We start from the raw sequence: 438,846 nt of genomic DNA on the forward strand, positions 1-438,846 counted from the left end.
AAATTCATTCGCATTACTATATTTTCTGTAACTATATTTCTAGACGGTCCAAGTGATTCCTTTGAGAATTCTGGAGTGTTCATATCATCATAAAGATTATAAAAGGTCTCATCTTCTGTATCTTGAATAGAGATTGCACTCGGAATATCATCGAGATTTCTTTTTGGAAATTTGGCTTTAGGCAATAATAAGCGTTTGGGTGGTTTTTCAGATAATTCTTTCGGTTTTTCGGTAGGTTTTTCGAAATCTCTAGATTCTACTTTTTCAATTATCTGTATATTGTCAGTACTGCTCTTTACGTTCTCTTTAGATTCACTTTCTATTTCACTCTTCATATTCTCGATGTTAATTTTAGAATCACTCTCTATCTCGCTCGCAATATTTTCTTTAGATTTTATGCTTTTTTCACTATCAAGGTTTTCTTCAAAATCAGTAATTATAGTTTCATTAGCTTCACTATATTCAACGACGTTTGTAACGGGCTCAACTTTTGACAAAGTACGTGAAATATTTTCCGTTTTTACTGGATCCCAATTTTTATATTGTTGATTCAAATTCATTTGCATCACAATGTTTTCTGTAACTATATTTCTCGACGGTCCAAGTGATTCTTTTGAGAATTCTGGAGTGTTCGTATCATTATAAAGATTACAAAACGCCTCATCTTCTGTATCAATGGATACTGAACTTGAAACACTATCAAGATTCCTTTTTGGAAATTTTGCTCTTGGTAATAATGAGCGTTTTGATGGTTTTCCAGATTCCATTTTTGTAACAACAGGTTTTTCAAGTTCTTTAGTTGCACTCTCTTTATTATCAGTATTGCTCTTTACACTATCTTTGGATTCTTGGTCTATCTTACTCTTCATACTCTCTTTATCAATTTCAATGCTTACTTTAGATTCACTTTTTTTATCGCTCTCCGCATTTTCTTCAGATTTTCTGCTATTCTCACTATCGAGATTGTATTCAAAATCAGTGATTAATGCTTCATTGGAATCAGTAATTGGTTCAACTATAGGATAAGTACGTGTAATATTTGCCGTTTTCAATGGATCCCAATTCTTATATTGTTGATTCAAATTCATTTGCATCACAATGTTTTCTGTAACTATATTTCTCGACGGTCCAAGTGATTCTTTTGAGAATTCTGGAGTGTTCATATCATTATACAAATTATAAAACGCCGAATCTTCTGTATCAACGGATACTAAACTTGAAATACTATCAAGATTCCTTTTTGGAAATTTCGCTTTAGGTAATAATGAGCGTTTAGGTGATTTTTCAGATAGTTCTTTTTCAACAACTGCTTCTTCCAAATCTTTACAATTACTCTCGTCAATGATCTGTATATCCTCTGTATTTAGCTGTTCACTCTCTTTATCACTCTCCACATTTTCTTCAGATTCTTTTTCATCTTTACTATCGACGTTTGTAGTTTCATTAGCATCATTATATTCAACAACGTTTGTAACGGGCTCAATTTTTGACAAAGTACGTGAAATATTTTTCGTTTTTACTGGATCCCAATTTTTATATTGTTGATTCAAATTCATTTGCATCACAATATTGTCTGTAACTACATTTCCCGACGGTCCAAGTGATTCTTTTGAGAATTCTGGAGTGTTCATTTCATCATAAAAATGATAAAAGGCCTCATCTTCTGAATCTTGATTAGAAGCAGTCTCTTTTTCAAGTTTCCTCTTAGGAAATTTTACTTTCGGTAAACGCGAAGCTTTGGGTGATTTTTCAGATGGTTGTTCTTCTCTAGTACCTGCAAGCTATTTTTTTTATAAATATTTTTTTATTAAGAAAAACCTCATAAATATTTATGTATACCTTTTCTGCATTTTCTTGTTCAATTTTAGCCCAAGCGGCATCTGATTGTACGCAGTTATACAAATATAACAATTCCTTTATCTCCAATTCTTCGATGATCTTTTGCATTTGTGCAGTTTGATTTTCTCTAAAATTTTTCAACGAGCAGACGAGACATGGATTCTATACAATAAAACACATTCTCTTTGAATAATATATTTATTAAAAGCTATGAGCATGTATTAAGAATATTAATTACCTGATTTAATGTTTCCATACTTTCCTTTAGATAGTTTAAGTGTCTTTCTAAAATTTTTACCCTCATTAAGAGTTCAAGAGTTTTGCTTACATCGCCCATTGTGATGAAATATAGTAAAGAAAATTGTCAGCGAAATGTAATATGCAATCACTGATTCAGTCTTTTAGGAAAATTTTAATAGCACACAACAAAAAACAGTAATAAAAAAGAAACAGTTGAAAATAAAAATTATTATAATGTTGTTTTTTATAATAATAATAGTCATAATATTTAAAATACATATAAGGTCACCAAGAAATTGTTATTTCATCGTGTCTATATTAAAATCATTTTAAAATGCATGTGTCAGTTTGTATTTTAGTAATATGGATTCATTTACAATAACAAGGTTTTATTATGATTTAACTTGAATTAAATATAAAAAATATGCTTATCAAAGTAATTTTTGTAAGAATTCAAAATGGGCGGTAAAGTAACAAAATTGCTCGTTTGTTGCGGATACTAAAAGATGATCCAACTCCTGCTTCCGAACTTTAAAACAAACACACACAAATTTAAGGATATCTTCAGATTTTTTTTAATCAAACATTTGATGTATTTTAGTAATTATATAATCTAACACCCAATCTGCTTAAACTCTTCGTTTTCATAGATAATTGACTGCGCTTCCTCGGCCCTGATTCTGAAAGTTCTGTTTTGCAGGTAGGAAACCAGAAGTTGCCACATCGACTGTGGGATGCGGCTATTTTGTAGTTTATGCAACAGGCCGGCGTGCCATACATTCGCTACGTCCAGGATTATGGCCCCTGTAGAGAGTTTCATCTGAATCCTCGGTTGATTTTTACTACTACTCTTATCAGTTGGTGGACTGAAAAATGTTTAGGGAGTAAGCCGGGGTGATGTTCTTTTTGTCTACACAGTTGCATAGTCTGGATTCAACGACCCGTTCGCAGATCTTTCATACTACGGAAAGAAAGCTTATAGGTCTGTAGTTGGTCGTTTTGGTGCCCCCTGTCATTGTTTTGGGAATAGGACCACTCGTTCCTCATTCTATTTCTGTGGAAAATGTTTTAATTTTAGTATGGCATTAATGATTGACGAGAGTACCTGATCGAGCCGAGGCTTTGTTGTCTTTTGTTTTTAGTTTTAGTTTAGTAATTGATGGTAGTCTGTGCTAAAGATATCATATTTACGGTGTTACATATTTCATCTTTTATTTTTTTATTATAAAACGGGGTAATATGGAACATATAAGTTTAATATAATTTGAATATTAAAAAAATGTGTATGTCAATTGTAAGAAAGCAACACAATATTTGGTTGATAATTAAATTATTGATGAGAAGGATTTGATGTCATAAATAAAAATAAATTGTCGCCTTTGTTCGTTGAAAAAGGTGTTTTGTGGTGTGGCAACACCGGCCGCGACTGTCAGCGGTCGTCGGGCTGTCGGTGGCGGTGGCTCTTCAGGTGCGGGCGGTGCGGTGGCGGTTCAGCCGGCGGGCGGGGGAGGGGGCGTTCGGCGGGGGCGGGGGCGGCGGCCCCGATGGGCTCGATCGCGTCGGTGCTGCAGTGGGCGTGCCACAGCCCCGACTGCCGCCGACTCAACCCCACCGAGGCCGCCGCCTGCCACCGCTGCGGGGCGACCAGGCCGTCTACAGCCGGGGGCGGACCTCCTACGAGCACCAGGTCTATACGCCTACTTCCTCCTATATACCTTCATGCAATTTTTCATTCAAGACTAATGCACGCAACATTTACACCTGCCTGATTATTTAGGCCAGTCAGCAATGTGCTTATTGCACAAAGCTGTTCATAAATGCTCCCGATATCATAAATTTTATCTCTATTGCACCTAACGTCATTTATAACAAATTATTAATACACCAATTTGATTTTGACCAATTATTATCTGTATTTCACCGTTCAGTTACCTGTGAAAGTAGACTATACGATTGAGATTTGCTCGCCCGCCTTTCCGCCTTACCGCCTTACACTCGAGAGCATAACATATGCTGTGTTGCTAGAGAATATCCGCTCCATATTTAATAAAATATTAAGGGCTTCTTAGTAATTGCACTCGATTAATATGAATTACACATTGTATTGGGCCTAATTTTTTTTACCCTTCTAATTGTTGAAAGACTTGACTCTCTTGAACAATACATGAAACTTAAATTTACATCATCAAGAGAGCTCTGCAAAGTTATGAACAAATTATAGTCTGAACTAGATTGTAGATACCCTAAAAAATAATTCTCTTTAAAACATGCATTGTCACGCTGTATTCCTGTCGTTTGCAGCAGCTAGTAGTATATACCTTCCAATTATGGTTTGCAATACCAATAAAAAAAATATAAGTGAAGAAATAAATTGGGCAAAAGATTTTGTACACAGTCGTCCTATTGATTTTTATTGGTACTCAAAGATGACAATAGAGGATTGGCATATAAAGTATTTTTTAAAGTACCTGAATGTAAGGAAGATTGTTTAAACTCTTTTTATTGTTTGAAACACGAAATATACATAAATAGTCAGGAAAAATTGGTCACAAATGTTAGAAACTTCGAAGTCGAAATTTGACCTGCTTGTTTATTTTGTTTCAAAAAGAATAATCTTCATTTAATATCTTGAAAGAAAATTTTCCGACTCTTTTCAAGCAAAATTCGCAGGCACAATATATTACAGCATAAACTTAATAATAAAGCATTCAGTTTGACATTGAACGAATGGACATCTATCAGATAAGCCGTCTTAGCAACATTTAAATACATCAATAAGTCACAAATTTCTACAAAACATAATTACCCATGCTGGAAGTATACATTGTAAACATTAAAAGTGATAATGATATAATTAATATATTTAATATATCGAAACAATAATTGCTGGGGTATTCGAATGTTACATCAACAGTTGAGAGAAACAAGACAATATAGTGTAATGGATATATTGTGTAATGCACAAAAGTCATCGTTTGTGGGTGGATCTCATCCTGAAAACTTACGTTAATGACTGAGACCACACAAAGCCCTCGTTAGGACTAGAAAAAAGGGCTTCCCATAAATAACCTCAGGGTCAGAAACTCGAAAATTCAATAAAAATAACAGTGAAGATATAATTAAAATAAATTTATTTTTTACAAGTTTATTAATTGTTATTCATTTTGGAATAAATCCTAAAAGTAGAGGAAGTCCTCATAAGGATATAAAATAAATAAAATAATAAAAAATATTAACGTATAAATTATAATATAAATAATTATTATTATTTCAGAACAACTTTCCGCAGCAATTATTCAACCTAAGTGATTAATTGATAAAAATCTTATTTTTTTTTAAAGAAATTGATTTAATTCTTATATTCTAGAAATACTATTTATTGTAATTACAATAATTATAATTAAAAAATTTCAGTTATATATTAAACATATTTTTCATATAATAATAATAGAAATTTTAATATACTATTAGTGAAACGGGGCTCTTCCTATAATATTTTAATTAATAAAGTGTACTGAAAATCAGAAATCTGACACTATTTTTTTTTAGTTTTTTACACAGTATTATAAAATAAATTGAAATAATTTCATTTTAACAGATGCGAGTCTGAGCCAGATTTGAGTCGTCGGTGGCGCTGTGACAACTGCACTCTGATCAACCAATCGGCTGGTTGGCGCTGCTTGATCTGCGAATCCTTCGCTCCACACGCCCGCGTCTATCGCCACAAGCCTTCTTCGCCCGAGGACGACGACATGACACCTGTAGAACGTGCGGCATCTCGCTCCGGTGAGTTTCCTATCGAAATTATTTCATAAATGTAAGTCATGTGTTTAATATGCTTTTTTTTTACAGTCGTCCCGAGAAGTTGTCGAGTCGACGGTGTCACTGTGCCGCGGTGCAACACCATTACAGTGATGAGTTCCAAAGAGAACAGCTGCCAGGAAGCACCCAAGATGCAGTCGCACAGTGGTGATGAACGATCGTCCATCAATGGCAGGATGTCCGCAGGCGTCACCAGATCTCATTCGCACGGATCAGTACCTCACACTCGATCGAGTTACGGCAGATCGTCGGCCAAAGATCGTTTGGTCGGATCGGACGCTTCGACGTCGTCTGCCTGCGCTTATTATGACGCTAGTTTGAAACGCTTCTCTCGAGTGCGACGCGAAAGCGGAACCTACGGTCGAAAGAGTCCCAAGAGTCGTAGCGAGCCATCCGAATCAAGATCCGAATGGGAGCTCGATCGTCCCGAAGAATATGATCATCCGCCGAAATGGACGTGCATTAGATGCACACTTGAAAATTCGGGATCGAGACCCACTTGCGAAGTTTGTTTGTTTCCGAGAAGTATGGCCCTGCAAACGACTGGCAGATGCGAGAACATCAGAAGAAAGAACGGAACCCTTCCGGCTTCTGTAAATAGGGGTGTTTTTATATCTGTGCCGGACTGGCCGAAAGAAGACTCGTCGATCGATGCGGACAATTCGACTGAACCGAGACCCGCATATCGACGGTCGTTTTCGGAACAGACTGACTCGATCAAGAGTGGTGCGCTTCAAACGGGCAAGGTTGTCTCCAGCAGGCGGAGCCTTCACGAAAGCTACGATCTGTCGTCGACGTCTTACGTCAATTCGGACGTCAAACTGTCGAACTTCAGCCAACACGGTAGCAATTTAGATAGGCCTACTAGTTATAGCAATTTTTCTAATAGACTCAGCGTCGCTGGCGTAGATACGCAGTGTAAGCTGATTCACGACAAGAATACAGATAGGGACGACTATTGGGATGAATGCGAGGGGGTCATATACGCTCTACCGAACAAGGGAAAGTATAAAGATCTGCATCTTCGATTGCAAGTGAGCGATTCGGGGGCACTCTATTCTTACGTAGCCGCCTCCGACGACGCGACCAAGAGTTCCAATGAATATTCGAACGTTGAGCCTTGTTTGGACCGTCTATCTGATAGTGTCGCCGTTTCCGAAGTGACGGCTGTGACTGATAGTAGTAATATTCGTACATCTCATATAGGAGCTCGCTCGAGGGACGGAATCAAAGGAGTCGATAATGCTTCATCCTCGGACTCGGATTCGGCCAATAAGTGAAAAGTCGTTTCAGTATGAGTTAAGAATTACATCTTTGAGTATTTTAAATGTATATTTTTCGCAGAGGGGGCCGAATGTGGTCTTGCGGAGCGTGTTCTTATGCTTATAATCGGGCATGGGTCAACAGGTGTGACGTGTGCGCTGCTCGACGCCGAGCTCCGAGTTTGACGAGGCCAGCGCTTACGACTCTCGCACCGAGGTAAATATGATACATATAATTTAAACGATTCTTGTAGAAAGACGGAAGTATACATATACGATAATTTTAGGACGGAGCCAGAGTTGAATAGTTCAGATACGTTACGAGCCAGCGAGTCTAGTCAACAGATCAAAAAGAAAGACGCTCCATTAGTACCTATTGCTTCATTGGATCATGATCTATGCAATGACGAGATGCTCTTCGCCGCCTGTATGTTAACTCGCATTACTATAATTTATAACTTATTTATATATATTTTGACCATAATAGTGGGGCACCCTTTAAAATTATGCATATGATTTTTTAATATTTTATGTATTTCTCTGAACAAGAAATAAAAAAAATGGTTCCGAATAAAATTTGGTTAGAACACTAAGGGACACCTCTGAATTATGTAAATTATCATATATAAAATTATATTTCAGTCTTCCATAGGTTAAATTTTTTATATTTATAGCTTTGTCATGTGTTAAGAATAATTTTCGATGAAGGGTTATTTCTAAATGAAGGGTTAAATAAATTGAATAATTTTAGAAAAATAGAAAAACGTTTTCAATCGAGATTTGAGTCGTCCGTGCAATAGAAAGCAACTGAAATGTATAATATAATAATCGTACAACCACCGAATGTTTTTTATTACTGCTAAAAATAAATCACAAGGTCAGAAACTCTGAACCTTATTAAGCAAGAAAGAAAGAGCTAGCAAACAAAATTCCGTTCCACGCATACATAAAGTATGGCACTGCTAGCACCCATAATAAAGTATGTAAATAAATAATACATAATTTTTTTTCAAATATAATTATCAATGTTAGCATTTCTCGCTAGTATTTTGTAAAACATCATAGCAGCTAAAGGGTTAATATGTTCATAAATAGCTTAGGGGCATTGTTAGTAAATATATCTGTGTAACTATTTATTTCATCACTTTGAGGCAATTTAATAACTAATTTTATCCAGTGCTCAATGCAGTGATTTATTTTGTATTGATTCATATTTTTCCCACTATTTTTGTCAATGCTTTGTTATATTATTACTATTATTAAACATTTATCAGTTATTTAGAAAATAAATATTGTCATTAATGGTTACAGCTGATGGATGGACTTGTAAGAAGTGCACTTTATTGAACGCCAGCAATGTAGCGATTTGTGTCGCTTGTGGCGGTTCTCGCCTCCGATCCACTCAATCAAAGCAGGATCCCACTCTTCGCAAAGGAGAATTTTGGTAATATTAAAACACTCGAATAGTGTACGCTGTGTATAGATATGAAATTTTGATTTTATGCATACCTTGTGTTCGATTAAGGTCTTGCAGTTCTTGCACGTTGAGAAACCCGTTGTCCATCACATTGTGTTTAGCTTGTAAGACGCCGCCAGTCCCTAGACACGCACCAAATTCACTACTTCCAACTCTCAGTTCCACTGAAGAAGGTAACGAGGCTTTATTTCAAATATCTCATATTTATCATTCATATATTATATTAAACATTGTTCTTTTGTATTAGTTATAGTTGAAAGACATTCTCGAGTATCAGAAGGACGTCGGAGTCCTTCACCAGCACCTCCCGTACCCAAAAGAGCCGTGAGTTCTAGTACTAAATCTCATCAATCCGAACATAAAAGGTGAGCGAATAATATATTTTATTAAAACTGTAAATACATCTGATACTAATATTTATTTATAATTGATAGCACTCGCCATTCATCGAGTCCCAATAGTGCAATCGTTGAACAGATTGAATGGCACTGTTCTATTTGTACTTACACAAACCCTCCACTCGTTTTACAATGCGAAATGTGTCAAACAGCCAAAGCGCAGGGTCAGATGCTAGTAGTGTCCAAGACGGAGGAGGCAGCGTCGGTTGCATCAGGTAGTGAATCCGTTCAAGTCACAGATGAAGGTATTTAACGCGACAGTGTTTGTTATTAACTTTCATTTAAATGTATCACAATATTGAGATTAAAATTGAATGTTTACAGCGTCTCATGAGCCCGGCCGTCAAGAGAGCACCCAAATGGAGACGTTGAGGTTGAAAGAGGAGAACTTGGCCTGGTCTCAATGGCAAGAGATTCTTAATCAATGCATTCAGGTATTGTATTTTTGCATAGGTCTAAATTAATCTAGCACTGGATATAATTTTCTGCTGTTACATTAGAGAGGCTGTCAGTTTGTCGATGAAAGCTTTCCGGCCGCCCCACGCTCTTTATATTATAGTGGAGGATCAGGGAATGGTATCGAACAACCTGCCGCCCGGTGGTTGAGGCCACGGCAAATACACGTGGACGCCGAAGACTCTCACTTGACGTGGGCCGTATTTCGCCATCCTCGTCCCAGCGACATATCTCAAGGCGTGCTGGGTAACTGCTGGTTGCTGAGTGCGCTTGCCGTTTTAGCCGAGCGCGACTGGTTGGTGCGTGGAATTGTGCTGAGGGGCGAGAGCGTATCGCCACAAGGAGCCTATCAGCTGCGACTTTGCAAAGATGGACACTGGACCACCGTTTTGGTGGACGATCTGCTACCTTGCGATAAGCGGGGTAATTTGGTATATTCGCAAGTGAGTATTGTCTATTTATATTATCGATAAATGTAGATTTTTTAATCTACTGTTTTTAATTTATTCTGTCCTAATGGTTGTGCTGTATTTATCGCCAGTTTTTAATTGAATTTTAACTTATTTATTGCTGGTTGCCTTGATTGTATATTCCATAGTTATTAAGGGTTTAATATCTTTGACCCCAGCTATAAAGATCAGTGGTGGTTTTTGTTTGTCTCTGGTACAAGTTTTAATATTTGTTCCTTTGTCTTCTACGAGTCCATTGTATCTGTTTTTTGTTTGTACTTCCCGAGACATTATTTTTATTTTTGTCTGGACTTCTTGGTCTCATTCTATTGTTTGTTGGCACTGTTTGCCATTCTAAGTTATTGTTGTCCATTTTCGTTGCCAGCGGCGCGATTCGGTAATTTTTTTATACACATACTCACTAATTTTAGCGTTTGCTATTTGAATGACCGTTTCGATTGAGTATCGATTTGTAATGGTCCGACCAGGAATCATAGAAAGAAAAATTAAAAGATGGACATATTGTAAGAAAATATCTCCAACATTTTACAAAAAAGCAACTCACTGTTTTACGTCGATCTGGAACCAAAAAATAATAAAGATATATATGTAGCGACCACACGCAGATGCCCACGTTTGAAAGGGTCTTATTATCAAAACTTGCGTTAATTTACTGTGACCAAAATGATCATCCATCAACAAGGAAACAAGACAATTGCGTAAAAAATGGATCACACAAAAGCTCTCGTTACGACCAGAAAAAATAACATGCAAGTGTTCTTACTTACACAAATAACTATTGTAATAATTAACCAAGATGTGTCAAGTGTGCAGGGTAATAATGTAAAATGTGCAAATTGCAATGGAAACCACCAAGAAAATTATAAATTGTCTGGTATATTAGCAACTCCAACAAAAAACGCATCTGTAATTTCGAACAAAACAAATAGAACCAACTAACGCCAATATAACAGAGTCAACCGAGAACAAACCAACGTATGCACAAAAAGCTAGAAATGACAGTATGCAACCGCAAAAATAAAAAATATAATAAAAACTAATGCAACAAATGAGTACTATGCTCAACCTACTAACAGTAGTTGTCTCTAAAATTGAAAAATTATTGTCTTATTACATATTGTCATATGGAACGCCAACGGTCTATCGCAACACACACAAGAAATAATTTTTTTTGAAACTCATTTTATGGAAAAAACTTGCTTCAAAATTCAGGGATACTGCGTTTATACCGCGACACATCCAAACTGAACTGCACACGAAGGCACAGTAATAATTAAAAACAATATTCAACATTATGAAGAAGAAAAATTTCAAAAATAATTTTTTCAAGCGACTAATGTTAAAATTCAAGATCGTTACTTATCATTAATACTTTTTGCTGTGTATTGTCCCTCAAAGTTTAATATTAAAAAATAAAACTATAAATCCATATTCAGCAAACTGGGAAATAAGTTTATGCTGGAGGGGATTATAATGCCAAAAATCCTCTATTGGGATCAAGACTAAAAAACAGTAAAAGAAAAGAATTGTACGAAGCGGCATTGGAAAATAGCTTGAGGTGGATCTCCACAGGATAACCAACATACTGGCTAATTGATCGGAAAAAAAAACTACTTGACTTGATTGACTTGCATTGTCAAAGGCATAGATGTAAAACGAATTCTAGCTGAATTATGTTTCGATCATTTGTCGATACTAGTAAAAAACCCTGACCTTATATAATCATAAAACTGATTGGAATTTGTTCAGAGAAAAATTTTATCAAATTATCGAATTGACATTTCCTTGAAAAGCAAATGATAAAATAGTAAATTAGTATTATATAAAATAAATTAAATTTTGTATAAATAAATATGGAGAGCATCCGATGGGATATTTTCTTTACATGCCCCAATATCATAATAAAAAAAAAGATTTATTGCTACATGTAATAAACAGATTGTAAATAAATAAATAAAAATTAATATTATCAATGACTGATGTTTATAGGCCAAGAGAAAACAGCTTTGGGTGCCTTTGATTGAAAAAGCAGTTGCAAAATTGCACGGATGTTACGAAGCGCTGGTTTCAGGAAGAGCAATTGAAGGTTTGTGTTTTTTACGGTAGGCTATGAAGGTATTGTTTCATATTCCTAATAATCTTCTCTGTGTTAGGCTTGTGTACATTGACTGGCGCACCATGTGAATCGGTTCCGCTTCAAGGTGGAGCGTGCGCGGGTGAGGAAGAATTGGATAGAGACCTTGTTTGGGCTCAGTTGTTATCTTCTCGACAAGCTCGATTTTTAATGGGAGCTTCTTGCGGCGGTGGGAATATGAAGGTATATTCCATAAATTATATGATAGTTTTATTAGCATGGCAATATACTTCATTATAATTTGTACAGGTGGATGAAGAAGAATATCAACGCTTAGGCTTGCGACCCAGACATGCCTATTCAGTCCTGGATGTTAAAGACGCGCCTGGATCTTTGCGACTGCTACAGCTGCGAAATCCTTGGGGACATTACAGCTGGCGGGGTGCTTACAGTCATTCCTGCCCCCGCTGGACGGAACCGTTGAGAAGAGCATTGCACATAACGTGTGAAACCGAAGACGATCAAGGAGTCTTTTGGATATCGTTTGACGATGTACTCAAGTATTTTGATTGTATCGATATCTGTAAAGTACGTGTGGGGTGGCACGAAGTCAGATTGACTGGCATACTTCCGCCATTCGCCTCCACTCGACATTTGTCTTGCTTGCTGCTGACGGTGCTGCAGCCCACAGAAGCGGATTTTACACTTTTTCAGGAAGGACAGAGGTATATTAATTGATTGGAAACATAATGAAAGAACATTAGTATTAGATTATATTTTATTTCTTTCGAACAGGAGCTCAGCTAAAGCTCAAAGATCGCAATTGGATTTGTGTGTTGTGGTTTTTCGTGCGAGAGCTGGCGCCGCTCCACATCCTGGTCGTTTAGTCGCACATAGTAAAAGACAAGTGAGTTGATCGCATATAAATTAATGGTTATATCAGTCTTTTATTTTAATATTTTATATGTTTAGGTACGAGGGTTTGTTGGGTGTCACAAAATGTTGGAGCGAGACCTTTATGTCGTAGTTTGCCTGGCGTTTAATCACTGGCACACCGGATTAGAAGATCCGACTAGTTTTCCACGTCACGTGTTGGCCGTGCATTCATCAAAGAGATTGCTTTTGCAAAGAGTACCTCCGCCACCGCACGTCCTCGCCGACGCCATTATAGGACTTACTCTAGCGCGAGGACAGAGGCACGAAGGGCGGCAAGGAATGACAGCTTACTACCTCACTAAAGTAAATCTTGATTCGCAGAAGAGATTCGTATGTTAGTTATACTTTTAATTAAAACTATGGACGATTTAGGGTTGGGCTGGTCTTGTGGTCATGGTTGAAAATAGGCACTCAAACAAGTGGATACACGTGAAGTGCGATTGTCAAGAGAGTTACAATGTGGTGTCTACGAGAGGAGAACTGAAGACAATTGACTCCGTTCCACCTTTACATAGGTATGTTGTTGTTATATCTCTTATAATTCCCTTTATTTATAGATTTAAGACTGCATTTCAGGTAATTTGTTTGTTAGACGCTGATTAGTTGGATTGTGTAGCAACCTTCGGATTTTTTTTATTAATCGAACATTTGATTTTTAAAAAAGTTTGGAAATTGAAGATGAATCATCCTTTATTTGAGCCTTTTTTTGAGTTATCAGATTAGGCGATATTTTTTCAGTTTTCAAAGATTGTTTCTCTTTTATATTCCAAGTTGGAAGCGAAGTGGAGTTTCGTAAGTTCCCAATGCTTGTAGGCCATTGATGAAGAGGAGTTGTCAAACGTGTCTTCTAGTCCACGATTCTTTGATCAATGCAGATGAATTGCAGTAGAACTAAAATCTTTGTACACTATTTATATAATACAGTTGACCCCCCTATAGCGTAGAGAATGGGGCTTCGTTATAGGGGACTGGGCACCCATACAAAATTTGAGGTTAGATTCTTTCAACTTGTGAATTTAACGAAATCAGTAGATCAAACTTTTTTATAAACAAGAGCACATGCCATATGTTCTTATTGAGACACGAGCGCGAAGATGGTCCTTGATTTTGCCAGTGCCAGGGAAGTCAAACGCAACAGTTTTTTGAGTTATTTTTTTAAAATGCGTAAGCCTACAATGAATAAATAATATAAAGTAAATATGAATTATCAAACTTTTTCTGCAGTTTGTTTTATTTCAGGATATTAATAAAAACCTATTAATTATATTAAAAACAAACAATAATGGTAGAAATGAAAAAAGTTTAATACTGTGCTTGACATTTTTCTAATGCTTTTTTAATTCAACAGATTGCTCTGTGGAACAATCGTATTGAATAAATTATTATATTTACATGGGTTTTGCATTTAAATTTTGAAATAAAATATTAGCTAAGTTATGAAAGATTATGTATTATTTTAAATGCACTAAAATTTGAATGTTGGATATAAAGTGTCTTCATCATATATACAAATATATTTTATGATTCATTAATAGTTTTTTAGATTTGTAATAGATATGTATTACATAATTAAATAATTTTATTATAAACAAATAGAATGGTTGAAACCCCCTGAAAAGTGTATACGTAATGTATTTAAAAAACGTGTACATTGATTTGCTTGATCATAATTTTTTTCATAGCTATACAAAAATAAATATTTTATTACTGTATTGTGATGAATATCCCTGGAGTGTTATAGCGCGGCGGTGTTTCGCTTGTCACAGAATACGTCTAGCGAAATCAAGGGACAAACAGTAACTAAAACTACTCTTTACGGAGGAACACTATAGGAGAGACCGCCGCATACGCTATAGGGGGGAATGCTATAGGGGGATTTACTGTACTTCGAATACACATATTATTTATGACCAATGTTCCCTGTAAGGTGTGCGCGTGTGCGCGCGCACACCTACTGAAATGTCTCCGCACACATGTTTTACCCTCCGCACAGTCAATATTATAAAAGAAAGTTTCCTTTGCCAGATTTTAGTTTTGTTCGAATGCATGAAACAATACAGGCACAATTCTTTCGCACGCTTTCGGAGAAATGAGTCGAATCATTTCTCAGAAGGATTGCGAGGGTCAAGCAAAATTTTAAGTCGAGCGGGATCACTATTCCATCCCGTTCTATCGCATGCCAAAGTATAGGAAAAGAAGATCGTATTTTAGTGTTTAGGTCCTCTACATTTCATAGTCTTTGACATGCTTCAACTTGCAAGAAACATTACACTCGGTAATGAGTTCAGTCTCATAGCAGTCCTTATTGTGAAAACAACGCAATTCTTTTAATATTTTTTTAATTAAACGGTAAAAGTGTCCGTGCTAAAAAGTAGTGATTTTTTTACTTAAATTATAAATAATACAAAACTAATAATCAACTTTTGTAATAAACAACAACAGGTGTGTTCAGTTTACGTAACAAACAATTCAAGTGAAAAATTAGTTACAGTACAATTTTACCTATTAATTATATAAAACTTATCCCCTTAAAATGTCGAAAAGGAGTGGATGTGATATTTCTAATACGACCATTAAGAAGAAATCCTACGATAAATTTAAACTGGAATGGCTCTCTGAAATCGTCGAAACAAAAATGCCATTTTCAATGCATTTACAAAAAGTAAGAATTGGTGAAATATTTGTTTATTCCGAGACGTATGATTGTGTCAAATGCATCATATGTTCCGAAGCCAATATGCCAGGAGAATTCACGTCTGGAAAGAAGTGGACTGAATGGAGGCTGTTTCTTGTAAAAAGACATCTAAGTCATAAAGCACACCGGGATGCTATTACAAAATTGAACAATTTGAAAACAGGTGGACTTTTGAAAATAATGACTGAAACACCTGAAGAACGGAAGAATAGGATTGAGATCACTGAGCGCAAAAAATCTAGTTGCTATCTAGTCAAAGTTTTAATCGATAATGTTCTTTTGGCAATAAAAATAAACGCTTCTATGTGCTCTGTACAAGACATTCATAATCATGTATCTAAATACACAGATATTCCCGAAAGCTGGCGAAGTAAAAATTATGGGTTTGAATTTGTCGAATGCATTAATGCAGTCATTAAAAAGGAATATTTTGACAAATTTCGAAAGTCTCGGTTTCATACATTAATTGTTGATGAAAGTACGGATATATCTGTACAAAAAATACTAATTTTGTACGTCAAATATCGATATGGGATGAATTACAAGACTATTTTTGCGGGAATAATAAAATTGTGTTCTTGTGATAGCAATAGCATTTTTTCAGCCCTAAAGAAATTTTATAGTGACAATGAAATAAATATACAAAATATGGTTATGTTTACATCAGACGGAGCTGCAGTAATGCTTGGAAAAAAGAATGGAGTAGCAGCTATGTTGAAGCGGGAAATAAACCACTTAACAGAACAGCATTGCGTAGCTCACAGAGAGGATTTAGGAATCGATGATGCCTGGAAACAAGTTTCAATAATGCAGGATATTGAAACTTTATTAAAAACAACCTATACAATGTTCAGCAGGTCATCTGTTAAAAAAGGCCAATTTGAAGAATTATCTAAATTTATGGAAAGTAATGTTGTTTCATTTCGACCAATTAATGAAGTTAGGTGGCTATCGAGGCATTTCGCAGTTAGCGCTTTTGTGCGTAATTATAATGTCTTAATAGATTATTGCACAGAACAAGTGGACAAGTATAATGACCCAATCAACAAATATTGCTTGAAAATGCTGAAAGATCCTCAAATTCACGTCTCGATAATGATTTTGAACGATGTTTTGGGTGAACTATCATCAATGTGCAAATATTTTCAAAGGAGCAATATAACAAGTATAGAGGCCAATTTGCAAAAGCTAAAATTAATCAACTAAGAGCTCAATATTTAAGTGAAGTAGTTCATTGGAGCAAAGATGTGAAAAATATATTATCATTAAATAGCAGCGATATAAATTTAACCGCGATTTTGAGATTCATCCAATTGCTCTGTGATCATCTAGAAATGCGATTTCCAGAAGAAGAATTATTGGAGTGGCGTGCTTTCGATCAGGCCGCAATAGGAAGAGCTAAAGAGTTTGAATACGGAAAGGATCAATTAGACAGACTTATATTTAAATATACTCAATTATTACAAATTACTGACAAAGATACAATCGAAAATATGCATAAACAATATTGTAATCTTAAATTTATAGTTGCCGAGAAAGTGAAGACTGGTTCGATTCAAACATTTGCCGATTTATTAACCTTTGCAACATAGTGATTCAGATCAATTTGATTGTATATCAGTTTTACTAGATATTTGTGGAACCTTTCTGGCATCAAGCGCTGAATGTGAACGAGGATTTAGTTTAATGAATGCAATTAAATCAAGATCAAGAAACAGAATGGAAGTAGAACATTTAGAATGTTTACTACGAATAAAGTCATACATTTCATCCGGGGAAAATGTTGATTTAAATGTGGTTTATAAATATTGGGTCGATAGAACGGACAGAAGAGAGAAAAAATAATTATTGAAAAAAAATAATAAATAATTTATATGTTCATTGTATAATAATATAATATTTTCAATACACTAATAATAATATTAATAATAAACACTTGTAATAATAATATAATCTTTTCAATACACTAATTCATAAAATATATATTGTGTTCTAAATTGTGCAACAAATTGGTTGACTGGCTGAACCCCAATGTGATATAGTGCCAAGCGATTGGGTCAGAATATTATGCAATTTTCATAAAATTAATTACCTACTTTCTAGTGTTTTTGCTTTGGAGCATTGAATCTCCTAGGGTCGGTCCATTAGTATATTTATTCCGTTTAAAAAAGTAGGTACAATAGAAATCGACAAAATTCGGAGAAAGATTTTTTTACGTAGTTGAAAATTTAATAAGAATAATTTTGAATAAAAGTGAAAAAACTACATTTTTATAAATCTTTATTTTGAAAAAAAAACACAACATACATATATATAGATTCAATATAAATAAAAAGAAAATTCTAAAAGTTTAGTATTTATTATATTATATCAACGAATATTTTTTTTTCTTTTTTATTTATTTCAAAAATTATCTTTGTTAGTGTTGTTATTATATAAAATCACTGTGACTAATAAATATACATTTTAATGAAAAATTGTATGTATTTATGGGGGGGGGGGGGGTGTAAATTTATCGCACCACCACTGCACAGATGCATCGATGATCCGCACACACAATAGAAAAATTAGAGGGAACGTTGTTTATGACTTCCATATTTATTATGACGTTTCTCTCTTTAGGATGAATTTATTTTTAATTTTTTTCTGGATCTTATTCGGTACATTTTTTATTTCATCTATCGACTTTTCATATAATTTTTTAATGCTTTAACTGCCATTGATATGTTTTCCATTTTTCATTAAAAACTTTATATTCAATCGTTTTGTTTTTATTATTTACAATGTTTTATATGATTCATCTCCTCTCTTTAAAACATTTATAACATTATAATTAAATTCTGTTCTAAAATTATAATGATTTCTTATATTACTGTCCACAATATTCTTATACATATTTTTTCATATCATATTAACATCCATGCTTACTACATTCGTCACAATTTCGTAATTCTATTCTTAATTTGTTAAAATCTTTTTTTTTTTTATAAATTTATACAATAGTTTTTTTATATAAATTTATACAATAAAATGATCAGTAATTCTTTCAGTTATTTTTACTTTACATTGTACTCTTTTACTCTTGGTAAAAAAAATTAATATATTTGCCCATTTTTATATTTTTGAAGTATAAAAATCCTCACATTTGTTCCAATTGAAATTCCAGTCTCCAATACAAATAGTATTCATAATTTTATCAGAACTCCCTTCTGAAATATTATTTATGAATTCCAAAGAAATAGTACCTACTGGAGATGGTCTCATGATTGTCTCACTTCGCATTTTTGACGATTCAATAACTGCTATAGTTTTAATCAGGTTTCTATAAAACTTTTCTAATAAATATCTTAGTTAAGTTCGTTAATCAGCCGGATCCGCCATCTTGATTAAAAATGGCGGATATTCAAAATAAAAAAATTAACGCTTTATGAAAAAAACAATGTTTTACAAGGACATAAATATATTTTTTAAGAGTTCACCAATGAACAGTTCTTCTTAAAACAGGTACCTCTGTGGAGTAGAACGACACAGGATGCACCAATTTATTAGGTATTGCTGCGTTTTTTATGTGCCGGCAGGTGATCCGTATATAACAAATTTGAGATACATATTTTCTATTAAATATTTTTGTACCATATTTGCTCTTACAAATTTCATGATGCATAGACTAAAAATTTAGATAATTTCTGCAACCTGAAAGAATTTTTTGATTGATAATTTTCTGGTGATGAATATTAATTATACTTAAAACGATTAAATTACTGCTCTTAACCTTAAACGCATGGTCTAATAGTAGAATGAGACATTTGCTATAAGTGTTTTCATCATATTCGGAAATTAAACACATCATTACTCACAATCCCTAAAGAGAATGGGATTAAAGATCTGCTTATCGTTTTTACTCCGGTGTTAATTGACACTTTTGATTGTATACTCGTTTATTTGTATGTTTGCGTTTTTATTTTTCGAAATTAAATTTTATTTTTGAATTTTTCAGGCAAGTCATAATAGTTTTAACACAATTAGAAGGTAGCGGCGGATTCTCAATTGCACATAGATTGACGCACCGTCTGGCTACGACGGGGACTCTGCACGACTGGGCCACGCCCCCCGGCAGCGGAGCGCCCAGCTCGTCCTCCGTCGGCTCTTCTTCGGCGGACTCTTCAGCCGAGGAGGACGACACGTACCGCCACCACCAGCCGCCCCTAGATTACCAAGTGCATGGTCTCCATGCCCCGCGCCTGATTACATGAGTAACTGTGTCGTCGTGTTGCATTTCTCTGCCTATTCACACTGTGATCATATACTTGCACATTAGCGTAGTATTTTTTAAGACGGAAATGTTGCCACGCAGATAGTGAAGAGTTAATAATTAAAAGTGATTATAAAAAAAAGTGATAACTGTGCAATTCAGCATTGCATCTATTGATATATAATATACACACGTAAATAAATAAATAAAAAGATATATTGTAAAATGTATGATATTCTTCAGAGAATCACAATGACGGACTGTGTAATTATCGGTAATAATTTGTGCAATATAATATTATAAAATATTTTATATGAAAATGGTAGTCTGTCGTTTCCCGGTTTATTCTTTTCCGTACGAGGTGTTAATGCACAATTGATAACGGTAGTATACGCTTACTATTACTGAGTTGTTTAGTCGTTAATGTTTCACTAAGATTTGTGCCAACAGCTTATTGATTTAAATCGTGAAGGTGTAAGAGATTAGTCGTAATAACCGGATGGTGACAATTGGATCGGTTTGTTGACGCATTTTTGTTTAGAATACTCATAGATTTTTAACGGATAGACGTGAGAGTTACATTTGCGACTGATTGTTTAAAGCACACGAGCACCGTCTTCATTTGAAAACTAGTCATTTACGGTCAGGCCATAAGCGAACGGCTCAAATTTGCACAAAAGTCGGGGATTATGTTGTAGTAGTGTGCATTCTTTCAATGTGTCGTAAAAATGTGTATAGCGAAAACATAGTTTATGGCTTGCACTGTTTCTTATTATTAATTTTGATCGAAGATATAGTTGAATCGGATATGTCGAGACAGTGCTGGTTTATGTTATTATTTTTTGTTGTTATTTTTGATATTTTTTACAATCTAATACTGCCAGTGGAATAACATTTTTTTTTATTATTTAATTTTATATTATAAGAGGTCTGACTTTTTAGTAATTATGATGTAACTATCAATAATTGATAGAAAGTCTTATAATTTTAAGCTTTAATGATATTTAAAAATATCTCATATTAAATCGTAGATTGTTGCTCTGATATTTTATGAAGACCTCCAATATTTAAGTCACTCGTACTCGAATTTATGCATACTATTTTTTTAGATTCATACATTAGACATATGAGAGTTATTATGAGGGTGAGTCAAATTAAAACCGTGGATATGTTTTATCTCGTAGTTTATTGAACGAAATGATATAAAAATTACATTTTATAAAAACATTCTTTCAAAAAGTTCAAGTGAAGTTGTATAATATTTCTTGCTGATATATGGATTTTTAGTATAAATTATAGTATCAATATGTTTTCTTTATTCAATATTTTCATTTGACTAACCCTCGTATTTTATTATAATATCATATCTTGATGCATCATTCCGAAAATATAACTTATTTTACCTCATGATTTTATTATGTATTTATTTAAGTATCCAACGAAAAGACCCATAACGAGTGATTTTTAATTTATAGAAACTAAGGTGTTACTGTGATTGTTTAACTCATGACAATTGTACCGTATTGCTCATTTTATGATCTTATTTTTGATTAATTTATATTTCTCTTAATTTAATCGTATTGCGACTGATTAAAGTTATTGTTGATGATTTCTCGTGCCATTATGTTTCGTCGTCCATTTATCCACCGAACCAGACTGATCTGCTATGAAAACGTACCGTAATTTGTTTTAGGAATTGAAATTTTAGAATTTTGAACAATCTTGAGCGAATTTTTTGCTTGACTTGATTTTTAATTATCTTTATTATGTATATTGGCTGTATTTTAAATAAGATGTTAACGGTTTATGATTTTATTTCATAATATATTTTATGAGTGAACTGCAAAGCTTTTTTATTGCATCATTCCCAATCCAAGTTTTTGTTTCAGGCCTCGGAAAAAAATGCGTTTTTGTATATACAGTAAAAAGCATGAGAACTAAAGATTTGCGACGTTTTCTCATGCAGCATTTTATTTAAATATATATATATACGTAATATTTGTACACAATAAAATTTACAATATATCCATGAAATGTTTTACATGTTTCAAAATATACGTTTATTTATATGGCATTTAAATTTTAAACTTTTTTAACAATATACATAAATGGTTCTGTGAAAATAACTCGCACGAAGAGCTTAAGAAAAATAATTTATATTTAATTATTACTTTAACAGTTTAGTATGAGTGACATTTAGAAGTGATAGTTCATATAAATAAATCAGAAATTGCGATCACTAAAATATATTTTGATTATCAGATCAATATCAATAAGCCTTATCTAACATATTTTATATGTACTTCAAATCATAAATATGGCAACTAAATAAACGATAAATCTATGGAGTCATTTGCAATTAACTGTGAGAGTTACATAAATAAATAAAATTATTTTTCTTGCATTTCTCATTATTCTATGAGGAATTCTCGTGCGGGGTTATTTCTGGCCATAAAATAATCTAATTAAAAATTATTTTAATAGCGTAAAAAATTATATTCACTGAGAAGCGAATAATATACATTGGGAATAAATATTATTAATGTGTATTATATATAAATGTAACACTAAAAAATGACATGTGGAATTTAATATGATTTTTGTATCCCAATCTGAATGATCAAGAGGGATAAAATAAAAAATCATACATATGATCAAGTTTCAGCCATATATTTTATACATGTATATTCTTAAAATAACATTTTGCAAACACATTTAACAATGAACATTACATTTATATAATAATAGAACTTTTTTAGAAACAGTATTTTTTTTTAAGTATATTTTTTTTCATTTATATATAATTTAATTGACTAAATTTTACAATATTGATTTTAATTGATATATCGCTTGTCCCTGTGTATGTATGTATATGTATGATCTTGATTTTGTTATGTTTTTCTTAGGTAATCTGTTTTATTTTGTGTTTTAATTTGAAACATCTCCGTCAGCGTTTTCGTCTTTTTCGCCGAAAATTAAGTCTAGGTCGTCGGTGGGTGCGCTCCTCTTTCCTAGGCCAAAGTTGAATCTGTTCAAGTCTCGCTGTCTTCTGCCTAATGCGTAGTCGTATTGTCTATATCTGCCGGTCAGTCGCTTTCCTGGAGTGCCCGACTTTTTCCCCAGGCCGAATTCGTACGCTGCCCTCTTTCCCAGGCCGAATTCGTACGGAGACCGCTTGCCGAGTCCGAACTCGTACGGGGATCTCTTGCCGAGTCCGAATTCGTACGGCGATCTTTTGCCGAGGCCAAACTCGTAGGGCGATCTTTTGCCGAGACCGAATTCGTAAGCCGCTCGCTTACCCAGTCCGAATTCGTACGATCTTCTGCCAAGACCAAATTCGTAGGGTGAACGTTTTCCTAAGCCGAACTCATATGGTGACCGTTTTCCTAAGCCAAATTCATACGAAGCCTTCTTGCCTAAGCCGAATGCGTATTCTGACATTCTTTTATTAGCATCTGAGGAAGAGTCTGAAGAAAGTCGTTTTCCTAAGCCGAAGCTGTACGGTCTTGCTCTTTTGGGGTCAACATCTGGAAAAAAAAGAAGCATGGTAAGTTGATATAATTTTACACTGAACGTAAGAAATATAAGATTGGGTTAAAGATGTGAGCTAAAGAAAGATTTTAAAAGTAAGTAATAGTATAAATTTCCAGGACCATCCGTAAGACTAGTTGCAAAAGACTTACTAAAAGGGTTTCATAAAACTAATTGATATATTTGTATACTTTTGATCTTCTAAAAAACGTTTTATAGATAACAATAATAAAGTCTTGTAGGGACGAGCACTAGAAGGGTAGGGACATTACATTTAGGGGGGGGGGCAGGTGAAGGCATTTGCCCCCATTGAATTTGGCCAGAAAATGCATGCCATTTAATGAAGTACTATGAATCTTAATGAAATCAAAATATTTAAAAAGCGATCACTGACTGGTGAATTTTTGCCCCCCCTTTAAAAAAAGCTCAAACCAGAAATTATCAAGTTATCCTTCAAATAAAATATTTGTTAAAATATGTTACTTCAGTGACTACATTTTATCAAATAGATATGTATGCTATTAACATGATATGATTTCAACTTTTCCATAAGTAGTAATATTCACATTTACATACTGATCATTATTTATTTACATGCAATGTCTACTTTTCAGTGAAGTTATATTTCTACTAGTTAAGTCCAAGTACATCTTCACCAGTAAATATATATTTCTATTAGCGTAAAATATAATTTAACTGATAGGCGCTAGTGAAATTATATGCTGCTTTAAGATGTCTATGATACTCAATTTGACAGTTGCGAAACGTCCGTTTGTTGTTCAAACCCAAACCTAACCTAATGAAAGTTCTAAAATTAATTATAGTTTTAGAACTTACATTAGGTCTAGTCCAAAACACAAATGAAGCCAACTCATCTCCCAGAGAAAAATGAGTGAAAGAAGAAATACAGACACGTCACATCTCGCATATTGTTCCATAAATATTTAGAAAAGTATATTCAAAACACTTCAGATGTGAGTAAAACCGAATTTTGGTCAATAGGAGGGCGTAAAAACAAATATCACTTCTCAGAAGTCAAAAATTCACGTCAAAAGCAATAAAATCGTGTCGGTGCCGTCGCAGTGGGAACGCTAGAAATGTATGTCATTTAATAAAATACCATGAATTTTAATGGAATAGAAATATTAAAAAACTAACTACTGACAGGCCATATTTTGCCCCCCTCAAAAGAAAAGCTTTCATCCAGAATTAAACCTCATTGTTGGCATTGTTCAAAATATCGAGGTTTGAGAGATACGTTGGACTTCTCTCATTCTTCAAGGGTATATATGCCAGAAGACTGCCGTTCTCAATCACTTACTTGATTTAAATTTTGCCATAGAACTACCACTTAACTTCGACTTGGAACAACGAGAGTTCAGCGAAACTCGCACTAAGCAGATATACGCCGAATCAACTGAGATAACCTTTAGAAATAAAAAACATTCGTTTTTACTTTGACGTGCGATCTGGTCAAGCTAAGCAATCTTGAACCTAATATTCAATGATTTTTCCTTGGTGATAATGTAATCTGGTGTAATATTATGTAATTCGAAATAGTTTTGTAGAGACGAAACGAATTTAAGCATTTAATTAGTTTTTTAATTTTAACTTATTGTTAATGTATATTCCATACTAGCAGTGAAAGTATATTTTCACTGGCGTTTTAGGGAATCCATATTCTGGATATACTTTCACCAGTGGATGTATATTATTATAGACAAAATACAATTTCAGTGGTATATAACCATTTTATATTTATTATGACCCTGAATAATATAAATATTAATATTCATTATTTTAATTTTGATCGTAACATATTTTTATTCTGATCGTATGCTATTTTTATTATTTATTCTAACCCTGCATAATATAATGATGAGCAGACTGTTAATAAAATTTGAGATTTAATTTTTATTCTGATCCAAAGTTGATTTAAGTTAATAAGTAATTAAGGATCATCTGTTTGGTTCACAAAATATAGATTCACTGACCTCGAGCAGTGAATTTATAAATCTATTGTTTGATATGCTTTCACCGACTTATTTGGCGAAAGTATATTTTTACTAGTCAAAGTATAATTTCACTGGGGAATACAGATTCACTATAACATATGCTTTGACGTTATTTAACATATATATTTTTATAAAATAAAAATATATTTAAATGAAATATAATTGATATTAGGGTAAAATATAAAAGGCATGATTGTTATTGCTACATCTATCATTTTTATCTTTCCGCCGTTGAATGTAAAACAATGAAAGTCTAAATGATTTTAAAATTTAAACGGCTTTTAGCGTTTATGGTCCTTTTTTTATGTTTTATTACCGTATCTGTTACTTTTACGCATGCTATTCAAACTTTTATGATTTAATGTAAAGTGCTTATTTGAATCTCTGGTAAAATAAAATAAAATTAAAATTAATACCAAACTATTTATCTGAAATAATAATAATATTATTAATATACTACAATATTTAAATTAAGAGCAAAAAATGGTACTTTTATTTATATAAATGGGATTTGTACGTTTATGCTAAGATTCATTTACATACGATTACTAATTTACTGTGTTTTATCTCGTTAACCCATATCAACAGTAATTTACTTTGGGATCAGGTCAGGATTTTTTTAACCCATTATAAATTTTGAATTCTTTCGAATTTCATATAAAATTAAATACCATTGCTTGCATTTCAAGTCTATGTATGTAAATATTAGTTTATGCCGATGGCATGTACATCATCATCACGCTCCATTGGAGTGGTCTTACGAAATAACAGTATTTCTTACAGAAAATTATTTAAGGTGCTCTATTTTTTAAATATTAATAATTAATATTGGTATAATTTGTGCTCTATAAATGTTTTAAAATTATACTTGAGTGAATAACGAATGTATTGTTAGCATTAAAATGAAATCACTGAGAAATTAAGAAAAAAAAGTCGATGTTTTGAATTGTTTTCAATGAAAGCGTTACAAGTCGGAGTTGTACTGTAAAAAAATCGTTTAATTGACGGATAAAGAAAAAAAATAATACTTTTCACTAAAGTTAAAAAACGCAAAACTTAAACTGATTTAAATTCTTGTGCCTTAAAATAATAAACATGGAAAACCACTTTCGTTTTAAAGAATAGTATTTTATTATGAAATGCATGAAATAATTGGCAATTAGTCGCAACACAGTAAAAAAATAATTTTAGCTATGGACGAAAATACTTTTCCAAAGAATTTGTCTTTTTAGATTAAAATATCAATTATTGATAGATTTTGCCTTTAATTAAAATTGCTATTTTTGCAATTAAAAACCATTACATTTAATTGAGCTTTTAATTCGATTCTTCTTCTTTTACGATTAATTTAGTTTAACGCCATATATAAAAATGTTTATAATAATAATAATAATAATAAAAATAATTGAAAAGTATGATTAAAAGGTGATTTTTGTAATTACAAACTTTCACCAAAAATAAATAAGCAGGTAAGAGCGATAGTCTAAGAACTGCAAAACATATTAGATACTATAAATTACTATCATATTGGCGATTATGGTTTAATTTAACATTTCGTGTGTATCGTTAATAATATGTCTGTTATAAAGTGTGTATGGACAGGGCCGGATAAAGACCTTTAAAGGCCCTAAACATTTAAAATATATTGGTGCTCCTAAAGCATATATATTTAAAAATATATATATTTATTTATATATTTAAATTTAATTAAGACCATCGTAACCAAATAGGTTACCCAGTGGCGTAGCTATGGTGGGGCGGAGAAGGCGGCCCCGGGCGGAACTTGCTTGGGGGCGGCATATTCGCGATGGGATTGTCTAGTGTGGTTCTTTACCCTGAATGCACTAAAACATATATAAATCCACGAATAACAAGATCTTCATAATAACCAATTTATTATTTTAAGAAATGCTGATTTTATGACCCTGCAAAAAATGTATGGGGGGGGGCGGCAATTTTAAGGATCGCCCTGGGTGACACATACCCTAGCTACGCCACTGAGGTTACCTCAATGCGCCACGATGGTCGAAATCAATTAGTGTCGTATTTCAATACGTAAATATATATATAATTAAAATAAAATACAATAAAATATCAAAATTAAATGATACGAAGCGGACCAGCTCCTCGTATCCGACATTAAACAGGTCAATATGCAATGCCAGAATATTAAGGAGCCGGATGGCCACAGGAAATTTCACCAACATCCTTTTATAAAATAAAGCAACACTATCTGCAAAACTTTTAAATGCACACCATATTGCGAATTGAACAATATTCAATGTTAAGGATTGTGTTTTGATATGGTAATATAAAAGTTACATATTAAAAAGTATCACCATTTAAGAATAGCTGCTCAGTTTAATTATATAAAACGATAGCCATAATAAATATTTTAATTTAGCGTTTCTTACTTTTCCTTGGCGAGCAGTAAATAAACAACAGCTGTTATATCAAAATAAGGGCTTAACGTCAATGAGAGTTGCCAGATCACTTTTATTTTACAGCATTGAACTAGGTCAAAATACGAATTGGTTTTAATTTGAATTTACACCGTTGACTCGTGGGCTAAAAATATAAATGACCCTGCAAGAAGTTTTTCCCGTAATTAAATTTCGGCATCGCAGCGCCGCAAACTCAATTATTGTCCGACTATCTCGTGTTTTGGTATTTTTCCCGCAATAAAGATGAAATGTTTTGGTCTCATAATTCAAGCCAGGAATGCGAAGAAAAAAAAATAACAACAGAGATATACGATGTTGCTGAGGTTTAGAAGCGCGTTTTATTTTAGTAAGTAATTAAATGTTTTATTTTACATAAAAAAAAAACACTTTATGCAAAAGATTTTTTATTTATTTAATAAATAACGAATAGTTATTGCTTATAATATTTAATTATTCGCTATAGTGCAAAAATTAAAATTAATTTATAAATATATAACATATTGATTAAGAGATTAAATCTCGCAATATTATTATTAAGTTGAGTAAATAATGGATAAGCTTTAAGCGCTTTAATAAAAAAATGTCAATAAGAAGCCATTTTGAATGTAAAAATAAGTAAATAATTTAATCATTGAATTACAAAGAAATTAAATCGACGCGGAAAGCAAGATTAAAATAATTAATATTAAATGTAAGAGAAAATTTTGTATTAAATTAAAACAATGGATCTGTAGAGAACTTTTAAGCAAACAAAGAAGACGCAAAAAAATGAAAACATTGCAAGTAATTAATCTGATTAAAGAACCATCCCGGGAGCTTATTTCTCATCCTTAGCATAATTATAGACCATGTGAGGTTCAAAAGAATATTATTATCGAGAGTTACATGAATTATTTACATGTATGGATGATTAATTATGCATGTGTTTGTAAATATCCTACATAAATTATTTTATACAAACGAAAATGTAAAATTTGGGGCGTTTTCGACGACCTTCTTTCTCTGAGAAGATTTAATGAAATTGAAGAAATGTATCATAATTAATCAAAAATAATATTACAATAGAAAATAAAATAATTGTACGTCATATTTAGTTGCCTTTAGATTATAATTCGTTTAAGTTTAATTCTATATCGTATTTCACTGATGTATCAGGAAAAATATATAAAATATAGCAAGCAACTTGAGAATTATTATTGAATATTATTTTGTTAAAAATTAAATATTTTTAAATGATTTACAAACGCTAAAGTTTTTGAAACAAGTAGTGGTTTAAACGACATATTTTCTGAAATCATTTTTAATTAATTTTATTTTATTGCTTTTGACGTGAATTTTTGACTTCTGAGAAGTGATAATTATTTTTGCGCCCTCCTATTGACCAAAATTTGGTTTAAATATATTTATATCAACCCTCTCATATTAGAAATCCATAGTAATATTGCTAACGATAGCTAGCATATTTTTAAAACATAGTGTAATATCGAAATGCAGATAAAATATGGAGCAATATGTGAAATGCGATGTCTATCTGTACTTATTCTTCCGCTTTTTTCTCCTGAGAGATGAGTTGGCTTAGTTTGTATTTAGGACATGCCTTAATATAAGTTCTTAAACTATAATTGTGTTTCACGGACCTTTTAGAGTAGCATATTAGCGCCTATCATTTAAATCATATTTTCGCTAGTAAAAATATGTATCTACTGCTGAAAATATATATGGATTTAACTAGTGAAAATATAACTTTACCAAAAAAATACACATTTGTACATCGGATGTAAATAAATAATGATAAGTATGTAAATATATGTATGAAATCATTTAATTTTACTTGCACCTGCTAGATAATTTATATTTTCACTGGTAAAAATATACATCTACTAGTGAAAATGTATTCAGATATGATTTTACTGAAATGGCATTTTAAAAAATATTTTCGGGATAGATTCAAGAATGTTTTTTTCTAGATTTTCTTTCATGAATAACCACATGAAACTGAATGTATTTTTTAATTTTTTTTGGCGGCATTAAATCCAATTGTCAAATTATCGATAATACTGTTGCTGATTTTTCGTTATTTATTTGATTTTTTTTTAGGAATTTGATCTGAATATTCAGAGAAATGGAAAATTTAAAAAAGTAAGAAGCACTGAGCGCATTGTTATGTATTTCAGAGAAGGTCTTACTAGCAATTTAGGCAACGACTAATACTTTATAGCTATTTGAATACATTTTGTCTCATTTTATTTGTAATTAACATACAGTAAAAATTTGCAGTCTTTTTTATGAGTGCTATTATTATATAGCATTCCGTACCATACGGTCCGTCAGAAAACTGATAATATCGATATCTAGCCATATTTTTAATAATTACTTAATGTTTTTGTAAAATAATAATAATAAATTTATCAATAAACCTGGAAGTAAGAGTTACCAAAAACTCAATTAAAAGCGAATATATTCGTTAAGTTAATTTACACATAAATATCTGTGGTTAAATATAAAAATACTCAATTGTATGTTTTTGATAATATGAGCTTTTATTATTTTTTTTTATAATAGTATCACTTGAACACAATATAAAGTATTTTATACTCCACTCTTCCAGTGAGAATAATGTTACTATATTTTATGTTAATTAAAAATTACTATATAAAAGGATAAGCATTAAAAAATATATTTAGCTCTTAAAACATGCAAAATATATTTAGCTCTTAAATCAAAAGATTTCAGTAAATTTCATACATTTTATTTTAATAAAACACCATATTAGATAAACTAATGAAATGTAACAAAATTCGTTCATTAACTCTTATTGTGTTTTAAAACAACAGTTTAATTACAGAAAAGTGAAACATTAAAGCGATTTAGTGGCTTAGGTGGTGGTCATGCCATACAAACTAAATGAACAAATATTTTACCATCTTTTAACACATAATAAAAATTTAATGTTCAGGTATATAAAAGGTTGACTGACTAATATAAAATAAAAATAAAATTATAGATGTATACAATAGGTGAATGACTAATAGAAAAAATAAATAAAAGTTTAGGTCTTTTATTTGAGGAAATATTAAGTCACATCTTAACAAATTTCAACTACTTAAAATTAAATAAAATATTTAATGATCAACATATTTTAATAAAAAAATATATATCTAATCATCGTCTATTATTAAATAAATATTTTTTAGAAAAATATATTCCTTTCATCTATTTATAATTTTTATCTTTACGTTTTCAATTTTAATCTCATGAATCAGTCCTTTATAATAATAAAATTACATTTAAATAATATACTAAGCCTAAATATAACAACTAAATTAATACCATATGTTAATTTATTATAAAAAATAATATATTTCTTGGGCGTTCTTTGAAAAATATTTAACAAATTGTTAAATTGCTACAAACTGGAATCTTCATGGTTCATTATGTACGTTGGAATTTGTTCTGCACGAACAATCTTCAAGTAGGTAAAGATATTCTTTGATCTTACTAAAGCGTTTTTATAATAAAATCAATCCAAACTTGAAATTAAGTATTTATATACATTCGATTGAGTGTAATGTAAGGATAAGGCAAAGATTAGCAGCAATAAAAATAACTTTAATGCAATAATTAAGTGTGTAATTTAATGGCAGTTTAAATAGAAAAACTAATTTATTTGTTTAATTTACTACAATAAAGCTTAAACTCTTTGCAATTATTTATATTAATTTATTTTACATTTTGAAACTGTAATTGAATCGTCACGAATGACGATAAATCCTAGAACGAAACCAATATATAAAATAGCCACAAAGGAGAATCGTAAAAGCCACAGTCGTTTCCGATTGAAAATAAATAGATTAATATGAAAACAAACAATTTTATCGACTATTGTTGTCAATATAGAATGATGGATAGGAGTTCATGCAAATTCAATTATTTCAGCATGTCACAAGTAGTTTAGGTTTGGAACGAATGAGATAATGTGTTTCCTAGAGTTTTATATATAGTATAATATTATCAGTGGGCGTATAAGGCACGTGCCGAAAAATTTACTATATTGCAGATTTTTGATTGATCTTAGTTTAAATAATTTATCTAATAAATATGAAAGACGTATTATGCTAAAACTGATTTTTCGATTGCCAAAAGAAAGTATCAATAATACGCCTTTCATTTAACAGCTGTTGTCAACGTTTGATGTTTAGATTTCAACGTTTTGTTTTTGTTTCTAAGAGACGATGTAAATGACAACAAAGCCTTTTCACAGGACAGAAGAGTATACAAGGCGTTTAAACCGTCACTTTTGAATAATATTATTTGTTTATTTTAGGTTCAATGTACTTAAAAAAAGGTTATTCAATATTTGACGATTTGAGAGCAATAACCGTGAAATATTAAATATCACCGAATTTTACACGTCTCCTTTGATCTCTGTTCTAATTTTAAATTGCTGTTATAAAGTATCTATAATATATCTTATTCAGCTCTTTGCAAAAGCCATTTACCGATTTAATTTTTTATTTTTTAGGTGAAAAATATTTAAAAATACGATCACTAGTAATTTATTATTTTAATTCATTCATAATGTTTTATATTTTATTATTCTTTAAATTTTCGGAAGAGGTTTCTATTTTAAAATTTCAGCATAAGAGTTGCGGAAAAACCATGGAGCATTTTAAGAAAATTCTCAGTAAAATATATGTGTAGTTTTAAAAGTATTAATTATATATTCCCAGACTTAATTTAGTACTAAATAAAAAAACACATAAGCGATAAATCTAAGTATGCATAAAATAAGCGGACTTTGAGGACAACGCTGCTGCGACTGACGTTACGTTACGTTGCCCCTAGCAAAACAGTGGTGTTTTCAGCCAAGTTTTACGTTAATTGTATTATGTTTTTTTTAAATACAAAAAATTAAATTTATTAAAATTAAAATGATTAGATTATTAAAAAAATATTGCAATTTTTAATAAATTTTTTTTTGATGTTTGTTATTGTTTAATTTTTGAGCAAAAATTCAGATCGTCACGTATATGTGATTATACATAAAGTTTTTCGTATGTGCGTTAGACCAAAGAATGCGAAGAGAGAAGCGGCGGATTCTGCGATACTTAACGGTCTAAAATTGGGTCAGACTTTTTTTGTTAGTAAGTGCAAGTTGTAAAGGTCTTAAAGTTCGGATCCCTTGAAGTGTAAATGTCAGAGAAAGTCTCCATAGAATATTTAATTTTTCACGATCACAATCGTAATAATATTTGTAACATCGAATTAGATTTTATTAATTGAACTATTGAATTAAAAATGAAAAATAAGATCAGCAGAAACTATTTGTATACTGCACAGTGCTTTTGGCGTGGTTACTGGTAAGGATAGTAATGTAGAATGAGGTTCTAAAAAGTTATGAGAGCATTGAAGATGAAAAAGTTTATCGCTTATTTTAAGCAACATAAACAATCTATTTTTCGCTAATATTGTAACGTACAACAAAAAATGCATACTTAACGACATAAAAGCTTGGCCAGCAAAACGTTTTTAAATTTGACAAAAATAACCCCTAATCATGTTGCACAAAAAAATAAAAGCAAAATAAAATTGAAGACCTTATGAAAAATGCCAATGTACGATTTTTACAAAATTTGTTTATTGTCAAAATTAGCATTCTCTACAAACTCCGTTAAGAAAAAAAATCACTTTTGTCAAAAAAGGCAAAAATATAACTACTTTTGGAAAAATAGCTAATGTCTAAACATTTTGTATGAAGAATATGCATGTCTTTTTCTTGTAAATTTAAAATAGTTAAAATAATCGTGTAAATATAAATAATTTCGAATAAAAGGTTTTATATTCATTATTTTTGTTAATAGACATAAGAGTGGAATTAAAAATAAAATAAAATTTGATAATAAATGTATGTTTAATTTTAGAAACTGTTGATTCTTAGCGACCCTTTTTTACGCAGGAAGATTGAGCAGCTCATATTAAAAACACGCCGCAAAAACGCAAGAGCGTACATATAATGTTTTTGTTGCGTTAAAATTTTTTTGTTTTCCTAATGTCGAGGGAATACTAATTTATTACAATACTCAAAAAATGTGCAACATGAACAAATATTCTCTGCTCATGTGTATTTAAAATTTTAAAAATACATCTATTGCAGATCGTCATTTAGGTGATTCGGTTGTGATTTTTTACACCTTACATTTTATGTTGCAAAGTTCTTTGAGTAATATAACTGATAAGCAAAAAAACGTGTTTTTATTAAAAGTAAATAAGAGTTAATTAAAAAAGCAAAGGTGAATGAAAGTAATATTTAAATCTAAACAGTGAAAATCGTTTAATATGAAATATGGAACAATCAAGTTGGAAATGTTTTTTTTATGCTATTATTTAAAATGCTTAGATAAAACGTTTAAGCTATTTAATATTATTTTTCTGATAAGAAATTAATTAATTAAAACAATAATTGATTTTATAAAAAAAATCACGTCCACAAAAATTTACATATGTAGAAATTATATGGGAAAAAATAAAAAGTAAATTTTTTTTATCTACAAATAATATTGTCTCTGTTGGTTCGTTTAACCGTTAATATTTACATTTTGTCGAGTTTTAGGTAGCAAAATACACAATGGATCGCTTTTTGTTTCATGTTAAAATAAAATAAATAAATAAAATCATATATGATTTATCCAAAATATTTTTTATTTCATATTAATCGTTATTCACTGTAAATGTAAAATATTTTTTATCAAATAATTAAATATTATTATATATTTTACAGATGTTTAGAAAATAAAAAAATCACTCGAATGAGTTTATTTAAACATTTTTTTAATATAAAGTCAAAGAACCTATAAGATAAGTATATATCAAGAATGATTCTGGTGAAACCATTAGCTAGAAAACGAATCAATAACTTCTGTGCATTAAAATATAATGTACGTATTTAAATTTTTGCATGTTCTTTCTAATATAACTTTTTAATATTATCATTAATTTTAGAATCGACTTGACGTAGATAGAATATTAAACATTTATATTAAAGCATTTTTTTCAATATTAGACAGTGAAGGTGGCTAGAATGATGAAGATTAATGCTATACACTTATTATTTTTTTATTTTATTATTTTCTACTAATTTTCTGCTAATTTTAATATATATTTTTTTAGTATTTGTAATATATGCATACATGTATATATTCAATAATGTTAAGCTTAAGCGGTAAATATGAGTAAATTGTAAGTAAATTTATTATGAGAAGAACAGGTAATGTAAAAAATGCCCGAAAATGTCCAAGTTGGTTTTTATTTTTTATATGTATTATTTTATTGCTAAGATAAATTTATTATGTTTTAATATATTTAATTTTTATATTTATATCGTATTTTCTTGTAATCAAAGAAGAAAATCGGCTCAGTAAAAAAATCATACTATTTTCCACAACAGAGCGCGACTATAAAATTAAATGAGTTGGGCTATAAAATTTTGCTATATACACTATATATTGCGCTTCTTCAAGCATTTTGACATATTATTATATGGTAAGCTGATAATAATGTATTTGGACTTGAAGTCATAAACCGCACTTATTTTCATAGCATTCTAAAATATAATATATAAAAATACATACCGTAAGTGTCATCTTCGACGTCATCTTCCTTCGACGATTCGTCCACTTCGTCATTCCACGCTGGTTCTTCGTCGCCATCCTCTTCCAAGCCTTCCAAGAAGTGCTTATATTTATCGTAGTCGTTTACAGTACTCCTCTTGCCCAGTCCGAAGTTGTAAACTGGCAGCCTTTTGTACTCAGACACGTATGTGTAGCCTCTCTTTTTCCCCAAGCCAAAGTCATACGAAGAAGGCGCCCTTTTGTGCATCACCCTGATGTTACTTAAGTCTTCTTCGGCTGCATCAGAGTTCGTCGAAAGTTCTTCATGGTTTTGTCCTTCGTGGTTGGTGGCGGATTGGGCTTCCGGAGAGCACAGGACTTGAACTCCCAGAACCAGCACCAGAACGCCTAACGTAAGCGGAGACATTCTGAAATTAAAAATAAATACCTGTGTTATAAATTTATTATATTACTATTTAAAACAAAAAATAAAAGTATATCTTATGAAACCCAGATTCCAAAAATCACACTTCCAACACAAGATTAAGAGGTTCGAGAAAAATTCGCAAACGTAATGAAAATTTTATTTTTGTGGGAAACTCTATACTTTTCCAATTAAATTACTATTAAACGACTGCTGTATTTTAAAATAAACAAATTTATAGACGAGAGAATAAAAAGGTCGCGATTTTAATATAAATCATTGGAGACGTTGAAAGTGTCGCAAATCTTGACTTGCTTTTGTATTTTGACGGCGAAGAGAACTTAAGTTTAAGATAGGAGCTTATGATATGCAAATAAACGTGTTTTTAATTAGAAATATATTCTTAAAAGATTACTATATTTAGGTCATTATGACGTCGTTGCTTATTGTTATTAATTTATTTTTTAAGTATTTATGCAAGATCCACACTTTCATGTACTAAAATAAAATTATAAAAAAGTGCTTTTAAGAGAATACACGTCGATGCATTTCTAGGGATTCGTATCCCAACACACCTTGCAGAAGCAATTAATAATGAACCAGACAAAAATTAATAACCAAAAACAGATTGTAGCAGCTTGCAATCTTTACTGCCTTCTATAATTATACTGTCATATAACAATCAGCTTCTAGCCCGTTGCTTTATGAATTCTTTCGCTATATTTTTTTATACAGAATTTAGCCAACAACTTGTATTTTAGTTTTAAGTTTTAAGCGTTAAATGTACGTAATAAAATAAATTAGATATACATCTTTAAATGCGGCACAGTGGTCGTTCAAATGCAAATGATTTTATAATATACAATTTATTATAGAGCAGCATATTGGAATGCGATATGGCAAGTTGCATGGTTGCCAAATCCAAAAAAATCCAAATAAACCCTAAAATCTTCGTAATTAGCCTTGGCGGTGAAAAGTAAGCGAGTAAAACACGTTTCTCATACACACAGAGCATAAAACGACACTTTAATTTAAAAAAATGTTTGGCAGAAATTACACATGCTATTCCCGACACAAGAAAGTTCATCTAAACTCTCATAAAGTAGAGCTACGCCAACCATTAACATACTCTTAAAAAGCAGCTGCTTCCCCCTTCATTTTAAACCTATAGAATCTAGAGTTTAATTTTAATTAATTAAATTCTTTAGCCGTAAAAATAATTAGATAAACCGTACAAGAACGTGACTTAGAATTTTTGTAAGATAATAATTTATAAATAAATAACTTTGAATTCTATAAAAAAAAAAAAACACCCAGACTCTTCTAAATACATAATTTTGATTATTTTTATCTTTGATTTATTTTTGCCTAAGTAAGTCAATCAGACAAAATGAATACCTGCAAGTAAGTATTAACCGATTTCAAGAATTATAAATGAGTAATATATGTATAAATAATTAATAAATATTATTTGTATCATAATTTATAATCAATAGCTGGCATTTTGAAGTTGGGGCTAGAATTTTTAATAATAGTACATTAAAATCTGCTGTCGTAGCTCAAACATGCAGTCTTTTGGTTAATAATCTAAACTTTAAAAAAAAATTTTGAGCAAAATTAAAAAAAAAATGTTATGCTACTTATGTATAATTTAGTTTTTATTACACATTATATATATAATTAATACTTTTTTTACTAATACGCCATGCATTTATCTGTAAGATAATTACGGATTTTTTGCCGGTCACCGGTGAGCACCATGGCACAATACTACACTTTTGCTGGGCATTAGTGAACCTGCTCATTTTCAACTTACATTGATTTTTTTATGACAATAAATAATTAATAAGGACAGTCACTCAATGTAATTATTAAAAGTTAACCGCTTTGGACAAATGTCTGGTCAACAAAAGGCACTGTATTCTTAATATAATTATAATTAACTTTAAGTCCCAAGTCTTATAATCTGACTATTGATATTTTGTAACAGTTTATTAAGCATTGATACATCGTTTCGATATAAAGTGAAAAATATTGAAAATGTATTTAATTTTTATAGTCAAAGTACCATTACTCACGAGATAAATAATGAAATTTATTTCATAAACAATATTATAAATTGTTTTAAAAAACAATATAACATCGTGATAAACAAAATATGTAAATATGTTGTGTACTGCGTTGAGAACTTTAGAATCTTTTGAAGACGTAATTAGGTTTCGTGTATATTATTAAAGTCGAAAACAAAATTCTCACCACTTTCGCGGTGGCGAAAATGCATAATTTCCTCTTATTCCCTGAACCTCTTCAAAATTGCATAAAAGCTCTACTTTGACACGACTCTGAAAGATTAATTTGATTGCTCTATATAGCTATTGAATTATCTTAAATATATGCAACATTTTAATTATTTTTTGTGATTTCATTATTTATGACAATCCTGGAATCTAAATCAGTGATATTTGATATTTTTTGCCGTTTTAAAATAAGATAGGTACAAAAAATGGTACAAGTAGAAAAATAATATAAAACGCGTCAAGAATATCTTTATATATTGCTTTAAAAATCTTTAACATTGCTATCATCGTCATATTGATTATTCTTATTACATTAACCTCATAACCATCATAGTGAGTGATTAATGAGACTAGATGTGCGAATTATAGACAGTCATGTTAACATGTTTTTGTAACATCAGTCAAACGTATTCTCGTCGTTCCTATTATTCGTTGTATCTAAAATGTATAATTAATCAAGTTCATATAAACAAACGATAACTTCGTTTTACATAATATTGTTTTACATTTGAGAGTATCGAATGTAAATATTTATCTTTAATTCTATCGCACAGTTATCGATATTAATTTAAAATAATGATAATTATTGTAAAACGTGTGAGGGCTTCAAAAGATTGTGAGGCAGTGAAAACTTATCGTCGGTCTAAGGTCTAAACTGTTCGCCGCGAGCGGTTTTGTCTGGGTCGTTTATAAAGATGGTCTCTTTGTTATTGTGTGAAAAACCGTAAGTACTGCTTAAACGTTGATGCTGGAAACGGTTTTTATAGGTCGCTCAACGACCGATACTGTACCAGGTTTACATGTTTAGATTGAATTGCAAAAGGTACATGTGTGTTTATTAAAGGATACGCTTATACCTTTCAAATGCGAAAAAAGCGCATGTAAAACTATTATGTTGGTTATTAACCTTAAAATTTGGTAATAAAAACTTATTTCTTTTATAACTAGATAGTAGAAAAACATTTTCTAACATAAAAATACCAGTTTTGATAAGAAAATAAGAGTTAAGAAGAGAAAAGTTTTAAAAATTCTCTAAAAACTATAACTTTAAATTGTCAACGTTCGCCAAAATTTAAGTACACCTTTTTAGGTATAGAGAAGCTAATGCAAATATATTTATATTATACTTTAAATCCCGTATAAGCTAAACATATTTTAAAAAATATTTTTTTTACAATTTAATGATTTTTATACATATTTTGATATGTGTTTTACAATTTGAATCGAAAAAATCAATTGCGTGGTTCGTTTTCAAGCGCGTCAATACCCGGGATTCCCCATCGTCAGACACTTTCGTCATCTGTCAAGCGCGCGCCGGGATACAGCTTAGTGCGATTAAATAAACAGTGAAATATGTTATAATCACAGCATTTTTTTTACAAGTGGTAGTTAAAGATGATTCAAAATAGTGTATGTAGCATTGTAATTATAATCAAAACTATAAATTATGAGTGTGCCATAAAGTGTTTGGTTATTCTAACAAAATTACTATTGACTTTCTAGGATCTAATATTAAAAGACAAACAGCAGTGATTTGGCAATAAAAGATATACACGCCAAAGTGAATTAAACATATTACAATGGTAGTAATAATGAAAAATCAACAAAAATTTACATTTTACCCACTATATAGATCGTTTATAGTTAATTTTCAGAAGCAATGAGAGATCTAATAAAATTTACGTATGGCAAACAATTAAAATACGACGTACAACTTAGAGTCAGTTCAAAAAGTGATGCCAATCTACGTGTCTAATCCTCTACGCTAACTTCCGTCTATTTTGTCCTTCGGTTGTGGTTTAAATTTAATTTATGGATTATATTAGTAGTAATAATTTGTTCAATGTTTAACTCTTGATAAGGTCTAATTGTTTTTTAATTATTTTTCAGAAGCAATGATGGAACAATTTGATGACCTTTATGGCTACAGCGTAGACTTGGAATATATTATATATAAACAAAGAGTGAATCTTCTCATTTTGAAGTCACTGTCAGCAAGTATTATCTTATATAAAGAACATACTACTAAAGTTTGATGTAACTGAATATCTTGAATGTGGCTATTTCTAAAGAGGAATGATGGCACGGAACAAAAATTGATTAAAAACCTTGACGTATACATACATATTTTGCCACATCGGAATTAAAAATAAGCCACTCTTAGATATTTTGGTTATCAATTATTCCAGGTATGCAATCACATATTTATAATTATTGTAAATTGTCTATTAGATAACATCCAAGAAACTACACATATGTATATTGCGAGTCGTCACTCGGAACGGAACGATGTAAGTGAATTTTTTTGCTGTAGTAATGGTTTTAATTTATTTTACTGTAACCAAGCTTCTTCAGCTAAATAACCGACTGCGTCACAATCATTGTCACACGATCGTCGTAAAAGATAGTATCCCTAAATATCAATTGATAAAAAATGCGTTTTATTAGCATTTATACGGTTTGATCGACATTAACATCAATCTTCATACGTACTAAGTTTATATTACATGTTCACATTTAAAACGTACCTAGATACGTTTAAAACGTTCAGTCAAATCTAACGTATATGTGCATTAAATCAGAGGCAATGATAATGCTTATGTAATATAAAAGAAAAAACTCACTTTTTGGCCTCGGAGCCCGTCGCCGGGAATTCAAAATTTGAAGATTTCATTACGAAGATTGTTTATCTAGTTTAATCAATGTATTCTTCTAATCCTCAACACATTATGTATATATTTAAGTTAACTTAGTTATAACACACCTAGTTAATTTGCAATCCGATTATTTATATTCAGTCAAATGACGAATTAATGAAAATTATTGTCGCGTAACAAAATTTTATTTATAAATAATAATTATTTAAAACTGTCGTCACGGTACTGTCGGCCATCTTGTTTTATATTTGAATGCTTATTTTTCATTGGTCTAAACAATAGAATGCATTACCGGCGGCACGAAAATCAATCGGAGCAAATTCAAATTTTATTTTTATTATTATATTTAAATATATTTCCTTTGTTTACGTGTATTATTATACACCGTTCATACAAAGCGATATGGTTTACAGAGTAGAGAATTAAATGGAGAATTTTTTATTTACAGTTATACGGGTCCGGAAGCGACGGCTTAGAACAATTATATTATAGAAAATATATCAGAAATTAGTAAACACATTAATAGTTGACGACACATTGTCCAAAATGCTTTGAAATGGTTAAGCGAATATGGTTCTTACAAATCAAAGCAAAAAATTGAAGGAAAACGAAAGGCAACTACCCAGGTTGATCGAATATTGGTTCGGATTCCCTGAACAATCATCGAAAAGCGTCTTCAAAGCTGACTGCTGAAGTCGCTGCAAGCAGAGGGCCATCTATTTTTTTGGATCAACTTTGGAAGGACCAACGATATGGGAATAAGAAGAAAAGCCTGATACAAACCTTGGCATTCAGAAATAAATAAAACTCAATGGTTAGAGTGGTCCGGAAAGTACCGAGATTAGACAACTGAAGATTAGGTGAAATTCATTTGGTCCGATGAATCCAACTTGGTTAATATAAAAACATATTAAAAACTTAATTTATTCTAAAATTTCTAAAGCAATATTTTTTAAAATAATCATACTTTTTTAAACATTTTTTAAAGATTTTGTGACCCCTGACACGTGCGTCGAAGAGTCGGAGAATCTAGCTGATTGCGTAGTACCCAAAATCAAAATTGTGGTGGAAGCGTTATGGGTTGCATGGCAGCAGCAAGGGTGGTAAACATGAACACTTGCAAGGGTAGTATGAATAGTATCATTTATTGTATATTTCAATGTTGGAATCCACTTTAATGGATTTTTACTGGAAAATAGTTTTAAGCGCAGACCAGCAAGAAAACGCTCAATGCTATACGTAAGGTTGTTTTGCGTCAAAGGGTTTGACGCTTTTAGAATGGCCTACACAGTCACCAGACCTAAATCTTATAGAGCATTTATGGGCAAAATTAAAAGGAAATGTACTCAACACAACTGCAAGTCCTGCGAGAAAAATTGCAAATGGAATAGAGAAAATTGTCTCCGTCCACCTGCAAGTCATTACTTGACAGTATGCCAAAAAGGGTTGCAGCTGCAACTAAAGCTAAGGGTGAGCCAACTAAATAATAAAAATAAGCTTAAAATAAACACTTTAAACAACATTAATCAGTTTTTTGTTTATATTTTCAGGATTTTTTAAATATAACACATTTATTAAGGTAACTCATTATTATGTTCAAGACTATATTTTAAAAAAGTAGGTTGCTCAACCAGCTGTTAATCCAAAAAGCTAATCCCTAATAAAATATGTCATTTTTAATAAACTGATTTTACTGATATGTCTCATTTGTAGTAGTTGATTGTGTACCTGTTGTAACGCATTGGGCATGTTACAACGAAAGATGTACAATAAATACATGTATATAGTAAATAGAATTTTTTCAGTATATTTCTAGATCAAATATATTGATAGTATGCAAAAAGGATTGTGGTTGTAATTTAAGTTAAGATTGATTCCAAATTTAAACATATGCTGTGAATAAGTTATGTACAATGATTTAATTATGTATTCATAATATATGTATAAATAGCAAAAAAATTAAGCCATAGCTCTATATTTTGTCAAAGTCGAGTTTTATTTTAAGCCTAAAAGGGCTAATATGCAATAAAAAGACAATTGCGCCGGAAGGAGTGAAAAAGCTTGTATTTATAAACAGCGTAAGAAAATAAAACCTGAAGGTGTTTCGGTCTGCGTTTTCAGGGCTTATATATATTACTTTTATTATTTTAAATTTTTCAGACGAAACTGTTATACATACAAAATAGAATTATGTATTAAACTTTCATAACATTTTAACACTAATGCCTATTGACTTGAAAATTTGTCATAATTATTAATTTAAATACCCTTCTGTTTAGCAATTAAATCAGATAATCAAGGGATTTAATTAGAAGGTCTTAAAACGGTCAAAAAGTTTTTAGCAAAATTTACTTGCGCGAGAATCCAAATATTATTGGCTCTACAGCCCTATTTTTTACGCCTATTTCTTAATCCTATTTTTATGAACAAGTAATTAACTTGTCCTCATTATTAAATCATAAACGCATGTAATAGATCATAATATGGGTTTCAAATATTAAATTGGTGCAGATCAAAGTAATCGCGATGAGTCGAAAATATTTAAAGTGTCACTCACAAATTTATAAGAAAGGATAACATGTTCATTTGGTACTGCCATTTAAACGGCCATTTTTTAATCTGCTCTAAGATCTAAAATGGCAATCCATTTGTAATTGACAGAAACAAAAAAAATCACATATCACTGATATCTATTGGTCAAGTGATTTGAGAATAGGTTTATAAGACCTTCAGAAAACCCGAAATTAGATATTTTTTTACGAGTAAAGCATGATTAACTTCATCAAATGCCTTTTCGAAATCTGTGTATATAACGTACACTTGTACACCAGAATCAAATGATCTTGTAACAAAGTTAGAAAAAAACATAAGATTAGTGACAATGGATCGAGATTGACGGAAACCATGTTGCTGCTACAATTTCAAATAATTTTGCAGGTGCTGAATGCAACGCTATTGCCCTTTTTATAAAGCGGGTCCTTAGAGCATTTCCACAACTCTGGAAAACAGGAGACCTCATAATTAAATTAAATATAAATCAAAGCAGGTTTCAAGACCAGACTTGCATTCTTTCATAATGTAGTCTGATTTTTAAGTTTAATTTATTTTAATGATTTATAAAAAAAAATAGAATATTAAATTCTCTTAAATAAAAACTTGTTTTTTTTTACGTACGTTATTCCGAGAAAAAATCCACCACCTTTCGTTGTGGGTAGGGTTAAATCGTTACGAGTGTGACTTTTACCATTTGAGCTTTTATTGTCGAGTAGAATTGGATATTTCTGCGACGCGGAGGTTTTGTGCATTTTTTATTCTCCAAGCCTGTGAAAATATTTAATTTTGCCTAAGCCGCGTTTTTACACGATTGTATAATATATGACAAATTTAATATATGAAATATTTAACATTAAGAGCACGTTTACACCGAAAATAAAACGGCGTAGGTTTGAAATATACCTTTTTGTGTAAAAAGGCGTTCTAATTGAATGGCCAACGACCTAAGGGCCAAATCTACATCACTTTTTTTTCTCCCCTTTTTTTCGTTCCCAAATATAGAGTGGTATATGTGAGAATAGATGTGTAATAATTCGATTATGTTTTTTTTCTTTTGTACTTTTTTATCTTATTTTTAGCTCGGATTTGTTCGAGTTGAAGGAAAATAATTTATCAATGTGGGACAGATCAGTAGCAGAGGTGACATTGAAGTAATCCAGCGTTATACATTATGCGTAAACTTTCAATTTTTCATACGTGAATGTTATGACGGTGGGCGATTATATCTTGACGGTAGAAGATAAAAGAGTAAAGTAATGTGATCCGTGAGACGCTCAACAGATAATCCGTAGGCGTGGGTTCGATTACATTAACAAAGTCAAATTTTTATTTTTAATAAGAACTGGCAATAATATTATTATAACAGTTAACGATTTCCAATTTATATGTATGTGACATAAGTGCTTCTTAAATATTTTTAAAATAAATAAATAGGTGTTTGTTTTTCTTGCTTCGTCTGTATTCATACGCATGTAGGAAAAATTATGGTGCAAAAGTGCCATATCAGTGTGGGAGTGTGCAGTATTTTTCGGTTTACTACTGTATTTTCAGCACGTCTCATTTTTTCGAGGCTTGTAAAAAACCATTTTCTTTATTTTTCCCACCGCAATCTCAGCAGAAAAATTAGAAAGTTTTATATTTGGCTGTGTTATTATACATTTATCTTTCTCTATTTTAGATAGTAATTGGGCTCGTCAGAGTAGTGACAGTTTTTAATGTAATATATGTTGTAATAATGTTGCAAAAACCATCCATACAACATAAATTTAATCAAAGATTTACATTGTAATGCAATTTATATAATTTATCATATAAATAAATATATCTTTTTTTAAATGGATTTTTATCAACGTTTCACTAGATATATTTTATAGCATCATCAAGAGAATTAATTCTAGTGTTGTGACATTGCAGTCAAAATAGACGCTGCTAATAGTTTATTATTTTATTATTAAAAATTACCACAGATAAATATTGCCGAGTGCCGGTAGAGAAACCGGCGGATAAGTGGTGTCATTTGGACACTTGATAGTTTAATATTGAATCGTACGAGCATCTGCAGTTCTGGCGAATCACATATGCGGATGTTGGTGCGCTAATTGCATCGCATGATTATTCAACCATTGAAATATGTAACTTTTAATTCAAGATATATATATAAAAAGCGGTTTTTACACCAGTAGATGCATACGTTCGAGTCCTTTTTTATTACTTACATCCCAAATCATCAATTTCAAACTAATCTTTATTGTGTTCTAAAGTTTTGTCGCTAATATTTTGCCTTGTAATGGCTTTAACCTGTATATAGTAGGTCAATCTTAACTATTTTTCATTTTATTAATACTTTGTCCACAGTTTGACGTTTACTGATCTTATCATTGCAAATTAAAAAAATCGTCGAAAAGTCGATTTAAAAAGTTTTTATTCCAATTATTATTAAAAAGTCATGTTTAAATATAAATATAAAACAATATAGTAATCCAATGTTACTAATTTAAAAACTATGCCATACTGCACAAACACGCATAAGAACATTGCATTGTTTTAATAAATTATATGGGACAAAGCTTTGAGGTTTTTTGTCGTTGCCCTCTTGAACAACATAACGACCCAGCTTTGTTTCATTTTATATAATAATTCTATATGTTTCTTTTTGCGAGAGACAATTTCTATTTAACCTTTGCTATGTAAAAAAAATATATGTTATACACTAAAAGTAAGGACTTTATTGTAGTTTTTTAACCCGTTTCTTGCTAGTTGATAATCTCGATCATTGTCGAATGTAAAAGTAGAACCGGAAATGACTAATAAACTTAACGGGTTGATATAATTAGGGAGCGAGCTGTGATTAAAGCCTGAGCTCGATTGTTTGCCACGTTTTGTGTAAGTCTGCACCGTGGGCGGAAACGCTGCCCTAATAATATGCGACCGTCCTCTAATTACTTGTTTATGTGCCGAGACAAATTCGCCATTGTGCCGGTGGCGACCGAAAGTGCGGTCACCGCAGCAAATGCGGACGAGATTGCAAGTACGAGCTCTGATACTATGTAACATTATAAAAGATATCGTTTTCTCTACTTTTTGCCTTAAATTTCAATTAAAGGAATATACCAAATATATGTTTCGGATTTTGAAACCATGTGGTGTTACTTTTGAAGAGCTGTTTGATATATACAATAATTTTATTGCAGAAATACCGATATCCAAATATAATTTTGGCGTTAGTTTTAAGTGGTGGTCCAGGTTGATTTAAAAATAGATTTAAAAGGTAGTTAGGATTAAGTATAGATCGATGTAGAGTTAATGATGTGTAGGGACGTAATTTAACGGGAAGAGGTAGGTCATTTGCTCCCCCTAGAATTTGCTTAGAAAAATGCATGTCATTTAATAAAATACTATATATCTTAATAAATTCAAAATAATAAAAAAATGATTGGCGAACTTTTGCCCCCACCCCCGGAAAAAGTTGTAATGACGTCCTTGATTCTAAGCCAGAAAAAGCGGGTTATCCATCAAAGAAAATTAGAAAAAAACAATCTCGAATCTATACCGAAAATATATTTTAAAATATGTCTATTCGGTATAATCATATTGGAATACAATTTTACCGGTAGATATATATTTTTATCAGTGAAAATATAATTTATCTGACAAATGCTAGTAAAATTATATTAGTAGTAATATATACATTACATTCTCATCCTTATTTATTACAGTGAATGTGTATTTTTAAGTGAAGTTATATTTACACTAGTGAAGTTAAAATACATTTTCAATAGTAGATTTATATTTTTACCGGTAAAAATATAATTTATATGGCAGCTGCCAGTACAACTTTTTCATACGTTGTAATATATACATTTTCATATTTATTATTATTTATTTTCATGCGATGTATAAATGTTACAGAAAATGTGAATTTTTCAGAGAAATTATATATTCACTAGGGAAGTTCCAATACATTTTTACCAGTAGATATATATTTCTATTAGCGAAAATATAATTCAACTGATAGACGCTAATACAATTATATGCTTCACTAAAATGTCTATTAAACTCAATTTGACAGTTGCGATACGTCATTTTGCTGTTCAAACCCAAACCTATCCTAATAAAAGTTCAAAAAATACTTATAGTTTTAGAACTTTTATTTGATAAAGTTTTAAATAAAATAAGCGGGGAAAAAGTACAGACAGACATCGCACTCGCATATTGCTTCATAGAATGTCTGCACTTTGATATTACACTATGTTTTAAAAATATAATAGCTATCCTCAATAATAATACTACAGACTTCTGATATGTGAGTATTAGTCAAAGTGTTTTCAAATCAAATTTTGGTCAATAGGAGGGCGCAAAAACAATTATCACTTCTCAGTAGTAAAAATTCACAACAAAATCAATAAAATCGTGTTGGCGCATTATCTGGGAGGTGCTTCTTATATTCCGGAATGGAAAGTATCCACTTCATCGACGGAAAAGTTGAGGCGTTAGATTAGAATTAAATTTGTAACGAAGTTTGTCCACATATGAAACTGTTTTGACAAATAGCAAAAACGCGGGAACGGATAAAAATGTGCTGTAAAAATGAATGAAAATTTACAGTTGCGGAGAATTCGGATTTTGTTTGTAAGTAATCGCCTAAGCGCCCATTATATATTTATGTTTTATAATATTTCTGAATAACATTTATTTTATTGAAAAAATAAAAAAATATATTAATAATGATTTATAAATGTTATAAAATTTGACTTAGCTTCGATATTTATACACTTGTAAAGTTATTAAAAAAAGTATATATGTTAATAACAATTTAGATATGTAGTGTACGAATAAGTACAAATTAAAAAAAATTAAGAACCCTAAAAGTTAATCGTCCGGTTTACGCACATTTGCTAGCTGTGGTACTATACGACAGTGAAAGACCGACAGCTAATATGTCTCTTTATTCTTAGTATTTATTTATCGATTTTCGATAAATTCTTTGAACCCATTTAGATACGTAAATATTTACAACAAATTGTAAAGGCTAAATGTCTTTATCGTCTGATTCACATCCGATGCGTAAAAAATAAGTGATTGATCATTTTTAATCAAATTATAAAATATCAATAATATCTTATATAAAAATAATCAACATGTTTGGACCGGTGGCTTACATGGTATGATATAGACGTATTTTATTATTTTTATTTTGTAAACACTACTGTAATAATCTTAACATGATCTATTGTTTCTTTGTGAATATGATAGTCTACACAACCTGCCTTAAGATATATTTTCAACAATGAAAATACAATTAAATAATAAAAATTGTGTTTTAGGGAGAATAGGGTTTTTATTATTAATTAATAGGTTATATCAATGATAACTATGTATCTAACAATTTGATAATATCAAATAATTTAGAATCTTAACATAAATGCTTAGAATTTGGACCAATCAGATGTTTACATCTACATGTAAAAGGTTTTTGCTATTGCGGTCACATATTATATATTATCATACATCTAATCGTAAAACTATAAAAGCATCGTCTAGCTATGATGCTCAGTGTCAAAATTTTGGTAATTGTAATACCTCTCGTATACTCTATCGGTGAAAGGTAAGTATTTGAAGGCATGAGTATACGGTAAAAGGTGCACAAAAGCTTATTTATGTACTAAATTATGCAAATGTGTCCTACGAGAGACAACGAATAGGTTTTGCCGGTAGCTTCAAAAAGGTTGTTATGTGTGAGAGGAAACAATACAGCATATTGTTATATTTATTGCACAACGTTTTCATATAAAATAATAGTTCTCAAGACTTTTTATAGCTTGAAAATTTAATATGCCATCAAAGCTTTGTGAGACTCAAAGTGATATTGCTCTAAATTATATAATTGCAATATTTATATGTAGTTTTTGTACCTCTTACAACTACAACGAACGACAAGATTTTTATCTTTAAGATAAAAATTGATAAGAATTATACACTGTTTTTAAATATGTATTTAGTTTTATGAATATGAAAAATCTTTTATATTAATAATTTAACGCTAAGTATGACTTTAATTTGAAGTATAAAATTATGTTTTTTTTTTCATCTTCATAATGCTATTAATAATATACAGATATCAGCTTAAAAATACTGGTTTTGTCATATATTTAATTAAAACTACTTTATATGTTGTATACAAATATTAATAATATTTTTTAATACATAACTTCTTCATTGAATATATACCTCTGCGTCTTTGTACAATTGCTTAATTAATATTTGGAATATATTTATATTTATTCAAAGAAAAGGCGATGCAGCTGTATACAACTAAAAATTCAATTAATGCACACTGGATATATTATAGGTAAACAGCTGCGCGAAAGCATTTTAGGATCAGGATTTTATCACCAGTTCATAATGGTGTTAAATGCCTCTCTACTATTTGTTAGTACAAAATGGTATAATACAATAGTTAAAAACATACCTAAAATAAGTCGTAAAACATAAATAAAAATATATAATTATATCAATAAAATTAAAATGACTAAATGAAACTAGTGCCATATTTAAAATATAAATATTTGTAAGAAGAAAGTATAAAAAAACTTATTTAAAATTTATATCTTTGTAGTTAATATGAGAATATTTTATTTCTATTTTTCACGTTGCGCTTACAGCATAAAACTACTACACTCGGAGGTTAACCTGTCTAATGAGATAATCTTATTATATTCTAGCGTGCTAGTTTATTATACGTAGTTCTAGTTTATTTACGAAATGAAGAGTTATTCACTATGTTTTGCATTTTAAATTATATAACACTTAAATAATATTAGGGATAGATTTAATAAAATGTCGAAACGTAACGTTTAATCTCACATACGCAAATAATATATATTTGATAAATATTCTGAAACCTTGAATCTCTAAGAGTTCAACTCGTTCTTCGAAACGAATTAAAGATTAAAACGAGGAACATCACGAATATATTTTTAAAATTTATTAGAATCTCAAAAACTTCCCACACAGGTTACATTGTTCAATATATACTATTAGGTGTTTTAAATTGGCTTTAGACAAAATGTAGTTGCAATGGTAAAATTCGATTCTGCCTCTGGGAATCGAACACATTTCCTCGTGAACTAAATCGATTACGCTATTCCGGACAATGAATATTTAATATCGATGGACAAAAGTTAAGCAATGAAATAAAATATTCTCTATCGGCTCGGATGGTCGTAAAGGTAAAGTTGTAAATTGTAAAGTCTCGCAACACAACCCTTCAGTAGCTATCGGCCTTTGAAATTTGAGTTTCAGCATCAAACGAGTATATCCACGTCTAATATTGAATTTTTAATTTATATATCATTAATTCAGAGTACTAAATTTCATGTATATTACGTAAAAGAGTACAAGCTTTCAATGTACTCTTTTTGTTTAGGGCTCTGTGTAGTAGGTGTGGGATTACCTGTCTGTTTGTCAGCGTCATTTTTTCTCGTCATCCGTCCAAACATACACACATTTCACACCTGTCTAACCCTCATCTCATCGTCATATCACTTTTCAATGATTTTCGGTTGAATAATTTAACCATTTGTCAAAGTATATATAAAAATGATCATTCAAACAGTCTTAAAAAGACATCTTTATAATTTGATTCAACTTGAAATTATTCAGATTTTTTACACTCGATTGTTAATATGAATAATTATTTACAAACTAAGTCTCTATTTAAGATTTTTTGCTAAAATTTGTTGTTTGTAATATTCTTGATCGATCAAAATTTTCATGATCGATTACAAGCAATGATATATATTTTTACTTCAAAACTTAGTTTTTTACTTATTTTTAAAAAAAAAGTGAGATTTTTGGAATATTGATTTGTGATGCTGAAGCATTTTATATAGCCATTTCTTATTATTATTTGTGACTTTTATTTGTAATCAATTATCAAATATTAAAATAAATTTGACTATAAATATTAAATTATTTAATTTAAAAATAAAATAAAAACAGTTCAATAGTCAAAGTTTATATTCAATATTTATGATAAAAATTAATTCAAGTGAAATAAAAATATAACTACATGTCACACTTTGCCGTAAAAAATATTAAAACGACTATAATAAAGTAGTTGCATATGTTAAATTAAAATTAAATTTGTAGACTAAAATAGCAAAAAACATACTATTGTAAAGCTAATATTATTTTACATTATTCATAAAAAAAAACTTTTTTTTATAAATGTAATATATTAACTAAAACATAGATTTCAATAAGTTAAATTGTGCTTTGGATCATAGTTTATTATATAAAATTAAAAACATGCAATTAAAAAATTTAAAAAGTATTTTGTCAAAGAAAAAAAGTTGAGAAACCATATATTTTAAAAAAATTCGAACATATCTAAAAAATGATACCTTTTTGCAAGAATAATAAAAAAACACAAAATGAGCATAGAATCGTATCTTAGTGGCAAAATATAATTACATAGTTTAATTAAAGTATGGCGAAAAACGTAAAGTGAGGAATCAAATAGAATCAAATAGAACCAAAATAAATAAAATAGTTTTTATCACTCTTTGCGCGGCATGCGATCCTAATAATATAATGGTAAATAGGCATTTTTTCAAACAACCATATATATTATTATTATTATTTTAATATTAATATGTTAAACTTATTATATGTACTAATTTATTTTGCATTTAATTTGAATTAATAAAGAATAATGATATTTGAGTTTCAAAAATATAGAAATTTATGAAATCTTGAATAGAGAAAAAGTAATGTAATATAATGAAAATAGTGATCATGATAGTGATTTTAAAAGTTAACCAAGTTCTTATATATTTGAAGATACATCGCCTTTATGAAAATAAATCTTTATTACAAAAGTGGAAGAATATGTTTTATGAATTTAATAATAAAACATATTTTGTGTTGGCAAAAGAGTAAAGGTGCAATAGAACACTAGAAAAACAGAGAGCAATTAACGCTTAATCTAAATCCATAAAAATTTACACTCAAAATACAGTCTCCGAACGAGCAGGTAGAAAAGCCAATTGCTAAAGAAAGCATCAGCTTTAGCTGCTGTTCTAGTCTATTAAGATTTTAATCAGACACAAAAATATATTTCACTTTCTTTTCAAATCCAGATTGAGGGAAAGTATTCTCGATCGTTTATAAGCTAAAACGCTACTTTGGTTCGATCAAGCAGTCTCTTTGAACCTCTGAGAGTTCAACTTTATCTTCGAGACAACTTAAAGACTATAAAAATGGAGCAGCACTATAACTAACGACACAATACGTATCTGTATCATAAAGAATATTTATTGAACAAATTTCAGCTGTTATATTTAAATTTTTAGCTTAAGTAATGCTTTGAGAAGTTTTAAAAAAAGTTGCTGAATTTTAGTAACTATCATACAATTAAAAATTATACATAAAACTTGATTTTGAAAGTATAAAAGTAAGTAAAATAAGTTAAAAAAATGCTGATAATCTAGTTGGATTTTTATTTAAAGGTGAAATCTAAGCTTGATTTTAATAGCATAAGTCGTAATTCAGTAGTAGTATTGTGTATCAGTTTAGTGGTAAAGGTTAGCTAGCTTAATTGAAGTTCATGACCTATTGGTTATATTATAGATATCTACATACATATGCAGATATTCGACTAGAAACGACTAATTCATAATTATTTGAGGTGAATTCAAAATGGTCCTCGATATCGCAAACATCTGTTAGAACTTTGTGTAAATATTAATCCGTGTAATCTTAAAGTTATATTTGATTTCATTCAACTTATTGATAAGAAATATATATAATACGATTAGTATCAATGTCTTAAGCAAAGTTCATTTAAATTCCTCAGAATTCTAAGCATTTTAAATCCCTTGATAGAAACATTGCCAATGCAAAGGTTGAATTCATATTACCGTTTTAAACTGGCCTATATAATAGAAGTTTATCTTTTGAAGAGAATTCTCTTGAGATCATGGGGGAAATTTCGAAGGAATTATAATCTTTTTCCAAGTAAAGACACGACATGACGTTTATCAATGCTGAACGGTAAACAATTTATTACAGTCACAATGAAAAGGATTCATGAAATGAAATTATTATTTCTTCTGAATGTATGTTTGTCCTTTGTGTCGGGATTATTCGGCACGAGTGAGATACACAACTCAATCATCCCTTATTCTCATCTCTATTCCTGCAGCAACCAACAGCCAGTGAAATATGTCACTGTGTGTATTATGCCAATTTCGCCTCATTAAGCAGTATTCAGCGGTTGGGTAATTGTCCAATTGGGTTCTATAAAACGTTATTTCGCAGTGATAATATTTGCATAAGCGTAATTAGGTAATCGTGCGAATCGTAATGTGTCGTTGTGTAATATAGCTCGAAAACAGCTGTCTAATTTGTCAGCTTTATTAAAATAATTATCCTTATCGAATTTAATTAATTTAACCTTTAAAATTTTATCATAATAAAGAAATTTTATTACTTTATTTTCATAAGAGAATATATTAGAATTTTTATATTACATAATATAAACTAGTATAGTGCCCTTTGAAAAATTCACGTAGTTTGAATAAATCAAGTTTAAAGCCATGAAAGATATAATTAATTCAGAATACAAAATTTGGTTAAAATATTAGTTTAATTTAATCCTAAATATTTATGAACCAGTCAAAAATATTGTCGTATATTATAATAAAAAAAGACTGACATGTTATAAAATTGCTATTGTATATATTGTAGTATATTTATTAGCAGCGTTAAAATTTATTTAAATAAGTTTTCTGTTTTTTTAGTGTTTCAAGTGATCATGTTATTTATGTTTACACACATAATTTTATTTAAAATATAATATACAAATATAAGTCTAATGTAAGCGGTGGGTTAATATACTGGCAACGTCACAAATGAGCGCGGACAAATAAGCGTGTGTCAAAAGAGCTGGATCATAAGAGCGTTAACCAAAGTAGCGCTATAACAAAATAGCGTACGTCAAATGCGCAGACAGTCATAAGAGCGCTTGTCAAAAAAGAGCGCGTCATAAGAGCGCAACAATACTTGGTAAAAATCAAGTAATGAATATTTAAGGAATTAGGTATAAAAAATATTATATAAGTAAATTGTAAGAAATTTACAAAGAATAAAAATTTACGAGATATAGACGGAAAAAGTAATATTTTATTAGCCCGAGCGTCAATGAAAATATTATTATTTATTAATTATTAAGTAAATACGAAAGTATGGCTAAATTAGAGATAAATATTTGAAAAATAGACAAATTGTCAACCTTTGATAAAAAATATTTTTATTGTAATCTGAGATGCACGACATTTTAATCGTTTGAAGTTGTTTATGCATCTCGAAATATTTAAAAAAAAATCAGTAGCTATATGACAATGGTCATTAACGGTCGTGTTACATTTTTGTCGAATAAATGTTTTCGTTTATAATAATATCCCTTTCGATGTGTTTAATTATAAAGTGATAGTGTAATTTAGTGTATGTGTTAGTGTTAGTTGCACCGGCGCGGGGTGGGGTGGCGCTTCGTCCTTACCGACGCGCCCGCACGACCCGTCACGTCAAGGTAATGTCTTTTTATTCATTTTCTGCGTGTCTTTCGAATATAGTTAACCCCTTGTGCTCGTAACAACGTGTCGACATCCGAGTGTATTCTAATTTACGTAGACAAAACTTTCGATGCATTTATTGGCTTTGTGTTAGAGCTAATTTTGACAATTTCAATTTATTAATGATAAAAAAACTTGTGGTAAACGCATTTTAATAATATTCAATTTTTAACTTATGCAAATAACTCAACAATGTTCAATTTACGAGTGTAAGTTTATTGTAAAATTTTTCATCGGAACATGGTCGTACACTCGTGGTGTTAAGACCGATATACAGTTTGACCGATTGACAGTTGTACGGTGTTAAACTGATTTTTTCCTTCAAAGGGTATCTATATTTTTATGATATGGGATTATATGCTCTAATTGTGCATAATTGTTAAAATACTTAATATTGTGTGTCTGTTATGAAATAAAAACGATTAGAAAAAAAGAGCGAGATGCAAGCAGAGCTCGCTATCTCGCTCGCACTATTCAAATCAGCGATTGACAACTATCGACATTTTTAGCGGCAACTCAAATAATAATTACTAAGTTATGTAAAACAGAATTAGTAATCTGTGTTTTAATTATTTATAAATACATATATTGATTTACTTTTAGAAATTATCCATATAATTACGAATGATGATATAATATTGTTATTACTGTGACAGTAATAGTATTATAGTAGGAATGATATCTAACCACTTAAAACAAGATGGATTATGCCATTATTTTATGCAAATAATGAATACGAATCTTATTATAATCTTAAATATTATGACAATTAATTGAAATATTGTTAACCTAATATAATACCTCTGCACCAAGAGATCCGTTTACTGTCCAGATACCCAGAGACCCGAAACTATACAATAATATATCGGTTTATAAATACACTAATCAATTTACTAACAGAGATTAGCATAATAGTTTATTATTATTATTTATAAGCTAATAAAAATATTGTTTCTAAAACAAGTTTATATATGGCCTCCTTTTAAAATTGTGAATTCTACAATTTTTAATTTGATTTATTTTATACACTTTCTGGATTGATAGTGCAGCAAGGGCATTTAGTATGCTAAGACTATTTCTACCAATTTAAATCTTGTACAAGTTTCAAGTTTTAGAATAATCTTTTAATGTAATCATTTTTTATGATCAATTTAATTATTTTTTTAAAAACTTTTAATAAATTCCTAAATATTTTGGTATGTCCAAATATGGTTTTAATTTCAAATATCATTAGTGAATAACAGTATTTTTCATATTTCCAAGGTATCGGGTTTTGTAATAAGAAATATTAAATGGATATTTTTCACATATCCATTTAATTATTTATTTATATCTCCAAATTAACAATTAAAATATTAAAATATTGTAATAGTAACACTTATTATTTAATAATATGCGATTAATAATAATAATGTTGGTTAACATAATAAATGATTTTCAAGTAATCTTGTTACATTTTTTTTAACGTATCTATTTTATTTCGTAATTTTATTAATTAATTAAAAATGGTAAATATAATAAATATTGTTCATTAAGAGCTAACGAGTTATTATTTATTATTTAATTAACCACAATAATTTTTTTGCCATAGTTACAATTTAATTTTAAATTTATTTAAATTATGCTAGAAATTCAGCTGTGAATCAGTGATTTATGTAGACTATATTTTTTAATAGCTGTGAACATTTTACCAATAATTTAACTTTCGAATGACCGCTACAAGATTTATATCAACATTTTGATATGGGTTCAATTTCAATGTATCATTACATTACTGAGATTTATGAAGACAGCTGATAAAATAAGCCTAAAAATATTAGAACGTAAGTATATATCGAAGAGTAGCAAATCACACAGTTTATTACGAGTACAATAGAAAATGGTTATATAACACAGACCGTCTCAACAAGTGCCAGCATATCCAAAGGTTTTATGAGATGCTATATATATATTATATATTGGAACATCCTTTAATAATAGCATGTCCAAAGATTGTGGGATAGTAGAAAGCATAATCGTCGCAACAAAAGGAAGTTTCCTCCGGAAAACCACTGGAACGTCGTCCTTTATTAACTATAATCTCTAAACGGCGTCTCGGTATCCTTTTTTATCATTTTTTACATTTCCGTTGAGGTGGACTGTATGCACAACGGGATTCTACTTCGCAATAAAGATTTTCTTCAAAAAAAGATACAAAAAAATCGGAAATGAACAATCGGGCTAGGAATGTTCGAACTCTTTTCGTTTAATGCATTTTATCCCTTAATAATAAAGTGAAGAAAGAATAATAATGCAAGGAGATAAAAACGGATAGGAGAGGATATTGAATGTGCTTCTGATTCCGTTCCAAGTATATTTTTTTCTGTAGCGCTCACAAAAAACATCAAGATTAAAAAACGTTGCGAGAAAAATATATGACGCCCTAGACGGATATTGTATTAAAAATATTTAATGAAATACGGAATAACGGAGTGATTTTTCTGGTGAAGTTACAGTTTAAATTAAAATCTATTTCTATAGTCTATTATAATATTTTTTTATGATATGTAATAGTGGGGCTAATATATTTTTTTCTTACAATTAAATATGTTAAACAATCGCCTTTGATACATTAAAATATTTAAAATGCTTATATTATTACAAATGTTTTATGAATTAAAGTGTATAATTTTATATGACTATGACTTGACAGGATTACATTTAAAATATACATTTTCCTTAGCTATTTTATATTTTTGTGTCTTTAAAAATTTATTTTATCCAATTTCAATTGCGTACTTTTTCAGAGTTGTATTTTTCCAATTTAACCTTTCATTTAATATATTGTATTATTTGATTGCTTAAGAAGTTATAAAATATTTTTCTTTATGGCAAAATAATACGCTGTTGTAAATTATCAATTAAATTTGAAACAACACCAATCGAACGTTTTGAAATATTCCATCTGGAATATAATAACAATCGAGCTTTTCTTATCATCACACCGGGATTAATGAAAATGGGAAGCAAAGTTAGACCCGTTTAAGGAAATTCCTTCTATCGTTGTCTCTCAAAATCGTCTCGAAACGTTTTCGACAAATTATAATACGTAATTTTGTTAAGCTATGCCATCCATAGAATAAATAAATTGGCATTCAGGTCAATTTGCAACAATGGCCATGGAAGGCTCGCTAGACCATTACATTACAACGAGGGTGCTTTAAAATCAACGAGACCAGAAAATAAGAACATTAGAAGCTAAGAGCCAATCTTGTTTTTAATACTGAGGGATGAAACTTTGGCAAAAAGTGTATTAAATGAGCATAAAATTGAGGCAATTATGTATTGTGAATATTTGAACTAAATTGCTTTATTATTTATTTATTAAAACAATTAGTAGTTGATAAAAACATAGTACAAAAATAAAAATATGAATATAAATAACTTAGATTAAAAATAAAATATACATTTTAAAATAATAAATATACAAAATATAATAATATCTTAAGCAGAATTAATAAATATGATTATCTCTCATGCAGAAAAATTTATCATTGCTTATTACAATATCCAGTGCTATAACTAATTACTATTGTTAAGAAATTTATGTTAAATGAGTTGTTAAGAAAAATAAAAATAAATTTATGATCTACCCTTTTAAAATAGGGTTTATTCAGTTTGTTTTCTAATGCGCTACAAAATTTATTTGTGAACGAAAAAACCTGAGGTGCGAATTATTTATAGAGTTGAGTGTTAGGGGTGGTTTGACACGGTAGGATTTAGGGGTTGATTTTGGGATTGTCGTGGATTTATATTTGAACGGTGTGTTACACTCGAGAGAAATATATTTGAAAGTAGGGCGATATGTTAAAAGCTATGCTTAATATTTATTTGACAACTAGCCGTCTTACCCGGCTTCGCCCGGAACTAACTTAAAATGCAAATTATTTAATAAATATAAAATCACATTACTTGCTCGTATATCAGATAAATAGAATATTAGTGAACCTAGTTTTTTTTTTTAAAAGAATTATTTGTTTAAGAAAAAAATTAGGACTAAAAGCACCTAACAAATCTTTAAACCAGCAACACGGAATACGTTATCATTGTTTCATGGTTTATGCAGACTTTTAAAAATAAAATCAACAAATTTCTTCATTTTAAACTAAGTTGCCTTTGTATTTCACATGTTCTGGAGTACCACAGAGATCCACTTTGAGTCCTCTGATAATTATTCTCGCCATGTTATAAACAACACACACGCGGAAACAGAAAATATTTTTCACATACTGTTGAGCTAGACGTGATTCAGAGCATTTGTACAAATGCGGATTCACTGTCTTTTTAAAAAGACCTGAAGTCATTGTAAAAGTGTCACATTGTTACATTTTCCATATTGCTTTATAGTTTAAGCATAAGTTTATAAACTTAAATAGCTGTGATTCAATTTTGGGATGCGTATCACAAAAGATGCTTCACTTCTTTATGTGTACATTAGTTCGTAGCATGAAATTTTTTTTTTTGTTAAAAATGATTTTATAATTTTTTGCTGTTTTAATGTATGGGGTTATGAATATATTTATAGTTTACTAGAGAGTTGCGATTACATCCCTTATTCTTGACAATCAGTGCCAGGATTTTTCAATGAGCTTGTCAATCAAAATTATGTTTTTTTTTGTGATATCTATGAGCTACAACTATTTTTGCGAAATTGCATAAAATCATTTTTGTTAACATTTCTTATAATAATCAATTTTGTATGAAATTTTTCGTGAGAAAAAATATGTGAAGCAAATATTTTTTTCTTTGTTTTTTAAAGGGATTAAAAAAAATGAATAGATATATCAACAACATTTTTATTAAAAATGTTGAGTTTCAATTTAATAAAGTCTCGAATTATTATTTATAAATAAAATCTGGGGGTAGTGTAGACAATCCATAGAACCTTGGCGATTTGTGTCTTTTACGATAAGTTAAATATGACTATTGTTCTGAATCTTAGTAAAATACTATTTTTTTTAGAATTAATGCAGAAAAAATTTTTCTGATATATTTAATTATTGACTTAGCTTGTATTTAAATTACTATAGGCTAATATCAAAAATCCAGGTATATTCGCGATTTTTAGTGTCATAGAAAGCCGTGATTATGCCCTTCAATATTGGCCAATGCGTCCAGAATGTAAACCCTTAAGAACGCTCTTCTCACTCGAGTCATCCAGCTCCTCAATAAGCTTACCATAAATAATTAGGTCAAAACCACAATTACGCACAAATAGATACATTAACAAATTAAGAAAATTCTAAAACTTTAATTCTTTTCTAGCAATTTTTTTAATAAACAAAGCGTTAGATTTTAATAAGCAAAGCAGCGTTAAAAGCAGCATAAAAGTACACAGCAAATTTAAAACAAAACAAGTCTCAAAGCATATCTTACGTACAATGGAGGGATTATGTGACTGGTTAGTAGTCAGAAATCTCTTCAAATAACAGAGAGTTAAATCTGAGATTGCCGCCTCAAATTTTAGTATCTATAATGCATAAGTGCAACCTGGTTAAACTTCAACATAGCAAAGATAAATAAAATATGAATAAAAAAAATATATAAATAATTAATAATATCCAATTACACCCATAAAATTCGTAGTTGGTCGTGACAGCGCAGAGTGGACGAGCACTAAACCTCCCTCAGGATAATTATTTATATATGGGAACGTCCCGCAGTTACATTAGGCTTGGGAGTTTCAGCCCATGGGCAACTGGGATCCAGGATTTCGCTCTGGAGTACTGCGCACTACGGCGCTAAGCCAGACCTCCTTCCTTGTTCGTCGCGATTGACGACCGTGGTCGGGTCTACTAATACTCCGGCATCACAAACCGATTGGAGACGGGACTATGTGTATAAAAACAGATACACAGCATCAATAAATTTAGTTCAACTTCGACATATTGAGTTCATACGAACACTAAACCAAAATAAGCTACTGCCATCGGCAAATAGAGAAAATCGAAAAAGCAGCCGCTTCCCACTTCTGTTCAACCCGTTTTGGAGACGACTGGATTAACATAAATATACAACTTTACTCGAACTTGACCCAAATTGTTGCGTTATGAACTAAATAATTTGTCTTGTATTATAAACACCCTGACATTTTTGTGCAGTAAATAGCATTATTATTATAAAAAACAGAATTAACTTTAAATTACAATTTCTGCTATTTATAAATAAATATGTATGTACTACTAAAATAAAAAATATATAGTTTGGGTTATTTTTATTTTTTGATTAATTGCTCCCCATTAATTAATTAATCCATATAATTGATATTTTACTGTATTGCTCTTAATTTATATGTTAGAATATACATTTTTATTAATATATGTTAAGAACAATTTCATTTTAATTAGTATATAAAAATGGATAAAAATGATTTTGATTATGCGGTATTATTCATATTAGGCGTATTTTTTATATTCATTACCTTTAATTTAAAGTTGTATATTATTTATTAATAAAATTTATAAATCAAATCAGTCAGTTTAAAAAAAAACAAATATAACTTTCATTAGTCTTTAAATACAATTGATATATTTATAATTTATATCTTAATGTTAATTCAATAGTTAAAGTATTAATCCTTTTACGCGTCTAAAAAAAATGTTTTTGAAGGTTTGTCTTTTCTATAAATACGTAGATATATAACCTCTGAAGTTAGAAGGTTAAAAATAAGCATTTGAATGCGTATATGCGTATTAGACTGTTCCTACATAAATTAACTTTTTCAGAATAAATTAATTATACAAACATAATGAAACGTACTTGAAAGAATGACGTATCTATTCCTAAAATAATTACAATCCAAATATACCCGTACTAATATTATAAAAAATCTCAATTACAATAATTTATTATTAAATTAATCTGTTTCGAGTTCGATTTTTTATATTATGCCCCACTTAAACTAGATCGTTCTTTATTGAATCGCACGATTCATTGGGCATTCACAAATGATTTATTGTCTGGAATTCACATAGATGAAGCACCGGCAGAATGCAGATGGAGATCTGTCCTAATGGCTAGCAATAATTCGAGCGGATTATATCTCGTTTTCTAGGTACACGTTTCGCGTTCAAGTTAACTTGGAGTTTAACTCGACGATCATAATGCAATTTTGCGCCTGAAAGTTAATAATATTTCGGATGAATTCAGCGAATTTTAAATAAAGTGGCTGTGTAAAATTTTTTTATAATTTATTTAAATACAATAATTTAATGAGGATAGTGTTCTTATATATAAGTAGATTTACTAATTATCATTTTCAATTTTGATAGTTGATCTGTATATGATTACATACAATTTATTTTTATAGTGAAGTTCAGTACTCAACAAACTTTTTTGTAAAGAGACAAATCGGAAATAATTTAGGCTCTCTGTAATTATAATTTTCTCTAAAATTTACAATTTAATTTCAGCATTTATTTAAATATTTTATCTATACGAATCTGTAATGAATTTTGTCATCTATTGTAAATTTTTTAAAATAAGGTTTGTTTATAAGAACAATTTCATTGCTTCTTTTGAAAAAAGATAATACTATAATTAAACTTAATTAAACATACTATAATTTTATGTTAATTATTTAAAGAAAATCTCCAGTGAGAGACTCGCCATTAACTTTTTATTTTTTTGCCTTCCCAAGAGCCTAGTTTCCAGGAGAAATGATAATGAAAGAAATATACACACACATATATATATATATATATATATATATATATTTATATGTATATTACAAAAATTGCTAAGCTTTATTTTAATACGCTATTATGATTTTCTAATCTAATTTTAAGAGTCTATGTAAACATTTATGTAAAAATATTCAATATATATACATATATAATATTTAAAATGTTTACATAAATCACAAGAAGTAAAAAATGAAAACACCTTTCATTAATAAGAGTTGCGTATATTTTTATCCATCTCAATATTACAAATTTGTTAATTTTGTACGTATATTTTTAATTTCTATTGCATTCATAAACCACCTCTATTGTGTTTTTTTTAACTGCTTAAATACAAATACCAGGAAGTAAACACTTTTCAATTCACGTGAAAATTAATTAAAAAATATCCAAAGTTGCGTAATAGTTACCAAAATATTTTTAAAATGCTCTAAATATAAACGTAAATAGTATTGGTATTTATTTGTAATGCGGCTCGGGTTTTTCGTCTTTATAAAATTGCTTTATGCGGCTTATGAATGACTATTATTATTATATTATAATATATACATGAAAGAAACATAAAAAATGTTTTTCAAAGAAACTTTAAGATAAAGCGTGAACGTATATTTTTCCAAAGATTTTTTACGATTGCGTTTTCGAATAAACATAATATAAAACTGGAGGGCAATATCCGAACGAATAAATTTTCCCCGAGAATGCAATATAAACTTTTCACATTGAGGTTTTGTCACAGCTCTTTACATGTACTCAGAGTTCATAGATAAATTGTGAATAATCAGAAAATAGCATCAGAAAAATCAAAATGTCGCGAAGACCCTCGAGGATTTCTAAGAAGTGAAACTTTTTTATTCTCTTATCGTCTAATGTGATGTGAGTGTTCTTGAAAGTTTTTCACAGTACCTGAACAACTTGAAAATCTGAGCACAATCTAATAATAAAGCCAGATTGCACTAGAATGCTTATTTGGAGTACACCCTAGAGATTTAATTAGCGCTTTAAGTGATATGTATAGAGCTTTGCTGAAAATAAATGCGACCCACACACCCACTACAACCATATTTGATTCGATATATATATATTTTTCTGTTTAATAAAATCATACATATTTTTATGATACTGGAAATTAAAAATATACATTTTAAAGTGTTTTTTTTTTTATAATTAATAAATCGACATTCATTTCGGGATTTTTAATACCATGTTTTAAAATTATTATAATTAAATAATTAATATCAAAGTGCAAGACAATCAGTAATAAAATAAGTCAATATTCCGATTGTTACGTTTCTAAAATTATTTGAGTGAAAAATGAACTATTATGAAGGGTAAGCGTAAATTTGTTAAACGCAAAGGTTATATATATATTTAGATTGAGTATTTACTTTGCAGACTGTCAATTAAAAAAGGGTTTATATTTCAACAGATCGGGGAGTTTTTGATTTTTCATAAACCATTCAATAACTTTGTGATTTACATGTAAAATAATATTTGTCGTATATTCAGTGTCAAGTATTCTTGATATAATAATTATATTTTATAAATTAATTTGTTCTATAAACTAAGCTTATAATTAAAATACTATTTCAACGATTTTCAATTATTATGAATATCATACTTTAATATTATAATAAATGTATAATGAGTTTTATATAAAGTTTACATTGCTCCATTTCACTGGATGACGTATGCTTTAACTAGGGAAAGTATGAACTTTCTGACGTGAGCTAGTAACATCAGATTTTTAACCAACCTAATCATAGAGCTAGTAATAATAAAAAATAGCGTTGTTCAGAACAGTGAACACCACATGAATAACTCTCTGTAACGAATCTACTTAAAAAGAAGATTATATAAATTAGTTACAAGAGTTACCTCATTTTAATGACTTAAAATAGCTATTTAATATATAAATTGTTAAATTTTGCATACCTTAACATTGTTCATAAATTATTTTATGTGTACTGTAACTGAAGTGATTTGACAGTGCATACATTGACTAGTTAATGTATGCATTTTCGAAATTCTTATTTTACCTGTAATATATACTTATATTTATATATTTATATTAAGTACAAAAAAGCATTTTTATAATATAAACATTACTGACATGCTTTTCCCATAAAATGAATCTAATGATTAATTTTATTTTTTATTTTATTTGCACGTTGAAATTTATTCAGAAGAATAAATCCGTTACCGATAACGATTCACTAAAAAAATCGTACTATATACGAATACCGCGTAGAATCTCGGCATGACCTTTGACGGGAAATTGTGATGGAGCAAATACGTTAAAACTAATTACCGCTTTGGTAAATTGTGCTTCTTGGAAGACTCCGAATTGGCAATATATTTCAGGTTTTGTGGCGTGACTTTATAAATAAAAACATATTGTATTTATTATCGCATAAGTATACAGATGTAGTTTGGGTGTCAATATCGGATGGCAATGCTGAATGCAAAAAATTAAAGGTCAATCAAAAAGTTTGTATTGAGTTAAAAGTGTTTCTAAAATGCTTAAGTGTATTTAAAATTGAGTATATTTTAAGCCTTTTATATTTATTTAATGATTTAAATATAAAAAAATAGATACTAATAAAAAATATTTACAAAAACAATAATATAATATTCGCATAAAGAAAATTTGTATCATAGTGCCTCTTTGCTGAGAGCGTTGGGCATAGCATTTATTCAATAAAGTGTATATTTAAGTTGTTAAGGGGCAGTGTTGACAATCCGTTAATGCTCGGCCACTTTTAGCTGCGAGCTTTAGAGTGAATTAGAGATTTGCGATCGCGCCCCTTATTCTTACCATCGCGACCAGAACGCTAGCGCTTAAAACCGTTCCTCTAGTCAAGTTATAATGGTCAAATTGATAATAAAAAAAAAATACATATGATATACAAGCAAAAAATATGCTGAATCTGAAAAATATCTACTGAAACTGACTTGAAAATGAAGAGATCATATTCACAGATTCATTTTTATATGATTGTTCAAATTTTTGAACTGACTTTGCCTGAAACGTCGAGCTGCTGCCTAACGTATATGGGTTGTCTAATGTATTCTAATACAAGAAGCGCTCCACAGGTGAAAAGCAACTCGAGTCTAATAAATGAGGTAGCGCCTCTGGCGGCCGCAATTAGTATCTCTCTCAGCCCTTTGTGGCACTTAAGGGATTAACAACGCCTTACTAGTTATATTTCTATGCACTTGAGCCATTTTAAACTGCGTTTTCAAACGCTACAATTATTTTCTATTTAATTTTTCAGAGCATTAGATTAACATTTTTAGAAGCTAAAGTTTTATTAATAAAATATTAACTTAAGCTTATATAATATTTGTGTATCAAATAAACGATAATAGAATTTTAATTAAATTAGGGACGACTGCAAATAAGAATTCCTCAAGGTGACGAGTAAAAAACTTATTACGCGTACGAGTGAGTACTTTGGAAAGAATGTTTTTTTTCTTTGACACAATTTTAGGTATCGTGCCAAGAGAGTGAACATATTAAATTTGCTTAAAACCATCTTATATTTTCGGCTGTAAAATTACAAAAAGCCATTTTTCATTACGAAGCCGTGCGTTACGTTACGTGTTGCGCATTTTTCAAAGCTCGCAAAGAAAGCCAATAAGGGAAGGGTTTGATTTTCACTTTTTTTACTGGACATTGTTATAAAATTTGGGCGCAAAAATAATTGAAAAACGATCTTACATAAGTTTTGATAGAATAAAAAAAAATGTATTTATGCTAGATTTTAATTTGATTAACCGTGCTTACTTTCAGTATTAATTGAATTTTCCAGATGCTAATTTAATTATTTTAAGTTTACATAAAAATATTTTCACTACAAGCTCATAAAATTTGTAATAAATAACCTTTATACAATAGAATGTACATTTCTGTGTATGAAAAAATATTTTACGTTTTTTATTTACTTATTTTATGGCGAACATCATTATAAGTCGACGGATATTAATTATTCACAAACAGAAACTTATATTATTATGTAAAGTTATGCAAGATAGGCCCGCCAACGCGGGTTTAAATAACCCGTATATCATAAAACTTACTTAATTAACGCTTTAAAACGTATAAAAAAGCATATAAGCCATTCGACGTAAATTGTCAATAGCAAAGGAATTCCGCTGGGACTGATTCTGACGTTTCATTTTACCCAAAACTTTGCAGTGTTTATAAAACATTTGCTATGTTATAACAGCACATTTTGTAGTAAAAAAAATATATGCATGTTATTAATTTGAATACACGAGTTGTTAAAAAAATTGTTTGAAAATTATTTTCAACATGAAAATTTCAGAATTCATAGAACATGACAATACAGTTGACAAATCTTTGTATGTGTTTATGATAACGAAATAGAGATCCAATCGGCGCAATAGAAAGCCCTAAGAGTCAATATCAAAAATGTTAAGTCCAAATAAATATCAATGTTTTTGTCAGTTAATAAATAAATAGTGCTTATATCGCGCAATTAAAAAAATACTAAAATAGTGGTTAAACATCTATTGAGGTAATTTTTTGGTCAAAACCAACACCGTCGTGATGCATTATTTTCTGTTCTTACAGATAAAAAGGACATTGAAAATACAGCTTTTTGCGAGTTTAAGAAGTTTATTGATGTCGTTATTTTTTTATTATACTTCGTATATAAACTACCGCACAATATTTGTAAGGCCAAAATAACAATTTTAATATTAATTAATTTTAAGTATAAAAAAGTATTTCTCAAATATTTATTGCAACTTTATTAATATGTTTAATAAATGAATACAAACTTGAAACGCTTTGCCTTGTTTGACTTTATTAAAAGACAAACTAGAAACTGAATAAAATCGATGTATCTCAATAATAAAACAGACTTTCGTTCAACATAATACAAATACAAATATTTATTTTTGACGGATAAAATCATTTGGGGGCTGTAATTATTAATCGTCCCTTTCAAGACGAAACCTTATATATAAGTTCAACGCACCCTATGAAATAAGATAAATCTACATATTGAATAGAGCTTATTATACAAAATGTAATATCACCAGCGTGTGTGATATCAGGAAAAAGTTTTAAAGCAAAATAAACATTTCATTCACGGGAGTGACGCGAGGAAAAAATCTTTTGATGGATTAGCATCGAAAAAAATTATATGGAACGTTACTCTAACTAAATCCTAAATATTCTAGGTAATGTCATATTTTTTATAAGTTAATTTGGATTATCTTGAGACGGTCGGTTTCTTGTTACCGTTAATTAATAGTGTTTTCGGTCAAGTAGAGACTGGAGCATACTACGTTTGTCTAATGAGCTGAAACAGGAGATTGGAATTTTTATTGCTAATTAAAGTAACCGCTTATTTTTAATATATATTTATATTTAGATTGAGTGTTACGCAAATATATATATTTTTAACAAAGTTCTGTTTTTACATACGAGATGATTCTTTGATTTATTATATGAATATAATTATATATTACACATTTGTATTATAAACAAGCCTTTGATGATTTCCCATTGTACTATATGCCTTTTTGTTGGCTATACTAAAAATAAACACTGTTTTGAAAGTCAACTGATTTTTCAGTAATGACTTTATTATTACTTATATATAGCTTTTCAATTAACTTTCTTTATAAACTAAAAAATACTATTATATTGTATCCATTAAAAAATAAAATTTTTGTTTTTTTATTTTTAGAAGACAAATAAAAATAAAAATTAATACATAAAATATAATAAATGTAAATTAAAATAAACAATACCTAAAATGTGTGCAGTAAAAATATAAAAATAAAGTAATATGTACATCTTCATTACAATGCTATTTATATTATATACAGTCTAGACATACAAAAGACTAAATATAAATGATGTATTCTTATTAAATGATTTTAGATTGAATATTTAAGGCTTTCTAAGTATAGTTTTTATTAAAAAAAAAACAATGAACTAATATATTAACATTAATTATCATCCGATAATTAATTGTATTAATATAAAAGAATTTGAGGTGATTATAAACCCTATTTTAAAACATATTCAATTGTGTCGGTGAGTGAAATATATTTTTAGAAGCTTGTTAAAATAATAATATATTTACTGTCAAAAAGTAAAGCACATGTCAAAATATATTTTTTATTATTTAATATTGCAATAATTTTTGTAATACCAATGCGTTCATTAAAGTATAAATTATTTATCAGTTAAATTGATATTCTCAAATACAAATTTGTATAGTAAATTGATATTTATTGTTGTTAAAAATACGCAATTGATTTACGTCATCAAGTCGCCTTGAAAATTGAGTCAATTCCTGGCGACTTATAGTGAAAACTGGTTTTGCCCAAATCTGACGATCGAAGTGGAAAGATTACTTTAAGTCGTTTATGTCAATTTAGCGTGAAATTTTCCACTTCTGAGAAATGATTGTTTTTGCGCCCTCATATTGACTAAAATTCGGTTCGAATACATTTTGCCCAATACTCTCATATAGACATTCTGATTTATCGTTTCTCAAAAAATAAGAATTCACGACTTCACTTCCCAAATCTTCCGAGAAAGTATACATATTTTAAAACACCTGGTACAAGCGCTTTCGGAAAGGTTTCTTATCTGAGTGTCTTCTTTTATTACTTAAGCAAAAATAAAGCGAGTTGGAGTATTAAAAATTTGTAAACATTTTTTTATCATTCTCAGACCCCTATTAAAACTTTCTAAGAAGCATGCACATTAGGCATGAACCAGCGTTACAAAAAAAGGCAGTGATTGTAAACCTTTTAAAAATAATCGTACAAATTAAATTTTATATAATAAAAAATGCATTGTAAAATTCGCTATTTTTCTCGAGAAATTCTTGGGAAGAAGCACTAAATTGTCAAGATCGTCCGATTATTTTCAACACTGCTAACTTGCCAAGCAAGTGTATTAGTAACGCCGACGTACGAGACAATTGGATATTAAAACGCATTATTTAAATAAATCTTACAAATAAAACATATATAAAGACTTGTAGGTGTCTTTAAAAATACAAAGGAGTGCTTTATCTTATTGTTAAGTAAGCGTAAAGCAAAAGCAATATTATAAAAAACGCAACAGACAATAACAGTCTATTCTCACCCTCAAATTTTCACATTACCACAAAACTTGACAGTAGGAAAATCAGGAGCACTATATTTTATATATGCGCGTTAATTTTGTACATAAGACACTTTTATCAGGAATTTACAATAGAATATTTAGAAGCATGAACACCTCGCCTAAATATACATAATACACTTTGTCAAAAACCTTAACAAATACATACTTAGGCATAAGCGAAGCTACGCCGAGCAACGACTTACGCCAAGCACGCAAGGTGAAAAAAAATCTTAATGTATTAAAATATGTTTTTTTTCAGGTTGAGTAAAAATCCAATTGTGATTACTGTTTCCTTGACAGTACATATTTGGTCATAAACTTACAATTTACGGTCACGTATTCTATCTAATAATTAATATATTTATTAATTAGAGTTTATAAATCAATTATGATACAGCCACACGCAATAAATTATCGAGCCGCAAATTTATGACATTACGCCACTCGTTTTTTGTTTACCCGCTATCTCTGGCAGTCGATGTTGTTTTGTATATAATTTATTTCCCTTCCGCAGTTTTTTCGCTCACATTGGCACCACTGTGCGTAATTGAATCGAGGAGCGCATTCGCAAATTCGCTTCACGAACGATTCATTTTATGCGTGTTTGCTTTATAAATTTATCAATAATGAGTTTTTAATCTGCATATGGTTCCGCGTGGTCATTACTCAGTTTGAAGTGCAATTTATTAAATGGAGATCCATATCAAACAATGTATTTGAGGACATACATATAGTAAAACATGAAAAACGGGAATATATTTCATGTTTAAAAAAAAAATTTAAAGGTAATGTGGCATATAGTCTTAATTAATAATTTATAAAAAAGACAAAAAAAAATATGTTTCTACCCTCAAATCGTCACATTGACCCATACATAAAATATAGGAAAAAGTGAGGAACTTTTGTTATAAAAAATGTATATAGGCGCGTTTACATTAGAAAACAGAAACTTTTGTCGGGAACTTCCATTAGAAACTTCCATCAAATACTTTTGAATTGGGACACAAGCGGAGCTATGCAGAGAAACGATCGATATTTTAAAAATTGATGAAGCAGCCGCTTTCCATTTTACGTCAATCGTAGTCTAGCTACGAGTCTAAATTACTACATTTTACATGCAGATGACAATTGTTTAAAAATCACTAACAAAATATCTGTCATAATTTTATCGACAAAACGACCACAATTTTTATCGCGTAAAATCATTTTAGAGTAGATATTTATTTTGAAAAAAAATTACTAAATCGATTATTTTGAATTAGTAAAGCAGATTCTTACTCAAGAACCAGTAGGCTTAGCTCAAATTACAAAATTTGAAAATCGTAGTACAAAAAAGTTTTGTCTTCATCTCCCGCTTTTAACAGATAAACTCCGCGAAACATACATTCTCTTCTCGCATAGAAAATGTTAAATGATTATGAGAAAATATAATTAATACTAAATAAAATATTTATAAAAAAATGTTTAAATAAAGAGTATATATATCACATGTAAACAAATAAAAAATAGAGCAGTTTTTAACCCTTTGAGTAGTGATTAATTTAACGTATTTTTTCATAATTATTTCTGTTGTTATTTATAATTTATTATTTTACTATAAAAAAAATCACTGATTCTCAATTTTGATTTATTTTACTACTTGTTTATATTGATATTTTTTCATACCTTATTTTAACACTTTTCTATTACTAAATTCCAGTAATTTATTTCACATATTTAATTAAATAATTAAATACAGAGGCTCTCAGTATTTTTTATAAATTATTATTTATTATGGTAATTTATTTAGTACTCTTCATTGGTATTATTATCTATATAAAATATATACACTAAATCAAATTTTAAAAAATATGTATATAAATGTGATGTTTTATCTATCTGGGGTACTTCAAAACAGTAAAAGATCGACCGCCGACGTTATAATTTGGAAAACAAAGAAAACTACAATTTAGAAAATAGACTAAAAAACAATTTAACTTATGTTAAAAAAATATTCGCATTGTAACCGAAACATATTGTTTATTCTTCATCAATCAAAAGCAAATATTTCACTCTTGCCTAATAATTATTACCGTTATATGGTAATTATAAAGCAGAACACGATTTGTAATTTAATATTTTTTATTAAAATTTCAAGCGTAAAATCTTCGTTGAAAATCAACACCTTTTCTTTGAAATTTGAGTAAAATTCTAACAAAATCACCCATGTAATGGCTGAGAATAGCCTTGTTTGTGTAACCTTTTACTCGCTTACATTTACGCGTATGTTCTTGTAAGAAATGGGGTCAGAAAATTAAAAGGCTGCTTTTGTCAAAAGCAACAAATCGCGTGGGGAAAAATAAGAAAATTACAGATTCGGAAAAAACGCGCGCTACATGCGAAATCAATTAGAGGAAGATTTGTAACACATTTGTGGCAAAACGACAAAACAAATTGACGATGACGCAAATTGGCATCTACGTAGAATTATATTTATAAGGAGCGACAAAGCCACACAAAAGACTGAGCCCTTCGGTAATTTGACAATAAATGTGTATATTATTGGGTTGCTATATATTAGTGTACATACATACATATATTATATATAAAACCATATACACATAATTAATTTTAGGACTGTTAAAAAAACAAGGTTTCTAACATAATTAAAATAATATAAATCTAAGCCAAATATCTTTCTAAATCATTCCTTAAATTTTGGTTAGCTATTGTCTAACACGTCAATAAATTTTTTTTTAAATTAATTAGTTTAAAATGAAAAATTTTCATATTGGCAATACATATTTATATTTTAATTGTAATTTTAAAGTTAGATTTTTTTGTATCATATTAGGTTTTATAGTCATTAGACCATAATACTTATGATTTTTTTTCACATGATAAGAACTACATATACGTCTGTTCTTTAGCACTGGATAGTGTTGCTTGTCATCAAGTGTCAAAAACTAAGCTTTAAGCTCTCCTTCTATTGTATATAAAGCACACACACTGCGTTAAATTTTCTGCTGAAATAAAAATAACAGCAACGTCTTTTGGAAGTAAACTGAGAAATAAATGAACAATTACATTTATAACCAATATAAATTCCAGGAACATACGTAACAAAATGAATTTGAATTTCGTAACAAAAAACTTGGTAAACGTGGTAATGTAGAAATTAAATATATTAATGTAACAAAATCGAAAAAATCTTTGTTATGTAAAACAAAGCAAAATGCCCCTCAAAAGATTTTAAAAATTATTTCCTGAATATTTTTTTTTGTTTATTTCTAATTGTGATAGACATTTGCATAATAATTAATTCCAGCTCTATTTTTACACCTTATAAGAAAATCGCGACAACTTAGTTCTCAACCTATTAGATTATTATCTTAACACTAACGTGGATATATTTAATATGATTTTTTCCTTATCTATCAACTTTGATTGTCACCGCCAATTTATATAAAGTGCGATAAGCCACGACGTGTGCTGGAGGCTAAAATTCAACGAATAATCGTTCACCATTGAATATAACGATAAAAATGATATTTGTATACCACTTCACGTATGCGATAGTTTTTTGTATCGTTTTTACGCTCTATTCCTGCTGCAATAACAAATCTATGGGTGTGCAAATATTAAGATTGCTTATTTTATATCAATTGCAAATTAAATATAATACATAGCTGAAATCAGGACTAGCTTATTATTAAATAACTCGAGTGGTAAAATTTCAATTACAATAAATTATTATTATATGTATAGAGACTTGTGAATATTATTTTATTATTTACATATAATTTATAAACACGAGAATCGTTTAATATATATCATAATGTTTCAAAGAGCTTCATTGTAATGGAAAATATGTAGAGATCCTTTTTATACAATTTATTCCAAGAATATTTTTTTAAGGTATGGTTCTCTAGCTATAGGAACAATTTAGAAATAAATATATGTTAACGTTATATTATACAAAACTACTATATTGATCAATACTAAAAATGAGGATTCATTATCAACGCAATTATCTGATTGTGGGCAAAGCATACGAACACATCATTGAACCAATTTCTGTATATTATGGCGTATTAGTAACACTAACGGAACTAATTCACACGAAATATTGCTTCACAACCATCAAACTTGATGACTAATGTTAATTATACTTAGTGATTAATTGGGATTTTTAATTATTTATATCGAGTAGAAAATTATGTATTACTTATGTTTTATTGTATAACAAAACTTTAATTAAAAAAGGTAAGGCTTTGATTTGATTTTAAATTTTTATCATAAGTATATTGTAGTACTCACTATATTTAAAACTTAGTTTTGAACTAGATTTTTTACGTAATATAAGTAGTTTTCAATATAAAAATAGACGAAATAATATTTATTAAAATATTAATTCGCTTAATGCTTTAAAATTATATGCTGCAAATATTAAATTTAGTTAATATTAGCGTTTTTAACAAAATATACCTAATTTATTTTATTATATACTAACAGTATATTTTTTAGATTAACGACTAATTTTCTTAATCAAAAGCTATAATTTTTAATATAAATTTAACTACAAATAGTCAATACATATTTAAAATAATATTATGAATGACTGTAGAAAATAAAGTTAATTTAATTACAGTAGTAAATTTTATACCAATATCAATACAAATATAGCAAATTTAAATTAGTTAAATCTGTACTGTAATTTTTATAAAATCGATTTTAAAAATTCATTGTAAAAATTAAATAAATGCAAAAGATTGCATATTATTGTAAAAAAATTTTTTTTTATTTCATTATCCATAACTATAATATAATAAAATAATATAAAATAAATACATATTACACAATTACTTGAGAAATATTAAATTTTTTTTTCAATAACTAAAAAATAAAAACTATTGCTATTTAAATTAAAAATCTTGAAAAAAACACTATTTTTTTTAAAAATATATAAAATACATACATCTTACTAAAAATTTAATTAAAAAATATATCTATATTATTAAAAAATATTTATTAATAAATTTTATTAGCTTTTTTTTAATAAATTCATAATTCAATGTTATTTATTAGAGTTACAATAAAACAAAAACACGTAAATCAATAAATTATCAATTTCTAAATAAAATAGTTTTTATTATAAAAAAATAGGGGGTGACTGGAAAATATCTATTATCTTATTCTTGTGACGAATTACTTAAAAAATATTAAAATAAACTATAAAAGGATAAAAACTTAAAATGTAAAAACATAAATATGTAGATTGTCTATTAATAAAAAATCTGAACCATAATATATTTAATAATATTTTTAGTAGCTTTTTATTAAATTTATAATTATAAAATTCAATATACATTTTGACCTTGAATAAACTAAATATTTAAACGCATGTTCTTACAGTATTAAATTACTAACTTTTAAGAGAGAAATCAATGTTAATAAAAAAATGGGTTACTGAAAAAAATAATATCAGTAATTACACTTTATATTATATATCTAATAATCGATTATATAAATTTATAGAAAATTGACGTTTAAAATTATAGAATCGATTATAAGACAATAAAATATAAAATGTAATTAAATAAATAAATTATAGAATATTAGTATAATACTTTTAGTATATTTTTTATTTAACATCAAAATTTTAACTAAAAATTAATTAAATATTTAAATCAATATTTGTGAAGTAATAAATTATCATTTATTAGAAGCAGTGATTTTTTAGAAAAATTACCGTTAAAAATACTAAAAGACTTTAAGAAAATGAATTTTTAATAACACAGAATTAGATTCTGTATTATTAAAAATGTTCTGATAAGTATTATATGCTATAATCATTTTTAATAGCTTTTTTATTAACTGAATTTATATTTATAATAATATTTTACTATTATTTCTTGTTGTAGCAATATGAATATGTTTTTTATATCTTTAATATACTAAAATTCTCTTATCCTGTGGCAAACTAATATAATTGATTACATATAAAACAATTTTTAGATTAAATATTTAACTATTTTTTTAAATTTAAAGGCTGTATAAATTATACTGTAAATTGAATTTTTTAATGTAATATTTAAAATTAATAAATTAATAAGAAGTATATGTATATTAATATTTTAGGAAAGTTTTTAATTTAATTTTCATTATTTTATTTATATCTATGACCTTATATTGCGTTTTTAAACTAAGTCAATACATATATTTAGAAAATTAAGTTTGACAAAAATCTTGACATTGAAATAAATATTTATTTTTAATTTTAATTTATATTACAATAAAACATTTTTTTAAAAAGAGTTACGAATTGCTTTTTTTTTTAATCTGGCTAATGAATTTAGCTGAGAAGTCACGTTATAAGATCATTTTTATCAAAATTACCTAATAATATTTCTAGTAAAATAATATGTCTATCGAAAAATACCTATACTATTTTGTTGTAAAAATGCACAAAAACATTTTTACCATAGGTTTAAATTTTAAACGTAGCATAAAAAATATACTAGCTATTTGACAATATGTATTGAGTAAAAACTAAATCTGGTATGGTCATATTCAATCATGTGGTTAGTAAATTTAATCGTTTCTGCCATTAACGTTTACTGCGTGCGTTTAACCTTTACAATACAATTCATCGACAATTCTCAGTAAGCTTCCATTCGCAATTCCGTTAAATAAACAACGCGAACTTTGTTAATTAATCAAATCGCAATACAATATTACGCAGCTTTGATGAGATTCGCACCAATTTAGTACTTAAAAATCGATCAATCAAGCCTAATTTTTGACTATTATATAAAAAGATCTATTTGATTACAATAAAACAATATAATTTTAATCAAATACAGCGGATAACCACGTAACAATTTCATTTAAATAAAAGTTAAAATTTTTTAATATAACTAATGGGCGATTTATAAAACGCTGCGCTGTATTAAAAATGTATTTATTATATTTTAAATATGAATATATATATTAAGGGTAGTGCAATATAAAAGGTGCATAAGTGAGTCATATAACTGTCAACATAGCTTCAATTAGCTTCAAACTAATCCCATTATCATATAAAGTACGTAAATTCAAAGAAAACGTTAAAGTGAGTAGAAAATACGTTGAAGAAACATATTGAAAAGTATCGATAGTATTCAATTTGATTAACAATTATTGCATGAATTATATTATACTAATACGAAAGATCGTGAAAATATACTATCGATAATTGCTAAGTACGAAAAATGTTTTTAATTAACGGATAACGTAATAATAGTTAGGAAAAGTTTTCGTTTTGTTTGGATCCGTTAATTATTTTTTCATTGTTACAAATCGGTTTATGCTTAATCTTATTATATTATATAATACTAGTATTTGCTATTTATATTACATAATACTATTCTTATTACTATGTTATATAACATTTATAAATAAGTGACTAGAGATAATGTTTATTGTTAAAATATTTTATCTGTCAGTATTTGAGGTGTGATAAAAAATATGACAAATATTTTAACAATATTACAATTTATTTAATTCTGGTATTATTCTCTTAAAATTCATATTAGACGCGTAGTTTGTGTTTGATAACGCATTTTGTCACGTTGGAGATTTATTTATTTTTAAAATTGTGAAACAAAGTATTTGGATTAAATAATAATAACTTAAAAAAACTTCGTTAGATAAAAAATATATTTTCTTTATATAAATAAGAAATACTTTTATCTGCTAAATATATTAATCTTATAATGACATGCGGCTGATTATTCCACCCCTACATTTTTCCGGTACTAGACTGTATCATTATCATAAATTCACATTTATTTAATTCAACCGTTTTTAATTAATGAAAATAATATAATAAATTTGCAGTTACAATTTTTATTTAAATAAATATAATATTGATTTAATATTGCTTTAAAAAAATGTTTTTTTATTAATTAAGAATAAAGTAATCTTTATGATAAAATGCTTAGATAAAAGTTTAGATTTATTGAATAAAATAATAATATAATTTTTCAAACCATTGAGTTGATAAACTATATTTTGGAAATCTGTCTATAATTAGCAATATTTAGAAATAAAAATATATGTTAAATAAAATGCAATCAAGATGATAAAATATGTTTTTTATAATTATCATTACATAAGCAATAAGCTTTATAATATATTAGCCAGTGACTCACCAGTGCGTCATTTGTTGATTTTTTTACAAATTATTTTTTTAAAACAAGTTAATAATTTATTTACAAATTCTATTTTTTTAATTAATAATAAAATATTATTGTACTAGCTTTATTTATCAATAAATAAAATATTTGATATTTATTTCTAAAAAAAGATATTGACCCGTAAAGAGAAAAAAAACAGGTGACTCACTAAAAAGTCGTTGGCGTTTAAAGGGTTAAAAAAATAGTAAATGCTGTTGCATTTAGTAAAGCTAAGTCTACTTTATTATCAATATCGATTTAAGTGACTAAATTAAATTGAAGGTTTGTAGAAAATCTTTTTATAATATATATTTCTATTTGTATTATATGTCTAAATCACATGTTTTTACTTTGCTGTGAGAATATTATGTCAATCAGTTATTAAAAAATGAATTATAATAAACATTAAATACTAAGCATTCCAATTTTTTAAATTATTGATTATATTTTTAATTTCTTGCTTCTCTACTTAATTGTGAATTATTTAAAATTAAGAAATAATAAAGAAGCATATGAAAAAAATTAAAATCACTATTATTTTTTAAATTTACATAGAGCAAATCAGAGATTTATATATTTCATAGAATTTATTAGATGCATAAAAGTATATATAATATTAAATTGTCTATCTCAAATTATAAATATTATTAAAATTAAGTGTTGTTTTTATAAAACTCTAAAATATATTCAAGGGCTCTTGATTTAATTATGTATAAAATAATTAATATTTTTTTAATTCATTAATATGCTTAAAAAGCGTATCATTGAATTGTTTATCATTTAAGAAAACTTTTGCGATAAAACGGCGTCCAAAAATTACGAATATTATAAGCACATTAGGGAAAGCTTTTAAAAAATCATTTATGAAAAATTGAACCTCATTAAGCTTTCAGACTTTGCCTTTCCATTACATACTTTTTTAATAAGATTCGCGTCGAAGTATACAATATATAAGCTTCCCGCTAAGCAATCGATACTTTTTGTTGCAAAAAAGTCGCAAAGAATAACATTTTTCGCCCAATTTGATTTGTTTCAAGAAAAATAAATCACACACCAAATCAGGACATTCCCTAGACGTAGTGTGTTTACAAAGTACGTGACGCGAATCTTCATTTTGACAAGTAAACTTTAGTTTTTGCACCAAAATATAAACGAATTTAAATAATAAGTTTCCAGGAGTTTTATTATTAGATTTTATTATAATATAGTTTTGCGCAATTGAGTTGAAAGCTTTCCATTTTATTTAGATGTCTTTCATTCAGAATAGTTCTCGGAAAATATGCATCTTAATAAAATATCGTTTATAAACAATTTTCTACATTGCATTCCATGAAAATAAAAGTCCTCAAGTAGAATGGTAGATATGTATATAAATTATATGAAAATTGCTATTATGTTTACTTTTCATATAATGTATCTTATCTAATACATTATAATGTATTATCATAGATTTTATCTAAAAAAATATAAAATGAGTATATTAGTTGTTTTATCACACAAAATTTTTGCCCACAGATTTTCTGACTCAAATTAACTGTCAAAAAAGATATCTCTATATATATATATATATATATATATATATATATATATATATATATATATATATATATATATATATATATATATATATATATGTATATATTGTCATTTTGCTTAATGATAATTTAAAGTGAAGCTTTTACGTGAACAATATTAATTTCTAACATAGATTATAAAATATTCTATATCGTTCGTAATGTTCGTCTCATTGAAATTCATAGAAAATATTTACTTAATTAATGTTAATTAAATAAATAGTAATCAAGATTTTTTTATATATCATGGTATTGCTTATGAAAATATATTTTATTGACACCATTACATATTGTCTAAATTTTTAACACTGAAGCGCTTAAGCTATTTTAGGATTGCAATAAAAAACATGAATTTTCTAATAATAGAAAACTATTTTTATAGAAGAAGGATGTATATATATATATATATATATATATATATGTGGTTGAATGCGTTTTCGCGGAGAAATATTTGGTTAATATTTCTAGGAGTCGGATTACTCCGCGTACTTTTTTGATTCCGTGTGGAATCATGGTCCCTACGTTTCGGCCAGATTTGCCCGGCCATCCTCAGGGGAAAATTGAGAATATGAACATCCGGTGTGGGCAAAGCCCAGCATGTGGTTGTTCAGATCTGAACAACCACATGCTGGGCTTTGCCCACACCGGATGTTCATATTCTCAATTTTCCCCTGAGGATGGCCGGGCGAATCTGGCCGAAACGTAGGGACCATGATTCCACACGGAATCAAAAAAGTACGCGGAGTAATCCGACTCCTAGAAATATTAACCATATATATATATATATATATATATATATATATATATATATATATATATATATATATATATATATATATATATATATACGATTTGTATACAAAATCTTTGTCTTGAACCGTTTCCAATAAAATACACGTATCATACGAAGCATTGAAATGAAAATTCTTCTCATGACCAACAATGATATATAATAGTGTCTCATCTAACCCTCTCTTTCGATACAAACTCGACCGTATGTTCTTCGTTTTATCAATTTTCACAAATCGGATACATAATGTGAATACGCGATATTGATGTTTGTCAAAATTATTATGTGATATCGTTCGCGTCAAAGTGGATTTCGATAATATTACCATAGCGGCGAATTCGCTGCGTAAATGTTCTCCATTATTTCGCTAACGGATTCGATATGTAGATACAATTTACAATGCAGATGTACATAAATGTTCATAAAGATAATTTATGTGGCTTTATTGCGAATTCAGCTTTCGAACTTGGACGCTTAATAATAATATGGTTGCAACGGGCTAGAGCTGGTTTCAATTGACAAAGTAATAAGAAAAATATAACTAGTCATTATAAATTACACTTTTAAACTTGTCAAGGACGATATAAAACGGGGAAGGATACATTTTCAATAAGTGAAACTTTGAATTGTCAAGGATTATATTGCATGAAAGTTTTTAATTAACGATCGTGCAAACGAAATTATTTTCTTAATTAAATAAAATCAAAACTTTTGATCGTTAGATTAAAATTTTTGCCATATGGAACAGATTTGTGATGAAACTAAATATTAAAATCTAAAAATACTGGCCAATAGTTTAGACATTTTGATTCAATTCTTATTTGACATCCTTTTACGAGTTTTATGTGATGTGAAATCTCAGGGGTCATAAACATACACTATTGATATTTTATTGTCAGCATAAACACTGAAATCACATTTAAGAAATCCGATGTGTCTAATATAATACATTAGGGCGAGAGATAATGTATTGAAATATGAAAATAATGTATCGAATATCATGTGTGATATTGTGATTTATCTAAAGCATTATACCTATATATATTTCATTAAATATGCTTTAATTCTTTAATAGGAAGAATTACTAAAATTATTTTGTTGTAAGTATTTCATATCAATATACGAAATATAATTTTTATTGTATGTCACCAGAAAATTATTCATAGTTAATTAAATTATTTCCAATTGCATATTTATAAAGTCGTATTATAGTTATTTATATAAAAAAAATATTTTCAATGATTATTTTTAGATAATTTGTAAATATTATTTTTAATTAATTTAATAATTTGTTAAAAGTATATTTTTCTCACCATTTTATCGATATAAATTATGTAAATATATTCTATTAATTTTAAAAGATAGAATCAGTGTATAAAAGTTTGTTGTATTTATAAATACAACATTTTTTTAATATTGGATGTTAATTCGTTAAGCTTTATTATAATTAATTAAAGATATTTTTTATATTATAATTTATATGTTGTACGTTGTTTATACATGTGATTACTTTTTTTTGTCATATAAAATGGCTAATTAACTAATTTTACATATATATTACTAAATATTACATTTTATTTTTGCGGTGAAAATCATTTATAATACTCAAAACATTTATATACAATGCACCACTATTGTGTTTGTGCAAATATTAATAATTGTATAATAAAATAAATACGAATTATTAAATATGCAAGCTTCATTATCAGTTAATCAATTATTCCTAAAAAATTAGGAAAAATAGTAATGTGTATTGTGGCTCAATATTAACTTTTTGTAAAAAATAATTTATACTATATTTAAAAATTTAATTTTACTAAAAAGTTCACTAAAAATTGTAATTTATAAAATTTAAAATTAAGTAATTAATGAATAAAAGAAAACTAGTTTGTATGTATATCTATTTATAGTATTTTCTTTAAAAAGACGATAAAAGAATGATTTTTAATAATCTAAAATTCTGTATTTTGTAGCTGGTTTAAGTTATAAATCTTCATTATTTCAAAATACATTAAAAAATTGATACAAATGTATATAAATACATATATGCACATATATATAGTGTATATCTAAAATAGTTATTTTTATAAATTCAATATTGTTAATATTTGTAATATTTATTCGTAAAGCTTTAAGTTTAATAAAAAATAAAAACTATGATTTTTGCTTAATATTCATCTAAATATCTTGAACTAAAAATATCGTTTATAGTCCTTTTTATGGACAACTTAAAAAAGTAAAACATATGATACAATGTTAGATTTTTAGAATACTAGATATTTTATGGATGAATTTGTAATGCTTTTGAGATAAAAATAGATCCAATTTGTGTTAGTGTTATAATTTTTTAATTTGAAATTTGCTTACTGTATTTTTAAAATAAATACAAATTCTCTATCAACTCGAATTTAATTAATATTATATGTGATATATGTTTTGAATTAGAACAGCCTAAGTATAAGTGGTTAATATTCGTCGTTTATGGAACTTTTAATATAAAGTAGTATGGGCTTTATTAGTTAATTTTTTAATACTTGATTATATAATAGGTTAAATTATAACTGTGTTTTAAATCTATATTTTCAGTAATATATATAATGTCATTATTATATATTTTTATTGAATTAATTTAAAATTAAAACCCATATTGTAAGATCATGTAACTGATTTCACATATGATTTTTAGATATTAAAATCATTATGTAACACAATATATAAAAAATATTTATATTAAAATTTTAATGTATTGATTTTTAACTCAAATATATCACTTAATAATTAAGTATTGTATTTATGTTTTTTTGATAAATATTTACTAATTCATATATGAAAAATAGAATAGAATTAAAATTTTGAAAGCTGAAAATTATTTTGAAACAGATATTTTTATAGCAATTACATTTTTGCTTAAAAGCTTATTAATTTATTAATTTAAGTTTTAATAAAGTAATGTAATTTTTATAGTGCTGAATATTCAATTATACAAATACTATTATAAAATGTTGTTTATAATACATTTAAAATAAAAATAAATTTATACCGTCACGTTTAATACTTAATTTCATAAATACTTAGCTATATTTTATTTTAAAATTAAATTTATATTAATAGAAAATAATATGCTTTAACTAAAATTCTTGTTTTTTAGAATAAATATATTTAAGCACGAAATTTTGATTCGAAATTGTGATGCAAGGTAATTTTATATCTACCATAAGCTTACAAGTTTTTATAAATACAATTTTATAAATATTAAAAACTGTAGGTTTGCTTGTTTTTTATTGTTTTTAAATATGACATTACCTGATGTATAAAATATACTTTATAGCTTTTTTATAGTGAACAGTATTGAATTAGTCAAAAATAAAATCTATGCATTGCTATATAAAATATATGTGTATTTTTTTATTCACAGATTTTAGTGATCTTTATTTTTATATTTTTTATATTTACGAATTTTCATCATAAGGGATGGCTTAAAAAATATGAAACAAATTTTATAAGCACTTACTTCATATTCCTCAACATGTGGCGAGCGTCCAGTCGACTTGTTGAGCCTCCCTCTAGTTACGCAATAAAAGTTGCCGTCGTGCAAAAACTTTCCCGTCAAGTTTAACCCGAAATTCACGTCGGTCTGAACACTTTTCAATTAAACAAAAATAACTATAACTTTCGAAATTGTGGGAAAAAATAATAACTAAAGAAATTGTATAAAAAAACGAAAGTGCGATATTTTCGCTGCTCGGTGGCGTGCAGGGGTTTGTCGTGGAATGGCCGCGGTCTCGCCTCGGAGAGGTCGTTCGTGCGAATGGTGGTGCCGGACCGCGAACCGCGCTTTATAAGGCGGGTAGTTGTGACGTCATCGCCCGCCCCCATATTCGTCGCCCACACACACAACCATAGCGTTCGGTTAAAGTCGAATGCATCGGGACATCTGCTGCATCTGAAGGCGATCATCAAGATGCCCCTGATGACCCTAATACCTGCGATGTCACGTCACGAGAATACTTGAATACCATCGAAGGTCTATTTTCGCTCTGTCATGTGCAAGGTCTGAAAAGAACCTTCGATAAAAGCTGCACATTTTTTTAGTGAAATTATTAATGCTGGGCTAACCGAATTATAAAAAATACAGAATCTATATTTATTATTCATAATCTATGGAATATAATAATAATTTATTATATCGATAAATATACTTTTATAAGCAATTTATTGATAAGACAAAGTTATTTATTTTGTCACAAAATTATTATAAGTTACATATAAACTAAAGCGAAAAAGTTTTTCGTGATATAACGTCTAATTACTAGTGAATTGTTTTATCAAAAACATTGTTAACTTATTTACGTACATATCAATTAATAAGGTTATGAAAATATTTCGATACGCAAACAGGTAATAAAAGAAGCTGAAAATAATTTTGATTGGGGTGATTTTAATACACAAAGGGTGTAACTATTTGTTCAAGGTACTCCAGATGTAAATTATTATTTTAATAATTTTTAAGATGTTAAAGAAATGATCGTTTCATTTATTACTGACAAATAACAAGACAGTGGTGACTGAAACCAATTGACAATAAAAACTTAAATATTATTAAACCAATAAATCTAATATAACACTATTATTTCAACAATAATCAAGCTAATGTGTAATATTTTAAGTTTTCCATTTTTATAAATATATATTGATCAAATAGGATTTGATTAACTGATTTAAAGTAAAATATTTGAACATTTCCAAAACGTTTCTTAGTTAAATAAATATTCTTAACTGAAAAAACGTATCTGTATGAATAATTAATGTAATTTATTTCGTAACGTTAAAATTTCCAACAAGCACTTTGATTATGCTGTTTTAAACCTTTATTTTATAATAAAATAGAGTAGAAAGTGAATCATGTTAATTTAGAAAGAAAAAATATCTCAGACTAGCAATAATATACATGAAAATTATTTATTGTAAATATTTAAAAATATGACAATATTAAACTTATACTTTTTAGTTTAAAAGTAATTGTAATTTACAGATTTTAAAAATATATTATTGCAGTATTAAAATGTTAGGTATAAAAAAATATTCAAGCTGATTATATTATTATGAAATCACTATTGTTAATTAATTTATAGTAAATTGCATTTTCACATGCATTCATAATAAGCTTTTATTAAATGCGTTAAAATAATTAGAGCTTTTAGTTGTTACTGATAAATATTTAGTTGAATATATAAAATGGATTTATATATACAAAATAATGAATATATTATTTATTATCTTGCTATTGTTTCGATTTTATTCATAATAAAGGAAATAAATACATTCGAAAGCCAAGTAATATAAACTTTTTTAATTACAATTTTCATACATCTATTTGAGAGGGATTGTATTTTTAGCATACATAAAAAAGAAATCAACATTGAACTCAAGCAAGATAATTGGTTTTGTGACGCTACTTTGTTTATTGATCGGGTTTGAAACATTTTATTTAAGGTTAAATATTATAATTGAAAACTTAAAATAGTGTAGTATTAATTGAATATGATTAAATAGTGCTACTATATCCTATATTTGTATTGATCGTTTCAATTTTCTTCTCCAGTGCAATAAAAGGTTTTATATGAGCACAATATAAGACGTGGAAAAATATTATGGTTTCTTTTGTGAGTCTGAATTGTAAAAATGTTCATATCATTTATTTAAACATGATTGAATCAATGAAAAATTGAACAATAAAAATAAATTGGTAAATGTCTCTGAAGGAATCTAATCATTATTAGAATGAGCAATTTTGAGAATTTATATGAAACGATAAATTATTTATATTGATTTGTCTTAATAAATATTTTTATTATATTTGCATATAATTATATGAGATTAATTATTTTATATAAATATATAATATTTATATTAAATTTCCATACAAAGACCAGAAGACGATTATTCGGTAGAAGTAGACAAATATAATTTTTATATTATTAAATTGATTGCTTAAAAAAAATTAAGCTTTGCTTAAAAACAAACTTTAATTTATAATATTCAAGATGACACGAATAATATTAGTAGTAAATAATCAAAAACTACAATTCTTTGTACTACAAAAAATGTATAACCTCTCCTGTACTATGATGTATACCAAGTATACATGTCGTCTTATTGTGTAAATATTTAGAAATATGTCAGATAAAATGTTCATTTTTTTAATATTAGTACATAATATAATTACAATATATAAGTAATTATCCGAAGTAAAAAATATAAATAAATTAATGTTACCACTGGGATTTTTCATAGCAGTAATGTTCACATACAGAGGTTGTCAATTTGCTTGTTTAATATAATTTTTTGAAATATTTAAATTTTAGAATTCGTACAAAATAATAAAAAATAATTCATAATTTTACATGCACACTAAGTGTACATCACAGAAACGCGTAAATATTTTAGCACTTTATGGGGAAAAATATCTGTGTTTGCAAAAAAAGTTTTTTTAATATTATTGTAGCGTTACGTGGTGTGTTTGTTTAAATTTTTAAAATATGTTTTTACGTACATATAAAGATAACATAACAAAATACTTTATTATTAAATAATTGACAAAACCACGTTTGGTTTAAGACCTAATTAGGTGCAATTACTTATAAATTAGAACCACTTGAAATTGCATCTTTTAAATGTATATAAACAATACAAATACAAAGGATGATAAAATGTTTATACAAGTGCCTTGGTACATTATTAAAATTAATTAGTTTCGCAAAAATCATATTTGTTTATTAGTTAACAAACAATAAAATAGTCTGTTTCTATCCTGAAGCGTCGCATTGGCCAGACCGTCGAAAATACGAAAGAGCAAAACCCCTTTGCTAACATTAACATTTTATAAAAGCGCGATTCTTCCATCTGAAATGGCTAAAAGATTTGCGAACAATATTGCAGTAAAAACTTTTATAATAAAATTACAAATAATGTAGTAATTAAATTGTTTCTTGAATTTACTAAGAATAGGAGTTTTTTAACAGTGGAAAAACAAACGTATATGAGAAAATGTCTATGTATTAGCGTTTTCAAGCAAGCACACTAAACATATGTATTTTCACCAAAGCAGGTATGGAAATTCCATATTACACATTCTGAAGAAGATAATGACATAGTCAAATGTACCAATTTTAATTCTTTGATATGCCATTATGAACGCTAAAAAATTCAATGATACCTGAACAATGCCAAAGGGTCAGTGCATAATGCGAAGAGTTGCATTATATATCTTTGAAAAATATGTTCCAAGCGTCCATTGAATTTGCATTTCATAAAATTACAACGTTGCCAATAACGAATATCGAATCATCACTGCATATATATACATTCGTACAAGATTTTTATATTAATAAAAAATCTGGTTCCGCCCCGAATGTTTCACATTGGTCATTGACGAAGTCAGGAAAATACTTTTTTGTAATGCTTCAAGATTTTTTCATATATGCTTAATTTTTATTGTATATAGTTTTAAATTATTAAAAAGTACATATAACAACTATAATTTTTTCTGAATATTTAGTCAAAATTATTAATGTTCATTAAATGTATATAGTAACAATGTTTTAGTATGATATCTCTAAAACATTAGCTAAATTTCAGCAATTTAAAAAAAATATTGTCAATTAATACTCGATATTTTCTTTAAAGATGTATTGTAAAAGTCATATTCAAAAAAATCCTAGGTATTTTATTTCAAGAATGTAGGAGTTCATGATTAAAATTTCTAATTATCACGAATCTCGGATAATTGTATTTTGCGATACGCCGCCAAATGGACTTTTTTCTTTCATTAAAGTTAGTTAACCACAGTTTATTTTGTTAACTGAAGTTTAGTTTTGTTAAGTTTATCTAAATTTATAACCCAATGGTCAGAATAGATACATTATTATGTAGTAAGATTATATTTATTTTCTAAAGTACATTAATTATTTAAAATATTTTTTTTTTAAATATTATTGTATTAAAATATAATATAATACAAAAAACCTCAGGTCGTGTAATAATAAATGTTTATATCACTTGAAGAACACAATGTGGGAAATCATGTGTTAAGTTTTTAACAAGTATGTAACAAAGTGCGTTGGATGTTGGCTGGTTTATTCAAGTGAATACGACTTTTGAGATACCCCGTAAAAAAATCAAAAGGTGTCAAATCTGGGATGTGGGGAGAAGGGGGGCATGGCATGTAACCTCTACGCAATATCCGTTTGTTATGAAACATTTCCTTCACCACCGGTAAAGTCACATTGAATGTTTGTCAGGTTGCCAAATCTAGCACCAACTGGATCTTACATATTTACATAGGTGTAGTTTCAAGTCCAGTTTTAAAATTCGACGCAAAGTTAATGTTGGTATCGCTATAGAAGCAAAACGCTATAGAAGTCAGTAATAACGGGTCTTCTCTTTATTTTTCCTTTTCCGTGGTCGCCCAGTTATTTTTATTATTTAGCGTTGAACCGATCTTCTCGAACTTACTGAGCCACGGTTTAATTAAACACAAGGACATTGATTCACATTATGTAATCGCTAGTGAGCGCGAAACAGACGATTTTCTTAACTACCCTAGTCGGCCGTATTTTTGCTTTGACAAAACAGCTCCACGTGAAAGTATGCAGATTGAAAAAATGTATGGGGGCTTTACATACAGTTACTGAATGAAAAAAATGTATATAGTACAGTAAAGTATTGCAGATATATTATTCTTAAAATAACCATTAAAAACACCATCTTAAGTAGAATCAAATATAATCGTTCTTTTTTTCGTTACAAAAATTTTAGCCGTGGAAAAAGCTCGTTTTGTGTTGATGTTAATTTAATCAACAAAAAGGCTTCAAATACGCAAATACGCCGTCATACTTAGACTTTATTAAAACCTACTAAGAAGTATGCATATCAAGCATAAATCAAATTTTAATATTGCAGCAAAAAATGTATGTAATACAGTTAAATATTGCAGATTTCAAAAAATCTATATTAAAAGCAATGAAATCGTGTAGTGGCCGTCGCAGTTCAAACAATCGGTTATCTATCGTTCAAATTAAGACTTTTTATAACAATTTTAAGACTTGCAACAAGCGCAAAAAAATTATCTTTTCTCAGAAGTCAAAAGTCCACGTCAAAGGCAATAACATGGCGCCGTCGCCGTCGCATTTTTTAAAATAATAATAAAACTTTCAAAAAGTGAAAATTGAATAAAGTACACCTAAACCGTATTTTGAGCAATAAAAGAGCGCAAAAAATTTTCGGACCTTCAAAAATTCACGTCAAAAGCAATAAAATCATGCCATTGTCGTCGTAATGTGAGCGCTTGGATATATATTGCTCACACTACTTTTATAATAATATTACAAATTTTATGAGGTGCATCTAAACCGAACTTTGCCTAATAGGAGAGCGCAAAATGCAATTATCCGTTCTCAGAAGTCAAAAATTTACGTCAAAAGCAATAAAATTGTCGAAACGATTTTATTGCTTTTGACATGGACCAAAATTAACCATAATTCATTTTGAATAAATTTTGACAAATACTTTCATATAGACATTTTGATTTCTCGATGATTTTCGTTTATCGAAAAATGAAAATTCACGACTTCACTTTTAAAAATTTTCGAGAATTTTCGAGAAATTTTGATAAATGAATTTACTTAATTTGTGCTTATCGGGACAGATTCTTAGATCATCAGTGCAAAGATAAATCCGCCGGCCGGTTAGAGTAATAGAAAATCGAATAAAATGTTGGGCATTCAAATACTTTCGATTTTCCGACAAAGTAGGCATTTTTTCTAATATCTGGCACGATAACCTTCGGAATAGTTTTTTATTTCAGTGTCTTATTTTTATTACTTGAGCAAAAATTATGCGAGTCTGAGTGTCAAAAATTTGTAAACAATTTTTTGTCTCTATTAAAACACTCTAATAGGTATAAATATTAGGCATTAACCTGTCTTTACTAATGCAGCATTATAGAAAGGGCAGTGGTTGTAAACCTTTTCAAAATATTAGTGCCTAATTAAATTTCTCGAGAAATGAGAATTTTCGATTTGACATTTTTTATTGAGAAATTCTTTGTAAGAAATACTAAATATAAGTCATTACAAAATGATTAAATTGTCAAGATCAAACTAGTAACTTGCCAAACAAGTGTATTAGTAACGCCGACGTATGAGACAATTCGAGATTGAGACGAGAACAAATTTTTGAACGAAATCTAATCTAGTGGTTTTTATCGAAATATAAAATAATGTCAGGTTATCTTTTCATCAGTTTGATTATAATAATATACTTTATATTTTTATGATATTAATGAATGCTCATTTTTGTTTCTTGATTTTATCAAGAATTAAAAAAATATTATAAATTAAATAATATATTACAGCCGATAAAAAAATCAACATCAATAATTTTCTGAATATTTTTAGTCATTTCGTTTGATTGCTACTATTTTTATTTAATTATTTTAATATATTTAGACAGTTATTTTACTAAAAATCAAGTTGGCATATTTCGTCGGATGTTTTTTATAATTATTTACTATTTTAGATATTTTAAATATTCATAGCAAATACGGTTAGATAAAAGTGTAATTAGCTAACTAGCACTTAGCTTATCAAAACGTGTCAAGTGAAATCGTTACGAAGTTTGTCTGAATTTTAATTGTAAAAAGCAGGACATTGAAGGGGTTGAAAAGTTAATCCATAATATTCATCATTAAAATACGCTTGGATTATTGTCTTATCCGTATCTAAAGCAGACAGGTAATCGAACTCTCCAACAGTTAAAAACCCGCCCGGAAACACCACCTGTTGTTTGCCATATAGATGAGTTTGCAACCTGGGTATTTTTCGCAAAAGTGTAACGTATCCGTTTTCAGTTACAACACGCGAGAATTCATTTCGTTTTTCAATAAATTTGCTTTGTGCGTGGCTTAAGAAACAATTTTAGATGAGAATTTCAATTTTGTTTCGAGGTTTGCCTTTTGATTAACAGACTTGATTGTACGTTACATAATAAGATTTTGATTAAAGCATTAAACAAAAACGAGACACCTTTACAAATCTCTAATTTCAACTTTATTCGTGTGATGGAATTACACATAAATTGGAAATCGTAGCAAGTATTTATATATTTTACTACTGTTGTGCTCCCATTCGTACATTAGCGAGTAACCGCAGATTTCTTTGATGATTATTTGGCCCACAAAATCTTTCAGTAGCTGTCTATAATGTCCCATTAAAAGCCCTCGAGTCTAATCTATATTGCTACAGGTACATTCAAAGTATCGCATCCTATTTTTAATCACATAAATTCAATGTGTTTGACTGTACTTTTCTGAATTTTTTTATTAAGGGATACTGTTCGCAAGAGACAGTTTTTTTAGACTTGCTTGGCTAGATCAGATCTGACCATTAAAGTGGAAGCAGCTGCTTTTTTCTTCACTGAAAAAATGTCAATCAAAGGTATAACAGTGAGTAGAAGTTCAAGTAATACTTGTAAAGCGATTTTCCTACATATAGCGATTTGACTTATATTTTCTAAGAGTAATGGAAGGAGGAGATTTTTCTTGTTCACTAATCATGGGTGATTTTGAATTTAAGTTTAATTTTATATATTAATAGAATAATATAGCAGACGTGTACGTTCTGGGTTGCTTTAGTACAGCAAAAATAGAATTTGTAGGTTTCGATACCTGATTTCTCTGATTCTTCTTGTGAAGTTTTGAGTATTTGCGAAGAGATCAATTCTTTTAAACGTGATACATCATTTCGTTATCTGTTTACAGTAAATTGTTTTTATACATTGCTGTTATATTGTTCACTAACACTGGGTTCCTACAAAATAGGTTACTCTATTACAGTTGCAGGAAAAGCGCATAAAATATTTGAAACACTCATAAACCATGCATTAAAAATGTCTCAAAATTTAGAAAAAAAAACATTCAAGAAATCTAGTCAAAAAATTAAAAAAAGTCTGTTTCTTAAATAATACAGCTTTTCAGAAAAGTCATGATATTCTAGAAAATATTGATTATAAAATGATTATAAGACCTAATAAGATATTAATATAAATAAATGTTATTCTGTAATAATTACTAAATTATGTTAAAATGTCATTAAATTTTTACAAAGATCCTTAAGAACTTACTGTAATTTAAATAAGTGCATTTACACAACACACGCGCTGAAGATATTTTAGTAACCATCAATTACTACCAACTTACGTGGAGTGGATACAACGTGCCCGCGTGACTATGTATATGACGCTGCACAATCAAATAGCTATTATCTAAGAGATTTTAGATTTGGTTGTTAAAATCAGTTATTGCTTAAAAATTTAAAACAAGACCATTTAAAATGATATATAAAATATAAATAATAAACATAAGTATTAGTTGTGTTAGATTATTATTATATAATTGACTGTCATAAGGATTATTACAACAAAATATAATTCATAAGCTGTACAATATACAACAGGAAAGTTGTGAAAAGTAATAGATGTTTTTTATTTATGTCGTGCATAAAAGAAAAAAACATTGAAGCTTATTGCCATTAAATAATTTTATGTGTAATGGACTAGCGCTATGACGTTAAAAAATTTTTCAGCGCAATTAGCGCTAATTGAACAGTATTATTGCTTGCCTGACATATGTTAGAATGCGTAATAACAAAGAAATTGAGACGTCCGAGCATTCTGCAATTGCATGCGTAAATAAAAACTTTTTTTGTTTGCATATTCAAGCATAAAATCACTTTCCAAGCAAGTATTTTTAAGACACAATACACATATATGGTCCTAATAAAATAAAGTAATATATATATAAGTATAGCATTTTTTATTAATTTTGATAATATAAGCAAGAACGCAGTCGTAAAAAACCACATCTACCATCACGTGCCACTTCATTTTTTACTTGAGATCGCAACCAGTGGAGTTCGCGACAGATCAACACAGACAACCTAGTACGAACCTAGACATACACACCGACACCAACGGATAAACATCCTTGGTTGATTTGCTGTGCATTTTGCTGTGCATTTTGTACAGCAACAGGTTGATTTGCTGTGCATTTTTATAAAAAAATATAAGGATAAAATATCGACGACTGTTTTGGATACCGAATACAACCTAAAACTCAATGTTAGAATATTATATAATATATAACTTTAAATGTTGGAAAATAACTAATATAACTTAATACGTTGCATAGATTAAATGTATATTAATTCACATTTAAACACGATGTAGCAGAGAAAATTGTAGATTTGTGAAGAAAGTGTCAAAGATCAGACTATTTTAGATATGATAAAGTTTGATTTCTAACAATTTTTATTTTTCTACAGTCAAATCAATTATATATGGTTTCAAATAAATTTTGATATAAGAAGTTATATTTGAAGATTTTAATATAAACTTTTATATTTTAGCCTTCTTATATTTTTAGAATATTCTTCGTATATTTATTATAGTATAAAATATTTATAAATAGTTACTCGTTATTCGTCTTTATCCTTTTAATTTGACTGAGTATTTTTATCCTTGTTAATAAATTGCTGCAATATTTATAAATAAGCTTTTTAATATTAAAAGCTTAATTAACGTTTCAAAGTAAAAATAATTTATTTATTTTTATATTTAAAGTTTCCAAATAAAAATGATTTAAACAGGTTAATAATTTTTCACATATTTTTATGTTAAGAGCATTTTCATGGACCATAAAATATTTTATGATTTCTATACATCAATTGTAGCAATATATTTTTATTAATAAAGCGCGATTTATATATGTATTATTTTAGTTAGTTATGAGACTGTTTTATATGAAGTGGCTGATTTTTTTTAAATGGTATAAAACGCTATATTTTTTCAAGTACAACTTTATTATTTAACTATGATTTTACAGAAATGAATATTTTTCGACAATAAACTTCTTATGTATAAAATCTTTAATTTTGGAAGTTGTAAAGTTATTAGAAGCCCTTTTAAAACCACTATAATTATTTAGTTTCGTATTTCGAATAAATCATTATAAATGTGATAACCTGTAAGGAAGTATAGAAGATGAAGCAAATTTTTTTATTTTAATTCGTTTAATTCTGCTATATCAAGTCTGTTTATCATCATCGGATATTTTGTGGTTAATTTTTATATTAAAATTAAAATCCACCTACAAATTAAATTCCATGTAATATCTTTAATCCTGGTTTAAAATACCATTAATAAATAATTCCCATAGAATAGCAAAATACAGTAAAAATATTTTTATGAGCGAAAACTATTTGATGTTTTCGCAGAGAATCCCTTTCTTATCTCGAGTAATGATTTCTGTTTCTGAAAACTAATGAAGAACAGACATGGAAATGTTGTTATTTTTGTATTTCAGCCAGTTATTGCGGTACCCAATTGATCATTTTTAGGTGAAAAATTACCTGAAGGGATTAATTTATTAAAATATTAATAATTTAGCTTAAATAAAAAAAGTTGAATCCTAATTGACGTATTTTAACTTTGTATAAAATATCTTGTCTCGATATAATTACCAATTAAGCTTATTATTATTGTAGGGTTATTTTAATTTATTTTTACGCACAAAGGAAGCTTTATCTATTATAATTTTACGTGTATGGGTAAAACTAAAGTACGAATTACCATAGAAATTACACATAACCGATTACAATCTAAATGAAAACATCTTTTAATATATTTGTATGCGTGGGTTGCTCAAAAAGTAGCTGAATTTTTTTGTAATACATTTAATGATATCTCGAAATTAATTATAATTATAATAATAATACCTAATAATACATAACGTAAGATATTTAAATAATTATTTATACAAAACTAAACATAATGTAAATAATATAATTATTGATTATTTGCATCAATAAACACATTGGTCTTTAAAAGGTTAATTTTAAAATTGATTTTAGATAATTTTTTCTGACATTTGACAGATATTTATATCAAATTAAAAATATTAATTACAGATATAAAAAAATATTGAGGTGTGACAATAGCATAAAATTCTCGACCACGATAAGTATGCTACGTTTTATAAAAAATGTTTATTTTTTGTAAAGAAGCTGAGCTTCTGGAGAATATTGATTTTTGGCTATATCTGAATTTTATGTAAATGTATTTCGCTTTTTAGAGAATTAATTTTAATGGGTTTAAGCATTTTCTACGGATACTATCAATATTTATTATTCATAACTAAATCTCAAATAAGGTTTTCTCACGGTGGTGTTCCATTTGAACAAAGAAGCCCATTTTTGTCTTAGACGTTTAAAATCCACCTTTTTAATTGTAACTGTGTTTGAATATAATTTAAAATATACATTTCTATAAATACACTTTTTGAATATCCCTCATATTTACTGATGTATGTATAAGCAACATTAAACTTTAATCTCACATTTACCATATAATCACTTGATCTTTCAGGAGATTTTTTGTTGTCTTAATCAAGTTTTTTTAACGATTTCATTAATTATGAACGCAAAAATAATGCAATGGATTAAAGCTAAAAAATACACTCTTTCATATTTGCAAATGATATCATCGCATTCAATGTAATAAGATATATCGACTCGGAACATCTTAATGGAATACACTCTACCGTGTGAATGTTTGTTTTTTATAGGTGTCGGGTAAAAAGCGAACAAAATGTACTAGACACACATATACACACACGTGTCGCTATCGAGTGACACGTTCCTGTGGGAATATGGAACGTGTCTCGTGGGGAACGGAAGCGCACACTACAATCGCAGATGGAATTTATTAAATCAACACTTGTGTATTTATTCAATCTGGTGTGTGGTATAAAAAATTGAAGGCTTGCAATATCGAGTGTCATCTGTGAGAGAATATGGATTTTTTAATTTTTTAAACAAAATTATTGACATGTCTGATAAACATGATACCAATATATTTGATTAAGAATTTTATGCTTTGACCAATCTAATAGCCTGCATTTATTTTTTTGCAAAACACAAGTTTTTTACGCAACAAAATAAATTATATTTCAGAGCAGTATTTCCAAGCGCGTGCGGTGAGATACTTTCCCTTTCGCTAAGTTACGAGAGTGAGTGAGATATAAGACCTTGCGGAGCGCATGTAACGCACACCCTTATCTTTCATTCACTCTCGTCACATAACACGCGAGCGAGCAAAAGGAAAAGTATCTTACCGCAAGCGCTTGGTATTTCCCCAACTGAAAGTATGTGAGCTTGACGCCGCTGTCAATATCGCATCGATGGGTATTTTCGCTCATTCTGGAGTACCACAGAGATCCAATCTGGGTCCTCGACTGTTTTTGATCTTTATTAACGATTTACATGGGGCAATTTATAACTCTAATTATGTATTATTTGTATGTTGATGATCTGGAAGTTATTCGAATAAATTTAAATTCACAGAAAACAACGTTTTGCTATATAAACAGCTCTTAAAATTAAAACAGGTCAAGTGTGAACGAGCGGCAACAAGCGAGCGTTGGTCAGAACAGGCATGTAAACGCCCTACATTTTTTAAACCAAATTTTGGCGATGGATTACGCAGTGTATGCAAAAAATATTTGGCATATATCATTTTTCAGATATGCGAAAAAAATCCTCGATATTTGCCAAACATCGAAGCAGCATCATCAGATGCAGAAGCTAGTATATTTTCAAGCGAAATATTTTTCTTTATTAAATTGTTAAACTCCTGATGTATCGCTTGACTTTAAGTGGCAATTTAATTTTTCTGGTAAAAAGCATTTATTCAATAAGCTTGCCATTATCTCGAAATCTAACATATGTTTCAAAATCACATATAGACGATTAATTTATTTGCAAGGCAAATTTCTTGCCTTGAAAATGAGCTATTAGCTGTATTTCCACATCATCTGTCATTTCATCGATTCGCCTCAATTCTGCAATAGTATGTTTTCCTCCGACTTTTGCAATTAACAGTGAAGTCTCATAGGAAGTAATTAAACCTTTGTCAATTTTTGTTGATCTTTCATTAAATACTTGTAATACAGTTTTGTTGCTCGACTTTTGACTGTGCCTCAGAATGTTAGCGCTTGAGAACGCTTTTTTTATGAGCCATCCAGCTTCTCAACGAGCTCGCCAAACACAAATATTTTTGTAGTGATTGCTATGAGAAGCTAGAAAAAATATGTGAGGTGTTGCTCATCTATTGTATCAAAATGTTTATCATTGTTTGTATATTGGCCATCATGACGCATTAGAGAAACCTGTCAAGTCATGATGATCAGATTTGTAATAAAAAAATAAAATTAAAATGTACTTGCACAATTTGTCATTAACCCTTTCGTAAAAATAAAAAGGTAATTAAAAGTCTAAGAAGTAAGGCCATACACAATAGTTCACATTGGTAAAGAGATCTCGTGAGCAAACAAGTGCGTCAATAATTGGAATTATTGCAAAGATCATTTAATAGCGCATCTGTTTCGAGGTGTTAATCGCTCATAAGAACGCATTATACTATTGCTCTTCTACACTTAGTTGCCGATCGCCAGAGAACTTACTTTGATTGTTTTTCTTTTAAGGCGTAAACATATTCCGTGGGTGTGTTCAAAACACGATGCAATTGACTCACAAACATCCTCATCTGCGATTCGTCAAGATGTTTCAAACCAGCATTAAAAAGGAGTCCCAGTCAGATAAATTAGGAGAGACGCCATGAAGTCACAGCAAAAAAGACGAGCTAAGACCATCGGATCATCGTGAGATTAAATTTAAGTCTAAAAGCTTTTGGGTTTTGAGGTCGAAGGTGACTTTGCAACTAAATAGACACCAAAAAATCTTGTAAGAGATTATTTAATACACATATATAAAGAGAAATATAAATCTCGCTATTAGGCGGTGGAGTTGAAATGGCAAGTCTTCACTGGCATCTTGAGTTGTATTATTGTCGGCTGTGATTTCGATAAAGCGACTGGGATTGTCGTGATGTGTTTTTTAGAGCATCACGAGAACACATCAAAATCCCAAAAACATGAGATACTATTGTGTAAAGATTATCATTTTTAACACATGCTTAAGACGATAACCTGAAATTACTAACAATGTATATTTGTTACCTTAGCAAATCTCGATTAAAAATCGTCGACCCGTGGGTTTGGAAACTTTGTATATATTAATCACATTACTGAAAGGGTTTTTATTTTAGGAATTTTTGCAATTAAGAAATCAATTCATTAAAGTTCAAATCGCAAATAAATTTCGTGTTCTCCGTTCTTAGAATATTATACAATGGCATTTCTGGTTGGCAAAAACAATATCACAATTGCACAATAAATATAAAGGATAAGGCAAGAGTTTGTTGACAAAAATATTTACCTGCTCTACAGGAAATAGGTTTAATTAAAAACATGATATTTCCATTAATTTTTCATAATCCCACTCACATTATATGATTCTAAATTAATAATAGCTTTGATGTTGAATGATTTTAAAAATACGACTTTTTTGATATACTATAAATAATATTAATTAAGAAATAACAAGAAATATATTTACATTCTATTAAATATTATTCTGTAACAATTATTATTCTATAATTTGTATGAATATAAAGCAATTTAATATAAAACATATTTAACGTTATGCCAAATAACCGAAACCTCCAATCTTTTGTGCGATTTTTCACGTACAATAGCAAAAACTCTTTCTTGACCCACTCTATTAAAAAAAACGAAAAAGAAGAAAAGAATTAAAAAAATACTGGAAGTCCAAAAATACACAATATTTATATATTTACCAGAAGTCCTTTGCGTAAGTTTATCGCTGTAAGATTTATGACGTTACTGCTATACAAAAAATAAGACTAACCAGAAACGTGAATGCTAATAGTCTATGTTTTGATTTGACCTTTATTGTGAAAGGTTTATTGATTATTTCTATAATTTAAATTAATAATAATATTTACTTTATTAGTTTATTTATTAAATGCAGTTAATCAACTATTGACATAAGAACAATATTTATTTTTATTTAAACCTTAAACAACCATCAGGATTTATACTAAGGAATATTTTATCACAAAAAGATGCCTTATATTAAATTGTTTAAAGTCAGTAACAAAATTCACAAAAAATAAAAAAGTATCAAGAAATATATTATAGTTTATTTAAATATACACTGAACTATGTGTAAAGCAAAAAATAACTTTGCGGTTCTTGATCTTGTTATAAAGTAATTTTAAAAACCGCGAGATGAATGGGCGAACATCTTTTAGTAATACAAATGATAATTTGTTTCTTTTATATATTTACTATATTTATTTATGATATCAATGTGATTATATTAAATTTATTATAAACATTTTATAAGCCACATACAAAAAATATTTATACTTATTTAAAACTAATCTCATAAATATATATATACATCAGGTTGTCCCATAAGTGTCGGTGTTTTAATAGTAGTCATATCAATGATACGATTTAGTGACAAAATATTTTTTTTTCGATATTTTAACCCTAAATCAAAAATGGCAATGGAGATAAAATAATCTTAGTGTTAAATGTGGTTTTAAAAAATAATATCTACGTAAGGGCGAGTAGTGCTTATGAGTTGTTAGTGAGGAATTAGGGCTGCCATCAAAGCAGGATAAACGATACAGAAATTAGCAAAAAATTTCAACGTGTCGCCCACGTCAGTTCACAGATATTTAAAAAATTAGGAAAGGTGTTATTTTTCAGAATATGAAAATCTTCGAATAAAATTTTTACTGAATGTGAGAAGTATACGCGACGTAAGAGGTACTGGTTGGATTGAAATCAACCCCCATTACAACCCAGAGAACATGATTACACCCCAATAAAATAATGTTTTGCATTTGGTGGGATATGAATGACATAATTAATTATGAGTTATTGAATTATAGACAAAAAATTACAACAGACACATAGTGTGCCTAGTTAATTCCTTTAAAAGTGAATTAAAGAAGGGTAATTTTACACAAAGACAGCGCTCGGCCTCATGTATCCAAGAAGACAATAGAAAAAATCAATGGATTTTCTAAAGAACTCCTTTCTCACTCACCGTATTTTCATCTATTTAATTTTTTAAGTGTAAAATAATATTTTACTTACACAACGTTAAAGAATTTATTGCTTCCAAAAATACATGATTTTTAGAATCAGATATAAAAAAATAATTAACACGTAAAGAATATATGATTTAGTGAAAGTATTACACTTTTTACTTTTTAGCTCATTTAACCCGCATAATAAAAAACGCAAAAACTTATGAAAAAACCTGATATTTATCTTTTACTTACATTTGTATTTGTTTAAACCGCGTTGGTTATATTACAAGAAAAGACAGTCGACAAGTAAGTATATGAAACCTTGGGCAACAAGGAAAGTCAATGAAGGATAAATATAAACCATTTTAATTTAGCTCTTGTATTTTTGTTTGAAAATGTTCAAACACTCAAAGAATTTAATTTCGCGTTTATCATTTGTCAAATTGTTAAACGCTTTGCTTCTTATTTTCGTTTATATCATTAACTCCTCGCCTTAATGTTTCTTTTTAGCCGAAGAAAATTTAAATGCGTATGTAACTGTAAAATATTTTTATATTATCTACAATATTTTTTTACCTAGTCAATATTAATAATAATAAAAATAATATTTTATTTACAATAATGTGTTTTTAATATTCCTTTTAACATAGCCATTTACTTGTTTAGTAGGTTTTGAGAAAGATATAAGGCAAAGCTTAATTACTATCGGGTTTAAGAATCGACCACCATACCAATCGAATTTGCTATGTCTAATAATGGTTAAATTTACAGACGCGATATTCTCAATTTATGCTAATTAATTAAAAAAAGACTACTCGGGGGACGGTTGTACACAAAAACTGCAATTAAGTCTATTGTTATTATTTACCGTTATCCATCGGTTGATCGATAGCTCTTTAGCAAAAATTTTTTTAAATACTTTAATGCAATTTTAATATCAATTACACAGAAAAAAATATTTAATTAGGTAATTAATATTTATTATCGATCTATAAGTAAAATAATATTTATTTTTTAATTTTGGAAATATGAAAAGAGAAAATTCTGCTTGATCAATTAGGTGATTCATAAATAGAAAATTATAAAAATTTTCATGCAACATTTTATGATGCTTTTAAGTTTATAATCCGCGAGAGTTGACAATGATTGGCTCTCCATAAAGTTTGTGTTAATCCTTTGAATCATAATAAAAACACATTTTAGCTGTCAATAATATATTGAGATGGGTGAGCCCTTTCACGTGTTTATACGATAAACAAATTCAAATATTAAAATTATTCCACGCTCACAGCAAAACAAGAGTTGTTCTAAAATATTTCTTTGCCAATTTTTCCATATTACTTAGATTTCATCTTGTCTGTGGACTTTAAAATTCATATACTATGACTAAAATAAATCTTTTTTAGATACAACTTAATTTAAGTTAGCAAATTGTTTATCCGTTATTCTACGATTATTTTAAAACTGATAAATTTATTACCATAACAGCCACAGTTCTGATTATTTTAGAGTACTAATTTTAATCAAAATTTTAATTTGACGGTTGAAATTTAGGATTACCCCTTCCCTCTTTTTACTAATATATTTAATTAAACCTCCACTTTTTGCTTCCTAGATGCAATTCTAAATTTATCTGTATTCTGTTAATATGAACTATTTAAATCAAGAATCAAAAAATAATTTAATATACTTATACATATGTTTTTATAATATATTTATTTTTGCTATCAATATTTAAATAAAATTATTGTAAAAATCTGATTTCTATTAAAGTTAATTTCAAAGTTTTGTCTAAATATTTATACACCCATACATATTTAATAACTTTTAAATCTATTATTTAAAGAAAAAATATTTAATTGGATTTAATTTAAATAATAAAATCATATTTATAAAATTTTCAATGTCTGTACAATTATTAAATTTAATGAATTATATATTAAATTTAATAAACATTTTTTCATCAAAAATTCTATAAAATATGAAACACTAGATGCATTGATATTTTTTTAATATTACTTTTAGAAAAAAATAACAGCAATGATAAATTACCCTTTTAATAAATTTGACTGTGGAATTTAAGAAAAGAAATTAAGTCTTGTATATGTAATACAATGTACACACATATGTAAAGCAATGTACGTATTAAAATATAAATGTATATTATTTTTGCTTTATTTATTGTGTGTACGTGAATATTTCGATTAAATTAAATAATAGCAATTATACATCGGTTTTAATTTTCTATCAATTTATTTTTATTTTTTAATTCAATTATATTTAAGCAAAATACGAAAATCATACGTATTAAATATAAATTATATATCTGTGTCAATATATAATAGTGGATAAAAATTACCCGGAACTGAACCGGGTCATAAATTTGGCCGGAAATTTGACTCGCCACCATTTTGTAATTGGCCGTTCCACCGAAAGGGGCGGAAAAAAATCGTCAATAGATCACTTTCTTGCAAATTTCTACTGACGCACTTTAACGCTTTAAAGCTTTCCAATTTGGACTTGGGTCGTTCGTAATCTGCTCTAGAGACTAACGACAATCTGTTTTAAAAAATCTACTCAATCGAAAGAAGCAGAAAATAAAATCTCTATGTGTATAAATATGAGAAAGTGGGCAATCAACAATCATACCCCCAGAGATTTACATCGACTCTTCTACTGACATTCACACTTGAACATCCACTTCGGAGTTTAAAGCATCGTAACTTTAAGAGCTCCTTTACTTAAATTCAAGATCATACAAACTTTAATCAAATTAACAGCTTAACGCCCGAGGACTCGTATATGAGTCTTGAAAAAACATTGTTTAGTGGCGGTGAACTCAGGCATGAATTCTGCGTCATGCGTTCTCTTTTATTAAAAAAATACTGGGATACCATCAAGTTTGTCTCTATATGATAATCAGAGATAATGGTGTACTATTTCTACGTACTATCAAATAAAAAAATATTTTACTTCAATTTTGCAATGCAATGAAACGTCGCCTTTTTGGGGGACGTGAATTTTTTTATGAAATGTATGAATCATAAATTTTTATTTCATATAAAAAATCTTATGTCACATTTCTTGAACAGAAATAAATTTGAGGGAATACATAAAACTAATCCAATCTAAAGAAATCGAAACATTCCGGTTACTAGTACATCAATTAAATTTTTCAATCTAAAATTCTGTATGCTATTGCAATATTAAACATTAAAAGTAGCTAAATTATATGAATATCATCCATTAACTAACAAATATTTTTACCGGGTGTTTGTTATTTTGCAATGGTTACAAACCAGTTATTTATAATTATAAATTTAAATCCATTTATAATATAATATAATTTCACTCACCAAATTTTTCGGCGTCCTTTTTCTGCTTACAACTGTCACAGACACATTTATTTTTATCATTACACTTATTAACCACACTATATCACTATTTATATTTATTTTTATTATTAACACATTTTTTTATCTATTTCAATATTTTTTGATACGTAAAAACCCTCGTCAATATGAAGAGACATTTCACAACTTCTGCACATATGCTGTAACTTTCCTTATTCCACATGCACAACAAACACGACATTTTCTTCTCACATATTTATCCACACTTTTTATTTTAATGATTTTTCAGCTTATCCGGAAGCCTTTCTAGTACACGTCAAGTTTCACGGCAAGTACACGGTAGTTTCACGACAAAATGTTGTACAAAATGGTGTAATGTCATCAGAATTGATATATTCAACTGAATTTTGCACCCATACTTTATCCTTACTCAAAAGAAAATCTTTGAATTTAATTTTGCCGTTACGATTAAAATTTTGTTATACACTAAACGAACAAAACAATGCGCATTGAAATAAATAAAAAAATATTTTTTTGTTTATTCCATTGTTTTTCGAAACTAGGTATTTATCGGTCATCATCTGTAGGGGCCTTAATTTTAAAATTTTGTGAGATTCTGGCAGATTTTTCCGGATTGTATCGTAATAATTATAACTTTTAATTGCAAACTAGAAAAATATTAATTTTACTTTATTGTCATATCTACTAATTATAATTTTATTTACAATTCTACAACTTGTTAAAATTTATGCAACGATAAACAACATATGTTTCATGATACAAATTCTAGACGACACTCGAATTCAACTAAGCTTCCGCTAACCTACTTTTTTAACGAGTCACAGTTTTCATTGACTGCACCCATTCCTCATTATATAACAATATAACATCATAATTGAATGTCTAACCTTGCGAAACGTTTTTATACAGTGAGCAAACTTTTTCTTTTTAATTTACAGGCTCTGCAAAGCAGAATCGCGGAAGCTAATTATTGTTACTGATAAGGTAGTTAACTGGCAAATTCAAACCGAGATAAGAACTTGAACGACTTCTGCGTTAAGACAATAAACGTAACGATTTTACGTTTTGTATTTAGGGAAATATTATAATATATGTACAAGATTCAAGCAAAAATACTATAATGCAATCTAAGCAGACATGATAAAAATAAAAAAATAAAAAATAATATAAAATAAGTATAGTGAATAAAAATATTTATTTGCATGCTTGTCTTTAAGAAACTGTGTTATTTACAAAATTTAATGTAAACCATTAAATTTTAATTATATCAACGCGTTTTTAAGCGTGCTGTTTTTATTATTAGAATATTTTGGCATTAAGGCGCAACAAGTATCGTTTTCTGTCGTCACTTATTTTTCCTTATTCATAGTAAGAGTTACACATAACAAAGATTGACGAATTATGACTTTTATATATTTTTTTTAATAAAAATTGCCTAAATAATATAAAAAGTATGTATATATATAATTAAATACGAACAACAAACATATTTTTATGAATTTGACAATATTTTTTAATCTTCGAGATTAAAGTCATCTAAGAAAACTTAATCTGTAATGATCGATCAGAATTGCAATTATATAAAAATCTATAATTTTAATCCAACAGACACACGGTGTCTTAGGTATGGTTTTTCAGTTATTATTCACTGACTTTTACCACAGGTCTATGTTCATTGCCAGACATTTTTTCAGTAGAAGTTATACATCAAAGATGTGCTCTCAGCGTCTTCAGAAGAAAGGCAAAATTTGGCTAGTTACAGATATTTTTTTTTAATATTCTGATTTCATTAAGATTGATAGATTTTAATTAAATTTTATCAGATATCAATTTTTCTGGTCAAATTTAATGAGGTTCTTAATCCACGTCAAAAGCAAAAAAATAAGCTATCACCATTGTAGTGGAAACGCTCTTATCTAACAATATTACGACTTAAGATAATTAAGAATCGATTAAAGCAGTGTTTCCCAGCCTTCTTTATGCCATGCCCCACCGTAGTCTTTTCAAAAGTCATATGCCCCACCGGCATCTTTTTTAATAAAACAGTAGTTAAATTTTCAAAACGTATATGATAATTGAAATAATTACAAAATACAAATTAAAAATATAAGTAAAATAAAATAAAATGGTAATGCCTAATCCATGGTTTCCCAAACTATGTTCCGCGGAACACTGGTGTTCCGCGGATCCAAAATAGGTGTTCCGCGGAGTCTAAATAGATATTTCACAAATATTTGGAGTATATTAAAAAAATTGTTAGTCTTGCTAATACATAAAAATTGTTCATAAATCTAATAAAAAAAGCTTGAAACTATTGTAATTTATTGCGGTAAAACAGGATTGGGTGTATACTTTTAGAAATGTAAATGATTTAAATAAAATTTGCATAAAAAGAATTGATTTTCTTGTACATTAATTTAGTCTGGTTGCTTAAAATACAGATTTTTTTTCCATTTTGACAAAAAAAAATATTACAGAATTTACATATTATTCAAAAACTACCCATGGATCTTTGGCTGAAAACAGAAAATTTGACGAAAGAAATGCCAAATACTTCTACTGATACATCTATCATCGAAGAAAAAAATAATCCAAAAACTGAGAATACAACTGATCAATATTATGCCTGATATAAAAAAAATTGTAATTTAAGAACCCAAAGTCATTAGGAGCTTTATTTATTTGAATTTTTATGTTTATGAAATAAATGATATTACTATTATGAGTTACCCAACCTAAAAAATAAGCTAAGTGTTCCGCCAAAGTTTTCGGATTTGTCAAGTGTTCCGTCGCTGAAAAAGTTTGGGAAACCCTGGCCTAATCCATTATTAAATTATTAAATTCACTTACGCTTGCTACAAAGAAATTTTATGTCTGGATCTAACTTGGGTAATTTCAGTCTTAAGTCCCCTCTATTTGTAATATTCAATCGATTTCTTTTTTTAATGAGTAAATCGCTTATGGCGCTAAAATCACATTCCACTAAATAAGATGATGGAAAGGGTAATAATAAATTTCTAGCATGCAAAGTAATATTAGGATATTTTGTGTTAGTTTCTTCGCACATTCATGCCATTATTCCTTTTATATTGAATAAATTTGTAATCGAATCATCATTTTGCATTTCCGAAAGTTCTTCTTCATACAAATTTTTATTTGGAATATCTACCAGCATTGGTTGTGCCAACCAAGCTGGAAAATGTATCTCTTTTAAATCAGCAAATCGTTCTTTAAAATCAGTTGATAAAGTTTGCAGATGGTCCAAAATAACACGTTTAGCATTATGAGTCACTTCACATTTTTGGAGCCAGTAAATTGTTGCAAAATTGTTGTTAAAAAATTTTTTTTTAGATAATTCGATAAAAGTGGTGAATGCAAATATCTTTGCTTTTGCATCGACAAGTGTTTTCTCCGATCCTTGAAGTTGGCTATTTAAAATATTTAATTTTTCAAATATATCAGTTAAATAGCTTACAAATGCTTTACCGACGACCGTCATCAAAAACTTCATATCAGATCGGTTGCTTAAAAAATCACAAAGGGTATCGAATAATTCCATAAATCTTTTTAAGGAATTTCCTTTTGAGAGCCATCTTACTTCAGTGTGAAGTAACAGTCTTACGTGTTCCGCATTTTGTTCTTCACAAAATAACTTGAAGAGACGCTCAGATTTAGCACTAGTTTTAATCATATTGATACACTTTATAACGGAATTTAGTACCTCATTTAGAACAGGTGAAATGTATTTAGCCTCCAAGTTTTCCCTGTGAATAACACAATGCACCACAGTCATATCTGGATTCTCGTCTTTCATTAATTTTAAGCAGCCATTTTTCTTTCCTATCATATTGGGGGCACCATCTGCAGCACAAGATATTATATTTTTCATTGGTATATTTTTAACATCTAAATATTCTATTAGCTTATTAAATATATCTTTGGAGGTAGTAGTGCTTTCTAATGATTTGCAGAATAACATTTCTTCTGCAAATTCTCTTTTATAAATATATCTTACGTAAGCTAGTTTACGTTTTCACTCAATTCGTCTATTCTTTTGCAAACAGTAGTGTTGCTGAGGGGCATAGCCTTCACGAGTTTGTCATCTTGTTGTAGAACTGTTTTAAGAAATGCTGATATTGATGGCTTGATTAGATTCTCTCCTATAGTATGGGTTTTTCCACATTTAGAGATGAGCAATGAAATTTGGTAACTAGCCTCAAGACTACGATCAATACTTGCAGTTTGTGCACAAAATAGATTTGTTAATGTTGGTTGTTTTCCAAATTTTTCTTTAAGATTTTGAAAGAAAATAATATCTGAATTAATATGAGTACTATGTTTTGCCTTCAAATGTGCTTCAAGACGACCTCGTTTCATTGTTTCATTGGTAAAGGATTTCTCACACAGAAGACAAAAAGGTAGGCATTCGTAATGCCTAGCAGGTATAAATCCAAATTTTAAGAAATCCTACGCACGTGGGTATATTTAGTCGTGAACGAGCAAATTATATTTATATGTGGAATATTTGATAATTTCCGACGTGTCCCATCTCTGAAGTGTGGTGTCCCATCTCTGAAGCGTGGTGCCCCACCTCTGAGGCGTGGTGCCCCACCGGTGGGGCGTACGCCCCACCGTGGGAAACACTGGATTAAAGCATATTTAAACCAAATTTTGACTAATAGGAGAACGCAAAAAACAATTTTCTCTTCTCAGAAGTCAAAAATTCACGTCAAAGGCAGTAAACTCGTGCCGACGCCGTTGCAGTGGAAACACTCATTTATCTAGCGTTCAATATAATTAAACACCTAAATATTGTTTAATTATATTTACGCTAGTAGAAATACATATTCACTAGGGAAAAGGAATTTGGACTTCACTAGTGAAAATATAACTTCCCTAAAAAATATACATATATTGTGTAAATACATAATAATAAGTATTCAAATGTACATATATATTACTGCGGATGGAAAAGTTAAAATTATTTAATTTTTTAGTATATGCTGGATAAATTAAATTTACACTGGTAAAAATACATATACCGGTAAAAATATATTCTAATATAATATCACTGAAATGACATATTTAACTTTCACGCGCCCATGCTATTCCACTTTGTCAGAAAATTTTGCAAAAAAGAGATTCAGAGAGCATTCGCTTGTACGTGTGTGAGCGAGATGCGTGTGACAGAGCGAGAGCTAGGGTAAGGTGCCTTACGCTTTGACTCGCTCTGACGCACGCATCAGACGGCGTTTCAATCGTGCGTAAGTATATGTTTGCCTGTTTGCTTTTATAGCGATGGCCGAAAGATATAATGATTTTGATGAATCGGATCTCGAATTTAAAGGTGTAGAATTTCTCTCGGATATTAAAGTCACGAAGCAAGTACTTTCCACGTTTACATTTGAAATTAATATTTATTATAAAAGCAGTAATAACAAATTTTCGTTATTTTTAGTTCATAATAAATATGTCAGATTCATCGGAGTGTAATGAAAACATGAAATATCCGAATAAACTTTTTGTTATGATAAAAAAATATTACTAATATATATTATTTTGCAGAAAACTTTTTATGTATCGAAGTCGAGGGATGTTTGGAGCTCACGTCCTTTATCTTTGTCTTTAGATGATTCTGGGTATGTGCATCAACCTTTTTTTATTAAATGAGAGTAAGAACGTCTCAGCAATCAGAGATACCTTCGAATGGAATTTTTTATATGTTATATGTTTATAGATGGTTTAATTTTTATTTGTAATGAAAAATGTAAAACATATAATGTGTTTTATTGTAAACATTTAAGAAGCCGCGCGTGTTTGACGTCATCGGGTCTAAGTAGGAAATGGGTTTGTGTGCGTGCATAAACAATGACAAAAAGGCATAGCATAATCTCGTTCTTCGTTCGATTAAAATATTTCGGTCTTTCGACAGTTAAAAAAATATTTTCAGGATAGATTCGGACTGTTTTTTAAGATTTTTTTTGAAGAATAACCTGAAAGTTTTTGCTATTAGGGATGTCAGCATTTTGAGTATCAGGAAAGTCATTTTAGCTTTTTCCAGTTTTGTATTATTTCAATTTATTTAAAATTCATAGTATTTCCTTAAATGGTATGCGTTTTTCTTAACTAAATTCAAGACATATTACCGAAAAATCTCATTAAGGACTTGCCGTCATTGCGATCTTAGTAAAACATTATGAAAAAATTATATTTTCTAAAATATATAAACTATGTAAATATCTGTTAAAAAGTAACTTAAGGATAGGAGCCGATGGCCTTAGCGTCAATATTAAGACAATGTTAGTTATTTGCTAAATGCAAAGTAAGATTAGAAATCTTAACTGGTTCTGTCTCGAGACAATAAACGTAACGATTATACCAAATGGCATCTGTATCGCTAAAGTAGGAATATGTTCTCATCTTGGAAGTGTGCCTTAGGGATACCGAATAAAAATTCATAGGTTATTAAGTGCTTTCAATCGCTTCTTTCGTTTAACCGCTTCGCGTTTATATTTATGGTGGAATAGAGTTAAGAATAAAATGTATGTGTATGTGAGAATGATTTGGGTAATCGTTTGAGCGTAACTTTATGTGAAATTGTCGCGAAAAATTGAGATTGATATTTTACCGTTATACGGTATTTAGTAATTGAGTTAAAGGGGATAGACATTTTTACATATTATTTCTAAACTCAGCTCAGTCTATTGCCACGCGTCACGGTTAACTTTAACTGCGCCAGTAAAATATTTTGTTCTTCTCAGCGGTGCTTAAAATAAGTTAGACGTGATCCCAGCGCCAAAGTGACTATGTTTAAAGGTCAGCGACGTCCTTACTATATTATACAACCCATACACTAATCACGGTCTAAGAACTTTACTTTCGGACGCCGTGTTACGGTCAAATTTAAACTGAAACACAAGCAAAACTTTGAATATATAGGTATATGTATATTGTTAGTAACTCTGATGTATTTATTTTGTTACTGAGAACAAATACAAGCTCATTAACCCTTTACGCGCGGTATTATGCATCGGTTTATGGTCCTGTTATGCGGCTATTATTTTATTTCTGAGACAAGCGATTTTTTTGTTCATTAAGAACTCATTTTAAAAACGATGAAATTTTGATAAATTATAATCAAACTTTTTTGATGGTAGTATAAATAATATGACACGATTAAAAGTATTAATGTTAGAAATATTTAGTGTATGAAATAGCACCATACATATAGAGTATAGACTCACACACGCACACGTATCCAAACGCACCTGTGATTCTAAATGCGTCATACGTGAATTTAATGATAACTTGATAGTCTAGTGAAATACTGAGATAAATCTATAATAATTTTTGTGCCATTTATCTATATTTTTTTATACAAATTATGTGCTTAGCTCTATTCTCTTCTCATTTATTTAGGCAAAGTGATGTTTTGGACGAAAATTAATGCTGTTGTCTGTTCCTTTTGTGATTATATTTATTTAGCATAACGACTATTTTTCGAACAGATCGAGATTAAGCAACGCTGTCAATGGATATTTGTGATTCGGGTACATCGATACTTTATTTGTACTTGTATAGGCACTGATTGTCCTTTGTTTAGGTATATTTGAAACTGGCCTGTCTGTCAAAATATCTTGTGTATGACGTCGGCGAGATGAATATACTTGTTCTGCAATTAGCAAAGAATATTGATTAGGTTTATAACTTATGTTTTTATTCGTTGAATAATATATTAAAATGATAAAACACCATAGACCTGAGAAATTAATTTAAAAAAAAAAATTATCTTGTATATCACACTTTTTTATTAAATACAATATAAACATTAATTTCAAGACAAATAATATGTTAAAATTCATCAATTTAAATAAAGTACAAGTTTCTGGTTTTAAAACGTTTTAGAGTTGACAAGAATGTATTAAAAAATATAAAATTAGGCTAATAGTAAAAGAAAAATACATAAGTTATGTGTTTAAATTATTAAGCTTAAGACCAAAAAATTTGTACTACTAAAAGAAATTATGGCCATTGATTAAACAATGCGCATTGAAATAAATAAAAAACTACATTTTATCTTTATTCAATTGTTTTTCGAAATATTCGTTAAGTTTTAGGTATTGATCGGCGCGATCAACACCTTTTATATATTTATTATTGTATATTATACATTTAAGGTCAGTCGTTCTGATTTTTTCCCGTGTCGGTTATGAAAAGTAGATATCATTCTGAAATCTCTTTTTATCTGTTTTCCAAATTTGGATAAGCGTTTCACCTTTTCTGGCATGTCTCTTCGATCGAAAATTGCTCTCCTATTAATAATCTTTTGTTTTTTAATTTAAAAAAAATCGAAACAAAATTTTGAAGACGCGTTGTCCATCTCCCCCAGTGATTGAAAATTCAAGTGTACGCAAATGATGAATTTATTTTCATCCAGTGATGGTGAGCGTAATAGTAATAGAAGCAAATTAATATTAAAATAAATAAAAAAAGTGTAAATTATAAAAATAAATATAAAGAAGGATATAGTGTAGTGTATAAGTGAAATTATAAAATAAATGTGTTCGTGACAGTTGTACGCAGAAAATGGACGCCGAAAAATTTGGTGAGTGCAAATTATATTATATTATAAATGTATATTTTTTTTAATTGTTCATACAATGGTAATTATGATAAGCGCGATAATAACTTATATATTTTAAAGCAAATTTAAAAGATGGAGTATTAAAGCATTTCCCGTTCATTGAAAATTATTTGCATATATCTTAATATGCCTTAATTGGACTCAAACAAAATAATTCTCGAATTTTAAAATGTTGAAAAAATTACAGATGAGATTTGAAAATTTTAGAAAAATATCACACCGATTTTTTCAAAATCTTTTTAGAAAGATATTGACATAGACTAAATCGCAAATCAATTATCTACAATATTTTAAGTAGAACAGAACAAACTAGAAATAAAAATGAACAAACTTCTAAATGATTTATATTTAAAGTCCAAAGATTGTATTTGGAAATAACGTTTTCTTGTATTAAAGTCTTGTTTTAGTTCTACGTATTTAGCTAAAACCGCATTTTCTGAAATGCGCATTTTAAAATCGAATGTACAAAATTCTTTAAGTAATGAAAATCTTTACTATTTTTTATGATTATTTATTTCATTGTATAATCCTGAATTTTAGAATATTGCCAAATCTGGACAGTATCAATAATAATATTTTATTTATTGTATTATTTACTATGTTCCTATTTATTTATAATATGATAATATTTTAAATAGTAATTTCATATCTGTAAGCGTTTATAAGAGATTATTCTTTCCATATTTAATACTGATATATCGTGATTATTTTTGTAGAAAGAAGTAGAATAAAAATACATAGCTACTATAAAAAAAATATTTTGTAAGAATCAATACATTTTTTTGCCACCTATACTTTTTTAATTAAAATTTTTCAAAACAGTTACAATTTTTTTTTAGTTATTTTAAACAATAGGCAAATAAGACTAGTGATTGTTATTTGCTGAGATATTAAAAATAATCGTGAATAAATTAGCACCTGATAGTCATTAATAAATTAATCAAAAAAAATTGACTTACTCTTCTAGCGTAAAATTCAAAGGAATGGGATAATGCTTTACTTTAAATTTATATTTTGCTTTATTTTACTATAAATTATATAATAAGTTCAATAGCTTCTTCGAGCTTATATAAGCAACTATATCTCTCTTGTTTTGTTACAAAACATGCAGTTTTACAAGCCTCAAATGGCATCAGGGTCGTCGAGAGCGAACCCGGGCCATGGGAAAAACAATGATTCCGGGCCTCATGACAAAAATGGAATTATATATTTTTTATCATCCTAATATAATTTCTTAAGTAATTAATAATAGGTACCAGTTAAACTTTTATATGTTACAAATAAATATAAAAATTAGCCACCGTTGCGACATATTTTCTGAAATAATATTTTATGCAAAATATTTTAATTATGCATTAAATTTTTTTTTAAATATCTACTCATAATATTTATCTGATAATTTGTCCTGTTTTCTTTGCTGCTCAGTGTTGCCATATAGTAAATTTCCAAAAGTAATAAAATCGTGCCATCGCGGTAAAAACGCTCGATTATGAAACGTTTATAATAAAGAACATTTAAACCGAATTTTGTCCAATAGGAAAGCGCAAAACAATGTTTCTTTCTTAGAAGTCAAAAATCCACGTCAAAAGCAAAAAAATCGTGCCGTCGCCGTCGCATTTTTTATAATAATTATATGATTTTCAAGTAGTGAAAGCTAAATGAAGTAAACCAAAACTTTATTTTGATGAATAAAAGGGCGAAAAAAAAATTCCGGGCCCTTAAAAATTCACGTCAAAAGCAATAAAATCATACCGTTTCCATCGTGATGTGAGCGCTAAGATATCTATCGCTCATACTACTTTTATAATAATATTACAAATTAAATGAGGTACATCTGAACCAAATTTTACTCAATAGGAGAGCGCAAAAACAATTATCACTTCTCAGAAGTCGCGACGGCGCCGACATGATTTTATTGCTTTTGACGTGAATTTTTGGCTTCTGAGAAGTGATAATTGTTTTTGCGCTCTCCTATTGCCCAAAATTCGGTTTGAATATACTTTGATTAGCTTTTCTATATTAGAAGTTCATATTAATATTGATAGCTATCATATTTTTAAAACATAGTGTAATATCGAAATGCAGATAAAATATGGAGCAATATGTGAGAAGCGATATTTGTCTGTATATTCTTTCACTTTTTTTTCCATGAGAGATGAGTTGGCTTAGCTTGTAGATTTGACCTAATAAAAGTCTTAAAAGTATAATTAGTATAACTTTCATTAGGTTAGGTTTGGGTTTGAACAGCAAATGAGTTCTATAGACATTTTAATCATATCAGTTAAATTATATTTTTGCTATGATTCTTTCCAGAGTCGGGCCCCTCGAGTAGAACGGGCCCTGGGAATATGTTCCCTTTTGGCAGGCCTATATGGCATAATGGGCTCTGTGCTGGTGACGCGGCTGCCCATCATATGGTGTGCATAGCGTGGAAAGGGTTAACGACCAATTAAATTTTTGGCCTAATTTGTGAAAATTATCAATGATCTATTTTTAGACTTATTGAGGAAATGACTTTGAGATTGACATTATATTTTATTAATTTATCGTGCTTAATTTAGTGATTCATCTATGCGAAATCACCTTCAAGTGAAATTCCGGTTGACGCATCGTTTAGCCACAAAGTTAAGGGAGGAATTTCCTTTATACGACGAAATCTCAAAATACCTGCAATATATCTGGCATCTCAAACTAAAGCACGCCAAAGCATGGACACAGCTTTTTAATAAAAATAAACATACTCGTTGAAAAATCAACGGCGAGTATAAAATATGGACAATATATTTAGATTGTAATCTTTTGTCTAATAATATATGGAGACAGTATATTACAGTCTAAATAAACTAGTATAATGTATAATTTATAAGCCCTCGATTTATAAAATGCAAATATCGTTATTTTTCTAGAGTTTTATCTGAGAATCGTCTCATTTGATCTTGCGACACTTTGCTTTGACAAATGTACATCAAAAGGATTTTATGATACAGAAAAATTCGTTCTCACAAAGAAAACTGATAGATAAAAGAAACGTTACTTTTCTGTTTGTATGTATTGTATACATGTATTTTATTATCATCATATAATAGTATAATAAAATTTGATCCACCATGTAAATTAATAAAATTAACTATTGCGTCAATTTTTATTTCCAGCCAACTATCAATTTGTAGTTCGTTTACTGGCAAAAACGTCTATTAAGTATACTATTATTTACTCACATTGTTACATATCTTCATATGTATCAGCAGTATATTTTTATGCTCTTTTATATATTTTTTTTATTAAAATGTACGGCTTCTTGGAACTGCGTATTTGAGTGTGGAAATGATTAACGGACGGAAAAGATCGTCAATAGCAAATGGCACGAATCGATAGGCTTTCGTTGTTTTTTTGTTATTATATGTTTGACATATAACCTATAGGCGTAGGAAAATTCTTATTGTATACGAATTGAGGTATAGTCTATTAAAATTCCTCTCGAGACATTAAACAAAACGTAAACGATAACGAGAAACAATCCGGAAAGTTTACACGAGCCGTAATTTACGCTCAAAGCTCAATTGGGCAAGCGGCTTAACTTTGGTCTGCGGATTAAGCTCATTGTTTATAGGTATTAAAGGACTTTCAGGAAAAACTAAAAATGTACTTATAAATCTTAAGTGTAATAGAAATGCTATTTTATTCTTTCTTCCGCCTCTTGTACAAAGAGACATATTATTTTTAATAAATTTATTAGCATAATTTATTTATTGTATATAATACACAATACATTAAATTTTTTTACAGATATGATTATTTTAAAGGCAAAAATATGTATTTAGCACAAATTATTTTTTTAGAAATTAAATGTATTTTTTGTGTTTAGAGGCCAAAGTTTTGTGACTTAAAATTTTGCAGTTTTAACCTGATTAGCAATGGGAAAGTTCTTCAACTTGAGTTTCTCAAAAAATGTTTTAAAAGGGTTCCGCGTTTAAGGGACAGACTACCATCACAAAATTTAACAATTTTAAACATAACTGCCGATAACTATAAATTATTTCATTGGATGCAAAAAAATTCACCTTTTTATGTGCAAATATTTGTGGTTTACATAACCCATCTTATATTTTTATATTAATTTAGAGTTCCTTGAATAAAATTATCAACTAGAATGATTTCAAAGGCTTGTGGAAAACATAATAAAAAGATTGAATCTTACTGTTAAAATATTTTTAAAAAGTACTTGCTGGAATGTAATATATTGTCAATTCAACTCTTATTGCTCAAACGCAGAACGAAACAAAAAAGAGAATAGGAAGAATCATATTTGAATACCTGAAATTTTTAAACCTCAAATAAAAAAGATCACTTTCGGAGTAATTACATCCGACTTGAGATTTAGATCTACAGTACAATTAAGATCTTCAGCTAATTTTATGCTGACATTATTAAAGTCTGAAAAGAGCCAACAGCAGCCTATTTTATTCGTCAGATTTTTTGGTTCAGCCCAGACGTTGATTTTAAGCTTTCTGTAATTAATTTACTGTCAAAACACGATGGAAGTTGGGGGACAAAATATCCATAACGTATTCATTGTACATATATCAAAATATGAATTTATTGCATTTACTAAATACGCGTATCGATAGTTTTAATATGTTTTTAATGAAATACTTAAAATTAATTGGCTTGGTGTTCTTAAAAAATTTAATGGCGTTTAAATAAATTGTTTATTGATTTAAATATATTGTATAGGTGTACCTATCATACTAAATGCCTTATTATAGAAAATTGATAGGTAAATTAACTGCCAACCTTTGCTGCCTACTATTATTTTTGACATATATTACCATACTTAATTATTTTAATTTATTTACTGTAGTTACTTTTATTTAAAAAAAATGTGTTACTTTTTGATATATAATTTTCATTTTTTAATAACAATTTATTAAAAATAAAAATAAGAGAGTTGTAAAAATTAGAAACATAGTTTATTTCATTCATTTATTTAGTATAAAAATTAAGGTACAAAAAATATAATAAAAAAAATAATTAGCTAATGAAATTTATTGAAAACAAAAAAATATATTAAATATACTACACCAAAATATTGAACTAAATTTACTAAATTTTGTCTATTATGAATTTTATTTGATGTTTCCCTTCAGGAAATATGGCTTTAAAAAACATTGAACGTCAACTGATCGATCATTGAGGGATGTCCTAAGTTTCGTTACAAAATTTCCTGAAATGGAAAATACCTTTTCGCTGGGTAATACTTTTAGGGTTAAATTCTTTTCAGAGCATCAAATGGATAATCTATATGTTGTCCTTTTGTTTGTAGACACGTGTGTGGAAAATTCGGCTTTCAGTGTTTTTCAATTACAAGTATTTTCTCGAGTTTCCTCAATAAATTTATTAATCGATTTCTCTATGGCTCCTTTAAGAGTAACGCTCTAAATGACCGTCCCTAATCCGACACATTCATTGTCAAAATCTGTTTGTATAGAGAGATTCAGATATATTCTAAATAATATATTTTTAGATTTAATTTTTCAAAGCAAGTGAAAAAACAGTAGATCTATTTGTAGTAATATTTCGTGGATTTTGTAAGTATAATAATAAAGTTACTAATCCAATTTGTCATTTCTCTTGAATTCGTTTTTTATAGCATTTATTAATTTGGAACTGACATCACTTTTTAAACTTATCAGCTCATTTGATAAGAATTTGGATATGCCTTTATTCTTTAATAAAGTATATTAAAAATACGTTTTTTATTAAATTTTAACTGCAGAGTTGTAAATTTAATGGGAGTAAATTCACAGAAAAAAATAATATCGATTACTATCAATTCAGACGCGTAAAGTATCAGTTGTTTCAGAACGGAACGATCCGAGCTTTATATAGGATTTTTCTACTCCAAAATATATGTGATATTGTATTGACAATGACAAAAAACAATATCCTAAACATTAAAACAATGTTAAGCATTGCAGTACTAAAGAGACTCGGACCCAACGGGACTAATTACACCCGCTACCTATTCGAGATGTGTATCGTATTGAAAATATAATGGACATCAAAGGAAAATATGTTCAAAACAGCATACAATATGTATACTGACTATTAAAATATTTCATCTTGTTTTATTTGTAACCAAGTCGGTTTCAAAACAAAATATTATCTAATAATTAATTCTAATATTGAAAACTGGGTTACAAAGTATAAAAAGTCGGTTTTCGAATTATGCGAATTTAGTGAAAAAAAACGATTTTTGTGGAGATGGAAATGTACAGTACCCCCTAAAAAAACATTTTTTTATAGTCAACAAACAGAAAAATACAGTTTAAATTGTTTATGTTATTATATTTACTCCTGTTTCCTACAATACAGTACAGGTCGATTTATAAAACGATACAGCTTTATGGAATTTACTTGTTTCTTGTATGCGTGCGAGGCAGTGTGACTATGCATTCTGGTTTCGCTTTGTTTTTCATTTCTCGATTTTATTAAATAAAAAAATATATGATAGGATATATATATGTTAAATATCTTTATTGTTTATATTTTTAAAATATTTTTCTGACAGTATGTAAATTATATTATTTATAGTTACTTAAGCATATTGATATGTACATTATTATACATTAAACTCAAATATTTTTTAAAAAGCATATACTATATAAAATAGACTCATTTTATTTTTGGGAAATTTTTAAAGTAAAGTAAAATTTTTTTATCGTTTTGTTTTGATTTTGCCTTACAGGGCATCAAACATACACTTTAGTTTGTTCTTTTTCCAGTTAATTAAAATAATTTTTTCCTTATTAATATGTGAAAAGTTCTTTTTTTAAAGAAAGTAATGAAAATATAGGATTATGCCAAAGAGTCATTAAATAGCACGAAAAAGGTTTCTTTAAGATAACCTAAATAAGTCATTCTTTCTTTGAAAAGTAAAAGATTTAATTAATGAAATTAATCACTTGTCTCTTTGAATTTATTTTCTCTTAAATTTCCAGTTAAATTTTAACTCAAAAGTAGTAATAGTTTTGGTTCTTACATTTATATCGCTTATAAAACCACGGTGAATCAGTTTTTGTATTTCGTTATATTAAACATAAGCTTTATAGCTTTATTGTGAAAGAGTACTTCGTATTCTATTAATTCTAAAAAAATATTGTATGATTTTTATTTATGAATATAATATTTTTTATCAAATGATCAACTTATATTTTAGGCATACATATACAAATTATGTATTTCTATTTATAAATGAGGATGTTACATATAAGGTTAATGATCGCTTATTATACAATTATAAAGTATCCAAATAACGAGAATGACAAATAAGCATAAAAATATAAATCGGTGAACATATTTTATTCACAGATTAATTATTTTTTAAATTGATTGCTTAATCGTTAAATATTTATTAGTCCTTGCATGTTTTAGTTTTCCACGTTTATTTTTCACTAATAATGTATATTTATAAATATTATAAAACACGTTGCAGATTTTTTTAAACAAATACGTAATTTTAAATGATAAATTTCTATTATACATATTAAATAAATTAAAATATTGCTCAATATGATTTTTTTATATATAATATGTACATATATGTAACATATATAAGCATAAACAATTTTATACATATTTTATTGTAGGAACAAATAAACATTTCACTTTATCGCAACAATATATTGGTAAAAATACATTGGATATAATTTTATTTTATAAATAATACGATTCGTTTTATTGCCAAGGTGTAAAGTTGAATATTGAAATATATAGCATGCCAGCTATATTTACTTAAGATAAAATTTGTTGTCGCGATAAGATCCTAATTGAATAGATAGGGGCATTTTGTAGTAAACATGTTATGACGCAAAGGGTGGCAAAGGACAAGTAGAAAAATATTACTGTGCCAAATATTTTTGCTAAAATTCAATATGACTGTTAAATCTAAATTTGGATGCTTTTTATTCGAGGAAAAGAAAAATTTTAATTAATATTTGTTACGTTTACGGTGTAATATATTTTTCGATACTCCTACGTTTTTTTTATTATTGTTTTCAATTGAGTTTGACATTTTCATTGTATTGTATTTCAGCCTCTTTGCACTTTATGTTTTACTTACACAATATTTTTTTGACCATTTTTCTCGCCTGTTAATCTTAATTACACTGGGTCAATAAGTGTCCAATGTAATTTGTGAAGGGGGTGACACAAAAAATACAAGGCCTTTCGGTGATTCGACATAGTAATAAATATATTTTTTATGTTGCATTGCTATATATGTGTGTATAAATATGTTATTATTGAAGTGTATTTTTATTGATTTTTATCCGTAGTATCATACAAAAGTTACTCGATGAAAGATTGACGAACGATGGCCGTATTGATTTAGTCAGAATCTTACATCTACGACTAGCACAAAAGAATTCGCATGCTTTAAGTGTGGATTATTACAAAAGTCTCTTTTCTTTTATTATAAGCTAGATAGAGCTATTTTCATCGCAGATGCTTACCTCATACAGTACAAATTATATACCATTGCTTTAATTATCTACGATCCTAACGAACCATTGATAACTTATTTTAGTGACGTTGTTTGTACGCATTAACTTGTATGAATTCTATTGAAAATAAAAATAGTAGTATTATATTATATATACTATAATTATACACATATTTCGGAAATAACTATTCGTTCCGAGCGAGCGGACAGTATACTTGGAACGAAAACGATTAAGCGCTCGGATAGATATTGTGTTTTATCCGCGTTTCATTCTCTAAAAGCGCGTATCAAAAGTGAAAGAAAAAAATGGAGCTATTAATTAAATGTAGTAGAAAATGGTATTTGGATTGTGTTTTACGAAACTGCACTTTCGATCGGTGCAATTTACTATTGAAACAACAGCGGCTTAATGGCGTTTAGATAATCGTTATTTTAACTGCGGTTAGCGTTGATTTTAATTTATAACTATACTGGCAAGAAAATTTTATTCACGAGTAATTTTTAACAATATTATCTTTATTTTGTACTAGTGTCCAAATAATTCCTGTTAAAAAAAATCCATCGTAAAAATCTTACTGTTATCGATATCCATTTTGAAAATAAATCTTTCGTTGATAATTTTTAAAAATAGTTCGCTATAGACAATGCGTCTAACCTGCGTAAAAACCACTTCAAGGCGTAAATATATATTTTTAACACCTTACAGGCATATATTTTCAAGAAAATATTAAATAATTTGACTAGTTCTGATGGTATATGCTGGTATATTATTTGTATTTTATAAGTTTAAATAATATACCAGCATAGACTTTATCATATCGTTTTAGCTATATCCACTGCTCCTGTTGACATTTTATTATTAAAGCTCGATTGGATGTGGTCCACGACTCTATGTAGTTGTTGGGTAGCCGAATGATCTGTTCTAAAACTGCTCATTAGAAACAATAGGGCGATAAATGTTAGAAAAACATGGTACAATAATTCAATTTTGATTTTGTAACGTATCTAAGCAACCTTATTTTTAGAACTTTAAAATAAATATAAATTTTGCAATGTATGTAAATAAATAAAATAAAGTAAGCGTTGCTTCGCTTATAGGTGACAAAAATAGTGTACCGAAATAAAATACAATACGAAGAATAGTGAGAAAAAATAGACCGTGAAAGTTTTTTCTAAGAATTGTATACTATAAATATGCCAATGAAAAGTAAGATTGAATAAAAAAGAAATATATAAAACATAGTAGTTCAATGACTTTATGCTAAATTGATGCTTCATTTCTAATGATTAATTGTATTCATATCAATAACATTGAAATTGTTACTTTTGTATAATCAGTCAATAAAAATCTTAAAATTGCATTTTTCGTGGAGCTGCTTTTTATACCATAAGATAAATAAAAGTATACATTATTCACACTGCTTTTTAGCGTCATAAAAATACTTTAAAACTTACACATCAACCTTATATATTTATCTTACGTAATAATCGCAAGCTTTTTTAAACACAGTTTATCTCTATTGATATTTTGCAAACTATCAATATAAATAAAACGCACAATGCTTTTTCTAATAATATTTAATATTTAACATGAGCATCCTTCCTGTATTTTTTATTTCGTACAACCTCTTTTCCTTTGCCTACTTCTCTTTTCTTATTACCATTATAACAGACGCAACGTTCATATTTTTTATTTTCTTGACCCTCAAACACAAGCTCTGCCTTATCGATAACCTTTTCGCTTCCTTCATCTACAGCGTCATCTTCAACATCATCATAGTCATTATTAGATTCGTCATTTTGAATTTTCTCGTCTTGCACCTCCTCTTGAGCATCATCTTGAGCTGCATCTTGAACATGTTCTTGAACATCATCATGAATAGCATCGTGACCATGATGAGCTTTATGTCCATCGCCATGTTTAAAGCCCCACTTTTTACCACCTTCTTTACCCGACTTCTGCCCATAATCGGAATGGTGCGAATGGTGAGATTCATGGCCTCCTTTATGATGATGACCCTGTGAAATAAGCGCCCAAATGAACATTCTATAAATAAATCAAGATAATACAATATAAACTATCATACCTTATGATCACTATGATGTCCACCTTTCTCGTGATGTCCCTTTTTATCTTTTTCACCATGATGACCAGCAGATTTGTGGTGACCGCCTTTAAATTTGCCTCCCTTATGATGATCATGCTCCTGCTGAAATCCTCCGTGTTTTTCTTCTGCTCCACCACCATGATCTTCATCAAAGAATTCAATCTTCTTTACATACTCTTCTTTTTTGTGCACATCGTGTCCTCCTTTAGTACTATGTCCTTTAGAATGTTTGCCAGATTCTTCATACTAAAAGAAATATAATTTTTATTAAAATAATTGTTATTCATTTAATTCTATTTTTGATACATACTTCAGCTTTTTTCGATCCTTTTTCACCTTTGTGGTGTTCTCCATGGTGCCCAGCTTCTTTATGAAACTTTTTTTTATGACCTCCTTTATCTTCATATTTACCAGAATGACCTTCTTTGTCGTGATGTCCTTTAGAGCCTTTTTCATGGTCATGGTGTCCCTTATAGGCTTTCTGCCCTTTATCTCCATGATGAGAATGATGCTCAGAATGATGCTCTTTTCCACCTCCTTTAGCTGTTTTGCTATTTTTATGTTTTGCATGCGAATCGTCCACAATTTCATCTTTAACTTCCTCTTTTATTTCTTCATCTTCTTCATGTGCATTTTGTGTATCTTGATGCACGTTTTCATCCTGCTCTTGATTATTTAAAGGCTTATCGTTGTTCTTTACACTCTCATCGTCTTCATAATACTCATAATCATAGTCATCGTCATCATTATTTTCAGAATCCACGTTTTCATCACTAGATTCAGCCTGTTTCGAATCTTTATTTGTAATTGCTTCATACACGTTATTGACGTTGCGTTTATTTGTGGTTCTCTCTAGTTCTTGTCCTTCAACTTTTGTATTTTCGTTAATCACTCTAGGGTGTGTTTGTAAGTAAGAGTAGAAAGTTGGTTCTAATACTTTTTGATTTAATTCACTTTTAACTTCATTTTTGCGCTTCGGTAAAACAATACAGTGACAAAGCTCTAGGGATGTTAACAAGATGTAAATTAAATTGAAATTCATCTTAAATCACTAGTAAAACATCCCAGTTATTGGCTTTAGATGCTGTTACACGACTGATGTCTTTATTAGAAGCTACAAGTTTATATACCCAGATGCAATAATGATTCGCCATAGTTGCAACATTTAGAAAAGAGTTTTGCGCAAAAAGAATACTCTCGGTGCATTCGGATAGCTCTGAAGCAATTTCTTTATCTGTCCAGAAGGTCTAATTCAATGTCGAAATTGAGACTAATATTTGATTGATTTGCAACGAAATGAACTATCGATGATAATTTGGTAATAAGTTTCGACTTCGTTTAACTTGGTTTGCGCAATCGGTGTTAATCTCTGCTGAAATGCTTAACGGTTGATTAACCTATTATTATTTCAATTCGGATGAACGTTTGGAGATTTTAGATTTTCTGTTGTTATTGAGCTTTGTCAACTCTTGCACGATTGCGATGTCTCCAGTGTCTCCTGTCTAATAGAGTGCAATTTTTCTGAGGCAGAAGGGTCCCGGGGGATTTTTAAAGGAGATTGCATAATAACCATTCGAGGTTTGAGACATATTTTACATATGCGTATATCTTGACCTTTAAATGCTGAGTAAAAGATAAATCAAAAAATATTTTATTCATTTAATAAATAACCGAGTGCTTAATATATTTAGTGACATGTTAGTGCTATATTAAAACAATTGTTAGTCTAAACATTTTGAGATCTACCCTTGTAGTTTAAAAAGTGTTCCTTTATTGTTTGAGAAACTATTTATTAACACTTCCAGTATCGTATTTGATGCTTTTCATAATCTGGAAAAATTATATACACAAAATTTAAAGCAAATATGAAAGTATGCATTTTTTTATTGTTATGTATCAGTGGCGTACGGTGGGTGTTAATATTGAGTGTGCTATAAAAAATAAAAAAAAGTACATTTTTTCATTTTTATTAGCCGAGGTTTTGACATGCCTAAACTGCCTTACAGCTTTTTCCCATATATAAATAAATAAATAAACATCAAACCTAATCTAAAATATTATTATATAAAAATATCAAATTTCCAATAAACATAAACTTATAATTATTTATATATAAAATCTAATCTTCTTTCTTTAATCATAAATTTTTCTATCACGCTGTCATAAAAAGTGCTCTTCTTTTTAATATCCATAAGGATCCCTTTTTCTATTGAAATCAAGCTAAGGCCACATAGCCTTTCTTGGCCTTGGGTACTTCGATAACAATTATTAATTCGTTTCAGAGCAGAAAATGAACGTTCTGCTGAAGCAGTACTGCTTGGAAGAGTTAATATTAGTTTGCCTAATTTATCTTTTTCCTGAAAACCTGACTCAAGATTATTTGTGTTCATAAATTGTACAAGCTCATGAACAGATTTCTCTGCAAATTTAGGTAAATGATAAAGAACAGCAAGCTCATTTTTAAACTTATATAATCAAATAATGCTCCATAGAATAGTTGCAGTTTGGTAAGTAATTCATTTGGAAATTTTTCTTTATATTGCTCATATTTTTCTTTCTCCAGAAGGTGAAAATATTCCAATTTGGACATTGAAGAAAAACAGTTTTCAATTTGCTTACATATTTTATTAAATAGTTGGCTAAACGCGTGCTTTTCTTCAACAAGCAAATCATTACTCAGTCTTGGATAATTTTCTTCCGTTACATAAGAATCCCATAATGTTTCATAATTATTTTCCTGTTCATGTCTGAGTTGTTGCAAAATTTCGGTAACTTTCTTACAGCAATATATTATGTCAAAAGATTTGGATTGTAAAATGTTGTATAACACATCAGTTTTTCCAAAAAGGTTTGAAAATATGTGGAGAAGTTTTCTTGTTTCAAAATCTTCCAAAAAGCTAAGAAAACCTCGTGCTTTTATTACAGTGTCGGGGTCCCATAGTTCACAATTTTTCACGACGTCTCGAAAAAAGTCCGTAAATTCATTTCTGTATTTTTGCACTGTGTTACTTAACCGTGTGTATAATTCCATCTTGTAGGTGTAACAGAAGGAAGTCTTCTAGCTACAAACTCGTGTAAAGCATTTATTCGTTTGGAAGATTTCGAAAAGAATGGAGACAATCTATTTAAAATTTGAAAGAATGATTTGCACACTTTTATATTGGAAAGACCTTGTTGTAATGTTAAATTCAACATATGAGCATAGCAGTGTGTAAAAATGGCCAGTGGATAAACTTCGAGTACTTTGGCTTGCAAACCATTAATATTCCCACTCATTACACTCGCCCCATCATAAGTCTGTCCAACTAATTTTTCTTGAATTTGAAATTCTTCAATTATATTTACAACGTGGCAAAATAAGCCATCGGCTGTTTTATCAGAGCTAACGTCTGTAAAGCCAATAAACCGCTCGTAAACTTTACCTTCATAAACAAAACTGTTGAGAGTTCGTCATTATATCTGAAGTTTCGTCAAGAATAATAGCGACAAAATTTGCTGAATTTACTTCTTCCTTAATATGATCTTTAATAACATCACCAATCGCTTCAATTATGTCATTCTGTATGGATGGGGAAGTACCACGAAACACCGTTGCAGTATTTAAATGAGTATCCAAAACAGAATCGTATTCTCGAAGTGCATTTAAAAATTCAAGGTAATTTCCTTTGTTTAGTGAATTACAGGATTCATCGTGGCCTCGAAAAGGTTGTTCTTGTTTTCCTAGATATACTACTGCGTCAATCATTCCTTTTAATATTTCTCTTTTTTTATGAACTTGTTCATTATGTTGACTTATATTAGCTTTACGATGAGCGTCAATCATGACTTTAATTCGTTGTTTTCCAAACATTTTGAGAGAAAAAAATGATTGAACGTGTGACTGCGCTCTTTTGTGTTTTTTCAGTGCCGTTATCAGATGACTAAGGTCAGCAAATCCACTTTTACTCCACACGCTTCTTTCTTTGGAAAACAATATACATGGCCAACAGAACAATCTAGATCGAAGTTCGCAGCCTGTTAACCACTCAGTTCGTTCATATGATGAAAATGAAAAATATCTTGTATATTCACATTTATTGTCTTTATGCTTCATAAATAAATTGGGAAGAGGTGGACGTGGTTTGGCAATTTTGATTATCTTCAATTTAATTTCATAACTTCTTTTTGAAAATGGATTATTCAGAATATCTTCAACAGTATTCTTCATCATTATTGGGCTAAATAAAAAAATATAATCTAGAATAGAAAATTAAATATTGATCATATGTAAATAAGATAATAAACTATTTCACGCCAAAATATAAAAAATGAGTGACCTGTTATTGTGATATAATGTAATAAAAAAGCAGCGACGGACGCAAGAGTTTTTGAAGTACGCGCACCAAATTCGAGACCAATTTTACTACTGAGCGCTGCCAGCCGACAGATCGACTTCAGCCGTTAAATCTCGGAACAATTTACTTTAGTCGGCGGCCGCGCGCAAGGTCGGCGCGTTATATGTGTTGTTCCAAAACGATCGCTCGCGCGAAAACGTTCAGAGCGAATGACAAATACCAACGCATACTATACACTTCATATTAAAATTTTATAATTTTGCATACTACTGTATGCAAAATGATGTCGCTTTACGCCCTAAATTTTCTGAATTTCTAAATTTATATTTTAGATGGTTTTGCGGGTGTGCGCCGCACACCTAGCACACCCTGAATATACGCCCCTGTTATGTATGTGCCCTAATATTATACTTTATTGACACTATTTGTATAAATTTATTTTCTTTAAATATAGGTATTAACACGTACTCTTAATTATATAATAATAAAAAAAAACATAATAAAAGGATAACAAAAATAATAATTATATAATGATATTATATGTATTATTTATTGAACTAAGTTGCATTAAAATTATTTTTTAATGATTTTGGTAAATCATTAAAGGTTTTAAATGCAATATATTTTAAGAAATCTGTGCCAAGCTTTACAGAAAACGCTGATGGATGTGTAAATCGTCAGCAGATCTTATTTAATAATTATGTAGCTGTTTTATAAATTTAAATTGAAATCTATAATCGATTTTCTAGTCATAGGAAAAAATAAAGTTCTTATATATACATATGTGTTTTGTGTGAGCATTAAAAGGAAAATTTAACAATTTTTTATGGCACTATTTTGAACAACCTAAACTGATTTAAATTTCAATATATATATATTAGATAACTATGAATATGTGCATAATAAATGTTTCATCTAGTTTTAAATAGTATTATATTTAGAAAACTGTATAAAATTCTTGACATTAGTGAAAAAAAGTTATTACATAATAAATATGATTATACAAATTAATTTTTTTAATTAAAGTAGACCTAAGCATTTTATATTATTTTTGTAAATAGAGAATTATCATTAAATATCATATAGTTAGTTATTTTTTTATTATTTATTACTTTGTTAAATTTCATCCATTCACTAATATAAATATCTTTGTGCGTTTTAGAGTTATATATTAGCACTGTATCATAATCTTACAGTTAAATCTTTCCTGCAAGTTTACATAGGGTTAAATAATTTATGTATTAATTAAATAATAAAGGTTTCCGCTTTTCGATTTTACCGCTTAGCCAAATTAGTCAAGCATAGCCAAATTAGCTAAGCTTAGTCCGGGAGTCGTTGTGTTGACATGTGACAATGTTACGAGCTTAACAAGTTGGTACTTTAACACATTGATGATGATAATGATAATGATATTGTACTGCCAATATGCGAATGACAGAGTGACCAGTTGTACCAATTTTCAGCGTTACAGCAATAACATTATTTACAACTGAAAAAAATGATTCTGATAATCTGTCAAAATAATTTATACCATTTAATATAAATTCCGGTAAATTAATATAAATTCGATTATATTCTGACATTTTAATATATATTCTGACAAAATTATCATCAATTCTGACCACAACTGTATTAAAAATCTGACCCGAAAAATGTCCTCGTCCTCGTCACCCGCTGTTAGCCGAGAAGCACCGCGAATCGAATGTATACACGTAGGTGTTTCTTTATAATAATGAGGAAACCCGCTAAATTTCTATTTTGGCGGATTGTCCTAGAAATATTATTATACAAATCCATACCTCCGTACAATATTCTCCTGGTCGTATTCGTTTTTTATACATTATTTTCCTCAAATTGTCTTTATTTTTGTGTTAAATTTATGTACATATTTTTTTATTAAATACTTATAACCTATTCTTCTATAACTTATATAAATATTAAATCATTAATTTTAAATATTTCTTGAATATCCAACCATGATAATTTTTAAATCATACTTTCATAACTAGTAAATCTAATTTTGTCTAAAACTACTCTAATTGTCCTATTTTTAATCTAATTTATTAAGCATATATAATATTGTTGTACAACAATAAAAGTGGGGCAATATCATACTTTTGTATTTATTCTCATCCTAGATAATGTACCTATTTTTATACTATTTATTTAATATTTAATTACAATTATTGCTTTTGACGTGAATTTTTGCCTTCTGGGAAATGATAATTGTTTTTATGCTTTCTTATTGTCCAAAATTTGGTTTAAAAATACTTTGATCAGCCCTCTTATATAAGAAGTCCATGGTTATATCGGTAGGGATAGCTTCACTATTTTTAAAACATAGTGTAATATCGAAATGCAGACTAACTGTGGAGCAATATGTGAGATGCGATGTCTGTCTGCACTTATTCTTACGCTTATTTTGAGTTGAGTTGGCTTAGTTTGTATTTTAGACTTGACCTAATGAAAGTTCTAAAACTATAATTAGTTTCATTAGGTTAGGTTGGGTTTGAACAGCAAATGGACGTTTCGCAACTGTCAAATTGTGTTTCATAGACATTTTAGAGCAGCATTATAGTGTCTATTAGTTAAATTATATTTTCACTAGTAAACATATGTATAAACTGGTGAAAATGTATTTGGACTTAACTAGTGAAAATATAACTTTACTAAAAAATACACATTCGCTGTAACATTCATACATCGAATGTAAATAAATAATGATAAGTATGTAAATATATATATTACTACATATGTAAAAGTTGAAATCATATAAATTTACTAGCACCTGCCAGATAATTTATATTTTCACTGATAAAAATATATAATTACTAATGAAATTGTATTCTGAAATGATTTTTACTAAAATTATTATTGCTGGTGCTGTTGTTGATTTTTCATTATTTCTTTTCTTTTTCCTTATGTATTTGCTCTGAATTTGAATTTAAATTCGTTGAATATTCCCTTTCATGTCTTATATTTTTTAAACGTTCAAAAAAAGTCAACTATAATTTGCAAAAAAATTTTAGCACAAACGCGTTGAAAAACTTCAATCTGTTCCTTTGAATAGCAATGTTTATTGTTAAAGTACTATCTAGAAAGTGAGTGCTTTTGAAGGCAATGTTCTGCTAATTTTATTTCTTGTTTAATATGTATAAAAAATGGTTAAAGGAACTTTTACCTGAATTACATAATATATAGGTACAAATGTAGCTTAGTTTCAGATTCATTATTTAAGGTTGCTTTTTACTTTTTTTTATAAATATATTCATGCTATGATTTTTTTCTATGTTGAGCACCTAGGAGAACGATCCTCAGGAATTTGTCCCCTCTCCCCTCCTTTCTTGGTAGGTTTGGTTACAATAAAAACAAAACGCTCAACATCTCAGATCATATATTGCTTAAAAGAATCAAGAATATATATTAATGGTTCTAGATCTTTAGAGTTCCATTTTTGGGTTCCAAAACGTCTTCGAGAATTACGATCGCGTCCTCTTTTGATGAGCGTTAGAGCCAAAACGTCCGCACTAGCTAACTCACCTTTGGCTGACGTCATTCAACTCCTCAATACGCTGGTATTGCACATTGATCTATTCAATGTCAGCTACTAGTAGCTGGTCTGCTTCGAATTATTTCATTTTTATATTTTCATTATTACAATGCTCAACTTTTTTATTTTGTTATGTATTGTAATAATATTATATGTTGTTTTCTCTACCATCATGGTGTATTAGAGTAAGTTCTTAGATGATTAAAATTTAATTAAAATAAATTAACAATAAAATAAACAGATAAACATAAAAAAATCTATTTAAAATTGTGCATCTTTTTGCAAACAAATAATATAAAATTAATAAATAAATCAAATGATCTTCATAAAATATTTTTATTATTTTGACATATTAAGTACATATAACAATGATCACATTTAGCAATAACATAGCTTATTTATTAGTTACATAACTTTGGCGCATTTAACCTAAAACAAAGCATCACTCAATTTCCAACAATTCAGGAAGTCTTGGAAGTGATTGCGACAAATGGCTCTATAGATATTTTTTTAAATCACTCTTCTTATATTTTTTATAATTTATTCTGCCACTTCATATTCTATATATTCGACGTCAGTTTGTATCGTCTTCGGAGTAGTCTCGACGTGATGCGTTATGTACACAGGTCCCCCACTGTGGCCGTTGTGCTCGCTGGCCGCAAACACTTCGTCCTCCGAGTGATGCTTCTTACCTCCACCGCCTCCTCCGCCGGCTTTCTTGCCCCCGCCGCCTCCTCCACCATGCCCGTGCTTATACCCCCATTTCTTGCCACCCTCTTTCGACGATTTGTGGCCGTATTCCGAGTGATGAGCGTGGTGTTGATCGTGTCCCCCTTCCTTCTTGTGACCCTGTAATATTTTTATTAATTGTATTTTTTTCTTTTTACTTAATAATTGGAAAACTCAAGCGACTATTGTGTATACAGTTTTAATTGGTTCGTTATGTGATAAAATACCACGTCACTAAAACTATTACAGTTTTTACAAGTTTGGTGTGACAAACAGTTTCCAATTAAAATTATGCCTTTTTCAACGTTATTAGTTATATTGATAAATAAACGATACCCATTCAATTTTTAGTAAAAACAAGCATGTATTTTTGGGTATGATATTTTAATTGTTTTTATAAAAGAATGACGTAAATAATATGGTTAATATTATTTAGTTGCAACGAGTCTGTGATGTGACGAAATATATAGTGATATAGGCAAACAGTTATGTAACATCAAAATGGTCGCGCCCCTATTTATGATAGGGATGACTGGCGAAGTGATAACAAAAACAGATATTGCATAATTAAATTAAATAATAATGATAATGTCAATACCGGTAATACCATTATTGACTGTTCCTTCGATAATACCGGTATTCAAAATGCTATATATTAAGCAGCGGTGTGCTAGAAACCGGTTCTTATGATTTTCGCGAAATTCAAATTTTTTTTAGATTTATGATTTGTCAGTTTAACAACAAATATCAAAACACGTTTTATTCCTTTCGGAAAGTATGTGGTTTAAGTAGCGATACTATATTTATATATTTTATTTACACGCAGGCAAGCAATTACTTTATAATCATACCGAACCATCGAGATTAAAATTTTGTTTCACAACCTGAACATTTCTACTTAATCGACCGTTTGTATAGGTTAAAAGTTTTGGTTTATTACGGGTATTGAACTAATATGTATATATTCTACATTAAATTTTGAATTAGATACTGACCCAATTATTAAAAAAAATAAACGTTTATTTATGTTGTAAAAATAAAAAATCTATTGCTTTTCTAAATTAAAAAAATGCCATAAACCTCAGATTATTTAGAGATTTTGGTTCAAATTAAATATAACACGACGTAAATTAAAAAAAAAAATGGGTTCAAACTTTTTAAGTCAAACACAATCATTTATATTTATTTTTGTTGTTAAAACCGCGAAACAAAAGTAAAATCTCGAGCGTTTTTAATTTTAATTAAGAAAATAAAATTAAAATTGTACCGGTATTACTGAGAGAAAAATTCAGTCAATACCGGTATTAGCGATTTTGATATTATTTTTATTATTATTTTAATTAATTTGTAATAAGAACACAAAAAAATAATTCGAGAACCGCGCATGTTTCACCATGTTTATTGATTAGCAAAACCAAAGTATTCGAGATTGCTCCGATATACTAAATATTTTAATTATATCATTATGTTTTGTATAAATTTGTGACTTGTATATTTTGTTGTTGATTTATATATCGTTTACAACAAATAAAATGTATCTATTTAAGTAAAACAAAATTCGGTACCATCGGTATTTTATTTTTGCCCTAATACCGGTATTACCGGTATCACAAACCCTACACATGACCTGGTTTTAAGTGAGCTGTAGTAGTTTATTATTAGATATTTTTAGGTAGCTTGATTTTAATTATTTATCACAAGATTAAACCGTGAGAATAGAAACATTTAGAAAAACCTGAACTGTAATTTTTAAATCGGATTTATGTTGTATTTATATAAAAATCACTAATTTCAATTTCCCAGACACGATAGAAATATAATAACGCAAAGGTTTATATGAGCCCGAGTCCTTTAAGTATTAGTCAACCAACCATAGCACTAGTCTATAACACAGAATAACATTTAGTACTTGAAAAAATAGAACATATATACGTATATCTACTTTATATTATAATATATGTAATTATTATTGTTAATGTTGTTGTATATTTACTTAACCAGTTTATATTTACTTGTATATAATAACAATTAAGTACTAACTGTTATAAACGCATTATAATAATTGAAAAACTTGATTAAAAGTTTCTGATAAAGCAGACGAAAATCAGCGCTCAAGTTTTATTAGCGGAATAATTACTTTTTTAATAATTGGCTACGACTTTGTTTTCAATCTAATAAATATTAAAATATTCAAGTACATTTATAGCGATGTTTATATAGCGTTACAAACTTAAAATTCTCTTCTCGACTATGCTAATGTACCTCGGGAAATTATCGCGAAGCAGATAGCGTTTATAAAAATGTCCTTAAAGACCTTTTTCTCCTGTTTTTTCTTTAGGACGGTAGTCGCATTTTTAGTTTTCAACTTTAATGGAATTTGCATTATCTCTCGACAAAAGTACGTTGGCCTTACTTCCGCGAAGATGCTAAGCAAAAGGCATTATACATCCATAGAATTAAAAAAATGGCCTAGAATGCGCCCAGAAGCAGTGAGCTTGGTGGAATTGTAGGAGTATTTACAGCTAATGAAAATTGATTGCCACGCCAAGGGTAATTAATACCATATATATTTATTAATTCGCCCCCTTTGTTTCGGCTCTATTACTTCGGTATTGAATTACCGTAAATTTACAACCTTCATTCGACAAAGATTTAGGGGTATAACTAGGTATTTCATCGTGAAAGCGTTGCAATAATTAACAATTAACTAGAAAAAAGTTGTACTCCAATGACCAAAATTTAATTTTTATATATTTAAAATTAGTATTCATTGCTATAAATAAGAATTACCTTTTTATCGTTGTAGTGTCCACCCTTTTCGTGGTGTCCCTTTTTGCCTTTATCTCCATGGTGATGCTCCTTCTTCAAATGCCCACCTTTAGACTTTCCGCCCTGAAAATAAAAATAAAATATTTTTTAATATAATAAATATAATAAAACCAGTCAAAAATTAGTTGGTAAATATATATAGAATCACATTTTAGTAGTAGTAATTAGTCTTGTTTTCTATGTAGTACGGAAACATTATGACTATTTTTTTTATTACGAAATTCTTAGTTCATCGCGAGTTTTATACAATAGTATATATTATTTTTCATCTTTTTCACCTATCCAAAAGGCTTTTGAATATTTTTTTAATGCAAATACATATTTTCTTATTTTAAATCAAATTTGTATTTTTACTAAATTTAGTAACAAGTTAATAGTTGCATTTTTTAAGGATTAATATTCATTAGAAAAATATGTTCGAACGCATTATATTTACAAATTTTTAAAGCACTCTCAAAGATACGTCAAAATATGTTTTTCTTAATTAATAAATTACATAGGGAAAACATATTTTGACGTATCAAAGATACGTCAAAATATGTTTTTCCTAATTAATTTTATTATATGAATTTCTTGTGACTTACATATTAAATATATTTTTGAAGCGTTACACAAATAATTTTGTTTGCATGATTTACGATTATATGGCAAAAAAATTATTTATATACAGTTCATTGCTTTTTTTAATTAGTAAAAGTACAAATATAAATCAAAAGTAAAATCGTTACAAAACAAATTTAAAGAAATAAAAATCGTAGCTTTTGATATAATATGATTAAAAGTATATTTTTAATTTAAGTAAAATGAAGTAATGTTTAAATTTAAGTTATTGAATTTTAAAATGAGCGAAAGTAAAAATTGAAAGAAAAAGTAAAATCATTACAAAAATAATAATCAAAGCTTTCAAACGAATTCGCTAAAATGTTTTTATTGATTTACTTTAATATAAATAAATTAAGTATCTATTTAATATAAATAAATTAAGTTATTGTGCAAATATTAATATTTATGGGTTTTAAAATTAGCAAAAGTATAAATAGAAAAAAAATCGAAACTAAGCTATTTTCAAAAATAGTAATTGAAGCTTTTAAACATATTCGATAATATTATTTTAATGGATTATTTAAACATATTAGGATTTAAAGTATGCATTTAATTTTATTAAATTAAGTTATTGTTATGATTTTAATTAGGAATTTAAAATGAGCATAAGTATTAGTTTAAAGAAAAGGTTAAATCACTACAAAACTAATAGCAAAAATCATTTTAAAATTATTTTAATGAATTTAAGTATATAATTATTTAATTGGATTTGATTTAAAATTAGGAAAAGTATAAATTAAAAGAAGCAGTGACTACTAAACTATTTAAAAAAATAATTATTAAAGCTTTTAAGCAAAAACACTTATTATGATTTAAAGTATTTATTTAATTTAATTAGATTCAGTTAATGTTTCAAATTAAACTTGCGTTTTGAAAACAAGCCCTTGAAAAGATCGCGATTGACTACGATAAAAAACTATAACCAAAAATCAAAAAAAAATTTTTTGAAATATATAGGGTTTTTTGTCGTCATCAGAAAGCAATTATAATAGCTTTGGAGATGGATTGTACCACTCACAGCACTAACAATAACAATAACACTTTAATGACTACTCTGTATCGGACTTAACTGCCTGCTACAACATTTTTAAGTTACTATGGTTATTGTGAGTTCGACACTGCCGCCCAATACTGAAACCTAAACTTGTGCAATTAAATTATAAAATAATAAATTTAAGGAAACATATTTAAATTCATTGTCATCGGAGTGACACGATATATATTGTTTAAAAAAATCTACGATATCTAAAAGTATTTATAAAATATGCATATGGTTATAAGCTAACTGAATATACGTACATATTTGTATAATATGGATTTTGCATTTTTCAAACAGTTAAGCTTCTAAAAGCCGAAGGATAACGTAAGGTCTATTGATTAAAGTTCATGAGACATTTTAATCCTTGTTACTTAGCTATCTTCTCTATCATACAGGGATTACGTCTTGGCGTATGTTCCTAATATATTTCAATATTCACCATACCTATAGTTAAAGCCACATAATAATCATAAATAAAAAATCATATTACCTTGTGACTATCATGTTCTTGATGGAATCCTCCATGCTTCTCTTCTTCACCGCCACCGTGGTCTTCCTCGAAGAATTCTACTTTCTTCTCATATTCGTCCTTCTTGTGTATGTCGTGTGATCCTTTAGTACCGTGACCTTTTGAGTACTTTCCGGATTCTTCATACTATAATAATAAAAAAGCATTAAACATTCCGAGCACCTATTAATTGCCACACCACAATTGACTCACATTCTAGTGGGCAATAAATAGGAATTACGAAATATATTGCCCACGAACGTAACGCCACACGAATGGACGTCGTAAATAATATTCACTTATCTATATCGTATATGGTGCGTTTGGCATATTTTCTGTATGTGGGTCAGATATGTCAGAAAGCCGAGATTTAAATCCCTTATGTCGTTATGGTGATGAATCAAATCCCGGAACGGATACATCGAAAAACAAACACAAGAGGAAGGCGGATTTGGTTTTATCCCATGAATAAGAATGAATACTTTGACCTTTCGTCCCATCCCAACTAAAAAAATATTTTTGTTGATTGTATGTCGCTTGATAAAGTTTGTTATTTGTAATTTTAATTACCAGTCAATACTTTTCTTTAATTATTTTTAATATAACTTTCATAGCAATTGTAATGTGGCTTTTGCAAAAATCATTATTAATCGATACTTAGCATTTTCATTTTGGCTTAAAGAAAGTTATTCTATACTAACAATATATGACAGAATGACTATCTTTATAGGTTGAAACACCTGTTAAACTGTTTTTTGCTTAAGAAACTGTTATTTAAAAAACAATAATAATTCAGTACCTAATATTTTACTATTATTAATACATATTATTTTAAAACAAATATAATAAAATTGTTTTACATATGGTTTAAAATAATTTAAATGGTAAAATAGCAATATAATTAATTGTAAATTCTTTACAATTAATTCTATTGCTATCAATTTCAATGGTGATAATAATTTTTACTGTTTTTGTCTACATTGAGTCGAATTTCATTAGTAATTTGAATACATATTTATTTTAATTTACTGTAATAATTAGAGTAAATCGTTTAAGAGGTTCTAAAAATGAGCAATTAATTAAATATTAACCAATCTTCGTACTACTTAATTATTAAATAAATTTAATGTTTCTCTTTAAGTATTAGTGACTAGTTTGTAACATCATTTTAGCTTTAAATATATCATGTTAATACTAACTATCTCGTCTTTGTATCAAATCATATAATGTATCAGATAAACCTGAAATATTAAACTTTTTTTTAACAATATACATATACCTATTTTTAGTATAGTTGTATGTCTTAATTAATGATAGGCTTTACAGTTTATTTAACGAATGAAATAAATCTATTTTTTTTTGCTAATTTTAGGTAGAACTGATCGCTTTTTGCTTTCATATGAAATATTTCTAATTTAAAATTAAAAAAAGTTTTAGCGCTTACTTCTTACTATATAATAAAAAAGTAATATAAAAAAGATCTTTTAAAGTACAAAATTATAAAAATGGATTGTTATTAAATAGTGAAAGTAAAACTTTTGATTCATATTTAAAAATAATTTAAATATACATAAAATATATTTCTGTTTAATTGTAATATTTCGTTTAAAAATATTTTTTTTTTCACAATTTATATTGAATATTAATAATGCCAACAATATTTTGTGGCAATAACTGTACATTCTATAAAAAAAGGTAAATATTTAAATAAAATAAGATAATCTTGAATGTATTATTAAAATAATATATTAAGATACACTATTCTCCCGATTTATGCTTTCTTTGAATTATTAAGTAAACAAGCAAAATTGTCAGCGACACGCGTTTCTAAGCAACTCAGGATACACTGCATGGACAGTGGGAGCGGTTGCAGATGTAGGTCAAGTGTGAATAAGTCATTAATTAATCCATATTTTTATATATTGCAGTATGGAAGCAAATATTTTAATAAATAAAAATTTAATCTGCATAAATCGAGGGATTAGTGTATATAATTTAATTATTAGAAACATATTAATTTTGTTAGAAGAGCTGACAGGCTAATAAAAATTACAATTATTGAAATTATACCTTTGAAATTATATACTTAAAATAAAAAAGCACACAATAATATTAAGGCGATAAAGTATAATATTAAATTTAAAATTGAATGGAAATATAAGAGCAATTGTATTATATTGGTAATCCCGGAATTAATGTCGTTTTTTTAATAGGCAACTTTGGCTTAGTATTTTTGGGTCCGATGAGCAGTGAAGACGTGTGTTGTAATTTTTTTCTTCTCTGTCATCCTTTGCCTTTCTTTTAAACAAAAAAAAACTTTTCTACCCCATTTACAAACAATGGCAGAGACGTGTCCTTCGGAAACACATTTAAGAAACTGTATGCTATTTTCGTTTCATTCAAAAAAAACTGCGACAGAAGCAACAGAATGCATTTATGACATTTACGATGATATACTGGACAAAAGAAAGTGCCAAAGTGGGTTCAAAAAATTTCCAACGGGCAATCTCGATTTGAAGGACGAGCTTCGAAGTAGACGGCCCAGTCTAGTGGATAGTCCAGCTCTAAAGGCGGAAATCGAAGCAAATCCGATTATGACCATTGATGAATTATCGAAGAAAGTCGGCACATCACGGTCGAACACCCATCGTTATCTTGAGAAACTGCGAAAAGTTAAAAAATAAGGTATCTCGGTTCCTCACGCGCTCACCGACGCAACAAAGCTCAACGCCTCAACACATGCAAAATACTGCAAGAAAAGCAACATTTTACCCCGTTTCTCCATGACTTTATCACCAGAGACGAAAAATGGGTTCTTTATCATGATATAAAAAAATAGAAACAATGGTTAAATCGAGGTCAAACCCCAATTCCAACACCAAAACCAGGACTACATCCTCGGAAAGCATTATTGTGTGTGTGGTGGGATTCGAAAGGTGTAATTTATTATGATGTTTTAAAACAAGGGCAAACTGTTACTGCAGCCCTCTATTGTGAACAGATGGACAAATTAAATACGACGTTACAAAAAATTAGACCTGCTCTTGTAAATAAAAGTAATGTCATTCTTCAACATGATAACGCCCAGCCGCATGTTGCCGATATTACCCGCAAAAAAATCCAGGACCTTAGCTGGGATGTTTTATTGCATCCACCCTATTCTCTGGACTTGGTACCGAGCAACTTTCACTTATTTCGCTTTTTAGAAACGCAATTAGGGAACAAAAAATTCGACAATTCGACAAAAACTGAAATCGGGTCTTTCGGAGTTCTTCGAATCTAAACCAAAAGCCTTTTATGAATAAGGAATTTTAGATCTAGTAACAAGATGGCAAAGAGTCGTAGATAACACTAGAAATTACTTTGTATTAAAAAAATATTAAATAATTGAAAAAAAAAATAAGTTTGAGTTTTAATAAAAAACGACATTAATTCCGGGATTACCTAATACTTTCGAATAAAAATGTTTTCATTGCTAATTAAGAATATAAACGTATTTGCTATTAAACGATACAAATTAAAATTATAATGCTATTTTAAATTATTTTTAGCCATTTAATACTGAAACATGTTTGTTAAAGAGTTAAATAAAATACAACGTTTTGAAAAACGACAATATTAATGTAAATTTAAGTCTTTTAATGACAAATAATTTAATAGGATTATCTTATAAATAGTTTAACGCTTTTTTAATAATATTTTTAAAATATAAATATTATATATTAATTTTAAAAGTAGCTTAACTATAAAATAGAGCTCAAAGTAGATAAACAATCAAAGCTAATGTATACGTATAATATATTACCATCCGACCCGCATCTCATATTTTTATTTATTAATGCAAATATTTATAATATATTCCCAAATTTATTTACAAGGGTGTTGAATATAAAAAGGGATTTTTCCCATTAATAAAAAAAAACACGTCAACTCGTTATACCTCAGCCTTTTTTTGTCCCTTCTCGCCTTTTTTGTGCTCAGCGTGATGACCGGTCTCCTCGTGGGACTTTTTCTCGTGTCCTCCCTTGTCTTCGTAATGCCCCGAGTGGCCCTCTTTATCGTGATGGCCCTTTTGACCTTTCGAGTGCTTGTGGTTGCCCTTTGAAATGAAAACAGTGTTTAATTCGCGACGATGGCATGCTTAAAGCGCAATCGATAAGCTGCGAAACCATACCTTGTATCCCTTATCCCCCTTTTCACCGTGCTTCGAGTGATGTTCGGACTTGTGCTCCTTTCCACCTCCTAAAACATAAGTTTTTTATGTAAAATAAAAGCATATCATAGTGTTTCGGTACAAATAAAATATTTGTATATGTATATTTCTGATCAAATTTTGCGCTTCGCAATCAGCTAACTCGATTGTTCCGACAAACTTTTTTTTCTTTATAGTTTTCGTTTTTCAATTCGGAATCCACAGATCGACTAGCAGCTTTTGTGTTATTGAACGTCGAACCGTTGTACGGCAGAAAGTCAGAAATTGAAACTGTTGCCAGTTCCAGCGGAGCGGAAATGAGAATAGCTCAGATATGTCCAGAGCCGAGAGAAATCATTAGCGGATTTGATTCGTGTTAACGGATCCGTTACGGCTTAACGCTCCGTTTAATAACGACTTTCAATCAAAACCTGGTAGAGGCATGACGCTCGGAAAATTCGGAAAATGTTGCTCAAAAATCGCATCTCGTAAACCAGCGATTTTCAACTGAGCGTAAACTATACAAATATATTTGATAGACCTCTTTTTATTTATCCACTTACTTCAAAAGATATTGGATAAAATATTAATACATATATAACATTGTTCTTTTCGCAAAACTTTATTACACTCTTTTATATAGTTAGATTCATTAAAAATGTAATTTAACATTAAATTTCTGTGCAAACTTTCAGATGAAACCTGATTAAATATCCTTATCAGTAACATATATTATTTATATTATTATGTTTGTAAAACTAATTATCGTTAATTATATTAAACAAAGCGTTTTATAAAAATATAATAATAATTCAATACGATAAATCGTGGCTACAGAGTCATTATGGCTGTCCACCCAAATAATATTACTCAAAAAAATAGTCGAGCATAACCTGATTTTATATCAGTGATATGCAATTTATTTAAAATGAAAATAATGTAAATATGGTAATAAATCATCTATATAAATATTGAAATTATTGCGTCTTCTAAATATTAATTAATTGTATTTTATTATTCCACTTCTCTTCTATTGATTAAAATTTTAATTAACTTCTTAAAATAAATTCTGGTAATACTTATTTATATAATTTATATATTTATATGTACCATTTTAATTGTAAATTATACATTTCATCTTTTTATTTGTTTAAATAAGATTTCACAACGTTTATTATATTGCCAAATAATTATGGTAAATATATATATATATATTTAATAATTTTACTATTTTAAAATAATCCTTTTTATAAATTAAAATGTTTAATTTATTCAAAATTGTATTTACTTATTTTATTTCATAGCAATAAATTTGAAATTTCACTATTTTTCAAGTCAATAATATTTGTCGTTATACCATTTATAATTTTAACTAATTTTTTATCATATCTTATTCAAAATATAATACTTAAACTATTGCTTAAGTAAGATTAAGATCTCACTTACTAAATTCATCAATACTTAAATTAGCAATAAATATACTGTTTCTTTTTAATTTTATTGCTTCAAATTTTAAAATATACGTTTTAGTTATTTACCTTTGAACTGTAACAACCAACGTTTTATTTTATATTTTTATTTTTACAAAATTGTAAAAATTAAAATGGTTATTTTTATAATATCAATTATAGCAATAAAATAAATGATTTATGAAAAAGGCAAGAAATAACATTCATTTAACGCGATTTTTCATGGCTACCGAGTCATTATGGCTGACCGCTCATAAGATTTAAAATGTTATTTTCTGTATTAAACTTTTTTTAATAATAAAATTAAAATTAATTTGGTTTTTTTATTATAAAAATACATTTTCACTTCAATTTATATACTAATTTCTTCGTGATCAAAATTCTATAATTAGCTAATTTGAAATAAATGTTTGATATAAAAATATATATTATCTGAAAGTAGATTAATTTAAAACCTTCTCACTACATTCATAATATAACAAAAATATTAATGGACCTAAATCATTTCACTGTGGTATTCTATGAGATATTACAATTTCTCTTAACGTATTTATTTTTATTAATTTAATTTTTTGGTTATTAATCAATATACATATTTTAACTATTGGCCAATTTATTTTTTATATACATCTATTGAACAAACTTTAACTTAAAAAAATAAAATATCTCAAAAGTTAAAATAACAACGTTCTATCGTCTATGCAAATCTAGATATTTTCATTTTTAATATATTAAATATTTTACTGTTATTAAAAAGGGGGCCAAAAATCCCTAATTTGTTTTCTACTATAACTTTTTAATTACTACCATTTAAAGGTTTTTAAAAAACTAATTTGAAAGTATTTTTATAAGATATAGCTGTTAATGTTTTGATAGTAAAATCATTAAAAATTTCACTAGTGAATAAAATGTAAAATCAAAATGTCTCTATAAAGACCAATTAAAACAAACTATGTTTATTTAAATAAGATTTTGATATCATTTTATACATATATTTTATTAACTAATCAAATAAATATAATAAAATAAAATAATTTATAGATATTTAACATATTTTTAAAATTCAATAATTTTAGCATTTACTTGTAAGATATAAATAAATAAAAAATTATATAATACCAAAATCCAGACATTCTTTTCTAAATTGCTTTCTATTTATACGTTGAATTTGTAAAAAATATAATACAATTTTTCATTGAATTTTAAAATATAGAACTGAAAAGATTTTTTTTAGTGAATTCTTGTTTGTAGATTTTTTTCCCTGAGATATTTGTTTTCGTACCTTACAAATTCTTTACATACAAAAATTGATTATTTTTAAATTTATATAACACAAAATATTCATTACACATATTCATATAATTCAAAGCAGTTTTCGAGGAAAATCTGTGTTATAAAACAATTTTAACTCGCTTTCACTGTGTAGGCTTCATTTAATAAAGCCGTTTTTTCTATGTTTCTCTACACTTATTGTTGCTTTTAATAATAACTTTGTTTTAATTGTGAACTCCAAATTCAATAGAATAACTTATAATGCATTCAAGCTTTATGCTCCATTCAAGCTTTATTATTACGTAAATTTCAATATATAATATGTTCAATATATATATGGCGTACAAAAAATATGTATCACATCTCGAAATCATAATAAAATAATTTAAAGCCGTACTATTTAAATGTATAATCATAATATTTTTGAATGATTACATAACCAATTAACCATCACCTTCCGTGGTAAAAAAATATATAAAAATTTTAATGGCAATTAATCTATAATTTAGCCTAAGTAAAAAAATCATATTATTGTGAATTTAGCAATTAGGTTATGAGCAAGAATATACAATCGATCGATTATAATTATCAGCTCAAAGTAAAATATTTTTTTTATATGATTTTAAACTTTGATATAGTAGTTTTTATTGAAATATTCAAAATAGATAGGGAAGGATCAAGCATAATTAAAATTAAAATATTTTTTATTTATAAATTATTGCATCTTTTTTACCCACCATGTATATCGAGTTACCATAATTAACGTGACTGCCCCTTGTTGAGCGTTTCATATTTATGAGAAAACTCTCTAAGGAGGTTGGTTGATTGATGACAACATCAACCATCTAGGATATGGAGTCAAGAAATAAAGTCAAGCACGTTAACAAGCGACATTGTGTCATTGGCAAAAGTGTCTTGTATGTAATATACATACATATTTTTTTTCTAAGATATTATATTCTTATTTGTATATATAAATATAAAGATAAAAATATATCTATTTGTTGCACTTTTTTTATATTATGATTAAAAATTAAAAATCAGCAATGAATTTTTAATAATTTAATTACAAAAAATATTTTATTTCATTTTTATAAATATGATACAAAGATCACATAAATATTAGACAACTTACAATTCAGAAAAGACGTCCATTCAAGTAGTAATTTTGCTAGCCCTATGCATTCTGGCAACCTAGGAATTTTATGTCATGAATTATACTTAAGAATCATATAATACCTTGTCATTTATTAGTTCAATTTTATAGGTACTTATGGATTTTGTATTCTTATCTTTTGTAATTGTTCTCTTAATTTTTCTTCTTTTTATCGTTGAAATAAAAATCGCAATTTATATTTTATGGACTTGAGATCAATTATCGCTAAAGTAAGCTTTTTAATAATGTCAAATATTAAGTTTGTGTTTAATCATCTGGTATATTTTGTCATGAATTATGTGTATGAAAATTTCTATAAATTAAACATACAGATTATTGTTTCAATAACGACATTAAAAACAATTAAAAGCATGTGTAGATAAAATTACAAATCCTTTACTGTGATGTTTGATAATTACTTCACAATCATATAATTTCAAGATTTTTTGTTATAACTCGTAAAAGTAAATTAACGTAGGTAACAGTAAAGAATAAATCTATAACAATCCATAATTTTGTTTAATCGACTAGTTTTTTCTACAACTAATAGTGAGGCTCTAATTGTTTATTAGAAAAAAAACTAAAATCATTTTAGAAAATACATATTAAAAGTAACACATATCCGAACAATTAAAAATATTGTAAAAAGGAAAGTTAATTACTCAAGTTTCCAAAATGTAAGATGTTTTTAGGAAAAAAATATAGTTATACCATCTAGTTTTAAAGTGGAGACTATTAAAAAACTGATAAAATTTATTGTCTACTACTTCTTAATATTTTTTCATTACCTCATTGATTTTTTGTATTCAATAGTTTTTGCTACATATGTTTAGTTCTTTAAATGTAAAAAACTTTTTTGTATATTATTTCAAATAGCAACTATTTAAAAAAAAAAGCTACAAAAAGTTGATTAAATTGCTTATTTACTACTTTTTATTATTTTTTTATACACTTTTGTAAAAAAATATGTTTAAAAATAATTACTATTAGAAAAAGCTATCGAAACTAATTTAATTTATTGTTTCCTACTTAACATTTTTTTTAAATTAATTGTCTTTGTTTCGTAATAAATAGTTTTTCTTAGTTAAAAAATTAATGTGAGAAACTTTTCTGAAATATTTATAATTTTGCGATATTGTTTTAAAATCGCAACTATTGAAAAACCTTTAAAGAACAGATTAATTTTTTTGATTAATACCTTTCGAATTATTTAATACATTATTGATTTCATGTTGTTTTCAATAGTTTTTATGACTTATATTATGTTTTTTAAATATAAGAAACTTTTTAGCAACATTTTAAATTTTCTTGATTTAAAATTACGACTATGAAAAAATCTATAAAAAACGAACTTAATTTATTTCTTAATACTTTTTGCTATTTTTTTATTAACTGATCGTTTTTTTTTTGTAATCAATAGTTTGTATTATTTATATTCAGTTTCTTATTATGTACGAGGTTTTTTAAAAAATAATTAAATTCCAGTCGGTCATTAAAACACCTATAAAGAGTTCATTAAAATTATTTTTCCCTATTGTTCCAATACTATTTTTTTTTTTATTTAATTTTTTAATTTTGTAATAAATAGTTTGAAGTATTTATTCAATTTGAATGGTAACTAAAAAAAACAACTGATCAAATTTTTTGTTAATTACGCCTAATATTTTTCTATTTGCTATTAATTTTGTTTTGTTATTAATAAGTTGTTTTACATATTTCTAGTTTTTAAAATGTAAGAAACTTTTCAGAAGAATTTTAAATTCTATCATTCTGTTTAAAAATACTATTAAAATAATAAATTACTAAAAAAATGCATCTTTGTTAAAATATTTCCGTTTAATAAAAACCGCATCTATTATCATATAAACTATCGTAGCTATTTATTTCAATTTATTGAATTATATATAAATTATAACATTTTTGACGCCATTATTTTCAGCCAATTTTTTTAATTTTGTTATTTTGAAGTGTAATTATAGAGAAAATCTTTTTTTATATTAAAAATTAATCATAAAAGCAATCAAAATAAAATCGAAAGGTTTATCAAAAATAGTAAACAATAAATATAATCTGTTTTTCATAGTTTAATCTATATAGCTATTTCTTAAAAACTTTTCGTTAGCTACTAATAATATCATATATTTCAAAAAGTTTATCTTTAATAAGAAAGTCTGCAGAAAATAATAAATATGTTAAATGTGTTTTTTAACATATTCACTAATTAATTGAAATTAGAATACTTTTACAGTAAATCACCTGGTTCTTGTGGCCTCTGCTAATTGGCTCCTTATTTTTTAAAGACTTATGTAGAGAAAATATTTATTTATTTATTTATTAACGTAATACCGCATGAGTATAAAATTACTCATTCTAGCATGCATGTTTTAGTTTATTTAAAAAATAATTCACTTTATACTCTTTAAACATTTAAATTATCTAATTAGGGTTTGTTATAAATATGTCATGGTTAAGACATGAAAAAAATAATTCGTATCATAATAACTGTATTGTGGATTTCTTAGAAAATAACATTATTATATATTCAAATTAGTACAAATTGGTATAGCCATATTCAATTACAAAGACACAATTTGCTTATTTCTAGGAAAAAATAATTTAAGAGACCTCAGTATTAGATTTAATAAGATAAACATTCTTGTTGTAATAAAATATAATTAATAATGATTTGGTTACATTAGAGCTACAAAGCTTGTAGCTCTAATGTAACTAATAATAACCGTAAATGTCAATATGTATAAATAGACTGCGTTTAATATACAATATATTAATAGTTTTATTATTTTAAATGTATACACCCACATATCATTTTACAGCACAATTTATTACGCATCTAGAATTGCTATCTAACCCGTATTTTAACCCAATACATTTCCTGAGCCACTATAATAACTTTATTGGATATCTAGCGTTTTCAAAGTTTCAAATTACCACTCGAAACCATATAGACAAATATCAAATGTTCACTCTACAATTGTTTCAGTAGAAGAAATGGTGAAAGGTATCGCGTAACAATAAATGACAAATAAGCTTTGAAAACACTTGGAAACACAATATATGAGAAAAGAGTCACACTAATCAAATTCCAAACGACGGATATTACTATGTGTTTTTAAAGTTTCGTATGATTAATGGGATATGAAATAGTATAGAGCGATTGAAAGTTTTGACAGACTGTAAGTAACAGTATTTAGAGAGAAGCATATATTGTAGATACATATATATCTTACATTTAAAACAATATATAGTTGAATTAAATATGCTAAGATTATTTTATTTTATGGTCGGATTTGATTTCATATTTATATATACCTTTAACGTGTTTTCCGCCAGCTCCTCCTCCTCCTCCACCGCCACCTCCTTTCTTTCCATGATGTTGAGTAGCACTTCCATCATGATCATCCTGCACATTTTCTTTATGATCATCTTGTTCATGATAATCTTCTTCTTGATCAACTTCCTCGTCCGTTTCTTCGTCTTCGTTCGTAGCAGCCGTGTTAAGATCGTTCATAAACTCAAAACTGAAAGGTTTGCTCAGCGTTTTTACAGAACGTCTCTTCGGATAAGATATGCTATAATCATACCCCTGTTTCACAGGGGTCAAAACTCTTGATTCTTCAGCTACAGCATCTTGAGCTTCACGATTATCTAATCTATACCCCAAACTAAATTCTATGATTAATAATCCTAACAAAACACTATAAATGCCCATTTTTATCAATAATCATATTCTAATAGATCACTCTGAATGGATCAGAAGGCACTGGACTTTCTCTGGAAACGTTCTCTCGTTTTATAGTTTGATTTTGTGTTTTGTACGGTCATATTGTGGTTGGTCAATAGTAGCATAATCGAGCGACAAGTCACAGACATGATCGATTTGACACGAGCACTCTGATATTGTCGAGATGGCTTCCGTTCTTTATCCAACAATGGACCAGAATTGTAAATGAAGTGTTTGGGTTATGCAACGGCGAACTTTTTCTTTAGTGTGCTGTCACGAATGCAGCGAAAATTATGTAAATGGAAGGTTCCGAAAATGTAATTTCCACTTTTGTACCGTTTCCATGTTATAACGAACACGGTTGTTATGATAATGCGGAATTATGTATGTGGATTTTTAATATGAAATATATACGTATTTTTGCATATAAAAACATTAATAATGTAAGCTTTTGAGTCATATTTATACATATTATACAGCAAAGGTATTTTTGGAAAGTTTTCGGAATCGTATATAACAAATAGCGTTACAATCGGCATGAATTCATTCTCACTTCAAAAAATTAATAGATTTTTTTATGGAAAGTTAAGAGAACGATTTGTTACTGTGTGTGTACAACAATACTTGTTGTTAAACAAAATAGCTTAATTTATTATCTTTAAATTCTTTAAGAATGTATGCTACAAAAACAGAACATATGTAAATCAACTTATTTTTGTATTATCTATAAATAGGCCCTTTAAGTTTTAATTTATAATACAAAAAAATATGTGGTGGTTTAACAATGGCATTATAAATCACCAAAACTACCATGGTTTGTCTAATAAAATGTAATTAATCGGCAGAATACACAGGACTACATATTAGCCATTCTGACTTTTAAAAGACATCTATTAAAGCCATAATTTATTACCATTAATCTTAATTTATTTATTTTTTATGCTACGTTTAATTCAATTACATAAATAATTTTACGAACATACTAATTATATATATTGATTAACTGATTAATAGCAATTATCATGATTAAAATATTTAGTATTAGCTACAATTTGATAAAATTAAGAATATAAAATAAAATGTTTGTGGTTATTTATATAAGAAAAAAAAACCTTTTAAAATTTAAGCGAAAGAAAAAGAAAAAATATATGTAGGAAAAACACAAATAATTGAATGATATTTTGAGTACATTTCACTGAAGATGAGGAACCATTGATATGTTGTCTTTAGTCTTAAAAGCAATATCTGCGTTGGCATTTTGTGCTTGTATTTAAATTTAAGGTTTATTTTATTTTTATCATAATAACTGATGCTTTTTCAAAATATTTTTTGCTATGAAAATGTCTGTTTTTTCTGATATTATTTAAAGGCTAATGTACATTTTAAAATGTTTATAGCGCTATTTTGAATGAAAAAAAATATTACTGGTGTTACTCCACACCAACCAGGCATATGTTAAAATGGGTATAATTGTTTATAAATTAATATTTATATTTTACATACAGTGCGCTCTTACAGGCCGCAATGACGGCAAGCACTTTAGCGCAACAAGTTTCAAAATATGTTTATCAAATTTAAGTGCAGGTGTGAGCCCAGAAATTTAACGGTTGTCCTAAATTTCACGTAACTGCCCTGTTCATTTTAAATAATTGCTTCTATTTTATTTTTTACTTTTAAGAATATTTATTTAAGATTTTTTAAATTTATTTGCGATTGGTTTTAGACCGTAAGCACTTGTTAACCTTTAAATAGTAAGTTAATTTTACGTATTTTTTCACAATTATTTCTGTTGTTATATATTTATTATTATTTTATATTGCATTTATAGTAAAATATAGAAAAAATCACTGATTCTCAACGTTGTATTGCTTTGATTTATTTTACTACTTCTTTGTTTTAGTATGTTTTATAATTTATTTGAACACTTTTCTATTACTAAATGTCGTTAATTTATTTTACACATTTATTATATATATTATTATTCGGCTTTTGTGTATTTTTTAATCAATACAGAGGCTTTCAATATTTTTTATTAAATCAATTAACATATTTTTTGTATTTTAATTTATTTCGTAATCTATATAAATCATTTATATTAAATCAAATATAAATATAAGGCTTCTTATTTTTTAAGTTATGTATGTAAATATATAACTATCTGGACCATCTATAGACCACCGTACATGTACGGCGATACTCCTCAAAGGGTTAAAATAGCTGTATTGTCAGCGTACTTTTTAATTTTGGGATATCATTCGTTAGATAAAAAAAAACAACCCGAGCAAACATACCTGAGGAACTTCAGATGTAATTTTACGCGGTATCTATTGTTCATTATTTAGTGAAACAACATAGATTCTACTTCTCGGGTATGAGTCTATTAAACGTAGCATGTAGTCAGGAATTTTTTATTTGTATAGTTTATGAATCAAACCATCATGCTATACTGTGTCAAAAGCTCTTTCTATATTTAACAATAAAAGACCCGTACTCTTTATTTATATTAAAATTTACGTATATGTACTTTGTCAAACTATTTAGTTTATGTGTTGTACTTCAAATTATTGTTAATACGTGTATTTTAATATTCTTTAAAAAATAAATTATATCATAAATACGCGACTTCCACAATTACAATTACAAAAATAACGATGCTCATATTGCTTATCTTGCTTAAAAGCAGAAGCCGAAAATAAAATTATACTCATTGTAGTGGATTGTATTGAATAGTTTTATATGGGAAAGTAGAATAATATTATCACTTTCAGTTTCCATAGGGCCGAAATATCGGCCCATCTTACTTATGCTAAAAATCCCCCAGCTGAAATTTTAAAAATTGTACGATATGCGTAGTGTCGTCAAGTCTAATTGTACCTAGCAGCTCTCAGTAATTCTGTAACAGAAATGACCGCGCCTCCGCAGCCTGCCAGTTTTTTATGATAGGGATGGCTGGCGAAGTGAAAACAAAAGCATTTACTATTAATACTAGCAAATACATAAATACGCGAATTTTAATTATGAAAATGTAGTATTATATAAGTATTGCCTCAACGCTATTCTTTATGAATTTTATATTTCATTAAAATTTTGCATTTTTTTCAATTATCTTATATTAACTTTTGCTATTTTTAGTCTTTAATTATATTTTTAATTTTTTCTTGTAAACTACAAAATATTTATAATTCAGAAACCTGTTATTAATTTTAATGTGTATATTCCTGTAATAATAAATCTTATCAAAAGAATTAGCCAGACTGTCCGCTATTTTATAACTATAATACAAATTAGTCATATACGTATACTTTTTGTTAAGGTCACGCGGAATAATTGTGCTCAAAAATAATATCTGAATAGCACACGTAATTTAATAACCGTGCTTGAAATAATGATTTGGGCTCATTTAAACAATCGTTTCATTAAAGCTATTTCTATATTGTTAATTAATATATTCATTTCATTATATACGAAATGTGGTTGTATTATATTTAACGTTTTCTATTAAGAAAACAATACATATTTTAATAATGGTACTAAAAAAATTATTTGAGTATATATACTTAATTAATATTTATATAAATTATTACGAAATTTAGAAAGTGAAATAATGCTTATTATTGTTTAATTTCTATTATGCTCATACATTTTTAAATTAAAACAAATATTAACCGAAAAAATATAATCAAAGTTATTGATTATTGCAATATTTTAATGATTTTTACAATCGCATATTTTATAACCTTTTATGATTTTTAACAATACGTGGGAGGTATTCATAATATTTTGATAATTCATAAATTGATCATGCTTTTATGTTTAGTATTTATTATTAAGAACAATTAAAATAGTGTAAAACACAATTTATAAAATATATAGTATAATATTATTAATATTTTTGATGATAAAAAAGAAAATAGTTTCTGTCTTTCTATAAACAAAAATTGTCTGATATTTAAAAGTAAGCAAGCTTACTACAAATATAAAATCTTAATCTTTAAAAAATTTATCAGATCCATTTTTATATATGACTGCCCGGTGTGGAGTAGCACTAGTAATATTTTTTTCTAAATTGTGAATTATTAAAAATTAAGCTATAAAAATAATATAGAATACGCTCTTTGATACTAATCTTGAAAAATAATATTAGCCTTGAAACCAAATATTAAAGTACACTGTCGTTTTCATATCAGATATTACAAAAAATATTTTGCGTAACAACATGATGACTACTATAAAAACAACATTAAATTTAGATACAAGCCGATAAGGCTGAAATCAGTCCATGGTTCCAGATTTTTAGAAAATGTAATTAAATTAGCATTAAATTAATGGTTTTTTGTAATTTTTATATTATTAATCGTTATTTAATAATAATGGGTTTAAACCAGTAACATGTATAATACACTATAATTTTTATTTTTAATTTGAAATTTATTATATTATTGAAACGTTTCATAAAGAACATGTGCCTATTGCGCATCCTTTCCAAACAAAAAGTAGTTTTTGCAATTATTTTTTTATAGACTATTAACGTTTCAGAATGGATGTGCTATAAAGTGGTCTGTGTAATATTTTTAATATTTGACGCAAGTACTTAGTCACGCGATCTCTCTTTTAATGTCATAAAAAATACTGTCCGCGTATTTTTTTCGAGACGTGTTTTCGTTTGTTTGTTTGTTACAAATTGTATGGGTGGTTGAAACTTCTACACACATATACATCTATTATAGTTGCTACGAATTTTTATTAGTTTAATTAATTCGCTGTTACCGTTCAAAGATTTCATATATTTTTTTCATCTTGACTAAAATAATATAAAAAGTAAAATTTTTCACTTTTATTAAATTTACGTCAATTCACATTTTTTTCTAGAAAAATTAAAACAATCAAAATCAATTTAGACTGAAATTTTGACCCTATAAAACCACCAGTTATGCAATTACATTAAATATAAGGCATTGCGGTGATTTTTTTGTAATGTACATACAATAAACATTTTAATTAAAAAGTCACGCCTAGTAATTGTAATTTAAATATAATAAACGTCTACGCTAAAAATATTTATGAAATTAAATATCAATTTATTAAAAGAGCTTATATAATGCTAGTTCAATTACACGCCCCTCTACGCTCACGTTTTTCAATGCTATCATGATAGGGATAACGGAAGCAACACGTTGACACTTTAATTTATAAAATATACAAAAAATCAAATTAAAAACATCACGTGCTTACCCTCAGACGAAAACAAAAATGGTATCGCCAATCAACAATGGTTTCCATCGAAACTAATTGGTGTTATATGTTTTCGCTGCGCATTTCAAGCACTAATGGGTTTTACGGGATTTTCCTTTCGAATTGTTATTAATTCAATATTTAACTTTAGCCCCCCTGAGCCGAAAACAGGAAAGTTTTATTTTAGTGAAATATTGCGGAGGTTTTTTTATTATTATTAACGTCCCTTAACGTCTCTAAGCGAGGTGAGCTAAGGGACAAGTTGAAATTGAAAGAAAATAAAAATTTTCTCCTGGCCTCGGCGGGGGTGAAAGTTGATTTTCCGCCACGCGGCCGCACAAAGGGGACGACAGACACGTTCGCGTCGTTTTAATCGCGGTCTAACGTTTATTTTTCATAAGTTATACGACTGAAAGTACACAGTGTTTCTGACATTAATTTCTGACTGAGAAAAAACTGTGACCTTTGTGTTTAGTTGAGAATTCATTCATATATCTCAAACAATGAATGTGAAATCTAAATTAAAAATAATTATAGAGCACAGAAACATATTCATCAATAACATTTAGTCAATGCAGTCGTGGCTTTTCTGCGCTCTCTATGAATGATTTTAATCACCAGATTTGGTCCAACCTAGTTATTTATAATTTGGAAAATATTATGTTAAGTATTTAAAAAAAATAAAGATGTACATACATTTGATACTAGAAATAGAGACAATTTAATGATAGTTAGGTATAAAAGAACGAGTACGGCCAGAAGAATTATATAGATGTTAATTTGTATTATATAGACAATACTTAACCGTAACTTCAAAAGATAATCATGTTGTTGTTGTATTTATGTTTCAATAAATAAAATATCTACTGATGATCCAAAAAATCAGACATATATCCGATTCTATCATTCATAAAAACGATATGCAATACAGAAAATCTTTTTTGCATCATTTAATATCTGATCTGTATGTTTTATAAAAACGTACAAACTTCAACGAAGGCACGTGCACACGATTTAACAGATTTTCGATTGGCCATTTAATTTTAACGTCTGCTAATATTTAAAAATTTAATCTCCTTTTCATGTTACTTATTAAAAAATAAGTAATGGTATGTCTTTGAAACAATTTTTAAAAATAGTACATGAAGGTAAAATATTTTTTTCGTCATTATTTTTAATTAAAAATATAATATTTTTTGGAACAGAAATAACATAAAAATAATATATAAGTATAAACATAAAAAATACAATAGTATTATATTGCCCTATTTTAATTATTGTGCAGCAATATTAGATACGTTTAATAAATTAGATAAAATAATGTTGCAAAAATTACAAATTAAGGCAATGAAAGTAGTTTTAAATAAAAATATATTAACCATATATTTTTATTGTAATGGCTGGGCTTAACCAAATCTGATGATTGAGATGGAAAGGCTACTTGGTTGCCTTTTCAGGACTTTTTGTCACACATATGTTTGGGAAAACATGACAAAAATGGAATATAATGTATTTTTAACATCTTAATACAATTTCTTAAATAAATAATTATAGGTATGAGCTTTTTCCGTAACATAATTTATTGAATAAATAATAATATATACAATTTTTCATTGGCGTTATAGAAACAATATTGTAAATTTAAGCATATATGTTAAATTCAACGGTATGCATTAACAGGTTTAGAGCACTTGTTTAAAAACCAGTAGTGTCACCAGGGCCGCTGAGAGCGAACCCGGGTTCTGGGAAAATTATGATTCTGGGCCTCATGACAAAAATGGCATATTATATATTTTTTAGCATCGTAATATAATTTCTTTAATGAATAATAAAAGGTACGAGTTAACCCTTTGTATGCTACAAATAAATATTAAAATTAGCACCGTTGCGACATATTTTCTGGAATAGTAATTTGTGCGAAATACTTTGATTAGGCATTAATAATTAATAAAAATATCTTTTCATACTATTTACCTGGTAATAAGTCTTGTATTCTTTGCTGCTCAGTGTTGCCATAAAGTGAATTTCCAGTCCAGGGCAAAAGCAATAAAATCGTGCCATTGCGATAAAAACGCTTGATTATCAAACGTTTATATTAAGACTTTTTATAATAATAATACGAGTGAGAATCAAATAAAGCACATCTAAACCGAATTTTGTCCAATAGGAAAGCGCAAAAAACAATTATCTCTTCTCAGAAGTTAAAAATCTACGTCAAAAGCAATAAAATCGTACCGTCGCCGTCGCAGTGGGAACACTCGTTACCGAGCGTTCCCAAAGCAACGGCGCTGACACAATTTTATTGCTTTTGATGTGAATATTTGCCTTCTGAGAAGTGATAATGGTTTTTTGTGCTCTCCTATTGACCAGATTTCGGTTTGAATATAATTTGATTAGCCGTCTTATATTAGAAGTTCACATTAATATTGGTAAGGATAGCTATAATATTTATAAAATGTAAAGTAATATCAAAATGCAGATAAACTATGGAGCAATATGTGATTTGCGATGTCTGTCCGTACTTATTTTTCCGCTTATTTTCCTCTGAAAGATGAGTTGGCTTAGTTTGTATTTTGGAATAAGACTATAATTAGTTTAAGAACTTTCATTAGGTTAGGTTTGGATTTGAACAGCAAATGGACGTTTCGCAACTGTCAAATTGAGCTTCATAGATATTTTAAAGCAGCATATTAGTGTCTATCAGTTAAATTATATTTTTACTAGTAGAAATATTTGTCTACTGGTGAATATGTATTTGGATTTACTAGTGAAAATATAGCTTTATCAAAAAATACACATTCAACGTAACATTTATTCATTGTATATAAATAAATAATGATAATTTACATATAGACAAGTTGATATCATATAATTTTACTAGCACCTGCCAGATAATTTATATTTTCACTGGTAAAAATATACTACTAGTGAAAATGTACTCCGATATGATTTTAATGAAATTACATATCTAAAAAAATATTTTCGGACGGTTTTTTTTTTAATTTTATTTTAGGAATAACCCCATGAAACTAAATGTATTTTTTTTATTCTACTGTATTAAATCCTGTTGTCAAATTATCGATATTATAAAATTAACGTTATAAATATGAAATGGTTCTGTTTTTTTTCTTGTGAAGGAGACTTAATAATATATATCTGAACAGGTGTGAGATAGTCGTTATATATTTTCGAGCTCTAGCAACTTTACTTCGATTTTACTGAATATTAGTCAGAGCTTTTAATTAACGCGCAATCTAATAAGGCAAAAAAATATAAAAAGTATATCGGTTGGCACCTGCTCCTTGTAAAAATATTTTTTATATGTTTGTCGGTTTATTTATTTAAGCTAAGAGAAAGAATTACTCTATTTGGTACGTCTCTGAAGCAAAAAACATATTGGGAAAATATTTCTTTAACTGTTTGTTTTTTAATATACGATTTTAAAACGTAAAATTAAAGTGATCAGCCATAATGACTCAGTGGCCATATTCTAAGAAGGAGTTTACACGCGTCTTAATGATAACGATTCTTTGTGTTTTTTTTCTGTATTGATTGACGTGGCTAGGAACGGGTTAAATATCAGCTGTTTACTCCATTAAGAGTTTTTTAACGCTTTTGTTTGATTAGAGCATTACATTACGTAGTTAAATCAGATTATTCCCTTGAACTGGATTTAAATTATTTTGTCAACAACAATATCAGCTTATCGCAAAATCAGCAAGTAATCATACTTTATTTTATGACAACATACCTACGCAAAAAAGCATTTTTATTATTTCTGGTAATATAAATATAAAGAGAAGATGTGGTTTTTATTTGGATACTTTAGAACAAACCGTGCAATAGGCATTTAAAATTTTATACCGAATAGTTATTTGATATGTAATTCACATTAAATCTTTTTTAGAAGCTGCAGCAGTAACAAATGTTATTTTTATGTTGCTTTGTATTATATAAACGATCCCGTAAAAAATGTACGTTTATCTACTAACTTTATTTATTGTATCGAATACTAGTATAATATTAATGTATGTAGACACGTTATATATAACGTACAAAAAATACTTTAGTTACAGTTTATCGCTACTATGCTATTAACTTTAAGTGCTCGCAAACTTTAATAGTAATATTCACTCGAACTATTTATTCAAATTAAAATTATCGGACTAAAGTTTTATAAAATCACAGTACCTAGGAAAAAAAGTTAAAATAAAAATATAATATTTTTCTGACAGTATTTCTATATATATGTATATGTTTTCAAAGGCATTTTTCTATATAACCCAAGAATCGTAAAACAATGAAAATCAATAGTGTAAGAATTTCACAGATTTAGCTTTTTAACGAGTTTCAATCGATCTCTCTCGAAAACAAATAAGCGTATATTGTTTCTCGTGACATCCCTGAAACAGTGAGTATAAAGCGTGGGCCGTAAAAGGGCGAAATATTAGAGGGGGGGCCTAACTTATTTATGTCTGGGTCTCGGGTTACCCGCCGGGACTAATAAGAGTCAGCTTTTGCCCATCTTTCCTGCGTTAAAATGTCAATTAATCGTATTTTACTGCATCCTGTCGATGCCAGTGAAAGTTGCAGCTCGCTTCCGGTTCCGGTGAGCAAGAGTCAATATCGAATTGAGGCTGAGTTTGCGGTGTAGGTACATAAATTCCCTTTAGAATAAAATCGTTTCATTTTTTAAATTAGTATATATAATATTTTCTGTTTCAGTACTTTTTATTTGTGTTATAAAAGTTGAATTGATATTTACACCTTTTTGTGAGATTTAATTCGTTCGCGATATTTTATATTTCAATTACCGTTTAGCGTAAGCCCGCGAGACATTCTGAGTCACTTTGATGAAAATAAGTTTTAACGTGTTTCAATTAGTCGCATAACGAATTTGTATAATTAATAACTAATTAAAGGATTTACTTACCTTTTAACTTATCACATACGTCTTTAGTAAACCGGTGGTGGAACTATTGTATCTATATTTAGCATAAATCAATTTGATAGAAAAAATATATTAATCTTACGCCTTTAATTAAAAATGGTTTATAAATAGTCAATAATAATTGAATAAGTACATTCTAAGCGAGAAAGATGGTTTCTTTTGAATTGAAAATATGTATAACGAATTTATACAAAATGTTTCAACAATAGTGAGGTACTTAAAATTAATTTAAAAAGTTACATTGGTAAATATATTTCATAATAATAATTAAGTCACAATAGTTATGCAAAAATAAATTAGAGCATCGAAAAAGTTGTTTTTGAGAACTAGTAATTTCGAGAATAATAAAAGTAATGATGCAATTAACGTTAAAAGTAAAATTTAAACATGTCCTGAGCTCGTGGGTTTCACTCTAAAGTCGATGAGCAGCATATGTCAGCAAAATTGTGATCTCTTTGGGAGAGACCGGATGAGCTGACTGAGGTCAGTCGACTAGTGTTTGGCTTGATATAAGTTCAGATACAATATTAGACGCGTAGCTCGCTGTATAAAAATGGAATAAAAAGTGATCCTTACAATAAGTGAGCCCAAATGTGAGTGACCTTAACAGTTTGTAAGATGCAGAATAAATTAATATAATAAAATTAAAAATAGGTTTCAATTTATATTTTTAGCGTGAGAATTATAGTTCGGATAGTTTTTTAATTATACCCAAAAAGTAAGTTTTTTTAGTTTTCTCACTTTTTCCGTGAGATTTTTTTATTTTATTACTTCGAGACTCTATTATTTTATTATATAGCACGCTTGAAGGGGTGGGGGTGCTTTTAAATAATTACCAATTGTCTTTGAATTTATTGTAGTTTTTGTTGCATGATTGTATGGTGTGAATACATCCTTCAAGTGAGCTGGTCTTTTTATTATCACTTCTAGACTATTTTCTTTGTTAACATTACGGGGTGATTTTCCATTTTCTTATTTGTATTAAGATTGGGTGTGGCTTTCCAAGCTGCTGTTTGAATTGTCTTTGTTAGGTGTTGGACTGCTTGTTCTACTTCATCATTGCTTTTCAAGGAAATGTGTGTGTAATATACTATTAAATATTAAATTAATATTAAAATGGTATTCCGTTCTTTTAAAAACGAGCGGGTACCCGGGTATTCGGTTTCGGTTCTACCCGCATCGGAAGCCTTGGCTATACACAATATTTTTAGTCTGATTTATCATTTTAGGTTAAATTAATAGCACAGTGCCATTTCTAGTTAAAATAGCACATTTGAACTAGAAATGGCGCACGCAAATGTCACGTCGCCACTATTCACCGTTTGAGAGGAGTTCTTGTAACAAACAGATACGTGTATTTTCTGTTTTATAGTATAGTTAGTAGTTTTAGTACTAAGCAGTATATTTTACTAGGCAATCCAAATTATACAAAATTCAAAATTAACTTTATAAAAAAAACGACTGCTGTTAAAAATTCATGCTAATTCAAGTTGAGGCAATTGAAATATATTTTTTTTATTTACAAAGTTACATTCAAGCCTATATATTTATTTTATTTAAACTTTTATTACAAGACATACAATAAAATAATTAGAAATTTCTGATTTAAAACCATTTTTTAAATTAAAAGAGAAATTTAAAGTTAAATAAAACTAAAATCCTCGACAAAATTAAATAAAAATACATAGATCAATATTTAAAATTATTAGATTTAAAGTTATTTATAATTATTTACCTAAGAGCTATTAAAAAATAAATTTATACTTCTAAACATTTTATGTTTATTCTTAAATATCTTAATTATCGATTTTAAAGATTAATTGGATAATATTTTCACCTTATATTTTTATAGGATTTTTCTAACTATAATTGAAATATTTCGTAATTGTTATTATTTAAAATCTCCTTTATTATATGTGTATTTTAGAGGCTTAAAATATAAATATGTGTGTTATATATTATTTGACATATATCAATTGACTTGGTGGTTGAAAAATTAATGTTACTCCACACCTAGCAAGCGTGTGTTATTAGCTATTTATATAGTCATATTTTATTTTGATTAAATGTTAGTCTTAAGGTTCTCCGAACTTTTTAAACATGAGTTCCTCGATATTTATAATGAATTTAAGATTTCGTTTTTGATGTATATATTTGATTTTAATTGTATATTTAATAAAATATATATTCAAAAGATTTTTGTAACATAACTACAATTAGTTTAAGACCGTAAAAACTAATTATGCCAGCTGTGTCATAACCATACATCAAACAGTCAGTATTTATAAATAAATATGTCATTAGTATATCTAATGAAGAGGAATGGCCCGAACGAACTACCCTGCGGAACCCCAGCTGGAATTTTACGCGGTATTGTGAGTTTATTAGATTAACAACAAAGCTTAGACTTTTATACATAGATACGAGCGTATTATTTGTATAATATAATCAAAGGCTCTTTATAATATTATATAACCAGAGAGGGTATAATTTAATGTCAACGAATAGGACGTTGAATGAGCACTGGATAACATATCATACTTTCTTAATTGGCTGTTGCTATATTATAACCAATTTTTAACAGTATAATATAATATTTTTAATTCTTAATCGGTTTAGTTATTTTCCATAAGGAATTTTCAGACGAATTTTTTTTAAATTTACCTGATAAGTGTCGATTTTTTTATATTTTTATTTTAACGCGAATATCATATTTTTGCTAATGTTTTCTGATTAATTCCTTAATTTAATTTATTTAATTATCGTCGTAGTTCAATTTTATTTGAAGTATGTTTACGCGTCGGAAAAAATATATCTTTGCTTGCTTTATTACGGATGTAAAATAATTATATCCCTGTCGATTGTTTTGATTTAGATTGAAGCAATTTTCTTAATGGCAGATTATCTATTGTGAAGGAGATGGTACAAGGACAGAGTCTGTAAACAGTGCATCTCCGGGATTCTAGAGTAAACCATGACTAAAACAATGTCTAAGATTCACGGTATCAATGGACTATATTTAGCTTATCTTTAAAGCATTTTCATTTTTATTGTGATAATTAATATATTAAGATTCAGAACAAATAATTGTATTCTCAATATTTATAAACTTATATTTATTTTAGGCTTTTTAAAAAAAAAATAATAGTACATATACATTAAAAAAATATCAAGACAGTATCGTGACCTTTTGATATTTATCATGTTTATTAAATGAATATATTGACATAAAAGTTTATAGAATGAAAAATATATAAATAATGTAAATTCACCTAAAGACACAAATTAAACTAAGCATGTATCGAATTCGATTACCATTTTATTTAAAATACGTCTAGAAAATGCTTTATTTTATGATTACCCAAAATCCTATTATTTAGTTATACGCCTTTTTGGAAAATGGGAAAACACTGTTTATATTTTTTTTTTAATAAATAAATCACATAAAATCAAATAAGATTTTATAAGGGATTTATTTAATGCCGTACAATGACGTGCGTGGCATTTTTTTTCGTAAATTGAATATGTACATGTTTGCGGCGCGTGGGCTTTGAATAATCAATTGTGCCAATTCGTTACCAAACTTTATACACACTACAGAGAGGATTATCAGTCCACGACTGAAACTAGTGTTGAACGATTTTCCGATAAGAGGATTTATCGTCGTACAACCTGTCGCTTCTTATCCCCCGTAAAATCCCCGCATGAAAAACTTATTATGCTAAGAAATTTCGCCAGAATCCTACAACCGCTAGAGCAGTGGCGTATCTACTACAATGTAGTCATAAATCACTTAATTGTTTTAAATTTAAAGAACTATTATAATTGGTAAATAAACCTTGCACTTATAACGACTTTTAAGAACAATAGTGTTTCTCTCTAGACGTAAATGACTTATGCGAAAAATTATACAAGAAGTTCAATTATGTTATGAGGGAAGCGTTTCACTTTGCCGATCTATTTATAATACTCTAATTTGTAGCATTCTTGGATCATGATCTATAATTTGTAATCCCCGAATTATTATATACTATAAGCTAATACCTTTATAAGCTAATATTTCGTTATGATCCGTTATTGTATCTTAGCGCCTTTCTTTTAATGTGAATTGTATTATACGAAATATAAGTTTGAGAGACAATATCTTTGGCAATTCTTATTTTGGATTTTCATTAGGCAAAAGGATCCTTGCTAGCATATAAATTTTTCAAGTACGCCACTGCGCTAGAGGATTTTTTAGACAATGCGGTACACGCTTAAGATTACACACCTAAAATGCACCAAAAGTCGAGAGCTTAATTTTTCATACAGTTTTACGACAAAACAGCTTCTTTTCTCAAGCCATGAGAATATCACGTACGTATATTATACCAATTTTAAGCCATCGCAATAATACGTATAACGTATTGTTTGTTCGGTGGTCTTTGATGTTATATATAATAGAACTTATTGATGTTTGCGTTGCGATAATCACAGGAATTGCGCTTTTGTCACGGTTATTTTCTGTGTGCTGCTAAAGTAAACTGTTGCTTAACTTTCGTTGACGAAAGTGTGAAAAAATCAATTATAAACCATACAGCAATACTTGATGATGAAATTCACTTACGTTCAACTGTAATTATGGAAATTAAATAAGAACGTTTTTAATATATGTATATATATTTCAGAAATAATAGGTTTAAAACTAGCATAATTTCGTTTAATGTAAAGTTGTGGTTTAATAATATTTTGGGTATTTGTGATATTTTTATTGAAAGAAAATTGGTTTAAGACTAAGCTATAAGCAGATTTTCCTAGTGAATAATTTATTTTTATTAAATAACGACATCTTTATAATTTGAGCAAATAAGATATCTGAATTTAAATAATTTCGTTTAGATAACCACTTTTGGTTTAAAGATGTGCTATATTAATAATATTTTGTGTCTTTTTTTTATTTGAATAAAATTGGTTTGAAGCTTTGCTAAACACTTTTATAAATACAACAAATAGGATATCCGCCTTTTAGTCTAATTATTATATCTAAAATTTAATTATGCCTAAAAGTGAATACAAAATTACATTATCTTGCAATATACAAATTAATGTACATTTATTTATTTTAATACAAAGATGGTTTATGAAAACTGCTTTATATTGCCATCTATTAATACTACTTCAAACTGTTATTTTTAAAGCACAACTTTAATATTACACCAAAATAATTATAATATAATTATTGAGATATAATTCTTTATTAAAAACACAATTACTATGATACTAGTTAGTGAGTCGATAGTAAGTATTTAAAATTATCGTTAGTGTTGTTTATTTATTATCTATTTAAATAAATATTAGTATTCATCTAATTATTATAATTTTCAAACCGCTCAAAAATATTGTTGTAGTTTATAAAAATAATATTACAATGAATGTTTATTTCTAGCAAAGTTATATTTTTATTTTTACTAGTACATTTTCTAGTAGAAAATTTATAATTCAACTGGCAGGTGCTAAAAATATTATATGCTGCTCTAAACTGTCATTTGACTGGCATGCAACGTGTAAAAAAACTAAGTAGAATATGTAAATGCTCAATTAAACTCAACTATGGTTTTTGAACTTTCATCAGTTTGAGTTGAGCTTCGTAAATTCGTTTAGGATCGGTTTGAAAAAAATATATGTTTTGTAACTGTCAAATTAGGTTCCGTATACATTTTAGTGCAACATATAATTTCACTAGCGCCTATCAGTTCAATAAAATTTTAGCTTGTAGAAATACATATCATCCAGTAAAATGTATTTAGATATTATTTAAATAAGTGAAAATACAAATTTACTGTTCCATAAATACATAAAAATTGAAGGGCATCTTTTAAAAATCAATGTATTTTTTTAAAAATAATACAAGATGTAATGCGACCCAATAAAATTATTGTTGGTATATTTTTTGTATCATATCAGCGTCGTAAATATTCAAGTTGTCTCAGATTTTTTTATAGCACATCTTTAATATAATCCCATTATATATAATTTAACCTTTCCTCGTTGAAAAACAAATTAATTTATATAAAAAATATAAAATAACGAGTCTAGCAAGAGATAAAAAAAACTCTATTTTTTGTCATTAGTTTCTTTAGCTCTATCTTGATCTTGTTTTTATCTTAAGGACCTATGTTGACATCAAACTTTGCGCATTATTGTAATAATATTTTATATAACATAAGGTTACTTTACTGCCTAATTTTATAAGATTTAAACATGATCGAAATAGCGTACATACATATATGCCATCCAGGGTTAAAAAGTTAATAGGTTATAGGTTAGGAAATTTTCAGATTAAAACATTCAAGTGTCACTACAAAGTACCTTAATAGTTAATATTTTTAATTTTCTTGATCGAGTATAAACCAGAACACAGCTATTAAAATATTGCTTTCTAAATATCACTCTCGTTCAGAACTTTCACTGGAACTTTTACTCCGCTTTTGAATTGAAGTACACGGGATTATAGCCCTGAACTTGCATCCATTGGAGTCAATAATTTGGTAAAAAAAAACAATATTATTAAAGCTGTGCTAAACTAATAATATTTTGTGTAATCTAATTTTTGGGCTTTATAATAAGATTTGTCTTAATTGTATAAATATTTTATATAAATAGAGCCAAATTGACACATTTGATCTTAACAAAAACAGATGCTTATATTTTGATCGTCAAATCTGATCTAATCAAGAGTTAAATTCGATTTTTAAAATGATTATATTGATTCACGAGAAATGAGAAATTATCATAAATTTCTCAATATTTATGTATATAAATTATATTAACGCTAAATATAGTAAAAAAATATTAAAATCTACTTATTCCATTATTAATTTATTTCATATTAATAAATTAAATATTATTATAAGTTTTTCTTGAGATGATATTTTAATAATTATAATCATGAGATATTTTTCTATGCAGCTTGCAAAAAATTACATTCTAAAATATGATTTATTTACCTTAACATAAAAAATGTAGATTTGTTTGAATTAGTAGACGAAAATATTTTTTTTTGCAATCCTAATTTTTTATTTCCCAGAAAATGTTCGAAAAAGTTAATCGTTATTCTTAATTTAAAATCTGCTAGTGCGAGACTTTTTAATTGTTATTTTTTTCTTGCTTTCTAAAGTATCTAGTTGCTGGGATCAATAAGATAGAAGGAAATGTATACATATATTATAAGAATAGCTTACTGTTCAAAGAGACTGGATCCTATTTAAATTGTCAAACAATGTTTAAAGAGTGTTAATCTGAAATCCCTGTCCCTTTTTTGACTACCTGCTCTGAATACCGCTGTAAATTTAGCGGATTTAAACCATTACTTGTACGTGTAAAATTGTTGCAGTTTTATTCGTATAAATTTAATTTAAAAAAAAAACAAAAAACGAGAATTTATCTTCTTGTCTTTCGATCTAGAAATTCTCAATAAGAAACATTTATTATAATGCAGCGCTTTGGCATTTTTTGACACAATACATTTTTTTTGCACAAACAATACCGCTATTTTTCAACTATTTGAGTTAAAAATATTCATTAACGCTTGTAATTATAACTAAACATAAACACGTGTGCAAAAATTCTTACCGCAAAAAACGCAGTTATTAAATATTGTTAGTTAATTGACAAAATTCTAAATTATCCTTATTTTTTAAAAAGATCTTATGCTGTGAAGTTTTTAAAAAATTTTTATTTTCTTTGTCTTTTTTTATTAGCGGTATTTTTTTATTAAACCACGAAAATATTAAATAAAATAATAATAAATTTAAAAATACAGTAATCTGATTTGCGTGAATTAAAACAATCTTCTAGTATTAAATATAAATGAATCCATCTAGTTTCTATATTTTGAACTAGAGAAAAACTAAAGCGTTGATATCTTAGTACTTGTATATATAATATAATAATAAATTATTTCTTGCTTACTAAATTAAAAATAATAAACAGTTTTACTGTGTTTTTTTAATTTATGGTAACAAAAAATTATCACGTATGCGCCACACAACTCATATTAGTGAAATTTCAAGTGAAATTTGACCCAAATCTTTTAACAAGCTTTTATGGCAAATAAGCGTTATAGTAGTAGTTTTGAAAGGTTATTTGAATTAGCAAATAGTATAACACGATATGTTTAAAACAATAAATAAATCACATGCACAGTCATTCCAGTTATAAAATATAATACATAAGCAACTTTTACACTACATTATTGACATTTAGATAATAAAATATTTTATATATATATATATATATATTTTAATATGAAAAAAATATATGCCTAATTAGGATAAAATATACAAATGTACGTCATTTGTAAAAATGAATTAATATAAGTTTATTATAAAAAATATTTTTTTATAATAATATAATTAAAATGAAAATATAGTATTAAGGTTAATCCTTTATGTATTTTTTAAATGCACCTCATTCGAATTAACCATCCCTTGAGAACTTTATATACACATTTGCATAATATCCTCGCGAAATTTGCATATGCGGAAAAAATCCGGATTATCCGGACATCCCCCCAACTCCCTCCCTATTCTTTCCGAATTAATTTTACGTTACATAAGAGTAAGGCTTTCAATCGTACCTGAGCACGGGGCATTATAGGATTTAATCGCACGAGAGATTTTTGTTAACGCAATTAAGCGAAGTCGTCCCTTTCGTTATAACGCTCATGGCCGTTCTGTGTATATTTCCCCACTAAAACGTAGGGTAATTACACTAAGAATCGTTTCCCGGTGGTTGAAATGGGTTGACCTTGGATCTGCATTAGCTGAGCCAATTGTGCATTATCGCTGCCATTTGGGACCACCTGTTGACTGGTTGTGCTACGAAGAAGCAACCTTGAACCCTGCGATGGTGTGACGGGGCGTTTTTCACCCCTTTTAGCAATTCTTCAGACGGCATGGCGTCAGCGATTGGTTCAATAGGGGCTTCCCAAATATTTTCGTATAATACTTATCTAATTTTTTAAACTAAAACTAATCTATACGTAAAGTAAAGGCACTCTAATGTACGCTTTTTCTAATAAAGCAATGCTATTTTTCCCGTGTGGCCCTCTATAATCAAAACCTTTGTCATGTTTTCCCAATGAACGCAATAGATGAATTAATAACAAATGATAGATCATCATGCTAATTTCTTAATTTCGAGTGAAAGATTTTTTTCGCTGATAAGTGTCATAATGTAATAATGAGCTATAAACCACTGTGCTAGAGCAGGTGTTGGCAGACCGCGGATCGCGGGCCGGATGCGGCGGAGCCGCCGAACGAACTTATGCTCAAACAGCATACTCTCTACTGTCTACTTTACGCATATTCTTTACCAGCGTGCTCTAACATATGTATTACATTTGTTATTCAAGTTCGTTTATTGATTATATTTTGCAGTATTTACTGTAAAAATTGTAAAAATTGAATTAGGAGTAAAAAAGAAAAGCAAAAACTTCTGGCGATTAAAATTAATTTAAGAGAGCGTACTCCTTAGTATTTGTCTTTGCTTGTATGTAAAAGATTATTTGGAAACATAATTTACAAGGACTTATATATTTAAATAATATAGTGTATTCAATAAATCCTTAAAATTATTATTCAAAATTATCTGATTTAATATTCGTATATTATATTATAATATTGTTGTATTTTTAGATTGAGAAGCTTTCTTTGAATATAGAAAAAAGTGGAGTATCGTTAGAAGATTTTTGTTTGTTTCTCACTCGTAGGAAACAAAGAGGGTTATTTTAAGAATTTCGTAAAATATTCTTTGGCACGAAACATGGCCAAATCCGCCATTAGGAGAAACATGCGTTTTATTTGTGTATCCTAATGGAAAGAGCGTTTTTTCCTTAGCGCCGAATAAATAAAAAATTAAACGACGTCGCAAATTTGTTTATTAATGCCATAATTTACATTTACAAAAATATGTACGTAAATAATAAAAATAAAACACATACAAAAGTAAAACGCAACGACACATTTGTGGTTAGCTAATTTTACAAAAAATCTATTTAGAAACATTTTCAATTACTTAAGAAGAATACTAAAAATAGATTTCTTACGAATATGTTTAATTTTGAATAACTTATTGCGATAGCTCAATTATTAGGTTGATACGATTGCGTTTTATTAATTTTATTGAAAATGTAATTTTCTTGAGTTCAACACATTATGATTGTGTATATTTTACTATGTTTTAACAAGAGTATGTACTGCCATCTCTATATAAAAGTTAAAATATTTATATAATTACGAAAATCTAAAAAAACGAAAACAAAAAATCTCCGTTACGACGTTTTTTGTGTTTTTTAAGAATCATAAACGATTTAGGTATCAGAGTTTTTTTTATGAGGGGTAAAGGTATTAAATTTGAAGGTATAGAGTTTTGGTAGCATTGTCTGCGTTTGAAAAATTCTGTCGTCTCCGTGGAGGGGGAAGCGGCTGCTTTCTCGGTATCCTCAGTTTGTCGATGTTTGGCGTAGCTCTATTTGTGAAGCTATCTGGATTTTTAAGATCAGGTTTCAAATATCAGTAGTCGTGGCTGATATAATTAGTTTATTGTCAATTCGCGATCTGTATAATGCGCTAACTTGTAGCATCCTTTAATATGGCTCCATTGTCTATAATACAATTAAAGTTAAGTACTCATTTTTATTAAAGATAGTTAAAAAAACTGTTATATGATTTTTACGCGTCGAATCCGTATTTGTATCCTAATGATTTTTTAAGGAGCGTTTTTTAATAAAGCACATTTTGAAGTTGCTAGAGGGGGGTGTCGACAATCCATCAATGCTTAGGACTTTCGGTTGTGACTTGTGAGTTATAGTGCCTTAGATATTTTTTATTTTATTATATTATTTAAGTAACTCCGCATTAGTTAGAAATAATTCATTCTGCGGTTGAAATTTCATACATTAAAATTATAAATTTAATACGTATACATTTAGAAAAATATAATACGTACAATATCTTATTAATTAATTAATAATTCTTATCCGTACCTGATTAAAAGCTAAAGTTTTAAGGTGGTCTTAAGTTGGGCGACCTTTCAATAATTACAAAGGATAGCTTAAACAATATTTTTTTATACAATCATTAGTATTTTTATATTTATATTATTTCTTAATTATTGATAAAAATAATATTTATTTTTCATTCAAATATTATTTTATCAATAATCAAGAAAATTAAAATTAAGAAGTTCGCATGATATTGATTTTTATATTTGCAGACTTTTATTTTTATTTTTACTTGTATATCCAAACAAATTGTACAGAAATAACTCAATCATATATTTATAAAATTAAACTTAATAAAATATATTTATTCAATAAGGCTATTAATAAATTAGATTAAATATAACATTATGATCTCTATATAAATAATTATTTTTCAATGATTTGATTTTTGTTAGTAATTAAATTAAATTACAGAAAAAGAAATTGGCTTAAGATTTAAAAGCGTTATTGCAAATATGTTTATAGTAATGTCATAATTAAGTTTACAAAAATATTTACCTTAATAAATATATAAAATTTAATTACGTATTATTTTCATCGCAATGACACATTTGCGGTTAGCCAATTTTACAAAAAGGAACAAGCTTAAACTTAAAAAGAGTATTTAACATTTATATAAAGTACACTTTTTTGAGTACTATTAAATGAAACATTTATAATTATAATTAAAATTATAAAAAAAAATCTCAAAAATAGTTTTCAACCACTTAAATGCGATAAGTAATTAGTAACTTAATATATATTGAATCAATATTTAATTAAACGGTCGATAAATTAAATAAATGACTTACTACTATATTTAAATAAATAGTATTTGTCATAATTTTACAAAAAAATATTATTTAAAAAAAATCCTTGATATATTTTTATGCGTAAAAAAGTACGTTGAATTGAAATGTGACGTACGTATTATATATTAAATGTGAACAAGTTTTTGAGTATACTAATACTTGATTATTATCTACTAATTTTCGCAATTTTTGTAAATAAATCAATAAGAGAATAATATCATAAAAAGAGCATAAAATCCGTCGTGATAAAAATTAATCATAAAAATAGGATTATTATATTCGTTGCAAAATATAGTTCTCCATAATGTGTATTGATCCATAGCAATCTCGATGCAAGTGCTATATACGTGCATTGGAATTGTTCCGGCGTAAGTCGATTTAGAACGACGCTTTTAAACTATTTATTCGACACAGATATGATTTTTAACTATTTAAAATCACCAATGCATTAATCCTACTAACCACATAGCTCCGTCAATTTTAGGATTAGTTAAGGGTAATGCTTAGATCTTAGATATGCAATGCATTCAAGCACTGTCCACGGATCATTTTCCTGTGTTTTTTTACACTAGAGAGTGAGGTCAAGGTTATAGATAAAATTGTTTTGTTTTGTATATTAGAACGATTTCAAGAGTATTGTCGAGTCCCATTTAGTGATTAAATTTCAAGAGTTCCAACTCGTAAAAATAAATATAATTATGTTGAACTTTTATAATCGATTATTAAATAAATTGAAATTAAAAATGAAATAAGAAATCAGTGGTAAAAAACTGACGATACTCGCGGTACAATTTAGATTATTTTAAATAAAAAGTGGTCGTGTAGACTTAAATTGATAAAACCAGTAGATAATTAATTATGGAAAGTAATTAAATTTCGCAAATTTAAATTTTTGGAAATACCATAGCTAAAACGGACCAGTACAAGATATAAGTGTTAGTTAACGCTTTTTTTGTATTGTAAAACACTCACTTAACATTTTCAATACTCTAAAACTAAAAATAAAGTAAATATAATATATCGATAAGAAAAATAGAAGCATCCGCGGTAAATGATAATTTAATTGGAAAAATCAGCTCACAAGAAATTTTAGATGGCATTAAAAACTTGAAAAATATAATAATTCCTGGAATTGAACGATTATATTACACGATGATTAAACACCTTCCTGGAATTTGCATTAATTATTTAACGTATATCTTAACGCCTGCCTATATTTTAAGAATTTCCTATCCATTTTGAAAACCGCTAAACTTTAATTAATAATTAATAATAATAAATTAATTAAAAGTGGTGATTGTTGTGTTTTTAAATTACTCCAAATTATATTCTGCCTCATTTTATTTTTTAACAAAGAAGTGAGCCTAAAAATAATGTAATAGTTAAATAAAAATCAACATACCATAGTATTAGAGAAAAGATATATTTAATATATATTTTATTTAATTTACTTAAAATTATTGTACCCCAATGTATCACGTTTGTTAAAAAACAATGCAGAATATTATTACAATATAAAAAAAGTATAATATAAGTACGATTAAAAGTAATACATTAAAAAATATTAAATTAAATAATAGAACGTTTTGGGAGCATTAATAATTTGTTTTTGCCAACTTTTGTAATAATCACGATGACAGAAAATCATCAAACATTTAATAACTGAAATTCCTCGAAAGCAAATGGATATCTTTTCCATTACTTATGGAACATCAAACACTCAAAGGCGCTTTCGAGTAAAGCACTGATCGAATGATCTATATAGCATCTTATATCGATTATATCAGTGTTATTTTTAGCTCGTTATAGTATTTTTATAAATAAATAAACTTTATTGTTGTTTAAAAATAATTTATTTCACATAAAATATATGACATCAATTTATTAAAATAGATTTTCCGCGATTCTTTTTCGAGATTCTTCATATGACAAGTAACTTTGACACAATACAGAATACAGAATACACTAACGAACCTAATTTAATATATATTTATTTTTATTATAACAAAATTTTATTAAATAATAATTTAACAATTTCCGACATATCTTCTCCGTCGGTATCAGATTCGATTTTTACTCACTCCATTGTATAAAACTTTTCCAAAAATTAATTTGGACTTTCGGCCCGATAGGTTATCTTTATAACGGGCCACTAAATATTTTTTCTATTGACTTCTTTTGTGATGAAATTTAATATGAAAAAACCTTTTTTAACGATCGATAATCGACTTTTAAAAACCGCTGTTTTATGGCCGTTCCTTAACCATGTATAAAAAATGTAATCGTTTGTAATTCTAATAACAGATTTATACTTTTTTAACTAAATAATTTTCCTCTTCGTCAACTTATATAAAATTGCCTGTTAATAAAAATGATTTTCGTTATTAATACATAGTTATACATGTTAATATTAAAAAAATCGTATATATGATAAGTAATAATTTAATACTAAGCCACTTTGCTTTTAATGTCAATAGTATGAAATCAGTATGGTTTCCTTAAATGTATAAATAGCTAATATAATTTTAAATATGTATATAGGTTAGTCATACATATTATTTTAAAGCATATTTGCAATGTTGCCTATATTTTAAAACAGCAAGAAAATATTTCAAAGTTAATGCAACATTTTTCCGACTTTTCCTCTGATATTTGTTTTATATCTGTCTTCTTTTCGTTCTGAAATATTGTTTTTATATATTAAAAATACTTATTATTTTAATAAAATAAATTATGTTAAAAATATTTACTTGTATCTCTCCAATTTTGAATTTCTTTAATATTGTGTAAGCATCGATTGAATGACCCACTTCATTGAAAGTCTGAGTTGCATCGGTTCCGAGAACTTCTTCTATAAGATCATATCCTCCAGGATGCTGTAAATTATTTTTATAAATTGTAAAAAATGCTTTGAACAATAATTTAAATTATGAAATAAGTGATTGCTAAAAATAATATTAAATAAATAAGTTTTAAAATACATTAGCTTTTATAGATTAGGAAATTTGCATTCATTTAAGATGTAAAATTATTAAAAATCTATTATTGTACCTTAACAGTAAAGTGACAATTAGCACCTAAGAGTAGGTATTATAACAAATAAAACTATTAAAATATGTGATTTATTTTGCATCTTTTGATACTTGTATATTCACGAATATTTAAAAAATTAAAGAATAATAGCAAAAGAGTTTTGAAAACTACTTTTCAAAAAATATATTTAAATAACAAACCGTCTTATGAAAAAATATATACAATAATAATATTACATTTATATTTTTTTAAAGAAATAGTACAAAAAAATTAACTTTAATATAATATATATATAATATTATAGTAAATATTCAGAAAAATAACAATTTTTCAGAAAATATGTATTTTTAATATAAATAAAACTGTACTTTACATATTTTTAATATTTTAATACAAAAAATTTTGCTTAAAAACCTTTAGTAAACCATATTTTTATTTTAGCAAAATAAGAATTTTCTCACCATTTGTATGATTAATTTTATTAGCTAATGATTGATGTTACATATTATTTTTATTATTTATTATTACCTATAGAATTTTATTAATTCATTACACTACTCATAATTGTTTTCACAAAACTATCGGTTATGTTTTTTTTAGAATAAAAAATATAGTTTTTGCTATAGTTATTTTTATTTTATTTTTATCAGCTACTATTGACGTGTACTGTTTATAATATTTAAATTATATTTTGTTAGTTTAATGCACATATGGTTTTTTTTTTCAAATAAAATATAATATTTTATACAAATATTTTTAATTAAATTAAATCCCAGTAGTTTAATGTATATATTATTATATGATTATAAAAATACTTTTAATTAATCAGGAAAAACAATTGAAATCATTTTTTTTTCAAAACTCTCAAACTGTTAAAAATGTATTATATTTAATACAAAACATATTAAAAAATACTATGAACTTTTCAAAAAATAAAAATAATTAATAACTCTCATTTTTGTAAAAAAATGATGTTAAGGTATTTTTATTAAATAAATAGCATTTAGATAATAAAATTTAATTATATTTACATAGTATTAAAAAATATATTAAAATAATAGTCAAACTAAGTAAGCTACAGTTAATCAATCATCTGAAAAATTAAATTAAGACAGATTTTTTGGTAAAAATGGCACAAATCACAAATTAATTTTTACTAATAATAAAACTATTATAATCTTTTGTCTCAAAGCAAAATATTGTGACTGAAACATTTTTGCTTTCACTTTATTTTTTTGCCTAAAAAATTACAATAAGAATTGCAATGTGAAATATATTTAATTGTACATATATCAGTTTTTTAATTTTTTAATAATCGCAATACTATAAAAAAATAATTTTCGAAGTTACATGATTTTGGTGTAGGAACAGTAAAAATGTGTATGTATATACATACATACATATAATAATTTTTGTTTTAAACGTATTTTTTTTAATAATAATTTAAGATTATACCTCTTTTATATATTTAGTGACGTCATATACATTATTCTTGATCACGATCCACATAGAATTGTCTTCTTTTCCGTTTCTTTTGGCCACTTCGGCCAAAGTAAATTGTTGCACTTCGTTGGGCATTTTATTACCGTGCACTTAAAAGCTAACTTACGCTTGAGATTATACGATGAAACACAGAAGAAACTCCAAATATTTATATACAATTATGCATCGATAACAGATGCAATCAGGGCTGGCAAATATGTTGGATTTTATCCTTGGAAGCGTCCGTTGAACGCAAATAAGCGTAATTAACTAGCGTTTGTTGCGCAACAAACGTTGTCACAGCTTAACCGCAAGTTGTTGGTTAAATTTATGGTTTGATAATCTCCGGTTCATTTTCAATTAAACCAAAAAGGGTTTACTATTAATATGATTTGAACACATCTGATTTTTTATCATCGACGTCATGATAATACTCCCACGTGTGATCTTTATATTTTTTTGACCTGATAAAGAATACGTGTACAAAAAGTAGTAAAGATTTATCTCAGATATCGTGATAAGCATATTTTATTATAATAATATTAATCATTATAGGAAAAGACGATGAATGACACACAGATAAGGATAACATTTCAAAATTTTATATATCATACATATATTAATCGACCAAAATATGTCATACGTTTAATTCAACACATGTTTTTTTTTGTTAACGTAACAAAGCAGTTATGCTAACACAAAAATTATTAACTATAAAAATCCACTATAAAATAATGATGTAACAGTCTTAGAATTTGCTTCGAAATTTATGAGCTCTAAAGGTTAACAAATAGCAGAATTATTTAAACGAGTCTTGCATCGGATGCTATGTAAAAAAGCTATTTATTTCTCACTAATTACTTTGTTACTAATGCAATATGCTGACAATAAATAGCGGTAATTGCGAATTAATGACTTTTCAAGTTTACCCTTTCAACAGTTCGTTTCAAAAGCCGTTATTTAATTCGGGCAATCGATTATTTTCTCTCCCATATTTTAAGAGCTCGTATGTTATTAAAATAGTTGCAATATGCTTTTGCCTTATTTTAAATTAAAAAATAGATTATTAATATCTTATAGACATACGTTATATTAACTCCTAAAGCATGTTTATATCTTAAAATGACTGTTTTAATATATATTTAATTATAGCTATGCAAAATTTTTCATTAAATGTATTATTAAATATCCATATTTTTGAGTCATCAAAAATATTTTAGATCATTAAAATAAAAATTAAAAGTGATTTATTTGATTCATTAAAAAAACAATATTTATTTCCAGATTACCTAATATATGATATTAATAACACATTTAAAATTTCAGACATTTTTATTATGATATAATGATCATTATGGTCAACATTATGGTACAACATCTAATGCGCTTTTAAAGTTTTCTAATTTGAGTCAGTCCCTCTTTCCAGCAGAAAGGACGAAAGTTTTTCACGCGGCGCAACTATTACTTTTAGCTTCAAAAGAAAACTTTATGGGCGGAGCAAAATGATTTGAATGCAACAGTTTTGTTGAATTAATTAATATCTACATGAGAAATTTCCTACAGTGTGGTACAAGTTTATTATTATATTAAAATTTATATCAGTCTAGCTGTTGGTGTTGAAAGTTTTTTATCTCTTATCTTATAGTCAAATTATGAAAAAAGGTTTAATGCTAAATAATTAAGTGCAAATATAATTACACACACAAACTTTAAATGTCTCGATAAATTAATTACTTACAAAATTTATCTGTTGTCTCTGTAAATGCAATTTTAACAATAATTACTTTATATTGCAACTTTTTCTAGGAAGGTTTGTTAATATGGTTTTTATAGTCGATATTTAAACAAATATTTTTAATTTAGTTTATTGACAATTATAAATTATGGTTATTATGGTTGCCTTCTTACGAGTGAGAAGCTGTGAGCGTGTTTATAAATATAGCATTTGTAAATAAATATATTTTTTTAATAATTAAACTCGTCCTAATTAATATTATAAATACATATATTTACGTGTAGTGTTCTGAAATTGGTCGCGAGGGTAATTAATATTAATTTTAAGTTTAATAAATTTATTTTATTATTTTTAATATTAAATACATTTTTTAACATATTATACGATGTTTCGAATTATTTTTTAAAATTAATTAGATATAATAAAAAAATACACATTATATAATTAAATTAGTATACAATTTCGATTAATTATATTAAATTATAAGTGTTTCAAAACTAATAAGCCTATGAAATCATATCATTGTTATAAGTATTGATTATATTTTTATGTTTTAAATATATATTTTCAGTAAGGGTTATATTAATTAAATTACGGTTAGCTATATAATTTAATTTTTATGGTAATTATTTACTCATTCATATAAATAACCCTTAATTAAAAACGTTATTTAATAATTTGTATACACGTAATATATACATATGTATATAAATTTATATTTTATTAATAGTAATTTATTTTAAATCAGCTTCATCGTGACAGTTTAAGCGATATGCCACTAATAAGTAAACAAATATTGAAGAGATTTTTTCTCAAAATAATATCATCGTGTCAAAGCAATCAGGATATAAATAGCAATATACAATATAGTTTGCAATCCAATTAGTAATATTGAACTGGATGGAGATTGCAGACGATAAAAACATTATGATTGCTACATTGTCACTCGACCTGAAACTTATATTTGAAACAATATATGTGCTTTAACTAGTTTATAAATTAGTAGACGTTTTCGCAGGTAAACCAAGACAAAAAATTGACGAAATGTATGTTGTACCTGGCGGTTAAAAATTAGGACCTGTATTATTTATAATAAACATAAAAATGCAACTTAATGTAGTATGTACATTATTAAAAGTAAGTTTATTTATTAAATACAAAAGTTAACACAATGAAACATTTACTGTAAAATTTAGATTATTTTAATCAGTAATTTTAGAAGAATTTCAATACATAATTTGTAAATATAAATATGATTAAAGAAACATAATAAATACCAGGAACTAAATCAAATTATATCTAAAATAAAAAAAAGTTAAGAGTTTGAGGAAATGAGACCAATTGCTTTGTATAGAAAAGATAATGGAAGAAGTAACAAGTAAAGAATTTTATTATTGTACAAAACATTGTACGACTTATAAATAAATAAATAAATATTTATAAATCGGTAATATTTTTTTGTAATATTATATAATTTAAAAAAAACTATTATTCTCTAAACCAGTATTCTCACAAATGCGGATTTGCTGTCTTTATGAAAAGACCTAAAGTTGCTTTATAACTGGCTACATATCGACATTGAGGACGGAATAGCGTAGTACGTAACGTCTCAGACTAGTAATTCTGAGTTTACGGGTTCAAGACCCGGCAGCAGTACTAAAATTTTTATTTATAAAAATGCGCTATTATTAAAAAAACTTATCTATTGATTATAAATTGCATAGAACGTACTAATTTTTAATTTATAATACAGATGTTACCGATTCCCAGACTTTCTGTCTGGTGGTTAATACTAACTTTCTAGGTATTCATTAAGTCTGATTGACTAACTCAGTTGTAACGCATTGGGCTTACGCCTGCAAAGTTACAACGTAAGATTCAATACAAATAAATAAAAATTAAATAAATAACCAAGAGTCAAATTGTTACATTTCGCAAATCTTTCTGCCCGGTGAAATTACTTTATAGTTTATGTAGAAGTATTTTAATAAAAATTTCTTTTGTCAGTCGAAAGTTTGCGATAAGGCGTTAAAGATACTCGATTTTGTCATGCGGAGCGCGGGTCACTACAAAAAATTATTGTCGATTTGCGTTCAGCACGATATATTAGTTTGTAGTGTCCGTGAACATAATTACATTGTCTGAATTGTCATTAAAGCGAAATATTTATTGTTATCATTTTGAATATATATATATGTATATATATTTTAATGAGAATTTGCATTCTAAGAAAATTTAACTACAATGTATTTTATTGTCGACGTAGTACCAAATGAGGTTTAGTATCGACAATCTCTTGATGATCATCGATTTTCATCTGCGGTCTGTAGAGTGCCCTAGATAGTCACGATTGCATTCTTCTTTCTTGACTGACGCGGCTAGAATATCAGCGCTCGAAATTGCATATTTTACACAAGCTATTTATATTTTTAAGGAACGAAGACTACGATGAGCTAAAACATCACTTTTAAACGTGCGCCATTATATTTTTAATTTTTTTTACTAAATATTTCTTGCGTATTTACATATCTTTGAATTACAAATGTATAAAAAATGGATAAAGGTATATGTATATATATATTTGAAATGTTTAAAAAACATATTAAGTCATCATAGTTGGAGTTTTAATAAATAGCTTATTATATTAATTAAATTAAAGTTTCATAAAACTAAATATTTTTTTTCCTTCACGAAGTAATTTTAAATTTAAAAAATACAATTGAATATATATTTTAAACTCATTTGTTTTTTCCTTCGTATCGACTATACAATCAACAATCATTAGTTTATTTTTACTATATTATAACAAGTTACTACTAAAAAAATCTGTTTATCATTGACACAAAAAAGGTTAAGTCATCTTAATTTGGATCAAGATTGAGCACAATTTAATAACGTCATAAGGTTATTTACATAAATGTTTATTTACTATATATATAATATGAAAACGTCTATTGTTCTTCATTCCGAAAATGTTAATTTCGAGTTATTTGTAAATATTTATCGTAGGATCAAAAGGGTTCAGCTTTGCTTTTGAAAGTGTATGACAAGATTTAATTAATTCTATATTTGTATCGTATTTATATGCAAATTTTCTTTATTGAGGGTAAAAACGAGCAATTAATACGAAACATTAACGTGTCAAATCACCATCCAGTGTAAACTAAGACATGTGGCAGCTCAATTAGAACAATTTGTTCCATGCATATTGATGAACGCATTCAAGCCTTCACAACGAGGATGTTTTTAATATATTCCCCTTCGAATTTTATAAATATATGCTCTTGAATAATAAAGTTAAGAATTTAAATTATATATGAATAAAAGGTATGATCTATAGAATACCATATATTTCAATTAAGTGTCTTATAAAAATTGAAACTCATGCAATGCATTAATCACATATTAATATATATCCTTGGAAGACCCTTGATATTTTATAGAGCAAGCCAACATCATTATTCATCGTCTCTGAATATAAAATTTAAATAAAATTGCCTTTATAGAGTATACATAATATGATTCTAGTCTTTTGTAAAAAGTTTCCTCGCATATGCACTTCAATAGCCTTTACTTTTGTATGAATTTTCTTAGTGTTTCTTTATATAAAACACAAATATGTATTATATATAAAAAATAAAATTTACACACCTATATGTGTGAATATATAATTTAATTTTAATATGAAAAGTTTTATATTCTTCAGTACTTAACGCATTCAACTCGTTGCTACTTTAAAAATTAATGGTTGCTCGCATATTTTTGCGTCTATTATTTTACGACCGAAGAATGGTAGAAATTTTAAATGCATATTGCAAGATATTTAAGATTTTTATTTTAATATATTTCACTTTATTATCTACATATTAAAATTATTTAGCTTAATAGCTAATTTTTAATTTTACATTAAAAAAATACTGCTCACGTAAATTAATAAATTTTAAGTGGTAACAGTTTATCAGTATATTTTTCACTTTTCATAGCTCATTGATATGAAATAAATTTAATAAACTGATTTTTTTATTAGTTTTATACTATTGATTTAGTTTTATACTATTGATTAGTTAACCTTAGTTATTATAGATATAACTGTATTTATTAAAAAAATGAAATAAAAACTTCTTTGCGATCGTGATCTTACATATTATTAATTTTTTTTTAAGTAACCATTAAAGGAATGTTCGATACAATTAAAAGTTCGAACTTATAAATAATTAATAAAGTGATAAAATCAAAATTTAATATTGAATATTTTTATATTTTATTGTATTTTTATAAACTGTGCTCACAAAAACAGTTATTTTTAAATTTTTGCTTTCTTTAAATAACATAGTTTTCATGTTTCATATGAATATACGTCCATTGTTATGAATTATTAAAAAATGTCCATGAAAAGGATAATATTTTCTTATTATGCTGTCAAAGTGTTTTCATGTCGTTGGTTTAATTTATATTAAAGTTTATGAATTAATTTTCTATAAAATGGTAATTAATTTTAAGACAAGATAAAAAACCACAGTATTATATGATTATTTCTCAATTTTATAGAACATTTTACACAAAAAATATGTTGCGCATTATATGAAAATTGCGTGAGCGTAAAATGTTTCAAATGTGACAACCTACTAAAATATATAATTTAAATAAACATAAATTTTACTGTGTAAATTTTGTTTAAAGTATTAATAACCTTAATATATAGAGAAATAATTCCTATTACACACGTAGACAATTTATAAATTAAATAATTATATTAAAAAATCGTATAATGCTTACCTCTGTAACATTTAAATGGGATTTATAATAATCTTTTATAATATTAAAATCTTAAAATCTACCACAAAAACTATTTAATACGTTAATTAATTTAAAAAATACTTCTTTAAGGTTTAATCGATATGTATGCAACTAATGCTGAAATACGAATCTTTAAAGTATCAATGATTTAAATACCTACGAAAGCATCATAAAAATAGTTATAGATAATTCTATTATAAATAAGGTGATAATATTATAAAATACTTAGGAGTAATTGTGGATTAAAAATTATTTTTTAAGTTTTTTTGTTAAAGTGTCAAGCTACCTGATTTTTTATCTGTTTTTTAATGTATGTGCATTTTATATTTACACAAATAGTATCATGCCGACTAAAAGTCAGAGAATAATAAATCATTTAACTGTATAAGCTTTAGTAGTTTAATAAATATGTATTTCAATACCTTTTATGCAATTTTTTTCTTTTATATCTCATCATTACAATTTTTTTTCGTTTTTTTTTAGGATCTTAATAGTTTGAGTAGTCCAACTATTTAAGGGCAATGCCCCGGTGTCGGCTCCTGTACATCCTCGTGCTGCCTCGATGAAGTCCAAACTGTCACTACCGGACCATGACTCGAATTCATTAGTGTTCCTGTCCTCTAGTGAAGGTAAGAGTTAGATAATAATAATTTGTTTTTATCTAGATACTCGCATTAATTAATCGCAATGTAATATAGTCATTACTATTTATATTTTTAGCGAAGTTGTTAATCTCTGCGAACGATGATTTAAAAATCCTAATTTTATGTATAGTTACAGTTAGGTCTGCCGAAAGGGCACAAATTTCCAGGGCTCATTTTCATTAAAGAGCCAAACTCTGAAAAAAAATCATAGCAAGAATATATTTATAAAAAAAAGGAAAAACCAACCTCAAATAATAAATCTGATCTAAGCTACAGTTGTTTGCGATATACATAAATACTGATGTATTTAAGATATAAGTTCCTTTAGCCCTTTTTTATACATATTATACAATAAATAAAAAGAGCGGAACATTGCCTTCAAAAACACCCACCTTCTAGGTAGTACTTTCACAATAAACATTATTATTCAAAGAGATAGATTGTGGTTTTTTGACGCGGCTCCATTTGTGTTAAAATTTGTTTGCAAATTATTCTTGACTTTATTGATTTTTAAACGGCGCTGTTATTAGGTATTCGATCTGAAAATTCAGATCAAATACCTAATAACAGCGCCAGATGAATTTTATATATATTTGATGTTTTTATAGATTTTATTATCGGTACTTTTACATCTAGATTGAATGTAGCAAAATAAATAAATTATACATTCAGTTTCATGTGCTTATTTCTAAAAGAAAATCTATAAAAAACAGTTTCGTATCTATCACGGTTTTTTTTAAATATATAATTTCAGTAAAATCATATCGGAATACATTTTCTCCAGTAGATATATATTTTTATCAGTGAAAATATTAATTATCTGGCAGGTGCTAGTAAAATTATATGATTTCAACCTTTCTATATGTAGTAATATATTATATATATTTACATACTTATTATTATTTATTTACATCCGATGTATGAATGTTACAATGAATGTGTATTTTTTGGCAAAGTTATATTTTCACTAGTTAAGTGCAAATAGATTTTCACCAGTAGATATATATTTCTATAGCAAATATAATTTAACTGACGGGTGCTAATATGCTGCTATAAAATTGCTGTTCAAATCTAAACCTATCCTAATGAATATTCTAAAACTAATTATAGTCTTGAAAATTTTATTAGCTCAAGTCCAAAATAGAAACTAAGCTAACTCATCTTTCAGGAGAAAATAAGCCAAAGAATAAATACAGCAGCAAAGAAAAAACGAGTAATTATCATATAAATATTATGAGTAAATATTTTTAATAATTTTTAATGCCTAATTAAAATATTTCGTATAAAATATGATTTTAGAAAATATGTCGCAACGGTGGCTTTTTTTTGTATTTATTTATGGCATAAAAAGGGTTAACTCGTACCATTTATTATTTGTTTAAGAAATTATATTACGATGTTAAAAATACATAAAATAACATTTTTGTCATGAGGTCTAGAATCATTGTTTTCCCAGGGCCCGGGTTTGCTCTCAGCGGTCCTGGTTAGTCTTAAACCTGTTAATGGATACTGTTGAATATAGCATATATGCTAAGATTTACCATATTATTTTTATAACGCCAAAGAAAAATATTTGTTCTTAGAAAGTTGAGTGGATACAAATAAAGCAATTTGTTGTAATATGCTTTTTGTTATATAAGTTTTTGCGAAAAAATTTACCGCAACAATTACTAATGGTCCCGACACTAAAATGAACATTATTTTTGATGTTTAATATAGTTTCTAGTGTGCGTTTTTTGTGTAATAATCATTTATTATTTTGATTATTTTGAAACGATTACTAAAAAATTAGGTTACATAAAACTTTGCCGATAAATATATTATAGACTCAAAAAATGCATTTAAATTAAAAAAAAGGTAATTTATATTTTATTTTGTAAGCAATATTTTTTTATTTATAATGATATGTATTTTTGTTGTCAGTATTATAAAATAATATAGTATTTTAATATTAAACAGTACAACGACATATTCGCTGACCACCTATCAATGAGCAGCCCTTTCTCCCACTTGCACATGTGGGCGTCTGCGAGCTACCCCCACAGTGGGTTGGGGTGGCATTCCGCTCGTATATATACAGAAGAGGATCGTTTCTGCTGCCAGTGGTCGCAAAACCTGAGGGCCGAACGGTAGTACCCCTTCAGCTCCTAGGGAATCAAGACACCACGACCAGGCCACTTTCAAACAACAAAACCTTCGAAACCCTCCGAGAAACAACCACCACACTGCAAACCGACCGACCGACCGATCGTCAAACAATAAAACTTTGCAACTTACTTCGTAACTTTGGTGAGTTATTAATTTATTTTTAATTTATTTTTGTATCTCGTTTTCGCGGTATTCCAATAATTCGAAAGACTCCACCCGAGACAAAGGGAATTCTTTGGTTAAATTTATAACTGTGAGGTAAGAGAGAGATGTACATTCGAAAACAACCCCTGGGGGAACTCTAAGGTTTTTAGTTTAATTGCTAATGGGAATTTGTATCGTTTTATGCATAGCAAGTATAAAATTTTAATTGAGGTATGTAATAAATATTAGGTACTACAATCAAAAATTCAAAATCGGATATGATTAAATTTATAAAATATAAATACTGTTTATTAAAAAAATAACAGATTTTCTATGAATAATTTTTAATAAAAATTCTATTTACTTTGTCTAGAAATATTAATCGTAATATTCTACTGATTGAATGAAATATTAGTAAGTTATACTAAAATTCATTGAATCACTAATTATATTTCTATCTATTAAAATATTCAAGTGATATATATTGGGGATATTTTTTAAACACACTACAGATCAAATGATTTTATTTTGGTTATCATCAAAAATATATTTAATATTATATATTTTCTTATAAAATATTCTGTTTCAATTGGATTACTCACTTTTAACAAATTAATACTAGACCATATCATATTTTTTATTTAAAATTATGCACATCTTTTTTTCGGCTTCTATTAAATGCCCTTTTTGCTGTTTCAGATGTATTTAGATTATTATGAACTATTGTGTTATTAATAAAAAAAATATTATGTATAATTTTTCTTAAGTTTTTTTGTTTAAGATTTAGTATTTCTATTGCTTTTTTTTGTTTAACAAATAATTATCATAGAACCATTAAGTTTTTAATGTCATTCTTGTAAAAATATTGGGTTATATTCTTTCGATCAAATGTAATTTTTTAATTAGTGAATTATTATCTAAATATATATTATCTAATTTTCTTCCTAAGTCTCTTTTGTATAAAATTAGGATTTTTATTTGCGCTATTTTTTTCTCAACAAATAAATACTTAAGACTATAAAAATACATACTTTAGAACCACCTCACACAATTTTGGTGTGCTTTTTAATGGCTCACTTGTTGTTTAATATAGACTTTATCTCTCTTAATCAGATGATGAGCAAATTATGTTTACAATAATATATTTAGTTGATGATCTGTTTTAATTGCTACAATTATGATCACCCAATAAATAATTATGGAGAGATTGAATATCAGTTATATTTTAATAACAATTTAAAACATTAAAACTTTAAAAAATTCAACAAATACATACTTTGTAAATCAATACTTTTTAAATTAGATAATATACATATTTTTAAACCATATTTTAAATAATATCTTTAGTTTTCTTTTTAACGCTCACTCAGGTTATTTTTATTTAATTTAGATCATTTAATACATACATTTAGAAAAATAAAATACCTTACATTATTTCTTGCTTTTTTAGGATACTTATGAATGCTTCATTTTTGTATTTAAATAATATTGTAGCAATTTTTGTGGTCTTAAATTTTATTTAGTCTCAAATTTTTCTTCGAATTTTTATGAAATTTCCTATTTTTTTCATTACCTTCTTTCAACAAAAAATAATTTTAAAATAGGAATATACTACATTTTTATTTATTTGCGCTACTTTTAAATGCTCACTTACTGTTTGAATTCAACTGATTTTATAGCATTAGTAAATTTTTAAATACATACGAATTAAACCATTTTATTATTAGAAAGTATTTTTTTATGAATAAACTATTATTAATTTTTAAATCATATTTCCCGTAATAAATTTGTTAGTTTTTAATAAATAAAAAATACTTATAGGATCGTTTATTAATTTTCCCAAAAAACTTGCTTTTAGATTTGCGTATTATCTCTCAAATTATAAATATAACATAACCATATAATTTTATATAAAGCATTTAATTTATTTTTAAAGATTGACTTATTATTGCTTTAATTTCACTCAGCTAAATAATGCATTTAGTACTAATAAAATTAAAAAAATGTTCTCAGATAATACAAATTAAAACTATTTAATTTATTTATAATACGTACAGCATACAACATATTATGCTGTAAAAAAATAAGTATATCAGTATAGGAGTCCTTAGAATGTATGTATTCAAATGAGCTAAAAAAATATTGCGACATATAAGACAAATTTAACAAGCTTAAAGTCTTACATAGTATACATTTTAGAAATAGTGCAAAAAATTTAAATAAGCCAAATACGTAACCTAATGCTCTTTTAGTATGTTTATTACTACAATACTTAATTTAGTTTGTTACACTTATTATTTATTTGATGATAATTTAATATTTCGCATCTGTTAAAAATATAAATGAAGAAATATCAACTGAAATATTATTTAAAATTAAAGTTAGCTTATCTAATTGTATGTAAACTTTATGTTAAATATGTTGATTTAGAGCTTAACGTCAGATATAGGAATTAAATTTGTACCATTGATATTTCTGTCATACGATCTTACATACTAATGAAAGCTCACAAGATTGTTGGTTAAACATGTCCGTATACGTTTTGATCACGCTAACGTGTTTAGACACTCGCGATTAATTGTAAGCATAAATTAAATTTTCTAAACATTCTGAGAATTAATTTCACATATAAACACGCCTAGAATCGAGAACGCGTCGAATCGTATCATTTGTTGATTCTGCGTTCCACGAATCGTCTTTGTGGTTTTTATTTGCTGTGAAAATAACACCATTTTGTTTGAGTCAAATAAAATAAATTTGTCCGATTCGGACATCAGAACAAAAACACAAACCCAAAAAGATTTTTAAAATAGTATCCCATTAAATATAATTTTAAAATAGATTGCATAAAATGCATCACAGAAACATTGCTTATTAAAAATAATGATTATTTATTTTAATTATTATAATTATAATTTGAACAAAGAAAAAATATATATTTTTAGAATAAGCTATGATTACATTAACACTACTCTCGAAACTTAAAAATGTACATAAACATTATTAAAAATAAAATATTTTAGAAACATCCTCAGCGAATTGCGTCATTAAAGAATACAAATATTTACAGCAAATATCGTTTAAAACGTTGACATGCGTTTACATATTTTTTCAAAATGTTTGTATAAGCAAGTATCGCGTTTTTTTTACCAGATGGCTTTCCTTTAATTTATTTCAGTATTTCTTCTTAATATAAATTTTAAAATACATATAAAAATATGTATATGTATAGTAGAAATATCCATATAAGTTTTCTTTTTCAATAAAATACCTTTACATTTTTTTTTAAATATTTGTGATTCAAAAAATATAAAATATTTTACAAAACATATCAGTATTTAATTCAATAATAATAATAATAACATATTAGCAATAAAACTATAATTTATATAAGGCATTCAGTCGCATCAGTCGCATTTTAAAATACATTTTTATAATATAAAATAGTGCTTATTATTAAAAGAGTATGTATGTTTATATAAAAGAATAGGTATATAATTCGTTCAACTATATTAAGTATATATTAAATATGATTTACTGTTTGCTTTTAATAATATAGTTAATTACATTTAAGGGACAAAACGCATTTCATTAATTTTTTTATTGAGCTCTGGTTTTTTGTTTCGAAACACACTCTGCGTTGCAATTTCAAGCATAGCATTGTGAAATAAAACTTACGGTTTTTTTAATTAGACTGATATCTGCAGATTTTAGTTTTGAACTTTTTAGTTAGAAAATTATTTAAATTGTTTTTATATTTAGGTATTTTTCGGGTAAGCTGAAATTTTTGTAAGAATATGTATATAATTTGTTTTAATATTAAAATGAGTACATATTAGATATGATTAACTGTTCGCTTTAAATTATATAGCTTTATTTTTATTAGTTTTTTGTTTCGGAACACACTCATGCGTTGCAATTTTAAGCACATCATTGCGAAATAAAAGATACTCTTTTTTTGCATTAGACTGACATCTGCAGATATTATTGTATTTTATACTTCGAATGATAGTTAGCGAACTTTCTAATCAAGCAAATATTTTTATACTTAGGTATTTTTTATGTAAGTTAGAATCTTTACCTTTAATTGTTGATTTATTAGTATTTTTTTTCTATTGTTTTATATTTATATTTAATATTACGATATTTTTTTTTTGTATAAATATAATATTAAATGTCTAGCAAATCTGCTGAATAAAAATAGTGAGCATGGCGAGAATATACATGCCGAAACTTAAGTAAAAAAAAAAGTAAACATCATAAATGATCTAATATTTAAATTTGTATATTAAGGAGAAAGAATAAGAAATATTTTAAATTACTTAATAAAACCATAGTGCAAAACGCATTTTAGGGTTTTACTTATAGAACTACAGTTTTACTCTAGTTTCAGAACACGCCCGTGCGTTGCAATCTCACGTTTTGTATCGACTTTTATTTAAAATATCCTCATGGCAGGAATATATGTACCGAAACGTCGGTCAAATAATTAGATATTACAATTATTTAAAAATATAATAGTTAAGTAAACATAAAAGTCAAAATGCATTATATTTATTTCCTTGTAAGAAAGAAAAGTTTTTTGTCTTGGAACACGCGCATGCGTTGCAATCTTACGCACATCTTTAAAAATCTGCTTTTTTGCATTAAACTTTGCATTATGCCAGAAATATACGTACCGAAACGTCGATAAAATATTTATCACACAATATTAGAAATTATTAGAATTAGTGATTTAGAATTGTGATTTAAAAATTTGATATTTTTTAACAAATATAGTATATTTTCTGACTTTTTATTTATTCGTTGTTATTCCAGTGACATTTTAATATTCATTTACAAATATTTAACAAATACTTGAATGAAATTAGTTTTTAAGAAATAAAAATGTAAATTAAAAACTATGTATAATACATGTAAAACATTATCTACCATATCTCTTATTAAAAAACAATTTAGTGTACTATAATCAAAGAGAAATATACATAACGTGTATTATATTTTGTTAGGGAATGTGAGTTTAATGTTTCGCAACTCGAAATTTTCTACCCTAACAAAAGTAGACGTGAGAAATATGTATTTTCCGATAAGAATAGAGAGATCAATCGAAGTAAAAGTTAGCTTATCAAATTTAACGTACATAATACTTTCACGTACATATATTTTTTCTCTCTCGTCAAAACGTTGTCACGTGCGTTGAATTTTTAACGAGACTTTCATACAAAGCATCGCAACTTACGCAGTAATTATTTACATACGTTTATATTCCTTAGTCTTCGAGTTTCATATTGTAGTGTTCTACTTTACATACGATTTTTTACTATACGTCAATAAATTTTATAAATTTCACACTTTTCCATTGTAAATATATGGAATTTTAAACAATATTGTCCCAGAAAAAGCTTTACTATACTCACAATTTTTATATATACAACAAATTGTAAGTGAAATCCGTTTTTGGCGGATAAACCACAAATCCATTTTCCACACTTTTATGCTATATATGTTTCATAATATTTATATTTTTACAAAAAATAAAATGTTACACTATGTAACGCTATTCATAAAAAAAATATTTTTTTCACTTACTTTTTTTTAGGCGCAATTATTTTTATTAGATCATATGTGTTATATGTGTAATAAAATAATATTTAACCATAAAAGTTACATTAAAAATAGTATAAAGCTTTTGCATTCAATTCTGTATTCAAAGCGAACGAGTGGCGAATATTTAATTCTCTGTTGCAATTTTATAAAAAATGGAGCAATATTTTCCCACGTGACTTTCACAATATTATTTTATCATACACGAATATTTTCACTAGTAAAATAAATAAAACATATACAGTTTTATTGAAATGCATATACTAAATAAACTTCACAATCATAATTGCTGCTTAAAGGAGTTTCAGTTTATTTTGTCATTCTAAAAACTCCATTTTCCTATTCAATTGCTGACGTCACAAGAACAATTTATACACATCGTGACACGAAACGTGTATTGATCACCTTCATAAAATATGTAACCTCAGCTTCGATGCAAATCGAAAATGCAGCATAAAGAACACCGTTAGTAGGAAAAGGCATAATCGCGGTCGTCAATCTAGATTCGTTCTAACAAATGTGCATGTCACACTGGGAACGAATCCAGATTCCTTTTAATGTCCTGGAACATTCGACACACCAGAATTGTGATTTGTATGCACTGACTGACTTGTGCTTATGTAATTTTCTATGAGAATAAAAAAATCACTTCTGTGTATATAATTAAAAAGCGATGCACTGACAATTTTAGATGAAATATCTAAACAAAGTTTTCTGCTAAATTTATTTTATCTAAGTAAGTAAGGCCAAAAAAATACGTTAAAGGCCAAATTTATGAAAAAATACTGACCGTTTATCACAATGTCAATGCTCATCAATCAAAAAGTTGCTGACCGTTTCTATTCAATAATTGACCGTAATTGATAGCATTACTGATAAATAAAATTTAATTAAATGTTGCTAAAAGTTTATCGTTATACAACTGACCGTTTAAATTTCTCAAAAATATGCCATAAATAAGATCTAATAATAAAAATACACCTTTTTAATTGAATCTCGACGTTATATTTACAGAGAATGACACGTAAAATTCCACAAGACTTTTTTCATTAAATTCCTCATTTCCGTGGTATGATATTTCGAGAATTTAACAAATGATATTCGTAATCAAATTGTACACTTCTTAACTAAATGTTACCAAACTTTTAATTGAAATCAAGAATAATATTACATTGAAAATATAAAAATTTATTTGTGAATCTTTTCACTTTGGTGTAAAACACACATAAAAATTAACAACTACTTTTATAGCACATGAATTTATAATATATATATATACATGTAAATGTTTTTTGCTACTCTGTGCTACTCATTTCTTCTAAAAACTGATTTGATCTAAATATACTATCATATGTCAAGAAACTATGAATTTTTACGTTGCATTATTTATCGTAATAAGTCATAAACATACGATTGGTTAATATTTTATACATGCAAAAAATAAGTAAATCGATTTAAATATATTTAAAAAAAACTTGAATGACACTAAAATAAAAATTAAATTATTAAGAAAATCTAGGTTGAGCTAGAAGAAAATTTTAATTTTAATATAGCAATACTTTTCACTAAAATAAATTTAAATTCATTATTCAATCCGAAAGACGCTTACTAACAAGTCGTTATAATTTAATGTGACACACTATATCAATCTCACTCAACAAACCTCAACCCATATCCTCACTTGATCTATAAAGTGAATACTCACACCGAAGGAGCTAAAGTCCCATGGTTTCGCTTGAAAATTGTTGATTCCCAAAACGAATTCCCCGTATTGTGACGGTTTAAAAGACGCCATTGAAAACGCTACGGACGTCGTTATCGCCATTGAAACATTTTCGATTAATCCATTCGGCAGATGAAAAATACTGTTTTTTCGCTGAGACGTACACTCGGGAGCTTCTGTGAATATGAATTCAATTCTCAATTATTACCGATAAGCGAAGATAGCGGTTTTTTTCTAAACGAAAATATCAAATGTTTCGTTTATGTTAATTTTATTGCGTGCTGGCAGTTTAACTGGCTTCACTTAGGGTAAATAAATAAGACATGTATGTGTTACAGTTTTTCACACAAAAAATACATTCATGATAAGCATATTTAAATCATATTGAGCAATAAATATGAACTGATTACGCAATATCATTATTTTTTTCAAACACTAAATATTCTTGTGCTATATATAATATAAATAAAAGCGTTGCCAAAATTAGACCAAATTGGACAATCCTTTCTCGAATTATTGACTACAAATAGTCTAAAAGCATTTCATGGAAATATATATATATAAATAACATTTTATGTAAATTAACAAACAAATAATTTATAAAAGAATGATATTTTTTAAACTTTTTATTGACAAGCTTTTTGCAATTAATATCTAAATATAACCGAATTTCTTTGCTGATATCGATATATTTAATAAGTAGTCACAAAATCCGATATATCGTATTTCGGCAACCTTTGAACGCAATTTTAAGAATACTTCTGTATTATCAGTAACTAGCTACCTTTTATTTTAAAAACTTTTTTTCATTACAATTTGATTACATCGTCATCGTAAATAAAATATTGCCAAATATAACGGTTAATTATTTTAAATCAAACTTAGTCATACATATAAGATATAAAACATATTTAATAAAAACTATTTCAGCTTATAGAGAATATCGTATGTTTAAGAACGGAATAGTGTAGTCAGTAACGTATCAGACTAGTAACTTTGAGGTTGTGGGTTCGAGCCCCGGCAGCAGCTCTCGAATTTTGATATATAAAAATGCGCTATTATTAAAAAGAAAACCGGCCCCAGCTGCAGTGACATTTATTGAATTTAAATTGGATAGCACATAATAATTTATAATTCATAATATAGATGTCACCGATTCCCAGACTTTCAGTCTGCTCGTTAATACTTACTTGTAGGTATTCATTATGTATGATTGACTTACTCAGTTGGTACAGATTTGCTAGTTGTAACGCATTGGGCTTACGCTTGTCAGGTTACGACGAAAGGTTTAAAAAATATATTTTAATTTTCACAGATTGTAGTAAAACTCTTAAAGTTACCTTCATCAAAAATTTTTTTTTAAATATTACATAAAAATAGGTGATCAAAACAATATATATTTTAAGTTGTTTATAAGTAATATTTACATGTCAAATAATGTATTTTATTTATTGTGAATTTTCTATCCGTTACTCCAATGCGTTACAATAAAATAAACACAATCAACAACTACTAAGATAGTAGTGTGACACCAGACTGAAATCAAAGTATGTAAATCAGTGATATATAACATATTTTATAAACTACAAAATATAATTATATTTTACAATCAATAAACGTCACTTTGCAGGACCTAGCACAATTTTAATTTAATTATTTAATTTATTAGTCAGATGAAAAAAATATAGAAAATTAAATCTTTAATGATCAATTATTATAATTTATAATTTTCAGTAACTTAAGTTTAAAAATAACCGCTTGGATTTATATTTAATAAAAAAATATAATTGTTTTAAGTGAAAATCAAACTTTTATTAACCATTCAAATAAAAAGGTTCAAAATTTTAATTTTTAATTAATTATCATACAAATTTAAAAAAAATCATATATTATCTAAAAACCCAGAAAAATAATTTTAATAGTACTAGATATATTAATGAAATGTGACATAGTAACAACAAAACCATTCATTCTTTTTTAGAATGATTAAAAAACTTTTACAGTGAAAGTATCTTTACCACATGTGCATAAATTGTCATTTTAACCTTATACAAAAAAATGTTTACGTATTTATCGTAAAACTTTGTGTCACTCATATTTAAATAACTTAAATATTAAAAAAATATTGATATCCTTCTCACCATCTTATTTGTGTGTATGTGATTATTATTACTTACATTCCATCACCATCTGTTGGCCTTTCTGTACTCATCCATCAATCCCTAACTTATCTTTAAGGTCTTCCGAAGTTTTTTGGCTAATATTTGCCCCTGAAATTGTTTCAACCTTGCAAAATTATGCGAACTACAGTTTAATGTTTACTGATTATACCACCGAAAATACAAAAATCAATTAATAAACATCGCATATAAAATTAATGTGGTTAATACTTTTGATGAATGATAAATTATTAACCCTTTAATATCCACGATAATAAAGTATTAATAATTAATTATTATATCAGTGAGACAAAATATATTTATTTTTATTTATTATTATTTATTCATAAGCTGTGAAAATTTGCTCTTTTCTCTTATCTATACAATCAAGCAAATGAGTTTTAAAATTATCGTTCGTGCACATTATCCAACATCAAGGTCCAAATAAGTTAGGACTTTCAGGCAAATTGGCGGCTACTGGGTTTAAACCACAAAACACTTGGTAGGGTTAATGGGTTTAGCTTAAGAGAAGAAAAATAAAACATAAGATTTGCTTGAATAGATATTTCTATGCTCTCTCTCGATATTGAGTCAAAATTGTTCTTTTTACAAAACACCATCAATGTTTAAATAAAATGTCGGACTTGTTCTAAAAAAATAAATATAGTTAAGGAATGTTTTTAAACGAACATATCTATAAAATTAGAGGGGTGAAATATTACCACGATTGTATTTTAATGATTAAAAATTAGATATTGAAGAGTGATTTAGTCATACGTTTTTTTTAATTATTAAAATTTTTTCCTTATATTTATATTTTCTAATATCTGTTATATTTATTTGCGAATTATATAAGCTTTACCTCTTTATTTCCTAGCAATTGATTTATCCTGTAATATAAATTTAATTTCATCAAAATTAATGTATTACAGTATTTATTTCAATTTTTAAATATATTTCAGCACATATTTATTTACAGTGGGCGTTTTTATTTTATATTCAGCAATATTATAGCAAGTTGCAGGTAGGCGTAGCAAACCTAATAACAATAAAATATCGCGTCAAGAATAATAAACTCGTTTGCTAATATTTTTATTCCACAGCATCGTGTAAATAATTAATTTTCGTTATATTAATATATATATAATTATAATTTCATATTGATCCTTTACGCATCGTAACAATGGGGTTAAACCGTAGTTGTTTTGTTAAATTTATACAGCGCAATAATGCTATTATTCCAAATTGAATCAATACCTAGAAATTTATCCAGCCAACTGTTAACCGCGACAAACAATAATTCATATCTCATGCGTGACGTTTGACGTCATTCCCAATTGCTGTGAAAATTTGTTTCTCTTAGCATTTTTTAATTTACTAAAAAACACATACAATGGCAACAAAAAGCAACGGTTTACTTGATCTATCTGTTGTTTAACTGTTTACGAAATTTTTATGAATCAGAATAGTAAAAATAAAATTGAATCGCGTGCGAAAGTTCATAAAAAGTAGGACTGTTCCGCCGCGCTCGTTACATCGGGTTGACATTAACGAGCTGCGACGCGTGAACGTTCCATATTTAATATTCGTCAAGCGTCTTATCGCCGTGTGTGATTATGTTTGACATTTTGTTTTTGTCATATTACGCGCTTAGAGAGGAGGGGTAGTAAAAGGTGTTAAAATGGACGCTTTGCACATGCTTCCAAAGCTCGTCTGTTGAATGACCTATTGGATTATATTTTATGTGCATTAATAATGCTACGTTCACATAGCTATATATGTGGTTACTATGAGTCAGGATCTCTATTGATATTAATTGATGAGAAAAATACCATATATAGTTACTTCCTTCAGTCTGTCTCAAGATATGCATATACGCTTGATATTATGATCATCTGTTTTAATGATTGCTATGAAAAAATGTGGATTAAGATTTTTTAGCATAACATATTATTGCTAATTATTAGTTATTTATTTTGGTAATGTAAATATCCGGACTTTTAGAGTTCAGTTGAAGATCTTACCTTGAAGAAAGCTATCAAAACACTAAAACAAATAATTGTTTTTAAATAACAAAAACGCTAAATATGTAATGATTATAGTAGATCATACATTGTCGTGCAAGAGAATTGCACCTTTCCGATTAATATAGTTATTAGTGCATTTGGCTTTTTTCTTGACAATATTAATATTTAAAGAGAATAATTAATAACGAATTCTGAATTAATTTATGTTTCGCAAAATGCTTCGATATTTAATTTTTGTCAAGTAATTGTAAAGATTGTTTTCTATTGTCGTAAAGGATTAATTTTTTGTTGAACATTTTTTAACAATTCAATATTATTAATAATCAAAATCATTAATTTTAATATTTAATTTATTTTATTAAAACTTTTTTAGAAATGATTTTTCTTTTGAAATGTTGACAATTTTAATGATTGAATTTTAAACTATATTTACAGATTTTTTAAATGAAAAATTAATATCAATTTCGCTTAAATGGACCACTGGTTTATCGGGACAGCCGGTTATTTGGGGCAAATCCTAAGCAACAAAAACCAAATAAGGGAACATATTAATTTGGCTATCTGGAACACCGTTCCATTTAATTATGATGCAGTTTCACAAGTTTCAATAGTTAATTATCCGTAATTTTGACAATATATGCAAATTAAAACTGCGTAGATACAATTTTTGAAGTCATTAATTCAAAGCATCAAACATTAAGCAAAAACAACAAAAATTGTTCATGTGACTAACCAGAATGCAAAAAATATATAACCGGATTAAAGCGTTATTTTATGCAAATAAGCAATGACGAGAGCCTAACATCCGAGGGGAACAGGTGGGGGCATTCCCCCCCCCCTGTTAATGTTTTAATTGAGAAAAAATAATGCATTTCATTTTATGAAATAATATAAATTTAAATGAAATTGAAATAATAAAAAACCGAACACTGACTCGCCAACATACCCCCCCTGTTCTGAAATGTCATAATTTTAAATCACAAAATCTTGAGTTATGCTTTAAAAATAAATAATAAAAAAAACAGTCTCGAATCTACCCTAAAAATATTTTATTAAATATGTCATTTCAGTGAAATCATATCAGAATACATTTTCACTGGTAGATTTATACTTTTATTAGTGAAAATATAATTTATCTGGCAGGTGCTAGTAAAATTATATGACTTTAATCTTTCCATATGTAGAAATATATACATTTACATACGTATCACTATTTATTTACATGCGATGTATGAATGTTACAGTGAATGTGTATTTTTCAGTAAAGTTATATATTTACTAGTAAAGTTGTAATACATTTTCACCAGTAGATATATATTTCTATAATTTAACCGATAAATATAATCTATGAAGCTAAATTTGACAGTTGCGAAACGTCTATTTGTTGTTCAAACCCAAACCTAACCTAATGAAAGTTTTAAAACTGATTATTTATGTACATGTGATGCATACATTTTACAGTGAATGTGTATTTTTTTGGAAAGTTATATGAACTCCAAATACATTTTTACTAGTAGATATAGCTATAATATAATTTAGCTTATGTTCGAAGCTCAATTTTAAAGTTGCAAAACGTCCATTTGTTGTTCACACCTAAACCTAACTTAATGAAGATTCCAAAACTATTTATTTATAACTTTTATTACAACACATTCAAAATATACACTAAGCGAACTCATAACTCATGGAATGTTAGATATTACACTATGTTTTAAAATTAATATAGCTATTCTTACCGATATAACTACGGATTTTGATATGAGAATATTGGTTAAAGTATGCTTAAACCGAATTTTGGTCAATAAGAGGGCGCAAAAACAATTATCACTTCACAGAAGTCAAAAATTCACGGCTAAAGCAATAAAATCGTGTCGGTGCCGTCGCAGTGGGAACGCTCGGTTACGAGCGTTCCCACTGCAACGGCGACGGCGCGATTTTATTGCTTTTGCCGTGAATTTTTGACTTTTGAGAAGAGATAATTGCTTTTTGCGCTCTCCTATTGGTCAAAATTCGGTTTATGTGCTTCTTTTATTCGATTCTCACTTATAGTAAGTCATAATATTGTTACAAAAAGTTTTAATATGAACGCTAGATAACCGAGCATTTACACTACGATGACGATGGCATGATTTTATTGCTTTTGACGTGAATATTTGATTTCTGAGAAGGGATAATTGTTATTGGCGCTTTCCTTTTGGTCTAAATTCGGATTAGATTTTTGACTGAAATATTATTAAACAATTGATGATTATTTGCAAAAATATTTTTATTATAGTTTTCATGTATTATGTACATGTCTATATTTTTGACGACTGGTAATTATTCTTTTCATATTTTTGTTTTAAGTGATTTGAGAAAAATACTAATTTTAGAGCTACTCTACACCAGACAGGCATCTGTTAAAATGAGTCTAATTAATTGTTTATAGTTTAAAAAAATATATTTGGCGCGCAACATCGGTCTACGGGGCGCAATGGCGGCGAGCCCTTTAGAGCTAAGTTCCAAAACATGTTTTTTAAATTTACGCTTGGCTTACATGTGACGATATTGCCCTCTTCATTTAGGAGAGGTGGTGGCAAAGTTTGTCTACGCATTGTAAAAATAATTGCTTCTATTTTATTTCGATTAGGTATGATACCTGTCACAATAACTTATTCAACACATATAACAAAAGTTATTTTTATATCAATGAATGTAGTGTCACGTGTATAATATACAATGTATAATACATCTAAATCAATTATTTATATTCTATTGATTCATAACTACGTTTTTCAAGCATATAACATATTTATATAAGCATATTTTCAAGCATTTAGATTTTCTTTGGCGAAGTACTCTGTTTCGTCATAGCACACTACAAATCGAAAGCAATTTCATCATGTCGAGCTTTCTCCCGATGGAACCTTTCGAAATGTATATATCACTTGCAGTTGTAGTTGCAGCGAAGCTGTCACTGCTCTTTAACCACCCTGGTCTGTTTCTCCTTTTGTGGCACAGACTACACCCCTCTCAATACACAAACAGACGCCCTTTAGGGTAGAGCCATTTAATTTCGCAGAAATGTTGATTAAGCACATACTAACCAAAAGTATAATACTTAAAATAAATATATTTTTAAAAACCATATGTGACTAATATAGATATTTTTTAAATTTAAAGAGAATAGCTGTAAATCTTTTATAGTAATCTGTTCATACTCATTGATGACAGTTTAATTTTCTTGATCTAAGATGAACGACTTTTTACAAATCGTAATATATAGGAATATGCATAATTAGTACCGTTCTGTTTTTGTTTATTCAAAGCAGTATTTTCTTGAACAAAACTGCAGTTTTTATGTTGCCACACAACCATAACAGTGAAGTCAGCACTGCATATAGTGCAGGATAATACTTAAAATAAATATATTTTTTTGAACAAACTTGCAAGTTTTAAAACACTTTCAAAATAAAGTTTGTGTCAGTCTTTACTATTCAATTCACATCGCATTATAAATCCACTAGATTCAAAAGAATATGAAAACTTTTATCAGCGAATCGCCGGCAAGTAAGAAAACATGAGTGACGCGTGGGAGAGTGGATTCTTAATGAGGCGCCTTGTTTCTTCATATCAGGTTACATGAGCCGTTTATTTTTATTTTTTAGAATATATAAATTACATGACGTTTGTAATATGTAATCAGTCTTTTAAATCTGCCGGCAACCGTCAAAGGATTGATGAAATTTCACACCGAAAGATATTTCACAAATAAGCGGGCTTGTTACACGCTGGCGTGAAATTATTATGTGAGCGCCGAGCAGGGATTTTTTTTCTTATTCGTTTTCATTAAAACGCCATTATGTGCGAATGAATGAACTTTCTAAATTATGACGTTTTCGCTAAAGCGACGATTAAGTCGCCGTAATGGACGCGGTGAAAAAGAAGCGTGTTTCCTCAGATTGTGACGCGATTTTAAAGTGAAAAGATTGATGGTTGAATATTGTGAAAGAGTCTATGGCCCTCTTTCTCTCTCGCTTTCTCTTTGGCTTTCTGTGACGAGAATTTAAATTCAATTATTATTATATATATAGCTCTTATAGGTGCTTATACGAATTTAACAGTCATAAGAATTACGTTTCGTTATATTATTTTATCCTAATAAATAAAAAACGTTCACGCGAAATGATAAAAAAGCATAAAATTTATTATATTTGCTCAGGAATTAAATCTTTGACCGTGATATTTTTAATAAACACTTTACGACTTTCAGCTATAAATATAGCTAATTTATATGTGTATATTTTATTACCAAAAATAACAAAATATTAGGAATGATTTTTAATTGTAATCATAATACGATATGTTTTTTTGATTAAATGTTGCCAAAACAATACATATATAAAACCCTACTGTTGCTGTAACAGTGCATTAATTAGAAATATTTTTCTTAAATTAACTGTTAGCTGTATAGCAATGACAAATTCGTGATTAAATAATTACATATGTATGTTTTTAGTACAGTAATTGTTTTATATATTTAATAATTAATATGTGTTTATAATAAGATATTAAATTTTTTTATTTCCTGTAATTATTAGACTAGTATTGTACTTATTAAAAAAAAGCAAAGCATTGTACAAAAAATAAGTAATAATACACCTAAAATTTTCCATATTTATAAGTTGTTGAAAATATAGTTTATTTCATAATTAATAATAATGTTTGAAAAATATTTTATTATCAAAAGCCTGAAAGTATAACTTAGCGATCGGCAAAGTGTGGCTCGTGAGCCATATGCGGCTCTCAGCCTCTTCAGAAATTTCCATTATGTCTGTTGAATGAAGTTTTACTCAGAAAATTTTACCCACTTAATATAGACATAATTATAATTTATTTTCAATTTACTCCAAAGAAGAAGTCAATAATCTGCGGGTTAAAAATATTATTAAAATTTTTATTATTTTTATATATATACTATATTAGATTTCAAATACAATTATTTGTACATAAAAATAATATTTTATTATTAGTTCAGATAAACTCTTTGTGATTTTGAATATCTAAAATTGCAAAATAAGAAATAGAATTTTATGGGGTAAAGAAGTGTTCCTAGAATATATTCAAAAATATTTTTTCAAGTGTTGTAGAATATTAACGATTAATATTCTTGCAGTCTTAGCTCAGTAATGTGATTTTGTGTCATCTTCCTAGCGTCTCTCACCATGCTTCTATGACCAAGTGTCATATTTTTTATATAGTTTGTTTAATACAACCATGGTGAATCGCAGATATGGATGTTTGTATACCAATTGCATCGCCTCTTTAAATGTGTTTACGCCTGAATGGCCACCTAGGCCACGATAGTTATATGGGCAGAGTAGAATATAATATCTAGTGCTCGTCTTTTCTAATCTTAAAAATATTTTTTTTTGCGGTGAGTGACTGATGTGCTATTATTTAATTAGTCACGAGATCTCTCTACCATTTTTGAGTGAAATACATGTAACAAATTATGCAGGTGGTTAAAACCAGATAATAAAACGTTCATCGAAATCGATCACCCCTTATTATTTTTATCTCACGAATAATTTTCGTAATACATATACTTAAAAATAAATAAAGTGGTGCATTTAAAATATTTTAGTTAGTTTTTAATTAATAAAATAGGTGTCATTTATTTACAGACTTTGATTTCAGTAGCTTACTACTAACTTTGTAGGTGTTGATTGTGTTTAGCTTATGTTACAGTATAATATTAAAAAAATAAATAAAAATTTACGACTTTTAAATTAATTGTAAATTACTCCAAATAATCTTTGTTACATATAAAATGTTTTTTAATACAGTGGTTTATTAATTATTATTAAAATCCTATTAGTCGTTGAGAATATTAAAGGCACATTTATTGAAGTGTTCTTATGAAAATTCTCGATAAATCAGAAATTTCATAGTAAAAATCAAAACTTCTCAATTAGTTATATTTTTCACGAAATTTTATAGAAATTCTTGGAAAAACATTTATTTTAACTAATACAATGTACATTTCACAACGGTAGTAAATAAATTATAAAAATTTACTAAGAACTTGGTCTATGACTGTTCAATCAAAAAGGGGCAATTCTCTTATACATTGCGCGACCACACATTATACGATTAAGCCTTCCAATGTAGAATGATTTGCGTTATTCTATCGATTTTTATTTTAATTATTTGTCGAGAAAACGTATGTTGTTTAATTGGGCCACCTTGTATGTATAATAATCGATTATAAATAATTAAGAAACTTTGTATACATACATTTTCTCTACCCAGAAATTCGTCTTATATATTGTCCATGAAAGTCATTCGCTGTGAAATTTTGTCAACCCTTTGACAGCGTATGATCTACGCTAGGGGCTGATTTGCGTCACCAGAACAAATATTTATATCCATCAGCATTTCCTATAAAAACAACGCTTGCCAAATTGGCGCCCGATAACGTAAGGGGTACGTATTGAAATTCATCAAATTTCGCTCCCACGGCGAAATTGGCAAACACGCTTGGCTTTGTTTTATGTATGAGACCCCGACGACGAAGTGTAGTGTTTTCTCGCTGATACTAAGCACTAAGATTATCCATATTGTACATAAGTTGTTTATTTCGGGTTTCGGTTATCTCGGGCGCGAAAAGCCAACGCAGACATTTTGAACGAAACATTCCAGTTACGTGCTGTTGGCAGATTTAAAATTTATTGCGGCTAGCCAAAGCATATTGGACGAATCACGCATCTGCGATGTATCAAATCTGTTTCAGGACAATAAATAATTGATTGGAATTTTTTCAAATTGATATTCAAAAGCTTAATTGATTTTTATATGATTTATTGTGTTTATTTTTAGCTTTGGGCGTTCAACTGAAACATTCATCGGTTCGTCTTCAAAACGTATCTGATGGATGAATTTTTAATTCAAATTGATTTATTTAGTGTCACGTTATATATAACATAACCTCAATTGATCCTTAAAATGAAGTTTATTTTAATCATGAATGTGGGTGTTGTCAAAACGTAACATTGTTCAAACGTTATTCAATTTACTGTGTTTAATTAAAGCGTCAAATAAACATTTATCAATTGCTTGTCAAAGACGTATTTTATAAACAATATTTTTTAATATAAAATATATAGATCTCTGTTCAATGTACAGATGATCTTAACACACTGTCACTGTATAAAATTATTTTAAAGCTAATATAAACATTAGGAAATTTTAGGATTCAAACATAAATAATCCAAATATATTATCTAAAACGACAACAAGATAAGTATAATATAATATATGTATAATACATATATATCATATTTACAAATTTGGGTTACATACGAATTAGGTGACAAGGGAATTGCTGATCTCTAGAGTTTTTTTCGTGGCCTAGTTATTAGTATACTTTTCATTCGTGACCCACTATATTTTGTATTAGAAGAAAATTTAATTTATCAACAAAAATGTAATAAAAGCAAACCAAAACCTAAAAATATAGAATATATTATTTAATAAAGAATCGTGACCTAACAGGTTATCCTAATGCATCAGAAAAAAATACAATATATATTTATCCTTTGCTTTCATATGATACATATCATCTGATCATCGCTGTCCGGTGATGTACATTCAGTGTACATCACCGGACTGCGCCGTAAAGGATAGGTTAAACACACAAATAACAATGGTTTTGCAACTAAACCCCAGTTATGTTTCTATTTTAAATAATATTGTATCATTACTTTTTCATTATTCTTCGTATTAAACATTACGTTACAATAAACATTGCTCCTAAAATTATTAATTCCGCTAGACTAATATTTTTTTTTAATTTAATTTAATTTATTACCTTAAAAAACATTAAATTATACTCCTATTGTTATTTAAAAGGAAGTTAATATTGTAAACAATGAAAATTTTGGACCCTTATATTTTTATTAAATTAAATGTGGTTATAATGCTGGGGTTTGTATGCCATTGTGAGATAATTAGCGCTAATGCGGTACTTTCATAATTTATTTACATTTGAAATTGCATTCAGATTATGGTATTACTATTTAATCGTAATGATATTAAATTTCATTTAGACGTAATTTAATAATAAATAATACATGTATTACGTCTAATAATTATCAAAATCATATGAATTGAATCCCTTATAATATACGTACCAAACTGTATTGCTAGAAACGGAGTTTAATATTAAGACGTTGTAATTTAAAAAACTGTAATTTTTAAAGTGCTAGTATCTTAACAATTATAATAAAATAAAACTCAATTTTATTTTTCGATTTAAATTAACTAAGACACAGAGAAAAATTAATGAGAAATGTGATATCCATGGATTGCTTTTTTTAAGAACTATTTAGTAATAACAGACTTTAAAAAATATATATATATATGTACATAGAATTCCACAAAAAATAGATTTAATACGTTTATATTTTACAATTACATGTCATAATAAATATTGTATAATATTATTAGGCTGTTTATTATTTTATTATAATTAATTTGTACATATGTTATATTGTCATATCATTAAAAGCAATTCTACAAAAAAAAATATTCCAAATATTGCAATCAATACCAGCATTTTTTTACAAATCTAAAATACAGTCAATTGCTCGAATGGTTAAAATCCTGAAAAAAATAAAAAGCATATTTTTATTTTACAATCATATTTTAAATATCATCATGCAAATCTTTATTTTTGATATACTTAAATATTACGCATATCATAAAAGAGTTTGGTTCAGAATACATATTTTTTTGAAATATGTATGTACAGAAAAATATAGGTGTCAGTATCGGGTGGCAGTGTCGAATTCGAAAGGGCCATAGAGCCTTTTAGTTGTATTAATATAGAAGCTCTGTCTGGTCTTTGATGATCCCTTTTCTGTCGATTTAAATTGGCGTCTAGTTTTCGTCAAGGCTTGCTTAGAGCCATTTGCATTATTATTTAGATTTTCTTGTGAAAGTTTAATTTTAAAATTATATAATTAGAAATGATAGTTCAAACATACGAAACAAAGTTTAAGAACTTGTAAATAAATCGTTTAAATAGTTTATTTTAAGAAGTGGTATTTCATAATTCGAAATAATCTAAAGTCTGTGTGGTTATTGTGCAGTTACCGGTGTTCTTCATATGCGAATTTAACTAATGTATTGTTTTGCCAAATATGTATCGTTTGTATGTTTTAAAATTTACTTATTAATTATAAAATATACGAAATAATAATAATAATAATAATAAGGACTCTCAGAAATATATTATTATTTATTTAATTGATATATATGATAAACGTTTAGGTATATTTTAATGATTTTTTTGCATTAAAACACATTTATTTATTTTATTAAATCTTCCGTTGTAAACTGACAATGCGTTACAACGGGCAAATCTGTACAAATTGAGTAAGTCAATCAGATAATGAATACCTACAAATATTAACCACCAGACTGAAAATCTTGGAATCGGTGACATCTATATTATTAGTTATAAATTATTATATGCCATACAATTTATAATCTATAGATGTCACTGCAGCTGGCGCAATTTTTTTTTAAATAATAGCGCATTTTTATTAGTAAAAATTCTAGTTGCGCTGCCATGGCTCGAACCGGTAACCTCAGAGTTACTAGTCTGAGACGTTACGGACTACGCTATTCCGTTCTTAAAATGTTTTTATTAAAAGAATGTTTTATAATTTAAAATTGACTTATAGCTTCATCACTATATATTATTTTTTAAATTATTATTGTAGTAACAAACCAGGCCATACTTATGAATTAAAATCTTTTCTGGTATTCTCTAAGATTAGAATTTAAGATTTAATGCGCATAAGTATGTATATATTATGCAAACTTTAAAATATTTAATATAATTAATAAATTAAGAAAAATATTTATTTTATACAATTTTTAAACACAAGATTTTTTTGATTGACTTTTAACTCAATAAAGCTAGTTTAAATAGGTCAATAAAGTAAAGACACATATATACAATCGATATGAGTCTCAACAATTATTTTCATATTTAAAACAATTTTGAATTTATATGGTAATATTTATTCAATTGTTAATTTTTTTATTCATAAAACGATTTAGTAAAGTATAGTGTTATAGAAAAAGCTTTTATTTTTATCATTGTGAAAGTGTTCAGACGAGTTTATTATTTTATTATCAGAGCCAGCCATTGATTGGAATACATGAAATATAAAATCACGTGATAAGGTAAAAAATATATAAAATAATTATAACCCATTTCAATATTCTCTAATATGCACTTTATCAGTACCTATAATATACCTAAAAATATATAGTCGTTGCCAGTTTCATAAACACTAACATAAAAATGTGATTAGTCATGTAATTTGCATTTTAATTTTTTTTATAAAAGCATGACAACAATTAAAATACATATGGAAACAATATATTGATCGGTATTCTCAAATGAAGTATCAGCAAAAGCAGACTAATGATTTTTTTCGTTAAACTGCTGTCTGTGATTTATAAACATATACACCTAAGTAGGATATATTTTCGGTCTGTTTTATTTAGATTGTCTAAAATGTTTTTGAAGACATAAATTAAAATTACAGATTCTTGACCTCCCACATTTGAGAATGCATATTTTCAAAAAAAAAATATTTAGAGAGAAATTAGAGAATGTACTATTTTTTCATTTGAAAGCAACTATATTTTTAGGTTATATATAATAAGAACTCTCGTGCTAAAAAAAGTATAATTTAGATTTTTTATTTGTGATATTGTGAGGTTCATTAATTGAACCACCTTTCCATTTAAGTAAATTGGACTAACTAATGAAGGAGGTCTAAAATCTTTTATCAAAATTTACAAGGCACAGTACTTACCAATGACAAAAAATAATAAAAATATCCGTCACTTATGTCATTAAAAAATTAAACAGGATCCATCAAACACCTGTTTTATATCTGATTTAGTGGATACTGAAATTCTGTTTTAAAATTTGCCATCCTTTTGTAGTAAAACAAAATCTTTTATAAATATTAGAATGCAAGTAATCAACAATCACTTCCTCAGATATATAATCTGATGCTTTATAGTTCAAGAGCATTAAGTGCATACGAACATATAGCAAGGGATGCTGAGCAAAATTTTAAATCCGCCGCTTCTCTCTTTGCTCGATATCTGAAATCCAGAGTTGAATCCACTTAATGTATTACTAACATATACAAATTGTACGTGGCGGTTTCAATTTTTGTACCAAAACATATTATATTAAATATTAACAAGAAACTTCGACACGAAGGTCAGGACTAGATTATCAATTTGTCTCTTTGTGATATTATTTAAAATTAAAATATACATAAATATAATAATTTTATTACTCTTCGTGCCGCATTTAAGGCCGATTCTCAACAAATACTAAACAAAAAATCGACAGGTCCATACGGGTCTTATCTGCGGAAATATTTTGTCGCATTTCCGCCATATTTGTTAAAGACCAACAACAGAGATTTGCCCATGGAAGCATACAAAAGCCGTACGGGCGTGTATTTCGACACGGTGTACTTATATTTACATTTTATTAAACAAAAAATAACGGTAGATTGCCAGTAGAATCAATAAGTGAATTAAAAACACACATAATCACAGTAATTGGTTTATGGGAAACAGCCTTTCGCAAAATACCTCAGTTGCTGAAAATGTTTTTTTAATCCCTTATTTACCTGCATCAAAAGCTTTGATGCATTAATCTTGCTTGATTCTGTGTGCTGGAATTTTGAAAATTTGAGTGGCATCTTGAGTCTGGAAAACTGCCAAAAGTCAAGTCAATGATGGCAGGATAATATAGCTGACTGTCAGCAACTAAAGGTCTGCATGGTGCAAATATTATTTATTAGAAGTGAAGCGACAAATGCAATAAACTTATGTTTATTAGGAGCGTACGGCGAGATGCATCTGCTTTCGCTCGCTCACGCGTTAATTGACGAGCGTGAGTGAGAGATAAGGGTGTGCGTTACATGCGTTTCGCACGCTCTTATCTCTCACTCTTCGTCGCTTAACACGCGAGTGAGCGAAAGGGAATGTATCTCATGTTCATTGAATATAACGTACCTTGTTTTCTAAAAATTAAAAGATTTAAAAAATGTAGTGGATAAAAATAATCATGAATAACAAAACGAGGCTTTTGCTGCGTTCATTAGTTTTTGCTGCGTTCTGGATGTATATTTCTAATTTAATCAGTTAATGAAAATTCAAACTCATCTCTCCTATTGTCGACGACGCTCCTCGGGCTTAAGTTATATGCGAAAATAATTCCCGTGGGCAGTAAAAATATTAATTTATTCTTGGAGAGTGGTCTCCGTGCAATATAAATTAAGGCAAATCCGTTTAATTCCACGCGATGACCCACCAGCCAGCGCCGAATTATTCTTGATTATGGCGAGAATTGGCACCTCGAGATTAAAGTGAGGACTTATCTTATTCATTTTTTGCAAACGACACTCTAGTTAAGTAGTTGCAAGCTTTCTTTAATTAAAAAAGACGCAATAACCATAACCAGGATCCTTTATGCTACAGTTCTGCATTTTATGTTCACAAATATTAGAGGCTGTCTGAATACAATAAAAAATAATTATTGTAGCTTTATTGCAATTAATTTGAGACATTAAAAACTATTCAATACGGCTGTGCTGTCATTATTTTTTTAAGTAAAAGTATTAGTACGAGTATGTATATAGTAAAATAAAAAGAAACGGTCCTAGAAAATTAACCTGCGAGACTCCTAAGACATAATAAAAAGCAGTTAAAAGAAACATTAAAAAATCTTGAGTACATTAATATAAACAGTAACAATACTTTTTGATAATATTTTTAATAATAAAATACGCATATATCACGAAAATTTAAAGCAAATGGAGAAATTAATGACAAAATAATGTCACAATTGCTTTAAAAAACTATTTTATTTGTGTTTAAATTTTATTAGTAGGCTGTTTATTATTTGTGTAAACTTTTCAGAAAATCAAACTTAATACTGTTTTATTTAACCTAAATATAATTTAAACACTTTAACATTGATCCTTCTTTTTAACAGTATATTTTTATATAAAACTATAACGTTTATGTGTTAAATTGTTGTACTATACTAAAATCTTTTATTTGCAGATTATTACGCATATTAGAAAAGTTTATGGACGTTTGGTTTCAAAAAAAAACTGTGCAATTGGATATTTGTTTATATTTCTAACTTGTTAAATCTTAAGAATTTAATAAAGGATGTAAGTAGTTTTTAGTTAAAATAAATCTAAATAATTTAAAATAATTTAAAAACTTATTATTGCTCTTAAAAACAATGATTTTTTTTAACTAAATACAAAAATTGTCTTAATAATCATGAAAATACAGTTTTTAATTAGAATAAAGTACGAGATATGTCTTAAATTTATAAATCTCATTTATTATTATATATTCTCAATTTATTAGAAATATTTTCTATAAAGATAGATCAAAACTGTATTATAGATATCGCCACTCATTATAATAATTAAAAAATATATATTTACTGCTTTTTAACATTTTTATTGTATTTTTACTTATAATATTTATTGACACTGATTTACCATGATTTCGTCACTTATATTATTAAAATGTTTGACTGAATATTTTTTATTTATGATTATATTATTTAAATTATGCTCAAAATTTATTTATCTTAATGTTATTCTGTTTTGTTTTTCAGGTAAGTTTCATCAAACTTTAAACAATTATTAAAATTTCTGCAATATGAATTCAAAATTGTAAGTAAATAGTTTATAATAATTTTACCAAGATTTGTTCTTTTTAAATATTATTTAGAAAGAACAAATCTTTCTAAATAGCAAAAAAGGAGGTGGTAGAAATACTAAAAATATTATAAAAAAAAATGCTTTGTCTCTTCATGACGCTTCCATTGTGACACTAGACCTTTGTTTCGATGTTAAAACCACACACCCATTCGTGACAAATGTTATGGCGCTTTGCGAGAATTTTAAGTCGACAATGACTTCATTTTAAAATTGCTCGGCAATTTCCTTGTGACGTTGTTGTTTTTATTGGAAATTTATCCGTTTTAATAATTATCCGAATAAGTATTTTTTAATTTTTAATAACAATGTCTTTAAATATTTAACATTTTTTTTGTTATCGTATCGTCATTTTTTTAAATTAAAGTATCACTGACCCTATAACAATCAAACAATATGACAATACGCATACGCATTATATGTATAGAAATTTTGTTTTTGGGTATTTTTAAAACCTTTTATATAACTGATCTAAAAATATTTAGCTAGAACTATATATATTCTCTATAAAAAAATATACATATCCTCTAAAAAAATATAATTTCTAAAATTTATTTATTTATTTATTTCGAAAAAATAAGCAAATTAATATTACTTATTAAGTAAATTAAATATTATTTGAAGGGTTGATTTTAAGATACCATGATCTAAAAATATTTAAATATAAGTGCATAAGTGAAAAATAACAATCGCAATGTTTGCATTCCTATGAAAAACTTTCGCGACCCAAATGAGCGTTTTCAACCCCAAAATTAACCACCCTACACGACCACCCAAATATTCGACGTATGAAATATAATCTGCGAGATCCAGTGAAAAGCACGTTAATCACACATTAGTTTATGAACCTCGGGCATGCATATGTACTTATGTACATACATACATTACCATTTGACATAAACATAATAGAGATTTCAACACCCTGGGCAAATAATATAGTTTAAAACAAGTATGCCTATTCAGAAAATATATAAGCTTTTTATAAATATTTTGCCATAAACATTGATGTCTATATCTTATCTAAGTGAATAATGAATCTTGAAGGATGTTATAGTGACTTATTGTATTGTATATAAAAAGTTTATATATTTCAAGAACGGAGGTTGAAAATTGTGACCCTTATTATTCGTTTTATTTTAATTGCATTGACGAAAACAAAATTCATATATTTCTTTAAAGATTAGTGATTTTAATTTTGATACAGCTTAATTATGAAAAAGCTAATATAAATACAACAAACTCGATATTTTTGCATATATTGTGGATTTAATTTTTTTATATCTAGGAAGAATTTTATAGGTTATTATTGCTCGCCTCATAAAATATTTATATATATCAATTATATATACATATATGTCAATAATGGAGGATATATAATATAATTGCAATTTTGACATCAATACTTGGTTTCAGTATTTAAATTCCAGGATGCCTTATTAAAAAAAATCAGTAGAATCTTTAAAGATGAATGCTTTTTTTACATCCTATTCATTAATCAGAAAACAGCCATGATATTTTTGGCATATATTTATATATATTAAGAATATTCCATAGAGATGTTATAGTTTAGTATAGTAGATATTATTTTTAAAATATAGCTAATTTATCTATTTGAATAACAGATTAAAAATCATTTTAATAACTGTTATTTTTCGAAAAAAAATAACAAACGCGAATTTTTTGCATATACAGTGATGTTTATATATTATCTAAAGGAGGGAAGAATACAATGAAATCGTATAGATTATTTTATTTTGGCTCGGAATATAACTAGTTTATAATATATTTAAATAGGGTGTCTCAAAATTAACGCGACTATCATCCAATTTTGGCAGAAACAGCTGTGTTATCATGTCACGATATTCAAAAAAGTCATTTTCAAAAAAGTATGGCCCAATGATGCCTTCAGCCCAAAATCTGCACCAAACAGTGACACGGTGTGGATGCATTACTTTTTCAACAAACAAATGTGGGTTCTCCGAACCCCAAACACGGCAATTTTGACGATTAACGATTTTTTATTGCATATTGTGTAATATTTAAATATTTTATTATTTAGAAAATATTAACTTTATATTTAGACCTATTTTATAGTATATTTTATGAAGTAGCTTAATATTATATAATCTGGTTCTCCGTATAAATATAGATATTACGCGTACAATAAGTAAAAAAATAGTATCCTAGATTACTAATCATATTTTAATTTGGTTTTATATAATCCTACGATTATAAAGTTATTTTCTTTGCTCTCAAATTTTAAAAACACCAGCTTTAAATTTTTTTATAGTAACATTAATCCTGAAGCATAGTTATTTATATAGATTTTGACAACGTTTTTAATATGGTTTGTGATGTCATATTTAATAAAAGATAATAACTAAATTTTCATGATAATTTTTCTCAATGACCATTAGAAAGTATATATTTTTATCTTATGACAAAAAAATAATTTGTATCATGTATTTTATTATCAAGATACTAAACATCTGATTAGTGTTTCACAAGTCCAAAAAAATTAAACGAAAACAAATTGTTACATTTAAAGAAAGCACTGACAGTATTTTTTTATTTTTTTGTAACATAGACCTCAGGATTGTCGCCATAAAGTCGCAAAGTTTATGATAAACGACTGTAAATAAACTCGGATTAAACTCGTTAAGAAGTGCAATAAAAACATAAGCAAATCCCATTGACTGTTTCATCAGTATATATTTAAATACGTTATATATCATATTATATCCGTAGAAGTAAATCCAGTATAAAAGCACACCTCATTAGAGTTTTAAACGCGAGTGGTTTGAATGAGAACGGATAATTAAGTCGAAGATTTTAGTTATACTGAAGCGATGTATGCTTAATATAAAATAAGTTGTATGTGAAGTTTTGATACGAAAAATATTTTAAAATGTTGCATGATGTAAGTGATCGTAAAATGTTTGAAAATTGCGTTAAACATAAAAATCTTTATAAGCAATAATGTGTTTCATTGAAAATATACGTGGCATATGAAATACATGTGTACATTGTATGAGCATTTTTCGCCAATTGACGTTTGGAATATTGCAATTTATTTCACAAATATAAATTGAAAATTCGATAAAGGAAACCCTTAAAGATCGGAATATTTTATTATTGAAAAAGTGTGAATCGAGCTACTGATTAACATATTTTTCATTCATTTCTATTATTCATATTTTTCTGAGATAGAAAAACCCTCAAAGGATTTCGATATTTAAACGATTCTCGCCTTCCATTCTTTGGGTAATCTGGCACGTTTCATAGGAAAATAAGCGGTTTAATAAAATATCTCTATCCCTCATAAATATTGGGTCAGTCCATAAATTTGTATATATTTTGCTTAAAAGCAACAAATAATATGAGAATGAAACATATAAGAGGCAGACTTTAATTTATTTTTTAATAATATACTTCAAACTTAACTTAAAAATATTCATCCAAAAAGGTTTATAATATGACATAGATTAGTATTCTTTATTTTTTTAGTATTTCATAAATAGAGAAAATATACGTAAAGAATGCAATATAAATGTTTATATTCGTGTGAATGATGATGCAAAAATAGCTTTAAGATCTCAGTCTTCTCATAATTTGTATTAATTGCTTTTTTCTCTTGTCAATATAAGATCAAATATTAATTTATAATTTATTTAACATTTCATATTTTATTCTAAAAGCAGTATTTTACTTTGTTGAATCGGTGGTTAATATTTTCAGCTCTTCATATTAAATATTTTTCTCATATTGCTCATGGCTTCATACCTGTAACTTGTAATTTACTCAAAAATTAATCAGTTGCGCAAGTCACGTGATCATTTTCTATCGAATCTTTACTCCTACTCGCAAAATATAACAAAATACCCCAATTTTCAATTAATTAGCGAAACCGAATGGATCTTGTAATCAAAGAGTTTCCGAGCTTCACTTAAAGTACGCAATATTTCCAACCGTGTGGTACTCTTGATATAAATTACGATAAATTAAATCAAATTTAATACATAAAATATGCAAATCCCCTCTAGGAAATTGTGCATCTAAACGTATGTTATGGTAATTGGGTAGATTTCATAATCTGGACCAAAACCACCCCCATCCGAATTTACTTAATTAAAGCCGCGACAACCCTCGCTAAAATGGAGAATAAAGAATTAATTTTGTGAATGTCCCTTTTTTAAAAATTGAAATGCAGATTTTTAAAATAATTTTAATAAAAATACTACTGCGATGCGAATCTAATTTTAATCAAAGATATAGGAATTGCTTTAGAAACACCCCAATTTTAATTTTGTTGAATATTAGAAGACCATAAGGCAGGATTGTACTAACTGACATTTAAGTCGAATATGAGTTTATATTTCCACTATAAACACAACACTCGAAAACGTTAATAACATATTAACTAAACTATTATATTATAAATACATTATTACTACAGACATAATTCAAGTCTGACAATAGTAAACAGCTGCTGTAGTAGTTATAAATTATTTATGACTTAATTAAAATTAACAAATTACTATAGTGGATCAAACTTGTATTTATATAGTTAGTTTGTTAGCTACTTATTGTAAATAAGTAAGATGGTAAATTTCATATATAAAGAATAAAATACAAATAGATATTTTATGTTATTTTAATGTTTCTCGGTTTTAATTAGGGTTATTTTGAAAACGTTCATTGGTTCTTGAATGTGCTTCAAGTCCACACTATGTTTTTATAATTAAAGTAATAGCTTATGAATTTTATCACACTTAAATTATAATACACCCAAACCTTTGATGAGAATACCGATAATTGTCGCGACAATGCCTATTTAAAAGGGTCATAAATAACTAAGAAAAAATATAACTAAGTAGACTTTATACAAAGCTACGATCATTTTAATGATATTTTTGCTTAAGATATAATCATAATCTTTAAAAAAAATTATAGAGCTTTTTATTGTTGAAAATTAAATTTGTACTTATATGTTTATATTAACAGAGCCTTAATTTTAGTTTAAGGTATAACTTGTATAATTATTTTTAAATGTATTACAACCGCTGCACAGAAAAAGGTGTATCTGTGCCAGATGTTAAAAAATATGCATACTTTCTCAGAAGCTTTTAATAGAGTTCAAAAGAACTCGAATATCAAAAAATTGCTCACAATTATAAATTACTCTTACCTACCTTATATTTGCTTTGGTAATCTTAAATTAATAATCAGATAATAAAAAAAGCTCCGCGTGGGAATCGGCATATTGCAAAAATCTATGGGGGAGTTTTGCTATAAAATTCGCCTTTTGTGAAATTTACTTCTCGTTTTTATAATAATCTAAAGCAGTTTTGATTTTCAAAATATGAAAAATTTAAAGTAGCAACAGCTGTTATAGTATGTTCATTTCAAAGATTATATAATTCTCTCTTAATAAATAATATGAAGATATTTACAACACTATATAATATTAAAAATAAATTCCAGAAATTACTCATATTTCTAAGTAAATATTGTGCAGCTGTGGGCTTTTTCATTGGCTGGTTTTAAATTGTTCTCTTTTAAATAATCAAATTTAGGTTTGTTCGTTTCAAGGATTATCTAGTTTTCTGTTTATTAATATTAAAAAAATATACAGAATAATATACTGTATTATTTTAATCGCATACTATTCATAACATATTTTATTTATTTAACAAAATTTATCAAAAATTAAGAATAAAAGTGTCAGTTTTCGAGAAATAAAACCATCGAAAAACCAGAATGTTTGGTTGAAATAATTTGTGCTATAAAAAATATTATTTAATTATCCAGCAGTACTTTAAAATACTTAAGCAACATCAAAAAATCAATAGAGCTTGACAAATGGGTGCCGCTCAAACAAAATGATTTTTTGTGCATTTTTTAAGCAACATAATTTTTTCAATATCAAAATTTATCAAAATCTCTCAGGAAAAAGTAAGAATTTTGATTTTTTAGAAAATTATTTTAAATATAAAGCACAAATCTCAGCTCTATCAGCAAACATATATTTTGTTGTGGGTTAAGTGTTAATGTTTTTATTTTAATTTGTCAGTACTTAAAATGTAAGCTTTTATAAGAAAATAATTTATGATTAATCTGAATTCAGCATGTTATTTTACTTGTGTGGTATATGGTGTCAAAAATCTCAAAATTGTTATAATATAAAAAAAATATTACACATAAAATGTAATGAACCGACATTTTTCCCATTTCGCGTTTATGCAGACAGTAAAATATACAGCACTATAGATCAAGTAAATAAGTTAAATAATAACATTTCTGATTAATGAGTTAATTTTCGCCTTATCTGGGTTATTTTTATGATGAACATCCACCGTCGGCCGTAACACTCATTCAACTAATCAGCACCAGCAAAATTAAATTGCTACTTTAATCTCAGCTTCACCGGAGCGTTAAAAAATGCACATTTAATCAAACTAAATAAAATAAATCATCTTGCTCCGCGAGATAATTCTTGACTCGGAACAATAAACATTAACAAATAATTTCTCGCATTTATTATGTATTTAAATTATAGGATAATTCCTTAAATAATGCAAAGCATTCGGCGGAAAATTCAGAATTATTCGTATTCTCTTTTGTTGCTTCTATTTGGAGATTGTTTGTGCTTTCGTTCAACATAATGCTTTATGTTGGCAATTTGGCTTAAAATCAATCGCTTATTCAGTCTGTCGTATTTGTCATGAACGTCAATCGTATTTGGATAAATATAATACAATACGAGTTACCAGTCTGTCCGTTCGTTTAAATCACCGTGTGTATACTGAATGCATAATATATTGTGTCCGAATCACTTCAATAATCCTGTAAAGGTTTATATTATTAAATATAATTATTATGATAATTAAATATATAATTGCGAAGTGTTTAAAAAGTTTTAGAATTGTGTGGCTTTATCACTACTTATTTAACTGTGACTACATTTTATTATTATTTTTTTATTTAAATATTAACAAGCATTTTTATCGAAGATAGAGAGTTGTAATTATTAAAATTTTAATAAATTAATTGTATACAATCGAAAATGTACTATTAAAATGCAAAGAAAAAATGTCAATGGCCAACGAGTGCACAGTCGGAATCAACGCTATATTTTTCCGACCGCCTAATAAATTGAAACATATCCTAATCGCTCTCTTCTTAGATTTAAAAAATATTTTTTTTTTTTCAAATTATTAATTAGACAATCTTATATTGTTTTTTTATTTATTTCAATATTCCATAATTAATTGACTTTTGTTTAATAAAATCTATTTCATATTAATACTCTACTTTAAAATTTTAGAACATTGATACTGATACCCATTGTTTGGTTACAAATTTTACAAATTCGATTTTATTAATCTTGACACGTTTTATGGTACATTGGATGTGTTTTGTTGCGCCATAATAATAATGTAATGTAAAATATTCACTGCATATTTTCCGGTATGAAAAATACACCAGTGCTTTATTGTTCCGTCGGAAAACTCTCACGCACAAAAATAAAACATGTTTCTCGTGTAATTGAAGTGACTTTTTCCTAATGCTACTTTCACTTTTTTTTCTTAGTAAACGCAACATGTAGGCTTAATGTCATATTATGTGGGTTTTTTAAAAAAGTAAAATCATGGAGCATGAAACGCTATTTTATATGGTAAAGTAATTCGCGCTCGTGTATGAAAATAAATATTGCAAATTGTTATGATATATATATTATTAGACATTTTGCTCGAATACATTAAATTAAAAATAATATATATATATATACACAACTACGTATCTATCTTGAAAATACAATCTTATTATACACCATAGTAATAATACAGATCTGATTTTATATTTAGTTAGTTTTGCATAAATCATCCAATTATAGATTATAACAACCTACAATATTAGCTCTACCTTAATTATTGAGCAACAATATTGTATATGCTTAATAAATTAGATAAGATAATGGTGCAAACATATTAAATATGGCAATGTGAGTAGCTTAAAAATAAATATATATTTACTGATTGTAAAAGTATGTTTTAAAAATTTAAATGGTTAGATATTCAAGAAATATTGATTAAAGATTAATATATATATTTTTTTATTAAAATATTTTATATAATATAAAGATGTTTTTGGCACGTTATACAACTAGCTATTAAATTTATTAAAAATGGATGCAGGCTTTTACTATTTTTTTCTAGAATAGTTTTATAAAATTCAATATAAATTAATAAAAAAGTATATATTTAACTGATATTATTTTTTTAAGTGAATACAATTACTATACAATTTTATAAATGTACTTCCTATTAAAAAATATTTTTGCAATGCTTTCAAATTTCATAAGGACGTACTTTAAAATCTTTGTTTTTATGGAATCAAACTTATTCTATATCTACAATTTTACTATATAATAATAACACCTTCAATGAACCAAAAATATATAATATTAAAATAAATGTAACAATAAATTCATTCACAACTAACTTCATATAAACATAGCTCTGATTTTGTGTTATAAATTTACTTATAAGATAGCTAATCAATTATTTATTTATTTTTTTAATATTAGGAATAAAAAATCACACAATTGTTTAAATAATATTTTAGTAACATATCTAAACTACTTTTACCCTAAAAAAATCTAAAAAACATATATTTCTAGAGATGAAAGTCACAGAATCCCATTTGCCTTGCACATATATTTACTCTCGCTGTTGACCTACTCAAAGCGATCTCTGACAAAAGAAAACATGCACCATCCCGGCGATTGAGTCCTAAAACATGACTGTCTCGTATTTTATTTAGTCAGCTTCTCGATGGCGTGTCCAAATATAACCTGATTGAACTCTCAATTTCACTGTCAAAGACACAAATACAGGTATAAATATATTATATAGTTCAGACTTTTATATGCGGCCTTATCGCCAAATCCCAACGTGGCTTTCCACACACAACACCGCTGCTGATATTCAATAAAGTTTGGATGAACAGAGAGACGTGCATCCTTATTTACTCGATTCGAATCGGAAAGCTTCGCACATTCCCTAGAGCGGATGCTGTGCTTCTTCTATAGCCAATGATGATGCATTCTCTGCTATATCCCCTCAGACGGATTATTGTGTATTGTACGGGATTAAAAAAAAGTGCAAAGCATACGTGAATGGATAGTGTTGACAATGAGGATATTAACTTTATGTTTGGATCAATCGATTCGTCAAATCGTCCATATTGTACTTCGAATATATGTAATAAATAATAATAAAATCGATTATATCGATCATACTTTAATATTTTCAAAAACACATTACGTAATTAATAGTTTAATTGAAAGGTTCGAAAAGCAGAAGGATATGTGATAGGAATAGACTTGAAAGATGAATGCTTAAAAAAACATTCATTAATCGCATTCAATTGTGATATTTTTCCTCTTTATATAATATTCTAAGAATAAACATTTAAATTATCTAATGGCAAAGTATCATTTTCCGCCTAATATAATAATATTGCCTACGCAAAAGATTAGTGATCCTTACTTACATTCCGCCTATTCATATGAAATGTAAGCTGTAAAGTATATTATAAATATTTTTCAATATAGATAATGTACTCTATAGTCAAAATATAACATAAAAAATTGCATAGTTTTATTCTAATTAAAGATAGTGTCGACTCTCATATAAGCGCTAATCACCTGACGCTTAAAAAATCTTTTCGTTAAAAAACACCTGAAGCTCTCTTTCTCTCTTATTTTACCTTAGCAAGAGATTTTTCTCTTCTATTTTTGCGCAGACAAGTCATAAACGTTTTTCCAGTGCCAGCAGTTTATAAGATCACTTGACATTTTTTTTCTCGTATCAAAGCTGCATTCTATTATAACCCGGGATGAAAAAAATATTATACGGAACATTGTAAGCGCACATCCTATGCCCGCCATATCATATATTGTTGGTTTAATACATATTATTAAAAAGTATGTACCTAGGGCTCAATAAACGGAAAAGTATTACCTTCTCTAACAATAAACGCTAAGAGCGTATTAGTTACACAATAAAGTTCATCTTGCCCCATTCGTATTAATATAAAGAGAAAAAATGATATTACGTAGAATTTTTATATACTCTAGTCGTAAATTTTGCCGAATAAGTTTTTTATATTCCATTATATATTCTTTATATCAGACGATGTAATGAATTTTAGATCAGCTTATTATATTTATTTTTTCTAATACTATTTATTTCGGATAATGAAAATAATTGCAATGAACTGCATTATCAAAATTAAATTCTTAAGATTATAATATATTTTTTTTTAGTAAACTATGAACATTTTTAAATATTTTTAATATCAATACTCTCTCAGAAAAATTACAATATAAACATTTTCTCAACGCAGACAATTAAAAAATATTTTTTAATAAAATAACCAGCACGATATACGAGTGGTATAAGTCGCTGGCTATTAACCTGAAAGGTCTACATTTGAAACCCATATGAATTATAGTGTTTTTCAATTTTTAACATGTCTGGGAGATCGGAACTAATGATTGTCATATAATTATAATTCCGACCAATAATCACAGATGATCAATTATAATCGATCTACATCATAAATATAAAATTCACTAATAATGAGCTGCTTCGGCAGCTCATTATTAGTGAATTTTATATTTAAAATTCACTAATAATGTATTTAAAAAAGTGATTTTATTTAAATATAATTCCAATCGATTGTCACAATTTTTTCTAGATTTTTCTAATCTTACGGATATATATTAAAGTAAAATAGAGCTAGGTTTTATATAGTGATATACATTAATAGTTTATAATAATTAAAATAAATGTCACTGATAAAGAGACTTTAGTTTCAGCCTGGCGTTTCACTACTTATTTAATGGTTGTTGATTGTGTTGACATTGTTGTAAGATTTACATTCAATAAATATAACTATATTGTTATAAAATAAGGTTAACTAAGAATAAACCATAATTATATAAACGATATATTTTTTGTGAATATTTTTAGCACTTAAAAAGTACTTTGTATTTTACTCTTACTACAAATAAATATCTGTATAATATTGTATACAAATGATATAAAAAAAATATCAGTATTATTACATAGATTATATAAAATATTTAAATATAACTTAGTAATTGCAAATTTTATAACTTAAAGAATTGACCATATCTGATTTTAAAACATTTGTATCAAAAAATCTCAATTATGTCAAAATAAAATATATGTTTAGATTATGTTTAATCTTTATTTTTTGTATTTTTAAATATATCTTTGACGTTTTAAATAAATGTTATTAATTTTAGGGTTTGATAACTTTAATTTATAGATCACCATAATTCGCTTTAAATATTGAGATTTTTCTTGCAATTTCTTCAAAGCTTATCTTTTCGAAAAAAAAACTAAAAAAGCACAATGTTTTTATTTTTAACAAAATCGAATTTTGTCTAAAATTACTATTCGACAATTTTGATTTACGTTAATTGCTTCATGTTAGATTATATTTGCAAATAGTATTCAATGTTTGGAAAATACTTCAATCTTTTTTTTTTAAAATTGCTTTTAAAAGTTTCAATTGATTTTGATTTTTTAGATTTGAGATAAAGTCTACTAAGAATGATAAATTTAATAACCAGTTCATTAACTGTTAGTAACTCTTTCACAAAGATTTTTATTTTACGTCTTTTAATAACTGATTAAAATTGACTTTGCCAACGGTGTTTATGATGTAAATTTACAGTTCCTTAAACTGTTAATTTATTCCCTTCATTGGGATTAATTTGCCAAATGGAAAGGTGGTTGAATTTATGAACCTAAAAAGTAACTCAACGCTTTCTATCTTTTTAAAGTATCTGAATTAAAACGTTTTTTAATGCTTGAAAAACAATATATTCACAAAGAGTCAGATGGACAATTGGTCATAAACTCAAATCAAAATTTGCCCTACTATTTTATAGTATTTCAAAAAAAAAATACTAAGATTGCAATATTTACCACATCTTCATTTAATATATTTAAAGAAAATGTTGAAAATGGATCCTCAATATTTTCGGTAAATTCGCAAGCATGTACTTAACAATCAACAATATATTACAGCATTCAGTTTGACTTTGAACGAATGGAGATTATTTTTTTTGTCTTTTTTTACTAATTAAAAAAAATATATTAATAATGCCAATACCGGTAATACTGGTATTGACTGTTTTTCTATCTGTAATACTGGTATTATTGCAGTTCATAATCAATACACATTTACAAATATGCTGGTTTATTAATCGCTTTTCCAAATGTTGCTACAAAGATAGATTCGGAAAAGTTGTCTACATATTTTGTCTAACGTTGCCTCTTTTTGCAATTGCATAATAAATCATAATTAAAAATAATGTCGTTGCCATTTATTGGGATAATGTTATATCTTAATACATCAACAACAGCACAAGTACTTTAATTAAGTTCATTTTTTCTGATTACATTCTGCAGTGCTTGGAATATATAATAATCGACTGTTTTGACACCCCAACATAAATTAATGTTGTAATAAATTATTTATTTATTAATAAATATTAAATTTATACATATTTTAAATAATTTTGGAAAATGATAATAAATAATATATAAATAATCACCACTTTAATTATTAGCATATTATTTTATAGACTAACAAATAAATAGAGTAATATTATCTTTGTGAAAAACTCAATGTTACACCATTTTTAACTAAAAAAAATAACTTGAATGTACCGCGCGCCCTGTACGAATTTAATTCGATACATTTTTATGGAATCTTTCGCCTGAAAGCAAACTCTTTGCCGAGCGTTATTCCCCTGCGCATTGCCTAACTTAGTTGTTCTCGGCCTTACAAAACTGATTATTGGGTTAATACCGCATACAAAGCCGGTCGCAAGATGTGAAAGAAGCATCTGACGATCTGACTTTGGCCACAATCGACCCTATTTTGAGATAAAGGGCGTATCGCTCTAACGAGACACCTTCGACGAGGTGAGAGCTACTTCAGCTCATCAGAACCTCTTGTTCGCGAGATTGTGTTTTTAACTCTTTGTGTATGCACATGGTTCGTTTAAGGGAGGTATTGTATTTTTTTTCATAGATCTGAGATTGAGGTTGTACGTACTAGGTGCCAATCGGATTTGAAGAACCCTTGACGTGTTCGAATTTCAATTTCAACTTATATAATAAATTTATACGGAAATCTGTTAAATGTCAACGGGTATTTTCAACAGTCCAAATCTCTTTTAGAATGCATTTGTATAGTATATTTTAGATCACAGTAAAATACTATTTTTATCTAAAATAAAATGGAACAGTTGTTTAGGTAGAATATATGTTTTGACTATTTGTATATATGATACAAATCAGATTTATATCATTTTTCAATAACTTATATTATAAATAGTAAGATATCAATTTATTTGTATAACTCATTTTTAATTTTTATATACTAGAAAAGATTCGTTTTTAATGATCTGATTTTTATCGCAAATATGATTATTAAGCTCGTTTATTAAGGTCAACTATTGCAGAGATTTATTTGCTAGTAGGTTCAATATATTTATCTATATTTTTAAGCGCGGGTTTAAAAATATTTTAGCTTGTTCTTAAATGAAATAATGAATATTGAATCGTTTCATAGCGGAGCAATTCCAATGCATGTGATCCCCCATTTTAATATAGTCCGAACACAGCATCAAAATCTTTTTAAAAATATCGTGACTTAAATTATACTTTAGCAATTTTAATTGAAGAGAGTCAGATATCTCGAAATAAAATTATTAATGTTTATTATTAAATGTAGAATATACATATTAAAATGATTGTTTTATTGGGGCAGATGTTCCGTGAGTTCTTAACAAAATAAATTAAATCATAGATATGTCTAGACAAATATATATATTACGCTTTGAATCAAATTGACATTAATCTTAAGCTTGAAAGACGTTCGAAGTTGATTAAGTTTTAGATCGGATTGTAAGCATCATATGCGGGTCGTTGAATGAACTTTTCACTGAAATTATACAACTCGATTTATAATTCACTGTATACATTTATAGGTTAGTTATTTTAAATACAAACTTGAGTTAAATTATATTCCATTCTATGAAGATTTATTCAATTTCACATTGTAAAGACGTCACTATTTTTTTAACGATTCCTTAGAAAATTCCGTTTTCCGCTTTTCTCTCCGTATATTGTAAACGCTTTACTTCACATAGCGTAGTGCGTTTTAAAATTCAAATAACCATCTAGTTAATGGGTTATAATGCACACATTTTCAATAAAATCAGTATTCATTGGATAGAACGTCCCCGAGGACAAAACCTGCATCCATTACTGCTCTGCACTCATAAATCTGGGTAAAGTGAAGCCTTATTCTATTGCGGCGGTATCAAGTTCGCTTGAAAATAACCAAAACGTTCATAAATTATTACACTGCTTGAAAAAATATTTTTAACGCTTTATTAACCCCATGAAATATTTTAATAAGAACACAAATAAAATTGAGCATAATATTTCAATCTAAAAGAAATACATATACAATTTTATATTTATATTCAATTTATTGATGCGGAAATTCAAAGTATGTTATCTATTTGCTGTATTGAATTGGCAAAATTTATGTATAATACACCTATTGCATTGCCAATGAATCCGATGAATGTACGAACCTTCTTTGTTGGACCTTTTCAGGTTCAAGAAATAGATAATACTATCAAAATTTCATTCACTCCAGTATAAAAGCTAACATTAATCTTCTTGAAAAATACCTTCAATACATACATGGATATATATATTGTATAAATATATACATTTCTTCCGTTCGATTTGGGTAACAGGTGTCGTATGTAAACTCTACATGTTCGTGTAGATTTATTTGTTTGCTTTGTATGTATTGTAGATAGATATTTTTATTTAATATTATTATTTAAGGTAATATATAATTCACATTATATACTTTGAATTTAAGGGGACAACAGAACAAAAATACAATACTGTCAGTAACCAAAACGACTGTCTAAATATATTGGAGGCATTCATCTAAAATAAAGAGGGTTAGTACACATTTGAGAAACATCGCTCACTCGAACGGACAGTTTGAAATTCATGTGTTAGGGAAAATTCGTAAAAACTTTATCAATGCGATTTGTTTGCGATTCACTGCATAATGGAATATAGTTAGAAACTTTTTAAATATAGTAATCATATATTATCATTATTAGTAATAAATATATTTTTCTAATATGATTATAATTTAATCAAGTTTTTTTTAATGTAATAAAATATTGTTTTATAAGAGCTATAAAGTTTTATTCTAATTTTATTGCTCAACTAAGAATATTTATATTTAGTGTAGCAAAAAAGTAACGATACATTGTTACACTCCTATATATATTTTTGATACACTCCTTTATATATATTTTTTTAAATATGGATGCTTTTATAAATATTTTTTTTATATTTTAAATTTGCATTCTTATTTTATATTACTAGCTATTTTTATTTCATTTGCCCTTTAGTTAAGAAACTATCGATTGAATTTTCTCTATTGATTATTGCTTTTAACAATATTTTTATTCAATGTACCGCTGCCCCCTTTTTTACGACTTAAATGCTCTCTTTTTGATCTGCAAAATTTATTTTCTTATCTTTATGTTGATCCATAACCATAACAAGCAATAGTTAAAAAACAAAGTAATTTAAAAAAAACATATTGTAATTGACGAAATTCCAGAAATAATTTATATTTTCAAGTTAATATTTTGCTGCTGTGGACTTTCTCAATAGCTGTTATTGATTTAAGAAGTATATTATTATATATTTTTTTTAGTCTTTTCGGCAGTAGATATAAATAAAATTTAAATACGTACTAATTTTATATTTTAGTGCCTTTAAAAATTGTATTTAAATAATTTTATAGTCCCCAATTACACGCACTCAAATAACACGTCCTCAATTTACCATGTTATATATAAAAATCCACTGTATATAAAAAAGTTGTGTGTAGTCGAATATCATTTTATAAATAGAACGAAAAATCATAGATATTTAATTTTTTTATTGCAGTGCAACACTTACAGTTAAAAACCTAATAAATTCTGACAATTATTTAAAAATAAATTCCTTATAAAAATGTTTACTTTAATTATATTTATTGCACAAAGGTAATAATAATTATATTTTATTAAGAGTAATATCCTAAAGCTTAGAATATCGTTTTGGCAAATAAGTAGTCGTCGTGTTAGTACTAAGACTTCTCACCGCAAAATTCTTATTTGAGATTTAATAATTATGAAGTTATAAAATACGGGTCCGATCGGCAGAAGACGTCCTTCCGTCGTGTCGTGTGGCTCGCATAGCTTTAGAGTTTCAAACCGCATCGACTTGTCACTCTGGTCTATATTATTGGAATAGAATAGTAAATAAAATAAATAAATAAAACAATGTCTGTAACATCAGAAAGTTATTACTGCCAAAGAAGCGGTGTGGTGTTTTATTAACACAGCAATAATATTATTTCCTAATATTATTTCATATACCTCAAAAACTACTTACAGAAAATTTAGTTCAAAAGACGTAGGTCTCGAAGGTTACAGTAATAAGTCCTCAAGATAGGAAATTATTCAATAGCAGAGCCCTAGAGGCGTATTTCATAAATGTGTTGAAAATAAACACTTAATTAACATAAATTTAATTCAGTTTTAAAGTTTATTATCATAAAGTACCCGTTGTATGAAAAAACACTCTTGTTTTACCATTTTTGTATTAAGCTTTATATAAAAAAATATATAAAAAGTATGATTGTATTGATTTTTGGCATAAGCTCAATTTTTCAAAATAAACGTTCAAAATCTAAAAAATAAAAAATATTTATCTTAGCAAAGTAGCTACCCATACTTTTAAAAGTCATAAATTACAATAAAATATATTTAAAACTTGTATTCATAAGCTTTTAGACTCATTTAAATAAATAAAAATTGCCTCGTTTCGAATAACTATTCTTTGTAGTTATCAGACAGTCGCCCAACGTGAGGTTTACTTTCAATCTTTACAAATATATGTGTTAAAAGTGGTGCTAAATACTAACACAATTTATTTATTATTAAAATATGTATTTAAAAATGAAATTGTCATCTATATGTTCTTTAAAGTATATGACAACTATTTCAATACATAATAGTAATTTAATATTTTATTTGCTAATGCATCAGACGCACATATTGCTACATTAAGCTAGTAGTAAACATGCTGGTGACAACTCGAATCGTCACCAATTAATTTAATTATAATTAGTGACCAATTATGCGAAACGGCCCACCTGGCTGTGACACGTGACCTGGACCGGGGGCTCTCAACTTTAGTGACGCATGAGTACCGCAAATCACCCAGTGGGTCGCGATTTGCGACGCGTTATTCATAATAAACAATCGTTTCAATTATTTTGGGTTAATTGGAACGACTAATGTTCTATGAATTTATAATATTCAGCGAAATAATTAAAATAAATATGTATATATAATATATAGTTTAACAGTAAAAAAAAACATTTATTTTACTCAATGAATTGCGAAACAAAAAGGAAAACTTTGTTATTCGATTTTCTTGATTGCGTTTTGATATGTGCTGTGACTACTAAAGCTTTGCTACACAAATAGTTAATTGCGGATCGGAATCGGTTAATGGTGTTAAATCAGAGCTGATTCCAATCAAACCTTGAACCATGTCATATGAGCAAGTTTAAGTATATATAAAATTATATTAGTCATTAAATATAAAATGTTCAATTTTGGATTTGGTGCACACTTAAAATAGATAAGAATCATCTCACATCAAATTTTCCAGCACCTCTTAGCTATCGTCAAAACATCCTTGTGTCTGACAAGCTCATTGAGAAACTGGATGGCTCGTGCAATAGGTTATGCAACGTTCTCAAGCGCTGATATCCTGGCCGCAACATGCAATAATAATGGACGCAATCGCGACTGCATCTGTGCCACTTCTTTATCTTGTCGATTACTCTCAAATAATTTTAGTTATCATTAATGTTTATAGCTGGTTTTTGGGTTTCGAATATGGCTTATATTCAGGATTAAAATCACAAGAACAAAACTTCTTAAGTTATCTTTTTATGTTGCACTATTTCCACATTCAAAAATAAAACATTTTTTTAGCAGAAACTATTCTGAAAAATATATTTTAAGTTAAACTTTAGCCAGAATCTTTAAATGATGATGTATATTTACAATAAAAAAACAATCACTGCCAAAGTTAAATGTCAGAGATATCGACTCTCAACCCCTTTGAGAAGTATCGCCGTTGTGAGGTACCCCAGATAGCTATATATTTACATATAATATATTTACATATATAACTGAAGAAATAAAAAACAGAAAAATAATAATCAAATCTATTTTATCAAAAAATAATAAATAATATAACTTAAATATTAATATTTACAATTTTAATATTCAAGTTATATTATTTATTGCTCATAATACGCTTACTAGAAAAAACAACATTAGTTATTGATTATAAATAGGCAATATGTTTATCATAAATTATCAGTAACTTTATGACGAACGGTCAGTAAATTTTTGACAAAATCTAATTAATCTCTAGCAATGCATATTATTAATTAGGCACTTAATAAAAACATTACAATTATTATTATTATTGATTCGCAGCACCGGCGCACATTGCGCGGGTGCGCTTAACTAATAAAATCAAAAATATATTATTCATAATCGTTTTATTATTAACTACTGATTGTTAAATTAAAATATAAAGAAAAAACTAACAAAATTACTGACCCATTCAATACGCGCATATTAGTTAAATGTTTTTGACATAATTTACTTATTAAAAAAATATATTATATGCAAATAAAAATTTCAAAATTGCTATTCTCTGATCTAAAAAATATCCAATAGAATATAAGTTTCTTATGTATTCAATTTTAAAGCAAGTTAGGTTTTAATATGCTTTTCTTATTATGCTCATTTCTTTTATTGTGCTTTCATAGCTAGAATAAACTTTTCACACGACTGTCCAAAAAATACAAAAGTACAGTCTGTCCAAAAAATACAAGTGCCCTTTAGTGTCCTAAGTTAATTGCTGCATTAGTCTTTACATGAGGCTCCAACTGATTAACTTTGATGAATATTTTATATCTGATTCACATTATACATATATACATATAATATTAATTTTAATATTTTACAATTACTATAAAATTTATAAATATATCGTTATATAAACAAAACTTAATTTAAAAATGAACATAACGAGCGCTAATTTAATTTACTCGCATCAATCAAAACTGAAACCCGACGCCCGAATTCTTAGAATTATATTTGTGTTTCATGGCACCACAAAGGCACGATAAATACAAAATTTCCAAACGTTCCCGAAGGCGATTTAGTACAAATAAATCTTCTAGTGCCTTTGTCGATTTTCGTCGACATGGAACGATCTCGAGTGGCTGTCTCCATCTGTACCAAAAACTTCACTTGAAATCTTCGAGAAAGCTTCGGGCACTCGAGGGAGAGAGATCTTTTGCGGCATCAATTTTGCTATTTGATCGCATTATTTTATAAAGAGCATAAATGTAAAAATTGCGATATGTGTAAACAGTCGTTAGAAAATAGCCAGTATGTATGGACACAGCATGCGACCAAAGCCCTGAAGTGAAAGAGAGCTCTGCAAATGCAATAGTGTCGAGGAAAAAACGTAAAAGCAAATATAACGACGCGATATTTTAATATATAGATGTATACATGAGCTAGCGAAAGATTCGTATTTTTTAGTTGATTAAAAATTACTAATGTGATATAAATTCTAGAAAAATGTCGTACACTTATAATTTTAAGGCTACAGATAAAAATATTATTTTAAGACATGCTAATTTTTATTAAAGATAATATTGGCTCAAATATGCGTGTGCTTAATTTTTTTAACTTTTTTTAAAATTTACTATTAAAAAAATATTTTAATAATTACTTTGATAAAATAATAAACTACTTCAAATCATATCTATTAATATTTTTAATATAATTAACAATTCACAAAAAATCGGTATTATTCGTTTTTCCTTTACATCTTATATTAAAAATTAAAATCTTGAACGTTGTATTCAATCAAACGTTATCACATTAACATTAATAATATTAATTAATTACTATAGTTTTTTTTTCATATTTTTCCCTTCAACTCATATTTGCTATGAACTGCGAATTGTTGACTTTGTATCATATATTGTGCCGTATGTGCATGTTATAATTAAAGTTTCTTAATGTATGAATATTTATCGATATTATCGACTAATAAATTTGTTTTAAGGACTCATAAATGTGAAATTCTAAAATTAAAAACTTCCGTTGTTAAAACCTTTACTTTAGATTAACCGCAAAATTTCATTAAATTTATATCTTAGCTATCGATAAAATAATAATTATGAATAGCTGATAAGTTAAATTCTAAGGAGTGACTTAGTATTTATTTATTAAATATATTTTATGTGCATTTTGTCGAATATCAATTACTCAAAGTCGAAAGGAATGTATTTTTTCGTTTATATTAAATGAGCAATTAGTTTATTCTTAAAAATCTAATTTATTTTAACAGCTTTTTTAACTTAAATTTAATATTTTTTTCAACACAAATATTTATTTTCTAAATTAAAGTTTTTTAGCATTTTAATTACTATTGGATAGTTTTACCTAATGTGGCTCAAAGATATTCTAAAAATAAATTATTCTTGTTTAGTTAAATTTTTAGTGTCGAGTGTCCATTTTATTGGATAAATAAAAAAACGTTTATTTAAATAAATATATTCTCGTTCTATTTAATATTTTCCGTGTGATTTTTATAGGCGAAACCTTTGTGGTCATTTACTGAAAGTCGACAAAAGATTCGAGTAGCAGTTCTATTTGCTACGCAACCGAACGATGCTACTTAGTACAACTAAGCAATTTTGTTATTATGAGTAACAATTACAAATGTAGTCACTAAATCGCTGAATCCATGTTCAGCATCTATTATGAAGCAAAATATTTTTTTCTGTGTGATTTTTTAAATGCGAAACTGAATGTATGAGTAATATTTATTTTTGCTACGCAATACAATTAGTATAGTTCTGTGAGTGGTTTAGGAGCATATATATGTAAATAAAAGTACTTTTTGCTACGGATCATTAAGTCAGCGTGACTATTATGCATTGACGCTTAATTCTTAAACATATGTACACCGCTTTTAATGTCTTCCGTGTATTATTTTATATGCGAAACCATTGTGGTCACTTACTGTTTCTTGATAAAAGATTCTAGACTAACAATTAAATTTGGTACGCAACACAATGCGATGTTTAGTGCAGCTAATTATAATTATAGATAAGGTCTGAATTTAGTGGCTCTTTAACTTTTTAGGCGTTCCGAAGGTGTTTTTATTTGATATAATGTTCGATAGTAGTTTTTTACTGGGTAATTATGTAATATCTTTATTATTGTTAACATTGTTAAGCAAATATATTTATAATATAGCAGTGAGAAAATTCATTAAAAATTTGGGTAGTAAAAATTAGCATATAAATACGTCTTATTTAAAATATATTTTTAATTTTCTTATAAATTCTTGTTAAATAATATTGCTTGTAAACTAAATTTTACTGTCAATTAAACTTACTAAATTTTACACGTGCAAAATCATTAAAAATTCATACAAAAATTAAATTAAAATATAACATTTTATAATTTTATGCAGATGACAGCACCAAGATATTTTTGAAAATCTTGGTTTTATTAGTTAAGCTCACCTGATCTATTATATGTACGCAGGTCCTTCAAATGCACAAAAGTTAACATGTCAACTATAATAAGACTTATTAATAGCGCAATTCGAGAATCGCTTGGAACTCGTTATGATTTATCTTATCAAGGAACAGGGCTAGAATAATTAAAATTATTATTTTTAGATCACTCTTTGCGCGGCGTGCGATCCAATAATGTGCACTGTCGTTTTTCATACCAAAATAATACGAATAATTAATTTTAATACTAGGCACTTTTTATAGTGCATATTATAATTTAAAATTAAATTGTAATTTGTCATTCTGAGTAATTTAATAAGTGTGACTCAACATTATTATGTTTTAAGTCGATCTTGTGACAAGAAGTATAGTATATAGAAAATGCCGATAAGGTAACAATTTCGAAAACCGTACCTTTAAAACAACAAAGCAATTCTATCGTATGTTCTTACATATTTCGGTACAATCTATTTAAGGCAAAAATTTAGAAGCACTCTTGAATAGAGACTCTTGAAAATTAACATACTGAAAATACGCGCGTTCAATAAGCAATTATGTACGTTTTGATTTCCTGTGTATATAAATATAGAATGTATTAAATATAATAATAATCTGTATTGTTACATTAAGATATATAACGAGAAATATTGATCAAATTTAAATATTTTATATATTAAGCATAAAAACATTTGTAACTGACCAAAACTTAACTTGATAACTAAGAATGAAATGTTTTTGTTATTTTTATTTATAGACTTTGTAATAACAATTAGTGGTTTTTGTGTCAATATGCGTTTCCCCGTAGATTGTCAATTTGAACTACCATGGGGTAAACGTTTTACAACTGGTTATATTATTTACGTTTAATTCGATTCGACCGTGACGAGATTTCCATAGGCCCTCTGTCCCGTTAGCAACCTCTGAATCCCTTGTCATCTGAAGAGATCCTGAAATGTAAATTTAATTAAATGATATACATACATTTAATTAAAACCTAGTACAGCAACCGGGAGGTGAATGGAAACACGTTAAAGCGAAAAATAGAGAGGACCTCGAGTGAAAGTTTTAAATTACGTATTTAATACGTTAACTTTGCGGGGTCAGGATGAATGGTAATCAGTTGTTCGCGTATTGTTTGCGCCTACGATTATGTTAAACTTTAAATTGTGTAACTTGTGTAGGGGGTGTTGTATAAAAAGTTTTTTAGCGCAATATGTAAAATTTCAACGGTGACACTCGACTTTATAAATTATTATTGTTGCTACAGTTGTCAATCTTTTATTTAATTAAAGTTAAGAGTTAAGAGTTTACCTCTTCTTTCATTCGCTATGTAGTAATAAAATTAATATTTGATTAATAACAGTTAGTCAATGTCACGTGTTTCATTTAAAGTTTCAAAGGATTAATTACAATTAATTTATATACTATTGAGTTTTAGTTTACAAGTTGAGAATCAACATTGCTGTTAAAATTTATAATTATAATTCCGACACATAAACTAGATTTTACTAAATGATAAAATATGTTTCTATTTGTGTAGAAATTCTTATATATAATTAAGTGTATGTGTATATTTATAATGAGATATTTCAATATTCAGTAAATATATAGTACAAAGATAAATTGTAATATTTTTATTTTGGAACTTTATAATTTTTTTAAGCATAAGTGTAATTTGTTTTAAATTACCATTTATTTTTCATTTTTAAATAATATCTAAATTAATATAAAAACTTTGTTATTTATAAATTTACTTAATGAAAGTATTTTTATTCTGAATCTCATTTGCAACAATTATTTCCAAGCTCTATTTAATAGAACAGAAGCTACTAATTCAGACCCCGGTGGTAGACCCAAATTTTAATTTATAAAAATGCACAATTATTAAAAACTGACCCTAGCTGCAAAGTAATTTATTGATTGTAAATTTTAATACACATTCTTTTTTTTAATTAATTATTTATAGCTGATTGACTTCCAGAGTTGTTATTGAATTTACCACTTTGTAACGTATTGGGCTCAGGCCTCTCAGGTTACAGTAGAATATCTAAAAATGGCATTAATTAGTCTATTAGCATTTACTAATAAAATATTTGTATATAACAATTTGCCCCTAATCAAAAATTAATTTGAATTTAATAACTAGAGCCACTCTAATTAAATTTAAATTTTCTGATATTTTTAGCATATACATAATTTAATTTAATTATTAAAGTTGAAGAAAATTTGTTTAATTTTACTATTGCACTATTATTTATTATTTGGCACCCAGCGCGCGCATATTTAGGCGACCGTTTTATGAAAAAAACATTTGTAGCTTATTGTATTCACTATTTATTTTTATTTTTTAACAGCGCGATAGCCAGTGGTGTAAGAATGGGAATAACATTTTAAAAACTAGGTTCGAATCCCACATATATTTTACCGTATTTTTTTATTTGTTATGTATTTTTCTTAACTTTTCTATAGACTACGTCGGTTCTGTATTGGGGACATTAAGACACTAGCTTAGATTAGCTCTGTAGATTAAATTATGTTTCAAAACTGTCCTTAAGAATCAGAATTTTTAAATAAATAAGTGTTTTTAAATTGTTATCGTATCTTAGATATTTAAATTAGTGATTTTTAAATAATTTTAATTTAAACCAATTATTCAAGATAAGGTTTTGCTTATCTAATTAATAAAATAAAATTGAACATAGTGCACAGTGACTGATAATAGTTCATAATTAATAAACTAGATGTCACTAATTTACAGACTTTAATTTCAGTCTGTTGTGCCATTACATACTTAGTAGTATTTGATTGTGTCAACTTTGTTGTAATGTATTAGGCTAATGTCTGTCATGTTAAAATAAATAATAATTTACTTGAATAGTAGTGACTTTTAACTGAGTTTTAAATGAATTTATAATAAACATAAATTAGTCGCTATTCGCGAAGTCGTCTTTAGCTGGTTGTTTTTTTTTTGATCACATGGTACAGGTGAAAATTAAAAAGATTGTAGAAGTAGATCAATGGTTTCGTGACGCGATATCGATACTAGATATCAGCTGATTCTTGGGATCGGTCGACGACGATTAACCACCCGCTTACCGACCAGTCAGTATTCGTTCTTGCATTTTACCACCTAGCAATAGCGTGTTTCAAAAAATATTTACTCAAACTACTAAAGGGTGTTGTTTTCAAACAAACTATTCTCGAAGAATTCTAGGTTTGTGTTCCCAAATGATTGAAAATCACGATCGCGTCCTCTTCTGATGCTCGTTAGAGCTAGAACGCCCGCACTATCCTATCACCTTTCAGCTCCATTAAAAATTAAATAAAATCGCGAAAACAATTTTTACATATTATTAACGTCATTGCTCTAAAGCTAAACAAAAACCTGAAGAAATATTTTATTTTGCTTTATTTTCTGTAATAAAAAAATAAACCATAATTTAAATTTGCTACCAATTAAATTTGGCGTATGTTCCATCAATGTATATAATCTTAATTCGAAGCTTTATACTCATGATTGCGGTTAAACCCACTCGATAAATTGAGAAGTGGTTTTACTTTGTTATTGTATACGTTTATGGTTAACCGTATTTATAAATACAACATAATATCGTTTAAATTATTCAAATGAATAGAATTTTACTCAGGCTAAAAGCGTAATTATTATCAATAGGCGCAATAGTATATGTCATCGTCTAGTTTACTTGTTTGTGGGTAAATAATGGACTAGGTATTTTACAGAGTGCATAAATGGAATGCACCCTAGCGAACAATTGTTCCTGCATTGTTAGAACAAAGCACGGGAATTTCGAATAAGCTCATCTGCTAGCCACCTCGGAAAGCTCTACCTGAAAGTTAGTCTGATTGTTGTCGTCGGAAAGCTCTCTTAGTTATAAGCTTTCCGAGAATTTATGTATGCATTCATATCTGTTTTTTGTTTATATGTCAGGTCAGTCCTTTCACATTATATTTCGCTGAATAATAGTCATCATACGTATTTCATACTAAACTAAATTACACATAGAAATTATCAATTTATTTTCGTTGAGCTTTTATTGATATAAATTAATATTTAAACTGACTTTTGGTTTATGATTAGATAATATTTTAATACTGAATTATATTTTTAGTAAAATCTGATATAAAATTTCATTATGATAGAGTTACCTGAAAAATGTACACAATCAATGGCAATAATCGCTTATATGATATTAACGTTCTAATTTTAAGCTAGAAAATGGTTATAAATTAGCAGCTTTTACTTAATTTTAATGTATGAATTTTCCTGTATTTTTTATAATATAATAAACGTTTATATAAAAAAATGTTTTCAAAATTCGATACCAGTATTGAATTTATTTTTGAATGCTGATAAAAATAGAAAGTTACAATAATATATGTAATTTTATTTTTATACATAATTCTCCTCACGTTAAATCATTTTTAGGCATTTATAAATAGCTTGCAAAAACGTCTGAACGCATAAAAGGATTTGGAATGTAGGTGTGTGAGAAAAGGCTTTTACAAAATAATCTATAGGAATTGAGTAAAAAATCTCTATTTTTGAGTACCGTTTATGACAGTGAAAGAAATCGATTAAATCCAATGGATTGCGTAATTGTTTTTTAGCACCTATTCTTCTGGGGATGCTGACTAATAGATAATTTTGTCGAGAGACAATGTCTGACCTAATCTGTTTTTAGAAGGTCAAATTCTTCCTCATATAACCACAAGTTTTTTTATGTATACGTAATAACAATTAAATTTTAATTTTTATGTATACTTACACTGCAGTCACCATTCATGTTCATCTCTATTTTTACAAAAAATGTAAGGAATTTATTTTCTTGGCTCACTCTATAGTTTTAATAATGCAAAATACATATATTTAAGTATATATTTAAGTAATAGTAATGCCAAAAATATAGTATATAACGAAAAGTACTAGAAAAAATATAAAATTATATATTTTTTTCAGTCCAGTAATATAATTACATTGTAATAAAGGGTAATGATGTACAATGTGGCGCTGTCGAGCATTTCGAATCGAAAGTCTGGTGATGGTGTAGCTCTTTATTCGTCCATTTATGGCACGTAACAGAAAGTGTTATTGTTGCCGAAAAGATGGTTTTAGATGTCAGCGGAACAATAACGGAGCTTAACGGCCGTTATGAAAAAGGGCGAACGAAAAGGATGTGAGGTCGTTTACGACCCCAGCTCTGTGTAAATGGTGGTCGATTGTATAAACAAGAACGTGGTGAAAACGCAACGTGCATGTGGAAATTTATTAAGTGAAAATGCTTGTTAGCACTACGAGTGTGCACATGATAGGCAAAAGATAATTGGAATATATGAGTAAATATTGCATGGTAATTTGCATACGAAATATTTACAATTTTCTAGATTTATCAAATTTTGACTGTCCTTTAAAAACATTCATTTTTTAGCTGGCCATACACGCAAGGATCTGTCCGTATCAGGTGCCTGACGGACAAATCCGATCGAGTATGGTGAGAAAATACACAAGTTTGTCTATCCGCTGTCCGTACTTAAAATGAACGGATAGGACACGGGCAAGCAGATCTGAGCCCCCGCATCCGATGGTTAACAATATTTTTTGTTAAAATTTGTGTGGTTTAAGTGGTTTTATGATCCAGGCCATTTCCGCTCGTCTTTATTTATTTGCGCCAAAGTTGCCGCTATCGCTATAAAATAAGATTTTGGTGATAAGGTCTTATTACTTTATGATAATTTTTTGCTTTTTTTAAACAAACATCAGACAACCATAAACCCGTAAAAAGACTGATGTTCGAGTTTAAGCAATTTGTGTGTGTGGCGAAGCTCGGACAAATCTGTCTGGGGTGTCCAGTGGACATATCTGTGCGTGTGTGCTTAGCTTTTAGTAAAAATATAGTGTTTTGAATAAACAAATGGAGGATTGATATGGATAAATATGCAGATTATTATTACATTATTTTTAATTTTAGAAAGGTTAAATTTTTGTAAAGCTAATTATGCCATTACCTTACATGCTTTATTTATATATTTTAAATTTTCCGTTTAAACATGACAGTAGTTTGCTTAATATGTTTTAACGAGGTTAATCCACAACTACTAAGTAAGGTATGTGACACCAGACTGAAACAATTTTTACCTTTCTTACTTTCTATCTTACTTGATTTTATTTTAAATATACATTGGGATATTTCTCTGCAATATTATGAAAATATAATAAATCCCAATCTGTAATTTTTATTATATAATCATTACTAATTTTGATCTCTCAGGCTCAATAGAAATTGAAATATGGTGTTTATAAAATTTGAACCTATGTTTTTTACTGATTTATACCACTAGTAAACCTTGCTATATACATATTTTTTACTCAAAATTAATTTTATTATTGAAAATAGAAAATCACCTAGAGTTTATGCAACAGTAGGTATAGAATCAAGTCGTCTCCGAATATTGGGTTAAATTCTAGATTCCAGACGTCGTAACCTGACCAAGGTTGACATGAAGAGAGAAGCGGCTGCTTTCTCGGTCTTCTCTGTCTATATTGATGATTAGCGTATCTTTACTTCAGATGAGCTTTACTTCAGATGTTTTAATTCGGAAATAAAGTAATACAAAAAACAAGTTATCAAGTCAAGTCTAAGTGCCATGAGCACGCCATATTCTCTTACTTTTAAGTCTAGAGCTTTTAGTTGTAACAATCTATGTTACTTTACTTTTTTTGTTAGGTTTCTTTTTTATAAAAGTGATTTTGGGATAAACTACAAAATATTTGGCAACGCTACCAGTGGGCCACTTGTAAATTTAGTACATGCTAGACGCAGATCTTTTATATTTATGTAGATAGCAAGTATCTTAGGTAATCTGTGTGAATTTCTGTTTGTCGCGTGCGTCGGCGTAACAAATTAACTTGTTCTGCGAGTCACAAATACTTTTAACTAATGATTGAGACAAATCTTATCCTCGCCGTAAATACATTATTTTTAATCTTTATTTAGTTCATAACTATAATACTTAAACAAATATTTTTTACTCTTTTTATTAATAATAATTTGCCATTAAAAAAACTTACTGTCCTGGATTTTATTTTTATATAATTTGAGATTCTCTATGTATGCTAAAATAATTACAATTTCTTGTATATAAATATGTTCTCCTAAACTTATTAATTAATAGTTGTAAAATAAAATCATTATTCAATTATATAAGTAAAACAGTTATTTTAATTATCAATATCAATAAAAAAATTAATTCCTTAATAATCGCTTTTTTATCTTAACATATTAATAAAAAATTACGTGTTTTTTCTTTTTAATTATTTATGATTGCTAATGAAATATTGTACTTTTATATCTATGATAAAGCTGAGTTTCAAGCTTACACATAATACTACAACTTTTTTGTATAGAAACCCTATTGTTATTTTAAAGAACATTACACTCTTTCACAGTAAATTTAAACAAAAAAATAAACGGTTTAACCTTTTTGTAAAAAATCAATATGTAAATTTAGAAAATGTGGTGGATCCCACATTTATTAAGAATGATAACGGTAAATTTAAATATTAATTATATTCACGATCCTTGTGCTTATAACCAGTGCTATTTTTGGAGACAGTTCGAATTCCATATCATAAATGAAAAGTAGTGTTTTTTAATTTTTATCATTTTTAGAAGATCAGAATTAGTGCTTTTTAAAAAAAAAAATTCCGATCAATCATGAAAAATAAGTATTTCCCAGATTTTTTTAACTTGATTTAAATCAAGCTAGATCGTTCATATTAAGTAGAAAAAAATATTTGTTATCTAGAAAAATGTTTATATGTATAATTGTTTGATCTATATATTAAAATTAATTCTCTGTTGTCAAAACATTTAATGAGCTTTAAGCATAAATCAAAGAACATATAAACACATAAAAGTTAATTAAAACACTGATAATAATCTAAAATATATTTTTTTTATATTAAATTATAAATTACTTCAATCATTCATTATAAAATACTTATTAAATTTATATAATTTATTGTATTAATACATTATTTATTTTTATTATATTTAATTAGGTAATCGATTTCATAAATATTAATATTAAGTGGTGACGCATGCTATTATATAAATAAAATAAGTGTGTACTCTTCAAACGTAAGATTTATACGCGAAAATTTATACGGTAACTTAAATTTACATTAAGGTTTAAAATACCATACTTTTATAATATAATACCAAAAGAGAGTCATCTGCTACAAATCTATTTACCATAAAGATCCTTTTTATATCATTCATCTCTCAGATATAATTATATATGAAAAAAAGTATATACACCTAGACGTTACTTTTGTTAATAACGGACGCACTTGAAGGAAATCTCAAGAGCAAACTCGTTAAAACTCTACTATCTTCTTTATGGAAAATCTTAGCAATAGTTGGCGATTCAGATTGCAGTGTACTTATGAAGCATAGATATGATTCCTCTTAAAGGCATACGACCTTTATTAATCCACGGGTAAAAAAACGGGCTTTGGGTTCGGCCATAATAAGATACTTTATGTGATTACGTACAAATACGAGGATCAGGTCTGAATTTCAATGAGCTTAACCGACGGAGCTTTCACTTAATGACATGAAAACAGTCATTTGTTTAGTGGGTAACCGCACATTTGTATATACATTTTTTGTATGGTATTATGTATATGTATATAAGGATTTGAGCGGAATGTATAAGTAATGTCAGACATTTGTTTCGTTTTTCCCTTAATAAACATTTTTTAAAGTATTTAAGCTTTCATTTTATATGCCTCAAATGATTTACATTAATCGTTTCTAAAATGAATAATTTTTCTCACATTTCGTTATATTGTTTATAATTTATTATAATATCACAAAAAGGCGAAACGCTGATATAGATACGTCTTTCTTTCGCCCTTTTGTATCTTACGCAAATTTCTTCAGCATAATTTTTAATTTTCATAATTTTATACTTAGTATACGCGGAACATAATGGTCGGTAAATTAATATTCGGCTCCGTTAACTTTCCATGAAGGGATTGCGGTTAATTCTGATTCACATGCTAAAAAGTTACGTGTTGTGTTTTAAGGATCGTCAGTTAAAAGTCAACGGCGAATGTATACGTATATGTATAAATAAGTTAAACATAAAAAGGTTAAGCTGTGGTTTAATTGTTTCCATTTTTAATGACGTACAAGTTAGTTTTTGCGTGGGTTATATTATGGAAACTGGCAACAATAATGCTTTTTACGTATTTATTTTAGGAACATTTGCGAAAAATTAAATTGTTACAGAAACCAAAAATAACGTACAACCATTTTTAATTCAGATATTTCTTTTAAATGCTTACTTATAACACGAATCAATTAGTTATATATAGTTTGTTAAAGTTAGTTATAATTTGTTTTTAATAGTAATCTAGAATTACCGAAAATAGATAAATATATTTATTAAAAATTTATAAAATAATAAACTATAGGGTTAAAATAACATATTATTACGATTTTATATTTAATAATGATTGTTTTTAAAGGTTATCTTAATAATTAATTAACAATTATATTACTTTGTATAAAAATATAATATAAATTATACTCAAACCTAAGAATTAGAATCTAATTGTATGTTTTAAATGTTTGAGTCATTCCAGACTCAAAAATTATCTAAAACAGGTAATCAGTAATTTAGATAGAGTTGTTATTTATTATAAGCTGATTCATAAAATTTAAATAAATTATATTTTATTATTATATTATTAAAAATAAAAGTTAGGTTAAAAATATTTTTTATAGAAAAATATTATTGGCATTTTTTGGGTATTTTTCATGATATTTTCTACTCTGCATGCCTTTATAATATATTCTAAGAACGGAGGATACAAATTTTATTCCAAATTTTAACTGCCGCTAACCTAAAATAAAATAAAAATGTGGTAAGATAACAGCAATAAATATTTTTATCAATATTAATTCTGATCTAAATATTTTATTTGTTATGATTAAAAACTCATTTGTGATTTTATATTTATATTTTTTTTAATATTTTTATTTGATAACTATTATTATATTAAGAACGAAAGATGCAAATATTATTTTTAATTTAAATTTCGCTTACTTAAAATAAAAATACGGTTATTTATTACTAGAAAAATCTTTGACAAATACTAATTCTTATCTAAATTCAGTCCTTTGATACAAAAAGGATTGTCATGGTTTTGACGTAATAAATTACAAGCACAATATTATCTGTTGCTATTTATCGTTAATATTTTATAAAAATTAAAATATATTTTTTTAAATACGTAAAATAATTTTCGTTATAAAAGCATATACAGTGTAAATTACACAAATAAAAAAATATAGAATGTTTTTGTGTATTTATCATTACATCAAATACTTTGCATGCCTTTATATTATATTCTAAGAACGGAGGGTGCAAATTTTATTTGCAATTATAACTGCCGGTAACTACCGATTCTCATCATTAATATTTTATCTGATATGATAAAAAACTATTTTGTGCTAATTTTTATATTTCAATATTTTTATTTGCATGCTGTTATTATATTAGTGCAAATTTTATTTTTAATTTAAATTTCTGTTCACTCAAAATAGAAATGTAGTGATTTATTAATAGAAAACTCTTTGACAAATATTATTTTTTTTTAAAACATATTGACCATTTTAAGCTTAAATTATACAATAAAAAAATGTTATTGTGTTTTTGTGATATGTTCTACTCTGCATACCTTCATATAACATTCTAAGAACGGAGGATGCAAATTATATTCGCAATTTAACTACCTGTATTTTTTTCTATAATACTGAATATAATGCAAAATAAATACTTCCATCTGAATATTTTTTCTTATCAAACAATTTTGTGTTAGTTTTGAAGGAGTAAATTACAATCGCATTATTTTATAAAATATTTATGTTAGATAGCTGTTGTTACTCATCATCATTTTTTTCCGACACAATTTATAAAAAAATAAATTATATAATATTCGCGATAAAAGCATCTAAAAAGTTTTTAGCTTAAATTATTCAATAGAAAATCGATTATTCACTTATAACATAATCGATACTTAGGTATCGAACAATGTGCTATTTTTAACATATGACAAACTGTTTACTTGTCCTTCGTAAATTTTGTGAAATATTAGCTTGTATATAAAACTTACACACGATAAACTTTTTAGTTCAAAGCAAAACCAATTTTTAATAATTATTAAATTTAAACTACTGTAATATTTTCAACCTTTTTAGAACATTTAAAACAATTTTTATACAAAAAATTTCATTGTTCAAAAACAGGCATTATCCCAATGCGTCACGTTAATATTGTGACATATCAGACTATAGTATATATAGTATCTTAGGCAAAGTTATTACCTTCATTTTTAACTTTAAAATCATGATACATATATAAAGATACTTAGTTTACTGATTTTTATAAGAGATATTAGTTTTGACTTGTAACTTTTATTTGTAGTGAAATTGTTTATATAATAAATACCTTTTTAAAAACAATATATCGAGAATCGCTTTAACAATTTGTTGTCATTTGTTGATTATTTTTTTTTTAATTTATTTTTTAAAACAAATTAACGAATTATTGAAAAATTATATTTTTTAATTATTAAAGATTATTGCTTTAGCTTAATTTATGAGCAAACCAAGTATTTTTTATTTATTTTTAGAAAGAGATACTGAACACCACTTTAATTTTTTATATTTTTTACATTTTAAGTGTACTTATATCTCAATAATATAATATTGAAAATGTTTTGCTTATTATTCAATCAAAATATTTTATGTAAATCCTATTTTTAATATTTTTTCATAACACAGAAATAATAATATTGAAAATATTCCTTTGAATTCCAAGCTTATACAATTTGTATTAATTTTATTAGGTCTTAAATGAAATAAAATATTCAAAAAATCCTTTTTACTATATGCCTACGCATTCGAAATCCTTTCTTACGTTAAGACGTAACAGGCACTCGTAACAGTCGCTCAGGTTTAACGTTTAACCCTATTTACCACCCAACATTGGGGCCAATATGTGTTTTATTAGAGTTTTTGACGCCGCCGACCACATATATAAAATAAAACAAGCTCATTTTACGGCACTAAGTCCAAATAAAACTGCGATGTGCGAATCAGTAACATGGACATAATAAAAAGCACTACATAAAAAGGATCGTGAAACGTGGGCTTAATACCCAATAGGCACTCTCTTTTAAAATAGTAGTTATTATTATACATTGGTATTTTCAGCGTTTACAGATTTCATTAATTTTGAAGTTAAAATTCACATTACCGCAACCTTGATGGTCACACGTAGACGTAGAACCGTTAATGTCCGAATCACGTACATTTGTCTGCTTGTGGGAGAATTGCGTTAGAGCCAAGATCTAGTATCCATTCGGCGTGATTTAGATTTAAGTTTATCGCGAAAGGTTTTACTGTGTGAAATTTAATGTTTTAATATAATAAATATTAAAATAAAAACAGCTTAAAGCTTTGTTTTGAAAGGCAAAAACTTATTTAATTTGTTTAAATATCAATCGCAAACTTTAATGATTTTAATTAGGTGCTCTTAAGTCAGAAAAAGAGTTAAGTTTAATACACTTAAATATATTATAAATAATAAAATACATTAAATGATTCAGTTAAAGATCTTTATATATTTTTTATATAATATAAGAAAGTTGAAACCAGATTTTCACAATTACTAACCGTGTTTTCCAAATTAGATCCTTAGAATTCATTGGTCCGTGAATTTCAACGGACAACGGCTAGTTTCCTAGATCGTAACATTTCGGCCCTAACTTGAAGTTAAAATATGATTTATCTTCAAGAGAGTGGGTGTTGTTTAACGGTTTATTTACAACTTAGCTGTTGCTGGAACAAGCTTACAAACAAAGTTCACCCGGAATTCCATTTCCTGGCCAAAAGTTTCAAATGAGATAAAGCATTGTTTCCTTTCAATGCTTTCTTTCACGGAATGCACTCTAAATCAACAATTAGCTGATTGAAACCCCACTGAAATAGATCAGTTAAGATTTAACAAAAGACTCTACGAATATTGCTAGTGAGTTGATCTTTACAAATATTTAAAAGCTATTTAATTATTTTTCGGAGTAGTACAATTAAAGTCAGGTTTAAGCATCGTAGAGAGTTTGGCTAGACAGTGTAAAGCAATTAGTGCAAAGTGTAAATTGCCATAGTATTAAAAGCTGTATCGTGCAATGCTAAACCGCGTGTATAAGTAAGGATTCTGCATTCAAAAGCGTGAGATGCAAACTAGAAGCTGTACAACTAACTCACTCCATATTTGTTCCATTGTTGCGATAGTTCCATACAATTTATTGTATATATCTAAATCGTACGACACAATTTTGATACAATGAAAATATTTTAATTGGAGAATTAGAGTATTTTAGTAAAAAAAAAATATTATTAATTAATAAGTCTGAAGTTGGTTGGTCTCTTCTTAGTTAAAATTTTAGAACCTAGTTGGATAGTTATTAAATTTCTAATTCTGTGCAATTGAATTGGATGTTTAGATAATAATGTCAGTAGAAGTATTTGCTAGTTTTCCGTGTTTCTGTATTTATACCCCTTTCGGTGGAACGGCTAATTACAAAGAATGGACGTGATAGAGTTTTATAACAGATTGTCAATGAGCATTCAATTAGTTTTTTGATGCATGTTTTTATTCTCCAAATACTTTATGACTTATTATGCAAAAAAACTTTTTCTTGTTTCAGGTGTTAATCTGAATTAGTGTAAGACTTTTTATTTTCCTTTTTAGCTGAAATTTGACTAGAAGTTTTTTGACCGTTCGGGATCTGTCAATTTTTGTTAAATTGTTATATTTTATAGAAGGGTGGATCTTTAAATAAAATATTCACAATTAATTACATAAGCTTTTTAAGGACACATCGGTTTCCTTGAACTCTTCCGCATTGAATAACGCCGTCCGATACTGACACTTTATATCTTTTATAATATATTATTACACATTAATTAATTTTGCACTAAACAAATCCACAGACTAATAAAGACATATCAGTCAATCCTTGATCGCAAAACCTTAATTTTTATTATTTTTTTATAAAAAATATATATGTATAATATAATAAAATTTAAGTCAAATTGTACACATATTATATTATTGTATATTAATAACAGACAAAACTATTTTACATACATATGAGTCAAGGAAATAAATTATGCAAGTTTGAGACAGCTTCTAAATGCAGATATATTTCCACAAAATATTTTATTTTAAAGTTAAACAGATGTATTTATTATCAAAATTTCACTATTACAATATATTTCACTGTTGGTTATTTAATTTCGATTTAAAATAGATATTCTTAACTAAAATCATACTTTAAATCCAGAAAAACAGTAGTGTGCATTATTTTAAAGTAATATTTTCATGCATTTTTTCACTAAAAAACAATTTTTACAATATTGCTTCAAAATAAAATGCGGAACTATTTTATTTATATATTTATTTATAATCTTTACTCAATATAATTTTCAGCGGAAACGCAAAATAATTGCTCAAAAAAAAATAAAAGCGAGCACAATTTACCCCCGAAGCTTTAAGCTTGCCTTCGAAGCTGTCTGGTGTACTTTATCCGATAACTTAATGTAGGGGTGGTTACTGTTCTACTTATAACCGACCACCCCTGTGGCGTTACAAAACACGTCAACAAGTGCATCTATGCACTCTGCTGGTAATAAATTGTTTTAGCTCAGTTAACGTACAATATTATGTAGTATATAATAATAAACGAACAATGTATGTTGTGGTTTTTTTGGGTGTCAATTCATCACTTTGAACGAAGTTAAAATGTCAACAATGAATAAGTAAACCTTTAACAGATGACGGATTGACACAGGGATGATGAATGTTAATCTGATAAGTACGAAAAACATATTTTTATATATCATAATATTGTATGTAATATATTTACATACTTTCCATGTACATTAAATTACAATCTGCTTTAAAAATGATACGTAAAAGCTTACGTAAGCATATATTATACGTACGTGTTGAACTATGATTTTTAGACACCAGCAAAAATTTAATTATGTTTTATCTTGTCAAGTATTTAACAAAATATTAGTTTTGACACATTTGCATAATAACTGCTTAAAAAATAGCTTCAATACAATTTTCAATGATCGTTTAGTATTAAAATTGATTTTCTTCTTCACTAAAATATCTTTAAATATCATAAAACCTCATTTAAGGTATCCCGCATAGATGTTTCCTCCGGCCGTTTCTCTTCCTCATATATTATAAATAACACAGATATTATTAACAGATTCACTAGAAGGTTTAAATTACAAAAGTATCTTCAGAGTAATTATTAAACAGAAGCTATTCTATTTACAACCTTTACCTTGCATGTATATTTCTACGTAGTAATTAAATTGAAGCAAAATTATACCCATATTTTTAGAACAGATCTTAATTTAAGACACGTCCGTTCGCTTTTCATCCCACGCAAAACTGATCGAATTTGGTCGCAAAATAATTTATTTTTTAATAATTACTTTGATAAACTGAAGTTATAAACTTTCTTGAATATTTTATTCTCAAAATAGCCGCAGACATACAGATAAAAAAATAATTTGAACGTATATATATGTATATAAAAAAGAGATACTATATTAAAAATATATAAATGATTTGCTATAACGATATAGAAAATTATATTATTGACAAATACAAACGAAAACACTAAAATCAGTATTGTATCAATATTAATCGATTGCATACGGCATATTTTATAAAAAAATATTCACAATTTGAATATAGTCCACTAATTCAAATCGAAAGTTCAGTTAGATTTTGCATCCTCCGTTCTTAGAATATTATATGAAAGCATTCCAGTAGACTAAAAATGCTTAAAAATATATAAAATTTATTTACAATGTTTATGCTAGGCACGGAAGGATTTTGTCATAATAATGGTATTGAAATATATGAGTATACTCTGAATAATATACTTAATTTCATATAGTGAATATCAAAGTGTCATTTCTGAATAAAAAAAGAATCACCTTTCTTCAGAAAAGTTTGAATATTATTTACATGTTTTTATTAATATGTATATATTTAATAAAAAAAAGTAAAGTATAATAAATATAAAAAAATCACTATAATTGAAATTTCACTTTAATTTAAATCCTCCGTTCTTAAAATATTATATAAATGCAAACTGTGTAAAAATAAAATGACTATGAGGTATGACTTTTATGATTTTTTTAATTATGAATTGATATTTGCACTGACATTTTCTCTATTTACAGAGTGCATTTATAAAATGCTTTATTTATTAATTTGTATTAAAAAATATGACTATTTTTTATAACGACATTCGGTTAACATTTTATTCGTCATACGGGTTTATCATACACATAAATACGAAACCTTTTCGTTTATATTTCTTTAATGTGTTTAAGCCCGTATCTAAGGGTCAGTGGTAATTCAACAATGTGAGCTTTCACAATTTCGTAAACGACCTGGTATGTGAATATAAAAATTAAACATGAACATTGTCGTGTAAAAACGATTTAATTTTAATGTGAAAAGCTGTCAAAAGCTATCGTATTCGTAGTAAATGCCATATTATCATATGACTAAGCATTAGTAATAATTTCATATTTTATCTGATTTTACATGGGAAAAGTTTATTTATATTGTTTCGAATTCAGCTTTAAAACTGACAAAGAATAAATGAATAATTGTTAATGTTGCTTTAACTTGATAATCGCATTAAATTATATGTAACGAGACAGCAGTATTAAGTATGTAAAGCGATTCTAAACTTTCAAAAGGTTTTTACACCGACACGCAAAAAAAAGTTCTTCCAGCCAAGCTCTTATTACAGTTAAGTTAGTACAACATATTTTTTTACGCAAAACCAACTTTTTCATAAACCTAATATATAACGCTTAACAACGAGCGTTCTGAATAATATGTTTTATGCAACTGATAATGTTATGAAAAAAAAGGCGAGCAATTTTAAACTTGAATGATTTTCACAACCTATTTGGCGACCAAATTAAAAGTTTCGCACAGAAAATAAGCCACTTAAAAATTGATCTTTTGTGAAATCGCATTAATATATAATATAACTTGATGGTTGGAAACTTTAGATTAGAATTTAAAAAAATCGTTTTATTAAAAACATATTGCATGCAAGATAGTGTAATAAATTTCTAGCTACATTCAGTTACGCATTATTTCTATAATGGTAATTTTATTTTTGACTTAAATTTTATTTAGAAATACTTTATTGATCTAAAATGTAATAAATAAAATTTCTTTAAATGTGTAAAAAACTTAATTAATATATTATTATATTATATAAATATAATTTCTAAGCATATTAATATTTTTATATATGTTAGAATATATTTATAGAAATTCCTGGGTTAAAAATACTTATTTATTATAACTCGATAAACTCAGAGTTGATATTTTTTTAATCTTGATTTCTCTTTTATGATTTATATACACGTATAATAATTTTATTTAAAAACTCATCTCAATCATCTGTTATTAAGTATTAATATTTTCGCATAAACATTTTTACCTAAAAATAAAAATATTTTAATGCATATTAAACTTAATACAGTATTTTTTAAACCGTTTTATAGCGAATATTATAAATATTTAATTTTTATATTACCATAATTTAATAATTCATAGTTTTCACGTTTACCTTTAATTTATTATACTTAAATGTTACTCACATTATAAAATATTAGCTTGACATTTAAAATATACTCCTCATAAGAATTAATAATGAAACACTTGATTAATATTACATATAACATTAATTTTTATTGGTAAAAATATATTTATTATTTATTCATAACATTTGTACATATTTTTTCAAACATGAATTAATTAACATTTATTTTAATGGCTTAAAACCAGGACTATCAATAAAAAAATTAATAACAAAATACCGGTTCTTACCTATTTGAATAACGTTATTTTAGTATTAATAAATTAATAATTGTAAAAAAATAATATTAATTTCCTAGTGAGTTTCGTATAATAAAGTGCAGTATTTTCGACCTTTTATGATTATTTGTACTTAATTTTTTTACATATATTTTTTACTACTATTATTTGTAATATGATTATTAACCATATATTATATTACAAGATAAAAAAATAAAGAAATTAGGACTTATTATTATTTATATATTATTTATTATACCTACCGTACAACAACTGCACAACCTAGCTACATTTTATTTAATTATTTATCGCAATATTTATTTACGAAAAATTTGGAAAACCTCATGTTTTATTCGAGTGGAATTATAATTATACAAATATATTTTTATGCCTTGAAGTGAATCGTTCATATAACGGGTAGATGATAATAGCGGTTTTTACGCAGGCTTGACGCATTGTATATCGCCAATCTTTTGCCCATAAAATCATAGATTTTCCGGTGCTTAAAAGTGATTAACATGACGGGTGTTTCAGCAGAATATTTTCTAAAATAGCGCAATGTTATCATAATGAAATGTCGATCTGTAAAATAAAGATCAAATTATTGAAAAGGAATAACACATAATACTAAATAATAATGTTAAAGGCTTACTTTATTTTAAATATCTCAATATGTAAAGTGAATTAACAATACATATTTTATAATTATTTTCTGATCCATATACTTACTCCTAATATTGTATCCATATATTTTTATTACAGATTATTAACAGGTAGAGAAATCACGAGGCAATTAGGTCTTGTACTAATAAATATGACCAATTCAATATAATCGACTATAAACAATTTTATACTATTATAAAAATGGACCCAGACATAAAATCAAAATCGATCGCTTGTAAAAACATATCCACTTTTTGCAAAACGTTATCATGTCGTAATGTAAAAAAGCGAGTGTTTTATTATATTATGTTTTATATTCTCTCCCTATCGTGTCCTTTAATAAATATAGGCAATATTTTTTATGACTATTTTCGAATTCGTCCCCAACGGGGAGATTCCATCGGCTGTAGAATGTCCACTAAATATAAAGCTCTCATTGCCCGATATTGAATACGAATGTTAATAAAAAATATGACTTTTATAACCCTCTATCTCTGTTTCTCTTTATGGATGCCACTAAACCAGCAAGTCTCTTCGACAAAGCCATAATTTTGTGTTTTTCCAAGCCGCACTCCCGTGGGGGTTGGCCCTATAAACCACGAATAACTCATTCTAGAACACACATGATACATGAGCGCGTTACGGATGAATGCAATTAGTACAAGGGTTATTTTTATAAAATATAATATATGTGCTTAGAAAAAATATTAAGTGTTAGAGGTGAGAAACTCTTGAAACAGGATAATCTGTAGCTTCTGCTTACAAATATGCTTTTTCGTAGATGCAAAATAGTTTAGGATAAGAAGTTACAAAAAAAAGCCGTAAAAGCTTAAGCTCATTTTTATTATATTTTTATATTGTATACTCTAATATTTAATATTTATAAAGATCATAGTAACCAGCGGAACTAATTTATTAGAGAAATACACGTATCATCAGAATATTTGTTTCTTTATAAATTATATTGCGACGCTGCGCTGTAGCAATTTATATTGTTGTTTTGTTCTGAGAAACATCCTAGAATTGTATTTTTTGTATCTTAAAATAGATGATGGCTTTGTAAAAACAAATTTATATATTCGGTTTTTCATTCTCAACTCAACTGAGTTGTAAAATAAATTAGTTATATTGACTGTACTATAAAGTTTTAATTTATGTTCATTTTTAACACTTCATTTAAGTTAGTAAAACAATACTTTTTTTAAAAATATTGATAAAAGTGCATTGTAAGTTCTATCGGTGACTATCAGAAAAAATTGTCTCACGCGTTAAAAGCGCCATAAACTAAATCCAATAAAATAGTATTAACTTAAGTTAGTAAAAACAGTATTTAATAATGCATTATAATGTCCATCAGCGACTATTAGCGCTTACAAAACATTGTGAAAAAAGTGTCTCGCGCGTTAAAAGCGTCATAAATCAAATCCAATAAAATAGTATTCATTCAAGTTAGTAAAAACAGTACTTATTTAAATATATATTGTTAAAAGTGCATTGTAAGGTCTATCATTGTGAAAAAAACATTGTAAAAAAAATGTCTCACGCGTTAAAAGCGCCATAAACTAAATTCAATAAAATAGTATTAATTTATGTTAGTAAGAACAGTACATTTTTAATATTTTTTAATCTATATCTAATAATCAATTAAATATTTTTGAGCTACCTATTTAATACGATTATTTTGTGATTTACAAACTGAACATTTGATCAGGATTTATATATTAGATATATTTGATGAAAAATTATTTCATAAAAACATATATAAGCAAATTTGCCTACAGAAAAGCCTTATGTATCTATCCATAGAACAAAACTTAACCTACCACTAAGTATGTTTTTTAAAATAAAAAAATACCCAAGCTTACTAAGTTCAACAATTACTTTTAAATTCTTACCTCAAAAATACCAATGGATTTTAATGTTAAATGTTTAATTGATGAGTTTACAGGGCAACTTTTACATAATTAACTATTAAGTTATTTTTTTTATACATAGCTTTAAGCTTTAAGCATCATTGTGTTGAACATGTATAAATATTTACTTGTTACTTGAAAAAGCTACGTCTATCGAGAGTTATCATTTTATCAACATTAAATATTAATATTAGTAAACCCTCTCAATTTTTTTCTTGTAATAAATAATAAAATAGACGAAAACTCCAACTGTCAATTTGAAAAGTAGCAATCAAATCTGATTAAGCACACATTAAATATGATGTCATATTGAGCTAAAGCATAAAATTATCATGAAGCATAAAATATACTTACTTTATGTACATTTTTACCACAAAAGTTTTAAAAATAATCTTACCTAATATTAGTATATCAAAAACGATATAATATATTTTAATAAATTAAATACAACACAATATTAAAGTTTATTAAAAAAATCATATTTTCTTAAAGCAGAAAATGGAAAATTTAATTAACTGTGCTACATTTTTAATTATACCATAATGCTGCTATATTATATACAGAAAACTACCAACATTGTGTATAGTATATATATATACAATGTAAATGTATAGAAATCTTTTATTTTATCGTCGACTTAAGCTACTAACAGTCCATTCAGAAGCTTATTCGATAAGTGGTTAATACTTATCGGACAATTTAGCTAATATACTCTTTTCCCTCATTGATTTAGAGGACAATTATTGCTACATTGTATCTAAAGCTTTCGTTCTATGCACACAGAAAAAATAGTATTAGCAATCTAACTTATTTCCTAAGTAGTATGTCTATTTTTTATTTGTCACTAAAATCTTAAAAGCTGTGATTCCTATCTTTTACTCGAATACAAATTAAAGCGCAACAAATAAACACGTTAACTCACGAAATGCTTTCGAGATAAAACATTGGTATTAAAAATAGATGCAACACGAGAATTTGTAACAAAGCAGAATGTACGAAAATACCTTGAGAGAAAAAGATTTTGCAAAAAATTATATACACAATAAAAAAAACATACAAAAATATCTCAGGTATATTCATATGAACCCTGTGTGAACCCTATATGCAGGTTATAGGAAAAACCATTTAACTCGACTCGACAACTGTTATAGGATTTCGATATTGAAACCTCGTATCAAAACATAATATATATATATATATATATATATATACATATATTTTCATACATCAGATTTGTAATAGTAGTGTAACTAGTGAAAAATATTTAAGATAAAAAAAAACTCGAAATTTGCAATATTGCGCCATCAATTCACTAGTAACGCATAATTAATGGTTCTTATAATTAAATTTGTCTCGGTGGGATCTTAAGCTAGTTCATTTATAATTTGATTAATAGCATATACCATTTTATAAATTTCAAAATAGAACATATCAGAAAAAATAAATCGCTTATATGAAGTACAGAAAATCTTTTTAAAGCATACTTGGATTACCTGGTACAATTTATTTTTAACATTGCAATTAAAGGCTTAGTTTTAGAATGAGTTTCTTGAGTCTAATATCAAAGAAGTTTTGCTTCTGCTCTCTTTTTCGGCACCCAACGCGCGCTTTACTGGACAATCATTTTTCTTTTATTGAATTCACTGCGATCCAATTTATTTAAACACAAAATTTAAGTTTTTTCTCTATTGTTTATATATAATTTATTAAACGTTCCAAATGTTGGGACAACTACCTGAAAAAAAAACACCCAAGTATGCAATTTTTAGAAAGAATGTTTCACTCTATAATGGCCATCATGACGCATTAGGTAAACCTGTCAAGTCATAATGGTCAGATTTTTAATAATCATAAAATATAAAACAGTATGTAATATTTTTTTTATGTCACACACAACTTGTAGTACTTGTAAACGATTGATTTAGCAATTAAAATTATTTACAGTTATTCAACTAGCTTAAAATATGTACATATATGTAAATTACTTAATATTTTTTTATATTATCACGAAAAGACACTACGTCTAATTAAAGTTCACGCACCCGGAAACTAATCCGAAAAGTTGTTCTTTGAAAAAGGGCTTGACCTTTTCGCTGCCCCTATTTACTTTTCCATATTTAGACGATTCTTGTTTTATATATTATTTATAATAAATCTATCAAAGATGTATTCAAAAAGTGATAATGATCTGACATACCACCTGTCTACAAAAAAATCAATTTACAAACATCAATGTCAATTTTGTCATTGTTTCGATTCGCAATAATTCTAAAAGCCGCTATGAAATATTAAATATGATACATTTTTATTGTATATGAAAGAATTTTTAAGAAATGTCAAAATATATATTTTATAATATATTATTATGCTTAAAAGCGTTGGAAAGATTTATTGTACATAATATAAACTCAATATAAACTTTATACTAAAAAAGTTGTTGATGAAAACGGACATTCTGTAAAAAAGTATTATTATTATATGTTTACGCAAATTTATAGCATACAAAATGTTTTAGTAACTTTTATTTAAATTAAGCAAGTAAACACGTGCCAACAATTCGCATGTGTATTTCACAAATATATTTTTATCTCTCGCCCCGATATATAAAAGAGATATTGCATCTTATTTTCAGCATTCTCGGATTTTGATAAAAACATGATATTATAAAATATTTTTCGCCTCGAGTTTATTTTGTGGAACTTTTACTTTTTATTGTACACTGTTCTGTAAGAAATATTAAAAAAAAAATGAAAGCCTAAATATTTATTACGCTGCATTGCTACAAATAATTTATTTATTATCAGCAATAATTAATATAATCTTTTGCACATTGCCATATTCGTAGTTTACCAAGTTTTAGTCTTATCAATGTTGTGCTTAAAATGGATGCAAGCTTTTGCCGTGAATATTTTTGTTTGTGCCACAGAATCATTTATATTTGAGTTGAATTGAAGCGGACGAGATGTGAGTGATCGGCGGATGAGGCCCCACCGGTTGTCCTTTTCATGTCGAGGTCCGCCAAAAAATGCTGCTTTTCGCCGCAGTCACCAGAGTTCCACCTAGTTTTGTTCACAATGAATAAATAAATTGGCTCTCGCAGAATAATTATATACATATATAATATAATTAAAAAATATATTTAATTCATCTTCACACTTTAAAGTTTCCTTTAAATTACTACATGCATATAACTAAGTAAAAATTACAAGCACACTCATTTGAGACTGTTTTTAGAATCTAATTGTGTTAACATTATCAACGCTTCGCTTTTTAATGTACATAATCAAAATTGTATCAACTCTCATTCCCTACCAATTAAAAGTAAGGATTACACTTAATTGGAAATTCGATAAACGCTCACGAAGCACAATAGCTTAATTGTTTCCACGGACATGTTATACAAAATATACAAACAATATAACAATTATATAGTAATACGATTACTTTCCGATTCATTCGTCATTCTTCCCCATTCATCTGCCCTTTTCAATTCAATCCGATTTATATTGATACTAATGTAAGCTTTATATACTACACAGTCGCTTTGTTCTTCGTAAATATTAAAAAAGTTCACAATGGATGTTATTTGGATAAAAAATCGAACGGAAAGGATTACCCGACGGGGAAAATGCCCATTACTTAATAAACTTTTACGTAAGCACCATTAATTTAACAGTTTTTCATCAAAATTATTACATACATAGGTACGGTTCATATTGTAGCTTAATCCGCAAACGTGACCCGAGAACACGATAGCGGATGACGAATTTGTGATGTTTTATACAGTGTAGGATTATGCGAGTGAAGTTGCGAATTTTTGATTTAGTACGATTATAATATAGAGTTTAATATTCTCAAAAAAGTCATAATCTGGCTGTCAATTAATTTATCACAGTTTCAGCAATATTTTTTAAATAATATTAATGGACCTATTCTTTATAATAACATATGTTTTAACGATCAAGTTTAATTTTTATTTTATTTTAGTTAACCGATGACAAAAAATGTTGTTCCATTCTATGTTCAACATAGTTTTCTACTAACAGTGTATCTTGTACTTTGGGGTGTATTTATGTGTAATTTAATTAAAATGATTTATAACAAGATGTTATATATTGAAACTTGGAACAAACAAGATTTTACATAGGTGAAACAATATCAAGTTTCAAGAATTATAAGAGATTTGCATATACATAAATTTTCCATAATAATGGTTGGTAAATTAGTTAACTGACTAATAAAATAAATAAATAATAATATACAATAAATAATTAAAATACCTTATGCTTTTAAATTCTGAAAAATAATAAATTAATTTAACTATTTAAAGATTAGAATTATGATTAAATTAATAAATATGAACATTGAATAATTATTTATATATTACAAATAATTGTAAAATAAATAAAAAATATATAAGAACGAATTTCCCAATTGAGCTTTTCAAATATACAAGTTGATGTGACTCTAGAAATTCAAATTTCAACATACATTGTAGGAAGTTTTAAAAATAAAATATATACAAGTAATATTCGGAGAATAAAGATACAAATATTTTTAAATTCTAATCTAAACTTGATTTGTTTCACATTTTTTGCTTTAAAAGTTGTAGAAGCCCTGCGCCTACTCTTTTAAACGGCTCCCAACGCACGCAAAATTTTATAAAGCCTGATATTTTATGAATAATAAAAGTAGAAGAATATTTTTATTGTTTTGCACGTTCATGCTGCTCGCAGGAAACATATTAAAAGATTAGCAAGAAACGGAGCTTTACAAATCATCGAAAAATATAGTGTAAAGTTTATTTTCTCGTGAAATGAAAAATGTAGCAACATATTGTTGAATCGATAGATTTAATAACATTGTTCTTTAATGTGCCATTATCTGCTCATCAATAAAATAGTGTTTGAAATCTTTCCAGATAAAATGAAGCAGGCAAGAGTAGCAGTCTGCGGCTTGGGTCTGATGCTGATGTGTCTCGTCGCCATCTCCAGCGCCGATCCAGCTCCAGCTCCTCAGTCGCCTTCCATCAACCAGGCGATCGACCAACGACAGGTGATAGTCAATTACTAAAGCTACATTCACTCTGCTCCGCTTTCAATTATTTACTAAACTAAATAGGAAACTTTCAAACGAGCGCGTGCAAGTTAAATTGATTTCGCATCAGGTTTCTCGGTTAAAACTTGTAATGATTGGTAATTAATGTGTGTTTTTAGTTAGAAGCAATGACTTCCGGCATGGACGAGGATAAAAGAGCCTGGCAAAACCTTCACGGCGGTTGGGGCAAGAGGGGATGGCAGGACATGAACTCGGCATGGGGCAAACGGGCTTGGCAAAACCTTCATGGAGGTTGGGGAAAGCGAGGATGGCAAGACATGAACTCGGCTTGGGGAAAGCGAGGATGGAAAGACATGAACTCGGCGTGGGGAAAGAGGACGTTGAACAATGTAAGTGCATTTATTTTTATAACATATTTTTAATCATAAATAAAATGTTTAATAAGGACCTAATTATTTTATATTTTTTTACAATTATTTTTTATCACAGCCTTCAGATTATCTATCTATGGACTGTTATATTTACATGGCTGCACTCATTCTGCAGATATTTAGCTACTGTGACAAGAATCACACCTCAGACGTATTTCAATAGCAATCATTTACTGATCGCATCATAAGATTCCCTATCGAGCTCGACGGTTTACCGTTACACTCTAATTAGAATCCACTACTATTTGCCTCTCAGCCATACACCGTGAGGGTGTTACCCTGCGGTTCTAAAGACATATTTACCATTTTATTTTTATTATATAATAATGCTCTTTTCTTATAATAAATACAAATATTTTATTGCTTTTGGAAACAACAATAGTAGAAACGCGGTTTATAATGACTGTAATAATTATATTTATTTAAAATATCTTTGAAATTCTGCGAAAAATTAAAAAAAATAGATACGTTAAAAAAAATTATTATAGAATGAATTTAGTGGTATTGTAGGTTAATCAAATTTATCCATTTAACAATCCAGGACTGATGCCGATCCCCTATAAATAAAAGTGGGAGGGGTGTCGCATGCAACGAAGAAAGAGATAAAGCATGCTAGTTCATGTAACGGTACTTCGTCCAGACGACATGGGAATCTTATGAAGCTTACTGATCCTGTCTCATTTTTATATGTATTTTATTTTATTAAACCCGTTAAACACCGCTTCTAAGCGACAACCTTGCTCCCTAAGGATTAAAGAAACCAATACTTTCGTCTAGTTTAAAAAAAATCGGGTGATATTGCAGAATAGCAACTGCAGTTCCACTGGGATAAGATAATATTTCTCTCCCTTTGTGAGTACTGGTTTTATGCCCATTTTGTGAAATTGAATTTATTTTCCTGTTTTATACAGCTGTTGTTATATAAGAAGTTTCGAGTTTTTTGAGAAATTTAATAAGTAAATCATGGATGAATTATTTTAATACTGTATTAACGAATACATTTAATGCTTTAATTAATACGCCAAATCAAGGAACTGTTGAAAATCAAAATGGTGTTGTGCAGTCTATATGTTACAGTAAATGCGTGATTTTCACATCGTATCGGACCGTGAAAACAGCAGATAATATACTTATTTACGAATTGCCATACTATAAAAAACATACGTCTTAATTATTAGTAATAAACTTATGCACCATTTGTCAAAGTTGCTCATAAAATGCATAAAATTAATACAGCTGTAAAAAATATAAAAAGTTCACTATGAAAATAAAGTTTGCAAAAATAAATAATATTGGATATAAAAGAATACTGCAATCAACCTATCCTGGATTTACATTTATATTATATTTACCAAAAAATGAAATAGATAATTGGATTAGAAGTTACACCTGATGAATTTAAAATTCAAGGGTTGAATCAAATTGATAGAAATTTCATTGAATTTTGGCTATATAGCAAATTTAATAATAAAAATGATTCACCTTAGGTTTAAAAAGAAAAGCATAATACACATAAATTTCAGACAGAGCTTTAAAGCTTTTGTTAAGTACCTTTCAGAACTTTTTATTTGTATTAAACAAGACGTGTTTAAAGTAAAACAATACAAATAAAAACCAATACTAAATTATCAAGTTCAGCCCTTTTATTGCCACTCCTATAAAAAGCCATATATAAAACTGTTTCTTACTTAATTAAAAATATAAAAAAATATTTGCTTATAAAATTTTTCGGTCTGAAATATGCATGAATAAATATGCGTATATACTTGTCATAGCATGCGTCGCTAAGTCTCCAAGTCGTCTCGAAGATCGGTTGAACTCTTAAGTTTCAGACGGTCGGAGTATACGCTGCTACTTTCTTTGTTTTCTAAGAGTAGTCTCAGTCGATTTGGAGTAGTTATGTTTTGCTTAATTACTTAATGGTAGTTCTAGATGAGGCCGTATTCAGATTTTTGTACTCTTCTTTTTGTACGTCACTGCCATTTATCGATCATCTGCCCAATGACGATGATTCGGGTGGAACCAGACTCTTTGTTATATTAATAGACTATCACTGTTTTTTAGACGATCAGAATAACTTTAATGCGATCTTTTTAGCAAGTCTTTCAAAACTAGATTTATAGCAACGATTATGAATGGTCCCAACAGAATTAGTCTATGATTAGACTAAAAAATATATTACAATATCCTTTGATTAATAAATAAGCATATATAACAAATATTGTATAAAAAATAACAAAATGTATTGAAACGATTTAAATTTAGATTACTTTATAGCGCCCTTCCATTTATCAATAAGTTATAAACGCATATCCAAAAACAAATTAAAACTACATGTGTAATTAAATAAAATGGGTCATATGAAATATAAATAGAAGGAAGTATTCTAGTATCTTCATAACAAAATTGTAAACTTGTTCAAGAAAACTTGCACGTGTTTACAAAGTGACTACATGTCGAAAATACAGGATGTATTGACGTCATATTTAATTGTTTTAACAAAGAAGCACTACAGATTCATAAGACAATATGAGTTATTACATTTTTATCGCAAAATAATATTTTGACTGTCTTATAAAAGTACAGTTTACACATTCTTCACTCGATTCAGAAATCAGTAAAAAATAAATGGCAATATATGAGTAACGTTTCTATAATTTACCTTACATCTCAAGACATATACACAGTGGCGTAGCTAGGGTATGTGCCGCCCGGGGCAATCCTTAAAATTGCCGCCCCCCCCATACATTTTTTTGCAGGGTCATAAAATCAGCATTTCTTAAAATAATAAATTGATTATTGTTAAGCTCTTGGTATTCGTAGATTTACATAAATTTTAGTTTATTCAGGGTTAAGAACCACACTAGACGATTCCATCGCGAATATCCCGCCCCCAAGCAAGTGCCGCCCGGGGCGGCCCGCCCCCTCCGCCCCCCCATAGCTACGCCACTGCATATACACAATCGATATAATAGTCATCACTCATTTAAATAAAATTATTGATAAAGCACACGAATGATATTGTAAGTCATATTAGACAAAATGATTATAATACAAAATGTACGCAGCTTCTGTTTTTAGTATTTTTCTTATACTACTCGATAAACTTTATAGCTGAAATACGACACATTGGTTCAAAGACAGAAGGTAGATTCGCTTTTAGTTTAGTTGTAAGTAAGACTTACACGACAATTTAGAAGTGTCTCTGAGGTGCTATCACACATTCGACAAATACACATAGCTAAATAGATGTTCCAGTTTCTTGTTGAAGTTTACTTATCAAGTCCCTTTCAAGCGTTGTTGTAAGTTACATAATTTATTAGACACAATTAAAGTAAATTAATTAATTTGTAATTTCATATTTTTTACATCAAAGCGCTCTTTCATATTATATGTCTTGAAGAGAGATTCGTCTTACGGAATACAGATTAATATATCCTTAATTACAAGAGTGAAATATCAAACGAATATGGTGTTATGTTTAATATTATTGCTGAAGATGGATAACTGTTTTTTTTTTATTTCTATAATACTAATACTAACGAAATAATATTGCTTGATAATATATATTTAAGATATTCTCTATTAATTTTTATGTTTTAATTACAACTTAATAGAAGTTGTTGTTAAAGGTTTTTTTCTAGATCTAATACTTTTTAATTATAATTACAGGACCTGAGTCAAAGACAAGCTTTAGGAGATTTGGTAGACAATTGGAACAAAAAAGAGCTCCTCGACTTACTAGAAGCTTCCAATGCGCAGCCTGCTGAAGCCGATACATTAGAACAATTTGTACCAATCCACCAAGTAAACATAAATATTTTTCTTCAAAATTATCTGACCCTATGAATCAAAATATATTTACTCTACTATATAGGCAGTTCCAATTTGTATTTATAAGCTATGCATTGAATTTTATTATGTTATTAGTTTTCTTTTAATAACATGTATCCCTAAATGCATCATAACGGTTTTTCGTGACTTTTAAATGCAAGTATTATTGTTTTATATTGACAAATGCAAATTCGAAATGGCAAAATTACCAAATCGCCAACTTCTTTAAATTTCAAACTGTCGTGTAACGCTAGTTTCAACAAAAAACACATATTTACATTTAAAATTATCGTAATTTCGCAAAGTGGGCGAGCACTAAACCTCCCTCGGGCTGATCAAGCATATAAAAGCGTCGATACAGCCACTTACATTCGGAATTCTAATCCATTTGAAATAAAATCACTGGCAATGAAGCACAAGAGAGTTCTCTCTGCAATTGGAACTACGCCGACATAGACAGAGAATAATAAGAAAGCAGCCGCTTCTCTTTTCACTTCAATCCAGAGGTCAACCCGATCGTCTGAGACGACTGGATTTTTCAGACACAGACAAGGCTACTAGAGCTTTACATGTACAGTAGACCCCCCCCCCCCCTAATAACACGATAAATTGGGAGCGTGCTATTTAGGTGCCCGTTACTTTATGTGTGAGCGAGTCAAAGTGAGGATATCTCACCACAATCGCCTGATTCGTACGTAGGTATTACAAAAAATCGTATGAGTATTTTATAATCCCCCAACTACACGCACCCAAATAGCACGTCCCCAATTTACCGTGCTATTGGGCATATATAACAATAATTACACGAGCTTTACCCGTGGACTGAAAAAGTAATAATTTATAATAAATAACTATATCTTCTATAAAAAGACACTCGTGTGACATAAAACAGTCGTATAAATGATATAATGTACTATAAGATCAATTCAATGAAAAAAAATATTAGAATTTTTTATTAAAAAAATCAATTTAATAAAATAGAAATTGCAAATTATTTTTAAATTGATTAAATATATAAATAATGTGTATTAAAAGTATTATATATTATAATCATTTATAAACAAAAATAAAAAATCAAATTTTGCAGAAAATCTACAATTTAAGATATTCAGAAAACCCCCCAATAACACGGTAAATTGGAAACGTGCTATTTGAGTGCGTCTAGTTGAGGTTAAAAAATACTTGACCACCCAAATAGAACGTTCCCAATTTAGCGTGTTATTGGGGGTTATACTGTAAATCAATTTATCTCATCTTTGTTGATAAAAATGTTGTTTAGTGTTACTTTTCTTGATTATTTCTTAATATTTCAAAACCTTTTTTACTCAATGGACGCTTAGCCATTTATAAAACTCATAGCTTATAAACATTTAACAGCAAGGCGGAACGTGGTACAAAATGACCCCGTCCAGATTTTTGTTATTAATACTATTTGATAAGATTTACTCAATTTTTTTCATAACGACAGATACTTTTTGATCAGATCCTATACATATAATTTATACTATAACATACTAAACCATTACTTAAATTTAATTTCAGATTTTGAGCGGAAACTCTGATAAACTAATGAACGAAATCAATGATCAAGACATGGATAAGAGAACCTGGAGCTCTCTGCATGGAACATGGGGAAAGCGCTCGGCGAGCAAATGGGATAACTTCAGGGGTAAATTATTGTCATTGAGTCTAAATTAAAACAAAAAATACTAAATATGTTAAGCGATTTAAATTTATACAAACAGATTATGATAAGAATTGTATTTTAATACTTTCAGGCTCGTGGGGCAAAAGGCAACCCGGTTGGAATAATCTGAAAGGTCTTTGGGGAAAGCGAAGCAGCCTAGACTCCATGGACGGTGATTATAATTTATAATTTCGCTCAATGCCCAAATGTCTCATCCAAGAAATTCAACTTGCAGATTCACCCAGCGAGTTCACTGACAGACAGGACGAATAAACATAATTGGTTGGATTCAGTTGTATAAATATTATAAAAAAAGATTATATTAATATATGTATAATATATCAAATCCCATGCAACAAAAAAAATCAAGATAGCAGCTTTTAATTATAAGAATTGTTTGATTGCATTCTATTTGTAAACTAAAAAGTTAAGGTTAATTTATTTTTAGGTTTTTCTATTTTAAATACTTATATAGTGTACTATTTTATTGTATTGTATAATGAGCGAAGGTATCGTGACGGGGCAGAGCAAAGTTCCAGCCAATCGACTTTAAAGTTGAAAGCTTTGCTTTACACCGTTTATGATACGTGACCGTCTAATCTATAAAGTTGTATCTATCCGTTGCGTATTTGATTTATTTTATTAATTATGTCTGATTGTTTATCATTATTTTATCACAATTATAATGTAATCAAATGTTTGTGTATCATAGATATATCTATAAAAAAATAATTAATAATTAATAAAAACACTATAACCATGTTGAAAGTTGTAAAATTATTTATTAAATATAAATTGCTAGTTCCGTTTTATTTGACAAATAAATATTAAATGTACTGTACAAGCATTCATGTTTCTTTTTATTTCCTTTTTGAAGATTTTTATTGCACTATTACAATCATTAAAACAGAAAATTTACAATATGATTATTTTATTTTTACGACGACACATGCTTAAACAATTTTATTGTCAATCTTAATTAATATCTTGCATATACATAAGATCAACTCTTCGTCGCTATTATGCACACATTCTCAGGAGATATGTTCCTTTCGACATAAAAACACAATTTAACATTGTAATTCAATCCCCTCAGATACATAGCTCTTCCCCAATCCAAAATAGCTTTCGCTTTATAGCCAATCTTGGCTCTGTCCTCCAAAGACAAACCAAGATTCTTTTTATTATCACATTTTTTATCCATGCCATCACTATCATTACTCGGTTCATCTTTTTCATCATCTTCGGATGATCCTTCTTCGACGTCATATTTAGCTTTTTTGGACGATTTTGCATTAGATTCGCTCTCAAGTTGAGCTCTACGCTCTCGGCTCAGACCTGTGCCACAAGTGGCCCAAGATACCAAACCGCATATAACATTAAACATCTGCTGATCGACACTGTGCTTCTGAAATAACCATAAAAATATTAATAACTTTACTATAGATTGATTAAAATAATAATCAAAAATAAAACCTTCAAGAAATCTTTTCCGACAAACGCATTCCACAAACATCTGTGATGGCAACAAGTTGCCATTATTATTCCGTTGGTCTTGTGTAAAATGTTTGGATTTGTCAAGCATCTCAACGCCAAATCTATATTTTATTATAATATATGAATTTTGACTGACAAATATATATTTGTATTGCCGAACAAATAAAACAACTCGTTATATAAATACTTCAACAAAATATTAAAAAATCGTTGTTAATTACATTTTTATGATTGATTATAATACATATTTAGTTCATAAAATTTTCTAAAAATAAATCTATAATAAGAATGTGTAGGTTTTGGATATAAATGTTGAAATAAATCCTAATGTGAAAAGTTACGACAAAAACGACAAAACATCTGCAGCTGTTTAATGTATGTACATACTTTTTGTAAATTTCATTAAATCAAATCTCTAAATGAAAGATAAGGTAGAGCCTTTTATGATATCTGCTACAGATGTAAGACTTTTCATCAGTTGATCAATGAGACATTATGCTGATGACATGGCATTTTTTTCTGAGATCATTAACGAACTTCAAAGATCCCTGAATAATGTATAAAAAAAATCCTATAAATAAACATTAATAAAACCAAAAATATAGTAATAAGCAAGCTTAAAATTAGACAGAGATATAATATAATTGAGAGGGTAAAGCATTTAAAATACCTAGATATTTGGTTTAACGATGAAACGGTCCTCGAAAAAGAGGTTAAAATCTGCATCAAAATTGCGTTTTTTCAATTTAAAACTGGTCTCACAAACAAGCAATTTACTGTGCTAAAACTTCCATGGACTTCTAATGGACATCTAATGACTGAATTCTCTTTATGATTGGACGTAATCAAGAACTTCTTTTAACCATTAAATGGAGAAAGATGGAATACTTCGAACACATAATCCGAAGTCCAAGATATAAGCTTTTTTATACTTTATTAATTGAGAAAAACTGAAGAAAAAAATTGGATCAGAAGAAAAAATTGCATATACATATGTATGTGCTATCACTTTATTTCTTGTACTAGATTTCACAAAATAAATGAGTCTCGAATTCTGATAAATATTTCAATAATCAATGGTGAAGAAAAAGCACGCTAAAAAATTCACGTCAAAGAGACATTAAACAAAAAAAAAACGCACAGGATACAAATTCTCATTTCAATAAAAAATATAATTAAAATACATAAATTAATATATCACATACATATATAGATTTAATCCAAAATTATAACACTTTTATACAAATTTAAATCGCAAAATATTTCAAATAAAATTCTCTACTTTACAATTGAACATCTGCATAATACAATATAACACATTGTGTTATTACACAAATTGGAGTCGCAAAAGACGGATATAAAAGGACCATCAAGATCGAAACTAAGAAATATTAACCTAGGCATCTAGCAGTGAAGTATTTATAGTATGTTAGCTGCATTACTGTTATTTTTATATAAATTTGTTTAATCTTGTAAAAAAAATTTTTTAAATAGTTTGGTTCACTTTATTTTAGATTTGTCGAATCATAAAAATTCAGTTTGATGGATGGCATTTTTAAGACCAAATTTATTTAATCTGTTATGGATGATATAAATTTAATTCACTGTAATTAAAAAATATTAGGCTGCTAAAAAATAATTGCAGTTTTTGTTCTATAAACTTCAAAAGTTGTATGAGTTGGGTTTTGAAATATTGCCGTTTTTAACATTGTTTTATGTAAAATTATTTGATGCTCTAAAACGTCTATAAAAATCAATTTGAGTTGCGAAATGTCCATTTGCTGATCACACCAATTAACCAAACCCTAAAACTAACTATAGTTTTTGTACTTTCATTGGGTTAGGTTTAGGTTTGGTTTAATTTACTTTTAAATATTGTAGTATTTTGTTGAATAATGTAATATCACAATTCTGTGAATATCTGGTCATGTGGAAATACCCATACCAGATCATCTGTTTGTGAACAAATAGTTTTACTGATACTGAGCAGTGAAATTATAAATAAATTGTTTAATGCATTTTAACTGGATGAGAGTGAAATTATATTTATACTAGTGAACGTATAACTTCACTGTTAATACCCATTCACTGTAACATAATACATGACTACAGTTACAAAAATGATCATTCTGCAACACTAAAATCAATTTTTTAGATAAAAATTTATTATAACTTAAAATGCAAAACTAAGATATAAATGTACTTCGTATCATGGTCTATATTAATCAATCATAAAAACTGTCGTATTTATCAAAATCGATAAAATCAACAATATCTATAAAACGAGAGCGTATTGGAAAAAACGAATTAAGAGATATCTTATCTATGTGGCAAAACTCTTGTTGCATCGTATTGATTAAAATTACCTGTAGCTACACCGCATAAATGTTTAGAAACTCCTACGACATTCTTTGATGTTTTAATGATTGGAACTTCCGACAAAACAAGGTCTGATATATCAGCCCTGACTCGAGCGACGCTGTTCACTTCTTTGTCTAATTTATTATCACGCTTATGCCGATGCGACGCTCGATCGATAAGTAAAACTGAACATTTTGGAATCACGGCTGATGCATTTGCCATATAATAAGATACTTGACCTTAAAAATAAGCCCAAATTAATCAAATATATTATTGCATGTTTCATTAACGCATACCTTTACCAGCCCCGAGCTCAACAAAACATGTATTCTCAATCAAAAGTTTATTATCTTCGATAATATTTAATAAAGCAGACGTTTGCACCAAGTGTCTTTTAGAGCTATCCTTTCTGAGTGCATTGTTGATCTCCTTTTCGACGCTCGGGTGCGAGTTTTCATATTTTATTTCAACAATATTTCCATCGATTACATCTAAAACATTGTGTCAATTTGATGACCTTAATTTGCAATTTTTTAAAACGGCAACAATACTTACTGTTGTATATATTTTCAACAGTGGCAATAACCGCTCGCAACGTATCTTCCGGTACGTCGGAAAGAGTCCTCTTTTCGTCACTCTGAGAGCTATCGTCCGAATCGAGTGCCACATTACAATTTTTGAATATATACGAAGGTAAATCTTTTTCTCGAGCGTTGCACACTTGCAAGTGTTTCTCTAACTTACTAGCAAAACACGTACTAAAAATAACACAATAAATTAACAATCGTTAATTACCCAAGACTCAAATTAATTAAACTCACTGCTTAGGATCTAAAGGACACGGAATTCTGATTTCCAATTTATATTCTACATCACTTTTCTGCAAATATAAAAAAACAGTCATTATAAATCTAAACTTTAAACTAAACGAAACGATTGATTGTTACATCAGCATCTTCTTTAGACATGTGCGATAGATGCTCTCCACAATATATAGCTCCTGGTCGAACGGTCATGCGACATAAACGCTTCTTTTTTAGCACAAAAAAATTGCACTGTCCTTCCATATCAGTTTAAATCTAACCTCAAAACCTGAATCTGATTACAAATATTAATTCTGTCATAAATTGATCACGTTTGAAAATATATACCGTAAAAAAAGCCATACACTATTTACAATTACCGTCGAATGTTTCCAAATCTGCCACACGTTAATCTAACATTATAAGTCAAATGTCAATAAAATATTATTTTTAATTGTGAATATTGGTCTAAAGCAGTTTCAAAACGTCAAAGCAAAAATATATTTCAATTTATTATATTAATAAATAATAATAACAGTGATCGGATTTAGACGCACAGCAAAATATACGCATCAAAAATACCCTTTTACTGTCATGTTCAACTTTAAAGCTATGTTTTTTTTAATTTAAGAAATCAGCTAGTGTTTTGTTACAAAACACATTAAAACTAAATATTTACATATAATTAATTACACAATTACTATAAAATCTCATAACAAATTAGCAGGTTTGGCTCTATAAGTAAAGCTAGTAAAAGTCACTTTAACAATGGTTTCGAAACAGAACTAAACCGAAAACCAGAAAAACCCAATATTTTTGTTGAAACGAAAAAATATCCATTTATTTTAGTTCGGTACGTGTTTAAACACGCGTGTTAACTAAAATAAGGTGGTAGACGTCTTTTTTTAACTGTTGAGAGACCGAAATATATTTAATCGAGCGTCGAACGAGACTACGCTGTCTTTTTGTCATTTTTATGAACGCAAACAAAGGTATTTTTCCAAGCACGCGCGGCTTCTCAAACAGTCGCAATTAAACACAATATATTTTTTGAGACTTTTTCTTTACAAATAATAATATTCAAAAATAAAATATATATAGAAACAGTAAACCTAAATTACTTAAAATAAAACATATCTATAAACATAAACCCTATTTTGGTGTATTTAGTCGGCTAGTTATTTTTGCTAAGCGATGTCCGAGTTAAAAGACCAGGCCTTGATTTTTATATATAGTGGTCTCGGCGAATCTTGATCCTGGTCCGTGTCGGCAAGTTTCAGCCGGCTTCTCTATGTCGCCACAATATAAAAAAATCTAAATGCTTAGCAATCTGAACATTTATTACTTTATGCATTTGACATACAGATCTGTAACAAATAAAACACGATACACGCGTAATTTTATTACCAGAACAAAAGTTACACATACGTCTTCGTTCAATATTACGAATAGGTACTACTGGGCAAAGACGATTTTGGAAGATCTTCACGAATTATTCTATCGCTGATTTTTGCGGTTTATGCAAATAAACGTTCTCCTGTCGTTTAATTACAGTTTTTTTACTAAATTTATCGATAAGAGGCGTATGGAATACTTCCAACTTTGATTCCCCACTCATAATATTAATAGATTCATATCTTATAGGAATTGAAAGTCATAATAAATTAAATTGAACTATGAATAATTTAAGCGATATTTATGAATATTGAAATTTAAAATCAACAATTTTTGCACACGTATATAATATACAGCACAGTATGGCGTTGTTAACAAATACTCACAAAATAAAAAAAATAATAAACGTTCGGTCATGGCCGAATAATGTTGGGTTAAGGTATGCATCGTTGACGTTACAAGTCAAATTCAAATATCTCACAAGTTAACCGTTCAGTGATACAAAATGGGTTTATTGTCCGCAGTTTTGGAGTCTGCTGCTTTTGGAGCTGCGGATAAAATGGCAGAAGACCGTAAAGCCGCCGTGGAAGAAAAAGGAGCCGTGTTAGCAGCTGCCGCGAACGCCAAAGCCAGAACGGCGGATTTGATCGACGCTCTGAAACCTGGAAGAGCTCTTTTAGCCGGGATCAATCAGATTAATAGATGGAAAACGCTTAGAACGGAACTCCAGAGGCTGCGCCCCATCGCAGATACTTTCGCCAGCGTTAGACCGGATCTTGAAACTCTTCGAAATGAGTTTGTAGCGACTTCGGATAAGTTCGAATGCGTGTACAATTTGGTAACTAGCTCCGAAGATTTGGAAATTGCCAATCGTTGCTTCGAACGCAGGCGTTTCAGAGAAGCTTTAGAACTTTATAATAAGACTGTGAAGAATTTATACGGACCTGTTTTATATGACGATTTGAAGGAAAAGGCGCACGAATTACGCAGTATAACGTACTCCAAGAGAGCCAGGTGCTTGTCTAATATAGTCAGGCAATGGAGACAAAGGTTGCGTTTGAACGTCGTTGAAATCGACGGAGTTCGTCAAGCGATATTTGAAGTCAATATATTCGATCGTGAAAATTTTCAAGAAATACTCAACTCGTTGTTTATTTCTGGTCAAATATACAACGAAATTGATCACCTAGGTCATTTCATAAACGATACTATAACTCCTATGTTGATATCTGGTAAGAGCGATATAAAAGTAGAGAACGATTCCAATAACGTTTGTATTAAAATCGTTGAAAACGTCGACAGAAAATATGTTAAGAACGTCAGTTGTGTCATTGACGATTTTATGCTATTCTTTGAAACGATTCAGTTCGGAATCGATTGCAAATGGGAAGACGGTCGTACGGTCTTTTCCATTTTAGGTAAAATTATCGGATCCAGTTTCAACGAAACGTTCTTAGAATATCTAGAAAGTAACATACCGAACGACGCAAACTTAGCGGATTCATACACAGAAACGATTGTACAAATAGACAAATTCAACACTTACTTATGCGGAATCTGTTTTTCGGACACTGACAAATCTCCTCTATCAAAATTCTTAACAAACGTATACGACGTCATCTACGATAAAAGATGTCAAACCTTATTGTCGTACTCTAGAACCTTAATGAAGTTTGATTTGCAAAACAAAATCATCAAAGTCTCCATCGGACGGAAGCTAATAGAGAACACAATCTGCAGCAGAAACATCCTCGAAGATCCGTATCTATCGGAAGAGTGTCAGATATCAGACACGACCAAAAAACTGATGGAGTTGATTTCTAACGAACTAGAAAGAGCACAAAATTACACGTCCGATCCTTCTGCAAAATATCAACTGACCAACAAAATCCTGTCTGTTCTCAGAAATATCTTCGAGATGTACTACTCTCTGATGCCGTATTTTCATAGAGAAAGTCTCAAGAATAATCCGGTCGAGGCGGCTTTATTCTATAACAACTGCTTCTATTTAGCGCACGCCATGGTCGGATATCCTTGGTGCAATATATTCCCAAAAGACTATGCCTTACTCGTCAATCTTAAATTTACGGATTTGATACAAAATATGAGATTATCGGCGATCCATAATTTCTCATTGTTTATTAAATCGCAGCAGCAATACATAAAGAAGACTATCACTGAATCAGGTAATATTTTATTTTTTAAAGTAATATTAAAACATTAAATTTCAATTCTTATTATATATCAATATAATAAATTAATTTCAATACAACAAACTCATACTTTTTGCCACAAAGATAAGGTAATTCTACTCTGTAAAATTACGATGTCATGACAAAACACTAACAGACAAAATTTTAACCAACATAATGCTTCCTGACATAATGTTAATATTTATATATACACTTATATTTAGATTAATGCGGTACCCGTTTTAGGCAGTTTCGCTTTAACGCAGTCAAAAATATACATTTTTTAATATACATACATATATTTGGATTTGATTGGAAAAAAAATTAAACACAAACACATTATTTAGTAAGAGTAAATTCAGAAGAATCTGCTGCTAGATATGACTTTGATAATAATGATTTTAAACCATTTCTAAGAAAACAACATGTTAGAATAGAATACACCATTGACGAAGAGAAATATTAAAAATGGTATCCCATTTTAAGTTACATACATATTTAGATGCTCATCAAACCATTTACTAAATAACACTATACATATATAAATGTTAACACTATATCGTGTTAACATTTTGTCGGGGAGCATTATGTCACATTAACATTAGGTCGATTAACGTTTTGTCGTGTAACCAAAATTACAAGCCGATTTTCCATAAGGTGTAGATTTTAAATCGATGAAATAACGAATATTATTTTAATTACAATATAACGATTTAATACAATTATTAAATTAGATATACATATGTATATAAAGTATGAAAAGTAAAATGGTAGTTATGCTGCCACCGGAGACACAGTTTACTAGAAGCCTCGGCAAACTAAGGGCAGAGTCCGAGCATATATACCCTCTATGGTGTGCAGTTACTCTCTGGCGGAGGGAAGGGGTCTCTCGAAACCAAACCTTTTTATAAACATATGACTCCAAATTTCTAAATTTACATCGGCAAGTCACCATTTTCTGAGAACCTATTCTTTATCTCGTTCTTAGAAGCGATTTTGAGTGCCCATAGCCATATGATGCAATAGCAACTATTCAAGATTTATAAAATATTTAAGCGATTCAAAATGACATCTAATCTCCTCTCCCTCATTATTTTAAATTGTAAATAAAAAAATAATTACTACTAGTAGAGTAAAAATTGAAGTCAAAATATTAATAAATCGAGATAATACAATTGTGTTGACAAAAAAAATATCCACTAGTTAAACACTTTTCGGTCACAGTAAATGTTCAAAAATGACTCAAAAACGTCTGGCACGGACCCACCCATTCTATGCAGCAGAGTAATAAAATGCAGCCATTGTAAAACATTTAAAAATATTCGCACAAATTTAGTTTTAAACAAAAAAAAAGGCTGATAATTTTCTTGAGAAATTTGCAGATTTTTGAGATAAGAATTCACGAAATAGAAAATTCCGAGCTAACTCGGGCATGACTGGGAAAGGATTAAGAGGTCTTAAATATTTAATATACATACTATGGATGGTCGGCTTTTGCAATATTTAAATCTAACAGTATCTAAATTTCGATGATCACAGTACCTCTCTAATGATGTAATTATATACTTTCAGAATTGAGTAAACTCGAAAAAATTAATAGCATAGGAAGCAACAGTGAAATAGCAATATCCAAATGTCTAGAAAAATTGAAGAGCTTACAAAGGCATTGGCAGCCGATTCTATCGGTTGACACTTATGAGAAAACACTAGCAGATCTGATCGGTTGCTTGTGTAAAGAGCTGATTGACATTATTTTAACTATCAAGGAAAAGATCATCGGAGAAGATTTAGCTCTCGATATTTCAAATATGTACCAATCGGTATTGAAACTCGGACCTCAGCTGATTACGGTGAATATAATAATATGGTTTAGTAATATTTATTTATTTTACGATAATTAATATTATTTTTACAGAAACATAACGATGTTTACAAGCTTTCCAATCATTTCTGCCGTCTGTCCGAAATGGTCACTCTGTTGAAATCTCCCATGTTCTCGATTGCCAGCTCTTGGCAAGCTGAAAACAGTCTAATTTCAAAAGTATACACTTGTGAGGAAGTAAAGCACTTCATACGAATTGTCTTTCCTGGCAGTTTACAAAAGTCAGCCGTGTTGAACATGATTCAGTGAAAATATGAAAGTATTTTACAATCATAAGTGGGTTGCATGTGTCATGTATTGTGTGATCCAATGCAATTTACTTGTGCGACTTCCTGAAAGATTGTGCTGTTAACACTTACTGCATTTTCAGAAGTTCACACTCGCCGTTTACATAAGCGTAGACTTATGGTTATTTAATACTGCTTTTATTATTAATTACAATTAATTTAATTTTAATTGAATCCCATTAGTTTTATATGTAAATTTATAATAATTGTATTATATTTGATAATATATTTTATCCTAGTTGTTAGTAATATTCTAATGCTATTATAATCTTACTGTTTCGAAGATTATAAAAGCTTTAACTTTTATTGTATTGAATATAAACAATGTCAATTGTGATGTTTCCTGTAATTGTATTATATTAGTCTTCACATATAATATGTAAATAAATTTAATTAAAAATATAACAATACACTTTTATATATTATCATAATATTTCCTGTATTTGTATTATTCTTCGCTTAATATAGTGAAGCAGTTTATGGATTACTCAATTATATGTTTTTTGATGATTTTATGTGATTCATGAAAAACAATTTATTTGATAGATTATTTTTAAAATGCAACATAGTGCTTTCAAGGAATGAAGTTTTTTGTCATTTACTCTATGCCTTATGACCACTGTTGCTACCTATACCATGCATTATGTCGTTGGATCACCAAGAATATAATCTATAATATGTTTCCTTAATGGTTAATATATAATTTTCAATAAAACAATACCCATAAATATCAATTCCTATCATAATTGTCATCTTGATTGTAAACATTGTATTACAATCATAAACTATTTTTCATAGCACATTACATACGAATGGCCGTCCATCATTTCGTAAACTAGAAAGCTTGTTATTTTTATTATGTAGACACATTACATAAAAGTAAAACATAACACTAATGCCATAAATCTACAACCTGAATATCTACCAATAAATCGACATTACCTCACACTTCCCGTATTTTTAATATTTTTTTTTTTTTCGTAACGCCCATTAAGCTTTCATAATGTTTTACATATACACACACGTCGATTATCATTTGATTTTTTAATAACATCACTTTCTTGCTATGCTTCAATGAGCTCAAGATCTCATGCAAGATGGAGCACTTAATGCATGATATGCATCAAACCGTGACTATTATATGCAGGGTTAACAATTGCTTTAATCAATCATGAATATTATTCTATCATTTCTATGAATCAATTTTAATCAAAAACTTAAATAAACACTTTCTCATAAAATATTTCACTTTATAATGAGCTATTACTTGGGTGTACAATTCCAAACAAGTTCAACGTCACCTGTATTTTACATTTTATATAGAAATCTTAAGTCACTTACCGAATCTAAATATGTATGTGGTTTTTTTATTTGTAGGGTACCATATTACAATTTTTTAACTCACAAAACCATGCATTAAAGATCATTATATGTTGGATGAGAAATTTATCAAGTACATTTAAAAAAATGGTGCGATTTAACAGGGAATTATTTTAATAGATATCTACATTTAAATAAATATTTCGTTCCATAAAACGAATTGTGTGTGCATTTATGTAAGATAAATCTTCGGATTTTTTTCATGGGGTTTTCACTGTTCTAATGTATTCAACAGTAATGCACAAACAATTCGTTCTATGGACAATTATTTTTTATAAATTTATAACTTGCCCTCTTAAAAAAATACCCCTAGTCCTCTTACCAATAAACAACACACTACGCATAAATGAAGCGCAAAATATATTTTCCGCTATTATTAAGAATTTTAAAATTAATGGCAATTAAAAGCAGAAAACGGAGTTTTTCTAACATAGTCGTATTTACTTTAATACTTAAATTAATTTGTTCCTAATAATACAAAAAAATATGTTTTTGTTGACTAATCGAATTAAAAACTAATTACTGTAAAATAAATAAAACCTCGATCAACGCAGTACTCGTTTTACGCAGTTTCACTTTTACACGATTAAGAAGGAACATTTTTTTTAAAAACATATTTGGTTTTGTTGCATGCTTATGGCTTACTCCCACTTCTTGCACTTGGCCTACATCTTGAACCTCTCCCATTGGCCCTTCACTGCGTCCTGAGCTGCTTTTTGGAGTGCATGCATATCGCTGAAAATGTTTCTGCGACATGCTGCCCGCCTTCCGCATAAAGTTAGTTTGGGTTGTTCTCTAACATATACAATAAAAGTGTTCCGTTAAAATTTCAGAATTTTTTAAACGTTTCTCTGCTTTAGAGGGTAAAAAATAAAGAAAAAATAGTCTTACTAATTACTTATCTTATTAGTAAAACATAATGTAAATTTTGTGTTAGCGTTTTATTTAGGGAAACTATTAATTTATGAGTAAAATATCCCAAATTTTCACGTCGCATAGATAATTATATCTTGTTATTGTATATGTCCATTTGAGCCATGCTTTATTATTTTTAAATAAAATTAAACCATACGTTACACCGATAAATTTGATAAGCAATGATAATATTTTATACGTAAATGTATACTATTTTAAATGATGAAAGGCAAAAATATTTTTGAGATACAAAGGTCTTAAAACAGCTGCGGTGGTAGCCCTGTTACTGAAGTGTGTTTATTATTAATAGGTTCGATCTAATGGCCATTGCACCATACTGCTAATTATGTTATTGTTTATGCTATGTAAAGTGAAATGGCCAGAATCATCGGCTCCATAACACTGCGGCTCCGTTTAAAGTGCATCGATGCAGTACAGGTCTGTGTCTATCACATTAGCAGTGAAAGTGATTGCATGCTAATCCCTTGATGAGTTCGAATGCTTTATAAGACTGCTGCTCATCAGACATGATATCCATTTGTTTAGTGGCGGTTGAGGAAATAACATGAAAAGATGAAACCGTCGGTTCGTATTCCTTCTGTGTATTTTATATTGTAAATAAATTAGTGATTGTGAATATTTGTGCAAAAGACTCTAATGTGATTCTTAATATACTAAGTGATGTGCTAGTGATGTGTATATTAGGATAAATTTATTTATTTATACAGTATATATTTAGGTATTAAATTGTGAAGGTCTTGAACCTTGGCAACAGAATAAAACAATATGTACCACCGATGGAGCTTATTCGAGCTATATGCCCGACTCTATGGAGCCACTGAATTCTGGCGAAAATCTATAAAATAGTATTGCCGTTCATGGCGAAGTTTCCGATACTCGAGTTCGACACTCATGTGACCGTTTCATTACAAGATTTTAATGTTGAAAGGACTCTAACTAGTATCAAAACTTCACTCAAATGATTTGCATATTTGGATCTAGAGCTATACTAATCAATACGTAGGATAAAGTGTCATATTGGAGACCTTCCAATAGTGCTCTTTGACCTGCACTTTGCTTACTGAACCAAGTTTTCTCCATGAATTGTTTTATGGTGAAAACCTGATCTTTTGCCTTCCATACAAATATTAGGCAACAATGTCATATTTATCTACGATATACTCCTACAATTTGAGCATAGAAGCAGGTTTTCTGTTTAGGCACCCAAAATGGTAAAACACTTTTATATTTTAAAGACCCTCAAAAGTATTTTCCCAAATAAAATACTTGTTCCAACATTGTTATATGCCTGATGTTAAATCTTTAACCTTTTCAAAAATACAAAACGTTTTCTTTTTAGCTCACTGACCAGTATTTTCATATCAAAAGTCCATAGCAATATCGGTAGGGATAGCTATCGTATTTTTAAAACATAGTATAATATCGAAGTGCAAGCAAACTATAGAACAATATGCGAGATGCGACGTCTGTCTGTATTTCTTCCGCTTATTTTACCCTAGAGATGATTTGGCTTAGTTTGTATTTTGAACTTAACCTAATTAAAGTTCTAAATTGTAATTAGTCTTAAAACTTTTATTAGGTGAAGTTAGGTTTGGTTAATTCGTGCATGTTAGGTTTGGGTTTGAACACCAAATATACATTTCGTAACTGTCAAATTTAGTTTCATAGACATTTTAAACACTAGCGCCCATCAGTTAAATTAAATTTTCGCTAGTAGAAACATATATCTACTGGGGAAAATATATTTGGATTTCACTCATAAAAATACAACTTCACTAAAAAATACACATTCACTAACATTTATATATCGCATGTAAATAAAAAAATTATGTAAATGTATATATTACAACATATAAAATAGTTGAAATTATATCATTTTACTAGTACCTCTCAGATAAATCATATTTTTACTGGTAAAAATATATATCTACCGGTGAAAATATGTTCTGATATGATTTCACTGAAATGACATTTCTAAAAATATTTTCGAGATAGATTCGATTTTAGATTTGCTTTGAGGGATAAGCTGTGAATTTATGCTTTAGAATCAGGGATGTAATTTCAACTTCATTAACTTTTTATATATTTTCTTTAGAAGGTTTATTGTTATATTCAAGGTACATTTTACTTCGTCTGAAGCAAGAAAATCACTTTGAAAAAATTGCTTATAATTTTTGGGTTAATCTATTGTAATACCACTTAAGCTATGTATATATCTCACTAATTTATATTTTGTAGGTATCTATTTTGTTGATACTGCTTGTTCAAGTAGTCAAACATGACGTGTCAGCTTACTCAAACACGCGCCTGGACCAAATCGCTCAGGAAGCTCGCCACCAGATGCACAACGTCCGAGTGAGAGCCCCGACTGGTCTGCTGGGCGATGCGAGCTATAAAAGTCTCATAAAGTACGGAGACAAATCACTGACAAAAAAACCTTTCCACATCGAACCTGTAAAAATACGCAACTATACCAAAAACGAAACAATTAAGACTTTACCATACGAACAAATACAAAGACAACCATCTCCATACGTACACATGGTGAAGACCGTCAGTATTCAAGCACAACCTGACAAAAACGGTTCCGACGACGATTATTATGGCTGGGTGCCGATCGTCCCTATATTCCAACAAGACGATAGTGGTAAGACACGACAGACGAGACATTACACCCCAAATCCCGTTCAACGTTCCCCGAGACGATCACTTAATCTAAAAGGACGCTACTTACCCGTGCACCTAATGCGTTATTCACCTTATAGAAGGCAACATAGGAATAAGATTGCACTGAAAAGATACAATTATTCTGCTTTCAGCAATGACGACAGACAGAAGCCCGTAACCGGCGAAAGAGACGACGACGCGGACCCCTCAGACTCACACCACGTAGAATACAAAACAAAAATCAAACACCATCATCACCACCACCACCATAAATACATACAGAAAGTAGTCGAAAAGGTTCCCGTCAAGGTCCCAGTCAAAGTTTACGTGCCTCAACCGTATCCCGTCGAGAAAAAAGTGCCTTACCCAGTAGAAAAAATAGTCCACAAAATCGTGGAAAAGAAAGTGCACGTTCCAGTAGAGAAAAAAGTTCCTTATCCAGTAGAAGTAAAGGTCCCTCAACCGTATCCCGTGAAAGTCATTGAAAAAGAGTACATCCCGAAACCGTATCCCGTAATCAAACACGTCCCTATCATAAAACACGTCGAAGTCAAAGTACCAGTTCCCAAACCGGTCCCTTACCCTGTCGAAAAAAAAGTACCATACCCCGTTAATGTGCATATACCAGTACCAGTTGAAAAACTAGTTCCATATCCTGTCGAAGTAGAAAAGAGAGTCCCAGTTAAAGTTTTCATTCCTCAACCGTATCCAGTAGAAAAAAAAGTACCATATCCAGTCGAAGTTAAAGTGAAAGAACCTTATCCAGTATACAAACACATTCCAGTCCCGATCAAAGTGTACGTAGATAAACCATATCCGGTTCCTGTGCCCAAACCTTACGCTGTACACATAGAGAAGAAAGTACCATATCCAGTAGAAGTAGAAAAAAAGGTTCCATATCCAGTTAAAGTATATGTTCCTCAACCGTATCCTGTGGAACATCATAGTTCAGTAAATTATGGACAAGACCATGTACGTTCAGCATCTGAACTCGTTATTTTCGATGAACCGAATATCTAATAAAAAACAATGTTAAAGCATATTAGTAACACCGAGAATTACGACTTATCTAAGTATGTGTTTATTTTAATTTAATTTGACTGAAACTAGATTATTTTTCAATCTACCGGTGTTAATAATGTGAAAGTATAATGAAATGTTGTTGAAATACGATGTTTTGTATTTATTGAGCTTGTTTTATGAATGTTGCTGTTTTTTGTGTTAATAAACGGTACTGTGATATACTTTTGACTTTTATTATATTTTTATAATCAATGATAAGTTTCAGATATTGTGGTAACACTGACGTGGTGGCGGCAAAGTACAGATGATTCTTTTGGTGACGTTCGACGGAAAGGCAACTGCCGGTGGTGCCTCATCAACCGTACACCAATATTTCAATAAAAATCATATAGCTATATACTAGGAACGCAATCGGATTAATTTATAAATGACTTTCCTAGACCATACTCTCAAAAGTCGCAACAGTAGCAAATTGTTGCGATCTTGTGCATCGTCCGGCATAAACCGATTATTCAACAAGTGTTCGGTGAGTTACCACGCAAAATAATACATGATTTTAATAATAACTTTGATATCACGTTATTTTTCAACATATTTTAATTTTTTCCGTTTTATACATTGAGATATCTTCATAGGCATTATTATTTTTTAATAAATGGTTGAAATAACTATAATATAATTTTGGGGTAGAAATGTATCTCGCGAAAGTTAAATTAGTAAAAAGAAATGATAGTTGCATAAATCTGTTGCAAATTAATGTATAAAAAATATTTTACAATTTTAATAAAAATAAAAATATTTTTTTAATAAAATTAAAAAAAAACGAGTGACGTTAGCGTGAATGGCCGACACTTGCGTTGCTTTGGTCGCGAGTGCCGTAACAGCTCAACAGCTGAGCTGCGAGCGACCTTTCGCGTCCTCGAGGTCGGCTGATTGAGGATTGAAATCGAACAGTGCATTGCCAGCCGTCGACATGAGTCGTCTCCTGCAGCCCGCTCGCCTCCTGGCTAAAGTTGCCTCCGGCGCCCCGGCTCAATCTTCGGTGACTTGTATAGGGGCGCAGCCCTTCAACCGTCGCTTCTTCTCCAGTCCCTCGGAAGCCACATTCGAGACGAAGGTATAAACGAAACATTCCAACGTATCACTGCAGATTGATACACTTTAAAACAATTGGTACCAATTAGGACAATATTTTTTTCATTATATTATATATAACCTAAAAATCAAATTTCAAATATATTTTTTTAATCTCAAAATGATTTCAATACATTCTATACTTCGTTTTTTCAACTTCTTAAAATTATAGTTCGTCCGACATTTTGTTAGAACTGCTTTTTTCTTAGGAGCAGATGAAAAACGTTGATATAATATATTGCGGAAGCCTAGATTTGTTATGGCCAAAACTTTGCAGCATTGAGTAGCACTTGCATGACGGTTTTTCTCGACTGGCAATCTTCAGGCGATTCAGACGCATCGTCTGAATTGTTTTTTTGAGTTGCAAAAGGTGTGTACAATATCACAAACTATAAAACGTTTTTCTTTGTCAAATATTCTGTCTTTTTCGAAAATTATTCTGGAGCTCAGGGTTCAAAAAATTTTTTTTTGCCAAAATTCCTTAATTTTCCATAGTTTCGGCTATTAATAGTTTGGGGTCGGTTGTTCGTAAAATGCATTTTTTTCGTATAATTTCGAAGAAAGTCCTCTAACATAAAAAAATGAAAAATTACTGCTCTTATGTTTTAAACAGATGTGTCGATTGTTTGACAACAAGAAAAAAATTGTTTGCTAATAAAAATCAGAAATTCTGTGATGTTATTATTCAAACAGTGCTGTATATCAACTAGTATTTATTTTAGTGTATTTTTTATTATTCCTCGTATTATTTTATTACTAAAGTGTTTTTATGGATTTTAATTCTCTTGTAATGTTTAATGTTTAATTTATTGAAGTGCTTAGTTAGCGTGTCTAATTTTAAATCACGGTATAACATCGAGTTATGGACAAATCATGGAGCATTTGATGCGATTCATAACGAAATATTTTGTTGTACTTGCGAGTATTATTTATGTATCTCCAAATCGGGAAAGCGTACGAAATTGCATATCTTTTTATACATTTAATGATTAGTAATTTGTTATTGCGGCAAAAAAGAGGGTGTATTTTGCTCTGGTTGTTTTAGTTTTTAGAATTAGTTTATCTATATGAGATTTCCACGAAAGTATAGAATCTAAGATGAGACATAGATATTTTGTTAGTCTAGAAAATTGTTATGCATTTTAGTTTTTACTAATTTGTTGATACTTTTTGTCTTCTAAAAGAAAACATTACTGTGACACTTTTAGTGGGACTTGCAGTGACTAGCCATTTATTAAACCATTTTTCAATAATTTTTATTCTGTTTTGAAGTTTATCTATTACTTGATAGGGATTTTTATAAGAACATAAAATTGGCGGTGTCGTTTGCAAATAAAGGGGTTATATAATTTCTGTGAGCTTTAATTGGGAAGTGACTCGTAAATATTGCCAATAGCAAGGTTCCTAAAATTGCACCTTGGGGGACTGAGTAGATAATGGTCTATAAGTTGACAAATAATTTTCAATTTTAATTCGAAAGATTGTACCGCTTAAAAACAAGTTTATTAAATAAATAAAGCTACTAAAAAATTTAATTTAGTTAGTTTATATATAATACCTGCCTGCCAAATGCGATCGAAAGCTTTAGAAATGTCCAAAAAAACTGCTCCTGGTCATTTTTCTGTAAAAGCCCTTCTAATAGTGTTTTAATCCTATTTAGTAACATTTATTGTATCCTTTTTTGATGGTCGTTGGGGCTAGAACGTCCGCACTTGCCGACTCGCCTATCTGGCTCATTAATATGCTGGCATTGCATGTTGCCCTGTTTAATGTCAGCTATGAGGAGCTGGTCTAGTTCGTATCATTTAATTTTGATATTTTATGATTTTTTTGTTTGCTTCTTTATATTATTATTTTAATTATTATATATACATATTTTTTGTGTATTGAAATAATACAATTATTGTTTTTGACCATCGTGACGCATTGGGGTAACTTGTTAGGTTATGATGGTTTTAATTTAATTTAAATAAATTAATAAATAATTTGAATTTTTAATAGTTTGGCTAGAAATATTCTAGGAATTTTACTATTATTTTTTTTTTTTAGAATATATTACGTACTCATAAAATTCGCTAATAATTATCCAAAATCTTTAACTTTTTACTTCTCTAACTTCTGCCATAAATTCGCATGTATGCTAGCAGAAATGACTCGAACAAAATTCGATCAATCACGTGCAGATGGATCCAAGAGCATGTCTTAAATTTAAAAATATGGTTTATGGTTAACGTCAGTAAAATATAAGAATCAAACTAATGTTTCATATATGTATTATTAAATAACGTTCAAAATCTTTAACTTTTTAAACAAATTTTGTTTAAAAAGTTAAAGATTTTGAAGAAAAAAAATGCACTATTTGGTAGTCTTCAGCCCGTTCAGCGATTTTGTTTTTTCTTATCTGCGGTTGCAAAACATTCCCCTTTCATTGTCTTCTTTATCTGCAGGAACAGAAAAAGATACAAGACTCGTCTTTGAAGTAAGACAATAGGAGGGAAACAGAAAAATCACCGTTGTCATCTATGTCATGCCTTTAAACCACTTATTCTCCTGATTATTGACATACTATTTTTTTATGTGTATATACCAAATTAACACTACCGTTTGGTATATTTAATATACAAACTTACACAAAATACCAGCACTTCTTTTAAATTCATTCTGTTTATCGTCAACGTGTGGTTCGTTAGATATTGAAGTTAAACATAAATTTTCATGATGTGCAGTATTAAAAAATAAATCAAACGTTGAGAATAGTATCGAGCTGTCTTTGTCAAGAATAGCAAAAAAATTATATATTTTATGATACTTCGATCTTTTATGAACGTATCTACGTATATTACCATATATATGTAACTTTATTTCAAACATATTTTTTGTTCTGAGTTTTCACATATTTCTAGCCCTTCAAATTGCACAATCTAGAAACCGGTCCGTCCACTAGCGCCACGGTTACCAAAGATGACGCCCTTAAAATGTACAAAGAGATGGTTACAATCAGACGGTTAGAAACAGCAGCCGGAAACATGTATCAAGAGAAAGTCATCAGAGGCTTCTGTCATCTCTATTCCGGTATATAAATTTATTATTATTGTTATCGCAATCATTAGTTGACATCGTTTTTTAATCGCAGGACAAGAAGCCGTCGCTGTTGGTATGAGAGCAGCGATGCGTCCCCAAGATTCTTGTATATCGGCGTACAGGGTGCACGGCTGGACGTATCTGATGGGCGTTTCTCCTTTAGGCGTCTTGGCTGAGCTGGCCGGACGCAAATCAGGATGCGCGAGGGGCAAGGGTGGCTCTATGCACATGTATGCGCATAATTTCTACGGCGGAAACGGTATCGTCGGAGCTCAGGTGTGTGCTTTTAAAAATGATAATCAGCATATAAAACCATTTATCATACAAAAAAATATTATCATAGGTTCCTCTCGGAACCGGAATTGCCTTTGCTGCCAAATACAAAGGAACCGACGGCGTATGTTTCTCTCTTTACGGTGACGGTGCTGCCAATCAAGGACAAATTTTCGAAGTCTACAATATAGCCAAATTGTGGAACATTCCGTGCATTTTCGTGTGTGAAAATAACGGATACGGTGAGATCAATATAAGTTAAAAATTGTGTATTTATAATATATCCATATTCGATTAGGTATGGGCACGAGCGTCGAGCGAGCATCTGCTAGTTCGACCTATTATACCCGCGGAGATTTCGTCCCTGGTATTTGCGTAGATGGTATGGATGTCTTGGCATCCAGGGAAGCGTCTAAGTTTGCCGTAGATTATTGCGCATCAGGAAAAGGTATTTTTTAAATAAGTAACTTTGGTTCTAGTCTCGCTTCATTAATAATTAATCTATCTTTATGTTAATTATCAGGCCCTCTAGTCATGGAGATGGTGACCTATAGATACTCGGGCCATTCCATGTCCGATCCAGGCACCAGCTATAGATCGAGGGACGAAATCCAAGAAGTGCGCCAAACACGAGATCCCATCACCTCTTTCAAAGAGAAGATCATCAACGCCGGATTAGTCACAGCTGATGACATGAAGGTATTTAACGGCTCACTTTAACGTTGTTTTTTGCTTACAGGTTTTATTCCGTATGTGAGATCAAAGGTACGACTGCAGATATAAAATATATCCATGTATTTTCCTTTTACAGAATATCGATAACGAACAAAAGAAAGTCATCGACGATGCAGTAAAGGCTAGCAAAGCCGATCCTTCCATAGATTTTCCGGAATTGTCCACCGACGTCTATTCGAATTGCTTAGAACCCCGCATTAGAAACATTTTGCCCGAGAATCCCTTGCAACATACCAACTTGTCCAAACCTCAAAATATGTAAAAGATTCGTTAAGATAAATAACCGATAGCTTATAACCCCAGAGGTTAGAATGATATTATATCGACCTTCGATTGATTTATGTATATATAAACATGGCTAGGATGCGTAACGTGTAAATATCAGTCATTAGTGTAAAAAAATATAAACCACCGGGGTTAATTAATAAAGTAATTTTTAATATTTGCTTTTATAAAGTTGACGGAATTATATCCTTGAAAATTATACAAAAGCATACGAATATGGGTACGTAAATTTTTAGGTTCTACTGTGTGATATTGCCGATGATTTGTATTAAAAACTCAGTACATACATATTTACACTAAATTCTATATATTTTAAGAAACTGTTTCCAGCGATTTAGTGATTAGTGGTTTGGACACGCTAAATACTAAATTGATTGACACATACTATAGAATTATTTTTTTATATTATTTCACCATTCAAGTTAGATAACATTATTTTCAATTCATTATTATAAAAATCTGTTTGTAAGTTGTTTTCGGAAGATCAGAATTAGTGTATATTTTTTAATTAAAATTACGATCAATCATTACAGATTAGGTTTACTACATTTTCCTAATCTCACTGATGGATTAATTAAAATCGAGCTAGGTCGTTCATATTAGTAATGAAAGTTCTCTAATAATGAGCTACTTCAACTCATAGAGAATATCTTGTTTGTATTTAACAACAAAAAGTGATTATTATATAGTTATAATTCCAATCGATCATCACAAATTGATGAACTGATAAATATATAATTGAAATAAAATCGAGTTAGGTTTTACTTAGGGACATCCATTTATTGTGAGCTGCAATAATACTAAAATAATTAAAATAGATGTCACTGATTAACAGACTTTATAATCAATATGGTATCTCACTACTTACTTGATAGTTGTTGATTGTGTTGACATTGTTGTAAGATTTACAATAAATATTTTTTTTAATTAAAAATGCTATAAAATTAATTTAATTAAGAAAAAATCATAGTGCATTAAAGGAAACAATTTTTAGTGAATATTTTTGCTACTTTTAAAGTTTTGTTTTTTACTCTACCTGTAAATTATTTTATATAATATAAAAAATAATAATCAGTGATAACGTTATTACATAGATAAATTTATCTGTAAAATAAAAGTAAATATATATAATCTAGATTTTCTTAATCTCACCGATAAATATTGTAATAATTAATTAAAATTGAGCTAGGTCGTAAATATTAGGTATTGAAAGTTCTCAAATAATGAGCTACTTCAGCTATTATAAATTATACATTTTTGTGTGAAAATGTCATAATTAAAATATATTTAAAATTCTCTATTTCATCTTTTCCGATATTGAATGACGTATATACGAGTCATCGGTTCTTAACGATAGTTATACAAATTAAGTCATTGCCTTGTAAAGTATATAAGTAAAAGCTTATACAATTTTTATATTGCTATGATTATTGAATATATATTCCTTTCCCTCTAGTTTATAATCATGGGATTTTTTAAAGAAGAAAAATCAGTATTAAAATTATTATTTTTTTACAAAATGGCAATTTTTGTTATCTAAAATATTGTTTTTATACATATTTATGATCTTGATCATTTTGGTCAGTAGTTAAACAATTAGTAATTATACAAAAAGGTCAGTAATTATCAAACGGTAAGTTTTCAATATTTAAATTATAAACATCTTGAAATTACTATATATTTCGACACAAATACTCAACTTGAAATAAGAAAAACATCGGCAATTTCATGCGTTATTAAATTGTGTGTGTTTTAATAAATATATAAAACCGTCCCAAAAACTAATTTTAACAAATAATAACTTCAACAGGCATGTTTAAAGAATTCCAATATTAAATTGCACAGTTTTTGCAGCATACTGTATTGTCCTAGTTATTTTTAAGATAATAAGTATGTTTAACAATGAAAATGTGTAGCATAATAGTGTTTATTTGTTTTGTCCCGTAATATATTTACAAGTCACAATAGGTTTGTTAAGCTTGTCTTGCCAAAATATATTAAAAGATCTTGTGCTGCACGTATACATGTTTACCGTAATGAATCTGTTTTTATAAAGCTTAATAAACGTGTTTACAGACTGTGGAATCAGACGTAAAAAAGGAAATCGACGAAGTTACCAAGAAGACAAGGGCCGATCCAGAGATTCCAATGTCGGAGCTAGCGGCGGACATATACTCGAAGGCTTCGCAAACAGAAGTCAGAGGTGTCTTACCCATCACGCCGCTTAAACACATAAACATCGGAACACCCCAGAACATGTAGTCCATTTGTACGTATAACTAATTTAAATTGAAAGCACGTTTCTATTTCGGAATTAAGTATTGTTTTTGAAACAAACGTTATTTACTTTTTAAAAGTCTTGAGAGACGTTAAACTTGTGAGATTATTGGAGGGGTTATTTTTAAAAAATCGCACCATCCTTTAGATATTTAATTAAAATATACTGTTACCGTTTTCGTTGCTCAAAACATTATATATACATTGTATATAAATAAATTTAGATGTGTATGATAAAACTGTAAGGTCTGAATTAAAGCTTGTTTATATGAAATTGTGAAAATGTATTAAAAAAAAGTTATTTATATAAATTTGTTGTTTAATTTTATACAAACGTGTCTTGGCACGCTTATGTGTTTTTATAAAATATATAAATAAAACCATCGTTTTATCTTAACTAAGTTTATTGTTAGACAATCACTGGGTTTGTAATAGATGTAACTCGCTACTCTAAATATTTTATACAGAAGATCCATTGAACGTTATTTAATAATACATATCTGAAACATTAGTTTGATTCTTATATTTTACTGACGATAACCATAAACCATATTTTTAATTTTAAAACATGCTCTTGGATCCATCTGCACGTGATTGATCGAATTTTGTTCGAGTCATTTCTGCTAGCATACATACATGCGAATTGATGGCAGAAGATTTAAAAATTTCCTGATTCTTTATACTAAAGGCGTTTTCCTAGTTCTTGGCAAATGTACATTATTACTTACATTAAAAATGACTAAGAATAACGATGATTATGCATATTTCTAATTGTAGATTTAAAAGACTATCGTATCAATATCTAATTACAATCCATAAGATCAAATCAGTAAAACTCCTTTCAATTCTTAACCCTTCGACTCTTAAGGCACACTTTATCCAGAACTATTATGAAGTAAGATTTACAATTACAAAAATATTAAAGGAGCTACTGAAATATAAATCTCATTTATTAGGTATTATATTATAATATTGCTCATTTAATGAACTGACTCAAATCACTAAATCTATTAATTTTAAACAATAATCTGCCATTTAATAAACAATTCAAATGTATATGCAAAATATCACAATTCTGAATTTCAGTCAAAATTACAATCACACTATAAATAAAAGTAAGCTTTCAAAACAATAAATACATTATGAATTAACAGGCACTTAACACAGATTCTACGTTATCATTATAATAAAAATATACTCTATGTACATATAATATAAATCATTCAGTAGCAAAATAGCGTCACAACCCATAGAACGACTCAATCACAATCATGTACATATACAGATCAAATCTGTACATTACTTTTAAAGGCATTTGTATCAATTACTGTAATACTGGTTGTTGTAATTCTATTTAATATAATTTAATGGAATGCTTCATTCTTCTTCGTCTTCGTCCAATGATAAATTCCTCAACGAATTCAATTGCGCATACAGTCCTCCCATTTTAACCAGCTGTTTGTGTGTTCCGGATTCTGCGACTTGTCCCTTATCTAAGACGCATATAACATCAGCATTTTTAATAGTGGCTAATCTATGAGCTATCACTATACACGTCCTTCCTTCTGACGCTTTATCCAATGCTTCTTGAACCACCTGAAATACATATATATAAATAAACTGCTCAAGATAAACTCAAATTGTTCAATAATCTTACCTTTTCACTGTGCGTATCGAGAGCGGAAGTAGCCTCATCTAAGAGAAGTATTTTAGGATTGCGAATCAAAGCTCTCGCTATTGCTATCCGTTGTTTTTGACCTCCCGATAGCTGAACGCCCTTAGTACCCAACTTTGTCTCATAACCCTAAGTTAAATTGAACATTTTATATTATAAAAATATTTTGTAAAACAATAGATTTCAATAAAATATTTACCATTGGCAATGCACTGATGAATCCGTGTACATTGGCGCTTTTAGCTGCCTGTATCACTTCATCCATTGATACGTCTCTCGTATTATCTCCATAGGCGATGTTCTCAGCCATCGTTTTATCGAACAAGACCGGTTCTTGCGACACTATGCCAATCTGAGACCTCAATTTCGGCAAAGTCATGTCTTGGATAATGTTTTTATCGTCTATACTCTGCAAATGTTTATTATGTGTTTAAAAAAGCGATTCAAACCTAGATTAAAATATGATGAAACGTACCACAGAGCCACTCAAAGGATCGTATAGTCTTTGAATAAGTTGTATGCAAGTTGATTTTCCACATCCGCTGTGTCCGACTAAAGCGACTGTCTTTCCTTTGTATATGTCGAGTGAAAAACCTTGCAATACTTCCACTTCTGGTCTTGTCGGATAATGGAATTGCACTTTATTGTAAGTTATGTCACCCTCAGCAATCTGAACAATAATGTAATGTAGTTAATTATTCAAATGCATACCATTTCAGAGACCAGAAAAGTAATGTAAATGCTTATATCTCATGTACTGTTAAATTATATAGAACAAAATAAAAAGCTCAATTTTTTCGCAAATACAGTAGACCCCCTCAATAACACGGTAAATTGGGCACATGCTATTTGGATGGCTGTTAATTTATGTGTGAACGAGCCATAGGGAGAATATCTTACCACACGCACCTAATTCGTATGTACGTATTGCAAAAAATTGTATGCGTATTTTCTAGTTCCTCAACTACGTCCACAATTTACCATGTTATTGGGGGGTCTACTGTATGTTATTTTAAGATCATAGCATTGTTGTAATTGGCACAGTAACTGAAAAATAAGAATTAACTACACAGGGATGTAATTTGAGGGGGGGGGGGCATTTGCCCCCCCCCCTTGAATTTGGCCAGAAAAATGCTTGTCATTTATTTAAATACTATGAATCTTAATAAAATAAAAGTATTAAAAAGTTGAAATGACATCCCTGATTCTAAACCATAATTTTTCAGGTTATCCCTCAAAGAAAATCTAAAAAAAAAACAGTCGAATTTAACAGTCGCAAAAACAATTATCACTTTTCAGAAGTCAAAAATTCACGTCAAAGGCAATAAAATCGTGTCGGCGTTGTCGCAGTGGGAACGCTCGTTACCGAGCGTTCCCACTGCGACACGATTTTATTGCTTTTGACGCGAATTTTTTACTTCTGAGAAGTAATAATTGTTTTTTGTGTTCTATTGGTCAAAATTCGATTTAGATGTGCTTCATTTGATTCTCACTTATTGTAAGTTGTAATATTTTTATAAAAATAGATAACCGAGAGTTTCATTGCGACGGAGACAGCACGATTTTATTAGTTTTGATGTGGATTTTAAACGGATACATGTCATTTAATGAAATACTATGAATTTTAATGAAATGAAAATATTAAAAAACGACCACTGACTGGGAAACTTTTGCCCTCCTGGAAAAATCTAAAATAACGTCCCTGTATAGAAAACTGATACGCCGACGCCAACAAACGAGTACCGCCACAGGCTTCGATGTACTTTCAATTAGTAAGAGCAGAGCCCACCCAATACTAGATTTTAAAACAGACAATCAACTTTGATAGGAGAAAGTTGATGAACACCTGAGCAAAGTCATCGCATAAATCTCAAGATCAGCTCACTCAAATAATTTTTACAAGTCGGCTAATTATCACAATAACAGCAATTGTTCATGAGATACCAGCATTTAAAAACCCTTTGTGTATAAATTAGGTTACCCATGAATCTGAAACGATTGGCTTAGTGGGCGACAATATTTTCGGTACTCGATCAAACAGTTGGAACAATCTTGTTGCTGATAGCATTGCGTTATTAAAATTTGGTGCAAAAGCTAATGCTTGACCAATCATCCACGCTCCAAAGATCAAGCATTCGGATACTCTAAAAAAAATTTAAATAATTATCATTTACAAATTAATATTATCATATATATATATATGAACATACTTTATTACGTCCTGATACTCGATATCTTTATTAGCGACTAATGTTCCGCCGTAATAAAGCGATAGGGCATATCCTAGATATGGAGAAGACTGTCCGAGAGAGAAAACGATTCCACGCAAGCGGCTCTTTAATTTGTTGGTTATGAACAATTGTTTGACTTCAATCATGTATCTTTCTAATACTCCTTTCTCTTGACATAAGCTGAGCACTGTTCTGATGTTCGTTATTGCTTCCGTTGCGATTTTTGACGAGCTCTCCATTGCCATTTTTTCTTTCACGCTGTCTCCGCTGATGACTCTCGACTCCAAAAATACAGTTCCTAACACAATCGGAACTGTTACCATCGATACGAGTGTCATTTTCCATGAGAAGAACAATGATAAGAAGACGCCCATCAATAAAGTTGAAGCTGCTTGAAGTATTGATCCAACTCTTGTTCCAGTTGCCTAAGAGATAAATTTAATTTATATATATTTATAAAACCATAATTAGTATTTTGTCGGCAATGTTAAAAAAGCATATAATTTAAAAATACTCACCCCTTGGACTGAACTGCAATCACCTGCTAATCTTATATTGAGAGCTCCTACGGAATTTCTATTATCATCAAACCAACCCATCTCTTGTTGTAACATTGTTGAAAAAGTTTGTGATCTGCGTATAAATGAAATCATTATTAAGAGATTTATCTAATATTTTAAATTAATAAGAGTGTATCATAGTAAAAACAGTGATTTAATGCTAATTATAATCAAAACTTATGAGTGCTGATTCATTTTAATGCTTTAAAAATTGCTAGTTGAGTTATATCGTATTTGTGATTCAATCACTTGTAGTGTCATCTGTTTAAAGTATTTTTTTTTATTTACCCTTTACTGAATTTAACTATAAGGAAAAAAGCTTATGTGAAAAATCAATGTCACATTTGACATTTAAAAAGCGGACGATTAAATCAGTGATTTTAAAAGTAGAAAAAGATAGGGGAGAAACATTAGTAAAGATTCTAATAATCTAGATGGTAATCACTGGGACTGGATTGGAAAAGAAAAATCTTTCCTTTGAGCATATTGCATTACAAAGTGAACATCATACCTATACCCTATTTGTGTTAACACAGTCAGTTTGCGAGCTTCCATTTCATCATTATTCATAATTGAGAAAGAGATGGCAAGTTTAGGTTTACTACCCTACTATTAGCTTTAAAGCACACAATACGGATATACGTTCAATATACTTATCATTACTCCAATTGATTGATAAATATAAAAAATTAATTAATGATTTTAATTTCTATAAATTTATTCAAAATATAAGCAGGAGTAATGATACTTGACGAACGTTTATTCGTATTGTGTGCTTTAGAGCTAATAGTAGGTGCGTAAACCCAATCTTCCCACCTCTTTCTTAATTATGAATAATGATGAAATGGATAGCTCTCAAACTGAATGTGTTAACGCAAATAGGGTATATGTACTATGTGTTTTGAGGCTTATAATACATTTAATTATTATTACCTCAATCTAGATGTCAATCTTGCTCCGGAAATGTTAAACAAATATATTTGCAAAAACATTCCAACACCAGTAACAATTCCGATGACCAAGAAGTATATGCAGTATATAACAGTTCTTCCTCTAACTTCATCTGCATCATCCAATGACAACACCTAAAAATACATTGATAAATAATATTTACTTTATAAATATGATATGTACTTGAACAAAAATGTGATTTACATACCCAATAGATTTCTCCAAATAGAATCGCAAAAGCCGGAAACGTTCCTCCTAAAGCCAACGAGCAAATACATCCGATTAAAATCAAATGCCATTCTGGCAAGTTCAACTTCATGATTCTCCAAGTCGTAGCATCAGGCATGATCACTTCTTCTACTTCTATCTTTTTATCGGAGGTGACCGAAATAGTCAACTCTGACTCTTCAGATTCCATAGATATTTGCGATAATCTCACTGCTTTATTACCTGCATCTTTCTCTTCAGTCTCATCGCCGTCGTTATCTATATATGCTGTATAAAGTATAACATAAATATACAAACTAACTACCTTTAAATAATCACATCATAATATAAATTACCGATTTCAGAATTTTCATTGTCGCGCGTAGGAATATTTTCTCTTACTAGATTGTAATAATGAGCCTTCAATTTCAACAGCTCCATGTGCGTTCCAGATTCTACAACGACTCCTTTATCAACATAGAAGATTTTGTCAGCATTGGTGATGGTTGATAATCTAAAAAAATAAGTATGATACAATAATATGAATTTGTGAATCCAAGAGTGGTCTAATTTTTATAATTTCAATTTTTCCTTAATTACTCAATATTGAGACTGCTCAAAATATAGATACCCTCAAATATTCCCTTTGCCACTTCACTTTCACCCTCGATATAAATGTAAAGTTGCACCTTAGGACCCTAAAGAAAATATAGTCATCCAAAAAACAACAATAAATTCTGTGCGATTAAAAATATATTGAGAATCATTGGTGTTGTGTGAATTAGAATAGTGAACAATTAACTAAATACTTATTTACAAGGATAGAGCGAAACATTTCCTTTGTCATTGCATTCTAGGGTGTTTTATTTTTCAGGTAGTGGTTCCAACATCTGAAACGGGTACAGGTATACCCTAAGTAAATGATATATAAATAATAGGTAAGAAGCCTAATTTTTGTGATAAAATTAATTGGACTGCAGTGGATTCAATAAGAAAAAATTGTCACTTTGATTTCGAATAAGGATGTATTTATCTACTCTTTCTAAAGATATATTTGTCTATACTTTCTATGCTTTCTAATATATGTACGCAAATAAAAAATTATCTCACCTATGACTAACGATTATAGTTGTTCTGCCTTTGCTAGCGCTATCCAAAGCTCTTTGGACTTTGGCTTCCGATTGCAGATCCAAAGCGCTTGTGGCTTCGTCTAATATAAGAATTTTAGGATTTTTGACTAAGGCACGTGCTATGGCTATCCTTTGTTTTTGACCACCGGATAATTGAGCACCTCGTTCACCAACTAACGTATCATAACCCTAAAATAACATCCATGCCATTTAATAAATCATTTATTAATCCATTCTCCAAAAACATGCTACACACCATCGGTAATTTCATAATGAAATCATGGCAATTTGCAGATTTTGTAGCCATTTCAATTTCTTCATCAGTACAACCAGCTTTTCCATATCTGTGATTAAAAAAATATGTTAATAATAAATATATAAATGTGTGGTAAGTAATTCAGTAAAGTGGTATGTACTAGGCGCTTACCGTGAGATACTTTCGCTCGCTCGCGTGCTATGTGACGAGAGTGAGTGAGAGATAAGGGCGTGCATTACATGCGTTCTGCACGCCTTTATCTCTCACTCACTCTCGCCACTTAACACGCGAGCGAGCGAAAGGAAAAGTAGCTCACCATACGCGCCTGGTACGTACTGATTCATATTAGTAGTTTTACCTTATGTTCTCTCTAATAGTTGTAGCAAACAAAACGGGCTCTTGTCCAACAACGCCTATGTTACTTCTTAACCAATGAACGTTCACATTTCTTAAATCGTTATTATCTATAGTGATGGCACCTTTGATTGGGTCGTACAGTCTTTGGATCAATTGAAGACATGTTGATTTACCGCACCCTGAAGGACCGACCAGAGCTACAATCTGGCCTGGTTGTATTGTCAGATTCAACCCTTGCAATATCTAAACAAATTGTATAATACAATAGCTTAAAATGGCAGTATAAATTTCTAATTACGTCAAAGTGGAATTCGTTCAGAGATCTGTTTCTTCAGTACTAAATAAAAAACTGCCATTGAAATTAATCATTAACTCGTTTATATTTATGGCAATGAATATATAAAAAGGCAAAATATTCGTTAATTTTAAGAAAGCAATATAAGGCCATCTACTGTCACTGATGAACTCATCTTAAAGCTAGCTTTAACGTTGGATTAATTTTAACATTATCATGTAAAGCACTATTCTCTATGATACAGTTAACTAAATATTAAGCTTTTGCAAACTGCGAGCATAGAATATAAAAAAAACAGGTACAGATTTATATTTAAGAATATCGCTCATATATAAAATTCAAACTGTGCTTTACTGACATCTCGTGACATTTCAGCTAAACATCACTGCTGTAGATACAAACAACTGTAATATATATATATATATATATAAATAACAACACTTACTTTGACAGTAGATCTGCTTGGATATTGGAAATGAACATCCTTGAACTCTATTTGTCCTTCTAAATACTCGGGTTTTAAACCTTTTACGCATAATGGATCTATAGCAGACTTTCTATCCAGGATTTCATACACACTACTAGCTGAACCGCGAGCTGCTCCAAAAGCTTCTACGTGAGCTGAAGTTAAACCCAAATTTTGAGCAGAAGCTAGTACACCAAAGAATACCTAAAAATCATAAAATTAGTCATCTATTCACAATTTACGCATTATTCAAGTTTTACACACAATCATTAAAACTCCGACTGTGTACTCTTTATCTTCTTTGCCTCTGTCCTCTAAAATCAAATTGACTCCATAGTAGAATGCTATGGCGTAGCACACATAGATAATAAACCACATAATTCCAGATCCCAATCCTGAAAATAATCCTTTACGACATCCAGTTACCTCGGCCGGCTTTAAGCTCGCAGAATATCTATAATTTGATTTTTTTAAATGAATTATCTTTATGATATACAAGATACAATAAAAAATTAGAATACCTTTCAGTCTCTTTCTTCTCTCCGCCGAAAGCTACCACTGTCCTAACAGAACCCAAAACTTCTTCGGCTATGATTCCAGCCATACTGTAAGCACTCAATTCTTTAGTTGTTAAATCACTTTGTATCTATAATTTGATTGTATTAATTAATACATGTTATTAATTCATAAATAATTTATTTATGCATACTTTAGAAACAATAGCAGTAGTTGCAATAATAACTGGCGAGCTACTCAGTACGACCAAAGTCAGTTTCCAACCATATAAGAAGGCTATAATGACTGAGAAGACAAATGATGATACTAAATAGAGGAATATTGCTATTTTCTCCCCAGTTCCATCTTTGATCTTTTCTAAGTCACTATAAATATAATGTAACATAAATAACGAACTAAATAATCATATAATATATTTTTTAAAAGTACTTACTCCGACATTTTTGTAGCAAAGTTCATGTTGGAATTTGTGTCATACCAAGATATTTCTTGACGCAGCATGGACTCTAATAAAAGATATCTTACTCTGTTGATCTGTGAATAAAAATAATAAAACTTAGTAACACTTCTGGCAGTAGGGCTGAAAAAATATTGAATCAAAACAACGCAATAAATTAATACATCACAACGGTAAATTTAAAAAATAGATTTCCTGTGCAGTTCAGAGAGCTATCTACAGTATTTGTCTTAACTCTAATTACACCTCTAACAATTTATGTAAGGTCCAAATATTTCTTTGACAAAATATTACCTTATGTGAAAAAGTGTCAATGTCCACTTTTTTCGAAATTTATTTAATTGTCGAAATGGATAGTGCTGGCCATTTTCTATAAACTCCATTAAGGAAAAAACACAAAGACATTTACCTGTCTCACAGCTGCCCAATTCATCAAATCTACAGCGCCGATGCCCACTACCAGTTGGATCAAAGTAATAATAGTAGCTCCTATACCAAACGCTGCAGAATCATCCAAAATCGCCTGACGTACCTCTTCATCGTCGCTTCTATTTGCGCTGTTCAAAATAAACATAATCGTTTATAGTAACAAATTAAATATCAACATTTTGCTTACATAAAAATTGATCTTACATTAATTTTCCACCTCCAAACAGTTGGAGCAAAATTGTCGGAGGGGTCACTCCATCGAATGCGACCCTATCTAGCAGTACTGACGTAAATTCTCCATATATTACCACGCCCAGAGGGATGCATAATCCCATTACGACCGCCAGTAGTATCCCAATAAAAATTGCCCCGAAGTCCATCCATGTTGAATATCGGAACTACAAATAAATTTGCAAACATATTATTACAATTTATTTTAATTAGCCGTCCATATAAAAAAAAGTTTTATATGTTGAATAAATAATATCATAAAAGCCAATGTAATATCAACATAATCATTCAAAGACTTTCGTAGAAACAATTATGTACATTGGTATGATATACAACATTCCTTTTAGATTTTCCTTAGTCATAGGCATAGATTCTGAATACAGTGGTTTTTATTGATTAGGTAAAACTAAAGGTGTATGATGGACCTTGCTTTAGGAATAAAAAAATCAACTTTGGATGTCATTTTTTTTCTTTACTATTAGAGCAAAATTTCATGTCACGCGCAAGAAAATTAAACTAAATAAGGACTCATACACTCAATACAAAATCTATTATATAAACTTTTATTACCATTGTATAAGTCATATATAATATATATTATATATAATATAGTCATATATAGTAACCATTATTTTTGGGCCGTTTCATATGTCTACAATTATTAAGAAGCGAAAAAACTTTTTTATATGTTTTAAATTAACTTTAAAATAACCCACTGAAAAATCTGCAATGACGTCCCTGTAGCAATTGATTTAGTTTCACGCTCAAATGCTGGTCGACAGTGAATCAGAACATTTTTTAAAACTTATTTTTATTCATAGAATATAGCGCGAAAACAAATGATTTTAAATTTTACACATCTCGAGTTGTTCACTTATTCACGCGCATCGTGGAATAATCGTTACAATTTGCGACGATAGACACCTACAATATCAAATAAAGTAATGACTAAATATGAAATATAATACTCACGAGTTTATAAAACGGAACACTGGCTGTTTTACCCTTGCTATCTGATTCTATTTGAGATCTGAAATACGATATCGTCTTTTTAAACAATTTTAATGGTTGCACTGCCATTACACTGTATAAAAATAAAAATAGTTTAAAGCGTTTTGTATAATGGAGGCAGATAATTCTAGTGATAGATATAATAATAATAGTTTGAATTTAGGAAAAACCGGAAAAACTCGTTTTTTTTTTGTATGCGACAGGAAAGTAAATATTATACACTAATAAAATTATATTTAAAATGTTATATTGATAATTAAAAATATTAGGAATAGATTTAATATTTTTTTTTCAAAGTGTTTTTAATGCATTGAAATAATATTAATTTTATTGTTTTAATACTGAATAAGACAGTTAATGGTAACTCTATTATTAATTCCATTATATTTAAAAATTGATACTTTTATGCGTCATATGTAATTGAGATATTTTAAACACACATATTTTATAAAACACAACAATATTTTTGTACAGTACAGTTTTTATATTTTATAAAATACAACAATATTTTCGTGTAGTGCATAAATATTTATTAGATTGCATTATGTAAAAATAATATAATATTAAGCTTTTATTTAAGATATCATAAAAATATCATACTGACACTAATGTTTTAGTTTAACTCATTGTAATAAATTTTAAAAAATGCAAAAAAATAATTTTGTATTTTTTTCAAAAACTAGAAATATAAATTTTGCGCCAATGTAAGAAATATTTTCTTAGACGATCTTGAATTTACTTCATCTACATTGTGTATTTATATGTTTAGCTTTTAAATATACATATATATAATAGTCCTTTAAATTGCAATTGAGATAAAAAAATAATAGTTTTAACAGGTGTGATAAAAATATAGGAACAAATTCCTTTTTGGCTAAATTAATATTTTAATGATTTAATTACTGTTTGATGCGTATGTCAATTGTCAGTCATTAGATGCGTAGTTTGTGTTTGATAGTCAAGTAATGCCGACGCATTTTGTCACACTCAGCGATTTCTTTATTTAGAAAATGACGCGATCAAGAATTTGCATCATAAATATAATAAAAAGTATAGTAGAGCATTTAAAATATTAGAGAAGGCTTCTATCGAGGATTCTTTGACCAAATAAGAATTTATGAATGGTACTAACGTTTTCAAGAGGGCCGTGAAGTTGATGAGACGAGAGAGATGAGATTCTTGGCAACAACCGCCGATAATAAAGTAAAAATAGGGACATTGCTTATAGTAATTGCTCAATCACTATCAAAGAGATTGCTGAAAAAGTTGGCATCTCATACGGTTATTGCGAAGCAATTTTAACCGACATTTTATATATGAATCGAGTAGCAGTTAAATTTGTTAAAATGACTCTTTGTAAATACTTAGCTAAGTAGTTGTTGAATAAAATAACTGATGAATACATCGTGTCATAACATGTGATTATTCATGATTTTATGGCTAAAATATAAAAACAAAGTTTTAATCGTCTCAGTTAAAGACCAAAAAGCACGTAAAGTTCAATAAAATGTCAAGGTTTTCCTAAATATTTTGTTCTATTTTAATGGTATAGTCTAATAGTATAACTTTTCTGTTTTTTGCTGTTTGTAAGAGGCATTTCTAAGAAACAACTCCACTTTCTTGCTTAAAAATGACACTGTAGTGATGTCGCAGCCACAGTATTAACCAAATATAACTCTCTGTAACTTTTTCATATCACAGTAGATACAGACAACATTGAAAGGATAACGTTTTAGGACCATAGATGAGATAAATGGGAAATCGCCGAATGAGCAGAAAACCATACCAAATGGTGCATTCATAAGAAATACTAGCATAAGTGAATTTAAAATATAAATATCTAACGATGACTATTTTCAATGTAACAATAGCAATATCAATAAAGATATATATTTATTTTGATCAAAATGAAAATTGTTGCTATTTTTAATCACCAATTTTTTAACACATTTTAAGTTGAAATACTTACAAATCTGAGTTTTGCTGTAAGTGCAGAAGGCTTCCTCTGAAGCTGCCGAATGAAGCTCTTTTTCGATTGTCAAAATACGAAGTATTCGTTGAATTTACGTTTGCATTTTGCATTCTCAGCTAAATGGCCTGCAAAAACAGAAAATAGAACATTATTTTAAACCGAGTTACATAATATGACTAAATTTAGCCAGGCGAAAACAAGTTGTTCAAAATCGATATGAAGTCCAACTACCTATAACGTCACAGATTGCGAAAAATCCATGTTATATGACCTTCAGAATACAATGATAAAAGAGAAGGGAACAATTCAAAATAGCTTATTCGCGTGCCTTTTTGAACCGGCGGTTAAAGTTAACTGAGTAAAGCTTTCGCTGGAATAGCTCTCGCATTGTCGCATTGCAGTTAACTTTGACCTTGTGCAACAGATTTGGATTTTTGCTCTGCATGTTTTGTATTGTTTGTAAATATTTCACGGTCGATGATAAACTGATATCTCAAGTTTTTACATAGTCATTGTTATAAATTAAACACGTCTAATCCAACATTAGATTAAAAAACGCGTTTATTTCCTATTAAAACGCTGACGCTTTAAAACCGATTATGTTTGATAATCAATGTTTTTATGATCAAATAGAGTTATAACAAATATAAAATAACTAACTGTTAATAATCATTAAATATGAATTTATAAAACAGAAACACTCATTAAATATATTAATAATAAACATACGATAATCTGATGATAATTATGTTTTAATGTGTATTAAATATTATGCGCACAACTTATCACATACGCAGAATATCAATAACTGAGGAAAATATGACATTCCACGTGAAATAACCCCATTACTGCTATTAGTCTAATGGATGCAATATCGATTTTTCCTAGAAGTACTACTATTATAAATAGACTGAGATTTTAACCGATGTATTGCAGATAATCTGTACATAAATCTAACAATAATACCCCTTGAGACATCAATGGCCAAAATAATCGATAACAATTATAATAACTCCTCATTCTTATAAAGATAAAAATCTTCGATTACAAGATCTATGAACGATTAAAAGACTTTGCTTGTTTTTATTAAAATATGATTTTATTAAAATTATTAATTAAATCGAAGCCGAAATAATTCAATTTACGTCACGGTATAAGAAAATACTACGACCGTTCATCAACATAGGGAAGTTATTTAAGACTTAGGCAAACTTGCCAAAAGTTCAGTGATGTGTAACGTAAGATTCCAAAAAGGAATTTTCACCTTGAAAAGTGTTTATTTATGTGTATGTACATAACAATGAATGAACATGTGTTACTAAACATAGTACATAGTAAAAATGAATCATTGTATCATAATCAATTCGTACAGATGTGAGTAATTACGTAAATTATACAGCTTGTTACGTAAATTGTTTTCCTTATTAAAAAATATTTAAGTGAGACACAATTTTTTAAGTGATCTAATTAATTAACCTATTGAATCTTTTAAGACAAACCTAATCTAATCTTTTACACTATAGTCCTTTTATATAATATTTTACTAGATACCTACGAAACTTTTTATTAGACAATGTTATTACATAAAACCTGCGGGACTTTTCTTTAGCATTCTTTAGCTTTAGGTAATTCTAATGACCATTTCAAACAAATTAAAAAGAAAAGCAACTCGTCTTAACAATGAAGTACTACATAATTGCGTTAATAATTGTAATCTATTAGCACGCACGTCTAGTACCCGGAAAAAACAACTCTTTATTTGGAAAGGATGCGCGATAGACAATGCTTTCTAATTATTTATTATTTTTTATTTTATATTGCATTTGTAGTAAATTATAGAAAAAAATTTCAAAGTTGTATTGCTTTGCTTTTTTGCTACTATTTTGTATTAATATGTTTTAATAATTTATTTTACCACTTTTCTATTATGAAATTTCGTTAATTAATTTTACATCTTTTTTATTTATTATTTGTCAATTCGGAGGCTCTTAGTATTTTTTATAAAATTTATATAAAATATTTTTTATTTTGTATTTATATATTTCACACTTAAACTTATTGGTAATATTTTCTAAAAAAAATCATTTACATTAAATCAAATATTTTTTAATGGCTATACATGTAAATATCTGAGGTACCTCAATACAGTGAAAGATCAACAACCGTACATGTACGGCTATACCACTCAGAAAGCTAATAATAATAACAATATAAAAATAAATTTGGCAACAATGGACTTGTATTTGCTCGCTCGAAGACGATATTTTTCTGGCAAATAAATATTTAAGTGTGCATATTCTTTCGTTTGTGTGTCAGCACAATAGATTGTGTTTTAGCGTTAATATAGTTAATAAAAAAGTGTAGTTTATAGTCTCGACAGAACCACATAATAATTTAATAAACACATCATCACTTATTTGTCGAAGATGCGTAATTTCTATAATTACTATAATAAAAATAAGACAACACAGAATTTTTATTAAAATACCTACTACTTCAATTCCAATTATAAAATAAAACAGGCTGAAACAAAACACGCGATTTACTACTATGACATAGCGATTATTCTGAATAGTAAATAATCCATACTGTTTCTAAAAGTATCATTTTATTTATTCTTAATAATTCTGTATTAATACATTTTTTTCTATCCTGTATAAAATATTGATGGATTCAAATACAATGTATTTGTACCAACTGATAAACATTTTTAATATACATGAGAAATATATGTATATATTTGCAATATAATAAATACGATTAATTAGCATATACATCTTTATATAATATAATACATATATGAATATAAAGATGTAGCAAAAACTTTATTTTTATATGTATTCAGTCTCCGGATCTCATAACTAACAATGAAAGCGTTTCTCAATTTTTATCGAAATTAGTGATTAATATACAATTTTAATTCAGATCGATCATCACAGATTCTGTTTCTCTATATATTTTAATCATACATAATTAAAATGTATATATAAGTAATAATCACTCATTTACAGATTTTGATTTCAGTCTGGTGTTTCACTATTTACTTAGTGGTGGTTGATTGTATTGACTCCGATGTAACGCATCATGGTTCAATGGAAGATTTACAATAAATGTAATCTAGTTTAAACACCTTTCGGCAAATTCTAATAAAATCTTGAAATTAAATTAATCACATAAATTGATATAAGTTTTTTATTAAAAAATATGTAAATTGACTGAAAATATTTAAATAAATAGTAGCTTCTTATTCAATATATATTCAGTTGAAAAAAGTAATTTCCATAGAAAAACATGACACATTGTGTATAATATGAATCGAAATTATTGAATAAACGTTGTGCTAAAATTTATTAATATTTTAACAAAAAAGTATGGTAATTCATACAAATATTAATTCCACTGATTATTATGTGAATATATCTACATAATATAAATTCACAAATTATTTTTTTTTATATGAAGAAATTTAATGTTTAATAAATACATTATTTTTCGATCTAATTATTTTTTATTACTGGTAAATGAACGTTACACAAAGTGAGTAACAGATAGTCTTTATATTTACATAGTTATGTAGTTTAAATAATCAAAATTTGACACACTTTTTTATTATTGATACAAAAACGTATTTTACATATCAAATTTACATGTCTGTGTCTCTTTGACATAAAGATAACAATAAACTACCATCTGGCAATTTGTGTTCACGCTGTTTGCACATTGAGGTTCAGGAAATAGTTTTTAATCAAACTATTTGATCTAATCCATCAACTTACCGATAAACGAGATAACTAAAGCGATATAGTGTATTTATTTAGGCGTAAAAAAATGTTTTTTCCCAAAAAAATCGGATATTGGATTTTGCAACGCATAACAAAATATGTATGTTCTTTACGTTTTTGCGCACGTGAATAGTTCGCAAGTTGCGAATCAACCGACGATTGTAAACATGTTTTGCATTTTCATTAACAAATTACATGTCAACACCAAAACCGAAGGTCAACTAAATGTCTTACTGTAGATTATAATGATAATGGTTTCCCATTTATATTATATCCAAAACATAGCTTTTCATCAAAATCAAACGGTTAATATAATATCATAAGAAAGAATTTAAGAAAAAAAAAACAATTTAATAATTTCTTATGATTGCAAGACATTGACGTAGACATTTAAATTGATTAAAAACGACAAAAAATCAGTATTAAATAAATTTTCTTATTGGAAATAAACCATTGGTAAGATATAAATTATGTATAGAAAATGAAGCATTTACGCAGACTTAACGTGACTTTTTAAAGCAATGATTGAAACATAAGATATTAAAACAGACATGAAATGATGATAATAACAGTTTGCTATAATTAAAAAGTATACTTATTCACCTAAAGATAGGTGACGTTTAATTGGCTAATAAACTAAGTAAATAAATCATAACATTGATAAAATAATTTGATTATGTCCATTAATATCTGATTTAAAAAAATATGCATATTTTTAATATCAATGTCTAGTATAGATAATCACTCATGTGGTCTCTTCCCATTTCGTGATTACACATCGTTTATAAATTCTGAGATAATAAAACTAATCTTTTAAATTCATTGCCAAACAGACGTAACAGTAACAATTTAAAGATTTACTTATCAGCAGTTTAACTTCATCATTTCTTTTTTATTAACGTAATATTTCAAAGTAATGTGAGATAAGAGTATTTTCTGAAGGATTAATAGCATTTATAAAACACTTTTAGAAACGGAAAAATACTGAAAAATTCTCTTTACAATAAAAAAAGTTTTTATTTCATTAAAATCGTTTTTAATTATTGATATATCATAATTAACGATATTAAATATTATATAAAGACCTCTATTTAATGGGTCAGTAATTTGGTTTACTTAATTAAGCTGTTAGTTATTTTAATTAGTGGTAAAAAGCTAGTAAATATTTTTAAGAGTTGTTTTATATTGATTGTTTTATCAAAAAGTTATTGCCAGCTTATTAAAAATTTACTGTCCATGTATTAATAATAAATTGCTATAATATTTAATTGTCATATTCAATAATGTGGCAAAAAATATAATATACAACATATAATGAATATTACACATAATTAAAAAAATACGGAAAGGAAAGGGAGAAAAATATGTACAACATTAAAATTATTTTATATTCAGCCACGCATCAATAATTTTTAAGATTTTTATAATAAGTAGTTTTGCCTTTAAAATACATGTACATATATGAACTACTTATTAAAAATATATAGATATAAAATTGTTAAGGTTTACAAAAACAATTCTTAGAAGTAAATATTAATCATTAAGTCATATTTTGCTTTCATGTAAAGTAATAATTTTTATTCACGCTATTTTACCTTTTGCATACATAATTATTTAGCGACACTGCGAAACTTATTTTAATTTTAATACCTTGTTTTAAAAAAAATTATTATATTTTTGTAACTGCGCAACAATAAATAATTTATTTTAATAAAATGACACGGTTTATTTGTCCATGCAATGAAAAATTCCTGTTTTTTTCTCAAAAATTGAATTTTTACTTAATATAATTAATCACATACACATTTATTTCTCATTTTTTAATATTCACTTTGAGCTTTTTTATCGCATAGGTAGAAAATGACGATTTTTTAAAAAGCTGATTTTCTACAGTAAAACGATTTTTTAAAAGCTTAATATTCAATGAAAAACAACCCTTTTAAAAATCACGAATATAATACAAATAATGGCGATTCAGTGTTTAAATTCCTTTCCACATATCTGATTTAGAAGGCCACATTAAATAAGTTGACCTCTTATAATTAAATCACCACTCAAGTATACAAGGAAAATATTTATTAAAAAATAAAATTATAAATACTAAGAAAATGGACAAGGTTTAAAATGACCTACCTTAGTTTATTTCTTGTCACTCGATTGTAAAATATGTTATTCGCGTGTACAGTCGTAAACACACAATATCTATATCGCAGCCGATATATTGGTTACAACGAATCGATCGCGAAGAAATAGAAAAACTTCTGAAAAGTGCAAGGAGAAAACGTCGTAGGAAAATGCTCCCTCTTGGAAAACTGTTCCAGTACTGAAATAGCGCACGAAAAACTAAATCGCTTATATATCACTATACGTATCGAAGGAAATGTGAACATGCGCAATACAAATGTTAAGATAAAGTTTTAATTATTTGCAGAAATAGCGATAAAATGTCAAGGCGCTAACATGGACCGACGTCATAATCAAACTGAAACATTTCGCAGAAGTTATCCAAATGGTGAAATATATAAACGAATATTATGAATATCGATTATTTTACGAGTCAATCACCCTGAGAGCAGTCATGGGAATTTTTCATGAAAATGCGCTTCGTCTAATACAGAGGCTCTCAATATTTTATCAAATGCTTTTTTAAGAATTGAAAGTCTTATTAGTATCATATAAACATAAATCAAAGTGTTTTTAGTTGGTAACTCAAATCAGTTGTGCTGATGATTTTTTAAATATTTTTCAGTGACCCAATTTATTTCAGGTTGAATTGGATAAACTGCAACATACTTTAAATGATATAAGTATATTTAAACATTACATTATGCATATTTAACATAGCTCAATATCACTTATAAATTCGCTGATTTAAAATATATATGTATTAGTTAAACTCTCCTTAGAGTGTCATTATTTTTCGTAGGATTTTTTCAAAATATCCTAACTTAACCTACATTTGGTTCAGAAATCACAGTCAGTGAAGCACCCCTTAGGGTTATAAATCTTAAAAATTAAGTATATTATAAATATGGTTAAAAATAATGTTCGTGATCTAAATGTATGTTTATTAATTATAAATAAAATAAAAATAGTTGATAATTTCATATATTTAGGAGAAATTTTAGATAAAAAAATAAATTTTAAGGAACATTGTATTTACATATTAAAAATATAGGTATGTATATTATCTAGAAAGAGAAATATGTTTAGTATAAGCACAAAAAAAAATAATCTGCCATAGTGTTATATTGCCCCACTTTAATTATTGTGCAACAATATTATATATGCTTAATACATTAGATAAAACGATGTTGAAAAAATTAAAAAATAGCGCAATGAGAGTATTTTTTAATATAAATAGATTTACAAGTTGTAGAAGAATGATAGATAGATTAGAATGGTTAAATATTCAAGAAATATTGAAGATGAATTTTAGTATTATTAATTATTTAATGTTTTCTAAAAAGTTAGAAATTTTATGGCCTTAACAGGTAATCTTACTGTCGTTGAAACTCAATTTAACATTAACGAGACATCTGCTGTTCAAACCCAAACCGTATCTAAAAATTTGGTATAATTTAAAAGTCATTCTAACGACCATTTCAAACAGATAAAAGCACGACTCGAAAGTAAGGTATTTCCACAATATTTTTCACTACATTGGAAGAGAGATTCTGTGACCAGGCAATTGGAAATATTTCATGGACCACCTAATAGCATATCCGTTCCGAGTCGTTAATCCTTCCATAACGTACCGTGAAAAATCTACTCTTTGTTTGGAACAATACGTTCTACTATATATTTTAACCTTTGGCTATTGGTCGTCAGAGTGACCGTTTATATTTTAAGGCATAAACACATTTCGTAAGGGTGTCCAAAAGCGATGCAACTGGCCCGCAAACATGCTTATATGCGATTCCCCAGAGCTGTCTCAAATCAGCATCATCACAAATTAAATAAATTTTATACTATAAATCCCAAGCATTGAAATGTATTTATAAAATTTCTTACCAAACAAAAATTATGTCTATGCATAACCGAAAATATTTCTTTGAATCCACACACTAAGGAGTACTGCGCCTCGGTGGGATTCCAGACAATGGAGCTAAGAACTATCGTATCGTACAGAATCGCCAGTAAAAGTGACACGCGCTCCGCATAACGAAGCCGAGCATCTTCGACGCCTTATCATAAATTTTGGCGATGTGCATTAAAAATATTGTTCTCTGCTTGAAATCATCGGTGAAAGTATTTCTGGAATTTTATTAAATGTATGATATTTAAAAGAATCAATAGTGAAAAATAACAGAGAGAGGACTGATCTTTTTATTTCTATTCAAATTTTAATTTCATACAAATTATCATCTAAAAAGAACTGGTTTAATATTTCGTTTAGTTTTTGTGAGTTGATATAACAACGTTATTTTGTGGTCATATATAAGATCAAAATATCAGTTTAGTTAAAATAATCACTCTTAAGTTTCATAAAGGAAACGAAGCAGAAAGACTGTATTACAATAATCAAAAATTTCAAAAATGCAGGACGATACGATAAAAATGAATCCCTGAAACTCAATCTCAGCTCATTTACACTAGAGTTAATGATGTTTTGATGGCAATTGTATAATGTATATTAATGAATGACTTCAAGATGTCCACTGAGATTAAATTATTCTTCCTATTTTAAGTACTTTATTTCATGCCCCTTAGTAACACTATTTAATTTGCTCTGATGTTTATAAGTACTATAATGAATATAAAGCTATCCAATAAAATGTTTATACGCACGACCGTAGGGTACCCACATAAAATTATAAAATTTGTATTTAATTTCTATAAAAAAAGTTGTAGTACTGTAGTGCATATTTTATATATTTATTGATTTTGCTGAGCGTAGTTTCATCTCTCATTAAGCGTTAGAATTTCAGCAAGGCTGGAAGTGATTGTCGGTCGGCGGAAAATTTCTTTGCACGCCAGTTGATCGAAATCTTGCATGAAGTGGTAATTCCACTGGTTGAAACTTAACTAATGATTTCAATCTATTTACTAGCACTAGCAACTTTTCGTCTTTTATATATATGTTTTTAGTATTGTTATATATGTGACATTCATTTATTTATTTCTTTTTCTGATTATGCTGTATTTTATATCTCGTATTTTGCTTTATATATCAATAATTTTCTTGTGTTTTCTTAATTACTAAGAATTTTCCGCCCTATTTGCAAACGAGATTATATTTTATGAATAGTATGCGATAGTTTTCGGCGTACTTTTTCCTCGTTTAGTGGTGATAACTTATTGGTTTTGTGATGAAATTTATTTATTAAGCTAATTCATAAAACAATATAATATACTAGGTAGTAATAAATAAATATAAGAATATATAGTATTTTTTTTTAAACAAATATACTGTGTGATGGTTACAGTATTGTTAAAATGTTAAAAATACATAAAATTACCATATTCATTTCAATGAAAACATTCAATCTGAAGCTGAATGCCTATAAAAAATGCTGCGCGTAAGCATTATTACAGAATTCTCAAAACATATGGTTTTATAACAATTCTGCTCTTATCGATGTAATTAAATCAGATTTTAACGATTTTTAAAAGTGTGTAAATAAAACTTATTTATTAACGTGGCGAATTAACAGCAGTACTAAATTTTAAAGAAAATCTCAGTTGATTATATCTAGATTGATTAAGTTTATATTATAATGTAATATTAAAACATCTGATTAAATTTGTTAACCCTGAATTAGTTCGCATTTTACTGTTTTACAGATGTGCAAACATTATGATCCATCTTATACAAAGTAACAATAATTCCATTGCGCTGTTTCCTGAGGCATGTAATATGTGTACTGTAAGGTAATAAATTATAATCACATATATACATATAAATGAAGAATGATTTTGCAGTTAATTATAGTGATAATTTATTTAATGCGTTGTTCGCTATCACTATTTTTTGCGAAAATTTACATTGCATTTCTTATGAAAGGTTTTTGCATCATTTTTTTTTAATAGTGTATTGTATTCATGTTTTTAAAATATCAAGAGCTAATCCACGAAAATGTTTTACTTTTTAAAGATAAAGTCGTATGTTAATTGCTGTTAATATTTTGACCGTGCAGTGAAAATCTTATCGTCAATTTAATCCCGATCTATAAGAATTTTGGAAATTTTATTTTTAATTTCAATATTATGTGCTCTATGCACTACTGAAATTTATAAAGTGACCCTGAATTAAATGTATTGCTAGACCGCCATAATATATGTAGATGACTATGATTAATAGGCTATTATTTATATTAAAATATTTAGATTTTCTTTAATATGACATATTTAAATAATAACCAAATTTATTTAAAGCTGTCAAATATAGTACGAGGCCATCAACAAACACACGACTATTCACGTTCTTTTGTAAAGACCCGTTGGTCACATTACTATTCGAGCCATAGATAATATATCTAAAAACAAACGCCAAACCGATCGCTACTCATAACCTATATTTAACTAAGCGTAATGAACTTTTATGATTCTAAAATAAATGACACAAATCTCTTTGAAAAACTATATATTATATTTATGAAATCTAGAATGCAATGTTATATTTAAAACCCATTATGGTATGTGCGGTAAGTTACACAACATATAGACTAATGCACTAGTTAATATTTTTTTTTCTGATTTATTTGGGCCATGCCCAGAAAAACGTTTGTTATCGCCAAGATGCTTAGACCAAGGTAAGCGCGAGCTTATTGTTCGCGCTTATACCACTGGCGTCCATAAGATACGGACGCGCGATAACCTTTTTGTTATTAAATAAGAAAGACGTAATAAAAGTTAAATCAAAGTGTTGCCCAATAAGACGGCCTTTCCGAGAAAGTCAAGGTAGTACGTCTTTTGGTTTTCTCGAATTTTTTTCAATAAAATTTGTATAATTTCGTTTAATTAAAAACATTTAAATTCATAATATAAATTATTAAAAAGTAATTAAGATCTTAAAGGTTATAAAATATAAATTAAATAATAACAGTTGAAGAATCGAAAAATATTGATAGAAGCACAAAAAAAGCAAAACATTCTAACAGTATATAGACTGAATAAATTAACGAAACTTGAGCAATTTATACTAAAAACACGATGTGGAATTATAGAAAACGACAAAACAATCGATGAAAACATACAGGTTTCGATTCAAGATACTTTACAAGATTCGATCAATACATTATCAATGTAACTGTAGACCTGTATAGATCCATAACCAATTATAGCTGATTCTGTTTTCGCTCAAAATAGTTTGGGAAATTACAATATATTGGTCGATGAATTAATGCCATGAATATTCTAATCGAAAAGTGCTCTTGCCAGTGTTACGATGGGGCTGACGCAATGAGAGTAGTTATTAGTGGAGTACAAACAAGAATTAGAAATATCCAATAAAAAGCAGTGTACGAACATTGTGCTAGTCATAATTTGAATTAAATTGTGGGGGTTATTCTTGAAACTCGTGCACTAAATCACCATTACCACGGTGATAATATGTATGAACGTGACAAAAGACTAACTGAACGTACCACCACAATAGCACTCGTTATGTTTATAGGAAAAAAGGATTACAAATAAATAACACGTCGTAATTACCCTACAATGTAGAAAAAATATATTTCTTTGTTGCGTAATGTTTGTGGAAACAGCACACAATCGAATGAAAAGGTACAGTTAAAATTTAGCCCGTTACACAATTTGCCTTTCAAATATGACCATCAAGCGAATGTTACTTTCTAGAGGCGTGGATCTAATTCGTTGGTCGAATAAAAGAATGCAACAATGGCTGAATGATCGCTGCGTGGTTATGATTCGCCAGAGAGCTTTTCATACTTATGATACTTGAGGCGGGTCTCCAAGGGACGAAGGGCAGACGGCCAGAGACGAACCCAAAAAATGTCATTTCATGGCGTGATTGCAGAATTTGAAAATGTAAAGGCAAGGAATAAGTATATTTAAAACATGTAAGTTTAATAATTTCATTTTTGAAATAAAAAATAGCAAGAGAGCCCCTTTGGTAAGTTTTGCTTAATGGTCGAATTGTCTAATTGCGTAACTGAGATTAGCCAGACATTTGTCCAGGGTTGGTATTTCAAATATTTTCAAGGGGGGGGGGCAAAAGTTGGCCAGGCAGGGGTCGTTTTTATTAATATTTCGATTTCATTAGGATTCATGGTATTTCATTAGGTAATATGCATTTTTTTGGCTTAATTCAAGGATGTCTCTGTTTAGAATTCACGTCAAAAGCGATTAAATCGTGCCTTCGCCGTTATCCAGCGTTCATATTAGAACTTTACGTAAAACAATATTACGACTTACAATAAGTGAGAATCGAATGAAGCATGTATAAACCAAATTTTGACCAATATGAGGGCGCAAAAACCATTATCTCTTCTCAGAAGTCAAAAATCCATGTCAAAAGTAATAAAATACAGTGAGAACGTTCAGTAACAAGCGTTCCCACTGCTACGGCGCCGACACTATTTTATTGCTTTTGACGTGAATTTTTGACTTCTGAGAAGTTATAATTGTTTTTGTGCCCTCTTTTTTTTTTAAAGGGTTAATTGAATAAAAATGATTTCTTAATCGTATTGTGGTCCGATTACAAAAATAGTAACCGATCACTTTTGGGACATCACTGACAAATGAAGTCACATCACTACGAAAGAGGAAGGTAAACAAGGCATTTGTTGTCATCGAGAAAAGGGAGTCCGAATTCATTGTCCTTGCGAAAGGATGTCTGTCGAGGAGGACGTGCGTCTCCGGGTCCGCGGCAGGCTGGCGGCCGAGGGGGTGCGCCTCTGGCTGGCTCCGTACGACGGCGAAGGTTCCGACGTGCACATGAAGGTAGAGCTCAGCTGTTTTCTTTCAAAACGTCAAGTCACGCGCCGCTCCATTAAAAAATTATTTTTATAACAGAAAAGTGCCGCGACATAGTCCGTATCGTCGCAAAGTTGCCATATGTCAACGTTACACAATTCTACAGTTCCTTTGTTCGAACAATAAGTACATATAAATGGTGTATTAAAAATTTCAGAATTTGGCACAAATTTATTCGAATGAATTAAAATTGTGCGAAGATAAGGTGCTGGACGCCTTGAAAGATCTAAAACAACATTCGATCGAACGGGCCAAGGCAAACGATCAATTCAAAGAGACGGGAATTGCTGTTCTCCGGCTCGTGACCACCGCTACAAGCGAAGGCGTTAAAAATGCAAATATAGAAGTTAAACTTGACATGATTGGGAGCGAATTTATCACCAAAGTCGCTGAAGTGCTCTCCATCGAAGATATCAAGTAAATATTTATTTATTTATTGTATATAGGAGTGAACCACTATTTTTAATTTCAAACATATGTTTAGTATAATCTGATATAGTAATGTATTATATGGCTGTAGTGTTAAATAAGTAAAAGTCGTAGAGCCTCGCAGTTGTGAAAATCGAGTAACTCTGATCTTTGGTTCCTCATTTATTACCTGAGCGTATAAATCACAACTCTTGAGAGTCTGTTTAGTTGTTTAGCAAGCAATAATCGATTTGTGATATGATTAGGCAGCACATATTTTATAATGCTCCTTCGAGGAAGCTTGGACGAATGGAAAATGAGACAAATTCAGAGCCAATAGTGTTAGTGTTTAGCTTCACCTCCAATGCGAAAACCCGAAACTGCATGACCAACATACATGTTGGCCTTCCCACCAGAAGCGTGAAAAAGACTAGGTTCAAATTAATCTGCTCATTATTGGTCAAAGCAAAGAGTCATTACTTCACTACAACTCTCTTGACATCTGTACTTTGACCCAGGGACGTCATTTAAGTTTTTTCCAGGGGGGGAGGTGCAATAGATGGCATGCATTTTTTTGGCCAAATTGTTTAAAATTCACGTCAACTGCAATAAAATCGTGCCATCACAATGGAAACGCTCGGTTATTTAGCATTCCTATTAACACTTTTTATAACAATATTACGACTTTTGGGTTTGAACAGCAAATGGACGTTTCGCAACTGTTAGATTGAGTTTCATAGATATTTTAAAGCATTATATCAGTTAAATTATATTTTCACTAGTAGAAATATATATCTTTTGATGAAAATGTATTTGGATTTTACTAGTAAAAATATAACTTTACTGAAAAAAATTCACTGCAACAATAATACATTGCATGTAAATAAATAATGATAAGTATGTAAATATATATATATATATATATATATATATATTACTACTAGGGATTCCAATCCCGGGATTCGGGATCCCGGGATCCCGGACGATTTTCAATACCCGATGAGTCCCGGGACTATAAAACATAATCCCGAATTTTTCGGATTGGTTATTTATCAAGCACAATCGAATTATTATTGACAACATCGTTATATTTCGTGTACAAACTTGCGCGAGTTGCACGTGTCATCTGTGAATCTTTGAGGCTGTGAGTCTGAACGTGCTTTTTCAGCAGCAGGCTGCTTAGGAACCAAAATCGGATCAAGGCTAAATGATAAAACACTTGATGCTTTGATGTTACTTCGTGAGTTTTATTCAAAATAATGTTTTCAATTAATTGTGTCTATGAATGTATATAGTATGTACATACATTGTCAAAATTTCATTTTTTTCTTCTCAAATAAATATATAAGACCTTCCCTTTTTTATTTTTATTATAGTATTTTCTATTTTAAGTCCAAGACTAAAATTATACGTACTTTATACATTGTACGCTATAAAAAACAGATGCAAAAATATATTGTATTATTAATTTTAAATTATTTTTATCGATAAAATAACATGAAAATTATCCCGGGACTGGTCCCGGGATCCCGGGATCGACTAATTGCAATACCGAAATCCCGGGATCAAAATTTTGGCCCGGGATTGGAATCCCTAATTACTACATATTGAAAAGTTGAAATCATATAATTTTACTAGCATTTGGTAGATAAAATATAATTTCACTAGTAAAATATATATCTACCAGTGAAAATGTATTCCGATATGATTTCACTGAAATGGCATACTTTAAAAATATTTTCGGAATAGATTCAAGACTTTTTAGATTTTATTTGAGTGATAACCCGAGAATTTCTAGTTTAGAATCAGGGACTCCATTTCATCGTTTTTCAGGAGGGGGGGGGAATGTTTGGCAGTCATTGGTCGTTTTTTTAATATTTCGATTTCATTAAGATTCATAGTATTTCATTAAATGACATACATTTTTCTGGCCAAATTCAAGGTGAGGCTAATGCCCCCATCTGCCCCCCTCCAAGCGACGTTTCTGCCTGGAGTATGAGATTTCCAAAGAATTTCGTTTGACCGGCCTGTCATACTCAGCTTCTAAATCAGAAAACAGTGTCATTCACTTATAACGAAGAATACAAAAATGTTGTAACCAATGGATTAGAGCAGTGGCGAGCAACCTTTTTTCGCGGCGGGACGATACCGAAAACCTAAGAAGCCATGCGGGCCACAACTAAAAAAACCGAGTTATATTTTATCTAAAATAAAATAATGTAATATTGGAACAAATTCTGTTAATTTTTTAAACCTTTATAAACAAATTTAAAAATATGACATATTTATACATAAAACTGTAGCGAATGTAATTCTTGGGGCTACGTAATTAAACGACCTTTTTTATAGAGCTGGCGAGGACCTGGGGTGTTAGACCGTTGTTATATATTGATTGAAAAAAAGAAAAGAAAAGAATGTATATTTAAACTAATAAAAATTAATTTAAAAAACACCCGCTTCACAAGTTGAGCGGTGGTGTGTCAACACTGAGAACCGCCACAGACCCCCTTGCCAGAATTTTATTTATAATTCGATATATATGTTATTTAGTACTTAATTATCCTATACACAGTTACAAACTTATTATCTACACATACTTAATTAAAACTAACAAAAATATGCATAATAATCTAACAAGGATAAGAAAGTGTGATAAGGATAAGAATAATTATTTGTGGGCGGTTGTTTTGATTTTGATTTTGACTCCATTTGATTTTGACTCCATGTGATTTTGACTCCATGTGGCTGCGGGGCTCTGTAGCACCCGATGTTCGGTCGGCCGAGAAACTAGTTCAGGGCCGCGTCTACAGAAGGCTCTGCGCAGCTAAGTTGCGATGCAGCGAGTCGTCGTTGAGTTTGATGTCCAAACTGGAACGAACAGTTGGTGCTGCATGTCGTCGTTTGAAAAGTCGTTGCCGTATTGGATGCACATGGTGACGAGGTCCTTGTCGGTGGTGGTGTGCGGCAGGTCGCGGATGTAGAGGTTGGTGCGCGACAGCTGTTCCGACGGCGCGTTCGGGTTGTGGCTGATCGAGGTGCTCAATGTGCCGGACTGCGAGCCGGTGGCCGACGAAGAGGACGAGGTCGTGTTGCTGGGTTTCCGGTCTCCGATTTCCTCGCGTTCGAGGAGTTGTTTAGTTTTTGCTTCTCGCGAGATGCTGAGGCGGTCGAGAAGTGCGGCCTTGACCTTTGCGTAGGCGCTGTCGGCTGGTGGGTTAAGGATTATATCCCTAACTTCTTCCTGCGCTCTTGTGTCAAGTGCTCAGTTGAACCGGGTTTCGTCGTTGCTGATTCCGGCGTTCTTGAAACGCCGTTTTCTTCGGTCATCTTAGCTGATCGTCTCTTGCGGGTCGTTGTTGCGTATGATCGATCACGTCGGGAGGCGGCGGCTCGTCGGGCGGGCGGGGCGGCCTCAGGATCGGGCGCCTCCGCCATCACGTCGGGGACACCAATTTGTAGCGAATGTAGTTTTAATTAAACGACCTTTTTTATAGAGCTGGCGAGGACCTGGGGTGTTAGACCGTTGTTATATATTGATTGAAAAAAAGAAAAGAAAAGAATGTATATTTAAACTAATAAAAATTAATTTAAAAAACACCCGCTTCACAAGTTGAGCGGTGGTGTGTCAACACTGAGAACCGCCACAAAACTATATACAGCTATGGCCAAGAAAAACTATGCACTCACATAATACTATTAAAACCAACATTATATTGCATCTTTCACATTTTTTCCGCAAACTTTCGTTATAAATATGTTCATTGAAGAGTTGGCTTTCAAAGCAAAAAAATAAAATATACATTTCGTGTGAAGGACAGAAATTAAGTTTTGGCCATCTATTGTCTATTTGTCCTAACACAGCTGTCAACAATTGGTGATTTACGACTAGGGTATCTCATTCTTAGTTGCTTAGAATTTCTCCTATATTTTTTTTGTTTAGATGCTCTTAAGATTCAACCGTTTTTAATACTAGTGGTTCACTTCTACCTCCATTTTTCTACCATATTTATTTTATAATTTATTTTTAGGATCAAACTGATACACAAAGGACGTATAGTTAAACATGACATGAAGTTGCAAGAGCAAGGGCTCAAAAACGGTGCTCAGATTCTAGTCATCGTTTTGGCTGGTGAGTTAAATTGGTTTGTTTTCAATCAGATTATTTATTAATTATAATTTAATATCAGGAACACCCGAAGATCTTCGCAAAGATGCCGATATGTATACGATGATGAACGCAGCCCGAGCTGATGCTGAGCTGTTGACTGAAGACTCATTCGGAGAGTCTTTCATGCATGTATGATTCTGCATTTATTAAAACATATTAAATATTACCTTACTAATTATATATTCAGCTTGAAGATCAATCTGGGAAGGCAATAGTGCTTCCGCCAAGAGAAAAGAAGGCTTTGACGGTAGCTATGGCTCTACACGAGAGAGGACGAACTGCTTTAAAGGGAGAAAACTATCCATTTGCCCTCGTTTTGCTATTAGAGGCCGACAAGCATTTTAGGTAAATATTTAAACGATCGGCTAATCTGACCTATTGTGCAGTTTATTAAATATAAATAATTTTTTTAAGCGAATGCAATTGTGCATTGTTGAAGTCGGTCGATAATTACGCTTTGTTGAACTTGGACATAAGTTGGTGCTACTTATGTTTGCAAAGCATCACACATATACCTGAAGCCGAATCGAGGCTGAAGAAATGCGAACAAAGCTTTCATAACAGCTATGGACCAAATCTGGAACGTTTGAAAGCCATCAAGGGCACAACTGGTAATTCAAAAAATATATTTTCATGAAAATCTAGTTATTGATCATTAAATTTTGATAGGTAATGAAAAAGCGCTTTTCATGCGTCTCCACTTGCTGCAAGGCATAATGCTGTATCATCAAAATAGGAGAGTCGAAGCTAAGAAAGTGCTCCAAAGAACCGGACTGGAACTTGATGCTTTAAAGTTAAACGAGACTTCCATTTGTATATTGGTCGAAAGAGGATATACTCTATTGGAGTCGAGGATTGCTCTGAGAGCGGCTGAGGGCAACATCGACGAAGCTATGAGATTCATAGCCAAGACTAGAAAGCAAAAGGAGGATATCGAGAAGAAGAAAGAAGAACAAAAGTAAGTATTGATAAAATAAATATTACAAGCATTTGATTTTGTAATTCGGTTTCCTTTATAGAGAAAATCGCCTGTTAGGCCATTGCGCCGATAAGAAACAATATGTGTCAGCGAGATTCGTAAAAATGCTCGTGGACATGGGATTCTGTAAAAAAATGGCCGTGTTGGCGCTCAAAAAAAGCAATAATATAATTGCAAACGCTGTGCAAATCATACAGGAGCAACCCGATCTTGTATGTTCTTAAAATTATTGTGATTCGATAGAAGCGCGTTATTAATTGTTAATCGTTTACAATTTCAGTTGAAAGATGTCGATCTTCCGAGAAGCTTATCGTGCGATTCCATCAAAGTGGATACTGACTCTGTTCAAAAGGTACTTTATTACTTTCAATTTTCTTTGATCAGGTGCATAATTATATTTGTTTATAGTTGATGGAGATTGGCTACGATGAGATTAGAGCCAATCAAGCGTTGAAAAAATCTTTGAACGATATAAATGGAGCCATCGACATGCTCATGAAAGGCGAAGTTTTCGGGCCTGTCTCCGAACAGCCCAGTACTTCAATGGAGCATGCAGATAACCAAGTGAGAAAGAAAATGTGAGTAATGATGACTTTAGCGGTTGCTTAATACTTTGTATGCGGGAAACGAGAATCTTATCGGTTAAAGGCTAGAGATGAGAACGAAACTTTTTTTGTACTGCGATGTTGGAATTAGGTTCATCTACACTCATTAGACCAATTATTCCATATTATCAAACTCTGCTTCTCTAATGTAACATGAGTTTTCTCCCGTGTGGTCCTCTAAATACTATACCATTGTGATTTCTACTCGATGACCACAAAAAATTGCAAATATGATTAACACATGGACGCCAGGCACTCTGTGTTCACAAAAAAATCATAATTTATCCAGTGCATATTTAAACACAAACTTTGGAGAAGTTGTCAATCAGTATCTTATTTAAATTTAGAATTTATGACCCTCAAAGGGAATAACATCTGCACAGAACAGACCCACTATTTATTCTACGTAAATAAAATTAGGAAGAACTAAATTATTAGCGTAAATAATCTGAAATTTACATCACTTCAAGAGTTCATTTTAGTATCAAAAGCAGGGATGCGCAACCTGCAGCCCGTTTTACGATTTTTGAAATTTCGTTGTATGCTTGAAGCCTCGGAAATGTTCTTTCAATATATGATCGTCATTTTTTAAATGAAATCTTCCAAGCCTTCCAAATATTTTGAGTGTATGTGTATTTTATACATATTAGTCGCAGGAGAGATATTTAATCTTTCATTATAGGTTATATATATATATATATATATATATATATATATATATATATATATATATATATATATATTTTATTTTACAAAAATAAACTGTATATCAACGGAAGATTGAAGTTAAAACGTTTTTTTTATATTCAATAGTATAGTAAACTGGAAGCTATTTTTATAAGAGCAAGGTGCAGTCTCATTTTTTTTTAATTTTCAAGGATTAAGACAAATGATTTTTGACGAAGAACACCAAAAATTTTATGTTATACTAAAAGATTCGAAGGGAAAAAAGGCATAAAATCATTTTGTGACAGAACTATAAATTATCCAAACTAAAACACTTAAAAATACAGATATAAAAGGACAATTGTATAATTTTACTGTTTTCAGGAAATTGATGACCGCAGCTTTCAATAGACTCTCTGAAGGTATTGCAGAAAATACAGAAAGTGACTATTTAGACATGACATTGATTCAAGAGGAGCAGTATCTGAATCAATATTTGGAATTGTTAAAGTAAATCAAACAATTCACACTTGAGATACTCTGACGTATTATACATTAATTTAATTACAATAAGTCTACATATATAATAAAAAAACTACGAGCTCTGTCTGGATTGTCGAGTCACTGTGAAGTTTGTACGAACAACACATTTTTTTATAATTATTAAAATATGTACTATTGATATAAGTTATGTTTAAATGTGATGATTAATTCTCAAAAAAAATTGATGTTATTTGTATTGTATTATTGTAAAATTAAAGTTTGTATGCTAAGGTATGCATGGGGTATGATTTGAGTAAAAATTTATCCAAGCCAATGCTGTGTAGTACAAACTGAGTATTCCAGACAGAGAATAGTTTATTAGAATCTGAGAAAAAAAAAGATTTATTTAGTTCCTACTATATGTGTCATTGTATAAATGTTATTCATTCAAACCATACGTTTGATTCAAATTTCACCTTCGTATTGATCTGTACTAGAAAACGTCCACTGATGACATTCGTGTCATATTTTTGATATTGTTTTTATTTTATCAATTGAAAATTATTGAATGAGCATACATGTATATGTAGGGACCAGGAAAGCTGATTGAAAATTTTAAAAATGAAAAGATTGCTTGGGCTAGCAAATCTAGTATGTTTTCTGGACTCTTTATATCCTTAAAACTTCTCTTCCGAAGGTAGAAAGTAATGGGACGTTAGTATATAACACATTACTTATAGAAAATCATCTACCTAGTCATCATTGGACTAGATTTGTTACTCATACTATTTACCTGAAAAGGTTATGAAGATGGGCTGTGATTAAATTAACTAGTCTTTGAAAAATGACTGATATAATAAGATTCAACACTTATTAATTCGACACATTTTTTTTGCATTTAACATAAAATGTCATTTTAAAATCAAGCTTATATTGTCCGTCTTGATAAAACTAATATTTGATAGTAATATCCATGATATTAACGATATCTTTCTTATTACGAATGTATGTATATGTTATTATAATTATATAAGTAATTATACCGATTAATAGATGTGTCATTAAATGTCCACCATATTAATTAAAATTTATTTATCTATACAATGTAATACTATATAAACGTATAAAAATATACATAATAATAAAATAATTTATGTTTTCGATACAAATATCTCAATGAACATCACATTGTCCTTCACATAATCCAGTTTATCCAAAGTTGTGTGGGGTATGAAGATATACTGTCTTTTCGGCTCGTTTTTATCAGCTTTTTTTATGTTCTTTTTAGCATTGTTTTGTGTAACGTCATTGTCTTCTTTCATTTTTAACGATAACGTCTTAACAATATCCACTGCCTATGAAACAATCAAGATTAACCATCTTTTTATACACATATTATTATTTTAAATACCTGTTTTTTTCTAGAAGTTTGATCTTTGATTATGACGTCCGCTTGTAATGATGCAGGCCATTCCAGTATTGGATCGTAATCACCGGCTATTATATAAACCGTCATAGTTAAATGTCGACCGTTCCACTTGCCGATGCCGTTTAAATTCAACTCGCCCTTCAAAATTAAAACTTTTATAAGCCTGATCGATAAAAATATAGCGAAAATCGCAACTCGATTACCTGAAGTGTGTATCCGTAAATATCGGTCAAGAAAATCGGACTTTGATATATGACGCCATTGGAAATTGCCTCTTTCATCTTCTCGTGATAGTTATTTATCCGCCATATCAAACGACCTAAGTGATGTTGAATAATTTGATTATGAATCAGTAGAATTTCATCGATTAAGTTCAAGAGGGCTTGAAGCCTCGGAGATGTTTTTTCAAACGGTATACGCAATCGTCATTTTTTAAATGTAATTTTCCAAGCCTTCCAATTATTTTGAGTGTTTGTATATTACATACATATTAGTTGCAGCAGGGATTTTTAATCTTTCATTATAAGTTATATATATTTTATTTTACAAAAATAAACTGTATAGCAACAAAAGATTGAAGTAAGTGTTTTTTATATTCAGTAGTGTAGTAAACTGGACGCTATTTATTTAAGAGCAGGGTGCAGTCTTAATTTTTTTTAATATTTAAGAGCTAAGACCAACGACTTTTTGATAAAGAACATCGAAAATGTATGTTATACTAAAATACAATCAATTAAAATTAACATTACCGAAATATGTATAAACTATTGGGAACAGGACAACGAAGCGCATAATATTTGTGATAGAAGTAAAATTATTTAAACAAAAAATACTGGATATTACACAATTGGATTCGCAAAAGACAGATATAAAAGGACCTTTTCCAGAATAAAAAATCGCGCTTAATGTGAGTTATAAAAACCATAAAAGTGAATTTAGTATAACTAATTTAAATGGTTATATGTGAATAACGTTTAATAATGAGTGAAAAACTCATATGTTACTGATTCGGTGAATATGTCATAAGTATTAAAAAAGAGGTGTTTACTTTTAAGTCTGGAGGGAAAAAGGCATACAATCATTTTGTAACAGAAGTATAAATTATCCAAATTAAAAGACGGATATAAAAGGACCTTCTCCAGAATCTAAAATCAGTTATATTAAATTTCATGTCAGAATGCGAGTTATTGATAACTAATCTAAATTGTTTTATATAGATAAAGATTAATAATGATTAAAAAACTCAATCAAAATACGTTAAATTCAAGCTTTTCCACGAAAAAATAAAATTAAGAGCATCAGTATATTATGTAAACTTGGAAAAGATTTATATCACAGAATGTAGACCAAATTATTCGCAATATTATTAGTAAAAAAAAAAGATTATTGTGTATATTTTTTTATTGCAGTTACAGTATCAACAACTACTAAGTAAGTTGTTAGACACCAGACTGAAATCAAAATCAGTAAATCAGTGTAATGTATGTTTTTTTTTATTTTATTGATTATAAAACGTTTATTTTATTAATTACAGCTTTCAATCAATAGATGTTATATGCACAACCTAGCTCGATTTTATTTTATTTATTTTAAAACGTTTATTTTATTAATTACAGCTTTCAATCAATAGATGTTATATGCACAACCTAGCTCGATTTTATTTTATTTATTTATCCATGAGATTAGGAAAATATAGGAAAACCTAATCTGTGATGATCTATAAAAATTATAATTATATTAAAATCACTAATTCAGATCTCACAGGCACGATAGAAATTGATTAACACTACGGTCCATATGAGATTCAAAACCAGATCTTTCAGATATTAGTTTAAAACTTATACCGCTGGTCTTATGCATGCGAATTCCTTACAAAATTATAAATCAGAGGATATGTGAAAGCTCTTATAAGATTTTTTTATTAATTTACATTCGGATTGTACTTAATAAATGTATTTATTTTATATACTACAATCGTGTCAAAAGTATTTTTAAAATAATAATAAAAATCAAATTATTGTTTTCATCAAAACAGCTAAATACTTCTAGCACAAAAATGAGCCTAAGAATTAATTTGAAAAACTTGTATCTGGCGCTTGTTTTAAATAGGTATTTGCCGAAACGATAAATTGCCTCATGGTAGTAGCCATGTATATAAACAATTTTCAGAAATTTTGGAAGGCTTGAATTGCTCTTCTCTATATGTTACAGTATTTTTATTTGAAACGATTATAACTGAAATTATATGAATGAATCAACAATTACCTGTCGTATTGCTAATATTCGGTTGCACGTTATTGATTTCTCTTACTATTTGTACAGTCTTAGTCTCATTGTTTTGGACACTCTCCACAGAATCTGTCAACGAATCAATCTTTTCATTGATCTTTTTGAAACTAATCGAGTTCTCGTCCAATATTATTCTCAAAGCTTGAACTTCGCCTTTGATACCATCTAAACACGTCATCGTTTCTGAAGTGTTCTTCAGCTTTTTCTCAAGTTCATCTTGTACCACTTCCATTTGTTGACACTTATGTTTGTTTAATATGTTTTCTTGTGAGACTAACACTTTCAACTCACACAGTTCTTTTTGAAGTGTATCTGTTTGCTCATTTTTAGAAGAGTTCATCACATTTTTGTCATTTTTTAACAATCCTAATTCTTCCTCTACAATAATTCATCAAAACCAATTAGTATATTTAAATTATTAACTATAAATTATATAACATTACCTATTTTATTTATATTTCTTAATTTACTATCCTGAGTGTTTACTACCATCTCTAACTGACTACGTTCATTGCTCTCATATTCTACAGTCTTTTGTAACGAACCTAACCGCACTTCCAATCCGGCAACAAATTCCCTTATATTTATATACTGAGAATACATATGATTAAATTCTTCTCTGACATCTTTTAGCGTTATCTTTTCTTTAGCTAACTCTTCGTCGTAATGTTTTCTTAAAGCCACGAGCGTCGCTGTGAAAATCTGATTTCTTTCTTCGGACAATACATATTGTCTTTTCAATTTATCAATTTCGCCATTTATAACATCTCGTTGAATACGTTCTTCAATCAGCATAGATCTATAATAACATATTGTGATATCATCATAAAAAATAATATTATCTAAGCGTAAATTTAAATTATAATATATTATACCTTAGGGTTTGGAATTCTTTCATTAATTCCATCATGTTATTCTTCGTTGCGTTCTTCTCTTTAGTGTAAGTATCTGTATGAAAAAATGCTGGACCAGTCGAATACCGAGATGATAAAGTGCTTAGATCTGTAACACTGTTTCTTTGGCAACATCTTTGTAGATGTGAATGCTTATTCTTTCTCTCCACCCAAACACCGCAGTTCCTCTCACATTTTTCTAAAAGACTTCCACATTGCTTCATGTGATGCTGAAAGTTTGTGAAAAATAATTTATTTAAATTAAACCAAAAAAATAATCTATAATAGGTAGAAAAAAAATATTGTTAGTTATGAACAATGCTTTTTATAAATTCTAAAAATAATATGTTAACAGAGTATAAAATAAAAAATAAAGATGTACATAGATTTAATACTAGGTAAATAAATAATTCAAGAATTTATAGGTATAACAAAGCGAGTACTGCCAGGGGAATATCGTATGGATGTGTGAATTTGTATAATAATATTCCATGAACAATCTGCAAAAATAAAAATGTAACGGGTTTTTTCAACGGAATAGAGGAAACACCTTTGTGTATTAAGAAATAAATTATAATAATAAAGTCTCTTTTTATATTCTGTTTATGTTTATATTGTGTTTTAGATGTATGTTTTGATCATATTTGCTTAGTGTATAAATATTATATGCTGAGGCAGATACAGCTTATTCTTCATGATTTTTTCTTCGACTGTCTTCATTTCGCTTTATATAGTATTCTAGCGCCTATATTAATCAACACCTAGCTATGGAATTGAAGGATGAATTTATTATGCATTTTTCTCGCACATCCTCATTACTGGATATTAGTGTTTCTATTAAGTTTTTATCTATAACATGTATTCTATATTCTAAGTGCAGCGCTAAAGCGACAGGTAAGTGTCATGATAAAATCAAGCCGATGTCTATTCATTATTTTGCACAATCTTTTTTCTAGAAATACTTAAATGGTGATTAATAAAATTGTTGTATTATCTAAGCACGCCCTAATGTTTTACTGGAAAATGATAAAACAGCGCGCTGCTTTATCTGCGCAATCGGTAATTACGAACAACAAAATGGTAGAATTCCTTCGATGGTAATTACAAATTATAATTATATTATAATTGTAAAATGAATGAGGTGATAAAATTAATATGATTTATTATAACCTGTAACGAATGGTTGTCGGAAATGGTTTGGTTGCAAAAGTAACAAAGCACACTCGTCCCCGTCGCCTTGTTTATGTTTTCGTTCATGTTAAAATAAATTGTTATAACAAAGGTGTATAAGAATTTATTGTAAAACTAACACTAAGTTTTGCAACTAGAGTTCAGTCGACGAGCGACTGTTTCAGAACGTCGGCTACGATTAAGTCGTTTCAGGTGTATCTGTTATCATTATCACATGATAACGCGTTATCGCATGACATGGATTATTGTTATTTTGTAGATAGCCTTTATTTACATTGATCTACTAAATTATTATAGTTTAATAAAATAAATTGACACAATGATTATGGGAGCATTTTGCTGACTTAGGATTTAGTAGATCAACGTTTCCAAAGCTAAAGTTATTAAAATATATGAAAGCTACATAACATATGTTAGATTTTTTTTAAATTATATGTTTTTAAATAAAATTTGTAGCAATTGTTAAATACATATTAAATACCGTTTAACAGATGCAACGATAAACTTGTTCTCATGTAATTTTTTACATGATCTTCGTGAATTGGAAGGTTTGAAAAATTATGTTGTAAAACAAAAGCAGACTGTAACTAAGAAACAAATAAATATTTGTAAGACACATGAAAATTAAATTGAAATTTTTCATATAAATAGAACCGTAATATTTCTTATCTTTGTGGCAAAAACATTGCGGTATAATATAATTGATTATTATTTTATCTTTAAATCAGATGATGTTCAGATTTGTTCCAGCCAGTCTATCTCCATCAGTCACCATGAGATAACAAGAATGTAAACTGTTGTTACGTATACATACATTATTATTTTTTTAATTTGAACTTTAATAAACGCATTGGTGTTACACAGGAGAGAAGCGAAAGCTGACCAATATTGGATATCAATTTAAAATGTATGTTATTTTATTGTATTTTGATGTTAAAATAAACATACATATGTATATTTTTTCAATTTCAGGAAAAATAAGATATCGGTCATATGCAGTAAAAGTAATATATTTTTCGTCTCGCATAATAGTCATAATCATTTTACATTTCCTCATTCATCATCGACATCAGATCCACGACAATTAGTTGGCCTTTGCGTCTGAATCGGAGGTCCCGATATATAGTAGAACATCATAATTTACGTGACTGAGACAAGCTTAATTGCGGCTCTTCTTCTCTTATCATAGCATCGTCGTATTACCGGCAATGTCAAGGAAGACAATGGCGTGACTGGTGACTTCTTCTCGTAATTTTCTATGCACTTGACATTACCGTGGCAGGTATGAAATTATCTCATCTTCAAATAGAGAGAGATCCGATAGACGGATAAAATGTTCGATAGAGCACGCTCCCGATACGATTCGTTGATTTTAGCAAAATATCTTACGTCATAATGTTATTACCGGGGGCGGTCTTGCTTTGGTGATTTTCTTCAATGAAATGTCGGTGTTGTAATATAACGTAACATAGGGGATGTGTATCAATTACACTGTGCAGCAGCTGTTCATAGGCGTCAGTATCGGCCGGCGAAGTCGAATTAGCGAGTCTTCTCTGTGGTCGTCGATGATTTGATTGGTGAGTAATTTATAATGTGATATAGTGACACATATTTTATTATTTGTTTGAGAAAGCTTGGACAAATAAAATATATGTCAAAATTTAAATCTTATATTATTAGTTTTTGCTACCATCACAAAATAATTCCGTTTAGTTTATAGGTGTCAGTATTGGGCGGCGGTGTCGAATTAGCGAGACTTCGCTGTGGTCGTCAATGATTTAATTGGTGAGTAATTTTTAATGTGGTATAATGGCACGTATTTTATTATTTTTTGAGAAGGCTTGGACAAGTAAATGATATGGCAAAATTTGGATTTAATCTTAAAATTTTCAGATTAAGAAAAGTTGTTTATATTGTTGTAGCAAAAAGTATTATTATGAAAAACGTAAAAACGCGATAAGGTAAAAAACGATTAAAGGCTGAATTGATTTTTGTTAAATATTTCTTATTTGCCATTTGGAAAACTTTACGAGCTAAGCTTATCTAAAAAACATCAATTGATACAAATTAAACAACACCTAACTGTAACCTACCTTTATATTAATTTCACCTTAACTTTTATTAAGTTAGATAATTTAATAAAAGTAAGTTACTACACTTTACTTTTATTAAGTTAGAAAATTTGGAATGAATTAAAAAAATCGTTCTTGATTTTTTTAATCAAAATCTTGAAAAAGTTAGGTTTTCTGTGTAAAGTAAATAATTCAATAGCAGTGCATTTTTTTAAAATTACTATATATATATATAGAATTTCTTCGACTTATTTTTAAATCTCTGTACTCAATATTGATTGATTGATCCTAATCTAACATTATTCATTAATATTTTTCTGCTTACCTCATACCACTAAAAATAATTTATATTTATTGATTTAAAGAAAAAAAATATACAATTAATATTTACAGACTTACGTATATTATGTTTACTGATCATGATTGTTTTTAATTTGGTATTTCCTTATACGTGTACTCGTTATATATTTCTCAATTTAAAGGCAAATTATATCAACATAACATATGAGCACAATATTCTAGCACGTAGATAAATGGTAAGAGGCATTGCTTATCAATTAGAAGGCCAGAGGTTCAAATCCCATATGAACCATGACTTTTTTTTAAATTATATTGTTTTCCTAGATCTGAATCACTAATTATAATTATAGTTTTGCTTAATCACCTACGATAAAGTTCTTCCAGCTTTTTAGTGGTAATTAAATAAAAATAAGCTAGTGATTTACATACATATATTTGCTTTCAAATGATATAATTAGTAGTTAAATTTAGCTTACTTAACAGAAATGGTCTAACTTCAAAAGCTTGCTTCAAGTTTAAAAATAAAATTAATATTTTTAGACACAATAAAGTTTACTTAAAATTATACTGATAAACTAAAACAGTAGTAATTATTAAAATGTCTTTTATAAATACGTTACTGTGGTAATTAACTACATTTTACTTCGCAAAAATTAAAAAAATAATGTATGTAAGATGTAAATACTTAATATAACATATACATATGTTTTTTAACATTTCAAACATTATAAGTTAGTACATATAAAGTTAGCTATAAAACTCGTTTTTGTTGTTGTTATAAACTATACAAATTCAAGTAAATTTGCAAATGTCTAAATATCTTAGCTGGGGTCTTTATATACGTACATATGTATGTATATTTTATTTTCGAAGTAATGTCTTTTTAATAAATGTTTTAATACTACGTTTTACTACTTCTGAAATGATAGCCTTAATGGACAAAATGGAAGTTTTTCAGGATGTTCGCATGAGCGATTATGTTGTCATGGTAAAAACAATGTCTTGTTTGTTAACAATAACATCATAAAATATTTATTTTCATTTGATTTTTAAATAGTCATTCCCATAAAATCATAACTCATGCTAATTAATGCAATATTGGGGACAGTTTCGTAATAGGAAACTTATAAAATTTTTGTATTAGCGGCGCCCCTAAAATGTCATTCAAGGGGTCAAAGCTATGTCTGAAGTACTACAACTACAGATAAAAATATTTTTAAAGAAGTAGAGAATACGTTTACAAAGCATAATCTGAAGTTAAATCACAACACAATGTGTTTAAAGCCATCGTATTATTCATCAGCAGGTACTTTATAGGAAATATATCAATCTGTCTATTGTTATTGAACCAGTTATGCCCAGCGGTGGACTTAACTGTCATCGGTTCCATGACTTTTTTAATTAGAAATGGAAACATAATATTATGACTTGCTTTACCACACAGCAGTTGCTTTACCAAGTATTGCTACTTGGTAAAGCAAATTTTTACCACATCTAGAGTTCCGCAGGGTTCTAACCTGAGACCACTGTTTTTATTATTAGTAAAAGGTATTTTGGTGTATACCGATAGCTTCAGATATTTTTTAAAGCTTCTGATTATTTTACACGTTATTTTTTGTGAAAATGAAATACTATCAACCGCTTACCTTTAATATCGGAAAATACTATATCATCTTATTTTCCAAATCTTTATTGCTAGTGTATGAGAATAAGTGAAAATTCTCTCTACATTTCCATAATATTTCTGCGAAGTTCTCTAGGATGCCATGTTATAAAGTACTGTGATTCGCGTCCTTTACAACACTTTAGTCCAAAACCAAATATTCTCTGATGATTTAGATAACCTAGAAAATATTTATATATATTAGAGAGTTCGGTTATTATCCTTTCCTGTACCAAAGCCCTTTTTAATTATGAACTTTATATTATGATTTGCTGTGTCCTGGTGGAAAGCTATACATTATCAAGCATTTCTTCAAATTACTGAAAGGTGCTGTGGATAATCATTTTATTCTCAGGAACTTCCAGTTTAGGCTCCGAAGCATCCTTGAACAACGTGTATAGGCAACTTTATACCGGTTTTGGCTAGAACTCGCCTATGAATATAAAAGCTAAATCGGAGTAACATTTCCTTATGGAAAATAACAATCATTTAATATTAAAAAGTATAATGATCTACCAGTAAAAAACAAAAATGATATGGAAAAAACCAGCTATACCCTATTTGCGGTAACACAGTCAGTTTGAGAGCTATCCATTTCATCATTATTCGTAATATAAAAAATATAGTAATTATTTTCATTTCTATAAATTTGTTCAAAATATAAACAGGAGTATTGATAAGTATATCAAACGTATGTATATCCGTAACGTGTGCTTTAGAGCTATCTCTTTCCCAATTATGAATAATTTATTTCTTTATTTTTATTAAATCTTCTATTTCAACCATGCAGGGGTAAGCCCAATGCGTTACAACGGGCACATTTATACTAACTGAGTAAGTTAATCAGACATAATTAATATCTACAAGTAAGTTTAAGTCATACAAAATAAAGCGAAAAAATAATTTATAACACACCTTTTTATACTATTTTAAATTATTTAGTAAATTTATAATTCCTACACTTAAAGTACATTGCCATAATCGTATCGAAAAATATTATTAAAATATTATACGAGACCTTATTAACTCACCAGAATCGGTGACTACAACAATACTAAAAATTTAAGTTTAAATACATAATGCACACTTCGATTTAGAGGCATACATTTATTTGTTGTAGCTTCAGGTTCTTAATTGAGTAAATAGTTACTTTTAAGCTTAATATTTTTTATTTTACCATCAGTCTTATTTTATTTTTAATTACCTGCTGTAAACTAGAAAAAGGTTAAAAATTAGCAACCTGTACTTAATTTTAATGTATTTTAGCCCACGGGTGATGACGGGTGGCAATTACACACAGATTGGGCCGTTGCGATATTATTTATTGACAGTTTACATGGTTTACAGTGATCGGCGGACTAGGTCCCGCCGGTCGTCAAACTCCCCTCGCCGTCCGTCAAAGAATTTGCTGCCCTCCGCCGTAGTCACTTCAGTGTTTTTATCAGGGCTGTGGAGTCGTTAAAAAAAAACACGACTCCGACTCCGACTCCGATTCCGATATTTACCAACAACACGACTCCACTCCGACTCCGACTCCGACTTCGACTCCGACTCAAAAAAGTTTAATTTTATAAGGTATTTTTGGTGTTTTTCTACACGTTTAATATTCATACGCTATACACATTCATTATTACGCAATTAAAAATTCATAAATTTGATAATGTAAAAAATGCTCGAAGTTGCTCATTTTTCACGACTCCGACTCCGACTCCAGCTCCGGCCAAAACACCACGACTCCACGACTCCGACTCCGACTCCGACTCCGACTCCACAGCCCTGGTTTTTATAGTGCCGCCTAGCTTTAGCCCTACTAAATTAATAAATAGCCTTCAGCCGTATGTATTCCCTAATGTTTTTATCTTGTTATAAACGTTTATATAAAAAATACGCTAGCATTATTCGTTGATATGATCAATATGAGGAGCTGCTCCGATTTAATTTAATGTTCTTATTTGTTAGGTCATGATAGTCTTATTTTAATAAATGAATAACCTATCCTGCGCGTAACAACGAGAGCTCAAAAATACTTGTGCATCCCCAGTGTGCGAACTCACTCGAGTGATCACAAAATGCGGACCTTTGAGTCAGGTTCTTGCACAATCACGGCGGAAGCTTTGTTAGCGCTGGTCAGTACTCATACTGGCATCCAGTTTGGTGGCGGCAGTCGCGAAGAGCTGTAGTGTGTGAGGTGCTTATATAGTTTGTTTATTTTGTGCTAATTTTATTTACAACGAAGACAGTTCGCATACATATCGCAAGTGAAATAATTTCGAAATGATTACTATATAGTTTATTTCAATAAATATATTTCAAGGGGGGAGTTTGGAATTCGCTGATTCAACGCTTTGATGCACACCTGTACGCAATCTCGGTGCTAATTTAAAGTGTTGTCAATAAAAAGATATAAAAGCAGCATCTTTGATAGTTCAACAACAATAACAAGGAAAACGAGGTTTACTTTTCAAAAAATATGCTACATAATATCCATCCAAGGCGAATGCGTTTCTTTGCCTTGACGTTAAATGTGAACATTTTATTATATTTCGTTTTTTATCTGCAAAAAATACATATATGATTAAATAGACATAATAATATACATAATATACTACATTTTAAAAGCACGCGCTTATTAATTTAAATAACTTGTTATAGTAAATCATATTGAATAACAAACACCAATTTAGCATTAGTTATTAACTGACATATATGTTTGAAATATAATTATTATATTATTCATATCAAAAGGTGCATATTTTATTCGCCTTTTCCCCATTGGTAATTTTATGTCAATATTAATATTTTAAACTAAAAAAATCTTGTAAAATAATCAATTCAAACTGTAGATAATATTCTTACTGCGCGGCCTCAGTAAATTAGACCTTAGAGATTTTTTATTTAGAGCAGCATATAATAGAAACTCAAATCCCATAGTGTCGCAGGACTAGATATTGAAGAACTGTTAGTTTAATCATTGTCGTTTCCTAATTTGTAGAGATGTATTCTTCACAAAAAAGGTGATAAACCGTGTATCGAAAACTTCAGACTGGTCACCGTTCCTTTTGCACCTGCCAAGTTATTTAATATAATTCTTAACGGATATATCTACAATCAATATGAGCAAGCGCTAGTAGACCAACAACACAGGTTTCCTCTACGTCGTTCCATGGCTACTAACCTATTGTGCCTTTTGTAGGTGGTGACAGAATCACTTGATTCTAACATTCAGTTCAATGTAGTCATAGATTATGTTATCGATTAACGGGCTTCCGATGTTGTTAACTGCTGTACTTATATATTATAGTGAGTAAATGCGGTTTATGTTTCTTGCCACTAAATTTTATGTTTTTATGAGATTTCTCCCAGAAATTTGCGACAAAATAAAATATATTTGTGATATTTTTTATGGTAAGACAATTACAAAATACACATTTCTAATGTACTTAATTAATAACGCTATTTTTTTTATTGATTATATTATATGTATATAATCATTAGACAGGAATACACACTAAACATTCTAGGTATTTAATTTTAACTGCACCAAAATGATAATTGCTTATCATATAATTCGGAAACAGTCTTATCACATATGTATTGTATTGTACTGGGTAACAAGCAAAATAATGCAGATTACAGCTACTGTGCACTGAACCTGCATAAGTCACAAATTCATTCATACATGCTGTAGTATGGATTGTATGGCGTAAATAGGTACGTGTTTCGGTGAAACTTGTGGTTGTGAAGGTTTTGAGGAGTGTCTTCGATGAACTCGACTACTCTTTATAGCTTGTAGGTTCAAGTTATCGCGGAAGGTTTCGACTACGGTTTTGTGTCGTTGAATAACTCTTCTCAGGTTCCGGGTTTAATGCCTTTACAAGCTATCTGGGATTTGAGTGAAGTTATATATTAAAATATATGAATCCTGATGGACTAATATATTTTAATTTTTTATTAATCATTTTAGTGGAATTGTATCGGAATACATTTTCTCCGTAGATATATTTCTATTAGTGAAAATATAATCTTATTGAGACTTAATTTGTCAGACAAAATAATCATTTTTATATTTATGTCCCGGGAGGCACAACCTCTAGTTACGCCACTGTTTAATAATAGTGTCACAGGATGAGACCAAGCGTAGATTACATAACAGTCACGATAATTTTTCTTTGTTGTAATTTTGTTTTTGTCCAATGCTTTCTGTTCTCGCAAGTAGTTTACTGTCCGATAAATGGATCGTTTTTGTTGCATAAATGTAGCACAGCAAAATATTCGTAACGGTTTTTTTGTTTTTATTGATTTTGCGGGGCACCCATTTTATTGAGCTATTTTGTTCCCCTCGGTTGTATAAAGTTGTATAAAAGTTTAACATTTAACTTTTGGTTCAGATTTTTAGTTGTTCGTAGTATTGATTAATCTAACATTCAATCGTCGTTATTACCTGATGAAAGACGCCACAGAGGTTTAAACCACTATTGTACCGTATTTTCTTTAAAAGTATTATTTATTTTTTACAATAATAAGTAATTATTTTCCATATTTAATTAAAAAGTAAAACTAAATTTAAAATCGAATGTAATACTAAAAATAAGAATTAAAATGCAATTAAACATAATATTAAAATTAACATGAAAAATTGGCATTTTATTAACATAAAAATAAAAGAGAAAATTTCAAAAACAAATCCACAAATATTTTCCTAGCGACATAATATTCACAATGTAGTATCATTAATGTATTACTATATTTGTTGTATAAATTAAAACTGTTTTAATACACAGTAAGCGTTTATTTGTATATTGATTTAAGAAAAAATGTTAAAAAAAATATCTGTTATGGCCAAATTTATATATTTATTATACTGCTTTTAAAATATTACTATCAGATAAATATATGAAAAATGATTCAATTGAATGTATATAAACGATGTAAATATAATAAATAAATGTTTGCATATTTTATTATGTTAATTTAAAACCCTTCTATGACCTCGATCGGTGCGCTTAGGGCCAAATATCCCAGCCGCCATTTTTGACAGTTAACAGGGAGAGGGAAGGTGCTCGCTGCAAAAAGTTCGCTTTGCATTCGTCTCGGTGATTTGTTGTGCAAACGTCAGTCCGTCCGCGATTAATAGGTTGCAAGTAGAACATTCTCGCTCACGCAACATCGTTTCCCAATTAACAAAACAGGTATGCGGTTCTTCTATTACTCGTACTCGTACTGTTCGACTTAAAACGTTAAAACGCTTTGATCCGTTTCTAGCGTTTGATATTTAAAAAGCGCACTTACACGTTTCGCGGAAGCTCCGCAAAGTTCATACTTGTTATGATTCAATCTTAAATTTTTCGATTGTACACATTTTTGTACGTATAATATGTAATAACAAAGTCGTAATATTTGAAATTTTAATCGTGATCGAATGCCTTGTTTTTTTATAATTTGCGGTTATATTATAAAAAGAAAAAAGGCGGAACTCTGATCGTATGATGTAACGTAAGAAATAATTATTTGGTCGCGACTGTGAACAAAATTTATTCGAGTATCTATGTATATATAAATGTGCGGCGTTGTTCGCAAGAATCAAATATACTTATTCTGTGTATCTAAAGAAAAAAATATTTTGTTTTTAATTTTTAAGTATATGCCTACACGTGTCTCCCTACTACATATTTTTCAATTATTGACAAATGGAACACTGGGCTACTTTACATGAAATGGAAGTGCGAATAAATGACAATACGTTATAATGCCGCCGGGAAGGAGAAAGATTGTTGCTTTGCTCAATTGAAATATGGGGTGGGAGGGGGGGGGGGGAAGTCAAATTTATACTAAAAAAATATTTATTCGTTTGTTTATACATTTTTTAAGTAGATGCGTTGCAGAGTTATTAATAGGGCGTTCACTATTCTGACCTGTTTAAATTTTAAAACGTATTTATGTATCAAAACGTTGTTTTGATTTTGCTACATAATACGGTTTAAAATTTTACCAGGTTATATGCGAACGAGCGGCAGCGAGTGAGCGTTGATCAGAAGTGAACACCCCATGAACACTACAAAACAGATTTTTGTGGGAAATGTACAGTTTCTGTTTCGGTACGAGAAAGTTTCAACACGTTCATTTAATGAAAATATAATTGAATATAAATATATAAAATATATATAAATAAATAATTTTTTTTTTTAAATAACTGATTCCAGATAACATATATTTTTTTTCTATTTTAGATGTTATTAATAATTAATTAAAATCAAGTAAAGGCTAATATTTATCGAATTATTATTATCAGATATGTGTGCGTAACAAATTAAAAGGATAAGTACGTATGTCAACTCAGTTTTTTTTATTGGAAATATATAACTGCACTTTAGATTAAACAAATTTGATACTATGCACTATAAATTCAATATTTGCGCTATAATTGTAATACTTGGCGTCATATTTTGAAAATGGACGTTGCGCAACTGTCAACAGATGTAAAGGTAGACCGCGCGCTAATATGTGTAATATTTATAGTGCCTATACCCGTTTTTAATTTTTTAAACATCACCCGTTTTAATTTTTTTTAAACAATTTAAAAAAAATTTTAAAAAAAATTGATGTCGCATCTCGCATATTACTCCATAGTTTGTCTATGTTTTAAAAACATTATTACGGACTTCTGAAATGAGAGTATTGGTCAAAGTATTCAAACCGAATTTTGCTCAATATGAGGGCGCAAAAACAATTATCACTTCTCAAAAGTCAAAAATTCACGCCAAAAGCAATAAAATCGTTCCCATTGCGACGGCGCCGGCACGACTTTATTGCTTTTGACGTGAATTTTTGACTTATGAGAAGTGATAATTGTTTTTTGCGCTCTCCTATTGGTCAAAATTAGATGTTTATATGATATCTTTGCTTATCACTATTGTAAGTCGTAATGTTTGTATAAAAAGTCTTAATATAAACGTTAGATTATTGAGCATGAGCGACGGTTCGATTTTATTACTTTTGACGTGGATTCTAAACAGGGATGCTCTTTGAATTTGGCCAGAAAAGTGCATGTCATTTCATGAAATACTATGCATCTTAATGAAATCGGAATATTAAAAAAACGTTCACTGACTGGATAATACCCCCCCCCCTCTTCTCCTATAAAAATCTAAAATGATGACTTAATAATATACATATATAATAAAAAAGGTTCGACTTATCAAGGAATAAAAAAAATATATTCATTTAAATAAATTCTTAATTCCATAAAACGAATTTTTTGTGCATTATAATAAAAAAATGAGCATTAAATAAATGTATATGTTCAATAAAAATATGAGATTGCGCAACATTTTATTTGTAGTGTGCATTAAAACGAATGATTTGTGAATTAAAATATTAAAAAATGAGCACTAAATCAATATATTTATATTCAATACAAAATATTACATTGAGCAATATTCTATGTTTAAACCCAAACCTAACCTAAACGATTTAATCTAATGGAAGTTCAATAACTATTTTTATGTTTCTTTTCCTCAAAATTATTTTGAGAAACTATAAGGTATAATATTTATATGATATTAAATTTCTGAAAGTAAATGAGCTTCTTCATCATTACGAGAAAGAAATTTGACTCAATATTGACAACGAGTTTGTGAAAAAGTGTCCGATGTCGAACAAAAAAAAGCTAAACCGGTTTTCGATACATAAACCAAATTCGGTTTTTGACCTCTCGCTCTTCAAAGCTCAGACGAATAACTTATATTTGATAGTTAACTTTAACTGTAGTTGCTCACCAAATCGGCCATCAGGTCAGGGTGTGGTCAACTATTAAAATAAAGCGAATCTCAAATGCGCGCTTGGATTATTACCACACGAGTTTTGAAATATCAACTAGACAGTTATAAAAATATACTCACAAGGACATTTTTATTTGTAACCAACGTAAATGTTATGTAAACAACGTGAATCACAATTATTCGCCATACAATTAATTGGATTATTACTTTATCATTAAAAATCACTAGTCAATTAATTGCATACACGTGTCTGGAGATACAAATTATTATAATGGCTATCAATTTAATTATGGAATTAAAAATAACCAATAAAAATGGCATTGGTCAACATACGGAATAGCAGTATATATGATTTATAATTTAATATAACATTAAGGATGGAATAGCGCAGTCTGTAATGTTTCAAACTAGAATCTATTGATTATAATTTATAATTAATAATATAATAGATGGCACCGATTTCCAGACTTTCAGTTTGGTGGGTAATATTTGTAGGTATTCATTATGTCTAACTGACTAGTTAGTACAGATTTACCCCGTTGTAACGCAATGGGCGTACGCCTGTTAGGTTACAGATTTATAGATTTAAAAATAAATAAAAAAGTCGCGTTTATTGATATTATTTGTTTGTTTGAAATAAATATTATTTTGTAGGCAGTGAAATCATATTTTTTAGTCATCTTTTTCAGGTTGTAGGCGACTTACTTTGTAAAAAAAAATAGTCACTCAATAGGAAATGTCAGTCAGTTTTTGGTTTGATATGAGTCAATAAATTTTTGTAGTGTTTTATCTGAACATATAAATCATTAGATTATATAATTTGATATCTATCGATAGAGAAAATAATGTTTATGATTCAAATTTTGTTTATATTCTTGTCAAAAATACAAACTAAGGAAAATCTAAGAAAAATTAATTTGATATGATCGATCGGAATTGTAATTATGAAAGTAAATTATTTTTATCTTTTAATTGTGATAAAAATTGAAAAAAGCTATAGATATGTTAATGTGGTATTTGTACGCACGACTTTCATGACTCAATAAGTATTACTTATTGAGTCATGAAAGTAATATCATTAATCTATCGTACTGGTATTCGTATTTCTATAGGATGACAATCCGTAAATGATTAGACTTCACGGTCATTTTACATAATGAATAAGAACAAAACTTCTTGTCTTGAGCATGACAGGTTCAACGAATTTTATATATTGTTCAGACGCGACAAACGGTTATATAAATATTAACCTCGATGATAAATTTGTATGGTTACGTCTGACTAAAGCATCTTGTAAACGTCCATCGTTTACGTTTTCAATGGTTTGTGGCTGTTTCTACTTATGTGGGTTCTTGTCGCATAGTGTCTATGTGTTTTTAAATTTCTATAGTGTCTGAAAGATCAGATTATGATTCCGATCGATCAGTACACATAAATTAAAATATATCAAAATATAAATAAAATTTAGTCATAGATAATTTAAATAAAATTTAGCTAGGTCGTGTGTTATGGAATTAAATAGCATTTGCTTCCCCATTTCATTTAATAAAATACTATGAATTGTAATGAAATCAATATATTAAAAAACGACTAATTGACTGATCTACTTTTGCTCCCCCTCCCCCAAAAAATCTGATTTTAAACTAAAAATTCTCGGATTTTCCCTCAAATAAAATCTAAAGTAAACAGTTTTGAATCTATCCTGAAAATATTTTTTAATATGTATCATTTCAGTAAAATTATATCGGAATACATTGATAGATATATATTTTTACTAGTTAACATATAATTTATCTGGCAGGTGCTAGTAAAATTATATGATTTAAACTTTTCCATATGTAGTAATATATACAATAGTAATTATTTATATACAGGCGATGCATAAATGTCAGTGAATGTGGTTTTTTCGGTGTAGTCCAAATAAATTTTCACTAGTAGAGTGACTGGGTTATTGCGCAAACTAAAATCCCACACAGCGAAAATTCTGAACATATATGATTGTTTGATTGTCAAATATATTTTACTTTTATTTCCAACTGCTTTATATTCTTTTCTATTTTTAAGTGAAAAATTGTGTAATTGTTAATGTGGGAATGTAAGTATCATACCAATGTAAATTACTAATATAATAGTAAAATATTTTTAAAACATTATATTTTTAAATTAAAATTATATTTACATCTCTGATATAAACAGACATTATTTTTTTTATATATGTATATTGACGTATTCTTGAATATACATATACATATGTGTAAATTTTTGATGCTTGAAATTTTTACTGTGCGCAATAATCACCGAACCCATCAGTAGATATATATTTCTACTAGCGAAAATATAATTTAATTAATAAGCGCTAGTGAAATTATTTCTTGTTCTAAAATATCTATGAAACTCAATTTGATATTGAAGTTGTGGTTGAATTTGGCCAAAAAATGCATGTCATTTAATGAAATAATATAAATCTTAATTAAATAGAAATATTAAAAAAAAAACAACCACTGAATGGCTAATATCGCCCCCTTCCCATATGAAAAACAAAAATGTTGTCTCTTAAGATTAACATTAAATTAATTAAAAATACATATATTATAAAAAAAGGTAACTGGGTAATTTAACTGGGAATTATTTAAAAAATATGTGCATTTAATTGAATACTTTGTTCCATGAAACGAATTTTTTGTGCATTGCAATAAAAAAATGAGCATTAAATAAACATATATATGTTCAATTAAAAATAATATATTGCGCATTATTTTATTTGTAGTGTGCACTAAAACTAATGATTTGTGCATTAAAATCTATATTCAATAAAAAATATTACATTCAGCAATATTTTATGTTCAAACCCAAACCAAACCTAAATGCATTAATCTAATGGAAGATCAACAACTATAATTAGTTTTAGTTTTTTTATTAGGTTAGGTTTGGGTTTGAACAGCAATTGGATGTTTCGTAACTTTTACAGTGAAGTTATATTTTCATATGTATATAATTTTACTAACTAGACCAGTTAGTTAAAATGTATTAAACAATTGATTTATGATTCCACTGATCAATATCAGTGAAACTGTATTTATTCACTGCGCAGATGATCCGGTACACGTATGTACACATAAATATGTTTCGTGTCGCTAAATAATATTATTGATCAGCTTTAGCGATATGGTTGTAGATCACCATGTTTGGTCATAAACACAATATTTTTAGAAAATTTAAAAAAATGATTTAACGTATTTGTTTTTCCCTTTATAATTTTAATGTGACTTTCGTTTCTACTTGATGGAGTTGCTGGGATTGTTGTCGTGTTCTCGTGATGCTCTCTGAACGATCTGCTAAAGATCGAATCTATGCCTCGATGTGACCAAGTGCCACATTTTTATATTGATTTTTTGAGACAGCTCTAGCGAATCGCAGATGATGATATTTATGAACCAATTGCACAATTTCTTGAACACACCTCTAAAATGTGTTCACGCCTTAAGATAAAACATTGTCCAAATGGCTACTTCGGCAATCATTATCCAGGGAGTTTGAAGATAAATTGTAATATACGCAGGGTCAGTCGCACATATTCTCATACAAATGATAAATTTTATTGGCGGTGATAATAGGTGTTAAACGTTTTGGTAAAACAATAGTAATTTACGCATGTTAGAATGTAATGTCTGATACGTGTATTATCATACAAATGGATGTTTTTGTGGTATTAATATATTTTCCCGTTGTGTTATGTGTGGTCTATACTTTCCGAACGGATTGATTTTTGTTGTTCAAGTGGTCGTTATGGTGATCTTTTGGCGCTGGTTAAAAACCTCTACATAATGATCTGTTAAAACTGGAAATTAACCGAAATGAATGAATATTTAATATTGTTTTTCCCTAATAATTAAAAATTTAATGTTGTAACATTTGTATAAAAACTTTATACTAATTAGTGGCTTAGAATTATTATGCGTGTCTCCGTAGATTGCCAATCTGGATCACTTTGCAACATTCTCCGTAAGTTATAACGGTAATTAATTTTTTATTTATTAATAAGTATTTGTCAAATCATCATTAGATTCTATAGTTAATTTTCGACTCACGGGTTTTAACCGAAGTATGTTCGTTATCTTAATTTCACAACTCAACTAGCATTCTGATAAATCTGTAGTTTACGTAATAGATCGTTAGCGATGCTTGATGATTTTTTTTCAATAAAAGTCTATTCAGCTTCAACGTTGAGTTTAGCCTCAAAAATCGTGACGGTTACCTGTACCTTAATACACGATGAACTCACCTGTATCTGCCGATGACCTCAAAACGGCACTTATTTATTTTGAATACATACACGCGAGGAAAACAGCGAATCCTCCTCTTACAAAAAATAATAATCACAATAGGACATTATAGCCATTATACATTTTTATTAACCTCACTGTATAATATTTGACAATGACACGTTTGAGTCGTAACAAACCGTGTCCGGTTATTTCTAACTGTTCGATTGTTAAACTCAAAGTGTTCGATCGTCGGAATTTATAATGACGAAGTAGTTAGTTGGTTTATCTCGGGTTTCTGTTTGCAAGGCGAGACTTTTAGTAAACATTGACAAATTCTCGGATCGATATATTAACGTTGATTATTTTATGAGACTCCTGATTCATTCTGTGCATGGTGGCATTCGCCATTTTTGCCACTTGATTGATTACCATATGTACGTGTTATATACTCTGGTTTATAATATACATATGTATTCCTAATATTATAAAATTTAATCAGATCGAGACGCAATTGCTATGCTGCGACGTAATTTGTTAATCGCCTAAAATCGAGTTATATGAATGTTTGTTTATAGTGAAGCAATTAGAGATTTTTGTATCATTCGTTTGAACGAAGTGATGAATCGATACCGAAAGTCAGCACTTCATCTTGAACTCGGAGAGAGTCCAGCCGATTCCTCCTCCCGATCCTTAACATACGTAAGATAATAAGTACTTTCATCGCAGTTATGGAAACGTTGACACCGATTGAAATGGAACTCTCATTGTCATTTGGAGTTCATTTATTTGTTTGCCAATTTTGTCTCATACTTCCCGTTTTGACAAAATTTACGTGCTTAAACTGTGTTATAAGAAAGTCACATATTTATGTTTATAAGTTATAATAAATATTTCCTACATAAAAATAGAACAACATATTGTTATTTATAACATATATTAATCATCTATCATAATTGGACGTGCATTTAACAAGTTCATTAATTATAACGACTTCTATTTTCCAGAGCACATAAGTATGTTGTTCAAAATATTCATATTAGCTTTCCGTTGATTCGAATACAAAAATAGTATAACTTAACAAACAGCTGATCTAACTTGACTGACAATTAAACGTAATATATAAAAAAGTTTTATAGTTTCAAGGTATTAAGACATTCGTTAATTTCCCTGTTTGTTTAAGTGCAAATTGACATGCTTTTTATCTTTGTTTATCTTTGATATTTATTTATTACAAATCTGGCCATGATTTAACAGGTTTCCCCAATGAGTCATGATATGAAAAAACAGTACAAACATTTCATACACATACTAAACGTCCGCTGAAATATGCACACAAAACGTTTTGTAAAATAAATAAGGTTTAAAAAAATGATGTCGCGCAAACTGAATTATTCAACATATACTGTTCCAGCTAATCATCCTTGTATCTGACACTCTCGTTGAATAGTAAAGGGAGCGTTTTCGAGCGCTGTTGTCCTGACCGTAGCGGTAAGAATAAAGGACGTAATCGCGACTCTACCGAACACTACAATACATTGTCGTTGAAAAGGTACTAGAATTCCAAACAATGAAGCCATATTCATGGACAAATAAATCTTAATAAATTGTTAAAAGTCACACGCGCTCCGCATAACGAAGCCGAGCATCTTTGACTACGTATAACAAACATTGTATATCTCTATCCTTGCTCGTACATGATTTTCAAGTCCTCAATAAAAAAATTTATGGTTAAAACGCTTCTGCTTAAACTATTGTATAAATAAATTCCTTCAAAAAATGTAACAATCTGATACTTGTCAAAGCCAGTTGTCGGCTGACTAGTGACTACTTCTACAGCGGCTCATATAACTAAGACATCGAATCCGCATTTGTGTTAATACTCTAAAACACTTTCAAAGTAATAGAGTATTTTATTAAATAACATGCATTTTTTCGGCCAAATTCAAGGTGCGTCCCTGTTTAGAATCTACGTCAAAAGCAATAAAATCGTGCCGTCGCCGTCGCAGTGAAAATGCTCGATTATCTAGCGTTCATATTAAGACTTTTTATACCAGTATTACGACTTACAATTAGTGAGAATTTAATGATGCATATCTAAATCAAAGTTTGACCAGTAGGAGAGCGCCAAAAACAATTATCACTTCTCAGAAGTAAAAAATCCATGTCAAAAGCAATAAAATCGTTACCGAGCGTTCTCACTGCAACGTCGCCGACACGATTTTATTGCTTTTGCCGTGAATTTTGACTTCTGAGAAATGATAGTTGTTTTTGCGCACTCCTATTCCCAAAATTCGGTTTGAATACACTTTGACCAATACTCTCATATTAAAAGTCTGTAGTAATATCCTTAAGAACAGCTATCATATTTTTAAAACATATTGTAATATCGAAATGTAGACAATGTGCGAGATGCGTCTGTATTTATTTTTCCGCTTATTTTTCTCTGAGTGTTGAATTAGCTTAGTTTTTATTTGGACTTGATCTAATAAAAGTTCCAAAACTTTAATTTATTAGTTCAAGTTGCGTTGGAACAGAAAATGTATGTTTCGCAATTGTCAAACTGAGTTTCATAGACATTTTAGAACAGCATATTATTTCATTAATTTATATTTTTACTAGTGGAAATATATAGTTTGAAAATATATTTGTACTTCACTTGCGAAAATATAACTACTGAATAATACACATTCACTGTAACATCGCATGTAAATAAATAGTGATGTATGTAAATGTATATAAATATTACTATGTATAGGAAAATTGAAATCATATATTCATTTGCCAGATAAATTATATTTTCACTGGTAAGAATATATATACTATATCTACGAGTGAAAATGTATTCCAATGTGATCTCACTGAAATGACATATTTAAAAAATATTTTTAGATTATAACCCGAAAAGTTCTGATTTAGAATCAGAGATATATTTTCAGTTTTTTTCAGGGGGGGGGGGGAAATTCAGACAGTCATTGCTTCTTTAATAATTTGATTTTATTAAAATTCATAGTATTTCATTAAATGACAAGCAGCTTTTAGGTCAAATTCAAGAGCAGACAAATCCCCCCATCTGCTTCTCCCCCAAATACCTTCCCTAGTCACTGATTTACACACTTTGATTTCAGTCTAATATTTCACTACTCAATAGTTTTTGATTATATTTATTCTGTTGTAAATATTGGGTTATGTCACAACAGAACATTACAATAAAGAAATGCATAATTCGTTATTTGCCAGTTCCAAAGAGTGTGTTCTTGATAACGCGCTAGCTTAGACGCAATGTGTTTTTATGTGAATATAAAATATGTATATAAATATATACAATTTTTATGTATACAAGCTATACATAAAAATATACTTGCGTATCGACATACATATATAATCGTCTAAGCTTTCATATGATCTAAGATATTATATGAGGAACAATGAGGCAACGGTGAAAGTCATTGCTTATAAATTGACGGTTATGGGTTCGAATCCCACATGAACATTATTGCTGGCACGTGTTGCATTGTGCGTGCGCTGTGCGTTAACACCTATACTTAATCTATAATTAACAATGACTTGTTACGGTTTTTTTATATTTATTTAATTTTTGCCATATTAGATATTTCGAATGACTTTGCAGCCATATTAAAAAAAGTGTCGTATCAGAATGCGGCTCTTATAAGCCAGTGAGTGTTAGTAAGTGATTGTTGTCTGTGGGCTGGTAAAGTAGCTGATGCCCTCTAGTCGATCTTATGATGTCTCTTATGTCCACCCCCATGTGTCGAAGTGACACATTTTTATATTGATAATTTGAGACTGCTCTGGAAAATTGCAGATGAGGATGTTTACAAACTAATTGCATTGCTTCTTGAACACACCTCAAAAATGTGTTTACGCCTTAATAAAAAACAGGGTCGTTCGAAGTCGAACGTATTGTCTGTCGCGCTTCTTCTCATACAAAGGGTTGTTTTTATTAGCGTTGATAATGGCTGGTTAACGTCTAAGTAACCAGTGAGTTCGAAGAACAATAGTAATAGACGCAGGGTCGAATGCATTTTCTTTGACGCGCATCTTATTTTTTGGTGACCGTGCAATATTTCTTATGGTTTTTATGGTCTTGTGTGACTCGTAACTGGTTTGATACTCATTTAGTGTGAGAGATTTCTCTTTTCGATGTTCAAATGATCGTCACGGTGACCTTTGATTTGCGCCGGTGTCTAATAAATCACACAAATTAAAAGTTAATTATTATTAGATAATATAATGTATGCATTATGCACTTTTAATAGACTTAACACTAAATATGAATTACTAATAAATGCACCACTCTTGAAACTGCATTAAAATATTTTAAAAACAAGATATAATTAAAAAACAGTCTATTGCGAATTCAAATGTAGTTTACACATTTGCATACAATTTAAATAATTTGTCTAAAGCGTGACAAAGACACTAACGCTGCAGTCAACAAAATCTTGAGAGTATTATTGTAATTGGAATACAATATTTGTGAGGCGGTAAAATTTAACACTGATATGTACTTGAAATAATTTCATCGCGTATTATTATTATTAATATTTGGGATTTTAATATAATTGGTTGAAAGACATTTTTGCACGTTTATAAGTCTAGTTTAATTGATTAAGCTATTTCCATGAAAAGTCTTGTTCATATTCGCATTGATTTTCTTTAGAAGCTTATTTTGTCTTAAATCAATAAAAAATATCTTTAATAAAAATATTTTTAGTTATTATTATTATTATTATGTACAGTCGACCCCCCTATCGTTATAGGAATACTACGTTATAGGGGACTAGCCACCCATACAAAATTTGAGGTTAGGTTTTTTTTAATTATATTGTGTGAATTTATTTTTTTTAATTTTGCAAATCAAACTTTTTTCCCAATTTTATTTATTAAATGATCTTGTATTTAAATTGTAAACAAGAGCACGTGCTCTATTTTGTTATTGTGACACGCGCGCGAAGAATCTTCTTGATTTTGGGAGTGCCAGTGGAGTTAAATGCAACAGTTTTTTGAGATTTTTTTAAATGCGTAAGCTTACAAAAAATATATATTAGGAGGAAATGAAGCATACGCTATAGGAAACTTCGCTATAGGGGAGCTTACTGTATATGTTACAGTAAATGTGTATTTTTCAGTGAAATTTTATATTCACTAGTATAAATATATTTTTACTAACCGTTTCATTGAACTCGTAATACCTAAATACATAAAAAAATCAATTTGACAGTTACAATTTGCTGGTCAAACCCAAACCTAACATAATAAAATTTAAAAAATTATAGTTATTTATAGAACTTTCACTAGGTCAAATGTGGTTTGAATTTGAATATTTTGGTGCGTCGCCCACAACTATTTTTTATATATCGAAATTCTTTGGCGGCATTCAATATTTTACAGTTTAGAGCTGCATATAATTTCACTAGTACCTGTCAGATAAATTATATTTTTACTAATAGAAATATGTATCTATCCGTAAAAATTAATTCCGATACTATGATAATATATTTTCACTGGTAACATGTATGTAATGCATACTAATGAGTGCATTCTTAGTTACTTATTTTTTTTTAATAAAATACTCATTATTAAATTACTGCAAAAACATCATTTAATTGACGAATACGTAATTTAAAATGTTGTTCTTCCTTCACTTTTTTCAAACAAAATTGCCTAACACACATGTATGTACATAACGGAGTTGGGATTTGCATGCAAAGTAATATAACTCGCTATATTATTATTATTACATCACAAGTTTTTTTCAACTTGCAAAGAAAGAGCAAGCATGTCTAACGAAACCTGCTTATTATCGCATTTCATCTGACCAGTTGTAGAATCGTCTAAAGATCTCGACTCTCTTTAATACACACTCAAGTTACGGAATTCTCGCGATAGAATTATCCAATAAGAAAGTGTTGCCTGGGGTCTCATTGTGTCGGTAAACAAAAACGGAATGAGAATAAGAAAGAAACGCTTCAGGCCATCTTTGGACTCGTTTACACCACGTGCTCGCATACTAGACATTATTGTTAGACACGCACACGATAACGTGTTGAAAAAGTGCACTAAACAAAATTATGTATTACGAGAGTGTTGATTATTTTCGAGAAATCGCCGCAAGGTCGGACTACACACATGTCCTGAATGTGTATGTTAAAATAAAAAGCAAATCAAACAAGACTTCCAAGGTTCATCGATTCTTCTTTGTCTATTTTTTATTTGTTAATAAGAACTTGAAACGCTCGAGGAAAAAGTGTTTTGAATCAAACTTATGGCAATGTGGTCACTAAATTAGTGTCTTTTTTATATCAATTTAAAGTAAAAAACCTTTGGTGTTTTTATCTTTACATTTTCTGCTACCATGTACTATGTTTGTGTGATGTATCATTTAAACAACGTATGTATGTATATTATTATACAAGCATATGATGAAAGGTTGAGTGTATTCACTATGTATTGTCCGGTTTGAGACGCTCGTGATTTTTAATTAAATGTAATGTATATAGTTGACACGAAAATTATTATAGATTTGTCTCAATAACACATTATATACACGTGCAGGTCTGCCGAGAGGGGACAAATTCCCGAAGCCCGTTCTCCTTGAAGGCCCCGACTCTATCATACCAATAATATATTTATAAAAAAAGTTAAAACCGACCTCAAATAATGAATCTGACCTAAACTACACTTTTTTGAGATGTATGTACTGTATTGAAGTACAAATTCCTTCAGCATTTTTATTACATACAACAATAAAAGGAGCGGAACATTGCCTTCAAAAGTAGTACTTTCACAATACACATTATTATTCAAAGGGACAGATTGACGCGGCTCCACTTTTGTAAAAATTTGTTTGCAAATTATTGTTGACTTTATTGCTTTTTGAACGTTTAAAAAATATTAGACATGAGAGGAAATATTCAACGAATGTAAATTAGTATCAGTATAAATCTAAGGAAGAAGCAAAGAAATAACGAAAAATCAACAACAGCACCAGCTGAATTATATAAATTGTATTATCGATAATTTGATAACTTGATTTAATGCAGCAAAATAAATAAATAATACATACAGTTTCTTGTACTTATTCCTAAAAGAAAATTTAGAAAAAACGATTCGAATATATCCCGAAAATATTTAAAAAAATATGTCATTCCAGTAAAATCATATCGAAATACATTTTCACCAGTAGATTTATATTTTAACCATTGAAAATATAAATTATCTGGCGTTTGCTAGTAAATTATACGATTTCAACTTTTCTATATGTAGTAATATATATAGATTCACATACATATCATTATTTATTTACATCCGATGTATAAATGTGTATTTTTTGGTAAAGTTATATTTTCACTAGTAAAGTCAAAATACATTTTCATCAGTAGATATATATTTCTACTAGCGAAAATATAGTTTAACTGATATGATGCTTTAAAATATCTATAAAACTCAATTTAACAGTTGCGAAACGTCCATTTACTGTTTAAACCCAAACCTCACCTAATGAAAATTCTAAAATTAATGACAGTTTTAGAACTAATAAGTCCAAAATACAAACTAAGCCATATGTATCTTATTTCTCAGGGATAAATAAGATACATATGTATTTCTATTAGCGAAAATATATTTTAACTGATGCGCTTGTGAAATTATATGCTGCTTTAAAATGTCTGATACACAATTTGACAGTTGCAACAGGTTAATTTGCAGTTCAAACCCAAACCTAACTTAATGAATGTTTTAAAAATACTTTTAGAACTTTCATTACTTAAAGTCCAAAATACAAACTAAGCCAATTCACCTCTCAGGAAAAAATAAGCGGAAGAATTAGTAGACATACATTGCATCTCACATATTGTCTGCATTTCGATATTACACAATGTTTTAAAAATATGATAGCTATCCTTACCGATATTACTACGTATTTCTAATATAAGAGGACTGATCAAAATATATTCAAACCGAATTTTGGTCAATAGGAGAACGCAAAAACAATTATCACTTCTCAGAAGGCAAAAATTCACGTCAAAAGCAATAAAATCGTGTCGGCGCCGTCGCAGTGAGAACGCTCGTTACCGAGCGTTCTCACTGCGACGGCGCCGACACGATTTTATTGCTTTTGACGTGAATTTTTGCCTTCTGAGAAGTGATAATTGCTTTTTTCGCTCTCATATTGAGCAAAATTCGGTTTACATGTGCTTTATTTGATTCTCAATCGTAATATTGCTATAAAAAGTCCTAATATAAACGTTAGATAATCCTGTAAATATGGGAAGAGCTCTCCAACATAGTTCCACTAAGTTCGTATGAATTTAAACCTAACTTCAGAAAATAAATAACCAATGATTGCTTAGTCAGAAACTTGCTCAGAGATTTCCTCTGACGCTTTTACTGACTTCAAGGAATCAAAACTTCGAGAGCCCTTCAACTTTGACTCAAACCAAGAAAAGGCCGACCCAATATCAAACCATTGAAGATCACAGAAGCCGCCGCTTCTCTCTTCGCACCCCCTGGTCCACCTCTAAGTCCGGAATCTACAGTTGAATCCGCTTTGGGTGCATCTGTATAAAACTTGACGTATAACTTACATACACAAGTTGTACGTAATAATCTAAATTATTGCATAAAAAATAAATAACAACTAACTCAAGTCTTAAAAATATAAAAAAAACACCCCTGATATAAAGGACAATTTTGCGGATTTAATCATTTTTACGTACAAAAATCACTTCACTGCTAAATTTAATCTTTTCTTTTTTAATAAAATGATTACTCCATTAATGTTTATTTTTATAAATATTTGCAAATGCATATACTAATGTATTATAATATATTAAAAAAATATATACTGGATATATTGTGCGTAGAGAAACTGAAGGGAGAAATTGAGAGCAAAAAAACAGGCGATTGTTACAGCTCAATACCACCATAAATTACAGAAAAGATTCATCTTGAAGTTGACCTATATCTTTCTGCTTAGATACTCCTTAAATCTTAAGCGCATAACTGTTTTTCTGTATTCCGCTTATTTTTTATGTATATGTTAACCTTGCTCTTAAAATAGCCATACAAATACTAGCTTGTTGGTTAAGTAATGCTCCAGGACTGCATTCATCGATTATCTTCATATACAAGCAAAAACATTGTTAATTCTTATGCCGAAAAGTCTTGATCATAATTTATTATTTTATTAACTTGGATCAACATTTATCTAATAAACTACAAAGCTTCTAAAAAATCTGATTTCTATCCGCAATGCAATATTAGTTTCTATGTTATCAACATTTAGGAATATATTATGGAATTAAATTATAATAATTTTATTATGAATTAAAATTTTTGTGATACTAATATTTTCAATGCTTCATATATTTACAAAATAAATTAATAAAAGTACACAGCGATTGAGTGCGTTGGCTTTGACGCAATATGTTTTAAGACGCGCGCCAATATTAGAACGCAATACATGACTGTAATGCATAAAAAAATTTGCAATATTTATTATTTACTTAAAAATTTAACTCATTAAAAGTTCTGTAAATGTAGTTTTACTAGTTGCAAAATTGTACAGTATTATTATTTTTTAATACTGAATTTAACACTCATTAAAATTTATTAAACATACCTACACATATTGCAATGCTTTAAAAGTAACAATCAAAATGCCGATACGCACGATAAAGTGCTAAAAAATATGCTGTAATGATCTCCTTCTTAATTTTTGTACGTCATCTTTTTTTACCGATGAAAGTTCGCAAAAATTTCGCGAAGGTCAAAAAACTGGACTGTCAAGTTCAAGTTGAGCTTACCTTGAAATAAAAAATCAACAACAGGTGTATACGTATTCGACTTTATTATGCAAATTTGTTGGAAATAATATGATACTCACATTTATCCTTAAATGGCTAAGTTTCGCAATAATTTTGTATGAAATTCGCTCTTACATTAAACTAGCTTTTCGCAAGGTATAATTTGACCACAATTGTTAGTTTTGAAATGATTCGTGTGAAAATTTCGTTTATGTATTCGGATTATTGTTTAAAAAATTAGAGACCTTGCGCTTTTATTATATTTCTTTACTGTGTACATGTTTATTTATTATAGAAGTAGTTTAATTAAACTATGGGTTTGTAGTTTGACTGCTCGTTTATATCTAATCACTTTGTTCGGAAAGTTTTTTATATAAATATATATTTTTATTAATTAATTTATAACTATGTATTATTTTTTATCGGCTTTATATATTCAGCAAATAGCTAACCAAAAGTAATGTATAAAAATTATTTTATCTAGTATTGACATTTTTTCTTTTAGCATTAACATATTTCTGACTTAAACCGTAAGATTAAATAGTTGGCTTTAGTTTAGCATGTGAATGAGATATATCTTTTGAAAGATATTTTGACAGTGAAAGTTTCGTTATTGAGGCAGGTTTTCATTGTTATTTCGTGTCGGTGTATTCTTTTACACGTTCATAATTTTTAACTATTATTCTAGGCGAATAGATTTTACTTATAATAAACAATTCCTAGTATATATAATAAAAAAATCAGTAAATGAATGAACTGTTCTTTTAAAATATAAAAAGAGTTAAGAAATTGCTTTTTTTGTATTTCGATTACAGATAGATTAAGATGTTTTAAAGTAACACTTTGGGCATATATAGTTTATATAATTATCACTTCTCAGAAGTCAAAAAATCACATTAAAAGCAATAAAATCGTGTCATGTCGACACGATTTTCTTGCTTTTGACGTGAATTTTTGACTTCTGAGAAGGAATAATTGTTTTTTGCGTTCTCCTATTGACTAAAATTCGGTTTGAATAAGCTTTGACCAATACTTTTATATTAGAAGTCCGTAGTAATATCGGTAAAAATAGCTATCATATTTTTATAACAATATCAAAGTGCACACAACCCATAGAGCAATATGTGAGATTTGACGTCTTTTTGAGCTTATTTTTCCCAAAGAGATGAGTTGGCTCAGCTTGTATTTTTGACGTGACCTAATGAAAGTTTTAGGACTATTCTTAGTTTTAGACTTTTTATATCAATATTACGACTTACAATAAGTGAAAATCAAATGAAGCACATCTAAACCGAATTTTGACAAATAGGAGTGCGCAAAAAACAATTATTACTTCTCAGAAGTTTAAAAATCCACGTCAAAAGCAATAAAATCGTGCCGTCGCCCTCGCAGTGAGAACGCTCGTTACCGAGCGTTCTTACTGCGATGTTTTAACTTCTGAGAAGTAATAATTGTTTTTTGCGCACTCCTATTGACCAAAATTCGGTTTGAATACACTTTGATCAATACTCTCATATTAGTAATATCAGTAAAAACAGCTATAATATTTTTAAACAGTGTAATATTGCAGACAAACTATGGAGCAATATGAAATATGATGTGAGAACTGTCTGTTCTTCCGCTAATATTTCCCTTAGAGAAACATTTTTTAACTTGACCTAAAAAAAGGTCTAAAGCTATTGTTTTATTAGGTTTGGGTTTGAACCGCAAATGAACGTTTTGCAACTGTTAAAGTAAAGTTATATTTTCAATATTACGAATATAATTTTACTACATATCAAGCAATTGATTTATAATTTCAATTGTCAATATTAGTGAAACTGTTTTTATTCATGGTAAAAATAACATATTTTTAATTTAAAGTGACAAATAAATTATATGCATTGATATATCGATATAACGGATTTTGGCAACTAAAGGGTTAAATGATATGAGGTTTTCAGATTGAAAAATAACTAAAACGCATTGTTTCTAAAAGCATACAAAAAATATTAAACACAATATAATGAAACTACATTACATTTATCTAAATATCCAAAGTAACTCTAATTGATATATTGGATTTTGGCAACTGAAAGGTTAAACGATATGATATTTTCAAATCGAAAATCGTTTCTAAATACTGATGCGGATTTTACGATTATACACTTCCAAAATTTTTTTTGTATCTATAGATTTCTATACCGAATTCCACCGCAATTCACCATAAAAAAAAATAAACATGTGTCTGCCACATATATTACCATTAAATCTATAAAGTGTATTTAAAAAAATGCATAATATAAAAGTATGTAAATAATATAATATATGTCTCATTTTTTTCACAAAAAAATTTAAATTTATTTGGATGTACCTTCGTTACCAAAACCATAATCACAATTTCATCTTATAACTATAGTTTTAAAAACTGTGTTAAAATATAAACCTTATGCATAAAAATAGTATATCAACAAGTATAATTTATCAAGAATTTGGTTTAAGGCAAACTAGGTAGCTTTACTGCTAGAGTTGTCTTTCATTTTTACATAAGAAAAACTACTAGAAAGCGAACCAACTGGTCTATGAGCGAACAGTCCGCGTGCACCAGATAACTGCATTTTTAACTTGAACCAAAAAACAGCGATGGTGAAAAAATAATATTATGCACGTAAAGGAAATCGACTGCCAGTCGTGTTTTCGCAATTTTAACATCAACACACGAAAGGAAGCTTATGTTTGATGCTAACGATCGACTTCCTAGTGTATGCCCACAGTTCGAATTCTCATTACATTGTCGGCTTTTTCTTATCACGATACGCACATACTATAATGTGTATCATTTTCGAATTATAACTTAAAGATGTCGCGTGACAAAGGTATAAAATAAACATGCCTTTTATAATTTGCTCCAACACGTCACGCGTATTATATGCATTTTAACGCATTACATCGACGTGTGTAATGGGTTGTTTAGAATTATACTTAATAACTATGTTCATTGTTGCACAAGGTTTCAATTTTCTTTTATCGTTGAAGAAAATAAAGGAGACAAACAGCTGTGAGGTCGAGGCAAACGTCAAACCACATTCTAAATATTCTAAAGATCTAAAGAATCGCATATCAATCTGACTTGACCTTTTGTGATGTCTATGGTTTTGATTTTTTAGTAAGATTCCAATCATCATTAAACTTGCTTAAGGTTTCTGTTATAGACAAAGTTAGTTAAACAAATGTTCTCTTCATCTTCGACATAATCACGATCGCTTTATCTTGTTTCTCTTATCAAAATATATGTATTAATGTGGTATTCTAATAGACATACAATATATAGTGATTCAATAAGAGGCTCAGTACTTATTTCACTATTAAATTATCTAAATGTTCTAACAAAAATTTCAACTCTTCTTCCACAATTAATAATGTCAAATCGTCTCTGTTCAAAGATTACAGTTATTGTAACAGGTTTCGATGTCATTGATTTAAACGATCGTTATTCTACAATGAAATATTGTTTATATTAAAATAAATTTGTGCTTCTTAAACTGTTATTATTATTAGGCTTTTACAACAACCACAAAATATATTTACTTAAAACTTAAATCATTTTTTTAATATTAAACTAAAAAAAGTAGTGTTAAAAACATCAAACTACTGTATTGATTCCCAATCTTTATATTTGAATTCATATATTCGCCATACAATTTATGCAATTACTTAATTGTTTTCGCCCTAATATAGTGCTATGTAGTTTCTTATTTGTCTTCAAAGATCAGGTTGAACTTTTGGGATTTCAGTGACTGCCTGGTTTAACCTTGACTAATGTGGAAATCATCTCGGTCGATACTCGGCGTAGCTCCGCTTGCCGAAAGTTCCAAGTCGTTAGCGAAGTGGTTGAAATTATGTTTACTTAGTACGCTGTATTTTCTTAGCTTTATGCACCCTTTTAAAATTAAGAGAAATATTTTGCCTTCACAGTTCTCAATCATTTTGTTCAATGCGATGATTCGGGGCGGAACCAGATTATTTGTTATTGTCTGCTAAATATATTTATGTAACAATGTATGTTTACGTGTTTATTTTTGCCGTAATATAGCGTTACGTCCGATTTATCTTCGTAGATTGGGTTGAACTATTTTTTTTATGTATAATGCATACATATATAATATTCCATATTAAATATTTTTTTATTCTTCATTCATTTTATTTATCCCATTTTTATTTTATTTATGTTATTACTAATTTATCTCAATTTTCTTGACTATATACAATATTTTTAGATTCTGGTCTTCACGTTGTGGGGGATCATATTCTTGAATCCATCCTAATTATTTTAGAATCCAGATTTACATATATAATTTAGTTCCTTCTAAATAATTTTCTACTCAAAATAAAACGAATGTTCTTCTGCGTTTTTGTATTTAGATAATTATGCGTTTTATATTTAATTACTTAATATGGCTTAAGTATGCAATTATTATATTAAATATTTGACTTAAACATTCTTCGATAATTTTTCTGTAATGGCTTGTAAAATTACGTGTAAACGTTTATGTTAATTATCTTAAATGTAAACATACACAAAATACAACATTATGTATTCTGCAACATTTAAGCCATCGTTATCTAAAAACTAGTATCATACCTGTTAAAACAAATAAAACTAGTATGAATTATGTTTTCTATGTTTATTACTCATGAAAAATATACTACTTAAAATACTTAAAATCTGACAGTATAGATCAACTATCTATCGATATTATTTTTTTAATATATATAGACATTTGTAATATAAAACAATTTATAGTTATGAACAATTCTTCACAGGTTCAACAGCATGTGATTGTGTCCAACGAACGCAAGATGTCGAACACGTCGCAACTGCGGCTACTGTTATGGAAAGACTATTTAGTCAGAAAAAGAAAGCCTGTAAATATAACACATACATGGATAGTCCATATTTTTATAAATTCCTATTATATAAATGATTTTTTATATTTTTCAGATTACCGTAGGAGGAATTATATGGGCGTGTATAACAATAATAAGTTTAGTCATAGTTAGATTCAACGTAGATCCAATTAACAATCCGACATGTAAGGAATATATATACATAAATGTATGATATATTATAGTTAATGATCAAATGACTTATTTTCATTAATAGGTCAATTCAAAGCAAGAGCTTTACCGAGCGCCGGTATGCTTCCGTTTCTTCAATCGTTCATTTGCACAGTTAACAATGAATGTGAAGAGTTGGATAAATATGAAGAGATACCGGCTTACAGTAATGCTAGGTATGTTTTTAATATACATTATCACGTATGAAATAGATGATCAATTTTGTTGTACAGATTACAGAATTATCAAAGTCAATTTGAGCCATTGTTTCGCAACGAGACTGTTTTAGAAGTCATCGAGCTGCTACCGAACTCCGCAAAACTATTGGCTTTAGTCACAAAAGTCATCGACGACCCTGAAATACATCAGATTGCTAGTGAGTGTTTTTTATATTTAATATAATCAGATGTATGTGTTTTAATTGCTTTTTTAATTTTATAGGAAATGGTTTGAAGATATCTGATTTATTCAAAAATCCCGAAACCGTAAAACGTATACTAAACGATGAAGTAATGCTACCGTATAAAAATGGAGATGCGTTATTAGATTCGACCATCAAAATTGAAAATGTAATACTGATTGATTTAGATTTGTATATTTATGATTATTTTATATATATAGTTAATGTTATGTTATAGATTTTGAACGTTACAATGTCAAAAACTGAGCCTTCTTGCTATGAATTGTTTGAGAGTATATTGGCGTCTCAAAGTATAGATAGTATTAGCCGCTCTGCAGATATTCTATGCAACGTTAGCAAAGACAAAGTAAAGAAGATAATCTTTAAAATCATTTATGAAATAAATTCCAAGAAGTATTTACAAATTGTAAGTTATATGTTTAAGTATGAAAATATTTTTTTATCTGTGTAATTTAATTGATATTATCATTTAGATTGGCGATTCTTTGAATAAAATGAGTAAAACAGACACGATCCACAACTTGTTCGAATTCTTAAGCTCATTTATACAACTGTCCGACTTTCAAAACTTCATGCCGAAAGAGCTACAATTAATAAGAAGCACACTCAATTACAATCAACGTTATAAACACAATTTTTCTTATATAGACATTAATCTGTGAGTTGAATTGAATTCAAGTGAGTTCATATTTGTTTTATTATAATTAACATCTTAATTTTCTTTATAGAGTGTACCGATTTGTCAGCATCTTCGAATCACTTTTCAACGAGACCGAAACGTATAAGTCCATCGTAAAAACCATGAAAGTCCTATCCGAAGGATTCAAATCCATGGAAGACGTCTTCGAAGCTAGAGTATCACAAATAGATTCAGATAGTAATGAGACTAATGTACTGAATAATGTGATCAAGATTTCGGAGCGATTGAAATCATATACCAAAGATTTCCATACAATATTAAAAGGAAAGCATAAATTTAACGATGACGGCATTGACTAGTAAGCCTATTATTTTTATAATAAACTGCTTATTAAACGTTAATTTATATAAGTGTTTTTTGTTTAGTTTCATCAAAGTTGTAGAGCGTATAATAAATACTTTGCCTCAAAATACAGTAGACGAAATGATGTTTCTCTTGACAATCTTCAACGACATCATAACTGGTGCTCGACATAATTTAGCTATCAATTTGCATATGGAAGAAATTATGTATAATACTTCATTGAGACATCCTGATGGAATCAAAAAAATCGTTCAACTAGGACCTTCAATTTTGAGTAAAACTATAGATGCTTTAGCTGATTCTGAAAGAGTTCAGGTATTATTATTGTATTTGAGATGGGCGTGAATAAGTTGATATGTCAAATATATTGTTTTTTATGATAGATTATATACTTTTTGTTCAATATATTTTTGATGATACATATTATAAAATTATACCATCAGGTAAAAAAAAGTTTAACTTATCGAGATAATTATTTATTCACGGCAAAAAACGAATATTTTTTATTTTCATGCATCTCGAGTTGTCAACTTATTCACGCCCACCACTGAAATAAACTTATTTTTTTTCAATGTTAATTATTCATGAACAATATAATTTATTTAAACTGCAGTTAGTTCTAGAACTATTAGGTCAAGTTGGGTTTGGTTAATTCGTTTAGGTTAGGTTTGAATTTGAATTGCAAATGGACGTTTCGCAACTGTCAAATTGAGTTTCAATGACAGTTTAGAGCAGCATATAATTTCACGTTAAATTATATTTTTGCTAGTGTAAATATAATATATAAATCTACCGGAGAAAATGTATTTAGATATGATTTCACTGAATTGTCAGTGAAAATATAACTACTGACAACATATATATTTACATATATCATCAATATAGTTTATTTTATTTCCATTTAAATAAAAAAACATTTTATATAATTTAGTATCTGATTTTGCTTTTCACTCATTACATTATTATTTATAAATATTATTATTATTATTATTTTTATTATTTATTGTGGCGACCACACACAGATGCCCACGTTTGAAAGGGTCTTATTCTCAAAACTTGCGTTAATTTACTGTGTCAAAATCCATCAACAAGGAAACAAGACAATAGCGTAAAGGATGGACCACACAAGCCCTCGTTACGATCAGAAAAAATCATAAGTAACACATCACCGTCATTGAGAGAATATTTCTTTGTTGCGAAACGGTCACGGATATAATAAATTACCGGATTCACAAGATTCCCGTTGCAGAATACGACCTTGGACAATGCCCATCAAGCAAATATCGCTTTCTGAAGGCGTATACCTATTTCGCTGTTCTAAGAAACGAGTACATTTATTGGCTGGATGATCGCTGCATGAGTGTGTTTGGTCAGGAGAAGGCAGTCACAAGCAGTCACTCAAAGACTAAGGCAGACACTCGAAGAGATCATCAGACCTGACGCCTGTGGACAACATACTATCATGGGCGATCACATCCCAAGAGGAACTCCTCCATACGAGCACCACCGTAGCAGAGAGGGATCAACTTCCGCTGTACACTCGCTGCCACATCACCTACTAGACCTTTGAGGACCTCCCACGGACATCATCCCTGCGCTAGCTTCTCCACCACTGCTCGGAGAAAACATCTCACCATTTATCGTCTGTCGCAATTGTAATATAATCAAATAAACTAGATTCCACTAAGCGTCTCACTGGCTACGAAGTTACACCCCTAAGGGTCTCAAACCTTAAATTACTATTATTTTATTAATTTATTTAGGTAATTTTTACACTAAAAATATTTAAATGAAACATACATATAAAACATAATATACACATTAATATAATATAAAAAATACTAATATTATAATTTATTTCTTAATACACGAGGGTGTTTCTTTATTTCATTTAGGAAACCTGCTACATTTTTATTCTTGCTTACATTATTCCCCTGGCCGTACATTATTCCCCTGGCCGTACTCGTATTCTTATACCTAACTATCCTTAAAGTGTTTCTATTTCCAGTATTAATCTATGTAATCTTTGCAACATTGTTTTATCTAATTTATTAAGCATATCTAATATTGCTGCACAATAATTAAAATTGGGCAATATAATGCTATTGTAGATTATTTTTATTTTTCATCCTGGATAATATGATAATATACCTATTTTTTTAATATGTAATTACAATGTTCCTCAATTTTTTTTCTACAATTACTCCTAAATAATTTATATTATCAACTATTTCTATAATGAAGCAATTATAACTATTTTTATATTGTAATCTAACATATTAATGATGAGAGATCTATTTCTTAAGTCAATTCATCGAGTCCTTATGACTTATTTATTGTAATGGTGGAGGCAATGCGACTTAAATACTGAATATGCTTGAAGGGAAAAGACAAATCGCTAGGAACCAATGAGATTCTTGAATCACATGTGTCTATAGCTTCACAAATAAATATATTATCATAGAAAACAAAATGTTCTGTAAAAACTTATATTTTATTCTGTGTTTTTAGTAAGACAATATAAATATAATATGAATTGCGTATCTATCAAAATGTTTCAGGTGTTATCCAGAAAAATATTTCATCCTGGGCAAATGTTTTGCGATTCATACAAGTTGCAAGTATTCTACAAAATATCTAAAGCTGAGGCGAATAAAATCAAACCGATTGTTTGTAGTCCAGAATGGAAAGATTTCATTTCAGACATCGTAGAGAGTTTTGGAGTTAATAACATCAGTAAAACTGTAAGTTAAATTTATAAACTTCATATATAAAATTGCTACTCTAACTAAATCTTACTTACAGATTAATAAAATGGCTTCTTTAGTCATATCCAAGACATTGGGCAAAGATGTTAAACCACAATTCGTTCATATGAAAGATGTCATATTAAATATATACAATTTCATCAAATATATAGTAACTGAAGTCGTCAATCGTTCCGAAAAAAATGGAACAATCAACTGGAAAGGTTTATTCAATGAATCTGATTATGAACAAATATCTGAGATTATCAAATCCAAATCAAATCTGACCAACATTGCTATGTGCGTATTATGCATTAATATAAATATGATTTTTTCTTATATTTTAATTTACATTTCAGGGTAACTATTAATACGGCTCTAGCCAGAGAAGTAATTTCGACAAACTCAGTTCTAGAAACATACATTACGCCCATATTAGTTCAAATAACGACAGTTATGACAGCTTTAAATACTCAATTGGATAATATACCATTTGAGCTATTGGATAAGATTAAAAGCAACGTTGTTACTCTGACTGAAATAACACTAGCAACTTTAGATGATCAAAATAAGGTATGTATCTGATTTAGATGTGATTAGGAATATTTTTTTATAAGCTGAAATTATTTGCAGATTCTAAAAGTTCTGACGGCTGATCATAAAGCATTATTTTGCGGAATGGTTCGATCTTGCAATGTCGATAAAGAGAATTGTAATGAAAGATTGATCAATAATGATTATGTGGTCTTACCGGCTAATAAAGATCCTTTTAAGATGATTTCATTGCTTTGTAACATATCGACGGCCATAACCGATAAATTGAGCAATAATGTGAAAGAAGATGTGTTTTTATATACAGTACGTATTTGTTGATGTTATTGGTATGATGATTGTATATACAAAATAATTTATTTTTAAAGGTTAAAATGATGATTAATAATACCGATTATGGTAAAGGATCGACGATGAACTGGAACGAACTTATCAGCACAATACAGATGATTTATATCAAATTAGAAAGACAGTTTGGTTTTCTGTTTCGGATAAAAGATGAATTACACGAAGATGTATGGGAAAATGTTAGAAATCTGATGGATAAAGTTTTATATGATATTAACTATAATCAAAAAGATGATCAAACGATAAAATTAAGGTATTACTAATATATAAAATATGTTTGTAATAAACTTTAACGTAATATCTTATATTTTCAGCATTGATTCGATTTTATACATAATGCATATTGTTGATAGTAAAATATTCGATCTTGATCAACTATCACCGTGGTTAGACGTTAAAAGTAAAATCGATTCTTTCAACAGTTTAATGTATATTACTGATAATATGATTAACTTATTCAATGGTAAATATTTATATGGTATTAAAAATATATTATTGATTGAATATATTGATAATTTAATTTATATTACAGCTTTTATCATTAGAAGTGATAATTATACCATTGAAGAATTACCTGTAACGTCTCAGTATCTATCGAATGTCACTAAAAACTTTCCTCATTTTATAGTGGATGTCGTAAATTATATAGCTTCGGGAAATCAAAATGTATGTACTATACATCTTTCAGATTAATATATATAGTTCTGCGATTATATTATGATTTATTTTAATAGGTCGATAAGATTATAACAATTATAAATGCAGAACCTAGATGGCCTTGTTCTAGAGCAAGTATGGGCGAAATGTTGTTATTAAGTGATGAATCAATGTTAGTGATGAAATCTATTGAATCACTAATGTGCGTCAACGACGATTTAAAAGAAGAATGGTCCAATTTTAAACATTTAGATAAAATTGAAGCTTTAGTATGTCATTATTATAGTATATTAATATTTAATACTTTTAAAATATACATTCAATGAAACTGATTTTTATAGATCAAAAGCAATATTACTACTAATCATTATACCGAAAACCTTTTTTTGAAGACTGCTAAAAATTTCAACTCGTTCATTGATGACTTACAAGTGTTATTGAAGAATTTTTGGAACTTTAACTTTAAAAAATCTACTGATAATGATGTAAATTTAGCTACAGCTTGGAATCATTTAGTAAATGTGTTATTCAATCAAAACAATGCTACGATTATTTTTCGGTGAATATATAATTTATATTATTATAATAATAATGTAATATGGGTAATGAATATTTATTTTATATTGTAGAAATTTTGTCAAAACCATCGATACTTTGATCAGTTCATCAGACGATGCCGTAATAGAGATAGATAGTACTGTATCTGTTTCAAAGCTATGGGAATTGGCTATCAATTGTCAAGTTAACAAAACCAAATCGGATAAATACTGCAGGCAACTCTATTGGTTTGCCTCTAAACATATAATAAAATACGTAGCTGAAGCGGGGCAAGAGATAGTCAGTGGTTTAACCGAATATTCAAACGAGCTATTAGAACCTGGAGCTAATTTATTACAATTGATCGGCTTCACAAAAAAGACTGGGCCTTACATCATATATGATAAACTACCTGATTTTGTAGACGTCTTATTCAACTCGTTCTTGGATCAAGAGTTCATGAAGCAGATCTATGCATCGTTAGGAAGAAAGTTTTGGGATTGCGAGATAACAATGAACAAGCTGTCAATTCCTGCACAATCAAGAGTTTCGCGGCAAGATATCAATACAATAACACCGTACATTTGCCCGTCGCTAGTGCATTGGGTATCGATTCCGATGAACGAGAACGTTCTATTGGACTTATTCTCTAAGACGGTATGTTAATTATATTTATTTTAATATAACGATTGATTGATGTTTTTATTTTATTATTTTTAGCAAAATATTTTCTATTACGTTCCGATAACAAATTACACGGCCTCATTTGAAAAATTGATGGAGAATAGCGAAGCGTTAAAAGAGAAAATGTTAGTCATATCAAAAAAGAATACAACGTATCCTGTCTTCACAAATGATTGGATTGATAAAATACTGAATATAAGTCAAACTGTGCTGATTAAAAATGAACGTAATAATACAGTTCTCGATTCGTTTCACTTCATAAACGGAATGAATATGATTTATCTCTCTGATATAACTAAAACTCTACGTGACTATTTAAAGAAAGCTCATGCTTTAAATGATTCTGAATTTATCATTGAAGATAGTGAAAATCTTGTCTTATTTATAAAATTATTTGAGAAACGTCCATCAGAGATGATCGATATATTCATATATCTGATCACTGAAGAATTGAAATCGGTGTCAGATGTAAAAGAATTTGATTTGATCAACGGTATCAAAAAGATTTGTAAAGATGAGTTATATTCTACTCCAGAAAATATATGGCTGAACTCGAATTTAAGATTAACTAAGCAATTGTGCAAAACTAATTATGAAGATTATATCAAAAGATTCGATGACGGAAAGAAGAATAATATTATTGAAAATTTTGCAAAAGCATTATTGAATGTTACTGAATATACAAATAATACTTGGAAGTATAATTTAGATCATATCATCGGATTCCATACGCAAACTCCGGGTGAAATATTAAAGAATATGACACAATATGCTCGAAGCTTAGGTTTGGAGCGATTCGAAAAATATTTAGATATGCGAATACAGCACTATAACATAATGTTCAGCTTTATAAATGGATACGATTGGTGGGATCATGTCAGAAAAATGTATAACGGTACATATGTGAGTAAATTCATGGACGTCGTAGAAAACTCTCCACTCATTATCGATGATTTAGTATCCAAAATGGCAGAAATTAAGGTTTGTATTATTAAAGTGTTCCCTCCTATAGCGTAGTTCTTGTTACCGTTTGTCCCTTGATTTCACTGGACGTATTCTGTGACGGGCAAAACGCCTCTGCGCTTTAACATTCCAGGGATATTCATTACAATACAGAAAGAAAATATTTATTTTTGTATAGCTATGGAAACAATTATGATCAAGCAAATCAATGTACAATTATGTAATACATATCTATTACAAATCTAAAAAAGTATTAATGAATCATAAAATATATTTAGATATATGATATAAGACACTTTATATCCAATATTAAAATTTTATTACATTTAAAATAATACGTAATCTTTCTAAACATTTTTTTCAAAATTTAAAAGCAAAACCCATGTAAATATAATAATTTATTCAGTACGAATGTTCCACAGAGCAATCTGCTGAATTAAAAAAACAATTATAAAAATTTCAAGCACCATGTTATAAAATTCGAGAAGAAATGCAGACAGAAAACAATAAAGAAAATTATCATGTTATTAATGAAAGTTGAAAAAACCTAGCCTCAAATTTTCTATGGGTCTCTAGTCCCCTATAACGTAGTATTCCTATAACGAAGTCCCAATCCCTATGCTATAGGGGAGTCGACTGTACTTTATTGATGCAACGGTTTGAGTATTCATTTAAATTATTATTTACAGATTGTGCGTTTGATAAAAGACATCAAAATCAACGATACAAAGTTATTGTGTCAGCTACAACTCTCCGATTACATACCTGATAAGACTGGTCTCATATCGGAGTACAGAAATTCTCTGTGTGATTTAAACGAAACCGCTCTCCATTCAGAGATTCTTCCTCTACGAATCGCCGCTCAAGTCTATAAAGAAAACTTCAAAGACAATAGCCCTTTAAGCGATACAATACTCGCGGAAGATATTGATAAATTAGAAGCGCATCTAATACGGCTCGTTAAGAATGGACCGCAAAAAGCCCTGCAACCAAAATGGCTCACAGACGATTCCATTTCTAAAATGAGCAACATTACCAAAGAACTATCTACTAAAACTTCTAAGATAAACATTGGATTCTTTATCATAAATAATGTTGTAGATGGATTAACACTCTTCGTCAAATCTAGGTCTGTCTTTATCTATCTTTTGTACTGAAGATTCAACTTTAGATCAATAAATATAAATGTATAAATGCTTAGTTTTTCATCGGTGTCTTCGACTTTGACGCCGTGGATAAAGCAAGTGAATTTGCAGTTCATCAAACGTGATGAATACACAACTTTGATATGCGAATTACCCGATATGAACCTCACAGAAATTCACACCATGCTCGTGGAAGATTTTCACTGGAATTTGGCTCTTTCTGAGGTAATCTATCATAGTTGTATTAACGTCTTTCATGTATCTAATCTATATAATATTTTTAATAGATTCTATCTGGAAGAAATTACACATGGATTGAAATGAATAAAGCTTTAAACGAACTACTGGATCATGTCCGATATTATTTAAACGACGCTAATAGCATCAATCAAGAGAAGCTCACGAAATGTCTGATTAAACAATCGGGAATGGAAGTGATTGATAAAATATCATTGTAAGGATAATACCGTAAAATATACATTAATTTTTATTATATTAATATTATTGTTATATAATTTAATAAATTAGATACTTGACCTTGGGATCAAACGTAATGAAGCTGATTCGTGCCAGTATACCGCATTTTAGAGAAGTTAAAGGCTTCGTTTCGAATCCAACCGTACAATATCTATCTACAGTTATGCCTCAAACTATTCCCGTTGTAATAACGTTGAGTAAAGTGATTCTTAACGAAACTATTTTAAGGAGTGAAATTGATAAATTAGTTAAAGATGTCGATAACATAACGTTTGACTATACAAATCTGAGTATCGATTTGAATATGGTATTTATAATAAAAATGAGTTGCTAGATAATATATGCAATATTGTATAATAATACTTTTTTCTTTATAGGTTTTAAAAGATGATTTTAAATTATCGAGCAGAACGATTAGAGATGTTAGATTCGATAAGAATGCGTCAAAGTACTTTGATATAGTCATGAAATATTTGGATAAAGAATACATTAAAAATAATGTACGTTAATCGTTGAATTTATGTTTTATGACGATTTGTTTATATTTATTATTTTATAGATTCAAAAGCTACAAGCGGAAGCATTTTGGTCTTGCGAATGGTTATCAAGAATCATATTGAGCATTGAAAAATTTTTGATAAACGCGGGTCAACTTGTAGAATCACTGGGTGTTTTCGATTGGAATGGGATAAAGAATGGTCATCTGAATTCTACTATAGACGTAGCATTACAAATGATGCAGAAAGATTATTCGAAATATTTAGCGTCCAAGTAGGTTCAAACTGATTCGGTATTTACATTGAGCATAGCATTGATTATGATTATTTTCAGACTTGAAGGCATGTTTTTGGAATTCAAACCCATATTTTCCGGTTTTGAAATCGGAACAGATTTAGACAACATCATCAAAGGCATAAATTCTCTCGGTAATTTACCAGATGAATTTTTATCAACAGTCAATTTAAAATGTATGTATAATATATTATTGTCAAATTAATATAATATACATTTTATATTGATTTTAACGTATTTTTTCCGTAGTCGAATTGGAACACACATTTAAAGATTGGAGAGATATGAAATTAGAAATAAATAACAGTACAAAGTTAGAAATGAATGTACTGGACGAATTGGAACACGGAGTTCTAAATCTAGAACCTGTGCGTATATTTACATTAATAATATATTTACGTAATAATGTATCTAAATAGATATTTTATCTTATAGATTCTTATGTCTAATAAAGAAAAAGTGCATATCACAGAATATGTTTGTAAACCTAACCTATTCATGGAAGTGTTTACGATAAATGCTCCAATGGCACAGAGACGTTTGAGCATTAAAGACATCGGTGTAGCTCTCTGCGGTCTGAGCAATGAAGAAAATCAAATTATGGCTGAGATTATGTTCCAAAAGATTAACTTCACTACAGTTTCTAATATTGTACGAATAATATAATAATTAAATAATATTTTTGCTATAATATTAACATAATTTTAAGGTAATGGACTTTGTCATCAAACAAATGCTATCGACCTTAGACATACCTGAAGAGGAAGGTAAAATAGTCATCAGCAACATTGGTAAAACTTCACGATTGATGCCATTCTTCAAGGAAGTGATTGATAACGTAACCGATGTAGCAAAGAATGAGCCTTTGATACAGTCGCTTCAATCTTCATCGAGTATATCTTCATTATTAGCCGGTGAGCTATAAAGAGAATAGTATTTATATATTGAAAATCATTTATTATTCATTGAATTGGTATATTTTTAGAACCCACTTTTTTGAGCGAAGCTGGTGTGATGATGTGTGGTAAGCCGTTCCAGACTAACATCAATAGGTTTTACCGTGTGATCGCCCAGGCTAAAGATAATATTGTGAAGCCTGATCAGAAACAACTCGATGCTCTACCAAGTATGTTTAAATTTATTTATCCTACTTTTCCGCCATGATCCATTGTATCTCCTAATCTTTGTAAAACATCTAATCTTTCTAGATAGCGCCTGAAATAATTTATATCAAGTGTTATAATAACTTTAGTTTTACTTACAACCACAAAGTATTTATACAGTCAAATCCAAATGGAGCAGGGAATCACCAGAATCCCACTTTGGTTGACCAACGAGAGTCAAATAGAGCTGCCATTTATTTAGAGACGTAGCCTCAGTCTCAACTGAAAGATCGGATTCCTAGTCTCAATCTCAGCTTAATTCAGAGGAGGTTTGAGGTTCAGATTAATAACGTCTGAGGAGCATAAACACTTCTAGTTGCCAGAGAGGGGTGTTACATTCTCTTTCAAGGCTTCGCGACTAATTTTTATACACTCTTTTGAGACACCAGACAATCTCTCGATACAAAGAAGCCATTGTAGGGTAACCCCATTTAATTTAGAGATTAATTTCTCACGCCCCTTCAAAAAACGTTCAAGCCCTTATATACCCTCTCCCGAAAGAGAGGGGGTAGTGATGTATTAAAAGATGTTGGAGCAGCGTAGAGATGAGCTCTATTTTTTTATATTATAATTTGGTAATCTGCGCACTTTAAAAATATATTAATTTCAGTATTCCAAGCCTTATAAATTATGTTTAAATAAAGTTTTTTCTTTACGATGACGCTAAAAGTAATTCAGAAAGGGTGTATTTTGCTGGGAATTATTTTAACACTTTACCGACTGGCAGTTTCACTACCAGACTTACGCTAAATACCGGCACTTTTTCGCAAATCTTCGCGAATTTTACCTTTTTTATTTAAATTTATATATCTTTTGATACGGTCAGAATATTTTAATCAAGATAATCATTTAAAAAATGTAATATTAAGGATATGTATTAATTATTTTCTATTTCCGGCGAACCACATGTTGAGAATCACTTATTGATGACTTGAATTGATGCATTGATACATTTATAACATGTCTAGAAAAAATCATTAAAATATTCGGACCGCATCAAAAGATACATAAGTTTGTCTGGTAGTCAAAAAGATACCGGAAGAAATACAAAATATATTTATAAAACCTTCGCATTTGTCTAAATATAATTTAAAAAAAAATTTAAAAATAAAATGAAAATTCATACATTTATTTAGTCATCTCTTAAAAAAAATCATATAAAACACTAAACATATATTTTTAATTTGACATGGAAACGATCACATACACAGGACGCCAATTGGCGTCTGCAGTGTTTAACTTTCGGCACACTCAGGACGCCAATTGGCGTGAGCGGTAGGTAAAGTGTTAAGAGATGTATATTTAAATAAATACTTTGTTCCATAAAACTAATTGTTAATGCATTACAATAATAATAAATGAGCATTAAGTAAATGCATAGATTGAGCAACGTTTTATTTGTAATGTGCATTAACCCTTTCCGCTCGTATGGTGCGTGAGACGCACCAGTACTTGGGTCTATATTACTCGTCAGGCGCGTCAGACGCACCATTTCAATTAATGAAATATAACGTCGATTTTTGGGTATTTCCTGTGCATGTTTTGAATGGCGTTTTTGCAGTTTTGTAGACAAGAGTTTCAAGAGTCATACCTTATCAAAAAAATATCATTTTTACCTGAATCAAGCCGGGGAGAGCTTATTTATCGGGATAAGTCGGGGTTTTTTTGATGACTAAATTTAACGGCAGATTTGCCGTAGCTTCTCCCAAAGGCAACAGTTGGCGATCGCCTTTCGGTTGACACGCGTCGGTGGCGTTTTTATTACCTATTCTGTTTTCGACAGCGGCTCGGTTGTCCGTAATTTGTGTCTAAGTGAAACTATATATAGTGACTGATAATTTTGTTTAATTACTTATTTTGTAATTTTATTGTGAAGTTATTGTAAAGTTAATTTTTAAATATTATTGTGAAAAAATAGTGCTATGGCTAAATATAGTGATTGTGAAGATATGTTTTGTAATGATAGTGTATAATCGTATATTAGGTGACAGTCAAATGGGCGATTCAAAATGGGCGACAGACAAACGGGCGATGGTCTTTTGGGCGATAGAATAATAATGCATTACAAATAAATGTGATGCAAATCATGATCTTATAATTAATTAAATAATTAACGTAATTAAATACATACGAAAATATAAGTAATATTTTGTAGAAAAGAATTAAAAGATGAAAACATTATTCAGTCTAAACAAAATAAATTATACCTACATAAGATATATGTATATGTATATTTACTTATCATTTGTGCATATTTAATCATAAAATTAATCACTTAAACAGTTTGATTTTTTTATTCAAGAATTTAAGAAAGTTACTCGATATCATAAAACACTTAGGCTAAAGTCGGTAATTTTATTATAAATACCTACCAAAAAAATGTTTATAGTGGGACCTTACGCGAATTTTTTTTATGTTTTGAGCCTTGGAAACTACTGTGAGAACAAACTTTTGGAATTCCCAAAAATCGCATACTTTACCGTTATCTATTTTAAACTGGATAGGGTAGTTATATATAAATATAATAACCCAGAACTAGCGCTGATAAGTGCTTATCGCAGATTTTACCCTTTACGCGATTTTTTTATATTTTGAGAATTATAAATTACTGTGAGAACAAACTTTTGGAATTTCCAATATAATTTTTCGTTTAAACCCTTTATAGGACACATATTTTTGTTTTATTTACATTTTTTAAAAATGAATTAATATCTTATTTGTCGTTTTAGGATGCAATATTCTAAATTAAGTCAACTTTATATTGAATGGTAAACTGACCTACCAATGTACGTTATCACGGGTGCTCTTGTAACATTAGGTTCATTATTAAAAAAAAAACATAGGAAAAATAAACCTTAATTTTGGTGGTATATACATGTACCACTTTGTTCAAGGTGTCCTATAAATAGTTGATGTATATTTTATTAATATTTACAATAAAGCAAGGCGTGCAAGTTTTTTTTAATTTCTGTCGCCCAATAAACCATCGCCCAATTGACCGTCGTCGTCGTATAAAATTACAAACAAATACATATTTACCATACAGCTATTCATTAATAAAAGTTTTGTCTATTTTTAATTAAGAAATATATAAAATAATATGACACTAACTGCAACGTTCCATTTGCCCTTCGATGGGGCGATGAGACTAATATTAGTTTATAAAAATATAGATATCTTGTGGGTTTCTTAAATTATGGAAAAAACGTACAATTTGTAATTCTGCGAGCGATGTAAGCTGGCTTCGTTCGCAGGTAGATATATCTAAACCTAAAACCGAGCGGCATATTGTTATTGGTGTATATTTATGGTTTAAACATTTTTCGGTCCCATAAATATTTTAAAAAGGGTCGTCACCCTATTGTGTTAATTTATTGTTATGGATTGCCAACCAATGGTACTTGAGAGAACCAAAAAATATTAAAATGTAATTTAGAGAAATGCAAGTATTTGTTTTGATTTCTTCGTTTTTGATATTAGTTTATTCATAGTTATGCTCTACATTTATAATTTTAATTTTTAAAAAGAATTTAACATTTTTCATTTTTCCCGAGCTGGCGACATACCTAGTACGAAAACGATTACGAGTGCAAAGGGTTAAAATATATAAACTGCGCATTAGCGTTTCGTTAGTGTAGCGAACGACCGAATTTAAGTAGTATTGGATGGGTGACTGCTTATAAAAATTCTGAAATAATTTTAAAACAATGTTTAATTTGAGTTTATTATGATTAAATGGAGTACAATTTTAATGAGTATTATATAAAATAAAATGCATATCTATTGTAATTTAATGAAATAAAATAGTGAGTGCTATTTAACAGGAAATTATTTTGAGAGATAGTCAGTGGTTTGTAACAATAAATTTTGATTGAATCATATATATATGAACAATTTCCAAGAATTTGGGAAGGCTTGGAACACTCTGAATTAAAAACCCAAACAATATAGTCCTAAATATCTCTGAAGCAGGTAGAACTCATTCACTCTCCTATGCTATTTTAATGCCTATAAAAACTTTAATGTTTGAAATGGAACTGTATGTAGAAAGTGCTACTAAAAATCGTATTTTAATAGCACATTCCAAGTACAGATCGATCCTCATTGATGATCCACATTTGCCGCAATTAATGATAGGCTTGTAACCAGTGGCGAAGCTATGAGGGGGCGGGGCGCCCCGGGCGGCACTTGCTTGGGGGCGGCATATTTGCGATGGGATCGTCTAGTGTAGTTCTTAGTCCTGAATGCACTAAAACATATATAAATCAACGAATAACAAGAGCTTAATAAATAACAAGAGATTATGACCCTGCAAAAAATGTATGGGGGGGCGGCAATTTTAATGATCGCCCTGGGCGGCACATACCTTAGCTACGCCACTGCTTGTAACACCTTAGGAAATATCATCATTTTCCTCTTGTTTCATACATTATGAAGACATCGTATATTGGAGACATTTTCTTATAGAAGCATCACCTTAATTCTTGATGTTTCTGTAAAAAGAATATAACTCTTGTAGAAATATTTTTGTGGTATTATATTGATACGTCTGAAAAATGATATCATTTACTCTTTTTTTCTATAGTCTTTCCTCAGAGATCGACAGATTATTCTTATGTACTATTCAATATTTGAATAACTTTTCTTTAAAATCACAAAATCAAAGATTATATGTTTCTATAAAATTGTTTTAATTTATTTTAATATTGCAGCCGATTACTGCCGAGGACTTTATAAGGAAATTTTGAACATGGGCGGTGGTAAAATATTATGGACTTATGCTAAACCTTTATTGATGGGAAAAATATTATATACACCAAGTAATCCAGACGTACAACAAATAATAACACACGTAAGTAATAATATATTTTATTATGCCTTAAATATTTTAACAACCATTTAACATAATGTTTTAGGCCAATGAAAGTTTCAATCAGGTCGGCAAATTAACAAACCTTCTCGATAGATTTTCGTACATGTTCAACTCATTAGATGAAATAATAGAGCATAAAGAGAGCTTAACAACTGTCCAACACCTACTCAAAAGCGAATCAATCAAGATATTGTTCGAGAAACTATCCAACGGAAACGTATCGACAAACTTAAACGTATCTGAACTAGTAAACGGATTCGGTGATACTGAAGATATGAAAGAATTGGTAATAAGAATATCTAAAATGGCAAACTGTATTAGTCTAAATAGATTCGTGTCCGTTGAAAGTGAAGAAGAATTAGAAAAGAAAGCTTTGAGGCTGATGGAAGTCAACGAATTCATGGCGGGCATTGTGTTTGTTAAGAACGATGATAAGACTATTGAATATAAGATCAGAATGGACATCGATAACGTTCCATCTACGAGTCGTATCAAGAATAGATTCTGGATTCCGGGACCTAATGGAGATTTTATTGAAAATCTAAGGTACTTCAGAGGATTTATTCAACTTCAAGATATGATCGATAAAGCTATAATATCAATAAATAAAGATTCAAGAGTTAAGAGATCTATCGACGGATCTAATATGACTGATTGGTCTGTATATACGCAACAAATGCCATATCCTTGTTATGCTAAAGACGAGTAAGTATATGTTTTAAAATATATAAAGCTTAGAATAGATTATATGTAATGATATGATTATTTTTCAGTTTTAAAACTATTGTGAATGAATCACAAGCGTTAGTGATTGTATTCTTCTTCTCGATGATTCTAGTAGTGGCTTCAGTTGTTAGGCATTTAGTATGGGAAAGAGAGTCGGGAAATACGATGGTTTGTATCATATTATATACAATCTGATTATGATCTTATTTTTTTGTATTATATATTACATAATTTATAGTTGATGTGCGTGATGGGAATGAACCGAAACTATCACACATTCTCGTGGTTTATATCGTCAATACTGGAAGTGATAGCAACAATGGTTGCTCTTTGTATCATATTAAAGTTTGGACAGGTCTTGCCTCAATCTGACGCCTTTCTGGTTTTGCTCGTCTTATTCAACTTTGGAGTATCCATAGTCATGTTTTGGTATGATCAAATCTTACAATTAAATATATTTTTATAAATATTAATATATGTATTTTTACAGTTACATGGTGACATCTTTCTTCAAATCGGCTAGTTTAGGCGCTGTTTCAGCTGTCATATTCTATCTGATTTGCTTCTTACCCTATGTGATAGTCTTAGCTCTTGAATCGTTCCTAACGTTCCCGGAGAAGATCTTAACGGTTAGTTCAGTTCTTACTATTGTTTTTAATGGGTCATAACATAAATGATTATTTACAGAGTCTATTCATGTCTTCCGGTTTCTGCTATGGAATTTTATTGACCTCTCGGTTTGAAGTACAAGGAGTCGGTCTTCAATGGAGCAATTTTAATGTCTCACCTCTTCCAGAAGATCCGATAACAGTTATGAACACCGTTTTCATCATTCTGTTCGATTCTATATTGTATTTCATAATCGGATACATCATAAACAATTTGAGATTCAGTAAGTATTATATTTAAATGGATGTATTAATTCGAGATGTTACAGTAAATGTATATTTTCAGTTAGTAGAAATATAATTTCACTAACTAGGCCAGTGAAAATGTATCAAATAATTGATTTATAATTTCACTAGTGAAACTGTATTCTAACATGTATACTGTTGCTGAAATTCACATTTGTGAGTTACGAAACGTCAATAAACAATACAATAATGCTTGATTCGTTTAGGTTAGGTTTAAGTTTGAACAACAAATGGACATTTTGCCACAGTCAAATTGATTGATAATAAATACATAATAAACAGTTAAATTATATTTTCGCCAATAGAAATATATATCTACTGGTGAAACTGTATTCGGATATGATTTAATGAAAATATAACTTCACTGTAACATACACAATTATGCAACACCATAGTTTTCGTGTTTAAAAATCAGTAGCAATTTTATTTATGTAGGTAATTAGCTGGATGTTATATATATATTGATTTTGAAAAGACTTGACAAAATACGTCATGCCTTAATTCTATGAAATAATCTCAATCTCAATAAATTATAATTGTTTTTAATCAAATTAATCCATGCGTTACTGTGCTGTGTAGTATATACACATGCAAAAATGAATGATTTCAAATTCGAATATTGATAAATATCTCTTTAATTATTCATAGTTGGGGTCAATATGTAATAATAATTGAAATTTAGTTAGTGAAAATAAAAGATATGCCCCCGCCTGCATCCCTGTTTAGAATTCACGTCAAAAGCAATAAAATCGTTTCGTCGCCATCGCAGTGAAAATGCTCATTTATTTAGCGTTCATATTAAGACTTTTTATAACAATAATACGACTTATAATAAGTAAGAAAAGACTAAACCAAATTTATGCTTTCTCAGAAGTCAAAAATCCACGTCAAAAGCAATAAAATCGTGCCGTCGCAGTGTAACGCTCGGTTATCTAGCGTTCATATTAAGACTTTTTATAACAATAATACGATTTACAATAAGTAAAAATCGACTAAACCGAATTTTTACCAATAGGAGAGCTCAAAAAACAATTATCCCTTCTTAGAAGTCAAAAGCAATTGAATCGTGTCGGTGCCGTTGCAGTGGGAACGCTCGGTAACAATTACGTAATTGTTTTTGCGCCCTCCTATTGACCAAAATTCGGTTTGAATTCACTTTGATTAATATTTTCATATAAGTCGAAGAATAGATATTATATTTTTAAAATATAATATAATATTGTCACATAAAGTTCTTAAAATAATTTGGGAACAAGGGCGAAGCCCTGGCGTCGGTCCCAAAGGTGTAAGCCTTTTGTTGTGGTACGCGTTACATTCTTTCTCTGGATGATACAGACTATCTAACAGAGGAAAGGGAGTACTCAAAATCAAAACTTTTTAGATTTGGATGATTTACCGAAATTTTTATCGACAAGCCAATTATCTGTTTTTCTGGGAAACTTTTTTTATCTTGTTCCAAAAATCGATTTGGATAGATTTTTTTTGATATATTAATACTCTTGTGGTAATTACTGGTTGATGATTGCAGTTTGCTCTGCTACTGATTACTGATACTACTTGATTTGTGTTTATTTGTAGTTTTCATATTCTTATTTCCATTGAAAGTCTATAAAAAATCTTCTTCAAGCTGATTTTACACATATTAGAGATCTTAAAAAAATGATTGCTAGCTAATTACTATAATATATCACAGAACAAAAAATATATCTCGACAACATCAAAGCGGAATCTGGACCAAATGAATCTGACATCGGAGTGAGAATCGACAAAATAACGAAGGCGTACAAAAACGGCAACAGCACTAGAATGGCCCTCAACAATGTATCAATAGATCTAGTTAAAGGTCACATTACGACTCTCTTGGGTCACAACGGCGCTGGGAAAACGACGCTCATGTAATATTTTATATATTCTATGATAATCTGTATTGCTAAATGCAATATTTAATAAGTAACTTATTTATAGAAATATATTAATGGGTATGATAATGCCTGACTATGGTAAAATAACAATCAATAAACCGATCGAAGACAATAAGAAGAACGTTTTGAATCATATCGGTCTATGTCCGCAATCTGATGTTTTGATCGAAACTTTGACATCCAAGGAGCATCTCATTTATTACGCTCAATTGAAAACAGGATCGAGTTATAAACAGATTAAATACGACGTGGAAAGGTAATGTTTTAGATTATTATGCGATATAGTTGTTTCGTGATGATAATCAATCTTTTTTTAGTATGGTGGAGATTATGGGTCTCGGTCATCTCGCGACGGAACCGGTCCATCGATTATCTGGCGGTTTAAGACGTCGCCTTTGCGTTGGACTCGCTTTTATTTCTAACCCTCACCTCGTGGTGTTGGACGAACCTTCGAGTGGCGTTGATCCGGTGGCTAGGAGAGATATTTGGTCTTTAATCGTTGGATTGAAACAAAATCGTACCATTCTTTTGACGACCCACCATCTGGATGAAGCGGAATTGTTGAGCGATACTTTAGTTATAATGCATAAGGTATATATAAATGCACCTTATTATATCAGCACATAAAGCTAGTAAAAATATTTTCCAGGGCAAAATTTTAACAAGCGGTTCTCCGTTGGCATTGAAGCATCAGTACGGCGACGGCTATAAGCTGAACGTCACATACCCTTTGATAGTGCCGCATAAGAATTACATAATCGGCGACGCAAAGTTGATGGGTGAAAACGAAAAGAATCTAAGCACAGACATAATAAAGATATACGACGCTAAAGACAATATGAATTTAAATATAGAAATGTGCGAAATGAATAAGAATATCAAAGAGCTTCTGAATGTAGTTAAAGAGAACATTGGCAACGCAAACGTGAAAGAAGTATACGGGAATACGATATCTATCAATCTACCGTATCTTGACGATATGTTGCAACAGAATAAGTGAGCTTCGGTTGATATACTTTTAATTGAATAGATATTAACGTAATTTATTTACAGCTTCATTCAACTGATTCAACAATTGGAGAAGACAAAGCAGACTTTGAAATACGATAGCATGTCTATGGATTGCAGTAATTTAGAGCAAGTGTTTTTGAGCATTTGTAAGAAAGCCGAAGAAGACGAACTATTGCATAAGAGTGACAATAATAAGAATTGGAGTGCGGAAATGGGTGAAATGAATACTCCTAGTACATCGAGCGGTTCTTCTACATCCGATACGATATCTAATACGGGTAAATTTATGATTCTATTTTATATATTATAAATTAGTAAGAAGAATTACAATTTAGGTGTTGTATTTTGTTAACAGATACCAAAGAAGTATTCGACGATTCTAATTGTCTGACGTCTTTAGACAAGAATCAAAAACTCCACGGATCAATTCCTCAGCAATTATCAGCATTGCTGTTAAAGCGGTTTTTGCACTACCGTCGCAATTACCGACTTCTAATCATCACTTTGATCTTGCCAGCTGTGTTTGTGGCACTAGCGATGGGTTTCTCTCTGATTAGACCGCCAGCCGATAGTGAAAATCCGATAAATTTAACTCCAGCTCTATACAACCAATTCAGTGCAGAATTTGTGAGGTATGTTTTAGGAATATATATATAGTATATATTCGTATTTTTTTTCGCATTTCGAAACAAAATTAAGGCGCATAAAGGACCATAGATTTTGGAGTGGCACTGGTCACTCGGGTATATACAAATAGCGTCGATTTCAGCACGTGCAAAATTATTTAAAATTGTATTTATATAAATACATTTTTAATCATTGCAAATGTATGCTTCTCGAGTAGCAACATGGTTTCTGTCAATCTCGATCCACTGTCACTAATCTTATGGTTTTGTCTAACTTTGTTTCAAATTGGACTCTGATGTACAAGTGGAAGTCATATACATAGATTTTGAAAAGGCATTCGATAAAGTTAATCATGCTTTACTTGTGAAAAAATGATCTAATATCGGGTTTTCTGAAGGTTTTATAAACCTATTCTCAAATTACTTGACCAATAGATATCAGTTCGTCAAGTATAAAAACTCTTTTTCAGAACGATATAAGACTGGAGTACCTCAAGGATCCAACTTGAGTCCATTGCTGTTTCTATTGTTCATTAATGACATATAAACAGCAATGCATTGTTCAAATTTTTAATTATATGCAGATGACTTGAAAATTTTCAAGAAAGTGCAGTCGATTTCGGATTCCCTCGACCTGCAGGATGATCTCAATTCTTTATGGAAGTGGGCTTGCTATAACCATTTGCCTTTCAGTGTAAAGAAATGTCACACAATTTAATTTTCAAGGTCGTCGATGCTGGCAAAATATTCCTACCGTCTCGGCGGATATATTCTAGATAGGTCTTCTTTTACTAAAGATTTAGGTGTGACTTTCGAAGAATGTTGAAGAAATTAAAAATTAAAATTAAAAATGCTCGGTTTTATTTCAAGGAATGTACGCTACTTCAGGAATACTGCGCATTGCGCACTCTTTATGATGCTCTAGTCCGCAGCACACTAGAAACTAGCTCAATAATATGGATTCCAGGCGTAATGAGTCAATATAATGAATTTAAGCTGTAAAAAGTGCAGCGTAAATTCCTTCGATATTTACACTTGGAGGAATACGGGTATTATCCATGCTTTTATTTTGGGAGCGCTGGGATACATTTCTTTGTCAATTCGCAAAAGTTTATACAATTTAGCACTTCTGAAAATTGCTCAAAGGCATCGTAGACACTCCTTCGGCACTCGAGCAGCTCCAAATGTGGACTCCGGAAGGTGGATATAGTTATCGATCGCGTCCACTGTTCTTGCCTGTAAAGTCTAGAACTGAAGCACTTGCCAACTCTTCTCTGGCAAAGGCCGTTCTTCTGTTCAATACTGTGCATAGAGATATTTACATTTTCTCATGCACATATGGGGTTTTGGTTCAATTCGTGTGGGACAATGCACACCTGTTGATGTGATTTGTGTCTGTTCTTTTATCTTGCTTATGTATTTTTACTTATATATGTATGTGTGTGTATGCGTATATGAATTTATGCATGCATACGTATATATGTATATATTTGTATGTATTTTAAAATTGTAACATATTTTATACTTTTGGCAATCATGACGCATTAGGCTAACCTGTTAATTTTAATTAATAAATATTAAGAGAAAAAAGAAATACACTAGACCCCCAATAACACGGTAAATTATGGACGTGCTATTTGAGAGCGTGTAGTTGGGGGACTAGAAAATACTCATACAATTTTTTGCAATACGTAAGTACGAATCAGGCGTGTGTGGTGAGATATCCTACCTTTAGCTCACTCACAAATAAAATAACGGGCACCAATTCACCGTGTTATTGGGGGGTCTACTGTATACAAATTGCTTCGTTCTAAATTTTTTTTCAAATTTCATTTGAGATAGTATAAACGAATATTTTACAAATAGCAATTAATTATTCTATTATTCGTAAAGCTGAAAATCGGGCGAATAATCAAATATTCGATTGAGAACCCTAGTATGTATCTAGATATTTATATTTTATTAATAATAATTTTTTGATTACAGTTTACCACTAGATCATATTGATAACGAAAGAACATTTTCTATTATAAACGATATATTGAAAAAATCAGTAAAAGACGGCAATCGAACTATTGAACACTGGTCAAAGGTATATTATTTAATGAATATGCGTTATTACATAGCTATATCTAATTAATGATTTTAGAGCAATCGTTTTTGTGAATGCGAAGAAGGAGTTCAAGTATGCAACGATTATGGCAATAGTTCCATTTCAACGCAAAATCAGATGATTGTCTTACCGTCGAATAAACATATAGTACGATGGATTGTCAATACTCAAGACTTATATACAGAAAAACGGTATGTTTTATTAGAAATAATTTAATCTTGAAGGAAGACGGTTTATAAATTATTAATATTACAGATACGGCGGTTGGAGCTCTGGAAAATTGAACGGCTCAAACGATCACAAAGCGAACTTTTTAGTTTGGTACAATAATAAAGGCGATCATGCTTTACCGTCGTATGTGAACACTTTAAACAACGCCATATTAAAGCGCAATAGCAATATGAATATCACTACTTATAACCATCCGTTGAAACTATCGGTTGAGCAACTAAGCAAATCAACACTGTACTCATATATTTTAAACACAATTACCTATTACGTATCTCAAGTATTAATTAAATATATAATTTTAGATTGCAGCACATTGCTGATGTAGGAATAGCTGTAATTCTATCGATTGGATTTAGTTTAGTACCCGCTGGTGCGTGCATTTATTTAGTCAAAGAGAGAGTCAGTCAAGAAAAAAGGCTTCAATTACTCTGCGGAGTTTCACCGTTGACTTATTGGATCAGTACATTGCTATGGGATGTTTTGGTACTATTTATTTTTTGCTTAAAAGCTTTTCCATTATATATAACATGATTAATTATATATTTTTATTTACAGGTAATCATTATAGCGACTTTAATATCCGTATGCGTGTTTGAGATATTTGCTTTACCTGTGTTTGTTGCAAGAGAGAATTTACCAGCAATTTGTCTATTGCTTTTACTTTACGGGTAATTTATTATTTATATGTAAGATTAAGAAATTTGTTACAAGATCAATAAAAAATCTTTTTTGATTAGGTTTTCTTGTTCGTCGTTGACTCACATTTTAGAAAAGTTGTTCAACGATGCCAGTTTAGCAAACATGATCCTATTTTGCTTCAATGTATTCATCGGTGTCATAGGTCTCACGATTCTGCTCATAATTGACGTGTTGTCTAAATCTGAGGTGATTTTCTTGTTCTATGATTTTTTGTGAATAGTGTTTATACTAATAGAAATATATTTAATACAGTATGCCGACAATATTCGTTGGAATCTACACAAAGTCTTCATGATATTCCCTCAATTCGCACTCGGAGATGGTTTAGTAGAAATATCCAAAAACACCATTCAAGCCTCAGTGCTGATGAGATTCGGAATGGACACTTACATCTCACCGCTGGGATGGGAATTGATGGGAGTACATTACATAGCCTTGACTTTGACCACAATAGCGTTCTTCTCCATAAACTTGGCTTACGAATATCATCTTTTGGATAGCATCATCAATAAGTTGCGAAAGAACAACGAAATAATAATGGACGCCGATATAGAAGACTGCGACGTAGCGACGGAACGATATCGCATCGAATTGACTACGATGAAGGCTCATTATAATGCCGCGTTACAGATCAACGAAAGAGACAGCAAAATCGACAAGATGAATATGGCCGTTATTAAAAATGATAAATCGGACGTTTTACAAGTGCTGTCGTTGAAGAAGGTTTATAAGGGTGTTATCGAGGATAGAGTCGCCGTAGAAAATATGACGTTTGGAGTGAAGAATGGCCAGGTTAGTTTTTTTTATTGATATTGATTATAAAATATGAGATGATTGTATAATATGGTTTTTATTTATAGTGTTTTGGACTACTGGGTGTGAATGGAGCGGGAAAATCTACAACATTCAAGATGTTGACCGGTGAATTGACACCGAGCGGTGGACAGATTTACATTGACGGTAAATCTGTCAAGCATTCCGAGCTTTGCAACGGATCTATAGGTAAATGTTTAAATTTTCAAACCCAAAATTCATTTCTACTTATCTTATCACTTCTCAGAAGTCTAAAATTCACGTCAAAAGCAATAAAATCGTGACGGCGATAGCCATTATTGTTTGTTTTGTGACATCATTCCCTGAGTGAGAAACACAAAGTAACATCATTCCCTGAATATATTTATAGATGTGGCGACAGTTTACCATTCCTAATGAGATAAAGACTTTTCTCAGAACCACTTTAAACTACTTTTCCATTTCTCGGAACCAAATTTAAAACTTCTTTCTAAGAAATATAGAAAACTGGGAAATCAGAAATAAAATTTTCCAAAAAACCTCTTCAGGGAAGTCATTTCAACTTTTTTCAGGAGTTGGGCAGAAGTTATCTTTTATTAAGATTCATAGTATTTCATTAAATGACATGCATTTTTCTGGCCAAATTCAAGGGGGGGGGCAAATTTCAGGGTCGGTCCAATATTTTTTCCACATTTTTCAAATAAACATCACTATTTTTCCCTTATACCAGAAACATCCATGAATTTTAAGTCGAAATTTAAGCCATGTTTTTCCACCGAAGCGTTGTAAAAAAAAATTCAGGACATTTTTATAATCCACAAATTAAGTTGGTACCTTCCATTCTAGAATATAAGGAACACCTCTAGACCATTTGGCTCTCTGATTTTTTACTGTATCTTTCACCACCTTGACGATGATCATAGTGCACGCCATTTGACCTGTATACATTTATTTTAATCTCACATCACTTTTTCTCAATCAAAAATAGTCCAGCTTCTGTGTCGATTGGTCAATTTCATGCGTGTTAGACACATTTTTTAGCAGGAATACGACTGCATTCATCCTCTAAACCACATATAAGGGTTGCTCATACTAATATTTTGCAAATACTCACTGGCAATATTCACGGCAATCATGTAAGCTCACTCGATCTTATCAATTTCGAAGTTTTTTCTTCTTCAACAACTGATAATTGATTGTAACTGACAGACTAAAAATTTTCTTGTCAATAAAAAATGAGTGATTAAAAATTTTCAAGAATTAAATTCTTATGATTTTTGGAAATGATGCTGTTTTTTGCACATTACTGTACATATTATATTAATAAATTAATTTTGTTTCAGCGTACTGTCCGCAAACGGACGCATTAGATCCATTAGTCACGTTGCGAGAACATTTAGAATTTTACTGTCGACTGAGAGGCATTAAAAATAAGAATAAGGTAAAATATTACATGTTTTTTTAATACAGTTGCATTGTGTTACATTATCTATAAATTTAATTTTAGATAATCAAGCAAGTATTAAACGAATTCGATTTGACCAAATACACTCATCAACAAGCTGAAACTTTGAGCGGCGGTAACAAGAGGAAACTGTGCACCGCTATATCGCTCATGGGAAATTCTCCTATTGTATTATTAGACGAGCCCACCAGGTATAAAGCTTAATTTATATCAAAATATATCGATACAATAATATTTTATCAATTTTAGTGGAATGGATCCGGGAGCTCGTCGGAATATTGGATTAGCAATTAAGAGAGCTGTAAGAAGTGGCCGCTGTTTATTATTGAGTTCGCACAGTCTCATAGAATGCGAGTCTCTCTGTCAAGTAGCAGCTGTTATGTCTTTAGGTAGATTCCTAGCTTTAGGACCTCCGAATTATCTCAAACACAGGTACGAAACAATAAATATAAATTAATTTAAAATAAATTAATCGATCGATTTATCTGATTCAGATATGGAGGCGGTTATTTAGTGTCAGTGCGATTAGCGTCTCCGGAACAAAAGGGTCAACTCATACAGAACATGAGCGAAGCGTTTCCGCAGATGAAACTGCAAAATTCTCATTACTGCACAACGCAGTTTCTAGTTCCGATCATGAAACATTCCAACGAAGTTCCGATCGACGGTTCTAAAATAGTCAACACTAAATTGAGCGACGTGTTCACGGGACTGTCGAGTATCAGCAGTAGGTTAAATATAATCGATTATAGTATTAACCAGAGCTCTCTGGATCAAGTGAGTCAAATTTTAATCAATGTATCCATTATATATTATATGTTCATATATAATACATGCTTTTCAATTTTTAGGTCTTTATTAATTTTTCACATAACCAAATCGGAGACAATCACCAAAAAGGAAAAATAAGACATTTGAAACTGTCCACTCTGGAAAGGCAGTATAGTAAAAATAAGGATTTAAACATTCCGGAGAACGGGGATGAAAATGTTTACGTCACTAGTTTTTGATTTTTATTTTTATAGACGAACTTCGTTACCAATTTGAAATTCCATAAGTGAATCTAAGGTTGATTTTAAGTGCCTTAATCAAATGTGATATTTTATTAATCTGATATTTAGGAATTAAGTGTGTAAATTGTTAATATGATTACAACAACACAAAAGACGACATTGAGAAGTTTTGTAATGCCAAATGTGTATAATAAAATAATGTTCATATTTTTGTATTAAAATTATTTTCATATAAAAAATATTGATCCTATATTTTAAGTTTATGTTTAAGTTAATAAAAGCAATATTAAGAGATGTGTATAAAAAAATCTTTATTTTCTCACAATTCATAAAATAATTTTCAACATTTTATAAAAATGTTACTTTGAAATTATACAAACAAAATTAATCAATAATCAAAAATCAATATCAATTTATACTTATTAATTCAACAAAAAGTATTTATAGTATATTGGTACTTTTATAAAAAATATATATTTATTGTATGTTATTAATTGACTAAATATACAGAAAGGCCCATTTCAAATTATATATAAGAGCATCATTATATAGAGATGTATAAGACCTTATATTTTTGTGCCTTGCGGTATTATACTAGACCGTGCAGATCTTTGATCACTGCCGGATAATCGTAATAGTCGAACTTACATCCTACATTTTTTTTTGTAACTTATATATGTAAAAAATACTTTTTGATTAGTATATATAGTCAAATGAAAGTCTTGAAAGTGCGATGAAATTTTTAAGCACTAGACAACTTATATTGAATGCTTTCAAATATTCTCCTTCGCACCTTTCATAAAAATATACGAGATAAAACATATTCAGGTTTTCATTTGACTCGTTCACTGTTAATATCAGAAATGTACCTTTCTTTATATTTCTTTTTAAATTTACCAAGCTTTACATTCCGTTATAATTTGGACCTCCGCCTCCTTCGGGCACGACCCAATTGATGTTTTGAGTAGGATCTTTAATATCGCACGTTTTGCAATGTATGCAATTTTGAGCATTGATTTGTAAGCGTTGTCCGTCTCCGTGTTCCAAAGGTACAAATTCATAAACGCCTAAAAATAAACATTGTTTATAAATCGACAAATACATAAATTTAAAAATCAAGCATCGTACCAGCAGGACAGAATCTCCCTTCGGGACCGTCGTATTTCGCTAAATTAATTTCTACGGGAACACTATCGTCCTTTAGAGTCAGATGAGGCGGTTGTTCGGCTTCGTGATTTGTACCTTAAAAATATCTTACGTATTAATAAAACCGTCGAAGATAAAGTTATCGATAAAAATTAACTTACCAGTTAAAGATACGGATGATAACAAATCAAATGTAATTTTACCATCAGGCTTTGGATAGTCTATCGGTGTGCATTCTGAAGCTGGTTTTAGTGTTTTACTATCATGACCTAAAAAATAATGGTAAAAGTTATTGATTACACTGAATTATTTTTTTTTACCACAAAGTGAATAAAATTACAACTGTTTCACAATAATTTTTGTTATTCAATATTGAAAAAATATTTTTTATGCTTGATTATATATTATTTACTAGCAAAAATATAAAAATTAATACATTTTATCATGAAAAAGGTTTCACACTTAATTTAATTTGAATTTAAAAAAAAAGCTAATTTTTTTACAAATTATATTTATTTTAATTATCAAAGATTAATGTACTAGCTTCATTTATCAGTAAATCAAGTATTTTATATTTATTTTTAAAAAAGATACTGATCTGTAGAGCGAAATAATGTGTGACTCACTAAAAAGTCGCTGGCGTTTAAAGGGTTAATCATAAAAACTAATGGATACTTCAACTATTTAAGTCAGCTATTTACAAGAAGCATTCTGTTATCAAAGCATACAATAAAATCACCTGATTCATTCAATAAATTTGTAGAAACTTTCATTCTATTCTACATATACAATAGACCCTCCAATAACACGGTAAATTGAGGACGTGCTATTTGGGTGCATGTAGTTTTGAGACTAGAAAATACTCATACAATTGTTTGTAATGCGTACGTATGAATCAGGCGCGTGTGGTGAGATATCCTCCCTTTGACTCGCTCACACATAAAGTAACGGGCATCCAAATAGCACATCTCCAATTTACCGTGTTATTGGGGGTTCTACTGTACGAGATAAAATCGAAGACAATTTAAATGAGCAATATATAAAATATTTATTTCATAAAACAAATTGTTTGTGTATTACTGTTGGTCAGAACAGTGAACACCTTACGAATGACTGCAACAAATTATTTTTCGAAGAACGATTCACCTTACATAAATACACAATTTATTTTATGGAACAAAGTATTTCTTTTAATGCACATATCTCTCAAAATAATTCCCTGTTAAATAACAACCGATAGAATCTACCATTATTGGCTACAAAGTAACAAAAAAATACTACCTCCATGTGAAAGCGTCCATGGCTCTCTTCCGCCGACAAAAGTAGACAGTGCTGAATATGCTATTCCGCCGTAGAAACCCAGAGCGGAGTGGAACGAAGGTCGACAATTACGAACCGCCCGCAACTCCTTACCGATCCAAGAATCATGCACCATTTTTTCATACATGACAGGTTCAACTTCGGCGCCGTTTATCACACTTTCGCTTATAGATTCAGCGGCAAGCATACCTAAAAAAAATAATCTTTATTTTGTAAATAAATTGATTTTGTCACACAGTAAGCAAAGAACAGTGGATATTATCCGTAATTGGATTCATGAAAGACTAAAAGACTTAATCAAAAACACATTATAATTGGCCGGTGTACAAAGTACTTTTTCGCAGGCCGAAATTACTTCCCGAGTCGTCTATTGATAATTATATCAAGTATATCAATTAATATGTAGCTAATTATAATTTTAGAACTTTCATTAGGTCAAGTCCAAAATATAAACTGAGCAAACTCATTTCTCAGGGGAAAATAAGCAGAAGAAGAAGTACAGAATATATTTTCTCTGCACTTTGATATTACACTATGTTTTAAAAATATGATAGCTATCTTTACTGATATTACTACAGACTTATGATATGAGCGTATTGATCAAAGTATATTCAAACCGAATTTTGGTCAATAGGAGGGCGCAAAAACAACTATCACTTCTCAGAAGTCAAAAATCCACGTCAAAAGCAATAAAATCGTGCCGTCGCCGTTGCAGTGGGAACGCTCGGTAACGAGCGTTCACACTGCGACGGCGACGGCACGATTTTATTGCTTTTGACGTGGATTTTTGACTTCTGAGAAGTGATAGTTGTTTTTGCGCTCTCCTATTGGTCAAAATTTGGTTTAGATGTGATTCATTTGATTATCACTTATTGTAAGTCGTAATATTGTTAATATGAACACTAAACGTTTTCCTGCGATGGCACGATTTTATTGCGTTTGACGTGTCACTTAATAAAATACTATAAATCTTAATAACGTTTAAACATCTCTTTTTAATTTTGGCCCCCCTCCTGAAAAATGCTGAAATGACGTCTCTGCGAAATACCACGCACTACCAACGCCCATTTATTTTGTAAATAAATTGATATTGTCATCCGTAATCGGATTCATAAAAGAATGGTATAAAAAGCTTGTTAATCAAAAGTACATTATAATCGGCCGGCGTACAAAGTATTTTCTCGCAGGCCGAAATGACTTCCCGAGTCATCTTATGATAATTATATCAAGTGTATCAATAAATATATACAACGTGATAAGAAGTGTCGCAACACATGTATAAATAAATCAAGAAAAAATATATTGTACTAACCACTCTTTATTGCATTATGTATGCCTTTGATTCTAGGAACGTTCAGAAAACCAGCAGAACATCCCACTAAGCAACCACCAGGGAATGCCAACTTGGGCAAAGATTGAAGACCGCCTTCGTTTAAAGCGCGTGCACCATATGCAACACGTTTACCTCCTATAACAAAATTAATCATTTAATATATAACATAAATCTTATAATATTAATAATAATAATAATCATACCTTCGAAAGTAGTTTTAATAGACGGATGCAATTTGAATCGCTGGAACTCCCTGAACGGACTCAAATACGGATTTTGATAATCCAAACCAATGACAAAGCCCACAGCTATTAATGGAGTGCCGTCAGGTTCGTTCAAGTGATAAAGGAATGAGCCACCATATGTTCTGAAGTTCAAAGGCCAACCCACGGAATGCTCAACAAGACCAGGTTGATGCTTACTCGGATCTATCTCCCACAGTTCCTTCAATCCGATACCGTACGTTTGCGGTTCAGATTTAGACCTCAGTTTGAAATGATTGATTACCTGTTTTGTTAAATGGCCGTGACAACCTATTAGAATAAAAATATAATATTAATGGGTTCTATACACTTGATATAAACTATTTCAAACCTTCGGCAAAGATCGTCGATTTAGCGTGTAGTTCCATTCCTCTTTCAAACATATCTCTAGGGCTTCCATCTTTAGCTATACCGACATCGGTTGTAGCAACTCCTTTCAAGACTTTTCCTTCTTCGTCCCATAGTAATTCGGCGGCTGCGGTTCCGGTATAAACCTCGACACCGGCACTCTCGGCTTGCTCGCCTAACCAGGCCACAAGTCGGCCCAATCTTATGATGTAATTGCCGTGATTCCATAGTGGTAATCCGGGGAACACCGGCAAGGGTATTCTACCACTAGACGTCAGAAGACTAAACTTGTCTTTTTTAACAGGAGTGTGTAACGGCGCACCGAGATCTTTCCAATTGGGGAAGAGTTCTATGAGCGAAATCGGATCTAGAACGGCTCCTGATAGTGTATGTCCACCCAACTCGGACGCTTTTTCCAATACTACGACTCTGACTTCCTGTAGATAAATAAATAATTAAAAACATAATTTTCTACAGCTACAGATTAAAGACAGACCGAATATTCAGTTACCTTCATTCGGAACATAAACCAAAACTTAATTTTGTTGCAAACCGATCATTACTGGCAAGTCTTCAAGAAGACCGAAATTAGCTTTTAAATTCACTTCCTAATACAAGACAATGCTGTTATCACTGCTATAAGTTGTGCGGCACATATTCACCGATTATTCAATCTTGATTTTGACCAGTGTTTTTCAATATTTTTTCACTTTCAAATTTATTTTATTGCAGATAAAAAAAATCATCTATATCTTCCAGAGTTGTATATGAAAAATAATTAAAAAAAATACCTGTTGCTTTTCAGCAGCGAGCTGCTTAGCTCGAATAGCTGCCGATAGACCTGCAGGTCCTCCACCGATGATCAAAATATCAGTCTCATCGATGGCGCGCTCCATATTGACATCTGATAAGCAATTATTATTTTAAATAATTAATATGATACGCAAAACGATTACATTTTATTAATACCTTTCCATCTCGGATCCTTATCTCTCGGATGTATCGTATAGTGAGTCGTTATTCTCGGAGCTATATCTGAATATGTGCGAATTCCTAATCTTCGAAACACTGAAAAATAAAAATAATATAAACGAAAGGTGCCATTTTATATAAATCTTATAAACTTTGCGATAAGAGCAAGACAACAATAATCATTTAGTTGAGAGTAAACATATGTTTACATAATGCATTATGACAGTTTTTTACGACACGTGGGGAAAGTAAACAACGATACAAGTGTCATTAAAAACATATGATGAAAATTAAAGAAAATATAGAAAACAAACCGGAGGCTGTGTTCCCGAGAAATATAGGAAGCGCCATCGCGAAAAGCACGACCGACAACTCCCGACTTAAGCCGTTCACTAATCACTGGTCAAAGTTTATTCGTTTTCATTTGACAGCGACCTGGTCGAAAAGTTTGGCCTAAACATATGTACATGTTCTTATAAGATAACCAGACGTCCTTCTTTGAGGAAAACTGTCCTCCTTTAAGGAAAACTGTCCTCCTTAAAAATATTGTTCTCCTTTGAATTTTTTTTCAAAATAACCTTATTTTTTAGGTACTTTGCCATTTTCAAAATCTAGTCACCTTTGTTTTTATAAAATATAAATTTGGTCTAAATAATAATTATATGATTACTTCTTTACTATTAATATATTTTAATTAAATTTTATGTTATATGGGGTAATATCGAACATTACTAAATATGTGTAATATTTAAGCCAACAGGGCCGGCCCAAAAATGCTCAGCGTCCCGGACTCAAAAAAAAAAATATAAAAGTCATTAAGGAAATTTTCCTGAGAGATGAAAAAAGGTTGTCACGGAAATATTTATATAATGGAAACGGTGCCGACACGATTTTATTGCTTTTGACGTGGATTTTTGACTTTTGAAAAATGATAATAGTTTTGCGCCCTTCTATTGACAAAAATTCAGTTTAAATATACTTTAACCATCACTTTTATGTCAGATGTCGGCAGTAATATCAGTAAAGATATCTGTGGAGGCCCACTTATATATATATATATACATATATGTTTTATGATGGGCAAATAGGTAGCACTGACGTAACGTGGTCACAATCTCTTGGCGGACTTACAACGGCCGACGGTGCCTCGTGCACCGTTCACTCATGTCTCAATAAAATACTACTTCAGCGGCTCAATCAGTATCTAATTGATACCCATCATCATCTGTCACAAAAAGATTGGTCCCCATTACATACTCCATAAATATGAAAGTTTCAAGTTATTTTACTTCGTATGAAAATAGTATTATTCACGTAAATACAGTACTGCGACGAAAACTTGAAAAGCTTGTAACTAAGTTATTATATGCTCTTCAATGCGATCGTCGATTGTCAATAAAAATCTGTGTTATTTACTACACCTTTTATAATATTTAATTTTGCAAATCTTATCGCACTTAGTACGTCTTTGAAAATATTTTGAAGTAGTAATCTGCCCGGTGACTTCCTGCAATTTTTCTCAGATAGTAGCAGAGACGTAATTTTAGCATTTAATAAAAGTGGGAATGGGGCAAAAGTGAGCCATTCAGTGGTTGTTTTTTTAATATTTCCATTTCATTAATATTCATAGCATTTCATTAAATCTCATGCATTTTTCTTGCCAAGTTCAAAGAGGTCCCTTTTTATAATCCACGTCAAATACATTAAAAGCATACTGTCGTTGTCGCAATGGAAATACTCGATTATCTAACGGTCATAATAAGACTTTTTATAACAATATTACGACTTAACCCAAACCCAAACCTAACCTACACGAATTAACCAAACTCAACTTAGAAATGTTTTAGAAATATGAAAGCTATTCTTCCCAATATTACTACAGACTTATAATATAAGTATATTCAAACCGAATTTTAGTCAATAGAAGAGCGCAAAAACAATTACCATTTCTCAGAAGTAAAAAATTCCCGTCAAAAGCAATAAAATCGTGTCGGCGCCGTCACAGTGGGAACGGTTGGTAACGCCGGCGCTGCCACAGCTACAAAACCTCTGAGGACCATCCACTGGACATCGTCCCTCCGCCAGTTTCTCCACCACTGCTCGATAAGATACTCGCCCATCATTGTTTGTCATAATATATGTAATATTATACAATAAATTATTACAAGTTTCAAACGGCGTCTTACTGCCTGCAAAGTCACACCCATTAGGGTTAGAAACTTTAAACTATAAATTGATTAATATTATCACTATGAATTTTAATGTGGATTTACCATTATTAATGTTCTTTTAGTTCTGCAAATACCATTATGATGTTCATATTGGCTTACTATATGTATACATATGTTGATTTAAATTATACTTTTTTAAAATATTTTTTCACAAAGCTACATTCATTAGAAATATGAATTCTCATATGCTCTGAAAAATATTTTTTTTAGCATTGAATAATTTTCCATTTACTACATTCAAAATCATAAATATCATTATGAATGTTCATACTCGCTAAAACATTTTTTTGACGTTGAATATTTTTTGCACAGAAGCAATGCGCACATTGAAACAGTTTATCTCTGTTAAGTGTTCAAGATCAGCTATATGTATTTCATATTTTTTTGTTCCTTGAATTTAAAATAAATAATACACTCAAATGTTATTAGGCGAGTAAAATAAAATATCATTTACTTCTGTCACTACTTGAATTTCGACATGATCATTTGAAGACTGGTAAGATAAAACGTTCAAGTCAATATTATTGTTAATAAGTACATCTTTAACATCGTGCGATTCAGAAACGATATACTAATTACAAATATATAAATTATTTATAGTAAATCTATATTAAGTAAAATATGCAATTTTATAAAATACAATAATGTTTTTGAGTCGTTAATAAACATCTATGATTAGATTAATGCTGAAATATATTATGAATAAATTATATTTTTAATTAATAATGAAAATACGTTTTTCTACCTTTTGTTGATTTTTAAATATAATGATCTTAGTTATAAATAAGTAACCTATATCAAACATGTCATTTGCTTCTGTCATATTATAATAATCCTAATTTTATTGAATGAACAATATCTTTTATTTGAATTTAACTTTTACCAAGTGATGGTCTGAATTGCCCTTTGTTCTTCTATATCAGGGCTCGGCAACCTATGACCCGCGTGTCACCAAGTGACCCATTTCAGTTCTGCAAATATCATTTTTTTAACGTGTTACGATGTCACGACTAGACCACATATATTGTTGTTAGGACCAAAAATATTCACTGACATATTCAGATAGTCACATTTTAAATATTTTGACCCGCAGTCAAAAAAGGTTGCCGAGGCCTGCTCTATATGTTTTGACATCGTGTATGGAATTTGCTATTCTTTTAGATATCAGCCATGATCTATTTGATTGCATAGTGCGCTACCCGGTATTTTTCACCCATGTACCTTTATATGTGGGAAGCATCTTTGCGTTAACACAGACAGTTTCTTTACACTCTTGCATTTTTTACCCTTATCACCCCTTATCACTTTCACAAGTGATAAGATTTTCTAACAAATTGTTATCAATACTGAATTTTAAATATGTAAATAATAACGATTGATAAATATAAAAAATATAGTAATGATTTTAATTTCTATAAATTTGTTCAAAATATAAACAGACGTAAACACAAATTTGCCATCCCTTTCTCAATTATAAATAATTATGAGATGGACAGCTTTCGAACTGACTGTGTTAACGCAAATATATTAAATTTACTAGATTATTGGCTGCTGCAAAATAGCATAGTCGTTCACTATATATTTAGACTAGTACCGTCCTGCCACTAGTCTAAATATATATGTTTTGCTTAATTTGCCATTGAAGTCTCCAAGAATTACTAATGCGTTATGTTTGGGGATTTTTTCATGCTGATTTTTCATATTTTTTCTCTCTTCTGCCTCTTCTGTCGAAGCATATACTTTGACGAAAGTTATATTGAATAAGGTTTCTTTTAGTTTTAATTTTGTTTTAATTTCGTTGATTGATGAACTAATAACATCTCAATTACAAAAATATCAAAATCATCAATCACATAAATATGTCGCATTTTGAACAAAGAGATTAACAATTTTCTACGTACTTCTTTCTCATAATAATTGTAACTGATAAAAAATAATGAGTTATATACATATTTTATTGCAATGAATTGGCGAGTCGATCAATTCCTTTTTTTAGTTTTCAAAATTACGGCTAAAACTACCTGACAAAATATTTTAGTTAGACTATGCACTTGTAGAGAGCTACACACCATTTTAAGGGGTGTCCCATAGGTATGGCCATGCTGTATATCTACCGGTGAAAATTAATTCATGTATATAAAATATTATTAAAATATTAAATAGATTCGAGATATTTTTTTAGATTTTTTAAGGGATAACTCGAGAATCTCAGGAACGTCATTTAATATTTCGATTTTATGGTTCAAAATTCAAGGGGGCAAATGACGTCCCTGTCAATAATGCTCTAAATCCAACTCGATGCCGCAATATCGAACCCAATTTATGTTTAAATGAAGACAAAGTAGAATTCCTTAGTTCCAATAACCTAAATTTTTTTTAAATAATACGTATTTTCCCGAAATAATTATTCCTCAAAAAATTTTTTTAAATATTTTTTTTCTATGATGCAAATGAAAAACAATCAAAGTCTCGATTCCCGGGAATTTAAAAAAACAGGACTTCAGAATTTCTATATATTTTGTAATCCTTAAGAATTTTGATGTATATTTTTAAGGAATATTTTTGAGAAATAATATGTTTTTTCACTTTTTTCGAGCTATAACATTAGTTGTGTCCTTTTTAGGTGTCAAGGTTTCGCCGTCGCTTATTTTAGGCACTCCGCAGATTGAGAAACTCAGCCGTCCCAGCGAAAGTGACACGAGACCATCCGAGTTATAATGATTTTTTTCTCATTTTTCGACTCGCTCGCGTTATCGAAGGTGAAATTTCTCAAATTGAAAATACAACGAGCGATCCGGAAACATTATTTTTCGTCTAAAAATTTCTCCAACTACCATCATCACATAAATTAATGCGTTCGTTATTTACGAGTCGACCTTACGCGATCGGATCACCTTGGCCTCAACTTTCTTTCTGACGATGATTGTAACAGGTACGCTTTTTTCACGTGCACATATAAATCTTGTTACGTAACGTCGGTAACAATTTTTTCATACATTCAGATCCGGCTGCACGAGGAGTGACAACTTCCACCGACTACTTCCACCAGCCAACTTTTGATTTCTCCGTCCATCCAGTCATCCAGCATCGAGAGATCGAACGACAAAAGAAAGTTTCAGTCGGCCAGAAGGCTCCGCGCGCACAACAGCCTCCTCGGTCGACAAGGCTGATCGCACACCAAATCCCAAATCTAGATCTTTAGATCTAGACTAGTCCTTTCGGGAAAAACATGCAATAGATCTATAATGAAGATTCCAATCTTTCACTATGTGCCAATTTTGATTATTTTAATCAATAGCCAATGGGTTTTTGGTGACGAATTAAATTCGGACGAAAAGGCGAGGTTCTTCGATCAAGATGTGAAGACTCTCAGCGGTCTCAGGAGAAAGCATTATCAGCAAGCACCAGACAGATGGACGTTGGTGAGCAAAGCTCCCACGATACCCTTGACACAGAGCGCGGAATCGAATCAGCACGTGCAGTATTACCAGAACGACAGGTTGGACGACGGAAATAGAAGGAAAATCTACTACATTACCAGCGATAGTTACCAAGACAAACCGAACACTGTCGGCCATGAAAACTATGACAAAATCAGCCTGAACGGTTTTGACGGTTCCAAATTTGAGACGCCCGTGAAAAAACCGTCAAAGTTGCAAAAACCGTTAACGAACAACGACAGGAAGAACGGAACGGACGATAAGATTGATCATGTGTCGGAAGACGATAAGAAGCAGTCGTGGCCTGAATTGAACCACTTCTACGACAAGGTGCCGAACAAGTCTAAGTTTTTCGAAGATTTGGGACGTGAGTACTTGTTTTTTATTTGATGCTTCACATCTAATTTATTTATACAGTTTTGATTTAATCTGAAAGGAATTTAACTTCAGACTATACAAAAAAACGTTTATTAGAAAAGAGGTATATATAACAATAATAAACGAAAACCTAATCTAGAATATCACCTACTTATTTACTTTAAAATAGTTTAAGAATCAATAAATTGTCTTTACAAGATCGTCCTTTTTGCGTTAATTTTGTGTTGACGTAGTTTTAAGAGTAGACAACGCATCACTAATTTGTTGCATATTTTCTGTCAATTTGCCAGTCGTTTCGTAGTGAAAGTTTAATCATCATTACCATAAGATTGTTAATTTGTTTGAAGCTTTCTGTTATAAACAAATTAAGTTGGTTAAACACTGTTCTCGGTTTTGACAGATCCATAATTATATAGATATTTTTAAATATCTTGATGAAGATTATTTTTTTCTACATTAAATAGAATTAGTTAAAGACTGTATTTATTTCAACAGATTTATAATTATTTAGATACTTTTAAAGATCTTATGCTATTTTATCTATAGTATGTGTTTTTAAAGGTTATTTTATTTTTTGCAAAAGATAGATTTAGAATTTTTTTTTTAATTTTTTTTCTATAATACATCGGACAGATCCATAATTATTTAGATAATTGCAAACATATTTTGCTATTTTATCTATAGCATGTGTTGTAAATGAATTTTTCTGTATGATATTGAGTTAGAATTGTTAAAAAATATGTTTTTTTTGATAAAATTGGTAAAAAAAAAAATGGTAAAACACTTCATTTTCGACAGATCAAAAATTATGTATATAGTTTAAAATATATTTTGCATAGAATTAGTTTAATTATTTTGTACTTGTTTTTATTTTCTACAGATCCATAATTTTGTAGATATTTTCAAAAATCTTGTGCAATTTTATCTATAGAATGTGTTGTAGAGTATTTTTTCTGTATGATATAGATTTAGAATTGTTAAACAAACATTATTTTTCTGCATGAGATAGAATTAGTATGTGTTGTTAAGGATTATTTTTATTTATACATGTGATTGTCTTCGTTTTCGACAGATCTATATATTAGAGTTATTTAGATTCGTTTAAATATATTTTGGCAGCAAATTTAAATCATCTTTGAGTCAGAATAAAAATCAAATCTCGGTCAGAATTTTATTAACAGCTTGGTCATAATTATATTTTAGAGGATCTGAATATATATTAAATGGGTAAAATAAACATGGGGTATGGTAAAAATAAAAATAAATAAATAACGATCAGAAGATGCTTTTGCTGTTATAAATTTTAACTTTTACAATCTTCTGAATACTCATAATTATTGTTTTGCATCTCTACATTTGTGTTATCTATAGTTATACACAAAATTAGTCTCATTCTTTATCTTATGATTTATTTTATTAATGTTACTTTAACATTAAAATTATAAAAGAAAAACCAAATTTATAAACATTTTATTAAACTCAAAGTAATTTATAGAAATAATTTTTAAATGAAATTTTTTTCGAATAATCGAGATTTTTTCCCTTAAATTTTGACTTGTACAATAATTTTCTAACGTTTAATTAAGTTTAATGGTATACTTAATATAAAATTAGCTTAAATTGTTATAGAGTTGAGGTTAACCGCTATTTTGTAATTCATAGTTTTAACTACAATAGTTTTATGTAGAAACGAATTAAATGTATTTGTGGCTGAAGATTATTTTATTAAATTAAATTAGGTTTATTGGTATATTTACTATAAAATTTGCTTAAATCATTACTATAAAGTTGTTGTAACCGCTATTTTGTATTTCATAGTTTTAACTACAATATAGATTCATAGTTTTCTGTGGAATTGCATTAAATGTATTTGTGGCTAGAGACTTTTTAATTAGCTTATGCTTTAAATACATATATTTGATTCGTATTTAGGTACAAAAGTTTGCAATTGATACCATATATATTTTAATTTATATATTACTAAAATCTCTGGATTCCTTGCGATTATAACTTATTTTAGCTGTAATTCTCCAGTCATAGTTACGAATTTTCAGCAAATTCGTGATCATGGATGGACCATCACAACCAAAATACAAACATAAATAAGTTATTATATATATATATATATACAATTTCTATATAATATATATTTTAAAAAGCAGTTTATATTGTAATTACAACTTAAATTTTACTATACAACAAGATATTTGCCACAAGGGTAGGATATCTTATTTTATATTTACATATTATAGAAATACAACTATTTTTCCTGTATTTTTAGATATTGTCAATATTTTTGTGCAAAATTCTATATTTTTTTTAAATTTTTGCTTTGAAAATACACTTAAAAATATTTTTATGATATATTATATTAGGTAATCCCGGAATTAATGTCGTTTTTTATTAAAACTCAAACTTATTTTTTTTTTCAATTATTTAATATTTTTTTAATACAAAGTAATTTCTAGTGTTATCTACGACTCTTTGCCATCTTGTTACTAGATCTAAAATTCCTTTCTCATAAAAGGCTTTTGGTTTAGATTCGAAGAACTCCGAAAGACCCGATTTCAGTTTTTGTCGAATTGTCGAATTTTTTGTTCCCTAATTGCGTTTCTAAAAAGCGAAATAAGTGAAAGTTGCTCGGTACCAAGTCCAGAGAATAGGGTGGATGCAATAAAACATCCCAGCTAAGGTCCTGGATTTTTTTACGGGTAATATCGGCAACATGCGGCTGGGCGTTATCATGTTGAAGAATGACATTACTTTTATTCACAAGAGCAGGTCTAATTTTTTGTAACGTCGTATTTAATTTGTCCATCTGTTCACAATAGAGGGCTGCAGTAACAGTTTGCCCTTGTTTTAAAACATCATAATAAATTACACCTTTCGAATCTCACCACACACACAATAATGCTTTCCGAGGATGTAGTCCTGGTTTTGGTGTTGGAATTGGGGTTTGACCTCGATTTAACCATTGTTTCTATTTTTTTATATCATGATAAAGAACCCATTTTTCGTCTCTGGTGATAAGGTCATGGAGAAACGGGGTGAAATGTTGCTTTTCTTGCAGTATTTTGCATGTGTTGAGGCGTTGAGCTTTGTTGCATCGGTGAGCGCGTGAGGAACCGAGATACCTTATTTTTTAACTTTTCGCAGTTTCTCAAGATAACGATGGGTGTTCGACCGTGATGTGCCGACTTTCTTCGATAATTCATCAATGGTCATAATCGGATTTGCTTCGATTTCCGCCTTTAGAGCTGGACTATCCACTAGACTGGGCCGTCCACTTCGAAGCTCGTCCTTCAAATCGAGATTGCCCGTTGGAAATTTTTTGAACCAACTTTGGCACTTTCTTTTGTCCAGTATATCATCGTAAATGTCATAAATGCATTCTGTTGCTTCTGTCGCAGTTTTTTTTTAATGAAACGAAAACAGCATACAGCTTCTTAAATGTGTTTCCGAAGAACACGTCTCTGCCATTGTTTGTAAATGGGGTAGAAAAGATTTTTTTTGTTTAAAAGAAAGGCAAAGGATCACAGAGAAGAAAAAAATTACAGCGCACGTCTTCACTGCTCATCGGACCCAAAAATACTAAGCCAAAGTTGCCTATTAAAAAAACGACATTAATTCCGGGATTACCTAATAATACAATATATTACACATATAAATGGAATTAATTTAAAACAGATATTTTGAAGGTAACAGCAATGCAACAAGTTTATGCTGTAAATATTTTTTTGTAGTGGATCAATTTATATATATTTTTTACGGTTAAATGTAACGCGTAGCTATCTATTGCTAGTATAAAATTGGAATAGCATTTTTATTTACAAAGATGTAATATCTCAAATAATACGTTGAATTAAAATATGTAATTTTTTGCTATAGTAGATTTTATCAATCAAATATTTATACTTTTTCGAAGTAAATTATTATATAGTCATTTAATTAAAAAAATATCACAAGGCCACGCGCAAAAACCTCCACACTGCGTTTTCCGTGTTGTTCAAACTTAAACCTAAGCTAAGCAAAATAACCATTATATTTGCTTAGGTTAGGTTTGGGTTTGAACAGAATTTGGACGTTTCGTAACTGTCAAATTTGAGTGTGGCGCCGTACACCTATAACTAGCAAGTACCAAATTATCTATACATTACTACAAATTATAATTTTGTAAGAAAATACACATAACTTTTTTGTTATGATTTTTAAGATTTTTATAATTCTCCTTTCACTTGAATAAAAATCTATAATTTTATAATTTGACAATAAATAAATTTGACGATAGCAAAATATATTTTATTTTAGTATTTTTTTAACGGAATTTTTACAGAATCACAAATATCTTATCAATGCAACATTTAAATGTAGAAAAAGCCGTATATTTTATTGAAAATGAAATAGATGATATAAAATAAGTAACCTTATATGGGCATAAATTATGTTGGCAGTTCTAAAGCAGTGTATAAATTAGCATATAAAAAATGAGTCGGGAAAAAAAGTGTTATTTTAAAATTCAATTCCGAAATTATTCCATAGCTTACAATGCAGTTTTTAAAAAAAATGTAAGCAAAAAAAACTTCATAAAGAATTTGAAAAATACTAAAAAATAAAGTCTTAGCTTTAATCTCTAATAATTTCTTCAAATAGAAGGTTAGGTTTATACGAAGAAAGTTTATTTACATTAGTATCGACAAACATCTCGACGACCTGGAAAAGTTGACTTAGAATATTTGAATATTTAACGACACGTGTAAACAAATCTATTTATTTTTCAAAATATTTATAATCTACGACTAAATCAGCTATTTATATATATTACAAAAATTTCATCAAACATAGCAAATTTTTACTGTTTAATGATATGTTATCACATTCACTGCAGTATTGGTTCTAGTCATAGTAATTAAAAAGTTATTGAATACATCTAATTAGTTGTAAACAATCTACATCACTACCTCCGAGTGTGATTTTCGATCTCAAACGGAAGAATGTCGGACAAACTTTGGCCCACCGGCGGAACTTTCACTGTGAGTCGTCCCCTCCTACTCCTTTGCCGCGTGTTTCACTTTTTAACCGGCGCCCTGCATTTGTCCAACTGTGGTCCGCGCCTACGTGACCGATGTGAGAAAAAAATGTTATTTCACTTTCGTTGACGTTCTCATATGGCAGCGAAAAAAGTCGCCGGCGTTTGTTACAAAGTGTTAGTCATGATTTACACAACGATACTTATGGATTCGTTTCAATTATAGAATAAGCTAATCGTTGACTTTCGCTGATTCTTAATTTGGCTAACGTGTGTACGTTTTTCTTTTAATAATTTATTACGATCCTCTCTCCGAGTCGTTACGATGAGAAATGGTTTCATTTGATTGGCGATTCTGTGTTACATTAGTAGAATATGACTAATACTGAGTCAAAATAATAGTTATTGCTATAATTTAGTTAGGTATATCGCTAAAAACTAAATTAACTAAACATAAGTGAGCTTAAATTAAAAATCCATGATTAAACATAAGATAACTCGAAGTGTATGTAAAATTTCTTACTCGTTCATTTTAAGACATTGTATATTCTGTTAATATTTGTTTAGCCCCTACTGTTTTTAGTAATATTTCACAGCTATGTATTAATTTGCAATTATTAAACTTATTTTAATTTTTTTGTCATAAATATGTTGAAAGAAAACTTAAAACGTTCAGCGTTTTACTTTATTTATAAATGACTTATCATTGAGTTCTTTCTAAAAATTATAGTATTATATAACAAAAAAACTATGAGTATAATCTAAAACACATATAAATGGGTTCAATCTGTAATAAAAGTGTAGTTGAAACTATTTTTAAATACAATTAGAATATAAAAAAATATATTAGCCATAATAATTTTACACAAACATTAGTTAACATATGTTTGTGTTCATATTTTGTTGTACAATTTTGATAATATCAAGCGTCTAGTAATTTAAGAGCACTTATTAGTGTATTTAAAATGGTTTATATTATTATTATAACAATTTTTTAAATAGTATAAAAAATTTTCAAAATGTCTAGAAAGAGTGTAAAAACTTTCGTTGCGCGGTCTAATTATCTTTAGATAGTATATTTAAAACGAATTATCTAATTGTTGTGGTAATAGTGTTTTATAAACAATGTTAAATTGATGGAAAAAGTGCAAAGAATTTTACCAGGTCCAAATATTTTTAGAAAAAAATACTATATTAATTGCACTTTTTTAAAATAGCAAAATTTCTCACTTCGTGGATTTTATAATTAGATTAATAATAAGTTTTAATGGTAAAAATTTAAATTTTATCGTAGCATGAATAAATATACATTATATATTAATTATTTTATTTATATATTTTTTAATTTTTCGCTACGCAGTCAAAAAAAACTATACGTTATTATCAGCTCTAGATGAAATATTATTGAATATTAAAATAATGTAAAATTTTTTGATAAAAGCGTAAGAACTTAATCTAATTATCTTCTGATAATAATGGAGTTTTTTTTGATATAAGGAAATTCTCTAAAAAAATTCAAATTGTTTTATGTAAAAATCTAAATTTTCTTCTAGCACTTAAATAATTTTAATTTTTCGCTACGCGGTCGAAAGAACCGTTAATATAATCACCATGATCTTTTATGATATTATTAAATATTAGTAGTTATTGTCAAATAGTTTAGTAAAAGTAAAAGACTTTTCGATACGCGGTCAAATTATCTATTGACATAAAAACAGTTGTTTTTTTAAATCAAAATTTTTCGTTGCGAGGACGTTTTGAACTAGATTTTATTTAAATAATAGTATTAAGTTTATCCCAATACGAATAAATTTACTATATCTTTTAAATCGTTTATTTAAAGTAGTAATTTATTATTATTTTATTTTTTTGACGTTATATGTTATTTTTATAATTTTTCGCTAGGTGGTCCAAAAAATATGCATAATCACAAAGATTTTTTGTAATGTTATTGAGCATTGTAATTACTGTAAAAATGAATTTTTAATACGTGGTTTAATTACCTATTAGTTATACAGCACTTTTATTTTTAAATCAAAAATTTTCAATGTGCGGACATTTTTATTAAATTAACTAAACCTTATTCAAATACGAGTCTAGTTTTTAATCCAATACGTATAAATTAAGAATATATTTTAAATTATTTATTCAAAGTAGTAATTTATTATTATTTTATTTCTAATGATATTGTGAGTATTTTTATAAATTTTCGCAACGTGGTCGAAAAAAGATTTCTTGAAATACGGTTTACCGTTAAAATTATTGTAAAAATGTATAGAATATAGTCAAATTATACTTTGATATTAAATAAGTTTTCTTATTAATAAAATTTATCACTGCGTAGACATTTCTATAAAATAATTTTGATTTTTTAATGTAAAAATCCAGATTTTCTCTTTACACAATTTTTATTTTATTTTAATTAGTAATTTATCATATTTTTTTTTAATTTTCGCTACGCGGTCGATAGGACTATACATATAACCACCAAGATTTGTAATATTATTAAACATTAATCGTTAATGTAAAAAGGTGTAAGAATTCTCGATACGCTGTCCAAATATCAATGAATAATTCAGCAACTTTTTTTCTAAATCAAAATTTTTCGTTGCGCGGACATTTTTATTAAGTTAACTAAACTTTATTTGAATAAAAGTATAGATTTTATCCCAATACAAATATCTTAATATCTTTTTCGATCATTTATTTAAAGTAGTAATTTATTATATTCTTTTTAATGACATTTTTTGTTAATTTTTTTGTTAATTTGTAAAAAAAACATGAAAACCAAAATCTATTGTAAAATCTTAATTGCTTTTTTTTAAATAAAATATGATTTACTAAATTCTTATTTTAAAATATATATTACTAAAAGCTAAAAAACTATGAAATTTTCCATAAATATATTGGAAATATATTTTAAAATTGACTTGAATTGCCTTTTTTAAGTGAATGAAAAATTTTTCGCTACGCGAGTTATAGCATTATAATATTTATTTAATAAAGTAGTATAAATTAATACATAAAATAAACTTAAGATCAAATGAACAATCTTTAAAGTAATATGATTTTAAAATGCAACTTAAATGGTATGCTTCTCTTCTCTTATTTCATAAAATAAACTTTTGTTAATGTCTAAAACTATCAATATTTTACTTCCTTGTAAAAATTAAAATCATGATGATTATAATGTACTGAACTGTACGTACATTTATATTTTTATGACAGAAGTTATGTTAGTATGTACATATTAAAAATCTATAAAAGGTAATATTTAATAAAAAGTCTACTTACAAATGAATCTCAAATCGAACCGTCGGCAGAATAGTTTGAGAACCGATTTGTATTTATAATCTGAGTTAAAGCCTAAGCAATAATTAACGCAATTTGTTCATATTTTAACAAAATATTTAAGTTTAAAGTAGAGCGTTTATACACGCTTATCTGATGTGGAAATATATAATGCGTTAACGCGCTTAAGGCATATAAAGGGTTAAGAATTATTAGAACTACGAAAATTATTGTGTCCTCAAATTTCGTTAATAAATAATGACAAAAAATAATAAAACAAATTTTATTTTAATTGTTATTTATTATAACTAATATTTTTTATTCTTTCACTTTTTTCAACAAAGTTCATATATTTTTGCAATTTTAAGACAATATGGCAAATATGTTTGAGATACGAATTTAAGTATTTTAGTTATTAGCTACCGACTTATCGTGCTGGTTAAAGGAATTCTTAATTTAAGAAATAGTTTATTTATAACGAACTTTAAAACATATTTATAACATTAAAATATTAAATTTATTACATAGGAAAGTTAAAATGTCCTTCGTTTGTTGGTTTTACATATTCTAGCCTTTAAAGAGCTTTAAAGAGTTTACATAGCAATTAACATGTTTTTGCTTTATTTAGAATTCTAATATATAATATTACCTGTTCATTAAGCCGTGGTACTTTCATATCATTCCAGTAACACAAATATATTTATAATAATATGATTCGTGAAGCTTTCTCGGTATGAATTAACAGTTGGATTTAGCTGTACAATGCACTGTACGCATTAAATACCATTTCGCAGTCATTGGTCACTATTTTTATTTCACTCTATTCACCAATTACGAAACCTTTCGCTCATTCGTTTCCGCCATTCTCGCACATTTTGACAAAACCTTTTTTTTATATTTTACTTACACGTCACAACTTTCAATTTCGCTTTCTTCTCGTTCCTGCCCGTTTTAACACTTTGCAAAATCGATGGCGAAAATTTTGCGACACTTTCGAATTTCGCTCTTTTCGCACCAAGCGTACCGTTAAATAATTATGGTTTTTAGTAGAGGTTTTTCAAAACCCTTTCACTTTATATGCGATAGCTATTTTTTTTGGACACAAGGATGATTTTTGACATTGATACGCCATCATCAGGATGTTTATAATCGAAATTTTTGATTCAGATGCTCATTGAATATTCACAATTGTGGTATTATCACGCTCCGAAGGTCGCGCCTTTAGAGTGAAAGTGTATTAATGGAATATCAAAGTTCTTTTAATGGTTTCAATTATTTCGGCGTGATTTATTATTTTATGTTATTGAATCGAGACACACCGCTGGAATACTAAACGATTTGAAAGTCAAACCCTCGCGCGTGGAATAATCAAGGTCATTTCTGGTTGGTATCTCAGCAGCGCATAACAATGGACGAAAAAGTGATCCACATTATGGTGTTGAAAACGAGCACTTTTCTCAGAGATCGCTCAACCTTGGCCATCGCCGGAGAGAATGCAATGGCGCATTTTAATAACCTTATTTTTTCATATTTTTTCTAATAAATGGTAATAAAATAATTAGTGAGAGCATTTGTAATTTAATGAAATAAAATACAAACACTGACTGACCAACTTTTGCCCCCCCCCCCTTCTTATAGATAAAACTGAAATGGCGTCCCTAAACCTTCAAAACAAAAAATTCTCGGGTTATCTATAAAATAAAACTATCCCTCTTGACTTGTTTTAAAAAATAATGCTTGCTGCAAAGCGACCGAGAGAGTACGTGATATGCGTCGCATCGCTTGGCACTCCATCTGGGGTTATATTGTGTTCGCCTCTGCTACTGTCACATAATTGAACATAAATTATAATAATATAATTTAAATTTTCTATTTTACTGCTACTTGATTTTTGTTGAAAAGCCTTCCATTTTTTGTCAGATTATTGTCTTTGAATTTTGTGAATCACATTTGCAAATCACAAACATTGCAGACACCCAGCTTCATTATAAGCATGCCAAACATAATGATTTTATAAATTTATATTTTAGAACGTTGTTAGATATACTCATTTTGTAGTTTATAAATTGCAATTAAAAGTATAAAATGTAGGGTTTAACAGATGAAGCACACAATTAGGTGATTAAACAGGCAGGTCGTAAAACGGTCGAAAAACTTTTAGATAAATTTACATGTTTCATAAGAATAAATTAGACAAATGGGTGAAAATACTAAATAATATCAATAGCTGTTATTTTTAGATGACCATTATGGTCGCTTCGAATTCATATAAAAAATAAAAATTATATTATTACATTCGATTAATGTAGCGTTTTATTTTTACATATATTTAGAAGATAAATACATTAGTCATTTAAAATCTTATTTCGCCGCGCCAGTGGAATTTTGTCTGTGTGACACATGTAGCCGCCACATGCACTAATAAAAAATATAACCGCAACTAAAATAGATTCGTTAAAAATTGTCTAATTCTATGCGTTTTATTTCTATTAATATAAACCTTGTATTTGTTATTTAATTGGAGCAAAAAAGTTCTTTACTCTAATTGTGTATTTTTAAAGTAACATTATATTTACGCACTGAAGGATGTGTTAATAAAAACCAAACTTTCACAATTAAAATATCTTTTTAACTATTTATTATATAAACTTTTAAAATAACTAATGTATAATCTAGACATCTAGCATCTTAAAGAATAAATATATTCTATAACACATTTTTAGTAAATAATAAATCTGAACTAATGCTGAAATTTAAGCATTTAAGCATCTTATAGTTTTGGCCATTTTAAAAATTTATTCGATTATTATCTTAAGGTCTTGTATCGAGTATCGGAATTGTGAATAATTCTGAAGCAAAGGAAAATTCTCCATCTTGAGGATTTATTATATAGAGGGTGAAATACTGTATTTGCTATTTTTAAAATTTAATTTACATAAATACTGTCCCGTAAATTTACAGGATTTTTTCTATAAAGAATAGCATTTATTTACTATATTTTTGTTTCAAATATGTATTATTTTTTACTGTGAGGTTTCATTACCATTTCTATCACTTTCATCTTACAAATTATTCAAATCTACTACTTTGTGTTTTGAACTAATAATAATCGGTACAAAGAAGTAGCAGTGAAAGGTACTGCTCATAATTTCTAATATCTCAACAATTTTAAATAATGTCTGGAGGATCAATCTCATATTTGTTTTCCCAAGATCTTTAAAAATCAATGTCGTATTTTAAAACAAATCAATATAACTTGTCAAAGTATACATACCATACGAAGCTTAAAAAAATATAAACCCAAATTGTTAAAAAACTTTAACCAGAGTTGTAGAGTGCAATTTGTAATGTGAATCGAATCATTTGACCTTTGTGGAAAGAATCTTCTAGTAATCAATTGGATTCGAGCAATCAGAAATAACATTAACACACTTTAGCGTACGCCGCAAAAGACCCTGGTGAAAACACGCATTTGAACCATAAAAATAAAATTAAACCTAATCGGGCGATTTTCACGACTCGTTATTTTTTTTGTGTATGCGGAAAATGGCGACTGAGTTATTGCCGAGTCGTACATTCTTTTTTCGAAGCTTAATTTACATAGTCAACTGCGTTAAGTCAGCGTTTTTAACTTAATTCGTAAAGGTACTAAAATGGAATATTCCCACGGTTAACGATCGTTATTAATATTTCATATTGCGATACAAAGGTCCACATGTGTTTATATTATGGTTAAATTGCGCTAATATCCCATTGTTTGATATCTATTAGTTATATTTTGGCGCAATCGATGAGCTCCGATAACGAAATATTTCGAAAATTTAAGGAGACAATAGACAAGAGCGGAGACTTGAACTAAAATATTGCGTTCGTAATTAATGAGTTTAATTATAATATTTATTTATGTGTAATATGTTTGATAGAATGAAGTACTGTGGGTCAATGTTATAATTTTGGAATTATTTCATTACAAACAGAGAGGCAAAAATAATATTAGAAAGTAGATGTAGAGTTTTTATTACTGTTAATATCATTAAAGGGCATTAAAATAGGCACAGTGCCTGTGTAAAAAATATATAGGCTTATTTAAAACCATTTTCATTGATCACAGATAAAAAAACATAATTAAATTATTATACATTCCTCAATTAAAATTATATTATATATTATTATTGTGTGTTTTTTTTTATATATTATAATTCATTGCCAGGATTTAATGTAAAAACCTTGGCTAAGTTCGATTAAAATTTTTCAGAATTCTTTTGAAAAATTTAACTAATCAATACCTTGAATGTCTGCTATTAAAAAAAAAATATCGTTACATTTTTTTTACATTTTTGATCATTTATGTATTTTTGAGGGCACAAAAACTGCCGTAGTTTCAATGATCATGTCATAAAACTTATTCTAAAAATATTTCAGTTAAGTTAATTAATTATAAAAATATATTTACTTTATTAAATATTAATTTTAGAGGAAAAAGACTAAATGCAAAAATTATTTAAAAATATAAATTAAAGCATATTTTTAGTATATCTTTTTTTTGGTTTTCGAGTTCATGATTTCATGGTTTTAATATTATCGCCATAAAATTTATTCTGAAAATATATCTTAAAAATATTTTGATAAAGCTCGCTTATATAACTAAAAGTTCAACTAATATCCACAATTTATAAGCATATGAAATTATGCCAAAATCTGTATATAAAAATATTAAAAACTATGCCAAAATCTGTTTTCTTATTTAGACTGCATGCATAATTAAACAAATTATCTGTCACAAATATAAATATTGATTAAGATATTTATATGTGAAAATTACCAATTCCAATAAACCTATTTAGAAAATTTAGATGAACAAAATCAAATCGTAGATGACCTGATTTTTTTATTGCATATTAGCTATGCTCGTATTATTTTCTAATGCGCATTCATCAGACGCAACATAGAAAAGTGGAATACTGAATACAATAACATATCAGTTCACACAAAACAATACAATACTGTCAGATGTATATGTTTTTAATACGACAAAATTATATATAGTTGAAAGTTTTAAATTTTCGCAATTTTATGTGTTTTTCAGCAAAAACTACCGCGGGTCAAACTTTCATCTCGACAAACGAAAGTGAAAGTTTAATAAAAAGCCAATAAAACCTTTTCTTGCTTTACGACGTGAGACTACCGTTAGTCTAATGTCCATGTCGTGAAGTAGCGGTCTCTTAATAAATGTGCAATTCTCTTAAAGGGATGTCCATTAAAATCTGTGTGTCATGAATGACAATGACAAAGTTTGTGACGCATCATCAGTGCAACATTAACCAATTATCTTTATTACATATTAGCCATACAAGCCTTTTTTATTTTTCTTTATATGTTTATCGTGATTTTAACGTCTTTTGAATAAGTCTTCTTTCATTCATTAAATATAGCCGTTTTTGATAAATCTTCTTTCACATATTTTTATAGTCTTTTTAAGACAAAAAAATCGTATAAAGAGTCAACGCACTTGAAACTGTGAAATCAGAGTTTATGCTTAGACTATATGAATTATCTGCTTAGGAAATCATAGTAAAGAAAGGATAGCGTCATAAAAATAATAATGTTTGTAATACCAGTATCGCATCTAACAGAAAAATTACCCTAAGCGACATTAAGCAATGTATACAAAAGTAGTTACCAATATTAGTTTTTTGAGAAATAAATTACTGCACGTCCAAATCAAACACCTCATTTTTGTCATTTAAACTTTGACATTTCTTAAACGTGAATTATAAAATAAAATTAAAATTAAAATCTTGTGGTTATAAAAAAAATATGCCCCTTGAAAAAATAAAATTTAATGCTTTTTAAATAAATACAAATCGCGTCATATTTAAGGAATATAGAAATGTTACCTACATTGGTTTGAAGTGTGTCAATTTTTACAAAAGCACCCAGGTTGATATGTATCTTTAATCCACCAGAAAGATGTTGCTTATTAATTTTTACCGAAATGTTTTTTACTTTGCATACAAAAGCTAGTCTAAATCTAATTCTAGTTTTTTTAATTTTATTTTTTTATTACAAATCTGATCATGACGGGCATTATAAGCAATAATTAAAATGAATATAAGCATCATCTTACATAAATTGTTCCAGCTTCTCAAAGATATCGCCAAAAATATCTTTGTTTTGGCAAGCTAAAATAACACAAGAAACACACTGAAATCTGTCTGAAACGAAATTTTTGTAAGCTTGGCTTAATTAATTAACTATTTTATTTTATTATTGATTTTTTTTATACTGTCTTATTCTTATAAAATAAAACAATTTTATTTTTACTCGGGGATTGTAAACAGCATGTTTTTATAATATACAACAATATTTTTATTAGTTTATATTTATCCTTTGAAAATTTATTTATGTAACAATGAGACATTTATCTCTTCAAAATTCCATCTCAACGAATCAGATTACTTTTGCAATATTTTTTCAAGGGTAGTATTAAAAAATAACGACGATACAACTTCTCCTTGTCGCACTTCTTATTGCATCAAAATTGACACACATCCTTATATAAATAACTATCTCTAACAATATAACTAAATATATATATACTCATAAACAGTTTTTGTTATGTTGTAGCTTATCGATTATCGATTAAGATTCAATCTTGACCCAAATAATTTTTTCATCAGTGTCTTCAACCTCTCGGTCATCCGCCGCCACGTATTAAAGAACAGTCCATTATTCTCCACAGCCATACATATGCAAACGAGTGATGCAAGAACATGTTAACGCTCTAATCGATTTTCGTAAAAACGGTCCCATCTACGTGTGCGAAAAGCGTTCCGCTCCAAAAGCGATTTTCCGATTTTTCCCTCCTTCTTTTCTGATCTTCTTCCACCACTTCTTCTTCATCACGACCGTACTGCTGAAGTGGAAACTTTTCTTTCGGCGCCTCAGTCCGTGTTAAGAACCGAATCGAGAACCACGCGACGCGAAACGCATACATTGCGCCACTCGGCTAACTTTTAACTTTCTAACGCCACTTTCTTAGTTGCACTTCTTGCAAATCTTGATTCAACAACAGTGAGTGAATTCTGTGCATAGAGATCTACTCTAAATAATCACAATTCAAAATTTATAAAATCAATCTACATATATGTGTATGTATGTATGTGCATACATACATATAATATATATATATATATATATATATATATATATATATATATATATATATATATATATATATATATATATATATATATATATATATATATATATATATATATATATATATATATATATATATATATTACATATGGTTTCACTTCGAATGTGACTTAATTTAAGTTACATTTTCATAGCAATAGTCCTCACAGATTCCCGAGTACTTTTCTCAGAAATCGTGACAATGACAGAACATTCGCTGCTGAAATATTGACTTAAAGTAAACCACAATTGCAATGAAACTATAATATTAAAAAATATTCATGTGTTTATGTATCTATATTTGTATTTGTGTGTACATACATACATATAAAATCGATGATTTAACTTGTTTGATAATTCGCAAATTTTTACCATTATTCGGAAGAAAGCACTTTCACTTTGCATATTTTTTGCATCGCTTACGAATTAGTGCCGTTCTCGTCTTCTTCGCTGTTACGTCGATTGTTTCACTGTTGTTGTATAACGAGATAATATCTTTATTGTTTCGTGTCTTATTGGTTGTTGGTTGAAAACGCTCGAATGACAATGCAACGGTCTAATCATCCCCTCTACCGGTTATATAATGTTTTATAAAATATTTAGTAAGCTAAAGAAACATCTTTAGACAATATTTTTTTTAGTTAATTATATAGTAAATTAAGTGTAAAGTAATCAAAAAAATTTTCGATTGCAAAAAATAGTATTATGAATATTTTTTTTTATTTATTATTTCGACGTATTGAACCAAAAAAAAATGCAGGAAGCCGGGACAGGGTGCAAATAAAAAAATATATTTATTATAAAAATTGCTTTAATAATAAAAATGTTTTTGAAATCTTTTAAAATATTTGGCACAAAGATAAAATACCTTTATGTTCATTTATACACTGATTTCAGATTTAATATATTACTTTTTTTTAAGAATTCGTTGATTTAAGTTATTATTTTTTTCTGTAATTATATTTTTATGCCTTTTTCATAATGAGAGGATAATTAAATTTTTGTGTAGATTTTTTATCAATACGGTTTTTGTAGATATTATCTATTTTGTTTTGGAAGGAAGAAAATATACACGGTACGGCTGGATCCCAAAATATTATTCTAAATGAATATATTTTTGGCAGTAATCTGCTATATGCCTTTGTGTGTTAATATACACATGTGTTTAGACAAAAATATAGCATTTTCTTCTGTAAAAGGAAGCATAAAGTTTTTTGCTGTATCTGCTTTTTTTGTATTCCATAATATACACAAAAATCAGTACAAATATAAACTAATAAAATAAATGTAATATTTAACCGTTGAATATAGGGTTACATAGAATATAAATTAAATTAAATTAATAATTATAAAAATCGCAAAAATATATGAAATAGGTTACTAACGCTTTGCTCAAGCTGGGTTAAGTTTGTTTGAAAAATAATATTTTATTTATTATTATACATAATAAATACTTATTTTTAGTAGATTATGTTTTTTTTCTTCAGAAATTGATAATGTGAAAAGACTTATTATAAAAAAATCCAGATTTGTTTTTCCTTCATTTTCCTAATCTCACGGATGACTCGTGATAATCAATTTGAATCGAACTCAGTCGTGCATATTAAGGTTAAAAAAATATTTAAAATGAGTAAAATTATTTGATATTATTATTATTTTATTAATTTATTTAGCTTACATAGATAATTTTTACATTAAACAAATTTTAATTAAACATGCATAATATACATAATATAAACATAAACAGAAAAAATAAAAATGCTTGGAGGGTGTTTCTTTATTACATTTAGGAAACCCGCTACATTTTTATTTTTGCGAATTGTCCCAAGATTAATATTATACAAATTCACACCTCCCTATATAATTCCCCTGGCCGTACTCATTTTCTTATACCTAAATATCCTTAAATTGTCTTTATTTCTAGTATTAAATCTATTTATTTTTTACCTTTATTATTTTCTAACTTAAATATAAATACAAAACATTCATCCTCAATATTTCTTGAACATTTAACCAATCATACTTTTACAACTAGTAAATATATTTTATTTAAAATACTCTCATTGCCCTATTTTGTAATTTTTGCAACATAATTTTATGTTATTTATTAAACATATCTAATATTGTTACACAATAATTAAAATGGAGCAGTATAGTATGTTTTTGCGTTTATATACCTATTTTTCTACAATGTTCCTTAATATTTATTTTTTTATCTACAATTACTCTTAAATATTTTATATAATAAACTTTTTCTATAATAGACAACATATTTTTAGAATGAATAAACATGCATTTAGTTTAAGTCATGTGAAAAGACTTATCATAAAAAAATATTATTTTATATCTGACAGATTATTCAGATTAGGTTTTCCTAGATTTTCTTAATCGTTCATACAAATAGTGTAATAATTAACTTAAATTGCACTATGTCATGCATATTAGGTTCAAAAAAAAACTTTAATAATGAGCTACTTTAATTTAGAGAATAAAACATAGGAATAAAATAAAATAAAAAATTTAAATAATAATACATAGTAGACAAATCTAGCGCATGAGAGGGGCTTATTGAAATAACCTTGATAGTATTAGGTTAATATAATATTAATATAACATTATTGAGATAAAAAAATATTTTTTTTATAAATATCTTGCCATTAAATAATGACTTTTTTAACACTTATAATTTCATGTATTAATAATATTTGCTAATGCTACAGTAATTTTAATTGAAATTTAATACTTGATCGCTTGATCACAATTCATATGGAATATATAATTAAAATTATCATAACATAAATTTTCCTTTTTTGTCTTCACGTTAAAGTATGGACACCTGAATAGGCAAATTACTACTCTAAAATGAATGACAGACGATATGTCGAAACGTCGTCTTGCATACATACATAAATCACATTGGACTGAAATAATTATCCACCAAATTTACATCATATTTGATTACATCTATCAAAATTTAATAATGATTTTCGTCGTCCGATGAGGACGACGTATATAGACGGTCATTATAATAATCAAATAATTGCAATCCTTCATCGCTCCATAACAAAAAAGGCGTATTCCGCAATGTTTCTGTCAACTGTTTTAACTGACATTAACGGTCAACCAAACTATGCCGTGCTCGATCGGCGTCACTAATTCGATTAAATACTTAACTACTACCTTCTCAGCCGGTCATTGTCTCGGTCAGTCTGTCAAGTCTCCTGTCTCCTGACCGCTCGTTATCTCCCACGCCATTTGGATTGTGTAGTCTCAGGTACTTGCCGTCGAAGCGAAAGTGAGAAAGTTTTCACTGGTCGATCGTCGCAAAATCCAATCTGGTCAGATTGAGGTCGCCTCCCAAATAAACGCTCGGATACAGTAAACACTTGCAGCAGCGGTGCACATTTTCCATCTGATCATCAGATCTGATCTCGGGCTGGCTGACCTCGCTTTCTTCCTGCCTGAAGTTTCTAATATGCCATTTTCTAATATCGACGGAATATGCGTACGTACGTGGGTGTGTGCATAAAGTCAAGCTAGATGATTTGCATGACACGAATAATTTTAATCGATGTGCGTAATGTGGCCTTAACGGCGGAAAAGTGACGACTTTTCATATGATTGATGTGAAAAGTCGTCTTATTCGTATACAAGAATGTATTATGGTCGAAGAAAAATTGAATAGCCAATCAAACAGATTTGATTGAAGTTTTTTTGGATTTTTGATCTAAATGATATTTAAACAGACATCAATAATACGGTACAAGCAATGCATTTTGATTAAAAAAAATATACTATCTTCAACTTTCATTAGTTTTTAATGAATTAGCTCTTGATAAAATTGGGTAAGAATTTAAATGAATTTTTGATCAAAATGTGTAATATAACTTTTACACTTCTAATCAAAAATATACAAATGACTCGCTGATTTCAACTTTCATTAATCTTGAATTATGTAAATCGGTAATTTTACTTTTGATAAAATTAGGTAAGATAATAAAATGACTGGGTTACTCTTTTCGACCAAACTTTTTTGAAGGATTCCCTTAAATAACCATGTTGTTTTCATATATTTGTATGTTTTGTTAAAAAACAGCTTTAAATCTGATTTTTTTTATTTTAAATTCGTTATAAATTACTATAATAGTTAATAAAAAGGTTTATAAAAATCAATCTAAAAATTTTATATTTGTTATTTTTCTTACAAAGTATGTTAATTGAATCTTCAAATTTTGAATAAGCATAAAAAGTTTGTACATTTAATGTAAATTTTCATAGTCTACTAAACTAATAAACAATAAAAGTTGTATTTTAGAAATATTTGCAATTTATAAACATAATATTTTATCTCCTATGTGACGAATTTTAAAGGTTTTCTAAAAGGGCAATACAAATAATGGATATTTAAGTAAAAAAATAACGTTTTTTAGAGATTTTTTGTAGTAAAAAATAATTAGTGCATCTTTGTGGCAAAATACGTTTATCAAAAAATGTTACCATAATCATCGAAAATAATATAATGAAGCGTTAATTACACAAATATTTTTTTATGTCATTAAAATAAACATTTTAATAAAAAATAATCAATATTATTTTACTTTTAAACTTATTTTTAGCAAAACGAAATTTTTGTAAAAGTATTGAATTTTTTTTTTTTTTTGTATAATCATTTTTCTCTTTTAAATATTAGAGTTTTGAATTTAGAGTTTAAAACTTAGTAGGTGTTTTTTTTTATTGAAGTATTTTTAAACTGAATTTTTTTCATTTCAAAAATTGATAATTAATAAACCTAAAACTACTGTAAATTTTATTAAAGATAAAAAAAGAAAAAGTAGTGAAATAGCTTTTTAAAATATGTTGCAAGTGATGAATATAGTTAAAGCATAAAATGATAAAATCGACTAAAACACAAACTTTTTAGTAAAAAACTATTAGCATCAAACAAAAACGACAATTTAGGAATTATATAAACGATTATAACAAAATATATTCTAGTAAAAAAATAACCATAATAAAATGCGCTATAAATATTTAAAAAAAATGTGGTACTTGTTAATTATCACGGCGCAACGCTCAAAAATACGCCCGTGCTGTTCAAACCCAAACCTAATCTAAACAAATTAACCATTATACCATTATATTTGTTTCGGTTAAGTTTATGCTTGAATTAAAATATGTTCATATACATTTTCATTACATCAAATAAATTTATAAACTCACAATATAGTGGAGAGTAACAACTGGTGGTTTTTGAGCGTTGCGTTATACTAATTAACAAGTACCACATTATTTAAAAAAAATATTGTAGCGATTTTTATTGTGGTTATTGTTGTTTCTATAATTGTTTATATAACATTTTTGGTTTAAAATACTACAATTTATAAAAAATGAAATCAGCATTAAAATTTATTTTATTTAATACATAATTATAAAATTCTTGTGGCAACAAATGTCATTTCCTTAGCTAATGTAACTATAAAATAATATTAAAACTAATTAGATACAATGTCACTAAAATAACAAATACGAAACAAATGAGACGATAGTTTTTCTAATATTAAATATTTAGTAACATTTAAATGTAATGGTCAGTATTAATAGAAATAAATTGTCAATAAATAAATATAAGTATAAATCGCACCTTTTAATAAAAGGTGTGTGAATTATTTTATGAAATATGTGCATTTAAATAAATACTTTGTTTCATAAAACGAACTATTTGTGCAATTATATAAGGTGAATCTTCGAAAAATGATTCATCGATCCGATCAATACTGATCAATACTATCTGTCTATTTTAGTCTTATTTCAGTTAAATAAATTATTTAAAAATAAAAATAAAAGCACTTGTGCTTATCTGTCAATTTGACGGTGCCCGTAAAGATAGGTATATAGAAAATGCCCATAAACTTAATTGTAACGGAATTATTTTGGGAGATGTGCATTAAAATAAATAATTTGTTCCATAAAACGAATTGTTTGTGCATTTACGTAAGGTAAATCTGCGGTTTTTTCTTTGAAAAAGGATTCATAAGATATTCATTATAATGCAAAATAAATTCGTTTTATGGAACATTAAATTTTATATATTGCTCATTTAAATTGTACTCTTGAATAGTAAATAAAGCACCAATTATCGCTATGAACTTGTCAGAGCGACAAAAGTTATGTCTTCATTACATTTATACTTTGAGCTCAAATGTACGAGGTATCAAACATATACATCAAGTTATCTTATCTTTATGGCAAAAAACCGAAAAAATCTTATAGTACAGAATATATTTTTTTTTTCAATTCATTATGCAAATATTTATTATAAAATAGTATACGAATAATAAAATGGACATTACCATCTTTAATTTAATTCTGGTGGTATTACAATACTAGTTTGTATATTTTGCTTGCTAATTACCTAGGGATATGTGATGTAAAAATAGTTTTTAAACATATATTTGTTCTAAACAACATACACATATTAAAATATGTTTGATAATAATTGCTTACACAACCTTTTACTGTTTGTATAATATGCCCTTGACTCATTTAATTTAAATTTTTTGTAACCGACGATTGATATCTAGTAAAAAAATCGGCATTCAGTTTAACGTAGCATGTTTAAAAATTGACCAACATTATGATTTATTATCGAGCTATACGTGTATAATAGTTTGTTAGTAAATCATTTTATAAATAGTAATTAAATTTTACCGTGAGGGGGTGTCACATACGACCGTTTCCATCCGACTAAATGTTGCTAACGATTTCGCAATATTTCGAGTGTTGCCATATACGGTTTCCCAATCAGCAGCGTTTTCGTAAATCGGATGTTTGTTTTGCAGTGCAACCGCCAAAATGAAACGCTTTAAGATAAAAGGGTGCGATGACAATAGTGGCGAATAACTAAAATGACCGCCGACAAAGTCCTGGATAAGTTTACAAGTGCGAAATGGGGGAAGGGAGTAGTGTTTTTGTTGGTGGGATTGGCTGCACTAGTGCACTGCGTTTCGGCCGAGGAAGACAACGACATCGTCAATCTGAACATCGACAGCCTGTCAGGCGGCGGGTTGGACCCGGAGCTGAGGCAAAGGCAGCCGAGTCAGCAGCAGCAAGAGCTTCTTTTGCTGGAGGCGTTGGCCAGAAGGAAGCCTGGACAATCGAGTGGTCATGACGTGGACAATAACATCATCGAACTGTTGGGGAGAAGTAAGGGTTTTTCTCGTAACCGATTGTTCTTCGATGATTTTTATAAATTTAATATTCCACACAGATATATGTATAATATAAGCAGAAGGAATACATATGATATGCTACATATCAATTGGCATATAAAAAGTAAACAGTTGCGTTAAACCATTTTATGATTAGGATTTTAATTATTATTGCTAGAAAATGCTCTTAAAACAATGTCTTTAAAAGTAAATAGCATACAATATTTAACATATAGTTTGTTGTCAAGATTTCACTTGATAATCAAACACATATTACAAACTAGTATTGTGATTTGATTTATCAATGTGATTTTTGCGTTTTTTTCGGGAGATCTGACAAAAACAAATGCTTTGCCTAATTAAGTGTAATGATGTATTGATTCATATTAAGTATTTTATTTTATATACAAATTATAGGATATCTTAAGCCCTATTTTTGCATCAAATTAAAAAAAATGTGCTTCGCCACAATTTTTATCAAAGAAATTACTACAATATTGAGGATGTTGAACCAAAAAAAAATACTTGTGCCACTACTCTTTTTTTAATATATATATCATTTACTTTTTGTGAATTTTTTGAGCTCAATGAGCTCATATTGAATATTTTGATAGGGTTTTAAATCTTGAGTCATATTCTTGGAATTTCTTAAATTTGTTATTAAAATGAAACATTTAAAAATACAGACATAAAGGGCCACTGACCGAAATTTTCCGAATCCTCTTTTAAAATTCGGCAAGTTAAAATCATCCCTCTGAAAAATATTTTTATGGCAATTGAACGGCTAATTATTATAGTATCTTTTCCAAAAAATATTAAGGGAAAAACTTTGGCATAAACTTCCCAATACATAGCATAAATTTAATGCACATTTTCCTTTCAATTCAGGAAGAAATGGTCCCAGCTGAGTATTTAGAAAATAAATTCAAAAAGATCAAAGGTCTTGGAAGATACTGCTCTAAGTTAGGACGTATTATCACCTATAGTGAAAGTAGTCGAGTATGTAGATTAAGAAGAACCGTTTATGTGTACTTAAAATGTGAATAAAAAAAATATTAATACTAAAAATGTAATTAAAAAAATATAGTAACCTGTAAAAATATGGACCTCGATTCTAGACTTATTTTGTGTCCTCTACGAATTTTATTATTCTAGTATAAAGTTTGTATTTCGGAGTTGCACAAGTTTACGTATGATCCTTAACCAATATTCTTTCCTAATTTCCTCTAAAATTATATTTTATAACTCTTTTGTATTAAAAAATATATTTTTCAACACATCCTGTAATGAATACAGTTACATTCTTTCAATGCTAGTATTAAAATCAGGATTTTGTAAAGGAAAACATATCCTATGTATTTATTTTAATAATTACTTAATAGGCAGAATAGCAGCCATAAGATTTGTGGCTTTAAAATTTGTGAAAAATTAAAGATACATAAATATAATTTTCAATATGTTTTTTATTTCTACAGAAATATAAAAAAAAAATGATGAACTTGAAATATATCTAAATATTTCTAATATAAGTTTTAGTCTGCTTGGTCTTTTTTTGTACTATTTTTTCTTTTTTAATTAAGTAATCTTTTCATTTAGGAACTTTGTAATTTAGAAATCCTTGAGTAAAAATTATTTAATAATACCATTTTTTATGAGCTACAAACATCTCAAAGCTTTAAAATTATATGTAATAAAAAAATACTTTTCCAAAATTGTTATCAATTCCATTGTCACTGAAAACAAGACTGCAAATTACCTAAATAAAAATTTACCACTCAGTTCATTGACCGAAAAGAAAGTAAACCTAGATACACTGATTTTCCTGTAAATTAAACAGAATAAAATAACCAAAAAAATTATCCATTTACAGTTAAAGCTACGAATATTTTTTGTTATTAGTCGAACCTATTAACTCCAAGATTCTCTGTCGTTTACCAAGTTTTTCTTAGATATCCAATTCATCGGCTTACAGAAATAGCTTGGCTAAGTAGCTGTTATTTGACAGATCCTCTTGCTGAAGGCATACCCTCCGGTTGCAATATCTTGTGTAACATATATGGTTCTTGCTCCTCATCTGACATTTCAAAATGTGTAGCAATTTCAAATCGGTCCCCTTTGTGCTAAACTTGCCATTGTGTTTGGTATCCGGGTCGAAATGCTCTCGCTTTCGCCGCACGTTGCGGAACGTGAACTTCGCGAAGAGCGGCGACAATCGCGTGTTGTTATTCTATGGGGTTTTTTGGTCCAATTTTTTGGACTTTTCGAAATCGGCCAACCTTGAAAGATGCGGCTGTGCGTTTACACGCTCGAACTGATCGAGAGCCACGAGCGTGCTCTAAGAACATCTCGAAAGTTTGGATGGTCTTGAAAAAATGTATCTAATCTTAGAGAAACCTAAAGTTTTTTATACAATACATCTAAGATATGAACTTGAACTTGACTAATAGAGAAGTCGTGTTGCTGCTTATCCACTTCCAATGTTCCTGCTGTCAATTTTGACTTAATATTGTCAAATGATATGATACATTCGCCTGCATATCAATCGTTTTAGGCATATATGACTTAGTTCTCCCAATATAAAATATTTTTTTTGATATATGTAATTTAGTCAATTGAACTTGATTAAATATTTTTATCTAGTATAATATATTTTTTTTATAAATAAATTTTATTCAATATTTCAACAATTATTGCTGCAATCGCTTTACTACAAATTATTACGCGCCGCCACTGCATATGACACAGACATACTAAATAATACCACAATTTAAAAAAAATAAAACAATAGTGTTTATTCGGCACTTTCCGCGAAGAAAGTGTGAGAAACTTTCAATTTTAAGGTATTTGACCTTGAATTATATTGTTAAAAAAATATACAAAAACTTCTTTGAAATATCTTGTGTTAAATTAAATACAATTTATACCGATATTTTTGACACAAAAATAAAATAAATTGATTTAAATGTAAAGTTACACGCTGTTGAATGTTATAGTTTAAAAAGATATCTTAATCTATGATTTTTATAAATATTTAAGACTTGCAATGCGTAGCGATTTGTATTATGCAGCTCTAATTAATTTGGAATTACAACAAGCTAAAACCAATTAATTTAATTTAGATTTAGTCTTGATAAAATGTAACTACTTAATCTTAGAGAAACAGAGTTTTTTTACAATACATCTAAGATATGAATTTGAACATGCCTAATGGAGTCGTGTTGTTGTTTATCTTCTTCCAGTGTTCCTGCTGTCAATTTTGACTTAATATTGTCTAATAATATGACTTATTCTCAATCGTTTTAGGTAAATGACCAGTGGCGGTTCGTTCATATGGGCTGCGAGACTGTAGCTCCCACATTATAAAATTTGTATTATGTAGCTGTAATTAATTTGGAATTACAATAGGTTAAAACCAAAAGTTTTGTAACCAGTATTGTAACACCAAACTGAAACTTTTTAGAATCAGTGACAATTATTATAATAATTGTAAATTATTTTAAATTAAATATAGCAATGTCTACATGAACCACTTTCAAGTGATTTAATTTTTGTCATAACTTATTATTTTTAACATGTATCTTTCATATTATATTATTATATTAATATAATATAAATGTTAAAAAACAATGGGTTTTTGCAAATAAGATTAGTGGCAGTATAAATTATTCTGTCACTAATCTTAAGATATTTATGAAAATTATTGTATCTTATTCTTTTAAAATCAATGTATAATATAATAGTATTAACAGATTTTCAAAGATGCTTTCGATCTTAATCAGCAAATTGATCGAACTCGGTTTTTCCGATGACCTGGCGAGATTGTACGTAATTCGGAAAATCGATAGTTGATCATCATATGTTGTTAATCAATGAGAAATTAGTTTCAGTAATATGTAGCAAAATCAGTTTAAAAATATATACTGACAATTAGCATGACATAAAAGAAAGTCCTTATTGTCCTTAAAATTCTGCAGGAAAATGTTTAAAATCCATATTAAAATACCAAATGCCTATTTGCCCTAGAGCTGTTTATTATATGGAATAATAGCACTAGAGCGACGAAATGTCAATATTTTAAGCAGTTTTCTCTATGACAAACGATTACATTAACCGACCTCATTTAATTTTGGTTTTTCCCAACATTCATAATTGTGCAAGTATTATTCCTAGAGCAAAACTACTGATTCATCCTTATACAACAATAATTTAAAAATGACACATTTCTTACATAACAGTATTTTTACATTTCAGTGATTCCACAACGGTGTCGGTACAGAGGAGCCCGATACGAATGCGGTCTGAGCATATCATGCGTATTAGGGGGTGGAAAACCTTTGGACCTGTGCTCCGGAGGGATGATTTGGGCCTGCTGCGTAGACAGAGAGACAGCTGAGGAAAAACCAACCCCTGCGCCCCTTCTACACAACGTTAGTGAGTATCCACCGAACGATTTCAAGGCTCAAAATACATAAATATGTTACGCAATAGTGAAATTTTTGCGAATTCACGAAGTAGGAAGAAGACGGCTCAAGTTTGGCCGAACAAAATTCTCGACGTTCCGGTCTATATATATTAGGTGTTTTGTGTAACAAAGGTGACTGGCTTCAATATATGGCTGATGATTCCGAATAGGAAGTAACGGAACGTCGTCGCTTATGTAACGATGATGATGCTTTTTGGCACGCTCTGTACTAGTTTGACATAATGGATGTTTTTTATTCTACTTGAATTTGAACCGGTAAAACTGACTCTTAACAACGAACGGTTTGTGTGTACATCTCTACATATAATATAGCTCTTTATCAGATATAATATTTAACTATTAAGATAGCAATTGAAAAATTAATGGGGCTACATAAAAAACAGTACATATGTACATATAATTAACTTCTGAATATTGTATTCTATAAAAACAATTTATGCAACAGCACAATGCATTTGAAAACTAAAAATCACTTATCAATGTATTTCATATTCAGTATACAAATCAGTATACAGACTTTTGGATAAAGGGTTATGAATATTAAATGGGTCGTTTATCATAATAGAAACTAACATGTTCTTTTCACTAAAGCTTTATTTTCTATATATTTTTTTGGAGAGGACATTATTCATAATATCAAACTATAACCATATAGATGTAATAAATAATTTATTTAATTCAACGTAGAAAACATAGATAAACTATTATTTGCTCCAGAAAATCTTTAGCATATATAGAATCATATGTTAAAAATAAATTTAAATAAAAACTAGTTTATGTGTTACAGTAAATATGTATTACTATTAAAAATGTATTTTCACTGGCATTTTAGTGAAATCATATTGGAATACATATGTATTTATACTAGTGAAAACATGGTGCTAGTGAAATTATATGCTGTCTTAAACTGTAAAACGTCTTAAAATAATAAAAATATATTAAATTATTAAAGTTAAGTTATTATCAAAATAATGCTTATTTTCGATAAAAATATTTTTTTATCAGTATGTTAAATCCTATTAATTTTATTTAAATTTTATCCGAATCCTGGTTAATAAATTTTATAGACCACTAGCAAACTTCGTTTTTAAAAATAGTTGTAGAGCAATCTGTTAAGGCCATTATCTTAAATAATAAACCTAACCTAAGCGAATTAATTAGTCCAGATTGATCTAATGAAATTCTAAGACTAACTATATTTTTTTTAATTTTATTGGGTCAAATTAGGTTTGGGTTTGAACAGTCAAAAGTGAGTTTCAACGACAGTAGGGCGACACATCAAATCTTAAGGCCAAAATGTTCATAACGCACGTGTGACAATACAGATTCACTAATATTGACCAGTCAAAACATAATTTAATTATAGCATAATTAGTCAAATTATATTTTTACTATTAAAAATATAGTTATACTGAAAAATACACATTCAATGTAAAGTTCATAACCCAGCAGTTTTATTACACATTAATCTCGTTATAAACATATAGTAACTACTTTAATTTATTATTGCTTAAAATTCAAACAAACTACTATGAGGTGTAAGAATATTGTTGTGTTTTATAAAAAGTAGTAGTAGATAGTATACAATATCTAGGGCATCCAAACATTATGCGTTTTTTTTGTATTTTTCCATAAGTTAACTGGATTTAGTTTGGTTTCGAGTATTTTTTACATTACATTACAACTTAGTAATAAAATAAGATTAATAATCTAGTATCATAAGATTAGTGTAGCAATTTAAAAATAGTTTTGGTTAAATATAAAATCATGTTAAAGTGCTACTAATAACTTTGAGGTATAAATTGTATTCGAATTTATAAATCAAACTTAAGCTTTTTTCTGGAATTTAATGACGTCAAAATTTAGAGTTTATTGGAGAAATTTTAGCAGTTACTCAAGCATATAATGTTAAAACACCAATACAGTAAAACAGTTCAATTAACCTTGACGCAACACCGAGTACAGAGCGTGTCAAAAAAAGAGAAATTTTCGTGGCAATGAACTACTCACCTTGTTATCATAACACAATAGCGTGATGATGATGATGATGATGAAAAATTGAAAAAAAATACACACTAGCACAGAAGAAACACACAAGAAGTTTCATATACGCTACATTCCACTCGGCTATTGTTACCAGAGTTTCATAATGGCCCGAATTAAAACATAAATTATTTAATTTGCAAGATCTTTCGTCACGATCGCGTGGCAGAGAGCCGACGGTTGGTTGCACCTGACGGGAGAAATTATCAATGGAATATTTTGTGAATAACGCAATATGCACATTTATAATATTAATGTTATTGTTGTTTAAACGCATGTTAGTGAAGAGAAGAAAGTTGTAAATTGATTTACATTCGAGTAGCGATTGTATTTTAATTGCTTGTATACATATATAAACTGTTGATGGTTTTTATTTAATTCAATATATATTAGCATATATATGTGGCGTGCTTATAACATTTGAGTTTAATACGAATATATTATATTTTAATGACGTATCAACAGTAGTATATTTAATATTTTTTTAAATATCTGTGGCTTGTTTTATATACACTTTTTTTTTAATAAGAACAGAATCTATATTAAATTAAGAAAAATATCTAATTCATAATTATCAAATCTATTTAATCTAAAATTAAAATTAAACTATTCTTGTTTGTAAAAAAACAATTGATTTAGCTTGAAAACCTTTAAAATGATATTTAACCATAAAATATGAAATATATTTTATAATAAAATCATCAAAGGCGATTAAAAATAATTTTACCTACAATATTTTTTTCATTTTAAAATGGAGCATTTAAGTTTTTACTATTTGGTTTATAATTTACATTTTTAAAGTAACCTATATTGGTATTTATTAGCATATACAGAGATCAATAGTTTAGATAATTTGAAAAGCTTAATTACTGTAATTCATAACACTTTAAAAAAAATTGTAACGGATTTTTAGCGAGTTTCTCGAATCTATAACATGTAAACAAACTTGACCAAAATATTTATAAGTTCTATTTATATGTCATTTAAATATATAATATATACTACACTATGATAACAAAAACAAGTATTTTTGAAATAAATACTAAGCAGTTTAAACAGCTTTCTACATTTTTGTAAATTTAAAAACTCTTAATTATGGATATTAAGGCAAAAAAGTAATTAAATAAAATAATAAAATATGTATAATATCTTTCTAAATAAATTATAAAAATGTAAATAGTTTAATAAACAATGAAATTCAGTACCTATAAATTGAGGTCTTACAGGTAAAACTTTAGTTGTAGCACTTTTATTTATAACCTGTCATTTTATGTACATTTTTCATGTATATAGTCATCTATTGGTAATATTTATAATTAAATGTTGTAATTACATTTAATTTCATTAAAAATAATCTGTAGCAAAATTTAATTCATTTGATAATATTGTAAATGCTAGCAAGATTAAATTTAAATTTGGTTTATATCTTAGCTAAATAAAAAATAATAATGATTTTCGCCGATAGATGGACTTGACCTAATTTTCAGATTAATATATTTGTCAATAATCAAAACAAATGGAATCCAACATCCCATATTAACAAATCCTTTGTTCTACAGGTGATCTCATACAAATAGTCGGTCATTTCCCCAACAACGACAACAACTACAACAACTTTGACCCCCTCCCTTTGCCCATTAACCGTCCTCTGACCATCTATGATGAGCCGACCATAATCTACAATCAACCCAAACCAGACTACAATCAAAATCATCGTCCTCCAAAACCTGACCACCACGACCATCGTCCCAAGCCCGAAATCCACCGGCCGAAGCCCCAATACTCTTGGGGCAACGACTACGATCAAAACCATCACTTCCAACTGAAGCCCTCATACCAAAACAACCATAACCACCATGAAACAAGCACGAATCACATACCCGAACCCGACGACTATTACACACCCGATAACGTACACGGTCAGGACACGGCCAATGGCGTCGTGTCTGGAAACGGATATTTGGATATGGACGATGGTAGGCCGGGATGGAACGGCAATCCCAGCTCTAGGGGTAAAATTTTGATGATATGACCACGGCTTTTATTGTATCGTAGTACAAAACACGTAGTTCACATTATTTTTATTTATTATAATATGTATATTTTATAATATTTACACCTAAGAGCACCCTTATGAGTATCGCTTTAAATAGAGCTTTTAGTTCTGATGTATTTTGTATTGTATTTAGTTCTACATAGTACATCACCTTCACCTTTTATCTTTAACATCATACAAAGGATATTCAGAAAGTAAAGATTCAATGCCTACAAGCTATTTATAACACATCCAAGACTATATATTTATATAAAAAATAAAAATAATAACCTAACCTATCCTAACTTAAGATTCGCTTGTAGCAAGTAATACAAATGAGATGACAGAGATACTAAAAAGAGTAATTATAAAAACAATACGAACCAGAAATAAGAAAGAGGAGTGCAATGGCAATAAAAACGAAAGTGCGCCTCAACAAATTACGAAAAGATAGAGGTCTCGATGAATACCGAAAACTTGAATTGTAAGGAGTATTGTCTTTTTTATTTGTCTTTATGTTTCGGAGACAACGAATGTTAAGAATACCATGGACAAAAAAGCGCACATTATCTACTAATGTATTACTCATAATGACTCATAATTTATATAACAACTTAAAAAGAGTTGTAGTGGAAAATCAGCAGATAAAAATCCCCGAAACTTTGTGAAAATAAAATAAGCGCAGCAGAATCAAGGTAATAGAGAATTTGAGTGAAAATATCGTTCCTTTTTATATATAAAAGTTCTAGACACTTGTTATTAATCGTCTATCAAAAAAATGTTTTAAATATATTTCCTTTGTATTTTTTCTTGATTCTGCATTTTTATAAATATATTGTCATAAACATTACCTAGATGATGATGAATTTCAATAACACAGAGATCACTAAAATGCCATTGAAAAACACGTTTCAAGCACGTCACGCGGATCCTAGCGAAACTGAAAAAATATTGTGTTGTATCTTTACTTTCTGAATATCCATCATTAGTGTAAAATATTTCGTAGCTTGTAGTAAGATAAGGTATAAGTATCTTACGCCTTCTCTGGACAAAGATAATAAAAGAGCGCTTTGCTTTTATTTTGCCTTATTTTAGTGACTCATTTTGGTATTAATAGCGGTTTTATATTGCTCGCTCTTGTACGTTATAATTAGCAATACATAAAAATATGTTATATACTAATACTCGCACTTTACTGCTAAATGCACAAATTAATGACTGTTTAAGAACATTGCCTTATTAAAATTTGTATTATTCTTTTAGTCAATAGAGAGTTAAAGCATAAAAAATGTATTAAGCTTATCGATTTACATTTATTATTTTATAAAACAATACGGTTCACACCTTTCATAGTAATTATTAAATATAATATAATAATTAAAAATATATTTTAAATGCAGTTTACACAAAACATGTATATGTTTGGCATTTCAGTGAAATCTAGGTAGATATATTTCTACTAGTAAAAATATATTTTTTATGGAACTAGTGAAATTATATGCTGTACATATTCATTTGCGTGTTTTTTTTTAAATTGTTACATCCTGTTTAAATAAAAGTTGTAGGGCGACACATCTCCTCTTAAGGCCAAAATATTCTGAACATACGCATACTAGAGCAACTGTAAATAAATACAGTTTTACTGATATTGACCAGTGATAATATAAATTAATTCTTTGATACATTTTAGTAAAATTATATTTATACTAGTGAAAATATAACTTCGCTGAAAACTGTAACGTCCATTTACTGTTCAAACCCAAACCTAACCAAACCCAACTTAAACTAATGAAAGTTCTAAAACTAATTATAGTTTTTTTTACTTTTATTTCAAATTGAATTTTATAGACATTTTAGAGCAGCGTATAATTTTACTGTGGTCTGTTAAATTTAATTTTCGCTAATAAAAATATATATCTACCGGTGAAAATGTATTCACAATTATTAAATTAAGGTTCATTGACATTTATGAGTGCCAATCAAATTTAATTATATTATAGTTAGTATAAATATAACCTACAAAAAAAAAATTCACTGAAAAATACACATTTACTGTAATATATATATACGAAACAAAGCTAAAATAAATATTACAGTAAAATATATTATTCTATGGTTTGTGTTATTCGTATGCATATGTATAAATTTGTAGCTTTGCTAATGGTATTTGTTTATAAGACTAGATGAATCTTAATCTTTCAGTTTATAATGTTAACTAATTCGTACCATTTCAAACAGAAAATGAAGTGCTGCTTGCTTCGTTAAGTTTACTTCATCAACATCTACTACAAAAAAATTGTAGTCTAATGCAAAATTTCTGTTTTTATTACTTGAAATCGAAATTCTTGAATTTAAACCAAAAGTGACAATTGATTTACCATTATTTAAGACATTGTTTTAGTTATTCTTATTCTGGTGTAGTTATCTTATTAGTATCGAACCTTTTGTCCTTAACTAATACTATGAAATATATAGCATTTAGTTTTATAATATAGATTGCACTAATAGCACTAGCAATTAATTCACACTAAGATCAAATAGCTCTACTATTAAATATCGCACACTTTACTAACAAAATACTGGCAGATATCTCGCATTTTAAATTATAATAGACAACTTAACTTATATGCTAATTGAAGTACAAAGAAGCAAGCAATAGAAAATTGGGGTTAAATTTTTCCCGGCAGAACGTTAAAATATATTTTTCAATGAATCATATTATATAAAAAAATACGGTTATAATTTTAATACACGTGTTTATAACTTATATCATATTTTTTTAATAATTGAAAATAGCACAGGTTATTATATTGTTTATATACAATTTTTTTCTTTAAAAACATATATCATAACTCGATTTAATGTAAAATTAAGCACTGATTTCAGTTGTGTTATTTGAGTTTTTCCAATTATATCTCGTTCTTTGTATTTATTTAATTTAATTTTTAAAGAACTCCAAGATATGAAGAATCTATGATGCAATGTATATTTTGCATTAATTTAAAGCTAAATTTTGTATTCTTCATTACAATTATAAATTTTTAAAGAAGAGCTTTTCATAGTATTTTTTACTAGATTGTTTATTGTTATTTCATAGTTGTACAAATAATTCTTAAATGTGACAAGTAAGTAGAATACATTTTTTTGATAATATACTCTGTTTTAATAATCTAATATGTATGCAATGTGCTGATTATATGAAAATAATAGTTTTTATAGTCTTTATAGTACTATTTAATGTTTCAGTGAATAAGTAAATCAACTTTATGATCCCTTAAAGTCGACTATAACATGTTATATATACTTTAAATATATAATTAACATCACTAATTAATATTTTAATGGCAGTCGTTTGTACATGATTTTTTTATATGTTATAACCAATGATATTTTCCTATTTTTTTTAACTAAAGTATTGAAAAAACATTTATAAAAAACAGTAATTTTACATTGATATAAATCGAGATATTTTATTTGTGCCAAGATGATGTGCAGTATTCTTCCTCCCACAAACACACAAACACGAAAACAAATACAACACACAAGACTGACTGTACTTTACTTATGATTATGGATTATCACCTTTCCGACACCCATTCTTAATCCTATTTTTAACTTAATCTTTTCCATACGATTCTTAAATGATAAAAATAAGTATATGTTTTTTAAATATTGACGTTTTATCTTCAGCCTGCGGAGAATTATACACTCGATCTAACAGGATCGTCGGAGGACATTCGACAGCTTTCGGATCTCATCCTTGGCAAGTGGCTTTGATCAAATCGGGATTTTTGAGCAAAAAGCTTTCATGCGGCGGTGCCTTGGTTTCTGACAGATGGATTGTTACAGCAGCGCATTGTGTGGCTACGTAAGTTAATTTATATTTATTTTTTATAGTTAACTTATGAACATAGTTAATCGATGATATTATAGGACTCCAAATAGCAACTTGAAAGTGAGATTGGGAGAGTGGGATGTGAGGGAGCATGGCGAAAGACTTCCTCACGAAGAGTTCAGCGTTGAAAGGAAAGAAGTTCATCCTTCGTATAGTCCAACGGATTTTAGAAATGATGTAGCTTTGGTGAAGTTGAATTCGGCTGTTGCCTTTAAACAGCATATATTACCGGTTATTAATTTTATATATTATTAGTGATTGTGTATTGTAATTGTTATAACTGAGGTTGAATTTTAGGTCTGCCTTCCTTCTAAGCAAATGAAATTGGCTGGAAGAATGGCAACTGTGGCTGGATGGGGTAGGACTAGACATGGACAGAGTACTGTACCATCGGTGTTACAGGTAAATCATATAATTGAAAAGAATATAAAATTATATTTAGTTTTACTATAACTTCATATAAATAAAATATAAAATATTGATATACAAATTATGTTTTAGTTTTAATAGCAGTAATCAAAGCTTCACTGATCATATTTTATTATTATTATTAACCGTTTTATTCGAATTTTTTCGTAGAAAAAAGATCAATTAATATGTAACCATTTAGTAAACTTATAAGAGCAGTTAAATTAATTAAAATATGGTTCTGTCCAAGTCAAATAAATATATTTGAGCAATTTATTTATCTAAAAATGTAGTTTTTTGAGAAAAGATGTATATTTTAATATTACATAAATTTAGTTTTTTTTTAGTAGAACTCAAGTAATTTTATTTAAATTTTAATAACATTAGTAATTAAAAAATAAGTACAACAAATATTTGTTGTGCATATATATGAAATTAAGAAGATAATTAAAAATAAATAAGCCCTAATTTTTAAGCGCTATGATATTAATTTATTAGTCATTAACTATAAAAATATAATATCTTGAAGCATCGTTATAATATTTTAATGCTATTAAAAACGCTCTAAAATATAAGTAATGTGAAAATTTTCTTGTAAATATTTTTTTTATTAGTTAATGATGCACCCAATATTATTATTAGCTCAGTTTACTAAAAAATATAGCATTACAATTTAATAAAATATTAAATAGTAATTAGTTAAACATGATTTAAAAGTTCTTATCTTACTAAGTTTGTTAGGCTTTTAAATATTTTTTTATTATGTAAAAGTATTAAGACAATTTTACATTCAGTTACTATAAAACTTATTATTTTTAATAATAAAAAATCATAAAGTACGTACCATAATTCAGACATACTTATACATGAGATAATATTTTTAACACATTAATTTTTATTATTTTTCAGGAAGTAGATGTAGAAGTCATACCAAACGAAAGGTGTCAAAGATGGTTTAGAGCAGCTGGGAGAAGAGAAACAATCCATGACGTATTCTTATGTGCTGGCTATAAAGAAGTAATTTTTAATTTAATCTATGTACTATTAATATTTGTAAAGTAAAGGTACAGAAACTATCTAGAAATATATAGATATTTATAAATTATTTATTAACACTTACTTTTAATACCTTTGTAATAACTATACAATATTTTTTAGTTATAGCCAAAATAGGCCTAAATGTATTTAAGGTACTGTGGCTGCTTTCAAAGCACCCAATACGCGTAGAGCTTCTGGTGATCGTTTTATATAAAAAATACTTCTAATCAGATACGTTCTGTTTCGCTCGCTTGCGTGTGAAGTGACGAGAGTAAGTGAGAGATAAAGGCATGCGTTACATGCGTTCCGCACGCCTACTTCCTCTCACTCATTCTCGTTACTTAACACGCGAGCGAGCGAAAGGGAATGTATCTCACCGTACGCGCCTGCTCATAACATCATCGCCACAAATAGATTCAAGTTGCTGATGAATTTCAGCATCAGTTTATTTTATTAAAAATTAGAGACTGCTTCATTTAAAATTATATAATGAATCGATACAGCCATTTTTAACAAACATTTCTAGTTTATATTACACAAATCCAATGAAATTTTATTTGTTTTCAAATTAAGATATGTCTATTTGACTTTTCAGGGGGGCAGAGACTCGTGCCAAGGCGATTCTGGTGGACCCTTGACCATGAAAGTAGACGGAAGGAGCACCCTGATAGGCCTTGTCTCGTGGGGTATAGGCTGCGGAAGAGAACACCTACCTGGTGTGTACACAAACATCCAAAAGTTCGTGCCTTGGATAGAGAAGGTCATGAACTAACCGACACAAGTCGTGATCGACGACGAAATGCTTCTTTCGAAGAAACCCAAAAGTTCCAAATCCGAAGCGTTTGGAGCCGAGGAGCAGGCAGCTGCTGAGCGGAGACAATTCGGAGAACAGTGTATTTAATATATTTATTATTCGAAGCTCATGACATAGCGACATAACTGCACAAGGCGCGGAACTGCCATGCCACGTGTGTAATTTATATTTGATAAGAAAAATGTTGAAAAAAATATTTAATTAAACGCAGGCGTGTTTTTATGATTGTTTAAGTTTTGTATTATTATTATTTAATGATATATATAAATAATTTATATGACAAGTGTGTTTTGTATTCAAATCCTAAAATATTAGAACGTTTGAGAAATGATATCACAAAACTAATGGTTTTGTCTGAAGATAAAAATGTTTTGCCATTTATGCTTTTTTGTAAGCTAATGTTACTATATAATATATTGCCAGCTTATATCTAACGCCACAAGTTTCATTTAATTTTATTAAATAGCCAATGTCTTATATATCGAAATTAGTAATTTTTATATAATTATTATTTTGATCGATCAGATTTTCATTATTTTACGAATAAATATCGTGACGAATAAATAAAATAAAATCAAGGTAAGTCATGCTTTTATTTATTCTACACTGTACTATTTATGTGTTATATGTATTAATAACGAAGTGTTTCTTTACTTGTAAGTGCTCATTTCGTTTACTTGAACAATTTATATTAAAATTACTTATATTAATTAAAAATAACAAATATTAATAAAGCGACATTTTAAATGCTGCTTTTTAATATCAGTCATTCTTTAAAAATAACAATTTAAAAATTATGGTAATCAACATTTTAAGTGTTGTTAAATCTTGAAAAGATAATTTTAGTTTATAGTTCAAAGTTAAAGTTATATTTAATAGTCATTGTACAGTTTTGGCATATACACGATATTTTAATTTATTATAATTACATACTATGTACTTACTTTTCCCTGAAAAATCTGTTCTTAATGAAATATTTTTTTCTCTCAAAAAAGTATTTTTTAACTTTATATTTATATGGAAAATTTTAATAAGCAATATAAGTATACTATTTTATATGTGCTTAAAATTTTTATAAAGTATAAATAAATTATTGATATAAGTAAAAATCGATACAAAAAATATCAAAACATTTTTAATTAAATTTTTAATAATTCTTTTATGATATAGTTGATTTTATTTAATATTTTTTTGTAGTAGACATTTTTTATTTTCAACAGTAACATTTTTGCAATAATAATCCAATATTACGAATATTTTTTGTAATTTTACAAATAACTATACGTGTCAGAAAAAGCTACAATTTTAGTTTTTTCTATTTATAAAATTCATAATAATGATTTTAGTCACAAGGGTCAGCTTAAAGCTAATTGAAAAGTTATTTCTGATTTGACATATTTCAACATGGAAAAAAATCGATATTGCACTGTATTCTTCAAAAATTCATTACAAATTTATTAAAAATATCACATATTATATCATATAATTCGAAAAGATACAGATATTTAGCTTTGAATCTTATGTTCTATTATATATTAGCTTAGTAATGTATGTATGCGATATTATTTACATTTTCAATTTAATTTATAAGCATATTTATTTTGAATTTTCAACATAATATTAACATAATAAAATTGGGTTGATTTTATATTATATGCAACTTAGATTCAATTACATATTTATTTTTCAGTTGTATTAAATTTTACAGTCGTTTTCAATATACATAATTAGTGAAGAGTGAACAAATTTATTAGTTGCTTTAAAAGATTTTGTTTAATATTTATTTTAACTATTTTATTATATTTATTTTTCATTATTTATAAAAAATAAATATTTTCTGTTTATTTTATAGTCAGTTAAATATTTTATAGCAATAATCAGAAGTTGAAAATATTTTGATTTTTTTTCAATTGTTTTTTGCAGCCATTTCAGAAAATATTTATTTTGGTATATACGTAGAAATTCGAAGAAAAACGGCATTTCCACTTGGATCGTCGGATTTAGTCTTACCAAACAATCGCCATGAGCCATCAGGAGTTAACTTGGGATTTTATTGTCGCAGGGTTATGCCACAGTATACGTAATATGTATGTATATACCTCTAAATATTAATTTTAGCTCTTTTATTTTATCGCATAATAATTAAATTTTGTATTGTAAACACTTTTTTGTATAATTTGAATAGCAGGCCTGTCAAAATCGCGGCCTACAATATTTTTTTTTGCGACCCGAACAATAAAAAAGTCACATCTCAGATATTTTACTCAGGTGATTTGCGGCCCACATAAAACTAAATCTTATATTTAACATACCTGGTGTATATGGTATACCCCAGGCATGTTAAACTAATAATATTGTTTTTACTGCTTGATGAAAATAAAATAAAATAGTTAAAAGTAAAACTAAGTTATATTAAATTTGTTGTAAATTAAATTCCTAAATAAAAAAAATATTTTCTTTCAATTTTATAGTCAGTTTACTATTTTTTTAATTATTCTTGAACCCATTTAAGAAAATATTTTTTTTACATTTTTTCATGATCAAATGACCCTTTCTGATGTTCAATTTCATATCTACTCTGCTTAAATATTGGTCAATTAAATAATCATATTTAATAAATGGTTAAAAGTTCATAATTTTACAATACAATAATATTATTGATTTTTAAATAAATTGATTGCCGATTTAATTTTATTATTAAAAAAAACGCCTTTTTTCAATACAAAATTAGCAATTACATGTTTTATTATTATACTTATTTTTCTTAAATTTAAATTTATGTATAGATACTATATTTTTGCCACAAAGAAAACATAAATAATTTATAAATACAATTATTACAGTATTAGTTTTTTTAAAGTTGTAGGGAAAAAAATATATTAATATATTCTTTTACACAAAAGTTTTCAAAACAGATGTTTTTTTAATGTTATAAAATAATAAAAAAAATTGTTTATAAATTAAGAGACAAACAACCATAATTAAAAATATATTTTTATTAAAACTCAGCGTAAAACTTCATATTAACATCTTATCTTTATGGCAAAAATATTGTTGTTTAATGCTATTATGAAAATGAATGTCATTATATCTGTCAAGCAATTTATATATAAATATTTGTCTCCGTAACTGAATCATTAAACCTTTAAGAAGACCCTTCAAATATGACGGACTAATCACATGACCCTCTCGATACACCTGCTACTTGCCTCTCGGTAATTTTTTCATCGTGGCCGCTTGCGATTCCAACGTAGCGGTTCGAGTACGACAGAGAGGTATTATAGCCGTGTTGGAAGGTGTCCAAGGAGGATAGTGGCAATGCAACGAGATCATAGCGGTAACAGAGGAAACGAGATGGATCTTCTTATTAGACGGCCGCATAATATGGCCGCTGACCACCGCGAGAGGATGTGATAATTATCTAGTGAGACTCCATGGAGTGCAAGAGGGACAGAACAAGTTATGATTTTATTTTGCTCATTTTCACTCGAGATATTTCTCTCTTTCTACCTCAGATATTCTCAAGTGACGGTTCATGTTATGAAAAAATGATACGCCTAATTGACAAGATGATCAACTATTATATATACACATCTATTTTTAATAATATTATATGACAACATTGTAGTGTCAAAGCCGAAAGATCTAAGCGATATACACCGCCTCAGATCTTCTATAATTTTTTATGATAATACAACTTTAACCATAATAATGGAACATATTTTCAATTAAATAATTATCCCTATTATATATATTTTCTAAGCGTTTTTATTTCCGTTATTTATTAATTTATTATTACCAAAAAACAATTTAAGAGAAAGTGAAAGAGCGAATATAATTAAATTGGATTCATTATTGTTTGCGTAAGACTGACTAAAATACGTTAAACGGTTCAGTTGTCAGAAACTGATTCTTAAACATTAAAACTATATATTTCATCACAAATTATGAGCAGTAAGATAAATAAGTATGACTCTCGATGATTGGCCAAAAGTAAATTAGTCTGACAAAATTTGAGATATGTTAAAAAAACATATTTGTATAATAAAAAATAATAATTCGAATCACTATTATGGTTAAATAAAAACATCAAAAGTTTTTACTGTGTGCATCGAAGAAGATGAAAATACATAATATCTCCAATTATATCATAAATACAGTCAAACATGCGAGGGTCGAATGAATAGTAATACATAAAACATAATATAAGACTCTTCTAAGGCATTTATTTAAAGTGATATTTACAAATATGCTCCATACATACCATAGAGGTTACTGATTTTGGATTGGCATAGAAAGACATAAATCCAGTAAAACAGAGAGTTCCATCAAGTTAATGTCGCTTTCTAAAGGCGTATACTTAATTATCTGTTCTAAGAAACGTGTACATATATTGGCTGGATTATCACTGCATGATTGTGATTGGTCAAGAAGCTTTGCAGCACTGAATACTCAAGTCTGGACTTTGATGAAGAAAGGGTAGTCACTCAGGCAGACAACTGAAGAGACCGGCAGAACAATATATTGTCATGGGTGCTCATATCCCGAGAGTGACTCCTCTCATCATCCTCTATACTGTTGCTGCCACGTCAGCTGAGGGCCTCCCATGGAGATCATCCCTGCGCCAGCTTCTCCCCCATCGCTCGAAGAAAACATCTCGCCATTTATCGTCTATCTCAATTGTAATAAAATCTAATAAAACTCTTTCTAGATTCCACTGCGTCTTACTGGCTACAAAGTCACACACCCCTATGGTTCTCAAACCTTAAAATTTTCTAATATTTTTCCTATTTTTTTATGTATTTTATATTATTTTTTTA

The 438,846-nt window shown here is 28.7% G+C and overlaps 14 protein-coding genes and 1 long non-coding RNA gene across 31 annotated transcripts; 9 read left to right on the forward strand and 6 right to left on the reverse strand.

Moving 5' to 3' along the window:
* Nucleotides 1-3,489: 3,489 nt before the first annotated feature.
* On the forward strand, nt 3,490-21,768 carry LOC148231330 (calpain-D-like). 2 transcript variants are annotated; one of them, XM_088194361.1, is made up of 18 exons: nt 3,490-3,766; nt 5,678-5,865; nt 5,932-7,177; nt 7,246-7,380; nt 7,451-7,590; nt 8,475-8,607; nt 8,689-8,813; nt 8,888-9,005; nt 9,075-9,283; nt 9,363-9,472; nt 9,539-9,937; nt 11,954-12,050; nt 12,118-12,281; nt 12,348-12,763; nt 12,834-12,945; nt 13,011-13,277; nt 13,347-13,489; nt 19,667-21,768. In XM_088194361.1, exons 1-18 carry the CDS (start codon nt 3,624-3,626, stop codon nt 19,920-19,922), a joined length of 4,401 nt encoding a protein of 1,466 aa, XP_088050487.1. In that variant the 5' UTR covers nt 3,490-3,623; the 3' UTR covers nt 19,923-21,768. The 2 variants fall into 2 exon arrangements, with proteins under 2 accessions (XP_088050487.1, XP_088050488.1); XM_088194362.1 differs by having other exon boundaries at nt 3,493-3,766; nt 8,698-8,813.
* A 1,039-nt stretch (nt 21,769-22,807) lies between these two features.
* On the reverse strand, nt 22,808-84,343 carry AstA (allatostatin A). 2 transcript variants are annotated; one of them, XM_088194878.1, is made up of 3 exons: nt 84,042-84,343; nt 35,540-35,946; nt 22,808-23,448 (listed from the first exon to the last, which is right to left on the reverse strand). In XM_088194878.1, exons 1-3 carry the CDS (start codon nt 84,056-84,058, stop codon nt 22,850-22,852), a joined length of 1,023 nt encoding a protein of 340 aa, XP_088051004.1. In that variant the 5' UTR covers nt 84,059-84,343; the 3' UTR covers nt 22,808-22,849. The 2 variants fall into 2 exon arrangements, with proteins under 2 accessions (XP_088051004.1, XP_088051003.1); XM_088194877.1 differs by lacking the exon at nt 84,042-84,343 and adding an exon at nt 40,864-40,983.
* Nucleotides 39,554-42,579, forward strand: LOC148231332 (uncharacterized). The gene is made up of 6 exons (XR_015811039.1): nt 39,554-39,649; nt 39,743-40,530; nt 41,345-41,789; nt 41,885-42,021; nt 42,096-42,366; nt 42,447-42,579. It is a non-coding gene; the product is annotated as an uncharacterized LOC148231332 (long non-coding RNA).
* On the forward strand, nt 54,859-265,691 carry Mip (Myoinhibiting peptide precursor). 4 transcript variants are annotated; one of them, XM_088194881.1, is made up of 8 exons: nt 54,859-55,042; nt 182,213-182,358; nt 257,405-257,538; nt 257,700-257,930; nt 261,645-261,779; nt 263,349-263,475; nt 263,585-263,665; nt 263,729-265,691. In XM_088194881.1, the coding sequence occupies exons 2-8, from the start codon at nt 182,292-182,294 to the stop codon at nt 263,764-263,766; spliced, it is 813 nt and encodes a 270-aa protein (XP_088051007.1). In that variant the 5' UTR covers nt 54,859-55,042; nt 182,213-182,291; the 3' UTR covers nt 263,767-265,691. The 4 variants fall into 4 exon arrangements, with proteins under 4 accessions (XP_088051007.1, XP_088051008.1, XP_088051009.1 ...); XM_088194882.1 differs by lacking the exon at nt 54,859-55,042 and adding an exon at nt 184,333-184,662 and having other exon boundaries at nt 182,218-182,358; XM_088194880.1 differs by lacking the exons at nt 54,859-55,042; nt 182,213-182,358 and adding exons at nt 255,194-255,209; nt 256,023-256,137.
* Nucleotides 172,859-175,469, reverse strand: LOC148231334 (cytochrome b5-like). Its single transcript, XM_088194921.1, has 3 exons — nt 175,171-175,469; nt 173,433-173,558; nt 172,859-173,361 (listed from the first exon to the last, which is right to left on the reverse strand). The coding sequence occupies exons 1-3, from the start codon at nt 175,291-175,293 to the stop codon at nt 173,266-173,268; spliced, it is 345 nt and encodes a 114-aa protein (XP_088051047.1). The 5' UTR covers nt 175,294-175,469; the 3' UTR covers nt 172,859-173,265.
* Nucleotides 264,252-268,612, reverse strand: LOC148231335 (tRNA:m(4)X modification enzyme TRM13 homolog). Of its 6 annotated transcripts, none has more exons than XM_088194871.1 (8): nt 268,535-268,612; nt 268,299-268,449; nt 268,173-268,231; nt 267,907-268,109; nt 267,648-267,842; nt 267,357-267,590; nt 264,970-265,091; nt 264,252-264,901 (listed from the first exon to the last, which is right to left on the reverse strand). In XM_088194871.1, the coding sequence occupies exons 2-8, from the start codon at nt 268,416-268,418 to the stop codon at nt 264,497-264,499; spliced, it is 1,338 nt and encodes a 445-aa protein (XP_088050997.1). In that variant the 5' UTR covers nt 268,419-268,449; nt 268,535-268,612; the 3' UTR covers nt 264,252-264,496. The 6 variants fall into 6 exon arrangements, with proteins under 6 accessions (XP_088050997.1, XP_088051001.1, XP_088050998.1 ...); XM_088194875.1 differs by having other exon boundaries at nt 268,299-268,468; XM_088194872.1 differs by having other exon boundaries at nt 268,529-268,612.
* Nucleotides 268,613-270,016: 1,404 nt separating this feature from the next.
* LOC148231336 (centromere/kinetochore protein zw10 homolog) lies at nt 270,017-274,261 on the forward strand. Its single transcript, XM_088194666.1, has 3 exons — nt 270,017-271,735; nt 273,314-273,591; nt 273,657-274,261. Exons 1-3 carry the CDS (start codon nt 270,055-270,057, stop codon nt 273,870-273,872), a joined length of 2,175 nt encoding a protein of 724 aa, XP_088050792.1. The 5' UTR covers nt 270,017-270,054; the 3' UTR covers nt 273,873-274,261.
* Nucleotides 274,262-276,448: 2,187 nt separating this feature from the next.
* Nucleotides 276,449-280,137, forward strand: LOC148231337 (uncharacterized). 3 transcript variants are annotated; one of them, XM_088194062.1, is made up of 3 exons: nt 276,449-276,643; nt 278,465-278,634; nt 279,046-280,137. In XM_088194062.1, the coding sequence occupies exons 1-3, from the start codon at nt 276,581-276,583 to the stop codon at nt 279,911-279,913; spliced, it is 1,101 nt and encodes a 366-aa protein (XP_088050188.1). In that variant the 5' UTR covers nt 276,449-276,580; the 3' UTR covers nt 279,914-280,137. The 3 variants fall into 3 exon arrangements, with proteins under 3 accessions (XP_088050188.1, XP_088050189.1, XP_088050187.1); XM_088194063.1 differs by having other exon boundaries at nt 276,514-276,790; XM_088194061.1 differs by having other exon boundaries at nt 276,637-276,790; nt 278,465-280,137.
* A 731-nt stretch (nt 280,138-280,868) lies between these two features.
* On the forward strand, nt 280,869-288,012 carry LOC148231338 (pyruvate dehydrogenase E1 component subunit alpha, mitochondrial-like). 2 transcript variants are annotated; one of them, XM_088196035.1, is made up of 7 exons: nt 280,869-281,033; nt 283,954-284,122; nt 284,184-284,407; nt 284,475-284,646; nt 284,703-284,852; nt 284,928-285,103; nt 287,501-288,012. In XM_088196035.1, the coding sequence occupies exons 1-7, from the start codon at nt 280,890-280,892 to the stop codon at nt 287,684-287,686; spliced, it is 1,221 nt and encodes a 406-aa protein (XP_088052161.1). In that variant the 5' UTR covers nt 280,869-280,889; the 3' UTR covers nt 287,687-288,012. The 2 variants fall into 2 exon arrangements, with proteins under 2 accessions (XP_088052161.1, XP_088052160.1); XM_088196034.1 differs by lacking the exon at nt 287,501-288,012 and adding an exon at nt 285,216-285,581.
* Nucleotides 288,013-288,087: 75 nt separating this feature from the next.
* On the reverse strand, nt 288,088-306,557 carry LOC148231339 (multidrug resistance protein homolog 49-like). Of its 2 annotated transcripts, none has more exons than XM_088196033.1 (23): nt 306,361-306,557; nt 300,443-300,570; nt 298,435-298,492; nt 297,436-297,629; nt 297,212-297,359; nt 296,779-296,879; nt 296,539-296,710; nt 296,351-296,475; nt 296,094-296,283; nt 295,809-296,033; nt 295,070-295,311; nt 294,712-294,799; nt 294,436-294,644; nt 293,682-293,839; nt 293,327-293,613; nt 293,101-293,252; nt 292,126-292,240; nt 291,587-292,032; nt 291,358-291,520; nt 289,852-290,046; nt 289,576-289,785; nt 289,359-289,505; nt 288,088-289,297 (listed from the first exon to the last, which is right to left on the reverse strand). In XM_088196033.1, the coding sequence occupies exons 2-23, from the start codon at nt 300,553-300,555 to the stop codon at nt 289,079-289,081; spliced, it is 3,957 nt and encodes a 1,318-aa protein (XP_088052159.1). In that variant the 5' UTR covers nt 300,556-300,570; nt 306,361-306,557; the 3' UTR covers nt 288,088-289,078. The 2 variants fall into 2 exon arrangements, with proteins under 2 accessions (XP_088052159.1, XP_088052158.1); XM_088196032.1 differs by having other exon boundaries at nt 298,435-298,546.
* Nucleotides 306,558-312,945: 6,388 nt separating this feature from the next.
* LOC148231340 (NEDD8 ultimate buster 1) lies at nt 312,946-321,623 on the forward strand. The gene is made up of 11 exons (XM_088196037.1): nt 312,946-313,134; nt 313,325-313,584; nt 317,604-317,704; nt 317,763-317,872; nt 317,931-318,088; nt 318,158-318,354; nt 318,413-318,701; nt 318,763-318,934; nt 319,003-319,074; nt 319,131-319,300; nt 320,378-321,623. The coding sequence occupies exons 1-11, from the start codon at nt 313,024-313,026 to the stop codon at nt 320,505-320,507; spliced, it is 1,770 nt and encodes a 589-aa protein (XP_088052163.1). The 5' UTR covers nt 312,946-313,023; the 3' UTR covers nt 320,508-321,623.
* Nucleotides 321,550-326,460, reverse strand: LOC148231341 (uncharacterized). The gene is made up of 7 exons (XM_088196038.1): nt 326,258-326,460; nt 325,070-325,317; nt 324,638-324,993; nt 324,171-324,572; nt 322,109-322,224; nt 321,888-322,043; nt 321,550-321,831 (listed from the first exon to the last, which is right to left on the reverse strand). The coding sequence occupies exons 1-7, from the start codon at nt 326,342-326,344 to the stop codon at nt 321,628-321,630; spliced, it is 1,569 nt and encodes a 522-aa protein (XP_088052164.1). The 5' UTR covers nt 326,345-326,460; the 3' UTR covers nt 321,550-321,627.
* A 5,957-nt stretch (nt 326,461-332,417) lies between these two features.
* On the forward strand, nt 332,418-385,361 carry ldd (lipid droplet defective). Its single transcript, XM_088196039.1, has 57 exons — nt 332,418-332,501; nt 356,987-357,088; nt 357,165-357,255; nt 357,327-357,456; nt 357,514-357,656; nt 357,722-357,849; nt 357,919-358,107; nt 358,175-358,359; nt 358,430-358,699; nt 358,767-359,019; nt 361,266-361,448; nt 361,510-361,751; nt 361,811-362,024; nt 362,085-362,309; nt 362,372-362,604; nt 362,666-362,814; nt 362,884-363,017; nt 363,086-363,277; nt 363,350-363,567; nt 363,638-364,202; nt 364,266-365,210; nt 365,882-366,321; nt 366,394-366,562; nt 366,625-366,791; nt 366,866-367,121; nt 367,192-367,314; nt 367,374-367,585; nt 367,646-367,782; nt 367,856-367,974; nt 368,042-368,257; nt 368,316-368,520; nt 368,592-368,732; nt 373,482-373,621; nt 373,686-374,347; nt 374,416-374,536; nt 374,607-374,797; nt 374,859-374,997; nt 375,056-375,260; nt 376,976-377,177; nt 377,248-377,460; nt 377,522-377,795; nt 377,854-378,200; nt 378,258-378,493; nt 378,571-378,847; nt 380,828-380,933; nt 380,991-381,145; nt 381,210-381,419; nt 381,488-381,668; nt 381,741-381,853; nt 381,923-382,070; nt 382,137-382,676; nt 382,745-382,886; nt 384,020-384,117; nt 384,184-384,332; nt 384,391-384,573; nt 384,636-384,918; nt 384,993-385,361. Exons 2-57 carry the CDS (start codon nt 357,023-357,025, stop codon nt 385,149-385,151), a joined length of 12,414 nt encoding a protein of 4,137 aa, XP_088052165.1. The 5' UTR covers nt 332,418-332,501; nt 356,987-357,022; the 3' UTR covers nt 385,152-385,361.
* A 79-nt stretch (nt 385,362-385,440) lies between these two features.
* Etf-QO (electron transfer flavoprotein-ubiquinone oxidoreductase) lies at nt 385,441-390,965 on the reverse strand. The gene is made up of 10 exons (XM_088196040.1): nt 390,851-390,965; nt 390,534-390,632; nt 390,356-390,468; nt 389,548-390,001; nt 389,157-389,486; nt 388,933-389,088; nt 387,582-387,809; nt 386,462-386,569; nt 386,283-386,396; nt 385,441-386,221 (listed from the first exon to the last, which is right to left on the reverse strand). Exons 1-10 carry the CDS (start codon nt 390,885-390,887, stop codon nt 386,058-386,060), a joined length of 1,803 nt encoding a protein of 600 aa, XP_088052166.1. The 5' UTR covers nt 390,888-390,965; the 3' UTR covers nt 385,441-386,057.
* A 4,796-nt stretch (nt 390,966-395,761) lies between these two features.
* LOC148231344 (serine proteinase stubble) lies at nt 395,762-434,208 on the forward strand. Of its 3 annotated transcripts, XM_088196042.1 has the most exons (8): nt 411,849-411,976; nt 418,942-419,305; nt 423,562-423,741; nt 431,562-431,739; nt 431,805-431,997; nt 432,064-432,168; nt 433,084-433,191; nt 433,808-434,208. In XM_088196042.1, the coding sequence occupies exons 2-8, from the start codon at nt 419,008-419,010 to the stop codon at nt 433,982-433,984; spliced, it is 1,239 nt and encodes a 412-aa protein (XP_088052168.1). In that variant the 5' UTR covers nt 411,849-411,976; nt 418,942-419,007; the 3' UTR covers nt 433,985-434,208. The 3 variants fall into 3 exon arrangements, with proteins under 3 accessions (XP_088052167.1, XP_088052168.1, XP_088052169.1); XM_088196041.1 differs by lacking the exons at nt 411,849-411,976; nt 418,942-419,305 and adding an exon at nt 395,762-396,574; XM_088196043.1 differs by lacking the exons at nt 411,849-411,976; nt 418,942-419,305; nt 423,562-423,741 and adding an exon at nt 427,402-427,848.
* Nucleotides 434,209-438,846: the final 4,638 nt, after the last annotated feature.

The sequence above is a fragment of the Plectrocnemia conspersa genome, unplaced genomic scaffold (genome assembly GCF_051122295.1).
Source record: "Plectrocnemia conspersa isolate PC_06_02 unplaced genomic scaffold, ASM5112229v1 ptg000010l, whole genome shotgun sequence".
NCBI classification, from domain to species: Eukaryota; Metazoa; Arthropoda; class Insecta; order Trichoptera; family Polycentropodidae; genus Plectrocnemia; species Plectrocnemia conspersa.

What these genes read in the sequence shown, in the direction of transcription:
- LOC148231336 (XM_088194666.1), top strand. Translation starts at nt 270,055, where the DNA reads ATGGGTTTATTGTCCGCAGTTTTGGAGTCTGCTGCTTTTGGAGCTGCG. An exon ending in GAAGACTATCACTGAATCAG is followed by an intron (nt 271,736 to 273,313) that starts GTAATATTTTAT and finishes ATATACTTTCAG; the next exon opens with AATTGAGTAAACTCGAAAAA. An exon ending in TCGGACCTCAGCTGATTACG is followed by an intron (nt 273,592 to 273,656) that starts GTGAATATAATA and finishes TTATTTTTACAG; the next exon opens with AAACATAACGATGTTTACAA.
- Etf-QO (XM_088196040.1), bottom strand. Translation starts at nt 390,887, where the DNA reads ATGGCGCTTCCTATATTTCTCGGGAACACAGCCTCCG. An exon ending in TATTAAAACTACTTTCGAAG is followed by an intron (nt 389,089 to 389,156) that starts GTATGATTATTA and finishes ATTTTGTTATAG; the next exon opens with GAGGTAAACGTGTTGCATAT. An exon ending in ACATAATGCAATAAAGAGTG is followed by an intron (nt 387,810 to 388,932) that starts GTTAGTACAATA and finishes TATTTTTTTTAG; the next exon opens with GTATGCTTGCCGCTGAATCT.
- LOC148231339 (XM_088196032.1), bottom strand. Translation starts at nt 300,555, where the DNA reads ATGCAAAATGCAAACGTAAATTCAACGAATACTTCGTATTTTGACAAT. An exon ending in TTTGGAGGTGGAAAATTAAT is followed by an intron (nt 297,360 to 297,435) that starts GTAAGATCAATT and finishes TATTTTGAACAG; the next exon opens with CGCAAATAGAAGCGACGATG. An exon ending in ATTGCAGTTCAGTCCAAGGG is followed by an intron (nt 292,033 to 292,125) that starts GTGAGTATTTTT and finishes TTTATCTCTTAG; the next exon opens with GCAACTGGAACAAGAGTTGG.
- LOC148231335 (XM_088194871.1), bottom strand. Translation starts at nt 268,418, where the DNA reads ATGGAAGGACAGTGCAATTTTTTTGTGCTAAAAAAGAAGCGTTTATGT. An exon ending in TGTCCTTTAGATCCTAAGCA is followed by an intron (nt 268,110 to 268,172) that starts GTGAGTTTAATT and finishes TGTTATTTTTAG; the next exon opens with TACGTGTTTTGCTAGTAAGT. An exon ending in TGAGCTCGGGGCTGGTAAAG is followed by an intron (nt 267,591 to 267,647) that starts GTATGCGTTAAT and finishes CTTATTTTTAAG; the next exon opens with GTCAAGTATCTTATTATATG.
- LOC148231340 (XM_088196037.1), top strand. Translation starts at nt 313,024, where the DNA reads ATGTCTGTCGAGGAGGACGTGCGTCTCCGGGTCCGCGGCAGGCTGGCG. An exon ending in GTTCCGACGTGCACATGAAG is followed by an intron (nt 313,135 to 313,324) that starts GTAGAGCTCAGC and finishes TAAAAATTTCAG; the next exon opens with AATTTGGCACAAATTTATTC. An exon ending in GAGGCCGACAAGCATTTTAG is followed by an intron (nt 318,089 to 318,157) that starts GTAAATATTTAA and finishes AATTTTTTTAAG; the next exon opens with CGAATGCAATTGTGCATTGT.
- LOC148231338 (XM_088196035.1), top strand. Translation starts at nt 280,890, where the DNA reads ATGAGTCGTCTCCTGCAGCCCGCTCGCCTCCTGGCTAAAGTTGCCTCC. An exon ending in CTTCTGTCATCTCTATTCCG is followed by an intron (nt 284,123 to 284,183) that starts GTATATAAATTT and finishes TTTTAATCGCAG; the next exon opens with GACAAGAAGCCGTCGCTGTT. An exon ending in GTGTGAAAATAACGGATACG is followed by an intron (nt 284,647 to 284,702) that starts GTGAGATCAATA and finishes ATATTCGATTAG; the next exon opens with GTATGGGCACGAGCGTCGAG.
- LOC148231341 (XM_088196038.1), bottom strand. Translation starts at nt 326,344, where the DNA reads ATGAACGAAAACATAAACAAGGCGACGGGGACGAGTGTGCTTTGTTAC. An exon ending in AAGAAATATAAATAAAATAG is followed by an intron (nt 324,573 to 324,637) that starts GTAATGTTATAT and finishes GAATTATTGTAG; the next exon opens with AGGAAGAATTAGGATTGTTA. An exon ending in TTTACGGATACACACTTCAG is followed by an intron (nt 322,044 to 322,108) that starts GTAATCGAGTTG and finishes TTAATTTTGAAG; the next exon opens with GGCGAGTTGAATTTAAACGG.
- LOC148231330 (XM_088194361.1), top strand. Translation starts at nt 3,624, where the DNA reads ATGGGCTCGATCGCGTCGGTGCTGCAGTGGGCGTGCCACAGCCCCGAC. An exon ending in TTCAGGAAGAGCAATTGAAG is followed by an intron (nt 12,051 to 12,117) that starts GTTTGTGTTTTT and finishes TCTCTGTGTTAG; the next exon opens with GCTTGTGTACATTGACTGGC. An exon ending in CAGCTTACTACCTCACTAAA is followed by an intron (nt 13,278 to 13,346) that starts GTAAATCTTGAT and finishes TGGACGATTTAG; the next exon opens with GGTTGGGCTGGTCTTGTGGT.
- Mip (XM_088194880.1), top strand. Translation starts at nt 256,059, where the DNA reads ATGGATGTTATTTGGATAAAAAATCGAACGGAAAGGATTACCCGACGG. An exon ending in ATTACTTAATAAACTTTTAC is followed by an intron (nt 256,138 to 257,404) that starts GTAAGCACCATT and finishes AAATCTTTCCAG; the next exon opens with ATAAAATGAAGCAGGCAAGA. An exon ending in CAGCCTAGACTCCATGGACG is followed by an intron (nt 263,666 to 263,728) that starts GTGATTATAATT and finishes TTCAACTTGCAG; the next exon opens with ATTCACCCAGCGAGTTCACT.
- ldd (XM_088196039.1), top strand. Translation starts at nt 357,023, where the DNA reads ATGTCGAACACGTCGCAACTGCGGCTACTGTTATGGAAAGACTATTTA. An exon ending in ACAACTCGATGCTCTACCAA is followed by an intron (nt 368,733 to 373,481) that starts GTATGTTTAAAT and finishes TTAATATTGCAG; the next exon opens with CCGATTACTGCCGAGGACTT. An exon ending in GCTTTGCAACGGATCTATAG is followed by an intron (nt 382,887 to 384,019) that starts GTAAATGTTTAA and finishes ATTTTGTTTCAG; the next exon opens with CGTACTGTCCGCAAACGGAC.
- AstA (XM_088194877.1), bottom strand. Translation starts at nt 40,913, where the DNA reads ATGAAATCTTCAAATTTTGAATTCCCGGCGACGGGCTCCGAGGCCAAA. An exon ending in ACGGGCTCCGAGGCCAAAAA is followed by an intron (nt 35,947 to 40,863) that starts GTGAGTTTTTTC and finishes TTTTAATTTCAG; the next exon opens with AATGTCTCCGCTTACGTTAG. An exon ending in CGTCGAAGATGACACTTACG is followed by an intron (nt 23,449 to 35,539) that starts GTATGTATTTTT and finishes TTTTTTTTCCAG; the next exon opens with ATGTTGACCCCAAAAGAGCA.
- LOC148231344 (XM_088196041.1), top strand. Translation starts at nt 396,013, where the DNA reads ATGAAGATTCCAATCTTTCACTATGTGCCAATTTTGATTATTTTAATC. An exon ending in TTAAACAGCATATATTACCG is followed by an intron (nt 431,998 to 432,063) that starts GTTATTAATTTT and finishes GTTGAATTTTAG; the next exon opens with GTCTGCCTTCCTTCTAAGCA. An exon ending in TATGTGCTGGCTATAAAGAA is followed by an intron (nt 433,192 to 433,807) that starts GTAATTTTTAAT and finishes TTGACTTTTCAG; the next exon opens with GGGGGCAGAGACTCGTGCCA.
- LOC148231334 (XM_088194921.1), bottom strand. Translation starts at nt 175,293, where the DNA reads ATGCCCAACGAAGTGCAACAATTTACTTTGGCCGAAGTGGCCAAAAGA. An exon ending in TCACTAAATATATAAAAGAG is followed by an intron (nt 173,559 to 175,170) that starts GTATAATCTTAA and finishes AATAATTTACAG; the next exon opens with CATCCTGGAGGATATGATCT. An exon ending in TCAAAATTGGAGAGATACAA is followed by an intron (nt 173,362 to 173,432) that starts GTAAATATTTTT and finishes ACAATATTTCAG; the next exon opens with AACGAAAAGAAGACAGATAT.